Source organism: Schistosoma haematobium, chromosome 7 (assembly GCF_000699445.3).
Source record: "Schistosoma haematobium chromosome 7, whole genome shotgun sequence".
NCBI classification, from domain to species: Eukaryota; Metazoa; Platyhelminthes; class Trematoda; order Strigeidida; family Schistosomatidae; genus Schistosoma; species Schistosoma haematobium.
Window position 1 is genome coordinate 7,665,882 of NC_067202.1, and position 508,913 is coordinate 8,174,794.

Sequence of the window (508,913 nt, forward strand, 5' to 3'; positions counted from 1 at the left end):
TAAATATATAAATAAGCATCAGATAATAATGCAGCTACGTTTATGAGTCTCGTCTTCCAATATTCGTTTACTTTAAATATGTGTTGATTGTTACCCTATCTATGAAAAAAAGCATATAACTTAGTTCTTAAGTGATCACTAACTTACATTAGTACTCAGTCGTGTAATAAGCTTTTGCAAAGTACTCGTAAAGAATTTGTGCTTACACTACTGTATCAACTCAACGCAACTAGAATCGGTTGAGAAATTTGTGGCAAGTATTTAAAATTAAAGATCACATGTGTTGTCATAGTTGCATGCTGTTAGTGGTCTCTGTTTTTCAGTAGTCAATATCAGTTGATCATGGAGACTGTCTTTAGACTCGACTTAAATAATCCCCAGCTGCCTAATCCTTCAACAAAGTATTTGTTTGTTTTGCTGATGGCATTAATAATTCCTAGTTAATCTATGTTCCATGTTCGTTAATAGTCATCCATGAGGTACACTTGGTACTGTAAAAGGTGTTATATCTGCATCGCTTAGTAATTATACTTGAAAACGAGGAACCACTGCAATTCCCACTGAGCGAAGTAAGAACACCAAGACTAATACAACAAGTAAGGATTTACTAACCTATAAACACAACAACGACTCAAGTAGGAAATGCACTCATCTGTTATATTGGCTCGTACATACAACTGATCATTAATTAATAAAAAGTCACATATATGAAATTATAGCAACATCTCAGGCTACATTTTATGCTAAGTATAGTTCTGTGGTGTGTACTACTGATGTCGATAGATATAAGTATTTGCAATTGATTGATAACTAGGTGGTGATCAGTATCATGTGTATCAAGTCCTGTATGTAACATAAATTAAAAGTGAAATACCTGGCAACAGAAGTTTAAGAAGTTCAAAGAAAAGAGAACGAGAACAAAGAATGATTAATGTGGAAACGAAAGAACATTCGATTGTTCCCACTTACGTTCTCGTTCACTATAGTTCTTCTTATATTTATACAACATTATCATATCTTCAATCAATATCACATTTAAATTCACTTGGTATTGTTTGGCTTGTATCTTCCCATTGAGGTTTAAGACTGCAATTGATCAGTCTGTTATTGGCATATGTGCATACTGTGCGTATGCCTCGATATTACCTTAATTCACAAGCTATTTGTAAGCAATGATGGATATTGGCTAGCAGTGGAATTCAGGACGCGCGTTTCGTCCTATTTGGGACTCGTCAGCTGGATGTACCTGGATCACTACACATTATATCTTTTGATTAAACCTCAATGGGAAGATACAAGCCAAACAATACCAAGTGAATTCAAATTCAACCCATTGCACAAGCAAGTGGCTATCAGGACTCATTAGCTGAGTGGATAACGCGATGGCGTTTGGAGAGAATGGTACTGGGTTCGAGTCCCAGAGTGAACATCAACTCTCTGAGATGTAGGTACATCCATCTGACGAGTCCCAAATAGGACGAAAAGCGCGTCCTGGATTCCACTGCTAGCCACTATCCATCATTGCTTACAAATATCACATTTAACTAAAATTAATGTTATACCAAATAAAATATCACACTGAGAAACAAGAAACTGAATATTTCACTGAATAATCATTATACTGACTTTAATAAAAAAAAAAGAAAAGAAAAGAAAAACGGAAACAATATTGAATCAATAATCGTACTGAGTTAAAAAAAAATGTAACTTCATCTTTCCATTCCATTATATCATCATCCTTAACTACTACTTATAATGGCTAATGAATAACTATATAATACATGTAGGAAAATTCTATTGGGTTCTTTTGTTCTTCTTAATAAAACATTTTATTTTACCTGGATACTATTATGCCATATTCATCAATTTATTTATCTAAATAGACTATAGATAGAATACAATTATTTGTTTTTCTCTGTCATTCACACATTTACAAAAAACAAAACAAAATATTATTACAAAGGCTAAAATACAATTAACGATGTGAAACTAATTACGTAATGTTAATCGTCAAACTGAGTAAATTGTTCCCCCTAACTACTATATATACATCTATCTTTTTTTGATTGATTAATATTATCTAGGGCACTGAAAGTCAGCAACATTACAGTAATAATTCAGTATACTTCATACTTTAGAGTCTCTAATTAAGAAATATAACAAGGATATACTTATAATACTTAAAAAAAAAGAAATGCTTATTTAGAAGCATAGGTTCTATTGTGAATGTTTGTTTAATTAGTCGAATAAGAGCATAGTTTTAAAAACTTAACTTTTATTTACGTGAACTAAAAATTATGAATGACTAGACACATCAATTTGTGGAATAATGATGTATTGATAAAAGTTTATTGATGAATTCAGAGAAACAGTTCATGTTAACTCTTAATTTGTGAAAAATCGGTTTAATAAAAAAATATTTATCAGTTTTAGAGGTTGTGGAAATTGTTAGGATTTTGATTGAGATCATGAACCGATTGATGTTAGACCATCATTGAAAATCTGGAAGCACTGGACGGCCGTTTCATCCTGTTGTGGGACTCAGCAGTGTGCATCCACAATCCTGCTCGCGGGATTCGAATTCAGAGCCTTCAGTCTCGCGTGCGAACGCTTAACCTACTGGACCACTGAGGGGGCATCCAATGGTGTTAATGTCTAACCTCAACCAATCCACGAAGTTGCGCGACCATCTTTCATTGTACTGAGGTAGACATCTGTTTCTACCCGACACGGATTAGCTCCACTGGTCACGGCTTCTCACAAAGCTAATCACTAGTGAGAACATGGTAATTATCAGTTTTAGAGGTTGTGGAGATTGTTAAGTTTTTGACTGAGATCATAAATATGTTTTACAGTTAAGACTAAAGAGCCGATAATGACAAAACTAGAAACTTCATATACCACTGTCAAAGAACCTAAGTGTGTTCAATGTCTTACCATTCATGATTTGAAAAAAAGCCGGTTAAATATTACTCTGATTATCTGCATTTAAGCTTGCAAGTTATGAGAAAAATTTGTACAAGGATTTCCAATTTGGGAAATTTCCGATTAGGTCATTAGATTTGTTGTACTGGCGATATGATTCTATCCGTTGTATTACTGAGAACGTAGAATGTCCTTTAGCAAATATTCACTGTACTTTTTGACCAGGCTGTATTTATTTGGTGAGGCTGCTTACAAGAAGAGTTGAGTGGAAAGAGATACTTGTTAAAAAACGGAAACAAATCTTAAGCTTTCAATTGTGAGGAATTCAACCTAGAATCACACCAACTATCAAGACATTTCAATTCGATTACCGCAGTATTTTAGTCGGTGTAATGCAATTAATAAAAGCCTATGTGTCTTATAAACTACTCATGCTATTGATTGTAAATGTCACTTAACAGTACTAACCAATATTCTCCACGGCATTCTAATTTACCCTGATTTTGGTTTATGCGTACTCCCAATAAATTGCTCAATGACATGGTTGACTGTGTTATTAATTTTGACACTAAAGATATTGGGATTTTGAAGGTTCACAACTGAAATCTTGAAAAGTGTGTAAACGATTCTCCTACTTGATACATATATTCTTTCAGTTTGTGATGGAATGCAGTAACATGGTTCAAAAATTTAGGGTATTTCACATAGACATTCAGCCAGAAAACTTTTGCTTAATTTATTGTGGGTCAAGTGAAAGGCCCGATTCCTTTGAGATTTATTGTGCATCAGAACTTGCATGTTATGTAACTCTTCAGCCTATATGATGTTTTGTTATTGGTATAGACATATTAGCTATACCTTGGTTAAACCTTGGTAATAAGGTCAAAATGCAATCCAGTGTTTGATCTAAAAATTTAGTAAAGGACAAGAGTCAACTACATGCTCCAGATTATGTTCGCAAATAAATAAATAAAATGAAATTTGTTAGTCAATTACTGTAACATGTTGTTGATTAACAAGATGTGTCCCATCAATCTGCAGAGTTCGTGAAATGTCACTGAGATCTACCCTAACCATTCAGCCAGCAGGTTTCTAAGTGTCAAGCATTTGACTAAACTTCATCCGGTGCAATCAATGTGTGTCAAATAACTGAATGTCATGCGTTAGTGGTTCCATTTTGTACTTCTGTTAATACTAGGATGTGCTGTCGCCTATTGTGCATATATCTCCTAACCAGTCACTGGGTTGTCACGATAGAAAGATCCAGGATAAATACTAGGCACAAGGCATGACTTTGATATAAGCTAACTGTTCATTCCCGTCCAACTCAAGCAGCTCCTCAATCACCTACCCACCTATATTAATGATACTCAAGGTGGTTAAGCTGGCACTTTTTGGGACCCGGATGTCCTATATGATGGAAAACATGAGCTTCAATATTTATTCTAAAGATGACCATATACTTACTAACTTACGGCTGATACCACACATGGAAGAGCATAGGCCGCCCATCAGCATTCTCCATCTACCTCTGTTTTGAACAATCCTTTCAAGCTGTTTCCAGTTGATATTCATCCTTTTCATGTCTGCTTCCGATTCCCGACGCAGTATGTTCTTTGACCTTCCTCTTTTTCATTTCCCACCAAAATTTTAAATACGCGCTTGTCTTGTGATGTAGTCTGGTGATTCCCACAATGAATTTCCGATGCACTTTCAACGTCCTTTCCTAATTTCCTGTCCAGCTGGAAGTTGATTTGTTCTCTTCCACAGTAGGCTGTTTGTGGTGGTTCCCAACAAAAGGAGCTTATACAGGATATATCGATACACTAGGTTAATAATAATATACCAAGAGAGTTAACAGTAGAAACCCTAGGTGTCTGTCTACGAGTAAAACCAAGGGTAACAAAATACAGTTAGGAATACAAATGGTATATTAAACAAACAGATAATAACAGTTATTATGGAATGAATGTTACTTGTAAGCTGCCTCGTGAGACAACTACCACAAATTGAGTTCACTTGATTGACGAAGATTCCTCTGCAAGTGATTGCACCAACGGCGTAATGAGAAAGACAGAGTCCAATAGTATTATATAATAATAATCCGCGCCAAAAGTCCAACGTAGTGTCGGAAGGCCTAAAAGGATGTTATAGCACTATTGTAGTCTTCAATCAAAACCGTGGCCAACAAAGCAGAAGAACAAACGGCGGTAGTAAATTTGTATATTAATCCTCAAACAATTATCATCGTTTTTAAACAAGTGATACAGAAAAACAACAGATATTGAATAAAAATGTGGTTACATATAAAGTGTGACAAATTCGAGTAAAAATGCGGTTTTTATTTTGTTGTTACAAAAATCCCTGAATATACGTCACCATATAACTCCCCCCTAGGGCATGCATCGGTAGAAGTATGTCCGACGTAAAACTCTAAATGCTTTGGAGGGAAAAGAAAATTACACAACGAAAAGGATAAACAAATGTTATCGAAGAAAAAATTCATATGTGTATACATATTTACGAACAAAATGTTTCTCTTGTAGTAAAGAGAAAAAAATTGTGTTTCTTGTTTTTAATGTATATAAAAGGTATAACAACAATAACAGAATGTATACTAATAATAGTAATAACAATAATAGTGTTATAATTAATGACGGTAATTAAATTGATAGTTTACCGAAAGATGTAAATACATGTATAAATCGTGTAAACAATTAGTGATAAACTGAACGAGTCCAACGAAGTTGAATATCGTTACACAATTAATAATAAACGTCATATGAAACACATACACATGTAAAGAAAAAAATAACGAATTTATCAATATTAGAAGTACACACGAAATGCCTTTTATTGGAAAAAAATTGCTTGCAAAAAAAATGTTATTAGTAACTCTGCTAATATAGATATTTAATCACATTACAGAAAATGACAGAATAAAGATTCAGTAATGAATTCAACATAACGTTTGAGAAAATGTACGTGTCTTCCTGAACGAGTTGTTTTCGTACAAGGTAAAGTGGCGGAACTAGGAGCTAAATTTGTGGGAGCTGTAACTTTAGAATCATCTGTTTTACGAAGTGTTGATTTCGTAGAAGTAAGTGAAGAATTATTTGAAAACACTGGAAGCTGCGTTGTGCGACTGCTGCTGTCTTTAAGTGGCTTTCGGCTGTCATGTGTTTCGGACTCTACAAAAGCAGGTTTTATCCTGTCAATTGAAACTATTTCTTTTTTTCCGTTCTTAATGATTGTAAAATATTTTGTTTGCCTCTCAACTACTTCATACGGTCCTTCATAAGGGTGTTGTAGAGGACGTCTTACGGAGCCAACACGAACAAATACAAATATACACGTATCTAGATGCTTGCTAACTTGCTCTTTTAAAACAACTGGCCGGGGTGCAACAGGCTTAAAGTTATTCATATGGCTCATTAGTCTTTCGCAAAAAGAAGTGGGATCTGTACATACGGGTTTGCCATTATGCGTCACTAGCTGACCCGGTAAGGTTAAATTAGTTCCATAGACGAGCTGAGCAGGAGTACGTTGGAGGTCTTCTTTAGTTGAGAAACGTATGCTTAGTAAAATAAGAGGTAGGGATTCACTCCATCTAGAAACATCAGGTTGTACCATCAGTGAGCTTTTCAGTTGTCTGTGGAATCGTTCCACTAGTCCATTCGCTGCTGGATGGTATGCTGTTGTAGTGATGTGATGGATTCCTAAAATGCGGGTGAATTCATTGAAGAGGTTGAAAATGTTAACCTCTGTCAGAAGTAACTGTAGAAGGTCCACCAAAATTAGCGATCCATCTGTCGAGGAATACAGCAGCAACATTTTCCGCGGAGATATCTTTTATTGGGCATGCAATTGGCCATCTAGTGGAACGGTCCAGTGCAGTAAAAATGTAAGTGAATCCGTTAGATGGAGGCAGAGGACCAACTAAATCAACATGAACATGTTGAAAACGATGGTCGGGTAGACTAAATGTTTACGGTTTTGTAATCGCATGTCTATGTATTTTACTGCGCTGACATTGTACACAAATCCTGGTCCATTTTTTATATTTGCATTCATCTTTGGCCAAACAAATCTTTCGGCAATCGGTTTCACAGTAGCACGAATCCCTGGATGAGATAGTGAGTGCAGACAATCAAAAACTTTTTCTGTACACTATTGGCACAAAAGGTCTGTGCGTTCCAGTCGAAGTATCACAAATGATAGTAGAGTCAGAATGCGGTATAGGAACACTTTTTAAGGACAAGCTCGAACTTTGTTTACAAGCATCAAGGTCAGGATCATCTATCTGCAAACGTGCCATGTCTAATAAATCGATTCCTTTGATGAAGGAAATTGCATCGACATTGAAACGTGACAAAGTATCCCCAACAACATTTAACTCACCTTTTATAAACTGCATGTTGGTCGAAAATTGGGAAATATAATCCAATCGTCGCATTCCTCTAGGGGAATAATGGTCACTTTTCGCGTTAAAGGCATAGATTAAAGGTTTGTGATCAGTGAGTATCACAAAGTCTCTGCCTTGCAGTGAGTGGTTAAAATGTTTAACAGCTAGATAAATAGCCAATAGTTCTCTACCGAAAGTGCTATATCGAGTTTGGGTTGGTCCTAGCTTCTTTGAAAAGAAAGCAAGTGGTTTGACTTCGTAATTAACTCGCTGATGTAGTACTGCACCTACTGCTGCCTGTGATGCATCTGTACACAGGATTAGTGTTGCTTCCGGGTCAGGGCTTAAGTAGGTCAGCATGGTAGTAGAAGCGATTGCTGTTTTAGCTGCAGAAAAGGCATCTTTCGCTTGGGAGGGTAATGTGAACTTTTTGACTTTACCTTTTAACACCTCCGTCAAAGGTTGTAGGATGGCTGAGCAATGTGGAATAAAGCGACGATAAAAATTGATCATCCCCAAGAAACGTCGAAGTTTATTCCACGAGTCTGGTTCTGGAAAATTCTTTATGGCTTCTATTTTTGTATCCAAAGGTTTAATTCCACGTTTGTCGATCAAATGACCTAAAAACTCTAAACTCTCAACTCCAAAAATACATTTGGATGGGTTAATCACTATTCCATATTTTTGAAATCTTTCGAATAATTGATGTAGGTGATCAGTGTGTTCATGGAGCGAACTGCTAGCTAGTAATACGTCATCAATATACACGAAAACAAAATCTAGGCCTTTAGTGACCTCATCCATAAATCGTTGAAATGTTTGTGCGGCGTTCTTTAGTCCAAATGGCACTCTCAGGAATTCAAGCAAACCAAATGGAGTAATGACGGCTGCTTTTGCTATGTCCTCGGATGTTATTGGGATCTGGTGATACGCTCGCACAAGATCGATCCTAGAAAAATTTGCTTGCCATGTGAAGTGAGCGAAAAATCATGTAAATGAGGGATTGGGTAACGATCCGGTAACGTTAGGTTATTCGATAACCTATAATCACCACAAGGCCGCCAATCTTTATCCCGCTTAGACACCATGTGGAGTGGGGAAGCCCAGGGGCTACTTGACGGACGTGTTATACTTAGTTGCATCATGTGATCAAATTCAACCTTTGCAACATTCAGTTTGTCCAGTGGTAATCGGCGTGGACGTGCCGAAGTTCGTTGGCATTTTGTGATGATCCGGTGTACTACAGAATGTTGGACCATGTTTTCACTGTAGTCCGGTTTCGTTATTTTGGGAAATTTAGATAAAATGGTGGCGACTATGTCGTTTCCTGGAGTGTCAATTTTAATACTATGCATGTGGTAGTCCAACTGAATTCCCAGGACTTGAAGCTTCGTGCAGGAACCGATAAGTTTTCCTTTTTTTACATCAACTAATAAGTTGTAGAAGCTTAGAAAATCTGAACCTAATTTGGGGTGGCGGACATCAGCGATAATGAACACCCAGGTTAAATGACGTCTAATTCCCAAATCTAATGTCAGAGATTGTTCGCCAAATGTCTTTATTTCGGTTTTATTAGCTGCCCTTAGAGTATATTTTCCACTCTTAGCAATGGGTTTGTTGGCTAAAGTAAGTGGGATGACACTGACTTCAGCTCCAGTATCTACTAAGAATTTGTACCCTGAAGTTTTATCAAGAACATGGAAAAGACGAGTAGGCGCATGACCAGAAACATTTGTCGCTACCAAGGTTTGGTTGACACGTTTTGGTGAGGAAAATGACTTGAAAAACTTACAAGACGTAACACATTTCCTAGCTATGTCACCATATTTTCTATGGTACCAACATACTTGGTAGTCATTTTTATTTCCTTTTCAGGTGTCTCGATTCTTACTCCTCCGAGAACTGGAGCGAGGCCTTCGAGATGTGAAATTGGAAATTAATAATTGTGATGCATCTAGTTTATTTTCAAGACTGGCAACAGTTCGTTCGTGATGTGTTCGTAGTTCGCCTAACTCAGCAGTTACCGATGCTATGGTAGGAGTTTGCTTGTCGTTCGAAGTTTCTGATATTGTCTGTACATAAGGTGTAGTACAAGGTGTAACTTCTAAAATTTTGCCAGCCATGCCAGCAAGACTCTCTATCTTGTAACGCATTTGCTCTTGATTCACATGTTAGGAGAAATTACAAACTTCATAAACTGAAGATAATCAAAGTTAATGAGATGTGCTCTCGACGATGGAAGTATATGTCTCAAGCGTTCATATGTTATCAAATGCTAGCAGTTTTATCCATGTCAAAAACACGAAGTCAGCAAACGTTTAGGGAAGTAATAAGAGTTTTAAAAAGGTCTAGTGCTAACAAGTGGAAGATAACATGCGAAAGAACGGTTTTAAATTCCACACTCATACATGTCAAATTATATTCATTGACACTATTGGCAAGTGATCTACTTTATCTTCATTACTCACCTCTTCAATGCCTAGTGAAGTTTTATTCACAAGCTCTGACAGGGGAGGACTTGAAGCAAAAATATTGAGGAGGCAGTGGCAACGTATATCCTCATTCTTTGTCCTTAAATATTGCGTGATAAATTGACCCCTCACTTGATAGTGAGGAGTTATAAACTTACATTCACTAACGTTTCGAAACTTCAAATATGTTTGGACATTCTCACATCTGGTGTGATATAAGTCCACTTTTAACTAGGTAAAGACATTGGTGACAGTGACAAAATCAAGAAATTCGTCATGTGAGCATTAGTTTTATCAGCTAAAATGATTAACGTCAGGGATTAGAGGGGAAAGAGGAAACCTAATAACAGCATTCAATATGTAAAGTATTTGACTCATCTTAACAATAGAGTTTTGGCCAAAGACCATCACTTCAACACATGAGATAATCCTCAAATCACTTTTATTCAAAGAGCGAATAATCCTATTCTATCTCTTTTTCTCACATTATGAGTTGATTCCACGTGAAAAGTTTGAACGACCGTTTCGATCACAGATCCTTCTAGAGGAAGTTAGACAGTCACCTGTGCATTCATAGAATACATCGCATGTGTTCATCTAAACAGTTATGTTTTTTTAAAAGAAAAAAAATGTGACAGAGACTTTGGTTACTGGGCACTGGGAGGAAGGTTTTATATTAGAAAGACAAATATTTGTGCTTTGGTTACAAATAAGTCTAGAAGGAAGTTTGAGGGAGAGCTTGTTAAGGATGGCGTAGGGTATATATAGCGCGTCCATTGGCATATAACTTGGGGAACCAAGAAGAGACAGCGTCATCACGGTATTGTATAGAGACGATCGGACTACAACGTCAGTGGAAGACGACAATGATAAAGTTCATGTCTTTAAAAACTACTTTACAAATGTAAATAAATAACACATTTACAAATGCGTAGACAGTAAGGAAAATCTATGAAACATGACGAACTTTACTCAAAATTATCAACTCAACTGTCAAGTTCTACTGCATAACATCAGAGCATTTCTATTGATTTATCTGTAACCCAAGGTAAATTACCGACAGACTGTATGGATGTCATAGTAAGTCCCGTCTTTAAAACAGATGTGAGATAAAAACCTCAGAACTTTCGTTCGGGAAGCCCAATCAGAGTAGCGATTCTAATTTTAGGAAAGATAATTTGGGAGAAAATATCTAAGTATGTGGGAGAAAATCCTCTCCTCCCAAAAAGCGTGATAAATGAATACAAGGGAACTACAACACATTGGTCACTAAGGTATAGGTGCACACACAATGATAAGCTTTGGTTAATCGGTTATGAAGACGCATAGTGACCTATGAGTCATCGTTTGCCACGAATCGAAACTACTACACACTACCATGTGGCAACCACTGCACTCTCTGGTACCCTTGTGTAGCTATGTAGGGCCTCCAACCAAGTCGATGCCAGAACCTTTTTAACCTGGAGTGCAGTTACGGATGCCACAAGTATTCAGAGTTTGACAACACCTTAACCAGAAACAACCTTTGTAATCAAACCGTGTCGACCCAGTGAAACCAGAAGTCAGAAAAGGCTCGGAGATATAATTGACAGGATATCAACTACTCGAGAAGTGACTAATCTAAGCTGGTTGGCGACCATGGGAGATGTGAATCGCGGCTTGCCTCTCGTGATCTGATGTGAATGCGTGACCGGGTGTCTTCAGCTAGTTGAGTCGATTAAAACCAATGCATTCAGCATAAAATGACGAAGACTTGCAGAGCTATTGATTTTGAGAATTTTTTTACCCAATCTCCAGTTCGCCTACAAGTAGCCCACCCCAGCCTCCCCCAGAGGAGTAAACTATAGTAAAACGTTCGAAAAATCACAACTTAGGTAATTACAAGAATCATAACGCTGCCTTATTATGAGAGGTCGGCTAAACTAAGAATATTCCCTTTATCGTACAGAAGGACTAAATGTGACTATCACAGTTTTTAAATTTGTGTTTTCTCATTTGACATGCCAGTACTTTTCTTGCTATCCAAAACGGTGAAATCAGAAGGATACTCTGGAAAGCTTAGCTAGTCCAGAATAAGTTTCTTCATTGCTGTAAACGGACTTTCATGTCAAATTATCAACAAGTGGAACTTCTCACCTAGGAATTGCAATCTCAAGGATCGATCTGTTTCTAGCAGGAAATAAAATCTGACTTCCCAAGCCATCGATAACCCTCCGAAATTACACAATATGTTTGACGTGACTGTGTTTGCTACCCTAACGAAGGTTGATGAATGGGTACAGGTCGTAAGCGAGGAACGACATAACGGTATAAAAGAAAATCCTCCCTCTCCACAAAATAAAGTAGTCGGGAAATTGAAGACTAACCAGGTCAGCTATTTTCATAGGTACGACCAGGACTCTGAATTATCCTTACCAGATCCTATATTGACCCATTAAGAAAATGACGTTACGAACCTGGATTAAATGACACTCCTACGTAAAATTGATCATGCAATTCTAACCTTTGACTTCCATATAATTGTTTAACACGAGCGTGCGTCAGCTCAATCCAGGCCTAACGTCTGGAAAGCAATACACAAGGTATAATACACTCGGCATCGTTAGTAGATTAGACAATAGAGCCAGAGTCCTCAACTGAAACGGCTTGAGACGTATTTCGAAATTTATCATTAAAAGTTACTGCACTCAACATCTCTTGGACTACACCAAGGGGGTCGAGAAACTCCCCGTTCATGGATGAGGAAATATTCCGGTACAATGGGGAGACAGTACTGCTTCATCATTAATGGAGGATGACTTTGGTAAAGCTCAAATATTCTCGAACTACTTTAGCCATATATACACCATAGAAACACCCCGTCAGTCCATGCAAATCCCTTCACACAAACACTGAACGACGAGACCATTAAAAAACTCGGTGTCTTTGGTCTGCTAAATAAGCTAGACATAGGTAAGTACACGGGACCCGATGAGCTGCATCCTAGGTTACTGAAGGAATTGGCTAACTTTGTTGCGAACCCTTTAAGTATACGCTTTAATCTATCCGTAACCCAGAGTCCTTTAACAAAAGACCGGAAGATCACCACAGTAAGTCCAGTCTTCAAAACACGTACGAAATATAAACCTGAGAAATACCGACCAGTTAGCATAACTAGTGTGGTTGTTAAAATCTTAGAAAAGATTATTCGAAAGGAGCTTTTAAGTACCTCGATGAAAACCGGATCCTTTCGGAGAAGCAGCATGGTTTTAGAATAAGTTATTCCTGTCTCACTAAGTTATTAGTGGCTCGTGAAGGCTCTTAAGGACCAAAAGCTACATGTAGACGTAGCCTACATTGACTTCAGCAAAGTTTTTGACAAAGTTCTGCACAACCGGCTGTTATATAAGTTAGGAAATTTCGGGGTTGGAGGCAATCTATTGATGTGGATAAAAGACTTCTCAGTTGGGCGCCAACAAAGAGTAAGGGTGACCTCCAAGTTGTCTAGCTGGGAAACTATGCTTAGTGGAGTGCACCACGGCACAGTTTTGGGGCCAGTGTCACTCCCCTTGTATGTAAATGACCTTTCTTGTCTCCTATCATCATCGGTCTTGCTCAGTGCTGACGATGTAAAGATATGGAGGGCGATACGAAGTAAAGGTGATAGCTCAGAACTCCCAAATGACCTGGATAAATTATCTGAATGGTCTCAAACCGGGCAGTTGCCGATAAATACTTCCAAGTGTATTGTGATGCATATCGGTCGTCAAGGCATAGATATATACAAAATGAGTAACACTAAACTACCTGCTGTCCAGACACACAATGAATTAGGATTCATCGCTATCCAAGACTTATAGACTACTTCACACTGCCGTGCAGTAGCCGCCAAAGGTTTTAGAACTTTGTGGTCAATACGTAGGGCCTTTAGTCATGTCGATGCTGAAAACATTTTGACTTTGTATACAGTGTTCGTACGTCCTAAACTTAAGCAATGCATACAAGCAGCTAGCCCCTGCCTAAAAAAGACATTAAGCTTTTGGAAAAGGTCCAGAGAGCAGCAACCAAACTGATTTCCGGAATAGCGAAGCTCTCGTATGATGCTCGTCTGGCCAAGCTAATCCTATCCCCGTTGTCATATCGAAAAGCTGGAGGTGGCTTCATTACAGTTTTAAAACTGCTTATTGATAAATTTGCACCCGATATGCCATCATTTTATTGTATTCCAAAGCAGAGAACTTACGAGGATGCTTCAAAGAAGTTCACAAGCACAGGGCAAATTACTTGTCAGCCGACTATCGACTTTCCTATCGAATCATCAACGAATGGAATTCATTACCTCAGCACGTGGTTGAAGCTCCGTCCGCTGACTCTTTCAGAAGAAAGTTGGATCAACTGAGACACCATCATTGTCAGGACTAACACAGGTTATCAAACCTCGTGTCCTTTCCAAACTGAAACTGAATGCGTAGTTGAAGCTAGATATGACCAGTTGTATTAGCTTAACTTTATACTGCGACAAACTTTGAGCTGTTCTTTGGAATCATGATGTTAGTGAAAATAATTCAACTGACTGGTACCAGTCCGTCAGAAAGATTATATATTGAAACATTAATTCCAAACCTTGACATGACCTTTGGGGCGCAATGAAGGAAACTGAGGCGGGGTTCTGCTTCCGAGCTCCTCTCCCTGTTTGTGACTTGGATGATGACGTACCGCTTTATCCTGACGCGAAACGATTAAAGTTATGGTAAAGATAACGTTTTTGGCTCTAGAAGTGCTTTTTTCCCAGCTCATCTCGTGTCTCAAGTGTTTACGAACGAATCTTCAATCGGAATTGTCGGGATCTTAGTGGGAAAGACAAAAGCAACAACATCACAACTTACAACGGTTCTTCCTTTAAAAATCTAGTAAGAAGTTCAAACTGACTGTATTTTTGGTTTGTCATCTCTCATTTTGCGAGTATTCGCATCACATACAATCTCGGTAGAAATTTATGTCTTTCTATCAGCCTCAATTTCTAAAACATTACGTATCTTTAGATTTTATCTGTAATTTCGAAAGATTTAAGTCGCTTGCAGAAATCACCAGTGGTGTGATTTTGTTTTCCGATCCTGGCTTTGATGATATTCGTTGTCATTCAGGATGAATTCTTACTTAGTATCCTTTTCACAAACAAATATAAGGTTTTGGAGTAGTATAGTAATACCCGTCAGTATGTATCTGTGTCTTATCATCCAGTAAATTTTGAACACTGGTTTACAGTTTACCCCCTGTTTTGTTTGAGCATCATCCTAAACAGCCAATGCGTCAGATTTCTTTCTAGCAGAGGATCTACAGACTACTTTACAGTTATTGATTTGATTACTAACTTAACTCTTTAACCGAATTGTATTTAGTATTAATTAATTGCAAGTATAATGTGGCTGATTTTGGAGTAACATTTGTAACACCGTGATTATCCATTGGACGAAATATATAGGTAGTTTTTTTTGATAAATTTGTTATTTTGTAGATATGGCTTATCAAAACATAAAGATCATATGTGTCCCATAGAGTTAACCTTTCAGCCTAGCTAAACTCCTACGTAATAAGTCAACCCCCAGATCATAAGTAATGAATTTTTCTTTCGGTAATTTAACTATATCCATTCCAAATCGCTTTTCGGAACTTACAGTTTCCTATTGTTATTCTCTTATTTTCCGACTTATTTATCGAGCGAGACTATAATTTATGGACGACCTTTGAACGAATCTTAAGTGACCTTAAGAAATATTAGTCAATCAGCAAACAGTCACCATAGAGTAAAAATCTATTATACAAAACCAAAGAAATAAAGTAGATACACTTATTATACATGGTTCTAAAACTTGCCAACGTAAGAAAGGGGTTCGGAGGTTCTAAAATCGTAGTGCATGCAGTAGAAGAAATCATCCATATGGCTATAAAATGACCGGTCTCTGGAACCATGATAAGGTCGCAAAAACTTTCAGCCCCGACCACATAGCTCCAATATCGTTTGTGTGCACTCCAGTTGTTGAGTACACAAAATACTACATGTGGATAACGACACGATACACATAATCAAGCCTATGTAGGAGTCTGTACGCTCCAAACATCCGCATATATTGTAGTACCTAGCTGCAGCCAGTGTTACTTGTACTTTTACTATCCAGTTCGCAATAATTGTCATAATTTGCTTTAGTTAGGATTTATATATAGGGTTTTCATCACGAACTGACGTCAGCTATAATGCCAAAATTCTGTTTAGCCAAATGAATGAAAGACGTTCGCACCAAAATCCGTGATCTGTTATCTTATAACTGATTGATTCGTTCACAAGTTATAGTCTCGCTATTTTATTTGTTATAGCCGCTCAATTATCACGTTTTGCATAAAATCCTCTGTAAACCGATCATACGTTAGCACTAAGTACTGAAGTTGATTCTATGATCTTGGAACCCCTCGAACACTTCTGATTGGCTCGTCCATAGATTAGAGTCTCGCAGTTTATCGTATTAACTTTGATGTCCTCATCCTTCCTTTGTTTCTTGTGCATCCGAGAAGTGCGATAACTTGGACCACATCTTATTTCCGTTAGATGTGATTTGTGCGATGTACTTGTCGATGTATAAAAATTAGCCTTCAAGGTTGGTTTTTCCCGAACGTTATCACTTATGAAACTCAAAAAAGACACTAGGTTTCCCACCACTTCACATCAATATTTAGTTCATGTCTCCGTTTAATCTATATCAGGATGATATTTATGCAAGGCATCGTAATATTTTTTTAATATGGTGCAGCCCAGTAGTCAAGAAAATGGTATGGCAAACTTTTAGTCATCTAGGGAAAATAGAGATGACTTGCGTAGTGGAGCGGACAGATGGAATCCAAAAATATAACTTGACCAAGTTTCGCATATGTAAACCACAGGATGTATGTATGCTAAATATAATATTCATTTTTGTTTGCATCTGAAACATAAAATACGTTGATGGGTAATCCACTATGACTGTCAGTTCACGCGAATTGTGATTATTTTCATTTGTCTTCAGATGCTGTTTCAGAGTGAATCTAAACTATGCCAAGTAATTCTGAAATCCAGTTTTGAGTTTAAGAAAGGAAAATAACTAATATTTTAGAACTTTTTTGATTGTAAAGATTTACAAGCTGATAGTTTAGTTTCCATTTTGATTTTATGCGTTTGCTTTTTTTAAAGACACTTTCGATCAAGTGTTCACTTGTACATGATATCTAAAAGCATATGGTCTTATGTGTGGTGCCAAGTATCCAAAAGTTAGTCAACGTTCAGGTAACTCATCATCATCATCACTGCACTTACTAACTCTTCCAAATCTACTACATCGCTACACCTTAATCTGGTATCTACCATAACAGTAGTCTTATTTTCAGTTGCATTATTTTCCTGCTTTGATCGTTTGCTGTCATCATCTAGTGATTAGAAAGATGTTAAATAATGGAAAGTAATCCGCTCAAACTCAAAATATTTCTTCACGTATTTATCATGCCATATTCTCAGCATCCCCTAACGGTAAATTCTGTTTCAGCTACCATCCGTGAGTTTGAAGGCATTTAATCGGCCTGGTGATGTTTGTCATTATTTCCTACAAAGTTTTGTATCCGATAATCGTATTTACTCGCAAAAAATGAAGCAGTCATCCGTTTTCAGCTCTACTCCGTTTAGTGGTCACACAAAGTCATCTCTAGAGAAAAATCACATCTCATCTGAAAGGCAGATATATCAACGGTTGTTAGATAAGGCGTCATCATTTTCCCGAACTCCTACTGGCAAACCTACGAATAATGCATGTGGTCCCATCACTATAAATCTTGACGAAATTAAAGATAATCACTATTCTTTATTGCGGCAGTAAGTCATACTTTTATGTCACTACTGGTTTGTTTTGATGTTTACCATCTTAATGACTGGCAAATTCGTTCCATTTGTTATTGAAACTGTAATCTGTAGAATGTCACAATGTTATCCAAATTTTCTAAATACCTTTTTCATACCATTATGTCATCCACTAATCTTCATATTTCACATGGTGTTAAACTTCCGTAATTTCGCTGATATCCGTCTTGAACCTGGTGATGTTGAACAGTGAGGCGGATATAGTGAAAATTAACAAGTCTTCATAAACATGCTTCTGGATGACTATTACCTTTGTAAGTAAATAAAATTGTATGCAACTATATCCCTTGATAAATTTAAACAGAACAGGAACAGTCAGGTTTGAAGAATATAATGAAATTATTCTATTTGACGGCTTCTGACCAACTGTATATAGCTTTAAATTCCAGCTGTTAGAATAATTGTAATTAAATGTTTAACATACTTAAGTTTGCGAAGTTTAGACAAATGTGCAAGACGTAAACGAAATCATTATAAGGGAAGACACGAAATGTATGAACAAAAGTAGTTAAGTCTGACGCGTATTTGTATAATGTAGAGTAGGATTTTTTATATTTATTACTAATCAACCAAAATAAAATTCATAGCTGGTTTCATAATCATTTGAAATGTTAAGAAGCAAAGCCAAATAAATGTGAACATCAATAAGATTATGTAAAGGATAAATATTAAAAGACCAAATAAGGGGTGGGGGTGAAAGTTGACAAATTTTGTTTGGTTAGTACTCAGCGACTATGGCAGAGAAAGACTAAATAGATAATCAACGTGCCCAACGACCGACTGCCTCGACGTGCTATGTTCAGTGGTATAGGAGTAGGTTGGAAGAAAGCTAGGGGCGGCCAAACCAAAACATGGCACAAGTCCATGAAGTCACTGACAAGTGAACTGAGTCATGTTGGTAGGTGTAGACTACCTGGTTGAGGACCGCGAGATGACAGCAACCGATGGTTAGAGACCCTGAATGACATGGCTCAAAATCGTTTGCAATGGCGCAGGTGCATCCACTCTCTGTGTTCTCCCAAATTCTAATCTTCTGGATTCTTCATGTCCCTTTTTTCCTCTTTCCAAATTTATTTCACTGGATTATACTCTTTAAATAACATCTCCAAACCCTAATCTTCCTGATTACTGCTTATACTCTTATTACCTCTACCACTACGGGATTTGAATCGACAAGTGCATCTCTGTGCTAATGTGGTGTGGCAACTCGAACTGATGTACGTACGTACGAAGTTCTACGTTGTTACTGACTGACTGACTGAGATAATCAACGATAATTTACTATAAAGAGACTCATATCGATAGTTTGTATTAATCAAAAGCAATATGAAAATACCATAAACTTATTACATAATAATTTTACAGTAAAAATAAGAATAGTTCACCATATAATAGGTCCAGAGGTCCCAACTTCTTCAATATTACACGTTTTATCAGGAATCTTTTATCTTAGAAACTACTTTGGATACTGATAACTCAGTAGTTATCACAACCTTATGTTCTTTCTTATAACCAGGAATCAAGACTAGTCAAATACAGCGGGTGAAATTCGCCTATTTTCTTAATTAATCTTGGTAGACCCATGGAATTAATTCATCGGGTCCTATTGTTCCTTTTCTCTTCAAGTTAGCCATAGTTTTCTTGACTCAAAGTTTGAACTACAGTGCCAGTCATTCATTTTGGCTTCTAGTGGATAATGAACAACTGGATGCCAGTTGCAGTATGTTCTACGTGTCTGGAAAGTCTGATAGTTGAGTTTTTTGTTCTCTTTCATATCCTTCAAGTTAATTAACTAGTTTTCTCATTTGTTAACCTGTTTCCTAAATCCTGTTTATTTTGTTTTTAGATGTAATCTTTCTCCAATTCTTCCGAGGAACCGAATCCAGCGAATTGACGACGCTAGTAAGCTTACTGTTTTTAAAGTTCGATGGTGTTTTGACGAAAAAAGGTTGATTTCATCAGGCATTAGTAACAATAAAAGTTAAGGTGCGAATTTATGACTTCTTTCATGCTTCTTCTGAAAGGTATGCCCTAGTAAATAATTTCTGGTTATTGCTTAATTGTAACCGAATACGACATTCAAATAAGGGTATTCAAGAAGATCTGATTAATTTATTTTGATCTAGCTAAGTTTACACAGATTTGCATAAGTATGTAATGGATCAGGTTGTATTAATGATTCAGTCGGTCGAATATTCGTCACAACTTTAAATGCTGCTTAGTTTTATTTCTCATTAAAGTACAGTTGGTGTCTAAAGAGATCTCTGAGGAACTGTCAGATGTAATAAATGATTCGCTAAAAGGGACGAGATGAATAATACCTAAGTACTAAAACACTATGTCTAACTGAAACCAGATACACAGGTTGCGATATCAGTAAATGCTTATACATCGACTACTGCGATGCAGTTTTTTTCGCTCTAAAGTTGATTGTATTTCAATTTAGATGGTTTCTTATAATCTTATCCAATTCTCTTGCTAGGCACAAATAATCAAACTGTCTCTATCCCATCTTCAGATACCAGTGATTCGAAAACTCGTGCGTGGCTTGAAAGTATTGCAGAATCTCCCTACTTATCGGATAACTGGCTTAACAACTTGACCTCAAGCTATCAGGCTAAAAAGAATGGACGTGAACGTGACTATGAGTTGGCGAGAGCAAACATACGATTTTGGGAGAAGCAGGTAATTTAGGTGCTGTTGCATTTTTCCTTAACTGAACGAAACAACCTTGGTTAATCTTAATGGGGTTTTCTGATCACATTTTAGTTCTATATTCATGATTCTTCAAGAATATACACCTTCATCTCGAGGTTCAATTTTGAATTGAACATGAAGTACAACTTAAGGTTGATATAATTAATAATATAACTGATTTATTGTTTTATTGTAGCTCTTTATTTAAGATTTTCACTAAGTAAATTTACATAATTAAGATCGTGACTCATTAACCTTCGGCAATTTTTTTAAAGTACTATATTTCTATACTAATTATGCTTTATGAATACTTCAAGAATTTTGTTGGAAAACTAAATATATATGGAAGATATCGAGTTATTTATTAACAAACATTATATTTTATTCATATTATTAACACGGATTATTCTAGGTTCATTCACTCTTCGTCTTTCTTTAAAACCTTAGTGCCCAAATCCTTTTCACCTTTCTTTTTTTTCTTTATTGAATCTTTTCGACTACTGATGCTGTTACTACTCCTAACACTCTGCTGTTTGTCTTGAAATAATTTTATCTCATTGTAGTAGTTTAGTATAGGTACTTGTGTAGTGAACAAGAACACCAGTGGGGACAATCGAATCTATTCAACACAAAAATACAGGATTTGTTAATAAAATTTAACAATCATAAAGTAAATGCCTAATTTGCAAAATGTCCATCAATTGTCTCATAATGACTCAGACTTCATTGTTCTTGCATTTTCACACAAATTGCATCCTGTTTCCATTCTTTACTGTTCCATCCTCTTGTCTTTCTGCTGCCAGACCTGTTCACGACTAACATTATATACTACTTATGTCGATATAAGTAGCACACACCACACTTGAATCGATCCACATATTTGTCAGGTTCTACGTTGTGTATAACCGACTTATAGATTGATAGTAAAGCCTAAGGATTGTTGGACATAATGAATTCATCATCTGGGCTTTCTTTGAATAATTCCATAAGATATCAATTCTTATGCCTATTCTCCTCCTCCTCTTTTCTTTACTCAATAAATAGATCAAAACGAGCAGAGGCTCTTCTATTATCCAAATACGAAATTCAACTCTGTAGTAAGGTTATTTAGTTCTGTATGCCCATAAAATAAAGTATTTTTAGAAGGAATATAATAAGCGTTTATGACCTGGTTCAATCATTGTACTCCTAAGGATAATTATCTTCCATCGTTGTTTAACATGTGTTCTAGTTGTTCAGAATTAGCTATATGACCTTGAACGAATCTACTGATTAGCTTGACTTGAAAGTAATATTGCTGTCTAGCGTTCTATTTATCTCGATTTGATGATCAATGGATCGCGTTCGAATTCTTACGTCATCCAACAACATAGTGTGTTAAATGTTTTCTTAATTTTATGATGTATTACTGTTTTAAAATTAAGCGAATCAACCAAAAGTTAGACTATTCAAGATAATTTTTTTTACAAATAACTAATTTTTATAATTGTAACACTTCATTTCATTGCTTCATTATTTCAGCGTGCTTCAGCTGAAAAAGAGCGTATTGACAATCTTGAACAGAGACTTGCTTGTTTACTAAGAACACCTCCTATTCTGGAAGATCCATATTTAGTACCTCAACCTATTCCCATTGAACTGCCATATAAACCTGTCAAAGTTAAAGAACCCAAAGTACCAGCTCTTCCTGGTATGATTTTTTCTGTCTATTTTGTATTAGTTTATAGTGTTCATTTAATTATAATCTTAATGGTGTGCAAATTATGAAAATTCACTATAAGTTATCTAGTTAGTTCACGGTATGAATACTACTATAGCAATAAGGTTAGAATGAATTTGTCAATTATCGTCCATCCTTCACATGTATATCATTTATATATGTGTGTGTCTGGAGGGACTTTGTTTGTAGTGTTAATAAAATTACACTAACGACGATTCACCTGCAAAGCCTCATTCATTTAGGTAGGTTTAATCTTATTTAGTCAGTATTGCATTCTGTGTCCGTTCGGCCGGCATTACATTTGCCAGTGGCAACCAGAAAGTAAAACTGGCTCCTATAAACTGTCATTACTTAAGCAACCTACTTTAACAAGTATAATTTAATATATGTTTACAGGAGGTAAACATGTTTCAACATTTTCTAGACATAGCTGTATGTGGTAGAGATTGTTGATTTATTTTTCTACTTTTTATTATTAACATTAAGGTAGTGTTGTACTTTCGAAAGTGTAGTTCAAAGATGAAGTTTCACATTTTATTTCTATCGTTATTGTATTTTGTTTTTTGTTTCTTAGTTTTAACTGCACCTCAACTAGCTGAGATTGAAGCAGCTCTTCGTACTGGTTCTCCAGATGAAGTACTTGTAGATAAATTTAGATTAGTTATTACGCGTCGTGAATTAATGACATTAACTGGAACAAATTGGTTAAGCGATATGGTCAGTTTCATATTTATGAATTAATTGCGACCTCAGATTATATTTTGGGATAATTGTTGCTTTTTTGTAAATCTAGCCAGTAAAGCGATAATACACAAAGCTGTAGAGCAATATAAACAACTAACTTGCAATTATTCAGTGACCGATGCCTGAGTCTTTTGCCTATACTTGTCCAAAGCATTCGGCAAAATGTAAACTTCCCGATTCAAGCCTGTCGGATAAACGTAATCTATGGTAACAAATCTTAAGTATGATGTAACTCGATATCCATAGTGGTATGCCAAATCTTCATATTCATTCGTTAGTTGTCTTTAAAAATCTTGATTTCAATGTTTATGCAAGTGCAGAAAAGTTTTTCCATTAATTTATCTTTTAACGACTAATCAACCAATTCTAGTACATTCACGTTCCAATTTGAAGACTTCTATAAACGACATGATCTAGTGTGAATAATCAAACATACAATTCATTGATTGGAGTTCACTTCCTTTGTACTGAATCATTTTTAACTTATGATTACTTTCAATAAAGCACTAAAATCAGGTAGTCCAGTGGCTATTTATTTATTGTATATTTAAACACAAACATTGGTACAAGGGGCATCAAAAAGATATGCGTCACATAAATTATTCGATTCTTGTGAGGGTTGGAATCCTGTCCGGGTACCCGAACCGAAGCAGTCCAGTGTCTGGTAACTTACATCTTACTATTACCTAAGTATTTTCCATAAAGCATTGATTCACTATCTTCTCGTAAAACATACTCTAAAACATTCTGTACATTTTCAACTATTCCATTTTCTAAGTTTCATTAAGCTAGCAACGTTTCTTCTGTAATTTAAGTATTGTCAGTATACAAGATCATACATTTCATCTTCAAACTTTTAATTTATGAATTATTTTCTATACTTTGTTTCACAGGTAATCAATTTCTACCTACAATTGTTACAACATCGAAGTCAACATCAAACAAATCTTCCTCGTATCGCTGTTTTATCAACATTTTTTTATGCAAAGTTAACAGCACCAATAGGTGGAGGTTATTCAGGAGTACGACGTTGGACACGACAATCAAAATTATTTGATCAAGATATTGTACTTATCCCAATTCATGACAGAGGAATGCATTGGTGTTTAAGTGTAAGTAAATAATCGAATGGCAGGGTTTTGAGTGCTACCCCTACTTTTTACTACTAAGTATTAAATATAAACACTATTACCTCACGTATTTCATTCTAAGTAGCCAGTCGTTATCTCTAAATGTCACATAAAAACTCATCACTGAAAGTTCCGAATCTGTTTTGTTCAGAGAGTTACACCCTAATCCTTTAACCTTGAGGTCTCATCTACAAGGTAGTGGAGCAACGTCAGAAGACGCAGTCTTATATTAAATCGTGACCAAAATAGGTACATGCGCTAATTGTTTCCTCAGGGCCCTTCAACAGATCTACATCATTGGTTTGATCATAATGGTGACCCTCCACCTGGAGCTAGCACATTCGTTACCAAACTGGTCCCTACCCAGTTGTGTAAGCTTGTAGTTGAGTGTTAAGTTTTTAATAGTTGAATTCATGATTGGATCTAGGCTAGACGACGATTGAAGACCTAGAAGCACTGGACGGCCGTTTCGCTCTAGTATGGGACTCCTCAGAAGTGCCCATCCACGATCTTGCATGTCGGACTCGAACCGGGACCTTTGGTCTCGCAAACGAATGCTTAACCTCTAGACCACTGAGCCGGCATGCGGCGGTGTTAATGCCTAACTTCAATCGATCCACGATCTTGCTTCCTGGTCTTCAGTGGTGGTCCAGCTTAAATTGAATCATGTATTCAACTACTGAACCTACTACAATCTCCACAAATCCCCATTCTGAGAATGAAAAGTTGTCATTATTTGTTGATTAAAGGCCAAAGTTAAAGCGATTAGTCCTTTTGATAAATTCAGCCAGTTCACTGAAAGAAATTTATCAATTATGTGTAGTTTGTAGAATAGCTTTATGTAACAACAATCTCTCAATTTTACTATAATTACTATTATCAGAAATCATTCACTCAACTCTTCCATGGGGTGAATTCATAGTAGATGCCTAATCTTCAGATTAACACTGAATCTTTGCAGTACTAAAAGTGGTCAAAATCATTTTTTATTTCCCCACTTTCGTGTTACCATTACATAAAGCTGGTGGAAAATAGATTGTGTATAAAATTGAATAACTAATTTATTATAAACGTTGGTGTTTGAATGTCATTTGGTGAAGTAATCATATAATACTAGTATGGTGAATTGACTTATAGTTGGTTTTACATTGCTTACTTTTAATATGTAAATGATGTATAGTAGTATATCACAATATTAATCTGTTGTAATTCAGATGCCAGATATCTGTTATGACAGGCGGTCTCCGAAATAAACGCGATAACCTCCCCACCCCCAACTGACTAATTGAGTAAGAACACAAGAGTGAATGAGAAAGTATATTAGGCTGCCGAATAAAATACACAAATACTCATTTATTTACATATAACTCTACCCCTTAGGAAATTAATCTGTTACTTAGCCAATGGTATGCACTTGTTCTCCAGGTCACTTCTGATTGCCATCGATTGACCTTCTCATGTGGCTACGTTTGAGTGGTTTACCTGTTAGATATCTATTGGATACTTTTTGCTGATTTAATTCTAAACTCATCTGTCTTTTAATTTACTTATCTGTATTTTTTCTCTTTTAAAAAACATAATCCCTTTCAAGTGTATTGATTTACGTGTCAAAACGATAACATATTACGATTCCATGGGTTCTGGTAACATGAAGTGTTTGGAACAGTTAATGTAAGTTTTACTTTTCTGCTGTATATCACTGACTGAAGGCTTTATGTGTATAATCAGAATGGGTTTTGTGGAGAGTTTTATAAATTTCACAGGTTGAAATCATGAGTCGATTGAAGGAGTCCCATACTAGGACGAAACGGATGTCCAGTGCTTCCCGGTTTTCCATGGTGGTCTAGTTTCAATCGACTCATGATTTCAACCTGTGAAATTTTTGTGTATAAATTATTTTTCAAGAAAGCCTCACTAATTTCTATCGAATAGTTTCGATGTGCTTTGCCTATGAATCTATTCCAGGCTTTTAGCTTGTTAGTTCGGTAATCCAATGTTTAGAAATAGAAAAATTCAGCACAATAGTATTTTGTAGTTTACATTAAGGACTATCCTCAGTTAGATAATTATTGAATATCAGGGGGTACTGGAAGTTGTTTCATTCGGGTACAGGGACTACTCATCAGTGCACATTCACCACCACACCGGGCACCGAACCTAGATCTTTCTGTTGTCTGGATTCTAGGAGACAACTAATGACATTTAGAGTTCGACCATCTTAGGTGCCCAACAGTAGCATTAAAAAATAGCTGAGCAATATTGCGGATTGATTTAAGTTAAAGACTTGTAGATAGTTTTATGTTGACTTAGTGGTAAGGCCGTTGCTGTGAAACCTTATTTTATTTATTTATTTGAACATATAAATACTGGCACAAGGGGGCGCCAGTTACATCTGCGCCACACAAATCTCATTTGATATGTGTGAGTGCTGTGGTACTGCCCGGGTGCCCAAACCGAAGCACGTATGTGAAACCTGACAGTTCTGGGCTCGATCCTCGATGGTGTCGTGGATGCACAGTCCTGAGGATTCATATACTAGAACGGAACGTCTTTATAGTGCTTTCTGGTTTTTAGTGACTTTAACTTAAGTCATTTCATTATGTAAATTTTAAACTTCAATAATTTCCATAATCTTTATTTAATTATAGCAGTTTTCGTCTAGTCAAACTTATACTTTTCTCAGCCTCCCTAGTCGTAAAACTTAATGGTCAGACTCATTGGTTGTGTTGATATTATCTCATCTACCGTTAAGGTGACATGTAAAGCGACTTACTTCTGACGAATTCCGAGCAAAAATAGGTAAGGCGTTTATAGATGATGATGATGATCATATAGCTCATCTCTCTATCGTATTTTTTTGTGATCTAGGTACATTGTGCGTCACAAACAATAGCACTGAAACCCATAAAATTTCTTGTAAGCAATGTCTATATCGATCGTTATCCAGTGAATGTTTGTGACGATTGATCTTATAGACCTTTTGCGATTACGTAATAGCCGACTTTTAACCACAAACCTAAACGCCTCTCAGCTTTTACAACAATCAATTTTTGTTTTTACTAGATAAAACGAAGTTTACTATTCCGAAACCCATATATGGGAGGGTGCGTGTACTACTCGATCCAAGTGATGAGAAAAAAACTGGTTAATATAGATTTATTTGATCAGTGGGAATAACCAATTAATATGATCAATAAACATACAGGATTCGTACTTTTATTCTTTATTGACAACTAAACAGATCTGATTAAACATTGACTCAATAGAAGTTAACGTAGCTCAGTTAGTTTTAATAATCGTATGATTGGAATGTTACAATCGAATAGCACATTGACTACTGAGTCACATGCTTAGTTCCTTTTACCCAAAATCCTCGTGCCTATAACAAAAACCTTTAACTATTCTTAATCTTAAACAAATATATTACGAATGAATAGTTTTCTTTTAAGTTTATGTATAATCGAATTCTTGTTCGTAATCTACTCTTTTTTTTCAAAATTGTTTTCTGGAAAGGGATTATTTGAAAAATGAATCATTAGACAAAAGAAATGTTGAACTGCCAGATCCGGATTCTTGGAAACTCGTTAATACAGAGGTAATTTAACTCTTACTTAGTGTTGACTATCACTATGTTAGTTCGTTTCATGATAAATTTAAATAATCATTTGATCTATGTTCACAATAAGTTGAATGTTCCAGAGAGTTGATAGTTTGCTGGTCAACTCACTTAACCCCCAGCAGTTTTTGTCGCAGGTCCAAACCCCATCCTACCTACTTTGGTTTGAGCGACCGGGTAGTATCACTAGCTCTTACGCGTAAGCTGAAGCCCACAGCCAAGGACACACATCTGTACTTGGTAAATGAGTTGCATTATCAATTCGGTTTTATCGGTCGGATAATATCAGTTGTTTTGAATCGTTTGACAAGTACTTGCTATAATCAACATGTATCTCTGAGAAGTTGAACTTGCATAAATAAGTAAAGGTTAGTAGTCGACAAGTATAGAACGTTTTAATGTCTGATGTTTCGCGACTGAGTTATTTGATTACTTAGCTTTTATGTGTTCTTCAGATGTTCTTAGTAATGTCTTAAGAGTTCAGTTAGTTTGTCTTTTTGTTTCTGGATGGTGAAAAGTTGCTTAGTTTTTTCTGTATGTGACAAGAACATGATATTCTGTAAAAATGACTGCTCTCAATGTCAAACTCATGCTATAAACCAAATTGCATTAGTTTATACTATCATATAGTTCATTGTTCAAGGTATACCATTGTTATCTTTGAAGTATCCATCGTCCTGAGAAGCACATTGATCATCGTATGAAATGACTATTGTTTAATTATGATAATGAAAAATTGAATATACAGCCTCACTTTTAAATAGAGTAAAAATCATCTTCTAATTACGAAAATACTAATTGATCTAGTTCTATGAAAAGCTGTACAAAATTTTGAGTTGTCTGATAATCTAATTAATTCCTCAAAGTTATACGAATTAATTAATTAATCTAGAAATTACCTTGGTAACTTATCTTGTTAATCTCATCTCACTATGTTTATGTGGTATAAAAACATTGGCCAATACGCATATATGCCATATCCAACGTTGTTTATGCCTTGCCTACAAATGCCCTGGTACGGCCGAGAGTAGGGAGAATCCGCTCTCCCTCTCGAAATGCTCTAATATTGTCGTGGACACAGCCACTACCAGAGAGGTCTTACTCATTGCCTTCTCGTGGCAAGGGTGTTGTTCACGAAATTGAGAGGATGAAAGGCGAATGTCCAGCTCTTTAATCGGGTTGGTGGAATCGGAGGATCCATCTAAGGCAGTTGGAAAACCCTGATTCCAAACCAATCGTGCATATGGGCTCCAGGATCGTGAGGTAACAAATGGCGTATGAACCAATTCTTGGTCACCGACTACCATGGGACTGCATCTCCTAACGTTGCTCTGCTGCCTTTTAGATTAGACATTTAGGTCTAAGGCTCGGTGTGTTGGGCCACCTAAGAAAACCACCTGATTCGGTTTAGGCGCCCAATCAGTATTTTTGGCCATACTCAGATCAAATCATTCTTGTGCGGTGCACATATATCTGGTGCCCCCTTGTACCAATGTTTATGTGCTCAGATAATAATGATAATACAACCTATCATATAATTGAGTTACATTTAAAATATTTATTTCAAGGACACCGTGCCTCAGCAGTACAACGGTTCCGATTGTGGCGTTTTCCTCTGTACATTTGGTGAATTCATCTCTCGTGATGCTTCATTTACATTTAGTCAGGTAATCTATTCATTTTCAAATTGTTATCCAATTTTCACAAAACCATGTATGTGTATGTTTTGTTAATTTATCATGTTATTTATGACGTTGATTTTTAATACTTACCAAATATTATTTAATAATTGTATTATTGTATTTGTATATAACAGTCTCAAACAACACATTAGTTAGATTATGAGATTAAAAGTTATATTAGTTTGTTGTGTGAATATATGTCGGTTATACTAACAATAAAAGTATTTCTGTCATCGTTCATTTCGCTGTTAGGAATTTCAGTGGTTACCGTATACTTAACTGAGTTTTAGTTTATAAAGTTCAGTCAGACGTTTAAGATCGAGAAATCAGTTTTTTATGTTACTTTGTTTCAGTTTCAGTCAGTCATCTACAAAGTAGGACCAGGCAAATATATTCATAGGTTCACGTTGCCGTACCTCATTAGCAGAACAAGATGATCACCAAATTCATAGAAGCAGTTACTTCAATAATAGTAAGAAAAGACTTCATATAAGGATATGATACAGGGAGGAAAATTTAGTTCGTAGGAATAAAGGCATGAAATGATTTTAATCTCACGGTTTAAGGAAAGACAAAGAGTGTATACACCTACGCTATTGCTATCGATTCTGAACCATATCTCCCAGAGTCTCCAACCATTGGTTACGATACTCATGCGGACCCCAACCAAGTAATCTGTATCTACCAACATGGCTCAAACTAGAAGTTAACGACTTTATGGACTGATGCTACGTTTTGCTTTGGCCGCCCCTAAATTTCTTCCATCCATCTGCAATACTGGTCAGGATTGCACACCGTAGTAATCTGTGTTCAGGCATGTGTAACACGTGGCCCAACCATCTCAGTCGATGTAGATTCACAACCTCATCAACTGATTTACCATCATTCCCTAATACTCGCGTCTAATCTCACTGTTATTTATCCGGTGATCCCAACAGATGTGAGCAATATTTCTAGAACATTTATGACCAAACTTAATAATGTAGTTTTTAGCGATGTGTTTAACACCGAAGGATTTTAAAATTCATGGTCCAACCGTTCAAAAATCCCAATTTTATTATAACAAAAAAGTATATGAACGAATAATATTTGTTTCATTAATTCATAACTAGATTTATATATTTATCAGTTTGTAGGTGTCATTACCAGGGTTTGACTTGATAATTTCGAATCTAATGTATAGTAATCTACGGTGAAACATCAAGGAACTGATGAACATTTAGGGCTTTTTCAATATAAAGTAGATGTATGTGATCGTAAACCATTACAAATATTTGGTTACGTCGTGTGTATAATATCGAATGAAGAAGATATATACGGAATTCATGTCAGATTGTTAGAAATAGTCAAAAGGGAGACATTACTCAACTTAGGTTTCTCACTAATTGACAGTTTATTGCAAGATATAATCAGAATTTTCATGAAATTCTACTAAGACCAAGTTAACATGACCTTGACCACTTCTCAATATTCATTAAACTCTAATTACCTCAACCGTATGAGAAATTAATCCCTACACGAAGAGCTTAATGATAACGTCTTAGATTCATTTATCAGTTCATTGAATGTGATCTATACCACTTCTGACTTAAATGTTTGATTATATGTGTAATCATCTATAACAGATACTCACTAGCTATTCATGTATATATATATATATGTTCATACATAATTCATTTCATTTATATTATATTCTGTTTTCGGTCGCTTATCTAATTACAAAGGATGATATGCCAGGAATACGTAAACGTATGATATATGAAATATTGACACAACAATTAATAACTACAAATTTCAAATTAATTGATGATGATAAATAAATAAAGAAAGAAAGAAAAAACAAGATGTTTTTGTTTTAAATAGAGATCCTTTTTTCTGCAATCGTTGTTCTTTTCTTTTTTCTTTCTTTTTCTTCTCTCTGTTGTATTGTATTGTATGTATGTATGTATGTCTTCTGTGTCTTTGTTTTCCCCTTACCAATCTGTACACAATACCTTTTATTTATAAAAGAGTTTAAAAACTTTATTTTTGTTTAAAAAAATATATTCATAATATTCTATTTCTATTTAACTGAATAGAAAGAATTTCGATTGTTTCTATGGAGTTTTGCCTACTTGACTATTGCATATTGTTGTAACTCATCAAGTTACATGTCTATCTATACGAGTTTGAGCCAGGTTTATTTTTTTTAATGTATTTGTTTAGGTGATAGTGATAATACTCAGTTATCTAAACTAAATCACGTGAATCTGGATTGAAATTTACGAGTTTCTAGTTGACATTCGATTGTTTCAATCACTAAATCATCCCTTAATGAATTCAGGACTCTTTTGAGGTTAACGTGTCTTGTCTATTAATTACTTATGTTAGTATCTTGAATTTTTGTGTTTATGATTTGTTGAACATTTATTCTTAAGTGGTAGAGTATTATAACCGCAATAGTTACTTTGTTAAGATTCGCAACATTTGGAGGATTTTGGGGGATGAAATCAATGTAGGGTTTTTTTCGAATCCAGCGATTGCAATTTTCGTTAATTTTTTGGATAGGTCATGAAAACCCTATTGAAACTAACCAGTTAGTTTAAACAACTGAGATAAGTAACTTTCTTTGATCGTTAATGAATGAATTCTCGTTGAATTTCCTCAAATTTCTTTATCTAATCATGTCCAGTGAAGCTTGAAAGCATTCAAATAGTCGTCAGTAAATTAATTATAATTCTTAAGCCATCAAGGGCTAAAAATCTTAATCAAATAGTTTACCAATAACGTTTTATGATCAGAATCTACTGAGGCTCCATATTCATTGTAACGATTCAGGCAAGAAAAGATGCACATTTGGTAAATGTTATTGCTGAGACCATAATTTATGGACGACTTTAGTGACCTTGAGAATGTCCATCTACCTACTAGGACTAAATGAGGATTATAAAGCAATTTGAAGGACGAGGTTTATGATTTATAGTTGATGGTTATGGTTAAGAATTAGATATATGGTTTTTCATCACCGACTTCAGCTAAAATGCTAACGGGTGAATGAATTTCGAACAGAATATCTATTTCATTCGGTTCTCATTAGCTGCTTTTCACTTGTAATATTAAAAATCAAAATTACAAAGTGGATTGAAATATTTACGAATTAAATGTACATAATGGTTCTTAAATTGCAGATTTAGATGTCAGGGAGAGAATAAGTTAACTTACTTAAAACAAAGTTATTATTCTTAGGAAAACTGGCTAATTCACTATGTACATGCTTTTCGAAACGTTTCGTTTCGATTATTTCGTATTACATTTAGACGACTAGTTACTTCTCTCATCGTCAATTTCTTTTCTTGTCACAATCATTATCTTTTTTTCTGTTGATATTTACTTACTGTATTGTTAGCCAATAGTGACCAATCTAAGTCATATAATTAGTAGTTGATATAAGATGGTGGTTGGAGGTGATCAACAGGGTTTCGTGCTATTTGGTACTCGTCAGCAAGGTATACCTGTAATGTTGATGTGACTGATACTCCCTAAAGAACCTGGCACATGGCAGTGATCAATCGATGGTGAATTATTAATCGGTTGTCATAAATCCACTTTTAGAAGGAACTTTTTTTGTCTCTTATGCACAGATACTTATGGATTTAGAGTATACAGATAACATAGTTATGATTAGTGAAAGCTCTAACCTTAATACAGATTCTTCTGAATGGCGTGGCTCCTGGTGTAAAAATGTTTGGGACTCATTATCTAAAAAAAAAACTTTGCTTCAGTGCTCAGTAGGATGTTAGGAACTGGAGTAATTCAAAACTTATACTAACATTCTTATCAATTTTGATATGTTGGTTGGCAACATGCACATATGCCAACATGAGACTGATCAATTGCAGTCTTAAACATAAATAGGAAGATTCAGGCAAACAATACCAAGTGGATTTGTCATAACTGATGTTTGTTACGTATTCGAAAGAATCAGTAACATTGCGTAATGAACTCAATAATAAATTAGTAAGCCACCGATATGACTCCTGCTTCTTTGTCTTTGTTTATTCAAACAATAATGATAATAACATTGAAACCAGGAACCGATTTAAGTTAGGCAACCATTGAAAAGTGGATGTCAATTTCATGCTGATATGAGATTCCTCAGAAGTGCGTATTCACAACCGGTAGTCGGAACCAGAACCCTTGTTCGTGATCTCAATGTAATTCAAAAGTCTCCATACTGACGATAATATTAATGGGCTTCACATACATTTTATGATCGGTAGCCGGTAACACTAGTCCTTAATCCGCTATACGTTAAACCCTATGATTTTCATTATGATTCATAGAAAATATAGAATAATGGTTATAGCGAAACGCACATGTGAGTTATGAATCTAAAAATAAATATCCAACTTTACTTTGTGTATTCACCATCGAGTTTATTCACCCTGATTAATTGGTTTCGTATAATCGAATCTATGTATAGGCTGTAATTTACTTTGATTCAGTTCAGAAAATAAAATGACATTTAGTTTGGTGAGTTTACATAAAATGTATATTGCTAGAATAGAATTATTTTAGAAGAAGATTGTTAGTTAAAGACGTTCTAGGATTATTCAATTGAGTTATACATTAGTGTGTTAAGTTCTTAATCGAAGATTTTAGTTTTACCTCTGAATATTCACTGTTTTTCTCTTCGAACTATATCATGGTTACCATCATGTGATTTCCTCTGAACATATTGATCAATAAAATAACTACTCGGACTGACTATCATTTGTACTAAGTTCAAAATTGAGATGATGGAGAAGATTTGTAGCTCATGTGGATGATTTTGATTGATTTTTGTTCTCTGACTAAACCATACAGCTCAGAGAACAAAAATTCATCAAAATAAGTTCAATATTGTTTCTGATAGATATTGTCTGTTGCCACGGCAACTTTCTTTCATTGACCCATGTCATATTATTGAACGATAGTTCATTTATAAAGCTAGCCCATATTTACTTACAAGTTAAAATTAAAATAATAAAAAAACTTCATTTAGATATTACACTTATAATCATCATTCATTACTTTAGTATTACATTGACTTTCAGATAATTATTTAATACAATACCTATTCTAAAAGTAATAACAAATGAAGTGGTCGACGAACCTTTTATTTTTTCTTCTTTACAACATGTAATGTAAACATTCAATCATGAAGTTTACTTCTTCCCAGGTGTTTGGTGTGTAGTATTTCCATTCAACTTCACGGTAGTTGTAGGTGTAATCGTCGTCATTTCAACTGTTGTTGAATTTGTATTATGTGAAGTAACATTTACTGTTGAATTGGAGGTATTCTTAAGATGTTTCATAATATTATCTAAATGGCTACGACTATGTAAATGAATAATTATGACTCTTGATCTTGAATTATTTCTATTTATAGTATGATTATGATGTAAAGTGATTGTAGTATTAGGAGTAACAGGTAAATGTGGTCGACTTATTATCACTCGTCTATTTGGTATACTCAATAATTCACATACAAAATATTTTGTTTCAGTACAGTAATGTACACCCCATTTACCACTAGCATAATCTATTGATAGACAAGCAATATCATTTGCTTTTAAATTTTCCAATACAGGACTATGATGATGTAGAAAACGTAAAGTTACAGGTGTATGATCTGTCCACGTTTGTATTACATGTCTATGTTGACCATTGAATTCATGCACAATTAATTTGATCAATCCACCAATCCAAAATTGTCTTGCTTCTGTGGATAAAACCCAACCCATTATTACATGTATCATAGATGAGCTATGAATTGATACTAAATCACCGTACACAATATTTCTTGATTGATTGGGATGCTTAGTATTCAATGTTGTATTTATATAGTCATTTAAAGAAACATTATGTTTTGTAGCATTCTGAATTAATGTCTCATTAATAAGTTGGATATTTCCAGACAACTTTTGACAAAATCTCATTGCATCAAAATGACTAAGACGTGCATCATTACCGCCATGAACATACACAAGTGTTAAATATGAGCTAACATGTTTTACTGATATCTTCCAACTACTTGTGAGTAGTAAATTCCAAATTAATAAAAGAATAAGCGATATTATTCGTGATAACTTTTTCATTGCATAAAATATTCTATCCTTTTTTCAAAGTACACATGTATTTATACAATAGCTAACCAATTAATTATAGAGTACATTGTAATCTATAAATAAGGTTGATTATTCAATGTTTACTTATAGAATAATTCTCATTTAGACAGAATTAGTGCATTCAATTATTGATGTGTACACCGAATATTATATTTTCGTACTCAGTTTACTATTCCCATACATACCATCTTTTTCATATTCACTATGGTTTGTTTAAACACACTAAGTCATTGCACTTGAAAGCCTGCTGAGGAATGATTACTTTTCAAAGTAATATTCGTGTAAACTACAACAATTTTCATGTTGAAGTTTCACATCATCAACTGACTTGAGTTAGGTGACCATTGAAAAGCAGCAAGATTTGAACAGTTGTTCTGTCTCATTTCAAGAAACGTGATGAATTGGCGTCCACAACCGAAATTGGACCAATTAATACAAAGGTTAAGCGCTTAGGGCCTGATGGGTTTAGGTTTTATCCCCAGTGACTTGCAGAGAAGTGCTTCCAGGGACCGCATCACGAGGAAACACAACTGTCTAAGATTCACTGGTTTACATCGGCCATCTGGTAGTAACACGTGTAGCACTAATGACAAATTCCAGACTAGAAAAAACTATCTGCCCTGTTCATCATAATTTTGAATGGTTCACCTGTTGAGATCAGTCTATTATGAAAATATACACAACATTTCCTGAATTATTTGTATATTTATGTAGTGAAAAACTAATCAAATACACTCACATTATACAATAGTTGAATGTTCACAAATGTTAGAAGTTGAATCAACACTGATCAATAAGTGAATGGTATAACATAAATTTGATGAAAAACTTTATCAGTATAGATATGAGCAAAGATAAATAGTGGCTAGCAGTAAATCCAGGACGCACGTTTCATCCTATTCGGGACTCGTCAGCTAGAAGTACCTGCATCCCAGAGTTGCTGTTTACTCCGGGACTCGAACTTAGTACCGTTCGCTTCAAACACCATCGCGTTGTTCACTTGGTGTTGCTTTACTTGTATCTTCCCATTGTTATTTGGGAGTGCAATTGATCAGTCTCTTGTTCACATATGTGCATCCTTTGAGGATGGCCTCGACATGACCTTAAGTCACAAGCTTTTTAAGGAATGACTTAAGGCTGTATTGAAACAATACGCACAAGACGCACATATGCCAACATGAGACTGATCAATTGAAGTCCTAAATAACAATGGGAAGATATAAGTAAAGCAACACCAAGTGAATTTAATACAGATACAAGTTTATTTAATTTAAAGCCGGTTATACTCAGTTTTTCAAGTCCCAAGTAAACTGAACCCCATAAACTTGCGACATTTTATTATTGATTACAATTTAATTATTGTCTTCGTCATGGATTGTAATGAAGTTTCAGATCACCTCAATGATTGACCAACTGTCTAATCTTACTGAACATTACAGACTTTATCATTTTTCATAAAAATTGTATACTTAATTGCAGTCAAAAATGATGCTTGCATTGTATTCTTTCATTTAAATTGACTGAATATTCTAAAACTTAGGTTTAAAGTAGAAAATATTTCATACATACAAGTGAAGTTTTTGTGATTAAGAGAATATAATTATTTCACTTACATAATCAACAAGTACATATGTTTGCGATCCATTGTTATGTGTAAGGAATTCAGCGTTAATGTATCACACCTCACATTTTTTCTATTCAAAAAGGATTCATTCTGTATGCTTACATAACATGTTTCAGTATGCATGCACTGATCAAATCAAAGTGTTCAAAACAACCACAACAGTGTAACAATTCCACCTGATAAATATCTGGAATACGCACCAAATTAATGTATTAAAACGATTTAGTATAAACTGTTAGATCTAGAGCTTTGATTTCTTTCTAGACCTGGCACTACTTGAGCATTGGAATGCTAGAACCCCACAATTTGCAAGTGAGAACATAGGATACGAGTGATAAAAAATGCTATTCCAAACAGTGTCAAATGTATTACAAAACTCTTAGGTATTCGTAGTTTTTAGTGAAAGCGAAATCATCATTACAGCCACCCAATACGTGTGTAGTGAGTTTTAGCTTTTGTTCAATAGGGAAGCTACATGTCATGATTCTGAAATGTACCCCGAAAAGATTATTAGATGGAATGTCTCAGGCTCTTTCTCAGTTTCTTTGAGTTCACTCGGTGGCCGTCCTTACATAAACTATATGAAAATGTTGACCTATTCGACCAATGTTTACATAGGGTCTATTCCTTTACTTATTAATTTTACTAAATGTTTTAGAAGCATTGTTTGGTATAGTTGAAAAACCAAGTGAGCAATATTAAGTACCAGTTAGAGATAGTAAATCGATTGATGAGACTGTTAGTGTTCATCAATTTCGACTGATGTCAGTTGGAAGAAAGTTAGGTGAAGTTGAACAGGAATCGAAGATCAGTGTTGGTGAGTGATCAATACTACATCTGTTGGAGTCATGCCCATAATCACCTGCAGATGTTGAATAACGGTGTTGCTGATGAATTATTTATTAAATTTTCTAGAAAAACCCTGTTTTTATTCTACGAATACATTCCATACTTCGGAACCATGTCCATCAACTTCAGCCTATCTTATATTTAATAGTACTACTGTTATTTTAATTACATTCTCTATTTTATGACGTCAATTTTTTGTATATTCCCGTGGTAATATGGTTGTGACAACTTAAAATGGCGCTTGCTTATTCCGGATCCTAGGCATATTATGTCTAACTGACTGACTGGGTTCAATAACTGAGAATATTATGAAACCACATGTGTTATATGACTTATACCTCTATAAAACGTTATAAAATCGTCAATCAGGATATCGAATTTTATGACACTGCTTCTATGTTAAGCCGATGACACGCTAACCAGCACTAGCAGTCTTAAGTCGCTTAAAATCTTTATATAGTATATAGCAATTTCTCGCCTTCTCCTCGTTGAATCCTGAACACGGTATTAGCCTCCGCTGTATGAATAATATAGTTTATATACAAACAGACCAGACTGCATCATACCATGAAATGGAAAATAACAATCATGCATGATCAATCGCCGACTGCATATACAAATTTTCATGTGCCTGCGAAACAGTCACATTGGTAAAACACATCCTAAAGTGTCTCAGTTCATTGGGATTAGAACCATTTAGAAGTGTTATTGCAAAGCATCTGTATGGCACAGGACATTAGTATGAAAAGCGGAGATCTTCCAGGATCATCAATTGACAGTCGAATTCCCTTTTTCTTGAATTCACCAAATCCACTAACATCAGACGATTCAAGCTGAGCTTATACGTCAAAAAAGGAAACAATTACAACACTTTCCTTACCATGGTGACATAATCGTCAGTTTATTACGCCATTCTTGTAATTATTTCGCCCTTATTTGAATTGCATCACTTTGTGCAATATATATATAGTTAGACACTAATACCGTTAAATAGCGACTCAGTGATCTAGAGATTAAGTGTTCGCGCACGAGACTGAAATTTCTGAGTCCGATTGCCGTATGCGGAGTCATGGATGAGCAGTTCTAAGTGTCGCATAATAGGGAGAAAACAGATGCCTAGTGCTTTCAGGTATCAATGATAGTATAACTTTGATCGGTCCTATGATTCAATGCAAGTCAACAACCTCTATAACCTCTTACTGACGTATATATTTATACATTTAGTGAAGTATTATATACTCCTTTTGTACATCTAAATTTATTTATTTAGATTATTCATCATTTTAGAATTTGAATCTACACACTGATAAAATTTCATTCTGATATTTCTTTGACTCTTCGATTGGTGCGTTGTTCAAATTCAATAGTGGATTGTTTTGATTCCTGTCATCTAATGTAGATGTTCTAAAATGCAATAAATCAAAATGTGGTGAATAATGGTATTCAATAAGTGTTAATTCTATGACTAAACAGTGATAAAAACACTTATTTAAACATTCATACTTTCATTATTGTATTGGTTGTTTGAATCTTCTCATTGATTTTTACGACTGCAATTGATCAGTTTCTCTTGGCACATGTACATACTGTGCGGAGTGACACGATATTGCGCTGAATTACAAGCGTTACTAGGAGAGATGGATGGTGGCTAGCAGTAGGATCCAGGACGCGTATTTCGTTCTATTTGAGACTTGTTATCTGGATTTACTTGCATCTTGATTAATTGCGGTCCTAAACATCATTAGGAAGTGTCAAATAACCAATACAACAATGAATCGAACTTCACCCTAATCCACAAGCTAGTGGCTATTTGGACTCAGTAGCTAAGTGGATAACATGATGGCGTTTGAAGTTAACGGTATTGGATTCGAGTCCTGGAGTGTACATCTACTTTGGGATGCAGTTACATTCAATTGACGAGTTCCAAATAGGAAGAAACGTGCATCCTAGATTCCACTGTTAACCATCTTCCATCTATGCTTTATTTAGTTTGACATTAAAATGCATTTAATTGATCTATTATAGCATATACGGTGGTGATGATGCTGATGTCCAAATAAATAGTTTGGGCAAACTTCAGTAATATGGAAACATAGTTAATGTGTTATAAGGATTCAAAGACATTTTACCATTATGGATGACAATACAACAAATACTCAACAGGAATACGATTTATATTCTCTGGTATGAAGTATGTGCACCTTTTTGTTTTAAAAATAACTAATACTATTTTCTAGGTTGTAAGCAACTAGCAAAAATCCACGAAATAAATGCCTTTACATACTTCTATAATCGTTATTCTTATTCAACGCAAACTTTTATACTTGTCTGATCAAGTTTTTACAACTGGACCAGTCGTATTACACTAGCGATACTATAGAGGGAGACATAAAACTCGTAACAGAAACATTGATGAACAGAAGTTATTCATAGAAGTTTATAAACCGTTGGCAACAATATGACGAGACCTACCATATTTTTGGCAATCAAAAACAGATCTATATTATTCTAGCGTTCAGAGGTGACTTGAATTGTCTCATGTTGAGACAAAGACTTAAATCAGCTATCAGTAAGACATTTTATTCAGCTTAACTCATTACTATCGAAAAATCATCATCTATGTTTCACCAAAATTCCAAACAGTATGGAAACGATTGTGTCACATCTCGCCATGTCTACCAATTTACATGTATATTTTGAAACACAAGCATAGGGAGGAGCAATCGTGATCTTTAATTAGGGTTACTAAGCACGTACCTAAATGGTTACAAAAATAAATGAACTTCAACAATCATAGACAAGTATCTTCCTCCACTGTAGAACATTCATTTGAGACAGGTCATATGTTTTATATCAAAACAGCTTTCGTAGTGTTAAACAAGAGTGTCCAAGGGTATATATTATGGTTTATTGAAACCTTGACTATGCAGAAACTAAAACTTGCCTCATATGTTAGAAACCAACTTGTTCTTGCCTTTAATCTATCCTGGTAATATTATTTTATTATCCAGGGTGGTGAATTTCACATAGTTTTTTACATTGTTCTTAACAAGTATATGTATATTCAGATTGTTCGAAGTGTATTACGTAACTAGATCACATAACTCTTATAACCTTCGCCTTCTCATCGCATTATATAAATGTGTCCGATAGTCTGAATATTGTAACAAAATAATATCCACGTAACGGATCATACTACAATAAATCTAACAATAGTGCAATTCTTAAAACATTGTGAAACACAATAACCAGTTGTAATGAATGATTTGTAGTCCATAAGGATTTAATAAATCAATTAATTACATTGCAAACTAATATGTACCAAATTCTGCTTACAAAAATTTTAAAACCCCACCTCAATTACAACTGTATTTCTAATAAGTTTTAAAGTCATAGATCTAGGTACTTTGTAAAGACAATGAAGAAAATTGACAAGCACTGAACAGGTAAGACACATCAGCAGTATATATCCACAACCCTACCGGGGAAAAAACTCAATTCTTTTAAGTTTCGATGCGAGCTCTTAACCTTTTAGATCAATTCATAATGTTGTCTAACCCCCTATATATAGTTAAAATATTTTTGTTACAAAAGAGTACAACATACATTTCTTCATTTCTCTCATTTTCTATTGAAAACATCGAATTCAATTCTGGGAAACGTTTGATCCAATCTTGAATATCTTGTTCAATCAGTTTTTTGAGGAAATTTGATTCATCTTCATTTGGTAGTTCATTTACTTGTAAAATATTATCATCCTTTGAAGTTTGATGACATTTTGGATATGATACTAAATGAAATTTAATTGACAAGAATTCAGAGCTGTTAACTAATTCGCGATCCTTCGTTAATATAAAAATAACTTACAAATAAAGCTAAAAGTTTTAAATTCAATAACTAGAGGATTGCTCCTGGTTGTCCACTGATGAAAATTTAACATATCAGGCAAATTTCATACACATAGTTCCCTTTATTATCTTAAATAGAGCAAGAACAAAGATTGGTGCAGAATAATACGAACTCATTTTATTTCGTTAGGTTCTCATCAGCTGCTTACAACCTAAATTATTTGAAATTCAAATTATTACAGATATTGACATCTTTATACATAAGAGTGTGATTAAGGATCAATACATGTGTATGATGATGTAGCAAGCAAAGATTCAGATAGAGTTAATGAGCTCATAAAATGTTTGATTCGAATAAATAAATAAAGTTAGAGAGGGGAAGTTCTGGAACATTGAAATAGTGATTAGAACAATAAATAAGAACTTTCGTCTAAATTTGAATGAATAGTTTCACAATATTTGGGCGCCGAGTTAATTTGAGACATTAAAAAGAAGAATATATTTGTAAAATCTCAGCGAATGATTAGAACTCATGAAAATAGATTAATGGTAATAAAGAAAATATGAATTGAAATCAATCAGTTATATATGATGTAATTTATATTTCAGAAAGAGTTGGAATAATGACGTAATAAATAAATAAATAGGAGCAAATTAATAGAAAGAGTGGGGTTATTGTTACCAGGGTAAGGAAAGATTTATTACTGTCTCTTTTTGTATACATAGATCTGGTTTTAAACGTTTGATTGCTAACGCTTCAGCGAATTTCAAAAGGTTCGAGTTTGATTGTTTGTTAATCACCTTGAAGGACTTCAGTATATCAGCTTTATGTCCTGTATCAAGGAGATGTCTTGCGATAGCACTGTTGAATGAGTTCAATCCATTTAATCTTAAACTTTTAGGAATATGTTCTTTGAATCGGACGTAGGCTCTCCTTTCTGTTCTACCAATGTAACTGCTTTGGCAGGTACATGTAAATTTGTATACACAGTTGGTGGTAACATGAAAGGGATACCTGTCGACCTTTGATTGTGTCAAAGAACATGTTGTTTTGGACAGGACAATCAATTTCGCTGCAGGATAGGTTCTTGTCAGTGCAGCTTTTAGTCTCATATTGATTGATCCTGTGACATCGTCACCTTTGAATTGAAGTTTAATAAAAATAGGCTTTTTATTTGCTGTAATTTCTTTCGGTTTTTTATCTTCACATTTGCCGTATTTCTCAATAAATTTCAGTGGGTATCCGTTATTCTTTAAACATTTTTTAACATTCATAACTTCCTCTTCTAGAGTATCGGAAGTACATATTCTTTCTGTTCTGTAAAACAGTGTTTTGACCAGTGCCTTTTGTAACTGATTGGACAAAAGCTATTGAAATTAAGATAACTACCATTCCATGTGTCTTTCTTATAAACTGAACGTTGAACTGTACCATCTTTTCTTCTTTTCATCGCAATATCGAGAAAATGGAACTTGTTTTCTTTTTCATGTTCCATAGTGAAATGGATATTCGGATGTGCTTCGTTGAAAAACTCTAGCAGATTTATTGCTTGTTGTTTATTATTACATACGATGAAGGTATCATCAACATACCTCGAATAATACGTCATTTCATCAATCGCTCGTTTGAGTTTGGTTCTTTCGAGGTTAGCCATGAAAATATCTGCTAGGACAGGACCTAACGGACTTCCCATCGCTACACCATCGGTTTGTTTGTATATGATATCGTTGAACTGGAACTGAACATCTTTTGTACAAATGAGTAATAGTCGTTTGAATTCTGGTACTGGTAGAGGTAGGATGTCAGAATGTTGACAAATTATGTCTATGGTCTCAAGAAGTGGTATTTTTGTAAACAAAGATGTTACATCAAAAGAAACCATAAACTTACCAGCAATATTTATGTGATTCATGCTGTCAGCAAATACAAATGAATCCTTTAGTGTATAGGTGGCTAGTCGTTGACGCACTGGTTCTAACTTATCTGCCAACCATCGTGCAACTTTGTGGTATGGTGAATTGATCATTGACAAGATAGGTCTAAGAGGATAACCTTGTTTATGTATTTTCGGTAATCCATACATGTGGGGCAAACGAGACCCACGAGGTCGTAGATTATTGTAAGTAGAGTTATCGATCATCTTCTTTTTCAGAAGATCTCTGAGTACTTTGGTGATTCTTTTCTCAATGGAATCAGTTAAGTCTTTGTTACTTTTCTCTAACTTGAATCTCATATGGTCGTTCAAGATGGACTTCATCTTAAAAACATAATCTGTTTTGTTCATTAGAATAACACTTGAGCCTTTGTCTGACCGCCCAAATATTGTGAAACTATTCGTTCAAATTTAGACGAAAGTTCTTATTTATTGTTCTAATCACTATTTCAATGTTCCAGAACTTCCCTCTCTAACTTTATTTATTTATTCGAATCAAACATTTTATGAGCTCATTAACTCTATCTGAATCTTTGCTTGCTACATCATCATACACATGTATTGATCCTTAATCACACTCTTATGTATAAAGATGTCAATATCTGTAATAATTTGAATTTCAAATAATTTAGGTTGTAAGCAGCTGATGAGAACCTAACGAAATAAAATGAGTTCGTATTATTCTGCACCAATCTTTGTTCTTGCTCTATTTAAGATAATAAAGGGAACTATGTGTATGAAATTTCTCAAAATGCGTCTCCCTGCACAGTCATTCAAGTCACTGAATCGTCTGGTGACAATACGCTGCAGAATATCAAGAGAAATAACTCGACTAAAGTTTTTTGATGAATGTCTCAAGTCATGCCGTTTCCCACGTCAGTTCTTAAAGTCTTTACGCTCATTTAAACTTCCGCCTTCTCTTAAAAATCTTCGACGCATCACAAAATCTCACATTGAATCAACCAAGTTACTGATTGAACGTTTGAGGGCAGAAACTAATGCCTTTGATGAATTAATCAACAATCTAAGTATCGTATGTCGCATAAAATTTATCAACTTTATACAAGATCTGCAAAGCAAAATATGCAAGAATTTCCACGTAACTTTGTCAAAGACTCTGTCAAAGGAACAAATATGTTTTGGCTTTCCGGAAAACCCCGAAAAGTTTCTCTATAATCTATCAACAATGAAGTTAAATCAAATAGAAACAGAAGCCTTGTCACTTGGATTTAAATTTCATATCCCCAAAACACATGCCGACAGAATCGACACAGAAACTCAATTTGGGAATTTATTTGATCAAATTAAAGAGTTGCACCCAGTTAGTGAAGAAAAGAAAGGCTGGTTTAAATCTAAACTAGTCGATATTGCAAACCAATATCTTGTTTCACCCGCACCACAGTCTAAGCTTTTATCCAAAGACCACCAAACAGCATTACGAAATATTAAACGAAATGACGATATAATGATATTACGGTCAGACAAAGGCTCAAGTGTTGTTCTAATGAACAAAACAGATTATGTTTTTAAGATGAAGTCCATCTTGAACGACCATATGAGATTCAAGTTAGAGAAAAGTAACAAAGACTTAACTGATTCCATTGAGAAAAGAATCACCAAAGTACTCAGAGATCTTCTGAAAAAGAAGATGATCGATAACTCTACTTACAATAATCTACGACCTCGTGGGTCTCGTTTGCCCCACATGTATGGATTACCGAAAATACATAAACAAGGTTATCCTCTTAGACCTATCTTGTCAATGATCAATTCACCATACCACAAAGTTGCACGATGGTTGGCAGATAAGTTAGAACCAGTGCGTCAACGACTAGCCACCTATACACTAAAGGATTCATTTGTATTTGCTGACAGCATGAATCACATAAATATTGCTGGTAAGTTTATGGTTTCTTTTGATGTAACATCTTTGTTTACAAAAATACCACTTCTTGAGACCATAGACATAATTTGTCAACATTCTGACATCCTACCTCTACCAGTACCAGAATTCAAACGACTATTACTCATTTGTACAAAAGATGTTCAGTTCCAGTTCAACGATATCATATACAAACAAACCGATGGTGTAGCGATGGGAAGTCCGTTAGGTCCTGTCCTAGCAGATATTTTCATGGCTAACCTCGAAAGAACCAAACTCAAACGAGCGATTGATGAAATGACGTATTATTCGAGGTATGTTGATGATACCTTCATCGTATGTAATAATAAACAACAAGCAATAAATCTGCTAGAGTTTTTCAACGAAGCACATCCGAATATCCATTTCACTATGGAACATGAAAAAGAAAACAAGTTCCATTTTCTCGATATTGCGATGAAAAGAAGAAAAGATGGTACAGTTCAACGTTCAGTTTATAAGAAAGACACATGGAATGGTAGTTATCTTAATTTCAATAGCTTTTGTCCAATCAGTTACAAAAGGCACTGGTCAAAACACTGTTTTACAGAACAGAAAGAATATGTACTTCCGATACTCTAGAAGAGGAAGTTATGAATGTTAAAAAATGTTTAAAGAATAACGGATACCCACGGAAATTTATTGAGAAATACGGCAAATGTGAAGATAAAAACCGAAAGAAATTACAGCAAATAAAAAGCCTATTTTTATTAAACTTCAATTCAAAGGTGACGATGTCACAGGATCAATCAATATGAGACTAAAAGCTGCACTGACAAGAACCTATCCTGCAGCGAAATTGATTGTCCTGTCCAAAACAACATGTTCTTTGACACAATCAAAGGTCGACAGGTATCCCTTTCATGTTACCACCAACTGTGTATACAAATTTACATGTACCTGCCAAAGCAGTTACATTGGTAGAACAGAAAGGAGAGCCTACGTCCGATTCAAAGAACATATTCCTAAAAGTTTAAGATTAAATGGATTGAACTCATTCAACAGTGCTATCGCAAGACATCTCCTTGATACAGGACATAAAGCTGATATACTGAAGTCCTTCAAGGTGATTAACAAACAATCAAACTCGAACCTTTTGAAATTCGCTGAAGCGTTAGCAATCAAACGTTTAAAACCAGATCTATGTATACAAAAAGAGACAGTAATAAATCTTTCCTTACCCTGGTAACAATAACCCCACTCTTTCTATTAATTTGCTCCTATTTATTTATTTATTACGTCATTATTCCAACTCTTTCTGAAATATAAATTACATCATATATAACTGATTGATTTCAATTCATATTTTCTTTATTACCATTAATCTATTTTCATGAGTTCTAATCATTCGCTGAGATTTTACAAATATATTCTTCTTTTTAATGTCTCAAATTAACTCGGCGCCCAAATATTGTGAAACTATTCATTCAAATTTAGACGAAAGTTCTTATTTATTGTTCTAATCACTATTTCAATGTTCCAGAACTTCCCTCTCTAACTTTATTTATTTATTCGAATCAAACATTTTATGAGCTCATTAACTCTATCTGAATCTTTGCTTGCTACATCATCATACACATGTATTGATCCTTAATCACACTCTTATGTATAAAGATGTCAATATCTGTAATAATTTGAATTTCAAATAATTTAGGTTGTAAGCAGCTGATGAGAACCTAACGAAATAAAATATCAGGCAAAGTTTTGTAAGACCACATGTTAAATGCGATAAGATTGTATAGCGAATGACCCCATCAGTAAACGAGGTGTCATCCACAAAATAGTTTAAAAGTTTTGAAAATAAGCTTGTCAGTTTCATGCTGTAGTCTGTAATCTTACATATTATCCTACATATATCGTTGTTTTCAATGTTTTTCAAGTTAATAAATGGACTTTGTATATGAAAATGGTAGATATAGTAAAAACTCCACAATACCACCCTGTACTAAGCTAGATGTGGAAAAAGGTCGTATATTCGACATTGTGTAGAAGTTAAAAAACATTGAAACATCTATTAAGTTATCCAGCCGTTATGCAGTTCGTTGGATAAATCTGAAGCATTCCTCGAAAAAGTCCAGAAGGGCCATGAAAATGCCGGGAAAAATTTTGTCTAATAAGAGTTGAATGGACGCTTCCCAGAAGCATCCAGAAAGAGAAACATTATATGTCACGTTTTCGACTGGATGATTACCTATTCTGTTGCTATGATTATTATGGTCCCAGAAGCTTCCAGGAGCTCAAGGCCGTCTGAAATACTATAAATAATTTCAATATTCTTTGCATAAATTAACCATGGAGTAAAATGTTCTGTGAATGCTTTCTGTCTTTTCTCTTGTGCCCAAGTTATCGTGTAGAAGATATCAGAATTACAGTGAGCAGTAACAGTAAATATACTGGAATCATTCACTCCCTCAATACATTGATATTCTTTTAATAAACGCTTTTCAATCAAAGAAATTCGCAAACAATTAAAGTCTACTTCTGTTGTAGAAGTTCTGAGAGTTTCTATTCAAAGACTGAAATATATAGTATGCTAGCTACAAAGCACTAAGGATGGGAGTTCAATCCACTCATGTGGAACTATGATTGAACATTACTCACAAACTACAAAGTGGAGAAGATACACTGTTGTTCGCTGTTCTCTGAGTGTTTTATTAGCCCTCCAAATAATATCACTTCATAATGAGAAGTAACTACAAAACATCATATGTTGCTATGACTTACATTTTTTTAACGGTACTAACGGCTTGTGCATATTAGATGATGAACTCCATTGACTGAGAATACTATGATCATGTGTTTTATCCAAATTAATTAATAATGTATCAATGTAGTCTGAATTAGACAGACTAGAAGAAACAATATTATCATTAGGCTTATACAACTGATTGACTGGATTGATTAGTGTATGGGAATAATCATTCAATGTTGATTGATTCAATAATGTTAAGGGTAGATATTGATTCTGTAATATAAGCAAAAAATAAACAATCAAGATATAATAATAAATAATAATAACTTAATAATTGTAAGTTGTTTTATGAGTCCTAGAGTAATAGAAGCTGTAACAGCATCGGCAGATACAATTGATTGATCACTGAGTAGCGATCACTGTTATTATGTATGTTAGGTCTTCGTGATGACCAGCTCCTATCAGTCACATTGCAACGTGGCCGCTACTATAAGTGACTTAGCATACCTTGCACCATGTTGAAATTTTAGATGGCGTCTGTAGGTAATCGACAGAAAATTATGAATCTAGGTTTCATGCTATTGTTTGATACTCGCTAACAAGATGTACTTGTAATCTTGATCAAATTGATGCCGCACAGCCGATTCAATTTGAACCGTAACGCTGTAAATTGACCCATATGATTCGATCAGCATTAAGAAGGACGGGATAAACACGAAATCAGCCACTATTCAGTGATTAGTCAATTGTAAATTTATCTTTGTCCTGCAAGATGTCAATGCTAACGTCTCTGATGGTAGAACTGGATGACACTGAGTCAAATCCGTCAAGAACCATCAATTCCCTCAAGATTACAAACACACCTTTCAGAAAAGAGCCAAATAATATGAAACCTAGATATCAGAGTTTCTTGTCTAGTACCTTCAATTATCACCTTAGTATTAGAAAAGATCTATGATAGAAAAGAAGAAATGAATTCAAAAATTAGAAGATGAATTGTCAGATAAGATACAAAGTATAAATGCGCCTGTGAAATTGAAATTGATTCTGTTACACAACAATCCCAGCTGTTAGTTACAGTAATCATACAAATTCCATTCAAACAATCTTCAATTAAATATAGAGAAGGAGGAGGAACGCCTGTTACTCCCAATGGAGCATAGGCTACCGACCAGCATTCTCCAACCCACTCCGTCATGGACCTTCTTTTCTAGTTCCATCCAATTCTTGTTCATTTTTCTCACGTCTATCTTTATTTCCCGGAGTAATGTGTTCTTTGGTCTCTCTCTCCTCCTTTGGCGTTAAATATTTCATGTGAAGGCTTGTCTTGTGACACAGTCAAGTGCTTTTCTGAATGTGTGTCCTATCCACTTCCAGCGCTTCTTCCTAATTTCTTCCTCCGCTGGGATCTGCTTTGTTCTCTCCCACAGTAGTTTGTTGCTAATAGTGTCCGGCCAACGGATCCGAAGTATTTTACGTAGACAACTGTTAATAAACACCTGTATTTTCTGGTTGATAACTTTCGTAGTTCTCCAGGTTTCTGCCCCATATAGTAGAATCAATTAACTATATTGTTTATTCAGTTCACTTAGTTCGGTAATAATCTGCCTGTTTAACTCAATTGTAATGATAAATTCTAATTCTTAATAGAAAATTCATCAATACCAATAATTGTAATTTACTGTTCAAAAAAATTGAATCCTAACCAGAATGGATATTGAATATTTCAAGCACTTTTTGAAGGTTAATGATTAATTTCAAAAGTTTGGTTGTTTATTTCTATTTAGATTGTGAACAGAATGAATGTACTTATGATCAATGATGAATAAATAAATACATGATGATATATGATTGTTATTAAATTATTTCGATTAAATCATGAACTGATCAATGTGTGAGACTATTATCATTGAAATTTATGGCAGTACTGAACTGTTGTTTCATCTTAGTATGAGTTGGTTATTAATGATGGTCTAACAGTCGATCGATTCAAGATTTTATTGAAATTCAATAATCTCTACAACTCCATAGTAAAAATTACTATATGCATACTAGTGAATAAGCTTTGAGAGGAAATTTCAAGAGTTCAAATGTAAAACTATGACCGGTGAAGCTAAACTGTGTCAGATGTGAAGAAGTTATACATTGACAACAGTGAAAGATTTTTGCGTAATGTCATCGTTCAATTTAGACTTATTGGGTTAGAGTTTAAAATCGAAGGTCCTAGGTCCTATTCTTGCTTGCGACATCATGGATACGCACTGGGATGAAACGGCTGTCCAGTGCTTCCAGGTTTTAAAAGGTAGTCTAGTCTTGATTGGTTCATGATTTCAATAAAACTCAACAATCTCGACTACCCTATGCTTAGAATTACTATTTAAATATAAGGTTTCACCTTTAAACATTTCTCCTAACGAATCAGTCAAGGTTTTATACGTTCATTCTATGACATGTATAATTGATGCTTGTAGAATTGATGCATAAACAATTATTCATACAATAAAAAGTAATGTAAAATCCCCAAATGATTTGTGATGAAGTCAATGTAAATTCAGTATGTTGGTAAATGAGTGTGGTATAACTGTCTACCAAACTTCACAGTTTACAAAAGTATAAGAGGGAACAATTGAAACTATTTAAAGGAATAAACGACTATCAACATTAACTGTATAATCAAAAACGAAAACGTTCTATCTAACATCAATTTAACCATTCGACTTTTAGTGATGAATAAAATGTTTACAAATAAGTTTAACTTGTGTTTTCTACTAATTACTCACCAACATCATCAAAATAAAACGGTAGATAATGTAAATGAGTTTGTACAAACAGTCTGTAACACATTCAGTTACAGCTAAGTTAAACTTAAAGGATAAGTATCACGGGCGCTGTTGTAACTCCGCCTGTAGCTCTTCTAGAGTTACTGCCGGTCCCAAGCCCGGGTAAAGGAGGAGGGTTGGGCATGGGGTTAGCGACCCCATCCCGTTGAAAACTAACTCGCTAAAAAATGCTAACCAGAAAAACGCTAACGATAATATTGTGGTGTGAACTACTGACATTCACAGATGTAAGTAGTATATATCACCAATCAAAAGTCGAGTGTCTGTTGAAAAAGGTTCGGCAAATTTAATGGTAGAGAATGAGACGGAACGAACGAAGTCTATTATTCACTTTTGTTCTGTAAACATCCAAGTTAAGTACATGTTGTGATTTCTTATTTATGGTGTGTTGTAGTCATATAATTCTCGAATATAATCACAAGAGTTTTCTTAAATAATCTGATGATAGTACATTGTATTTGTCTTTCTAGTGTACAAATCGGTGGTTAGAGAGTAGAAGAACCCTATCTCACTGACACATCTGGTCACTAATTTAAGCGAGGAACAATGTTATTGATCCAAGCACATCATGGCAAGGTCATATCACTATGCAACTACCCTGAAATTGAAACATCTTAATTTTATGGAAATAAATTTATTGTTATTATGATATAAAAACACAGTTAATTTACGATAACTTACATTTGAGCACCTATCAGTGTTCATGTTCGATCTTGGTAACGAATGGATAGATTGTGGTAAACGTATCGCTGGCTGATTAGAAGTATCACTGGTTATTGTTGATTCAAGTTTTAAGCCACTTATTGATTCATTATTACAAGTTATTGGAGACCCAATGACCTATAAAACAATCCAAATTATTACTTGGACGTAATTAGAATGATAGACAGATTTAAAATGTGGTTACTTAGTATCCCATCCATACGTATCGATGACACTCACAAAAAATTAGGAACAAATGATTTTTCCATTTTTAATGAGATGACTAACTGACATAACTGTAAATTGGGTTAATATAGGGAATACGATTTTACCGATAGAAGGTGATACTTGATCACAAAGCGTTTCTCTACATTCTGAGTAAAATAACATTATCATTTCTCCATATATAATGAAAAACTATTTTAGTTAAAGGGATCTTTGGAGATGTGTTTAATTTGTAGGCCGTATTCTTTACAGACTGATCTCAATTGGGATGCTGTTGATAATTACGGATCACAGGATACCTTGGAACTGACCAAAAGTGAATGTTTTGGACACAAGAATTTGTGGTTTGATGTTTCACGGTGCAACTTTAACTTCAATCAATTAGTAATATAGCGTGACAATCATCGAATGACATTCGTGATACCTACTTCCTTGTACAATGCTGACAACTATGGAGATCAATTTGTAATGAAAAACTATTTTTTATATTTCTTACTGACGTCCATCTCTGTTAAGAAGCTACAAAAGTCTACCGAAGGCTAGCACAAAATATTCATGAACACTTTTCAACTCGCTAACGAACTGAATTCGAAAAAGGCTCATCCGTTGAATTTTAAACTACATAAATACACTCCTGGTTACGTTTAATACATTTCGACAGACTGATAGCTTTAAACGTTTAAATTATCCACTGGCGGACATTTATACTCGAAAATATAATAAGATTCTATTTCTCATCACGCTTTCAGTTCTTTTTACAAAACAGAACCTTAACTCCGTCTCTTTCTGTATCTTTTTTAACTTTCCCAAGGCTAATGGTATTGTTAGGATGAAAAATTTACAACATTTCCATTTAAAATCAAAGCCAGTACGTTAAGTTTAAACAATGAAATTGTCATTTAGTGATTAGGAGTTTCAGCTTTAGTCGGACTCAGGGGTTTATAAACCATTTTCTAGTAGTCTAATGTAAAAAAGAACTTGAGTAGACCCATAACATGCCGATATTATAATCATAAATAATAAGAAACATTTTTCAATTGTAGTACTTCTTCACTATTAAACATGTGGATCAAATGATTTTCGTGTTGACTAACTTCAGTCACTGAACACCAATGTATAGTGAAAATGTTGTTAAGTCACTTAGATGAGTAACTACATCGATCAACTCTTGAGTTAGGATTTGATCAGTACTGATGACTAGACAAATATAACACTTATTAATTGGTGGCTCTTCAGTATAATTAAGTTGATTATTTCATTAGAATGATTATCGATCCAAATATTCACTTTTATTCATTGAATGAAATTAACCACCACCACCAACAACAAAAGATCGACGAATATCATAACAGACTGATTATAATTAGTTTGTAATTTTAAGCTCTACAATAATTTCAGAAGGGGTTTTGTGGATATTATAGTGATTTTAATAGTTGGGATCATGAGTCAATTGAAGCTAGACCACCGTGGAAAACTCGGAAACAGAGGATGGCCGTCTCGTCCTAATGTGGAACTCTTCATCAGTGCGAATCCACGATCCCACCTCGTTAGATTCAAACCCAGGACGTATGCTCACTAGTGACTGACTTCAAGAGGTATTTCTTGGAGTTCTAGTGAGAAGTAGTAACCAGTGAAGTTCAACCAGGTCTTTTGTGAGATAGTAACTCAATGAAGACAATGGTGGATGTGTCCCTTAAATTCGTAGATTAGGTGAAGTTAGACATTAACACCGTCGGATGCCGGCCAGTTCAGTGTTCCAGTGATTAAGCGCTTGCGCGCGAGACTGATAAGTCCTGGGTTCAAATCTCGCGAGGCGGGTCGTGGATGCGCACTGCTGTGCTTCTAGGTTTTCTATGGTGGTCTGACTTAAATTGACTCATGATCTCAACAATTAAAATCTTTACATTAATTATTACCTGTGAGGTTGATGACAATCGATTATGTGGTTTTTGTTGTTGTATAGGTAATAATTCTGCATAATTTATATCCATCGGTATTAATTTAGCATAATCCGTAGCAAGATTTAAATCAAATTTATCTGTGTATTTCATTTCATATTGATCTAGTGTAACAGGCATATCAAATAAAGGCCAATAATGTTTCGGTGTTGTAAATGTTTTCAATAGCTGACTATAATTATATGTACATGTTATCGGTAGTAGATGTGTAGATTGAATTAGACTACTGTTTGATACTGGTGGTGTATGATTTGTTTTTGTCAATTGCTGATTACAGAGTAAATCACGTTCTGACCAAACTTGATGATGAAATAATTTAGTTCCACAATCCGATTTCCCAAGGGATTGAATTGAATTTCCAATATTGTATGGATATTTTTCGTTTGTTACATGTTTTGATACTGAAAATATTTAGTAGGATGAAGAAATAGTTAGACACAAGTGCATTCATCATGCCAATGCATTGAACAGTTATTCATTTGTTATTGAAATATGACTGATTAATATGTCAGATATCTCTTTAAATATTTATTCAGCTCTTAGTAGTCTGATCTATGATCTAATGCTAATAAACTTTCTCTAACGTAGATAAACAAATAAAGTTGACAAACTGATTATGAAGCTCTACATTCTGAATAGTTACGTTTACAGTTTGGATCCATTTCATACCTGTAATAACACTATGCCATTGGTTCCTTTTATGAATCCATTTTCGTTCCAGTAATAATGGTCGAAATGGTTAACGTATTCAACTATTATATATGTTTGTCCAACATGGTGGCTTAGCAGGTAAATTTTTATTATTGGTCTGTAGGTTCAAACCACTCTACTCATACTGATGATAGAAGCCTAGTAGTAATCACGACCTTTTAGCGTCAAATACACAAGTCAGTATTTGGTCTCTAAGTTACTAACTATATATAAACAGCACTTATGAGTTATGGTGCCACTATTCAGAAATTTAGGATTTGGATTTTTAAATAATCATAACTATTGTTCTTACAGAATTCAGAATATCATCTAGACAATACTCGAAAATGAGGACGAGTATTGTTGGATCCTGTAAGAAACAAATATGTGAATTTTCTTAACAGAATAATACATTGAGCGGATCATCAAAATTGCGTATTAAGTCAAAATAAAGTGTAGATGATCTATAGTAAATAAAAGTAGATCATTTAATCAGGTAGTGAAAACTATGCACCTGTAAACAGATTTCAACTATCCTTCAATATTCAAGATATCTGAGGATTATTGTTGTTATGTGATCTGTCTGTTTCATCTATTTACTATAAGACAATGGAGTTTTCGTGATGTGCTCTAAAGGCTAAGTCAGGACATAAATCTTGTCAAACATTTACACAACTAAAGTATGGTCACATTTATTGAAGAGAATTATCATGTTGAATATTTGGATACCCTTGGTTTGGTGTAACTGAAATTTTACCATGAATTCATCTGCTTGAAACAGAAGTTGATAGTTATTCAAATATATTTATATTTGATCTTACTGATTGAGTTAGTTTTTATTTCTTTAACAACGTTTTGAAATCTAGTCTACACTGTATAATCTAGCTTTTGGTTCCTTAGAAATAATTTCTAGTTTTAGTCTGTACAGAATATAAGTCGAGACATTATCTATTTATCAAAAACTAAGATTAGTGAAGAAGCATTTGAGCTTACTAACCAGTTGCTAAGTTTGTCGTGCACAGAACACTAAACCACTGATTTGTAATAGTGTAGAATCACATGCTAAGATGTACTCTTTATCTATTCACTAATCATTTTATGAGAACAAATCAGTGTATCTAAAACGTTCATATGATAATCACCTATGACAACCATGTTGATAATTTGATTGTAGTTATGATCGTAAAGTTATCATAGATAAAATAAAACTCCAAAACCGATCGTTTTAGAGGTTTTGCAAATAAACTATTGAACTAATGAACTGTATTCACTATTGAATAACACGTGAGTACTTTTATTCCCTCTAAATTATTACGTAACCCATAATTTATAGGATTACCAATTTTCGAAAGTTGTTTTGTGATTTTTAGAAAGTTCAATAGTTGAAATCATTAGTCAATTGAAGTCAGACCACCATAGAAAACCTGGAAGCACTGGATGGCCGTTTGGTCCTAATATGGGACTCCAGTTCAGTTCAACCAGGTCTGTTGTGAGATATCAACTCACTGAAGACAATGGTGTACGGTGGCGCAACTTCGTGGATTGGTTGAAGATAGACATTAACACCGTTGGCTGCCGACTCAGTGATTCAGTAGGTTAAGCGTCCGCGCGCGAGACTGATAGGTCCTGGGTTGGAATCTGGGGGGACAAAACGGCCGTCCAGTGCTTCCAGGTTTTCCGTGGTGGTCTAGCTTCAATTGACTCATGATTTCAACTATTGATATTATCAATTTATTTGATTATATTGTAATATCCATGGAAAGAAATTCTAATTATATAGAAGATAAATGTAAGATTACGTAATAGAAAGAAATGAGATACCTGTTTCCTTATCATCAATTATTGTTTGTTTTAATTTTTTTAATCGTTTAATCATTCTTCGATTAATAATAATACTTGATACCATTGAACGAAATTTTTCAATCATATCACATTTATGTAACCATTTTGCCTTAGTAAATTCAACTAATTGAAATTTTGGTTCAAGAGGAACTTCTGATCCTGTAATGAAAGATTTCTTGAATGGTTCCACTGGACGATATGGACGAAATTCAGATAATATATGATGATCTTTACTCAATTTGAAGTTAGCTGGTGAAGCTGGTATTGATAGCTGATATTTGCAAGTTTCCAAAACTTCTGGATGTGTACATTTTGTCTTGTTTGTTTTTTCAAAATAATATAAAATGGTACATACAATTGAGTTTTCATTGAATACATATTGGTTATACAAACTAAAATAGATCTTAATCTAGTATATATACACTTTACCTTTGAATTCTGTATAGTCATCCATCGTGGTAGATCTGTCAATTTAGTAGTTGAATGTTATACCTATTACAATGATTTCATTTATTGAGTAGCCCTGGTCAGAGTACTCATCGAAAGTGAACATTCGTCAATAATTGTCCATCTGTAAACTCTCTACTACACTAGCTAAAATTTCGTCGAGATAGACGGTGTTTGAATATGTGCAATACATATTCATCGACCACCTCCTTCAAAAAGTGTTTTAGTTATGGTGACTTTGATTTTAGTATATCACTAATATAACCAAGTGAGTTATAAATTTTAATGTTAAAACATATTGAACACCATCCATTTGGATAGTGAAAGCTTAAGCGGACTTTGTAGACAGTGGCGAATAAATTAAGGAGACTAGTGGAAATATTATCACGAAAAAACACAAAAAAGAACAGAGTCATAAACCCACTTTACATGTAACACTAATTGGGGTTCAATTAACCGATATTATATTGAATAAGAATTATCTTGACTATTACTACCTACATTCCAGCTCCCATTAACATTTAGAGTAAACTAAGTTATTGAGATATAAATTATGGGATTCTATAAACATCGTTACAATAGATTATAGTTATTGGAATCTAAACGTAAGATGTGCATTTCCCCATTTATCAACTTAATATAATGTAGACAGAGTATAAGTTGAGATAATGAGACTGGTTTTCAATATATTACCAGTGGTTATGTATTTAAAAGAGGATATGTTATAACTTGTGGCCTGTATGCCTTGTTAATGTATACGTAATGATACTGCCAATTACAGAGCAGTGAATTATCGACAGAACCAATGATGCATAAAACCCGTGTGACCAGTCTAGATTACGTATCGGTCCTGCTTAGCTCAGTCAGTTATATCCAGAACACCAATCATTTATTTCAAGCATACTGGGTTTATATACCAACCAGACAGACCATATCGTACCATAAAATGGAAAATAACATTTGTACAAGAATTTCAATGGTTAAGATCATGAGTTCTTTGAAGCTAGACCACTATGGGAAACCTGGAAGCACTGACCAACCGTTTCGTCCTATTGTGGGACTCCTTAGCAGTGCGCATCCACGACCTGGCCCCCTGCGAGATTCGAACGCAGGACCTACTGGTTTCGCGCGTGAGCACTTAACCACTAGACCAGTGAGACTTAACCAAATGTGACAGGGAATGTGGGAGGTAGTAATTAATTGACAGATCATAATCCAAGAATAATAAATCGTAGAATAATAGTTCATATGTCAAATAAATTTCGTAATAGGAGGGATATGAATATGAATAGTTCAGTTAGTTAACAATTATACGATAAATATCTACGTATAGTATTGGTCTATCAATGGATCCCTAAAGTTATCATTCATTATGCTTATCAGGACATAACAGGCTGAACCATTAGGCTCTCTCATACATAATGATTATGTAAAAAAGTATTTACTATTCAAACATTCATCAAAAATAGTACAGTGAAAAAAATTACATCAATTTACATAATATTGTTTCCATGCTAATTCACGTGAATCAAGTATTTTTACACGTTCTTCTGGTGATAATGGATTAGCACCTAATTTCGACTGCCATCTCACTTGATTACGTTGTTCATCAATAAGATTCTGATGTACCATTGATTCAAAAGTTAGTAACTAAGTAGTTACAAAACAAAAAAATGGAAACATTTTTATTTGTAAGATTAAATTAAATCAATAGAAATATGAATTTAATACTGAGAAGATTGTAATTTATAGTTGAAAATGCTAGGTTTGAAGCTATCACGAGTTCACTTAATCTGCGAACGAGGAACAAGACTCGATGGCCAAAGACCAGCAAGCTAGCTATTAATGCGTCCCAGCCCAACGAACTATTGGGAGAAAACCAAGCTTGGAATGAGAAGTATATTCTGCGAAACAGCCAGAACGAGCGAGCCCAACAGAAAATGCCTAACGAAACTTGCAAATTTTCAATATTGATAATGTATTGATAGAAAAAAGCATAAATTGAATTGAGTTACATTTGTACCGGTATTTGTGAACTGTTTTTCTTTTCAAGTTTGATAATATCTATTAAGAGCTAAATGAAGTATTCCCTATAAGCTATTGGTCCAGAATGGTTAATAGTGGATTCAGATTGTTGATTGTTTATTCGGTTGTTGAAACTTATAACAAAAGCGAATAGCTTCCACAGAGTAAAATAGTTTGTATAATATGCATATAATTTGGAAAATATCACGTATTTAATTTATATTTGAAAGCTTTATCTTCTTTAAGCCGAATACAGATCAGGGAACATTGGATATCTACTTTGTGCTTGTTGTTGAAATACCCCTCAGAAGAAGAAAGCATTCATTCAATTCAGTCTGATTTTTTAATAATATTCCCTAAAGTACTTTTATTATTTATTTATTTATTTTAACACATAGATATTGGTACAAGGAGGCACGAAATACATATGCGCCACACAAATCTCATTCGATATGTGTGAGGGCTGTGATACTGCGCGGGTGCCCAAACCGAAGCAGGTGGATTTCTAAGGGGGCCACACCTGAGGCCTTCGACCTGAAGGTCTGATCCACAAGGCGGTGGAGCATCGTAAGGAGATGCAGTCCCATGGAAGCCGGTGACCAACAATTGGTTCATACGCCATTTGTTCCCGCAGGATACTGGAGCCCATGTGCACCATTGGTTTGGGATCCGGTCAAAGCGCCAGACATTTGCTTTTCGTCCTAAAGTACTTTATACTGTGTTAAATATCATTTACAGAATAATAACAATAATTAGATATCTTTTTCCATTCACATACTTTCTGTTGTCTAGTTAATCCTTCTGTTGTTGTGTTATTTCGTTGACTAGAAATGAGTTTTCTTGACTGCCCAAAAGAAATTTCACTAAATGATGTGGACATGTAATTTCATATTTTGGGGTCTACAATACAACAGTATAAAGAAAACATTTACCCAATGATAAGTATGTACAATTATTTGTCATTTATTGAAGAAGAAAAAAAGAATTATTGAAGAAAAGGATAAGATATTTGAAAACGTTTACGACATATCATAATATGAGTAATACAAAAAATTTTGATCATGTTCGTTCTGTTCTACTTCACGGCTGCAAAACGTAATCACTAAGAGTAGAAGATATTCCTAAGCAACCAGTATTTGATCACAGATGTCTGAGAAATATTGCTTGCATCTGCTAGGATCATCGGGTAAGTAATAATGATGTTAAATGTAGGTAGGGTACTAGGGAATGTAGGTAAATCAGTTGACTGATGAGGTTGCAAATCTTCATCAAATGAGATGGTTAGGCCATGTGTTGCGTATGCCTGAACACCGATTACCACGACGTGCAATGCTGGAGACGGTTGGGAGAAAGTTAGGGGTGGCCAAACCAGCCAAAACGTGGCATCAGTCACTGAAGTCACTAACTTATAGTCTGAGCCATCTTCGTAGATGCAAACTATTTGGTTGGGGTTCACGTGACTATCGTAATCAATGGTTGGAGACTCTGGGTGATATGGTTCAGAACCGATCATAATGGCGTCGGTGTATACACTCTTCGTTCTCTCTTAAATAACTTTATATCTTTCTTTCTAATTCTTTCTCGCTGTACTATATCTTTATACACAAACATTCTTTTATATATTACTACCATTGAATTAACTACTTCTATGAATTCGATGTTCATGTTGTATTGCTAATGAGGTATGGCGACTTGGACCAATGCACATATGTGCCTGGTCCTACATTGTAGCTGACTGACTGACTGAACATAACGACATGTCTACGCGCTAATATAATAACATAGATAAGTTGATGGATTGGTGGTTACATGCTAACAGACAATCCTATTTACTGTTTCGCAGAAATAGGTTCAAGATGAAACACTATCTTTTAAAGTTATGAGCATCTAGCACAAGCTAACTTGACGTACATTTGGTAGAAAAGAAAAAATTATCTAAAAGAAAGATTTCAATGTGATATGTATATGTGGTGTATGCTTCTTACATCGTCAGACGTAAGTAGTATGTAACACTAATCAGAAATGAGATGCCTGGTAGCAAAATTTTGAGAAGATTGAACTGAAGAAAACAGATAGGGAAACATAAAAGATTTGAGAATTGGAAGAGTCATGAAGGAAGTAAAGGATAAGTGATAGAAGATTTGCAAATGAAGTATTCAATGTACAGTTTTCACATTTTACCAAAGAACTCTGTAATCTTGCGCTAAACAATAAATTAGTCTTCATTACTTGGATGGTGGTTCACTACACATATATAGACTTTTAAATTTAACATGGTGATACAGAAACCTTACACTTTTGTATACATCTGTCCTATGTATCATTTTTCCCATAAACGATTTCGAAGCCAACTTACTTACTTACTTACTTACTTACACCTGTTACTCCTCGTGAAGGAGCATAGGTCGCTCACCAGCATTCTCCATCCAACCCTGTCCTGGGCAATCCTTTCCAGCTCCTTCCAGTTGTAATTCATCCTTTTCATATCTGCTTCTATTATCCGACGTAATGTGTTCTTTGGCCTTCCTCTTTTCCGCTTCCCTTCAGGATTCCAAGTTAGAGCTTGCCTCGTGATGCAGTTTGACGATTTGCGTAATGTATGTCCTATCCATTTCCATCGTCTTTTCCTAATTTCCTCTTCAGCTGGAAGTTGGTTTGTTCTCTCCCACAGAAGGCTATTGCTGATGGTATCCGGCCAATGGATGTTGAGTATCTTGCGTAGACAGCTATTTATAAATACTTGTACTTTCTTGATTGTGGTTGTTGTAGTTCTCCAAGTTTCAGCTCCATACAGTAGAATTGCCTTGACGTTCGTATTGAAGATTCTCACTTTGATATTGGTTGAAAGTTGTTTTGAGTTCCATATGTTCTTCAATTGTAGGAATGCGGCCCTTGCTTTGCCAATCCTCGCCTTTACGTCTGCATCTGAACTTCCATGTCTATCGACGATGCTTCCCAGATATGTGAAGGATTCTACATCTTCCAGAGTTTCGCCATCAAGGGTGATTGGATTGCTGTTCTCCGCTTTGAATTTGAGGACCTTGGTTTTCCTTTGTGTATGCTGAGGCCTACTGATGCAGAGACTGCTGCTACATTGGCTGTCTTTATCTGAATCTGTTCACGTGTACGTGATAGGAGGGCTAGGTCATCTGCGAAGTCCAGATCGTCTAATTGGTTCTGAGCTGTCCATTGTATTCCGTGTTTTCCTTCAGATGTCGAGGTCTTCATAATCCAGTCGACCACCAGAAGAAAGAGGAAGGGAGAGAGTAAACAGCCTTGTCTGACTCCGGTCCTTACTTGGAATGCATCTGTCAGCTGTCCTCCATGCACTACTTTGCACTGTAGTCCGTCGTATGAGTTCCGGATAATATTGACAATCTTCTCAGGAACTCCGTAGTGTCGAAGAAGTTTCCATAATGTCCTCCTATCTACACTGTCGAATGCCTTTTCATAATCAATGAAGTTGATGTATAGTGACGAGTTCCACTCAACTGATTGTTCGACGATAATCCGTAGTGTTGCAATTTGGTCTGTGCACGACCGATCCTTTCGGAATCCAGCTTGTTGATCTCGAAGTTGGGCATCTACTGCATCCTTCATCCGGTTCAGCAACACCCTGTTGAAGACTTTCCCTGGTATTGACAGTAGTGTAATGCCTCTGTAGTTTTCACATTTGCTCAGATCTCCTTTCTTTGGAATCTTGATGAGGTGTCCTTCTTTCCAGTCCATTGGCACTTGTTCCTCCTCTCAAATCTTTTTGAATAGAGGGTAAAGCATGCTTGTGGTTACTTCGACGTCTGATTTCAGTGCTTCAGCTGGTATGTTGTCGGGTCCTGCTGCTTTCCCGTTCTTGATTTGTCTGACGGCCATTCTAATTTCTTCCGTCGTTGGTGGGTTGACATCTATAGGAAGATCTGTGTGTGCTGCTTCGATGTTCGGTGGATTCATTGGAGCCGGCCTATTCAGGAGTTCCTCGAAGTATTCTACCCATCTGTTTCGCTGTTGTTGAATTTCAGTGATTGGCTTGCCTTCTTTGTCTTTGACCGGCCTCTCTGGTTTACTGTATTTCCCTGATAGTTTCTTCGTTGTATCGTAGAGCTGTTTCATATTTCCTTCTCTAGCAGCTTTTTCTGCCGTCGTTGCTAATTCTTCCACGTATTTCTTCCTGTCGGCTCTAATGCTCCTCTTCACTTGCTTGTTTGCTTCTATGTATTCAGCTTGTGCTTGGACTTTCTCTGCTCGTGTTCGGCTGTTGTTAATTGCTGTCTTCTTGTTCTTCCTTTCTTTGATCTTGTCCAGTGTTTCTATAGAGATCCATTCCTTATGATGGTGTTTCTTTAGGCCCAGAACCTCTTGACACGTTGAAGTCAATGTTTCTTTGATGCCTTTCCAGTTTTCCTCCATGGTAGTTTCTTCTTCCTTCAGTAGATCTTGAAAGGCTTGGAATCTGTTGTTGAGAGCTATCTTGAATTCATTGAGTTTGTCAGTATCTCGAAGGAAGGCTGTATTGAACCTTTGTATTGCTGTTTGTCCACTTGTCCAGTTCTTTTTTAGCTTCAGTTTTAAATTGGCTACAACTAGGTGGTGATCTGAAGCTACGTCAGCTCCTCTCCTGGTTCTCACATCTTCCATTGTCCTTCGGAATTTTTTTGATGCAAATATGGTCTATCTGGTTCTCTGTAGTGTGGTCCGGTGAGATCCATGTAGCCTTGTGTATACGTTTGTGTGGAAATATTGTGCCTCGTATGACTAATTTGTTGAATGCACACAAATTTGCAAATCTTTCTCCATTTTCGTTCCTCTCTCCCAGTCCATGTCGTCCCATAATATCTTCATATCCAGTGTTGTCTATTCCGACTTTGGCATTTAGATCTCCCATCAGAATGGTGAGGTCCTTTCTTGAGCATTTCTCTATGATTGACTGCAGCCGCTCGTAGAATTGATCTTTAATGTCGTCGTTGCTATCATTGGTGGGTGCATAACACTGGATAATATTCATTAAGATCCCCTCCTTCTTTGTTTTGAATGATGCTTTGATGATTCTGGATCCGTGGGATTCCCATCCTACAAGTGCATTTCGTGCTACTTTGGACAGCATAGGAGCGACTCCTGAGTGTGTGGAGCATTTTCCTCTTCGTGACCGGAGTATAGCAGCATCTCTCCCGTAGCTAGCCTTTTCTGTCCAGCTTGGGTCCAGTGGGTTTCGCTGATTCCCAGTACTGCCAAGTTGTATCTCCTCATTTCCGTTGCTATTTGGCTGGTCTTCCCGGTTTCCCACATTGTTCTAACGTTCCATGTACCTATAAAAATTTTTGCTCTGGTTGTTAGAAGGGGCATCGGCCTCGTGGCTTCCGAAGGAATTCGGCTTTCACCATGAAGCGTCATAATTCTTCTAAATGAAGACCTTCTAACTCTCAGGGCAGAGTTAAAATGGTTTGAATTATTTTTCTGGTAAGCGTTTTTTTAGCGAGTTAGTTTTCTACGGGATGGGGACGCTAACCCCATGCCCAACCCTCCTCCTTTACCCGGGCTTGGGACCGGCAGTAACTCTAGAAGAGCTACAGGCGGAGTTTTCGAAGCCAACCTGATGACTAAAACACCTATTTCAACTTCACTATTCACTATACGGAAGTCAATTTTCAATGATTTGTTCCAATATTAGTGACGATAAATATATGAGGGTATGGGTCTTAGAGTTTCACTTTTCATTTGATAAATAAAACAAATTGATTTCTATCACTAAAGTAAACATAATCATTAATGAATGGATAGCTTATTCATTACTTCATCGGTATTCAGTTAATTTCACTGGCTGAATTTATGAGTTGATTTATGCTATACCACCATGGAAAACCTGAAAGCACTGGAGGGCTGTGACCAATGGAGTTTAACCATGTGTGTTGTATAGGTAGTTACTCACAGAAGACAATGGTGGCCTGCGGACCTATCAGTCCCCGCCAGGCGCTTAACCAACTAGTTCACTGAGCCGGTATCCAACAGTGTTAACGTTTAAGTTCAACTAGTCCACGAAATTGAGCGACACATCCACCATTGTCATCAGTGAGTTACTACCTCACAACTGACCCGGTTGAACCCCACTGGTGGATGTGTTGCTCAATTTCATGGATTAGTTGAAGTTAGACATTAACACCGTTGGATGCCAGCTCAATGGTCTACTGAGGAGTCCCATATTAGGACGAGACGGCTGTCCAGTGCTTCTAGGTTTTTCATGGTGGTCTAGCTTCAATTGACTCATGATCTCAACTGTTGAAATTACTACAATCTCCACAAAACCCCTTCTGATACTATTCAATTAGTATTTATTACTTAGATCTACTGTGATAATATTTCAAAGTATTCACTCACTTTTATACTTTTTATTATTTGTGAGGAATATTTTGACTTTTTCATTCGTCGATTAGGTAAGCTTTGACCAATTTCACATTGATTTGTATCCAGTAATTCTGAGAGATTTTCATCGTCATCATAACATGAATGAGATGAACTGTGAAGAGAAAAAGAAGTGACAGAAATAGTTCACTCGTAAAATGGATCCAGTTTTGATTCTCTATTAAATGATGTGAAAAAAATACTACAAGAGAACTATTTTTTTAAGAAAGTAAACCAGATAAGAAATTCAACATCTAGTAAAGTATGTTACTATGACGACTGTATAGATATAGCTCTTTTCATAATCTTTATAAAACATTGCGATCGTGGCAAGCAGTTTAAGTCAGATAGTGTACGTGTTTTATTCAGTTTGAGACTCATCAACCGAGTATAATTTCATCATGAAGTTGGCGTTTGCATCAATGCTTGAATAGAACACAACATAATTCATCTGTTCAAACTGAATAGGACAAAAATATAATCTAGACTCCACTTCTAACCACAGCCCAGCTAATTTAGAGGTGCACTGATTTTTGTATAAGTTGTTTGAATCAGACCATTGATTTTTACGACTGTAATTGATCAGTCTTCTTGACATATGTGCATTCTGTACCGATTGACACGATGTTGCCTTAAGTCACAAGCGTCTTTAAGCAGAGATGGATAGTGGCTGTTTGTGGAATCTAGGACGCATGCTTCACTCTATTTGGGACTTGTCAGTTGGATGTACCCACATCCTGATCAATTGCAGTCCTAAACATTAATGAGAAGATTCAAATAACTAATACAACAATGAATCGAACTTCACCTTCATCTACAAGCTAGTGGCTATCAGTACTCAGTAGTTAAGTAGATCACGTTATGGCGTTTGATGCTAACGGTACTGGGTTCAAGTTCCTACATGAACATCAAATCTGAAATGCAGTTACATCCGAGTGATGAGCCCAATATAGGACGAAGCACGGATCCTTGCTTGCACTGCTAGCCACCATCCATCTCTGCTTGTATTCTAATGATGTTTTATCAATAAAAAATGTTTTGAGAAATCAATGAAAAGTTGTAGGTAAACACAGTAATGCACAAGATGAATTTATGAAAAACTGTGGGTTATGGAAACATGCAGGGAGCATTAAGGATCATTCATTAAAACGTTTATCCTATACTCGTATAAAGTATTAAACTTTTTTTAAAAATATTGTTCAGTAAACTCGAGTAATATTTTCTATGCTAATGTTTTCATTATTACCACTAGTACTGTTACGATCTCTACTACTTTGGAATTGGCTTTGATACTTTCACCTCTCTGTAGTAATAAGGTATGTTAGTAGGAAATAATACACACTTAAGCCAGTTTCTTCGTTACATATAACTGACTAATTAACTAATATTTGTAGGTGTTTGCATTCTGCCTTTTTTGGTGTTAAGCATTAAAATTAGTGGTCAGAAAATATGAGCTCTCCCGAATAAGTGCATATTCCGCAAGCGGGATCGTGGATGCACACTATTGAGGAGTCACACAATGGGACGAAACTGCTGTCCAATGCTTCCATGTTTTTCATGGTGGTCTAGCTTCAATTAAGCCATGATCTCAACTATTGAAATTACTACAATCTCCACAAAACACATTCTAATACAAATGCATGTCTGTTGAACAAGTTAGAGGGTATCTAGAACCAGCAGCCTAGTGCAATGATATCTGAAATGGAACAATATTATTATAAACCGATTCAAGCCTATTGTACAAAGACATAAGATGTAATCCTATCAAAACTGGTTAAATCATTTATGTTAGTTAATTACAACAAATTAAATACCCCAATTCTTAGAACATACCTTTCTAATCCAGGTAATGCATTTCCAATAACTGTACAACATTTTGGTTGAAAATTAACTTGAGCAATATGTAATTCGAATTTTAATTCACATGTTGAATAGCTGTTTGGTTGAAAATCAATTAACAATTCAGTGATTTGACCAGCATGTAAAACTCCTATTTAACATAAAACGAATTTAGATTAACTAAGGGATAATTTTAAATGATAAGGGGATGTTAATTAAGTATAAATGTAGAACGACTTTTAGTTGCCATACCATATACTACTAAAACTGAAGAAACTTAATAATATGAGAAGAAAAGATTAAAAATAAGAATTTGCTAGGAAACTAAACATTAGAGACACATATTTCAAAATAATCAGAAAGTGATGATTATTTTCTAAGTAATAAATGCTTCAACCAATTGATCTTATAAATGTTCAGGATCAAATCATCTACTTGACCATCCTCACCTAGGTCCTTAACATATCGTCATCATACACTTAGTACTTACGCTCTTAGGTAACTCTCATTTGTTATTTGTAAAAACATCCAGCTCAGCAGGAAACATAAGTGAACTTATCTAGTAAGAAACAGTTTATGAAGTATATGCGTACAAACTATCTTTCATAGGTTAATCAACAAACATTTTACTTGTTAACACAGTTTACAGAACTTCATTTTCCCACCGCATTGAATCATCAGTATTTAGCATAATTTATAATTTCAACAAAAAAAATACTTCTCATAAAACATTATTCATGATCCATATAAAATAAAGAGACTGTGACTAGTAACGGTATCGAGGACTCGTGTTTTATCTTATTTGGGATTCATCGGATGAATGTATTCATAATTATAGAATGAATATGAGAAATCTTTGTACGCTTACACGTTTACATCCATTAATACTTGTTAAACTGCTATGTGAATCTGGAAGATAACTAGACAGGTTAAGGAAGTACTTTATGTAGAGAACTTTAGAAATGGACATAAGCTAGGAAATTACCATAAAAATTCCCAGTATAAAAACGAAGTATTGTCGGTTCATAAAGTAATTGGTTATTGATCAAAATGCATGGTGAAGAGTTCATTTTATGTTTGAACTACCGAAAATATGTAAAACTCTTGATAAGACTATTTTATCAGAATGGGGGTTCGCGGAGATCGTAGTAATTTTTAATAGTTGAATTCATGACTTGATATAAGCTAAACCACCATGAAAAACCTGGGTTCGAGTCACACGTGTAAGATCGTGGATGTGCACTGTTGAGGATTCCCATACTAGGACGAAACGATCGTCTAGTTCTTCAAGGTTTTCCATGGTGGTATAGTTTAAATCGACTGATGCATTCAACTACTATTATTATTTTAAATTAATTGCTAAAGGGTAGATACATTTACTTATTATTTTTATATCTTGCACACATTCATGTCTATAAATATTCTGGTTGATATAAATCGTGGCGTAATCATACCCATTTCCACTGAACTCGAATAATTTGTCTTTCTGGTGGCTTTCCTCTTTAAGTGAATCAGATGATCTCTATAATTTTTTATTGAATTTTCAGCAGGTACCAACAACATTAATTGATAAAGTTTAAGTCCATATTTTCTAAGTTATATTTTTACTGTGAATAAGCTGAGGTTATCATCAGAGTGGCCTTCCAGTAGTAGTAGTAGTAGTAGTAGTAGTAGTAGTAGTAGTAGTAGTAGTAGTAGTAGTAGTAGTAGTAGTAGTAGTAGTAGTAGTAGTAGTAGTAGTAGTAGTAGTAGTAGTAGTAGTAGTAGTAGTAGTAGTAGTAGTAGTAGTAGCAGTAGTAGTAGTAGTAGTAGTAGTAGTAGTAGCAGTAGCAGCAGCAGCAGTAGAGCAGCAGCAGCAGCAGCAGCAGTAGCAGTAGCAGCAGCAGCAGCAGCAGTAGCAGCAGCAGCAGCAGCAGCAGCAGCAGCAGCAGCAGCAGCAGCAGCAGCAGAGCAGCAGAGAGCAGCAGCAGCAGCAGAGCAGCAGCAGCAGCAGCAGCAGCAGCAGCAGCAGCAGCAGCAGCAGCAGCAGCAGCAGCAGCAGCAGCAGCAGCAGCAGCAGCAGCAGCAGCAGCAGCAGCAGCAGCAGCAGCAGCAGCAGCAGCAGCAGCAGCAGCAGCAGCAGCAGCAGCAGCAGCAGCAGCAGCAGCAGCAGCAGCAGCAGCAGCAGCAGCAGCAGCAGCAGCAGCAGCAGCAGCAGCAGCAGCAGCAGCAGCAGCAGCAGCAGCAGCAGCAGCAGCAGCAGCAGCAGCAGCAGCAGCAGCAGCAGCAGCAGCAGCAGCAGCAGCAGCAGCAGCAGCAGCAGCAGCAGCAGCAGCAGCAGCAGCAGCAGCAGCAGCAGCAGCAGCAGCAGCAGCAGCAGCAGCAGCAGCAGCAGCAGCAGCAGCAGCAGCAGTAGCAGCAGCAGCAGCAGCAGCAGCAGCAGCAGCAGCAGTAGCAGTAGCAGCAGCAGCAGCAGCAGCAGCAGCAGCAGCAGCAGCAGCAGCAGCAGCAGCAGCAGCAGCAGCAGCAGCAGCAGTAGCAGCAGCAGCAGCAGCAGCAGCAGCAGCAGCAGCAGCAGCAGCAGCAGCAGAGCAGCAGCAGCAGCAGCAGCAGCAGCAGCAGCAGCAGCAGCAGCAGTAGTAGCAGCAGCAGCAGTAGCAGCAGCAGCAGCAGTAGTAGTAGTAGTAGTAGTAGTAGTAGTAGTAGTAGTAGTAGTAGTAGTAGTAGTAGTAGTAGTAGTAGTAGTAGTAGTAGTAGTAGTAGTAGTAGTAGTAATAGTATGGTGTTTTCTACCTATTCAAACAGACATATGTGATATGTATAAGGCATTAGAAGTAGAATTCTTACTGAAAAAATGAAAATGAAAAGAAAGAAAAAAACTGAAAGCTATCGAATTAGCTACAGGAATAAAAGGACGATGTAGTTTGTAAGTGACAATTCATGAAAGATGTGCAAATAATATATTTGATTCATTGTTTTCATATTTTACAAACACAGTGCATAAGTTTGCATTATATAGTTGATATCTGATGCCCAAATCTTCTTTCGCTACAGTAGTATTAGCCATCTATGAACCTGTGATACAGTGATTAAGAATGATACGCATAAATAAATATAACATAGTATAAATACTAAGTATGAAATTCAATAGAAACCTGCGATTAGTGCACTGTTTAGATAACGATATGTTGAAAATATGAAACAAACTGTCAACTAATGTGAATGATAACAATGATTACCTTTCACTGGTTGTATTGAGAAACTTGGATGGATATGTATAATTTGAATTCGAAACTCAAAATCGACTGCCGAAGAAGACTTAATTGGGATATGATGGGTTTTTCTTGTTACATAATAGAGAACATATAGAATAATAAAATGAAGTGTTATTTTAGGAAGGAAAAAAATAATATATTAAATTATATAATACAATTGATGAGGTTGCAGATCTTCATCAAATGAGATGGTTAGGCCATGTGTCACGTACGCCTGAATATCGTTTACCACGACGCGCAATGCTGACTAGTGTTGGAGATCGTTGGAAGGAAGTTAGGGTCGGCCAAATCAGAACGTGGCATCAGTCACTTAAATCACTAACTTATATTCTGAGCCATCTTCGTAAATGCAAACTATTTGGTTGGGGTTCACGTGATTATCGTAATCAATGGTTAGAGTCTGGGTGACATGACTCAGAATCGATCATAATGGCGTCGGTCTATACACTCTTTGTCTTCTCTTAAATAGCTTAACACCTTTCTTTCTAATTCTTTCTTGCTGTACCATATCCGTATGCACAAAAATTCTTTTATATATTACTACCATTGAATTAACTACTTCTATGAATTCGATGTTCATGTTGTATTGCTAATGAGGTATGGCGACTTGGACTTGGACTGACTGACTAGGTGACCAGTCGTTTCGGAATATTTGTTGACTGAAATAGTCATTTTCAAATAACAGGAAGATATTTTAAAGTTAGAAGCCATAAGAATCGGGTTCTCCATCACAATTTATTTTGAAATTAGTTATGAGATAATGTATAATATCATGAATATTAAATCACCCTTGTACCCACTTTTTTGAAATTAGTATAACGCCTACTAAATTGCATGTGAGTAGTGTAGTCTGATATTCTCAAGGACCAATATATTGATGCAGTCTTTTATTTAAACTAACTTAGGAATCACAACATTTATAAATGTAATGCAAATATAACGTGAAATTAGCCCACCATTAATTATGCATACGTATATGGAGGTTTTAGGCTGGTATATTTTTAATAGTTGAGTTCATAAGTCAATTAAAGTTAGATCATCATGGAAAACCTGGAAGCACTGGACGGCCGTTTAGTCCTAGTAAGCAACTCTTGAAAAGTGGCCATCCACGAACCCGCACGCGGGATTCGAACCCGGGACCTTCGGTCTCTTGGGAGAATGCTTAATTTGCAGACCACTGAGCCGGCATCCAACGGTGTTAAAGTCTAACTTCAATCAATTCTTATTAAATATTTTCCAAGGAAATGCTTTGATTTTGGATAGTCCAAAGAAAAACTGACTATAGCAGAAAGTAAAACAGTTTTGCATATACGATTTTTATTATATGATTTTTGTTCCCATGATTTAACCTACAATGAAATTAACCAATGTTTTGAGGTTAGGCATATGGTAATAAAGTAATGATGATAAAGTGCTTGATGAGTTAGTGCATCTCCCTCGAGACATGTACAATATCTGCCTACCTCAACACGAAGTTTGGATTACTGTAGAAGATGCCGGATCCGAACGTGAGATTAATTCATGAAGTTTTAGACGAGTGGACTGAATCATGATTCAGATTAATTATTTGGGGTCCACGTGACTATCATGACCAATGGTAAGAGGCTTGGAGTAACGTGGCTTACAAACATATAGTGATCTATATACATTCACTCTTTATCTTCCCTTAGTTTTACAATTCCCAAGTCCATTTCTAAACCTACTATTTTCTGCTACCATTGAAATTATTTCTGCTTTTATTACTCTGGGATTTGTCATTGCTATATCCGAGCGAAGATTAAATCACGAGTAACTTCTGAGTCATATTAATTGACTAATATTATCTATACATTCTTATGGTATAACTATTCAACAATTAGATTATGTATATTTATATTCCTCTTATTATAAGCTTTATTTTGACCTATAATTTATTATTGTACGATTTACGGTTCAGTTTTTTTACTACTGCCTCCCACGTTCACAGCCAAATTTAGCCAAATATTGTACAAATGTTATTTTCTATTTTATGGTACGTTGTGGTCTGTCTGGTTGATAAATAAACCGAGTATGTTAGAAATAAATGATTCATATTGCAGAAGCTAGTGTTTGTGTTCTGGACTCAATTGGACGAGCTATGCAGACATATGACCAAATAAGACGCTAGGCTGTTCATATCAGTCGAACGTCATTGGTTTGACACAGTACGAAGATTGTATAAGTCGTATTTTGATTGATGGATAAATCACGTGATAAAAAGCCGGAAATAAAGTCATAACAGTCATGGTAATTTAATCTAAAAGTGATGTTGTGGTATAACAACTTGGACCGATACTCATGTTTCAGAGTTGGCATCGCATATAAATGATTAACATGAATTTCGCTAACAGTCATCCTTGTCATTTTCAATGATTTGAATTCTTTGAATGTTTAATTTACACACATTTTTTTTGCTGGTGGATCTAATTATAAAATCCTTTAACTAAAATAAAATGACATGCCATCACATTAAAAACTTTATCTTCATGTAACGTTACCATTTCAGTTTTCTTATTTCAAAAAATAATATTTTCCTCGTATCAGAAGGATAATTTGAGAAGTTTGCATAATTAACTAGAATTGAGACATTTGTACGATTTTCAGATAGATGGAAGCATCCACTTTTTAATTAGGAATCAATCTTATAACAAGGTTAATATATTCAGTTATTTTGTCCAAGAAACTAAATGTATTCTGGATGTGTGTTTTTTATTATTTGAATTGATTAGTTTCTTTGATTCAAATTTTAAGTTTGAAGTAAACTACGACTCACGGAAATTGTAAACTTGTTTCATAAGTGAAAGTCAATTTATATCGGTTTGATTGTGCACATAACATAGCCTTGATTCTGCATTTACTTTCACAAAATAATATTATCAGTAAAGATGGACAGTAGAATGCAGGACGTGCATTTCGTTCTATTTGGGACTGGTCAGCTGGATGTCCCTGGATCCCAGAGTTAATGTTCAATCCGGGACTCGAACCCAGTGTTGTTCACCTCAAACGCCATCGCGTTATCCACTTAGTTACTGAATACTAATAACCACCTGCTTGTGCAATGGGATGAAGTTTAAATTCACATGATGTTGTTTTACTTTTACCTACCCATTGTTATTTAGGACTGCAACTGATCAGGCTCTTGTTGGCGCACTCTGGATTCCACTGCTAGCCACTATCTATATTTGCATATAATGCTTGTTACTTAAGACAATTCTAAGCGGTCCGTACAGGATGCACATATGTTAGTAAAAGGCTTATCACTTGCAGACTTTAACAACAATCGGAAGATACAAGCAAATAATACCAAGTGAATTTAATACTTATTATTGGTATCTATTCTTTTTAATACTTTTATCTCCAGTCATTAAATGAGAAGTTGGATGAAAACTTTGAAGGCATAACTTTCACACTACTATTTCATCAAACTAGTGAAGATTTATTCAAGAGATTTTATCATCAAAATTCACGGTAACATGGTAGTTTAACCATTATCTTATAAAAATCTTTAGTGCGTTTGTATGAACTGACTATTTCTTAGGATAAACTATTATTGCTTTTGTTATTCTTCACATGTGTTGATCAAAGTTTCTTGACAATACGGTGTATGCTACTGATGTCGATAGATATATGTAGTACGTGTCATCAATCGAATGTGGAACGCCTAGGGGTAGACGGTTGAGAAAATCGTAGAGAAGAGGATGAGAACAGAGATTGATTGGTATGGAGGCAAAAGGACAGCAAAGCCTGAAACAATTAATGGGTATTTTGCAATCAAGTGTTTACTGTATGATTCCCAGATTTTACCAAGATATTCTGTAATGTTGTATTATAATACATTTGGTTGTCCCAACTTGTGTTCTCGTTCAATACAATATAACTTTATGAATAACCGTTTAGCCAAAAAAGCTAATGTTTGTTGTTTTCTATAAACATGCTTGGAAACTAAGCAGTGATAAAGGAATTTTTGGTTTCCATATTATTAATGAATTTGTATTCTGGAAACGTAAGCAAATTATTTAAATGCTCGAATTTAGTTTGGTTTTAGTCCGAAAAATTTGGAGAATTTAAATAATTTGCCATAAATAATGAGTTTCATTCATGTTAAGATATTGAATAATGTTGATTTGAATCAGAGTACAAAGGTTTGAATCCGTAAACAGACTACTTCATACACAAATAAACTTTTACATTATAAACTGTATAGTTACATTTAATAATTAGTTATTAAGAAAAACAGATGAAACGCATTAATAGCTAGAAAATATGCTCACTTTTTCCCAATATTTGTTGATGGAAATTCAATGAACTCTGGAAACTCAAAGTCGCCTATCACAGGATAAGCATAGATTGGAACGATTAACTGATTCTCATGATCCTTTCAGGTGAATACAAAACAAATTTGAAAAACAAGTTATATTGTGTATTATTAACAGTATAGGGTGTTTTTGAGTTCAAGGGTATCGGATGTGAGGCAGTCGTCCGCCATAAACTATGGAATAAGGTCTCTTAATATCATGATTTGATTAAAGTTAGACATACACATCATTAGTATCTGGCTCAGTTACTTAGCAGTTAGGTGTCTGCACATGAGACCAATGGTTGTGTGTTTGGTCTGCAGTGCTGATTAGTCTTATGATAAGACTAAACATTGTCTAGTGCTTCTCAATATCCAATCGGTGTCCAACTTAGTTGATTTTTATATCAATGCATTGTATTAACTTTGTCTGAGTTTTGTCCTACAGATAGGCGAATTAATTATAAGAAGTTTTATGTTAGTTCTAGTAAACACTGACGACGAACTGTTGTGGTTGGGAAGATTTGTAGCTTAGGCGGACGATGAACTATTAGATATTACAATAAAAACTGACTTAAACTCACAGAGTGTAACTAAGTTGACTACTAGCAATCGTTATAATCTGAGAATTTTAGTGCTGAGAATGCCATAGTGAACTAAAGACATAGCACCAAATCAACCGATTATTACTGTCATCAGGCAATACATCGTTATCTCAACAAAATATTACGTTATTTATTATATTTCAGATAAAATATTGATAATTAGTTTAACTCAAGCGGGTACGTTGTTTCAAGTAGTTAAACGGCTTTTTGTCCTGTTGAAGTGAATTAGTTTTAATACGTTCTACTGTATAAATAAAACATCATACAGTTTGTATAACCCAGGGTACTATAGTCCTAAAATCCATGAATCCATTGACTGATGGACTTGACCTTTTAGGTAGATGAAGACTATCTGATTAGAATCCAAATGATTAACAGAACTGATTGTTGAAAATATTGGATAATGTGCCTCAAAAATGATCTCAGTGGTGTAAGTGAGTCTATTCTTTGGGTTAAAGTACTTGTATTGTTAATTTCATAAGCTCATTCTTACTTACAGAACCATATTTTCTATATCTGATGTTTTTCATCATTATTTGTATTACTGTTATCGCTACGACTACTACTCACACTACTACTGCTGATGCATTTACTATCCTGATTGCTCTGCAATTCTTTCCAATAATCTTGCTTGACTATACTGATGGGCTGTGTCAGCTTAAAGTAATTTACTTATGCGGCAGTTTTTATGTTGATTATGATTAACTGGCCGACTGATTTCTGCTGCAATATTCTGCATTACAACTAATCAAATTATAATGTAGATGCATCAAGTTGTTTTTCATTGTAATCAGTCATAAACTTTGATTGGCACAGATAAACACAAGTGGATTTCATCAAAAGTGGAATAAAAAGCGTGATCATTTTATGAAACGTTTCTATAAATGAATAACGAGGTCCTTCATCGTAAAAAATATATTAGTTGATCAAATTTTGCAGCTGAAAGCATCATTAATAGGAAGTAACGTGTAGTTGAATGTAACAAAGTTAAAATGAAGGTGTTGAATCTATTTTTACATTCATTAAAGAACAATTATAAATATTTGCTTACTTCAGTATGCACACGTATACAGTCTTCATAGTAACTTGGCTTATCAGGGAAAAATATCAGATGGCACGTAATACTATAACCAGGTACCAAACACTTCTAAAAGCAACATGAAGACAAGAGAAACAAAACCGGTCTACTATTGAGGCATCTCTCAAGAAAATGTACCGGTCTTAAATAAAATATCTACATATTCACAAAGTGAACTCTAATAAAGCTAATAGGAATCTTTATTGCTTTTTATTCAACTTGTCAGAATAAGTTAAAGAATCAAACCTCAGTTAAATTCGTTTGAATCACATACAGCTTGTGCAATTCCACTCGAAGTGTCTGTAAGCGCTCAAGGTATACGCTACAAACGTAATTACCTCCACTTTGGACCGGAAAATGATTATGTCATAGGAAACGTACGAGTTCATATCAAGCATGCAATATTAGATATGCAACTTTAGCTATACAGCAGTATATATCAGATAACAATATTTTTTTTAATTAACCATAAGCATTCCATTTCACTATACGATAAATTACCATGTCTCTTTATTGTTGTCATAGCTTTTCCCCGCTTTTTACGTTTCATGTATTTTCATATCTAAACCTGTCATTTTGATTTTACAACTTTCGATCGGTAAACTTAATTGGCTTATTTTCGTTGAAATAAAGCCTTACATTGTACCAAATAATATCTTTTGAAAATATTTGCAATGATACCGTAAAACGCTATCTTAGAGCTAAAACTGTAGATACACTGCGGTGACATAATGGCGAAATTATACCGGACAGGAACAGTACATGCACTTGACATTGATAACTTGATGACATATTTTACACTCTTAATGAAGAAAACACACGTTAAAACAGGTTCTAGAATGTGCGTGGCTAGTGCGTAGTCATTTCGTATGTAACTGTAAAAAAATCATATTTGAAAGAGATTACTTTTTGTTTACATATTAAATTAAGGGCGAAAATTTAAAAAAATAATAGACACTGCAATGCAATACTTGCTAATGTGTTTTGTATGTTATGACCACTTTGCAGAGACTTCAAAATTTTGAAAGGCTGTTGTAGGTCAAGATTTGAGTCTTTATTTGCATTAATAAACGACTAACACGTCCTACCCTGATAAGCTTGTAGGGCCAGTGAAATGTCACTGAGCCCTAGCCAAATCATCCGGCAGTTGGATCACTGAATGTCGAACAGATCATCGCTCCCTGCCAAGGTCATGTACAAGCAACGCGCATTAGTTAATCGTATGCCATGGACTGGCCCATGCAGCAGTGGTCTTACTTTCGCCTGTATCTACCTTAACTAATATATTTCTGTAATAACGTCCTTTGTGTTGTACAGTCTTCAAAGCATCTATAGTACCTTGTTACGTCAATGGGGGTAGTCCACGTAAGGTGCTGACCACGAGGTGTGACTTCGACGTTAGTTGGTTCGTCACACTATTCACGTCTAGCTCGAGTCGGCCTCCAATCATTTCGACATAGATCATCTACGTTGGTGATCTACACTGGTGAGCAAGACTTCGAATAACGCAACCTATCACTATAATCTTTATTATTGTATTCTATACTTATTCTTTTTTATTTTTATCATCGCCTATGTTAATCTGTTACTGTGAACTTTCGTTGCTTCATGTCAATGTTGATTAGTATTTAAACTTAGATACTTAGTTCAATCGACAGAACTAACCAATCAACTACGATTACAATCGGCTATCGTGGTTCTTTAACAAGCATTAGCAGCATGTAAATGCTCCTGTGTAATATGTCTGTTAAAATATCAACCACTCGTGAGTATAGCCACAAGGCAACACGAACGCACATCTGTTTGTAACTTATCCGGTGGTATAAATAAGACAAGATTAACTATCGACTATAAATTCATCTTTCTGCTTAACCACTATCCACTAGAATGTTTTGCTTTTTTACCACTGTCTGCCTAATTTCCAATTGCTGAGTTCCATGGCCAAACAGAGGATACGAATGCTATAAATTTACGGTGAGTTTGAACTATAAATTTCCTGCGATCTTAGATCTCGTTTAGACTGTTCGTCAGGTAATGCTATGTATTCGGCTTAAATTAATTCTGGACTTATACAAATTCAGTCTACAATGCTGTGTTAATCGAAAAATTTAATCAACAGTACCTCGTACATAATCCAGATTCAAACTACTGCCTACTTCATATCTTCATTACTTAGAGGTAAGAGTAACCCAGGCGAGTTTCATAATTTCATTAGATTATTTCGTACTATATTTATGATGCGTGATAACATTTCGTAGTTGCTTTCACGTAAACTAGTCATATATTCTGTCACTGCCGTCAAGTTTTAGTCGAAATCATGTACATTTATGACTCGTTAGTCGACATACTGTGGTAAAACATATTGCATGTACACGAGCACGCTTAGTCCATGTCCCAAGTACACATGTCGTACTTAATATGTCACTTAATGCTAGGTAATAAGCTCTTTGTATCATCCTTTTACGAAATGGCCACGTTACCTGGACCCTCTAAACCTTAGTTACATTGGTGGTTACCATTTTAATCAATGTTTATTGTACCCCTTGTATTTGCTAATAATTCACACGGTAAATCATGGCTCCATTTCCTTATTACACAACAGTCATTTTAATTCTATTTTCGGTTTATTTACATGCGATACGGGTTTGGAAAATATCTAAACGTCCTCGAAAATTCTCCACGAACCCAACCATAGTTTTCGTATATGTTTTTATTCACACATCCAACTGTTACGCTAATAATGCTTAAACGAACGTTCAGTGCAACTGTCAGTATACGTAAGAACGATGTTATTTAGACTTGACATTGTAACACATCTGAACTATTGTAGTTGTTCTACTTCGATGTCGTACTTCATTTTATGAAGTATTGTTTCCTCGTGGCTGTTATTTAACAGATGATTCCGGTAAATCAATCGGCTGTTCAACTACTCGACGATTTACAACCTGTCCAGTTCAATTGGTGGTCTGACGACAATATCATTCGCGCGAATCATCAGTTTATGCAGTCGAGCGAATCTCCTGCAAACTGAAAACGATATTGTCGCCTCTATCCCTACACTGACAGCGTTTTTCACGGGTATCATTGACATGAGTCCAGAGTGACACTCTTGGTTTCTTATGTTCTTTTCGATATTTTTCTGTTCACTAACCGAACAAACACGCAGCATTCACCGTTTACCATCTTTTAGAGACTTCATCGTGCCACCTTTGCTGTGGATTTGTAGCCTTCAACCCTTACTGACTGTAACAGCAGTCATCGACTTTTCAAACTCTGACTACAAGTTGGTCAATAGCTTTGCACAACGAAATCACGACCACTCTTCACGGTTATACTTCTGTACTTACGGTTAGTCTGTTAGATATAGATATAACTAGAATTCGACACTAATTAATAGCTGTCAACGACACTGTCCGACTTACAACTTTAAACTAATGACAGTACAAACATCGACATCGATTGATAATACACTTATCCTACTATCGCTATAGCATCATTACTCTTGCGGCAGACTTAACGTTTGTCATCGGAGGAACTGAATTACTTGTCAAGGCTATATATTTCAGCGCGACTTGATAGAACAATAAAACGTTTTGTTCTTTTCATTATTTCTATGGTTAATCAATTTACGTTTAAGCAACGTTCTACTAACATATTATGACTCGCTGTTTCCCGACCAGTTTCTGCCGCCCCCTTTTCATTTGTTTTACAGATAAGCAATACCTGGAGGATTTATAATATTCGTCTGGCACTCTCCGGCGCGCGACTGCTCCCAACATGTTTGGTACCGATTCAAACGGCCGTTAAATCTGGTGGGGGAGTATTGTAGGGCCAGTGAAATGTCACTGAGCCCTAGCCAAATCATCCGGCAGTTGGATCACTGAATGTCGAACAGATCATCGCTCCCTGCCAAGGTCATGTACAAGCAACGCGCATTAGTTAATCGTATGCCATGGACTGGCCCATGCAGCAGTGGTCTTACTTTCGCCTGTATCTACCTTAACTAATATATTTCTGTAATAACGTCCTTTGTGTTGTACAGTCTTCAAAGCATCTATAGTACCTTGTTACGTCAATGGGGGTAGTCCACGTAAGGTGCTGACCACGAGGTGTGACTTCGACGTTAGTTGGTTCGTCACACTATTCACGTCTAGCTCGAGTCGGCCTCCAATCATTTCGACATAGATCATCTACGTTGGTGATCTACAAGCTATATTGATAACAGCGGTGAATAATTTCAGTGAGCCACGGACTCTCCAGGGAACTATGCACAGAATTCATTAAGATAATATTAACATAATATTCTTGGTAATGAAGACTGAGTGTCAAGACTATGTATAATTGACGAACCAATGAGACTTAGGATAGCAAGTCCTGGATTTCCAAGCGAAATTCACTCAATTTTGTGTCTAAACAGCAAAGGTCGTCCATTGTCCTACTGCAAAACTTCAATAGATAAGAAACAGGTAGGGTGGTCTCTTTCAACAGACTATGCCAGTTAGAAGCCAGAGTTATTTTCAAAAAAGGAGAACAAGCATTAGCCTTTTAAGCTGCAAACAGTCAGAATGGTTTGTAAAATATATTGAACAGATCGAGATAAAGTTCCAAACAGTTAAAAGGAATCCCTAGCATATTAAAGACTTACCGGCTGTTTATACGACAGTCGAAAGTACTTGGTATCTGGAGGCAAAATGTGTAAACGTGTCACGCGGTCAGATATATTTTTTAATTCAAACTGTTTCATTATTCCGGACTTTTGAGACCGAAAACTAATATTATCAAAATATATTTCTGCTGGTTCAACGGCAATGAATTTATTGCACCCCATCTTCCAAAAAATTTCTTCGGAAATGCAAGACAAATCATGTGAACTGAAATTACTAACCTGTGTTCAAAAGGTGATTTGGGGGCGGCTCACATTTGTAATCTTCAACTATTCTTTCACTAATTTCTACCATGTTGAAATTGACGAAAGTAGTAAGTACAAGGTTCACGTCAGAAATTATGACAAGCAAGTAAAATCTAATAGTGGTTCAAAGGTGATCATCTGATCACCAACTTTAGAAATGTTTAGTACTAAGATTCAGAAAATAAGAGAGCGTATGCTGATAATTTCGATAAATGTCCAACTGAAATCATGATTGTGAGTGATCTGCAATGAGATAAAATGTTTGACATCATAACAATAAACTGTTGATAGATTTGCATTTAGTTTGGAATCACATTGCGTGTTTTGTGTTGTGTAGAAAAACGTATTTGTCTTAATCTGAAGAAGAAAGGCATAAGGGAAACAGTAACAAGACAAATCAAAAATATCAGTGTGAACGGATGTCTTATGACGAGAGCTTGAAATAAGTATAACCTGACTATCTAAAGATAAATTAGTTAGAAAAGGATTTTGAATGTGTATATTTTAAAATTGCGATGTAACAGTTGTTATGACTGTAAGGTCAAATTCAATATGTCCAATGTCTAAATTGTGTAAACTGATTGTCTTCATACCGTTAAACAAGTAACTGTGTTATTACCGTGCATGCTACTCAATGAGTCCAAAAACAAAAATATGACACAATGTAGTGACCAAGTGCGCTGGACAATGTCATGGAGGAGAAGAATAATAGAAAAATAGAGAATCAGCATTCAATACATTTATATGAAATACTAGCATCCGATGTATCCAACATCTCAAATCTCTACATGAATTTGCATAACAAGGATTGATTTCTCAGAGATTGCTTCTTGTTTCTAATGTACCGATTTGAATGGTTGATAATATTCAATAATTGTTAGTTTATCGATTGTGTCAGTTTGTGAGGATCGTATTATTTTAACGGTTTAATTCACGAATCGATCTAAGCTAGAGCACCATTGAAAACCTGAAAGCACTGGACGACTGTTACGTCCAAGACTTCTCAGTAGTGCAAATCCTTGGTCTCAGATACAGGACTCGAACTCAGGAACTTCGATCTGGCACACGAACATATAATTCCGGACCAATGAGCCGGCACCCAACGATTTTATTCTGCAATTTCGGCAAATGATCTTGCGCAACCCTTCATCCCATGTCCGAGTGGGAAGCCATGACCAGTAGATTTCAATCAGTGACGTATGTATGACAGCTATTGAGCGCCCAACGAAAGCCTTCTCACTTACTGTATATTCGAGCTCAAGAATCGTGTGGTTGGAAACTGATGTCACTATATATATCGAAAGCAGTTTTAAAAGGATAGAAATAAAAGGCAGAGGTTTTTTACTTATTTGCATTGTTACAGACCACGTGACATATCTGAATTTTGATCTCAACTATTACTCTGGTCATAACATTAAGTCACTTATTAATCCGACGAATGGTTGCCGGACAGCAAATCTAGTAATTAATACAATCGTTCTTGTTCCCTAGCGGTAGAATAGTGTTACAAAGTTTGCTTACTGTGCTAACAGGTCAATCATTATCACTGTTAAGAGATGCAGATGGAAATGATCTGTTACACGGAGACCAGAATTTTATAGTTCAATGGAATCTAGTATTTTCATATATATATATATATATATATATATATCATTGTTAGGCTGTCGAGAAAACGTTTGACAAAACCACATATTCTGATGCCCGAAAATCGCGACAACGCTGGCTATGTGTTCTAAGTATTTTCTTTACTGATAAATAGTCTGTCCTAATATGCTTGTGCTGCATCTGTAAATCATATGCAAAGTCAATAGGTACATAATTACACAAGCAACAAACGATCGCTTGCTCAAATTTGGTATACGGCTTCATCTTCTTTCTTTACATTATTATTTCCATGTTACATCAATAAATATGATCCACTGTCAATTTTGAATGCTACATATATCATTGTCTCCCCATGTCCCTTTTTTTAATCTGCATTATCACGATAGATGTCTTCATAAACATTTATATTTACGCCTCAATAGTTTGAACAATATCTTCTCCAATCACATCGAACCAGACCGAAAAACGGTAGTTAAACGTTTCGTAAATGTCGTCAAAACTCTTGTCTCTGATTGTTCCTGCAATCCGAAATAAAATGACTGCTTATTTACGAATGCGGCGTCTTTGAATAACCGTGTTATCGCTTCCCAAAGGTTCAAAGGATTCAAGCATAAACAAAAGAAAGAAAGCTAAAGGGAATTTTAACAAGTTTAGTATTTTAATATTTTATCTAACCAATCTGCAACGCACCTTCGTCTAGATTTTTCTGATTTGATTCAGACTAGACTAATTTCTAAACTATGAGCTTTGCAGTAGCTTGATTACCTGAATTGCACCATCACTTCAACATACGAATTTGATTGTGGATTGAACGCTCTGAATTCAGTTATGATGAGATATATATGACAACCTTCAATACTGGAAGCAAATGTTGGAACGTATTTTGAGAGTGGTTGTAGTTTTCAGAAGAAATTTTGTCCCAAAACTACCCTACACAACACCAGCTTTCCATTTTGATGTAGCTAATAAGTAAATTGATTTATTTTTAAATAATGTTTTTAAAGGCGCTTACAAAATACTGACGACTTTTTGATAAGCCTCGTTTAAATTAGGTGAAATATCAAAACTAATCTATCTGTTTAGGAAGCAATGTCAAAACAATCTATCGTTTCATAATTATAGTTTATTTTATTCGGATTTACCAGCTGACTTTATTATTGTTAACTTAAAGATTTTACCGAAGCTCCCATAATACTCAGGATATTACTAGTCAATAAACATACTTCTTGAATTATGAAAGTGAGATTATCTTTAAATTAAGTATTTTTGTGGCATATTTATTTGATCAGTTTGCTTTGACTTTGAAATTTTGGGGTAATCTAAGACACTTTTCGAAATCATGTGAGTTCCGTTAAACGAATAACATAGGTAGACAGAAAAGCGAAATTCCGACCGGTTGTTCTACATGTGAATGTTTTCTCTACATAAATCTCATAGATGTGAGAATAAAAATCCCACGTTGTCAGTATAAATTCATTCGTTGTACGTCTTTTCATCACATTTATTTGCATTGATCACTTTGGACCAGATAGGACTTTAATCCGTGATGTTTCGCCCTAATATATTCATTTGTATCTCCTATTATTGATGAGCTTTTTCCGAAGTCCTTGACACTTTCTCCTACTCTATGTCAACCAATCTCTATAACACTGATGATGTCACAGGTATTCAGTGTTTGACAACGCTTCTACCAGTAACACCTAATATATTTCGTTCCCACCAAGAGAAATCAAAAGACAGAGTCGAGGAGATCGGAAGAGTATATTTGGCGATGACCAATATACCGTAATTCTCTGATCTAATCTGGCTAGCGATTGCGGTTGATGTTGAGCACGGCGTTACCACACGTGATCTGGTGTGGATGCCTGACCGAGCGCCTTCAGCTAGATGAGTCCACTAAAACATATAGTCAGCATCCAATGTCGAAAACTTACAGAGCTATTTATTTTAGGGATTTATTTACCGCTACAGATCACTCCCCCTAGTGGGGCAGTGACGACCCTAAGACGTGGCCAGCCAGAAGTTTAAACCCAACGAGTTTGTCGTTGGTAAACACTCTTCTGATAGCTTACTAAATTTAGCAGCGTCTGGCCGTCTTTCCTTACTATATGGGACGGAGGTTCAACATAGTAAAAAAAGAAAATGTACAATGAAAATTTCGGATCCTCATAAACGTCATCGTTCTTTTCCAGCCGTCCTGGAAAAGAAAAAATAAAATGTAAGTGCATGTCGAAATACACTCGTATGTGTGTAAAAGCATAATGTCAGAGAAAAAAATGGAAAATAAACTCATGAACACGTAATAGCGTAAAAAAAATTGTTTTTTTTGTTTTGTTTTTTTAAATAGAAATAAAAATATATAAGCATATTAAAATTGTTTTTTTTAAAAAAATAATATAAAATGTCGAGAAGTGCCTTACGTGCAATAGTCGTTTAAATGTTCTGGAAATCTCACCCTTCTTCCAGAACGCGTCGTTTTAAGTTTATTTTCGGATACTGTCGAAGTATCTTCATGTGTGTTGGTTGTCGGATGAGGTATTATAAGTGTCAGAGTCGTGTCGTTCGATTGTACCGAAGGAAAATCCACGTAGATAGGATTTCCTTCTAAATACGCTGCTTTTAAGCGATCGATGCTGATGCTATCGTTGGTCCCGTTCTTATCGACTATATAGTACTTAGATTCACGTTGAAGAACTTTGAAGGGTCCTTCGTATGCTGATTCGAATGGTCGTCGATGCGAGTCTCGACGAACGAAAACGTGTGTACTATATCGTAAGTCAGGTTGAACGAAAACATCAGTTGATTGAGGTCGAGTGAAAGCAGGTTTAACTGAACGCATTGCGTTTGTAAGCCTGTTCGTGTAGGAGGTTAGATCCATGTTCATTGAATAGGATGAAGGGTCCACGAATTCTCCTGGAAGTCGAAGTATCGTTCCATAAACGAGTTGAGACGCAGTGTATCCAATGTCAGCTTTCACTGCATTGTGAATACCTAGTAAGACGAGTGGAAGAGCGTCGGTCCACTGTGAAACGTTTGCAGATGATAGCGAAGCTTTCAGTTGTCGGTGAAAACGTTCTACCAACCCATTTGCTTGTGGATGGTAGGCGGTCGTTCGGAAGCGAGTGATTCCTAAAAGTGTGGTCAGACGACGGAAAAGATCGGATTCAAACTGACGTCCGCGGTCTGTAGTGATGGTTGAAGGGCAACCGAAGTTTGCGACCAATCGTTCGACGAAGGCGAGGGCCACTGTTTCAGCAGTAATGTCCTTGATAGGTACTGCTTCTGGCAATCGATTGAAACGGTCCACGCAGGTTAAGAGATAAGAGTATCCATTTGAATCTGGTAAAGGTCCTACCAAATCCAGATGGACATGGTCGAAACGAGCATCGGGAGTTTTAAACGAGCCTAAGGGACATTTATTGTGTCTGATAACCTTAGATTTTTGGCAGCTTACACAGGAGCGTGCCCACTCCCTCACGTCTTTATTCATTCCAGGCCAGCAAAACCTTTCTGCTATAAGCTTGATGGTTGCACGAACACCTGGATGCGAAAGTTTGTGCAATGTGTTGAAGACATTGCGTCGATAATGTTTCGGCACGATTGGGCGATCCCTACCTGTAGATGTGTCACAAAGTAGAATTTCCTTACCTGTTCCCATCTGTTTGATGCGTAGTTTAAGTGTTGTGGACGATAACTCGTGCTGAAGATCACTGTCTTCTTTTTGAAGCTCGGCGAGTTTAAGAAGGTCGATTCCTTGGAAACTGTTCAAATAAGTTATGCGAGATAAAGCTTCTGCAACTACATTGTTTGCTCCAGAGATGTGTTGAATGTCTGAAGTAAACTGCGAAATGTAGTCCAGTTGTCGAGACTCACGGGGAGAGTACTTGTCAGAAGGAGAGCTTAACGAGAAAGTGAGCGGTTTATGGTCCGTGAAAAGAGTGAATTCACGACCTTCGATGTAGTGTTGGAAATGCCGTACAACACAATACATAGCTAGGAGTTCCCTACCGAATGTGCTGTACCTCGATTCGGTGTCTAGCAACCTTCTAGAGAAAAATGCCAAGGGTTGCCAGGAGTTGTTAACCCATTGTTGTAAGACTCCTCCGATTGCTGAGTCGGATGCGTCTACTGCGATGCTAATGGGTGCTCGGGTGTCCTGATGTGCGAGCATTGTTGCTTTAGCGATCAGTTCCTTAACTGTGGAGAATGCTTTTCGTGCGGTGTCGTCCAAATTAATGGATTTCGCATTTTCACGAAGTTGGTCGGTCAGAGGTTTCATAAGTAATGCGCATTTGGGTATGAAACGTCTATAGAAACTTACGAGGCCGTTGAACGTGCGTAATTGCTTGACGGTGGTCGGTTCTGGGTAATCCAGAATGGCCGCCACTTTGGTCCTAAGGGGTCGGATACCTTGAGCATCGATAGTGTGTCCTAGGAAGTCTAACGAGTCGGTTCCGAATTGGCATTTCTGAACGTTTACAGTTATGCCATGTTTTTGTAGTCGTTCGAAAACAAGATCCAGATGCTTGAGATGTGTTTCTCTGTCCGGACTTGCGATTAGACAGTCATCAACATACGCATGTACGAAGTTGAGACCTCGAAAAACGTCGTCTATGAATCTTTGGAATGTTTGAGCAGCATTCCTTAGACCGAAAGGCATTCGCAAAAATTCATAGAGTCCGAAAGGAGTTATGATAGCTGTTTTCGGTATGTCGTCAGTAGCCATAGGTATTTGGTTATACGCTTTAACCAAGTCGATTTTCGAAAAGACAGTTGTACCTTTCAAGGTAGCTGTCGAATCGTGAATGTGAGGCAACGGGTAACGATCGGGAATGGTTTTCGCGTTCAATCGCCGATAGTCACCAGTTGGACGCCAATCGTTGCTGTCCTTTTTAGGGACCATGTGCAACGGAGATGCATATGGGCTACTTGACGGTCGTATGATTCCTAAGTCCATCATGTGATCGAATTCGTTTTTCGCTAACCTTAGCTTTTCAGGAGCTAGTCGTTGTGCTTTAGAGAATACAGGTGGTCCTGTGGTCGTGATGTGATGTGTAACATTGCTGGTTACACACGGTAATCTCGGTTGAGTTTGTTGTATCCCAGGGTACCTATCGAGTAGTGGTTGATAGAGTGGGTCTATCATATGTTTAACTGTGACTGGGGATACTCTACAACCAGTAAAAGAAGTTACGCAAACGGACAAATTAGTGTTCCCGTCTACTAGCTTACGTTTGCGCGTGTCGATGATCAGATTATGGTGTTGTAGAAGATCCATACCAATGATTGGCATAGAGACATCTGCAACAACGAAAATCCAGTGGATGGGTTTGCGTAAACCCACGTTAAGGTAAACGTACCTTTTGCCATACGTAGCGATCGGTTTTCCGTTTGCCGCCTGTAAGTTTAGGGTCGATTCGTGTAGTCGGTCGTTAGGATTTGCTGGGAGAACGCTAACTTCTGCGCCAGTGTCGACGAGGTAGCGAACTCTCGTTGTCACATCTGTGACGAATAACAGACGGCTTTGTTCGCCGGCTACGGTTGCCGTTAACGCGTGCCGGCTTGGAAGTTTCCCGAATTGTTTTTCGAATCAGTCGGTTTCGTGTTGGGAAAATTGCAGGGTTTTCTGCAATTTCTGGAAAACTTTCCATACTGGTTATGATATCAACACCAGTCGGGGTTATCTGTCTCTCGTGGTCTAGAGACAGATCGCTTACGAGAAATGCTTCTACGTGGTGTGCGCGATCTCTTACGGTCGGTACGAAGACTAAGATAACGCGTGAGTGTGTGACATAAGTCGGTTATATCATTCTGAGTCGTGTGAGGCTTTTCTTTGACTGAAAATACCTCGGTAGTAGGTTTCGTAATTTCTAAAATGCGGTCGGCAGATGCAGCTAGCTCGTCTAAGGCGTTGTTCTGGAACGAGACCAGAACTGCTTGCACCTGTTGGGGAAGTTTTGACAAGAAGAGTTGTTTGAATAGACCTTCGTCGAAAGTTCTTAGGCCTATAACCTCTCTCATCCGTTGCAACATGTCTGTCGCAGAACCGTGTTGCAGGTCGATGTTATTGAAGAGTTGATCTAACCTTTGTCGATCGGTTAGGTCTCCTCGTTTAAGAATCGAGCGTTTTAAGATTTCGTAAGGATCGGAAACATCACTAGTAAACATACTAGGTGTTACGTACCTATTGAATTCGCGCAGTAGTGCCTTGACTACTGCGAGGAATTGTGCACGTGTGTCGATCACGCCGTGCTCGGAGAAGTCGGCTTCTGCGTAGCAAAACCAGGCTTCGATGTTGTCGGGCCAGAAAGGCATCAGTTGAAACGAAGGCGGGGACAAAGTCTTAAGCTTGAGTACTTTAGGTGTCTGTTCAGTCATGATGAAGTATGAAGTACGATAATGAACGAGGGGAAAATATATATATATCCAAGAAAAAACACGAAAAAAAATCACAATGTTTAAAAAAAATAAAAAATAAGGCAATGATATATAAAAATCCCAAAAAGGAACAGACTCACAGTTGCAATTAGGTGTACCAGATCACGTCGGGTTCACCAATGATGATGTCACAGGTATTCAGTGTTTGACAACGCTTCTACCAGTAACACCTAATATATTTCGTTCCCACCAAGAGAAATCAAAAGACAGAGTCGAGGAGATCGGAAGAGTATATTTGGCGATGACCAATATACCGTAATTCTCTGATCTAATCTGGCTAGCGATTGCGGTTGATGTTGAGCACGGCGTTACCACACGTGATCTGGTGTGGATGCCTGACCGAGCGCCTTCAGCTAGATGAGTCCACTAAAACATATAGTCAGCATCCAATGTCGAAAACTTACAGAGCTATTTATTTTAGGGATTTATTTACCGCTACAACACTTATCATCTTTGTCAGTCTGTCCCTATAAATACGATAATTAATCCCATTGAATATTTACCATGATACCAGAATCAAATACTACCCTGGTTTCACTGCCTCTAACACAATTCGATTCACTTAAGGTGGGGTAAATTTCACACGCACTGCAAGTTGACTTGCAAGTGACAGTCGTATTACACACGATTGATTAGAATCATTGATGGGCCGATACAATACATTTAAACGCATAAAAATATTTCTGATTGTAGGTTAATCAACAGGATTCACTCAACAAACAATCTCGTTTTATGATGTTAGAATAATGACAGGGTAGTAGTGTGGTGTGTGCTACTGATGTTGACAGATATAAGGAGTATGTATCATCAATCGAATGTGAAATATCTGGCAGCAGAAGGTTAAGAAGAGCAAAGAAAAGAGAACGAGAACAGAGAATGATTGCTCTGGAAATTAAGGAGCAATGAAGCCTAAAACGATTGATTGACATTTTTCAAATGAATTATTTACTGTGTGATCCTCAGATTTCACTAAGAAGTTCTATAATTTTGTGTTCATGTACATTCAGTCGTCCCAACTTGTGTTCCCTTTCACTACAGTAGTAGCAACAGTAATTTCCTTTAAAGTTTATTAACAAGAAATCTTACCTCGAAGAGAAAATTATCGACAAATGGTGGTATCTTTCATTCGTTTTTCTGTATTTATTAAGTCATGTGTAGGGATGTTATATTTATTCATCTATTTTAAAAATCTATTGAATTCTCAATAAAGTTTAGTATAGCGACTTATTTTATTAAATTGAATATGAAAGTGCTTCATTTCACCGTAAGACACAAAGTACTAGTCCATATTCTTACTTAGTTTCGTATGAGTGAAGTAAGGTTGATTTTATAATTAAGCAAATAAGACTGATGTTGTGGACGGTTAATTGTTATCTTGAGTTGACTAAAGTTGAAAATATGAACCAATGGAATCCAGATCAATGGTTTCAAAGTCTGGAGTTTTCAAATTACATTTCTGAAACAATGATAGGTGTGTATTACTAGAAAATTCCATATACACCTAAAATCACTAATATAATGGTAGTGTGGTGTGAGTTACTTATATCTACATAAGTATTATATTACGGTGTTCAGGCATAGAATGCATTTCAGTAGAAGATCGATGTGGAAGGAACGGGAACGGAACGCAATTGGTATGAAAATGCATGAACAATGAAATCTGAAGCAATCGACTGATATTTGCAAAATGAACAGTCGCGTTTGAGACGATGGATTGATATTGTGCAAATTAATTATTTACTATATTGTTCTCAGATTTTAGTGAGATGCTCTATAATTTCGTGTCAAATACATTTGATTTTCCCCACTCATTTCCTTGTTCACTTCAATAGTACTTGAATTCATATCAATCAAAGATGAAATTAATTTCAAAGAACAGGATTTATCTGATCTTCTGGTTAGATTTTCTAATAATAAAGTAAACCGTCCAAGTGTTACACATGTTTGCAGTAATTCTAATCCATTGGAATGTTATTTCTCTTCAGTAGTTGTTTCTTGAGGTAATCTAAACTTGTACATTTGAGATGTGTTATGTTGTTTGATTTCCGTTTCATAATCTTTTAACATTAAATTACTAGAGTAAAAAGAAAATTTAAAAAAGATGTTACGTAACAGACAAAAAATTCCCTAATCATTGTGATATTACAATGAATTATGATTGTGAATTCATATTCGTGTGCTGTTTTATCAGTGAGATGTATATTTTGAACATGGAATCAAATACACATGAACTGGTATATTATTTCTAATCCTGTGTCCTTTTTAACAATAGCGTACAATTGCATAAAACTGGACGCGTATAGTTAATCACTGAGATTTGAAGTCAAGTGACTTTGGTTTAAAGGTAGTCAGATTGAATCCATCTTATTACGAGTACAATCAATAAATTTAGGCTTGAATCATATGAGCGAATACTATGTCGGTAACTGTGACTAATAACACTATAATTTTGGTGGAGTTTTGTACTTTGAGCTGGATGGTTTGGTCTTGGAGCTTTCAATGTTCTTCTGAACGAAATCATTAGTACAAACTTCAGGTAGAAGTGAAGTGTTCGATTTCAATGTGCTTGTTGAAATCGATCCAATCTATCAACCAGTCAGAAAGATTGTGGATAAATATTGGACGAAGAATCAAATCACTTTGAGATACGATCAAAATAAAGAAGTAGACAACGACAGATTAAAGGTCAGCAATAACCAATTTAGATCGAGGTCAACACGAAAAGTTGCAACTTGTATTTGGAAAAATTTGAACCATTCACTTCTACCTGAAGTTTGTGCTGATGATGTCGTTCGGAAGAACGATGAAAGCTCCACAACCGAAACACCCAGCTCAAAGAACTTCACCAAAATCATTCACCTGAGCTACAAAGCTTGTCCAACATCTCAACAATAAAATTTCTTCAGGCAACTGTAATTATTAAACCAGTTTTCAGTCTTCACGACAAACAGAATCACCTTATGTAACGATTTTTAGAGTTAAATTATAAGAAATATATGTTAATATTCTTACGTAATCATCCTACAAATTTGAGATTTTACACTGTGCACTAGTATCAATGCTTCTTTTATTCTTTATTGATGAACTGTTGGATAGTCAAAGTCTGTCTGGCCTTATGTATTAATGAAACTTGTTAATTCTGAAATTGTACTCCTCGATGTTTTTAAATACAAACATGAAAATTGGTATATATGTATATTGCAACACTGTATTGCTAAACATACATCAAAGGCTTTGGTTGATTGTTCGTTTGATTGTGATTAAAACAACTACGTATGTTTTCCACAGTTGTATAAATTTAGTGGGTAAACTCCAGATATGATAAAAGATAATTGCAGATAATTTCAAGTAAATCTATGCTAGACGTGGTCGATTTCATTTGTAGCTTTTATCTAGTTATGTACGTTAAAAGACATTGTACAATCAGTAAGATATTGAGGATGATAATGCTAGCAATTTTATCAATCAACTGTCTAAAGGTTGGGCACCCGCGCGAGAGACTGAAGGTCCTCGGTTCGAATCATACATGCGAGATCGTGGAGAAGTTTCATACATTGGCGAAACGGTCTCCCAATGCTTCCAGGTTTTCAATGGTCGTCTAGATAGTAATACACAACTAGGGGTATAATCAAGCAGTTGATCATTTAACAATAAATAATTGTTGTTTAAATGAATTTATAATGTGTTTCATTGTTCAATACTATTCACACATACACACACATACAATTAGAACAATAAAGTACTTACTCAAATACCCATAGCAATTTCCTGAAGGCATTCAATAAATGAATAAATCAAAGAAAGAATGGTTGTTATCAGTGATTTTGCCTAATTTTATCATATTGTTTCACCTTTACAAACTTATTGAGATATTTCAGGACCAATTATATCATGTTATTTAATACTTTTAAGTTGCATTTAGTTAACTCATTTCAACATGAAAGTGAATATACACATACGCATACACAACAATCGAAGTCAATCTTCAGATGTTATTTGTCCTGTTTAGATGCTTGATTAGCGTAGTTGTATAGTACTGAACCTATCATTGAAACTTTACCAATTGTACGTTTCAGTTTGTAAATGTGTATGACAAGATTGTTTGAATATGATTCCATACTCTGCTTTCAATCATTGATTCTCTTCGCGCATCTTTTGGATTTTGTTTCTTAATTTCAATTTTTCATTGGTCATAATTAATTGTATAAACTATCGTGACTGTTACACCGAAGTTTTATAAACCATACCATATCATGAATCTACAGTGAATTAAGCTTTTACTGGAAGTTGTTTGTTTTCTTAAACACAAATAGTTGTATTCCTTGATCTTTTAAAATGCAAACATAAAAATTGGTATATATATATTGCAACAGTGTAGTCCCAAATACGACGAAAGGCGCGTCCTGGATTCCACTGCTAGCCACTAACTATCTTTACTTAACAAACTTGTGACTTAAAGCTATATCGAGGTAATCCGCCCAGGATGCACATATGCCAACATGAGACTGATCAATTGCAGTCCTAAATAACAATGGGAAGATACAATTAAAACAACATCAAGTAAACAAATAGTTGTACTATTGTAGTTACCGAACACTCAAGTGGGAAGACCAATTTATTGTTTAATACAAAATTACGGAATGTCTTCGTAGCAATAAAAACCATACATTGAATACTTCATTCGCATATCTCTCATCAATTGTCTCTTACAAACTTCATCATTCCTTCATTCTTGCTGTTATAAAAAATACTCTCTGTTTGTGTTCCTTTTCTCTTCAGTTTGATCTTTTTAATCTTCTGCTGTCAGGTATTTCACTTCTGATTGGTGTTACATACTACTTATATTTGTCAACATAAGTAGCATACACCACACTATGATAAAACCACCATTCATTGTCATCGATAAACAATTAATTCAATAGATCAATCATATCATACTTACTAATGAGACCTATTATTAACTTCAAATAGAGTTTTTGATGCCAACTAGTTACCAGTGATTTTCAGTAATACTTGACTTGAGAGGTCGTTAAACTTACTCATAATATACAATTATCATTTATGTGTTTAACATAAATGTTTTTAGCTCATATGTGATTATTCTTCGAACAACAGGAACTTATAACTATTGATTTGGATAGATTATGTAATATGGAATATACTAATATTTCTTAGATTAAACTTACTTAACGATATAATGTATAAATCTTTAAATAAGTAAAAATGGTGAGACTATAATTTATGAACGAACCAATTAGGTATAAGATAACAGGTCTTGGATTTTGGTGCGAAATTCATTCATCTATTTTACTAAATAATGTTTTCTCCTTTTAGCCTTCGTCAATTCGTGATGAAAACCCTTAATCTAATTCATAACCTTAACTATCAAATGTAAATCATAATTCTAATTGCTGACACTGGTTTATAGCCCTTATTTAGTCTTAGTTATTAGGTGGACACACTCAAGATCACTTTAGCGTTGCTCAAAGGTCCTCCATAAATTTTAGTCTCATCGAAGAAACTGTATTGATTAAGGAATTTCTTATTAATGAAAGTAATAACTAAGATGCAACATATGCGGTAGTTCCAATCAAAAAGTCAGTAAATATATGTTACTTAATGACTTCATAACTCTTTGAACTTTGCTCATTAATTTGATCTAACAGACAAGACAATGTAAACTGTGAGCTATTTCTGCCATTTGAAGCATCAGTCAAACTAAAAATATTAAACTCATTTCATACTTTGCTTTACACTGTATTATATAGTGCATAATCTACATGTCATAAAAAAGGTCGAACTATTGACTTTCGTGTAGTAATCTAGATAATGAGATTCCTTATGAGTGACTTGATACTATCTTACTGACTAGAATGGATTCAGATCTCGTATTATATGCTTTGGGTTCTAATGACTTCCCACGTATTCAACTAAGATTTTCAACAACAAAAAACTAAGATGAAACAGCTGACTAATATCTTTTCAGTTTCAAATAGTTGTTTGTCTGAAGTCATTTGATGATTAAAACTTACTTAAGGTGGGTTTGCAATTTGGATAGACCTACATTCAATCACATGGTCAACCTAACAATCAATTCTATGTTGTTATGTAATACAGAATAAACTGTATTTATAAAAGTTAAACATTCATATTATCTTTAACTATGTATTTTATTTACTTTGTAAATGTAAGATCTTCGCTAAATGTTAAATATATTTGTACAAAAGAAAGGTGTAATCACATGTTAATTAAACAAAGAAAATGCAAATAGAAAGAAAAAAAGCATAGTTCGATATTGTGCTCAGATACAGTACTCTGTAAGTCTGAAATAAAGGGTTTGTCTTGTTATATTTATCCAGTAAGAATTATCGGTATTAATCTGTTCATCTATGTAGTTAAAAGAGCTAAACACATTCGAAATTCGATCATTTTTGTTTAGTTGAATTCACGAACCAATCTAAGCTAGACCAACATTGAAAATCTGGAAGCACTGAACAGCCGTTTCGTCTTAGTATGGAGCTCATCAGCAGTACGTGTCCACGATCCCGCACCAAAGGGATTTGAACCCAAGGCCTTCAATCTTGTGGGCAATCGCTTAGTCTCCAAACCGCTGATTCGGCATCCAACGGTGTTAATGTCTAACTTCAATCAATCCACGATCTTGCGCCACCGTCCACCATTGTCTTCTGTGAGTGACTGCTTCTACAGCAGACACGGTTGAACTCCACTGATCGCGGCTTTTCACTAGAACTCACTGAAGACAAGTTAGACGTTGACATTGTTGGATGCCGAATCAGTGGTCTAGAGGCTAAGCGTTCGCACACGAGACTGGAGGCCCTGGGTTCAAGTTCCTTTGGTGCGGGATCTTGGATGCGTATTGCTGAGGTGTCCCACACCAGGGAGAAACGGTCGTTCAGTGCTTTCAGGTTTTTAATCGTGGTCTAACATTCACCTATTCATGATATCAAATGATATTCTTATTTAGTAAAATACAATAATTAGTTTGGGAAAGTTCATTGTTGATCATCTTCAAAGTATTCAAAAACGTTCTTTCATTGTTTCAACTTACAATTTCACTTCAGGATTATCACTAAAATAATAGTCAAGACATTTTTCATTTGATATTCAAGAATAGATTTTGTAACCAATTAATATATCAGAAGAAATTTATGGATGTTACCCTTGAAATCAAATTTTACTTGCTGTGACAAACATATAAGTTCTTATGAGGCCGTTTGTATGAAGATAATATCGACGTTTATCATGGATTGATCATTCACTTATTAACATTTCTGAACTCATAATCAAACAACTAATAATCCGTAGAAATTATCACTGAAATCATTGATTAATATAGATATGTTCCGGCTGACTAACGAATTTTAAAAAATTGCATCACATCTATTGATAGAACAACCACTGAAAATTAGAAAGAAATAGATAGTTATTTCATCTTAGGGTGAGATTCTTTCACAGTATCCATTCTCATTCATACGAGTGACTCTCAAACAGCTTTTAACACTTAGATTATTTAGCCTACATTTATTGGTTAACATTTCAACCAGTTGGCGATACTGTACAATAATCTTTCAGTGGAAAACAAAACGTTTCACTTGAATCCTTAAATGTTAAATCTATTAATGTATTATAGCAATTCTCCTTTACATAATTTTGTTATTGGAATAGTAGCTATTCGTATATCTTAGTATTGTTGTCATGTCTGTATGAGCATTTGTGCTTGATCACATGTGATGCTTACTTACTTACTTACGCCTATTACTCCCAATGGAGCATAGACCGCCGACCATCATTCTCCAACCCACTCTGTCCTGGGCCTTCCTTTCTAATTCCATCCAATTCTTGTTCATTTTTCTCATGTCCATCTCCATTTCCCGGCGTAATGTGTTCTTTGGTCTTCCTCTTTTCCTTTGGCCTTGAGGATTCCATGTGAGGGCTTGTTTTGTGACACAGTTGGGTGCTTTCCTCAATGTGTGTCCTATCCACTTGTGATAGCCTACCTAATATTCCTTTTTCTAGCTTGATTGTTGGTTGCTTAAGTCTATTGATGAAACATTAGCTTCCCCATAAAGTTATACTTGAAACTTAATCATTCAGATGAGTCTTCATTCAGTCCTGTTTTCGGTCGCTCGAATTAGCGATTTCGCTCGATTTCGCTTGATGTGCTTGTTTATGGCTTAGTGGTCTTTGCTATTGTAGTCAACGGTTCATATTGCCTTCTGAAGTCCATATACTGTTGGGATTTATTTATTAATGGTTATCAGGATGATTGGTATACGAACGCTCAAGAATTATTTCGAAGATAATCCACAATAGTATGACCATAGCATTTAAGATTGTTTTATGTGGATATACATCATCATTGGTAACAAAATATGTATTTATTCAATCAGATCGAAACGACGTAGATATGATTGTGTTTTATTTATAAATATCATCCTGAAAGCTGAATGAAGGAAATTGAAATGTTGGAAGTTCAAACTCACAAATACACAGATGGACGAGGACTTGAAGTAAAATCAATAGAAAAACATGATAAGCATGAGGTATATGAAAGATGTAATAGATCACTGTAAACATCAGTATCGGGAAAAAAGATCATTTTGATACTATCGGTAAATTCACTTGAGCTTTGTTTAGGATATATAGTTTGTTAGTCAATGCCGATAGTGAATTACTTTTTCTTAGTGGACCACTAATGTGTTTCAACTGCTAATGGGAGATGCTGTAAGAACTAACAATTTTAACTTTGGGATCAAGGAATTAAATGGAAGTCGGTTGTATTATGGTTGAAAAGTAATTAAAAATTGCATGCTTATTACTTATCGTATTCAGTTCGTTATAGAGGTTTCTTTCTATTTTCTTTTCAGATCTGATCGTCACAAATGATTTCTAGAAAATGTGTGCTGTCATAGTTTTATTCTTCCTTTGTGAAAGAAACTGCTTGTTGAACCTCGTTAAACGTTTCGAAAATATTTTGCCGTTTACCCTTATTTTTATAACTATAAAGGTGTTGTAAGCAGAAATGGATGGTGGCTAGCACTGGAATCCAGGACTGATCAATTGCAGTCCTAAACATCAATGGGAATATTCAAACAACCAATACAAAATGTTTCTGCAGCAAGGTTAAATGATGAATTAATCTACTAAACATCTTGAAAATCCATTTTTTGATTTCACCAAAATGTAGTCCTCTTTTTGATACTGGCGGTTACTTCATAGTTATGTTACACTATCCGAAGGCCTTCCTGTAGAATAAAAAGTGTATATATTCATTGTATATCTTAAAATGGGTCTTATAAAGAAGAAATGGGAAAATCACTTCCATTCAACTTACTCCACACAATATCACTAGATTCCGTTAAGATTGTATTGTAGGAGGTCAGTTATAGGTGTAAATATTTCGGAAAAGTATTTTACTTATCGTCTACCTGCCTTTGATCAGTTAATGTAGTACAAACTTCATGATTTAAAAATCGACCCGTCAACAGAAGGGATTCGTTAAACTATTTATTACTACCCATATTTCACCTATTAATTAATAATAACTTATAAATCTTTGTTGACAAACTTTACGGTATGTTAATTCCTAACGTAAATTCCAAGTACCTTCAATGAACCCATTAACTTACACAGGTGTTGGATATCTGTATCTGTTTACAAACGATTTGTGAATAAAGAAAAGGAATAATATTGTTGTACTCATACATTTAATATTAAAATTAATGTTTCGTTTTGTATTGTTTGTTGGAATCTTCCCATTGATGTTTAGGGCTGCAATTGATCAATATCTTATTGGCATATGTACATCCTGTGTGGATTGCCTCAACTCTGGGATTTTGGGGCAACCAGTTGATGAGTCCCAAATAAAACGAAATACGCGTCCTGGATTCCACCAATAGCCACCATCCATCTTTGTTTATAAAGCTTGTGATTTAAGGCACTGTCGAGGCTATTCACTCAGGATGCACATATATCAATAAGAGATTGATCAATCACAGTCGTAAACACCAATCGGAAGATTCAAACAAATAATACAAAATGAGTTTAAACTTCACCCCTTTACACAAGCAAGTGGCTGTCACAACACAGTAGCTAAGTGGATAACGCGATGGTGCTTGAAGCGAATGGTACTGTGTTAGAGTCCCGGAGTGAACATCAACTCTGTGATGCAGGTGTATCCAGCTGACGAGTCCCAAATAGGACGAAACGCGAATCCTGGATTTGACTGCCAGCTACCATCCGTCTTTGAGATAGAATGTGTTCATAATTTCATCCTTTTACAGAACCTCAACAGACCGCTAATGCGTGATCGTATTGAAAATCACATAATTCTTGAGTAATGTTCACCGTACCCGAAACAATGTAACATATCGTTTGTGTAGATATTCTCGAGTAGAATCGATTTCCTTACATAGTTACATATTTTCGATTGTGAATAACTTACCATTATTTATTAAATTGTCACTCACATGATAATAAATTGACACTTTTAGATCATTTTAATCAGAAAGATTGTTTTTGCAGTATTCAGTAACTTAAAGGTCAAACATATGCTTCAAAATAAACTTTGATTGACTGTATTTCTCACCAGTATTTTCACATTTTAATAGATATTCAAAATAAATTAACTTGATAGTTAAACTTAGTAAGGTCGTAGACACGCGTTGTATCGATAGACAGTTCCTTAATAATTGGAAGATTACTAATTATCGATAAAGCGAGTTAGGTCTCGACTATGTTTACAAGTGGTCAGTGATGAAATTCTAGAATTTAAGTGTCGACTGTAAGCTCAAAATTCTTATAAACATTGTTTTCTTTATCATAGGAACTTATACATTACTGTTTTTTCTTCCAATTGGAAGGAACCGTCGAATAAGTTCATAGTCACTTCTACAAATATTTGTGTTGTTATTACACTTATGTTTCAGCTGATGATGGCGGCCTGCTTGAACATTTGGGTTACCTGTTCCTGTCATCTAGATATTTCAACAAGTTGTTTTTGTTTAACACACCATTATATTTGTTATTCAGGTAATCTGTTCAGGTGCCTTTATGAAAAGTTTACAACTTTTCACTGTACAAGTTACAAAAAAACACAATCAGAGACATCGCGGTTGCTGGCAATATGCAACAAAAAGAATTTACATTATTTAGATGTCGATTCGGTGAGGCGGCGAGACTCTAATTTATGGACGAGCCAATCAGAAGCGTCTGAAGGATTTCAAGGTTACGGCGCCAACTTCCGTGCCTAATGCTAACGTACGATGGGTTCACAAGGAATTTTGTACACAACGTGATAATTAAGTGGCTATAACAAATAAAACAGCAAGACTATAATTTGTGAACGAATCAATCAGTTATAAGATAACAGATCTCGGATTTTGGTGCGGACGTCTTTCATCCATTTGGCTAAATAGAGTTTCGGCATTATAGCTGATGTCAGTTCGTGAGAAAAACCTCATATATAATTCCTATCTAAGGCAAATTATGAAAATTATTACGAACTGGGTAATTAAAGCACCAGTGACAGTGGCTGCAGCCAGATACTACAATACATATGTATGTTTGGAAAGCGTACAAACTCCTATATAGACTTGGTTATGTGCGTCGTGTCGTTATCCACAAGTAGCATTTTGTGGACCCAACAACCTAAATGTTCACAAACAGTAATGAAGCTATGTTGTTAAGGCTGAATGAGTTCTTGCAACCCTATCATGCCTCCAGAGGCCGACTATTATGTAGCCATATGGATGATTTCCTCTACTCTATGCATTACGATTTTAGAACCTATGAACCTCTTTCTAAACTTGAAAGTTTTTGAATCATGTAAAAGAAGTGTATCCTTGGTTTTGTATGATATATTCTTACTCAATATAAACTGTATTCTCATTGGCTAATATTCTCAAGGTCACTTAAAACTCGTTCGAAGGTCATCCGAAAATTAGAGTCTCTCCGGCGAGACTATAACTTATGAACGACCTTCTGCCGCCAGACATTCCATTTTCGACTGATGATACATATTGCTTATGTCCGTCAACGTCGGTACCAAACCTTTACAATACTTTTGAGGCATGACAAATGTCATTTCATTAATATTAACTTATCATTTAACACTGTGATTAGTATTATTGTTCTAAGTAATACATTAAGACAACTGAAAGTGAACGGAACTATACAATTGACTAAATCTATAAGGTGTTTATATAACCATGAAAATTTGTATTATTAAAACTAATATAAATAATTATTTACTAATAAGAAAGTTATCAACTTACAGAACCTCTGAATTAGCTTTTGTTATAAAAGAAGGAAAGTATTTCTATTGAATAATTTATAATAATCAGTAAATATATCTTTCATGAAAAAGGAGGAAGGGATAGATTTCTGCTTGAAATGAGAATGAACGATGTTGTGTAATACAACAATGAGAGCTTTGCAATTAAAACATGTAGCTCAGAGTACGTAACACTACCCAAACCACTCATGTGAACCAAAAATCTTCATCATTCAATTATTATCAGTTTGCGGCTGTGTAGATTGTTGAATTTCATTAAAATCAAGAACTGCTTTAAATTAGATAACCATTGAAAATCTAAAGGAACTGGACGGTCATTTTGTAGTAAAATGGAACTACTCAACAGTGCTCATATACTATCCTATATTCAGGAATTGAACCCAGGATCTACTGTGTCTCTCATGAAAATCTAAATTCTAGACACCTAAACCAGTATTCACGGCTGTACAAGTCTAACTTCAATCAGTCCACGATATTGTTTAACCATCTTCTATTGTCTCCATTGAGTAACTTCTTAACACCTGATACAATTTATAAATTTATTTTATGATATTTGTTTATTTATGGAGAAATGTTAATGTATGAGAAAGATTTTGAGAACTATCATCCTTATTCTCTAGGTTATATTCCGAAATGATGAATTGTATAGATCAGATTTTAATATTGGCTTTCAGTTTATCAAATGAAGTAAATCAGATTATGAACTAGAGCGATTTCGGTAATTAGTTTTGACCTAGATATTGAATGAAGTTTGAAACACAACAATGTATTTCTATGACTTTGAAGACATTTTGTATATGGAAGATCATTACCAAAATGATCATCATGTACATATTTAGGCTCTAATTAAATCTTGGTAAGATACGTTTCAAGTGAAGTAACCATCCATTATGTAATAGATTAATTCCATATTGTTTCATTTTTAACATGGACTACATCATATCATTAGGACACACATTGAGGAAAGCACCCAACTGCGTCACAAGAAAAGCCCTCACATGGAATCCTCAAGGCCAAAGGAAAAGAGGAAGACCAAAGAACACATTACGCCGAGAAAGGGAAATAGACATGAAAAAAATGAACAAGAATTGGATGGAACTAGAAAAGAAGGCCCAGGACAGAGTGGGTTGGAGAATGATGGTCGTCGGCCTATGCTCCATTGGGAGTAACAGGCGTAAGAAAGTAAGTAAGTACATCATATCATTAAGATTTTAATTGTGTAATAATCTGAATAAATTTTATGTTTGATGATTACAATCGGAATCATTGAGGTAACTGTATACTTTGATTATGGAAGATATATAGCAACTCACGTGCAATTGAGTTTGTTCTCATTCAATTCGGTTAAGCCCTTTTGTTAACTTATTTAGTGAACAAATTCATCCGTACTATAGTAACTTATTGTATCTTTATTATTGTTGTGCTTGTATGAAATATGTATTATTGAACATAGCTTACCGCCTACTCATATGTTCATTCTTCTAGCTTTATTATTAGCTGCTCAATTGATTCGATGATCCATCCATTTCCTTATATATATACATGTACATTTAAGCCCACACACTCCTCTACACTCTCGGTTCGCTGACTCACTCATTCGCCTCACTGCTTTGTGGTCTGAGTTATCTGCTAATAAAACCGTAGTCGCTGGTTCTCTTTTCCTTTTGATTTCAAACACCGTTGAGGATTATATGACAACGGTTACGAGCGTGAGTGGTCAACGAAGCACAGCCACTACACAGATAACGTTTAACTGACTAGTGAAATCCTAATAAAAAAACTCATGATAGTAAGCAATCAAGAATGAGTTTATGAATTCGTTCAATGTGATCATCGTTGAGTGATTTGATTTTAACCATTTTATTTACTAGCTATTTCAATTTAGTATTCGAATGCAATCTGTCGCTTTATGTTACGTAATATTTTTGGTACTAAATTTCTTCCGTATGGCATTTGATTATTTGAAAGTCATTACTAATCACTAGGATGAATGTTTGCGCATAAAAAGAAGGTGGTATTTTTGACATTGACACATTTCATGGAGCAACGAGATGTTAAGTTTCAATGGATGAAAGCTAGAAATTATATATTTTTTTTCTAGACCTGCTTATTCTTAGTTCAAATGCATATCCGATCATCATTGCCAAATTCCTTGAAATCAAGACTTACTGTTATTTGACTATCATCATACAGACACTAGAAAAATCACACTGTAATAGTTCCATTCTTCACTTTAATAGATGATTAGCATCAAAAATTTAAGTTTTACGAAACTAGTCACTATGACAACAGGTTTTGATTAATATATTATCGGTGCATTTAATTAAAAAAAGGTAATCAAATACTTCCCTTAGAAACAAAAGATCATATTTATATATATGCTGAATACTATCTGATTAACTCACTTTCAGTAGTCTGTGTTACTGATAATACACTGAAGAGGGATATACTTAAGAATAAAGTTATCAGGCGATTCATTTTTTCAAATTTCTTTAAAATGAATGAAATCTGGTGTATATATGTATACCATAGGTGAGCGATATGCTTTTTGTGTTTACTTTAAAAATGCATTGAGTGAAACTGGATACCTCCTCCTTTATTGTTAATCAGTGTAATTTTAGAGTAAGATTACATAAGCTAAGTAAACGTGTTAATATGTAAAAAAAGAAATGGATCCATAAAAAAAATCATTCTTTTGACAATTAGAGACAACCCTATTACTGGTACTGAAGTTGGCTGATTATTAAACTATCCTTAGTGGCAATAACTTCAATGTCAAACTTGACCTTCTGTTCAACATTTTTTTAGATCGATAAAATTACGATTTAGCCTGTTTCATAATGTGGTATGAGCTACTTATCTTCACATAAGTAGTATACAACGATGGTCAGGCATAGAATGTATTTCAGTAGAAGATCGAGAAGCAAAGAACGGAAATGGAAAGCAATTGGTATGAAAATGCATAAACAATAAAATCTGAGACGATGGACTGATATATACAAATGAAACAGTCAAGTTTAAGACAATTCATTAATATTTTGCAAATTAATTATTTACTGTATGGTTCACAGATTTTAGTGAGATGTTCTGTAATTTCGTGGTTAAGTGCATTTGGTTGTTCACGCTTGCGTTTGTTCATTACAAAAGTGGTTAGTTTCATATTAATTTAAGAAATCTTTACTTCAGTTGTTAAAGTGCCATCCAAAAAGACAAAAGGAGTAGATGTTATATGTAATTTTGATAACTGACGAAGTTTAGATTGAAGCCATGGACGGAGCAATGCTAGACCATTATTGAAAACCTGGAAGCATTGGACGGCTATTTCGTTCTATTATGGAACTCTTTAACAGTTCGAATTTGCGATTCCGCACACGGGACTTAGACCCTGAACCCTCGGTCCCACGTGCGAACACCCAATCTTTACACCACTGAACCGGCATCCAACGATGTTAATATCTAATTTCGACTAATCCACAAAGTTGTGCGACTATCTTCCAATGTCTTCGGTGAGTAACTGCCTCACACCCGGCACGGATTGGCTCCACTGGTCACGGATTATCACTAGAAGTACAAGAATTACCTCCCGAGGCCATTCACCAGTGATCACATAGTAATTATCAGTATGAGATTGTGGAGATTATTGCATTTTGACTGAGATCATGAATGGATCAATGTTTTCAATGATCAGCTAGCATTGATCGATTCATGATCTCAATCAAATACTCAATAATCTCCACGATCACATAGTGATAAATACCTAATTTTATTGATCACAACTGAAATTTACAGTAGCATAATTACCAGCTCACGTATAAAATTCGAATACAAGAGGAGGGCCCATAAGGTTGATATTTAAAGAAACTGATCGGTTGTACCTTTTATCATGTCTAAATAACTGATGTATATCAATAAATCCTGATAAACGCCTTCCTAAAGCCTGTTAATAATGCTGTTGGTTAGACGTAATTCTTTGTGAATTAGTGCCACATGTACCTGAAGACAAGAATTAATGCTTAATCTTCATAAACATTCCATTAAATTACCAAAATGCTGAACAGATGTTCAGATAATTCTGTGCTTCCCTATTTTCAGTGACTTTCATTCAGATTAATCACGTTACGAAACTGTCAATTAGTATCAACTGAAGTGTTTAGGAATGTGATAACATTTAACTAGCTAAACAGTTGTCTACGTAAGATAATGAATGTCCGTTGGCCGGATACTAATCAGTAACAGCCCACTGTGAGAGAGAACAAACCGACTTCCATCTAAACAAGAAATTAGGAAAAGACGTTGGAAGTGGATAGGACATGCTTCGTAGAAATCATCATACTGCATCACGAGGCAAGCGCTAACTTGGAATCGTGGTGGGAAACAAAAATAATGAAGGCCAAAGAACACACTGCGTCGGGAATTGGAAGCAGACATCAAAAGGATGAATAGCAACTGGAAATGATTGCCCAGGACAGAGTTCGATAGAGAGTGCTGGTGGTAGACCTATTCACCTCCGCGAGAGGTAATAGGTGTAGGTAAATAAGTGTAAATAAATCATATAAAAATTAGTGTATTCAATTATGTATTAGAACAGCATATATAAGCGAACGATACTGTTTTGAATTAGATCGTTATCAGGCTTCACTTCAATATAAAGAAATATTAATACGCATATACAAAATTATTAAACCAATTAAGGCAGTTCATAAGTCAGTGATAACAGTGGAATAGATTACATAGATAAACAATAATAAGTAAAAAGCACAAATTGAGAGCGTTTTGATAGGTGTACTCTCTGAACATTTATCACTACGTAATCTTATAATCATTATGACTGCCATTTCAGGTCATTGACGTATTTCCTGTTATGAAACATTGATTCTTATCACAACTAGTACACCTATCATCACATTATCAATTTGTGCTTTTTACTTATTATGTTTATTTATGTAATCTATTCCACTGTTATCACTGACTTACAAACTGCCTTAATTGGATTAATATTTTCGTATATGTGTATTAATATCACAGTACATTAGAGTAAAGCCTGATCAGGATCTAATTGAAAACAATTTTGTTCGCTCTTGTATTCAGCTGTCGCATTTATTTATGTCTGGTATCAAATATATCCTTGTCTATATCACCTTTATGTTCATATTTACGTCCTATAATGCATAGTTTCCTGTTGAATTATCAAGCTATTCAACAGATACGTTATTAATCTTTGTTTAATAAGTGAAAAACTGTTTTTTTTTTGTTCATTTTCTTGTTTTTCATTTATCGAATAACTAAATTGTGTAATGTCTTCTAGAATCCTCTAAATAAACTTTCCTTTATGGACTATCAATTAACAATCTAATGTACAAGTTGTTTACGAAATTGATAGGACGAAAAGCGAATGTCCGGCGCTTTAACCGCGTTAGTGAACTTAGAGTTCAACTAGAGGAGTTGGAAAACCCTGATTCCAAACCAATGGTGCACATGAACTCCAGTATTCTGAAGGAACAAATAGCGTATGAACCAATCGTTGGTCACTGTCTACCATGAGACTGCATCTCCTGACGTTGCTCCACTGCCTTGTGGATTAGACCTTTAGGTCAAAGGCTCCGGGTGTGACCCCCCAATAAAACTGCCTGCTCCGGTTTGGGCACCCAGATAGTATCCCAGCCCTCACACAAATCGAATGATTTATGTAGAGCATATATATTTGATGCCTCCTTGTACCAATGTTTATATGTTTAAATAAACAAATGTAAATAAATATTACTGTGTTTACAATCGTGAATATACATAGTAAATTAAAACGAATCCGACACTGGAATACTTCGTCAGAACTAACTGATTTCAAATGGTTTTATTGACTTCTAGGAATATTCTAACTAATTTCAAATATGAATTCATATTCAGTATCATGAAACTTATAGCGACCGTCACAAAGTAGTATTGATGAGTCAACAAAAGAGGTAACTTGACTAACTTAGCTCATTTAATTATAATTTCACCAGTCATTAGTTAGCATTACCAGTATGTTTACAAGTAATCAGAAGTAATTGTGCGATAATAAGATAGTTTGAATACAGAAATCTATTGACCAATTACAAAACAATCACTGTCGTCTATTGTCATCAGTTTGTATTATCGTTGTAATACATGAAAGTCCTATTTCACATGTTCGTTTAGTCGGATACTTCTGAAAGATATCATAAAAAAACAAAATACTTCGTTACAATTGCAGTGAAAGTGAACATAGGTGAAGACAAACGATTATATTTAGCATAAAATAGAAAAAACCATACTCCAATACTTCATTTCGAAAATGTTCATTTATTGTCTCAGACTTCATTGTTTCTTCATTTTTATACCAATTACTTTTTGTTCCCGTCCTTCCCTTTTCGATCTTCTCAACCTTCTGCTACCAAGAGTTGTATTCCTAATTGGCGTTATAAGCTACTTATGTCGACATAAGTAACACATACGACACAATCAAATCTTTAATAGTAGTCTATCTAAACTCACTTTGTGATGGAGTTTTGTACTCTGTGCTGGATGGTTTAGTCGTGGAGTTTTTATTGTTCTACTGAACGACATCATTAGCACAAACTTCGGGTGGATAAACTGTATACTATAATAAATTCAATTAACGATTAATTTTTTTAGATAATTTAAACTTCTAATTTTGTATTTTATTTCAGCTGTCTGGTGAAATAATTCTTCCGAAGGAAATATTTCATCATTTGTACCAAAACAATCACTCTTTTCCCATTCAAATCATTTATTGGGATATTAAACAAAGCGTTTTACAAGATGCTCATTGTCCAAAATACTTATCGGTTGGTTCTCGTTTTTATATTTTTGTTCCCTATTTGATTTTGATCACTAACAAGAGGAAAAAGCCCTAACGTTGTGGGCCTGTCACATAACAGTTGGAACTGAAGTATTTACTTGAGTTCATTATGGTTACCTACAATAATCAAATATCAGAACAATAGTCATGTTTCGTGATCTTACTAAACTGTTTGCATGAGATGATGATGATGAATATAAAATGTCTAGAACTATATTTGTTTTTACGGGACCCACAAACTCGAAAATTTATATATACAAATGATTTATCGGTTGTAGAATAGACCTCTTATATTCTATAGTATAGAGGGCAGTAGTAATTTGGATTTGTTCATGATTCAAACATTTATTGTAACATGTATATTCAATGATTTTTTGTAGCTCCAAAGAGAGACCACACTTCTCTATTTGTCACACTTTATATGTAATCACACTTATATCCAATATCATTTGTTTCTCTGTAACAATCGTAAAGAAACAGATATAATGGTTTGGTTCTATATACATACACTGCCGCGATCGTTGAAAAACAAACGCTATCTACGCCATCTGTTCTTCTGCTTTATTGGCCATGGCTTGTTGATTGAGGATTGTAGTAGTGTTACAACATCCTTTTAAATCTTCCTACACTACATTGGTGTTTTGACCTGGATTATTATTAATAATACTGTCGGATTTAATCGTTATCGTTACGCCACCGGTGTGACACGTGCAGAGGAACATCTGTTTATCAAGTGAATTTATTTGTGGTTTTTATCTTGGAGAACAGCTTACAGGTAACATTCATTGTCCCTCCTAACAACATTATCAGTGAGAACTGATTGTTTGGATTTTACAACTACTGATGAACAGCTTTTCCTATCGGCCTGGATTTAATTCATTATTGTTCATAACTGTGTGGTGGTTATCTGCATTTTCGTTTGTTTTCTAACCTGACCTGATTTTTGACCTTATAATTGTTATTCATTAATGTTACTGGCTGATAGATTTGGTGACTGTGTGTGTTATTTGTACTAATCTATAATGCCTCAGTAGTTGATTTCCCGCTCATTACGAATTTCAAAATTCCAAAATTCTAGGCCTATATGTATTAAATATGAGATAATGCATGAAACTGTAGAGTGGTGTCGAATCGAAATTGACTGTGAACACCGCTACAGAGAAACACGCGCCAAATAAAACCAAAAAATCCCCCGGAAGCCAAATATTAGAAGGCAGCTAATGGACCAAATCGAGGTATATTCGCTGGCGATCTCGTGGTATCGAAAGGATACCGAGATCGTGCCAGGATACAAGCTTGGTTACAGAACGTAACCGAATTCGAGCGAAGCCACAATCAAAGTGTAAGAATAATGGATGTTTTTAGCACAGTTAAACAAAAACACATTAAAACAAACACTGGTACAGTTGGTTATAATAATAATTGTTTTCAATAAATCAATAGTGTTCTCGTGATGTAAGTGAGTCACTGTAAAACTGACTTCCAGGACAACAAGGATCCTACTACATTACTTAATTATCCTAATCCGACGTCTACCTAAGGTCATACAGGTAATCGTTTAATTGACGGTAATCCTTGTTCTTGAGAAAATATGGATAACAATTCATCGATGAATCACAAAGCAGGTTACAGGGATGAACATATGTTTAGCAAATATTTATCCTGTGGTCAATCTCACGTAATTCACGTGCCTTTCGTCATGATAAATGTTTTAAGTGTGATTAAATGGGACACATCCAGTCGGTCTGTATAACTACTGTTCATTTCGCCGCGAGTAAATCTGAATTTTGTAATTCAGATCCCATTGATTTGAGTGATTCTAGTAGTTATATACTTTGCTTAATAACAGCCTCCAGTAATTCGCTTCATATCCAATAAGATGACCTTTGTCCAGTGGTGCTTTTCACAATTTCACTGTTTGCATTTATAGTGTCAAATCCATTATTTCCGTCGGAAGTATAAAGTCAATAAGTCCCGATTCCATAAATAAGCCTACTAAAGTTTCTATTCTGAGTATTACTAGTCATAAATTTCCTATATTTTAGTATTTTAATTTGCTGATTAAAGACGACAAGTTTGTAATCCTAAATTTTGAATTCCTCATCACTGATTGCGGACAATCTATCCGAGGTCTAAAAAATTTGAGAATGTCTCTGGGACAGCTTTCCTTATTGACCACTACAGACGGTCCTAAAGAAATACTCGATAAGGTGTTGATAACGGAATCAAATTGCGAAGCATCACACACTAATCCAAGGCCCTCTTATTTAGATGCTTAAGCGAAAAATGTCAAAACCTTAAAAACAAACATCAATTCAATTACCGCTCCGAAATTCAAAAAAACTAGAGGATAGTAGGTAAAGTCTCTCTGTGTAGATTTGCCAGACAATGATGAAATCTCTTAAACAAACAATTCTTTGTCCAGGTAAGGAGCGTTTACAGTCTACCAATGTTAGATACTGTCAAGGGACTGATTTTCCACAATTTACGAATGGTTCGCTAGAAATGGTCGATATACCCATGGTTCATATGCAAGCCAGTCACAACAACCGAATACGTCACAAGGATCTGAGTGAGTCCATCTCAAATTATCATGCCAATTCTAATACTATTGTGTACATGCAAACACTATACTCAATACACAGTTGAACATGCATATAATGAACCTAGGGAGAAAAAGTATAACCGGTTACGGGAATCTGGATTCCCACTTAAGATGAGGTGGTTGTGGTATTTGTACCAATTGATGATTTCTCAATTTTTAATATAACACATACACTTGTACCCATCGACTGAGATGGTTGGGCCACGTGTTACGTATGTCTGAACACCGATTACCACGACGTGCAATGCTAACCGGTGTTCGGAATGGTTGGAAGAAAGTTAGGGGCGGCCAAACCAAAATGTGGCATCAGTCATTGAAGTCACTAACTTCTAATCTGAGCCATGTTGGTAGATGCAGACCACTTGGTTGGGGTCCGCGTGACTATCGTAACCAATGGTTGGAGACTCTTGGTGACATGGCTTAGAATCGATCACAATGGCGTCGGTGTATACACTCTTTATCTTCCCTTAAACTAAGAGATTAAAATCGCTTCATATCTTTCTTTCTACGAACTAATTCTTTCTTCCTGTACTATATCCTTATTGCAATCTTTCTTTTATACATTACCACCACTGAATTAACTACTTTTATGAATCCGGTGTTCATCTTGTTGTGTTAATGAGGTATGGCAACTTGGACCGATGCATATATGTGCCTTGTCCTACGTTGTAGCTGACTGACTGACTTGTACCCATATAATTCTACCTGCCTTAAGTTGCACTCTTTTGGGAATTTTTTAGTTAATTAATTAATTACATTTCTTCTAACATCGTAATTTGGTACGTCTACTGATTAATAGTTGAGCAGGGTCTCAGGTTTTATAAATTCTCTAGCTTTCCTTGTGCTTCATCTGTCCACAATTTCAATATCATCTCAGGTGAGCTTGTCTCTATAGTTTTTCACATTTATTGACATACGCAAGGCCATATCGTGGCTATCAGTAGCTAACTGTTCTTACGCATGTGTAGACGCAGAAGATGTTCACTTCTTCGTGTGTCCTATGTACTATTTAATGCTAATTATCTTGTATGTGTTTGTTCTGTCTTCCCTTGTTATTGATTTAAACGATTATAATAGTGTATGAGTTATACCTTTTCCTAGCTACCCTTATATCCTATTTTTGATTGCAAAGACGCTCTCTGTGTAGAGTAAAATTATCCACTTTCTGACTTTTAATTACGCATTTGGCGATCTGTCTGAAACATACTTCTTGATGACGTTTGTGGTTAGTTATTTTTCCTAAATTCATTCGACAACTTCAGACAAACAAACAGAACTTGTCAGTTCACTAAGGTTCTAAGCAAGTTCTCTCGGGTACATAAGATAAGTCTGATACAAGTCATAGAGTGTTATTGGTTTCTTAGTCATAAACCGTGACACCACCCTCATTGTACAGTATTTCGCTGACCCCAATAGATTATTTTACACGTACATGTACTTTAACGTCCGTCACATTGATTCACCATGCTTGACTGTTCTCACTTGATCTGCTCTACCTGATATAGCATACTCATTATGTCCACGGTCGTTGTCTAAATGGAGCGTTTATCTGTATATCTTATACATAACTTTGTTTTAACACATTGCCATTGTGTTGCATGTCGACAGACATAAGTAGTATGTAGCACCGGTCAGAAGTTGAATGCCTGGCAGCAGAAAAGGTTGAAGAGAATGGGAGTGCAAACAAAGAATAATTTTACCAGAAACAGGAGTGAAGGAATGATGAAGCCAGTAAGAGACAATTGTTAAGAGACGTTGGAATGAAATATTTGATATGTGCCCTTCATATTTTGCAAACACATTCGGTAGTTTTGTATTTAACAATACATTGTTCTTCCCCACCTGACTTCTTGTTCACTACACAACTACTGACGCCAAGCTTGATGTGATAATTAGAAGTATTTGAATTATTATACAGACTAGGAATCCTCGAAATAATTCAAGTCAGGTAGAACTACGTGAGCACAAACGAACGTATTGTATTTAGAATTCAAAGTCATACACACATCGAATACAAAGGAATCGTTAGTTCATGCAAATGCCGCGCTTGATTTTTGATTTGCTAGAGTGAGTGTGTGACTGAACGGTTCACTAGTTTAACGGTCGTTAGTCCAGTATTACAGGAAATTTGAATTCTACAGGTGATTCTGAACACGAACAAAAGGATAAAAAATGGGTTGAGATATTTGGCGTGCAAAAAACTTTGAAGTGTTCTGCAAACCTTGAAGTCCTGTTTTAGAACTTTGATTTTTTGACCGATATAAACTGCGGGAATCTCCTCATGACCAGTGGTTATTGCATTGCAAATTCTCCCATGTTAGTGTCGTGAAGATGGCACAGGTATTCAGTGTTTGTCAATATATCGGAATTGCCTGATCTAGTCTGGCTAGCGATTGCAGTAGATGTTGAGCACGGCGTTCCCACACGTGATCCGGTGTGAATGCATGACCGAGCGCCTTCAGCTAGGTGAGTCCATTAAAACATATGGTCAGCATCCAATGTCGAAAACTTACAGAGCTATTTATTTTGGGGATTTATTTACCGCTACAGATCACTCCTCCCTAGTGGGGTATTGATGACCCTAAGACGTGGCCAGCCAGAATTTTAAACCCAACGAGTTTTGTCGTTGGTAAACACTCTTCTGATAGCTTGCTAGGTTAAGCAGTGTCTGGTCGTCTTTCATTACTATAAGGGACCATGAAATACAATATAGTAAGAAAATAATGTACAATGAAATTTTTCGTTCCTCGTCAACCTCATCGTTCTTTGTAGCGAAAGAGTGTAAATAATGTTAAAGCGATTTTTACAAAATGTTTTTTAATTTTAATATACATATTAGTCATGTAACAAATATATACAAATATAATCATATTAAAAATTTTTTATATTGTATATAATTGCCATGGGAAATCGAGATGAAACAAAATGTTAACTAGCGTCTTACGTGCAATAGTCATTTAAATGTTCTGGAAACCTTACTCTTCTTCCAGAACGCGTGGTTTTAAGTTTATTTTCAGATACTGTCGAAGTATCATCGCAAGTGTTGATTGTCGGATGAGGTATTATAAGTGTCGGAGTTGTGTCGTTCGACTGTATCGATGGAAAATCGACGTATATAGGACTTCCTCCTAAATACGCTGCTTTGAGGCGATCGGTGCCGATGCTATCGTTGGTTCCGTTCTTATCGATTATATAGTACTTAGGTTCGCGTTGAAGAACTTCGAATGGTCCTTCGTATGCTGATTTGAAAGGCCGTCGATGCGAGTCTCGACGTACGAAGACGTGTGTACTATATCGTAAGTCAGGTTGAACGAAAACATCGGTTGATTGAGGTCGAGTGGAAGCAGGTTTAACTGAACGCATTGCGTTTGTAAGCCTGTTCGTGTAGGAGGTTAGATCCATGTTCATTGAATAGGATGAAGGGTCCACGAATTCTCCTGGAAGTCGAAGTGTCGTTCCATAAACGAGTTGAGACGCAGTGTATCCAATGTCAGCTTTCACTGCATTGTGAATACCTAGTAAGACGAGTGGAAGAGCGTTGGTCCACTGTGAAACGTTTGCAGATGATAGTGAAGCTTTCAGTTGTTGGTGAAAGCGTTCTACTAATCCGTTTGCTTGTGGGTGGTAGGCAGTCGTTCGGAAGCGAGTGATTTCTAGAAGTGTGGTCAGACGATGTAAAGGTTCGGATTCAAACTGACGTCCGCGGTCTGTAGTGATGGTTGAAGAGCAGCCGAAGTTTGCGACCAATCGTTCGACGAAGGCGAGGGCCACTGTTTCAGCAGTAATGTCCTTGATAGGTACTGCTTCTGGCAATCGATTGAAACGGTCTACGCAGGTTAAGAGATAAGAGTATCCATTTGAATCTGGTAAAGGTCCTACCAAATCCAGATGGACATGGTCGAAACGAGCATCGGGAGTTTTGAAAGAACCTAAAGGACATTTATTGTGTCTGATAACCTTAGATTTTTGGCAGCTTACACAGGAGCGTGCCCACTCCCTCACGTCTTTATTCATGCCAGTCCAGCAAAACCTTTCTGCTATAAGCTTGATGGTTGCACGAACACCTGGATGAAAACGTTTGTGCAACGTATTGAAGACGTTGCGTCGATAACGTTCCGACACGATTGGACGATCTCTACCTGTAGATGTGTCACAAGGTAAGGTTTCCTTACCTGTTCCCATCTGTTTGATGCATGGCTTGAGTGTTGTAGACGATAACTCGTGCTGAAGATCACTGTTTTCTTTTTGAAGCTGAGCGAGTTTAAGAAGGTCGATCCCTTGGAAACTGTTATGCGAGATAAGGCGTCTGCAACTATATTGTTTGCCTCAGAAATGTGTTGAATATCTGAAGTATGCTGTTAAATGTAGTCCAGTTTTTGAAACTCTCGAGGAGATCACTTATCTGAAGGTGAGCCTTAACAGAAGGAAAGGGGTTTGTGAACGGTGGAAAAACTGAATTCTCGGGCTTTAAGAGAATGTTAAAAGTGGCATACTACACAAAACATGGCTAGGATTTCCCTGCGGAAAGTGCTATTGTTCAGTTCGTTGTCTAGCAGCCGTTTCGAAAAGAATGCTAAAGGTTGTCAGTTGTTGTTTCCCCATTCTTGTAAGACTCTTTGCTTTGGCGATAAGTTCTTGAACGGTGGAGAATGCTTTTTTGCACTATCGTCCAAATTGATGGACCGCGCATTTCCACGATGTTGGTCGATTAAAGGTTTCATAAGAGACGCTCAGTTTGGTATGAACCGTCTATAGAAACTCACTAGGTGGTTGAACGTGCATATTTGCTTGATTGTGGTCGATTCTGGGTAACCCGGAATGGTCATCGCTTTCCGTTTTAGAGGTCAAATGCCTTGAACATCAACAGTGTGTCCATGAAAATCTAAAGTCAGTGCTGTTTTGACATTTTAAAACGTTTACGGTACTGCTGTGTTTTGTAGTCGTGAAATTCTAAACGCATGTACGAAGCAGAGACCTTCAAAAACGTCATCGGTGAATCTCAGGAACGTTTTGCAGCGTTTCTTAACCGAAAGGCATCTTCGAAAAGTCATAGATACCGAAAGAGGTGATGGAAGTGACTTTACGAATGTCTTCAGCGGCCATGGGAATTAGGTTATGTGCTTTAACTAAGTTGACTTTCGAAAAAACGGATGCTCCTATCAAGGTCACCGTCAAATCGTGAATGTGAGGCAACAGGTGATCAAAAATGGTCTTCGCATAGTCACCAGTTGAACACCAGTCGTTGCTGTTCTTTTTAGGGTCCATGTGCAAGGGAGATGACCATAGCCTGTTCGACAGCCGAATGATCCCTGAGTCAGTGATATGGTCGAATGCGTTTTTAGACAACCTTGGTTTTTCAGGAACTAGTCGGTGCGCTTCCTAGAATACAGGTGGTCTTGTGGTCTTGATGTGACGTGTAACATTGCTGGTTACACATGGCAATTTTGCCTAAGTTTGGTACTTATCAGGTATTTGTTAATAGTATGGATCGATCATGTGCCTTAATGTGACTGGGGATAATATACAACCGGAAAAGTCACAAAACCAGATGGATTAGTATTTCTGTGGATGAATCTCCGTTTGCCCGTCTCGTTGAGTAAATTGTAAGCTTGTATCAAGTCTATTCCAATGATTAGCATTGAAACATCTGCAACAACGATGATCCAGTGGATGGGTTTGCGTAAGTCCACGTTAAGGTACACATATCGCTTACCGTATGTGGCAGTCGATTTCCCATTCGCAGCTTGTAAGTCGGAAACCACTTTGTGCAGTCGGTATTCAGAATTCGCTGGAAGAATGCTAACTTCCCGACCAGTACCGACGAGGTAGCGAGCTTTCTTAATCACACCAGTGATGTGTAAACAGACGGTTATGTTTGCCGGCTACGACTGCCGTTAACACGTACCGGGTGGGTAATTCCCTGAAGCATTTTTCGCGTTAGTCGGTTTTCGGTTCGGGAAACTACAGGGTTTTCCACACTTCCGAGATTTTCTGGACTGATTATGATGCCAGCACCAATCAGGGTTGTCTGTGACCTAGAGACAGATCGTTTTCGTGAAGAACTCTGAAGAGTTTGGGAGTGCCTACGGTCATCACGAATATTAAGGTGACCTGTCAGATTAGTACAGAACTCTGTAACGTCATTTCGTTCCGTTTGAGGCTTGTCTTTTGCTGAATAGACCATGGTGCAGGGAGTTCCTCTGATCTCCAGAATTCGGCCGACAGATGCAGTCAGTTCGTCCACAGCATTGTTTTGAAATGAGACAAACACTGCATGCACCTGTTGGTGAAACTTAAACAAAAAATTTGTCTAAACATGCCCTTGCCAAAGGTCCATCGAACAATGTCCTCACGTAACAACATATCTGTTGTCGGGCGAAAATTGCATCAGCTGAATTGAGGGTGGCGAAAAAGTCTCAATCTTAAATAATTTGAGAGTTTGTTCGGTCATGATGAATATAAGGTAAATTACATTAACTCGGCTACCAAATACTGAGAAACTATTTTTTCAATTGTAGACGAAAGTTCTTATACATACTTCCAACAGAAACAATGTCCAACCTTTATTGATTCATTCAAGAAGAGAGACAAAACATCATAAGAATCTCACTATGGAAGGACCAACATGGAGTCGACCTCTCGTTCTCAATGTACAAACTTGAACCGATTGAAAATTGAACAGGTTTGTTATAAGATTTCTCCCTGATTACCAAACAGCGCTTTGGGTTTTTTTCAGCGGGTTTGTACTTTCGTTCGCTTGGTTTGTTGATGTGTTCCTATGCAATACATGACATTGAAATTTCTTTAAGTTACATTTTCAAGGGGTTGGCAATTTTTCGTGTGATACTGATACCTCGGCTACAAAGTGCTATCTCTAACAGTTAACATTTGGTATTACCTTCTTGATAACCGTTTTATCCAAACGGTTCCTGTCATAGTGAGGACAAATGCGAATCATTCAACAGATTCATTGTATATAACGTTTGCTAAGATAGCCTTATCAGTTTCGCCTGGATCGCCTCAACATAATTTCGGGACACAAGACGAATAATTCTAGCTACTCTGCTTACATCCACTTTGATATGTCATCATTTTAGTCTATATATAAATAAATGATTCATTTCGCTTGTACCTTTAAGATATATTTTTCTCCCAAAGTCTTGATTCAGTAATAACACCCGGTGAGTAAAATAGTTCAAGAATTTTCGATCATAGAAGACCTATTGGGGGAGTTGTGGTTTTACGTATTCTCAAGATTCCATAGAGCTCGTAACTCAGACTGCCAGTTGATGACTTCCGTGAATAGTTAGTGACTCGGATCATTTACTAAAATGATTGTATAATCAGGCCAAAACTACACTGACGGTTTATGTCACTTAGTATCTCCCCAGGCCGAAGTAGTTAGGGCGCCGTTCAAATATGTGAGTGAGTAGTTCCAGGCTGCGTTTTAACTGCTAGTCAGTCGTATTTCAGTCAGTGTCACGTGCTGCTCTAGTCCTCTTGAATGAAATATCACAAGCATGAGTAACTACTGACCGTTCATAAATGACATTCATTAACCATTTTAACCCATGAAGAAATCTAATACAATTCAATTTTGGACTACGGCCATATGGGACGTGTCAGGAATGAAAACTTTCCTCGTTTTAATCCATACTGAGGTATTTGGGGAAGTTTTGTCCCTTTAAACTATGGTCTTTCCTATTTAAAAATGTTATGTGCCTTTCCGTGTCCACCTCGCTATGTTAATTTGCTTAGATTCACTTGAACTGACCCATCGTTTTGACCATTCTGTAGATTGATTATGACTGACTTCAATCATCTTTCCTAAAGGATTGTTCACACCAGATGAGACCACTGTGAGCAATGCTCATGTTTGCACAACAATCTCAATCATTCCAACCACCCTGAAACACCTGCTTCAGTGTCTTAAACATGTTTTTTGGTTGGTGTCTCAGCTGCTGTGCGCCACATTATTAACCAGTACTGACACTGGGTCAGTTTATGACATGGAGCAAGGAAATGTGATATAACTGTACAGGGCTGACGTTGGTTAGTCACGGTCCTCTGAACGTAGTCTTAAAAAGTATATAGCTCATTTTGTCAGGTACAACTGAAAGTAAAGGCCAGTGGTAATCGTTCTAGCTTTCTATCATACCCATCTGTTTTCCTTACTGAACAAGATCTTCCTCAATTTTTGTTTCTTGATCAACTCGTCTCTTAATAATTACTTTTATTATTATTACTATTCAAACTTCGCTTCTCCCCAGTGTTGGCATTTCTACTTTGTATGGTATATTTCTCGTTTCTCCAGCGTACCGAAATTTTCGTGATTAACCGTGAGGATTCTGATCTCAGTCATTTTTACCAACCAACTCATTTGCTAGGTTTTTTTGGTAGCAGTGACAGTAATAATACTACTGGATTGCCCAAACCAAAGTGACATTCAAATCTAGGACTAAGTGGTTAAAAGTTGAACTCCTTGAACATTATATATATATATATATATATATATATATATATATATACCACAAAGTTTACTTGCTGACTAATTGAACAAGCCAGAACTAACGTGGCAGTCGCTTTGGTTACAGCACTCAGCTTCAGCTGGTGTCCCAGGTCCGGACGCTGCCATCTATTTTTTGTTTGGCCTGTTGAGTAGTACCATTAGTCCTCATACAAACGGCATGGTCCATGTCCGAATACGAAAGTACGTATACCATAAATGATTTATATTTGACTGGCAGTTTTATATATTAAGCGAAGCAGTTGTACTAAAGCTGCATACATTTCACGCTTCCTTAGCATTGGTGATAATTCGTGTTTCAAATTGATAGTCTGCTTTTCTCAATTCTTAGTTTTTAATAACCGAAAGGCTTTTTTTCGAATAACAGCAATTTATTATTACGTTTAGTCATAAATTTTCTTTTTCAGTCTATTATGAATCAGTTTGGTCATCAGTATACTGTCCAACCACCACCTACCTTTTATACGAGTGATATGAATTCATTTGGTAAGAATATTCTTTGGTTTTGTATGATGCATAAGTAATTGTGTTTTACTTTGACTGGTGTTAGGATCTCTAAGCACAGCTGTAGGTTGTCTGTAAAATGAAATAATAAACTAACCGCTCAACCAGAGAATATCCATTTAAGATTGATGCTTACGCAAGATATTTTAAATATAGAGCCACCGTAATTTTGTTTACGTTTAAATTATATTTCATATTTTTATTTTCTTGTAATCAGTAATATTTTGACTCGGGTTTTATTGGTTTCCTCTAGCTGTGCTCGTATGAAGTGTAGTAACTTGAGAGGTGTTCGTCAGGGCTGCCCACTCTCTCCATTATTGTTCAACTTTGTCGTCGACGTACCTTTAGAGATAACATTTTCCTCGTCTAAATTTCCAGGGGTTGAACTTCTACCGGGAGGTTCACTTGTTGACTTAGAATATGCTGATGACAGTTTTGTTTGGTGAAGACGCTGACAAAATGCAGTCTTATGACCACTCTAAGCAACGATGCAAGCATGTTCGGGATGCGATTCTCCCCCCTTAAAATGTAAAATGTTGCTTCAGGATTGGGTTGCATTGACACCCGAACTAAAGATAGGGATTGAAGTAGTTGAGCGTGTCGATCGCTTCACTTATCTTGGAAGTCTCATCAGCCCTTGTGGTCTGGTGTGTGACGAAAACTCAGCACGGATACAGAAAGCTCGACTTGCGTCATTTATGGCGTAGGCGAGATATCCGTCTATCAACCAAAGAACTAGTTTTCTGTGCAGCAGTTCGTTTCGTCCTACTTTATGACAGTGAAACATGGCCGGTAAGAGTAGAGGATATGCGTAGGTTACTAGTATTTGATCATAGGTGTCTTTGAAACATTGCTCGTATATCCTGGGACCATCGAGTAAGTAATGCAGTTGTTAGGAAACGGGTACTAGGTAAGGATGGCAAATCAATTGATGACGTAGTGAAACTTCATCAGTTGAGATGGCTGGGACATGTGTTACGTATGCCCAACGACTGATTGTCTCGACGTGCGATGTTCAGTGGTATAGGAGTAGGTTGGAAGAAAGCTAGGGGTGGCCAGACCAAAACATGGCACAAGTCCATGAAGTCACTGACAAGTGGACTGAGTCATGTTGGTAGGTGTAGACTACTATGTTGTATATTCTCAACACGCTCATGAGACTACCTTTAAGGTTTGACGATTTGAAGACTACAAGCTTTTGATTGTTCGTAGCTTAACAGCCTTATTGGTGTTTCAAAATCAGTGAAAACTGATGTAGAAATTGTTGTTACGATCTTGTTACTACCAACTTTGAGATAGAATTCTAACAGGAGAAGGACTATGATGGCATTGTGCTAATCATTGGTAACGCTTGCCCATAGAAATATAAATCTGGTGGCCGCAATGTTATAAGCAGCAAAATAAAACGTCCGGGCCTTAGTCGTTTAGCAACCAGTCCCAGTCATGTTAGTTCATTCGTATTATGTAGTCTTTATTTTCACATTCATCATATATCACTTTAAAGAAAATGTGCCTCAATTAGGAATGTTCTAAACGTAACTATCCCTGATGTCACAGGGTTCGATAACGGATTTTTGGATTATTCAAATTTGTAATACTAATGTGTGGTAGTGAGAGTAAGATGTGGTTAGTCATTGAGCGTAAACAAGTAGGCACAATTACTTACACCCCAAATGCCCTGGTATGGCTGAGAGTGGGGTGGGCCCGCCCTCCCTCTCGAAATGCTCTCACACGGCCAGGCGTATACAGCCTCTGCCAGGGAAGTCCTACTCACTGCCCTGGTTCGCATCAGGATTACAAGTTAGAGCTTGCCTCGTGATGCAGTCTGATGATTTCCACAATGTGTGTCCTATCCACCACTCCTATTGTTCTTCCATAATTCCCTCTTCAGATGGAAGTTGGTTTGTTTCCTCCCACAATAGGCTGTTACTGATTGGTATCCGGTCAACGGACATTCAGTATCTTGTGCAGACAGTTGTTTATAAATAATTGTACCTTTTTTATGATATTGTGGTAGTTCTCGAAGTTTTGGCTCCATACAGCAGAACTATCTTGACGTTCGTATCGAAGATTCGGACTTTGATATTGGTTGACGGTTGTTTTGAGTTCTGTATGTTGTTCAACTGTAGAAATGCCGCCCTTGCTCTGCTAAACCTCGCCCTTACATCTGCATCCGATCCTCATTGTTCATCGATGGTGCTGACTAGGTACGTGAACTCTTCCACCTGTTCCAGGGCTTTTCCATGAAGTATGATTGGGTTGGTGTTCTCCATGTTGTATTTAAGGATGTTGCTTTTTCCCTTGTGTATGTTGAGGTCTACTGCTGCAGAGGCTTCTGCTAAACTGGTTGTCTTGACCTGCATTCGCTCATGTGTATGGGATAGAAAAGTCAGGTCATCTGAGAAGTCCAACTCGTCTAGTTGTATGTAAGCTGTTCATTGTATTCCTCAGACATAGAGGTCTTCATAATCCAGTCAACCACCAGAAGAAAGGGAGACAGTAAGCCGCCTTGTCTGACTCCGGCCCCTACTCAGAATGCGTCTGTCAGCTGTCCTCCATGCACGACTTTGCAACATAGTCCATCGTATGAATGCCGTATGATATTGACGATCTTCTCAGGCACATCAGTGTCGACGAATGTTCCATAAGGTTCACCTATCCACTCTGTCAAACGCCTTTTTCATAGTCAAGGAAGTTGATATACAGTGACGAATTCCATTCAATTGATTATTAATAAGAATAATATATTCGTAATATCTGATTGGGGTATTACAAATATGATATTTTTATTGATAAAAATCTTCCCAATGCTCAATTTATTGGAACTTATAAAGTCAAACCTTGGTAATGATACACACAAATTCAATCGATTGTTCAACAATGATCCATAATGTCACTATTTGGTTTGTGCACGACCGATTCTTACGGAATCCGGCCTGTTGATATCTTCATACTCAGTGTTGTCCACTTTGACCTTGGGCGTTTGATGAGATATCCTTCTTTCCAGTTTGTCAATACTTATTCCTGCTCCCAAATCTTTCTGAATAGAACGTGAGGCATGTTTGCAGTCGCTTTTGTTTCTGATTTCGGTGCTTTAGATGGTATATTGTCAGGTCCTCTTAGTTTCCCACTCTTGATTTGTCTGATGGCCATCCTTGTTTGTTCGATCGCTGGTGGAGTGACATCTGTAGGAAGATCTGTAGGTGCTGCTTCGATGCCAAAAACGCTAACCAGAATAAATTAAACCAAGTAGGCACGGCTTACTAACTAAAAAATATGACTTCCTTTCCTGTTATTGATTTCTACCCCGGACTCACTGAGAGTGACTTGTGTTGAATAAAGTATTATCTAGCATTATTTTTCTCTATTTTTGGTCGTGAATCGTGTCTCTGACAACCTAGCCTGTGCATAGCCTATCGATCAGGTATCTAGTCCAGCGGTAGTATATATTCGAACACCAGCCTTATCGCATTACTGCATTATCGTAGTATGCCGTAGGGAGAAAAATATTTCAGATCAAACGTTTTACTACTTAGTATAGTAGTTTAGTAGGCATTGATACACATTTATCAACGTACTTACCACCACTCAGCTCACCTTTTCTGTCTTTTGGCTTAATTACGTCTCACTATTTAGCTTTCTAACGTAGTGTATTAATCAGCAAATTGGTACAAGTTCTTCATTCGGTTAAAATGATTACCCACACTGTCTGATTGTTTGTTATATATTCACGACCAACAGTATTTGCTTTATGATTACTGTATAGTACGAAAAACACTAATTGATTTGGCTTTGTGATATTGATTACATAGCTTTTGTTTCTTAGGTTAATACTGAGACTACGTGAAACTTTATTCTTTTCAACTTTGTAGGAAATGCTGTTCAAAGACCTGGACCCAGGCCTTATAGTTTTGAAGTTCCACCTCAAGATTTTCAGTCTACACCCCCTCTTCGGAGTGACAGTGGATATTCGCTTTGTCCATCCCAGTATTACAGCAGACCTGGGATAATGCCTTCCACAGACGAAACTTGTGTTAATTTTTCAGAACAACTACCAATAACCTCTGAAATCAATGAAAATAGCAACGTAGTCCTTGACTATCAGAATCAGTTTAGTTTTCGTGTTCCTCCCGAGATTCCTAGCTGGATGACCTTAAATTCCTCAGCTAGTAACTTCTACACTGATATTCAAAAATACACTTCACAACCTAATCCAACACCCCAGTCGGTATATACTGGGATTCCAGTTCATTACAATAGAACTCCTGAGAACTCTACGTTTCAAAATCGTGGGCGTGTTAGAACTTCTGGTCCTTTCAAGGGAAATAGAGGAAGTAAGATTTTATGCGTAAATAATAATCGGATTTGAATAGACTAAAATCTAGTGTTTTATCTTGAATTTGTTTAACGTTGAGGAGTGCAATGGCTTTGGATGTTTAGAGCATCCTTATTAACCTAATTACCACATAATTTTGTGATATTTTGTGGCTTAACATTCTATGGATGAAATAATTGTAGGCTGAGAAATAACATCAAATTTTAAGACAAGTAGTGGTGGAGAAGATTTGTAGCTCAGGTGGATGATTTTGATGGAGTTTTGTTCTCCGAGCTGGATGGTTTGGTCGTGTTTTTTTCGCAGCTGGCACATTTTATAGATGATGTTTGGTTTGTCTTATTTTTTCATATTTTATCCTTTCGTTTGCATAGGATTGATTGTAGTAGTTTTGTCGGTTTGTGTGCAACACCTGTTCCGAAGATTCTCAGCAGTCTCGTTGTGGTTTCTGATATGCCTTTTATGTATGATCCTGTGTTATAACATGACCAAACCATCCAGCTCAGTGGAAAAAACTCCATCAATAACAAGTAGTGTAGAATAACTAACCTTCACAGATCGTCAGTTGCATTCATTGTTTACACAAATCATGTTGAATTCTCTTTCGACAAGATAGAAATATGATTTTGATATTGTTTTTAATAGGTCTTCGAAATCGCCCCAACCAAGGTACTCACACCGCTAATACTGCCGGTACGACGACAACTACAAAAGAACCATCTATTTTTTACTGCGATATTTGCAAAGTTAGTTGTGCAGGTCCACTAGCCTTCAAAGACCATGAATCTGGTCAACGCCACAAAAAAAGATTGTCCCAGGTAAGTTTGTCCTACAATTACTGTCTGACTTATTCATTGTTTTTAATTGAATTGCTTTCTTAATGCAATTAAACATAGGTGATTGTAAGCTATCATTCATATCAAGTAGTTCTTTACAAGCTTCAAGATTTATTGTCATCATTTCAATTGAATATGTCTTTTGCATTTACCTTCACATGTTCCGTATTACAGGAGTAATCTTGAAAACCATAATTTGACCTATCTAGAATATAATAATTAACATTTCTAACAGTCTTATAAACTAAAGATCACCAACTAGCTTTGAAAAAACTTGTGAAAGATGAAACAATAATGCTACTTCGTCCAGATAAGGGTTCCGGTGTAGTCGTTATTAACAGAGATGAATACATTAGCAAAATAATGTCTACTTTAATTGATTCCACTAGATTTATCATCGATAATACCCAGAAAGATTTAACAGAGAGGACAGAGAAGCGATTTGTAAATAAGTTGAGAGTCAGTCAGTCAGTAACAACGTAGAAGTTCGTACGTACGTACATCAGTCCAAGTTGCCACACCACATTAGCACACAGATGTTGTGGCCGATTCGAATCCCGTAGTGGTAGAGGTAATAAGAGTATAAGCAGCAATCAGGAAAATTAGTGTTTGTAGATGTTATTTAAAGAGTATAGTACAGTGAAATAAATTTGGAAAGAGAAAAAAAAGAGACAAGGAGGAATAAGTAGATCAAAATTTGGGAGAACACAAAGAGTGTATGCACCTGCGCCATTGCAAACTATTTTGAGAGATCTCCTAAAGAAAAATCTAATAGATAATCATACATACAATGAACTTAAACCTAAAGGATCACAATTACCGTACTTATACGGCCTACCCAAAACTCACAAGCCCAATATCCCGATTAGACCAATATTATCCATGGCTAATTCGCCTTTCCATAAACTCGCCCGCTGGCTGACGAAGTGCCTTGAACCAATCCCAAAGAAACTAACACCTTACAGTCTAAAAAATAGTTTCGAATTTGTACAAAAACTCGACAACTTAAATGTTTTCGACAAATTTATGGTTTCATTTGACGTCTCATCGCTCTTCACAAACATCCCCTTGGAAGAAACGATAGAGATCATATGTGATTACCCTGAACTTCTACCCCTACCAATTCATGATTTTAAACAGTTCCTCTTTTTGTGTACAAAAAACATACAATTTCAATTCAATAATGTCCTTTACCGCCAAATCGATGGAGTTGCCATGGGTAGCCCATTGGGCCCAATTCTTGCCGATATATTTATGGGATACCTAGAACAAAAAAACCTTAAGCACGCAATCGATGCTACTACTCTGTATTGCAGATATATTAATGACACATTCCTCGTCTGCAACAATCACGAACACTCCATTAAGCTACTCTATCTATTTAATAAAGCACACGAGGATATAGAGTTTACTATGGAACAAGAAGCTGAAGACAAATTCCATTTCCTTGATGTTGGGATCCGACGAACATCTGATGGTAAATTACATAGACATATTCACCATAAAAATACCTGGAGTGGTCTATATCTTAATTACCACAGTTTCTGCCCAATGAGTTACAAAAAGGGTATTGTACGAATCCTTTTTGACCGCGCTCAAAAAATCTGTTCAAAAGAATACCTTGATGATGAAATTAATCTGATTACTAATGTTCTACGTGATAATGAATACCCATTGAAATTTATCCAGAAATATGCAAAAACCAATCCTCGTACAAAATACGATGGAGTAGAAAGGAAAACCTGCTTCTTACACTTACGTTTCAAAGGTGATGAAATCGCTAGAATAATTAATCACAGAATAAACTCTGCGTTGAAAGTAACCTACCCAGCAGCAAAACTTATGACAGTATGGCAAACGAACTGCTCACTTCAACAAACCAAAATCGACAAGCCCTCTTTTCTTAGTAGCTCCAACTGCATCTACCAATTCACATGTACGTGCCAAAGCACATACATTGGAAGAACTGAGAGAAGAGTGCATGTCCGCATTTCTGAGCATGTTCCAAAAAACTTGAGGCTGCGTGGAACTAAGGCTTTCAACAGCTCAATAGCTCAACATCTACTTGATACCGGGCACACCATCGACATTCCTCATGCTTTCAAAATTATCAATAGACAAAGAAGTACGACCACCCTCCGTTTTGCTGAAGCCATTATGATCAAAAAACTTAAACCTGACTTATGCATCCAAAAAGAGACTTTAACTTATCACTACCCTGGTAACCCTTTTTTAAAATTTTATTATTTATTTATTTAAAAATATTTATAATCCTCCCCTATTACATAATTCTTAAACCACATTATTATCCACACATTTCCACCACCTGATCCTCTTAAACTATCTTAACTTTTCAAATTCTATTTAATTTTTATTACGTAACCTATCTTATGATTATTTAATTGCATTATTACACCACCCAACCTGAATTAATTCCTTTTGACCTGTTCTAGCATATATATATATATTTATAGTTATTATTGTAACCCAGTTATCTACACTCATCTATGTCAATTGTTTTCACTCTATCTCAATGTAAAAATTCTATCACATTTTTGGTTTGTAAGCAGCTGACGAGATACCTCGAAATAATATGAATTCATACTATTCTGCACCAATATTTGTTCTTGCTTTATTTAAATTCATAAAGGGAACCAATTGCATGAAATTTATCAACTACTAGTGCCGATGTTAAATAATTTGGAAACCACGTTATTCTGTCAAGACTGATAAGCGAATAATTAACAAGGTCAAAATACGACTCAAGTAGAATGAATAGAATGGGATGTCCGAAAGCTAGAATAAGGTATGTGGGCTTTAACATAATAACTGACACTACATAGCCCCCTTGTAGAAAATAGCACATTAAAAAAATGTCTGTTTTCGAAAATAACACTAAAGTGATGTGTAGTTAACGTTAACAATAAGTAGAGAAAAAAATTGTACAACACTCGGTAAAATACAGTGTCACATGAGCGGCGATTGTATTCTATGAAAATGTCATACTTATGTAAAAGAATACATGAATATCGCAAAGGCGTGGACAAAAATGGAAACGTTAGCATGCGAATATGAGCAAATTAATGAGCGTACAGAAAATTTACATGTACTAATGCTATGACTGTCTGGACGATAAAATAACAAGTTTGTATGAGTGATTCAAAATATCGTGAAAATAGTAATAAATTGTTTGTGGGTATGTGTTGTAATCTCTTTCTACGGTATGACCCAGCTATTCCTATTGCTTAGTAATCTTGGACACCAAATCACTCGACAAGACCCCAAATCAGAACACGGTTGAACAGGAAAGAGATTATATTCCAAATAACAAGGTTAGATGGAAGTAAGATGCAAGTAGTAAGCACAATAGATAAAACGTTAGTATATTTATAGTTTTTACGTGAGAAGATTCTAGAGTATTCTCCAACTATCGGCTAGTGCTGATTGGATAAGGATTAGCCAATCAGCGTGCACCAAAGCAATCATGCATTGTGCATGCTTTAATCCAGTCTATGTCCCGCTAACAGTATGACAGCGAAACAAATCATGAAGATAAGTAAAGTAGAATACGACAGAAATCGGTCTGTGGTGCCGACAAAATAGTGAAATATGTTAAATATATGTTCTCCTGAGCCGAAGTAGAGTAAATAGCATCGACTAACGATGAGTGAATTCGAATTTAAATACGTAGTTCCCGTTCGTAGGATAATAATAGTCAAGTCGTGATATGATAACTGCATCGACTGGTGATATTCGTTGTTGTACTGCAATTGATAATGATCATAAATTGTGAATTCAGTGAACGTTGTCGTCTGCGTTATGACAGATGCATTGAGTTATCGTTAAATATGTATTAGTAGAATAACCAGAGGAACAGAATAGTGACTGAGTAGACGAGGTACGTAGAGTCGTATTCCTTTTTGGTCGTGAAGCCTAGAGTGGTTTGTGTGGTTTGAGGGAGATGCGGTCGACCTCGTTTGCTACAAAACCGTACCGAGGCATGACAAAAATACCAATACATATGATTAGCGATGGCGACGTATGAGACTGACTTGGATGTGGCGAACAAGAGTGTATCTTTGAGAGACCAGCTCTAAACTCTATGTTTTGATATACAGTGCGATGGGAATAGAATAGTAGTTGCATTACTTGAATGTATTTGGGTGATGAATGATGCAGCATGTGGTTATACATATGGACAAATAGATAAAATGAACGTAATTGTTACTAATCAGCTAGTTAGAGGCATCCACAGACATAATAGGAGGCGATTTTGAAATGAAAAATGTATGTTATGATAACATAAAATAATGACCTCGACTAAGTGAATGAATGTAATATTAGATCAAAATGACATGGAAAAAATTGGAACGAACTCACTTAAAGCAGGAAAATTTCACGTTTTTGAATAGTAAAAATATCCCGATGGGTTCTGAATGTCATAACATGGAATGTTCATAAAATGATAGTTTGTTCGGTGGGTGATATGATTGCGAAAATGTCATAATTTAATGACAGCACGAACAAGATTAATAAATCCACATTCGGTCATGATATTGACAATAATGTAATAATAAGCATATAATGATAATTTGAATCGTAATGGAACGATCCGACAAATGGATCAATGAGAATAGTTGACATGAGGACAAAGTATCGATAAGATAATATGACTTGAGCATGTCCATGTCATGTTGCACAGGCTTTGCTAATTGCGTCGGATTGGAGATTGCGCTGGCTTCGCTGAATTTGTTCGTCGTCGGCGGGCTTACCAACTTAGTGGGGGCCCGTAATTTAATCGTCATTTAGATCGAACGGTGTGGTCGGAAGGGCTCACCAGTTTAGTGGCCCGCGTATCTGACTCCATGTAGATCGTAATGATGATTGTTGTTGAAATATATGTCACTTATCCTCGTGTATAATCATCGACTTTAATCGCGTTAGTCAATAACGGAATTACAATATCCAGGTGCATGAATTAAAGCTAGTATTCCCAACTGCCAAATTTAAAACATTAACTAACTGTTAGGTCTCAATTCGTTGTCTTCCCATGAATAAAATACTATGAATAGTTGATTTAATATCATTTTAACATGAGTCGTTTTCTTATTTTTATCATTTTTCACTGTTAGGTTGAAGCGATTGAAAAATTAAAACAGGAAGTCTCTACCGATGGAAGTTCATCATTAATTATTAACTCAGCTTCACGAGAATTACGTTGTGAGCTTTGTGATGTTGGTTGCACCGGTGCCGACTCTTATACTGCCCATTTATCTGGTAGACAGCATCAACGTACTCTCAAGTTACACAAGGAATTGGGGAAACCAATTCCAGAAACTGATGATCCCCTTGTACCAGCTATTGTGGCAGATATGATTGCCACTGCCGCTGACGATGCTAAACCAGGTGAGGATTTTTAGATTTTCGCAGGTTGTTTACGGTTTTATTTTTTCCCCATTTCTTTGAATCCGCTACTTCACAGTGCTCACTAGTCATTGCTTAACTTAAATTGTTAAATTGTACCTTCGTTTAAGATATTTGTTAAAAATTTCACAAAGCATTTTTGAGGTGAGAGTTCTTATTCTGTCTGTGTGAAGGAAACGTGATTTTGCTTGACTCATTATTGTTGATTATTTACCTTAATTAAATGAGACGAAACAGTGTATCATTGTCGATTTCATTTTCATATTCTGGTACCGCTGAAATAAATTTCAGTTTTTACTACGATCAACTTTAAATGGGTTGCTTCCGCAAGTTTTGATATTCTTTATCATTCATTACTACAGAATACATTTTTTATCTTTACTGCAGTTGAAGCGGATGAAAGTAAAACAAATCCTACGGAAAACACGTTTATGAAACATATTGATTTAAAACAACTTGCTGGTCCTGAACTACCTGCTGTTGGACAAGAGTATTTAGAAACTGTAAGAGCTTATGTAATATACATTATTATGCTTTTAATTACGTGTTTTCTGAATGTCTGGTTTAAAGTTAAGTAAAATAAAACACTCGAAGGTAGTACCAAACCTCAGCAGTTGACATGATTCGTACAGAATGCGCGTACAGAACTGCTGCTTTCATCATGAAGTACATTCTTAATTTGACTTGTGTGTCCCCATCCACCGTCTGTGTCGACATGTGATGACGACCAATGTTGGAGTAGATTGAAAAGAAGTTATGGGGGGCCAAACCAATACATGATATCGATCCATGAAGACAGTGATTACTGGACTTGAGTCATGTAGGTAAGTTCAGACTATTTGGTTGGGGTCCGCATAATTATCGTTACTGGCGGTTAGAGTATAGCAACTAGCTTTGTTATACTCCTGAACGATTTATCCTTACTTTTGAACAGTTAAAATATTCTAATCTTCCTAGTCATTCATATATGCGACCTTGAGCGTGTGTGTATGATTGTACGTATCTATCTGTATAGTTGTTTATATCTTTCATGGCTATAAATATTGAGCCATGTTTTAACTAAGTAGTCTGAGAAGCCTTCCTTCATGTTTCACTTCTTACCATTTGTCTGCACAAATGAATGTTTAGTTTGTATTTGGTTTTTCTCATCGCTGTCACCCAAACGGGGTTAAGTGGAAGGTTTATATTATATCGCTCGTTCCATTCACCATTCCAGATAGAGTCAGACAATTGAACCTATTAGATAGTTTGAATGATATGGCTCAAAATCGTTCTCGATCTCTCTGATTCACTCACTCTTTATCTCTCTTTAGATCCCAAATTTTTAAATTACCATATAATTTTTTTACTATTGCACTAATCCATATTTCCTCGAGTTTTATCCTCGATGCGCAATCCTTTTTTATTACTACTAATACTGTTACTACCTCTGTAATGAACGAGAACATAAGTGAAGACAACCAAATGTATTAGAATACAAAATTACTGAGTTCTTTCGTAAAATATAAAAACCATGCATTCAATACATTTGCAAATCCTCCATCAATTGTCTCAAACTCCATCGTTCCTTCATTGCCGCAACAATCACTCTCTGTTCCCGTTCTCTTCGATTCAATCTTCCCAACCTTCTGATTGGCGTTGTCCTACTTATGTCGACATAAGCAGCACACACCACACCTCTACTACTCAGGAATTTGCTCATCTCGTTGTGCTAATGAGGTTGCGGTGTGGCAATTTAAGTGGATGCACATGTGTGCCAGGTATCTGGATTGTGTATAACTGACTAATTTGATAAAGGATATTGTAAAATGTTAACATACAAAACTGAGATTTCTACAAACTATAAAGTTGTCAAGGGTTTGTTGGAATCTTATTGGTCTTGAGATATAACCTTTAAGTCATAATTCACTTACCGCTTTTCTCTCCTTTTCGAAAAAATTTCTCTCCAATCAGATTATTAATAGCAACAACAAAACTGTTAAATATCGTTGCAAGTTATGTGATTGTGAATTTTCAAATCCAGATTCTCGTGAATGTCATTTACGTGGTCGTCGTCATCGTCAACAGTACAAAAAGAAAGTCGATCCATCGTTTATTGTCGATCCAAATCCAGGAAATCAACTTCGTCGAAAAGTGATAGCAGCTAAAGAAAAGAAAACGAGACGTAACGAACCAGTGGGTTCATAGTTTTCTCTTACTAACAATATTTACTCTGTCTAGACCATTAGTATTTACTGTCTTCTCATATTCCGAAAGTTTACTAGTATATTTTTCTGACTGATAAATCATAATTACTTCTATAACATTACTTTTCAATATATTATTTCATAGTTTGCATCACTAACTGATCTTAGCTTCACGACGATTGAGAACCGAAAACCATGGACAGCTATTTAATCTTAGAATGGGGTTCCTCACCAATAAACATTTGCGACCCCTCCAAAAATTGAATCCATGGACCTCGCGGTGAACACTTAACCTTTAAACCACTGGTCCGGCGCACAATGGCTTAGATGTTTAGTTTTAGTATGTACACGATATTGCGGACCCCATCTTCCAGTGCGGTCGATGGATAACTACTCCATTCCCGGCATTATTGGACTCGGCTTTCCACTAGAACTCCGAGGATTACCTCTTGAAAGTAGTCATTAGATGAGCACATGATTACTATTATTACAGAAGATTTGTGGAAAGCTTTGGGTTTCACAGACTACATCACGGATTGATCATAATGAAAGTTGTATATAAGACACTGTTGGTTCCCGATTATTGTTTAAAATCAATCCGTGATTTTAAGAAGGAAATTCATCAATCGCAATAAGTCTTTTATAACAGTATAATATTACGTATTCAAATGTTAGTACTGCACAGAAATAGATATTGGTCACTTGATATACTTTATAAAAAAGAATGTTTCACAACTATTCTTTACGTTTGCCAATTATATATCATACAAATACATATTGCTTTGTTTCGATGATTTTTAATCATAGTTAAAAAAAAAACACATTAATATTCGAGATTTCATAAAATCTAATTAAGCGTTATACAGAGAATAGCAAAACAACCATGCCTGTTCAAATGGCAACATCGAGTCAAAGCCGTTTATGCTGTATGGATTTTAACTAATCGGATTACAAAAACGCATTGTTGACAACCAAATAAATAATTCACAAAGCGGATGAATGGTATGGTTCTAGATTAATTGAGCACACGTTTGTAAAAGCTAGTCAATTAATCACTTATCTTTAAGTATTTATAATTATCCCCTTACAATTTATCAAAAGTGATCATATATTTAAACTACTTGGATAATAAAGCCAACTGTTCATACGTTAATGATACTAAGATTTTACGCCCTGAGTCTTGTTAAAAACATTTTGCGATCCAAAACATCTTTTTGGTAACTTGGTTTATACTACTTCATTCATCCTTAGTTAAAGACAATTTATTACATTAATTTTATACGTTTTCAGAAACAAAATACTAGCAGTTTCCCCAGTTTCAGTACCTTGCGTAATAGCAGTATGACAGGAAATTGTATGAGTGGGATCCCATATGACCGTTTTCATGCACAAGTCCCTCGAATATACACGACTCAAACTCCTAATAAATCTCTAGAAAGCAGGTACATCAGTTTTAAGCACACATCTTTGCTACCGACAGCTTGGGAAGTTCAGGTAATTATTTTTTTTACTAATAAACTACCATTGTATATGATACATTAATTTTATGAAACGTTTGTCCAAATTTATTTCTACTTTTGTGTATTAGTTCTTAGTTCTGCTGGTCTGTCCATTGAAATATTCTTATATTTTTTCTATCGGTGTACTGATTATATATATATATATATATATATATATATATATATATATATATATATATATATATATATATATTGCTTGACACTGATATGCAGACCATACTTAAACTTTAGAAACCAAGATCTCTCATCCAATTCCACTATCGAAGACGTTATCACTATGTAGAGTAATAGTAATATGTGGGCTTTCCTTTTTAACAGGAAATGGCGTTCTTGACGATTGCTGAAGCGTTGTTCAAACTTAGCTTCCTGTTATTTGTTCTTAACCACCAAATACAGTATTACACGGTTTTTAGTTGTTTACCTCAGTAATCACATTCAAAATCTGATAGCATTCGGTCATAAATACGACCTTAGTAGTGTATTACTGATCACTAATTGGTCAATGTCGTATTTAGAATTCGTTTATTTTCTTTACTAAATAAGAGTTTTTAATTTAATTGGAAACGGAAGAAATGTATCAAGCACTATTTCTTTTCCAAAGATTCCGTATTTTCCCTGAACTACACCACCAGTTGAGCTATGAAGCTCGACAGTTCGGTAATGAAAACTTCCTATAACTGAGTCACAGGTTTCTAGTCCACTTCATCCATATCAATCTAAGCAGCCCGTTAGTATGAGCAGCTCTCTTTTTAGTCCACGTTAATTTGTGACGTTTGTCTTCTCTTCATTAAGGCAATGATGTTGGCTGTAACGATTTGTGAGCGCTCCTTGAAAGGCGTTAGTAACGACCTTTTAAAACAGGCGCGTTCAGCATCAGATCTTCCTGATACCACCATATGTGCTAAATCTTGTGATGATGATAATAATCTGGATGAATTGGAAGAAAAAGTTGGTGAACGTCTGCTTTGTGGTGTTGTTCGTGTTGGTGCATTGGGAAAAAATGTACTCTTAAGGGGTGAACATTCAGCAGAACTAGTTTTAATATGTTCTAAATGGCCTACTAAAGAGTTAACAACTTATGTATCAACTAGTATTACAAAATTAATGGAGGTTAGTTTACTTTGCTCTATTTGTTTTTTTGTTAAAATATCACTTTTCTGATAACTTATCATTGAATAAATTTTATTCACTTTATCAGATATCTTACACTTGTCTACTCAAGAACAGTTGTAATTAAGACCTGTAGTAATTAACATTTTGTAAATAGTCACCGACAACAATTACCAAACAGTACGAATTGTTTAATTTCTCTCTGCACCTACACAATATTTGGTATTATTTATCTAATATTTTTCCTCGTCTAGATTTCCAGGGGTTGAACTTCTACCGGGAGGTTCACTTGTTGACTTAGAATATGCTGATGACATAGTTTTATTTGGTGAAGACGCTGACAAAATGCAGAGTCTTATGACCACTCTAAGCAACAATGCAAGCATGTTCGGGATGCGATTCTCCCCCTCGAAATGTAAAATGTTGCTTCAGGTAAGGATGGCAAATCAATTGATGACGTAGTGAAACTTCATCAGTTGAGATGGCTGGGACATGTGTTACGTATGCCCAACGACCGACTGTCTCGACGTGCGGTGTTCAGTGGTATAGGAGTAGGTTGGAAGAAAGCTAGGGGTGGCCAGACCAAAACATGGCACAAGTCCATGAAGTCACTGACAAGTGGACTGAGTCATGTTGGTAGGTGTAGACTACCTGGTTGGGGACCGCGAGATGATAGCAACCGATGGTTAGAGACCTCGAATGACATGGCTGAAAATCGTTTGCAATGGCGCAGGTGCATACACTCTTTGTGTTCTCCCAAATCCTAATCTTCTGAATTCTTCATGTCCCTTTCCTGTTTCTCTTTCCAAATTCATTTCACTGTATCATACTCCTTGAATAAGATCTTCAAACCCTAAGTTTTCTGATTACAGCTTATAGTTTTACTACATCTAGCACTACGGGATTTGAATCGACCACTGCATCTCTGTGCTAATGTGGTGTGGCAACTCGAACTGATGTACGTACGTACGAACTTCTACGTTGTTACTGACTGACTAACTGATATTTTTCAGAAGGAAATGTATTGTGCACTTGTAACCAAGTTAATTATACTTTTAAAATACATTAGTCTGGTTAACAGTTAAGTCTGTCTAAAGGATTCCACTTGGACGAGGATACCATCTTTTCCCTAATTTTATTAAGGTTTACAGAAAGTTTATAATTTAGTATAATCGCTTCATAAATATTTATTTTATTGCAGTTGGGGTACCAAAAAGTATTTATTTTTTATTATATTTTGAGATCTTGTGTACTGTTCGAGTAGACCGTCCTTTAAATTTTCAATTTAATAAATCTAGCGCACAAGGTAGTAAAGCAACGTTAAAGGAAATTGCTTAGTATCCGAGAACCACAGCGATTTCATGCACGATTGATTCCCTTGGGTGACAAATCATTGCTTTCAATTAGTTTAGGCTCAGGGTTTTCCAACCCCCATGTTCCTCTATCCTATCTCCCTGGAAAGCATTTAATAAGCTATCAATACAGGACGGAATTCATTTGAAAAATCATTACATTTGATCAGTTTATTCTTCGACCTTTTAATCAATTTAGCTGTCTTACTGGTTTCTAGTTACACCTGCCCGCCATCTTTAACGTAACTGACTATATCTTTTTAAAGCTCTTTTCATAAAGTTTTTCGCACACTAAATACCTTCATTAATAATATGTGTGACAGTTTTGTCGCTGACATTTATCTAAAACTAATTTTTGGTCTCAATGACTGACCTTCAACTTAGCTTACCGTCTTATTGGTTTCGCCTCCTGTATATCATTCGCTATCCGCTAAAGTCACATCCTATCGTCATTGTATACGGTCCTCTTCTGCCAAATCACATAACTTGTATTTTTCTAGGACATAAAAATATCATTCCATTATTGTCATTATGAAATAATTGGATCTGCGAGATTAGACTTGTGCAGCAAGTGTGATCATTGGTAAAAATTACTACTTTGTCGTGGAAAAACTCTGCGCTAATATTCTCAAATATAGTTACTAGACATTTGGTAAGTATAATTTAGCCCGTTCGTTAAAGGTGTATTAGATCTATGTTAGACTACCCAAATTATGATTAGTTTTTTGTAAGTTTTCAAGAATTTTCCGAAAACCCTAGTCGATATATCCTGCAGGTTCATTACATTAGGGTGAACTTCAGAAATCTCTTTATTGTGAGATATTTTCAATGAACCTGAAGGTGGTATCGATCTTGGGTTGTGATTGGAATATGTTGGCTTGATTTTTTTCATACAGTCACTGGAATCCCGTCTTCAATATACTGTCACAGCAGAGCCTACTATGGGAACAATTACGGTCGTTGTGTCCTGTCCAGATCCATCCTTACTGAATAAAAGTGACACCTGTGAAGTAAATTTAAAACCTGCTTGCAAAGAAAACGAATCTGCGATATGGCCTACTATAACACTGGTAATCAACTTAACTTCCCCGATAGTAGTTCAAAAAAATGAAGCCGCTCCTGAAGATAAAAATGGTAATTATATTCTGTCTTTAAAAATACGTTTTTCACAATCATTGTATGCAATTTTATTTTTCTACCTGGCGACCGACAGTTCCTACGTTTATCAGTCACCTAAGTGGGAAACATAAGTCATACATTTTGCATCCCTGAAACATGTTCACATACTGTTTTATAGATATTTATGTTGTAAACGAGTGAAATACAGCGACGAACAATAAGGCACTAGTTTTATGTACTCGTATATGATTCATATCAACCTCAATACATTTCTTAGTATTATTAGGAAATTATCTCAGAAAAAAGGTTATCATAACGACCTGTAAAGCCAAATTACTATAATGATTCATTCTGTGCCGGTTCAGCAGAAATATACAAGTATAAAAATGAGAATTATGTTTCACCGTCATTTCATTTAACGATAGTTTGAAAAATAAACAACAATAAAAGCATATTTCTAGTGTTCTTGTTAAGTCCTTTGAGCTACAAAGTTTGATTGTGGAACTTTTATTGTCGTTCTTGACAACGTCATCATCAAGCTCACTATAGAAACTTGTGTTTCGAATTATAGGTGATTGAGTTATTCTGGATCTGACTCAGAAAATATTACAAATATCTCAATTCCCTCAAAGGCCACTCCTGTAGCTCTTCTAGGGTTAGTGCCGGTTACAAGCCCGTGTAAAGGAAAAAGGTTAGGTATGGGATCAGCAAACCCGTCCCATATAAAACAATCTTTCTACAAAACGCTAACCAGAAAAAATCATTTAAATTCCGCCTTAAGAGTTGCAGGATCTTCTTTCAGAAGAATTATGACACCTCTTGTTGAAAGCCGAGATTCTTCGGAAGTCATTTAACCGATGCCCTTTCTAACAACCAGAGCAACAATTTTCATAGGTACATGCAATGTTCAGACAACGTAGGAGACCGGGGAGATCAACCTAATTGCTACGGAAATAAGAAGATACAACTTGGGGGTTCTCGTAATCAGTGGAACACCTTAGACCCAAGCTGGACAACAGATAACAAATTCGGAAGAGATGCTGCTGTACTTCGGTCACGAAGAAGAAAATTCTCTACACACTCAGGGAGTTATGATGCTGTCCAAAGGAGCACGAAAAGCACTTATAGGATGAAAATCTCATGAATCCAAGCTCATCAAAGTATCCCTTAAAACAAAGGAGGCGATCATAATGAATATTGTCCAGTCCAATACATTCACCAATGATAGCAATGAAGAAGATAAAAACCGGTTTTCTGAGGCTGCAGTCGATAGGAAAAAGTTGCTCAGGAACTAACCAGCCTGATACAAGATGCAAAACCCAAAATCAAAGTGGACAACACTGAGTATGAAGATATCAACAGGCCGGATTCCGTAAGAATCGGTCGTGCACAAACCAAATAGTGACATTATGGATCATTGTTGAACAATCGATTGAATTTGTGTGTATCATTACCAAGGTTTGACTTTATAAGTTCCAATAAATTGAGCATTGGGAAGATTTTTATCAATAAAAATATCATATTTGTAATACCCCAATCAGATATTACGAATATATTATTCTTATTAATAATCAATTGAATGGAATTCGTCACTGTATATCAACTTCCTTGACTATGAAAAAGGCGTTTGACAGAGTGGATAGGTGAACCTTATGGAACATTCGTCGACACTGATGTGCCTGAGAAGATCGTCAATATCATACGGCATTCATACGATGGACTATGTTGCAAAGTCGCGCATGGAGGACAGCTGACAGACGCATTCTGAGTAGGGGCCGGAGTCAGACAAGGCGGCTTACTGTCTCCCTTTCTTCTGGTGGTTGACTGGATTATGAAGACCTCTATGTCTGAGGAATACAATGAACAGCTTACATACAACTAGACGAGTTGGACTTCTCAGATGACCTGACTTTTCTATCCCATACACATGAGCGAATGCAGGTCAAGACAACCAGTTTAGCAGAAGCCTCTGCAGCAGTAGACCTCAACATACACAAGGGAAAAAGCAACATCCTTAAATACAACATGGAGAACACCAACCCAATCATACTTCATGGAAAAGCCCTGGAACAGGTGGAAGAGTTCACGTACCTAGTCAGCACCATCGATGAACAATGAGGATCGGATGCAGATGTAAGGGCGAGGTTTAGCAGAGCAAGGGCGGCATTTCTACAGTTGAACAACATACAGAACTCAAAACAACCGTCAACCAATATCAAAGTCCGAATCTTCGATACGAACGTCAAGATAGTTCTGCTGTATTTTTTTTATTAGAAGCTTTATTCAACATTATATTTTTGGTACAACATAGAATCCTCAGCATAAAGTATTTCAACAAGTTTCCTTTTCTTATACCTCTATCTATTGTGACGATAAATTTTGAATGATGACCGGTTAGATGTTAGGAGTTCGGCAATCCACATTTGATTAATGTTCATTCGTTTCAATGCATATTGCCAGCCACCATGATGTCGCTGATTGTACCTTTTTGTATCACGTATAGCGAAAGGTTGTAAACTTTTCATAAACGCGCCTGAATAAATTGTGCGCACAATAGACATAATGATATGCTAAAACAAACAACAAAACAGATAACTTGATGAGATATCTAGATCGGAGGAACAGGTAGCCCAGATATTCAAGCAGGCCGCCTGAGCCAAAACTTCGAGAACTACCACAACATCATAAAAAAGGTACAATTATTTATAAACAACTGTCTGCACAAGATACTGAATGTCCGTTGACCGGATACCAATCAGTAACAGCCTATTGTGGGAGGAAACAAACCAACTTCCATCTGAAGAGGGAATTATGGAAGAACAATAGGAGTGGTGGATAGGACACACATTGTGGAAATCATCAGACTGCATCACGAGGCAAGCTCTAACTTGTAATCCTGATGGGAACCAGGAAAGAGGAAGGTCAAAGAACACTCTGAGACGAGAATTGTAAGCAGACATCAAAGGATGAATAGCAACTGAAAATGATTGCTCGGGACAGAGTTCAATGGAGAATGCTGGTGGGTGGACTATACTCCTCCATGAAATGTAACGGACTTAATAAGTACCATTGTGAAGTCACGGTACACCATCATATTTTGCCTTCATCTGGTATTCACACAGGTGAATCATCGTTGCCTGATTGAAAAACACCACTGACGGAAATTTCTAAAATATATCAGCGTCTGTTAAACCTTTCCATCTAATATCCTAAATGTCATTAGGAATTGTCACTAAATGTCTTGTTACTCAGTTTGAACGCTAAACTCTCCTCCAATGCTTTAAGTGCATTTATGGTTTTGACTCTCCTTTTGATCATGGATACATTTTGTTAGTAGCAATTCTAGTGACCTTATGTAGGTTTTTAAATCTTTTTATTCAGGATACTTGTTAACGCCATACTTGAAACCCATGTAAATGAACCAACAGATATCAGTAAATAGTAAATACGGTTATAGGAGTTAGTGGTTTATTGTGCATAGGGCAATGTGAAGACATTCGCTCATACAGTTGGTCAATAAATATAGAATTAGTCTTTAATAAAATTTGACCTATTATAATTTAAAAATGAGACAAAACGTGTAAGTGTCCTTTGGATATTTACACTGTATATATGTACTCATCTGGAACTGATGATAAGTTTTTCTGTCCCTAAACCCCCAACACATACATTTAAATACAAAAAATTTTACTAAGTCTTTTCAGCCGATCACCTCTGTGATTTTCCTTGTCTTTATTTTTCACTGTACTGAATGTGTATATTGTTGATTTATTCTACTATTTTATTCTGTATGTTGTTCATGGAGATTTATGTTGACTACGTTTGTCGCTTTTAGTCGTTGTGATTATATACATAGTTCTTATTCCCTTGTGTAGAAGTCTCACCAGTTGTCCAACGTTTGATCGTTGATGGTCATCCAATTCCCAAAGAAAAGTGCATCAAATCCATAGATGCTCTTGATCATGCTTCATGGTTTCAAGTAAGTGCTTCAGTATTTCAGTTTGTCTGAAAAAGTAGTTACTTTTTCCAAGTTATTTAGTACTTTTCTTTTAGAAGTAAAATTTTAGATACTATCAGTTTAACCTTGCATATCTCAACCTCTCTATTAGTTCTAACAGCATCTGATATCACAGTATTCATGATCAAATTCCGCTCTAACTTCCTAATATTTCTGATGTGTCCATGATCAACCATTCTCTTTGTCTTCATACGCTACAAGTGCTGACCATTCGAGTTCACCAAACGCTATTCGTAGTCTCCTGAAACCACTCTCGAAACTATATGTTTGAACCTCATGTCAAATAATACAATAGGCTTTTTTAGCCAGGACCATGTGATCTCTCACTATCTCTTTATGTTGTTTCTCCAAAACACATACAGGATCACTCACTTTTCACTTAGTCTGTTTGAAGATCTGGAGTGGTTGGACAAAAAGAAATTTCAGATGGTTTCTCTTTAATGTTCTGATGATTATTTTCATATCATATTTTGATTTTAACCATGTATGTTTTCCATTCAGCATATTGCGAGCGGAGGTCCGATACTCTTAATTAGTCGTATTTTACGCGACTTTATCCAATCTAATGAATACTGGATCGAATTAAATGAATTTGTAAGTTTTCATTTAGTTCTGCGTTACGCGTAACAGTTCCATTTTTATGTAGTTTCCTTTTTAAGAATGGATTTACTCGTACATATAAAGTCTCTCAGTATCATTCTTAACTATTCCTAATTTTTCCCAGTATAACCAGTCATTTATACACATTCATTTGACCCCAGCTTTCTGTATTTGCAACTGGACTGATATATCGTATTAAATACTGTTTCATCGAGTGGATTGCTAAAAAGTAATAAAGTTCTGTTTAATGTCTAAATTCGTTTTAAAGTGTTTGTTCATTAGTGGACTCTGAATATTTTATTGTCTTTTATTTTATTAGGATGTTGAAGTACACTTAGATCATCTCTTATCTTTAGAGTACAATATGGTTATTCGTTCTGGTTTCACTTCCCTCCCATCTCAGTATGGGTCACCGAGAAATATGCTTTCTGTACCAAGTGACTTTTTCCATCCTTGCAAATTACTACGTAGATTTTTCGAATCAATGGCAAATGGATATTTGTTCTTTGCAATAAAACATTCATCTAATTCAAATAACACTGAGGATTCTCCTAGGGAGAACAATATACCTGTGGCGTGTACAAAACCATTTTATGTTACAATTTCTAATGGAATATCAGATGAAGTTTGTGAAAAAATAACTGTTTCAGCCCAACAAATAGTCAGACAAATTGCTTTTAATCAATTATACAAGGTAAGTGTTCTTATTCCTGCTCTAGGATTGTTTTTCTTATACGTGACTTCAATGATTAAAACGATCATCTCCTTTCGAAAGCAATCACCTTAGAACACACATTTGTTTATATCACTGTTAGGTTTTACTATAGTATTCCTATGTTATACTGTCGCTTTGTATATGTAGCTTTTTTGTATACTTGTCTTAATTCACCACTGGGAAAATCCAATTGTCTTCACCTTTTTTCTTATATGACTAGTTCTTATGCATTCTACACCAGCAAGTTGTCCTGCGTTTTAAATTACTTATCCAATTTGTTTAGACTTTTATCTCTAAAGATCGATTTCACTCCGCCCTGAAGATATATTAAGCTGTCCAGGCACGTTTTTCTTTGTAACTTTTGTGTTTAATTGTTAATATTAATAGTATACTATTGTCGTCCAACACCAGTCATCTACCTCCCGTTATGTTAAGGGATAAATATAGAAAGTGGTATGTTGTATTTTGTTAACAGTGAATTAAAAGGAGACAGTTAATTAGCTAAGACAAATTAACCAGGCTTTTATTTTCGCTAATCCAGATGGACCTTGCATTCCAATTTTTTACTGTTTATTTACAACCAATTCTCTAGGTTCTTGGTATGGAACCTCTGGATTTGCCTCACAACTCAGATTTTGTCCAGTCAGGTGGTAAACAAGAACAAAATCCTGATGTTTCACAAGGTCAGGATACTTCCGAAATCGAATGTTCAGCTGATGATAAGAAGCAACAAAATAATTCATCTCTTAATGTCAGTTCTGTAGCAAATGGCATGAAAACACAGGAATTCGCGGCAGAAGCACTAAACGTTGAGTCAGAATGTACTCCGGCCAAGCGAACTCGCCGCGCTACCGCCAACTCGAAATCTTCCATTTAATTATCTGCATTTCAATATTACACGTCCATTTATTTGGTTCCACTGTCTTGAAGTTCTTTTATATCATCCACATGTTGTTCATTCGTTCTTAATCAAATATACAATTTCCTAGTTATCGTGTCTACGTTGTTCTATCAGGTACCGTAAAATCAATTGTGATTTATTAGAGACTGGTGAAGAGAAGTGTTTAACGTAACTAAGTTCCCACTTTTTATTAAGACAGATTAGCCTTTTACGACGTAGTTCAGTTGGTTGGGTTGAGTAGTGTTCACTTCGAGAGTTATCTGATTTAAACTTGCTCCCAAGAATGTTCAGGTGTTTAAAAGACGTTTGTTAATGACAAGTAAATGCATTTTATCTGTAGTCCAGAATGTTATGTAGTCATTTCAGTCTTTGGACTTTAGTATTACCAAGGACTCGTAAGGTCTGTATTTTCACCATAATATCAAGGACTGTGCAAGATTTAGTTAACTGTCAGTAACAATTTGACTGGCAATACACCTGCAAAGTTATATCAACTGAGATAACATGATTGTAATTTTTAAATCGCTAGTCAGCGAGTTATACTTGTGTGCATGGTGCACAATGTTGCGACCTACCTGTCATTTGGGATTGTCTGTAGTTTATTGTTCATGTCTTATGTATTTCCTAGTGAAAGTGAAGTGAGTCAGTATATATCGTCATTGGGTTGTGTAGCCTTGGGGTAAGACCCTGCAACGTTTCAGCTTTTTCTGTAAATGGCTTACAATTCTGAGTCGGTTGACTGCATCGACTGTGGTTACGTTTTACAACTCCATCAGACGGGACTACAAGTGGTCTTAGCTAATTGGGCTGTCAACCGTCCTACGTAAGTAGATGGAAAAGAATTCCTTGAAATATGTACAAGTCCAGATTAGGGTCTTTTTAACTCTAGAACAAACTTGCCTGTCATCGGCAAGGATTGCCTTGCATTCGTGTTCATATTCATTTTGTCCCACAGTTGATTGACGAATGAGCCCTTCAATATGCGGGCCTCTGAAGTGATATTGAGTACTGGTCAAGCCGATTCACTATACTTTATTTCAGAAAACCAATCTAGGGACGTTCACTGACTGTGCAGTTTGTCAGGGTCGACAGTTAAAACTCAGAACTAATTAGGTGACTTTTGAAGACCAATGCACGTAACTGCTCAATCTTGTTTTGAAGCAATGTCCTACTTTTATCCTTTTAAGTAGTGCATACAACTCCTAAATTTTATTTCACTTAAACTACAATCATTATGTGCACTTCGTTAAATTTTCGTTACATGTAACGTATGCACAGGGACTTCCCACGGGTGACCACAGTGGTACAACGTAAAAAATTTATTCTTTTCCTGTAAGCTTCAATAATGTCTATATTTGTTGAACTACAATCTCTGGTTTCGGTCTGCTGATTAACATGTTCGAAACTCAACATTCCTCTGTCCGTACACATTCGGCGATCAGTGTCGCGTTGCATAGCCGAAAAGGTATATGACGTTACACAGCGCAGTGGTGCTTATGGTTCAGATTAGATTTAACGAAAAAGTTCATTCACTGTGTTTACTAAAGATTGTGTTAACATACAGGAACTGTTATCACGCAGTTTTTGGCCAGAGAATTGCTACCAGTTCATATCGAAGCCACAGCTATTTCGTATAAAAAATTAGGCAAAATACTATCTAACGAATCACGAAAGATTATCTGCCTAAAATCTTTGTCTGAATCGCATAACGAGTTCTCTTGAAAACAACATTTGACACCAGTCTGTTGATAACGTTGTATTGGTGGACAGTGCTAGCGGAGTGTAAATACCGTGTGTGTATAGGTCGAAATGTTATACGTGAGACTAAACTGAGCCCTTCAGAATGAGGAAAGCACAAGTGACTGTTCCTTTTTCGATAAGCCATTACCAGTCTTTCAGGGCTGGAAAATATAAATAAACATATTTTTCCGTATATTTTTGGTCTTCACCTAACAATCTCTTCTTCCGCTTTCTTATGTCTTCAGATTAGTGACTGTAGGGGGTTCTATACGTTAGAGTGCCATCAGTTGTGTGTTGTATTCTGCGTTAATCAAGTAGAGAACTTGACGGGAACTTATATAGGACGAGCTGAGATTTTTTTATCTCAACAAGAAACATAATGTATATATATATTTTTTTCTGATGAATCAAAAGTTTTATTCATTCTCAACTTCTATCGAAGAGAGTAATATTTCAGTGACCATCCAGGAAGACATAAACAGGTTATACGAATAGGCTTTCATAAAATCTGTCACTAGGCGGTAATAAAAGTAGTTTTATTTATCGGGGCCTAAGTCTTTTAACACAACCATATGCTGGAACTCTTCAACAGTGTTCATGTCCTCGGCTTAAGGTATATCACTAGTTTGAACTTTACTGGGCACACTGCATCTCAAGTTCAATTACACTAAATCTAGATCGTTATTATTATATGAAAAATGTATCATATTTATCTCTGAATATGGTACGCTAGTTCAAAGCAATTGTAGGCATAATGATTTGACGAATTAAAACCACTGAAAGGAAATGCACCAAAGCTGGTTTGAGATATTCTGATAGTATTAATTATAGCCAAAGTTGTTACAAACCTACATTAGAATCTCCCTAGGCCGGTCGATTCAAAGCGAATGCTGTCTTTATTTACCGGCATCCAAATGTCATTTTTACTTTTCAGGACCATCCATTTAGTTTCTCATCGTGTCATCCCAAAATCTCCACGACGTGAATAATATTCACTCAGTCCCGAAAACCTAAACTCCTAACGCTGACTTGGCATGGATCACAATGGGGAAGTTACTTCATGAGAACAAATATGCCATATTTTTTATATACCAGCCATCGTTTTCTTCTGCCAGCAAGCATCAGAGACTTTCAAGTATCTGTAGTGGTATTGGTTCCTAGCCACATGATCTTCTCAGCTGGACGTATAATTACTGAGAAGGCTTACAACTTGCATCTTTACTGGATCATGGTTTACAAATCATGGAAAACCTCCCTTATTCCAATCAGTTATATTATCTTTGTATTCAATTTCAGACACGTTTCCTACTGATCATCATGTTGTTCTTCTTAATTCGTCTTCAGATGATTTCCTTAGAAGACACTCTGTGTTGGTGTTGGTACATTTTCCGCTTTGGTTAATCTTTATGTTCTTTACAATATTTCTGTAGCAAAACTTTCCAAAATCGATGCTCGTCAAGTCGTTATAAATCAGATAGATTCCCCCCTTCTGAATAGTGTGTACGGATCATGAATATCATGAACAAACGTAGTGTACATGACACATGTATTTAAATAATTAAGTAGTGACCTTATGATCCAGAGAAATCGAATAAGTAAGTCTTCCACCTCGTACCCAACTTCCTTACGCCTGTGCATAGGCCGCACAGCAGCATTCTCTATCCAACTCCGTCTTTGTACCCAAGAAACTTGGAAAATCACGCACAGAGGGGACGGTGATCACATATATTGTTAATGTTATCAAAAAAGATTAGGAAACTGGTTTGGTTTCAATGATAGTAAGAAACCACTTTCAGCGTTCATCTTCAATCACCAATGTTATCGTTAACTACTTTTTTATTCTTTCGAGCTTGTGAAGTCCTTAATCAACTCTTTTTAGCTGCCTGTAATAACTGAGCATCTCCTACAGCCCAGACACCAATCTCAAGGACCCGGTAGTATGCTATTTACGCCTAAAATGTTCGGTTTTCGAGAGTTGTTTGCTGACTCCATAAACCCAACTGCCCTGAGACAAAAGCATTCCGATTACAAGATATACAAGCTAGCCGGAATATTCAACGTTTACCAAGACAAAAGAGGAAATGTTAGAACGTTGATATCAGCTCTGCAACAGAAAGTACCATGGAACACTATTGGTCAGTAGAAAATAAATGTATAATTAAAATCCGGGAAGCTGAGATAAAATATGGAACGCAGCTGGCAGCCTAAGAGACTGTTCTCGTACATAACTTACAGAAAAAGGATGCAGTATCAGATTCTCAACCAAATTAGGAAGGGAGTGGACCTAAAATAATAGAGGATGATCGGGAAAAAGTAGAGGCGATGACAAACCATTTCAGGACAGTTTTCACTTGGCAGCCTCCTCTTAACGAAGAACTAGACCTAAATAGAAAGTCAACTAACCGTCTGCACACGGTGAACTTTGATCAAGACGATGTACTCAAGGCTTTAACATCTTAGGCACGGAAAAGTCAACAAGACCAGACGAACTTTACCCCGAAATCCTGAGACAAGTTGCATAATATATTACAGCCTCACAAATTGCGCCATTCAATGTGTCACATGATCAAGGTGTGTTACCCACGGAATATAGGGGTTTAATCGTCACTCCATTACGTAAAACAGTACCAAGACAACTCGTATTGAACTACAAACCTGTCAGCCTCACCAGCGTCGTAGTTAAAATACTGGAAGGAATAATCGAAAAGATCATAATTATGTTTGTGGAAACCAACAACTTGTTACACGCCGAACAACATGGTTTCAGAAGATGTTTATCTCGCACAATAGACGTCCTTATAGCAAACCTCTAGACAATGGAAAATCAATAGTTGTTGTCTACATGGACTTCAGTAAGGCATTTGACAAGGTGCCGGCAAATAGATTGCTATTGAAGCTGAAAATCTAGACATTGCCGGATCTCTCCTAAGGTGGCTTAAGGATATCATAGTAGGTCGTAGACAGAAAGTAACAGAAAATTCAAAGTGCTCTACCTGGAGACCAGTACTCAGTGGAGTACCTGAAGGTTTTGTCTTAGGTCCTTAACTTTTTATATTGTGTATAAATGACCTCCCGAGTATAGTTGAGCCCCCGATTTAATTATACGCTGATGGCGTAAAAATCTGGCGAAAAATAATGGGAGACGCAGATGCATGCGCGCTTCAGGCAGACCTAAATATTGTGATTAATTAGTCTAAAGAATGGCTGATGCCTGTCAACGCAGCAAAGTGTCTATATGCACATTAGGGATACAGTGGTAAATAAGTACAGCATAGGGGAGGTGCGTATACCTGTGGCCCGGTCTCGCAAGGATCTTGGAGTGACAGTCAAACATTATCTTAAGACCACTGTCCGCTACCGGGAGTTTACGGCTAAGAGGTCTAGAACCCCACTGGCTGTAAGACGGACATTACCAAGTTAGATACTACCATTTCCAATACAATATACAAAATCCTACACAATACTAAGCTAGAAAACTCCATCCAGGCTGCAAGCTCCTGCCTAGAAGGTGACTCAGATATCCTGAAAAAAGTACAGAGGTCAGCTACTGATGCAGTTCCAGAACTATGGGGTTTACCATACAAAAGGTGGCTTGGAAAGCTAGACCTCTTTACTCCGTCCTACCGCGGATAACGAGGTGATATGATTTTGATGTATAGAATAATAAGAAAAGCTTTTGAACTTAATATATCCCCTCTTTTTCTTCCTACTAGATCGTGACATCCTAGGGGACGTAGCAGGCTAGCAGAAAGACCAACAACGAACAAAATACCCGGGGCATACAGGTTTTCACACCGAGTCGTCAATACTTGGAACTCGTTACCCGAAGCAGTGGTACTCGCATCTTCAGTTGACTCATTCAAGAGAACACTGGACACTCACAGAAGCATACTAGAAAAGGCAGAACATTGACCGTGGGCCTTCTGTCCTTGCTACACAAATCTGAATAAGTAACTGCCAAACCAACTGAAACTAGTGAAGTTGAATAGTTAAAAAAAAGCTTATTGAACCGTGCATAAAGGACCTAGGACTGCACTGAAACAAAAGCAAGTGAGTTCAAAGAATTCAAACTCAATACTCAAGGACATCGCAATGATATTGGATATCGTACATTACAGTTTACTGCCACCTTTAAAGATGAAGGTCGTTTGGCACCTGAAGTCATGTCGTACTTTTCACACCAGTGTACTTTGTCCTCAGTGTCGCTTGAAATTACTTGAAAAGACAGTCGTTCACTGTCATGTTTTCACAGTACCAGTAAACCACTTCTTTTCAACTCGTAAAAAAGATGTAATCTCTGATATGATAATTGCTACGATCTACAGAATCAACTTACGATTTTCACGATTCCTAATTTAATTACAGCTTCACGAATCACACTTATCCCTTTTATTGTTAAATCTATTTTTTGCTGTGATTTGAGTATGGCTTTAGGTCTTACTATCGTTGCCGGATTCACAGATACGGTAAGATTTTGTTTGGCTTTTTTATATGAAACATGTGAAGTTAGATGGGCTCATAGCCCGAAATGTGTCCAACCAGGCCTCAAATGTTGGAAGTTTTTTGGACCCTCTTGCTGACAAACTTCTTGTGACTTCTTTGGTTTTGTCATTGACAGTGATGGATTTTTTCCCAGGTAACAAGACGTTTATCAGCTGAGATTCCACTAGTCAGTCTTGCCTGTCTTTTTATTTTCCGTGATTTGGGAATAGTTATCACAGTTTTGTCTCTAATGTTCCGGAATTTCGGTTCAGTAGGTTCGCATATTCTATAAAATTTCTTCAGCTTACTACGAAGATATTCACCGAGAAAGTTGAAATGAAGGCATCAAATATCAGCAAGGTATGTTTACTTCTCACAGTTAGTTCAATGGTGTGAAATCTTCTTAAGTTAGCTTGGTTATATCTGCAGCTTAACTCAATATTCTGTTTGACCTTCTACTGTCCCGTAAAATTAATTACACACCTTTGAATGTTAGTTTGATGCAATTATCTTCATGAAGGTATGAATCAGTGCCTCTATGGCAATTTTGTTCTCAGTTGCTTTTTAGTCAGCGTGAATGATAACAAGATTAAGTTTCGTTCTCTTAGCCTTAAATTATGCAAAAACTTCAAATCTCTCTAGTCCTTTCGTAGTTCTAAAATCCCTTTCGCTCACTCTCCAGTTTCTTAGGTATGAATGGTCCTGACCAGTGTAATTTGTAAAATCCTAGCTTCAGTAAAGATCTGGAGTTTATCCTGAATTTAGGAACAATATACTGGATTAATCTGGTTACTTTCAAACCTGGTCGTTAATGTATTGACCAAATCCCTACCATTCTTTGAGTTTTTGAAAATAAACACCAATGTCCTTTAAACTTAATTAAGATTATGCATTTACACTTGTTCTTAAACAGAGCGGTACAACTCATCCGGTTTTGCTCTTCGATAGAACAACAATTTTAGTGTTGTAGAACTTGTCAGTTTATTAGCAAACGGTAGCCGTGCACAACTTAACTCATTGAATCTTAGTTGAATGAAGAAACTTACTTTTCTACTTAAATTTTGACTAAGACACCATGTTTTGACCTTTTGTTAAAAATCAGGCTTCTAATCACCTTTCTACACAAATGTTTGTTTTGTACAGCTATCCGTCTAGGTCTGTTTGCGTCTTACGGTTAGTCAGTCAGCTACGGCGTAGGACCAGGTACATATATGCATCGGTTCAACTTGCCACACCTCATTAACACAACAAGGTGAACACCAAAATCGTAGCAGTTACTTCATTGGTAGTAACATAAAAGAAATATAGCATATAAGGATATAATACAGGAAGAAAGAATTAGTTCGTAGAAAGAAAGGCATAAAGTAACTTTAGTCTCATAGTCAGTCAGTCAGTCAGCTACAACGTAGGACCAGGCACATATGTGCATCGGTCCAGGTTGCCATACCGCATCAGCACAACAAGATGAACACCGGATTCATAGCAGTGGTTAGGTCAAAGGTGGTAATATATACGAGAAAGATTGCATATAGAGATATAGTGCAAGAAGAAAGAATTGGTTCGTAGAAAGAAAGATATGAAGTGATTTTAATCTCTTAGTTTAAAGGAAGACAGGGAGTGTATACACCGACGTCATTGTGATCGATTCTGAGCCATGTCACCAAGAGTCTCCAACCATTGGTTACGATAGTCACGCGGACCCCAACCAAGTAGTCTGCATCTACCAACATGGCTCAGACTACAAGTTAGTGTCTTCAAGCACTGATGCCACGTTTTGGTTTGGCCGCCCCTAACTTTCTTCCAACCGACCCAAACACAGGTTAGCATTGCACGTCGTGGTAATCGGTGTTCAGGCATACGTAACACGTGGCCCAACCATCTCAGTCGATGAAGATTCATAACCTCATCAACTGATTTACCATCATTCCCTAATACCCTGCGTCTAACCTCACTATTACTTACCCGGTGATCCCAGCAGATGCCAGCAATATTTCTAAGGCATCTGTGGTCAAATACTAATAGCTTACGAGTGTCTTCTACTCTTAATGGCCATGTTTCGCTGCCGTAAAGTAAAACAGAAGGAACTGCCGCGCAGTATACCCGTCCGTTTATTGATAGACGGATATCTCGCCTTCGCCAAAGGTGACGCAAGTTGGCAAAAGCCAAGCGAGCTTTTCGAATCCGTTCTGAGATTCCGTCAGACACCAACCCATTAGGGCTGATCAGACTTCCAAGATAAGTGAAGTTGTCAATGCGTTCGATACTTCACTCCCTATCCTTAGTTCATGTGTTGACGCAGACCAGTCCTGAAGCAACAACTTGCATTTAGAGGAGAGAAGCGCATTCCAAACATTCTGGCATTGTTGCTTAGTGCTACCAAAAGACTCTGCATTTTGTCAGCGTCTTCACCAAACAGGACTATATCATCTGCGTATTCTAAGTCGATAAGTGGACCTCCTGGATGGAGATCAATACCCGAGAACTCAGTCGACGAGAAAGTTATTTCCATCAGTAGATCTATGATGAAGTTAAATAAAAATGGGGAAAGTGGACAGCCTTGACGGACACCACTTGAGGTTGCAAAAGTAGATGACAGTTCGCCATAAGCTCTGACTCGACTAGTAGTGTTCGAGTAAAGAGCCTTCACAAGGTTTATGTACTTCTGTGGTACGCCTTTCAATGACAGACACTGCCACAGAATCTCGTGGTCTACGGAGTCAAATGCTGCTTTTAAGTCGAGAAAGACCACCATTGTCGGACGCCGGTAAGTATGCCTGTGTTCTAGAATCTGACGAATGGTGAATATGTGGTCGATGCAGCCACGACCAGGTCTGAAGCCAGCTTGAGTCTCTCGTGTTTGCAGTTCACGAGTCTTAGTTAGGCGTCTGATAATTATCGAAGCTAGTATTTTAGATATTATATTAGTTAAACTAATCCCTCTGTGGTTGTCACAGGATGATTTTGACCCTTTCTTATATATTGGGACGATAAGTGATTGTGACCAGTTAGATGGGATAACGTCTAACTCCCAGATCTTAGTTAAAATATTAGTCAACCTAGTCGCTAAAATTGGACCACCATCCTTAAAGACCTCTGGAGTCAATCCATCTGGACCAGCTGCCCTTCCTCGTTTCAGATTAACTATAGCCTTTCGAACTTCAGCAAGAGTTGGGGGACCTACTTCAATGTTCCATTCACACTGTCTGGGAATGGAGGGTAGTTGTAGAGTAGCTGAAGGCCAGTTGGACTGTTCTCTGAAATGTTCCGCCCGTCGTTCTAAACGTCTGGACTGGGAGCAGATGAGAGTATCGTCTTTTTCCGATATAATCTCACTTACACTTGACTTATTAATTCCAGTTTCTTTTATTAGTCTGTAAAGCTGTCTTGTGTTCCCTATAGTCGCCGCCTTTTCCATCTCTTTTGCTTTCGTTGCCCATCACTGCTCACGGTCGTTTCCTAGACTTTTTCTTAACCTAGATCTGATTTGTTGTCGCTCTTCATCATGTTCGGAACCTGATGGGATAAGTTTGCGAGAATCCATCAGTGTGATAGACTTTGAAGAAATCCATTGGTTCTTTGTAACCCTGTGGTTTAAATCACCGATAGATGTCACTACTGTTTCCACAGATGTTTGTATGGCTTTCCAAGCAACAACTGGGTCAACCTCGTTTTCAAAACTACCTAGTCGTGACCTCAGTTGTTCCTGGAACCTACTTTTGGTTTCCTCGCTATTCAGTTCGGTTCTAATGGGTCTTTTTACTGTGGCTTTTTGCGTCCAGTGAGGCGCAAGCAGATGCGTGCCCGTATTAGGGCGTGGTCGGAGTCCAAGCAGGTACTCCAGAATGAGCGACAATCTTCTACCGACCCTCTCCAACGATGACTGATGGCAATATAGTCTATTTGAACCCATCGTTGGTTTGGTGTAGGGGGTCGCCATGTTAGACGATGTCTCTCCTTATGCTTAAAATTTGTGTTTGCTAAAAATAAGCGATTGTCTGAGCACAGTTGCAGCAGACGGTCACCATTATCTGTTCGCTGTGCCGGAATGCTAAAATATCCACCTAAATGCCTTTCTGTTTGGTTTAAGCTACCTATCTGAGCATTAAAGCCACCCCCTATGAGTACTATGTCTGAGCGTTTAGCTTTCTGAAGAAGTTCAGAAAGCTTTCTGTAAAATTCATCTTTCACATCATCTGAGCTGCAGTCAGTGGGAGCGTAGGCAGAAACGACGAAAAGGCAACGACGTGTATCCCTATCCTTCCGAGTTCTTACGGAGCCGTTTAACCGAACAGCACATAGACGACTGTTGACGGGGATCCACTCTAGCAGTGCTTGTTCCGCCCTCATGCTTAGTGCTATGCCTACACCTGCCAGGAAGGTTAATTATGAATACAGTGGTCTCGAGTGCTGTTAGAGGTATGAGGGCGGTTATCACTTCCCGGTTGCCCACACCGAGGAAGGGTTCTTCTGGAGGTACCTGAAAAGGAAATTGGATTAGAGGTGGTCTCAGTGACCTGAGAGCGTGACCGCAGTGCCCAAGGGACAACTGCTTGAGGCCGGTCGCGCACGGCCTTTTCGTGGGAGGTTTTTGACGTGTTAGCTCCGTTCTTCAAAGGGCCTTACCGCCGGAGACGGAAATCCGTGAGGTAAGGTGAGGTGTGCATTTTTAGGGTCGACCTTTTCTAACCCCACCCCTCCTTGTGGGAAGGCAGCATCGCTGTCATGCTGGTTGTCTGAAGGAAACACCTTACTGCTGTCACACCTCTGTACAGTCAGCAGTACGACTTCGCCTTCGGACCTTGGGTTTGTTGCTTTTAGTCTTACCGCTCTTCAACCGACCTGTCTGACATGGTAGGACTTTGAGGAACGGTTGTTCCAGCCAGTATAGCTCGGTTGCTTCATCACGATAGGCAAGCCCGACCACCATGTCAAGGTAGCAACAACGGTCGGGTTTAGTCTCATAGGATGACAAAGGGTGTATATACCTACTCCATTGTGATCAATTCTGAGTCATGTCACCTAGTGTCCAGCCACTGGTTCTCCACAAAATAATGAAACTCTTTCCTGGGTAAAAACCTCTGTCTTGCTTAAATTCTTGTCTGTTCTGGAGTTTTATTAAACGATTGGTCATTCGTTTTCTCAGTCTTTTAATTGTCTAATTATTATTATTTCCAATAATTCTTACATTGACTTTATAGCTGAATACTCTTTGTCAATTATCGAGTATCATACTTAGCATGACATATCCTTTGTATGGACTCCCTAACTACGAATACCTAAAGGTTGTATGGTGAGTTAAAATGTTTGCAAAATTTAAATATTTCCATTTTGTGATTTATGAAGGCCTATTTAATTTGATAATCAGTAAGCCATTCATAAGTAGTGTAAAACCTGACACATATGTGTATTAGTTCACCACAAACCGACGTCTGTAAAATTTAAAAGTGAGAGTACTAAACAGTCGCCTTTTCTGGTTCAATACTCCTTAGCGTTGTGTACTCACGGTCTCATAATACGACGTTCAAGGTCTCGTAAAAATAACACTTGACTACTATGTTCGAATTCGGTGATATACATTGCAATACGTTTTAACAGTCATCAAATGTCATAGATGGGCGTTACCTTATTCTGTACTCGATTAGATCCACAGATCACGACCTGCCATTAGAACTTCTGGGAAAGCAGATCACCATTTAGCACTGCGATTTAATGAAATTTCATAAATACAAGTTTGGAGATAAATTTTGACACAAGCTAACAAGTTATTTCTTTGCTGTTTTTTGAAATACATGGTCTAATCATTTTTATATATGTTTTGACTAGTTTATTGATTAATTTGACACTAATTGGCAACAGTTAAACGTGTGACAAACCAAAGATCTAGGAAAACATTTTCCAAACTTATTCTGTCAATATATTTTTAATGAAGCAGGTGCGATAAATAAAATAAGGTAGAGTCAAGGACAATACAAATGGAACGCATAGGATATTTGATATTTGAGAAAATATGTATATATCGTGGATTGTTTTACCAACTATAAATTAAAAGATTCGAAGTACCAGTAGATTAATTATGAAATTTCTTTAATAATAATTTTTTTCTGGAGCCGTATCTTTTTTTATCTCTCAAATTGAGCTCTACAATTCTATTTTGTCTACCAAAAATTGTTTTAATACATAGTTTTCTAATGAAGTGTAAATATGCCTCTCAAAAAATCTTTATTTGTGATTTTATCCTAATCTCTCACATGGTATTCTTGTGCAAAGTCACTTCAAACAGCCACTGTTACTAGCAGTGGGTATTTCACCAAAATCGGTAGTGTATAAACCATTATAAGATAAAAGGTGTTGCTAGTAGAAAGAAATACAGCTACCATGGTCGGTAGTTCTAAGAGCGTTAATAATCATGTGCCTCTTAATGTTACTGCATCAACTTATAAAAAAACCTATTTTTAACAACAAAAAAAAAACAATTAAAATCAAAATGCTTAACAAACGTAAGTTTAGATAAATTGACCTCTGAAGAGTTTCATATAAAAAGTAGATGCAACCAGTACACTACATATTTCTTATTTGATATCTCTGGTTTATAAATAACCGGCGAATCTTGGTTTGATAATCGTATTCCGGTAACAAATATAACTCTGTCCCACAAATTTACTATTTCTCTTGCAATCATATTTTCTGTCGAATCTTGCTACTGCCAATTTATTTGCCACTACGCCTGTTACACTGATATTCCTTTCGGTAATTCCATTTATTTTGCTTATGCGGCGTAGCAACTTGAAATGATTAACATTTGTGATATATGTAAGTCCCTGAGCGATATCACTGTCTTACTTCACAAATTAAAATTCCGATTACTATTTTTCTATCTCACATATATTATTCCATCGATAACCTAGAATCTTAGACTTGATTAGTTGTACGTTGTAACTGGCAAAAGTAACATTCACCTATCGTAACATACACTCTTATTCATCTGCCTATCTGCAAGACTTGCTGTATCCCCAGCCTTGGACCTGAATAGAAGCCAGCACTTAAGCTTCTATTATTACTATATTTCGATTGCTCAATCCAGCTAGCCAACATCTCAGACACTCATTAGGATATATATATGCAATATCAGTTTTCACAACACATCTAATAGTGACTGTGGATTAACTGTGTATTTAATCTATGTATTTTATCCACAAAAATATTTAAACCATCAACAGTACTTGCTCACAGTTGTCTAAACCATTTATTTTTGTAGTCCAACAGTGTCATTAAATATAAATGCCCACTTCACAATTATGAATTTAAATGTGATTACAAACGATTTCTTCATTTTTTTAAACTAGATTTACTGAATACTAACACTCAGTGTTTAGTTAGGTTAAATATACACCTTGTTCTATACTGTGTGCGTTCTCACTGGTATACTGGCGACGTATTGGCAATCAATGATTGGACGTACTTAGTGTCGTTCTCCTTTAGCTTAACCTTCTGTAACTGTTTTCCTAACCAATGCGGTTATGTAATGGTCATTATTTTTAACCATTGCTCGTTATATTGATTAATAGGGTCTTGGAGACAAGCAAGATGTCCCTTTATTAACGATTTAATATTTATTTATAATTGCCTAACTTTAGAAGTCTGCGCATTATATATTGAACTATCTTTTCATTGACCAAGTCAGTATTACATTCGGTCGAATTAAAATACTATTCAAATTTTATGATGGGCATATTTAATTTATGGTTAAATCAAACGAAATATACCGGAAGTAAAACAATCGTCATTAATGGCATTGGATTGTTGTTGTACTATATTGCGAATTGATTGAAGTGAAAATTATACCGTCGAACCTCATGGCTCTAACCGTCAAGTGTCTGCTGCGAGACCTATGGCTCCTAGGTTAGATCCCTGGTGAAGTTGTAGTTGTGTACTACTGAGGAGTTTTATACTAGGACTAGACACCTGTCTAGTATTCCCTGACTTTCAGTCATATCCCAACTGAGATTAACCTGTGACTAATACAATCTACAAGTCAAACCAATCTCCATAAAACTCATTCAATTAAATTAAACCGCTGAAAAGATATCACATTATTTAGTATAGACAATCTATTATATTACTCATTTTATGTATAATACCATCATTGTTTTTCTTTCAAAATTTATAAATCATTTTTCCTACTAGGCTTCTTTCAGCTGGAACTACAATTGGATCTGGTTTAGGATATTTAAAAAGTTTACCAGAATGGCGGAGACGGATGGCTGAAATCTCCACAAAAAACATAGATAGATAAACTATTTTATTTTGTACACGGTTTTTTAATCAACAATTTATATCAAATTGTATCTCCTTCAACGAAATGGTTGTCTTCATTGTCAACAGTTTACATATATATAACATGTTATGAAAACTAACCGTTTGATTGAATAAAATCCAGAGAAATAAACTATTATAAAGAAAATAAATGAAAATATCCCATATACAACTTGAAAACAATTATCATCTATTAACTAATCATAATTTACTCTATTAAAGTTTAATGCATAAATCTTAATATAAACCTAAAGAATGATTTCATGTTATTTAAAAGTCAGGTCGTCATCTCTGTTCACTTTCAACTGAATGATTCAAAGTGAATACACACTTACTATAAAGTCCTGAATTCTATTTCTGTCATAGGTAAGCACTGTTAAGCAATCCTCATATACTAGTGCGAATCAGCTGTCCAATGTTCTTTAGATTTTACTGCGAATCATTTAATTTAGTGGCCTCTTTGGATAAAACAAGTATATACATGAAGTTGAATTAACAGGTCAACAAAAAATGTAAATTATATCAAATTTACAGATAAGTACATTGTAGCAAGAGTCTGTAGCTGTCTCATTAGGTGACAAATAATAATCACTAGTTTATTTTTTAACAACAAATGAGTAGAAGTAACTATTCTATTTAGAAAAAAACAACATACCAACGTCACAGAAACTTTATTTTTAAAGTATGCAGGTCATCAAACTTATCCTCTTTCAAAATAATGGTCTCATTTTTGCTAAATGCGTTTTCATTATCCACATTAAGTCAAACTGACTAAAGGTGGTGAAGACTCAAGTACAGTTGGTTGGCTATTCTATTATCTATTGGTAACAACATCTATTGCACACTTTAACGGGTATTTATTGGAGAAAGCAAAACGGAAATTTTATGCAATGGGACCAAACTGTAGTTACTAGAATAATTCTAGAATGACAGTTGTCTTTGCTGCGTAGGTTCGGCAGTGTGGAAGTGAGAATTTTATTGAACTATTGCTATCATTTGATCTAGTGATACACTACTGTGAAAATCTAATCTAAGATTCTTTCAAGGATGCCTAATAAAAAACAGTCACAAGCTTGTATTTCTTTGCACTCATCTTTGTGAGGACCTATGCGTTCGTCAATGACGTTGAAATTAAGTCAACTGGATTATTATAGAGTAAATCGCAGTGCAATCAAATAAAAGTAGATTTTATAAAAGGAAGTCCTTTGGCCTCCGTTATTCCGTCTGAAATAATCTAATTCAGACTGTAATTGAACAATTACTTTTCGAAGAGGAAGAATAGCTTGTTGTTGATATTATCTTCAAAATATGAATCCCTACTTTTAACAACTAGTATCTTCCATTGTAATTTGTTGAATGGAAGCCGGTACGACTAATTATTCAATCTAAGTAACTAATCTTTTAGTCATTTATTCTAGTGAGAAAATCAGAGAGACTTAACTAACTTTGTTATACTTCTATCTTACTATTTCCCAATAGCTAATTGTTGAGTCATATCTCTACAGTTTATTCAGTTCACATTTGCTTATCCTATTCAGCATATAGCATTTTCAGCAGCTTATTTGGTTTTGATACATTTGGCTAATCAGAAATCGTCCAAATGATAGGTTCATATGGTTGGCCAAGAAATAGCTTTCATTTGTAATGAACAAATCATACACCATTGGTGGCCTTAGTCTGTCCTGTCGAATAGTTGTTTATTGGACTCGTGAATAATAAGACCACTTATCAGTATCAACTATCAAATACTACACATCATGACAGGTTGCCTTCATTTCTATGTCGAGCATAAAAATATTGGAAGAACTAAGTTCTCATGTTCAGAATATTAATAATGGGCTTATATGGTTCACTGTTAATTAGACATTGGACATTTCTCATCCTATAGATTAAAAACTCCTTAAAATATTATGATCAAGACTTTTTAGCTGACTATCTTTAAGCAAACAAAAAAGATGGACTTTGAAGAAATATCGACGACATTTTTCAGGAAAACTCCGTGCAACTACAGGCGAAAATACACCAAGTTTCCGTCTTTTTCACCAATCTGGGGAAATGTTTCAGAGTTGATATATCAACCTTCGCTTGAATTAACATCGAGTAATCTTATTTTCCCACAGATTAGGAGCGATCAGTATTCTTTCCCCTTAAATTTTGCCAGTGGGGAAAAACCTAAAATTAACATAGTTCTTTCGTTTATTTCCTTTTTTAAACTTGGGTCCTGGTGTTTTGCAGTACAAAAAGTTCACCATTGGTTCTAATCGAATATGTTAAGAATACCTGTGAACAAGAGGTTACCGTCAGTCTTTTTACGTATAACCTACTGAAGTGTAGTTATGGATTTGTCTAATGCGTAGAGTACAAGATTAATTTCTGACAGGAGGATGGTTGGTAATTTGTTATAACGAATTGTGTGATGATAAATGAGTTTGGTTTTAGTTTTAAGGCAGTTGCTACTCACTACCAAACTAAGTGAATTTTGCATGCTTTGTAGTGGCACGGAATATAAGTCCATAAATGGGTGATTGAAGATGGTATAGACCAATAGTTTACAACTGCAAACGGTTTTTATGAGTCTAAATATCTGTGACAGGAGACATTGTTCATTTCTTTCAAAATTTATACAGTAAATTCATTCTATATGAACTGTAATGAAAAACTTCAGATAAATGAGTCGAGAAAATCTGACCTGTTTCAATTTAGTTTTGATCTGACGTGTACATCAATTAAGGAGTCACTTTAAGTTGAGACATACCGAATGAACTTTAATTCAACTGTTTCATATACTAATATGTAACTGACGGTTATAGTATATTATGCTACGTTATCACTGAACTGAAGTTAACATGAGGGACGTATTCAACTTCAGTACTTACTACAAGTCCTTAAAGTAATCGGTTCATCTCCAACAGTTGGGACGAGTGTTGAAGAATAAAACTAAATAAGTATACACATTTTTATCACTTTACAATCATTGTCTGATGTACACTAACTTGTTATTGTGAAGAATTATGTGATTAGTTTGCTATATGTGTCTACATATTCGAAATATTTCATTCTTTGTAAATAGCTCATTTATTATTCTATTTCTCTGACAAACAACTTTATCAGTTTGTTTAACCAGAACAGAAAAAGCCAGCCAACTTAGTTTCTACAATTCCTCGTCCTTTTCTTTTTGTTACAACTTTAAGCAGTTCCCCAGTTTTAAGAGTGTATATTCCCGTTTAACCTCGACTAGTTCACTTTTCTTTTTTTTTTAAACGCTTATATTCAGTACAGTAACTTTAGTTTCCATTGTTATATCTATTTACTTATTAGTTTACTCTGTCCCTTCCAATATGAAGCATATTCATCCACAAATAACACTACTAACAACTATGATAACTAAACTAAATGGGAGTTATTTCACAATTATTGCTTATCGATCATTGCTGACAGTTGTAAAGGTGACATTCATTATATTCTGTTGAAAGTAACGAACCTTGAAATTACATAGGATTCTTTGAATAAATGTCAAAGAAATATTTGTGACAACTAATTTACTGCAGTATTTTTGGATATCATTTAACAAGTCTATACAGATTAACTATTGTTTTATTCGATGTCATCGTCGTTAAACAAGTTGACATCCGGAACTAATATCACACAATTGTCTGTTAAAATTATATCGTTAACGCCTAAATTAGCTCGTGAACATTTCCGTTCAAAAGTAACCAAGAATACAATCCTCTTGTTAGCCAAATGGCATCTAATGAGAAAATAGTTTGCTATACTTTTCAATAAATGGACTATGAAATTATAACAAACAACTCAGGGGAAGTACTACACTGAGATAGTTTATTAGCATAAAGTACATGTGGAATTATACAGTTTCAAGATAGTTTACATCGTTTTAGCTAAACAACTATTGTATAGGATTCCTTAAAAATGCCTACCCACTACCCTTCTTACCAGGAATCAAAATGAGGAATTTTGTAATGACTGCGTAGCTTTCAAGACATTAAGTTGCTACTAAAAATTCACATTTCCAACTTCAGTCAATTCACGGTATTGTGGATACATTATTTCCATTAGCTATCAGTACAGCAACATTTATTCAAAGCGGAGATGTATTGTATCCGAATGAGATTAAATTGTGGGTAACTTCTGGGGACTATTCGTGGACAGTAATAATATATTTTTTAGTGTATACCTACTAAGTAACTGGATTGTATATATTTATATTACTTTTATTATAAGCTTTCATTTGACCTGTTGGCTACTATTAAACGATTTGCTATTTTTAAGTTATTCCCAATCTACTAGTTACAGTCTCTCACACTCGCAGCGACTTTTGACTTGATCTTTTATAATTGTTATTTTTCTGTTTTATGGTATTATGCGGTCTTATTTGTTTGTATATAAACTGCGTACGTCTGAAATTTACGACTCACACAGCGAATGCTGATATTTGTCGTCTGGACTGAAGCGACTAGGTTAGGCGTGAAGCTACAACACAGAGGACCAATAAGGACCCAAAATTGACTCAAGAGTGGCTATGCTGATTAACGCGTCACTGGTTTATCGTAGGGACAGTGTCATAGAAGTTAGTATTGTAATTGGCAATTTTGTCATGTGATATTTGACGGGCCATAAGACATAACAAGATGAATAGTGGTTAGTGACGAAATTCATGACGCGTTTTTCCTTCTTATTTGAGAATCGTCAAGTGAATGTGTCTGGATCTCAGAAATGAAGTTCACTCTGGGACCAGATCCAGTATCTTTCGCTTCTGACGCCACCATATTATTCACTGAGTCAAGGTAGCCACCGGTTTGTGCAATGGGATAGCTTTTAGTCCACATGTATTGATTAGTTGAATCTCCCCATTCATATTTAGGGTTGAAAAAATGGCAATACAGAGGCAATCTGTACAGATTCCACACACAACAGAGAAGAGACTGGTCAATTGCAGTCCCAAACAACGTTGGTAATATTCATATAACCAATAAATATCACTTTTTTTCTAAAATTAAGAACTATATGATGATAATTTAGTCAGTAACTTCTAATAATAAAACAGAACAAAAGATGTGGAATATGCATCTGATTTACACAAGGTAATAATTGTTGGAATGTTCATCTTTTTTTTAATGATAATTACATGAATATGCAATAATGTGAATCTTATTATTTATATATATATATTCTTACTACTAGTAGTGATATAAGTAGTGTTATTCAAAAAGGACTAGACAAATCATTATTTGTGTACATGTGATTTATAGCAATTTATATAATGAATTGTTGTATACAGATATGATAATACTAGTATTTTGATTAAAGTCAATTATTGAAGAGGAAATGATTTAATGATGATGATGATGAAGAGAAGGAGTGAGATGTAGAAGTAGAGGAATACAAAAGTGAATTAATATGATGATGCATTATGTGATTCATTGTTATTATCATCATTAGTGCTTATCAATTTACTATTCACATGATTATACACATATGAATCATTTAAAACTCTAACTGAATTCGATTCATCATTATGAGTTAAATTAAGGAAACTTGAAACATTGCTCATTTGTTTTATGAATTGAGGATTTAAAGTTGAATTCATTATTAAATTCAATGTAGTATTAGTAGTGGTAAAAAAAGAAGAATATGTTTCAATATCAGTTACATTGGTAACTGTTGTAGCCACTGTTAATGTTGTTGTTGTTGTTGCTGCTGGAGATGATGGCGGTGATCCTGTTGTACTTGATGCATTAGGTACAGTTTGAGTTTCAGTTGCAGAACGTATTATATAAGCAAATATTAAACCTAATATAGTCAATATAGCACCCATTGTAACAATACGAGCTAAACGATGATTTTCAATAAGATTTGAATAAGCTTCATCTTCATCATCTGAATTTGTACAACATGTACAACATAAAAGATCAACTAGAATAGATCGATCCACTGTAGTGGTTGTTGGTGACATTGTATTATTATTATTATTATTACTAGTTAAAATAGTATTTGGATTATTAGATTTATTATAATGAACATTTGATAATGTACCGATTGAACCACTAGTTCTATGTTGATTTGGATTACCACCAATTATTGTATTAAAAATACTACGTTCCATTAAACGTTGACTTGAAACACTACTTCGTATACCGATTGTATTATTATTATTATTATTATCAAGATTTAAGTCATTATGTTGTTGTATAAAACTTGATCGAGATGACTTTTTATGAATGTCTGCATCAGAATTAAAAAGAGCATTATCATAATTAGTATTATTATTATCATTAGTATTAGTATTATGTTTAGAAATCATCTGTTTTAATCGTTTCCCAGATGATGATATTCTTCTTGTATTTAAATGAAAATTAGATGAATAATGTTCATTAGAATAATTAATTGATGTTTCTTGTGTAAATCCTAAATTATTACTAATTTGTGAAAAGATCATTGCAAGTGATTTACGTGGATTAGTTAGAATTGATGAATGACGACGTTTTTCAATAGAGATTTGTCTTGGAAATGGTTGCCAATATTGTTGTTGTTGATTTACTTGAAAAATAGTTTCTTCATCATTTATTATATTTGATGATTGTGATAAATTAGAATTAGAATATTGTTCATTTATTGATGGAAATTTCATTGTTATCTTATCATTGTTGATATTACAATTTGTATTCATTGTTTCTTCATATTTGTTTGAAGTGTTTTCATGAATGTCATAGTTCTTGTTTTCTATTCGATCATATTTAGCATCCTAATAATGTTGAAAAAAGTAAACAAATATACTCAAGTATAAAGAAAGTTGATTGTTTAAAGACTTTGATGGAGTTTTGTTCTTTGAACTGGATGGTTTTGTCATGGAGCTTTGATCGTTCTTCTGAACGACATCATCATGATCATAAAGTTTGTGCTCTATCCAAATCATCCACTTGAGCTATAAATCTTCACCACTTACAACAAATCTAAATGGTTTACGCATAACCGATTAACTTCTGAATTATTTTCATTATCAATGAATAATATCAGTTTAAGAAGTGCTGAATACTCGAAACTACAGAACTTCTACGCTTAGTCGTGATTTAGAATCTAAGGTGATATGTTTGATCTTATGAGGGTTTGTATTATCTTGTTCATACTAAGAATTAAATTTGATAACACTGTTATTCTAATCTATAATTGTTTGATTTGAATCTCAGTTCGAATAATCAATATAAATCAAATTATATTCAACTGGTAAATTAATGAGGCGTCCTTCCTAGAATTGCACTACTGCTCATTATTCAAAGTATATTTGATCTTATTTGAAAACATTTTGATTACAACATAACTTCTTATTAAGCAATGATGGATAGTGGTTAGCAGTGGAGTCCAGTTTGACGCGCGTCTCGTCCTATTTGGGATTCGTCAGCTGGGTGTACCCGCACCCCAAGGTTGGTGTTCATTCTGGCACTCGAACCCAGTACCATTCGCTTCACTTGCTTGTGCAATGGAGTGAACTTAAATTCACTTGGTATTGTTTGGCTTGTATCTTCCCATTGAGGTTTAAGGCTGCAATTGATCAGTCCTGTATTCCACTACTAGCCACTATCCATCATTGCTTACAAAGTTTGTGAATTAAGGCGATATCAAGGCATACGTACAGTAAGCACATATGCCAATAACAGACTGATCAATTGCAGTCTTAAACCTCAATGGGAAGATACATACCAAACAATACCAAGTGAATATCTTATTCTTTGTCAAATTTAAATCTATAAACCTTTGACTGTATAATGAAGAAAGCATTTCAACATTTATAAGGTCTATTTGTCAAATTAACCATTTTATCTTAAACAACTCGTAGCAATGTTGTTTCACTTATTACTTATAAGCCAGCGTTATTTTAATACAGAATACTTCATTTTCATCAACAATATGAGTTATTATTTCAGTGTAGAATGGTTTCGACTCTCTATGTATTAACAATATATAAAGTAGATTACATTGTTTTTAAGATTATCAACAGTCTAGTTTTCAAAATACTAAGCTTCATGGAGGGAAAACTTGATAAGTAAAGTATATTTTTGATTTAGATCATGAACTGATCGATATTAAACCACCTTTGGAAACCTGGAAGCACTGGAAGGCCGTTTCGCCCTATTGTGGGACTCCCCAGCAGTGCCCATCCACGATCCCACCCGCGGGATTCGAACCCAGGGCCTACGGCCTCGAGCGCGAACGCTTAACGTACTGGACCACTGAGCCGGCATCCAATGTTGATAGTGTATTGAATTTAGCTCATAAAATAGTCTATGTACTTGTTGGTTTTGTTCCCTTTACTTGTAATGCTGCAAATGTTTATCCAAAATAATGTCTATGGTATATATGAGTTACTTTTGTTGAATATTCCATAAATTATATTCTGAATATCTTGTCTTTCTATGAGCAAGGTTATAAATGATGTACAAATGCTGTATTTCACAAGCCCTATCATGTATCTCCTTTTTTTATTTCACTTACTCACTTGTAATTGATATGTCTCTCATTCTCCATGAAACACTGATATTGATTAAAATTGGTGTTCGTCAAGGTTACCCATTATATATATATCTTACTGGTTATAACCATTTTTGCATCTAACATTAAAGGAGTTGATCCCATGCCAAGAGGTTTACTTGTTAACTTCAAATACACAGATAATATAGTATTTGGTGAACTGACTGACATAATCCAAAGATTGCCTCGATTAACAATATATGCCTGTTTGAGATGTTTTTCTCACTCTAAATGAAAAATCTCCCTTTAGGATTGATCTGCATCAGTACCTAAACCATTTTTGGGGAGTGAATTAGTTGAGTACATCAAAAATTTTATTCACTAAACTCACTTGACTATATCTCAGTTTTCGTTGGGATGGCTTACGAGAGCTACGACAGAGGCCCTAGAGGGGCCGAAGTATCCCATCCACTCAGAACGCAATGGAGATATCTAGAATATCAACATGGTATGCTACTATTGGTTAGTAGCATAACATGCTTCTTTGCGGATTGGTTGAATTATAATGTTGATATAATAAACGCTAATGTCTATAGATACCCATAATTTTCTATACATTTTCATTCTTGTCCAACAAGCACTTTCTCCAGTTTTCTTCTGTCTTCTTATTTGTGACTTGGGTTATAGCATTCTAGTGCTCAAGTTATACGCGGTATATTAAGAATCTAAGCTCCTAGATACAACAGTTTTATTATTGGTATTGTATTATACTGTATTCTATTCCTCACTCTTAATATGTAACTTAAGTCAATGCAATTTTCATCATTTATGTCGTGTTCTTAATTTCTTTTCTATATTTTAACAAGTGTATTTGTAGTCGAATAGTCAAAAACTTTAGTTGTCATAACCATAGATCTAGGTATTAGGTTTAGTTCAATTACACAAAGTACCGTACTTCGATGTGAACAAAAGTTGAAATCACAAAATGGTGCAAAAATGTTTTTCGAAATATTTAGGATCTGATTGGTATGTAAGGGCATTTCATATTTGACATGTATGATTCAAAACACGTTTACTTATTTCCTATTCATTAAAATGCTTAAATTCAATGTTAATTATTGTTTGTTTCATTGAATTTGGAAATTCCAAATATCCTCATACTCCTCCTAGGTCTTACTCATAAGAACTTCATTAGAAGCTAATATCATCTTATTGAAATGCATGAGATGAATTCATAAACGAGCTTTGAAATCGAAACATCTGTTTAATCCTGTATCAAGTAAGGCATGTTTTTGATTGAGATCATGAACCAATTGATGTTAGACTACAATTGAAAACCTGGAAGCACGAGACGTCCATTTCGTCCTATTGTGGGACTCCTCAGCTTTGTGCATCCACGATCTCGCTCGCGTGTATGTTTTAATTACCATTTAGTTTAATTTAGAAACTATATTCAATTCTTTTATCAAATGAAATAAGTTAGGCGTCAGGAAGACATTAATAAACTGGTCAGTCCCACTAGAGGTTAGTTATTACTTGAATAATCAAGGGAAAGCCCCCAAATGCCCTGTTATGGCCGAGAGTGAGGTGGGCATGCCCTTCCTCTCGAAATGCTCTCACACGGCCACGCGTATACAGCCTCTGCCAGGGAAGTCCTACTCACTGCCTTCTCGTGGCGGGAGTGTTGTTTACGAAAATGAGAGGACGAAAAGCGAATGTCCGGTGCTTTAACCGGATTCCAAACCAATGGTGCACATGGGCTCCAGTATCCTGCGGGAACAAATGGCGTATGAACCTATTGTTGGTCACCGGCTTCCATGGGACTGTATCTCCTTACGTTGCTCCACTGCCTTGTGGATCAGACCTTTAGGTCAAAGGCTCAGGGTGTGGCCCCCTAAGAGAACCACCTGCTTCGGCCTGGGCACCCGGGCAGTATCACAGCCCTCACACAAATCGAATGATTTATGTAGAGCATATATAGTTGGTGCCTCATTGTACAAATGTTTATGTGTTTAAATAAATAAAATAAATAAGCAAGTGAATAATTCATTCAACTGAAATACTGACTAGTAACTATGACGTTTCAAAATGAGCATTAGTGGTCTTTAGCTACGAGATATATCTTACTGATAACTTTTCTGGAAAAGAACTTGAAGCACCAACATTCCACTGTTTATTAAACATCTTTCAAATTAGGAAATTATAACCACAAAAAAGAGCAGATGAAATAAGACTTACCCTTTTCAATGGTGATTGTTTAATATTTTCTAAATTTGTTATTATTTCCTCCCACTGAACATTGTTCTCATCTGCATTTACATTTGCATCCTCATCATCATCATCGTCGTCGTCATCGTCTGTTATGACACCCCAACCAGGAAATCTGTCAGATAAACTTAACTTCAGTTTATCTACAGGTTTCTTCTCATTATTTATTAATTTTATTTTATTGTTAGATTCGTTAGTGGATTGGTTATTTTGAGTGTTAGATATTTCGAATTTATTAATTACATTATTATCACCATTAGTAGTAGTATTAGTAGTACTGGTAGTACTAGTCTGTTTATTAACTGGTTCAATAAAAGCAACTCTTGGTTTCAAATTTTTACTTGCCATTTCATTTACTATAACACATTCTGTTGAAGGATTTCTTGAAGTTATTGTAGAATATGATGTTATCATTGTGCCAATCGATTTTTTCATTGATTCATTAGAAGGTACTGTGTTTAATTTTGATTCTATAGTTTGTCGTGATGGTAAAACTACTAATTTATTTGATGATGAACCTTTATCATATGTACTAGGGTAAATATTATCATTACTATTATTTCTCATCTGATTGGTAGTATTAGTAGTAGTATTAATAGTAGTATCTGTAGTAATATACAAGTTGTTGTTGTTGTTGTTGAAACTTCTAGATATATTTTGTAAATTAATGTACTGTGGATCATTTGATGATTTTGATAAATAAGAGTCATTTGATGACTTCTTACTATTAACTGTATTATTTGTGGATTTATAGTTAGAAGATTTATTTGCAATTATCACAGGTTCTTGGATGGATAATAAAGATGGTGAAGAACAACTACTATCTTCCTTAATATTGATTTCTTTTTGTTGAATTAGTGCTGATGGTAATGATTGTTGTTGGTGATGATGTTGAAGCGAGTGATGTTGATGATGACGATGATAATGATTTGTTGAAAGTGGTGGAGGAATACGTACAAACGGGGGTGGTTTGGCACGAATTTGTGAATCCAGTGCAGAAAATGGTAGTTTTACACCAAGCTGAATATTTTAAACATTGGGAAACATTTTTTTTGAGTATCTTTAAAATGATTGTAAGTTTCAAAGAATATACCATCATAATAATGTTAAGTGACCCAAGTAACCATCAGGTTCCTCACTGATTTATGATATCCTTGCTAGCATTAGCATGACAAGTTCATCTACATCTATATAGCAAGTCCATCTGACCAACTAACATTGAGCAAAATACACACAAAGAGATCAGTTAAGTCAGATGAGTAGCTATATTAACTAACCTGTTCAATAAAGTTCTGTCAACAGAAAGCACTTGACAAATATATCATTGGTTGATACTCAGTAAAAAATTTTAACGTCTTAATTTAGACAGGGGTTATTTTCCTTGATAAGTTTACAATATGCATTTTAATACTAGATTATGTACTATAAATGATAACAATGCAAATTTGCATGACATCTACAGAATGTGCTTAATTAAGCAAGGGGTTATAAAACTAATAAACTGACATTAGACGAGATGAATTTTATAAAATAATTGTTTAAATAAAAATATAATCTAAACTATGCTGAGTGAAAGGATATCGAAGATATAGAACTTAAAATAGTGCTAGGTTTGAAACTATCACGAGTTCACTTAATCGGCGAACGAGAACAAGACTCGGTGACCAAGACCAGTAAACCAGCTATTGATGCGTCCCAGCCGCGCTAACTAGAGGGAGAAATCCAGGCTCGGAATATGAAGTATATTCTGCAAACAGCCAGAAACAAGCGATAACAACAAACACAATTCAAAACGTATGTATACAGTGCAAAACTGTCCTTGGGGAGAGTTACTAAATAGCATACTAAAAGACGCAACGGACCAATAGCATTTAAGATATTTCCCAGTGGGGAATACGACATGGAGGTGACATGAGCGCCTTTGGCGCGAAAAAAACAATTTCAAAATTTCTAAATAAAATTACAAAATTAGGTCCTTTCCCAAGTGAATTCCGGGGATCTAACGTCCCCAACATATAGTGAGATTAGTAACTTTCTTCGTATAAAAGTACACCAAGCATATTTTCTCTTATTATATAGAAATCAAAGTTCATTTCGCTAATAACCAAAACTTGAATACGGGAAGACTTTAAAAAGTTGAAATATATCCTGTAAGCAACCCTTATTTCAAGATTCGCATATTTTTCTGTGTATACTGTCCACTAATTCGGAAAACTAGTACAGTAAATTTATTTTCTAAACTGATTATAGTGTCCATAGAATGGTCGCATAACATATCATTATCATTTATCCTATTTATAAATAGTATAATATGATTTGTAGAATATTTTAAGGTTCTTCAGGATGAGACTATAATTTATGGATGACCTTTAAGCGACGCTAAAGAGACCTTGAGAATGTCCGCCTACATTCCACAGCTAAATGAAGGTTATAAACCAGTGTAAGGAATTAGGATTAATATTTACATTTGATGGTTAGGTTTAGGAATCAGATATAGGGTTTTCATCACGAACCGACATCAGCTATAATGACAAAACTCTATTTAACTAAATGATAAATCAATTTCGTGCTAAAATTCAAAATTTGTCATCGTATCTCTGATTGGTTCACCCATAAATTGTAGTATCTACTTCAATAAATATTCGTGATGGAAGTCGACTTTGTATATTACTACTAGATACCAGTAGGTAGGTAGGAAGATACAAGTAAAACAACACCAAGTGAATTTAAACTTCACCCCATTGCACAATCAGGTGACTAACAGAACTCAGTAGCTAAGTGGATAACGCGATGGTGTTTTAAGCGAATGGTACTGGATTAGAGTCCCGGAGTGAACATCAACTCTGGGATGCAGGTACATCCAGTTGACGAGTCCCAAATAGGACGAGACGCGCGTCAAACTGGATTCCACTGCTAATCACTATCCATCTTTGCTTAAAAAGAATATTCTATAGTAGAGTATTTCCATTATGTTATACATATATTCCTTATTACCTATGTAAGAATAGAATGATACTGTTCTATCACATTTGAAATAGGTTTCTTATTGGCTTATTGATTAATTCAGTAGACTTTCAATTACTGAATCTCAAATATAACAAATCTACTTTAATCGCTGAAAAATTCCCATTATATTAAAACACGATTATATGAACGAAGAATATTCTTTTCAATGTATTTCTCATCAGGTACTTAACAATTATAAATTCAAATGAATAATTCATTAAATTAGCCAGATTTAATGTAGAGTACATCATTTGATATATGAATCAAGGATTGTTTGTTATGTAAAGTCAAATCAAATCGTTAATGTTGGGGTTGACTAATATGAAGTTTCACTGATTGAAATCATGAGTCAATTGAAGCTAGACCACCATGGAAAACCTGGAAGCACTGGACGGCCGTTTCATCCTAGTATGGGACTCCTCAGCAGTGCGCATCCACGATCCCGCACCCAACGAGATTCGAACCCAGGATCTATCAGTCTCCCTCCAGGCGCTTAACCAACTAGACCACTAAAGTTGTTGACTCGAATCAGTTTATAAGTGAGATAAATAATGATCACAATAACTGTGAGAGAATAATGGAATAAAAATCAGAAATTACGTAAAATGTGGAATAATATGAATTAGGTCAGATATAGTAGAGTTAGGGGGTTGATGCTGAATAAATTCCTAATAAAGCTTGTCAAGTGTAATAATAATAACGATAAAGATAATGATAATATTGTGGTGCGTGCTACTTATATTGATTTAAGTAGTATATAACGCTAATCAGGAATGTAATGTCTGGCAGCAGAAGATGGGGAAGATCAAGAAAGGAAGAGCGGGAATAGAAAGAAATTAGTATGGAGATGCAAGAACAACGAAGTTCGAGACAATTATTAAACATTTTGCAAATTAAATATTATAGTATGGTTTTTCTATTTTATCAAGTAACTCTGTAATTTTGTGCTAAACATAGAGTGATTGTCCTGACTGGTGTTCTGCTCACTACAATAGGTTGAGTTTGGGACAAAGATGTTCACAGAGCAATAGGGATATATATGTGAATATTTTTAAATTTCAACAAAGTAGCCGAAACTGTTGGTTTCCAGTGACTTTTATAAATAACTTAAATCTAAGAAGAGAACACCTATTCAAGTATCGTATTACTAAACGACTTACTTTTACTGTTTAAGTTAAAGTACGTGAAATACATTTGAGCCTAAAATCAATTCTACTTGTGTGTAATGAAAAAAACACAAAAACTAAAGTAGATACATTTATTCGTATAAATTTATTTCATTAGTATTTTAGAAATTTATTTTCAGAAGGAGGTTTTAGTAATTCATTAGTTGAATTCATGAGTCCATTCTAGTTAGACCACCATAGAAAACCTGGAAGCATTGGACGGTAGTTTCGATCCCACTCACGAGATCGTGCATGAGCATTGTTGAGGAGTCCTATACTTGGATGAGATGAATGTCCAGTACTTTCAGGTTTTTCATAATGGTCTAGCTTTAAATAGATTCATGAATTCAACTATCAGAAATTTATTTGTTTAAATCTATAAGACAATACATTTTTTTTCAAACAAAAAGAAGTATTTCTATCAACAAAACCAGGGACTTTCACTGAAAAAGAAAAACAAACTGTATGTTTAAATAGTCTACTCAAATTTCAATAACTTACTACCTACTACTCACTACACTACACTACTTACTACTAAAATAGATGTTATCAATAAATGAATAACTGAATAATTATTTAAAGAGATTAAAGATTATAAAACATTTTTATCAAACTAATTCCATCTTCTAATGTAATGTCAATATTAACAATAAAGTTGAAAATAAGTTTTCAGAGAAATATTATCATTCTTTAATTCTATATAGGAGATAATTTGATTTACTTAACGACATTAAAGATTATTATGATGTGTGCTATTAATGTCGACAGATATAAGTAGTATGTATCACCAATCGAAAGTGAAATGCCTAATGACAGAAAGAAGATTTAGGAAAAGAGAACGAGAACAAAGAATGTTTGGTATGGAAACGAATGAACAGTGAAGTCTGAGATGATTGATTGATATTTTGCAAATGAAGTGTTTACTGTATGGTTTTCAGATTTTACTAAGTTGTTCTGTAATTTTGTATTCAAATACATTCGATTGTCCACACTTTTGTTCTTGTTCACTACATTATTACTACAAAATACGAGATAACTATTGTGTAGAAGAATGTTTAAACATGATATACGTTTACAGAATAAATGTTCATTCATAATAAACTACAGAATTGTTTAAGCTGTACAATAGTTAATTTATTCTATTCTGAATAGTTTAACGAACTTATAGATTGCTGATATAAAACATTCTTTTTCTTATTAGGTTGAATGATCATTTCCACACTGACACTTAATACCCATCTTAGAATAATGGTATATATATATATATGAAATTAAAGTACTAGTTCCGTGAGGAAATGTGAACAACGAATAACCAAGATGATGTAACAGAAAGATTATAACACTAGATTACGTAACACAAATAATAACAATAGAATTAATAAGTTAGTAACGAATAATAATGCGAATGTAGTAAGGTGGTTAAAACGTTTTTGTTGCATTAATTACCCGATTGCCCAAACTGAAGCGGGTGGATTACTTAGAGGAGCCTTCGACCTAAAGGTCTGATCCACAAGGCAGTGGAGCAACATAAGGAGATGCAGTCTCATAGTAGCCGGTGACCAACGATTAGGTCATACACCACTTGTTCCTTCTGGATCTTGGAGCCCATGTGCACCATTGTTTTGGAATCACGGTTTCCTAACTCCCCTGAGTGGACTCTTTATGTTCACGAACCCGGATAAAGCGCTGGACATTCACTTTTCGTAATTTCGACTTCGTAAACAACACCCGTGGTGAGAGAAGGCAGTAAATAGTGATTTAGTGCTTAAATATTCACTCACAGGACCAAATTTTTTAGGTTAGATCGCCCAATGAATATTTATGGTTGGCTTATGCTGAAAAGTCCCAAACAAGGATAAAACGATCATTCGATACCTCCAGGTTTTCATTAGTGCTCTAATTAAGATTAATTCGTGATTCAAACAATGAAAATTCTACAATCTCAAATCCCCCTGTACTGATATTTCTTGTTATGTATTTATTAAATATTTAATTTACGGCATTTTTGTATTGCCCTGATTGTTTACTTTCACTTAAACCATTAACTGTTGAATAGATATTTTACGATTGATTAGTTTTTGTTAATTAATTGTGGATCCATTGGTTAGTTTTGTATATTAGATGACCTAGTTATGTACAAATTGTAATTATCTATATGTAGTTCATTGTTGTCCTCTAATTGATGTTTATCATTATGCTCGTTTTTTGGCTTATTATGATAAAGAATAGTACAGAATAAATCGACATATTATTTTTATGTTCTGACTGATCATTGGTGATAGGAGAACTAATAAGCATTAGGATGACCAGTTGTTTTTGACGATTATTCGTGTTGTTGGTCAAAGCAAAGTTTGTTGGTTTCAATGGAGTTAAGGTCACTCTATAATTTGATGATCTTATTAAGTGGACGTATGAGGTGAAGGTTGTAATAGTTTCCGACCAAGTAGTCTGCACTTACTGACAATTACCTTGTACCCACTGGTAACTAACTTCAAGGGCTAATTTTCGTAGTTGTAATGAGAAGCAGTGACCAGTGGAGCAGAACCGTGTCGGGTTTGAAGCAGTTACCCACCTAAGACAACGGGTAACGATCACCCATTTTTGTGAATTGACTGATGTTAGACAAAAACACCGTTGGATGACGGCTCAGTAGTCTAGTGGTTAAGCACTTTTGTGGGAGACCAAAGGTCCTGGACTCCATTAACACTTTAGTGGTCGTGGGTGAGCACTGATGAAGAGTTCCATGACAGGACGAAACGACCTTCCAGTGCCTCCAGGTTTTCAATCATAGATTAACTTAGATTGGTTTAAAATTGATATCCTTACTTTGTTCCTGTTTAATCTCTGTAGTACTTTATTTACTTGTAGGTATGTCATAAACCTACCTCATTTACATATACCTGTAAGTTCAAACAAACTCTAGAACATCAAAATGGGTCGTATGTTTTGAAGTACTTTAACTGATAAAAAGGTCATCTGGTTCCAGTTTGAGCCATAAAACTGTTCCCAAATAACTCTTGTACATAATTAAAATTATAAGCAAACTTCAATAAAGGTAATATAAACAGTTAAAAATTCAATCAAAATGAAAACCATTACGAAAAGTCACCTCTTTAAACTTGACTAACGATTTTTACTAATATCAACCAAAAATAATATGGATGTTCGGAGTCAGAGTTTCTGTGATGATACAGTTCATCCAGCTCCTACGAGTATTTCGAAATAAGTATGAAAAGACAGTGTATATTCCATTGTAATCATTAACTTAATACTTTTATGATATATGAGAAAGAAATAATTTGGCACTTATAAGCTAAAATACCGATGTAAAACAGTTATTTCAATCAGACATATTATACATAATAACAAGTCATGTTTTCGTATCCGAGTTGAAAGCGAACGCTGACTACAGCCAATGTACCTTGCTCCACAAGAGCAGGTGAACTGGTAGATACATATGGAGGCGACCAGACGCCGAAGCTTATCTTTTATAGATACAGAAAATAAGCTCCTACTAGTGAACGTTATTCGTAGTTTTGCCGCATTAAATGTTCTTTTAATCGCCATCGTTAGGCGATTTTTTCGATTACGTTAGATGTTCGATCCCCTTTAAGTTCCAGACTTAAAAGTGGTTTTTCTTTGGGACGGAACAACTAGATTTCCTGTCGCAACTACTTTTATTCATATTCTTCTCAATGTAATAGACAAAGCCAGTTACACAATTCTGTGTGTGATTTGATGCAATAGTGAAATGAATGAACATTTAATATCTGAAGAAATATGTTCTATGTTTTAGGTATTTACTTGTAAACGATTCCTTATGAAATATAGTTTGAATCTTTACCCGTAGTTTATTACTAATAATCTGTATATTATTATCCCAGTTGAGTCCGAAAACGACTAACAAAATGAAATAACTTGTTACAACTGATTAGTAACTGAGTAGTGGACAGTGTCTAGTTATTCAAATGTCAATAGAATTCTATTGATCGAGTCTTAATGTGTCCAATAGAGGACAGTAATATTAGTCACTACTCAGTAATAAGTACGTTTTTAATATCTCGGTCTTGATGAATGTTGACTGCACCTCAAACTAATCAATCCTTAAACATGAGGCTATGATATTAATTGACCTGCTTTTAAATTTATCAGTCCCATCAATATTACAGGTAAAGAAAGTTGGCGAGAACTAACTAACATGAAGTCTGGATTTCCTGTCGAGTACTTAACGTCACCCTGCATTGAATCAACTTATTGTCCATCTATTATTTGTAGTTATCTCTTCTATTAACCAGTGTAGTGTATTCCCAGAGAAATATAATAATTATGAATATTATTATTAATTTGAACGATGACTTTCGTAGGTAACTGGAAAGTACCTATCTATATGGATTGTTCAATCAACCAAATACCAGATATTGTATAACAACTCTAAGTCAATCTGTTAACTATTCAGCATAAGGAAACATGATAGTTACTAGTTACATAGATTATAATGTTTCATTGCTCGGAAGCAATTATTCTGATAACCGAGTAGATTCTTTGATTTAATTTTTACCTGTTTTTACTCGAACATTCATTTAGTTGGCCTTTATTAATTCACCTATAAATGCCAATCGTTAAAGACGAAAATGAATCATTAGTAGACCATTGTCAATAACTCAATACGTTTCTACTGAAAACTATAATTTTGATTATTATTACGGCTATCATTATTAAATTCACTAGGTGTTGTTTTACTTGCATCTTCCTATTGTTATTTAGGACTGCAAATGATTGCTTGTTGACATATGTGCATCCTGTGCGGATTGCTTCGATATACGCTTAAATCACAAGCTTTTTAAGCAAAGATGAATAGTAGCTGTCAGTGGAATCCAGTTTGACACGCATTTCGTTCTATTTGGGACTAGTCAACTGGATGTAACTGCATCCCAGAATTGATGTTCACTCCGCGACTCGAACCCAGTATCGTTCGTTTCAAACACCATCGCGTTATCCACTTAGCTACTGAGTCCTGATAGTCACCTGTTTGTGCAATGGGGTGTTATTTTACTTGTATCTTCCCATTGTAACTCACCGATGACAATGGTGGGCGGTGGTGCAACTTCGTCGATTGGTTGAAGTTAGACATTAACACTTTTGGATTCTGGCTCAGTGGTCTACAGGTCAAGTGTCCGCATGCGAGACCAACAGGCCCTGGGTTCGTATCTCGCGAGGCGAGATCGTGGATACGCACTGCTATGGAGTCCCACATTAGGACAAAACGTCTAGTGCTTCTAGGTTTTTTATGGTGGTCTAGCTTCAATTGACTCATGAATTCAACTATTCAATGTATGTTAACTTAAAAAGTTTAAGATAGAGTAAAATATTCGCCAATCGCTTTTTTTCATTTTGATGACCCATCGATTGATGTTAGTTTGTGAGGTAAACTAATTTTAGTAGCAGTACTCTGAATTTAAGATATTTACAAATGTTGTTCTCTCTTAATTTTTTGGGGGAGGGGGCGCTTATAGAGATTTTTTGAATTTCACAGTGAGCATCATAGACTGATCTCAGTTAATCAACCACTGTTAGATAGCTAGGTGGTAGCGTTTAATATATGTAGCATGAAAACTACTACTCGATTCCTTCAAGGGACACCAGTCCCCTGAAGATTTCATGCGTACCATACTGATGAGTGCCGACTAACATTAAATCTACGTTCAGGGTCTTATATTGACTAAATAGAACTATCCAAGACTGAACATCAGTTTATTATTAATGTAAGTGTTAAATGACAAAATCTGTTTAGTTGCGATAACCTTTCGTAGACTCCATGGATTACATTAATAATAATAATGAATAGCTTGTTTCGATAGACACTTTTATGTTTTAAACAAATTTGTATCCAGATGTTTTTTTTGAATTGGGCATAAAATTAAGCTTCGTATTCGTTGGTCTTCTTACATCTCTACTCACCAAGACGTGATCCTACCAATAGGTAACGAACTAACCACCTTAGTCTTGACCAATGATAAATTGATTTACAACACTTAGCCTTGAGTAATGATCAAAATAATTCTTTCTCTACCTCAATATCCAATCCAAAATAGGAAAGCAGCAAGTAGACAGCCACCTTATCCATATATTTCAAACAGGAATTAACAGATTGAAGCACACAACATAAAGGAAATCATCGCTTATACACAAACAAATCAAAAATCATAGGAAAATAATCAGAATATTCAAATAAAGAAGCAAGAAAATTAAAAATAATTGAGAAATACCCAAAGCCAACTATTTAATAATTCCGTATTCCGCATGATAACAGTAGTTTACCATTTTATCAATATCACAAAACACTAAACATCATTAGAATTCCCCCCCCATTATTACGTAAATTATTGTCTTTTAAAACAAGATAACACAGAATATTGTTTAATCTTCTAATCCGTGTCAGGTAGAAACAGGTGTCTACCTCAGTACAATGGAAGATGACCGCGCACAATTTCATGGATTGGTTGAAGTTAGACATTAACACCATTGGATGCCGGCTCAGTGGTCTAGTTGGTTAAGCGCCTGGCGCGAGACTGATAGGTTCTGGGTTAGAATCTCGCGGGGTGAGGGATCGTGGATGCGCACTGTTGAGGAGTCCCATACACTAGGATGAAACGGCTGTCCAGTGCTTCCAGGTTTTCAATGGTAGTCTAACATCAATCGGTTCATGATCTGAATAAAGAAATATGTATGCGCTTAAAGCTCATTTATATTTTCTAACATCTATCCATCCATCCAAAAGATTAGTTTAACAAATATGGATAGTGGCTAACAGTGGAATATAGGAGGCGCGTTTCATCCCATTTGGGACTCGTCAGCTGGATGTAACTGCATCCCAGAGTTGATGTTCACTCCGCGACTCGAACCCAGTATCGTTCACTTCAAACACCATCGCGTTATCCTCTTAGCTACTGAGTTCTGATAGTCACCTGTTTGTGCAATGGGGTGAAGTTTAAATTCGCTTGTATCTTCCTATTGTTATTTAGGACTGTAATTGATCAGTGTCATGTTAGCATATGTGCATCCTGTGCGGATCGTCTCGATATAGCCTTAAGTCACAAGTTTTTTTAAGACTGATTAAATGCAATCCCAAATAAAAACCAGAAGATACAAGTAGAACAACAAGTGAGCTATTTCAACAGTTCAATTAAAATAATAATTAAAAAACAACATTTCATTAAGTAAAACGTAACATGCTTCATTTCTACTTCTAAGAAGCATTGAATTGTGTATAATAACAATTCTATCATTGTTTACAAAAGGAAATTATACTAAGTTGATGAAATGATTGATTACCAGTAAAACTATCTGTTCAATGTTATTAATAGAACAACTTTTGTTTATTTACTTGTTCTACTATATGTGTATTTAAATGAAAGCGGTATATTTAAACAATTAATAAATAACTGATCAATTGAAAGACAATTAAATTACCGCCTTTATCGATTGTACTTCTATTTTATATGCATGTTTGTTTGTTTGTTATTTAAGGACATAAACATGGGAATAAGCAATTTTTTGTGGATTAGTTGAAGTTAGACATCAATACTAATGAATGCCGGCTCACTGGCCTAATGGTTAAGCGATCGCGCGCGAGACTGATAGGTCTTGGGTTTGAATCTCGCGCGGCGAGATCGTGGATGAGTACTGCCATGTAGGAGTCACACAATAGGACGAAACGGCCGTCCAACGCTTCCAGGTTTTCCATAGTGATCTAGTTTTAATTGACTAATGATCTCAATTAATAAAACTGCTATAATATCCACAAAACTCCTTCTGAATTTTTATATGTTTAACAGAAGAAAAAAAATGTTAAGTATATTAAATAAAAAGGTTTGTTAAGCTTTGAACTCAATGTAAAACTAATCATTTCTGATTTCGAACTACTATTGCTATGAGCAAAGAATTCGAATGTGGGAGATTACAGAGTGCTTTCAAAAATTTGTTAACCATACGTTAAACATACAATTTGCACAACCTCCATTAGCTGTTCTTCATATACTTCATGATCTTTCAGTTCTTTTGTTATTGTAATTACTTTCCATTTACATTCCTGTTCTGTTCCATTCGACTTTCTCAACATTCTACTGGTATGCATTCTTCTTTAAAATGATGTTACCTGTTACTTATATCTGCAAATATAAGTAGTATACATCATACTATTCATTATTTTACAACATTCAAACTCTAATTGTATAGAAAAAACGATAAATTTTGATAGTCGATGACTTAAGTAAACCGCTATTTCATTTTTTTTTAAATATTTATCTCAATCAAACATATTTAATTAATTTTGCTTTTGAATTATCTACTGTGATAAATGGTTGACAAAACTATCCGTCAGTAACAAATAATGAGATGGTGGAGATTTGTAGCTCAGGTGGATAATTTTGATGGAGTTTTGTTCTCTGAGCTGATAGAAGTTTGTGCTGATGATGTCGTTCAGTAGAACGATGAAAGCTCCACGATCAAACCATCCAGCTCAGAGAACAAAACTCCATCAAAAAAACGTAACAAATAATGTATGTTATCTTCCAGTTAATTGTTTCAGAGTAAAATACAACTGGATCTTGATTAATAAAAAGTCTGTATACTTATTTGTATATAAAAAAACTAACTATTAAGATCAGGTATGCATTTCATCATTTTTATGTTTATATTAACTTACTATTAGGACCAGATGGGTTTTCTGAATATTATAGTAATTTCAGTGGTTAAGATCATAAGTCATTTGAAGCTAGACCACCATGGAAAACTTGGAAGCACTGGACGGCTGTTTCGTCCTACTGTGGAACTCCTCAGTGGTCTAGTGGTTAAGTGCTCGCGCGCGAAACCAGCAGGTCCTGGGTTCGAAACTCGCAGGTGGCGAGGTCTTCGATGCGCACTGCTGAGGAGTCCCACAATTGGACAAAACGGCCGCCCAGTGCTTCCAAGATTTCCATGGTGGTCTAGCTTCAACTGACTCATGATCTTAACCATTGAAATTACTATTAAAAGTCTTAACTTTAAACTCTTATCCAAAAACAATTACACCCTTAAAGCAAGTTTATATTTATTGTTGAGTATTGAAACAAAACATTTGATTATTAATAGTATAAGATATTTGAAGAGATTATTCATTATGTAGGTTATTTAGGAGACTGACTCTGATTAGATAAACAATGAAACGTGAACAGTAATGAACTTCTGTTTTTGTCCTATATAACGATTTCTTATCAATGCATATTCTGGATCCCACTAGAGATTGGATACAGAACAATCAACTCTTGTGGTAAACGATAAACCATTGTCATAGCACTTAATGTTTTTTTTAAATTTCTAACATCAGTTAATTCATGATATTGGTCAAGAGTATAATTTATGGACGAACCAATCACGTATAAGATAACAGATCTCAAATTTTGGCACGAAATTCACTCATCCATTTGACTAAATAAAGTTTTGGCATTTTAGTTGATGTCAGTTTGTGATGTAAACCCTTAATCTATTTCCCAACCCTAAATATCAACTGTAGATCATCATTCTAATTCTTCACACTGGCTTATAACCCTCATTTAGCCTTAGAAAGCAGGTGAACATTTTCAAGGTGAGTTTTTTTTGTCGCTTAATGATCTTCCATAAATTATAGTCTCATCGCTTTACGACTACAGTTGTGGATTAATACAATTATCAAATTTGAGACAAATATAAATGATTGCAATAAATAATTGATTTACAATATCGGGTGAGACTATAATTCCTTGATATCTGTCTCATATACGATACTTGTCATAATCTATGACTGTTGTTTTAAGGCTAAATTTACTTATAAAGTTTATAAAAGATTTAAAAACTATCTACAGATTAGCTATATACTATCTAATTTGCCAATTCTAAATTAATTGACAGAATTCATTAAATAGTTATAACGTAAGACAATTGTGTAAAGTTATAGCCACATATTGATGGCTTAATTACATTTAATGAGTACAGTTTTGTCTTGCTCTATCAATTCATTGTTTCCGAAAAAAATCAACATTTTATGGGCAATAAATTTGAACAGAAAAGCAATCTCGTAGTTAATATTTTGACTAGAAACAAACATAATCACATTTTTTCTAAGAATTCCAAAACAGTTGACATTATGAGTCAATTGAAGCTAGACCACCATGGAAAACCTGGAAGCACTAGACGGCCGTTTCGTTCTATTGTGGGACTCTTTAGCAATGTGCATCCACGAGCTGGCATGCAGGACACGAACCCAAGAATCGTCGGTCTGTCGCGTGAACGCTTAACTTCCAGACCACTGAGCCGGAATCCATTAGTGTTAATGTATAAATTCAATCAACTAGACTTCCCTTCATTTCCTTAAATACTCAAGTTAACCCACGAGGAGAAGCATAGGCCACCCATCAGGTTTATCCAACGAACTCTGTCTTCAGCTCGCCTTCCCAATTATTTACAGTTGTTATTCATTCTTCCGATTCCGAGATCAATGTGTTCCTTGGTTTTTCACTTTTTCCTTTTCCTTCAAGATTCCAAATTAGCACTTGCCTCATGATGCAGTCTGATGATTTTCACAATGTATGTCCTATCCACCACTCCTATTGTTCTTCCATAATTTTCTTTTCAGATGGAAGTTGATTCGTTTTCTCTCACAGTAGGCTGTTACTATCCGGTCAACGGACACTTAGTATCTTGTGTAGACAGTTATTTATAAATAATTGTACCTTATTGATGATGTTGTGGTAGTTCCCGAAGTTTTGGCTCCATACAGCAGAACTATCTTGACGTTCGTATTGAAGATTCGGACTTTGATATTGGTTGGTGGTTGTTTTGAGTTCTGTATATTGTTCAACTGTAGAAATGCCGCCCTTGCTCTGCTAAACCTCGCCTTCACATTTGCATCCGATCCTCTTTGTTTATAGATTATGCTGCCCAGTTATCTCATTTGAACACTTATTCAAAAATAAAACTCAATGATTTATTCCAAATAAATAGAAGAGCACATTCGCTTACTTCAAACATTTGTCGTTTAAGAACATAATACTAATTATCATTAACAAATTTGTAGAAGAGAGAGTCAGTCTATTAAATTTTACTGATATAACGTTCTATACTTTTGAAACACACAATTTTCTTGACATAGCACATTATTTAACGCAGTTTCTATTTTATTAATAAAACAGAAAGTTAATAAGATACTAAGATGAACTGTCAGACGTCTTTGAATATATGAATTTGTAATCTAATGAGGAATCAATTGAAATCCACTAGTGGCTAACTACCTTATTCTCAACAGTGTTGAAGTCCTCACTGAAATTTACTTAATTAATAGCCAATTTATTACATAATATTATTATTGAAATATTGTATTCTAATAAAGTATTCTTAATCGTCCGGATCATGACGACGTCAACATCTGGGAAGAAACATGGAATATAGTGGACAGCTAGGATGCAGCTGGACGATGTAGACGTCGCAGATGATCTGGCTCTTCTATCGCACACGCAACAACAAATGCAGGATAAAACGACCAATATAGCAGCAGCAGCAGTAGGTCTCAACATTCACAAAGGGAAATTCAAGATTCTCCGATACAACACAACATGCACTAATCGGATCAAACTTGACGGAGCAGCTTTAGAAGTTGTACAAACCTTTACATATTTAGGCAGGATCATTGATGAGCATGGTGGATCTGATGCAGATGTGAAAGCGCAGATCGGTAAAGCAAGAGCAGTATATTTACAACTGAAGGCCATCTGAAACTCAAAACAACTGTCAACCAACACCAAGGTCAGGATTTTCAATACAAACGTCAAGATAGTTCTACTGTATGGAGCAGTAACTTGGAGAACTACGAAAGCCAACATCCAGAAGATACAATTATTTCTTAACAGTTGTCTACGCAAAATACTTCGGATGCGTTGGCCAAACACTATCAGAACAACCTACTGTGGGAGAGGACAAACCAGATTTTAGCAGAGGAAGAAATCAGAAAGAAGCGCTGGAAGTTGATAGGACACACATTGAGGCAAGCACCGAACTGCATCACAAGACAAGCTCTCACATGAAATCCTCAAGGCCAAAGGAGAAGAGGAAAACGAAAGAACACATTACTCCGGGAAATGGAAATAGACATGAGAAAAATGAATAAGAATTGGATGGAATTAGAAAAGAAGGCCCAAGACAGAGTGGGTTGGAGAATGCTGATCGGAGGCCTATACTCCATTAGGAGTAACAGGCGTAAGTATGTAAGTCAGTACATAGTTAAGAGTTCCTACATCATAAACACAATCTCATGAAATACATACTACTAAGGATATATAAACTAGAATTTATTACAGTTATCAAATTGAAATTCATTAATCATAAGTGAGAAATTTACTTAAAATTTTATACAAATAGAGTACACTATGAATAATTAATTATCTACTAGTTAAAAATATTGTTTTTTTCAAAAGAAAATGTGTAATTATATCAAAGAAAGAATGTTTACTACTTAATTCACTTATACTATTCATTGTTGTAAAGCAATAAAAAGCTAATTACTTATAAACTAATATAATTAATATATCAATGTATTACTTACTCTCTTTCTATCTCTCCTTTTCTCCCCCTCTCTCTCCTTCCCTCTTTCTCTTGCTCTCCCTTTCTCTTGCTCTCTCCTTTGCTCTCTCTTTCTCTACTCTGGAAACTTTAATTTAAGTCTATTTGAGAACTTAATACTAACAAGATTAATTTATTCACCTTTTTTTTCTAATTGAGGTGTATATCTAAACTGATAAATTTCCGCATAGACAATTATATAAACATGTACGTAGGGAAACATATACTATACACTATATATATATCAACATAATTGTGTGGTTAAATTACAATGTACATATTATACTAATGTTCTGAATTAAATATCCTTTACTTTGCCCTAGTTAAATGCACATCAAGATTAAATGAATAAAGAGAGATAAGCGGTCAACAATAATAAATTTCTTTAATATATATGTATATATATAAATTTAATTTTTCCGTAAAAATTTAATTAACAACCTTTTTACTTTCTTTGTTGATTGCCTTGTTGATGTGGGTTTTTCCAAAGTTTAATTATCTTTTTCTTTTCCTTTGTTATGGGATTTTTTTTCCTCAAAAAACAATCTGAAATTGAGGCCCATCTCCCTACAAAAAAAGTTTTTTATCAATATAGATGTAGCTTTGGAAACCTTGACAACTACTTATCAACAGTGTCATGACAACCAACTAATGGACTTAGTTGACCAATTAGATAATAGTAAAATAAGTTATTTTTTTAAAAGGTTGTTTCGTGTCAGGAAATTTTTTTTTTATGCAAGAGTTTATTTTCCTTACTTTTCATTTTTTTAAATTTATCTCTTCTACTCTCTCTCTCTCTCCGTCTATCTCTCGCTCTTCCTATTCCCCTCTTAAACAGACAAACTATTTCTCTCTCTCTCTCTCGCTCTCTTACTTTACATTTCTCACTATTTCTCAACTAATTTTCTTTCCTTTTTCTTTTGTTCATAAGTATTTATTCACTCGATTTACTTTCATTATTTTCATATTCCCCCAAAAGAAAATAAAGAAATAAATAAAAAGAACTGTGAATAAATAAACATGTAAACAAATAAATGGATGAATAAGTCGATCGAATGATGAAGAAGAAGAAGAAGGAGAAGGAGAAGAAGAAGAGAAAGAAGAATCAACAAAGTGTTCATTAAACACGGAATACTTGTTTTTCGTTTCTTATTATGCTAAAATGTCTCTTTTCATATTTTGTTGGTTTCGTTGTTGTTGTTATTCTTAGATTTTAAAAGAATGTTTCATATTCAATTCTATTTCATTTATTAAACACTAGATTTACCTCAGTTTTAACAAGAGATAATGATTCTGACTTCTATACTGTGCTATATATTTTTTGAAACTAGACATTTATGTAAATGAACAAACATATAACACATAGATACAGATAAAGGAACTCAATATGATTTGTATGTATGAAGATGCATAAATGTATACAAGTATATATACTTTTAGATAAAAGATTGTCCGGTGAGACTATAATTTATGGACGACCTTGAAGCAACTTTGAACTAACCTTGAGAATAGACACCCCAAATACCCTGGTACGGCCGAGAGTGGGGAGAGTCCGCTCTCCCTCTCGAAATGCTCTCACATGGCCACGCGTATATAGCCTCTGCCAGGGAAGTCCTACTCACTGCCTTCTCGTGGCGGGAGTGTTGTTTACGAAAATGAGAGGACGAAAAGCGAATGTCCGGTGCTTTAACCGGATTCCAAACCAATGGTGCACATGGGCTCCAGTATCCTGCGGGAACAAATGGCGTATGAACCTATTGTTGGTCACCGGCTTCCATGGGACTGTATCTCCTTACGTTGCTCCACTGCCTTGTGGATCAGACATTCAGGTCAAAGGCTCGGGGTGTGGCCCCCTAAGAGAACCACCTGCTTCGGTTTGGGCACCTGGGCAGTATCACAGCCCTCACACATATCGAATGAGATTTGTGTGGCGCATATGTATTTCGTGCCTCCTTGTACCAATATCTATGTGTTAAAATAATAATAATAAGGTTTATAAACCAGTTAAAATTATGATTTACAGTTTGATGGTTAATGTTAAAAGTTAGATCAAGGGTTTTTATCACGAACTGATATCAACTATAATGCCAAAACTCTATTTAAATAAATGAAAAAAAAATGAATTTCGCGCCAAAATTCATTTACTCGTTATCTTATATCTGGATGATTCATCCATGCTGGTATATACGTACTTTTTAAGTAGTTTTACCCATGCCTCCCTCCCAATTTAAACTTTACACTTCACACTAAATTGTAGTATTTATAAACTATCAAATGAAGGATAACATGATGAACTGAAGTAATTCTTCGAAAAACAATAATAATAGTTTTGGAAAACAAATACATAAGTCATTACAAATCAATGATAAGACCATACCTGTCCTATCACTTTATTTTAACACTCTTGCTTTTTTTTTCAGTAATAAAACTTTTTTTTCACTCAAACATTATAGTGGATTTTTTTCTATGAAAAATTTCATTCTCAGTAGACATTCTATTCTTATTAGAAAATCCAGTAATTCAAACGGTAAACAATAGTCTGTGAAGGGTGGCGTAAGATCATGGATCGATTAAAGTTAGACAATGACACCGTTGGATCCCGGTTCAGTGGTTTAGAGGTTAGGTGTTCACGCGCTACATCAAAGGTTCTATGTTTGAGTCGCACATGATGGATTATGTATGTGCACTGTTGTGGAGTTCCATACTAGGACGGATCGTCCGTCTATTGCTTCCATGTTTCCAATGGTGATCTAGCTTAGATTGATTGATGATCTCAATCAAAACTTAACAATCTTCACAAACCTATACTATGAATAAATGATTCCTTTATAGAAATGAAGAAAGAAAAGATCTTTTATAAAATTAAGAATTTGATGTTGATGACATTGGATTTCAGAGTATCAGACTAAGTGAACAACTTACTATCACCAACTTCTGCTCCCTACGTTTTTTAATGCGCACTTCTAGTAACTACCCAAATGTTAAGTTATTGCCAGTTCAATAGATCGGATCATATTAAAAAATGGAAGAATGAAAATAAGAAACGTTTTAATGGATCAATGAAGGTGGCGAACTGTAATTGAAATGTTTTGTACTTGCAAATATAGTTCAGTCGTTCCAGTAACTATTGTTTTTCTGCAAAATTAGACAATTAAAATTACAAGGGATGCCCATCAAAATCCCAGGTAACAAACATTGACAAATTCTTTAGTCACATAGTTTAAACCCCAAATTAATAATGACACACGAAACTGTTTTATACTATATTTATCTTTCTGTTTTCTCCCAAATAATTTTGCCTTGATATATGCAGTTGAACAAGTAAAGATCATACATTGTCATATATAACGAATATCTGACAAATTTTGATTATTGTGCTCCACGATGATAAAATGTTCTAATGGTGAGACTATAATTTATGGACGACCTTTGAGCGATGCCTTGGTGATCTTGAGAATGTCCACCTACTTTCTAAGGCTAAATGAAGGTTATAAACCAGTGTGAGGAATTAGAATGATGATCTACAGTTGATATTTAGGGTTGGGAAATAGATTAAGGGTTTACATCACAAACTGATATCAACTATGATGCCAAAACTCTATTTGGCCAAATGGATGAGTGAATTTCGTGCAAAAATTTGAGATCTGTTATCTTATACGTGATTGGTTCGTCCATAAATTTTAGTCTCGCCATTCTAATTAATGTTTGGGTAAAAGTGTATGCCAAGTGATCAGTAAATGCAATTACACTATAGTGATGTAAATACATGAGTTTTTTTGGAATTAAATTTCATGTTTAGGGAACTATATCGTTAAGATAAATTTACATCGTTAAATAAACCCTATCATTTTCCAATAATTTTCATTTACTATGCATAACATTACTTCCATAACTGTTCTTTTAATATTCACACAGATTTTTAGAAAACGTTTTCAGTTTTGTGCTCAATTGTTTACTTTCCCACATAAACTATTTGTACCTTATGGAATGTTCTACTCCTATGGATATGAGAGAAACGAACTGATATCATTGCTTTTAGTTATCATTTCTTATCATGAAACTCAATGAAATTAAGCAAAGATGTATAGTGGCTAGCAGTGGAATCCAGTTTGACACACATTTCGTCCTATTTGGGACTCGTCAACTGGATGTGCCCACATCTCAGAGTTGATGTTCACTTCGCGACTTGAACCCAGTATCGTTCGCTTCAAACGCCATCACTTTATCCACTTAGCTACTGAGTCCTGATAGCCACTTGCTTGTGCGATGGGTTGAAGTTTAAATTCTCAGGTACATCCAGCTGACGAGTCTCAAATGAGACGAGATGCGCGTCAAACTGGATTCCACTACTAGCCACTACCCATCTTTACTTAAAAAGCTTGTGACTTAAGGCTATATCGAGGCAATCCACACAGGATCCATATATGGCAACAAGAGATCAAGAGATCGATTGAAGTCCTAAAGAACAATGGGAAGATACAAGTAGAATTAAGTTCTTTATGATTGATTTTTCTAGAAAGTCGAATGAAAATAAAAGATAAAGAAACATTAGCCTGTTAAATACGGCGCAAAATATACCTGGAGTTATTGACAGCAAACTAACTAGTCTAAATGTTAAACCTTTGTATAGTTATTGAACCATTGAAACATTGTATTTTATTAATTGTTCAATGGTCCGTTACTTTTAGAATTTATTTTTATCTCTAGAAACGGTTGATTATTTCCATCCATAAAGCTAATTATGAAATGATTATACCATAATAAACAAGAGAATATGATCCGTCCGTAAATACTACAAATACGAATAAATAGTTGTTTAATGGTGTGGTATTATTAGAAGTGAACTCTCTTTTTCTTAAAGGAGTTATACGGTTTCTTAATCTTTAACGACTGCTTTTACTGTGTAAACGTACCATATATATATATATATATAGTGTAGATGCACTAGCCGGTTACTTAATGGTAACAGATATTACATTCTTTAGAGTTTATTACAGATTGATCACACTGTAAAGCCTCTATCAATGTAATTGACTTTTCATCTTTATCTTGTGTTTTGTCTTGTATTAGTTGATTTAATACAACCAGTAAGAAGCTATGAAAGTTGGTTGTTTGTCAGTTGAAATTCGTCAGAAATCTTGGAGGAACATCATTTAGTAATGAGAATAGAAATCATGTATGTTAGTTTTTTTAGTAACAGTTATCAGCAAAAGTCTACTCAAAACACAATGAATCTATTGTAGGATTCAGACGATTTTACACTTTAAGAGAACATTTTAGGTGACTAACGTTTTGTTGCTTAGTCTCTAGTCCTGAACGAGAATATATATATATATATATATATATATATATATATATATATATATAATGGTAATATTGGGAAAGCTAGATGTAAGTCTGGTAAATATAGCTCTAATGAAATGTACACTTCACTGTGACATCATTGTTGTTAAGATGTATGATCATACTTGGGTGATTAGCATCAATCTTATTCACCTTAAATCATGTTACTAATGTGCACATGACCAGTATTTAACATAATTTATGAAAATCCACTTTTCTGTTTGACTTAGTTCATTATACATATTAATAATATTAGACTTTCATGTAAAGCAAAGATCTCTAATGAAGTTTTTATTTAGATTTAGATTATATACGCGAAAGAAAGTAACCTGAACATTTAATACAAAATGAGTTAGAGCAACCTTATTGGTTATTTTATGGGTTTCATCTCTAATCGAGATGGATACTTTGTTTCCTTGTCAGACATATAAGTTATTCGAATACTTTATAAACAACTATAACTCTTTAGTTTCTATTCAATCAAATTGAGTGACTTCTAACAAATAAATGATTGAAATTTTACGAATGATTCCATTAATAACACTATTCCCTCGATTATCACATTAAAATTAGCATTTCAAAACCTCAGTTAATAATATCTGATGAAAATGCTTCCGGAGTACAAAGACTATCTATCTGAGGACTTCGATCAGGAGATAAAGAAGAATCGTAACACATAGCCGGGAAGAACATAGCATCATGTGAAGCTTTAGCGTCTCCAAGGCCTCCACGGTAACTTGGAGAATCCACAGAACCAACAAGAGAAATTAAAAATATTACAATACGATTATTGATTAGTTGATAAATATATTAGCATTTTTTGGCCAGTTAGTTTTCTACGGAATGAGGTCGCTAACTCCATGCCTAACCCTCCTCCTTTGCCCATGCTTGGGACCGGCAGTAACTCTAGAAGAGCTATAGGCGGAGGTTCGGATGCAGACGTAAAGGCGAGAATTAGCAAAGCAAGGGCCGCATTCCTACAATTGAAGAACATACAGAACTCAAAACAATTTTCAACCAATATCAAAGTCAGAATCTCCAATACGAACGTCAAGGCAGTTCTACTGTAAGGAGCTCAAACTTGGAGAACTATAACAACGATCATCAAGAAGGTACAAGTATTTATAAATAGCTATCTATGCAAGATACTCAACATCCATCGGCCGGATGCCATCAGTAACAGCCTAATGATTAAGAGAACAAACTAGCTTCCAACTGAAGAGAAAATTAGGAAAAGATTATGGAAATGGATAGGATATATATTACGCAAATCATCAAACTGCATCACGAAGCAAGCCCTAACATGGAATCCTGAAGGGAGACTGAAAAGTGGAGGGCCAAAGGACACAAAACGTCAGGAAGTAGAATCAGATATGAAAGGAATGAATAAAAACTGGGAAGAGCTGGAAAGGATTGCCCAGGACAGGGTTGGATGGAGAATGCTGTTGAGTGGCCTAAGCGATAAATGTGTTATTGTTTTTGCTTCAGAACACATTAGGAAAGAAACAAACAAAAAAACATTTCAGATTAACTTGTTTCGAATAGTTTTCATGTTACCAATATCGCATAAATTCGTAAGGCCTCCTTAGAAGTGCTCGCCCAAGACCCTCCCCCTCGCGACTGGATATCTTTGTGAACAGTTATATACAAGATTTATTGCATTGTTTATGATTGAAAACCTATGATAAGTTACTTAATTTAAATTGAGGAATTACTTTTAAATGCAAATATTTTACTAATCTGTATTTTTAATAGTTGAGATCATGAGTCAATTGAAGCTCTACCACCATGGAAACGGAACGACCGTCCAGTGCTTCCAGGTTTTCCATGTTGATCTAGCCTCAGTCGACTCATGATCTCAATTATTAAAATTACTATAATATCCACAAAAACCCCTTCTGATAATAATCTGTATTTCTTTACTAAAGATAGTCTACATCACTATTAACCCTATATTTTTGATTATATCATTATTCACGATGCAGAAATTGCTAAATTTTTCACTGTTATCTAAAAGAGGTTTTCACTATGTGGTTTATCATTTGTCTGTTTTGCCTTGTTAGGCTATATACTGTTTACTTGTTCAGTCTGATGAAAGGGCTTATATTACGTCACGAAACTTAAAAAAATACAATTTACTACTCATTAGGGTATCGTAAAAATACATCTATTATCAGTCAGTCAGTAACAACGTAGAACTTCCTATGTACGTACATCAGTTCGAGTTGCCATACCACATTAGCACAGAGATGCAGTGGTCGATTCAAATCACGTAGTAGTAGAGGTAGTAAGAGTATAAGCAGTAATCGGAAAGATTAGGGTTTGGAGATGTTATTTGAAGAGTATAATCCAGTGAAATAAATTTGAAAAAAGAAGAAAATAAAGGGACATGAAGAATTCAGAAGATTAGAATTTGGGAGAACACAAAGAGTGTATGCACCTGCGCCATTGCAAACGATTTTCAGCCATGTCATTTAAGGTCTCTAACCATCGGTTGCTATCATCTCGCTGTCCCCAACCAGGTAGTCTACACCTACCAACATGACTCCGTCCACTTCTCAGTGGCTTCGTGGATTTGTGCCATGTTTTGATCTGGTCTCCCCTAGCTTTCCTCCAATCTACTCCTATACCACTGAACATCACTCGTCGAGGCAGTCAGTGGTTGGGCATACGTAACACATGTCCCAGCCATCTCTATTGATGAAGTTTCACTACGTCATCAATTGGTTTGCCATCCTTACCTAGTACCCGTTTCCTAATAACTGCGTTACTTACTCGATGGTCCCAGGATATACGAGCAATATTTCGAAGACACCTATGATAGAATACTAGTAACCTACGAATATCTTCTACTCTTACCGGCCATGTTTCACTGCCAAAAAGTAGGATGGAATGAAGTGCTAGACAGTAAACACGTCCTTTGGTTGATAGACGGATATCTCGCCTACACTAATAATGTAAATATATATGTATACATATACATCATGTTTGATTTTTTGAATGAGTAAAACTACTTCAAAGATTATGAAGATGTTGTATAAATGAATGCTCAATGCATATTACTTCTATACCACCTCATCTAATGTCTACTATCTATTACTTGATTGATATCGTTAAGTTTACAACCAATACCTTTTCAATTCTCAATAACTTTTGTTATAAAAGTCTTAGATTTCAAATAAGGTAATCTCAAACCATACATGCTTTATATTAATGAATAGATTCCATTAGATATTTTGTTTCAATACAGAAAACATTCTAACTAAATGAAATATGTAAACCACATTTCCATTGCATGTTATCTATTCTTTTGTTTTTAATTGTATATTATATTGTAAAGAATAAGTTTACATTATCTTCATGTTCATGTTCATGTTATCTTCTTTCATTCTTCTAGTTTTACTACACATAATTCCTTATTGTTATTGTTTAATACGAATTTCGTAATAATGATTATGGAAATTTATATTATGTTGAGTAGTAAACCATAGAATTACGTTGTCATTCATATTAAATTAATTACTTATCTCGTTGATTGTATAAATGATGAATGTATAAAACTAATTATAAATGAAACTCTGAACAATATATCTAAATATACTAGGTGTTCTAGATCAATTTGATCAAATCTTATTCTAAGTTTAAGCAAAAATGGATAGTGGCTAGCAATGGAAACAAGGAAGGGAGTTTCGTCCTATTTAAGACTCGCCAGCTGGATGTACTTTCATCGCAGAGTTGATGTTTACTATGGGACTTGAACTAAGTACCGATCGCTTCAAACGACATTCCGAAATCCAATTATCTTCTGAGTCTTGTTAGTCAGTTGCTTGTGCAATGGAGTAAAGTTTTGATTCACTTGGTATTGTATACTTGAATCTTCTGATTGATGTTTAGGACTTCAATTGATCAGTCTTTCTCTTGCAGACATATGTGCATACTGTGCGTATTGCTTCAGTATTGCTTTAATTCACAAGCATTATAAGCAAAGATGGTTATTAGCTAGCAGTAGAATCTAGTTTGATGCGCGTTTCGTCCTATTTGGAACTCGTAAGCCGGATCAATTGCAGTCGTAAACAACAATGTAGAGATACAAGCAAACAACACTAAGTGAACTTATTTCAAGTTATGCATTATTTTCAGATATTTTACTCTTGTGTTTTTAAAAGAAAACTACACTGTAAAATAAAAGAATACCTAAATTAACTAAGAACAGACAAGAAAAAGTTGCTAGAATAGTGGATTAATTGAAGTTAGACATTAACACTAATGGATGCCGGCTGACTGGTCTAGATGATAAGCGTTCTCGCGCGAGACCGACAAGTCATGGGTTTGAATTTCGTGAGGCGGGATCGTAGCTGCGCATTGCTGAGGAGACTCACAATAAGACAAAACAACCGTCCAGTGCTTCCAGGTTTTTCATGGTGGTCTAGCTTCAATTAACTTATAATCTCAGCTATTGAAATTACCATAATATTCACAAAACACCCTTGAGTTTTTAAAAGAAAACTATACTATGAAATCAAAGAATACCTAAATTAACTAAGAACAGATAAGTAAGACTTGTTAGAATAATAGAAAAGAATAACTTGCATTATATTGTCATGTCGGTATTTTTCTACTATGGGACTTGTTTGGTGACTTCTGAAGATAGTGTTAACAATAATACATGAAATGAAAAGTTATCATAGTTATTATAAGACGTTGGTTTCTAATAAATAAAACATCAATGTTCAAGAGTAGGCAAATAAATAATTCATTGATAAACTATATTTCCCAGTCAAGTCAGTTATTGTATTGATTTTGCAAATTATACTTATATATTAGTCTACTGATGAATTGCTGGTTCAGTCCATTCACACATTAATGATCAACTAAATGTTTATAATGATGATTAATTTGTTATTATTACTATAAATATCATTATTGTGGATAATAATTAATTAGTGGTTAATGAATCTGTCTATCCCTTCCTACATTCCGGTTTTCTTCTTTTCATTGACAAAACAGTCTTATGCTCTCGCAATAAATAGAAGATTGAAGTTATCATTCTGACGAACCACTTCTATTTCAAGATAATACAGTCAGATACTGTTATTACCTTTCGTATATAAGAATTTATCTAAAAGCTTCATGGGTGATGGGAAAGTCTCAAGTTATCTTTATTTTTTCCGAATGTTCTTAGTAAATTACAATTTGGATGGACATAATTGTTCTTGATGATTCTTTAATCCATATTAACACAGTAAGTTTGGCTATTTTCTGGTCAATAATTTTCACTCTTAGTTCATTACTTTTTATATGCTCCGGTAACTACAGTTCTTAATACATGAATGGACCCATAATATAACAATTCCAACTTTCTCTGGGACGAGATAATTCTACTTCTTAAGGCTATTTTTCATCAGTAATTACAATAGTACCATTCTTTCATACTGATTGTAATTTTAAATCAAATAAAGTCCTTGATATGAAGAATATCATTTTTAAAATTAGACGAAAATAAACTTAACATCAGAAGAGGCTTTTATGGATATTATAATAATTTCAATAGTTGAAACCATGAGTCAATTAAAGCTAGACCACCATGGAAAACCTGGAAGTATTGGACGGCTGTTTCGTCCTATTGTGGGACCCCTCAACAGTGCGCATTCATGATCCCACCTCGCGAGATTCAAACCTAGGACCTGTAAGGCTCGCGCACGAACTCATAAAAAATTACCAGTCTACATAAGGTTTCAATTAGAATACACTGATAACATCTAACATCAACAAATTCTTTTCATCTTCGAAGGTTGGTCACATTACCATTAGAGTATTAGAACCACAACCGACCTACAGTAAGAATTAAATATCTCAACTAATCGATCACAGGTCATCAATTGCCATATTATAGAAAGTAGGTCTATCTGACGAGTAAGATAAGCATGAAACCTAGAGTTTTCTTCTGACTATTCCTATCCACTTAGAAAGTGAAAGTCTAGTAGTCTCGACTGATCAACATTTTATTTAAATCATTTGTCCTATCATATCTACATTTAATATATAGGCTTTTCACTTAGTGATTCTGTTAAAGCAGTTGCCTTATTCTAAGTAAAATTATTAAATATTTTAATCTTTAAAATGACTTTCAAAATGAAACAGAGTGAATTACAAAAACTCAGCTTAAAAAATGTGAATTATGAAATTTCATTTATTTCAAACGAATCAATATAGATTGGAGACTCAGTCTACGGAGCAGTTAGAAACTATGATTTCATTTAGAGCAACCAAGTCATTTTTCCCATGTAAAAAGTAAATACTTGAAAAAGCCGGGTACTCTTGTGTGTTTCGATATTAAATAACAGCACGATATAATGCCATTTGTTTTCATACTGTATTTTAATGGTAAAAACTCATTTTTATATTGAGATCATGAATCGATCAATGTTAGACCACGATCGAAAACATGAAGGCACTAGACGGCCGTTTAGTCCTAGCGTTAAACTCTCCAACAGTGCACACTCATGATCCCGTGCACAAGAATTGATCTCAGGATTTTCGATATCGCACATGGACGCCTAACTTCTAGACCACTGAGCCATCATCCAACGTGGTAATGTTTAACTTCAATCGATTCACGATATTATGTGATCATCTTCCATTGTCTTCTATGGTTGCGCACTCCTGAGGTGTCCAATAGTAGGATGAAATAGCCATCCAGTGCTACCAGGTTTTCAATAATGTTCTAAAATTAATCGGTTCATGATCTCAATCAAAACTCCACTATCTCTGCAACACTATACCAATCATTTACAAACATCATAAAAATTTTCTGTATGCTCAGTCTATTAAGATGGTTGTTTGTCAGTACAATGTGAGTTATTATGGAGGGAACATTACAAAATTTATGGCATAAACTCAGTTCAACCAGTTTTAGAATTTCTCATCAACTAGAAAGCTCCTTAGTATATTGTTGACTAATATACTGACATGCTTTTGGTTAATTTGACTAAACTGAGAGTTTAAAACAAAACAGTGAATTAAGAGAATACAAAAACAAACAATAAAATCATACATTTCAATGTAGATTGTTATATACTACTGTTGAACGTTTTAAACTATGAAGGAAATGAGATCGTAAGTAACAGTAATTTGTTAATAAAATGACTTAGTTCTTGCATATGGGCATCATTACCAAGGTTTAACTTGATAATTTCGAATAAATTGAGCATTGGGTAGATGATCATAAATAAATAAACAAATATGGTTGTAATATCCCAATGAGTAGAAAAACTAGATTTTTCTGACGTTTCGTGACATAATGTAAGCCACTTCATCAGAGAATCAATGAATAACCAGATCAAATTTCAACCAAGTTTAAATAGTAAAGAAGAACAGCGACACAGTGCACGCATACACACACAAACGTACATAAATGTCGCTTATAAATCACCTTGACTGAAATGACATAACATTGAATTGTTCAGACCTGTTTTTTGAGTGATTGCATATAATACGCTTACGTTGTTTCTTTGTACTATTTAAACTTGGATTAAGTTTGATTTGATTATTTATTCTCTGAAGAAAGAAGCCTACACTAAGTTAGGAAACATCAGAAAATTTATTTATTTCAACTCACTGGGATATCTCTAAATGCGCTAATTTTTTGCTTGTATAGTTTAACTATTCAGCTAGAGAAAAAAACAACGAAAGCGACCAAATAATTCATCAAAAATCACCACCAGTGACTAGTTTCGTGAGGGGATTCTCGGAGTTCTAGTAAGAAACCGTGACCAGTGGAGCTAATCCATGTCGGGTAGAGACAGGTATCTACCTCAGTACAATGGAAGGTGGTCGCGCAATCTCATGGATTGTTTGATGTTAGACACTAACACCATTGGATATTGACTCAGTGGTCCAGTAGGTTAAGCGTTCGCATGCGAGACTGAAGGCCTTTGGTTGTAATCCCGCTAGCGGGATCGTGGATGCGCATTGCAGAGGAGTTCTGAAGTAGGACGAAATGGCTGTCCAGTGCTTCCAGGTTTCCGACGGTGGCCTAACATCAATGATTTCAATCAAAAACTTAATAATCTCCACAACCTCTATACCGGTAAAAAACAAAAAGCAAGCAATGAAGACGTTCCAACGAAGAGAACTCGTCGAAACGAAAACAAAAAAAAAAACGATTTTTCTTCATTGAAACAACTTCACTTGTTCTTTCTTCTCTGGAAAAATTAATTTAAAATAAATAAGTTCATTGACTTGTTTTTTTTAGAAGAAAAAGAAAGAAAAAGAAAAAGGAATAAAACGCCTATTAAAATTATAGATTGAATATATAACTAACATAAATTCCCAATTATTATTATTGTCAAATTGTAAACCACACCTATTTGAACTAGGCTAAGTTTGTATGAATTCACTCATAGGAAATAATAAATAAAAGAAAAATAGACGAAAATACTTCTCTCTTTCTCTCTCTCTCTCCCTTTTTATTAATAGAATAAAATGACCTAAATAGTTAGTTGAAGTTAACTGGTTCATATACTACTCATTTATATAATAATAGTAGTAATAATAGTCATAAAAATAGACAATAGTCTATGAACCATTATTATAAAAGGTAAACTGAACGGATGAAAATAGAAAACTGTTCAAATTAATCAATATTTATAATTCGAATTAAGTAACTGAATAAATAAATAAATTCAACTAACCTACTGGTTCATCTAATCTAATCACAATAGATTGATCACTGGGTGGCGATCACTGTTATTCATGTCTAGTCCTTATTAGTGCAGATCGCATGCTATCGATCATGTTGCAATGTAGCCACAAGTCTAGGTGACTCGACATTGCGGGCACTATATATTGAGATTAGATGGCGGTGACACAAGATCGAATCCGCCAGAGAGAACCAGTTCCCTCAAGATTACAGGTACACCTTGCTGACGAGTGTCAAGTAGCACGAAACCCGGGTCCAAGGTTTCCTGTCGACTGCCTACAGCCACCATTTAATTTCAGAAAAAGACCTATTACTCTTGATTTATTCCACTAAAATCTTTTAGTATCATTGGTTGATCCATAATGTATCATTGAACAAATGAAATATTTATTCTTGTTAGGTTTCGATTAGCATAATGAATGATAACTTTTAAGGATCCATTCATGTAACTGAATGAATTTTCTTTGATTTATTGCAATAATTGTGAATCAAGCATTGTAAGTTATATAGTTTTTACTTACTTAACCAAATAGTTATTGTTATATCCCGATAAGAATAATGAATGGTAATTTTTGGGATCCATCTATGGACCAATAGTATGAGTATATTTTTATCGTGTAATTGTTGTACAAATAAACTGTTCATATTCATGTCCCTCTTATTATGAGTTTTATTTTGATCAATGAACTATTATTATACGATTTACTATTCTTGAATTATTCCCTGTCTGTTAATCACTACTTCCCTCATTCACAGCAAATTCTGGCCAAATATTGTACAAATGTTATTTTCTATTTTATGGTACGTTGTGGTTGGTTTGATTGGTATATAAACCCCGTATGTTTGAAATAAATGATTGATATTGCAGAGGCTGAGATTTGTGTTCTGGACTTAACTGGCTCGGCTAGACAGGAAGCGAGACCAATAAGGACTGTAGGCTGCTTGCACATGTTTTATGCGTCACTGGTTCGATCGATAATTCGCCACTCTCTGATTAGCAGTATCGTTGCGTTATACAATAAACGGGGCACACAGGTTCACAAGTTATAACAGTTACATTGATAACGTGACCAAAGGGTCGTTTTAACGCTTGATTTCATTACAATATTTCATTGATAACTATCTGATAATCAGCTAGTTTATTTAAATCAATATTTTTGTTTTTCATTGTGATCCCGCTCATGGGATCGTGGATGCGCACAATAAGACGAATTGACCATCCAGTGCTTCCAGGTTTTCTATGGTGTTCTAACATTAATCGATTCATGATCTCAATCAAAAACTTAATAATCTCTACAACCCTGTACTGACAATATTTTTTTTTGTTTTTGTTACTATGCTATCAATGAGAGTATTTCGTTACATCATGCTTGTTCACACTGTACTAATATTTATCAAAGTTTACATTTATGAAAATTATTTATTTTAACGTTAATTTACACTACTTTCTAATAATTTAAAATCTTTTGTTTGTCAGCGTAAAAGTTCATTCATAGAATAAAACGTATGACCTTTAAGTCAAAACCTGAGTACTGTATGTTTCGAATCACTGAATCATGAGCCAATGATCTACATTCTAAACTTTTATCCGTTTGAAGAATTAAGCGGACATCATTCAATACTATCAGTGATATATTAGTTAAGCAATGACTACAATATAAGAAATGGGGTTTTGTGTAGATTGTAGTTATTTAATAATTGAATTCATGGGTTGATTAAAGCTAGATCACCGCGGAAAACCTGAAAGCACTGAACGTCCGTTTCATCCTACTATGCGAATCTTCAGCAATGCACACCCATGATCCCGCACACGGGAATCGAACCCAGGACTCTCGTTCTCGCGAGTGGACACTAAGCCTCTAGACCACTAAGCCGTCATCCAACGGTGTTAATTTCAAACTTCAAACAATCCATGAAATCGCTCCACCGTCCACCATCACTACAATATCAAAAATCCCCCTTTCTGATCATAATCATTATGAGCTCACTTGTAACTGGCTTTAAGATGTATTTCTTGGAGTTCTAGTCAGAAACCTTGGCCAGTGTAGTTCAACCATGTCACAATCCGAAATTTGTTAGACAGTGAAAGTATTTAATTAGTGACAATTATTTCAAGCATTTATACCATTCATTGAACTCAACAATTGAGTTCATGAGTCGATCTGAGCTAGCTCACCATTGAAAACATGGAAGCATTGGACGGCCGTTTCGTCCTAGTAAGGGACTCTTCAGTAGTACGTATCCACGATTCCACACACATACAACCCGAACCAAGGACCTCAGTCTTGCGAATGCTTGACATTTAATCCAATCAGCTGGTATCCAATGGTGTTAATGTGTGACTTCAATCGGTTCATGATCTTGCGAAACCATTCATCCATTGCCTGAAGTGCATACCTGTTTCACATTCGACATCAACTATTAGAATCTAAATTAAGCAGTTTTTAAACACAGTAAATAAAAATTGAGATAGGTTTTGTAAACTTTCGATGGCTCTCAAACTTTTAAAAATATTTAAATGAACGTTTCTAAGCTAAAATATTCAGGTATCTATTGAGCTCGTTTAGCAGATGGAATATACATGGTTTTATTTCTATATTTTTATATGTCATTCAAAAAAATGTATCAAGACAAGGTGATTAAGTAGATTCAACAAAGATTTTCAAACATCTTGATTGGCATTTCATATCGGTAACTGTTTTATTCTTCTATTACGTTACATATAAAATTCATATCAGTTTGACTGTTTGAACAGGACACACATACATACCTATGCGCAAAAATTACTTTTTATAGGAAATGATCAGCTAGATTTCTATAGTTCAATGGTACAACAATAAATTCTATTATAACAATCACTGATTTCAGTTTGATTTGTTTTGATGAAATGAATAAATTTGATAAAATGATGATGTCAACAAGGGATGCCTATAGTCTTGATGGAAAAGACCATATTTTTGAAATTTTAACACCCCTCTCTCAGGAGCTCAATCATGAACATTTCTACTGAGTTATCCATTTTCTACATGAGTGCATATAGGGCTTACAGATGAAATCGGCCTAGCAAGAAACATAGTTCCTGGGTTTGTTTCAGATGATTTCCAACCAGCAAACGTCAAAACACAGTGCACATGATGTTGATGCACTCTGACTACTTGTCATACTTTAACTCAATTGAGAGAATTAGATAATCATTTGAAGGATTAGGTGGCATGATATTGGCCATTATTAAGTAATAGTTTCGTGTAACTACTCAATAATGTTCATATACAACATTATTGTGAATAGATATCAGAACTTTCCGACTTCTCAGTCAGCAAGTTAGCTTTAACTACAAAGTTGCCTTCCAGAAGTTGCGATTCCTATCGTTTTACATTGTTATTTAATTGAATTCAGTCTGTAATGTAAACTATTTTCAATCTTTATAGAAATTTGATCCTAACTGCTGAAAGATGGTGGAGAAATTCAAGATAGTGTCTGATTTATAAAACATTACAAGCAAAACAATAAATTTAATAAAATACACTGATGGTGAAGTTACTGGTGTAGTGTGTGCTACTGATGTCAACAGATGTATGTAGTATGTATGACCGATAGAAAGTAGAATATCTGGCGGTGGAAGGTTGAAAAGATCGAAGCGAAGAGAATGATAACAGAAAGTGATTGGTATAGAAACGAAAGAACAATAACGTCTGACACAATTGATGGACATTTTGCAAATGAATTATTTACTGTATGGTTTTCAGATTTTACCAAGATATTCTGTAATGTATAAAAATACATCTAGTTGTTCCCGTCTGTGGTCTCGTGTACTACACTTGTTCTACATTGTTTGTTAACGGTTTTTAAAAGTCACTAATAAAAAGTACACCTAAGCGTTATTATAGAAAATCAAATGTACTTGACTGATCAATGTTTTCATTAAGAATTAATTTGTTTTAAAAATATTCAAGTAGTTTAATACACATTGTCATACGTGTTTACCACTTACCGCTTTGAGAATAACTTTCGATGTCAATTAGTGATAAACATTTCTGACAACTGAATAAATCTACTTCTCATCAGATACTATATTATAATCACAGAAGTCGTCTTTATTATATAACAGATTGCTTTTAGTCAAATTCGTGAATACTTTACAGTTCTATAAAAACTCATGAAAAGTAGCTTTATCAAAGCATTCAGCATAAGATGAACATATATCAAAAAGGGCTGATCAAACTCCAGTCAAGATTGTCGACAAAGGGAACATTTAAATCCTTTCTAATAATGATATTGATGTTTCTTATCGTCCAGTTTAGTTTCCATTAGTTAATTGTTATACTTTTGCGAACAAACACAAATGTTGTACAGCTATTATAAACAGTCTACTCTGAGTACTTCAATTAGTGTATGTACAACTAAGCATTTGTTCACATCAATAATTATTCTCAACTAATTAATAATCGTAACAACCCTGCTTTATCATTTAAAAATTCGTTTGGATAACGAATATTCAGTAACTAGCATAACCATAAATGGTAAGGCGTTATCCAATTTTCATACAGTAATGGACTTAGGACCCAGGTATTCCTACAAATCGTCTTTCCTGAAACAAGTCACAAAACAAACCTCCAAGTACCAACGTCTTCTGAGTTACATAATTCGCAGCCTCTATAACAATGAGCCACGTATTTTAATGCACAAATTATGTGTTTGACCACTGACAGAATACTGAACGTTTATTCTTAGTAGTGTTCGCTTAATGGATAAATTAAGGTTGGAATCCGTTCAAAGACTATTTATACTTTGAATCGACTGTAGCTTAGACTATGAATCTTGATGTAGTAATCTTGGACTCTACCATTAATGGTAGAGGAGACTTAAATTTAGCCTGGTCTTTTTCTTCAAAATATCTAATAAAGCTATATGGCTATGTAGAGCTGAAGGTCTCATATGAGACTGGAAGTTCACCATTGGTATTATGGATGGTTCAGCATTGCTTTGGCAAGTTTTACTGACTGTTCATGCACAAAATTACTTTGCTGGTTAACCGATTTCATTCATACTGGTGGTTGCTTTTCAGTGTTCTCAAGAGCCATTATCATTGGGACATTGTAAAGCATGTCGCCATTGATAACATAAATGAGTTTGATTGTTGTGTAAGCGGAATAGGTTAGCTTTGGTCTGTTCGTGCTGTGCATAATTGATTCATGCGATCATGGATCGAAATAACTGTACATGTGACGTGAATGTGTATATGAATGGTGCGAATGGTCCACCAGGGTGCTTGGTACCTGTGTGGTTGCGCCACGGGATTGAGCTTTACTATTCAGATTGTAGCGTTAAAGCCTATACAGTGTCTGGTTCTCCTGTGAAGCGGGATTGAACTGTACTGCTCGGGTTACAAAATTGAAACCTGGGTGGTGTCTGACTCTCCTGTTAAACGGGATTGATCTGCACTGTTTGGGTTGTCACGTGAAGGTCTGGATGGTGTCTGGTTCTCCTGAAGACCAATGTAAAATTACCCTGGCCCACAAGAGTGTACTATATAACTATCATTTACATTCAATGAAGCAATTCAATATGCAGAAACTCTTAGTTATAACATCCGTAACTCTTTGCCATTAATTAAATAAATTCATTCTAGTGAATTTCTTGGACCGAAATAATATACCGAAATCTTTCCGTGAAACGAAATCGCTCCTATCCTTTATTCGCCACATCGATGCCTACTTCACTGAGAAGACAAATCTGCTTATACCTGCATGTATATCCCATTCCACAAGTGAGATTATAGGAACTTTAACTGTTTAATCGTTTTTAACACGGACTCCATTGATTAAACTTCCTTCCATACAAATGATTTACACGAATACCGTTCCTAGAAAGTTTAGCCAATTTGAATTATATCTAGCCTGAACTGTATATCAACAAATAACTTGGCACAAGTTTTATTGCAAACGTGACTGACTGACGGACCTATTATAGTAATTATTTCTTTAGTTGTTACGTCCTCTTCATTTCCGTTTTATTTTCTCTAGTTACAGATGATTATAATCAGTCCGTTATGGGACCGGAAATGACCTTAATAATACCGTTCATACATCAAAAGGATATCAGCTCAAAAATAAATTAAAAGTTTCCGGTTGATGCCTTTTATTTCTTTAGTACACATGAAAAATGTACTATCTAGATAATTTTTTGGAGCAGAACACTTTAAACAATCTAATATAGCATTTGTCCGCTATATTTTTATTAAGATCATGAAACGATTAATATTAGACCACCATCGAAAACTTGGAAGCACTGGGTGATTCCCGTGTGAGAGGTTGTGGATGCACACTGTTGAAGAGTCCCACACTTGGACGAAACAGCCGTCCAGTGCTCTCAGGTTTGCAATGGTGGTTTAAAATTGATCGGTTCATGATATCAATTAAATATAATTCAACAATCGCCACAACCCTATACTGACGCTTAAGAGAATATATTAGAAACTAAAATCAGTAATATCTTTTAATTAAATCAGTAGTGTCAATCATATTGTTTTGACTATGACAGTTGTAAAGTATAAATGAAAAATTTGGAACAAAATTGAAAATGACACGAAATCTAAGTACTATTAGTCTCTTATTATTAGTAGAATTAATGTACTTCAGTGATGTTTTATTTGGTGTTTAAGAAACAACTGTATTTATTGATTTGAACAAATGCGTTTGTGGAATAAAATAATCTCAATGGTTAAGATCATGAGTCAGTTGAAGCTAGACCACCACGGAAATCTTGGAATTACTGGACGGCAGTTTCGTCCCGTTGTGGGACTCCTCAGCAGTGCGCATCGACGACCTCGCCACCTGCGAGTTTCGAACCCAGGACCTGCTGGTTTCACGCGCGAGCACTTAACCACTAGACAACTGGGCCGGCATCCAACGGTGTTAATGTCTAACTTCAACTAATCCACGAAAATGAGCGACACATCCACCATTGTCTTCAGTGAGTTACTATCTCACAACAGACCTGGTTGAACTCCACTGGTCGTGGGTGCGCACTACTGAGGAGTCCCATACCAGGACGAAACGGCCGTCCAGTACTTCCAAGATTTTCATGGTGGTCTAGCTTCAACTGACTCATGATCTTAACAATTGAAATTATTATAATATCCACAAAACCCATCTGATATTAATAAAAATAATCGTTAACCGAATGCTAAAATGTTTGACCTGAATGTATCGTCGATTGATTAAAACTCATATTTAGTGGTTAAGCGTCTTAACAATAAAAAATCAGTTTCCAATCGATTTTGTAGGAAAAAAAGCATTTCAAAATAAGCGAACCGTAAGGTTCAAAATGCATGAGTTTTTCTTCGTTTAGAAGGTTTATTAGTTACCGCCGAAATGCTAAACACAAATTACACTGAACTTACTTTGCTTTAGTAGTCACATTGAGGGTTAAAAATAACAGAACCATTTTTATCTTTGAAAACTTATCAAAACCACTGCTTTTTGTAAGTTTATAACGTATTAGTGTAGCTCTATCTACATTAAGATTTCACTTCAAATGTGTCATGCATTACTTTATGATCACGTACATGTTGTATGATTGTCTGCATGATAACAAATATTAACTATAAACTAATATACTATACGTAATCATGTCATCATCTGTCGTCCGATTCACTAAAAATAACTCTTCTAAACCCATATTCAGCGCAAACAGGCAAGTAAAAGCTATATTACTGAACAAATTAATAATAATTTAATAGCTGAATTCATGAGTCAATTGAAGATAGACTACCATGAAAAACCTGGGAGTACTGGACGGCCGTTTCTTTCTATTTTGGGACTCCTCAGCAGTGCGCATCCATGATCCCGCCTCGCGAGATTCAAACCGAAGATTGATCAGTCTCACACACGAGCGTTTAACGTCTAGACCAGTAAGCCGGCATCCATTAGTGTTAATGTCTAACTTCAACTAATTTACGAAATTAAGCGACATATCCACCATTGTCTTCAGTGATTTATTATCTCACAACAGACCCGGTTGTACTCCACTGATCACGGCTTCTCACTAGAACTTCAGAAAATACCTCTTGGAGACCGTCACTAGTGAGCATATGATTATTATAATCAGATAGGGGTTTTGTGGATATTATAATAATTTAATAGTTGAATTCATGAGTCATCTAATGATAGTTCAGTTGTACTTATAAGGATTTGAACTGATACTGACAGGAGGATACGAGCAGTGGTCTGGGTTAATTGAATAATCTACTTGCTTATCAAATGGACAATTATCTTTTGTCATTCTAACCTGTAAGTCATTTTCATCTTTCTATTCTTCTCTTACCTCCTGATTATTACATAACCTCATTTGTTATTTGCAATCTCTCGAGTCTTTTCTATCCTTCTATAAACACAAATATTTACCATACAAATATAAATACGAATATACGACTTGAATAGATAATTTCATCGAAAAGAAAATTTTCCTCGCTAAACTCTATTTAATTTTATTCAATCATACAATGGATTATTTTAATTCAGTTTAAACTACGGTAAAGATAACTAGAATGGATAAATTTCAGAAGAATACATACGTAAACTATTAGATCGTCGGTGTATTAAGAATGACAGAATACTTGTAGATATATTCTATCTGAAGTTTGTGCTGATGATGTCGTTCAGAAGGGCGATGAAAGCTCCACGACTAAACCATCCAACTCAGAGAACAAAACTCCATCAAAAAAAGTATATTGATAGTATTTATCACAGATAATACACAAACAGGAAAAGCAAATATGTGCTAATAAGAATACTTGGTAAGTAAGTGAGAATACTTATATATATATATAACCAAATGAATGTCTGAATTACAGTAAGAGTTTTTCCTTCCCTGAACAAAACACACACAAACAAAACTATTGATATCTATTCTGTATGTATGTTTGTTTGTTTTTTGTTGCAAAATGCATCAATATCCTAAATATCGTTTTCGTTCATTTATTCTCATCAATTCCATAGTGACTGACATTTTAACCTACCAGAATTCCGAGAATTCTGGTGAGAAGCCGTGACCAGTGGAGCTAATCCGTGTCGGGTAAAAACGGGTGTCTACCTCAGTACAATAGAAGATGGTCGCGCAACTTCATGGATTGTTTGACGTTAGACACTAACACCATTGGACGCTGGTTCTGTGGTCCAGTAGGTTAAGTGTTCGTGCACGAGACTGAAGGCCCTGGGTTCAAATCCCACGAGTGGGATCTTGGATGCGTACTGCTGAGGAGTCTCACAATAGGACGAAATGGCCGTCCAGTACTTCCAGGTCTTCAGTGGTGATCCAACATCAATCGGTTCATGATCTCAATCAAAAACTTATCAATCTCCACAACCCCTAAACTGATAATTTTGTTTTCATTATTTGTCCTTAAAAATCGATTACATTATTTCTTTGTCATTTACAAAAGGTACTATTTGAATGTCAACAACAACAACAACAAAATATGAAGTCTGTGTATAAAAGGTATTTCTGGATGAAGGAAAGTTATTACTAAAATTATTTATATATAATATGTCAGAATATCAAACTTTCATTCATTTTTTTCCTTTCAGAATGATCCATTTGTTTTGACTTAATAATTCATTACTAATTGTCATTCATATATACATATATATGAATGAAGTGAATTCAAATCGGTAGAATGGCCTAATAAAATAATGATATACTTCATTTGTGATGTATATAATAAATGAATTCAATCAAATCATTGAGTAAGTAATCAATCATCCGTAGGATACAGTCTTTGTGAATAATAATAGTAATAAACATTGTATGATTAAAGGTGGTTGTTAAAAGAGCCTAGATTTAAGGTATGTGTATTTTGGAACCTATCAAAAAAAGAAAGATTATTAGAAACTTTCTACATAAGTCATATTCTTTTTTGGAATAGAAATATACGTCTAGATGGCAGTTGGAGGTAGTCAACAGGAAACCCTGGACCCGGGTTTCGTGCTACTTGGCACACGTCAGCAAGGTGTACCTATAATCTTGAGGGAACCGGTGCTCCCTGGCGCATTCGATCTCGTGTCACCCAGCTTCACAGTCAGAGACGTTACCACTGAGCTATCCGAGCCGTGACTAACCTCCTGTAGGACTGAGATGTAATCACAATTGATTGATCACTGGGTGGTGATCAATGTCATGCTTGTCTAGTCCTTATTAGCGCAGATCGAATGCCATCTAAATCTCAATACATAGTGCTCGCAGTGTCGAGTCACCTAGACTGGTGGCCACATTGCAACATGATCGATAACATTCGATCTGCACTAATAAGGACTAGACAAGCATGACATTGATCACCACCCAGTGATCAATCAATTGTGAGAAATATACGTCATTCATTACTGTTGTAAGATGTGTTACTAAGGTGAAGACTGAATTCTTATATGGTACTGACTATTAATAACTATAAATACAAAGGATCTAGCTTTCAATTCTATAGACTAAGCATAATGCACTATGATATTGACTTAGTCTACAGTAAGACTTAAATAATATCATATTGACCTATAGGTGTAACTTTGCGTTATGATTCAATATATCTTCATTTACAAGCTTCTAGACCTTTGCAATGTTCTATTTACTAGTTACCTCATTGTTGTAGACTAACAGTTACATAACTCGATTAATCTATTATAAATAATAGTTGAGGGGATTTAATTTTACGGTAACTGAAAACTGTGTTCACATATCAATTTATTAATTAACCGATGACAAATGGTGATCTGATGAATTGATGCAGTTTTATTCACTCATAACGCTAATCTATAGTTAATTAGGATGAAATAGTGTGATACATCAATGTTACACAGGTTTAACTGCCTATATTATCTGTGATAGAAGCAATTTGGATATATATTGAAAGAAATAATGTGCTACAGTGAGTACTTTCGTTCGTTTTTTCACCAAGTACATACAAATTAAATAAACTGTGATTAATTTAAAATGAATAAACATGTCTGAGAATCTCAGAGTTGGATGTGGGAATCGCGTCTCCCTATTCATGATATATTTATGAAGGGCAGTTAAGAATCTTTTCAAAACAATGAAATAACAGTAAGCTTGTTTTATTCATTTCCTATCTACCTGAGCCCCCAAATGCCATGGTACGGCCGAGGGTGAGGAGAGCCAGCGCTCTGTCTCTAAATGCTTTCACATGGCCACGCGTATGCAGACACTACCAGGGAAGTTCTACCCACTGCCTTCTCGTGGCATTACTGTGTTTACGAAATTCAGAGGACGAAAAGCGAATTTCCGGCGCTTTAACCGGGTTGGTGAACATAGAGAGTTCGACTAGAGGAGTTGGGAAATCCTGATTCCAAACCAGTGGTGCATAAGGGCTCCAGTATCCTGAAGGAACAAATAGCGTATGAACCAATCGTTGGTCACGGCTACCATGGGATTGTATCTCCTGACGTTGCCCCACTGCCTTGTGGATTAGACCTTTAGGTTAAACGCTCAGGATGTGGCTCCTCAAGAAAACCACGTTCTTCGTTCTGGGAACCAGGGCAGTATCACAGCCCGCACACAAATCAGTTGATTTGTGTGGTGCATATGTATTCGGAGCCCCTTTGTACCAATATTTATGTATTCAAATAAATAAATAAACATCTATCTACCTGATTGGTTGACGTTTTCACAGACGTGAGAGATATTTTAATTTTAAGTTTTTTTTCACCTACTTTGATTAAAGTAACTAGATAGTGCTATACCCTCTCACAAAAACTGGGGATTAAAGTTGAACTTAGAGATCCGTACCTTATGAGTGATATACAATAATCAGTGGTCGTACAATAATAGATTTTGCCAAGCCACACAAGTTACACTACTCTAGCAGAAAAAATTAGATTCAAGTGTGGGCAAATGGACTATTTATGTAGTCAATATCACTTTGAGTATTTGTTTCTCTGAGTCGCTCCTACTATTTACAAGTACATATGAGTTGCAAATACTTTATTTAAATATTTTGCAGTACAGCTTTCTAGGTCATAGTTGTCTTCACTATCTGCATATTTAGTATGGTCAAATATTATAAATGTGTACAATAGGCGAACTGAACTTGACAAATCATTACATTCTGCTGAAAATCATTTCAATGATCAGGAAAGTTAAATTAAATGTTCATGTTGTGATAACACATTCAAGATATAAACAGTGCTTACTTTAAAAACCAGTCAATCACTATTGCGTAATAGTGATGGGAAAATACTGTGAATAAATCATATTTGTCGATGAATGAAAAACAGGTCATTAATATTAGCCTAAAAACTTCATTAATCATGGATCTATGATCAGAAATAATAGTTTAGCTTTCACCAATTCATTCAAGTGTTCATTACTAATGAGTCCTGTAATTGGATCAAAACGCCTGTTCAAGAAAATTCAATGGCCAGTCGGTGAAGAAATCCAATATTATAGTATCTCGTGGATTTAACTGTTAAAATAATACAATTTCCACAAATCCTCATACTGATAATAATATGCTCGCTAGTGACTAGCATCAGGATGAACTTTCTGGAGTTCTAGTGAGAAGCCGTGACCAGTGGAGTCCGATCCGTGTCGGGTGTGAGATAGGTACTCACCTCAAACAGTGGATGAGGGGTTGTTCAAGATAACAGGTCGATTGAAGTTAGAAATTAAGACCGTTTGATGACAGTCCAGTGATTTGGAGGTTAAGCCTTCACGCGTGAGACTGGTGGTCCTGAGTCCGAAATGTGCGTGTGGAATTTGGGGTGCGCACTGGTGAAGAGTCCCATGCAGGAACGAAATCACCATCCCGTACTTCCAGGTTTTCCATGGTGGCCTAGCTTAGATCGAATTGTGAACTCAACCTATAGTATCTTTTTTCAATTTGTATCGAATTATATTAACTTATAAAATACCGTACTTCATGTACTGACGTTAAACCATCCTGCCATCAACCGAGTCTGTTACTGACAAGTACGCTTTTAGTCGATGCACCCAGACCAACTATTTGTATTAGAGAATTGAAGCTGGCAAAGAAGCTTTTATTGCATAACCGAAAAGAAGATATAAGCATAATTATCAGTATACGGTGAAGAAGAATGTTGAGTTTTTATCAGAATCATGAACCAATCGATGGCAGATCACTATTGAAAACCTGGAAGCACTGGATGGCTATGTTATTTGTTTGTAGTAATAGAGATAATCGAAAGTAGTTTCGTGGAAATGATAGTTTATTATTTAAATAGGTATTTCATTAGTAATTTTGTATTTTACATTCATTATGATGCAATTTGAACATTCCTATGAATGATACCTCATCCACAATCATATATATAAAATTTATTTAAATAGAAATACAAAAGAATTTACGTACAATGAAGCCTGAATAATTTTATCCGATAGAATATTATGTCTGTCACAAGTATGACTACTGGTTGCTCAACTTCCTTGTTCCCGCTACTGTGACTCCAAATCCAATCATGCGTAATAGAAACCAAGATCTGGTGATAATGATTTATTTAACTCCCAAAATAAATGAAAATGATAAATACATACAATACTGTTTATGTGATTTTGTACATTTAGATTAATAATCAGATTTTTATTACTTCATTTAGTAATATTTAACATCGAACAGTTGGTAATTTGGCTCCAGTATGGAACTTATCAGAAGTGAGCACTCACAATTCCACACGCACATTTCCAACTCAAGATCCTCAGTCTCAAGCGTGAAGATTTAATCTATAAACCACTGATCTGACATTCAACAGTGTTAATGTCTAACTTTAATCGACTTATGATCTTGAGTAATTCTTTATCCATTGCCTGAGGTGAATACTTGCCTCACATCCGATACAGATTACACTCCATAAGTGAGAACAAAGGTTCTGGGTTCGAGTGAATTAATAATTTACCAAGTGAAAGCATGATTGTAATAACAAACCCTGTTCGATTTTTAAACTGATTTGATTTTTGCATTTCGATCCTGTTATATAATAAATAGAGTAGTACTTAAAGAATTGTTCATTTGTGATAATGAAAACTAATCACTTTTGTATATAAAAAATATTGTCAACTAAACTGAAATTCTAGAAACATTTACAAATAATGCAAAGAAAATTCCTCTTCATTATACTTAAAACAACGTTCAAAATTGTATTTGATCTGATTGTAGGTCTTAATTTATCACTTTCAAAATTGATCGATGAACTAGCTACCGTCATGAATATATATCAAAGACATATTCCAAACTAATCAGATGAGCGAGAATTACAAAATTCAATATATTTCGATCTGTCCAACTATTTAGATGTCATTATTCAGGTCAGTTGTCATTCCATTTCAAGTTATTTATATATTGTATTTCAACTGTTTCAGTTTCTTCTATGTTTCTATTACTTTAAAAAAGAATTTAACACTATCAGATAGTATAAATTTATATTTTGAACAACCCTGTATAGTAACAATCATCGTGTACTTACTAGTAACTAATTTCAAAAGTCACTTCGTAGAGTTTTAGTAAGAAGCCATGACTAGTTGGGTTCAAAGATGTCGGATATAAAGTAACTAATAATAAGAAGAAGAATGAAAGACAATGACATCAATTACTGAATAGCATTTAAATGGTCTGAATGTTAAGTGCTCACTGAAAAACCTGAAGATTGTAGTTTAGCTTGCTGATCGGGACATAAACATGTACTATTGATCACTGTTTCACTATAACAAAGCGATCATCCAATATTTATTGATTTTCAATTTTTGTCTAACTAACAGTACACGGTAAAATTTTTATAACCCTCTCTATATTATGTTGTTATTTCAATGGTAAAGTACTTACACTTTACTTGTATAAGTTGATAAAACTTTGCCTTATTTTTCATAAGTTTGAACTTTTCAACATGTAATTTGGTAATATATTACTGATTTTCCAGATTTACCTTATAAAAATTTATAACCAAAGTTGGGCCACTCTTGATATCAAATGTTACAGTTCATTTGAAAGGATTAGAGCAAAACTAAAAAAATCCAGGTTGTACTGGAAGTCTGTCTAAATCCATAACCTTATTAAGGATCGAACCTAAGAAATTCATATTTCACATTAAGCACAATATCTTTAGATCAATAAATTGTAATGCAATGAAAACTATGAGTTATGCTTTTGAAGGCAGTTTGTATTACATAATAATATCAGCCTGTGTTGTGAAAAAGTGGCCAATTGAGAAATGTATTTATACACATTTTGATTAAAAGTCATTGCAGAAAAAGAACAACATGTTGAGAAAAACAGATGAACACAACTGATCAGATTGAAAAGCTGAAAGAATGAAACGTTTATTTCTAGCTCAGTGTTTTATGTCGTGCTAAGCCTTCAATAAATAATGAGAATAACATAGGTTGTACCATTATTATAAGATACGAATAAACCAATTAGGGTCGTGGATGTAACCTTTAGGCTTTTGCGCCGAGTTGAAATATAGAGTATAACAATAAGGAGAAATGCCCTTTTGTACTACTGAATGCGTTTTAAATAATTGTGGAGGATTTTTTCGTCTCCATAGAGTGAAAATGGAAGTTTTAAACTCATCCCATACACGATTCTGCCTCTGTAGACTGTATATTGTAACAAATCGACATTATATCAATCATAAACCCCAAATTCTGAAGAAACCTGTAACCTGAGCATACTTCATCCTATGGAAAAACTAATGAGATATTGCCTCCTGCGTTCCTGCACAACGTTCCCTCATCCAATTCGGGCACAATACGTTCCTTACTTACTCACGCCTGCTACTCCTAATGGAGCATAGGCCGCCGACCAGAATTCTCCAACCCACTCTGTCCTGGGCCTTCCTTTCCAGTTCTATCCAAATGCTGTTCATTCTTCTTATGTCTGTCCCTATTTCTCGGCGTAATGTGTTCTTTTGTCTTCTTCCATTTCCAGCGCTTCTTCCCGATTTCTTCCTCCGTTGGGATCTGGTTTGCTCTCTCCCATAGTAGGTTGTTGCTGATAGTGTCTGGCTAAAGGATCCGAAGTATTTTGCGTAACTGTTAATAAGCACTTGTATCTTCTGAACGATGACTTTCGTAGTTCTCCAAGTTTCCGCCGGCGCAATACACCTTTATATTATAGTTAGTGTAAGTTCATTAACAAAACTGTAATCGTAAATATCTAATCCTTTCCTCAAACACCTAATTCTAACCACGAGCAACTCTGGAACTCTTAAAATTCTATTGGGATCCTTATAAAGGCTCGAGGAGATGGATAATCCATATCCACAAGTACAAATCTATGAATCGTTATTTTTTCGACCCAATAACAGAATAGCTTGTAGAAGATTTGAATAGATTTCTTAAAATATGTGAAATCAATTTTATATTTGGTAACATTGGTTTCTGATTGACCGAGAAATAGTGGAAAATTCATACAGGTTCATATAGGTCGTTCCAATCCTGAGCTCTCACACTGACCAAACAAAATATAAATGATTGATAAGATACCATTCCATTTTATCATTATATTATCAACTTTAACTTAACATGAATCCTGAAGTCATTGATCTATACAACACAGACTAATTCATTGGTTGAATCAACGATCAATTTAAGTATCCATTCATTTATTCAAACTTTTCCACATTCAATAGTATATCATAGGAGAATAAATACACAAAGAAAGAAAAATATGGTGTGAAAAATATTGTTTAACCTTTCCATATTCTTTCTCCATTTAAATTATTACAATCTCTCCTTTGTGTTTACTACATTCCATGAATTCTACTAAAACAAATATACTATGATTGAATTTAACTTCACTAGACAACTAATTGGAGAACGGGGGTGATGATGATGATGGTGGTGGTGGTGGTGATGGAGTACTTTATCTTCTCACCAAAACTTTTAACTCAACTTCAAAATGACATGATCAATAATTGAAATACGTACAATTAATTTTTTTTTAAAGCAACAAATAGATATAATTAAGTGCTTGTGATATATATATGTGTCTGTTTCTAATACACTTAAGTGGGCGTTACTTAAACATACATTGGATTCAGAGAAATTTAACTATTCTGGCAACAACAACAACAACAACCATATAATAAAACATAAAAGTAAATAAAGAAATGTTACATTAAAAGATTAAACAATCACATAAAGTATTAAGAAAAACTTTTTTTTAAAATTCTATGGTCACTTTCTTAAATCAGTATGTAACTGATTAGTTACTGGTAAATTAACGGTTATGTACTTTGTTTTCTTTTCCTCTCTCTTTCTCTCTCTCTCTCTCTCTCTCTTACTTTGTTTGTTTGTCACTTGTACTTTTATATGATGCTAAGAAAGTGTTGACTAATTTTTTTCTTTGATAGGGGCTGATACAAACTTAGAGAGAAAGTGAGAGAGAGAGAGACTCGATGGAATTGAGCTCTTTGTCAAATATGCATATATTATACAATTATATAGATTTGAGTTAATTTGTGAAAGTGATGAGGAACACACGTATAGTCAAACATGGATCATTTCATTGTGTGTGTGACAGTAAGTGACAGGTTTGTAGTTTGGTAATACATATGTTATACGAGAAAAAATGAACAACCTATACAATCAGTTCCAGGAAGAGAAGTTATTCTCAGCGTGTTTCTTTCCAAAGTTTTAAAGTCAACTATAAATAATAAACTATCATGCACGTTATGTTTGTTAAATAGTGACCTCAGTTAAGCTACTGTTAAGAACCAAAGGTAATTGGAAATCTGTTTCGTCCTACTGTGGGCCTCCTTATTAACCCACACTCATAATCTCACTTTCAATCGAACTCATGAAATATAGGTCTTGCGACAGATATTCTAACCTAATAGAACTTCTACATCTACACCTAATGATGCAATTTTAATTTCAATCAATTTGCATATTTGTCGAAGTATTATCAGAGTGAACTGTGATTACGTAGCTGACAATGTGCCATTGACAATTGAGCATATGGTTTTAATGATATTTAGAAAACATAAAAGATAGTGAAGTGTGTGTGATAAACACAGCCATTTCTTCCTATTACGGGGCTCGGCAGTGCGCATCCATGACCCCGCCCTGAGAGATTTGAACCCTGGATCTATCACTCTCGCGTGCGAGCGCTTAACCACTAGACCATTCGGCCGGCATCCAACGGTGTTAAAGTCTTACTTCAACTAACCCACGAAATTGAGCGACACATCCACCATTGTCAGTAGTGAGTTGCTATCTCACAACTGACTAGGTTGAACTCCAAATTGACAGTTAATACCCATTTAAACATTAAAAATTAAAAACATGAAGTTCAGTGAAGGAACCTCTTTCCAACGAATTGATTATCAAGCTGTACAATCGTATATATATGTATGAAAACGTTTTGTGAATAAGTGTGAATATGAATAACCAAGATGACGTAACAGGAGATTACAATACTCGATTACGTAATACGAATAATAACAGTAGATGTAGTGAATATAACAAGATGATTAAAATGTTTTTCGTAAGTTGAAATCATGAGCCAATTGAAGCTAGACCACCATGGGAAACCTGGAAGCACTGGACGGCCGTTTCGTCCTAGTATGGGGCTCCTCAGCAGTGTGCATCCACGAACCCGCCCCCCGCGGGATTCGAACCCAGGACCTACTGGCTTCGCGCGCGAGCATTTAACCATTAGACCACTAAGCCGGCATCCAGCGGTGTTAATGTCTAACTTCAACCAATCCACGAAGTTGCACCACCGTACACCATTGTCTTCAGTGAGTTCCTATCTCACAACAGACCTGGTTGAACTCCACTGGTAACGACTTCTCACTAGAACTCCAGGAGTGTCTCCTAAAGTCAGTCACTAGTGAGCAGGTGATTATTATTATCAGAATGGGTTGGCTCATGATTTCAACTTGTGAAATTTCTAAAAATCTCCACAAAACCCATTCTGATAATAAAATGTTTTTGTTATAATAATTAAAGGTCATTAAATGTCATAGAGGTGTAAAAATAATGCGAATATAATACATAAGTAATGGGGAATGCAATAATAATATTAATTAAGGCCAAGGCAACGATAACGATAGGACGTACTTCTATTGTATGCATAGTTCTACTTTGACCTCATGGATGGTAAGAGCTTCGGTTAATTTTAGGCATTGAATACAAAGAAATCTAGGTAGATTTGAACGAATCATATCAACAAACTTAAAATCAAACTATAGATCCGTAGAATGATTACAGTCGATTAGGTGTTCAAGTATAGAACTCCTAACTGCTTTCCTTTCACCCTTGTAGAACCAAACTCTTACATTTTAATCATCTTATTATATTCACTAACTCTATTGTTATCATTCGTATTACGTAATCTAGTATTATAATCTTCCTATTATATCATCTTGGTTATTCGTGTTCACATTTCTTCACAGAACTAGTACTTTAACAAAACGTTTTCATATATATATATATATATATATATATATGATTGTACAGCTTGATAATCAATTCGTTGAAAAGAGATTCCTTCACTGAACTTCATGTTTTTAATTTTTAGTATTCGAATTACTATTTTTTTGTTATTTAGAAATAATTCTAATCTAAATAAGATGGTTGATGAATTCTTGAGTAAAGTTAATTTAAACCATTGTATATACAAATCAAATCTTTTTATTTTGGCTTCATCCTTAAAGTATTTAACATGGAAATTCAAAATGAATTTATTTTAACTGACCATGTAGTATAGTCAACTTTCACATCATTTAAATACGATACAAAGCTTAATAGACACAATTTGTATATAGTACATCAGGAAGTCAATAAATAAATGTTAATATAATTGAATTAATACATAAAAAGTTACATATATATGTGTTATTTTATTAAATACTAATCATCCCTTTCACTTATATCTTTCTTCTTGTATATTTTCTGGTAGAACGAGACATCAATACATTAAAATCCATTCACTCAAACAAAAGTATAAAACATCTATAATACCTTATCTAGCAAATATACTATGTGATGAACAGGTTGTTAGAGTTAACTTAGTCAATAACCTGTATTCTTAAACATGTCTCTAATTGAAAAAAAGTTGCACACTTTCTGATTTTTTTCATATTTTTTTCGATTTTTTCCTTTCTCTTTTTTGTTGTTGTCGTTTTGTTTTTTGTTTTGTTGTAAAAGACACATGTTGAAATACCTTGTGCTGAGAATTCTATATTGTGCCAAACTATAATATTGAATGAAGCCACTAGTAATAACAATAATAGTATATACCATAAGTGTAAACAGATTATAATATAAAACCACCTAAAATAAGATTTCGCAGATTGATATCATGAGTCAATTGAAGCTAGATCACCATGGAAAACCCGGAAGCACTGGACGGCGCACTGCTGAGGAGTCCCATACTAGGACGAAACGGTCGTCCAGTGCTTCCAGGTTTTCCATGGTGGTCTATCTTCAATTGACTCACGATTTCAATCTGTGAAATTTCTAAAATCTTCACAAACCCCTTTTGATAAAATAAGATTATAAATATATTTACAAGCAAAAATAGGCCTAAAACATAAAACCTAATCACTGAAAATTTTATACTTTTTTTGGTTGGATATTTTGACAGAATGTCCACCTTTGTTTTAAACACAAAATAAGCGTTTACGCGCGAGACCGGTAGATCCTGATTTTGAATCTCGCGAAGTGGGATCGTGGATGCGTACTATCGTTGAAGAGTCCTACAATAGGACAAAATGATCGTCCATTACTTCTAAGTTTTCTATGGTAATCTAATTTCAATTAACTCATGATTTCAACTACTGAAATTACAAAATAAATTTTAAAACGAACATTATTATTATTATTTACGTTGTAATTATAACATAACTTTCTAGTCAATCATTCAACTTTCTAAAATGTAGAATATTTCTTTGATATAAACTCCAGAACAATGTACGGTTGAATAGCTCTTTAATTCAAGTTGATACAAGTGAAAAAAAGAGAACATTTTATGATATGGTTTATGCTTTTTTTAATGTTAATAGATATTTCATCTATCGAAGTTACATTCAAAACCATTTCGAAAAACTTTAAATAGATTAGTATAGTTTTCAAATTTATAATGTCTGTGATAAAACTTTGCTTTTTAGTCAATATGTACTGTCTAGCTTGAAAAGAATTTATCTTAAGTCCGAGATGAACTCTGTACAGTTTTCAGAATTATTCATATCTAGAATGAACCAAATAACTCCGCCTGTAGCTCTTCTAGAGTTACTGCCGGTTCCAAGCCCAGGTAAAGGAGGAGGGTTGGGCATGGAGTTAGCGACCTTATCCCGTAGAAAACTAACTCGCTAAAAAAACGCTAACCAGTAAGTAAGTAAGGAAGGAAGGAAGGAAGGAATGAACCAAATGCTCATTGATGATATTTGATCATAATCATAAGATATGAATTGATTGTAATAATCAGTGAATTCTAATTCAATAGATCAATTTTATTATGTACTCTATGAAACCTAAAGGTCCTGAATTCTATTGTACTGTTTTAGAGTACAAAATGGGAACAGAATTAGCTATCTAGAAATATCTGTACATGTGGTAATCGTTTAAATATTAAAAAAAATAACATTTAAAGCCAAAAGTTACTCTATTGTCAACCATCAACTTTTTACTGTATAACAACTTAAGTCTTTGTGAGAACATAATTGGCAATTTAATAAGTTTATCATATTAAATTGAACTACATATGAAAATATTGATTTACATATAGAAAAAGGTAAAATAACACTTTTAACTATTCCAATAAATGTCCCGAGATTAACGTAATGTAAGGTTAAAATTTACACTAGACAGTTTCGAATGTACAGTGAGTACAGATCAATATCATATTTTTCTAGTCTTTTTAATGCTGATAGAATTTTATCAGAATGGGTTTTGTGGAGAGTTTTAGAAATTTCACAGGTTGAAATCATGAGTCGATTGAAGCTAGACCACCATGGAAAACCTGGTGCTTCCAGGTTTTCCATGGTGGTCTAGCTTCAATCGACTCATGATTTCAACCTGATAGAATTTTATTGATCAAGTTGGAATGTAACAATCAGTTTGAGTGAGTCGACATCAGGTGCACTATGTTTTGATGTTTCTTGCTGGGAAATGATAGTCAGAAAACCTTGAAAATAAATTTTATGCTAGTTGTCAGTCGTCAGTAATCCACACATAGAATCATACAGAAACTGAAGCTTTATGATCAGTCAACTTACTAGAGCTACAGCCCAAATAACTCAGTGGTAATCTCTCTGTCAGTACTGAAATCCTACAGAGATTATCGATTCCCTCAAGATTGCAGATATAGTTTGTTGATGAGTGCTAAATAGAACAAAAAACTAGGTACAGGTTTCTTTGTCGGCCAACACAATTTCAAAACATGTAAATACAATGTTTAATTTTAAACAGAAAAAGAGGGAGATAATTATCCACTGAAAAACTTACCACTAATTGATTGGAAGACAATGAATCTGCTTCACTAGAATGATTTCCAATAGTTGAACAACATTTAGACGAATTCATTGTTACATTTGGATATGTTCTAGTTATATAAGGAGTAATAATAGGTATCGGTACAAGAACTGGTAATGGAAGTGAATATGACATTGTATTCGATTGTCTTAAATCTAAGACATTCTTCCCTTCAGAATAACTTAAACTAGTACTGTCACCAGAGCTAACATCGAATTGATTATATTGTTGTTTAATTTCTTTCTCCTTCGTCTCCATTTCCAATTCTCCTTGTGTTCCTTCTGTATCCATATCGCTTGTCTCATCATTATGGTCATGTCTATATGGATAATGTTTAATATGCTTATTATTCGACATATATTCGAAATCTTCATTTTCTTCATTGATTTCATTTAGATTAGGATTGGCATATTGCCAGCAATTATTTATAGGTTTCTCTTTGGATACTGTATATTGTGAATGATGTATTCTACAACATTTATAATTACTGATATGATTTTTCACAGCGTTATTAGTGATATTAGTAGTGGTAGTAGTAGTTGTTGTAGTAGCAGTAGTAATAATAATAGGATATCTGTATAATGAATATTGATTTAGTGTTACACAATTATTTAGTTCGGCCAGGATTTATTCTTTGCTTACATAGAACATCCTAATTTCATTTAACACTATGTTGCAATTAGGTAAACAAATAAATTAACGAATAAGATTGCATAAATTATTGAGAACAAATTTGACAGTAAAAAAATAATCCATTAACCCCTCCACATATACAAGCAAACAAACAAACAAAAAGAAAAACAACTTATATCCAATTTTATTGATGTTTGTTGAATGAAAAGAAATTCTAAAAATCTTTCTTAGGATAGATAGGATGATTAACATAGGAATAAATACTTCAATTTTTGACAGTTAATTGACCAATAGAAAACGAGGAGGTGATTAACCAATCAAATCAAGAGATTTCAAGCAAACAAGATTGTTTCCAATTAAATTTTACTTAAACTTCTTTTTTTCTAAAATATACTTGTATATGTAGAACTTTAAACCAATTAAGATGATTTCCGAGTCAGTAATAAGATAAATGTAAATTATGTAACTAAACGTATTGGAAAATAATAATAATAGTATAACGGAAGTTGGTCGCTCAATTTCGTGGATTAGTTGAAGTTAGACACTATCACCACTGAATGCCGGCTCAGTGGTCCAGTTGGTTAAGTGTTCGCGCGCGAGACCGAAGGCCCTGGGTTCAAATCCCGAGAGCGGGATCGTGGATGCGCACTGCTGAGGAGTCCCACTGTGGGACGAAACGGCCACCCAGTGCTTCCAGGTTTCCATAGGTGGTGGTCTCACATCAATGGGTTCATGATCTCAATCAAAAGCTTAATAAGATAATGAGTGATAACTAATTGGTAGTAACTGAAATCATGAAAATATGTATGTTAGTTAACGTTAAGGATATTTTAACGATTGTTTATCAGTAATTCTATTATTCAGTTCATAGAATAGGTTCAGTGCCAATAGCCGACTGATCAATTGCTGTCTTAAACCTCAATAGGAAGATTCAAGCCAAATAATACCAAGTGAATTTAAGTTCACCCCATTGCACAAGCAGATGGCTATTAGGACTGAGTAGCTGAGTGGATAACGCAATGGCGTTTGAAGCGAATGATACTGGGTTCAAGTCCCAGAGTGAACATCAACTTTGAGATCCAGATACACCCAGCTGATGAGCCCCAAACAGGACGAAATGCGCCTCTTGGATTCCACTGCTAGCCACTAACCATATTTGCTTATAAAGCTTCTGAATTAAGGCTATATCGAGGCAATACGCATAGTATGCACATGTGCCAATAACAGACTGATCAATTGTAGTCTCAAACCTCAATAGGGAGATTCAAGCAAAACAATACCAAGTGAATTTTTTTTATATGTTTTTCCGTTATTACTACTTATTAGTAAGACTAAACAACATGTAAACTATTTGTTCATTCATCATTAAGAGACAACACAGGAAGACTCTATATATATGTGCTGATTTTGATAGCCTTAAAAATTTTTAGTAAACAAAAATCTGACTACAAGTATAGTAAACGAAAACTCGGATGGGGAAGACCAATTTATTATTTAGTGCACAATTTTAGGGTGATTTCATAAAATATGAAAATCATACATTAAATACTTCATTTGAACATTTTCAATCAATTGTCTCTTACAAACCTCATCATGACTTCATTCCTATTCTCTTCAACTTAACCTTCTGATGTCAGGCATTTCACTTCTGATTGGTGTTACATACTACTTTTGTCTGTCGATATAAGTACAATACATCGTACTAGTAGTACTGGTAAAACTCTTGATACTCAAATGTTTATAAAATGCAATTGAATAAAATAGCTGAGCAATATTACTAATCTATTGAACATGAAGTTTAACTTATTCACTGAATATTAATTTCAGTTTACCTTTTGATATAACAGATGTATACAATATTATCTTTTATTTTGAGCTACATTTCAAATTCTGTTTAAGATCAAACATTATTGAGAATTTGTTCTGCTTTTTCATTCTCCCTTAATCGGTACTTCATCAAGTTTTTATCGACTGTTTATAAGACATATGAACATAAAACGTAAAGTTGAACAAAGAGAAAATATTAAGTTTTTACAGGGAGTTATCACGATCAACGTTAAGTAATTGTGGAATCGTTGAGTCTTTTTTAATTTCTACTTCTCTATTCCGAATTTTCTCGTACGCGCTTCTATATATGCTTCAAACCCAGGTCATGATATAAATTCAGACTAGATGTAAACGAATTAAAGACTGAAATTTATTAAATAAATATTAATCCAAAATGATAAATTGCTTGAGAAGATTTAAAAACACCAGAGACTAAACCAGAAGATCATTTATAGTACAAAGAAAAAAGATTTAAAGGGGGGACACAAACAGAGATTTCAAAATATCGATTGTCTAGATAGACAGAGAAAAAAAACATCTCATTCTATAGAGCTTCCGATTGGCTTTTCAATAGACCACCTAATTAGTGAATTCCTTAAAGAACTATCTGAAATCATATTTTTCAGTTTATATACTTCTGTGAATAAAGATATATCATCCATTCAACTGTGTATCCTTTTTCTTTTCCATATTATATATTAATAACAATTATAAAATAGCTTTTAAGAGAAATCCACAACATTCAATTCTACCTCATTATTCATTGAAATACAAGAGTAGTAAAGAGATACAACATTCTTCTCTTATAAACCGGAAGTAGTTGACATCTAATTCAAAAATGAATAAAGTGTGTAGTTTATCCTCAACACACACACACACACCCCAAAAAAAATAATCAGAAGAAACACAACTATAACAATGATTTAAAAAAACTACTTATTTCAACTCCGGAAATATTATTCAATCAATTGAGATTAATTTAAGGGGGTTTAAATTATTATCTTTTTAATAAAAAAAAAACAAAAAAGAAAGAAAGAAAAACAAATGAGAATGTGACCAGAAGTAATAAATTCACTAGAATAGAAAGTTCAGTATATCCCTATTGAATGTTTAATAGTCAATAGTGGTTGATAAGCATAAATAAACATAGAATCTAAGAAACTTCTCTCAATTCCTTCTTTTAATTTAATAATCAATAAATATATTATACTACTCCTCATTTCATAACTTGTTATTATTACATTGTTGTTGTTGTTTAAAATGATTCAATGTCATTGATAAGGTATTTCCGGAATGAACTACTAATCTGAAAGTAACGTAATAAATGGACAAGATATTCTATTATAAATAAAGAATGTATTAATACTTAAACATAACTAAACTAGTTAATTGTTGCTTTCAATCAGATATGTATGTTTTTTTCTTCTTAAGAAGAATTTTAAAAAAAACTTGATTTAGTTAAAACATGTCAATATATTTGTGCGTGTGTGTGTCATGGATGAATGTTGCCATGGTGACGAAGAATGTGTTCATTTGTATAGATTCGATAGAAATTTTAACACATTACATTTAGTTTTGTAAAATATATGTAGATAGATCTATGAAGAAAGAAAGATAAAGTTGATGATTGTAGTACAAAGATTTTGAAATGAACTCGTTTACAATTAACTTATCTGTTGAACTGGTAACTTAATGGATATATTTAAAATAACAACTAAACCTTCTAGTGTATGTTACATTGTAATAATAGACATACTCTAACTGAATGATTATTTAATAATATTGACAGTTACATAATATACCCTTGTGGGTCAGGGTAATTATACATTGGTTTTCAGGAGAACCAGACACCATCTGGACTTTCACGTGACAACCCAAACAGTACAGCTCAACCCCGTCTAACAGGAGAACCAGACACTTTGTAGGCTTTAACGCTACAATCTGAATAGTACAGCTCAATCCTGTGGCACAACCACACAGGTACCAAGCACATTGGTGGACCAATTTAATAATACTGATCCAACGTTATTAAGGTTTGTTAATTGACTAAACGTAATACATAGTGATTTTTTTCGATATAGATTTAGTGTTATCTGGTAATCTCTTGTAAGGATCAGATGACATTGTATTGCCTTTTAGCTAGTGGAAAATTTATGTAATTATCTTAATCTTATAGAACGTCAGTTGAGGGGACTATATAGTTGAATGTTTCTGCCTATAACGATAAGTGGCATGAGCACAAATCTCTTGATAAGAACTAATTATTGCACACATTCAGACACATTAAGCTAATTAGTCTAGACAAACAATAAATTTATGTTTAAAGTTACTCGATAACTATCTACAATCATCTAATTTCTCATAAAATTTACCAATTTATCAAACCACTAAGAATAATGGCAACAATTTACATTGATTGATAAAATTTGACAAACATTAAGGATTACAACATAGCATGACTTACTATTCCAAGCTTTCTGTTCACTGAAAGTTTGATTGGACCGCATTATCGAGAAAAAAATGTTTTAATTTATTTTTGCATTGGTTGTTTGAATCTTCATATTGATGCTTACGACGGCAATTGATCACTCTCTTATAGACATATGTTCATCCTGTGCAGATTGCCTCGATATTGACATTAAGTCACAATCACTATAGGTAGGGATGATGGTGACTACCAATGGAATCCGGAAAGCGTGTTTCGTCCTGTTTGGGACTCTTTAGCTGGATATACCTGCATCCCGGAATTGATGTTCACGCCGGGACTCGAACTCAGACAAGTGTCAATTGAAAGCAGTGATAATATAAATCAATTATCCAAAGATCGATTACAAATATTGTCAATTAAATTATTTAAATTATCCTGGGACTTCTAACAAGTCACAGTCAATCATCTAAATTGGAACATTGAAGACTGATAACTTAGAACTAATATATCTCTGTAATGAACAATAAATTTCTTCACCATAAAAAGACATTAGTATTCTTAACTACAATCTTTAACTCAGTTTATTTACGTGGCTATGAATAAATTTTTTTAATGACTTTAAGCACTCTGCTAAATCACTAACATTATTACACAAAATAAGCAAATAGATATTTTAGTGATTTTCTCAGCTATTTAGTTGATCATCCTAGTCTCTCACATTGTTCGAACATTTCATGCATATGTACTAATTGTTGCTCCGATTGTTAAAAGGGGCATCCGCCTAATGTCTTCTGAAGAATATTGGCTTTCACCATAAAGTGTCATGATTCTTCCTTCAATTCGGAGGGCAGAGTTTAAATGGTTTAAATTGTTTATCCTGGTTAACATTTTTCTGACATGATTATTTTTTCAACGGGATGGGGTGGCCGACCCCATAACTAACTCTCCTCCTTTACCCGGGTTTGGGACCAGCAGTAACCCTAGAAGAGTTACAGACGGAGTTGAATAAAATACTACCGGTAGTACTTTCTGAAATTTTTTTCTCACGAGAATGTTTTTCATCAAATACTGAAGTCAACTGAAAAACAATCAAAAAGCAAAGAATTATCAGATAATGTTACATTCCAGTTTTGTGTAAGGTGATTAGCAATGACCAACAAGAAAATCTGAACTTAAGTTTTTGCTAATTATTACTCTTCAATAAGGCGTATTTAAAATCTTCAGGAAATAGATGCTCTCTGTGGCATTCATATCACAGTCACCTAACGTCACATCAATACTACTGGACTATTTAAGTCAAAACCGATATCTTGTAGAACTGAAATTTTGACGCTTATTGACCTTTCAATAATTTTTGGCTTCTTTATGTTGATGAGTTCTGAGATCTCACAGCGATCACTAGTCCCCTAAAATTAAATATACACTTTTTTAATGAGTCCCATCTCGTATGAAACCTAAGTTGAGGGTTTCTTACTAACTACTGGCAACCACCTTACATTAAAATTTAATGAAGTCAATACCAGGTTTGAATTAGATTACAGTATATAAATTCAAAGAGTCTCTTTCATAAAGCGATTATAATCTTATGTCTAATATGTTTATAAACCTCATCATACAAACAGATACATTCTCTAAATACCTTGAAAATCCATCTATTCTATTTTCAATAAAAATAATGTAGGCAAAATAATTCACTAGTATCTGAATGTGGTTTGTGGATGTTGTAGTAATTTCAAAGGTTGATACAGCCGTTTCGTCCTATTGTGGGACTCCTCAACGGTGCACATCCACGATCCCGCTCGCAGGATTCGAACGCAGGATCTGTCAGTCTCGCACGCGAGCGCCTAACCACTAGACCGTTGAGCCGACATCCAATGGAGATTCATAGAACCTTGGTCCAAATCCTGCGAGCGGGATCATGGATGTGCACTGTTGAGGAATCCCACAATAGGACGAAACGTTCGTCCAATGCTTCCAGGTTTCGCATGGTGATCTAGCTTCAATTGACTCATATTCTCAACTATTGAAAAAATTTATAATTTCTTCATTGTATATAATTAAATTTCGTTATATAAACAGTGTTAAACCTAATGTTTCTGAAATATAGTACATATTTTATCAGGTGACATTTCTAATTAAGTTTTATATGTCATTTAGAATAGTTTTCTTTTCTCAATTAAAGAAAGAATCTCACTTCATAATTGAATTATTTATAAATAAATAAATAAAAAAAACAAAAACAAACGCAACACTCTTTGATCTCAACTTGTTCTGGGAGAATTTTATCTTCATTCTCTAGTAGGGATAACTTTAAGCATACATACACACATATCTACATACCTACATACAACATGCATGCAAACATACACACATACTATATACATACATACATACATGGGAAAGAAATGGGTATAAATTTAATATACAAACACTTATAAAGAAGAGGTCAATTGGTTAATGGATGAATGTTCCAATCCTTTATTTATTGAATAAGTTAGATACCTTTAATCTAATTCAAATTATTTATAACATTTCTGTTGTGTTAATTAAAAAATAACAACAACAACAACAACAACAAAATCATGTCACTAGTCATGTACTGTCATAAACATACGTTGAAATTCTCAGGTAAGAAAAGAATAATTTAATATTTTATATATTAAAGAATAAATGAATTGTAATTAGTGATTTTATCTAGAATGCATGTTTTGTCCCACTTGAAACTCTTCAATTGGATGTAGTTACACCTCAATGTTAATGGAATTTGAAACCGATACCTTTTGTTTCTGATTGAGATCATGAACCGATTGATTTTAGGGAATCATTGAAAACCAAGAAGCATTGGATGGTCGTTTCGTCCTATTGTGGGGTTCCTCAACAGTGAGCATCCACGATCTCACTCGCGGAATTTGAATCCAGGGCCTTCAATCTTGCTCGCGAATGCTTAAACTCTATGCCACTGAAATGGCATCCGATGGTGTTAATGTCTAAATTCAACCAATACACGAAGTTGCGCGACCATCTTTCATTGTACTGAGGTAGATACCTGTCTCTATCCCACACAAATTAACTCGTTTCAAATGTCCAATGCATAATCCACTGAGATACTGAGTCTATATAGTCATTGAATTATTTAACAGTTATGATATTTGTACGATTATTAGTAAAGATGAAAATAATCATAAGAATTAAGATTTATTGTCAAGTAATAAACGAACTCACTGGTGAGTGTTATTAGAAGAGGATTTTGTGGAGATTTTAGAAATTTAATAGTTGAATTCATGTGTCAATTAAAGTTAGACCACCATGGAAAACCTGGAAGCACTGGACGACAGTTTTATTGTAGTATGGAACTCCTCAGCAATGTGCACCACGATCCCGCTCTCGGGATTTGGACCGATAGGTCCTGGGTTCGACCAACGACTTTAATCCAAGAGACACTCATTTATATATTGATTGTACACCCATGTTGATTATTAGTTAGAATAAAGTCATATATATGAAAAATATACAGAGTTATAACAAAACAGATGCTGCATTTTGTGCTGAGTATATTTCATGATAATTTTATACAAGAATATCGTATCTTGAATAAAAACATCCGACTCAAATAACATTAGTGTTATACCGAATAAAATATCACACTGGAAAAGAAAACAGGTGCTATACCGAGTGGTCATCGTATTGAATTAAAAAAACGGAAGTAATGTTGAACGAGAATCACAACCAGTCAAAGTTTGATTTTGTGTTTTTATCCAGTCATATCACCAAGTGTTCTGTATTTTAATACCCTCGTATTTAACGAGCATTGGGTTACAACAGTTGGATTTTATGGATAAGCATCATTTAACCACGCTTCGCATCAATTCGAGTGGTCAATCACATATTCATGCACAAGCATACCATATTATTCCTTTGAAAATAGGAACTTAAAGTGTACTATATTAGCGTTTCTTAAGTATTCAGAGATTGGACTAACCAGTCAAGTAGTAAAAGATGTCAGTTGTTAATTTCTTGATATCTTGCTAACGAAAAGAATGACTAGTATGATTCAGAGCATAGTTTTTCATAAAAGATTATGGACTAAAGAATACATTCATAGTTTAATAGTTCGAGTCATAAATACTTTTCCTCGTTATAATTATTTCGACTTTTATTGATATCCAACTTATTACTGTCATCTCATTGTACTAAAGTAGTAAGACAACATTGGCTAACGTACACTCCTTCTGACCTAAACATTGACTAAGACTAATAGACTGACAAAGTTACAAACTTCTTTAGCATCATTCAAACAAATCAGCAATTACCGTGAAGTACAGATCAAACCACCGAACTACTCATTTATTCATTTACTCATCTGCAAACTCACTATCAACCTAACCTTATTCGTTCATCACGTTTATAGTTGAATTCTCTAAACAACGATCTTATTTAAATTCATTTGATATAATTTGTTTGAATCTTCCCATTGATGTTTAGGACTACAATTGATAAGTCTGTGAACATCAACTCTAGAATGTGGGTACATTCAGCTGATGAGTCGTAAATAGGACGAAACGCGCGTCTTGAATTCCACTACCGGCCACCATCCATCTTTGTTTATTATTAGTATAACAAATAAATTACTTTGTATTTTTATTATTGTTAAATTAAAGTGAAAACATGCCACTGTCAATATATGTCAACTAATTTTTAAAAAAAAGTTTTAAATCTAGGATTACTTTTCAATTACTTCCGGTTATTCAATATGAGACAAGAAATCTACTTATTGCATTATCATATGGTTGTTATTAACTTTTCTACTTTCCTATTTCTCATATACCATACCATTATCAATGTAAGATAATCGTATCTCTTTCTCTCCCCTCTCTCTCTCTCTCTATATATATATATATATATATATATATATATATATATATAACTTAGTAACTAAGTCTCCATGTATCACAATTGATGCTTTCAAAATAAAAATATATAAATATAATTCAACATCTCATTTGTTTCTATACTTCCCAGTTTACAATAGTAATAATCTAAAAAAGAGATATACAATTTATCTATACTCATCAGTAATATATATCATTCACGCCTTAAAAGTTTTTTTTTTTTTTCTCTTTCATTCTCATTATTTAATCTTCCATGATGGTAGTTGTAGTTGTTTCAATGAAAAAGCTCATTTCAATCCAAACTGATTATTTGAATTGATTATATTCATTTCATGAATTGTAAAGAATATTCTAGGAAAGAATGAAGTTGAATATATATACATAATATTGACTTTAATGAAACAGTAACACATAGATATATGGGAGGGAACGAAGATAGTCAATTTATTCCAAAAATAAATTGTATTCTCAAATCAATATCGGTCGTAAATTTAACCAACCAAAAATGAGACATACAATAATAATTACCTAAACAAAGTACCTAGTTAAATAACAAACAGCTATTAATATTGATAGTTCTTTAATCTTCATTTAAGAATCTTTTTTTATTATTGTTTCTATTGTGAATATATTTTCAGAAGAAAAGAAGTTTGAAGTTGATTATGTCTATAGGAATCATATAATCTTGGCTACTGAAAAGTCATGTTCAGTGGGTATGATGCTACTAAAATATATCATTTTCAGGTATTCACAGTTCTTATGTCATAAACCATGGAAAAAGTATGAAATAAAATTATACCATTTTATTATTATGTTATTCAGTCTAAATTCACTTTGTAATTTCATGAACATTATTACTTAATGTGTGGCTATCTTCTAGTGTCATCATTTGAAATGCTCATCTTCTAACCAGTAAGTTATGGATTAGAATCTATCTTCTCCTACCTCAGTATACACATCCAAATCATGTCATCCATTTGTCATATGTAAACAAGTGACGCTCAGAGTAGAGCACATAAACATGTATTTGATAGGTGTTATGACGTGGAATGTCTGATTTTGATCCTGATACTCAACCGTCTCGTACGTGAGCCTAACTGGTTCCTTCAGTGTAAAGCTGATAGTGAGAAGGAATTTTTTTTAGCTAAATTGAATATATATTTCTTAGAACAATAAGTCATTAATGGTGTATATTTCATCCCTCAGAAAAGCAGGCTATTTCTTGGTCTTTCTTGGCTTTCCATGGTGGTCTAGATTCAATTGACTCATGATTTCAACCAGTGAAATTATTAAAATCTCCACAAAACCCCATCTGATAATAATCATCTGCTCACTATTGACTGACTACAAGAGACACTCCTGGAGTTCTAGTGAGAAACCGTTACCGGTGGAGTTCAACCAGGTCTGTTGTGAGATATCAACTCACCGAAGACAATGGTGTACGGTGGCACAATTTCGTAGATTGGTTGAAGTTAGACATTAACACAATTGGACACCGGCTTAGTGGTTTAGTTGGTTAGGAGCCTGGCGAGAGACTGGTAGGTCCTGGGTTCGAACCTCGCGGGGTGTGGGGTCGTGGGTGCGCACTGCTGAAGAGTCCCGCGCTGGGGCGAAACGGCCGTCCAGTGCTTCCAGGTTTTCTATGGTGGTCTAGCTTCAATTGACTCATGATTTCAACCAGTGAAATTTCTAAAATCTCCACAAAACCCCTTCTGATATTTCTTGGTCAATCATGTGCACTTATCGCTTAGCCAATTTTATCATCTTTTGGATCCAGCTAAAGTGTTAAGTTGGTAGTAAATCGGTAAATAAGTTATCTTATTATTATTATTATTCATTTAGTATACTATCATAAAATATTAACATATAAACAATGTTGATTGACATAAGTAACAAGAAATTTCTGGTGTTTCATGACTTAGTGTAAGCTTCTTTCTTCAGAGAATAAATAAATAACCAGAAAAACTTTAATCAAGTTTAAATAGTACAAAGAAACAACGTAAGCGTATTATATGCAATCACTCAAAAAACAGGTCTGAACAATTCAATGTTATGTCATTTCAGTCAAGGTGATTTATAAGCGACATTTATGTACGTTTGTGTGTGTATGCGTGCACTGTGTCGCTGTTCTTCTTTACTATTTAAACTTGGTTGAAATTTGATCTGGTTATTCATTGATTCTCTGATAAAGTGGCTTACATTATGTCACGAAACGTCAGAAAAATCTAATTTTTCTACTCATTGGGATATTACAACCATATTTGTTTATTTATTTATGATAATCTACCCAATGCTCAATTTATTCGAAATTATCAAGTTAAACCTTGGTAATGATGCCCATATGCAAGAACTAAGTCATTTTATTAACAAATTACTGTTACTTACGATCTCATTTCCTTCATAGTTTAAAACGTTCAACAGTAGTATATAACAATCTACATTGAAATGTATGATTTTATTGTTTGTTTTTGTATTCTCTTAATTCACTGTTTTGTTTTAAACTCTCAGTTTAGTCAAATTAACCAAAAGCATGTCAGTATATTAGTCAACAATATACTAAGGAGCTTTCTAGTTGATGAGAAATTCTAAAACTGGTTGAACTGAGTTTATGCCATAAATTTTGTAATGTTCCCTCCATAATAACTCACATTGTACTGACAAACAACCATCTTAATAGACTGAGCATACAGAAAATTTTTATGATGTTTGTAAATGATTGGTATAGTGTTGCAGAGATAGTGGAGTTTTGATTGAGATCATGAACCGATTAATTTTAGAACATTATTGAAAACCTGGTAGCACTGGATGGCTATTTCATCCTACTATTGGACACCTCAGGAGTGCGCAACCATAGAAGACAATGGAAGATGATCACATAATATCGTGAATCGATTGAAGTTAAACATTACCACGTTGGATGATGGCTCAGTGGTCTAGAAGTTAGGCGTTCATGTACAATATCGAAAATCCTGGGTTCAAGTCCCGTGTGCTTCCAGGTTTCCAACACTGGTCTAACATCAACCAGTTCATGATCTCAATCAAAAACTTAATAATCTCCAGAGCCCCTGTACAGGTAATAATCTAATTATAGGTGTACCATATTAACATTTCATATTGCGTTATCTCATAATTTTTTGAGTGTTATTTCATGGATCGACCGAAGTTATACATTAACACGGTTGGATTCCGACTCAACAGTCAAGAGGTTAAGCGTTCTCACGTCAGATCGGTGTTTCAGGGTTCGAGTCCGACGTGCGGGGTCGTGGATGCGCACTGCTTTAGAGTTACATGATAGGACGAAACAGCCACCTGGTCCTTCCACGTTTTTCACGGTGATCTAGCTTAAATTGACTCATGAATTCAACTATTAAAATTATTATTTCAGTGTGTTTTTCACGTTATTGACGTATTTCGTATTATGAAACATTGATTGCTATCACAACTAGTACACCTATCATCACACTATTAATGTGCTTTTTACTTATGTTTAGAATCTATCCCACTTTTATCACTGACATATAAAACGCGTTGATTGCTTTAACAATTTGGTGAGACTATAATTTACGTATAAGATAACAGGTCTCAGATTTTTGCACGAAATTCACCCATCGATTTGGCTAAATAGAGTTTTGGGATTATAGCTGTCAGCTTGTGATGAAAACCCTTAATCTAATTCCCAACCCTAAGTATCAAACGTAAATCATAATTCTGATTCCTCACGTTGGTTTATAACCGTTATTTAGCCCTAGTAAGTAGGTGGACATTCCCAAGGTCACTAAGGCGTCGCTCAAAGGTCGTCCACAATTTATAGTTTCGCCAATAATTTCGTATATGCGTACAAACATTACTGTATACTGGAGTAAAGTCGAATAAGGATCTGATCGAAAACAATATTGTTCTAATACACATGGGAATTTTTAAAACTTTATGGTCACGTGGGGATCCGATTTTATGCAGAAGTTATATAACTGTTCGCACAGTTTAGTGATTAACTAGAAGCAAATAGGTACCAACCAGAGTTTATGTGACGAATCTATTTTTGATATAACAGACTTCATATGCAAAAAACTAGTAAATAAGTAAATATGTAAACGCTTCCCTTCGTTGAATAGGATTTCGGAACACACATACATCAATCCATAATATCAGAGATCCTAACTTTCCTCCATGTAGAAAATCTGCATTTATTATTCAACTCCTTTTCAAAACATAATAAATGCATTTGAAGTCTTCTCAACAACCAACCATAACAAATAAAAACGATGAATTAAGTCCACAAAATAGATCCGATATTTATATTGTAGCTAGCAGTGGGATCCAGGAGGTCATTTCGAAACAATCCCCTTATGGTGTACGTGTTGCGACAGATATGAATTAATTGCATTCTTGAATCGCAACAATAGGAAACTGCAAATCATTTCTAGTGAATCCTATTTGATATTTAAAATAGTTCTGGCTAATAAAAGAATGAATGAAATCCTGATCAGTAGGTGATACGTAATGATACGATGTGGCCAATTGGTAAATAATCACTAGACTAAATTAATGATCCAATGAAACTGTTGTGAATATCGAATTGTCAAAACATTAATTTATAACTTCTTTTGTACAAAATTTTCGTTTTTATTAACTAAACGTTATCACCAGCAGTCTCTGCATCAGTAGACCTCAACATACACAAGGGGAAAACCAAGGTCCTCAAATTCAAAGCGGAGAACAGCAATCCAATCACTCTTGATCGTGAAACTCTGGAAGACGTAGAATCCTTCACATACATGGGAAGCATCATCGATGAACAAGGAGGTTCAGATGCAGACGTAAAGGCGAGGATTGGCAAAGCAAGGACAGCATTCCTACAATTGAAGGACATGTGGAACTCAAAACAACTTTCAACCAATATCAAAGTGAGAATCTTCAATACCAACGTCAAGGCAGTTCTACTGTACGGAGCTCAAACTTGGAGAACTACTGCAACCATCATCAAGAGGGTACAAGTATTTATAAATAGTTGTCTACGCAAGATACTCAACATCCATTGGCCGGATACCGTCAGCAACAGCCTTTTGTGGGAGAGAACAAATCAGCTTCCAGCTGAAGAGGAAATTCGGAAAAGACGATGTAAATGGATAGGACATACATTACGCAAATCGTCAAACTGCATCATGAGGCAAGCCCTAACTTGGAATCCTGAAGGGAAACGGGAAAGAGGAAGACCGAGGAACACATTACGTCGGGAAATAGAAGCAGATATGGAAAGGATTGCCCAGGACAGGTTTGGATGGAGAATTCTGGTGAGCGGCCTATGCTATGCTTCTTCACGAGGAGTAACAGGCGTAAGTAAGTAAGTAAACCTTATCACACAGTGTGTCCCCAACAATGACCAGTCTATGTTATTGTTAAAATGATAAATACACTGATCACATCTAACTGATGTTAGAATTGGTTGGGTAAAGAAAATATACTTTTTGAAAACGATAAAACAAATTAGAAACCAACTAATCAAACAAGAATATAATATGAGAAGAAAATTGGTAATGAACTCGGTAGGTACAAAATATGTGAATTTATTTATTATCATACTAAAAAGTATTACCACTACTATGAATACTACTATCAATTCGAAAAAATAACACATATACATATGTATATGAAAAATGTAGAGAACCCAGTACGACACGATATCGATAAGTAGATGCACACAAATTGAATAGATTGTGTAGGAATGAAGAGAATAAGACAATTGACTACTAAATTACACCTCTTTGTACAGCACAAAATACACCATGTATCTAAATAATATGTATATATGTACACAGAAGTTGATTAAATACTGAGAATTAATAAAGAAAAATGGACAAAAGATGTAGTAAAGATAATCACAGTAAATAGTATATATATATATATATATATATATATATATATATATATATATATATCTTGCGCTTAAAGCACAAGGATAGGATAGAGTGAAAAAAAATAATATAAAGAATATAGGAGGATAGTTATTATTTGTACGCACCAATGAACTTTATACTTCATAGTCAATATCAAACACACGAACGTACCAATTTATGGTACAGAAGAGGAAATCATGCAAACTATTACAAAAGAATACTGTAATTATTATAATCTTTTTTTTAAATTTCTGTGTAGAGGAAACATATATATTTGGTATGTGTGTATATGTGCGTGATGAGGTGACTATTATCTAACAAAAAAAACGAATGAGATGAATTTTTTAGAACAGAAGGATAAAAAGACAATGGTGGTGGTGGGTTTTGTTGATAAATGGAAGAAACACTAAAATATAATAAAAAAAACAACAACGACTAGCCGGACAAAATTTTTGAGTTGGGTTACATATTAGGTTGATTTGGGTGTGGTGTTTGTATTGATATCGATTAATAGTACCATCCAAATTTCGAGCTGCTTTTTTCTTTCTAAACATTATTCACTTATCTAGCATGATGATATTATCTTTCGTAAACGTCGGCAACTAATACTACTATTGCTATTATTTCATTTTGAGCATTTTCATTTTTGGCATTTTCTTTGATTTTTCTTTACGTTGTTCTTTCTCCTTGAAATAGATAAAACACGAACATAAACAATACGGAAAATTTTTGATGCGAAAAGATTTTTAGGACAGTAGTAGACACAATAATATGGAGTTTACTTACCGTAATGTTACAGAATAGGGGAAACTTAAATTACTTTTTATAAAATGAGATTAACTGAACACATTGAACATACACGTGCACAACTTTGTACTGATAACTAAATGATCTATACAATAAATACGCGAATTGTAATTGACCAACCATTATCTTTCTGTTCTCCAAAAAAGGGAAGCAGTAATATGAAGGTGAAGACGTGATGTGAAATGATGAGAGGGATGAAGAGTTTGACTTTTGCAAACTTCCAGGGATATTTTGTCCAGTGGACATAGAAATTAGATAAGCATGAGGAGTATTTTGAAAGGGATAAAAGACCAATATACCTTAGAACTGGTAAACCTTTTGTGACTTCAATCTGCCTATTAATTGAATTGATTGTATAACTGTGAATCATGCTAATTTTTTACAGATTGCAAGTAGATTGCTTTGGAATGAAATACCACGATTAAAATGTCTTTAAATATTATCAAACGGTACTTGAACAAAAATAAGTATGGTACATTTTTACAAAACAACATCAAGATATCCATAAGAAAGGGAGTATGATTATAATAGTTTATCGAATGTTGAACAACCTTAATCATCAAACAAACGGGAACTTGCAATAAATAATTAGGTACTTAGATTACAATTCAAATATCACTCAAATTTATTATGTTTACCGTTAAACATCAGAACGCTAAATACTACGAAATAGTTATGCAGAATACATGTTAAATATAAGTGATATTGAAATCTATTCATAATACAAACACAGACAAGCTATTATAAACTTACCTCAAGCTTTCGAGCTTTCTCAGGATCATCCTCAGCCATTATGCGCTCCTTAGCAGCTCGTAGGCGTTCACCACGACGATTTTGAGCTGCTTCCTGTCGTTGACTGTGCATTAACTTAAGATGTGAATCATGTGCACGTTGCCTATTTCGTTCAGATTTAGCCTTGCCCTAGATTAAACGTAAATTTATTATTTATATGATGTGCAATACGTCAAAGAGGCATTCTTGAAAATATTGACCAGTCGTTTGGACAACAAACTTCTCCACTTTAGGAATTTTGCAATGTTAGATTCAGAGCCATTCCTAGGAATTCTGACTCACAAAACTTAGATAACTCCAAATTAAATTAAGCCGATCAAGTGGAAAGAACCCCTTTTCAATCATTGTACTACGACCCGTCAAGTTTGACACATCAAGTTGTAAACATACATCTATGGTGAGCAAACACCTACATACAATCAACTACCTACGAAGAGATTGAAGTGGTGGCTTAGTGGTTAGGGTGATTGACTTGGCCACTGCACATCACAGGTTCAAGACCAGCCCCACTTAATTCAGTTTGAGCAACCAAGAAGTACACCATTAGAATTCTCACTGATAGTATGGCCTATACTCAAGTATTTAACGGATGAAGCAGGTCGATACTCTGAAATCTTTCAAAGTAACTAATATACAACAAAGGCTTCAGTTTTCTAACGTTTGCCGAAGCTATCGCTACCAGGTGTGTATTTGAAACGAAACCGTTGTTAATCTCTCTCTGTGTCCATAAACATAACATCGTTACATCATGAAGGTTTTTATTTTGACTCTCTTTCAGACCAGTAATTTTATTTTAACTAACTGAGCTGTACTTATTTTATCCTTACTTATTAATAGTGTTCGTCCATTACGTGATCACCATTTATTTCTAGCTCTCTAATATTTTTGTTGCTGTCGATGTTATAGAATGTTCTTCTACATGAAATATTTGCAATATTTTATTTGATCTCGTTGCTATACAACATTGATGTGTTCAAAATAACTTCCAACTAAACTCAGTTCTGTAATTCCAACCATTTTTTTATAATAATGATTTTGAAATATTACAGGGTGTAATCAGTTGACGAAGACCTAACGAAATATCACCAAATTAATGTTACTCTGCTCAAATCACTTCTTGATCGTTCAAAGATCGCTTTATTTCTGAGCACCATATCATAGACCGAAAAGAGCACGTGGAAGAAACGAAACTATCTAAGCGAATTAAATTACATATACAATCTGATTGAAGGACTTTCATATTCACTTCCAAATCACTGATCCTTTCGAAGTGCATTGTTGGATGGAGTAGATCAGAAGAATACTAGGAATGGTAAGATCGTGACATGAGATTCATTCATGAAGTCACGGAGTTGTGTTGTCAGATTTAAACTACCTGGCTGGAATGTATGAAACAACTGTGACTAGTGGTTGAAAACGTAAATTGATATTGTTTTAAATCAGCTGAAATAGAGCAGATGCATTTACTTATTATCTTCTTCTAGATATTGAACTTTAACACTCCTTTACATATACACATGCCTTTCATTCCTTCCCTTTGAACCATGTTCTCGACGTTTATTTTTATTTATTGCTATTGATATGATGATTGTTTCGAATGCATTGTGATTCATATTGTTACCTTTATCTCTTAATTGCATAATGACAACTTAAGCTAACGAATATTTGTGCCAAACTCTAAGTTGATAATGACTAACGGACTGTACAAGACTGTATATTTCAGAGTTGATGAAACGAATCAATGAACGTCAAATTTGACAATGTACGACTTCAATTAACTAGACCTACTAGTCTTTCCCAAAAATATTCATATTTATGCAATTTAATTTGAAGAATAACATTATCTATAACAGTTATACATAAAGTTACTGGAAACCGATGTAACCAAATTATTCGTAATAACAAAAAAGTAACAATTATACCTCTTTACTAAGACGAAATCGCCGAACTTTTTCAATCACATAAAAAATAAAATGGAATAAGGCAGTAGCCGATTCGATTGGTTGCTGGTGGTGTTGATTATGAATATTAAGATTACCATTACCATTATTATTTGATGATGTAAATGATGTTGAGAAAGATTTTGACTTCGTTGTTGTTGGAACATCTGCATTTATTTTAAAAAGGAAAATTATCAAAATAGACTGAATAATTTATCGCATACAACAAATGTATTCAGAGAGAATACATCTATAATGTTATTGTGAAAACGATCATTAAAACGGTGATAATAACTAATAGTGATTGGAATTAACTGATTACATAACACCCTTAGTCATATCTTAGTTCATATGTACACAATTAAGAAAAGTGATGTGATAGACTAGAATTACAACTTAATCTGCTGGAGAATGAGACCTATTAAACTGATATTGACCGATAGGTTACGACATTAAATCGTGTTTATTTCTCTGTTAATATTTAACACATAAGCATATTATTTTATTTAAAAAAAAAGCCTATTCTATTAAGCATCTGTTTTCTTTTCGGATAGTCGTTCGGTTGGGGGGATTTACGTCAACAATTTAATCTTGTGAGTAGCCATTACTCAGCAAATACTTCGTACTAATCCATATCTTCTACTGATCGGCATTCTGCCCATTTATTTTAACAGTGGAAATCTTGTTTACTCTTACATCAAATAATACATAGAATGACAGTTATGTTAACTATAAAACACCTTTTTTTTATAACATAGTGCATACAATTCTATCCAACCATAATAAAACTAACATTCAAATTTCATTAAAGGATAATTATATTTGGATTTATCTAATCTAAAATAACCCTGTGACCTAACATTACTAGTACTAGTATGGCTAGACTCCATAGTTTTTAGACAGTGATGTTTGCGATAACACTTCGAAACAGGGATATAACAACTTCCTTAACTCCTAGCTCCGGCTACTTCCAAAAGATAATTCTTGTGAGAAGAAACAAAAAAAATACTGATTCACGTTTAACTTCATTCAATTTTGTACTGATTATATTGCATGATCATTAGTTAAAAAATTCGTGAAAACTAAATAAACGTCGCATGAAACTACTGGGGATTTAACATTCCCAAAACAAAGTAGTTAAGCTAGCATAAACTGGGAACTTGAAATCAATAAACCTTACAATCAATATTGTCACGTTTCGTAAGAGTATTAAAGATTAATATTATCCCGTTGTTGATATTCAGGAGTGAATTCTTATCAGTTATTGTAGGTAATATGGCATCATGAGCGAGTTGCCTCAATAGAAAATTTTTATAGCAAGCTTCAAAATGATATATGGATTTTGATTAGAAGTGAGAACTTTACAGCTGGATGCACATAAATCCAGATTCGTATACATTTTAAAATGTTATTACATTCTTGAAATGATGGAGTTGTAACTCAGCAGTAAAACCTTAGTGTATATGCATTATAACAACTTGGTGGATGAAGTAATGTCCTAAATAATAAGTCATATAACAACAGTTTGTTTGAGGGACCTTAGTCAGACAACCACTAAAAATCATGGAATATTAGATGGTTGTTTCATCCTAGTATGGGACTCCTCAGCAAAGCAAATTCACAACCTCACCGGGGATTAAATTCAGATAATGCGTGAAGCTTTCAAACAAATTAGGAGGTTTAATAATTATCAGAACTTACTGACATAAAAACACAAGGTAAAGTTTGATGAAAGGTATATAGGAAACTTACATCTGAAAGCAAAAATAAGCGCTTTCTGTGTAACTGGAGGTTTTGTCGGAGTATTTGTATCTCTGTAAGGTAAGACAAACATTATAACTCACATTAATGTGTTTTGGATTCATTCAGACTATAAAAAACTTTAATAGTTATTTGTGGACATTCATTTAGGTTGAAAGCTGTTCATGTCATGATCAACCGAATGACAATAGGAAACAGGCGAAAGGTTTTGCTTTCTCTGAAATGAACACTCCAAGATGCCACACATGGATTGAACTCAGGAATTTTGGGTTACACAGTATGCACATTAAAACTAATAGGCTAATGGATCAGCGGTCGACGATTAACATTTTAAATTTCAATGACTTAGGGGTTTATTGCGATCATCATTACAAACCATCTGAGGTACCTATCTCTCTATTCGATCTTGGTGAACAGCAGAAAATGCTACCTAAGGACGAAAAACTTTAATGTCCCCTACTTTCTGATTATTCCACAACTAATACCTATTCGTGATGAGAGATATCTAAACAAATTATGCATATCATACTTTCTTTGTCTCTGAATGCCCTGATACGGACGAAGGTGGCGAGAATCCGTTCTCCCTCTCGAAATGCTTTTACATACCCGCGCGTACACAGCCACTGCCACGGAGGTACTGCTCATTGCCTTCTCGTAGCAGGGTGTTGATTACGGAATCGAGAGGACGAAAAGCGAATATCGGGCGCTTTAACCGGGTTGATGGACACAGAGGGTTCACCTAGGGGGGGTTAGAAAACCCTGATTCCAAATCAATGGTGCACATAGGCTTCAGGATCTAGAAGGAACAAATAGTGTATGAACCTATTGTTGTTTACCGACTACCATGGGACTGAACCTTCTAACGTTGTTCCACTGACTTATGGTTTAGACCTGTAAGTCAACGACTCTGGTAGTGGCCCCCTAAGAAAAACACATGTTTCAATTTGGGCACCCATGTTGTATCCCAGACCTCATACATCGAATGAAGTGTGGCGCATTTTTATTTGGTTCCCTCTTATACGAATGTTTATGTGCTTACATAAATAAGTAAATATTAAAAAAGAACCCACATGAATGGAGGTGCAAATATTTTCAAATACTATCCAGGGTTATCATCAAAACAACAACAAGAATCATTTCGAAAGATTCCCATATTGTAAATTTAGAACATATGTAAGCGAACAATATTGTTTTCGATTAGATCCTCATCAGATTTTACTCTAATATACAGCAATATTTATATGCATGTACGAAATTATTAAACTAATCAAGGTAGTTTATGAGTCAATGATAACAATGGAAAAGATTACATAATAAGTGAAAAGTACAAATTGGTAGTATGTAGAAAAACCTTCGTTTAAAATTTACCTGTATAAAGTGAACACACTAAATATACCATAATTCCGTGTTTATGCAAATAGGTTTTGAAATAGTAATAAATATTTTTAGAATTTTAATACAGAACTCAGAAAGCAAAGATGGATAGTGGCTGGCAGTGAAATCCAGGACGCGCGTTTCGTCCTGTTTGGGACTAGTCAGCCGGACATACCTGCATCTCAGTGTTGATGTTCACTCAGGGACTCGAACTCAGTACCGTTCGCTTCAAACGCCACCGCGTTATCCACTTAGCTACTGAGTCCTGATAGCCACTTGCTTGTGTGATGGGGTGAAGTTTAATTCACTTGGTATTGTTTTACTTGAATCTTCCCATTGATTGTAAATTAAGACAATATCGAGGCATACGCACAGTATGCACATATGCCAATAAGAGACTGATCAATTTCAGCCCTAAAACATCAATGGGAAGATTCAAGTAAAACAATACCAAGTGAATTAGAACTCAGAAAGTTTTATTAAGCACACAATATTCAGAGCCAATTACTACTACTATTTAATAATAATCCATGATGATAAAGTATTAAAATCAAACTTAGTTGTTTGAGTATCTTTTTAATTAAAACAACAAAAAAACAAAAACAAAATTGAAACTAGAATTGGCTCTATTGACCAGTATTTTCGTGATCTATGATGACAGTGTTGGTGAAAAATTACAAGTATATTAGCGAGAAAAGAGACGAAGGGGACGAGTATGCGTGAGGAGAAGAGATTCATGCATAACCAGAAGAACGGTGAACGTAACAATAATAATAATAATAATAAACATTTCTAAAGTTTATAAGTGTGGGTTACTTGAATAAAGAAATAAATTATTAGTCAGAAACATTCAAGAAAGTATATCATGATGGGAATCGATTAGTCCTCGATATTATAACATTTACGTCTTATTAAATGTACACTTTGATCAGCAGAAAATAGAAATTTGATGTTCTATCAACAAGAAAATAAGCATTGACACTTTCAAATGTCGAACACTGTGAACTTTTAATGAACTATAACGTCTGGATAAACGAAAATCGACTGATAAAAGATGAGCGCACAACTAATACGAATGTATGGGATGTTACAGCCACTGATTAAACTGATACATATCAACAGGGGGGGGGCGACTTTTCGAAAATTTCATGCAATTAGGTCCCTTTATGAATTTAAATAAAATCAGGACATATCACGTAAAACGATATATTTGATGAAGAAACCCCTTTCAAAGAGTTCAGTTCCAAGGTTATATAATCATACTTATGTGTATGTGATAAATTATAGGTCGGTAAATAATTAGATGTGTGTTAGAATTTCATTATCCAGTTTTAAATAAACAATCATGTGTTGAAGGAAAAGATCTATGAAACATGCGGAATTTACAATCCAATAAAGTGAAGAGTGTAACTATGAGCATCATTAAGTTGAAATAAAGATTTTAATGTTAATATAAAGCTGGTCAATTTGTTTTCCTCTTGGCCTCCCCCAAATGACAAATAAGTTTCTAAAACTAACCAACTCAGTACGCGTATTATTATTACAAAGATTATTTGTATCCAGACTTCTTGATTACCTATGACACATCTTAATTTTAACGTAAAAATGGTTCACACAGTTACACTTTTCACTCAGTTTGATTATAAATTTCTCATATTTCGTAAATTTCCTCCTTCAATGACTATTTGCTCATTTAGAATGATATTGTTGAGCTCCATGTAACAGCTAATTAGTTTCTAACAGACATGTAGTTACTCATCGACCTACAACCTCTCTCTCATATATATATATATATATATATATATATATATATATATATATATATATATATAGATATAGATATATAGATAGATAGATAGATAGATGGTGGCTAGCGGTGGAACCCAGGAAGCCCGTTTCGTACTATTGCGGACTCGTCAGTTAGGTGTACCTTGATTCCAGAGTTGATGTTTGTTCCGGAACTCGGACCTAGTACTGTTTGCTTTAAATACCATTACATGTTAACAAATATAAAATAACTGTCAAAACGTTGCTTCACAGTCAATCGCGAACTACGAGAAAAACATGTGAACATACTCAATTTGCATCAACGAAAACAATAACAATAAACATTCATTAACATGAGAATAAAAACAAAAATCTACTTGTTTCTTTCTTACATACAAAAATAAAAGAACGAAACAACAATTTTACGCGTGAGTAAGAATGAGTGTATGGTCTCTAACCAGACAATACAACAAAGAACATGTGTAAACAAGAAATAATACGCTATGAGATACTAGGCAACTTTATGAAATTATAAATAGGATGCTAAGGAATTCTAAAAACGTTTGGTACTAATTGGACGGTAACAAATAATAACATTATAAAAAATGTTAACAATATGGATTAATATGCCAGGAAATATATAGACGATTATGCGCGAATACGGACATAAATTCGACTGGGAAAACATTGGAATTCTGAATCGAAGGGATTCTAAGAAAGTCAGAGAATTCTTGGAAGTACGACATTCAGATTAATCAGTGATTGATAGGCACATTAAATTAGACCTGACTCCACTAGAAAAAAATCAATCTGGAGCATGTCCAATGGAATAGAAGGACCAACAAATGAAGAAAATGAAACCTACGAAAACAACTGATCACAAACAAAATGACCAGCAAAAACTTACTCAACATTTGTGAAATAACCAAGAAGCTCACTTCTATATGAAATAAACATTGATGTTATTCAAAACAACAATGAAAACTCCACAATCGAAATCATTTAGCCCAGAGAACTCATCAACATCAAAAGCATCCACTTGAGCTGAAACCTCTATCATACTTTAAATGGTCAACAGAGTAGAAGTCAAAAGGATAAATAAATAACAGAAATGCGAAATGGGATATCCAGAACTTACTCTTGGGGAGGTTTCGGTCCACTATACTGATCGGAGAAAAATAAATATTCGATTGATTCTTCAAAATCATTCAGAAATTTACAAACCTATAACGAACAATGAAAACAGTTTTTCATCACAATAAATAATTCATGAGTACTGAATCTACTGTGATCGACAAAAAAAGGTTTTATACAAAAGTATCATTATTACTCATGCACTTTGTATCATCAAACTTTATAGTATTTCTACTAGTTCCGAATAATAATATGACTGCATTCACCATTGATAGTGAACAAGTTCGGTTAGCTGAGTACTTAGTGTGTATGTGTGTTGGTTGAGTGTAAAAAGGATAGTAAAACAAAATAATCTACGCAAACTCTGTGACACCACAGCCAAATTAGTCTCCTTATAAACAGTCTGATGTACGATGCTGTGATATGAATAAGTGTCACTGAAAATACATCATTATCAGTAAAAGCGGAATTCTCATTACGACTCATTCTAATGATCAATATGAGGGCAAACACATTGATGTTGATAAAGAATGTACCCGAAATCGACAATAATTACAGTAGGCGTGAAAAAATCCCTCAGTAGCTATACATACAAGAGGGTTGATTTATAAATACAAAAAACAAGCTTCAAAGATGTTAATCAGATAGGAATATCTACATGATTACTATTTGTGAACTTAACACGAAGTGACAATTATTAACTGAGATAAAATAAGATCGACTTACAAGAGGATTGAAAATTGCCGGGATAACTTCTGGAATCTCATTTAAAAACATGAAAGATTCTGGCAGGTATGAATGCCGTTGTCCACGTTTGTCTGGACAATATACAGCTAAATCTTGATGATCTTTTGCTAATGCTTGAAGACGACGCTTACGACCAACCGCCATGACCCAACCATCCATTTCAGAATCGTCCATAATTACTTTCACTACCTGTGATAACAAAAATAATGAAAGTGTATCTCGGTAAACATATAACGAATGTATGTATTCGACTGAATCCTTTGTACACTGTATGAAGTTAAGCTCGTATCAATTTATGTCAAGTGATTTAGACGTTAAGCGTTCGCCCAAGACCGAATGTCTCGGGTTTAACTCTCGCGTACGGGGTCATGGATGTACACTGCCGAGTCTGATACTAGAGAGAAACGGACGTCCAGCGCTTCAAGGTTTTCAATGGAGGTCCAGCTTAGATGAGTACATAATTTTAATGAAATCCAACAATCTCCACAACCCCTTATTAAAATTTTAGCCTTTGATATAATTGCTGTGAACTGGATAACTACACTGCTGGGCAATATCTCTGTTACTAATCACAACTTGAGATACAGAATGACTCTTCTAATTACAAACAATTCAACGGTGTACAGTTAGATAACTGTACATGTCTACTTACAATAAGGAACTTAAGTCAAATAACATCCAAGAGTCAGTACATACCTACTTCAAAGACAACAATGAATCATAATTTTAGCAATAATAGATTGCACATTAATATCCATTAGAATACAAGTTTCAAGGTGTGGTCTCAATCACCAGTTGTGTTTATATTAAACATTTGTTGTAATACGATTTTTTGTTAACCTGATGTTATGGAGTTAAGCATCGGAAAAACAAAGAAACAATCGACTGTTCGTTTGATAATTTAGTAGTGTGGACAATAGGATTTGCTTGGTCAATAAATATAATATGTACGAAATCCCTGGATGTAATTATGATAATCTGTAAACTCAGTTTATAATTAAATAAAGTTAGTGTTAAATGCTTCGAATCCACTCCTTCCAACGGTCTTACATGAATTTCATTGCACGTAACTGTCATGATTATTCGCATTTGAATTTGATGGATTCGGCTGAAACATTTTATACAAAGTTTAAGATTTTTGTTCTGACTATGAACATCTGTTGAGAATGACAAACATAGACTAGTATCAAGGGTTATAACGGTGATAAACCACAAACAATGGTGTAAGAACATATACAGTCGTCAGCTTTAATAATTACCACAAAAGTGTACAGTTCTGAACTGCTTTTTAATACTTTTACGAAGGTATAGAAAGGTAGAAAGTCTACTTTCTTACCAACAAGTTGAAAATTAGTGACATTTTGACCTCTAGGATATGACCTCTAGATATGATAGATCAAGCAGAGGATTTATTGTCGAAATATCAATCTGATTTAATTCTAGGTAGCATGCACCAAATGTAGTGCAGATTTCAGTGTTTTAACATTATAAATGAAGTTTAGCAGACCATTTTTAACTTAGCATAACTCACCACTCAGTGGAGAGGACTTTAGATCTGAGACCTACTGCTTAAAAACCAATAAACCTAACAGTTAATCAACCGTTAGAAAAACAAAATAACAAAAACTTACAATGCTATCATGAACCGGTCTTATCCAGTTGGCAATTGCGAAGAATAAACATTGACGCTTGACTAAACGCAATTCAATTAGCATCGCATCACAATGTACACTTCCGGTGCACCAAAGAGAATATAGATGTTCTGACTCCTTCATTAACGTCCCAGTTCCAGGTTCAGCTAGACCATCGTCACCTAGATAGTGAAGTTCAAGCATATAAATATCTGATTGAGAAAATTTAAATTTAAAAAAATGAACGTATAATCCATAGGAGCAGCAATAAATTAATAAATTATGCTTTAATTATCCCAAGGTCCCAACTTTTGTTCCAAAAAAGGTCATGAGTGCAAAATGCTGAAGGAAGAATCTCATGTAAGAAGAAAGTAATTACCCATTGCTCTTTGGTTTTTTAATGGTATCCTACATTATGTTAATCCGTAATTAAAATCAACAACAAATAATACATAAAATAAGGATTCATACTGTACTACTATCAAATAACCTACAAATCACTAGCCTTAACAATATTAATTCATGCAAAAATGATGAATTACAAACTATGCAGTTAAATTCTTGAAAAAAGACCTACAAACAATAGTTTTATCTCAAGAATTTTATTTATTTATGTATTTCACTGATGTAAATTTAGCCACCGATAGCAAAATAAATTTAGCCTAGTGTGTATAATACAAAGAATTTAACACGTCACACCTGTTCGCCCATATTTCAGAGGTAAACTGCTTAATATAGATGATTTTTGTAAGGAAAATTAGTGCATAACCACCAACATTTAATGACTAACAAACTCTGGTTATTTCATTGAATTAAAAACTTACCAACTACGGCAAAATTAGTTTCTAATAATGGCTGATGGGCAGAAAACCAAGTGTTTGCCAACTGTGCATTTTTGGAACGTCCGATTACAAAATTCAACGTATATATCATTAAGGCTAGTACAAAAAGCATTTCCAAATGAAAATTGTCCCATGAACGAGTAAGATGATGTGGGACCTAGAAATATATGAAGTATGAAGATGTATGAAAAGTACTTTTAATACTGAATTAAAACAAATGTATGTATGTATGTATGTATGTATGTATGTATGTATGTATGTATGTATGTATGTATGTATGTATGTATGTATGTATGTATGTATGTATGTATGTATGTATGTATGTATGTATGTATGTATGTATGTATGTATGTATGTATGTATGTATGTATGTATGTATGTATGTATGTATGTATGTATGTATGTATGTATGTATGTATGTATGTATGTATGTATGTATGTATGTATGTATGTATGTATGTATGTATGTATGTATGTATGTATGTATGTATGTATGTATGTATGTATGTATGTATGTATGTATGTATGTATGTATGTATGTATGTATGTATGTATGTATGTATGTATGTATGTATGTATGTATGTATGTATGTATGTATGTATGTATGTATGTATGTATGTATGTATGTATGTATGTATGTATGTATGTATGTATGTATGTATGTATGTATGTATGTATGTATGTATGTATGTATGTATGTATGTATGTATGTATGTATGTATGTATGTATGTATGTATGTATGTATGATACATATGTTAACATAATAAATACGTGAAGTGGGGTTACAAAAATTCATTTGACAAAATCTAACGTACAACAGTTTAATATCTCTCAAAACCTTCTCCAGTTGTCTCAATACACTTATCACAACTCCTTTTTCACTACTCAAAATATCCTTGGAGGTAAATACAAGTTAAGCTTTTCAGATATTCTTTTGTTTCACGTTTTGCTTTCCAGTTAATCAAAGATCATCCCGACGGTAAAAGAAGGCATTAGGAAGTTAGTTAATAAATAATTTAAAGTGGATCAGTTAGCAAGGGTATCATAAATTTTTAAGCGACATAAACTCAAAGTATACTGTCTCACAGTATTTATAAGACAACCGAAGTTCATACGCATTTATAACAGGCAGTTTTGTAAGTGACAGTAAATATCTGTACACGTAACATTCAGAAGGATTTTAGACAATTGTTTTTATTTGACAAGCATGATCATGCCAATAATTTACAAACATTTGACCCGATTTAACAAGATAGTATAAAAATGAAATTGTGAGAAACAGAAAATCCGCTTTTAAATAAAACTTGGAGAGTGAAAAATATACCACGACTAAAAACCATGCTATACCATTGCGTACCAATCAACAAAATCCTACTCTTTAGACTGAGATGTAGAACAGTGAAAATAAAATGGATACTTAAGACTGAGGTGGATGAAACAAAACGTGCACTGACAAGGTGATCATGTAACATTTACGACAAACTACGTGAACATATTCGGTGTTTTATGAATATCCGAAACAGAGAACACAGGTGAACCTAACAGAAAAGTGTATTGGTTGAGGTTAGCAAAACTGACAATATAGAAAGCGAAAATCAGCAAATTAAAAGTAAAATTATTAAGACAAATGATTAAGAATATAAAATACCTTTGCAATTATCAGATTTCGTTTACCATTTTTTGTTTTATCGGTATTTAGAATTGGTTGATTGGGTGACAAACCCTCAAACTCTTCATCATCGTCAAGTCTCATGTCTTCTGACTTAAATACAAATAAAACCATTATTGATAGTTCTTATTGAGAACAAAATACAAGTAAGCAAATGATAAATTTAAAGAATATATATTACATAGAAATACTACGTTAAACTTGAATCTTCTTTTAGATAGTATTTAAGATTGGAGTCAGTATTTACAGTATCGAGAAATGCAAAATCATTCAGATATGCACGCTTTATTATTCTCGCGTTAGAGCCCAGGATTTAGTGAGAACCATAGACTAGACGATACGTGAATTCTAGGAGTCATATATGTTACTTCAGTTTTTAAGGCTGTTTGCAGAACAAGATAAAAAGTCACATGAATGGTAACTTAAGTTTTGGCATCACAAGTAAATAATAGAGCTAAACATATCAAACCAAGTACATAATTTATTTATTTGAACACAAACATTGGTAAAAGGAGGCATCAAATAAATATGCGCCACACATATCTCATTTGATATGTGTGAGGGCTGTGATACTACCCGGGTGCCCAGACCGAAGCAGGTGGTTTTCATAGGGGGCCACAACCAGAGCCTTCGACCTGAAGGTCTGATCCACAAGGCAGTGGAGCAACGTAAGGAGATGCAGTCCCATGGTAGCCGTGACAAGTAATTGGTTCATACACCATTTGTTCCTTCAAGATACTGGAGCCCATGTGCACTACTCGTTTGAAATCAGGGTTTTTCAACTCCCCTGGGTGGATATATCCACCAACCCAGTTAGAGCGCCTGACATTCGCTTTTCGTCCTCTCGATTCCGTAATCAACACCCCGTTACGAGAAGGCAGTGAGTAGGACTTCCCTAGCAGTGGTTGTATGCATGTGGCTATATGAGAGCGCTGCGAAAGGCAGAGATGACTCTCCCCACTCTCGGCCGTACCAGGGCATTTGGGGGCAAGTACAGAATATAACCTTGTCGCTTAAGTTAAATACTTGACTGTCAGTCATATTGGGATGAGTATTGTGGTTTGAAAATGGGAAATCTATCCTGAATAAACTTCAAGAAAAAACAATGCAACTCAATAATATCATAGGTTTGTTTACCAGGTTTAGGCTACATTTGCATAATAATAATTATTATTTATTTAAACACATAAACTTAAATACAAAAAGGCACCAAAGAGATATGCGCCACATAGATAATTCAACTTGTGTGAAGGCTAGGATACTGCCTGGGTGCCCAAACCGAAGCAGGTGGTTGTACGCACGTGGCCGTGTGAGAGTATTTAGAGAGGGAGAGTTGACTCTCCCCGCTTTCGACCGTACCAGGGCATTTAGGGACGCACTTGTATAAGGTCGCGTATAGTACCGTCATCTATGCTGACATAAAACTAGACTGGAACACATGATTTAATGCCTGTGAATTGAGTGCTTAAACTACTATCACAGAGTCAGTACCTACTTTAACCTCAGCCCCATTTTGTTGCACAAATGGGAACACAATGAGGTTGAATTTATAAATTTCCAAGAGGGCAAAAAGAATTGTGTAATATCTTACGTTGACATCTCTAATAAGGGAAAAATATGATAGATGTTTAAATTTGTTCCCAAAACACATGGAATCAACTCAAAACTTTATAATCAGTAGTCAGTAAAATGGTGTTTCAACCGCTAAGCCACAACTCCACATATCTATTACTCATTTCCAATGAGAAGTTATTACATTATTCCTAGTACCCTAAAATTTGTGATAACGGCTAGAACCAGTAAACTAAATAATGGAAATATTGAATGACACTCATTTCAGTGACTAGCTATGTCAAACGTGACAAAATGAATGCAAATTAAATGGTTGTGCAAGTTTAAGGTAAGGACCATAAAAAAATGTTATTTTACATTCGGTTTCAGTGAAATGTTGCCCATTTTACATTTACTAGGCATACCTCTTCCTCTAATTCGCTATCCTCTACGGTTGCTCCATCAGTTGGTGATTTAGTTGTGTGAAAGACTGCTTCGCCATCACGATCGATCTCAGTGTTTAGAGAGAAACCATTTTCTGAAATATTTTTATCGACACTCTCAGCTTTGTGATGACGGGCTGATTGGACAGGAACAGATTCTGTGATATCAGTAGTAAAAGCTACAATGTTAAGGAAATTAGGACATTAATAGAAAATAACGACAATAACCTCATTATTTTGCATGAATCTTAGAAAACCAATGTACGCTATCAATCCAGTTGAGTATTTTCATATTTTTCGTTTGTAGTTTATGAAGTCCAGTGATAATGTTCATAAACCCTCAATTTCCCGGTACAAAAACAACGAAGATTTACGTAGAGACAAGTTGAGCCACTATTAATAATTAGGTGACGCAGTAACCACTAAATCGAAATCCATTTCTTTTACTACAAACTTGAGAATTGTTTAGTTTATATAATATTTGCTTGTCTGTACTATTTAAGGTAACTACACAATAATACAAGCTACGAAAATAATTTACACTAACCTAGGTAAAGTCAAATAAATTTATCTTATGAATGATTACAATCAACTTAATCATGAAATAGTTCGAGTACAATACCCTTTATTAATTCCACAGCCCGACATTATTTTTAATTAATCGGCGATTTTTTCTCGTCAGATTAAGCATAGACATCTTCAAGAAAAACTGAAATGAACACTTCAGATCCGGATGAAACAGCTCTCTAAAAGTTTCCGATGCACCCGGTCTACTGAGAACGATTCTGAGTCATGTCTAAACACTGATTACGATAATTACTCAAACCCAAATCAGGTAATCAAAACCGGCGAACATGGCGCAGTGTAACTGCCAATAAATTTATAGATGGATGCCACGTTTAGGTTGTCATTCCTTTGGCAATATGACAAGTAGGCTAGCAGAGGTATTCTAAAACAATAAACAAAATACTTTACCAATTAAAGCCAACATTTTTCTTGCAATTTCGATTTACTGTCTAGTGCTTGTGACTCATCACTAACAGCTTGAAAACATGGCTAATAAGATAGTGTTGAATGAGGGAATTTCAATGTGTGGAGTCCGTTAAGTTGGTGGGGATCCTCTTGAGTCAGTTCTCTACAAGAAACCAGAGCTTTTTACTTGCCTGCAACAAATAAAACTTTTGGAACTGTTATTTTGAGGAATGTGATGGGTTGTATAATCCAGTTAATATATAATCATTACTCAGGCAGTTGCCAGTAAAGTTTACTTATAAATTATCTCTCTAGATTAAAACTGGAGTATCTGCTTTTCGTCCGAAAATGTGTGAGAGGAGTCACCCCACAAAGACATACAAAACGTTTGGCATAACAAAGAACTGGTGGATATTAAGTGGATGTAGAAATTTCCATATTGTACAAGGTATAACAATGAACGTTAGCTACCATAAAACTCGGTTATTTGTTAAAGCGTCGCCGTCTTACATCATTCCAGTGGCTTAAAATAAGAAAATTGAAGGCAGGTATGTATGATCGAAATCGATTACTTTTGACTTTAATGGCAATATGACCGTCAAACATTTTTCATGTAACAAAATACTTTTGTCATCTGTATGGTCAAGAATTGTCAACGGACTAAAAACAAACGGTAGCCAAAATTCCAGTCACAAAACGAATTATCATAGACTACTTGCAAACCAGTTCAATGACGATTGTTATTGAACTGGTTTGCTAGTCATCGAGCACTTACAATCGTCAGGATCCTCAAACTCTGCAAAATCATCATCTAAGTTAGCACCACAGACGGTGTTCAAATCACATAGAAAAGCCACAGCAATGAGCCATAAGCAATACAATGGGACATCCAACTGTGAACGAAGAAAGGCTAAAATCATACTAAACCAAAGGTGACGTCGCAAAATTAACTTGACCGCCCCCGATGTTTCCAATGCTTTGTTTATGAGGCGAGGTTACCTGATTGATTTCTCCCAGCTCACGACTTAAAATCGAGCTAGTAAAAGTAGTTTCATTATCTCAGTAACATCTGACGCAGTGAGTTTATTCATTCGGCTGCTACAATCAGTTTTCAGAAATAAGAATAGTAAACTGGATGACCTGTGTTAATCCGTTTCAGTTTCAGTTTATCCAAAGTATTTTTGGTAATGATTACTATGCGATTGACTGCAAGCTGAATACGAATTCCAAGTATACCATGTCCATTTGTAATCATCTAGTTTTACCTGCCTTAAATCTCACCATATTTAGAGATTCTTAGTAAATACGTTATTTCGAATACTTCTGATCATCATAACATCCCATATCAAAAACTAGAACAGCATGTTCTCACCTGTCCATAAACGTTTTACACTGGAGATTCACCTTCTCCCTAAACTTTTTCACTGATGGAATGAACATCACTTGTTCGTGTAGAGCGTGCTAGCCAGTGACCACTCAATCCGAAAGACGGAATCCCACCATGAGTTTATACGCTCATGCCTTTTAAAACTTCTCGCTGTGGGCTCCACGGTGAAAATGAAAGATTTTTTAACACTCATATCACCACTAAAGGTACGGAATTCCAGTGCAGAGTCACCTCGTGTCTTACAGTGTAACAGGAGAAAAGGTCTAGGTATTTTCACTTCATGACTCTCACATTTCAATCCAAATCACCTCGATCTACTAACTACAATCTCAACAGCTTGCATGGATGAGATACTTTTTCTAACCACTACGTTTAATGAGCGGAACGGATAAGGGGATCGGATATACCATAACACAGAATGGAGGGGATTAAGTGAACACCGCATTGACTTGTCACCTTTGTTCAGGCAGTATCTCAGCCATCCCAGCTAATAACCATTAGTTTCATGGAATGTTGTGGCTTTCAGTGAACATACATGTGTTATATTCATGTCCTTGAGTTTCGACGCTTATACGCCTAGTATGTACTTTTGATTATGTTTGTCACTCATTATTTTATTTATCATTATTGGTTTATTTTCCTGCCTCTTTATCGCAATATATGTAGTCTAGTTCAATTCATAGTCACGATTGCAACGAGTTGTGAGAGGGGTTGGACACGTTCACCTTCCCCCGCTTCGCTTTGATCTACTTACATTTCATCCGAATGTCTAAGTAAACTATTACATGAAACGAGCCAATCAAACTTCATTCGCATTTAGCCTTCTATTACCGTCGTCGGACCTACGGAGTTAGCCTGGGTGTATTAAACATAATTAAAGATTTGTATTCATGGTTTATCAGCTCGTCCGAGTAGAAGTCAAATCAACAAAATATTAAACGGGAAAGATTTAATTCTCGCACACTATCTTCTGTATGAGTAAATTTTATAGTTTACAGACATTTACAAAGAAAGTGCTAGAAAGTGTTTTTGTGCATGCCCCTTCCTGTTCTACCTTTGTGCGATACCTCCTCCTTTAAAGACTGGAAAAACTAGTTGATAATCCGCGAGGAAGAAGAGAACCAAATGCAGTATGATCCATCATGAAATCCGTTAAAACCGTTTCAAAATATATCACTATATGTGAAAAATGTATTTGAAATAATCTCAGCGAGTGAAATTTAAATAATTCCAACGTTTCGTCCAGCAAACTTTTCTGGACTTCTTCAGTATAAGGTATACTTTTAGGTTTAATTCTGAAAGAAGTATCCAGTAAGGCTGTCTCTCTAATAAAGGGAATCTAGCAAGGGATGTGGTCTAAAGAAAATACGAGAAGTGCCTTTTAGCACATTAGGAAAAACGATACTTGAGTTCTACGGATAAACCCTATGAAACAGCGCTTTTCATCTGACGTGAAGTCCTAAACGAAGAGCCGAATCGGGCACCATACATAGTAGTACCGAAATAACCTTTCCAATCATCTGAAAATGGTAAGATGGGTGCTTTATAGTGTCCAATAATAAAATCTTACCTTTACGTACATCAAGGTATAAATGGCTTTTGATAGTTATCATTATATTCGTGTTTCCTTAGTGAATAGTGATGTGTGTTACTTTATATTTTAGTGACTCCATACCTAACGCGATTTCGATAGAGTGACTATCGACTTATACCTATCGTCAATCCTCTTATATAATTATCGACTTAAGTTGCATAGGTGAATAACGAAATTCGACGATGAAGTTTGAATGCGTATATTTCACACAGTCGCTGATCAGACCAGACAGAGAGACGGAGCAAAGAGAAAGAGGAGAATAAATAGAAGAGAAACTAAATGACACACAGTGGAGAAAGCAAGTGAGCCAACCCACTTTAATCAAGCGGTACCCAATATTTATAGCCAAATCGAATAGAGGGGAATAGTTAACAAGGTCAAAAGTGACTCGGGAAGAATAAATAAATTGGTCTGTCCAAAAACTAGAATAACGTATGTGGGCTCGACATAGAGCCGGCCACTACAGTAACTACTCACACACATTATAGTCTGAGAAACGTGATTGTCAGAAAGATAACTAAGTGATAATACGAAGAATAGTTAAAAGTTTAAAATGTTTATTAACCTGCTTGAAGTTGCGAGCTGACGACATAGAGTGAATGTGTAACAGCATAAGTTGGTTGGTTAAGAGTTGACCTCAAACAACCAAACATATGCCAAAACAGTACAGGTCAAGTATTCATTCACTTCCTTATTTTGCATAGGCGTTATATTTCCTATTATCTTACATTGAATGTTGAGAGGCTTCGTTTGTCTGAACAAATAATACCACGCTCCACTGTGACTGCGCGAAGATCGAAATAAAGACCTATTCACTACTCGTCTGGTTTCTTCTATCAATAGCAAGAGGGTTACCTTAAGGCACGAAAAATGTGTGCAGCTTTTAGCATGACTGTGTAATAATCATGTGGGCATTTGTCCTGTCAACCACTCATGTTCATCGATTTCCTCCCTAATAATCAGTCCCATAGAGTACTTTGGAGTGATCTAGGCAACCTATGTGCATATGAGCAACACGCCATACTTGTAATCTCCAACTGTCACTAGCGGTCAGCAGGTTACCATCAACATGTCCACCCGAGAGAAATAAATCCGGTAATTAATACAAGGGACAGATTTAGATTCATTTGTAATTCACTCCATTCCTTTTAATATCATGAAAACAGAGAAATTGATGTCGTTTGACGCTTCAGCTTCATAATCCTTTTTATTTACGAGTGCGACAATACTATTTCTCAGCCTTAGAGTAGTTTCATCCCGACAACTGGACACATTGCGGAATCAGCAATAAGAAAGAAATATAAGTCTGTTCACTCCTTGATAACTTTGGGTTAACCTTTTGTTTGACTCCGCAAACTTGTGCCGTTTCATCCAAAGGAATATGTAATGACTTCCTCGATGACTTCTTTGGATTTGACAGAACAACTTTGGCAGTTCCTTCTGAATCATTTGACTTCTCCTGCATACAGTCTAATTAGTCTCGAGTTCCAAGTAAAAAGATGTACCATATTTTAATTTGTACAGCTCTACTTCGAATTTTCACATCAAACGTTGTCTAGCGTAAAATCAGGGTTGGTTCAAGCTGATGCCCAACATTTGGACGCATAGAACATGGCATATCGCATTCATAACCATTTGTTGAGACTAAAATGAACATAGAACCGTGCGATATTCTACTTTTGCCAGGCGTGAAACAAAAATTATAGTTACTTAAGAAAAACATTGATTTTCCATAACAATTTAAATATTACATCAAAGTTTAGGTACGAATGACAGGAGTGATCTGTAAGTTTACTGTTAACTCATTCTGACGCACGCTATTTTTTCTCCACCTACATTTCGACAGTCAACTGAACTATGAGATAATCAAGCAAGAACCAGCGATTTCAGTATCCTAACTCTGTTGGTTGTATTTTCGAGTATAGGTGTTTCACTTGTAGCTTGTTTTATCTTTCACCTTACAAAGAGTCATTGTCTTTCCATATTTCTTATGGCTACAACAACGCAGAGGTCGTGACAATAATAAGGTTTAAATTGTGTACTGCTGAATATATTTAGATACTTGGTAGCTTCTTAGACGTCAACAAAACCTAGGGGACAAGGACAGACAAGAAAACTAACTAGCTTGTAGGCCGCCGAAATTTCGTAGTTGTTGGATGCTGGGGTACAAACATGGCTGAGTAATAAGATCAGTAGTGGTTTGAATTCTTTTCATTTGTAACGTATCAGTTTATGTCATGAAAAGCTGCAGAAGTAGAGCAGCTAGTCAGAAATGTACTAATGTACCCAATATGATGTTTCATATTTTTTTATCATGATGTAAAATAGCTAAAATGTTGGTACCACCGGTCTTATTCGGTCGTTCTAACATTCCATTTTTGATGTCAACATTTCCATATTTGTGGCTCTAGCTGTTGACAGTGCGGTGCCTGGTGTTAGCAGTTGGTGGATGAGGGTCATGATCAGTGAAAATATCTGACTAGAATAAAGTTGATGTTTGTTCATATTTTTGCTACTTAGAGAGTAGTAAGAAACCCTGTAGTGGAATAGCATGTACCATACTAGTGCTGAACAAAAATAACTCATGTTCCATTATTCACTTATTTGTTCTGGTTTGGCGTTTGAGGATAGTTAATTACGCTGTACCTCACTCTCAATTTTGATATTGATATTCCATCTACGACACAATTTATTGATTGTACTGTTCCGTACCATTTGTCGATATACCATGTTTGTTATTTACATAGCCCATTTTTCTGATGTGAAAAGACGAGTGATTCAAATATACTATTGTGTTTAGTCAGACATTTCAAGAAATTATTAGTACCCTTATTTTGATATATTACTGGGTTTGTAATGTAATCCTACATAGGTGGGTCCTAGAAAACACCAGTATCCGAGGGCAAGTAAGTGTTTTTCAGTGACTCGATGTCGTACAGAAGTCTTTTTAAAAAGATCTACAGACTTTATTTTCCGTGTTCTAACTGGCAGTTTGTTCCGAAGATAAAAAACCTATGTAGGAAGCGGCTTCGGTATATGTCAGATGTGCAGTACTGTATTTGAACTCATCTAGAGTAAATTTACGGATTATTTTGGGGTGAGAGTCACTGTTAGGTTTAAAGAGCGTAGTAACTAGGTTAAACCATTTAAATAATCAAATGTTTCACCACTAAAGTATGTAACCAGGACATGTTATAACTATACAGAATAAGGAAGTCTATAGTCTTAACATTGGGAAACAATGTTTTCGTTCTAACAGAAGGTATTGCGGTGAACGAGAACTCAGATGAAAAAAAACCTGCTTCATCATCTGAGCTACCTGTTCCTAGATATTTCAACAAGTTATCTATTTTGGTTTGTTTTAATATATCACCTATTCTGCTGCGTTTCTGAAGATTGTACAACTTTTCTGTTGTAACGGGTGTGACTGCAGGATAGATGCGCAGCGTATTTACCGATCGCTTCTGTGACAGTGGACACGTAAACACGTAGTGAACGACCTAGTGCCCTGATTGACTCTGCTTCGCTGTCCGTCCTAGCCAGTTGAGTCAAGAACACAAGTCACAGCCTCTGAGTTATGAATCATTGTATTTCAGACATACTCTATTTATATACTAACCAAACAAACCACATCGTACCATAAAATAGGAAACAACATTTGTACAATATTTAACAAGTGAAGTAAACATCGACCAATAAGAAATGTACATTTAAGGTCCAAGGCCACCGTAGACTTAACACAATAATTATTGGTATATTTTTCCGACTATCCTAACACCTCCCTTTTTTTTGAAAGATCCGAAGTTCATATCTGCATTTTAAAATTTTCTGCGTCCGCCCTCCCCCGCGAAATAACGTTGGGTCCTTATATACCCAAGTAACAGCTAGTCTGATTCTACTTGAAGCATATTTCCCGCATTGAGTAGAGGGTTCACTAAAACTGACTAGATGATGAGGATTAGCGACACCAGACATGAGGTCATTAAGGTTTGATTCTTGTGAAACGTATTCATCAGACCTCCTCAAAATTCCATCAGTGGGTAATAGGTCCCTAAAATAAACAGCATCTTTGAAATTCGTATTGGATTTCTGACCATTATTTGATGCACGGGAAACATTTTCTGGCACGAGGGGTTCTTCTTGTAAGCTGCATACCTCACATGTTTCAGGTACAGTGGGATTTGAACCCACAACAGGGCATGCTTCTGAATTGGACAATTCAGGATCGCTGGACGGATCATGAGCGACTGCCTCGTTTGCATTACTGATCATAAGGGATTCATAGAGGCTTTTGTTTTCACATTCATACGTCCTGCAGTCATTTTCGAGTTCAGTATGCAAGTGAGAAATCAACTCATCAATTTCTTTCACATCTCCGAAACATTGGAGACTTAGCAGTCGCGTGCGTAAATTGTCCAAAACATTCAACTGGCTCTCTCTGAAACGCTGCTCTTGGCGATCAAGTAGTAGCTGCAATTGATCGGGAAGGATAGTCATTTTCTGAGTCAGCAGGGTAATGAGAAATACTGTAACCAATTAACAACCAATGACTCCCAAGGACGCCGATGACAATCTGGATACTGACTGGTCAAAATAATTATGCTGAATCTCGTCCAATTAGAGGATTCAAAATTTTCTCTACCCCGTCGCCAATTGTTGTAACGAGTGTGACTGCAGGATAGATGCGCAGCGTATTTACCGATCGCTTCTGTGACAGTGGACACGTAAACACGTAGTGAACGACCTAGTGCCCTGATTGACTCTGCTTCGCTGTCCGTCCTAGCCAGTTGAGTCAAGAACACAAGTCACAGCCTCTGAGTTATGAATCATTGTATTTCAGACATACTCTATTTATATACTAACCAAACAAACCACAACGTGCCATAAAGTAGAGAACAACATTTACACAATATTTAACAAGTGAAATAAACATCGACCAATAGGAAATGTACATTTAAGGTCCAAGGCCACCATAGACTTAACACGATAATTATTGGTATATTTTTCCGACTATCCTAACACTTTCGTTATCACAGTTACCAAAAGCTCAATAAGAGACAATATGGTTGTTGGCAATATACAACAAAAAGAATGCACATTATTCAGATGTTCATTTACTGAACTGTTAACATCTAACTGGCAATCACTCAATATTTATCGCTAGGACCGACCAAGAAGAAAGAAACGGAAACTTGTTGAAATACTTTACGCTGAGAATTCAATATTGTACCAAAAACATAATACTGAATAAAGCTGATAATAATAATAATTGTTCAGTGCAAAATATGAAAACTAATTTTATCTGGTAAATTTTATCTGGGAAATATTGACAATGCAATTGGCGTCTTTTAGCATGAGTGATGTCTGTGTATTGATTGTTGACTCACTGATCATGTGATTCAGTTCTGAATAGGAGGGTCATGAACATAAACGCTATCTTTGCTATGGCTACGTACCATGGAAGGGTCTCATACTAGGGCTAAATATGTGTGTATATTACTTTTCGGCTTTCAACTGTTGCCTAACGAAGGTCAGTCTGTGGAGTGAACTTTGAATTCAACATTCCCGATATCCCTGTCTGCTAAGTCGAAAATGTTTCTCCTCGATGCGGATGGCGATTGATTTAAATAATGAGGAATAACATAGGATAACGGCACAAACGTTTTTCGCATTAAGCATTTGATGCTAAACCATCAGAGTTGTATTCCACTCGCCTAAGTTTAGGACGTCCTTCAGCTATGATGACGATTTTTTCAAGTATACCATAGTGTCGGAAAAGTTTCCATTAGGTTCCATCCATAACATGAGACGCTTTCTCATGGTCATGAAAGTTGCTGTATAGTGACGAATAACATCCAATTGTTTGTCCAACATTTATCCGTAGTGTCACGAGTTGTTTCTTGAATCTAGGTAACCGTTTCGGACACTTCGTCTTTACCTGTTCTGGTCTACTACATTTCTCTCCTAGCCTCTTGATTATACCACATAGTTTTTTTATAAATCTTAATTTCTATTGATTTCGATGCGACTGATCTGATTCTAGGTAGTGTTGTTTGGTGATATGTTTACATGCATACTTACTAGAGAAGATGGTCGCATTCATAGCCATTTTGTTGAAATCACGTAGGTCGTCAGGTTTTTCAACTTTCTCGACTTCATCATCTTGTGCATGTCGCTTCGCCATGTTTTCCGTCCTAACCTTGACGCACAGGTCCATAATCGGGATGGCCATATATTTTATTGCGCAGTTTTCTGTGAAGAAGTGAAGCCGTTCGTTGTAGTGATTCCTAACATCCTTGCTTTTGGCATTGCGCATGGCGCTATTCACTATGATCCATTTCATCTACTTCGATGATCCTGGAGTCATGACCTCCACTAATTAAATGGAGTTTTCGTACTCAACTTCTTGTGTGTGAGAGGCACTACATTCTTCATCAATAAAACGCAGCATCACTTTCTTCCATGATAGTCCCTTTGAACTATCTTTTACTTAGAGGTTTTAACTAATTACTATCACATACATTTTGAATCTTTCCAATTTCGTCTGGTGTTTGAATAGTCTTTCAGGTCTCTTTTACTGTTCAGATATTGCACGTATCTAGGTTGATTTTTGTTCTTAATGTTATGAGGAGCATCGGTTTCCTAGCTTCCGAATAACTTTCACAATGAGGAGCATGTATGAAAATATTTCGACTGCCAGGGCAGAATTTAAATGACTTGAATGAACCTTTCCTCGTCTTGACTTGACGTAAAAATCGTTTAGAGAATATAAACGACCATTTTATTCATTAGAAACTACCAATTAATTTTTCAAAGTTTGTTGTTTTTTCAGTCTACGAAAAATTAACTTTTATATTGGCGGGTCACATGGTTTCTTTACTTTCATTGTGCAGTGACCTTGAGGTGCGAGCTTTGCGTTATATATTCTTCATCCTCGTAACAATGAGAAACTCACCGTGTCTATGTACCTAACACGTGTTTAAATCATAATAGGGTACATTTTAGTTAGTATAGTTTATGAAGAAGCCCACACTAGTATTACGATGACATTTTTTGTTCGTTTTCTGGAATGATTATGACGTCAAGATTGTTTTCAGACCTGCTCCTCTGTCTTTCTAATCAGCTAGTAGTTTTACGTCTTAATTCTTTCATAGCGTACCACCAAATATAACTATAAATATTATTTTAAAACGACTGGTATGTAAGAGTAACAAAATTAGTACGCGATATTTCAAATGCGGGAAGTGTATTCTTTGAGTTTCAGACGTGAATTGGGTACCAATATTTAAGTGTTACCACACCAAAAGATAAGATGTTTCTGTTGATTTTAGACATCATTCAATGGTTGAGGTGATTTTTAGGTTATATTGCAAAATTACAATTATTCCGTAATATTTTCGAAATACCATAATTTAAACGTGGTAATTGAAACGCCACAGGATACTACCTTGTTTGGTCTAAATGTTGGCAAATGTTCGTGAACAATATTTTGTTTATTTTATCGCAGAAGTCAGATTAACGTACCTTTACTTTACAAATATCACAAAAGGAGAAGAATTAACAGTCAAACGTTTAAGTCTCGACATAATCAAGTTAGCAACTCAGATTGTTAACTACGTTTCAAATCCACTTTCTGTCTGTATCTGACTCGCTATTCTAATGCTTTAAATACTTAAAAATCGTTTACGAATTTCAGTTGAAACCATTTTCTGTATTTCTTATCCATCCAATACTGAATGAATCGCTTTAAGTAAAGTTAACGCAATCTACTGAACATAATTTCATGTGATGTACTTATTCACTGCGGTTTTTGGTGTAGTCAAATGTATAGTACCACCAGCCCTCAAAATGTGTGGCCCATTGCGAAGTATCTGGTAAATGAGTTAACTAAGTACATTTGTACCCTGTACTTATCTCCCTTAGCGACAGATAATTACGGGATCCTACAACCACTTATGGTCTAGTTGAGAAATCTGGCTGTGTGAGGTGTAAGTTAGTATGACGGAGCATCTGTACATACATTGGTACACTGAGGTTTAAAAAGTTAGCACGCAACATCTCATTTGTCTTCTTTATCTTCGCAAAAGCTAAGATTTGATCTGATGTTTTGTCAGTTTTTTTCCAGGGTATCTCTTTTCGATCGATTTTAAAACAACAGTTATAAATGCTTGATTTGATCTTGTTCAGCAATTGTATTAGTCATGTATTTACATTTCAGATGACATTTAGTTGTAGAAAATTTAAACATACTTAGGAAATAAAGCTTCGTCATTTAGAAAACCTTCAAAAGTAAGGTCCCTTTTTCGCTCCAAAATATATATTTAGCTTATTATCGACTCGTGTTCTAATATATAAAATATCTATTCGAGAATTAGAAACTTTGTGCTATTTCGTTGAGAAACCAGAATCCTGACACAGCCTTTTGTTGAAAGAAAATTTTTTTTATCTGGTGTGATTAAAATTATTTTCTCACTGATTCATTGTATCTGTTTTCTCAAAAATGCTGCTATTAATTTATGTTTCAGAATGGTGTGACTTGTTTACTTCCGTGCTACATTTGAAGTTCACTTTACGGAATAGAATTCCACTAAAACCAACTGTTAGTCATGCCTGACGTAGAGGTTAAAACAAACGAACCACAATATGAAAACTGGCTTGGTGCTCACTCCAAAAAAGACAAATATCTCACTGAGTCACCATTACTGGACGTTGAACTTCCGCATGGTTTGCAACTTTCTGCTCGACGTGGGCCTGAAGTTGAGCTCTATGATGTAGCCGGTGTTCACTTACTTTGTCCACCAGACACAAGATCGAATAATCAAAACAGTAAACATGTATGGTCTGGACTTCATTGGTTTAAATCATTTTTCAACTCTAAACATAAGAAAATTTCAAGTGATTCGCCAGTAATTCTCTCAAATAAGAGTGCAGATATCAAGTCCAGTTTATATAATCTCAGTTCTAGTCATTTGACCACTAATGCATCGCAGTGTATTTCATCAAATTACAACCAAAAAACACAAACTCGTAATGATTTATCATTGTCTACTCAACATGCTATCTGCCAAAAACAATCATACTTTTCCACTGTAAAGGATAAGCTATCAAATGATTGGCTTTGTCTAAATACAACTAATAATTACTGTTCATCACCAAACGTTTATAAATACTATGAAAATTACTTCATTTTAAAATATCGTCAGGCGGAAATTAATCTATTTATTTCTTTAAATCTGATTGTTTGCATTTTCTTAGTCGTATCTATGATGATTTACTCAAACTATAATACACTCCCACCAACAGTTGACTCTTCATCATTTATCCAACATTCATATGCTGTTTCTAGTTTACATTTAACTCACATAAATTTAATACGTTTAGCTTTACTGATCAGTTCAACCGTCTTGCTTTTAATTAGTGTTCTTTTTGCTAACATGCCATGCATTTCAAAATCATCTCATTCAATTCAACATATTATGTCCAATAAATCTTCAGGTAAAGCCATTAAACCTCTGTATACTAAAAATAACAGTATTGATACTGATAATCGAACCTATTCATATAATAGTGACACCCAAGAATCAGTAAATTTAATTGTGGCCCGGAAACTTCGTAGAAATCTTCATTGGTCTCATGGACTAAGCTACATAGCTTGTATACTTTTCATTTTAGCTAATTTGCCATGGTCTAAACTTTATCACACCCTATCAAAGGTGCATACAACTCCTTCAGTAGTTCAACAGTTCAATTGCAGCTCTTCTCATTTAGCCTACTCAAGTAAGTTAACGTTTTCAGAAATTTTTCTTGCTTGTTCAAATGTGATCATAAAAAGCTGTTTGTCTTCTATAATATGAAATACAGAGATGTTTAAATTTTATCCTCAGGTGCTGTGTGTTACAATTAAAGAAAATCATTGTTTTTCATAAGACTTTAATAATCGGAAAAATATCTTTTCACTTTTCCTAGGCTATAAGTTCATCCTTTGAAAGCATTATAAACGTCCCGGTTGAAATTCAGTCTACAACACCTGTTTTGAGTTTAGTAATTAAATTACTTATCCATTGTTGAACTAGTCGGGAAAATTCTACATGTACTACGTATTATTATTACGATATCCGCCGACCGTAGCTTCTATCTTGATTTTGTAGTTGTGTTTGTATATCGTGGTGACCCAGTCGAGGTTTTTGGCTGGAAAACTTGTCCCTTTTATGTCTGCTATCCCAAGCAGTTTGGTTCAAGAAAGGTAAGATTTAAAACAGTAGACTCACAGTCCAACGTCAACTGTAGAAAGGTGTGATAGCAGCAAAGTATCTCCCTTTGACAAACAGCGTTTACTGCTATGCTACCTCCTCGCTACCAAGGGAAGGAGCCAACAAATGTCTGCTCCAGAAATAACCTACCTTACCTGACTTCGCGGGTTTCCATCTCCTGGATTAAGGTCTTAAGAGTCTGGAGCTGATACACTCAAAACTAACCACAAAACTGCTATATATGACCGCCCTCAAATAGTTGTCTCTTTGGTACTGGGATCATACTTTCAGGTTTCTAGGACCACATCTAATCCAGTTTCATGTTCAAGTACTTCAAAGAGAAATATCCTTCCACAGTACAAACAAATAGGAAGTAACAATCGCCGTCAAAGCTTCGACATCACTCAAGACTACTTTGTCCATAATCAAACTGTATCTTCATTGTGATATTCTGCAACAATGGAAATGTTATGGTATTGATTTGAATAAGTTTGTATTGATTTCGACTGAGCTAATTTCGTTTCAAGTTTAGAAGAATTATATTTTTTCTCAAAGTTATTATATTACTAGGATACTCAAAACTATATTCAATAAATAAACTTGTATCTTCTGGTTGATTGCATTTGGAATTAGTTCTACCCCTACAAGCAACATCTCAATAAGTCCTTGATATTTTGGTCTCTTTATGTGTTTTTTTGTTGCCAAAACGAAATATTCTTAAATTCTAATTTATGCCCTCCCATTTGTTTAACCGAACTTTTGACTAAAAATGGATGCAATTCAGTATGAAATCTTAAGTTTCAACTTGTAAGCTATAATGTATAATAATTTATTTTTTTTTTACCGATAAACTATGTTCTTGTTTTATAAAACAAGTTTCTTCTATTCGATGTTATTGTGTACCATTTTTTTCTGGATACGAATTACAGAAATAAATAAATCTTCATTGTTTGTTTGTTTGTTTGCTTGCTTATGCCTACTTAAATGTTGGAATATGATTCACAGGTCAGATTAGAAGGTATGATTATATGAAGTCATACTTGAATAATGACCGATGATTGATTATTCTTCCCTAATGACACTGACATCAGTAATCAAGTGAACTGAAATTCAGATATTTTATTGTAATTACCATCTAAAATAATTAAGTATGTCACAGTTGGAAACAATGTGAACTCTCATTTATTTAGATCAAGAAATGTTCATTTTGAATATAACTAGCAAAACCATTTGTTTTATTCCATGTGTTAAAAGTTGTTATTATTATTATTAACATGAATTTCGTATTTTTGTTAGATTTGTTTAAATTCACTAGCACGGACGCTCATGTACATAAATTTAAGCCAATATTTATAAGTCATTTACGGTCAAGGTTACAGACATGTGTAAGAATGACCTTCGCTCTACAGGTATACTTCCATAATACATCACTGTGACTCATCATCATTATTGTAATTATTTATAATGCAAATTTGGTTGTTGCATATCAAGTTGAAGTTGTTATATATTTTCACTTCTAAGCTAAACTTAGCATAATTTATAATGCAAATACATTCATCACATATTTCGAACATTTCTTCCCATCACTGTGTATTTGTGTGTGTTCGTGCGTTGGAAATGTCCTAGTGACCTAGATTTTAGTTTGGTATTTCGAAAATATAATAATTTCAGTAAGATAATCGGTTCGGGGGAGGGGTTAGTTTATTTCGTAAAATGTTTTTTACCATGAACTGTTGGTCAGCCTCAAGGTGCGTCAGAAGTTATAACTGGTAAAGTTCGACCATCCTTAATTTCAGGCAGTTTCCTGGTAGTGCAAAATGCCATCTTTATAACTTTCCAGCGAAACTGTTAATAAAGATCTTGTAGGCGATTATCGGTAAACTGATATTAAGGCTTGCTAAATTAATAAGCTTACTAAAACCACTTTAATATGTCACGTTTCATTACTTCTGTAGCCAATACTTGTTTCTTACTAATTACTCTCTAATTAGTTTAAAAGTGAACTTGAAATCACAAGACTATTTGTAACATCACTAAATCTCGGCCCTACAGCTTAGTTACACTAAATACCCACTAAAAGTTAATAATTAACCACCAATTCGTGTACTCAGCCTTTAAGCCCACCTTGTACAATTTCGCAATTTATTGAGTTGTTTAATAACTACGTCATTGTTCCACTACATATTGAACTGAAGTGTATTCGTATTGGTTGTTTGAATTTTCCAATAGGTGTTTAGGATTACAATTTTTCAGTCTCTTTTAGAATATAGGCATCCTATGCGGGTTGCCTCGATGTCGCCATAAAGTCACAGGCATAATAAACAGAAATGGATGGTGGTTAGCAGTGAAATCCAAGACACGCGTTTCGACCTATATGGGACTCTTCAGCTGAATGTGCGTACACCACACTGTTGATGTTCACGCCGAGACTCGAAACTTGTACAGTTCACTTTAAACGCTATCCTGTTATTTATTTAGCTACTGAGACTGACTAATTGCAATCCTAGACATCAATGGGAAGATCCAAGTAACCAATAAGTATGAAATAAAATAATAATACTTGTGTGTTTGATATATAGTTCTGATAACAATAATTTTTTTTAACCTCACATCTTTTATGTTGTTCCAGTTTAGAATTAATATGTACAAATCACATAGTACAGGTAGTATATTTACATCAATGCAAATGTAATTCTTATTTCTTTGTTCCCATATCATCTCTTTCTTTAACATTAACATAATGGAAGTCATTCACACACACATATGAATAAGCTAAACTATAGGGGATATATGCTTTTTATGCTTATCTAAATACACATCTGCGTACAAGGTAGCACGTACACAGGTACACATGCATAACATACGTGAACTATAAGAGGATGAAATTGTTTTTCGTTTAAGAAGAAAAATCTCCACACCATTATTATTATTATTATTATTATTATTATTATTATTATTATCCGTTTTCAACTGAGCTGAATGAATCATACTTTGTGTATTTTCGTATTCAGGTGAATACGAATGGTCAAAGAATGAAATAACAAAATGCAGTAATGATAAATAATGATAGTAATGTTCGTATTCATTACTGATCTAATCTCTGAACTAGATCCAAGCTACAGTAAAATCAATTTTGTGCATTCTACTCGATTGTTTACTTGCTTATGCTTGTTAGCCTACAAGAAAATTATCTAAACTAAAACGAGGAAAATGAAGAAATGTACACGTCCGTGTGTGTACATACATATGTGTGTGTGTGTTATACACGTGTGTGCATGAATTAAACTGTTAATCTGAGGCCTCCTATTGTATTTATTTTGCTTGGTTAATTTGCTCCTTTCCAGTAACTTTTTTGCTACTTGAAATCATATTGTTTGTGACTGATTCAATTTTTCTTGAAGAGTCGACAACAGGAACTGTGATCCCTAACCGATTATAAACAATGTAGAATACAGTACAAAATGTTTGTTGTTTCGGGTTATCACATTTCTGTTCAGTCAAACAGATGGCGATTAAGAAAATGAAAAGTAAGAGAGTGGAGATAGTATATTAATAATAGTTATAATGAAACGAATGAAATGTGGTTGGAAAGAAAGAAATACAACTGTATAATGAAAAGTACTGAATAAACTATTCTCGCGATTTGGAGAAAGATAAAGAATATATGCATCTGAGTCCCCCTAACAGACTTAAAGCCAAGTCTACAATCATAGATCACAAACGATAAACAGAATATCGACACCTTCATGTTTTGGTTTAACCTCACCTAACCTTGTCTTCAATCTGCTCGTATAATAGACTCTGTTATTTGTTAGACCAGTTTAATTCATTAACAAACTCAGTTTTTATGGTGGAAAGCTGGGACTCGAGGAGATACATTATTTTGCTAGATTCTACATTGTTGTGTTTATTTACTATTTAGAACTTTGTTCAACCTACTTCATTCACAATGACTGAATAGTATCACTAACTTCCACATAGTGTTGACACATACATAGAAAAATAGTTGCACTCGCTATCTAATTTACGGAAAATAGAGCAATATATTGCTACTTATGTCATCGTTTTATTGGTATAACTATTCTTTTACAAAAGTAATATTTTATTGAAATTTCACTAACAGCGTGAGATGTTTGTCAACGATTACTTAAACTGTTTTATTAGACTAGTTCACTGACATAACAAATATAGAACGGTAAAATATCGTGGACAATTCTCTTTATAATTTATTTTACTGAATACATTTCGGGATGATTTAAATATTTTATAGTGATCTTCATCTGTTGTAGTAATTCTATTTGTAAACATTAATCATCTTGTTAGAGTTCATGACTTACTGGGCTAAAAAGTAATACAAGCTCAGTACTACGCTGATTTGTATCGTCTGTCGCGTGGGTGGTATGGACTACGTGGTTTCTAATTCGTGATATGTTAGAATGTAATCGTTAGATTTTCCCTAACTCATTTACCAAGTACATATCATATGTTCGACTTGAAGTCATAATCTATGTGAAGACTTGTGTGATATTACCTAGTTATCTAAGCTGAACTATATTGATAGGGAGAAACATGAATTTTGAAACGGCTATATGAACGATTATTATTCATAGTTTTATTGTATATTCTTCTATTTCTATACTTTCATCCCACTTATAAATCGTTGTTATAGCTCCAGATTTGTCATTTATTAACTACTTCCTTGTAACTTTGGCTTTTGTATCATTTAGGACTAAGTTATAGACACAGCGTAATTCTTTAGTTATTTTGCCGTGTGATTAGATATTTCAGGTATATTATTGTATTATTAGTTTTAAATCATGATTGAATTGATTACAATAGAAAATTAAACTACTCTCTATATTCGTTGTTCACCTGGAGTCCGGCTTATATTTCATACTTGATTGTATACACACTTTCATCAATATTGATTTGTCAATTGAACATGATCCCCTAAATAATTAATTATTTGCCATTGCATGTAAATGATTATGATTGGTAACTTTATTAATGATTTGTCTTTTTATTTAAAAGGTCATTATAATATAATACAGAAAACAAACAAACAATTTTGTTCGCCATAAATGAATGCAACCTGCTATTCCCTCATGTATGCATATATATTCCAATGTTATTTTTTTGAGTTAGTGTATCAAATGAATAGCTTACATAAAAGTAAACTAAATTTTCAATTATAAGCAAAAATGAATAGTGGCTGGCAGTGGAATCCAGGATGCGCGTTTCGTCCTGTTTGGGACTCGTCAGCTGGACGTACCTGCATCTCAGAGTTGATGTTCACTTTGGGACTTGAACTCAGTACCGTTCGCTTCAAACGCCATCGCGTTATCCACTTAGCTACTGAGTCCTGATAGCCACTATCCATCTTTGCTTATAATGCTTGTAAATTAAGGCAATATCGAGGCATACATATGCACATATGCCAATAAGAGACTGATCAATCGCAGTCCTAAATAACAATAGGAAGATTCAAGTAAAACAATACCAAGTGAATTAAATTTTCAATGTCTGGTACATTTAAACCACTTAAGGTATGAGTTAATTTCTAGATTTTTTCTAAGTCTTCAAAGGTAAGAATTGGTTAACAGTACTTAAGAGCATTTTATTGGCTTCTAGGGAATTTATTGAGGAATTATGAGTGTTCCCTAATAATTAGTAATATATAGATTTCTAACAAATATTTCCACTATTTTGAGTAGTAAGAACAATATTCCTAATTTCCAAACTGAAGAAATTTTGATGCATTTAAACCCAGCACAACATTTTTAAGATTCAAGGATCTAAAGCTTTGAATCTCAACTTCATGTATATATTGTTTCAACGAATGACGATATTGATCGTACTTCCTGTCTAATACCCTTACTGATTACCTCATCTAACTTGATTGAGAACGAAAATCCACCGAACATAAATTTATTCCGAAGAAATCACAGGTCGAAATGCACAGAAATTAAAGATACAATGTTTTATATATGTGACATGAGAATAGTTTCTGACACCAAGATTCAGCGTATCGGCATTGGTTTCGCAGTAAGCATAATAATCGGTCGGTCAGTCAGTCACAAATAACGTAGAACCCGACATTTATGCATCTGTTTAATTTACCATACTGTATCAGCTTAACGTGTTGAAATTACCAAGACAAATGCCGTAGTAGTAATATTATATAGCAGGATCAATTAGCAAGCGGTGTTAAAAATAAACGTGTTTCTAAACAAATAGAAAGAGAAAATCAATCAGGTTGTCAACTTGCACCAATCGGAGTGGTTTAATTTCCAATCCAGTTCATGCTAGGGCACTGTCTCTCTTAATAACATGTACTGCTGCCGAAAATAAGAATAGTTTTGAAAAGTTTTACGATACTAGTTTGTGAAGTTATTGGTTATCAATTTAAGCCGTGGGGCGGTAGCTTAAAGGTTAGTCCGTTCTACCTTCAGCCACTAAGTGTTAGGTTTTAGCCCCGTTCTACTTAATTTAGTTTGAACAACTGGGTAGTATAATTAGCTTTTACACTTGCAGTGTGGCTTCTTCAAGTACTTGGGAAATAACTAAAAATGCAATTGTTTAAACTGTATAGAGAGGTTATGGATTTAGGAATTGACGAAGTTTCATAATAGGGATGCTGGAAATATATAACTTGTAAATTATAAGAGAACTTTAACTAGTTATCATTTATTCTCTTTTCCTAATTATTTTTAGTGTTTATTTTGTTTCTTTTTGAACTATTGTAGAGTTCAGTAAATTATGCTTATCTCCAAAAACATGTCTGAAAAGTGGCAATTAAATTCATGAGTACATATATACATTATTTTTGGGTTTATTCTTCTGAAAGTATTCATTATTTTCGTTATAAAGTTCTAATTCTGTTCTGTTCTTATCTTTTATTTTCAGATGATACTTCTATTTCATTCATCATGAATCAAATTACTATTGTTCATCAAAATAATCTGTTTGATTTTGAAAATACCAACCATTTAATTGATAACCTCTGGTTACTTATTTTCAGTATCATTCTTATTCTTGGATTTTTCGATGTAGATAGTATATGGTCAAAGTATTGGAGATATGGTCTTACTATTATAATGTCAATTCTATATTTTGTATTGGTCAATCTTAATTATGGGTTAACACATTCTGAAACACTGATAAAAAAATCGAATTTAATTAATAATACTGATACTGGGAATAATTATATAATCTTTGTAAATTCATCATTATGCCCCCAATGGATTCAAAAAGCAACTTTAATACAACCTGTTTTATGGTGGACTGATCATCGGGGAATATTATGGCGCAGTGTAAGTTGTCCTTTATTGATTTTTTCTATTATTATTGCGGCGAGGTTAGTGCTTCTTGCCCATATCTTTCCAGTGAATTGAAAGTTTTCTTTTGATAAATGATAAATTAACAATAATAATAATAACCAACTATTGATTTTCTCAGGCTCATAAACAGTGTTTATACTTCTATTCTAGTCCAAATTAAATCCCATACTTTGTCTAACTTCTTCTACTACCACTGACATTTTTGCTATTTCTACTTCTCTGATGTCTCACTATGCTGATGTCGTGTGGCAACTTGAACCGATACACTTATGTTCCAAGTTCTACATTACTTGTGGCTAACTCTGTATTCTGAGTCCCAGTATTCCTTCATACCTTTCCATGATGCTTTCCTGAACCATATTGTCGACGTTCACTCCTTCACATTGTCATTTCGAGTTCGTTGACATTCTAAATTCATCTCTTTGTGGCAATGTGTTATGGTAACCTGGGCCTATATATATGTTCCAGGCGTCAAGCTGATCATCTTTGCTAAACTAATCTCTACTTTGCTTTCGAATCTGTTGATCGCCTCTCCTATTGTGCCGATTTTAGTTCTGATGGGTTCTTGGGTCGATACACACTTGTGCCAGATATGACTTTGTATGATTCCTTGAATCATATCGGGTCAGATTTTCTTTTACCAGTTAGGATGGTGATACTTAGTTTTGTTGACTGCCATTTCGGCGACCTCAGGGAGAATACAAAATGACCATGTATACATATGAAGTCAAGGTAATTACTAGTCCTGTTAACTATGTAGGACTTTTTAACTTGCTGTTTTGATCTGTCTTTGAGTCAGATTAATCCATATTGCGTTCTTGATTATTCACACTGTGGAGTATTGTTCCCAACCATATCATAAAAAATTATAATTATTTACATTATAAACAACATCCCAGGCGAAATAAGTTAGTCTGGAATTATATTAAACATATTGACTATTTTTGTTAATAAATCCGAGTTATTAGTTAACATCACGAAATATGTGTTAAAACTTTCCTAAAGTTTACACCATGACTTTTCAACAAATAAACCATTTGTCATCTCACAGGTTGAAATCATGAGTCGATTGAAGCTAGACCACCATGGGAAACCTGGAAGCACTGGACGGCCGTTTCGTCCTAGTATGGGACTCCTCAGCAGTGCGCATCCACGGTCCCACGCCCCGCGAGATTCGAACCCAGGACCTACTGGCTTCGCGCGCGAGCACTTAACCACTAGACCACTGGGATCGTGGATGCGTACTGCTGAGGAGTCCCATACTGGGACGAAACGGCCGTCCAGCGCTCCCAGGTTTTCCATGGTGGTCTAGCTTCAATCGACTCATGATTTCAACCTATGAAATTTCTAAAACTCTCCACAAAACTCATTCTGACATTTGTTATCTATTTATGACATGCATTCTATTTTTCATGTTTTATTCTAATGTTATATGTTGTTCGGTCACTGGATACTGATAGTTAGAAAGAAATCCCAAGTAACATCACGCACCTACTGTCGGGAGTTTTAAATATTTATTTCCGACAATTGCCCAAATTGTTCAAACGGATGTAACAGACTAAATTTGCTACTTCAGTTTGAGATAGAACTCTTACATTGCCTTTATTAATAAAGTACCTAAGTGTTATGTACAAACATCATTGGGTACTAGTTATGCTCGAAATATTAAATGTACTCTATAAACTTTTCCAAAGCACACATGAATTCGACTCGTAAAGAGATTAGGCCAGAGAGTGAATTATAAGCAAACATAACTAATTTTTTTTTAGATTCATTTAAACATCCAATTCCATTTTTTATAATATTTGACATTAATTATCTACGTTAATCTTTCGTCAATTTTTTCTTCAGCAAAACCTATAAAACTTCACTATTCTTTACTGAAATTCAATAAATATCATAGTCTTAGTTCAAAGAAGTAGTTAAACATTGTATTCATGGATCTAATTGGTTAAACAGTTGGAGTAAGCGATGAGTACTACTTTACTCATGTTTTTGTTTTCAGTCAATGTTCGTGGTGATAGTGATGGTGTTGACATCAACATCTCACTGTAGTTTAGGTTTACACCTTGATGACGAGAACTGTATACAAGTGTTTCTTGTATTCATTTGTCTAATTGCTATTTTTAATACTTTTCTAATAGTAGTACACATTTTGTTGTACGTAAATAAGAGAACGTTTAATGATCCTTATATATATATGTCAAAATATTGAAAGGGGAAATTTTTCTTATTTTACAGAATTTAGCAACATTGTGTGCAATATTATGTGCACATTTAATTGGTCAATTAATTGCAGTATGGACTAGTCGAAATCGGTATCGTTTATTTCTTACAGCCAGTTATACTCAAGCTATAATTTTTCGATTACATATGACAGAATCAAAATTGGTGAGTATATATTAGAATTTTTTAACAATCTTATAAATAAGAAAGTAAATTTGTTTTGAGGTTGTTTAAAAATGTCGATGATTTACCTTAATCTTTAAACTTAATTGAAATCATGAACTGATCAAAGTTAGATAACCATTAGACAATCGGGTAGTGATATCCACTCCCATACCTTTAACACCACTCGAGAATGCACTTTAACCACTAATCCATAGCTACACACAAATAAAATCAAACGCGTTACTATATTTATCATAGAGAAAAACAAAAGTGGTTCATTGTGTTTATTGCTAATTATTCTCTCTTTCTTTTACATTGAAACCATGTACATTACTGTTTTATTGATTATTAATATGCAAGGTTTACCATAGTAATGTTCTATACTTCACATAATTTACAAATTTTTTCTTTCACTATGATCATTTCTTTTTTCTCTTACGAAAAATTCCATCATAAACACATTAATGTCCATACATTTGTTTATTTATAAATGGATGATAAGAAGACATGAAACCTAAAAAAGAAGGAGAATAGAAACAAGAATGAAAGTGTTTCTTACCCCATCTCTTTCTGTTTCTTTTTTTTAATGAAGTTGTTAAAGCAATTTTGAAACTCTCTTTCGTTTATTTCCATGTAGTGGATATTAGAAATAATTTGATAGATGGGAAGTTTTATTCTTTATCTCGTATTCCTATGAATGAAGTTTAAATATTAGCGATAATGGTTTTTAGGTGTAGAAGTTCCTTTTGGTTTTTTCATCATAATATCAGAACTCACTAGTTGACCAGTGGCTATATGATATTTGTTTAGTCTGTCGCTTTTCAACTCCCGAGTTCCGTGATATGATCGAGAGTGGAAAGGACCCACTCTTCCTCTTAAGATACTCTTTTACAGCCATGCATTTTTAATCTCTGCTAGCAAAGTCTTAACCTCTTCTTTCCCTCGTAGACAATATTTTTGATAAAGTGATCCGAAAAAAGTAGACGTTCGTACGTAAATTTGGTCAGTAAGTACAGCTTATACAGTACAGCTTATACCACTTAGTAGTTTCTGATGTCGTAAATCAACTGAATTTAGAGACTGTGGATCATTTTCTTTCTATCACGTGTTTCTAGTTTCAAGATCTTGAATGTTATGGTTGCTCATTATTTAACAATACCAAACTAGAACAAACCATCAGACACGTGTATTAGTAATCATATCAGTCATAGAGGTGTGAAGTAGTTGTCAGTTTGAAGCTTGTCCGAATTCCACCTGACCTACTTCATTTTAAGCAATCGATAAGTATCACTAACCCTAATGTAAACAGTGGTTCAAAGCCGAGTAGTACATTTCCGTATCATAGTAAATGACATGAACCGAGTTATGCAACATTTACGAAGGCAGTTTAAGAATTTTTAAATTCCGTAACTATACTCTGTGTATCTATGTAGTTAATAAACAATTAATTTCGGAGTGATAAAATATTATCGTAGGTAAAATTTTATTTAGGTGTCTTATATGACATCACGACTGAGGTTATCCACAACGTCTTCAAATTTCAATAAGTGTGTTCTATACAGTACTTTTAGCCATTTTTTCATTTAGTGGTTGATTGCCGCATGTTAAAGTGTAATTTTCACTAACATTTCATTTCAAGCCCTAACTCTTTTGTATTTCTGTTTTTCATTTGGAATGTTGAAATGCGTTCCTCTAAGATGTTCATAGTAAACGGCTGTGTATGGCTCCAAGCGCTTGAAATGAAATGTCCAATAAAGGTTTCACTCCAACACCCGGCAGTTACCCACTAAGTGGACGAAAAAATAACAGAAGGTTCTGGTACAATATGTTTATTGAAAACTGAAAAATTTTCAGTTGACCGCAGATTGACAACACAACTGACTTTTAAAATCACATAAATTTATTAGTAAAACTAATCCTGTAACGTCTAACGAATAAGTTATTTTAGGTGAGAACAGGAGTGACCAGCTGAACTAAGTGAATAAATAGTTTTGTAAGGAGGGCCTATGTTGTGATTCTTCAGTAATCTTGATGAGCTTCACGCATTACTTTCTAAGGTGGGTTATAAATGAATGTAAGGAATTTGGATTATGAGTTAGTGTTAATTTTTTCATCATGAATTGACATCAAGTAGAATCCGAGAATTCTGTTTAACCTTAAGGGTAAATGAATTTCGTGCAAAAATCCAAGAGATCATTATCGTGAATCAGATTTACTCGTCAGTGAATTATTAAGTTCCTCCCAAAATAAATAGTCACAGATAAAAAATGCAACTAATTGGTCTTTCATTCTTAGCCAACAATGCTTTGATCATTGTCACATAGATGTAAATAAATTCAACATCTCACGTTCTCTCTAAATTTTTACGTATTTCCATCATGTATTGTCCAGACTGGAAATATACCTATATATTCTGGATGAAGTTCTCCTAATATTTAATAGGTGTATTTTGTACACTTTAATAAGTCTTGACAAATGAATATATGACTCAGCTTTATTGATTTTGGTGTTTAATTTACAAGATAAGGGCATTATTCAAGGGGTTGATTATTATTATATAGCGTAACTCTAGGCGTAACCAAGACAGTAATCACAATATTAAGAGTTCATTGGTATATGATAACAGTAGTACTTCAGTACCAAATGTCACATAACATACTAAACAAAGCGATGGATACATACTAAAAAAAAGCATAAGACGTAAATAAACAGATAGATAGAGAATAGACTAACTGGCATAGTACATTAAACAAACACTTCCATTAATAAAATCTTTTCATTATTTTATTTGAAGTGATTTTCCATCATACACTAACCTGAGACAGTAAATTTGAGGACCATAAAATTGTAACTCATTTGGTTTAAGCCGTCGTAATTGTCAATAGACCTGTAGCTGTTAAATTCTTTCTATGAGAGAGGCGGAATTTACGGGTTCACACTGTTAAGTGAGCGAGAGAAGAACGCGTGTATAATTTGAAACTGTGATAAAAATAATTTGGATGTGTGGTTATCCATCTGTTTCTCAGTGTTCAATAATTATGCAGTATCCAGCATTTTCAGGCATTGTACTGTTCATCTAGTAATTGTTTGTTATATATGTGTAGGAGCATAATTTCCGCCGGTGGTTTTTATTTCAAGCCTTACACTTCATAGTATATAGGTTTTCCATCTGGTATGTTGGAGTGCGCCACACTGACTTTTTCATAGCAGATATATATATATATTGTTTACGATTTCTCAACCTTTTAACTTAATGAATTCTTGATTTCCGATCAGGAAACGGTTGTATCATCCACTTTCATTGTGTTCAAGGCCGGTAATCAACTTAAATTTATGGAATATAGAGGTGACTATCAAACTCCCATGTTAGGAATTATCATGTTGACAGTTTTCCTAACAGGAAATTACATCACCTTTTATACATTCATATGTGAATTATGGTTTATTGTTTCATCTATAAATTAGAACTTGATATATATTTCAAGGATAAATTAGTGAAAGTCGAAAGGTCAGTAATAAACTATTTATTGAAGCTGTTTTGCACAATGATCTAATCACTCAATCCTACATGTTTGAAACGTGTTTGATGCGTAGTCGTATTTTAACAGTTATATATAAGTACAGTATATTCTATAAGCTATATGACTATGTAGAGCTGAAGGTCTCATATGAGACTGGAGGTTTGCCATTGGTATTGTGGATGGTTCAGCATTGCTTTGGCAAGTTTTACTGACTGTTCATGCACAAAATTACTTTGCTGGTTAACCGATTTCATTCATACTGGTGGTTGCTTTTCAATGTTCTCAAGGGCCATTATCATTGGGACATTGTAAGGCATGTCGCCATTGCTAACATAAATGAGTTTGACTGTCGTGTAAGCGGAATAGGTTAGCTTTGGCCTGTTCGTGCTGTGCATAATTGATTCACGCGATCATTGATCGGAATAACTGTACATGTGATGTGAATGTGTATATGAATGGTGCGAATGGTCCACCAGGGTGCTTGGTACCTGTGTGGTTGCGCCACGGGATTGAGCTTTACTATTCAGATTGTAGCGTTAAAGCCTATACAGTGTCTGGTTCTCCTGTGAAGCGGGATTGAGCTGTACCGTTCGGGTTATAAAATTGAAGCCTGGGTGGTGTCTGGCTTTCCTGTTAAACGGGATTGATCTGTACTGTTTGGGTTGTCACGTGAAGGTCTGGATGGTGTCTGGTTCTCCTGAAGACCAATGTATAATTACCCTGGCCCACAAGGGTATATTATATAACTATATTCTACATTTATGCAGTTCAGTAGTTTACTTATTTAAAGCTAGAATTCATCATGACACGATGTAAGTTGTAGAGCTTCTGACTAAGAAGCAGCAATCTGTGTGGTATGGGGGTGTAAGAATTAACTGTTTCATCTTAGTTTGGTCGGGTTCTCACTGATTCTGTGCGTCCATAACTCGCTCGCATTGCATCTCAACTAAAGCCACCAGCAAAAATAAGAAGACTGCTAAAAAAAACTGATTACGCATTTCGTTCTGTCACTTATGTGGTGGTGTCCATACTAACAATATGTAAAATAACGATGTCATATCTTGATTTACTCAGTTGTTGTCTTATGGTAACAATAGCTTATCAGATAAACTAGTGTTAATTATTATCCTTACATTACAAGTAATGAAATGGTTTGTCTAGTCAATAATCTTTTTCACTAAATTAATTACGCCTGCCTAAAAGTAAGACAAATTGTAAATTAATGTAATTAGCAATCAAATGTTGGAAAACCATTACCTGTTCATTTTTCGCGAGTCAGGGTCATTCGATGAATACTGAAGCGTCACTATTGTATTAAGGACCATAGATTTCTAAATATTGTATCACTTACTGGTCACATAAGAAAAGGTGTATATTTTTTTAATCACTAACTCATAATAATAAAGTTACGCGTTAATTTATGAAATTTTTAAAATAGATTGCTTTAAAGATAATAAGCAGTAATTGTCAGTGTCATACAATACTTAAATTCATTTCTCCAAATAATTAAATAGCATTTTGGCATTATAACTGATGTCAGTTCGTGATGAAAACCCTTACTTTAATTCCTATCCACAAATTCTAACTTTAAATTGTTATTCTAATTTCTCGTACTAAATATTAACCTTCTTTTGAACCCTAGTAAGTCGGAGAGTCGTCTCAAGTTCACTTTAATTTCACTCAAAGGTCGTCCATGAATTATAGTCTAAGCAAGATTTTCATTTGCCTATCAATGCGAGGAGGATACTGTGTGTAAAAGTTAACAGTGTACTATGTTATGATTGTGAAAAACATGAACTTCTCTGATTGAAGGTATTAATTGTTAGTATTTAGCTCTAAATATCTTCGAAGTGTTAATTGTTGTGGATGGTACAATTATTAAATGAGTAATGTTAAACTCAGGTACTAAATACTAAGTAGATTTAGTAAATTGCGTGATAGTCCTATATACCTCAATCCTGCATTACTTATTATACTACATTTCCATTGTCAGTGGTTGAAAATTTGGATGGATTTTTCTAATTCTTGCATTTGTTTAATGTTCATAATCTTATCAACCAACGTACAATCTTTGTCTCAAGGTGTCATTTTTAGTTTTTAGTAATCAGTAGTTGGGCTATAATGGTTACATTTTTTTAAATGAACATTTACTTATGAACCAGGTGGTTATCTAATCTTTTCAATATACCCATCGAATTTATTTTTGTTTCAAATTTCAACATTTCTTTAACATTTTCTTACAGTAAATTATTAATCTTTTCAATGTATTTTTTAATAGCATCGACTGAGTAAGTGTTTGGTTCCAGCTCCGTTAGCTGATGACTTAGTAAATGATTTTATCAATGGACATTTAAGTTGGAGTTCACCACTTGTAATCTATTTACGTAATGTGACGTGAGTTCATTACTATTATTATCGTCATGATTTTCTTTCTTTTCACATCATGTTTTTCTTGGTTTTTAGTCTGGACTCGTCGTTAAGGCAAATATAAAATATTGAGGCAACTGATACCCCTTGTGGAATTCTAACCTAGTTTTATCTATTTCGGTTTACATATTTGGTTAGTGATTACGTCATTAGCCTTTACATAAACAATAGGGCTCTCAGATTAGTGTACATATACATGTATTAGGAGGTTAGTCACCTCCCGAAGCGCCTAATGATGATGTCTAAGACTATGAAGCTGGGTGAAACAAGTTTGAATCACATAAGGATTATCAATCCCTTCGAAACCTCAAGTAGATCTTGATAACTATTGTCAACTAGCATAAAACCTAAGTCTACTGACTACCTTCGACAGCCAAGCATCTCAGTGCAGTGCAGACAATGTTAAGTAGATTAGACTAATAGTCACATTACTATTTGATCTATAGGATGCGATTAGCATCAATGGTTTAATCGTCGATGACCACCAGTTAGATTAATAAATATTACTTATGGGATTCTTCATTTTTATCCAAGCTATATTGTATTCATAATTTGAATTGAATTTGAATCGATGTGTAAATGTAGATAGGATCTAACAAAAAGACTTTTTTTACAGGTTTTATATTAGTATAAAGATGATAAGAATGTTTACAGTCAATTAATCATATTTCTATCATACAATCATCATATGAAAAATTAATGAGACCGCAATGAATATTATGTGAGAGGTTAACCGGAGTCAAAAAGAAAATGAATATATATTTAACGCATTCAATGAAGCGAAAAAGCTTTATAGAAGTTGAAACACTTGACTTCCAACCATTTGATTTAAGTGGTTTCAGCTTTTTTATCATCTAATTCAGTTCTAACTAGTTGAATTACAACACATATAGTCATTCATTCTCAAGAAGTGTATTTCAAAATCATGTATATAAATTTGTACTTGACAAATGAGCTATATATTTTTGTGTGGTGTATTAATGTATAACTATCATTTTAATTATTCACATTTCTTATGAGTGACAAAAGTGTACTATACTGATGACCTTTAGTGATTTATCAGCCAACCAGGTACCAGTGTTTAGTTATAAAATAATTTACAATAATAAGTAACAAAACAACACTGGAATAATTGTTTTGAAATGAATAATTAACACTTACACTATCGATTTATTCTTTAGGGTAAAGGAAAATGGTTAAGTTTATATTATTCAGAGTTGGATTAGCGTTATGAGTTAGGGTTATCATCGTAGTAGAGCATTTTCATCATCAACTGATATCAACCATAACCGAATGAAGCTTTGTCACTATTTTGTTTATAAACTTAAGAAATTCATTGTTGGAATTGAGAGTTGAGAGTTAAAGTGGGAAGATACTATATAGATACACTGAACACCTTTGACTTTGCATTGAATCACATTTCATACTCTGACCCATAATATGTACCACGAGAAGGTATTTCTTTTCATTTAACTTAAGTATCATCGTATATTCACTGTTTGGTTCCATAATAAACATTTTTATCAATTCCAATCATTTCAACACTCAAATATTGTTACCAGTGGAGTTCAACAAGGTCTGTTGTGAGATAGGAACTCACTAAAGACAATGGTGTACGGTGGCGCAACTTCGTGGATTGGTTGAAGTTAGACATTAACACCGTTGGATGCCGGCTCAGTGGTCTGGTTGGTTAAGCGCCTGGCGCAAGACCTATAGGTCCTGGGTTCGAATCTCGCGGGGTGTGGGACCGTGGATGCGCACTGCTGCGGAGCCCCATACTAGGACGAAACGACCGTCCAGTGCTTCAAGGTTTTCCATGGTAGTCTAGCTGCAATTGACTCATGATTTCAACCAGCGAAATTTCTAAAATCTCCACAAAACCCATTCTGATAATCAAATATTGATAATGTTCACTTAGTTCATAATAAATGCACTTTCGATTTCTCACAAAATCCATTTTAAACTGTTCATCCATATTTGTACATATGTTACAAATGAGGTATATATGTATTCATATTGTGGAAAAATTAAATTTATTCTTATCTATGTAACGATAAGAATTGTGCTAAAAATTGGATAACACACTAATCGGAATAACTGTATTTCTTATTCAGTAAGTTAGTCATCGTCAACGTTATAACCTGACGCAACCATACATCGATCCAACTAGCTGAATCTCAAACCAATTCAGTATGGTACAGAAACAAAGAGGGCGAGAAAGGGAGAGGAAATTAGCAAGAAGAAGGAGACAAAGGAAAGGAAATAGCATTAGTTTACAATGATAAAATACAATTTAAATAGAACAAATGTGACTAAATAATTGAAATTTATAAAAAATGAATTAATGCAAATATTCTACTAGAATTAACTTCTCACAATTTAACAAACATCTCTAATCATTTATTATAACTAATGCTTGATCCCGAAACCAGGAGGTCTGCCTGTATCTATTAACATAGTTCAGACCGTAACATATTGGTCTCCTGAATTGATCATGTCTGTCATCGCTAATTAACTATTGTTCAAATTTGTTTCTTTTAATCTTCAAATAAGAAAAATTGTTATTGCCTTCTGTCTGTTTTTCTTTTCAAATTTTCCTGTTATAGTTTTCTCAGTGCTGAATTGGTTGGTCTATCCAATTTAAGTTCCAATTTAGCATCGACATTGAAACCGAACACAAATATCAATCATGAATTGATCTGTCAACAATTCATTTCGTTTATCAATGATATCTACACATGTTTTGATTATCTAGCTCAAAATGAATCATGTTATCGTGTACGTTTAAATGCTAATGAATATCTATGCATTGCTGGTTATCCAGAAACTCGTGTGGATCATGCTAGATCATGTATTGATTTAGGATTGAATATGTTGAAAATTATTGGGTAAGTATACACTATTTTATATATCTTTTTAGTATGGGCCGTGGAGATTCCACTGAAATCATGGACCGATCATTGAAAACCTGGAATCATTGGAGAGCTTTTTCGTCTTAGTGTGAAACTCCTCAGCAACGGGAAACCACGATCCTTCACCCTAGATATATATTAATGTATACATATTGATAGTCATTGAGTTAGGGTTTACTTGTGTAATGATGATTTTCATAGGTTATATAATGAACATTATGAAGTAAGATTGTTGTGATAAATCCTTTTTGATATTGGAACTGAATTATAAATAAATGCATACTTAAATGAGGTTTTCGAAATGAAGTTGATACATTGTACTGTTATCATAATTGTATGACTATATTCCTTTGGCGTTTAGGGAAAGATACTTTGTCTGCTAGATCAAATTTCTCTTATTTGCACATACATTCTGGTATTTGATTAGAGCAATGAGAAGTAGGCTTTTTTGAGTGAACTTATCCTTACTTTGGATGTTTTTTGCGAAGTTGATAGTCTTATATGAATTACCTACCTACAACTGATTTACAACTCAATCGTTCACTAGGAAAAGTTTTTTTTGAATTCTGAAAGCTTTTAAGTGGAATTCAATCATGGTTAGCGTTGGAATCCAAGAGACGTGTTTCATCCCTCTTTGGACTTGTCGCTTGAATGTACCTGGATCCCAGAGTTGATGTTCACTTCGGGACTCGAACTCAGTACTCTCTGCCTCAAAAGCTATCGTGTTATGCACTTAATGTGTTCAGTTAGGTACTGGCTTATGCAATGTGGTGATTTTTAATCCATTTATATCAGTCGTCTGCATCTTCCCACTGATGTTTAGGTTTGCAATCGATCAGTCACCACTCAACCCTGCCTAAAATGCTTGTGACTTAATGGCGATGTCGAGGGCATCCTCACAGGACGCATATATGCTAAAACAGACTGGTCAATTGTAGTCCTAAACATCAATGGAAAGATTCAAACGATTACTACAAACAAACTAGAAATTTGTTCTAGATAATCATTTCACCCTGTATGGAAAATTTGTTTACTGTTTATCTGATATTAAATTACAATAGATCCACAACAGTAACTCAGAATTAAATTCACTTTAAATAACCTCGATTAATAAATTTTAACTCAGCAAAGTTCATTTACCGCGTAGTTAACTCGAAATTCTAAAATATCTAATATGGTGCTGGATAATCTGTACTTAAGTTGTTTTAAAGTAAACCAAAATAAAACTATTCATTAGTTATGAATTGTTGACTACAAACCTAGCGGTGCATTTGGTTTATCATTCACTGTGAAACCCAAAGGTCCCTAGGTTCGACCTCTGACGAGCTCACGAGCACGGACTACTGAGAAACCATACACTAAAATGAAACAACTGTCTAATGCTCCTTGGTTTCTACCGGTATTCAAAAAGAGATTAATCTATAGTTAATACCCTCCACATTTTCGATATTTATCCAATTTCTTTTGTCTGTGTTAAGACTATATAAATTAACCTAATCTGTTATTGTTCGATTCCTTTGTAAAATAACAAGTAGAACAAGTTCCACTCAAAGTATTAAAATCCATTACCAGGATAAATTACTGTTATATTTTCTGTAAGAACTACAATCATTCTTACTAATAGTTTTCATTTATTATTTTTGTTTACAGATTTTCATATTCATACTTTCTTATATGCGTGTATGATGTAAAATAGTTTTATGATCGTATTTTATAACTAAAGTAGTTTAGTTGAATATATGAACAGTCATTCGTGGTTATATTTATTAATCATTATTACTATTATGCTGGGTTTTATTTTAATAGTGTGTTATTTACAGTATAACGTTTGTATGAGTGTAAGAAAAGAGAACAATATATTAAGGAATAATTTGAATGACCTTAGAAATAGGACAAATTTGTACATTGTAAACAGCGAAGTATCCGGAGTCATATATATATATATATATATATATATATCAGGGCACCTGATGAAACTGGTCGTAATCATCGAAAGTTTATTTTATTCTAGAATAATTGAACTGAATCATTATAAACATTTCGAATGCAAAAAAATGCAATCAAGGACAAAAACAATCAGTGTCGGTTGTGATTCTTAAAATAAATGGATTAGTTATGCAGTATGATTATAAACGAAGTGATTTCGAGTGTTATTACAGTTCATCGCTTCCTGTTGCCTACGCTCTGGAAGTATACTTTTCGAAGTACCTAATAAGTAAACTAAGCTGGAAGGGCTCTGAATAATCGGGACAGCTTCTTGAAGCTGGTTGGGTATGGTTTTTTTGTAATTTAGATGAGTTAGTCCTGTACTTTTAAGGTGTTATCTCTAGCGTCCGAAACCTGAGAAGTAAGATAATGTGCGTTATGTTTAGTGCCAACCTTTTCTAACCCCCCTCATCTATAGGAAGATAACATCTCTCCAGATGCTGGTCGTTTTCATACTGTTGTTTAATCGGTAGTGTGAGGTAGACATTTTTTAAATTTAGGATACTAAATTTACAAAATTCTGTTTTTGTCTGCCTATTTCTGAATATTTTTTTCGATCCATTACTCTTCTCTGTAGAGAGATTAGTGAACGTTCTCATGTTCAATTGGAATTACGTGTTAGTGTACATACTGGTACAGCTTATGCCATTGTACTTGGTCGTAGTCGATTAGGCTTTGATTTAATCGGTGATGATGTCACATATGTGAGTCGGTTGAAATATGCTGCTTATCGTCCATGGTAAGTTAATAATAGTTCACCTGTTTTTAACATTCAGGATTATATTTAACCAGTCTCTTCTAGTGTATGCACATCTTTCGTGGATTGTATCGACAGTGTTTGTATTTATTAGTTGTAAATAAAGTTAATGTGATTAATGCTATAATACAGGACGCATGACTCGTCATATACTGTTAATTGTATATGTTAACATTTTTTAGTATCATTAAGCCACTAGGCCATTGTATAATATCTCACTGTAAAACAGTGATTGAAAACGGGATGTGACACACTGTTTTTACCATTATTACTTTCCAATAATTGTCTACACATAACAGTTTCATCAATTAATCATTGTTTTGGAGTCAAAAATGAACATACGTTCTGAAATGACTAATTTGTATGCGATAAATTGTTCTGAATATATTTTATGCACAGCTAACTAGTGTTTGTCTCAGTGCTCCTTTCACCCATCTTTAAGCGGTTATCTGTTCGTTAATATCAAGTCAGTTTGATTAATGGTAATTTTCTGTTTTCACACATAACTTTGATTCTTTTTTTATTAGTCGAGTGCTTACATCACGATCGACTTTCAATCAATTACCGGAAGGTTTTCGTGGTGAAGCAGGTCCAATTTTCGGTTACCCAAATCCAGTAATTATACCAACAAATGAATGTATCAAGTCCAACCATCATAATCAAACAACTATGGAAACGTATTTTGTCCAACCTCGGACTGTAAGTTTTAAGAAACTATTTAGTTAAATGTTTTCTGGATAAATGTAAAACAAATTCTCTCCATTGGTCTCTCTCTGTTTATGCTTAGTGTATTCATCTTGAATTGTGGTATATTTCTTAAACAAAACAGATGTTAAGCAGTGGATCACCTAACTTCTATTTACTTTCAGGTTCCCACCTATTAAAGTCTTGTTAGTCAGTTACTATCACGAGGTATCACACACAAAAGTATTACTTAGCAATTACTGTATTAATTTGTACTTGTTCACTGAAGCAAATTGAATCAAATCAAATTGTACGCAAATCTATGTCATTATTAGTCAAGGTTTAATTGATCCAATTGTTAACATTCAGGAATGAGTTTTAATCATTAGTTGTTAACATATGTGCATCTTGTCCCAATTATCTCAATTTAGTTATTATGTTACAAGTCTTATAGAATAGTTGGATCTTGGCTAACAGTAGAATCTGAGACATCAACACTAGTGTTGGTACATCCAGCTGACTTGTTCTAAGTAGGATGAAACGCGTGTCCCGAATTTCACTGTTAGTCACATTCCATTTTTTGCATATTGTGCTAAACTGACGTTTAAGTAAAGTTAAAATTTCCATCAATAATATTTGTCATACTTCTTCGTACACAGTTAGGTTAAGCACATATCATTACTGTTGATTACAATCTCGACAATTCTCATCAATTTATCACTAGTTAGGACATAAAAGTCCTACTTGTATAGTACGGATTTTCCAGTGAGTTTTTCTATTATTGAAATAATGATTATTCAGAAGAATTGAGTTCATAATCAAGATTGCTTTCACATCAGTTAGATCATCAAAACAGTTGAATTTCGGATTTTTGTATTTATTTCCTTAGAAATGCTTTTGTTCGCGGTAAATATTCACCTAAGCCAACTTGATATCATTGACATTGATTCTATTTATATATGAGGAAACCAGTTATACTGTAGCTGGTCTTTCAAACCAAATTAAAGCTACACTTGGGTTCGAGCCCATAGTATATTGATTGCAATCCGAGTGCTTTAATCACTAATTCATTGTTCCACACATTAGTGACTTGCTTCATAATAGGTTTGTTAAGCTTCCAATAGGAAGTAATGACTAGTGGGGTCTTAAACAAAACCATAGCTTACTGTTATCAGTTATTCGAATTCCTATTATATATTGCAACTTGACTGAAATTCAAAATGTGAATCGCTGCATTCTGATATAGTGTTTTAGAAACGAAATTCTTGTAAACGTATAATATACAGATAACTTTGGGAAACTTATCACCCAATCGGAAAACTGCCTAGTTAGTTATGAAACAATTTGCAACTTGAATTAGTGAAATAACAGTGGAATGACATTTGATCGTTGTAATTAACCCTCATAAGTCAAATTATCCCTTGTAGTTGAGAAAAACGGGCAATTTTACATATGTACATATATATTTGGAGTCGTGCTGGTGTTGTGATTTAGGGTTATCACTCTATAGTTTTTTTCACCAGCTGACATCAGCTATATTACAAAAAGTTAGGGTTAGATAATAATAGTTTAACTGGAGTTTTGAGTTATTTTTTCAGATTAGGGTCAGGTGTTTCAACAGGAACTGGCATCAACTATAATGCAATGTCTTGCCACCTTTCTGTTTACATACTTGAAGAACTTGGAGTTGAGATTTAAAGTGAGAGAAAGAAAGCGAGGAAATTATCTAGCTTCAGCAAACACCTTTGATTATGCATTGAATCACATCAAGTAATTTAATACAAAATCCACCATAGGAGCAGGTGTGTTTTTGTTATGACTTTAAGTTGAGGTCGAGTTTTTACCCTGTGCTAATTGTTGTGTCCTTGACTGGAAAATTAGAAAGCAGCGTACTTATCGACCGATCCAATGACACGTAAACACGTACGGACGGCCTAGAGTCTCGATTGGTCCCACTTCCCTGTCTAGCCCAGTTAGTTGAGTCCGGAACACAAGTCACAGCCTCGGAGATATGAATCATTATATTTCAAACATACTTTGTTTATATACCAATCAAGCACACCACATCGTACCATAAAATAGAAAACAACATTTTGTACAATATTCGACAAGTGAACAGATATCGACCAATAGGAAATGTCCATTTAAAGTCCAAGGACACCATTGGACTTAACATGATAATTGTTGGTCTATTCCTCCGCATCCACAACAGTTTTGTAAATTAGCTTTAACACCTAAAATTCATATTTTGGTTACATAATAGATATTTTATTGATTTCATGCATTTTAAGGAACAAATATTTCCAATTTTCATTTGGTTATTAATAGGCATACACGTTACTTATCACTACACAAAATACATGAGGCGTCATTTTTTTTAACTAGTCAACCCACAGTTGTCAGTACGTTATATTTTTACCGAAATTTCTTGTCACGTGAGAAATATTAGTTCCATTATGTTAGTATGTACGCCTTAATAATTTTTGACGACCAACACTAAGACTTAGATTGAAGGTTTTCTACGCCATTATTTATTACCCATCCTCTGATAAACACACAACTCTTTGTTCTCTGTTACATTTAATATCGATTTTTGAGTTTTATTGAGAGAAAAAACCCATAACTCACTATTTTTGAATAAATGAACATAGTTCTACGTCATATCAAATTTGATTTACAAGTATAAACATGTTTCTTGTAATATGTATGACTACTGTATTATCGACGACAACAAGGAGAGGTCAGTGTTTTTAGTTTTTAGTGTTAGCATCCATTAAACCAACTACAAATTCCTGTGAGTTTGTATACAAAACAATTTTATGAAAGGCAATTTTCATTCTCGTGTACTTTTTTGTATCATGTTTAGAATTACTCGTCTGTTGAAAGTGATTTCCAGTATGATCATTTATATTTATCATAATTTTCTACTGTTTTGTTGATTTGTTTAATGTAACTGTTGATTGTATGGATATACATGTATTTATTAGAAACTGGAATGCGCTTGCTAATTTTGAGCTTCACTACTAGCCGTCTGTTAAACATACACAGATGATTTACATATTTAAACAAATGATGTGTTTGTTATTCCCTTATGTTCATTTTATGATGTTTCTATCTTTTAAATATTTGACATAAGATTATTAGCTAAGTTGTTGTTGGGGATATGTCCGACTTTCAACCATCAAGTTGTATGTTTGAACTTCATCCCCACGTGTTTTCTGTAGTTCTTACACTTAGAGTGTGACTTGAAATTAAATACACGAATCTATACTTGTTAACGTTGTGCAATACTGAGTTAAAATTATTACTCGAGATCCGTACCAATTGATTGAGAATATAATTTTCATAACAAATGTTCCATCATTGTCTATTACAAAATCTGTTCGAATTTACCTGGAATGACTCTTAATTAACAATTAGTGACCTTTTGTTATGTTAGTAAAATGAGTTATGCTCTTGTTGGAATGAAAATCTAATTCCTCTCTTAAGTTGCTACTTCCAGTTATTACCCCTCGTGGAGAATAGGTCGCTGACCAACAATCTACTACCTCCTCCGTCCTGGCTTCTCTTTTCCAGTTGTTCCCAAGTGCTACTCGTCCTTTTGATGTCGCGACCCAATGCTTTCTTTTGTCTTGCTTTTATACTTTTACCTTAAGGACTTCAACTTATGTGATTCGGTTTTTTCCACTAGTAATTGGAGCCTACATAGCTTCAAATTTCCGGATCTAACCTTAGTGACTGTACTTTTGCATTTTAATACAAAATATATTCTTTTTTTATCTTGAATTAGTTTTGTGTCAACTCGGTCTAATCAAGTACACACAAATTTACATACTCAAATTTGAAGCACATTTAGTTTATAAAGTCCTGAAGTTAATTCAAACATATCCTTTTGTCTACTCTGTTCTTCCAACCAAAACTCATCTAACCGGGACTTCTAATCTTAAACCTGTTTTGCGTTTTGATGCAATAAACTATTCATATATATCAAATGCATTTTGTTTGGCCGAACATTGGCCTTAAGAAAATCATTGAATGTTACCTGCAAAGTATACGCTCATTACACTTTTTAAAGTATAGCTTTACAGCCCCGTGACTGCTTCTCAAGACATGTACAGAGATTGCCAGAGATAAAGTGTCAATGAAATACTCTACATTGTTCCCGTAGAGCTACATAAATTTAGAACGCGACCCATCTTCTTTATAGAAAGTAACAACCTTTTGACAGTTTTAAATCATCAGGAATTAATATGTCCCTTGACTAGTATTTACATTTGGGTTGTATAAAAATTACAGCGAGTAATAGTAATATACATGTAGACTTGTAGAACACAACCATGTGCTTGGCTTGTAACGAATCTCGTAATAGGCACGTTTATCCATTATTCTTAATAAGAACTAACTGTATGACATTCTATGTATTCTTTTCTCTCATTTATGGAATAAACTGGTATAAGTCTGTATATTTTAAAATCAGTTTCAATTACTTAAATACATTTGTTCTTTATTAAACATCTAATCTTTGAACACGTTGTATTATTCTATAAATTTCATCGGCTTTTTTCTTTGTCTCCCACTACTGACAACATCATTATTGTTGTTTTCAATTCTTTTGTTTATTTTCTTGATAGTTTTATTTAGAATTGTACTGATTTAAAATGTGAGAATTTGAATAAATTCACTAATTATACCAGCTTTAACATTGTTTATGTCTATTTGTTTTTACAAAAATTTCAACGAAATATAGAACATTATACTCAGTTTTAAACCATGTATTGTGTTTGACAGGTATTCATACTAATCGGCTACTGAAACTGATCTAGAGAATTAAACCTGATCAACTTACTGCGTATATAGCCTATCTCCAGTTATAATACTCACACAGCTAACTATCTTAACGAAAGTAGATGGATTTAGAGTTAAAAAGTCCTTGAAAGTTGAGTGTTTTAACGATTAAGCTATCTGATTTAGGGTTACTGAGAGTTTTAACCTGGATCCCATCTTCCCAACACTACATATAGCAGTACTTAGTGGTCTAGAGGTTAAGCGTTCGCGCGCGAAACCGATTGGTCCTGTGTTTGAATCTCGCGAGGCGGGATCTTGGATGCGCACTACTGAGGAGTCCCGCAATAGGACGAAACGGCCGTCCAGTGCTTCCAGGTTTTCCATGGTGGTCTAGCTTCGATTTACTCATGATCTCAACTATTGAAATTACTATATCCATAAAAATTCCTTCTGATAATAATAAGATTCTTTACTTTTCAACTTTTTAAATGAATTCTTTTATCTTACCGATCGGTAATTTTCTTATTTTTCCTGTTGCTTGGTAAATTTTATTCTACTCATTATATTCCATACAGGTTAATGAATTATAACGGTCCAATTACTCTGTATTCATATTGATTGCTTTTCATGTTCAGGGATGTATTTTTCTGTACAACAACTATCGTTCACTTGGATCACGTTCCAATTATTTGTGTTTTATGATGAATTAAATTCTAACGATTGTGGTAAACGCATTTCAATCTTGAATTCTTTATATCTCATTTGCATACAGTCTAACCTCTATGTATTTACTACTGTGTGTATATATATGTACGTATATGGGTTTTTATGGTTAAGTGCTCACTGCAACACCTACACATACTGTGTTTAACCTTTGACAAGGTTTTTTATGCACATTGTTAAGGAGTGACACACTAAATTGAAACAACTGTTCAGTGTTCCATGGTCTTCAATCATATCCCAACTGAAACCGATCTATATTGAATATCGCTTACATTCAGTCCCGTTTATTTCTATTCTACTTTTTAGCTGTTTGCTTAACTTTTTTTCAGGTGATGACTAACAGGGATTTTTTAAAATTATTTGTCTCTAAGTAATAATATAGATAAACAATTTTAACGACTGATTTATTGCATCTCAAATGTATTCATCATGTGTATTGTCTTTGTCAACTTGAAATATTGATTGTTTTTTGTTCCTAATCGATTTTTATATCTATTCATTTTTACAAAAAACGGGAGAGGTAGACGTTTATGTTGTAAAAGTTTATTTCCATTCACGTGTTCCTGTTAGAAATAATCTAGGTGAGGATAAATTCTACTCTCGTTCGTAATTTCGACCTTGCATCTAGCAACCAACCAAAACTAAGAGAGAATTATTATTTACACTATCATAATTCATGATGGAGGGCATGTTTTGCTCTCTGTCGTTGATGGAAGTAAAATTACAATATAGCAAAATTCATACCTCCAATTAATACTATGATTGAAACTATTCCAAAATATCTGCAATTGTGTGACCAACTAAGCGAAAACATAACCGTAATCAGTGACTACGGTACACTTAGATGACTTGACAACGTAGAGTTTATCCTCAATCGTGATTAATTTAATTCATTCACTTGTTGTTAGAAAGTCAATTTATAATAGATACTATGAAGTAATATAATACTTTGATAGGTCATTAAATTCCATAGTAGATCATAATAGTCGCCTTTATTTTAATTTCGAAATAAGCATGTAATCTTGATCATTTTATTTGGATTAGGTGGATGTTAAAGGTGCTTAATCTGCTTACTTAGTGATGATCTAGTTATTTTTATTTTGTAAGTTTTGAATTTGTACTTCTTTGTGGCAACTCTTTCAACGGGTTCTATCCTTCATTTTTATTGATTAGTTCATAGTTTTCTTTAGTGTGCTGAAGATTCATTCTATTTTGAATGTCATTGGACGTACATTGTTTGCTCAAATTAATATTCTGTGATCTCTCCTAATTGGATCTTCTCTTTGGGAAATTTATCTGTTGGTGTGGCTGAAGCCGGTAGTAAAAGGAAAATTCTGGTACTGAGGTACTGTGTGGCCAAAGCTATGAACTATTGCAGCTACACATCGATTTCATAATTGTTGTTAATACTCACCAATAAAGAAATATGTATGAAATGAATGCTGTCTTTCAATGGAGCTCATTGGTTAATCGGTGACTATAATCAATTTGTGTGTAGATTTTTATGGGTTGTAAAGAGATGTTTCCACTGGCGATTGATATTTATTCTGTCGAAATTTAAAGTCAGGCAACACTTGTCAGTATACACAGGCTCGTATCCAGTATGGCTGGATCTTAAAAGAAGCACATAATTATTAGATCATAAATTTTAATCTAATAGTCATATGACAATTCATTAATAAGAAAAATTAATAATGTACTTGCAAAGTACAGCTTTATGTATTCGGTTTTTAGCTACATAGTGTGGTAAAAGCCGTTTGAGTATTCATGGATGTCTGAACTGAACTGTTGGAGATAAGGTGCGAATCTGCCATCAGTCGATTCAGAATTAAACGCTTTTACCACTAAACCATCATTCATTGTTACTATATATTTAATTCGAAACACCGGAAGTAAACTATTTTTACATTCTTATTCAGTTTGTTTTTAAAAAATAATTTTAGGAATCTACCACTATTGTTGATACCTTGAATCAAATTGATTTAAATGGTTTACAGTCGTCATTGTCGTCATCAACTGCTGATTGGTCTGCATTGACAAATCTTGACATGAATTCAGCAAGTGCGGTAATCACTCGATTGGCATCAGTAGCTTCTATTCTATGCCGGCATATAATGAATAAGAATAATTCATTATTAGACGGTAATGATAATAGCAATAGTAACACTAGAATTCATGATAGTCGAAATAATACATTACCTGAATTGCCGTTGGGTTTTTTATTTCATTCTACACTTGATCATCATCATCACCGGTACCAACAAGAACGACAGAGCTTACATCATAAACATCATCACGATGAAGATGAAGAATCGAAAGCGATCAAAGTGAATTTATTACGTATATTATCTAATAAAGAATTTGATTTATTGGATTATTCTGATTATAAGCATTATGAACCGATTGTTACCGCTACTACAACAACTAACATGACCACGATCAATGATCGATATAATTCTCATCCATTAGAATTCAGCTCCTATCACCGTCATCATCATCACCATCAACATCATGGCGATGGTCATCCACCGTTAAACGGTGAACCGTCTTCAACTTCAGAATTACTTGCAATGATTGCTGTTAATTTAGCTGAATCACTTGATCGTGATCATTCTAATTATGGTGTTGAAGATGATAATGACATTGCAGATTGTTCGAATAAATTTGTACCATGTCAAAAAAGAGCTGGGAAATTGAGAAAGAACTGGTAATTCATATTTTGAACGTGTTGATTCTCTTCTGTATCTTATTCCTTTTATGGTTGTATGTGTAATAGTCGACTTGTATATATAGTTAATCTTTGGAGCTCGGTAGCTTAGGGGTTAGGAGGTTCAAGTTTGTGTCCCACCTCACTTTCAGTGGTTTACTCAACTGGGTAATAATTTACTAATCCATATACGTAAAGTGCGGTTCAAAGCCATGCTCGCAAACCTATATATGGTAGATGTGATCATGATCATCACTTTAAAGAATTTCAAAATCTTGAGTGTATTTATGTCTAGTATATACCTATTAACGTGACTCGGTTCAGTTGTCAGTGACCTCATGGATTGATGCCATGTTTTGGTTTGACCCCCCTAGCTTTCTTACAGCCTAATCCTACACCAGACGACATCGTCCGTCAAGGTAGCCAATTTTGACATGTGTCACAACCTCCTTAGTTGATGAAGACACGTCGTCAAGAAAAAAAGTGAACAAGTTGTGGAGTAGGAAAGAGGAAATAGAATTGAATTTATTATTAGGGAAAAGTTTAGCATTTGAATTATTATTCAAATTGAGATAAATGAAATTAGAGTATACACATCAAACTGAAGATTTAGTTTGATACTATAAAAGTAATGTATGAATTGTGAATTCATATGAGATCTCTTTATTTTTGTTTACCTAATCACCCGATGATCGATATAATGAATCAACTATTAACAAATTAAATCACAGTTTCTTAGTTCGAACTCAGTCCTGTCTACTTTTGTGTACAACTAAACAAGTATACTAACCTCAATCCAATAGTCCAACCAACTCACTATATCAATTCGAATCCGTATTTTAGATGTAGTAAGATTTGTAATACTCAATGGTTTTCCGTTAAAGTCGACTCTGTTGACTGAACTTCACGTCTATGCATACTCGTTATCGAGGGATATTTCATGTTTCTATAAACGAATTTCTGATTGTTAAGATGAAATAAGGAACGTCGATCAGTCGATTATATACAGTCGTACGATGTAGTCGAGTGACAGTTTCTCGTGTGACTACATTATCGGCGTAAGCCCCCGAACGGTCTGAAATTGAAGATAAGACCACTAGGTAGAAGAATAAGTTTTTTTTAAATCTAACAAGATGGCATTTATTTATTATTTATTTGGACACATGAATATTGGCACAAGAGAGCGCCAATACATATGCGCCACACAGAACAATGAAAATTCGAAGAGGAATACAAAGAAAGAAAAAAAAGCTAAGGAGCACAAAAAAAAGAGAGAACAATAACGAAGAGATTGGTGTAAGGTAATGTGCTAGTAATCAGGGAACGCAAAGGTACAATCAGAAGAAATCTTTCAGTTAAGGAAGACACAACCACTTTTTTATGAAGAAAGTAAAAGAAGGTTACAGCAGGATCGCCACTGACTTCTATTCTGAGCCATATCTGATAACGTCTCTAGCCACTGTGTAGCACCATCTCTCAGACCCCAACCAGGGAGTCGTGAAGGACCGACACAAGCCAGTCCTTCGCAGCTTTCTTTCATGCCACGACACCATGTCATGCACTGACCACCTCTCCGCTCTCTCCAACCAGTCCCAGAGTCGGCAAATAATGCGCGACGTGGAATTCTCTGGGACGAGATTCGGAGAACATGTCCAAGCCACCGAAGTCGGTGTTTCAAGATGGTGACACCAATTGAATTATCATCTCTGTGCCCGAACACATGATGCCGAACCTCTGCATTACTGACATGGTGTTGCCACTGAATGTCAGCAATCCTTCGGAGACAGCGATGATCGAACACAGAGAGTCGTCTAACGTCCTCAACTCGGAGAGGCCAAGTTTCACAAGCATAGAGCGAAACTGCTCTCACCGACACGTTGTAGATCCGACCTTTTACAGCCAGACTAACATCACGAAGGCGCCAAAGATGGCCCAGATTGGCATAAGCCGCTCTGGCTTTCACTATACGTGCATTGATCTCATCACTCACACCCCCACCAGCACTTATGCAGCTACCTAGATACACGAACTTCTCGACTACGTCTATCTGTTCACCATCCAGGGTGAGTACAGGATTGGAATCCTACCAGTCTTGTAGAAGTACTTTGCACTTCGAAGGTGCAAAGCACATACCATACCTACGGACACTGATTGCCAACTGATTAAGTGCGGATTGCATGCCTTGGGCATTATCGCACAGTAAGACAATATCGTCCGCATACTCAAGGTCGAGAAGTCTTTCTCCAGGCAACAGATCCACACCACCATTACTTACATTCATCAGAGCTGTTTCCAGAATGTCATCGATGGCAAAGTTGAAGAGGAATGGTGAGATTGGGCAACCCTGCCTAACCCCACTACTCGAATGGAACAATGGAGAGAGGTGGTTGTATGCCCTCACTCTGCCTGAGGTGTTTGTATATAGGGCTTTTAGGATGTTAATAAACTTCTCAGACACACCCTTCTTCAATAGACAATCTTAGAGAACAGTCCTATCCAACGAATCGAAGGCAGCCCTGATGTCAAGAAACACTACGATTGTTGGCCTTTGATAAGTATGGCGATGTTCTAACATTTGGCGGAGGGTGAAGATATGATCAATACATCCTCGACCAGAACGAAACCCAGCCTGCTCCTCGCGAGTCAATCTTTCTCGGGTTTTGAACAACCTACGAAGTATGACGGAAGCCAATAGCTCGGACGCAATCGGAAGTAGACTTATCCCCCAATAGTTGTTACAGGAACGACGTGAACCGTTTTTAAAGATAGGGACAACTATCGATTCATTCCATGACGTTGGTACACTCTCTAGTTCCCAAACCTTGGTAAACAACGTCGTCAATTCCTTAGTCAAAAAGTCACCACCATCTTTAAAAAGAGCCGGAGGTAAGTCATCTGGGCCAGGTGATTTGTAACGCTTCAAGAGTTGGAGTTCCTTGCGGACTTCCTCCTCGTTTGGTGGATCAGTCGTCACCGGCCATGGAGGGCAGGACAGTCTGACCGATGTTGTCGGAGCAGCGGGCCAGTTGAACTGCCCTTCGAAAAATTCTGCCCATCGTCCAAGACGTCGATGGATGTTGGTGATTGGCATCCCATCATCCTCGCAGATTGTTTCACTCACACCAGACTTCTTGCTGCCAGTGGCTCGGATGAGCTGGAAGAGCTTCCGGTAGTTACCAGATGCAGCTGCTGCTTCCAGCTCATTAGCACGCATCGACCACCAGGCTTCTCGGTCCTTACGCAAGCTTTGCCCAATTTCATTACGTAACATCCTTCGTTTATGGTCAAACTCACGGTCACCCGGAGTAGACCGACGGGCTTCAATGAGTTGTAAGGAACCTGCAGAAACCCAGTGCTTAAAAGCGGGACGTTTCGCAAACTCACAACTGACTGTTCCCGCCATTTTCATGGCGTCATGCAATTGCAACCAATGCTCATCTATACTTTTCGGTGGAGTGGTAGCTAGCCTAGAGGCTAGCTCGGTTCGATACTTATTTGCAACAGAAGTTGCAACCAGCTTGCTAATATCAATCCGTTGGTGGCGGTCACTTTGTTGTCCACTGAAAAGTAAGGCAAGATTGGCGCAGACCAAGGCATGGTCAGAGTCCAGATAGGTACGCCAAAAGTAGCGACAGTCTTTTACACAACCACGCCAGCGGTAGCTGATCGCGATGTGATCAATCTGAGTCCAGGCTTGAGATGCAGAGGGAGGGCGCCAGGTGGCACATCGGCGATGACTGTGCCAAAAGTTAGTGCTAGCCAGAAACAGGTTGTGGTCTGTGCATAGTTGCAGTAGACGGTCCCCGTTATCTGTCCTGCGACCAACGAGTCCCCATCGGCCACCTAAACGACTCTCTTCTGTGCCTAGATGCCCGACCTGAGCATTCAAGTCTCCGGCTAGTACTACAATATCTGTCGAACGCACTTTCTGGAGAAGAACAGATAACTGGTGGTAAAACTCATCCTTGATTGCATCCGGGCTGCAATCTGTCAGGGCATAGGCGGAGATGACGAAAAGACATCGTTTCTCACGCCGATTTCTTCTCACTTTGATGGAACTTTCTAATCTAACAGCACATAACCGACTGTTAATGGGGATCCAATCGACTAGTGCTGCCTCAGCTCTAGCGCTTAGTGCGACACCAACGCCAGCAAGACCAGACGAAGATGCCACAGGGTCCCCGGATAAGCGCACGTAAAACAAGCTTTTTGAAGTGACAGATGTAGAGCGAATTTGTAGTACTTCACCAGAGTCTTGAATACGGGTCTCGGATAGACAGCAGACATCGATATTAAGACTTTCCAAAGACATAGCCAGCCCTATCTGTTGACCAACCTGCATAAGTGTGCGAACGTTGAAGGCAGCCAGTTTGAATGGTGCACATGGTTTCAGAAAAACTGCTTCAGTACTCATATTCGATGGTAACATACAATTTTCGACCGGACAGTGACTCGAGAACGTTTAGATACAGTCGGATTTCCACCAAAGACGAGCCGCTGTATAAGTATAAAAGAGGGTGAATAATGTGGATAATAATAATAATAATAATAACAATAATAATAATGACAATAATAGTAATAATAATAGTATTAATAATGACAATAATAGTAATGATAATTATTTGAATCGATTGATTGTTTTTCGGAGCGAGAAAAGTAGTTTCCATAGACATAGAGTTCAACGTTTGTGAAATTGAAGATAAGACCACTAGGTAGAAGAATAAGTTTTTTTAAAATCTAACAAGATGGCATACTGGCACAGCAAATTATTAACGCAAAATAATCAGGACAAATTGTCATACGTGACTGGAAGAAATGAGTTTGTTGGTCATTCATTTTCCGATATATGAAAGCCTGATTATTAGGCCTTATTCTTGGGCGTCGTATTAGTAATTTACTGCTCTTTTGTCCAATAATTGTCCACTTTTTCTCTTCACGAAATCTTTTGATAACCCTTTTTTATTTGTAGTCCTTCCATAGTCATGGACCCACCAACAAATACAGATGTGAATGGTGGTGATTTAAATTTAGCCGTCGGTATAACCAATTCAATGGGTACTAGTTTTGCAACGACTACAGCAACAACAGCACCATTACACCCATATTCCTCTGTTGAAGCAAATGATCCAGTTGTCGGTGATACATATAATAAGAATTCGGATTATCATGAGTTGAGTTTATTGCATAATTTAAAACCGATGATCAATAAATCGTCTTTATTAAACACTACACCATTAAATGAAAATCAACCATGTTGGTTAACGTTGAAACAATCAAAGCATCATCAGTCATCGTTGTCATCTAGTAACAGTAATCATAGCTTTTCTAGTACGCCACTAACCACTGTTAAAAAATATAATCTTATTATGGATTGCTTCAAGCGTAATCTTCATAAAGTATCATATACAAGTTTATTTTTACACAATACTAATATTAATACTACTATATCAAATCATGTAACAAATTCAATGATGAATGATACTAACAACATAGAAGGTAATAAACTGTACGACCCTAATAATATGGATAATAACGAAGAACGCAAATTTTGTCGGGACAATAATAATAATTTGACTGGTTTATTGAATTTATTCTGTTTTAATTGTACAAAGCAACGTTATCAACTAGAAAATGGAAAATCTGTAAATGATAAATTCAATGTGACTGATTTAATGAAGAATCAATCATCATTTGTTGATATATTATACTTTTCTACTATCATATATATCCCGTTTCTAATTTTGTTTGGCTTTATACACTTATTGGTTATGCCGAGGTAAGTGTGATTCTCTGTCTTTTAGTGATTGATTTGAAAATATTTTTGTGTATATTGGTTTCTTATCAGAAGGGGTTTGTGGAGATTCTAGAAATTTTCACAGATTGAAATCATGAGTCAGTTGAAGCTAGACCACCACTGAAAACCTGGAAGCACTGGACGGCCGTTTCGTTCTAGTATGGGACTCCTCAGCAGTGCTCATCCACGACCCCGCACCCCGCGAGATTCGAACCCAGGACCTACGGGCTTCGCGCGCGAGCATTTAACCATTAGACCACTGAGCCGGCATCCAACGGTGTTAATGTCTAACTTCAACCAATCCACGAAGTTGCGCCACCATATACCATTGTCTTCAGTGAGCTGATATCTCACAACAGACCTGGTTGAACTCCACTGGTAACGGCTTCCCACTAGAACTCCAGGATTATCTCTTGAAGTCAGTCACTATATTGGTTTCATCTTGAAGTGATGTCAGTTGAGAAACTATTGAAAATAATGAATGATACAGATTGTTAATCACTTGTGGAACATTACTTCCTTGAAGCTTTGTGATACATTATTGTGAAAAGTGCTAAATAACATACAATTTAGGTGCAGAGCTTCCTACAGGTAGGTTTTGACCACCTTAAATCATATAAATTGTACTGCGGTTTAGAGTTACTCTAACTAATTGCTACGTTACTAGTTCATTGTTAGAATATGGTCAGTACTGAGAACTTAACAAATACAATATATGGTTGCCATTTGGTAATTATTGTGTGTGAAACTACGGTTCACTTCATAGTTATTTTGCTCGAGTCTGATTTTTCTCATTAATACTCTATTTCGTATGCAGTTGTATGTGTTCACCGCTACAAAATTTGAAACTAGTATTGTTTACTGCTTTCTATTTTCATTGAACCGCCGATAATTGTCTTCAAAAGTTGTTATAAATATGAATAGTCTTCATCCATTCAGTAGTGGATATTGTTTTGTGTAAAATGTACTAATTATGATCCCACGAATTAGCAAATGTAAGTTTCGTTGAAATCATGAACCGATCTAATTTAGACCACCATTTAAATTCAGGAAACTCTATAAGACCGTTTCGTCCTAGTATGCGACTCCTCAACAGTGTGCACCCACGATCCCGTACTCCGGAATTGAACCCAAGATCCTCAGTCTTAGGAGCACCATTTCTGATATGAGGCAGTTATCAACTGAAGAAATGTGGAAGATAGTCGTGCAATATTTTTAACTGATTGAAATTACAATTGTACACCACTGGATGCCGGCTCAGTGGTCTAGAGGTTAAGCGTCCGCGCGCAAGACCGAAGATCCTAAGTTCGAGTTTCACGTGCCAAATCAGGGATGCGCACTTCTATGAAGCACCATACCAGGACGAGACGACCGTCCAGAGCTTCCAAGTTTCCAATGCTCATCTAGCATTGATCGATGCATGACTTAAATGAAATTCAACAATCCCCACAACCCCATATTAAAAATACTATATGTTTGTGTTGTATGTGTCAGGGTTTAACTAATGTTAGTCTAAAAAGCACCAAAAAACGCTTTAAACTGATATATTGTTTATAAAAAATAATCCTTTAATAATTAGGGTTTAAAAGCATTGATATTACTTCTGTGATACCAAATTTTATAGAATAAGTGTTACTATCCCTCGTTTGGTAAAGAGTAGTCTGCATATTTTCAGTTTACTAAATCAGCCTCATTTATTGATATATTCAGGGTATTCATTATAGCTGTAAGAATAGTTTCCACATATATACTAATTGATGGTCGAATATATAACATGTTAGTGACACTCAATTTTTAATTGGTGACTTATTATCCCCTTAAAGTTATGCAAAATAACATGTTACATATTAAAAACACATTCTTTACTAGACGTTAGATCGAAAATTAGCTCATTCACCAGGTACTTGATTACGAGCCACAGTCTCAATGCTAGAGTGAATGATACTATTCGGTTACTTAAACTGATTTAGGTTGAATGATTATTCAAATCTGGGACTTAGTGGCTGTACGTCGAACGCCTTAATGACTATTCTACCGCCCCAGATTAGTGCTTATACATATATGAAGTGCTCGTATTCATTGTTTAGGCTCTGCACTAAAGCTTTCTCCTTTTTTATTCTATGAAAACATCCCAATCACTTCCGTGTTGCAAACTCCGGTGCAACAGACAAATGACCGCGAGAATGTTTGAGTACTTTTCTAAAAATATACTTTAACTTTCACCATCTGATGTGTGTCACATTTTTCAGGAGTTATGGTGGTGCCAAAAATTGGCAACATTAAAATACTTCTAAATTTCCTTAAGAATTAATGAACACGGTAGAGTACTGAGACTGTCATTTCGTAAAGTAAATAGGGATAAAAGTGAAATAAACATATTCAGTGCGGGAATTAGTAAATTCTATTTTATATAAGCGTATCTGTACAAAATGAATATTAATTGTCAATTAAGATGAGAAACGGCCTATTGTTTCTTACGTCATCACTCTTAGTACCTTTTCTTTTTTTTGAATTTAAACATCAATCGGAAACACTTAAAAAACTGTATTCCTATTATTTCACAAGTATCACATCTTTTGGATCATAAATTTCTTTATTTTAATTCAACTTCCAGGTCCCTTTTACTATTTGTTGCTTCTTCGATTGCTACAGCTTATATAACCTTACAGTTAGCGATACTAGGAGCTTGTAAACGGTTTCCGGTAAGTTGAACTTTTGATATTTTATTTCAATGAATACACACTGGTTTTTTGATTGCGTATCCCTTTAATCTGATTCTTTATCCTACATTTGTCCATGATTTCTCTGATTAGTCTATAGATTGGATCGATTTTCTTCTGTTTATTGATTGCTAATTGACCAGTGTCAAGGTTCCGTAAATTCTCTAATGCATGTATGTAGTATTCCCCCTATCCAAGATTTCAATATTTTTCCAGTCGAAAGTGTGTCCACAGTTGTCCACACGCATTGATATAAGCGAAGTTCTATCATAGGCATTTGATGGCTATTTGATGTCCATGCAGGCTAAGATGAAGGGAGCATCCACTTTCAAATCTCGAGAAACACTACATATCATTAGTTATTTTTAGGCGATTTGAATAATTCACTGGTGCCTGGAGTTTGCGCTGATGATCCTGTTCAGAAGAACAATGAAAGCTCGGTAAATAAACGATCCAGTTCGATGAATAAACTACCAAATTCATCCACCTGAGCTTCATATCTCAACAATCTCAGGACGTCTCATTATCAGAACTACTATGTACGGCTCCATTCGTACAATGTGAACGTCATTCAGTATGGGTAACGATCATCCAATACTTTTAGTAACTGGTTTTTAGTGGAACTCCCCACTGCGATCAATATTTAACGAACATTTTTTTACACCTTGATTATATGAACTTTGTTGTATTGCAGCGCTACTTCATTCGCTCACATCTATTCCTGTTGGTCACTGTGACATGTAAACACTGTAAAAACTGTATATTTCCATATAACTGTCTTTACTTGAGGTATAAACGATCTCCATTGTTAGGATAGTCGGAAAAATATACCAATAATTATTGTGTTAAGTCTACGGTGGCCTTGGACCTTAAATGTACATTTCTTATTGGTCGATGTTTACTTCACTTGTTAAATATTGTACAAATGTTGTTTCCTATTTTATGGTACGATGTGGTTTGTTTGCTTGGTATGTAAATAGAATATGTTTGAAATACAATGATTCATAACTCAGAGGCTGTGATTTGTGTTCTTGACTCAACTGGCTAGGACAGACAGCGAAGCGGGGCCAGTCAGGGCACTAGGTCGTCCTTACGTGTTTACGTGTCACTGTCACAGAAGCGATCGATAGATACGCTGCTTAGCATAACCTGCAGTCACCCGTTACAACATCCATTTTATGGTTTTTTTACTAGTGCTTTTTCCGTCGTTGAATTGTTGTTTATTGTTGGTTGCCGATTTACTTGATCCTTTTATATCAGTTTTTCCATTAGCTCCATATAGCATTCGCCTTTATACTGAACTTCCAGTGGATTATAACGAAAATAGTTTATAATCAGATAATGAACTCTAATTTATAAAGTAATCTAGTTTAACTCGTATATATCCACGAGACGATAGCAACCAATGGTTAGAGACCTTGAATGACGTGACTCAAAGTCGTTTGCGATGGTGCAGGTGCATCCACTCTTTGTGTCCCCCCAAATTCTAGTCTTCTGAATTCTTCATGTCCCTTTGTTTCTCTTTCCAAATTTATTCCACTGGATTATACTCATTGAATAACATCTTCAAACCCTAGTCTTTCCGATTACTGCTTATACTTTTACTACCTTTACCGCTACGAAATTTGAATAGGCAATTGTATTTGTGTGCTAATGTGGTATGGCAACTCGAACTGATGTACGTATGTACGAAGTTCTACGTTGTTGATGACTGACTGACTGACAGAAATATGCAAAATTAAGCTAGGAAGTATACTCTGGGTTTTTTAAAATACATTTTTGGTAGATTGTGTAATAATGTTATATTAGTCATCCGGTTGGTTTCTTTTCATCTTGTTTGGTCAATGGAATATTCTTTAACATTTTCCTTCATTATAAGACATTAATTAATTGATCTTCGATCAGTTCAGTCTTGTCTTTCACAAAACTTTTAACTAACTGAATTGTAGAGTTGTGACTATTTAAATAGGATTTTTTTGATCAATAGTAGGAGAAAGTTAGAGGTGGTCAAACCAAGACGTGGCATCAGTCATTGAAGTCACTAACTTCTGGTCTGAGCTATGTTAGTAGATGCACACTTCTTGGTTGGAGTCCGTGAGACTATCGTGACCAATGGTTGGAAACTCTGGGTGACATGGCTCAAAATCGACCACAATGGCGTCAGTGTATACACTCTTTTTCTTCCCTTATACCATGAGATTAAAATTACTTCATACCTTTCTTTCTACGAACCAATTCTTTCTTTCCTTTATCTCTTCTTTTTATCTATTACTACCATTGAAGTAACGAGTTCTATTAATTTGGTCTTGATCTTGTTATACTAATGAAGTATGGCAACCTGGACCGATGCATATATGTTTCTGGTTCTACGTTGTAGATGGTTGACGGACTAACTTTAGATCAATAGGAGCCAGCCTCCAACTCTTCTAAAGTTAATCTTCGTTACATTTTCATTTGTGATTTCAGAATAAAGATTTTCAAGTTGTTTAGTTTTTTCGTATTTAATCTTCATCACTATTTCATATATAAAAAAACTATTAATAGTTGAGTTGCACTGGACAATCGTTTTGTCTAATCTTATGGTTCCTCAGTAATTTGCATACCGCACTGTCTTGCTGTAAATTGATCTTTAAATCCGACGACAAGATCTATTTACCTTTAAATCTTTGAAATAATGAAACATAACTGTTCATATTTCGAATTTCAGCACTTTTGTGGCATTATTTAGTAGTATTATCGATAAAATTTTTATCACGGGACGTTTTATAGTTTACACCACAAAGTGGAACTAGCTATAAAGCCATTAGGAACCAGAATTTCAATCATATTGGTCGTGCTACTGTCAACCACCAATACTATTAAGAGACAGTTACAAAGTACTGCGAAGTAATTGAAGTTAAATATACAAATCATTGGATCCTCCAGCTCATCAATTTAAAAAGTAAGTACACTTCATGAAACCTGAATGTTCTGGATTCGATTATCATTGGGTTTTTCAGTTCTCACACCCTCAAGAAGTGTCGTTCTAAAGTAAAGCAGCCATCCAACTCTTTCCCGATTTCTAATAATTGTCTTCGTAAACTTCGGACATTGTTGATCTCAACCTGTTACACCTTACTATGTTTTATTACTATTATTGTCATTGTTTGTAGATCGATTTCGCACTGTATGTTTAGGCAACGTTATCCATGAGTTAGTACTTTTATTTTTCTGTTTCTTTCCTCTTTTGTTGTTGTTTTTACAATTATAGAAACTTAATTTACTGTGTTGTACTTCACCAACTATATGGGCTCTATTACTATGGTTAACGGTGATCGTAGTAACTGTTACCACATCATTGAACATGGTATGTCTCAAGTGTTTTCAGGTGATATTGTTATTATTAATGTTTTCAAACAATGATTATCGTAACAGGTTTGATAACCTGTGGATTGTTATGTTTACTTGTGTGTGTACGAAAAATCAGAACAATACACTCATCGAAATATTTTTTTTCATGAAACATTTCTATTAAATTATCCGGTTTAAATAGATATTCAGTGCTATAAAGTTCTGAAAATAGAAGGAAACAAATGTTTTGTATTTTCCATCTTCTCCGATAACTTTCTAGCGCACGAAAATTTGGTTCGTTGTGAAGACCAATTTTCTTCACATGCTAAATAAAACTGAAAAACTAGAGTCAATCCAAAGCAACATAGAGCACAACACAAATATGCATAGATTCAAGTTACTACACAACATTATTACAGTGAGGTGAAATTATCAAAATAAATGCTGGGGTAGTAAAAGTACTGAGAGTATCATCTGTAGTAAACAAGATCAGACATAAAAAAAAATATGATTTGAGAAAAGTAAATGCTAGTCAACATTTTCAGTCATTGGTTATGATTATCTTTCGAGTTCCAAACAGGCAGTTATCACCTATGTCCAGGGTCAATCCAACAGTCTATGGCTTTATGAACTAATACCACATCATGATTTGGCACTCTGTAACTTTGTACTAACCTACTTTAAGTCAGCAAGCATAGCTTATTAAGGTAGGCGGTAGTTGAAGATACGTAAAATATGTCCTAACCATTTCAGTCGATGTAGATTCACTACCTCACAAACTGATTTTCTACCTTTAATTAGTACTCTGCGTCTAATCTCAGAAGAGAGACTTAAGATGTCCCTAAACTAAGATTGTTTACTCTTGTTGTTTTCTAAATGAACCTTTTATTGAATACAATGATAACATTAAAACTATCGTCATGTTTTCACAGATTTTCTTGTTAAATAATTAAACATATTTTAATTAGTCTTTTCATGCATTGAATGAAATGACTTTCATTTTCATCGATCGACCTTGCTCGATATATGTATCTTGCAGATTCATACTCATCAACGAGTTGTACCCGCAATCATAAGATTACTAATACTCGCTTGTGAATTCGAACCTGCACAACCCAACCTCACGGTCTGAGTCGTTACGATTAAACTATTCTGACCACAAGTGACATACTGTACAATCGTTTCTATATTTTCTTAACATATGTATTCGTTCATTTAATAATCAATTGATATACTAGGTCGTTAACTAAGTGCTGGTAAATTTTAAGTATCTAAACTATAGATTTATATAGGCCACACTAAAAAAGTAGGTTGAAAATAATTGGCAGATCAAACTATAAAAGTTAATGATTTACTTAATAAATCCAAGAAATTCGAAAAGCAGATGGTTTTGACTATGAAAGAATGAGGAATCAGAAATGCCACAGATCAAGGACTTGTTACTGTCACTGCTATGCACCTTTTTCTAATCTGTATCTTGATAAAACTCCATGCCTGGAAATTTCGAGATATCTTAGAATCAAATTGTCAATATACACAGCTTTTTAACAGAATGGAGCTTTCTTTTCCCCAAAAGATTACTGTATACTTCAATCGCCGAAAATATCAAGAAAAAGACATTCTTCGCGGAATTGATCTTGAGAATTATTAATATGCGATTGTTTTGCACATTGTCATTCTTGAATATCTGAATGCTTGATTCTTACTTCTAACTGCTTTCAAGATCCTCGGAAACATTTATTTGAATCTTAGACGGCAGACTAAAGACGGAAAGTATGAAAAGAAATTTTACCTCCAACGTCAGTCAAAGTATAGATTTATTTTTTTTATTTAAACGTGTAAACATTGGTACAAGGAAACACCAAATAAATATGCGCCACACAGATCTCATTCGATATGTGTGAGGGCTGTGATACTGTGCGAGTGCCCGAACCGAAGCAGGTGGTTTTCTTAGAGGGCCACACCCGGAGCCTTCGACCTGAAGGTCTGATCCACAAGACAGTGGAGCGACGTAAGGAGATGCGGTCCCATGGTTGCCGGTGACCAACGATTGGTTCATACGCTATTTGTTGCTTCAAGATACTGGAGCCCATGTGCACCATTCGTTTGGAATCAGGGTTTTCCAACTCTCCTAGATGGACTCCCCATGTCCATCAACCCGGTTAAAGCGCCTGATATTCGCTTTTCGTCCTCTCAATTTCGCAAACAACACCCATGGTGCGAAAAGTCAATGAGTAGTACTTCCTTGGCAGTGGTTATATGCACGCGGCCATGTGTGAGCGTTTGGAGAGGGAGAGCTGACTGTCCTCTCTCTCGGTCATACCAGGGCATATGGGGGCTATAGAATATAAAGATATTTGTAAGCTCATGAGCAATCTTGATATTCTGGAAAACATAATGTAATTATTAGCAACATCGATAATTGCCCGATTTCTAAAATGACATAATCCTTTGTTTTTGTAGAACTTCCTAAAAAGTTTTGTGTTAAACACTCGCTAAACAAAATATTTTTCATGCTATTTATTCAGTTTCTAAAAACTTATCTAAGAAATTTCCAAAGGCTTCCAATCATTTATTTTTGTTTATAATCCATTTTTTCTCTAATTTCACTCCTGTTTATTTTTCTTTTATAAAACAGTTTCTGTGCAGTTCAGTTAATGAAGTGAATTATATCAATGAACCTTACAGTTATAGAGATTTTGTTAATATACCATATGAACAGTATCAATTTCATTCATTCAATAATAATCTTTCCATTACGTCTCTATTAATAAATTATAATTTTAAAGGAAACATCTTTTCACAATCACCGTCATCATCGTCATCATCATCATCATTGTTATACAACATGTTTACTAATTCACCAGTGAATACTATAACTAACACTTCTTCGATTTCTTCTCGTAGTAATAGTAATAATTTTAACAGAGGTTATGGATATCACAGTTTCTTTGATGATCATTTCATTATAATTGGTTGTTTATCAATCCTTATCTCAACTATATTCACATCTGCTGCTTTGTATAGAATAAATACAAAAAAAGTAATATTAACTAATCTACATCATAGTGAACATATGATAATGAATGAAATGAATATGAAATACATGATTATTACACCACAATTAACACGTTTCTTAATTGGTTTAATGATATTCATTTTACATATTATCATCATTTTATGGACTGTTAATTATAATGGATTATTTTATATATTACAATGGAATTATGAAAAGTGAGTTGTTTTTAGTTTTCGATGGTTAAAAGAAGAATAATTTGTTATTATTTTGATTGAGATCATGAACCGATTGATGTTAGACCACCTTTGAAAACCCGGATGCACTGGACGACCGTTTCGTCCTATTGTGGGACTCCTCAGCAGTGCACGTCTACGGTCCCGCTCGCGGGATTCGAACCCAGGGCCTTCGGTCTCGCGCGCGAACGCTTAACCAACTGGACCACTGAGCCAGCATCCAATGGTGATAATGACTATGGGTTGTTGTTGTTTTCTTTCTTTTGCTTTACAAAGCAAACTTTCCAAATATATGTATATATATTGAATGAATTACTTGGTAATTTAACTAATGTTGAAATAAATGAGAGAATTTGTATCTCTGATGAATAAGTTCACTGTTGTCACGTTTCTTGACCTGAATAGTTTATTGTTGTCACAATTAATTGATCACTGGGTGGTGATGAATGTCATGCGTGTCTAGTCCTTATTAGTGCAGATCGAATGCTATCGGTCATGTTGCAATGTGGCCACCAGTCTAGGTGACTCGACACTGCGGGCACTATATATTGAGATTAGATGGTAGTTGGAGGTAGTCGACAGGAAACCCTGGACCCGGGTTTCGTGCTACTTGGCACTCGTTTATTGTTGTGTTGGGCAACACCATCTGAGCCTATTTCAAGTGAAGTGAGGATTTTAGAACGATTCCACATAGTGCTAAGGTTTTATTTTCGATAATCTTGTTTGTGACTGATTGTCTTCGTAAACTTTTTTTGGTTAACTTACTTTCTTCGTGTAGATCGATACAATTGATTTACTTCGATCTGACTATTCAATATAAATTGAACTGAATGCCATTCTTTAAAAACGTCTCGGATTTAGAATGGACCCTGATAATTTTGGTCCAGAACGATGATGATTCGTTAGCCGAAGGCAGTGTAATAAACTAGTAATACAAAAAATTAACATTCATTCTCCTCCATTTTTCGATCATTTAGACAACTCATTTTATTTTCCGGTTATTGTTCCCTATATGTAAAAATAACGAATTCTGTATACTAGTGATGATACTCTTTAAATATTGATTGCTATTTGGGTATCGTCATAGAAAACAAAGTGAATATTTCGACACGAGTTAGTACCACGAAAATGGTATGTAAACAAGAAATCAGTCTCGATTTGGAAAGTTTTTGACCATAAATTCCCTTCCGTTTTTCGGAATCAGACATTCTGTTCTGGAGAATAGATGATGTGTAGCTAGCCGTGAAATACAGGACTCTCGTTTTGTCCTGTTCAGGACTTGTCAACCGTCAACCATCTGCGTTCCCTTTTTGATGTTCGTTTCGGGACAGGGACCCTGTTCCCCTAGCAACAAACGACAACTCGTTGTCCTTTGATCTGCCTATTCCGGATAAATAAAAAAATATTCAACATGTATCTGGACACAGTGAATAACGTGTTAGTATCGGGGATGAGAAGTGTTTGATTCGAACCTTAATCCAATCGTCAACATTAGGATTTAAGAATATCCAACTAACTGTTTCCAAATAAGACGAAACACTTGTTATGGATTTTACTACTAATCTTTATACAACTTTACTAAAATCCTGTGACTATATAAAATTATTGAGGCAGTCCTCACAAGATGTATATAGACTAACAAAGATTGGCCACAATTTCATAATGAATATCAATAACGGGATAATTCAGACTCTTACTAATAATGATTTAAGATTTTACATTAAAATCAGGATATGTTGGAATTATAAAAAAATTAAGATCCGGTAAATTCAGTCCATCTATAACATCAATATCGTATTAATTTCTTTTAATTCCAATTTTAAATTGTTTAATGTATTAGAATTTGCCAATACCACCTTAGAGTATTTATCTCCATGACGAGTTTGTCATTTGTGTGTGAATAAAATGTTAATTGTGTTTATCTATACAATGAATACAGTTCATTCATCATGAATTCCCCCCATATTGTTTTTAAATAAATAACAAACTGTAGCAAAACAAATAACATATCGTTTTCTTTATTAAAGACATTAACCTTTTCTTGATCCAGTTAGTCGTAGCTTTATATCACTAAGGGAAATAGAATTGGTTATACATTGACTGAAATGCTGACTCACTTTTGAAGGTTATTCGCTCTTCTCCATGACCTGTATGTTCTTTGTCCGATCCCTGGTGCGATCATCGATTTGTTTATGATTTCTGTACTAGGACAAAACAATTATTCATTGCCTTCTAGTTTTCAAAGGTTGTCTGTTATACAAAACCATACGTTGACTATAAGACAATCAACCAATCAATCACATATAACATAATTCCCAACGGAGAAATATTTGATTTCTATATTTGGCCACTATACTGTACCAATGCCTTGTTAAAACTAATCTTGTTTAATATCAAATGATTGACTAAAGCCGATCAGTAGGAAATCCTGATAATCATCTGTAATATAAAACAAAATGCTTTATCAATGAATTCATTAATTTATTGAATATGTGCTTACAATATTGTTATTTGTTACTATTCCATGTTATATTGTATGCTATACTTAAGTAGTATTTCATATTGTATATATATATATAATGATTGTTATTCTTATCTATGCATTTATTTCTATATAGACATGCTAGTAATCATCTATTTCAAGGAACATCCATTCAACAGAATTTGTTTATTCCGAATTTTGTACAAAGTTTATTTGCTCAATTCAGCTTCTTATTATTAGCTATTCTATTACCGCGAAGTTTAGAATATCAATGTAGATTAATGCATCAATGGAAAATGAAAGTATGTTACAAATATTATAGGAGGGTTTTCTTTCTTTTTTTCAAATGTTTGATGACAATTTTGTCTTTTGCATATAAAATATTTTGAATTGTACATATAAAAATAGATAGTCAGATGTTGTTATAGAAGTATAAGTTCGGTTGTCATATTTTAGTCGATTTCGACATCATGAGAAGATATTTTAGAAGTCACCTGTGAAGGAAACTTAATTTGGGATGTTCTGGATGAATTTGAATGTGTGATCATTAAATCTATGGAACAGCTACTTGCAAGCTGTCCACACAGCCTTTTTGAGCGTAGTTTTTGATGTCACCATTTTGTAATTTTCAGACAATTTTTTATGTAAATCTGTGGGGTAAGGTGAGGTGTACTGTTTTTTCTCACTGATCTTTTCCAAAAACCTCATCGCGTTATAGTAAAGAAATATCTCCAGAGTTACTGAATGTTTTAGGGAGACATGTTACTGTCATCATATATAAATACATTTAACAATGTGAATCTGCCTTCGGAGCTAAAGTCTCTGCTTTTACAGTTGTTATACTTCACATGACGTTGGTGGGGTAGTAGGACCTAAGGGATAAAAGATCTAGTTATGATAACTCAATTTGGTTTTTGCGATATACATGTCTAAATACTGACTTAGAAATGGTCTTGAGAAAAATATCAGATTGATTAGTTTTTGTATGGGTTGTTTGAATCTACCCATTGATGTTTGGGACGGTAATTGATCAGTCTCTTATTGGCATATGTGCATTCTATGCGCATCGCCTCAAAACTGCCTTGAGTCACTAGCATTATTGGCAAAGATGGAGGGATGCAGATCCATCCAGATGACAAGTATCAGATAGGACGAAACCGTCGTCCTGTGTTCTACTGACAGTCATCATCATCTTTGTATATAACAATATCAGATTGTTTTTTCGGTTTCTTGCATACATATAGGTTTGGTTTGTTCATTATAAAAATTTCGTCGTCAAAATAAAAGTGGACAGAACTGTAGTTTGGTTGCCTAATTTTAAACTGTGAAGTTACTGATATGTAAGGAGATTATCAATGGTTTTGATGGTGAACACATTTTGGCTGCCAAAACACTAAATAGAATGACGATTGATGGGTTGTGCGCTTTCATACTATATGCTTAACTGACAATTAGTGAAAAAATCGAATTATCAACATAAGTTTCCAAGTGAACTAGCATCAAAGATAGGCAACTGTTCAACAAAAAATATGACATGCTTACATGCAAAATGTTGGTCACAAAATTTTACATGATTCGAAGTTATTTGGGATATAGGTGACAAGTAAAGAATTCTGATGTTTTTAAGTTTAGGAATTAACTTTCTGTCACTCTCTTCGCACCAATAATAATTTACTGAGTTGTTCTCTGAGTTTTAGTATTTGTTCATGGACATCTCATCATCGTTGTTTTACAAATAATGTGATCCTTTCTTGTGGTGTATGAGGATTCATTCGACGCCACTGTGTACTTTAAGAATGATTAGAATAAAATAATGGGTTAGTGTGACATAACAGCCAGATGTGTTTTTTTCTGGAAGAGACTAGTACTAACCTGATATAGCAGTGTTTCAGTATGCATATACTACTTGAACGAAATCAACCAATAGTAAACAACTGTTTTACAATTAGGTTCATAAATTATTGCGAATTGTTCAATTTGAATATAATTTACATCACAGATTGACTTTAACAAGACACCTATTGATTAAACATTACATATCTGGTGATTTTCTCCTAACGTCCTTAGTTTTTTGATGGATATTTAGTTTTATCTCTGGTGAAATTACAGATTTTCTGACCCTTCAAAAGACGAAATGATCGCGATATCTTCTGATCAGTATGAACAGTGGTCATTGTTCAATAATACATAATTTCACATATTCAATTTTTAATGAGTTAATATTTCTGTAAATGATTTTATTCTTTGGTTTTAACAAAAATGCTTGTATATCCTTTTTCGCTTTCGTTTTTCCGTGTTTTTTCTCATGAATGATAAATGGTAGTCATTTAACAAACTGAAAGGGGTATATCTAGGACATTTTACTTCATCCATACTCAATCACTTGTGTAAAGTTCTAGTTGATAATCTCTGTCAAATGGGAATAGTATGAGTAAATCTTCAATATATTTGCTATTGAATGTCGTGTCATTCAACCAATTTCGTTCTAGATAATAGGCGTACTTAACATACACTTGTATTGGATAGTATATATCATAATGTTAGAGTTTTTGTATAATCTACAGACATGTATACGTTTTTATTTTATAGTTGTTTATAGTTTCCGGTGAATTGGTGAGTGAGTTGTAGAAAGAAATTTAATGCTTAAATATAAAAATTTGTTGAGAAAATGTAAATAGTAGTTGTCACAGGAAACTTATTTTCTCTTCTCGTCCTGTTATATAATGGGTTATGTGATTTGTAGAGATTAATTACAAATTCTTGACTGTGTTCTATTCTCGTCAACATATGTCCGATGTCAAATTTCATTCTTCGAGATGGAAGGTATGCATAGGATACAAGTTTACGATGATAGGTGTATACATGAAGAGTGTTTAGCCGATAGTATAACTATCAATTTGATGAAATACACACATGATGTTTGATAACTGTGTGAAATGCATTTTTCAAAGAACATTGTAGTTAGGAAATGTGATACGCTTCAGTCATTCAGTCAGCCATAACGTAGGAACAGCCATATCTATGCATCGGTCCAAGTTGCCATACTTTATTAGAACAACAAGATGAACATCAAATTCATAGAAGTAGTTACTTCAATATATATATATATATATATATATATATATATATATATATATATATATATATATATATATATATAAGAAAGATTGCATATAAATATATAGTACAGGACGAAAGAATTGGTTCGTAGAAGGAAAGGTACAAAGTAATTTTAATCTCATGGGTTAAGGGAAGACAAAGAGTGTATACACCAATGCCTTTGTGATTGATTCTGAGCCATGTCATCCAGAGTCTTCAGCCATTGGTTACGATAGTCACGCTGACCCCAATCAAGTAGTCTGCATCTACCAAAATGGCTCAGACTAGATCCCCTAACTTTCTTTCAGTCGTCTCCAACACTAGGCAACATTATGCTTCGTGGTAATCGGTGTTCAGACAAGCCTAACACGTGGCCCAACCATCTTACTCGATAATGATTTATACCATCATTCTCTAATACCCTGCGTCTAACTTCACTGTTACTTTCCCGGTGATCCCAGAAGATGCGAGCTATATTTCTGTGAAACGCTTGCTCAACTCTTGCCTCCATTAGTGTGCTATCCTGACATTAGTCTATTCATGACCATGACATGATCATCAGTCTATAAAGTTATTACCATCTGGAATGAGTCGTTTGAGAAAAATGTAAACTTCTATATTGGGATTGGGGTATCAATGGTCAAGTTCCGCTACAATGTTACTAATCTATTCATTCTCTAACTTCATCCACTTGTTACGTTCTAAAGTAATTCCATATTTCCCACTCTTCAGTCTTTTTCATTCCATTTTAATCCATACTTCTTATGTTTAGTTTACCGGTATCATTAAAATTGTTATTAATTCCATTATATTTTCATCTTGTTTCTTTTTCACTAATCTACTGTGTATAAAGTGTAGTAACTTAAGTCGGTATATGCTTCTATCAGGTGTTACAATATTTATTACTGACTAACTAACTTTAATATCGTTTTCTACAGGTTAAACAGTTATCAGACACACACAGTTATTTACTTGTCAATAGACGTAGGCAGTCTAGTTCGATAAATTAATATATAAATATTCTCCATTCCATCAATTACCCTGTCTACAGTTAAAAATATAAATATGTATCTGTTTAAAGCTGTTAATTTTTCTCATCCCACATGTTATTTTATAAATGAATGACTTTCAGCATAATTTATAACGAAATGACGCAGAGTAATATCGGTTTAATGATTGTTGGCAATTATGAAAACCAGCATTATATAGTATTTCACGTTTCTTCTTGATATAAACAAAGTTACGTAACCTGGCATTGTATATGGTGAAGTTGACCTCCTTTTACACACATAAAAACGTTGTTAATAACTCCATTTTTAGTTGTAGTATTCATCTTCAGTTGATATAGGTTGATGTTCTGTGGTGTGTGCTACTGATTTCGACAGATATAATTAGTATGTATCATCAAGCGAAAGTGAAATGCCTGGCAGCATAAGGTTAAGAAGATCGACGAAAAGAGAACGAGAACAGAGAATGATTATTATGGAAGCGAAGAAACAATGAAGTCTGAGACTATTAACTGATATTTTGCAAATGAAGTATTTACTGTATGGTTCTCAGATTGTACTAAGTGATTCTGTAATTTTGTGTTCAAATATATTCGATTGTCCCCACTTGTGTTCTCTTTCACTACAGTACCATTCAAAATCAAGTAGAATATTTGGAAACTTATGTCATTTGAATATGAGAATTTCCTTCCACTTACAACCGTACTAAGGATTGAAAATAAATCGATATTATTTCGTCTTCTAAGCGTTACTTTTATGTCTCTGAATGGTATACATTTTCAACTTAAACTAGTTTACAAATATCCTGAGTTCGATCATCTATGCAGAGCTATTGATTTCCACTACTGAAGAGCATTCCATGCTAAAATGAAACAACTGTCCAGTTATACCTGATTCTCAATCACATTCCAATTGAGGGTAATGCTTAACGAATAATGTCTCTAAGTTAATCTCATAAACTCAATCAAATTGCGTTTTTTGTACTAACGTGATAACGATTATTATTATTAATAATTACTATTATCATTATTACTTATTATTATTATTGTTAATTATTAATTCATGTAGAGTCAATCTACTTTAGAGAAGTTATCATTGACAAGCTCAGCATTGGCTCGTCTACTAGTTTCTATTGTACCACGCTTTGTGATAGCCAAAATATCAAGTCCAGAGAGGGCAATAGAAATCTACAGTAAATCTCATCAGAATATCGGTTTAGTTTTAATTAATTTTATTGTAATTCCATCAAAACCATTAGTAACACAACAACAAAAACAATCAGCTGATTCATCTCATAACAGTACTGCATCGACAACAATGAATAATTCAGGATCCAAGTCAAAAACACAAATAAACAATGAAGAGCCAACAGAGATCGCTGATCGAGTACGTTTATTAAATCGTGTTATTCATTTGGTTGATTCACTTGCTCTTGGACAACAACAGCAAACCACGGCAGGAGAAAATACCATGAATGAACGAGAAAGTAACAATAGTAATACTTTAAATAAAAATGCAAAGGATGATGAAAAACTATTTTCGTCATTATTATCGTCGTCATCATCATCATCAACACCTTCACAGGCTGTATCATCTAAATTGAATCTAGTTAAAGTTTATGCAGGAGGAACAATGGTTGGATATGCAGCTGGACTTGGAACACTTGAAGATTCTGTAAGTAAACTGATTTTCAAATAGATTTTTATTTTAACAGAAAATTAATATTTAATTGATGATATGCATGTGTTTTGTAATGCTTGAAATATACTCTGATTTGATGATTTCTTTATTGTGTGAAGTTAAATTGTAATGTGTTGGTGGTGGAAATTAGTCAATACGAAACCCTACTCTATCTAGGTTTCGTACTTTTTAAAGTTAGTTCACAAGGCGCACCTATAGTCTTCAGGGAACTGGTTTCCTGTGGCATATTCGTTTCGGCATCACTCAGGTACACAATTTAGTTACAGAACTGTTATTGTGCCTAAAGTATGAAAAATCAGAACAGCACATATAAGTAAACTATTGTTTTCAATTAGATTGTCACCAGGCTTTGAGTTACATGGCTATATGAAAATATTCAACCAGTCGAGGCAATTTATGAGTAAAAGATCACAATGAAATGGATTTCATAACTACACATAGTACGTGAAAAGTACAAATTGATAAAAAGAAACAGGTGTACTATTAGTACTGATAACAATAATAAAATGTTAAGAAATTCTGGTCAATAGTTTAACATAGGAAGTGGATCAAACTTACACAGATGGACTTTAAAATAATAGTCATAAAACATTTCGAAACTACGCTATAAGATTGTGTAAGTAATTAGATAGTGAAAAACATAAAGGAAAGGGGATGAGGAACGATAGACAAATACAGGATGTGAAAAAATTTGTTTATTAAGTCATATCCAACCAAGGAAGGGGTCGCGATGTCATGAATTCTCTTCTGGACACATGAATTAAACTTTGAATCCCTAAAGCTTCTGTTATGTACTATGTTGTTTGTAGTTATGCCATCCATTTCTTTGTGATCATTCGTTCACAAAACAACGTGATTGATTTAATATTTTCAGACAAATATTCATATCTTTTCAACTTTAATCGATCTATGATCTTGCGCAACCCTTCATCCATTGTCTGAGGTGGATAACTGTCTCGTATACGATATGGATTTGGCTCCGCTGTTCACATTTTCTCACTAAAACTCCAAGAAATCTGTCTTAAATCTAGTCACCAGTGAGCACATGATTATTATCAGTATAGGAATGTGTGGAGATTGTAGTATTTTCACAGTTCAATTAAAGAGTGCTATCCACTGTTGAAGAGTTCCATAGTGGGACGGAATGGCTGTCCAATGCTTCCAGGTTTTCAATAGTCGTCTAGTTTAGGTCGACTCGTGTAAACACTACAATCTACACAAATCCCCATACAGAATATATTCATGTATATTTGGAGTAAACCCTGTTGACAGTTTGACTTGAAACAATATTGTCCGCTTATATGTGTTATTCTAACTTTCAAAATAGTAATCTTTAATAGATCAAAAAATCGTTCAATATTTGTAAATCTCAGCTATTGGAATCAAATAGTTTCAACGTTCTGTTTAGCAGTTTGACTTAAGGTTCGTTTTTGTGTATAAACCTACATTATATTCCATATTCCTACATAAATGTTTGATAACTATGATTTATGGAATTTGTATTGTAGTTTTCTTAATGACATTTTATGTATCATTGAACTATACCTGTTCATTGGTCAATGTTCTTGATCATTTCAATATGTATACCTTTGTTCACTGTGTCATAGTTGGTGTAGTTTACAACTTCACGTACAACATTTCTTTTTCCTTTTTTTTTTATTAAAAAATAAATAAATAAACAAATAAACCAAACTTGTTTAGTCATCAGAAAAACAATAATCATGTTGTCTTTCATTGGGTCAACTGAAGTGGATAATTAATTGACAAATGCTTTGTTTACAAGTGATTTACTTTTTCATTACATATAATGATGTATTGACTTCTGTTTAATGAACATGATATATATATTCTGAGATAGATCATTTTCGAAATAGGAATGCAATAAAAAGAAAAAGCAATTTACAGAATATTGACATTTTAGCATATAAGATATCAAAACGATTTGAACAACTTAACCACTTCCAACCGAATGATCTCATCAGAATTCGTTGAGGAACATGATTGTCATATTTCAATATTCTATAATAACTTCATGATGTTTTGTAAAGTTAATATTGTTCAGACTTTGGTTTAATTTCCTAATGTTATGTGAAGGACAGTATGTCCAATGCACATTGATCAGGTCATTGTGACAAGTAAGCTTGACCGTCACACTAAGATAGGGGTTGGAAACTTCGACCAACGTACAACTGTGTTAATTTGTACATTAATATTGACTAACAATCATTGTTGTTAAAACCTCCTGGAAAAAGAATTTGTTGTAATTGTGGTTTATACATTTTAATACCTGCGAGTTCTCTGTAATAAAGCATTCTACCCTAAAGTTCATTGGTATTTGCAGTGATGAAGAAAATTAAACTTTTAAGAAAAGAAAAAACACCGTGAAACATTGAAAAGAGAACTAACTTTGTCTTATATTTGTTTATTTCTCTTTTCCTTTCTAAATTAAACATCCGTACAGGATTGTCAGAATCATCATTCTTTGAAAGCATCACAGACAACAACTGTAAATCAATGGAGCTGTTTAATCAAATTTATTGAACGTGTTATTGTTATTTGTGATCAAATTAATCAAAAGACAAAATCCTCCTCATCGTCATCATCTTCTGGTAGACAAATTTATGTTCAAGCTGGTAAGTTTAAGCTAGTCATCAGTGAGTTAGAATCTACTGATTCACATTTTACAACTTCAGTTAGGCCATAATCTGATACAACTTACAGTCACCTCCAATCTATGGGATAACTGGCCTCAATCGGTTCATTTCATAGCTTCACAATTCTCACTGGAACATCAAGAAATTCATCTCGAAGCTAGGCCCTAGTTATTACTACCTGACTGATATTTGACTAGGTTATTTCATGTAATGATTTCGGTTAAATTTCACCATATCTATGTCTATATTAATTCATTCAGTGATCAATCCAAAGTCATTAATATTGTGATTAGCTGAAAACCAATGATGGTTCACTCGACTTTTTAGATACCTCAGTCCTTATTGACTCCTATCTGTGAAACTGTAAAGTGACAACTAGTATAATTAACTCGACAGACAATCGAATGTTACCTCTGGGCCTAGGTTTTGGGATTCATAAAACAACGAGTTTGTTTAAGATACAAAGTATTGTATAAAACGTTTCAAGCATGCAAATTCAAACGAGATAATTTAATTCTCAGTAACATTCATATGCATGTATGAAGAATAGTGAGCGGAATAACATGAATTCACTTCAGTTCAGTTATAAAATCGATATTGTACGTAGAAGTTGATGTAATTGTGTAGATGAAGTTGATTATAAGTTAATATGTGCGAAATCAGTTACTCTGGTAGAACAAAACTGAAGGTATACGCTCGTTTTCTTTTATGGTTACATTCTAAAACGTTACCGGTTGAATAGATTAACGACTTTAAGTACTACTATTTCAAGACATCTGTTGATATGCTGAAATCCTTCACTATGATTATTAAGCAATTAAACTGTAGTTACCAAATACATAACTAACATATACTTGAAACCAAATTTATGCGTTTGAGAAGAATGAGTGATAAATCTTTTCTTACTACAGTAACATTAACCTTTTCTGATAAGTCACTCCTTCAGCACTTTCTCTTATAATTTATTTGCATCATATTTCAGTTCCTTCAAATTTACAACTTTATTTTTAACTGATTATATCCAACTGATTTTATTCTTTTAATTATCATTACCTCGTGTTCAACTGTCTCATAGTATAATTAATCTACAATTGATCGGTCGTTTGTCACTATTTTTGATGTTCTAGAATCTTCTTTTGCTCATTATTATTCATTCCTAATACTTTTAATCTTATTTAATTTTGTTTGGAAAGCAATTGCAATTTCCATTCAGTAATAAGTTACAGGTTTAAACCGGTTTTCAGCAATCGAATAGTATCACTAGTCCCGCATATGTAAATTATGCCATACGTCTGTCAAAGGCAACGTAAACCTTGACTAATATCTCTATCAATATCTCAATCAATACAACGACATGAAATGATCAAGATGTAATCCAATATAATTGTCTTCAGATATCTTAGTTTCAGAACTCACAATCTATGGAAAGACAAATAGTGGATATATTTACACTATTTCAGCCAATTCTAAACATCACCAACCATTTGTCACGATGATTACGAACATTCTAACCAAGGTTGAAAGTATAGCTTGAAATCGATTCTATAAATCTATGTTATGATGAATCAGTTACATTAATTTAAAACATTAATCCCCTTGTCTTAATTTTAATAATGTACACAGATCAATCATAATCGGTTCTGTTATTGTTATTATTAAGATGCTGCTAGACAGTATTTATTACTGACCTTTTACTTAATATTTATCATCAAACGTTTTTTTCTTCTACTTCTATTTGTTATGCGTTTTATACTTTGAAAAAAAACAACAACAAAGTATTCAATCAGTTTTGCATCAGTTCTTAGTTTTATACTGCTGTTTGTATGATGCATTTGTATCAGTCTACTTCAGTTGTCGTCATATGATTGATACAGTTACTGTGTCACATGTATCCTGTGTTGTTGATATTGAAGATAATGATAATAATAATAATAATAACTTAATTATGTGTGTTAGAATAGGTGACGACATGGTTACATACAGGTGTACATTGTTTCCTCGGTCTTCATGATACACACACATACACGTGCTAACCATTTTTAGTGTATATACTAATGAAATTTTTCGGCTGATTGTTTAAGTTACTTCTGACTATTTTTCAATTAAAAATTAGTTTATTGAAATGATTACAAATGAATAGAGTGTGACAGTCAGTTTACGTCAACAAATAAGCTTTGGATATCTTTTCTTTTTTTAAATGAAGCACGGGATTTGTAGATAAAACATGCATTTTTATCTTTGCTACGACTTAACAACTGGATTCTCTCGTATGTTTTATTTTATCTATTACTCATATCATTTCACACTGCACTGGATTCTTTCAGTATACATAGTTAGAAAAACCCTTATCTATTTAGTTGTATATTTTTGTAAGGTATTGAAGTCTTTGATCATATTCTACATAGGTCAAAGGTTCGAATCCGCTTTTTATATTGGTTAACAAATAATTAATTGATTTTCGTCCATAAGTGACCGTTAAGCTATCTGTTTCTTTTCCTCTTTCCAAATCTTTCCCACCCTCTCACTAAATCTAGCTCTTCATTCTGGATCATGTATATTCGGCTTTGTATCCAATCAACATCCAGTTTTCACGTTATGGGGTGAACCATTAGAAACGTGTCGCCAGTTATTATCAAAACATCAGTTGAATCACTTAGGTTCCCAACATTTTATATTGGCTACGGATAAATTGATTAGTTTAATTCCCTCAAATTTATTGGATCCCTCATCGGTTGCTAATTTACATCTCAATACTAATCAGAAAACAACTATTGAAAATAGTAATTTATTGAACCAATACTTATTCACTTGGTGTACTATTGATCCTTCCAATGGAAAGATTATATCATCGGCGCAACTTCAACGTTCAGCACCATTAGTGAAAATGTTGGATGGACGACCACTATTTATTGATCGTTTACTTCATTTCTGTACTGTTCGTTCAAATGCTACCATTAATACAACTACTGCACCTGCCAATGAAACAACTACTAATACGAGTATAAGTAGTAATTTGCCTTATATAGAATCGACTTCGGAATCAAATAAACAAGTTTGTTCTTTATTCAATACATATGATCAGCCTGCGTCTGTGTTATCTAATAATCCAGTTACAAATGGTTTGATATTATCACAGACTAGCGGTGGTGATGTCAGCAGCCAAAAGCAAAATCATGTACGTTATTTCGTTTTGTGTGATACGATTGATGTGTGTTTTCCTGATCAAAATTATATATATGGTTTTACTGACTTCAGTTGGATAACCATTCGGAATACAAAAGGTATTAAAAGGCTGTTTTGGCCTGTTCTGTTTAGCTCCGCATTAACGCCTACCCATGATTCCATACAGAATTGAATTCAGGTCTTTGTGGAAATACCGCTAAGATTAAACAAAATCGAATGATATATTTACAGGAAATTTATTTTTTTTAACTGATAGAAATGGAATTTCCCTTATTTTTCTAAAATCCCTTTTTTTTATAAACTTCTTACCACACATCAATAATAAATGTTTTCAGTGTTATTTGTTTGTTTGTTTTGTAATCAGTTGCAAAGGCTGAAAATATAGACAAGATTGAAGTTCACTAACGAAATATCCCAGTATGCTGACGACTTTAATGTATTTTTTTCTAAATGACATTTTAAACTGTTACATATTTAGGGTTAACTAAAGTACGTTTTTCTGAGTTAATTCTTTTAACCAAATAAATTTTATAGTGACTCAACTGGTTTATAGTTGGAAACTATTCGAATAGACAAAAAGTTTATGAATAGTGATAAATCTAATGAGTCAGATAAAATTTTATACAAACGATAACAATAATTCCAGCAAACAATCAATTGAAATGTTACTGATGTTATGATAAGCTTATGTATTTATGAGCGAATCGCGTGAATAGCTGATATTAAATTGTGAAAATTGTCTGAAAATGTTATATAAGCTTAAATTTATTACGTAACGGTTATCTTTGTGTTTATTTTCTATCAAATTATTATTATTATTATTATTTTAACACATAGATATTGGTACAAGGAGGCGGCAAATAGATACGCTCCACATAAATCATTTGATTTGTGAGAGGGCTGTGATACTGCCCGGGTGCCCAGACCGAAGCAGGTGGTTTTCTTAGGGGGCCACACCCCGAACCTTTGACCTTAAGGTCTGACCCATAAGGCAGTGGAGCATCGTGAGGAGATGCAGTCCCATCGTAGCCGGTGACCAACGATTGGTTCATACGCCATTTGTTCCTTCAGGATACTGGAACCGATGTACACCATTGGTTTGGAACCCGGTTAAATCGCCGGACGTTCGCTTTTCGTCCTCTCAATTCCATAAACAACACTCATGGTGCGAGAAGGCAGTGAGTAGAACTTCCTTGGCAGAGGCTGTATCGCGTGGCCGTGTGAGAGCATTTCGAGAGGAAGGGTGGGCCCACCCCACTCTCGGCCATACCAGGGCATTTGGGGGCATTTTCTATAAGAGTTATGATGTCTAATGGTAGCATGTATAAAACTGGCCATTCCCTACGAAGCTCGTCAGATTATGCATGAGTCTGTGGTTTTATGGACTTATTAAAATGATTTGGTTTAACCACTTTGTGTGTGTGTTTTTTTTCAAATATATTCCTGGACATTTACGTAAATAGTTGTTGGATGTGATTTAAAAAAACGTTCCCAATCTTGCATTAATTTTCTAATTTTATTGTAGCACTCCTAATATAAAATCAGCATAAATGTTTACATGAAATTTATCACCTTATACAGTTAGTCCTTGTCTGATGTCTCTAATCAGTTTCTTCTAACCTGTACATGTTCTCTACATTCATAGGTCATAATTTACGCCTGTGTATCATTACCTAGAAACATTGTTCAGCATACTCACCTTATTAACAAACTGGTATCTGATATGCTCAAACATTTTTCTTAACTCAAAAAAATCCTGATAAACTTTTTCTTATTTATATCATTAGTTTGGCATTGACCAACCTACCAGAGATGACAAAACTCATATTTAAACTAAACCAATCATGAGGTGATATTTCCTATTTAGGTGTTGAATAAATCATCTCAAACATCCTCAAAATATCACCATAGATGGTCAACGTACTTCAAACTGAGTTAATTATAGTTATAAGGATAGTAGATCACTTCACAGTACAAAAGACGTTGTTTTTCTTTTGTGAAAGTTTGGCATTTCATGTGGATAATTGTAAAAAAAAACATAAGATTAACATTTAAACCATTCATAGCTATAATTATGAAGATAATCATAACACTGAAACATGCGCAAGTGATATATTTCTTCAACTAACTGATATGTCATATTTCTCCGTTGTATGTATCTTTGCACAAAATGTCAGAATGGGAATTTCCGCTATAGTGAAACAGGTAAAGCTTTGTATAAGAGATCTGTGGAAATTATTATTCATTTTATATCTTACACTACAAGCTGACTTAATCCAAACTTACATTTACTGAAAATGAGGAAATAGAGAATGAATGAGACAATTACAGCTGTTATTTTATCTGTTTTCTGATATGTTAATACGCTCCTACCACTTATTCACAAGTTTTAGCACTATTAATAATACATAATCATTATTATAAGCGAAGATTGTTGGTGACTAGCACTGAAATTCAGGATGTGCGATTCGTCTTATTCAGGTCGACGAGTCGCGAATAGGATGAAACACCCATTCTGGATTCCGCTGATAGCCATAACCCATTTCTGCTTATAATGATTGTGACTTAAGGCAATATCGAGGCAACCTGCATAGGATGCACATATACCGATAAGAGACTGATCAATTGAAGTCCGGAACATCAATAGGAAGATTCAAAGAATCAATATAAAATCGTAATACATAATTATTATGTTTAGAATTTTATCCTTAAGCACATTTCTATATTGGATTTCACATCACTATCAAGAAAGGAGTTCTCTCTTCTTGAACCTATTTTCTCTTACCTTTTGTTTTTTGGAAAAAGGCATGCGATCCAATAAAATTCAATCAACTTTCAATTGATCATCATTCTCGGCATAACACTTCACACTTACCAACTACTAATAACAGTGATGATAGCAATGCCTTGAGAACAACAACATCTATTCTACCCAATCAGATAGCATTGAATTCAGTAAATCCTGTTCCATTTAACTCTATCCATGACACTCTACCCAAAGTTTTGATTCCAACAACAACAACCGTAGGAGTTCAACAACGTTTGGCAAATGTTGTCGAACAGACTAACCATCGACGTAAAAGTCAGCTGAGTGCTGGTGCAAATGTACTGGTCAATACACCAACTAGTCAGTTTTGCAATCCAATTTCTTCACCACCACCACCACCACCCCATCAACGAAGTTATCCTACTAATATTACTAACAATAATCTAAGTGCAGAGTTGTCTGCTCACTTAAATACTCCAATCAGTTGTACCATTACTCAGTCACCAGTTCTACAGTCGACTATCGTGACAGGAACTGCTAACATGCAACATGTCAACAATAATGAAAGAAAACATAATCCCACACCTCATATCTTGAAGAATTCTCAACAGAAATGTGAAATTCCATCATCGAATATTACTCACAAACCATGTGAAATAAATCAAGGTATGTTTGGGATAACCTTTATCCCTCTTCTATTCAAGGTCGTTAGTCCGTTTTGTTAAATATTTACTTATGGGATTACTCTTCGAATCTCAATTCTTGAGTTTAAACTATCCCATATATATTTTGTTTAAAAATAGATAACGCACTGCACAACAGTTGCACTGAGTTTGATATATGTAAATATAGACCACAATATCAGCTGGAACTTAGCCACTGGATTCTATATGATTTGTAATTAATACACTTTTTTTTCTTAAGATTGAGAATCGCCGTAACCACTTTTAGGCTAAAATTTATTATTTTTAAGCGGGTTGTAGGATAGATTTAAAAGAAAACTCGCTGTAATCACTGGTTCTAATCACACTAATTACAACTATTCCTGATATTTTACTCATTCATTTAGACTAATAAGTTAGTTAACACAACTCTTGTGGGCATTGACATTCACCCCTGATGATATTCATGTTGTCACTTCTTTGGCTTTAACACAATATACTACCTTAATTAGTTGTGTTTAACTTCGAGCAAATCTTCCCTAAGCCGAAATGGTGCTTTGATACACAATAAAACTTATATTATATAAAACAGTGAAAGAGAAATAAATTGGTTTCCAGGAGAAATTATTCATTACTTTGTTGACAATGGGAATTTACATTACGGAACATTCGTTAAATAATACATTGTGAAATATCGAATTTGAATGTTGTGTTTCTCTACTGACCATTCATTTCACCACTGAACAACTTTTTGTTTTAAAAAAAATGTCGAGGAATGCAGTCTAAACAAGCTAATTATATTTTTCACATTGGACTTATCAATTTAAGGAATTGAAGAATTTCAACCCTAGAACATGGTGTTTTTTGTTTAATTTGTAAATACTCCTTTTCGATTAATCATTTAAATATAGAATCCTATAAGTCGTTGATTGGTGAGTAGGTAATTTTGGGGCTAATCGTAGGGTATTAGTTGAAAAAACAAAGCTGATCGATAAGTTTATAGAACTTTTACGACTGGATTGGCTAAGATATATGTTAGTGATGTCCAGCCATCGTCTACCTTTATACATCAGTAATCTATCGAATCTTTAACTAATGATCTACAGACTTTCTGGTTAAGGCAAATAAGAATTGTTGCGTATGACTTAAAACACTGGGTGAAGTAATGTGGAGTAGATTCCAGATGCTAATTTGCGTCCATTCTCTGATTTTCATCCAAATCTTTAGTTGAGTATCATTCCATTCTTATGATTATTCAACCTTTTCTGTTTCTTTCCAACTTGTGTTGAGTTCTTCATTAACAATCAATTACCGATCGTACTCTAATTTGCATATTGACTTCTCATTACTAGAACTTTACCTGTTAGGGTCAATGCACACATCCTCAAACTTCGTTTAAATAAACAGAGTCTAAAGTAATGACCTGTAGCTTGAAAGCAAAATACTCAAACGTTTACATGCATTAAGAACTATCTGGAAATTTCTCGTTCTATGTTAACATTTTATTGGTTTGTGTTATATTTTTATAATCCAATTTTATAAAATTATTATGAGTAGTATCTTGGCCGAATTTTTCCCCTTTTTAAAATCTTGTTTTGTTTTTGTTGGTTTATCTTTCTTTGTTCAAGGAAATCATAAACTTCAACCTTTTTCGCCTCAATTCGAACACCTTACTAAAAAGAATCAAATACATAGTACTATTATTACTACGACTAATAATAGTAATAATAATAATCTAAATGCACCGAATCCTTTATTGAAACCTGTTCGACCTAGTAGTTATTGGCCAGTACCTGATGAATCGTTATTATCATCCGATCAAATACAAACTGATCATCAAAATAATAATTCATGTAATAATAAAGAAGTAAGTTGCTTGAATTTAATTTTTTTCCAAGTTATTAAGTGTTCTGAAAAGTATTCACGTCAATTTCCCTTTCATGAACATGTATAAACTTATAGATGTAGCCCACTAATTAGTCGTATTCTAGACTACGTTGTTCTCAATCGCTGGTAATAAACATGTCACTTGAAAAGTTTGAAAATAATGCAGTTGGGATATCAGTCATCGTCAACATAGATCCTGGTACCGATCTGCGTTGCCATACCGTATCCTTTTTTATATTCATGTTGTCTACGTTTTCACTAACCCAACTGTGCGACCACTTCATCCTTTCAAACTGGTTATTTTTGACTATTGCGGATGCATGTAAATGCCCAAACATTGCAAAATCTTGATCTTGTCTATATTTCTCAAAATACTGTGAAAAAGAGTCTATTGTGTTTACTGTTGTCCTTAATTTTAATACATTTATGTCAGATATTGATTGTTCAGTGAATATTAACCAACAGTGTGTTTGATTAATCCTTAATTTCAATCGGATTCTTGTGATCAAGTTCCAATGTGGTGACTAATCTATGTGACTCGACATCTCATGTACGATGTGTTCATATTAGTGTTGGGGTGTCCAAGATAGTCGACTGGACCTAGGTCCCATTTGAGTTAGCACTCTCTACCAAGGTTTACCTGGAATCTTCAGGGAAGCGATGCTCCTCATGACTTTTGAAACTGCATAACCCCTCTTCGAAGTCTAAGACAGTGCCATTGAACTATTTGTTTTCATAAAGAAGCATTTCATTGTTTACTGCGTAATTTTGATAGCCTTATATTGACGATAAGTCATTTCGTCAACTGTATTAACAAGTGGACTCTTATTTGATGACATAAATCTTCACTTGTTTGGTAGAAACGGAAACATCACAAATGTTTCGATCATAAAATTTCATTCATCTCTGTTGTAAATATCCAATTATAACTTATCAATTGAACCTCTGTATTAAGTGAAATTATTTCATTTAAAGCATAGTTTTCCTTCAAATTTGTAATTTATATCATTAAATGATTTGAATGTAATAACCATTTAAGTTTAAGAAATACTATGATATCGCAGCATAGTATGAAATCACCTCATCAGTACATACTCAAGATTAAGCTGAAAATCTAACTCAAAATGTTAAAATATACAACTTCATACTTATAAATGATACAATACAAAAATATCCTATATATCATCACCTCTTTCATTTATTGGATCAAAGTAATTTGTTAACGAATCTAACTTGTTGGAAATTTTGAACTAATGTGGATGTTTGAGCGAATTAAACTACCCCTTCACATAAAAAGCACTGAATACAGTTTATTTTAATGTTTTAATGTTCAAATCGTGTTCATCACTAATCACTTTAAATCCCTCTTCGTTGATAATTAAAACATTATGATAATTATTATCATCATCTATAAGGGGATTTGTTTAGGTTGACATGTACAACCTTTAGAAACTAAGATCTCCAGGTCTCCCGTTTATCGTTTAATCTCTAGTTCACTGACTCAGCATCCAATCATTTAGATGTATACTCTTAATGATTCATATACTGGACGAACCAGATGCTGTTGTCCAATACGTCTTAGTCAGTGCTGTAAACTATGAAATTTGACAATCTCCTCGAAATTCGAAAGATAATTCCTGGAGCTCTACTGCGAAGCTGTGAATAGAGGTCATCCGTGTTGGATGTCAGACAAACATCGCTAATTTCAATGTATGGTTGTCCTATAATATCACGAATTGATTTAAGTTTGAACGGTTAACCATTGAATGGTGAATCAAGGATTTTGAAGTTAAGCACTCACTATAAAACCTAAAGGTCCTGGTTTCGATCCCTTACAGAGTCGTGAATGCTCACTATTGAATAGTCATATACTAAGACAAATCAACTACCCAGTATTTCCTGGTTTCCTGTAGTGATGTAACCTGTAATATTAATATTTGTTCAATCCGCACGTGAATAAGTAATAAATATTTATATATTTTTTTCTTTCCTTACTAGAAATCAACTAGACCTATATCAGCTGGTATAACAAAAAATTTTGATGGAATAATATTGAATATTTTAAATAAACCACTTCCTGAACATTCATTACTGTCATCGTCATCAAAAAATATCGGTGATGGTGGTCAACATCAACATCATCGACCGATATCATTGTCGTCAACTGATTCATTTCTAGCTGCTGAGCGTGCATGTGCTTATGCCACAGATGGTGATGAAGATGCTACCACTAACACTACTTATAATAATAATAATAATAATAATAATAATAATAAGTACAATACTACCATGAGTAATAATGATAAAAATAATCAAAATATAACTTGTCCCATGTCAAATATTTGTAATTCACAATCTATTTATGATTGGGATCATGTACAAAATGCTATTAATCAACTTTCATCTATTCAGAATAATGATCATAATAATCATGATAAAAATATTAACCCTAATAAGAATTTCTATACTTTCAACGGAATCGATGATGATGATGATGATGATGACGATGAAGATGATGTCCGTAGACATTCTAAAAGAAATGAAAATTCTACAAGTCATCATAATCCTTTGTATACTGATAATGAGTAAGTCTTGTAATGTAATATGTGTAGGTAATATTGTAACAGATATCAGTAGTTATAAAGGTTACTTCATCATCAAGATTTTATTTGAATTGATGACAAGTAACTTGGTTGTTGTGGTAATCATTGATTTGGGAGAGGGCTGTGATACTGTTCGGGTCCCCAAACTAAAGTAGCTGCTTTTCTTAGGGAGCCACACCCCGAGCCTTTGAGCTAGAGGTCTAATGCACAAGGCATTGCAGCACTGTGAATAGATGCAGTCTCATGGTATCCGGTGACCCTCAGGATCCTGAAGCACATGTGCACCATTGGTTTGGAATCATGGATTCCCAACTGCTCTAGGTGGATCCTTCATATCCACCAACCCAGTTAAAACGCTAAGCATTCTCCTTTCGTCTTCTCGATTTCGTAAACAACACCCTTTCCGCGATAAGGCATTGAATAGAAATTTCCCGGCAGTGGTTGTATACGCGTGGCCATGTGAGAGCATTTCGAGAGGGAAAGCGGACCCTCGCTACCCTCGGGAGTCATCATCACCAATAATACAGCCAATGTTCCAGTAGTCTCAGCAGCGGTATGCTTCAACGTACGCAAAGAGCAGTCCAAGATTCTCTAACACGACACGGAAAACATCAACCAAATCACACTTGATGGAGAAGCTGTAGAAGAGGTGGAAACTTTCACATAACTGGTCAGCACCATCGATCAACAAGGAGGGTCTGATGCAGGCATGAAGGCAAGGATTGGCAAAGCAAGGGCAGCATTCCTACAACTGAAGAACATGTAGAGCTCAGAATGACTGTCAGCCAACATCAAAGTCAGAATTTGCAATAGAGTCATCAAAGTAGTTCTACTGTATGGAGCTGCAACTTGGAGAAGTACTACAACTTGGTCGGTCGCGGTCTGGAAAGCCCAGTGGCAACGTCTCTGACTGTGAAGTTGGGTGAGACGGGATCGAATTCGTCAGAGAGCATCAGTCCACTCAAGATTACAGGTACACCTTGCTGATGAGTGCTAAATAGCACGAAACCTAGGTCCAGAGTTTCTTGTCGATTACTTCCAACCACCATCTTATCTCAATATAGTGCATGCAATGTCAAGTCACCTAGACTAGTGGCTACATTGCAACGTGGTCGACAGGATCCGATCTGCACTAAGAAGGACCTGACACATGAAATCGGTCACCACTCAGTGATCAATCAACTGTAAATACTACGACCATCATCAAAAAAGTACAGGCATTTATAGGCAATTGTCCACACAACATACCTAATGTTCGTTGATGGGATATCATTGGCAACAACTTACTTTGAGAGTGAACAAACCAGCTTCCAAATGAAGAGGAAATTTGGGAAAAGGTGCTTGAGGTGGATAGGATATACATTGAGAAAATCATCAAACTGCATCACGATGCAAGCACTAACTTGGAATCTTGAAGAGAAACAAAAAAGAGGATGACCAAGCAACAAATTTCGTCGTGAATTGGAAGCAGACGTAAAAGGAATCAATCGCAACTGGAAACAGTTGGAAAAAATGATCTAAGACAGAGTTTGCTGGAGTATTCTGTTGGGTCGGCTATGCTGCTTCACAAGGGGTAACAGGCGTTAGTAAGTATTGTTAGTCATATGTTTTGGCATCAATTTAGGGAATCAGTAAATATTCCATTTTTCGTTTTACTTTGCCCTAACAGATACGAATCAATGGCAGAGAGTCAAAGTAATTTATCAGATGTGGTTAACAACTCAGCCGTCATTAAAAAAGCTAATAGGAATTCTCGTCTAGGATTATTTGCTACATCATCACAAGTAGATCCTCGAGATAGATTTGTACATCAAACACCAATCACACAACAACAGTCATTAGGTACTAATCAAACAATGGGGAATCTTAATGGCGATATGGATATTTCGAAGAAATTAATCAAAGATTCAAGACTGTCCTCAGTAATCGATCCTTCATCAACTAATATTATACATAATTTCGTGGAAACAAATGGTCAACCAATAAATACTAATGGTATACACTTTCATAGTGCTAGTCACCCAATGCAAAAGTAAGTAGTATCCTCTTTGCCTACCATATCTCTTTTTTTTCATTTTCGTTCTTTTTCATATTTCAGTAGTATTGTATCTATGTACAAATACACAAAACTGAAACGCTTACAAATAAGAAAACTATTTTAATGCATTAGCATTTTGAAATTTATGGATGTAGCAACAATCACATTAGCTGAACAATGTACATTTGTAGTACATTTTTATGTAGATAGTAGTTGTGTATCAGATACTTGTTTCAAAATAACCTGTTCAGTGTTTATTGAATAATTGATTTCATCTAAGCGTCATACATTGTTCTAGCAAAAACATAATTGCATGGAATATATCTAACTGAAATATTAAGCACTAAACTTAGTGCATCGTCAATCAGACAGTAGCCAGAATCGATTAACATTTTAGTTTTACTTCTCTTATCTATATAAGCTAGAGATTCGTTGACTTCTTGGTTGTTCTTAATCATTTATGTTGTCCATGTGGTTTAATTTATCGGTAACATCTTGAAGAGTAGAATTATTTAAACATTGTTACAAGGGGAAACCAGTAAATATACCCGCTACACAAATCAGTGCATTTGTGTGAGGGCTGAGATACTGTCCGGGTGCCCAAACAGAAGTATGCGGTTCCCTTAGGTGGACGCTTCTCGACCCATTGACCTGCAGGTCTAATCCACAAAGTAGGGAAACAACGTTAGGTGATACGATCCTGTGGTAGCCAGTGACTAAAAATAGGTTCATACACCATTTCTTCCCCCAGTATCCAGTAGCCCATGTCCACTACTGGTTTAAAATCAGGGTTTTCCAACTCCCCCAGATCGGTCCTACATATCCACCACCCAAGTTTGAGCACCGGATATTCGCTTTCCGTTTTCTCAATTTCAGAAACAACATTCTCCCTGCGAGTAGACAGTGAATTGGGTTTCTCTGGCTGTTGCGATATACATGTGGCCATCTATATTGTCACTGATCAACATTTATAACTTTGAGGCAATTGTTCAATCGTTTAGCTTACTATTCATATTCCACTCTATGTTTAGTTCATATTATTATATTATCAATGCATTTGTGTTATGAAGGTCACTTGTGACCTGAAGTTCAGTGGTCCGAGCGTCCCATCCTTAAGCGTGTGGAAGTAAGGAGAACTAAATGTTCATTATCATAATATTTCCAATAGTCTGTGATATCAGTTTTTGTCATCTACTTTATTATTATTATTAATTTTTTATGATGGGGTAGAACCTTGATTTTAGACTCTGATGAATACACTTGAATTTATGTACACAGCTTTGAGTCACGGGATTTCTGTGACGGCAGTCTAAGTACTGGTTATTTTAACTAAAATGGGTAGAGTAGGGCTCGAACTTGTGGCCGTACAGGTTTATTTATGAATTCAATGGATAACACTTAATGAGAGTGTGGGGAATAGTGAACATTGGTAAATTTGCAAAGTGAAAAGTAATCAAGAATTGTCGAAATAGCTACTAAGTTTTTGATACAACCTCATAATGTCTTTCATCAGCTTTCCCTTATCTCATTGATGGTTGGATATAGTTTAGCGATTTGTTTGGATTTAATAGTATATTCTACTTTGTTTTTCAAGTAATTTCTCAGATATATCTTATTCGCCATTACTTGATTCACTCTTAATGAATACAATAGAAAGGAAAAATTTCTTCGCCGAATTGGCTTTAAATTTTTCCATTTCTATTTTTTAGAAACGTATTAGATTTTCCCGATTATCAACGTCCCACAAGTCCAGGTGGAGGATATTCACATGAAAAACAACAATCAATGTATCCAACTGAAATTGAAAAATCTGATCATTCAATAAAACAACAACAATTAATATCAATAAGAAATGTTAGTTATCATCATTCATCATCACCTGTATCGGGATCTTCATCAACTGGTCATAGTTTAGCCAGTGGTAGTCGTAAAAGCGATCAACATCATCATTCATATTGTAACAATGGAATGATGATAACCAAAACAAATGTTAATGATTCTAAACAATCCTCTAATTCATCACGATCTAATTCACAATGTCTTAAATCTCAATCAAATCGTTTAACTATGATCGAAACAACACCACGATGTATAGATCATATTATTATACCGAATATTTCGGATACACGAAGAACACAAGTCAATAATCAATGCTTAATAGATGAGGTATTTTCACTTTAAGTTTTTATAAACGTGTCTAAGTATTACACTAGAAACTGTATACATCGTTGTGTCTTAGAAGTATGTTGCCTGTTATTTGTGTACGTTGTTAATTTATATTAGCGGGATCAAACAGCTGAATTATGTAACCAATATACTCAATTAATCTAATATATGATAAATAATTTCTTTGTTGGTTAACAGTGCTTTATCTCAGAATCACCATTCCGATTATATTTACTATGTCATGAATTCTCACTGCTGAGTAGTTTCGTACTAGGACGAAATGGTAATCCACTACTTTTAGGTTTTTAGTATTTGTCTAACTTAGGTCACTTCATGATTACGATGAAGTTCAAGAATCTCCCCAGCCCCATAAATACTACTAATTTATAGTTCAAAATTTCAACTGTTAGACTCCTACTTTTAAAGGTCACGATGTGCTTTTGGTTCCTAATATCAGCGTTTGATAACATCGAAGGTTAATGTTATATTTTACACAGAAATTTTTAAAATACATACCAGTTAGTTGCATTTTGAGATAGATACTTGTTGTCTAAACTATTCAGTCATCTCAACTAACCCGGTTTATAGAAATTCATAGCTTGTTTCAACAAATACCCAATACGTCCCTCTGGTAATAATATGCCTATAGCACTTAATTGTTTTATATGTTCAATGAATGTTTTAGACAGTATTGTAAGGATGTGTTGTATAGTTATCCCTTTATGTGGTATGACTCGAAACTAATTACAGTGACTCAGTTACATTCATTCATCAATCCTCTTCTCTAGATTCAGAGTCTCAGTGTTATTCCATACTTTTCCTTCTTTTTGGACCTTCATCTCTTTTTTACGATTCCTAACAATCTGGCGGTCTGCTTAAATATCTAGACTACCTGTTCCTTCCATCTAGCTATTGCAAAAGTTATCTATTTTTGTTTGTTTTAACACATCATTATGTCTATTAATCGCATAACCTATTCAAGCGCGTTTAAGAAACGTTTCCAACCTTTCACTGTACAAGTTACAAAAGAGTACAATCAGAAACATTGTGGTGGCTGGCAATATGCATTGAAAAGAATGAACATTATTCAGATATCGATTCTTGAACTGTTGGTATCTAACTGCCGATCACTAATTGACAAAGTGAAATGTTTTCAATTCTTACTAAGTTTAAACATGTATCGTAATTATAAACAAAGATGAAAAGTGGCTAGAAGTGGAGTCCGGGACGCGCGTTTCGTCTCATTCGGGATTCGTCAGCTGGAGTCGTCTGCATCTCAGAGTTGATGTTCACTCCGGGACTCGAACCTATTACCATTTTCCACCTAGCTACTGGGTCCTTTATTGTAATTGTGGTGTAATGACAGCTCATAAATCCTGATTAAATGATTTACAAGACAATTGCTCAGTATCACTACAAGATTTCAATATTTATTGTCAGGATCGACCGAACAAGAAGAAAAGGGAACTCGTTGAAATACTTTGTTCTGTGAATTCTATATTGTATCAAAAATATAACAGTGAATGGAGCTATCAATAATAATTGGTAATAATAATAATAATGTTTCATTTAGTTGTAATTCTGTCTTGTGACAACTTTAATCTACACACATTGTCCCATTTTGTACATTGATTATAATGGACTGACATTACCATCTTTTTAAGTTATACAAAATTGTTAAATAGCTCTTTGTTTTTAATTTTGACGTTTCGTACTAACATATTCATATGTTTTCCATTAATTATTGCTTTGTTTACGTAGCCTATGGAACGTTATGATATCCCATATATACCGCATGAACATATAAAATTGAATTCTTCCTCTTGTCGAGAACCATCGGAGTGTCCAGATGCCGAATATGTTGGCACAGCATCACTTGAACCGTTAAGCATGGCTGTTCTAACTTCAATGACTGAAGATGGTAAACAATTTCCTTATCTTTGTAGTTTTGGATGATTTTTTTTATCTAGATAATACAATACTACCCATTATTAAGGCTTTAAGAATAATATACAAAAGTTTCTTGATAGTGTCTGTAATTGCCCGTAGCTTAATCTCATTCAAATCTTTACTCATAACCAGAATTCCATCAACATTAAGAACAGCTTGATGGCTAGCAGCTGTTCAGTGAACAGTCAGCGTAAATAACTCAGTTCTGCTGAAGATTGATTACCACTGGAATAGATCAATATTAAGACTTATAACCATTACAGTAGACAGGCGACAGGTGATTATGTAGTCTGTATCAAATCACAAAAAAGTACCATTATTCCAGCAACAGGTCCATAACTTGAACATAACTTGCTTAAAAATCCTACAACTGGTAGGTTTTTCAGTGGAATGGTCATTTGTTCCAAAATCAACCTGTTATTATGTTCTGTGGTCGTTTGAGTTGTGCTACTGTGCTTCCTATATGCGTGCCTAAATCAGTTATTGGCGTGAGAAAACCAAGAATGAGTAGGAATCATTCATTAACTAATCAAACCTACTATATATATACCCGACTCATTCACAAATTTAAGTACATTCTTCTCAGAAAATGAATTTATTATTTCCAACCGATAGTGTATATCCATCTCAATAGAAACTGAAGCCAAATCTTAACCAATAGCGTACGCTCATCACCACTTCTATATAGCTGGAAGTAGTTTCATTTAACTTGGATATATACAATTATTAGTTGGATCTGAGATCAACTTTAAGAATTATTATCAAAGCCCTCTCAAATAAACTTTATTCATGCCTTTTGTTTACAAGTATTACAATAAACTGTCAATATCAACATTTACACATTAAATCGTATATATTATATCAGTTAGCTATATGTGTAGAAAAAGTGTTTTTAAAAATGAAAACAATGGGTTGAATATTTATTCGTTCATTAATACCTCTATCAACAGGTCTTACAAGTTGTGACGGTGAAGAGCTTACAGAAGATGACGATGCTAATGATGGCCTTGATTCGATGACTGATAGTAATGTTCTTTTGCAACATCAAGATATCATCGAGAATCTACAACATTTGAATGACCATTCTTCAAATTGGCTCCTTTCATCTAGAGGTGGTCATCTAGTGAATGGAAACAACAATAATAATAGGGTTATACATAATGTTTCTACCGATGATGTTGATACCAATTATAATGTTGAAAGTCTTGGTCATCATGTTCATCATCAAATGACTGATAGCTTATTAGCTAATCCAGATTTGGATGCAAGAGACTCGGAATTGGGTGAAGATTTTGATTACGCAACACCGGAACAAATTGAATCTATGCATTGTCATCTAAATCAGAATAATTCATCATCAAAATCAAATCGACAAATGAGCATGAATTATTTAATTCCATCAAATAATAACTTATCAAATAACCAAAATTGTGTGAAACATAATAACAGCAATCTAAATAAAAACAATAATAATAATATTGGTAGTAATATGATTCGTAATAATGATAATCATATGCTACTAGAAGCGGCTTTATTGTCAACATCCACGACACCCTTATCACAATTTGGTGCTCCAGTGGATAGTAGTTCAAATGAAACTTATTCAGTTAATCATAATCATGATAAACAACCAATTAATAATTCGTCATCCAACATTGATTTCGATGATTTAACCAGTGAGGAAGTAAGTTTTGACAAAATTAACTTCTGGACAATGTTTCTCTAATGCTTAAATGATAATATTTTTACAAGTTAAATAAGCTACTAATAAGTAGTGTGAATATTTGTGAGGAAATGAAACAAGGTAGACAACTGTCACATAATTCGTAGCTAGGCTTATGATTACTCAAATGTGAAGGTTACATGTGTCAATAAAATTCATTGCAAACTATATTTCTTTGAAGTTATTCTTTTATTGTGAAAAGATGAATTCCAGGTCGAAATGGAAGTAATGTTTACTCTCTTTAAAAAAATATTTAAGAGAATGATACATCTGGTTCTTGATTGCTGATTCTCCAACAGCTTCTGTACTCGAGGCTTGAATAGTAGAAAGAAAGTGTGAAGTATAAAGGAAGCTTCATTTTAAAGCCTATTTTGTGATTTTCTTGCGTTTACTCTTGACCTTGATATTCTGGATACTTCTCGAAATACACTAACCTAAACAATGGAATAGGCAATTATCCTACGTACTATGCATAATCCATCATTTTTAAGGACGTTTCTGAGTTGTTTTCATTTAACGCTGGTAGTAAAAAGTGTTGATCAACTTCTTCAAAGCTCCTGAAAGGTTTTTCAAAGTTTTGTTGAAGGCTCTCATTGTATAGTTGAAGTTTATATTATCCGATCAGTTAAAAAGAAGTACCAATCTACTTTCATTTGAGCGAGGTAACCTATTCTCGAGTACACAAGTCTATATTTTTAGACTATTCAGTTTTGATTCAGATTTTACTCAATATCCTGAAGAAGTCCAGACAAGTTAGCTGGACGAAACGTTGGAATTAGTTAAATTTCAATCGCTGAGAATATATATAGTTTTCCCATATAATGACTTCTCTATACTCGGCGCTCAATTTCTGTCAAACTATTCGTTCTAATCTTGACGAATATTCGTATAAAATATATTTTTTCATTGAAAACAATTACTTACTACTGGGTCTCTTATAAACCCGCTCATTTCATTTAACCAAATTTTATTCATTGATATAGAAGACCAATCATCAATACTGTAGCCGACTTACGTAATCATTTATAATACATTTTGTATAATTTCATTTTTCATTTGTTAACAGATTCTGCATATCATTTTTTTTCTATACATTATCCTCTTATCCAGCTATTTGTTTATCATGGACGCATTGGACAAGGAATTAATAATACTTCAGTCAATACTAATAATAAAGAACCATCTTATCTATCCAACATTCATCAATCCAAAACACAATTTACTCAGAATGATGAATTGAACAATAATTCTCATCATTCTCAATGGAATAATTCTAGTGAACCAAGCAATTCAACAAAAACTATTTCACGACCATCTTTACCAGAGATAGCACCAGTTAGCTTACCGGATTTTTCATCACATCCTCACCCTATACAAATGGCATTAAATAGAATGCCATGGTATTCATCATCACCATCTGGTAGTAGAGATCATCAAGTCGTCAGTACTCGTCCATTTGTTTTACCGTCAACGGTTATATCATCAATAATTACAAATAAAAAACAGCATCAATTAATAGATCGAATGGATTTAAGCTCAGATTATGATAATCTTTATCCAAATTCGTTTCAATCACCGAACAACAAATATTATCCAGAATGTAATCTTCAAGTTTCGAATAGGTTTAATAATAATAAGCATAGTAGTACTTTACAAAGATCTACAACAACTGAAATAACTGCCACTGGCAGCAATAATAATGGTACTGCAGCTGTGGTAGGTCGTCCAGCTTTAAGAAAATTGGCTAAAGTTAATCGATCTCGTACAAATTGGCCACTGATTACACCTGGAGAGGAAAGTGATACGATGAGCGGGTTAGTGGATTGTTATTTTACAGAATTTATTTATTTCTTCAAGCATATCAGTAAATGTTTCAATTAGAATTAAATCTGTCATTTATAAATTGGAAAAATGTCTCGGTTTATTGCGTAGACTCACTCCCCCTCCAAATATATCGTCTATGACGACCTTTTTTGACACTTATTTCAGTACTTGATATTTATTCGGTAATGGGAGCCGCTGGACTACGACCTTAGATGATCGCATCTATACCTATATGTATCCTATCGATTGTATGGGTCTCCGTTTATGCGTTCTATGTGTGCATGTAACTTGTACTAGCAATCTCATTCATATATGCCTATATGTGTATCACTGGAATGTATGTTTCTCTGATATGTGCATTTAAATGTACGTATATACAGCATACTTGAGAGAAAGTTCCACGTTCTGCACTGGTGAACTCATTAATGACTCACCAGCGCTTTTGGTTTGCATAAAAGTTTCTGAAAGTGATGGGAATGTGTAGACAGTAACGTGACCGTCTGCGCTACAAGTGTGAACGAGAACGAGTTCACCCATATAACCGGTTTTCAGATCTCTAATTACACATAAAATCCGCGAAGTGAACCATAACGCGTCCGTTTAGTTTGCTTTTTTTGGTGTCCAGTCTCATTCTCTTTACAAGGATCTTCCCTTATCCCAAAGCGCAAATAGGCTTCTCCTACTTTGTTGGGCGGGAATAACTATAACTAGCAATCTGCCTTCAAAATTTATGAATATAATCGTCAATAGTAAGCTATATGTTTGACCGTAGAAGCCTTATTAGTCTCATTGTCTTGTTGAATATCAATCAGCAATTAAAATATAAGAACTGTTTTGATTGACTAAGATGTTCTTGTAATCGTATGTGACGTAGAGTCATTGACAACCTAATGTCAATTTTCCTGACTCTCTCTATTGTACCTAATTCTTAACTTATTAGAAATGTACATTATTCTTCGATTTATAATGTAAATTACATAACAGCAGTTATGTACACCCTAGAATTCAGCACACATTTGCATTAAATCAACTCATCCTACTCCACATCCACATTGTGATTAAAAAGAATTAACATGATGCACACAGTTGTGGAGTTCCAATAATAGTAGTAGCATCTTTAGTTGTAAAAATACGACTAAATATAATGAATATAGTCCGATTACTAGAAAAAAAAATTAGTAAACGACAAAGCTCAAAATTGGAGAATTATGATAAAGAATGAGCACTTATGAACTTTGTACAGTTGATTTCGTCTCATGTCAATTTAAGTGTTCTAATTTTCATCAAATAATTCTACATGTATTTCAATTGTCCCCCTTTATGCGATAATTGAATTTAAAGACATCGATATTTCTATATACTTCGTTATACTTTAGATTATAATTTTCCTCAACTGTCAGTGATAAACATAAGTCTTCGATCTCCTTAATTCAACTGGTTAACAATATGTTATTCGGAAATTGTTTGAAATTCTTTCTACTAAAGTAAACTACCTATTCACAGTGGAACAGGTTAAAAGTCAGTCCAATTCGTTTCATTCATAGATAGGTTTTTCTCACTAGAACCATGGATACACTGCATATTTATGACTCGTTTCCCTCTTTCTTTTACTTGTGTTATGACAATTTTCTTTCATTAGAAAGTTCGTTATTTTAAAATACAAATTTTATTGTTATTTTATAAAATAATATTCCCTATCCACCTCCCCCATCCAGTATTATTTTCTTAGGACATTACGTTTTAATTCATGATAAAATGCTTTTTAGATATATTGGGGATGCTGCCTCATCAGTTTACGATACAGATGATGATGATGATGATGACGAGGGTGACAACGATGATGATGATGACGGTGGTAGAAAAAAGAAAAATACAAAGAAAATAACTAGTCTAAAGGTTGGTATTCCGCTTGAAGTTGAAACCAATCGTAATAATAAAGATTCTTCAATAATAAATACACCAGTTTCAATGGATCAAAATTCTCGTTTAACCTCAACTACCAATATTACTCGACAATGTCAACAACCTGTGAATAATAATTATGCTAATTTATTTCAAATTGATGATCGTAATTGTCTACCTTCGGTGAATAATAATGAACATGTTTCAAGTTCAACTCATTATAGTACAACTGATGTTGGTTCACCTTCATATTCGTCGAATGTAATCAACAGTCACGCTAGCGTTGCTACAGAGAATTTTCATAATAATAACAATAATATGTTGTCTGTAGTTCATAGGAAGAATAATAAAAGTAATAATAATGAATCAATTACTGATAAGAACCAAGTAAATTTATCTGAGAATCAATCTAATACTACTACTGACAGCAACAATCATGACCATTTGAATTGTACTATTATCATGGAACAAGATTTTAATCAACATCAACAATCTGCTGTCGCAAACCTACATCGAACTATTAGTATTGCTGACAGTCATACAAGCGGTGGCCGGTAAGTGTATATATTTGAGTGTATGATGTTCTCTTTTCCAGTGTATTCACGTTTGCTAACACACTTTGTTCTGTGTGATTCGCATTTGATCAGTGGTGTTTAACCTTTCGATCAATTTTTACATTTGCAGACGATGTAGATATTTTTGTTGCCATAGAATAGTCATGTCGACTTATTATAGGATTGTTAGCTCTGAAGATTCGTCGTTTTCACATTCATAAGTATCAGATATCACCTAGCATTTTTACTATACGTAATATATATTCCGTTAGGTGTGGAACAAAACGTGGTTACTTTTCATGAGCACTGAGCGTTCGATTCACATAAGAATTCAGACGAAACTCTTGAGTTATACATAAAATCATAAATCATGGCCAACGGTCGAGGTGGCTCGGCTTTGCATGCCATGTATAGGTTAGATTGTGACTTATAACCACTAAACGATTATATAAACATAACCTTGGTTACAACATACCGATCAGTCGATAGTAAATATCTCAGTCCTACAGGAAGTCAGTCGAGAGCTAAATAGTTGCTCAATAATATGAGCAATACAGCTTACAAACCTTAATTCATTGGATCTTCTAAGGCATTTATGTTTGACGAAGAAATACTTCCTGAGATTGTTGTTTTGGAATAATTTAAAAAAGATCAACAAACTAAGCAACATCATGTCTCTGTGTCAAAATTAACAATTATAGACAACTGATTGGAATGAGAAATATACAAAGCTAAATATTGAAGTTAGTGCATACTAAATAATGTTCACAGAAGACTAGGGAAATGACGATAAACTATAAGGAATGCTAAGAAAATAAATTAATCAAATGTCACACATCAAAAGCTATACGTTTAAAAATAATTGAAAGGGCCATAAGTTACTAATTATTAGTAAGTAATATAGTACAGTACATGAAAGCAGTCGAATAAGAAGAAGACAATGGAAATAATAATCAGGTTGTACGCGTTTTACATACGAAAACTTGGAAAAATTTTCAAACCGAAATGAATCAATTCATGATCTTTTATTGACATTAGAAATTCCTGTCCTCTAGTTATACTATTATTAGAATCCAATTCTACTCTCTTTGTTACCAACACATTTATTTATTTATTGTTACAATGGGGCACCAGATACATATGCGCCACACAAATCTCATTTGATTTGTGTGAGGGATGTGATAATGCCCGGGTGCCCGTACCGAAGCAGGTGGTTATCTTAGGTGGCCACACCCGGAGCCTTTGACATAAAGGTCTGACCCATAAGGCAATGGAGCATCGTGAGAAGATGCACTCCCATGGTAGCGGGTGACCAACGATTGGTTCGTACACCATTTGTTCCTTCAAGATACTGGAGCTCATGTGCGCCATTGGTTTGGAATCAGGGTTTTCCAACCCCCCTAGGTAGATCCTCCATACCCACTAAACCGGTTAAAGCACCGGACATTCGCTTTTCGTCCTCTCAATTTCATAAACAACACCCATGATGCGAGAAGGCAGTGAGTAGGACTTCCCTGGTAGAGGCTACATACGCGTGGCCATGTGTGAGCATTTGGTGAGGGAGAGCTGACTCTCCCCACTCTCGACCGTACCAGGGCATTTGGGGGCTACCAATACATTAAGGAACACAGTTAGAAAATTGTGACCAATAAAACACGTTTTCATAAAGGTTTTAAAATTGATATCTCATTCATTTCAAGATTTTTTCGTTGCAAACTAAAATTAGCTGAAAAAACCCATTAAACTGGCCTTTCCATTCTAGTTTGAATCTTCTAGGTAAACTCTCAACTAACAGAATAGATTCACACTAATGAATTATTATCTTACTGGAATTAACTAAAATTCCCATTGATTCACATATTTCTCATTTCATTCACATCATGATCTATACACATTAATCATTTATTGTTTTCAAAGATTTTATCAACGGTTAAAGCATCTTTTCATTCCTCTCTTTTCTTTTTTTCCTCCTAACCAGTTCCGAATATGATAATGTGGACAAGTCAGGCTTTCAAACTGAAAACAATTCTTTATTACGTACATCTAATGATTATCATGATCAATTGGGATTAACAAATTATACATTAAACTATAGTGTTACGACTAATGAACACTTAATATCATCGTCATCACCACCAATATCTAACTTATCAACAACAGTAATTGAGAAAATGAATTCATCTTTGTTATACACACAATCAATGAAATCATTGTCCCATAAAATTAATGACACCAACAATGATAATAGTAGACAAAATAATAATAATAATAATAATAATAATAATAATAATAATAATAATACAAAATCATCACGAATTCCACTGTCATTTACTCAACAAAAACCACTACTAAATCACAGTTTGTTTGATGCACAAATTGCAGCTGAAGCTAGACAAATTAGTAGACAATTACGTGTTATGGGTTGGATTCCTGTCGATGGTGAACAATTCACAACAAATGCTAATACAAGTGAAAATTCTGATGGAGATCATATTAATTGTAAACAACATTTTATAAGTTATCATTACTTAGATAATACAAGTAGACTTTCTTTTTTTATTAAAAAAAAGTAAAAAGGACATTAGGACAGAAAAATAGTTGCAGTTTTCCGATTTTCCGCTATTATTAGTATAGGGTTGTGGAGATTGTTGAATTCCACTGAAATCATGAACCGATCTTAGTTTGATCACCATTAAAAGCCTGTAATCACTGGATGACCGTTTCATCCTAGCATGGGACTCCTCTTTTGGTCTTGCGTATGAACGTTTAACCTCTAAATCAGTGAGTCGATACATAACAGTGTTAGTATCCACGTTCCATGTTTTCAATGATGGTCTAACTTAGTATAGGTTCATGATTTTAATGAAAGACTTAGCTATTAGTTAGACGATTTAACTTTAGGTTATTTAATCAATAAAGTATTGAGTCTCTTGATCGACCTACTTTGATTTGGTGGAATCAAAGTATTATCGGTACGCCTCACGTGGAAATTAAGTCTCAAATCTAAACAAACGAATCTGTACTTTTACACGATTTTTACATTTTGACGTTTATTCCTTGAATATCATTAACTCTCAATAAATAAAACGCTTTCTAAATTTTAATTCAATTACAAATGGATTAGAATGTCCCGTTGTTGATATTTTGATTGAATTCTGATCAGTCGACACATCTATCCTGAAGAGTTCCAAATAGGACGAAACGCGAGTCCTGCATTTCACTGCTAGCCACGTTCTATTTATTCCATACTAACTTTGTGGATTTGTCTTTTTCCGATTATTTTGATATTCAAGACTGAATCTAATCAGTATGTTTGTGTGAATGTGTTTGTTTATGAGCTAATTGAATAAAGATATGTTTTTAAAATACGTCGATGTACAAGCTGATCCATATTCTGCACAGTTAATTAACCATGGAATACAAAATATCCACTTCATCCTGTTTCATCTGTTTTTCGGATAAATGTATCTAAACTATAATATTTAGGTTAGAACTTAATTTATTAATCACATCCTCTTCAAAATGTGGCTTGTTCATAATAACACACTCGTTAAATTATACCTTCTCGTTGTTCAACTCATTCAAAGAATTCCTCACGTTAGTATCTTCAGTTGAATTTTTATCCCTCTACAGTACCACTATTATCCTTGAATGATAAATTCATGCTCCCTAAACTATATAAAATCAAAAGAGGTTCACCATGATGAGTAGAGAGGAAAATCTACACCGATGATCAAACTAAATGTAGTCAGTTGAAGCATTGAATTAATTACTGTTTAATCAAAAATCCACATGTAATTCCGTTTTACATAAGCTATACAAATCAGAAACGATATCATCTAGCTTTGATGTTGATTTGAGTGAGTATTTCAGTTTCGGGTAACCAGTTGATTTGTCGAACGTACAAATTTGCGTCAGTCTCAAGTTGTGACAGTTGTAATGAAACATTTCCGGTGTGAATATTATTTGATGTTTGCTATGTTACTGTCACGCACTGAACAACAGTGAAAATATATGATCCTCCATCTCTAACCTAGTAGTGCATTCAGAGTTTCTTGGATAAATCTCACACCGAGTTGCGTGTAACATCACTTATAAATTCACTAAACAGGATCTTTATTCAGTGATCTCTTCAGCATTTCCATAACTTGTATCAATCTATGATGCTTAGTTATTCTAAAAGTATGCAGTCATCCGAGTCTGATACTGATATATAAGCTTTTTCTACACAAGTTTAAACCAACTAATTGGATGTGAAGACGGAGTGAGAAAGAAGATTTATTCGCTGAAACCGAATCCAGGATATTATGTACATCCTTTCATAAATAGACACTGTTCGTACTTAAAAACAAAGCCAAATTTTCAATCAGTGGCGTGTGCTTTCCTTGGAAAATGCAGCTCACTCTTACCAAATAGTGAGTGTTTATCATTTGGCTTATGTTTCATTGGCTTAACGTATCATAAATCTTCAATGTTTTGCTTAAATTCACATTTATCCCATTCAACCTATGAAATACATGATTTTTACTAAAAAAATATTGTAGGTGAAGCAGATTTATTGCCAACTTCTGGTTTACATCGAACTCATTTATTTTTATTACCGGGGAGCTCTCAAATTAATCGAGCATGTTCACGCCAACCATCTTTACGAACTTGTAGACTACGATATACTGGTACTGGTGCCTTTGGAAGTGGTATTGGCAGTGAAACGGTGACTACAGTCACTTCACAATTGGATGAAGATGATGATGATGAACGAGCATTTGATATGAACAATGGGGAGTATGATATTGACTTGTTTCATGAGAATGATATAAATAATAACATCAATAATGAAAGTCAATTTTCCACTAAATCAGGATTTCATGGAGATGAGTACATTGTAAATGGTGAAGTCCCTTGGCAATATGGTGAGTTCCATACATTTTATTCTATCTTGTCAGTTTTTGTCAGTTATATTCAACGTAGAGCTTGACACAAATAGGTATTTGCCCAAGTTACCCACACTGTGTTAGCACGATCGTGTGAAATTAACACAATGAATAGCAAAGGAGCGGAAATGATTGTAGCAGCTATGATAATGAGAAAGGCTAAGTTTTAAGAATATAATTTGAGAAAATAGAGTGTAAATGTATGTATAGAAGAATACTGAAACTGAAAATTCAAAGCGAAAGAAGTAGTGAATGGACCTACCCTATCTTGATTTATTTTGAGTCCTGGTTGTGGTTATCCGCTGCGAACCTCAACCAGGTAGTATGGATTTATCAACATGGCTCGGAATCACAGTCAATGTCTTCATGGACTGATTTTGTCAGTATTTTTCCGTTACGGCTTTGACAATCATATGTGAAGTGAGTGCATGCAATAACTTATCATCTAAGCTCAGGAAAATGAGTTGGATTTAATTTGTTGTTACTGGTTTCTATCAATTTGATCGCTACAATTTATACGTAAGAATAAAAGTCTTTTTGTGATTACCACAGAGTAATTAGCTGTAGCTACATGCTTTGAAAAAAATGAAGCGTATGATTTATAATCATTCCATTGTTAATGTTAGATGAACAACAAAGTTAAGAAAATTGGACAGGTTTCCTACTCAAGGGAGATTGCACCCATCGCAAATATTCACCCTTTGTCGAATTACGAAACATGAGAATACTCATTAATGACCCATTTATCTTAAAAATTATTATTCAGTACCTATTGGATACTGCGTTTTTTATGTTCTGCGATCGTTGAATTTAACCACAGATACACACGCTTCCTATTCACTCCCACAAACCGTCACACAAGCAAAAATAACATGAAAATCGTGATTGGTAAACCAAATTAACGTCTACATACATGATTAGTATAAATACATTTGTGCTCTTAATCTAGCCAAGAACATATAGGTTATAACCTTTACCTTGTATTCAATAGTGTCCCTGTTTATCATTTCTCCCCTATTGTTTGGCCTAGAGATGCCATTTAATTGTTTGAATTCACCTAATACATCAATATTTCGGAATTGTTGACTTTCATTGCCAAGGATTAAACAGCCGGATGCCGTCAACTTCATCACCACCTAAACTCATAATAATTTTACTATTAGATGTAACGTTTTCCATCTTCGTTTTTTATTTATCATCTGGTTCATTGTGTAGAGGAAGCCTTATTTATGGTGATTGTTAATCCACAATTATTTATCATTTAATTAAAAGGTTTAGAAGTAATTGTAGACTACTTAAATAATGTAAGAAATATGTAGGCCTCTAATCATTAATACTATCGCACTATTGTTAGTACATGCAAAAATCGTTTGACATATACACTTTGTCTTTGGTGTAAAATTCTAGGTGAATTCGAAGTAGGTTAGAGTAAAACTAATCTAAGAACCTACAATTTGCAAATTTTATTTGTCACAGGCTGATCGCATCTGGAGTACCATTGAAGACCAGATAACATTGGAAAGCTTTTTTATCCTAGTATACGTTTCCTCAGTAATGAGCACCCATGACCCCGCCAAAAATCGAAGCTTAGACATTTAACGCTCCAGAAATACATACTACATATGAAACCGATCTTAACAACTCTCTCGACCGAACTACTATATCCAGCTCATTTATTTCAAGATATTCCTTAAGTTCGAGTGGGAAACCGTAACTGGTGGAGTTCAGATATGTTTGAAGTAAAATAGTTGTCACCAGTGTGGTTGGATGATCTTCGCGGTATATCACAAATTAATTACATTTGAAATTATACCATCGGTTATTGACTGAGTGTTCCTAATAGTTAAGCATCTGCTGCGAAACTTGAAGGTAATTAGCCTGATCCCCTGCATGATTGTGGATACTCACTGCTAAGGAATTTCGTACTAGAACTCTAAAGCTGTCCAGTTTCCACTGCTTTTTAATAGTATCCCGACTATGATCATTCAGTAACAAATACAACTTACAAATCAAATCAACGTCTATAAAACCCCTTCAGCTAAACTTATTATTATTGTTACTACTGTTATTATCATTTCATCACCACTATTGTTACACCATTTAAAACAATTTTGTGTAGATGTTGAAAAATGGACCTATCAAAACTTTAACCATTCACAACTTGGTTGTTTACTTGTTCGACCACGATCTCTTAGTGCAACATGTTTGAATGTAATATCATCATCAATCAATAGTTCAAGTTTTTATGCTCCCTATAACGACAATGGGGATGATGAAGAAGTGAAGGTACAAAATAAACGTTGGAAGCTTGATAATGCTAATGATGATGAACATGAATTAGGATGTAATTCAATGAAAATCTCCAAGTATGTTTTATTTCTTTCTACTTACTATTTGGCCCGACCATTTAGTGTTTATTGAGATGCACACCTCATTGTCTTAGAGAGTAATAAGTAGTTTGTTGCTTTAGACCGATACCTATTTTTTTATAACCGATATTACTAAGCATATTTACCTTACTGATGTGATTAATTTAGTGAATGCGTATTTTGATGGTTTCATTTTAAAATATGAAATTGCCGATAGTGTTTGGCTTTACGCTGACTAGTAACTAAGCAGTGATTAATGCCGTTTTGAGTTACGCTTATGATCGGTAGTTTACGTGAATTAAAATGGCGTGCACTGTGTTTAGATGGAAGGCGGTTGGAGTAGGCGAAGAACTCAACTTTTGCGTCAGTGTTGATACTCGCCAGTACTGATGTTGACTACTTTTCAGTAAATATGTAAATCCTATAAGAGATCAGTAACAACTTGAATATCTCAGCAGTATATTATACCACTGTAACATTGGGTGGCGCCGTTTAAAACTGTGTAAGGATCATCAACCTTCTCAAGATTATAATTATTATGCCTTGCTTGACAAATTTGAACTTATGTAAAACTTAGTTTCAGGACTTCATGCTGATTGCTTCCAGGCATGTGACAACAAAACTTTAATTTTTCTGCAAATAACTCACTAAGTATGTTATTTGGTGTTGATGTTAGTGGTAATATGACCAACAAGATTCCAAATAATTTTTTCAAAGCTTATCGGTAGGTAAGTAAATAGCACTAAATAACAGGTGTATTTTATTATGATTCTTAGTTGTAACTTGTAAAAAGCTATATGTATCATTTGCAGTTGTATTGTTAGACGGTTATATGTTTAAACTGCGTGATAGTTATGTCCAAACACTAACTTTGCAATGCAGACCAAAGGACACTACAACAAACGGAGTTAAACCAAACATCATTTATACAATTAATTGCACCAACTACAAAAAGCACTACATAAGATAAAGCTACCTCCGCTTTTGCGTCTGCGTGAATATCAGCATCTATTTAAACGCTACGACATAGCATCTTTCATATAAGTGGATGAGAACAACCATGGACACGATTTCTATTTGGGAAACTTTGAAATACTGGACGAAAGAAACACAAAGAAAGCTAGAAGACTCTTAGAAACATGGCACTCTATTAATGTATCAACTAATAAAGAAGAGGATAAACAACTCCGAGTATTTTCTCGTTCATTTTGGATGTGGTTATTGCATAGAAGAGTGTAGTTTTCACTAGGGACATTATTTTGATCATCTAACAATTTCACTACATATGTCTTCTGTGAACATACTACTGTAGTACATTATTGATTTGCTGGATGAAATAAATGAATAACGTGGAAATTAGGACTTGAACTGGAATCTTCAATGGAAATTATACTGTATTATGTAGCATCTACTTTCTAAATGAACTGACTGACTGAAATGAACAGAAAAACTCTAGTTCTTGCATACATGTTGAACATTGAAAGACATTCGCTACAAACTCACATTCTTATTAGTTATTATTAATAAGGGGACGAAACTTACATTCTTTACAATATTCATTAATTATGTACTATTTGAATAAAATGGCTGGGACACGTATTACGTATGCCCAACGACCGACTGCCTCGATGTGCGATGTTCAGTGGTATAGGAGTAGGTTGGAAGAAAGCTAGGGGAGACCAGACCAAAACATGGCACAAGTCCATGAAGTCACTGACTAGTGGACTGAGTCATGTTGGTAGGTGTAGACTACCTGGTTGGGGACCGAGAGATGATAGCAACCGATGGTTAGAGACCCTGAATGACATGGCTCAAAATCGTTTGCAATGGCGCAGGTGCATCCACTCTTTGTGTTCTCCCAAATTCTAATCTTCTGATTCCTCCTTGTCTCTTTTTTTCTCTTCCCAAATTTATTTCACTGTATTATACTCCTTGAATAACATCTTCAACCCCTAATCTTTCCGATTACTGCTTATACTCTTACTACCTTTACCACTGGGATTTGAATCGACAACTGCATCTCTGTGCTAATGTGGTATGCAATTTGATTTGATGTACGTACGTACAAAGTTCTACGTTGTTACTGACTGACTGATTTGAATGTGGTTAACTTCATACTTTTTTTTCCTTCTTATTAATGTACAGGATTGAAAATTCTATACAGGAAATAAATGAACATTCTAGTCCACGTTTAAAACGTTTAAAGAAACGTACTGAACATGTACGTAATTTATTACCAGCTAATTTACATCGATTTATTCTACCTGGTTGTATTAGTTCATTAAGTCGTTCATCATCTATTGGTACATCTAGTCATTATACAACTATATCTGATATGTTATTTTTATCATTATCACGTAGAACATCATATCGTCGACATCGTTATCATCGTCATCATCACCAACAACATCATTCTGATCAACAACAATATGATCACCATGAACATGATTTTCATGTCAGTGATAATGATAATCATTCTATATATCAAAATGATCAAATTAAACAATTTTATAATGATGTTCATAAACAAAAAATGCCTAATTCAATTCAAAATTATCAATATTTAATGAAATTTTCAATAGATAATCGTAAATGGGCTAGTGATCCAGAATTACAATTAACAACTACCTGTCAAATAATTGATCATATACACTACTAACAAATAATTTAAGTAGTTAAACTTATTATTATTATTTTTCTCTTTAATATATACGCCTTAGTCGTTTTTCCTTATGATGAGTATATTTGTTTACCGTTGGTTAAACCGGTTCTCTTATCATTTAACTTTATATTATGCAATGTTTATTACTACAACACTATCTTTATATTTCTTCTATTTCTTACTCTTCTTGATTATCAGCATCAACTTACCTCTTGAATACTGCCTTATCTATCTAACTATGTATTTGTATTGCATAAATTATATTGTTTCTTTTTTTTTAATTTTGTTTCTGGTACAAAATCCCGGTACAATTTGCCTTATTTTTCAGTCAACTTAGCTTCTACAAAAAAGAAATACTCTACCATTTGTTCAAGTATATCCATGTTTAATTTGTGCATTTCGAAAACAAGAAAAAGGAAAACTTGCAGTTATTTCAAGGACGTGAAAACGATTTTAACCCTGATTTTATGCGGGTTGTAAAACCGTTATACATTTCAAATGACGCAATAACGATCATTCATTTCAGTTCTTAAGTGGAGTTTTCTTTATGTTCTCTATGCTCATTATGATCTTTTTCGTCAACTTTAGGCATTTGATCAATGTATGCATGAATTTCTCTTATAGTTTTGCATTATTTGTGTATGGTGTTATTGTTTTGTTTTTTTTCAACCCATTTTGATATATTTATTTATAAACCCCTAACTTGAAATCAATCTTTTTTTTGTAAGTTTTATTATTATTATTTATAAATAATTTTATAATTATCGTTATTTGAACTTTCATTTGTACACTTTTATCTGTTCCAAGTAGTATAGATATGGATAATAAGTGAAAAGGATCATACCTATTTATATGGCTCGATCATATACTCTTTTTTATTCTCTATACTACTTCAACTACTCACAATTTTTATTAGTAGTATAAATTTTAAAGCCTCAAATAAAAAATTTTTTTTCTCATTTTAATTTAACTGCTTTGAATAATGAATTATCATAGCAGTGTGTCAATGCACATTTAAGTATAATCTTTGCTAATTTTGAATCGTTATACAAAGAAAATAAGTATCATGAAATTATTCAGTTCAATATCAACATGTGTTTTTTTTTTGCCTGCCTTTCTTTTCACAATGTATTGGTTATCTTTCTATCTTAATTAAATACTGGCCTATAAAAAATACTTAGTGTTCTTTTTAAGTATATTTGTAATTTAATAAAGTTTATATAGTTTTATCATGAGTTATCTTGGTGTTAACAGTGTAGATTCAGTGATTATACTTCCAACTATCTGTTGACTGTACATTCGTCTATGAGTATTTAGGGATAATTCTTGTCAGGTCAAGGGGCGTAAACTTCCAAGTAACACAAATGTGTTATCTTTTGTTTCAGACTTTTCGGGGGCTATTATCTACGAACTATGATAAGATATACAGTATAGTGTTTACATTTCATAGGGGCTATAGTACCAATTAATTGTTGAATTTTATGGTATGACAGGTAGTCATCACTGTGACAAACTCAAAGTAGTTTGATGCCTGCTACAATAGGCAACAGAGAAACGATGTTGAACGTAAACACAAAACACACGTATCGATAAAGAACCGGTAGACTTCAATTTTATGGTTTAACTGAAGATAAAAAATATTTAACGATTGATTTCTAACATCTTAAAAACCCAATGTAAAAAGACTACAATTCAGACCAGCACTCAAGCACTATACAGAAAATAACTTTTTTATAAACCTAGGTCATCACATCTGTAAGTTGATATCCTTATCACACTACGCAGTCAATCTCGTCGGTTACTTTACTACTTTAACTCCAATACTCTGTTTCTAACAGTAATATTATCTATTCATTCATTCACTAATTGCTGACAAATATTACGATGATATATATGTATATAATTAGTAAACGCTAGTGAATATGATGTTCCAACATAATAAAAAAAGGGGAAAATATGGTTTCTTCATTCATAGAACAGCTTAGTAAAGTATTTTACCGTTGATAACAGTTGAACCTAGATATAGATTTATTAAGCGTAAGGTTGGTATTTTACTGACCACATTATAGTTCATAAAATACTACGGTCAATGTAGCGAAGCAGTAACGTTTTTGAGTATTTTGTTGAAAATTTGAAATATTCCCATATTGTAAATTTAGAACAACATAGACATAAGCGAACAATATTGTTTTCGATTAGATCCTCATCAGGATTTACTCTAGTATACAGTAATATTTATATTCAACATATACGAAATTATTAAACCAATCAAGGTAGTTTATAAGTCAATGATAACAATGGAAAAGATTACATAATAAGTAAAATGTGAAAAGTACAAATTGATGGTGTGACGACAGGTGCATTAGTTTTGATAAGCAATAATAATAAAGGTTCAAATCAATGTTACATAATCTGAAATAGGTCAATGATTAGAAAAATATAGAAACTGAGATAACAATTATAAAATTATAAGATGACGTAATAAGAAATGTTCAGATAATTGGACCATGAAACGTATAGTTTAGAGAAAATAAAGTGGTAGGAGGGTGTGAAGAAAAATAATAAACGAAGAGAATAAATAAATACATTCATTTATTACTTAAGGCCAAGGGAGAGACAAGGGAGTTACAAATTTCTTCTGGACACAAAGACTTGGCTTGTTGGCTCGGATTCCTATAGCTTCTGCTATGTGTAAGAGACGAGATCGAACACCATAAAGGAAACTAGTGGGAATCCGATAAATAACTTTGAACGACTTGTTTCTGTCCACTATATGACCGCTATCGATCAAGTGTGATAGAACCGAGCTGCGTATTGTTTTGACATAGCCTTTTCCTAACCACGAAGGGAGGTGTTCACTAACTCGTTGGTTCAGTTGCCTGGTAGTGCGCCCGATATAGCTTTCTCCACAGGAGCAGCTGAATTCGTAGATACACATAGAAGTGGCATAACCAGGTAACTTATCTTTCAATTGCGGAATCATCATCGATCGGGTCGAATACGATAGGCAGAGGTTGGCAGCATTAAACGTTCTCTTTACTGATTTAGTCAATCTATCTCGTAATACATCGCTAGCCACATCACCATTGAATTGCAGTTTCAAGAAAAGTGGTTTCTTGTTAGCCGTCAGGGTCACTATTTTCCTGTTTTTTACGCGCAAGTGTTTCTTCAGGAAACCCAGTGGATATCCTAATTCAATCAAAATATTATGAATGTTATTTAATAATTTCAGATCCATCATTATTCTCTGAATATTGAATGCCTTATATATATATTACAGTTAGGGTTAGGAACTGACATCAGCTACATATATTACCGTTGGCAACAATCAAATCAATTTTATTATCGATAAATCTATCTTCAAAAAGAATTGAAACTCAAATGAAAATGATGAATTTTATGTTAATTGATTTAAAAACAATGAAAATCTCTTTACTTCAACATCCCATTACAATTAAATCATGTTCCATGAACAATTAGTCGTTTTAGATAAAACATCCGACATAACGTTTAGATGTCGAACCCCAGAAATAAGTTAAATAATGGTCATCTATACATAGTAATTTATTCTTATTCATCAGTTATAAAATCGTAAACCCAGATTAAAACATGCTTTGAGTACTAAAAAAACATGTTTGATGAAATGATATTTGTAAAAATTATGGTGATCAAAATATTATCCTAACATTTTATAAATCAGTCCTACTAGGGATTCTTCAGGGGAGTAATCAAGGCTAACATTTTGTAGTTTCACTGACTGGCATTCTTTCTTCATGGTTTCTTCAGTTTCTATCAGCAAGAAACCATGACATTATAACATTATTAAATAACGACAGTAGAAATCCAGTTTATTGATAACCTCCTTGAGAGTTCCGTTTTCTAGTTTCGCCAGAAAAAAAACCGCAAGGATGGGACCCAGTGGCGAACCCATCGGCATACCATCAATTTGTCTATAATATGTGTTATTAAAGACAAAATGGACATTCATTGTGCATTTTAAAAGTAATTCTTTAAGACTAATCTCAGGACTTCCAATATTGATTTGTTTTTCCTGAAGTTGTTGGCGCACAAAATCAATAATCTCTGTTAACGGTACATTGGTGAACAGGGAAGCAACATCTAAAGGCATCATTCGTTTCCCATTTAAATTTATATGTTCCACTTTAGAAATGAAATCGAAGACGTCCTTCACGCTTCTATTGACGACTAATTTGTGTAAGGGTTTTAGGATACGAACTAGCCACTTTGCAGTTTTATGATAAGGCGAAGAGGAAGACCTGTCTTGTGAACTTCACAAGACAGGTCTTCGATTTTTTTTTCTTCACACCCTCCTACCACTTTATTTTCTCTAAACTATACGTTTCATGGTCCAATTATCTGAACATTTCTTATTACGTCATCCTATAATTTTATAATTGTTATCTCAGTTTCTATATTTTTCTAATCATTGACCTATTTCAGATTATGTAACATTGATTTGAACCTTTATTATTATTGCTTATCAAAACTAATGCACCTGTCGTCACACCATCAATTTGTACTTTTCACATTTTACTTATTATGTAATCTTTTCCATTGTTATCATTGACTTATAAACTACCTTGATTGGTTTAATAATTTCGTATATGTTGAATATAAATATTACTGTATATTAGAGTAAATCCTGATGAGGATCTAATCGAAAACAATATTGTTCGCTTATATCTATGTTATTTTGTTGAAATCAATTTAATTGAATATAAAATTGAACATAAATTTCGAATGATACGAGGGGGGGGGGGCAAATCAACCGTTTTCAAATACTTGAAGTGACTATTTATCCGTAGTAATTAAATATACCAAAACCACAATGATGAACTTTAAAACACGCGCAATATAAAAAAAAATCATTAACTTTAATATAAAGTATGAAATAAACAGGAGATGTATGATGTATGTGTATTCAACATGGATAATTTAAGCAATTACAGGTTTTGATGCAAGTGAAGATTTTAAATGTTCATTATAATTTTTCACTATTTCCATTGCACTTTTAACCCATTGAGTTGGATCAGTTTCTTTACGTTTATTAGTAATAAATTCATTTAAACTATAATTAATTTCTTCATGTTGTGCCCAACGATGTTCTAAATTAGTTAATTGTATATATATATCTTGTCCAGTTAAATATGTTTGTAAATTTGAATATTCCACAGATAATTGTTGATTTAATTTGTTTAAATTATCACGATACCTGTCTAAACGTGATTTTTCTTCATTTAACTGAAAATATGCGAGGGAAATGTCAAGGAAGTTTATTAATTGTTTATACTTCGAGGAATTCGGAAAAATTAGTCTCAATAATCACTCGTTGATAGTTTCACATAAGTCAACATATTTGTACTTGAATATAAATAGAAGACTAACTTGCTTAAAGCATATCTATATAATCATAATAACTGATCAAGTTCTGTCGTTAAAGCCCCAAAATAACCTGAGGTCTAAGTAATTCAACATCATAGTGTATTTTATTTGATATTAGATGGTTGAACGTTATCGATAAGATGTCCTGGACCGTGTTATATCCGAGCGAAGATTAAATCACGAGTAACTTCTGTGACACATTAATTGACTAATATTATCTATACATTCTTATGGTATAACTATTCAATAATTAGACTATATATATTTATATTCCTCTTATTATAAGCTTCATTTTGACCTATAATTTATTGTTGTACGATTTACTGTTCTTAAGCTATGTTCAGTTTATTGACTACTGCCTCCCACGTTCACAGCCACTTTTTGGCTTTATTGTGTACAAATGTTATTTCCTATTTTATGGTGCGTTGCGGTCTGTTTGTTTGATATATAAACCCAGTATGTCTGAAATAAATGATTCGATTAGACTCGCATAGTGGAAGCTGGTATTGGTGTTCTGGACTCAAGTGGACGGGCTAGGCAAACATAGGACTAATAAGGACACTAGGCTGCTCATACCGGTCGAACGTCATTGGTTTGGTGGCACAGTGCTAAGATTGTACATGTCGTATTTTGATTGGTGGATAAATCACGTGATAAAAATCCGGATATAAAGTCATAACAGGCCTAGATTTTGTTTATATCAGTAAATGTCAATTGGGTCTATTGATAACGTTATTGTCTGAAACAGTTGACTGAAATTAGTTCAAAACTCATTGATTAAGTCTTTAATTTGAACTGCATTCTAATCATTAAAAAGCTTAGCAGTTTGTAAATATTCTTTAAAACAATGAGTATAGTTTATTGTTGAAAAAAAAGATTTATGTAACAATATTGACTGTTAGATTTAAGTTAGTTTTCCTAATCCACAAATGTTATCAACTCCGCCTGTAGCTCTTCCAGAGTTGATGCCGGTCCCAAGCCCGACTAAACTACGAGAGCTGGGCATGGGGTTAGCGTCCCCATCCCATAGAAGACTAACTCGCTAAAAAAACGCTTACCAGAGAATACAATTATCATCCCCTAATAATTATTCGTACATCCAAAGATATAAATATAAAATACTTAGATATATTTGTTTCGGTAAAATAATTTAGACTTTTCTATTCATTTACATAATAATAACATTGAATGAAGAACTTATGATTGATTGAAATGTGAATACCTTCGATTTAGAAACCATTTACATATAATTTAATCGATTTTTAACATGATATTCAAATTATCAAGTGAAATGAAATTCGCCAATGTCATTTTTTTAAGGTTCCTAAAGATTTCACTGTCGAACCCCAATTCAAAATATTAAATTTATGTACAAAATAACGAAGTCAATGTCTAGCACTTTTTTTAGTTTCTTATGGTATATTGATTGATTTCTTCTCATGCTAAAACTTGTCTTCAAACTTATTAGAGAAGATTTGAGTTAAGAATGAAATGGAATGTGAAAAATATGTACTATAAAACTAAATGGACTCAATAAAAACAATTAGAATCATTTGTACTTTAAATGATTTCCATTGTAGATTGATGTTACCTATATGATGATGTATCCACTCTTTGTGTTCTCCTAAATTCTAATCTTATGAATTCCTCATGTCACTTTTCTTTCTCTTTCCACATCTTCAGACCCTAAACTCTCCAATTACTGCTTATACTCTTACTACTTATACCACTATGGGATTTGAATCGACAATTGTATCTCTGTGCCAATGTGCTAATGGCAAATTGAATTGATACACGCACGTATGAAGTTCCACGTTGTTACTGACCGACTAATATAATGATTAGAAAGAAAGCTTTTCTTCCATAGTCTGTGTTATGCCTCAACAACGTCCATATACAATCGCATTAAAAAACCAACCTTCAAAATTCGATGGCGCAATTAATACGGTAAAATACAATGACTTAAATGGATAAATTCAGTTAGTTTATAAAATTTCACAAGCACCATTTAATACCGTCAATAATATTTCTAACTAAATGACAACAGTACCTAGCCTGTCGTATGCCCTGATGGTGTTCTCGTAACTTTCGGGTTGCCTGATCTGCCAAGGGCGATGGAACAGTGCATGATGCTATTGTTGTGTGCTAGGTTCAAAGAGAATTGTATGCTATATGCATGCAAATCCGCCCCGTTATTGTTTCTAATTAAAAAAAAGAATGTCCCCAAATGCCCTAGTACTGTTGAGAGTGTGGAGAGTCAGATTTCCCCCTACATATGGTCACGCGTATATAGCCTCTGTCAGGGAAGTCCTACTCACTGACTTCTCGCACCATCGCTGTTGTTTATGAAATTGAGAGGACGAGAATCGAATGTCCGGCGATTTAACCAGGTTGGTGGACATCGAGAGTCCACCTAGGGGAGTTGGAAAACCCTGATTCCAAACCAATGGTGCACATGGACTCCAGTATCCTGAGGGAACAAATGGCGTATGGACCAATCGTTGGTCACCGGCTACCATGGGACTGCATCTCCCTAAGATGCTCCACTGCCTTGTGCATCAGACCTTCAAGTCGAAGGCTCGGGGAGTAGCTTTCTAAGAAAACCACCTGCTTCGGTTTGGGCACCCTGGCAGTATCACAACCCTCACACATATCAAATGAGATTTGTGTGGCGCATATGTATCCGGTGCCTCCCTTGTACCAATATCTATGTGTTAAAATAAATAAATAGTACATATTGATGAAATTAAAATTTTACTATTGAAAAGTCAAAATATCAACTTACACTTTGTCTTTTAAGAACTGCATTTTCACGAACTTTATCCAAATCACTGAAGATTACAATTTCTTCTTCCATTTTAGAAATACGCTTTTTTAACGTTTCCATTTCCTTTATTTAAAAAAAAACATAAAACCACAAAAATTCTAGTCAACATATTACTAATAAGTAGAATAATTTTACATTGTAAAATAATAAATAAACCTCTTTATTGAATCGGTTAAAACGTTTTTACCAACTATAACTACACCAACTATGTACTGTATGTCACAATAAGGGAATCACAAAGTAGGAAATTATTCGTTGAGAAATAATACGAAGTAATTTGTATATCTAGAATCACTTTTGTGACAAAATTAATCAATGTAAGAAAACTTTGAATCTTCAACGAAAGGTTCTCACAGTTCATGTGTATATAACAAGCAAAAGTAAGGGAAAGTGAAATAATTAACCCATAGTTAAATTTCGTTCAATTTTCACTGCTATTAATAATTTTACAAATTGTAGAAATCTATATACCATTCAGTGTATTAAAGGATTTATCGGATCATTTATTAAAACTAAACAATCTCTTAACTTGATTATTCTTTGAAAGTAATCTTGATCACAAATGTCAGTCAGTCAGTCAGCTACAACGTAGGACAAGGCACATATATGCATCGGTCCAAGTTGCCATACCTCATTAACACAACAAGATGGACACCGGATTCATAAAAGTAGTTAATTCAGATGTGGTAATATATAAAAGAAAGATTGCAATAAGGATATAGTACAGGAAGAAAGAATTAGTTCGTAGAAAGAAAGATATGAAGCGATTTTAATCTCTTAGTTTAGGGTAAGACAGAGAGTGTATACACCGACGCCATTGTGATCGATTTTGAGCCATGTCACCAAGAGTCTCCAACCATTGGTTACGATAGTCACGCGGACCCCAACCAAGTAGTCTGCATCTACCAATATGGCTCAGACTACAAGTTAATGACTTCAAGCACTGATGCCACGTTTTGGTTTGGCCGCCCCTAACTTTCTTCCAACCATCCCGAACACCGGTTAGCATTGCACATCGTGGTAATAGGTGTTCGGGCATACGTAACACGTGGCCCAACCATCTCAGTCGATGAAGATTCACAACCTCATTAACTGATTTAACATCATTTCCTAATACCCTGCGTCTAACCGCATTTTTACTTACCCGGTGATCCCAGCAGATGCCAGCAATATTTCTGAGGCATCTGTGGTCAAATACTAGTAGCTTACGAGTATCTTCTACTCTTAATGGCCATGTTTCGCTGCCGTAAATTAAAACAGAACGGACTGCCGCGCAGTATACTCGTCCTTTTATTGATAGACGGATATCTCGCCTTCGCCATAGCTGACGTAAGTTGACAAAAGCCAAGCGAGCTTTTCGAATCCGTGCTGAGATTTCGTCAAACACCAACCCATTAGGGCTGATCAGACTTCCAAGATAAGTGAAGTTGTCAACGCATTCGACTACTTCACTCCCTATCCTTAGTTCAGGTGTTGACGCAGGCCAGTTCTGAAGCAACAACTTGCATTTAGAGGGAGAGAAGCGCATTCCAAACATTCTGGCATTGTTGCTTAGTGCTACCAAAAGACTCTGCATTTTGTCAGCGTCTTCACCAAACAGGACTATATCATCTGCGTATTCTAAGTCGATAAGTGGACCTCCTGGATGGAGATCAATACCCGAGAACTCAGTCGACGAGAAAGTTATTTCCATCAGTAGATCTATGATGAAGTTAAATAAAAATGGGGAAAGTGGACAGCCTTGACGGACACCACTTGAGGTTGCAAAAGTAGATGACAGTTCGCCATAAGCTCTAACTCGACTAGTAGTGTTCGAGTAAAGAGCCTTCACAAGGTTTATGTACTTCTGAGGTACGCTTTTCAATGACAGACACTGCCACAGAATCTCGCGGTCTACCGAGTCAAATGCTGCTTTTAAGTCAAGAAAGACCACCATTGTCGGACGCCGATAAGTATGCCTGTGTTCTAGAACCTGACGAATGGTGAATATGTGGTCGATGCAGCCACGACCAGGTCTGAAGCCAGTTTGGTTCTCTCGTGTGTGCAGTTCACGAGTCTTAGGCGGTTGATAATTATCGAGGCTAGTATTTTAGATACTATATTTGTTAAACTAATCCCTCTGTGATTGTCACAGGACGATTTTGACCCTTTCTTATATATTGGGACGATAAGTGATTGTGACCAGTCAGATGGAATAACGTCTAACTCCCAGATCTTAGTTAAAATATTAGTCAACCTAATCGCTAAAATTGGACCACCATCTTTAAAATTATCTGGAGCCAATCCATCTGGACCAGCTGCCCTTCCTCGCTTCAGATTAACTATAGCCTTTTGAACTTCAGCAAGAGTTGGGGGACCTACTTCAATGTTCCATTCACACTGTCTGGGAATGGAGGGTAGTTGTAGAGTAGCTGAAGGCCAGCTGAACTGTTCCCTAAAATGTTCCGCCCATCGTTCTAAACGTCTGGACTGAGAGCAGATGAGGGTGTCGTCTTTTTCCGAAATAGTCTGACCTACACTTGATTTATTAATTCCAGTTTCTTTTATTAGTCTGTAGAGCTGTCTTTTGTTCCCTATAACCGCCGCCTTCTCCATCTCTTTTGCTTTCGTTGCCCACCACTGCTCACGGTCGTTTCTTAGACTTTTTCTTAACCTAAATCTGATTTGTTGTCGCTCTTCATCGTGTTCAGAGCCTGATGGGATGAGTTTACGAGAATCCATCAGTGCAATAGACCTTGAGGAAATCCATTGGTTCTTTGTAACTCTGTGGTTTAAATCACTGATAGATGTCACGGCTGTTTCCACAGCTGTTTGTATGGCTTTCTAAGCAACATCTGGGTTAACCTCGTTTTAAGAACTACCTAGTTGTGACCTCAGTTGTTCCTGGATCCTGCTTTTGGTTTTCTCGCTACTCAGTTCAGTTCTAATGGGTCTTTTTACTGAGGCTTTTTTGCGTCCAGTTAGGCACAAGCAGATGCGTGCCCGTATTAAGGTGTGGTCGAACTCCAAGCAGGTACTCCAGAATGAGCGACAATCTTCTACCGACCCTCTCCAACGATGACTGATGGCAATGTGGTCTATTTGAATCCAACGTTGGTTTGGTGTGGGGGGTCACCATGTTAGACGATGTCTCTCCTTATGCTTAAAATTTGTGTTCGCTAAAAATAAACGATTGTCTGAGCACAGTTGCAGCAGACGATCACCGTTATCTGTTCGTTGTGCCGGAATACTAAAATGCCCACCTTAATGCCTTTCTGTTTGGTTTAAACTACCTATCTGGGAATTAAAGTCACCTGCTACGAGTACTATGTCTGAACGTTTAGCTTTCTGAAGAAGTTCAGATAGCTTTCTGTAAAATTCATCTTTTACTTCATCTGAGCTGCAGTCAGTGGGAGCGTAGGCAGAAACGACGAAAAGGCAACGACGTGTGTCCCTATCCTTCCGAGTTCTTACGGAGTCGTTTAGCCGAACAGCACATAAACGACTGTTAACGGGGATCCACTCTAACAGTGCTTGTTCCGCCCTCATGCTTAGTGCTATCCCTACTCCTGCCAGTCCACGAGAGCTGGCTGTCGGGTCACCAGATACACGGAGGGTGTATCTTGTTGGCTCTCCGTTTTGCCAAGGCGAGGTCAAGTGAACGACCACACTGGAATCCTGTATGCATGTTTCAGAGACACAGCATATATCAATGGTACGAGATTCTAGGGTTCTAGCCAAGGAAGCCTGTTGACCGATTTGATATAGGGTGCTTACGTTGAAGGCTCCAATGTGTAGTTTGGAGCGCGGTTTCAGTAGACCTGGGACAGTGTTTTGAGCACTAGAATCGTTGGCTATGGTGACACTTGAGGGAGAAGCCGAAAAAGGAAGTTTTGAGGTGAAAGTCGATGTAGGAGCAATAATAGGAAGTGAAGAGGGAGGTTGATTATGAATACAGTGGTCTTGAGTGCTGTTAGAGGTATGAGGGCGGTTATCACTTCCCGTTGCCCACACCATGGAAGGGTTCTTCTGGAGGTACCTGAAAAGGAAATTGGATTAGAGGTGGGCTTAGTGACCTGGGAGCCTGACCGCAGTGCCCAACGGACAACCGCTTGAGGTCGGTCACACACGACTTTTTTATGGGTAATTTTTGTGTTAGCTCCGTACTTGTTGAGACCTTACCACCGGAGACGGATATCCGTGGGATAAGGCAAGGTGTGCATTTTTAGGGTCGACCTTTTCTAACCCCACCCCTCCTTGTGGGAAGGCAGCATCGCTGTCATGCTGGTTGTCTGAAGGAAACACCTTACTGCTGTCACAGCTCTGTACAGTCAGCAGTACGACTTCACCTTCGGATCTTGGGTTTGTTGCTTCTAGTCTTACCGCTCTTCAACCGACCTGTCTGACATGGTGGGAACTTGAGGAACGGTTGTTCCAGCCAGTATAGCTCGGTTGCTTTATCACGATAGGCAAGCTTGACCACCACGTCAAGGTAGCAACAACGGTCGGGAGATCACAAATGAATATTCGTTAAACAAAAAAGTAGGAATTATCTGAATAAGTAAATGGTTATCAGCGTTCATCTGTGTACATACTTAGAATGATATCCACTATGATCTGTAAATGATCGTTTTGCAGTCCAGTGTTGTAAATTTTCAACTCCAGTTAATTTAACATAATATACAATCCTTAAACAATACCTTTGACGAATTACTGTCTCACTATCGATTCACTTATAATACACCATAGCGTTCCAATAAAACTTTACGAAATCCATTTAAAGCTCATTTCTGATACCATTTTGTTGTACATAGTTTTTTTTAGAGATTTTAGTAAAGTTTATCATTATCACCATATTTATCATTATGATTTGAAGTCAACTGATCAACCAAGAAACAACTATTTCATCCTAATTTCTAAATTTTTTAATGTTGAGCCTCCATGAATTCAAACATGATCTATAAGTTTTGTCCCGAATCTAAATATGAGACAAAGTGATATTACTTAACTATAAAATGTTAATACTGTTGGAAGAAAGCTAGGGGCAGCCAGACCAAAACATGGCACAAAACCATGAAGTCACTGACTAGTGGACTGAGTCATGTTGGTAGGTGTAGACTACCTGGTTGGGGACCGCGAGATGATAGCAACCGATGGTTAGAGACCCTGAATAACATGGCTCAAAATCGTTTGCAATGGCGCAGGTGCATTCACTCTTTGTGTTCTCCCAAATTCTAATCTTCTGAATTCTTTGTATCCCTTTTTTCTCTTTCCAAATTTATTCACTTGATTATACTCCTTAAATAACATCTTCAAACCCTAATCTTTCCAATTACTGCTTATACTCTTACCGCCTCTACCACTACGGGATCTGAGTCGATAACTGCATCTCTGTGCTAATGTGATGTGGCAAGTCGAATTGATGTACGTACGTACAAAGTTCCACGTTGTTACTGACTGACTGACTGACGGACTGAGTATAGAATATAATGATTCGTAGAGCTTAGAAACAAATGTTTAACTAATAGTATTTCAGAACTATTCCAAATGAGTAACAGTTTTATACAGTCTAATAAAAAATATCTCTTTGACTATATTTGAATCTTACAATGATAGATTTTCTTCCCTAAATAATGTTAAACTTTTTTTCATTAACAATTAAATAAGTCAGTTGTTTAATAGCTCCTTGATTTTTGTAATGAACCGCCAAATAAAATTAGCCAATAATGAGCAATATATATTCACATTAAACAAATCTACACAAAGTTATCATTCATTAATTTCTTTATTCTCTGATGCACAATAACAAACATAACTGTAGAAATAATTTGATTGTTTAAAGATCCCCATTATTATTAAAACATAGATAGTTGAATGAAGAATATTCTTTTTGATAAATTCTCTGATATGGTGGAGAAGATTTGTAGCTCAGGTGGATGATTTTGATGGAGTTTTGTTCTCTGAGCTGGATGGTTTGATCGTGGAGCTTTCATCGTTCTTCTGAACGGCATCATCAGCACAAACTTCAGATAGGAACAAAAATCAAATCAATGGGAGACACAACCAAAACAAAGAAGTAAACAATGACAAATATGAGGTCAATAAAAACCAATCAACATCGAGGTGTACAGAACAAGCTGTGAGACGCATATGGAGAAATTCAAACACTTCACTTCTATCTGAAGTTTGTGCTCATGTTGTTTAGAAGAACGATGAAAGCTCCACGAGCAAACCATCCAGCTCAGAGAAAAAAACTCCATCAAGATAAATTCTCTTCACGTTCTACAATTATATATCCGAATTAATAAATCGAAAAATGGTCAGGTTAAGGGTAAAGTATATCGTTTAGAGTCAAAGCATGTGAATTTAGGATTGCCAAGCAAAATGGAATGGAATAGTTAATGATGATATAGACTCATATGGAACGTTAACTTAGACCAGCTTATATGTGAAGTGACGATTTTAAGATCTATGATCCGAATAAATATGGGTCAGATAGGATGAGAGAAATAATAGTGCAATTACAATTCGATCAGATGTTTAGTAGAAAGCTATATTGGATAAAAAAAATATTAGTAAGACATAATGAAGTGGAGTAAATGTATTGGGGGAGATTAATAGTGATGTTTAACCAATAATAATAATAATACAAAAATTTGTGAATAAAGATAACAGAGACAATTACATTTGACTACAAAACATCGTAAGTACAATAGTCAAATTAGGTCATACACTAGCTAAGATGAACTGGCTTTAAGTTTGACTAGGAGAAGAGAAGCGGTGTCTCTCTATTGGGGTAGACCCCATTTCGTCACAGCGACGTATAATACAATTTTGGATAGCGACCTGATTCGATGCACCTGTTCATTTTTTTTACCCAATATAGTCTTCCACTTAACATTTGATCGAATTGTAATCGCATTATTGTTTCTCTCAACCTATCTGACCCATATTTATTCGGATCATAGATCTTAAAATTGTCACTTCACATATAAACTGATCTAACTTAACATTCCATATGAATCATATCAACATTAACTATTCCATTCCATTTTGTTTAACTTTGAACGATGTGCTTTGCCCGAAACCTGACTATTTTCGGATTATTAATTTGGATATATTGAATTATAGAACCTGAATAGAAATTATTAAAAAGAATATTCTTCATTCATAAATTAGTCTTTTAATCATTTAATTGTAAAACAATCAAAAAACAGCGAAACTATAATTTATGGACGAACTAATCAAACATAAGAATAACAGGTCTTGGATTTTAGCACAAAATTCACTCATCCATTTAGCTAAATAAAGTTTTGCCATTATAACTGATGCCAGTTCATGATGAAAACCACACAAATCTAATTCCTAACCTTAATCATCAACTATAAATTCTAATTCTAATTCCTTACACAGGTTTATAATTCTCATTTGCTCCTAGTTATTAGGTGGTCACTTTCAAGGTCAATCTAGAGTCGCTCTAAGGTCGTCCATAAATTATAGTCTCACCCCCCCCAAAAAAAACATTTTGTTTTAATTAATTAAAATTTAAAAATAATAATAATAATGATAATTCGGAAATTTAATTTATCTCACTTGTGTAATTTTACTTTGTAAATGATCAACTTTCAATAAATCTTGATTTAAACGTATCCGTTCCTTTGTCAAATGATTAAACACTTCTTCTGTTTCATTATTATTATTATTTAGATATTGTATTGTATTATTCATCATTTGATTATTATGTTTATCTTGTTGAATAATTAATTCAACTGATGATAGATCTACATCAAGATTTGATGTAATTTGATTGAAATTATTAATAGAATTGGATGTTTTATTTAAAATTTCAATAATTGTTGATTCCATTTCATTGATTCCAGAAATTTCTAAAGACTAAAAAAATGTTAAAAGTGAAGAATTAACAATAGGAAGTAATTTTGTTGTATGGCCCTCCCCTCCTAAAATGCCGTGGTAAGGCTGAGAGTGGGGAGAGTCGTCAGCTCTTCCTCTCCAAATGCTCTCACATGGCCACGTGCATACAATTACTGCCACGGAACTACTACTCACTGACTTCTCGTGGCATTATTGTTTACGAAATTGAGAGAACGAAAAGCGAATGTCCGGCGATTTAACCGGTTTAGTGGGTATGGAGGATCTACCTAGGGGAGTTGGAAAGCCCTGATTCCAAACCAACGGTGCACATGGGCTCCAGTATCCTGAAGGAACAAATGGCATATGAATCAATCGTTGGTCACCGGCTACTATGGGACTGCATCTCCTAACGTTGTTCTACTGCCTTGTGGATCAGACCTTTATGTCAAAGTCTCAGTATGTGACCTTCTAAGGAGACGAACTGTTTCGGTTTGGGCACCCGGACAGTATGGTAGCTCTCCCACAAATCAAATAAGATTTATGTGGCGCATATCTATTTAGTGTTTCCTTGTACCGATGTTTATGTGTTTAAATAAATAAATAAATAAATAATTTTATTGTATAATCATTATTTTCAGGTTATATGGTTAGTTTTATCGACTGTATGCACTTCATTTATAATGTAATTTGCACATCCATCATCAACAAGGTATATTCGTAATCTTGAAGTAACTAATACTCACTATATGGTTTAATTTGTAATGTTGGGCTTATCAAGTAAAACAACTTATCTTACATTCTACTAGAGGATACAAGGAAGAAGTTAGTCGTAAAAATATTCTCGTTTAGTTCAACAAGCAACTATGGTAGTTTTACCAGATAGTTTATTTTAAGAAACTGTGTTTAAGGGTTAAGTGAATAGATGTTTAAAAAAGAAGTTACATTTTAATTCATACATTTTGGTTATTTAGATCTTTCCATTGATGTTTAGGAGTACAATTGATCAGTCTTTTATTGACTGTGCAGATTGCCTCAATAATGCCAATAATTCACAAGCATTTTAAGCAGAGATTGATGGTGGCTAGCACTTGAATCTATCGCACACGTTTTGTCCAATTTCGGACTCGTGATCTGGTGGATATACCTGTATCTCAGAGTTAACGTTCAATCCAGGAAACATACCCAGTATCTATCGCTAGAAACGTCATCAGAAAATAAGGACAAAATATGTTGTATTATAAGTAATTTTCTCAAGCTTGTAAATACACTTTGATGATTATTTTCAAGGGAGATTAAGTCAACATCTCTTTCAATAACCTTCACTTGATTCTGATTCATTTACAATCCAAAGTTAAATTACCTTTGCATGATCAAAGGTTTGTAAGAATTCATCAATTTGTTGTTCACGTTTTTTAAGTTCACGATATTTTTGATTTCTTTCGTTATAATTTTCATCTAATTGTTGTTCCAGTAAATGTAATTCCTCTTCTTTATTAGTAATTTTCTCTTGAATTTCATGTGTTCTACAGTGTGAAATTAAAAAAAATGAGGATTCCTTAAAAATTATACTGATTTCATTTAGTAAAAAGGTTTTATATTACAATGATTGATTATTGTGTCGTAAGGAATGTCATGTTAGTTTCATCCTCAATGGTAATTAAATCATGTCGATTAAGTTGGAAAATGATTACTAGATTAAGTTACTCAACATTGTGTTAAGTATCAGATAGTTAAAGGAAACTGGTAACATGCCTTGGACGTAAGTATTTTTTTCGGTTAGACACTTCACAGTAAGGTATATCCTCAATATTTAATCAATTGTGGCTTCTTAATGAGATCGAACCAGTACTTATCATGTTAGTAGGTTAAACTTTCTAAAAAAATAATTAATATTGAAGTTAACTCATAGTTTCAATATAAAATCTTTTATAAAAGGATAATTACTTACATAATCTACAAAAAATTGTTGAAATAAAGTGTGTAGACTGAGAAATTCACAATTTAGTTTATTGTTAATTGAAGTAGAAAATCACATTTCATTAAATTAAATTATCAGTAAAATTAAGATAAATATTTTGTTGTATAAGCAAAGATGGATAGTGGTTAGCAGTGGAATCCAGTTTGACGCGAGTTTCGTCTTATTTGGTACTCTTCAGCTGGATGTGCCTGCATCTCATATTTGATATTCACTCTGGGACTCGAACCAAGTACCATTTGCTTCGAACACCATCGCGTTATCCACTCAGCTACTGAGTCGTGATAACCACATGCTTGTGCAATTGGGTGAATTTAAATTAACTTGGTATTTTCTTGCTTGAATCTTTCCATTAAGGCTCCACTGCTAGCCTCTATCCATCATTGCTTACAATGCTTGTGAATTAAGGTAATATCGAGGCAATACGCACAGTATGCACATATTCCAATAACAGACTGATCAATTGCAGTCTTAAACCTCAATAGGAAGATTCAAACAAAACAATACCAAGTGAATTTTGTTATAGTCTCCACTACTGATAGGATTTTATCGGTCAGTAAGTGTAATATAATCATTAAACTAAGTTAACTTGTCCAATGAATAGTGTTATGGAAGACAAATGCTAGTCTGATATCAGTTTCATTTAACAATAAAAGCACTTATTTGTACAAATGTTTAAGATCAAGTTTATGCCTATTTTAAATATAATTGTGTATAATCGCCTTGTTTTGCAGCAAAAAAGTAATATTATTGCACATTACTTGTTCTATCTTTAAATATTCACTTTATTTACGAACTTTGAATTACTCTAAGATCAAAGTATCCACTTCAGTGCAGACTGATTAATGCATAATCACGTAATAAAGATCTCTGCTGTGAAGTTCATTGACAGAATTACAGCAGTAGTTTACTCTTCAGTCAGTCAGCCAGTCGGCAACAACTTTGAACGTCGTATATACGTTCTTCAGTTCAAGTCATCATACCACATTAGCACAGAGATGCAGTTATCGATTCAGATCCCGCAGTGGTAGAGGTAGTAAGAGTATAAGCAGTAATCGGTTATAATTTCAGTTATAATTCTAACTCAGCATTTAGTTTATTTAACATTATATTATTTATAACAAACCTTACTGTTTATCAATAGCTGCAATTTCTTGATTATCACTTTTAACTTGTTGCAATAGACGTTGACGTTCTATTTGAGGATCTGTTTTTGCTGCCTCTTCAGATAATAACTGATCTCGTCTACTTTGAATCTCATGTAGTTGAGTAAATAAACGTACAGCTTCTTGTTTGATCTTGTTCATTGATGTTATAAAGTATTAATTTAAAAATTAATAAATATAGTAAATGCAGAATTATTCATCAATTCTTAAGTGACATGCAAAGTGTATATCATTTAAAATACTATAGCCAATGGAAGCTATCCAGATCCACTTGTTTTCAAACCGACTTATGGTTGAATTTGAATATTTTCAGTAAAATTTATCTAAATGGCCTGTAATGAATGGGTCTTCTCACAATTAATTCACATTATGGATGAAATGATTCGGAATGGATTACGATGGAGTGAATACACTCAATATTTATCCCCCTTCAGTATTCTTCCATACACATGTTTACATTGCGTCTTCTTAAATTATATTTTCAGTGTATATTCTTTCCAATTTTCCTTTTTATTACAATTGTCTTAACTCTTTTACCATTCATTACGTTAATTTCATCTCGTGCCGATGGGATATAATAACTTGGGTTAACGAACATATGTGTCAAGCTGTACAATGATTATAACTGACTGAATGATCAATTGTAAATCGATATTCATGGTGACGAAAGCGTTTTCAAGACTTCGTAAACACTGAAGTGTTCTGTATCTTTTGGATAGAATGTGACACAAGCACATAAGAATATACCCACTTAATACAACATACAAGTATTCTATAATATGTTATCTACTATATATAGTATGTGGTAAATACGTTACAAAAGCAGAGCTTATACCATTGAAAGTAAATAAAAGTTAAAAAAATATCTTCGATGCATATTTTTCACAAGTAACTGATTACCGAATAATGACCAATGTAATACTATTTAGTCCGCACGATTGCACTGTTTGCTGACAAGTGTCAAATGACATGAAACTTATTTTCAAATTTTCCTGTTGACTAATTTCAACCGCCCGACACAATTTTTTTAATTTTCCAAAAAAAATGCAACATAACAGAACTTTGTTGGAGTATTTTACATATAGAACTGAAAGGTTCATAGTGTATCGAAGCATCAAGTATTGAATTATGTGATTATTAATAGTATTGTTAATATTAGTAGTTTTTGTGGTACTTGTTATGTCCTGATAAGAATAATGAATGGTAATTTTTGGGATCCATTTATGGACCAATACTATACTCATATTTTTATCGCATAATTGTTAAATAACTAGACTGTTCATATTCATGAGCCTTGTTTTGACCTATGAACTATTATTATACAATTTACCATTCTTGAATTATGCCCTGTCTGTTAATTACTACCTCCCACATTCAGAGCCACCTTTGGCTAAATCTTGTACAAATGTCATTTTCCATTTTATGGTACGATGTAGTCTGTCTGGTTGGTATATAAACCCAGTATGCTTAAAATAAATGATTCATATCGCAAAGGCTGAGATTGATGTTCTGGACATGACTCGCTGGGCTAGGCGGAAAGCAGGACCGATAAGTACTTTAGACTGCTCGTACGGGTTTTCGCGTCACTGGTCCGATCGGCAAGTCACTGCTCTCTAATTGGCGGTGTTGTTACGTTATATATTAGCAGGGCGCACAGGCCACAAGTTATAACAGTACTACAAGCATTAATTGTTTTTAAAATTTACCGGTGATGTAAGTAGTTCTTCTTCAAGTTCAGCTTTTCTTGTATTCAATCTTTCTAACTCCATTTGACCTTCACTTAACTGATTCAGAAGATGAATATTTAAATCCTTTAATTTAAAATAACGTTCACGTTCTGTATCAACCATTTCTTGAATTACTATTTCAGACATTTCTTGTTCCTTAATTTAATGAATTTGAAAAAGACAATACACAAACAAATTTAAACGAATATAGAATAGTGTAGAACACTAGCTACAAAGTGTTGATAGTAATAATAATAATATGGCTTATATAACTTACACTGTCTTAAATACTGCTTTAAATTTGAAAACAATTACATTTCAACATCGAGTTTTATGATTACAAACATTATCATGCATAATTTGTAATTAAACAGTTGAATTCTTCATCAAAATAGAAGTTATATATCATTACTACTGAAAATGGTATCTTATTATAACTAGTACATTTGTTGAATTGTTAGTGGGAGCATTCCTTACATCATCGATGTGTAATAAAAAAAAACAATGGTCTGAATTTTGTTGTAACATACTTTATGAAATTTATTGTTAATGATGATTACCTTAAGACACTAGTCTATCAAGTCATAGACTAATAATGTAAATTCTTTAGTCAGTGGTAAAATTCTCAGTTGGGAGTTAATTGCATTCCGTCGTTGGAGAGATTAAGTAAAATCTGTTTGAATTGATGGAATCGATGGAAATGTATCATGTTTTCAACTTTCCTAAATCTTGAGCTTAGTTTTATTTCATATTAATAATTATTACGGGACATTTTCGAAGTATACTCAACTTACAACTTGTAGTAGCTGGTACTACACCAATCCCACATGGGTTATTCTAGCTTCCGGGCAGACCAATTTATTCATTCTTCTTCAGTCACATTTAACATTGCCACTTATTCGCATATTAACATTGGCTACCTTTATTGGAGCGTATATGCGTTATTTACTTACCCTATTCATTACATGTCTGTAATTTATTCTTGCTTGACTATAGTTATCGAGTCACGCTTGATTAAATCAAACCGGCTCACTGGCCTTCTCTGTATTGTTTTGCTTTTCAGTTTTCCAACGAGATTATCGGCTTTGCTTCGCCCTCTCCTCCGCGCCATCTCCACTTCGTTTCTCTGATTGTCTGTTCTGATCAATGAGTGTACAAAATATACGAATTCAAAATTCAATCTCATTTCTGATGTATTTTATTCCATTATTCTTTAATGCGAACCAAGTCAGTAATTATGTACGAGGGTAGCCGAGATGTATACTTCGATAACAATCATCATACGATCTAACTGGATTCAGATATAGGGCAACAAAAAACTATTATCATGTACAGACTTCAACTAAACCAAGAAGTAACTGATAGCTTTTTGTCCCAGTATGAAAGTCCTCTGAACTGCATATCCTTAAATCTGATAGAAATCTAACTTGGAGTTTTTAGACTACATAGTGACCGTTTGACTCAGATCAAAAATTGAAAACTAGAGTGCGCTAAATAGTCGTGCTCACTACGCGGCCTAAAGTTCCTGGGTTAAACTCCTTCCCAAATTTCGTGTTCGTGATAAAGAGGACCCCTACAGTGGGACAAAAAACTATCCAACCATTCTTGGTTTTAATTAGTTGTTTATTTGAAGTTATAAATTCGAAATTATGACTAAACTGTTCAAAGAACTCATCCAATGTCTCACTACTAGTGATCATGAAATAATAAGATTGTTTAACTTTTTTCACTACCAAAATTTTGTACACTAATTGAAAATTACAGCAATACAACTCAGTAAACAGGTTGACAGATATTTAAAAAAAAACTAAATGTTCTAAATTTATTAAGGAGAATAGTAAAGTCAGCTTACTTGTTTTAATTCTAGCTCACATGATTTTAGTGATGATTCCTTTCTTTGACGATCTTCAAATAACATTTCTAAATTCCGTTCAGCTCGTTCATTTGCAGCACGTACATCTTCCAAATCCATTTCAATACTTGTTATATTATTGCCTAATGTTGCTTTATCGACGAGAGTATTGTAATCGCCTAATTCACCCTTGTTGAAAAATTATTTTAAAGAAATGAATATATATCTTCTTAGTAAAATAAAATGCAAAATATTTTCGAATTAATACATCTGTATAATCCACAAAAGAAATCGTAGTCTTGCTTATTGGTGATGAACTTTGGGCATTAATACTCACAATTTCCGATAGTAATTTGAAACCTATATGGTCAATAAAATCAGAGATGATACAGTAACTTATTCATAACAATAGGTTAGTGTTATGCCTCATCTCAAAACGTAAAAAAAATATGAAATACTGAATTTTGACTCAATAGTCTAAACGTATAGTGCTTACTGTAAAGGGTTTCAAGATAGATCCTGCACACGATTATAGTTGTACAAGTTAAAAACGAAGTAAGACGCAAGCATCCTCTAGTTTTCCCTGTCATCAAACAGTTCTCTAGATAACGTAATTTTCACGATGTAACCTATTACAAATGCCAGAAATCTCCACTCATCGCTCGAGTAAATGATAAGTGATAATTTTAAAAAAGGAAATTTTTAATAGAAACCTAAGTGTTATAGTAGTATGGACACAATCGTTCAATATTTTCCAAAAAAATTTTGACACTGTTTTTTGCCGCATTTCAGCTTGATATAAACGATATGACGCTTAACAATGATTAAAAATGTAACTCATCCCATTATATAGGCCAGAATGGCTAGGATCCCTATTAGAATTATTAGTTCATACAAAAATACATAAATAGTTGAGCGAAACATGGGTGATTCAAGTACAGAAAATGTCTTTGAAATGTAAACGATATGAAATATATTGACACTCATCACCATGTTTTTTATTCACAACGAATCGTAAGAAATCAGATTATTACAGCATGTCAATAGCATTTCATGATCCACATTGATCATCTCAATTTGGTGGTTTTCCTAATGATAGATTTAATTTCCTGCCAATAGGCTTACGCATAGTTTTGTTATTCCTGCATTCTTCCTCCGTTTGCTAACTTTTGTGTTTCCTGCTATAAATTCTCATAAGCACAGATTAACAATACCATTATGTTAGGTAATGAATTACCTGTAGTTCTTTAATTTCATACGCCAATTTCTCAGCCATTTGCTCATATTGTACAAAACTAGCATTATCTTCCTCTTTTTCTACTAACTGACGTGTTATATTCCCAACTTCTGAGTTTATTTCATTGATTTTCCCCCTTAACAATCCCAGAAAGTATGACTTATCTTCAATCTGACGTTTAGGTCCACGAATTGGGTTTTTAATCCCGCCTAAACCTATTTGTTTGTTATTAAATCAGCATAATCAAAATAATATACAAATTACCTTGTTGTGTAATCGGTCTATCTTCAACACATACCATAGTGTTTAAAGTTGTCCCACCAAGCGTTCTACCACGGGCACCCGTTTTTGCGCCATCTGTTACACGACATGCAGTACCACTTTTACCTTGTATTTGGGCTGATTTTAGACGGGATGCAGTGCCTGGTCGGATAGCACTCATGCTACTTAGTAGTTAAACAAAAATCTGAAAATAAAAGATAAGTAGCTTAATCGACCTCCTAAATAATGCACAGTATAAAGTCAGAATAATACGAAAATAAAATTCTGACAGCTGTCCAACTTAGTGAGTAGTCTTAAAATTCAGTCGATAAACATGGTTGCTCCTTGATTTTTCTCATGTATAACAGCTTGGGATGTGAACTAATGGAGATAATAACTTATTTATACTTTATAATATAAAACTTGGAACTTCTGGTACAGACTATTTTGTGCACCTCACGTGCTATCACTCAAAAACATTGTTTAATGTTTTTCAGGTCAATATTTTATGTTCGCTAAAATTACTTTTGTACTACTAATCAACCCAAAAGTGTCCACTATTTTGAATCTCTGTTTTTCTGTATTTTGCGTTGTAATCGTCTCTCGTATTAAATTCTTTATGGATCTTAAATATTACCAACATCTTTTAAAATTTTTAAAAACCAAGATTGCAACAAAGAACGGTACTATTTGAGCAACTATAAAGGGAAACTCTCTGATATTTGTTGTTCTGCAACTTACAATTCCAACAGGATGATTTAACAGTCAGTCAGCCAACTACAACGTAGAAACAGGCACACATATGCATCGGTCCAAGTTGCCACACCTCATTAGCACAACAAGGTGAACACCGAATTCATAGAAGTAGTTACTTCAATAGTAGTAATATGTAAAAGAAAGATTGTATATAAGGATATAATACAGGAAGAAAGAATTAATTGGTAGAAGGAAAGGTATGAAGCGATTTTAACCTCACAGTTTAAGGGCAGATAAAGGGTGTATACACCCACACAATTGTAATCTATTCTGAACCACGTCTTCAGGAGTCTTCAGCCACTGGTTATGATGGTCACGTCGACCTCAACCAAGCAGTCTGCACCTACTAACATGGATCACATCAGAAGTTAGTGAATCCAAGGACTGAAGCCACGTTTTGGTTTGACCGCCCTTAACTTTCTTTCAACACTTGTCAGTATTGCGCGTCGTGGTAAACGATGGGATGATTTAACACTGTGATATAGGCAAGTCTGTTAAAGTCTTTGTGTTTAATCACGAAATATGACAAAACTAACTAATTCAACACTTAAAATAAGGTGTAAAAGTTGTCTTAAGAGGTAGAATATTTCAGGCGATACACTACCATAACACTTGAAGATACTAAATTGTGTCTTGATTCTGATCTCATTATTATGTAAATGAGGCTAAACCTAAAACTGAATGATAGAGACTGATAATAACTATTTAGAAATAATAATTGAAACAAATGAATAAACGTCAATCTAGTAAAATAAGCTAATGACCCCGACTAGTGGAAGACCTTTCATGATGGAGTCTTTTCTGTTTACTTTTATACAGAAACATAAGACAACTTTCAAACAATGAGTATAGAATTATTCACAGTTTCACATAGTGGAACGTAACTGTAGTGTAGTGATCAGTCAGTGAAATGTAAATAGTGTCTGATAGAAACGTACATTATACCAATTTTCCATGCTACAAAAAAACTAGTAGGGCATTATGAAAAAGTGATCGAGATAGAGATTATGAGAACGACCTAACATCAAGAATATGGTCCAACAGGACGAAGTAGAACGGATAATTGAATCTAGGATCAAAAGACATATAAATTCAATGCATATGTGCCAATTCAAACGATTTTGGGCTATGTCACCAAAAATCTCCAAATAATTAAGATGATTGTTACTCGAACCCCAACCAAGTTTTCTGTCTCTGCTAACACGGCTGATTAAAAGTTAGTGAACTTATGAATCGATGCTACATTTCCGTTTGGACTCTCACAGACATCTTTAAACCTGACTCTACACATACAAGCATCTTGAAACAAGGTCATGGAGGCTTATATATGCTAGTAAAATGTCCTATCAACCACGGTACATAAAGACTTACAATCTTACCGAATGATTTTCTATTTAAGCCTAAATGTCTATGGCTGACTTGAAAAACATTCACTCGATCGTTTCTCGAAACCTGAAAAGTTTTTCAAAGATACGATGAAAAATCTATGGCCTACTCATACTTTATACTTTTAAAGTCCATGTTTCAAAGCCATATAGTAATACAACTTTAATTAAAGAGCAAATCGAGACTATAATTTATGGACGAACCAATCAGATTTGGTATACCTCCTATTAAAAGAACAACTGAAAATTCAGAGAAAAGCTTGTTTCAAGAAGGATATCCATAGCGAAGTTAATTTTAACGAGTGGCCAGATTAGACTAATCCGTCTCAGTGACACCACGTCTTTCAAACCAATTGTAAACTACTAAAAGCTAAATTGAAGTTGGACTGATGAATAATTGCGTTGCTGAGCAATGACCAGATTAAACAACAAATAATATGCCGCAATATTCAATACTCTATTAGTAACCTTTTAAAATAAAAGAATTTAGTATAATAACAATTATCATTACCAGACATCTAGTTGTGTCTTCTTTCGCTTATTATTTTCAATAAATCAGGGGCTCACAAGACCAATAGTCTGGAAATCTATCCCAGTTACATGAAGGCAGTATGCAGCTGTGTAAATAGCGAATCAGATGCCGACGTTAAACGGGCCCCAGTTCTTCACTATCTTCGGTAGCTGGCATACATGATGTAAAGTCCAGTAAATTTATATTCGAATCCAGGGAAAATTCTCTGTGCTCTCAGTTTCAGTTTGGAAAGGACAATAAGGCCAGTAGTAACTTGTACTGGGCTCGTAAAAATTTTCAAAGTGTCTTCGTGAAGTTCCTCTTTTTGAATACATAATAAACGCAGGTATATCTGATGCCAATCAAGCGTTAATTAATTTAAAATCTGTGATCAAATCACCTCTGATCCTCCTATATAGCATCGTAAATAGGTCTAGCTTAATCAGTCCATTGTCATACGGTAACTATGCTATTTCAGAAATCATCTTAGTTCATGACCTTTGAATCTCTTCCAACAACTAAGCATTCTTCTAGCCAGTGACTAGCTGCTTGTATGCAAAACTCAAGTTCAGGATGAAGGCTCTACTTATCGACCTGCATGTCGATCAAAAAACTTGGGTTGCTATCACATGGCAGTGCAGATTAGACTCGAAGTCTTGGCTAACGACGACTCCTAAGTTACTAGACGTCTGGAAATTAGAAAGCTCAATATTGCTCACCTTATATGTATCTGTGCCTTCATCACCAGTATGAGTTAAAATGCACTTGGAAGCATTGGTCGGCAAATGCCGCATCCCCGACCATTTAAATAACTTCCCCGTATCATTTCGGAGCTATAAACTGTCACTTTGCATCTTGAAATGACCAACATATGATAAAACTGATAACTTTAGGAGACTAGAAAGATCATTTACATACGGTAGGACAAAAACAGGATCCAAAACTGTCCCCAGAGGCGCTCTGCTAAACACAGATTTCCAGTTCACCCGTACTCTTTATTGACGCACAACTAGGAAGTCCTTTATCAAAATAAATACGTTGTCTCCAATTCTTATATCACTAAATTCAAAAAACAGCCAGTTATGTGAAACTTTGTCAAAGATTTACTGAAGTCAGTGAAGGCCACATCAATAGGTTGTAGTGACCTACTTTTATGAAGAGAACGCGATCGGTATAATGGAAACAATTATTATTATAACCAAATGTACCAGTGATGGTTTTACCGTACTTGTTTAAGTGTACCAAAAAACACTCTCTTCCGTTGTTCGTGGCCTCTTTTTTTGGAAGGAATCTGGTGTTCGTCTAAATACTTATACAACTCCTTTCTTACGATCTCCACTAACATTTGAACAGCCATCCTGGTTGGGTTTGCGGTTCGATTGCTCTCAGGTTTGTGTCTCGTACCTGTTTGTAAAACGTTCCTCCTTTCTCGATTACACGAAATATTTTTTTAAGAGCCGTACTGAGCGCAATACATATAACTCTATGCGGGGTACTCGACACAACCAGATCCAACTAAATCAGACCTGTGTATTTTGAATGATCAGAATCCAACTTGAACGACCATAAACAATAAGTCATATATTGAATCTTCTTTGATAAATGATGTCCGTCTCAAAAAGCGAGTGCATTTTTATTCTAATGGAAAGATTAGTTTAACTCATTCATGATGGACGAAATTTTCAATAATAATAAGTTTTTCCATAGAACAGAAAACGTTATACTTCACAAGTGGAGCAAATTAAATTGGGCAATTACGACAAGAATGATCAGAAAGCGACAAGCTAATGCAAGAGCCAGAAGGACATAATAGTACGTAGAGAAAAACTAAGGATCAGTAAAAAATATATAAATATGATGAAATACTGAGAAACAAAGACGAATGTCAACAATTTCCCCTGGTAACAAAAAATTAAGCATGATACATTAGAACGAAACGAGTCAGAGTGGAACTTAAGAAGAAACACATTTAAGAATAAACAGATAATTACTGTCATAAACGATGTATACGCGGGATAGTGTTTTACCAACACTCACGTATATAAAACGTCTTGATCATCAGATATTTTCGTACGGTTTCTTTTGTGGTATAGAACATGACTTTGTAGATCATGATTCGTTATTTCGACCCTTCTCTGTGAGCTTTGATGGACGCAACAGGTTCCAAAATTATGAACCAAGGTGCTATGCTATAAACGAAAGCGAAAAGTCGAAAAATGTCGAACGTGACCAGCTGAAAGTTGTGTTTGAAAAACGATCTTTTCTCTATTAATGACACAGTCCTCTGAATCACAGCGAAATCACAATTAATCACAGACCGTGGGAAGAGTAGCTAATAACTGCTGACGGTTCTGTTTTGTTATGTTCTGACAGAATTATATGAGCGCTAGAATAGTCAGGGGACTACTGTAAGTTATCAATTTTTGCTCATTTCTCCCATTTCGGTTGTTTTCTGCGTTCTGTAGCACCTTGGGTGCATCGTTTATTTTTGTTCTGTTCAAAGTAATTCAATTTTATTATATACTCCTATATTTCAATTTCTCGGAGAGAACGAAAAACGCAAACGCCTGCGTGTAAAGTGTTTTCTGTCTCATAGTTTATATCCCCACCTTTATGTGCAATTTTCCTTACTTTGTCAAACATGTTTCATGAGCATAACTGCATATAACAATCAGTAACGTTTTTTCTTCATTTTCCATGTAGTAGCTTTGCTTAGTTAATCAATCACCTCGATAACCGTTATAATATAAATACCGTGGGATTTCGAAATCAGAAGACAATGAAAAGCGCAATCTACAGTTTATTAGTGGACAGCGCAGATAACAAAGCTTTAAGCACATCAAGCGAATTTAGAGAAAAGTAGTGAATATGTGTGTGCTAACAAATACAGAAACAAATTTGTAGTTAAATCGCATAAGGGCACAGCAAAGCAAAGGAAAAACTAATGATAGGATTTGAGTAAAAATATATATGTGGAGGAGGATGAATCACTGAGTGATATTTAAACAATCACCATTTAAGCTAGTTTGTCCTGTAATCTAGTGATCATAACAGTTCGAAGAAACAGACGATTTGTTGCCATACAAGTGACATTGTTTGTCAAGTAAGGTAACAAAAGGGTTTAAACAAAATTAACCATAATAGAAATTGGTTGTAGATGGTTGACATTTCCATACTAATCGGTAAAGAATAACAAAATGAAAATCCCGGTCATCCTCTTGTGGTTTGTAGTTTTTAATCTTTACACAATCTATTACTTTGGGCACATACAACTAAAAGTCGCTAGACGTAGCAAATTATCGAAAAAGTGTTTACCGACAACAAGCACGAGTTTAAAATTCTAGCTGATCGCGTTTTCGGGTCTGCATAGTTACAGTAACATGAAAGTGAGCTGTAGCTGAAAACAGTCCTTCCAATTAAATCGTTCTATAAATATTCCAGAATAACCATTGCAAATTCACTCAGTAATTCACTAGCTGATGGCTTTCGGACAAATTACGTCCAGGTAAACTGTATAACACACCACCAAAGATTATCAGCTCAGTTATTACGCAGCAATTTATCAACCGATAATTCAAGTGAATTTTCTTATTCCACCATTCTCGACCTCTGGTTTTGTTAGTTTAAAGGTTATTTCATCCGAATAGGATAGGGAAGAAGTATTATCAAATGCTGTACATCCTATAACTCTTTAACGATTCAATACTTTGATGTGTGACGATAATTTATATACCTTCCACTTGTATATATCACTGGGGTTACCGCCATCTGAGGTATTATGAGGACATAAGAGGAGTGATAGGTTACTTGATAATGACACAACATATTCAATACTCCAAATGACTTCAACAGGAACATCACACCAAAGTATCACCACCGTGATTCGTCCGGTAACTTCTCAAAAAGTTCACACAAAGGTTAAACCTTGATCGGCATCCTTGTTCTTCTTGGTGATATTTCTGCACATTTCGGGTGACTCCCCAGTTTAATAATACCCAGCCCACTGAGTGGATAGTTTCAAGAAGAGACCTGATAAAGATGTAATCACGCATGGATTGCCATCTCCCGTTTTGACAAGGTGTCAGATGCATGTCGGTATCACCACTACACATTATCACATTCTCCCTATCTCATTCACTATCATATACGTTTACTTGTTGCATTGATAATTCCATCTGAACACTTGCTTGAATGATTTATTTATTTATTGATTCGCTTCTGCTAACAAAAATATATTAGTCCACTCGAATTGAAATTGTTTCTCAAATTGTAGCTAACCTATCTCCTACCTGGTAATGCCATGAATTTTGGTTCTACGAACCCCACTACCCTGAGACAAACGCACTCCGAATACGAAATCGAAAAACCCACAAACAACTTTCGAAAAGACTGAAAATATTGAAGCCCATGGTCAGAATACCCCGTATTAAAGATCACAATATACCCAGAACCATACTGAGACAACAAGAAGTGGCCGATAAGCAATCATTCTCTTTAAACTATTTAAAATCATTCCTTTACGTTTATAATAACTTAAACTCTCATTTCTTCCTATCTGAAGACATTTGTGGTCTCCTATACGTATAAGAGTTATAAAAATTAATTATATTGGTAAAATGCCCCGGGTTCTCTTGTAATTTATACTAATTTTTAATATTGTTTTAATCTGTCACTTTGTTGAAATTTATTATGATCCAGTAAACGTGGGTAAATGATTCACAGTTTTTAAGATATGGGTTGATGAGTTGAAGTACTCTTAACATGATGGAAGGTCATCACAAAGTTCCTTTGTTTTGGACATGTTTCACATTTACTACATTCGGTTTCACATGTAGTTTTGTCTCAATGGTTATGCCTTACTGGTATGCCAGATATCCTCAGTCTCAAAATCGTTTTGTAAGACTGGGGCTCTGGGAGGTGTGTTTTGAAGGCTATATGGCGAAGAAAACTGGAAATTATATGTATTTTGGATGTTTCTATTTATTTGATACGAAAATTTTGACTCTGTGGCCGATCATATTCAGAGGTATGAGGCTGATTTATAATTAAATTTGCCACTTTAAAGATTGGTTTATTGCCTGTCAAGCTTTTTTTACATGCAGTTTTGCAACCCATATATTGGCAGAATGTGTTATTTTGACTCAAGTTCTCGGCTTGGTCTCCATTTTTGGGTCACGTGCAGTCTTGTGTATAATGGTGACTCTATCAGTTAACTGTAAGTTTGAATTACTTTTTCATTTGTTTGAAAGTCAATTCTGAGTATTCCTGATACGTGTTTAGTTCCCTATTGGATTATGGATTCAGTTTTATGTGCCAAAACTATGACTGTTGATTTTTCAATAATCGCTATGACTTGATTGCTATTTCATTTGACCGCTATATTGTACTAGCGTCAGCATTTTACTGTATATTAATGAAAAGTAATACAGTAACACATCTCCAGAAATAGTACTAGATAATCTCCAGTGAGTGTTTTAATATCGTGCTGTACAAGTACTTCAAAAATAACGCGTAGCAAAAACAAAACACGTATGGTACAGATTTATTTGACTCTCGAAGTCAGCATAATGTAGAAATATACAACTTTTAACACGGCTTAATTACGACCAGATTTGTGTTAATTAAACTGAGTATTGCTTATTTACCTCTGTCACCCCATGTGGAAAAGCATAGGCCACGGACCAGGCTCTCTTTTCTAACTGTTTCCAGTTGCTATTCATTCTTTTGATATCCGCTTGCAATTCCCGGCGTATTGTGTTCTTGTTTCCTTCCTTTCCTTTCGCTTTCAATACTCCGAATTGTGGCTTGTCTTTTGATGCAGTCTGATGATTTTCGCAATGTATGTCCTAAAGAATCCCATAGGCATTCGGAGTTTGAGAACGTCTTTACATGTAACACCTTTATGATAGAGGTAAATCAACCCAGTCAAATCAGAAGTCAGAAATGGAAGGGTTAGAAGATATATTTAGAAAGCTATCAGTATGCCGAAAAGCGTTTGGTCTAAGCTGGCCAGTAGTTCAAGAGGATGTGTAGCGTGGCATACTCGTGATCTAGTGCAGATACGCAACCGAGAGCATTCAACTAGGGTGTTTCTAGTACAACTAGTGAGGTCAGCATCAATGTCAATACTTACAGAGTTATTTATTTTGAGGATTTATTTACCACTACAGCCCTATCTACCTCCTGCACCTTTTCCTAATTTTTTTTTTCAGCTCGAAGTTTATTTGTTCTATCCCACAGTAGGTTGTTGCTAATAGTATCCGGTCAATGAACATTGAGTATCATGAGTTGACAATGGTTTATAATTACCTGTACATTCTTGATGATGATTGTAGTAGTTCTTCAAGTTTCAACCCCATACAATAGAACTGAGTATCATTTAACATACATTTTTCAATAACTTACGATATGAATACACAACATATGATACAATTAAGCATGTAAAACTAAAAGATATAACTAATTAACTGGGTCATACAATAACTCCTGCTCATAATATGACTTCATGTAACAGCCGATCAATTTCATAATGGTTGTACTTCAATTCACTAAGTTACTGCTTGATATATTATATCCTACAATGTTTGTCCATTTCTTTTCAGGTTTTTCAACTTTAGTTAGTTTGATCACAATGGGTGTAGGAGTAGACACTGAACAGAAAATTGAAAAGGCTGCAAAACATCCTTGGTTAGAAGATCTTGATCAGAACTCATTGTCTTGGTCATATGGTATTGCTGCAATATCCCTATTACCAAGCTGCCTTACAGTTATAATTTTAGGATGGTTTGTTTACCCTAAAAAGTAAGATTTGAAACGTTGAAACAATTTATTTTTTATCATGTCAATTATTTATTGTCTGTAAACTTTGAGAAGTACTATGTTGGTATAAGCCACTTCAATTTCAATCACTGAATTTCAATTTTGGATTTCACTACACGTGCTTCGGATTTTGTTAACTGACTAGCATTACTACTCTTTACACAAAGTGTACAACTTAAAGCCATGTGTACGAATTTGTACTTGTTCAGTGACTGATACAACGTTCAAAACTTTAGCTTGTTGAACGGTGTTGGAGCTTCAAAACTAATATTGTCCAATCATTTAAAACACCTGATCACGTTTGATTTTACATTAAGACGGAATGAAAACAAATTATTCTGTGATATAAAGAGCCCATTCTATTGGCCAGTTGTCTTGTGTTGTAATAACAATGCAACTGATTAGTTACGTCAGTAAACTGGTCTTATTATCAGCTGTCACTCACTTACATCATATTATTGAGTATTATTGGTAAGTTAGTATTATATTCACTTACTTAACAATCCAAAACCTTGTTTACCAAATCTTCAATCTCTCAGTCAGTCCGCCATAAATAGCGTATAATCTGACGCAAGTAAACGTTAAACCCAGTTGCCTTAATATATCAGAACGAGGAAGGGAAGTTGGCAAGATTAATAACAAGAGAATTGAAATAATATAATGGCGATGTTAATGAGAGAGATTAAACATTGATTAAATAGTACTTAGTTGGATTCACTTATTTTTATCAAATTTTGACAAGAAACTCTCGATTACATAGTAGGGACTTTAGGTACAATATTTAGTAAAGGGATACTAAATTATTGTGTGATATCAGTTTTTCATATCTTTATCAATAATTCCTACCTTGTGATCTTTACGTGATATATTCTGTGTATCATGCTATCCGTATAGTCAATGTGTATCCATATTAAACTCATATATATTTCTACTGTCACTGGAAAGGCTTTGAAGTAAACTGTTAGTGATATTCAAGACTAAATTTCGATCACTACGTCTTGGCATATATGCATCTTATGAGAGTTATCTGGAATTTATCATTTCATCGCAATGAACCTGTTTGCATTCGGTTGACGAATGCTAAATGGGAAGAGGTGTATGTTATAAATTCCACTGCTAGTCACGGCTTAACTACCCTAAGAAAAAGTCACATGTAATCAGCTTTTCTATTAGTTATGGTATACCTCCTAACTGACAAAAATGAAGAAGATACTCAGCAGTCATTTAATATAGTTATATTTTCTCTCTTTAGAAATCTTAAAACTATGTATTGTTAATACGCTTGACTTTAAAGAACAAAATGGTTGTGTTATTTATAAAACAGTCGAATAACAGTGAATGAATAAGATCAAATCTTGTTTATACTGAACGTTTACTAAAAAAGACTACAAAATATAATACTGAACGTATAAAAGTATTTTATTGAATTTTTCCATTTAGATGCTCAGAACAATATCGTTTCTCAGGTTATTAGTAAAAAAAGAGTCTATTTAGTGGCTGAAATACATTATCATCTTATTTTATTGTTGACTTACAAAATTAACTAAATAATCATTATGTTGGGATGATTGAATGTTTTAAGTACATATTTTTTAGTTTGTAACATTATAAACTGAACTATCTATTTATAACATAATAGATCTCCATGTGGGCTATTAATTAATTCAGCATGGAATTGGCCAACATTGAATGATTTGCAATGTCGTTATCATATGCATGATATGCATGTTCCAAAAATCTCTTCATCTTCAAATCCTCAATCATCATGTCATAATATCACTACTATGTCTACCGATTATCCGCATTCATTGCGCTCTCGTACATTAATCCAATCCAGTCAGATTACTGGTGACCAGTTGTCCAATGAATTGAATAATAAAATACTTTGTAAACCAACATTATTTCACAAGTCGGGTGCTCAGATAGAAACATTACCAATGATAACGGCACAAGACCAAAATTCTATATTGTCTGATAATTGTGGCAAATTGAGTAGTTATGATCCACGTTCAGCGGATACAGTATCAGTAAGATCAGTATTAAAATTTCATATTTATAAATATGTAAAAAATTTGTTCCTACGATATGTCAACATGAATTAAAGTTATAGATAAGAAACCATCTTAAACGCGTAGCAACGGAATTACACCATCGAGTGCTTACTGTTAATCAAATCCTGTTGATCAAACTGTCGCATGATAACTGGCCTAGGTGACTTGACTTTGCGGTTCCCTTTTTGCATAGGATGGTCGAAAGGAGATCATTGAGAATATCTGAATTTGGGTTTTGTGACAGTTTAATCTCATCAGCAATCACGGAGTAACTGTTGCTCCTTGTACTGTTCGAGGCTATATCATCCACCGCTCAAATGACTAAATGTTAATGTATCTCACTGTGACTTCAGATGATGCGATTTAAAGACGAAACGGCCTTTTAGTGCTTCCAGGTTTTCTATGGTGGTCTAGCTTTAATTGACTCATGATCTCAACCATTAAAAAAACAACTTAAAATTATTTGATCTTTCTGGTGAGAATTATTCGGACTTGAAAACCTTATATGAATGTATGTACAACACGGTAAAGCATATTCTTGATCTAGGGTAAAGACACATAGTCCTTGATTCAGTCTAACTATTTGAAAAAAAGACATATCTGAATAGTAAGTATTCTCATTAAACATTTTATCACTACTGTTTCCAACACAATTTCCGTTCATCTTCTCAATTTATATATTTTACTCGGTTAAGCATCAGGAATGCACATATTTTCTTAATCGGAATACATGCCTTGACAGATATCCATTTATCTCCCTCGATAAAAAATATTGAATTTCATAAACTTTTGGATTAGGGTGATTATTGATGGTAATAACTTCTATGAATAATGAAGTTAGGCAAATTCCTCTAAATTAAACTAACCTGTAGTCAAATATTGAGTAGGAGTTTTGTTAGACTCATTAAATACGTCTGACTGGATACACAACTATTGTGCCGATATAAGCTTAAAATGTTCTTCTAAATAGAGCAACAAAATAGAGTATTAATATATTAACATAAATAGCATTATAAGAATCAATACATGTTTTATAACTTAATTTTCATTATTTCAAGTTTGTATTTCTCTGTGTTCTGGATGGATATTTAGGGTGGAGTATACCTTTATCACTATCACTTTCTATAATCCATAGGTTGTACTTAGTACAGAATGATCCAAGTTAGGATAGTATTAAAACTCTGCGGGTACTCGGCAGATCTTTCGTTCTAGCACGGGACTCCTTAGTAATGTACCCGTACAACCCTGACGAAGATCTAACTCAGGAGCTTCAGGTCTCATGGTGGATACTTGATCAGTTGAAACACTGGGTCAGCCGGCATTATAAACTTCCAACTCTTAGTAATCATTGGTTATTATAGTTTCGTACAATAGACACTCATCTGCTAATGATCTTGACGATTGATTTATATATATTCTGGTTAGCGGTTTTTTAGCGAGTTAGTTTTCTACGGGATGGGGTCGCTAACCCCATGCCCAACTCTCCTCCTTTATCCCGGCTTGGGACCGGCAGTAGCCATAGAGGGGCCTGAACACCGATTACCACGACGTGCAATGCTAACCGGTGTTGGAGATGGCTGGAAAAAAGTTAAGGGCAGCCAAACCAAAACATGGCATCAGTACTTGAAATCACTAACTTCTAGTCTTAGCCATGTTGGGAGATGCAGACTACTTGGTTGGGGTCCGCGCGACTATCGTAACCAATGGTTAGAGACTCTTGGTGACATGGCTCAGAATCAATCACAATGGAGTCGGTGTATACACTCTCTGTCTTTCCTTAAACTAAGAGATTAAAATCACTTCATATCTTTCTTTCTACGAACTAATTCTTTCTTCCTGTACTATGTTCATATATACAATCTTTCTTTTATACATTACCACCTCTGAATTAACTACTTTTATGAATCCGGTGTCCATCTTGTTGTGTTAATGAGGTACGGCAACTTGGACCGATGCATATATGTGCCTTGTCCTACGTTGTAACTGACTGACTGACAGAGGGGCTCCAGGCGGAGTTTATATATATATATATATATATATATATATATATAATCTGTTTTTTTATTTGCTTAGCTTTCATCCTACGAACAACCTCCATTGAATCTGTTATATAATCCACAAACTATAAACATGAACCACCAGTTCAATTCAATAATGTATTCAAAAGAGAATAATTTTGTAGAAAATGACTATTGTTCTTCTATTGATTGCAAAACAAAATTAATTCAATCTAATTTATTGTCTACATTTCATAAATTCTCTGCGCCTTTTTTGAAAGAATCTACAAGTGAACGAAAACAACCACAATGTATTACAAATTCTGATTCTCATTCACATTTAAAATCGATTCATTCAAATAAATCATCGAACCTCCAACAACCTTCATCTAGTAATCCAGATACTTCAATATGGACAGAAAATTCCGTAAGTTTAATATGTCATTTTATATAGTGATAATATTTAGCTTAGTATCATGTTGTTATTCTGTTATGGAACTGATTATCAATCGAGCACACTCAAATTCAATTTGGATTAACATATAAGCAGACAGAGTTAAGATCCAAATACTGTACAGTGATACAATTAAAATAGTCCATTGTGTCATCAAATAAAAATAAAGAGAATTCAGTGAAGAAAATTTTCTTTTCAACGAAATCATTTACTGGAGTTGTACATTCGTATCTATAGTTGTGTGGTAAATATATGTCTATAGAAGGATAGAAACAATGGCATCATAGATTGATTCTAGACTCCAAATGTCAAAAGAGGTTACGTGATAATCAGGTGTTAGAGAAGAATAGAAGGATGAAAATAATTTACGGGTCAGAATTATGAAAGATAATTGTCTGCTTGACATATATGAAGAAAAAGGTTATAATAATAACTGATTACGGTTTGAAATTACAAAACATACTAAAGGAGAGAATTAGGGCAAAAGAACGATTATAGATTGGACGTATCATTTTTGTACTCAGAGTTCGGACTTAAATTGTTGGGTCACAAACGTCTCAGTAGTGCATAAGTTTTCTTATTCGACCTCCCTTCGTTCTAGCTCTTTTGATTATGTAGATCACTTTAAAGTAAGACTCCTTCAGAGTAAAATGCCCAAAGTAGACAAGATGCTCCTGTATTGAACTGGTGGCTATCTTGCATTCGCCTTTTAAAGCCAAGTTGGGTAATGTTATGAGATGCATTTAGGAAGTGATAATCTTGTGAGGCCAATGTATCCTGCCCCGTAGATACAAGTAAACTGACAGATATACATCTATGTAACCCAAAGCGGAAGTTTATCCTTAACACATCCGTGAATGGTGCGCCGGCTTGAGAAGACAATACTGAGTTTAGCTGAGTAGAAAGTTTCAGTCAGGGATTTTGCAACCCGTTTATCCAGGAGTTCGGCAGCCATATCTTCCTTAAATTCCATATTCATAAAAAGAGTTTTCTTTTGCACCGTTGGTGCTTTTTCGGGATGTAGTCTAGTTGTTGAGTTCTTATCGACGAATCTAAGTGGATAACCATTTCTATCGAAGATGAAATAATTTGTCATCTGTTGTGTCATTAGAACATTCGCCTGATCCTTGAGGATAAAGAGTGAATTTAAAAAATTGTCTTTATGAATCGTCATAACTATATTACCAAACTCTCGCATTCGAAAATCTCTCCTTGTTATATATATCTGTTAACTATTTAGGCGTTATTTACGCATTCATCATTATTTGTATCAATAACAGTTTGTTAATTTTTACAAACAAAATGTCTTCGTTATTCCTTTTTGTATGTTCTGTTAAAAGATTATTCAAACTGCTCGTCCAATGAAAAGAACTAAGCAAAAAATGAAAACAGATCAGTTTATGAAGAAGCTTATCCCATCTGAAAATTTATTTAAATTTTCATCATCATTTCCCAACACTGTAAGTTTGATTTTCATAGATACTGATGATCTGTTCTGTTAAAAACTAGTGACATACTTTTGTCAAGATACTCATTATTTTACAATGTTCAAATCAATAGTGTAGGAGGCAAATTTGAATTCAATTTTTATGGTGATTCTTCTCTACCTTGTATTTGTTGCCTAACTCATACCTTTGGAAGTTATTAATTCGTGCATTTCGACAACCAGTTTCTAAGTAAAATCATGCTATTTACCTTGAAGCTAGTTGAACTCTTTAGGTCGTGAAGCATATTCAAAAAATACATGTTAAAGTCACTGGAGAACACTATTTATTGTGTAACGTTTGAAGGAGGTGCTTAAAAGCTTTAGTCACATAGATCATAGCAGCTAGATATTATTATTTTGGTTTACGTGCCATTAAAAACTTTCTTATTGCTTAAAGTTTGAATCTTCAGATATCAAGGTCATGATGACAGATTTTCTCAATATAACTCAACTGAAAACGATTATCATTTTAGCATGCTGTTCCTCAGGGTTGACAACGTTATCAAAGGCTTACAGTTTTGTCTGAAAGAAAAATAGAAATTAACAAAAGTTTATTTTCAACTTTGTTTGACGTTTACCTTGCGAATGTAATAATAAGTACTAATTTAACAACCTGAAACTTTCTATCCCTTATAGAGAAAGTACAAGAACTAACTATACTAAACGTCGAACACTTAGTTAACTGATAAATGTCGGTGAATATATGATAACAGCTAATAAAGAAAGTGATGTGAGAACAACATTCGAACAGTTTGTTTCTGAGCTATTTAACAACTAAATTCTTTAACCGAATTACTTACCAACCAAGTGTCAATTTGGCTATGCTGGTTAGTTACACTCAAAACACTAACTTAAGATAGTAACAATTCGAAGTTAGTAATTGTCACGGGGTTATGACTACCTTAAAACGATTGAAAACAAAAGGTAACTTAATAGCTGATTCACTATAAATTTTGAAACTCCCTGCTTTTATGCACCCACGAATCTACACGCGACCTTGTGTTCTCGCCATGAGCACGATAGAATTAAATCAGTAGATCAAAAACCAGTATTCCATATAATCATCCATATTACGTCAGTAGATTTGTATTAACGAGAGTAATGATATGTGTTTAACTTCTAATGTGATTGAACCCGATTTATCACAACTCCTCGTGCTTTAATTGTTCTCCAGAATGTACCACTTTGTGAGGAAAATTAACTAAAAATTGAACGCATTTTATATCCTCTACCCACCAATTATTCTAATATTTAAGAACTTGTAATCACATTCATCTTAATTCATTTTTATATTGGTTGTTTGAATCTTCTTATTGAGTCCCAAATAGGATGAAACACATGTCCTGAATTCCACTGTTAGCCACCATCCATCACATTTACCTTAGCTGGGATCTGATGAGTTCACATAGTTATATATCCGGTAACATTATAAATAGGAATAAGTTTTAATACTACTATTGTAACTCGATAAATATTCAAAATTTCATGTACTCATGTTTGAAGTACAGTTTATTTTATAAAGAGGTTAGTGATACCAACTGATTATCAAAGCCAAAGTTACTCAGAATGGATTGTGTACTTGTAACTTACTTCCTTGAACACAATGAATAAACGTTTGATTCAAATGATAGAATTGATTTGCATGAAAACTAAATGAAGATTAATTTTTGTTACTAGACTTAATACTATTTTAGTGACCCCTTATCTGACCCCAATTGTATTGTAGGGATGATTGTTATTGGAAATATACGTATCACCAAGCCTTGTATATAATCATCGACTTAAATCGCGTTGGTGAAGAACGAAATAAAATAACTCAAATATGAGAATGGATGTTTGAATACGTATATTTTGTACACTCATTGATCTGGACAGACAATCAGAGGAATGAAGAGAAGTAAAGAGAGCGAAGCGAGATGGTGCGCAGTGGAGAAAGCATATGAGCTAACTCCATTTAATCAAGTGTAACTCAATATTTATAGTCACACAAAAATAAGCTACAGACATATGATGAATGGGGTAAGAAGTGTACACACACAAACTCCCCTATAAGAACAGTCAAGATTGATAAATGAATAATTAACAAGGTCAAAACGTGACTCAAGAAGAATGGGTAAATTGGCCTATTCAGAAGCTAGAATAAGTTATATAGGCTTAACATAGTAACCAACACTACACTATTATTATTTCCTATGTCGGAACTGATAGATCCTGGGTTGTAATCTCACGGGGCAGGATCGTGAATACTCACTGCTGAGAAGTCCCACAATGGGACGAAACAGTCGTTCAATGCTTCCAGGTTTTCCATGGTGATCATCTAGCTTCAAGTGACTCATGATCTCAAATATTAAAATGATTTATTTTGACAAAAGTAACTTTTCGTTCGTTTGTTTGTTTTTCTAAACATAATAATCAATATTACCATGTATGTTCTTTGAAACCAGTCAGCTAAACGAATCATTTATCTTTAGGTTCATAAATTTTTCAGTAAAACAAAACAAACAAACGAAAAAAGGAATGAAAATTGAAAATTACTAAAAAAAAAACAGAAAATTATTTATTCTCCATTGAGGGGGGTGGATATTAATTTATTTGAAGATATGACTAGTTTAATTGTTTCTATTCGCTAATGATGATCAATTTGTTTGTTTAAAATAGTAAACTAGTTTTGTAATCTTTTCAGTTTTTCCCCTTTGTATAACAGTTTGTTATCTTTATTGTGTTTAATTTCAATTTGGGTTAGGTTAAATTGAAGTTAGTAAACAAAAAAAATGGTTTTAGAGTTTATTTTACAACTTGTGTGTTAATATTAGTTTTATAGTGTGTGTAGGTACAATATTCATTGTTAGAAAGTATTTATATGATTCACTTGGTATTGTTGTTTACTTAAATCTTCCCATTGATGTTTAAGACTGTACTTGATCAGTCTGTTATTGGCCTTAATTCACAAGCATTATAAACAAAGATGGATAGTAGCTACTGGTGACGAAATGCTGTTAGCCACTATCCATCTTTGTATCGATGTGATGTTTGATAGTCAGAAGTAATCGATAGATAACCTTAGGAGTAGTTTCATAGCTAGTTGGTACTTATCAAAGCCTTTACCACTCAACTATTCATCATGGTTTAACAAAAGCCAGTGAAGTTTCAACAGATTATATATTAGAATAAATCGATACCAGAAGAACTTATCAATTAGTAATGATTACAACTAAAAGTTTGATAATCTTCGGAATTCATTCTGAGAATATTGATTAATTTGAATGGTTTTATAAGATGATGTAAAAAAGTCATAAATACTTGAGAATTATGTAGACTATAGTTTAGTTTCTATCTTCAGGGTTAAAATTTCTCCATTTACGAACTCTAGCAAATTTCCCTGTTGATATGAGTCACTTGATATTAAAATTTTATTTGTCTTACTATGATTTACAGTATAAGGTTTTATCTGTTAAATCAAATAGCCTAATTACTTATAGTCCAGTTGTTTAATAAGTAGTGTAGTCTAAAATTTGTGAATTATATGTAATTCAATAAAAACAAGGAATTTGATTGAGATCGTGAACCTATTGATGTTAGACCATCATTGAAAACCTGGAAGCACTGGACGGCCGTTTCGTCCTACTGTGCGACTTCTCAGCAGTGCGCATCCACGACTCCGCTCGTGTGACTCGAACCCAAGCCTTCAGTCTCGAGCGCGAACGCTTAACCTCGACACCACTGAGCCGGCATCCAACGGTGTTAATATCTAACCTCAACTAATCCACGAAATTGCGCGACCATCTTCAATTGTACTGAGGTAGGCACTTGTCTCTATCCGACACGGATTAGCTGTAATATAAATTGGTTCTTGATCTCAATCAAAAACTTAGTAATCTCCACAACCCTATACTGATAAAAACGAGTAATACTGGACATGACTTTAGATATTCTATAAAATTATTCCTTTTGTTCCGAACGTTTCGCATAAATTTACTAATAAAGTGTAGATTCAGAAACTGGCTATAAGATCAACTTTTTGTATAACACTTAGTGATACTGACCACTTAAATAATCCAAGGTAGGTGCAGTGTCCAAATGGTACAATTTAATCGTCGAACACTAAATCTTTCTAACCACTTAACAACCGCTCTACGTCTAACATATTACTTACTGCCTCACTGAACTAAGCTTTACTATGTGTTATTGAATAGACCTTACCAGTGGCTTGTGCATCTAATTTCAATCAATTGACGATATCGTACGATCATCTGACTTTGACTGCCGGTGAGTTCACGAATATGCATTAGACTAAATCGAAATAACCATTCATTACTTCCTGGCTTACAGAGTTCATATTATTTAGTTCAATTCTTGATGAGGATCATAAGTTTTGACAATCTCTATACTATTAGTAAGCCTTAGTTAATGTTGGAATGAATACTTCGCAACTAAAAATTGTTTAACTCATAGAATACAATACTGCCTGAGCTATAAATTCCTCAGTCAGCCTAACTCAGCAACTACGAAAAAGACCGATGCACTAGAGAACATCATAAAGTTATTGACAACAATCCAACTGTTCATACCGACTTAGGGGAGCATCCGTTTCAAATTTAAGATCAAATAGGGTTACAAATCCAGTACACTTTCGTTTCAACTGTAGTTTGGCGAATATTTAGATTCATTGAGTACTACATAGAACATGATAATTCATTACGTTATTCATCATAATTTATACTTTAATAATCTTCGTTTATGGTACAGTGAAAATTTCATTACATAAATAAAATACGATTTCTCATTTCTGTTTTTACACATAGTTTCTATGAATTAAAAATGAAGTGAAACAAATCATAATACATATATAATTCATTGGCCTTGATCAATAGAAATGTATTTGGTTAATGCCTATGTAAATGAATAGAACCGGTCATGTGTATGATCATATATGTTGACTATAGTGTATTTTTTTTCTCTCTTATAATTCATTTGAAACTAAGTAGTATGCATAGAGTTAAGCTAGCTTGCCTTCATTTTCATGTGGTGCATTTTTAATTTTTTTTTCTAACATAGTAACTATTAATATGTTTACTAAACATTGGTAAGACTAACTCATTTAAAATTAGTATAAAGATTTGTGGAAATGTATATTTTACTACACGGATTGATGCTCATCATTGAGCGATCAGGATTGGATCCAAGAGATTCAGGACTTACTGTGGCTGCTTGTTTTCATATATTAAATTTATTTGAGATATACTTTATTTTCTTCCAGAAAATTGAAAGTCAACCAAATAGATTTGTTCAAGTGAGTTCAACAATATTACTGTTTTATAAAATTTTATATATTCCACATTTCTTTTATAACTTCTTATTCGAAGTTCTTTATACCAATGAATGAAATAGTTACTGCAGGCTTCGCTATTCTTATTAATCAACTGATTTAAGACAATAATACTAATGATAATGGGTGATAATTACACCAAGAGTGCAACTGCCAATATTTTCTAACTTAAACGAACACTTGTGTCATACAAATGTCAAGATAGATTTTTAAGCGGTGTCAATATTCAATGACTCTGTATGTTCATCCACTGTTTTTTCTCAAAGATCTAGTTGGAACATGTATATAATGCTTAGATTCAATGAGGCGTGTTTTTCCATAGTGGACAAGGTCATTTCATGATTTTTATCGTATGAAAACATAGACTTCAATGAGTCAAATACATCATTCAATGAAATGACAGTATATTGTCTCACATTTAAAATAATGATCGTTAAAATTGTATCCGACTGACAAACGAGCAATGAACTCAGCAATTCTTGACGGCATAAATAATCTCAAACACTTTCACCATTCAGATGATTCACATACATTAGCATCATTGAAGTCAAGTTATCCAGCGCATGACTGATAAACACAACCACTTTCGTTATAATTGATAACCTTGACGTTAGCTCTAGGTCAATACTGTTTTATGGTCTTACTAGTTCATAAATATTTCCTATATTTCAAAAAACATTAGCAAAACAACTATCGGTTGCGATTTATCCAAATAAATTGATCCACCATTCAATTTCACATATGCTGACTCACCTAAGTTGGGCGTTGGCCATTCCCCTCGTACCTAAAATATACTCACAATTATTACCATTTTTAGAAAAAAATAATCTATTATGTACTTAGGCAGATGAGTAAGTTTGTGTACTATTTTGTCTAAAGGTGAAATAAGCTGTTAATTGAGTATTTAATAGTAAGCATTTGTTACGTTACGTTGATATCCATATCACAGAAAATCTGGCTACTAAATATTATTGCACAATTTGTATTTAGAAAATCTACCACTGGTGTCTTTAACTTAAGAAACTGACAAATGAAGTCACTATTATATACCGACATATTCTACTTATATATCTTACTAACTGCTCAATCATGTAAAAAATTCGGAAGTACTATGTAGTACACTGAGATAATAATAAATTGTTTGAGATCATCCATCCATTTCTCAATCTTCCATAACAGTGGTACCCAGCATTTTCGCTTCACCTAGTGGATGAATGTTGTATTTCACAGTAGTTTCCACTGAACATTTCATTTCAAGAATCTGAAGTTACTTACACTTATCTACAATGAATTGTATCGAGTTAACATTCCCAAAGTTAGACGCAGAATACTATATAGGGATGAAGTAGTGAGATTTTATCGACTGAATAACTCATCGGGCGATGATGATCGATGTAAGAGCAGGTTGAGAAAAGGCTAGGAACGACCAAGCCAATATATATTGGCTCATGAATACATAGACTGTTGAACTGAGCAATATCGGTAAGTTCAGACTGACTGATTGGAATGCAAGTGATTACGGCAAACAATGATTTGAGTGACATAACTCAAAACAGTTCGCAGTGGTGAAGATGCATTTGATGTTTGTTTTCTCTTAGATACGAAGCTTCCTAATTCCTCATAAACTTTTCCAACTCCGCTAGTCTATACTTTCTCGAATCGTGCATTTGATGTCCGATCTCTTCTATTACTGCGAACACTCACTACTTCTACTACTCTCAGACTTCTGACAATTCTATCTCACTGTGCTAATAGAGTGTAGCAACTTAGACTGATGTAGAAATGTACCAGTTTCTACGTTGTGTTTGACTGACTATGAGCATGCTGATATGGCGCATCCCAACATGCCAAATAAAAAGCACAGTAAAAATCATGGCTCCAAAAGTAATATGGACTCAAGTAGACACACTACCTATATACTTGTCCAATCAGCTATGCGAGTCAGAAATGACTTGTAAGTGGTATTTGGCAAACTAATCCAATAATGTACGCGGATTTAAGGTATATATGCGGTTATCTTTCTAAGAAAAATATATGTAAACTGAGATCTGCTTTATTTACAGCTTATTATGTCTGTATTATGTAACAAAGCGACTCCCAAGTGTTATTACATTTCGTAAAGACAAATAATTTATATTCTAGCGTTTTTGAGCTAAATGGCTTAATTGTGGATCTTCGTGAAGTACGCACTGATAATGTTGTCTAGAAGGATGATAAAAGTCCTCTAATTAAACCATCAAGCTCACAGAACACAACAACACCATAAGAATCGACTAGAGCTACAAAAATCACCCGTTTTAAGTATCTTTCTCTTTATTAAATGACATCTTAAAATTAATTTATCGGTCGAGATCGGTCACTCACTAGTAAGCGATAATTATTTGAACGGTTATCTGAAAAATAAGCAAAACTGGTGCTAGTTGGAAATAGAAAATTCCAGCTGAATTAAACATAGATTTATGACTCATTTTGTGTTATAGTAAACTGATAGTCTCTTCACTAACGACTGACTAATTTGCCACTGACTCAACTGGTAGGAACAATTATACCATTAAGCGTTTACAATAATCTTATGGTAACGTTCGAATGAAACTGCTACTGCATATCTTAATCTAAAATGTATGTACCTAATTGTTTCTTCCCCAATTCAACATTATTACACTTTTTGTTTGTGTACAAGAAACTGTTAACCAACCAATAGCTCAGATGATTAATAAGTCCATCGATCGTAATGGTTATTAACATGATTAATTATAAATACAGATGAATGTGTCTAGCTGAAATTGTCAAATAAGGCTCCATATCTCAATTTCTAATATTGAATAATGTATCGTTCAGCACACATCATCAGATTTTTACCTTCTATTTGAATGTTACATATATTCTTTCTTCCTTATATTACATATCAATCTTTCACAATTGTTTCCAGAAAGCTAAACCAATGAATCGAAAGTAATAATGAAAAAGGTAAACAAAGAAAGAAAACAACAACAACAACCTATCATCACAGTATTGCATTTATTTTGAGTATTTTTTCTTCTCTAAAACTGTGCTCGAACCACAAGAAATTCCATTGTTGAATATGTCTCTCGATATACCTAGTCAAGGTCTTATTTGCTTTCTCATTTAACCACACCAAACAGTATAGTAGTAACAAAAGAAAAAAAACAAGCCTTTTTTGTAGAATATATTCTATTCAAAATCACTTTTTTCTAATACAATCTTCCCCTGCAAATTATATCCCCCCCCCTTCCCTTTTTTCTCTCTCTAACAAATGTTTGAAGCATCTTATTGTAAATTGTGCTTTGTTACTTATGTGATTTTTTTCTGTCTCAAGAAAATTAATTCCAAAGTGTTCATTTAACTTCTTTTTTAGTTTTTTTTGTGTAAACTATTTTTGATTACCCCCCCCCGTGCTATTTTTTATTTGTTTTGGGATTCTTTACATTACCGCTGATATTAAATAGGTTTAGCATTATCTATAAATAAAATGAAATAATACATACCGATAACTCAGGACTTAAATATACAACAAATCAAAAATTTATCCGTTTTGATTTAAGATAGATATTATTAATCAGGACTCAGTAGCTGAATGGATAATGCGATGGTGTTTGAAATGAATAGTACTGGGTTCGAGTCCCAGGGTGAACATCAGCTCTGAGATGCAGGTACATCCGGCTGACGAGTCCCAAATAGGACGAGACGCGCGTCCTGGATCCCACTGCTAGCCACTATCCACCTTTGCTTTATGAAAGCTTGTGAATTAAGACAATATCGAGGCATACACACAGTATGCACATATGCCAATAACAGACTGATCAATTGCAGTCTTAAACATCAATGGGAAGATACAAGTAAAACAATACCATGTGAATTTATCAATCTAGAGTTTGAGAAAAATGTTAGTTGACCTAAGTTGTATATCAGAATAACGCGATGTGATGAAAACAACAAAACAAATCGAAATAATGTAGTAGGAACGATAAGCAAATTAAACCTTGAGAATTTGGTTTGTAAAGATAAAAGGTATTCATCAAAGATAACTAGAATTGAAAATGAAGAGGAATATGTATTGAATGAATTGGGTAGTTTATTTAAGTGATAAGTTTATATGAACCTATATTTATTAGAACCAACAGCTGTGCAAAGACAATAAAAAGTGGGTATCATTGACAATTCTACACAACATTTGATAATGGATAATCAAATCAGTATGGCTAAAAACTAGATTGCCCACTAGAACATAATATCTGGTCAAATGATACACTCGAATCAATTAACCAATCAATGATCAAGAACCAGATATAGGCTTGAACAACAGTTTATTGAAAAATAGCTCAATGCAATCAACAAAACAAGTTATTGAAATAAACGTTTTATAAACAAATGTGTTCACTGTAGCCAGATATATCTGTCCTTGCTCAATCACAGCTTACTTTCATATAATACATAAGCTTTTGGTTAGAAGCAGTTCAGGCGAAAGTGATCTGTAAGTATTCAAGGTGGAGGTTGAACAAAATCTATTCATTCATGCACTTTATTTGAACGGTTTAGGATACTAGGGGTGCAACAATGTGCACATTACACTATTCATTTGTTTTAGTTTCAATATTAGCCTCTTGAAATATTGAATTGGTAAATGTAGTTAACACATACATATTAAATAGCTGCTTACCCTAGAACTGATTAATCACAGTAATTTGATTAACAATTCAACACACTGTTGACGATTCTCATACTTGGACAAAACGGCCATCCAGTACTTCCAGGTTTCCAATGGTTGTATAACTCAGATTGGTTCATAATTTCAATGAAATACTCCAGCAATTTGCATTAATTAGTTCACAAAGGCTCCAGTATCCTTCGAAATGACTAATACTCTTAGTAGTGGCCTCAATGTTTTCAGATGGGTACGACGACTATACATTATTGTCTAAATTCAAGTATGATTTGATATACTTCATGCGTAATGACTTGCACATCATTTACATCGAAGCTCAGTAGTCTAAAGGTTAAGCGTTCGCGTGCGAGACCGAAGGTTTTGATTCGACTCCAGATTACAATTCGTACATCCCTACTGCTAAGCAATCCCATATTAGAGCGAAATGTTCATCCAGTGCTTTCAGGTTTCTAATGGTTTTCATAGGTCGGCTGGTAATCTCGGTAAAAATCAATAATCTCTACAACGTATGTATCTGAACAACATCATAACACATATACGAAAGTACTGGATGATCTAGGCACCTTAATGAGTGAACATTTGGAAACCTGACGGTATAGCAACAATAAGTAAAAAGACGTATTCGAAGGGAGTAAAATACAGTATCTTATTGCATAGAAAACCAGTAAATTTGAAATATATGTACATCACCGCTATTGGGAAATACGATTTCGCTGAAAATATATTTAAGGCACATTGTACCTTAAAACCTAAGCTGGTTCTCAAACTTTATTATTTGGCTTTTGGTTTCCAATAATCAATGAGAGTTTCCTAAAATAAATAAAAATTTAATCAATAGTACGTAAAGTTACATATATTGAGAGAAATATAAAATTATACACTACTTTTGAATATTAAGTAGCATAATGATCAAGCATAAAATATGCTTTTACATTACCGACTGATTATAACTAGAAAAGCACTATGGACCAGGAGGCACTGAATAGTTATTTCATCCAAGCAGAAGATTCCTGATTCTGTAGTTTGAAATTATGAAGACTATGCAACTTTCACAAACCTCCCTATACCCTAATAAAAATACAAATCATGAGAAGAGACCAGGTCTCATTATATGGTATTCACACTTTAGATATTTGTTTTAACAGATATCATATGAATAACTTCCCTTTTTAACAATAATATCAATTTATAGTTCTGAAAAGACTTTTAGTCCTCAGAAAACTTAAAATCTATACTGATCATTGGTATAATCAAACATGTATTATAGTTCCCGCTTTAGATGATCTTAAAAGTCACGGTCTGTTCAAGTTTGAAAATGTGCATTGTCACATAGACTCACTAAATGTTGTTCAGTTTTAAAAACCTGATTAATTCTAGCTTTTTACTGGTTATCCGAATGATCTTTTTTCTTCGTAAAAACAGTCTTTTAAGTATGGAAATACTTAGAAAACTTAATGGATTAAAGATAAGGTTCTCACAGTAGGCTATAAAACGTCTTGAGTTCGAGCTATGGAAGAGTTATTCTTATATACTGTTGGGAATTCACAAACTAGAACGAAACACCTGTCCAGTGCTTTCTCACTTTGAAAAATAATTTCATAGTTAATTTCAATCCGTCCCCAAAAAATCAATAACTAGTTAGTTTGTCACGAAAAAAATTGCTATTTACCTTAATTGTTGTTTTCCGAACAGCTTCCCATGGATTGTTAGAAAACTCCTCGATTGATGGGAGACTTACGCGACAAAGTATCACACGCTAACATAATCGTAGATTTAAGAAAGGAAATGATTAAATTTTTTAGAAATTTACCGTCATCAGAAGTATGAAAACATTGGAATCTATAAATTTTTTGCGATGAATAGCAGTCATCAAGTAATAAAAAAGGAATGACTTGAAACGAGTGATAGAGGCACAAATTGGAAACGATCCAGTGCAGAAGCGCATTTTCGACGATTTCATGAATAAATAGTGATTCCAATGAAACAGTGAAATAATCACTAACTTTATGTACTAGAACCTTTCCTGCCAAACTTTATTTATACCCGAAACAAAACTTTTTATGACCTTATTGACTCTATCGGAATCTTCGCTACATCATGATATACATATTTATCCATAATCACCCTCGTACGTATAAGTATGCCAATATCTGTAATAACTTTGATTTTAAAATATTATAGATTGTAAACAGCTGGTGAGAACCTAACGAAATAAAATGAATTCATATTATTTTGCACTAATCTTTGTCCTTGCTCCCTCTAACGTTGGTTATCAGCTAGGCAGTCGAAAATTTAGGCATTGATCTAAAGCCTCTGGGTTCGACCCTCGATGAAGTCATGGATGTGTACTTATGAGAAGTCTCATACTGGAACGAGCGGGATATCTACTGCTTCCTGGTTTTCCCTAGTCGTTTAGATAAATTTATTTTATGATATAAACCATGAAAAGATTTGGATTAAAAGACCGCATAAAATTATAAGTGTCCTTTTTCCATTTTCATAAAAAATTTGTCATCGAAAATGAGGATTCTAGATCAGTCTACTAAAGGTATCTTTTAAAGTAAATAGTAATTTGTACCACTTATAAAATTTAGTAAAGGAATTGGATTTTATAAAATTAGCAACCAATAATATCACAGAACACAAATTCTAAAAGAGAATCTTGTGAATGCTTCGATTACCCATATTTCATATTCTAATAAGTGATGTTTGTAGTTGCGAACATATGAATCAGTTGCAGTCTTGCATATAAATTCTCTTATTTAACATCACGAAGACTTAATCAACTTTATTTGTATTTTGTTTAATAATAACCAATCAGTTTCCATATAATCCCTTTTCACTAGTGACTAAATTCGGGAGAAAATTCAAGTAATCATAGTGAGAAGTTGTGATCAGTGGAAGGAAACTGTATCACGTGTGAGAAATATAGCCACCGAAGAAAATGGAAGATGCTCAAGCGATTGATTGAAGTTAGACTAGTACGTCACTGGATCCCAAACCCAGTATTCCAGAAGTTGGACATATACGCGCAAGACTGAATGCCGTAAAATCGACTCTTGGTTGAAGAGTTGCACGTGAGCACTTTTGAGGAAACCCATACTAGGATGCAACAGTTATTTAGTGTTCCCAGGTTCACAATGGTTGTCTACGTTAGATCAATTCTTGATCTCAATGAAATTCAGCAATCTCCACAACCTCACACTGACAATATCCAACTGGTTGAAAAATAAGATGAAAGTTTCAGTCAATATACAAGAAATCTTATTCAATGTACATTTTGTGACAGTTGGCACTCGCTAACAAATTATGTTTGTAATCACGACGACAATTATGCCCGACGTTGCATTCAAACTTGTGTCTCCCATAATCACAGTCTCAGACCTTGCCAATGATTAAATCCTCCTTTATGATTAGACATTTTTTCAACCATTCAAGTAAGATTTATACATACTTGTTCACACAATTTATAAGAGAATTACAAATCGCATATTATTAAATTACATGGGCCTCCTCAAATTTAAAAGCAAATTAATGTTCAAAATCTTATGGACTATATTTGATCCAAGCTATACTAAGAAGAAGGTTATGCACAAAAGATCATTAAATGAACTTACTTTACCAACCGAATGTGCAACACGAACATGTGCAGCTATTGAACTGCAATTCATTTGTTCTCCATCCTTAGTTGTAGAATCCCTATCAACTAGAACACAAAATGAAGCATGTCTCCAATTGGGATCTTCAGCATAAAGTAGGTAATCAGCACCACCTACACATAATCCGGGGCGTACAATCCAACCCTTAGATCTATAATATATATATACAGCATAACGGCGTAATAGATGGAGCTCTTTTTCTGAATACTTTTCAACCTGTTCTCGTGCTGATTGGATTTGTAAACAAGGTGAATCAACAGATCCTGTACACAGACAAAACCAGACCTCAGTCTATTTATTAAATAAATGAGGAAATAAAAAGATATTACAAAAAACGGTTTTACAAATTATTTAATACACGTAATACAAAAAGCCAACCTGAAGGTTCTCAAAGGTACTAACAAAGGAGAAATAAAAAGTATATAGTGCTCAATTGGCAAAACATACTATGCATAAGTAAACAAAATTTCTTCTTACAAATAAAAATTATATATTTCTAATATCCCAATGAGTAGAAAAATCAAATTTTCCGACGTTTCGTGACTCAGTGTAAGCCACTTCTTCGGGGTATAAATAACCAGATCAAATTTAATCCAAGTTTAAATAGTACAAAGGAACAACGTAAGAATATTATGTGCGATCAATCAAAAAACCGATCTGAACAAATCAATGTCGTGTCAGTTCGATCAAGGTGATTCATAGGCGATATTTGTATGTGTAGTGTGCACGGTAAGGATGAGAAAATATGTGACCTTTATGATGAGAAAGGACAGAGTTTAATTTGTATGTACGATACTAGTGTGAAATGTGAATAATATCAGACTAGGTGGCTAGGATAGATAGTCCAAGTAGGATGCATAGTCAGGCCTTCTTTTCTATTGAGAGCAGTAGGATTAAGCAATATATGCAACGATTCAGCTACTCTCTTTTCTTTGTAATTGGAAAAACCTTCTTGTAATATTTTAAAATCGTTTTGGTGGTTATTGTAGTGTGAACTGCTATTGTCAATTTAATATAAAGTCCACCCAGTTCTACGGGGTTATTAGGTGGTTTCATTGTGTACCTAATATGTTATTTGGCTCGAGTCAAGATTTCGCGAGATAACGCTCCAATATGGAAGGCATCACAATCGATACAACCTAATTTGTAGACGCAGTTCTGTGTTGACATAAAGGGGATTTTTTCTTTTAAGCGAACTGAAGTATTTCGAAATGCATTCGTTGTTTTGTAACATACTTTAATTCTGTGTTATTTTAAAATTCTTTGAAGTTCTTCTGTTGTACCATGACGGTATGGTAAAACTGCAATACCAACCCATGGTATTTCATTCGGATAATTATTATTAAGCCATGAAACGTGTTGTTTTAATACACATCTAATAATCTTCATAGGAAATTTATTAAATTGTAAGATGCTATTTACATTCTTTTGTTCTTTTTGTTTATCCTCTTCTGATGTGATAATCTTGTTAGCTCTTCTAAAAAGATTTGGGACTAGCGAGATCTTTGCACTGAATGGATGTGCTGAATTGAAGTCAATATAACAATTTGAGTATGCAGATTTTCGGCAGATGGATAGATTTAGAATTCCATTTAGATTTCTCTTCGCTAAGCAACCTAAAAATGGTAGCTCATCATGTTCATTTTCGATTTCGTTCGTAAATTTGATGTGTGATGAAAATGTATTGATCTGTTTCGGAAAAGGAGGCAAAACCCGACTTACACGTCCTCATCGTGCCTTCTGGATAGTGGGACTCAGTTTCATGAACTAATATGAGCGGTAACCCGGGTGATAGAGATCGGGCTAATCACTCACTCGAACGATACCCAGAAACTGATTACAAAATCCACAAAGAATCACAGCGTAATTACTGCTTGATCGAAAAACGACAAAAAATTCAGTGGTGCATGTAATGTACAGGGTTGCTCCATACGGGACAAACTCCAACCGATTGCAAAACAACTATTCTAATCCCGGTAGTTGTGCCGTGCATCGATGTTGCCTGTTTCTCTCCAGAAGGGCCTACTAGGCTTCACCAACTTGTTTCGGTTTTTTGGCTGTTTCGAAAAAGATTTTAGATGAGTCTTTTTTTATCGCAACAAAGGTATCATCTACATATCTAAGCTAAATTCGTGGTTTAATATCATTGGCGAAAATATTCAATTCTATATGTGCCATAAACAAGTTGCCTACAATCGGGGACACTGAGGATCTCATTGTTACACCGCTAGTTTGTTTGTATAAAGTCCCGTTAAAAGTAAATATGTCGAATTTAAGCAGTTTTAAGGATTTCATGAATAGACTAATGCTTAAAGGACATCTGACAGAAAGACTGTTGTTGTTCTCTAGTAAACCAGTAATGAATTCTAAGCATTTATCAATAGGAATACTACTGTATAATGAAACATCATAGCTTACCATGATTTCATTCTTTTGGATAATTAGTTTAGATATTTTTGATTTAAATTCATATGAATCTTTAATCATATTATGTAAGTTGAGTTGTAGTGGACAACTAATCGCACAACTACCGGAAAAAAAGTCATATTTTCTACGACAGAAGACATCCCATATTTTGACTAAACAAAAACACCTTACGCCTAACATTTCAAAAGAAGAATTGAAGGCTCTACATTCTCTTCAAAAAGACAAAACGATTATAATCACAAAAGCTGACAAAGGTAACAAAACAGTGGGCATGAATATAAAGGATTATATTAATAAAGTTCTTGAACATCTCTCTACGGGACCATATGAAAAGATCGATGCAAAAAATTCTCTAACGATTAAAAATAAAGTCAAATCAGAGACAAGTCAACTTTTGAAGGAACTAAAACCAATCATTTGTGTCTCGCTATGGTTTGCTCTATATTCCAAATCATGCAATACTTCACGTTTTTATGGTTTACCTAAAATTCATAAACCAGACACCCCTCTAAGACCTATAATAGACTTCACAAACACACCGACATATGCATTATTGAAATATCTGAGCAGCATATTAAAGCCACTATTATTATTATTAGGAAAGATTTCAGTGATCTTATTGTTTATATTATTGGCTGCAATTTGATCAGTCCTTAATGATATATGTTTGAACTGCTTGAAGATAACCATTATGATATAAGTTGTATAGAATAGATAAATTAAGGTTAACAGTGGAAACCAGAACCCGATATTCTGTTCTACTTTGGACTATTTAGCTCGATGTACCTACATCCTAATATTGATCAGTCTTTGTCGGAAATTCGTTTCTTGAATATCACTCCTATCTACAATCTATTTATTGTATATACTTACGCCTGTTACCCTTCATGGAGGAGCATAGGCCACCCACCAGCATAATCGCTATATCGAGTCAATAAAAGCAGAATACACATATACAAACAAAGAATGGACAAATTTCGGTTAATAATAACGACATTAGGATTACTCAATCGTTTTTGAATAATCATACAAACGTCGTATTCATTGAATGAGTTAGTGCCTATCTGGTCTCCATAGATCGATGGATAATGCTTAGAGTATTTGAAGAGAAATTTACTGGGTTTAAGTTTCGGCGTGAACACCAATATTGAGATGTAGCCACACTCAGGTGACGAGTCTCAAATAGGACGGAAGGTGAGTCTTAAATTCTACAGCTAGCAAGAACGCTTCTATTCTATATAAATATTATCCGTTAAAACTAGAGTCATCTTGAGCACAACAGAGTGTTGTTACACCGGAAAAAACATGTGTAAATACCAATTTCCAGTTTATTGACCGCATTTAATTTAGAAGTATATAACAAGGTCCTAGAGATCATTGGCTGTCGATCTTACATTTGCATATTGCACAAGCTTAATTCATCTGATAACTGGGAAAAAATTGTTTGTAGATCTGAGAAGTAAGAAAAACACTTTGTTCTACATTTCCTCTCATTTCAGCAGTTTTTCTGAATATTTATCAAAATGCAGATATTTATTATAATGATACTGGTTATTCTGTCATTGTTGAGTCGGATTTCCGAAACCTGCAACGGAGCCTCCAGAGGCCCTAAAAGAGCCGAAGAGTCCTAGCCAATCAATCAGAGCACGATGGAGCTTTCTAGAATATCAACGTGGCGTGCTACTATTGGTCAGTAGCATAATATGTCTTTTAGCGGATTGGCCAAAATATGATGTTGATTTAACAAATGTTAACATCTATAAACACCCGTGTTTTTCTGTACAAGAATGAACCTTTGGAGTAAAGTGCTTTTCGCTTATTTTGCACCTTTTCCTTCGAGTTCAGGTCGCTGCGTAGTTCTAGCTTGCGGGTTACCAGAATAACTTAGGAACAGAATAAAGCGTTCAAATTTACAAGACTTATCAATTATTAAGTTATTCAAAATAGAATATCTACGATAAACGAAATGAAAAGAATACAGATATCGGGTCATCTGATATTTCCAAATCCATACACATCAATTTTTCAATCAAAGCGTAATCAATTTTACAGTGTCACATAATAGTGGTTGTAAATTATTATCAATTAAAAGATAGCTGATGAAAGATGTTCTATTCCATATTGAGTAAGATAGAAAAAAAAAGTCAACAACACAAGCTTATTGATTACATCATATGATGAAGAATGTAAATAACTTAGATATGAGTGATTCAGTAATTGATATAAATCAGTACTTGAACTCTTTGTTTGTTCACACATAGTCAATCTTAGACACTACATAACAAGATATCTATATTCATTTATGTCTAATATTGTATCTATTCTAAATGTAATGTTTTCAAATTAATAATAACAAGCAAACTGATAAATAATATCAGAATTATAATTTGTTGATTGTTTAGTTGAGATTAAACAAAAGTTAATTATAATAGTTGAGATTATGAGTCAATTGAAGCTAGACCACCATGGAAAACCTGAAAGTACTGGATGACCGCCTCGTCCTATTGTAGGACTCTTCCTGGGTCCAAATCTCGCGAGGTGGGATCGTGGATATGCATTCCTGATGAATCCCGCAATAGGACGAAACGGCCGTTCAATGCTTCCAAATTCTCCATGATGGTCTATCGTCAATTGACTTATGATCTCAACTATTAAAATTACTATAATATCCACAAAAAACCCTTCTGACACTAAAGTTTAATTAAACAGATAAATAATATTCATTAAAATTAACCTTTAAATAACAAAGAATGTGCTGTTTAAATAAAGTCAAGAAAGAATGAACCATTTCATACTCCAAACATTTTCATGTGTTTTAATCACTTAGAATATTGGAGTTTTTAGTCTTCTTCTAATAAGAACTTTGTTTATTATTTAGAATAAATCAATTAATATGAAGAGAAAGAAGTGTTCAATTCTAAAATGCTGAGATTTATGAGTGACTAAGTTATACGGGATGATTATCGCTACTATGCTGAAACTACACATTACTACACCATGATATAAATTTGGAGGATGTTACAATTGTCAGTAACTAATCTTTGAGATACAATAATAACTAAACATTGAACACCAAACATAGATCAGAAACGAATATACAGAAACATTCTTCATGCAACTTGTTGTGACTTTATGTCCGGCTTTTTATCACGTGATATATCCACCAATCAAAATACGACTTATCCAATCTTAGCACTGTGCCAAACCAATGACGTCCGACCGGTATGAACAGCCTAACGTCCTTATTGGTCCTATGTCCGCCCACTTGAGCTCGGAATACAATACCAGCTTCTGCAATATGAATCATTTATTTCTAACATACTCGGTTTATATATCAACCAGACAGACCACAACGTACCATAAAATAGAAAATAACATTTGTACAATATTTGGCCAAATGTGGCTGTGAACGTGGGAGGCAGTAGTCAATAAACTGAACATAGCGAAAGAAGATATGGAATGTGAATATTGCTTATTAAATGGATTAGTATGGGTATTTTGAGTGAGTGTTTATAAAATGCTTTTTAATGGAGTTTTTATAAATTACTTACTAATTTAATAATTGTTCCTATATATTATATCATTCGTAACAGTCAAATAACTGTATAGATGATACTAATCCGTTTAGTATCGAAAGTGTCCTACTTGAGCGCCAACTAAGGGTTATAAGTTATAATGCAACATGGTTTGGTGTTGTAATTATACAACCACATCAACTATGAATTTGAGTAACAGATAGTACTTATAGCAAAAAAGCTTTTGATATTCCGATAATACATGTAGGAACATGGGAGTTCTCATGAGCCATCAATCGTACGAAACAAGTACACTGACAGAATCAGTGATTTTATTGTAAATAGCTTAAGCGAAACTCAACATATAACTTTGACTAGTAAATAATTTCAAAGTATGATCCTGTCCAACAATTCAAAGATGTATGGTGTTCGTTGACCTACAATACAAGTGGACGTGTTGAAATATTCAATAACAATTTGGATTTCGCTGCTAACAACCCTCTATGTTTGCTTAAAAATGCTTGTGACTTAGTGGCAATATCAAGGCAATTCGTACAGGATGTACATGCGCCTATAAGAGATTGATCAACTTTAGTCCTAAAGTATCAGTTGGAAGATCTACATGACCAATATATATGGATTAAAATTCACTCCAATGCAAAAGCCAGTAGCCATCTGGATTCAGTAGCTAAGTGGATAACGTGATGATGGGGTTTGAAGGGAACGATACGGGGTTCAAGTATCGTAGTAAATATCAGTTCTGAGATGCAGTTGACGTATTCCAGATAGGACGAGAAGTGCGTCTTGGATTCTACTGTCAGTCACCATCCAACTCTGTTTAAATTTGATAACAAACATTTGAAACACAATTCACTAAATACGGCTAAACATGATCAAGTTCAAATGACAAACTACCAGACAACTACTCTAACTAGACAATACTAATCGTCAGTACATTATGCATTGTATATTTATGTATAAGCAAACAAAAAACAATATAAAAAAAATGAAATTACTGTTACATGATACAGAAATAAACTAAAATAACTTCTTTCTATCTTACCAAAGACAATGGATCCAGCTGTTGACATTCAATGGTTGAATGAAACTGTGAATTTCCATTAGGTGGCAAGTAAACGTCTAAACAACCAAGTCCATGGAGTAAAAACAACGTCTAAATTATATAATATACAAACATACAAACAAATGTATGCCTACATAAATACACAGTATACTAGGCATGAATAAAGAACATTAGTTCAGTTTTTCAGCTCTACATTTCTCATATAAGCAATGATTTTTTGTAAATAAATAGTAAGCTTTAGAAGTTTCTATTCAAAAGGAGGTTGGTCTTGGCGCGTTGACTAAGAGACTAACATTGTATTAACCTTTTCTCAATGTAAATTTAATTATAACGTATAAAATTAAGAAACAAACCCAGAAAATCTGCCTCCGACAACAGATTTTTGTTATTTACCTTCTAATTGAATACACTTGGAGTAGTGCAAGAGCTTGAAGAAGTCACCAGGTACCATATGGTTGTATCTACATATGTTCCTTCATTCACTTATGAATAAGTCAGTCAGTAACAACGTAGAACATCGTACGTACGTACATCAGTTCGAGTTGCCACACCACATTAGCACAGAGATGCAGTGGTCGATTCAAATCCCGTAGTGGTAGAGGTAAGAGTAGGAGTATAAGCAGTAATCGGGAAGATTAGTGTTTGGAGATGTTACTTAAAGAGTATAATACAGTGAAATAGATTTGGGAAGAGAGAAAAAAGACAAGGAGGAATAAGGAGATCAAAATTTGGGAGAACACAAAGACTGTATGCACCTGAGCCATTGCAAACGATTTTGAGCCATGTCATTCAGGGTCTCTAACCATCGGTTGCTATCATCTCGCGGTCCCCAACCAGGTAGTCTACACCTACCAACATGACTCAGTCTACTTGTCAGTGACTTCATGAACTTGTGCCATGTTTTGGTCTGGCCGCCCCTAGCTTTCTTCCAACCTATTCCTATACCACTGAACATCGCACGTCGAGGAAGTCGGTCGCTGGGCATACGTAACACGTGTCCCAGCCATCTCAACTGATGAAGTTTCACTACGAATAAAACCTTCTTTAGCTAAGTAAACTATTTACATCGGCTGCCAAGTAGCATCACAATCCGCCAAATAAAATAGCTACAATTCTCAATAAAAGAAATCATCCATTTAGTGTTTAGATAACTATGATCTAATCAACAAAGCAACCACAACGACATGAGTAAAGCTTAACTACTAACCTCATGTAAAAAAAAGTATTCAAGAATAACCGATTATACATGAAGTAACTAAAACATACTTCTACATCATTCAATATTAAATGTGTAACGTCCGTTTCGTTGGAAATATTTTCATCTGTTTTTTCAATACCTTCTGAAATACAAAAATCATAAATTGAATTCTCTGCATCTGACGTATCCCCGCCGTCATCGTCATTATCATCATTGTCGTCATCATCTGTACTGTATTCTCTATATAAAAGAAAGAAAGAAATATTAATATATATTCAAAATCTACTTTAATTATATACATCTAATAGATATTCCAGTTTCTATTAAACACAACAATTATTTAACAATATAATTATTGAAGATGCCACAGGTATTTGGAGTTTGACAACGTTTGAACCAGTAACACCTTCTACTATGAGTTGTACCCACCAAGTGAAGTCAAAAGACAGAGGCGAGGAGGTTCAAAGATATATTTGATAGGCTACCAATATATCAAGGATCGACTGATCTAGTCTGGCTAGCGATTGCAGGGGTTGTTGAACTCGGTGTTCCACTTCGTGATCTGGTGCAGATGCATGACCGAGCGCCTTCACCTAGGTGAGTCCATTAAGATTAATGTGGTCAGAACCCAATGTCTAAAACTTACAGAGGTATTTATTTTGGAGATTTATTTACTGCTACATTATGATCAGGCAGTAAATTTGTCAACCAGATCATTAATAATTGGAATATTTAATTATTTTCAATGAATAAAGTAAATCTAGTTCCCCTAATCTATTTTTATTATTCATCAAGAAAAATTCGTTGTAACATTAGGAATGAGAATAATTGGCTGGATAATTTTTATGTTGCTTAATGGTCGATGTATTTATATAACCCCTAGAACAGCACGGAATCAGTGGGCTCAGTTGGCTTTTACTAACTGCGTTACATGTGGTGCAAGTAGGATATATGTCTATCAACGAAGGGAGAAAAGTGCTAAGAATTGGTCTTTGAACTAATCTGTGGATGTAAAACAAGGGTTAGGAAAGTAGAAGATATAGGTAGGTTATAAGTTTTTGATTGCAGATAATTTCGAAGCATTGATCGAGTATATTAGAACGGTGGAGTAAGCAATGTGGATATTAGGCGAATCGGTAAGTAAAGTTATGAATGTACATCAACAAAAGTGGTTAGGACGTGTTGAATATCCTAAATCATTACCTACCTAAATGTTTAGTACTGGCTGCAGTAGAAGTTGGTAAAAAAAATAAATAGACCCAAATCAAGATGTAGAATCGGTCTGTTGAACAACTAACAGCTTGTCTGTCTCAATTTGCTATGCGGAGATTACTTGATTAGGGCCAAAGCCTAAACCATGATCAAAGGTTGGAGATGTTGGATGATATGCTTACTTACTTATGCTTGTAACCCCTCGTGGAGGAGCTTAAGCCGCCCACCAGCACTCTTTATCCAACCCTGTCCTGGGCATTGGATGATATTAGTTTAGAATTAATTATATTGGTAGTGGTAGTATCAGTGACAGTGAAAAAGACTAGATATAGAGAATAACAATTGAGAAGAAAATATTTCATTTATAGAATGAAAAGTTCAATATAATGTTGTGGTTTGTGACTGATTACCAAACGAAGATAAACAGGCCCATTCTATAATTTGTAATATAAACGCCTACCGTTATATCGCTACTGCGATTTCTGCTCTGTTTCATTGTGTGGGATCTCTATAAATGTGTCAGTAAAACTAGTGTCTGATTCAGATATTGGTATATTTGTGCCTAACATGATCAAGTCTAGTGTTAGTATTATCTAGTATGCCGATCGAGTACCAAATCTAGTGTTGTAGTATTATTGTACATCGTATAGAAGACAAATCCCTATATCAATTTTGCCATAGAAATAAGTAATATCAGTAATATTATTCTTCACTTACTTAGGTATACTGTTGGTTTTATTGCGAAGATTAAAATCATTATTCTGACTGAAACCGTAACAACCCTAGAAACGAAGAGATAAGAATTTAAACACTTACAATGTTTACGCGTATGAAACAACCAGAATCACGTTGAAATGTCATGAAAGTTGAGGTACATTCAATCTTATTCTATGAAACACAACTCTACCAGCCTTACTGAATTATTCCGTTTTTTATAGACTGGAAAAATGCTTCATTGATCGAGATTGAGATAGGTTATGATTCGGCATAGGTAATGTCCTAGCCGCTTCAATCAACGAAAATCAAGTACACAATCAACCAATTGGCCATTTTTAACCTAGTATCCTGCAATTAATCTCATTTTTCTATACAGAAAGATATTGTGCTCTGGATTATCTTGTATCGGAACGGTGTAAGATTAATTGTAAGCTCACTAAATAGCTAACAGTTCACTAATTTTGAGTCAGCTAGTTCAAAACCGTACGCGCAAAGACCTTGACCATACAATGGAAATGTTCAAAGAGTTTCGGTTTTGAGCAGTTATCTAGAGTAAAACGTCATTATGGTACTAAGACTCCCAACTAACAGTCATTCATAATCAACACAGGTCCTCGCAAAAATATGGATCGGCCCAAGTTTTTATACAGCATCATGAAAATAAGGTTAAATTTATATGACGATTAGCAAAGTGGTCAAAATAAATGATAGTAGAAATTGTAGTGCACATTAAAAGTAATGATCCAAAGAGAAAGAATGGAATGAGTATGCAATAGAATGGCAAAATTTAAACCACCGAGAACATACACAATAATGTGATCGATCATTTGAACCACCTAGCAGGTGTAACTAATTTACACCTTCCTAACAAGCAACATATTAGGTGTCATAAACATCATGAACTGATGTTATCAAACCATAGCAACTATGATTGGTAGAATACTAGTACAATTCATTTGATTCAAACAGTTAATGACATAAATTATAACAAATATGTTGTGTAGTATATCATTTCAAGAAAACAAAGAAAAAAAAACACAAGACGTTGTCCTCTATTACTATGATACACATTTAAAGATAAATTAATAACTTACACATTTGATACCTTAAATATACACCATATATGAATAAAGCTACATAAAGTTAATACACACAACTATCATCCCAATATAGCATACAATCTACAAAACGATCAATAGAATAACTTTTTCTCCACAAAGAAAAACCACAGTTTTGTTTTAATGTATCACGTGCGTATAAATAATTCAGCATACATAGAAACATACAGTTATTCTATGATAGTAGGACACTAGTAACTAATAGTCGTAATGATAATAATAATAATAATAGAATCGCAAGATTTGGAATTTAGAAAATGTTAGTTTGTTTTAAAATAAAGAAATACATAACAAAATGGATCTATCAAAGATCAAAGAGTTATAATCTAACTGATTTTGATATTTAGTTTAGTTTAAAAAGATAGAAATAATTTCTATCAATTATTAATTTGAAATTCTTAAAGTAATTATGATTATAAATACTTGTTAACTTAAATAGTATTAATATCAGATGGGTTTTGTGGATATTATAGTAATTTCAATGGTTAAGATCATGAGTCAGTTAAAGCTAGATCACCATGGAAAACCTGGAAACAATGGACGGCCGTTTCGTCCTATTATGGGACTCCTCACCAGTGCACATCCACGACCTCTCCCCCCTTGCGAGATTCGAACCCAGGACCTACTGGTTTCGCGCGCGAGCACTTAACCACTAGACCACTGAGCTGGCATCCAACGATGTTAATGTCTAACTTCAACTAATCCACGAAATTGAGCGACATATCCACCATTGTCTAGTAGTAGTAATGATAATAATAATAGTAATAATAATAATGATAGTAATAATAGCAGTAGTAGTAAGTTGAGTTAAAAAGAAACAAATGGGGAACATACTAGTTATCCATTTATGTTAAATATTATTATTGAGTAACCAATAATCAGCTAAGAAAAAACTTTCACGATGCAGAATATCACATTATATTCATGATTATCCTGTAATTAATTAACACCTATACAACTGAATACCTGATGATCGATAATAACTTGGAATCTTGATAACAAAGAGAGGTCATTAACTAGTTATTTTCTAAGAATAATACTGGTAATGATCATGTATGTATTGGTGACTAATTTCAAGAGGAAGTTTTTTGAGTTCTAATGAGACGAAGCGATGATGTCAAGAATGAAGCAGTTACTCACAAACAGTATTAAAACATGTTTGTGCAATATTACATGAATGATTGCAGTTATAAATGTAAACTATTGGATACCAATTCAATGGTCAAGACTTGAAGGCGGTAAGCTCTGGCCTCAGTAATGTCGTGGATGAACAATGTTGAGAATTTTCACACCAGGACGAAGCACTAATCTAGCGCTCCCTTGATATAAGTAATTATTTAACTCTAAAATAAATCCATGATGTGAACTGACATATTCAACAGCCTCCACCAACCTCATAACTTATAGTTCAGAATGATTATTTCTAAAAAGAATCTTATTCATCAGTATGGTGAGATGTGACAAGAATTTCTTTGTAAATACATCCTTGTCTAACTAACATGTCCATTTCCAAACCGTAATTATGATTCTAATAAAAATGTATTGGAGTAAATACAAGAATCCTATTTATTGGTTTAGTATCAATAAGTAGAACGATGATGATATCACAAACTGATATACAGAAGGAGTTACCGAAAGATCATGAAATACTGGCAACCTCATTTGCTTCATTTTAGGACCTAACAAACAGCGCACAAACCAACGACTTTACGTGAATATCTTAAGATTTTATTTTACTTAGTTGGACACAAACATTGGTATAAGGAAGCACCAAATATATATGTGACACACGAATCATTCAATTTGTGTGAGGGTTAAAATACTGTCCGGGTGCCCAAACCAAAACAAGTGGTTTTCTTAGGTGGCCACTACCCGAGCCTTTGACCTAGAGGTCTAATCCATAAGACATTGGAGCAACATTAGGAAATTCAGGCCCGTGGTAACCGGTGATCAACAATACGTACACATACCTTTTCTTCCCTCGTTACCCTGTAGCACATGTGCACCATTTGTTTGGAATGAGAGTTTTTCAATTCCTCGTGGCTGACTCTTCATATCCATCAACCCGGCTAAAGCTCCGGACATTCGCTTTTCGTCCTCTTAATTTCATGAACAACACCCCCACCACGCGAAGGCAGTCGGTAGGACTTCTGTGGTGCTGGCTATATACGCGTGGCCTTGTGAGAGCATTTCCAGAAGGAGAGCTGACTCTCCCCACTCTCGACCGTACCAGGACATTTGGGGGCCCCATAATAACTATAAGAAATGAGGATTGTGAACCGCCTAGAGGGGCCATATCTAAAGATAGTATATGTAGTGCCACGAGCCTTGAATTCCATTTGTAGGAAAAGTCTGCAGTCCTTACTTCTAAGAACTGTCAAACTTTTACAGTGTGCGTCATTATACTCAATGATCATTCAGTTAGTAACAGTTTATCAGTCATAAAAAACCCGAGGACCGAACATACATATTTATCGGTTCAGGTTGCCATGCTACATTAGTACAGTGGATGAAATTGTCAGAAATGCCAAAATAGTAGTAGTCAAAGATCAGATTACTTAATGTGGTGAAATGTACCCTACTAAACAAAATCAAAAATATCTATACCTCACTCAGATTATATTTCATTAACTGCTCTTGAGGTATGACAATAATATGGAGATCAGAAAACATTCACGAACCCCATTTATCCATGATGCACCAGCGTGTATAAGTAAAAGATAGTCATAGTTAAACTGCATACAAGACAGTATGATTTTGTATAAAATGTACTTACTCTTTTTCGAAGTATCTTGATTTGTTCCAAATCAGTGATTAATGTCTTAGCACCATTTAATAAAACCGCTTGAAATGTAAACTGTTCACAACTGTTTATACCATCATTATTGTTATCATCATGATCAGAATTGAATTCCGTGAAATCTTCTTTAAACAATATTGGAAATGGTAAAGTACTACTGCTATTACTATTACTACCCGACAGGAAACATGACGATGTTGTCGATAATGATGACTTTGGTAATTGCACGGGCTTTTTCACTTTCGAACGACCTAGAAATACCTCCATTTAGCTGATTTATCTTAAGAGAATAATATTAATAAAAGACAGGTATGAATAAGTATTTAAAGTAAGTATCAGAGAAAGATTCAAGAGGAAATATTAGGAGAAAAAAATACTTATAATAAAAGACTTACACTTAAGATGCTTTAAAAGCTACCACATCTGATAATAGTGGATTAATTTATGATCAAGTAAATACAATTATATTTTAAAAACAAATCATTGAGTACCAACCTCTATCAGATAACCTGTTACTTAATGTTACTCCCATCCCCCCAGTAACTATTTAAGATCAAGCATACGACAATGTGATATCAAGTTATTCTGAGTGGTGACGTTGAAACTTAAATGATAGAATTTGATCAATCTAAAGGGATAAACAACATGAATGATGGCACGCAGAGAAATATAAAATATTAACCGAAGGCCTTGTATAAAATCGAACATGAAACTCTCATGTTGATAAAGATGGCATTAAGCAACTGAATTTGAATTCAATGGCCCAGATGTTCAACTTCATCAACGATCACTATCCATTGTAGTCATTGCGTTAATACCATCTAATTTTCGCGAATATTTTGATTGTGCCGGGTAAAAAGGGCTATTTATTGCAATTTCGTGAAATTCATCTTGAATCTCGCTAACAATAGGTACGCGATAATAATGAAGCAACTTGATTCCATGAAAATTTTGTATATACATTGAAGATAATTATGATCTGAGATCATAGAAAGTTGAACTGGTCAAAATAAAAACAGCGATGTGATGCCTCACACAAAAACATATAATCTTCGGTTGCTTAGCTTCTAATAAATAACACATTAAGAATTAACTGGAGTTGGAAATGCAAATAATTGTACCCCTTCTCAGTGATTTATAGGTTAGGGTGTTCGGTTATAAGACCTGAAAGACATAAGATCGATACCTGATAGGGTTGTGAATGCACATTTCGCAGGAGTTCTATACTAAGACGAAGTAGATGACCAGTCTTCCTTCGGTTTTAATGGCTAACTAAAATCAGTACGTTATTTGAAATGTCCAAAAAAACAGACTTAGCAATAAAGAATGTCGACAAAAATAGTATTCCTCAAAGCCAACAGAATTGAGTTCGATACAAGTTATTAGTACGTCTTCAGTTCTGCTCAAAATATCATATCCAAATAATTTATGAACTACGATTAAATGGTTCTGTTTATTGGCACAATCATGAGATTTACATAGCTGACTAGCATTTCCTTAATTTTCTGATTTTAACTTCACAGAGACAAACATTTCGATTGACTTTATGATGCTAAGTAATAACAGATCGATGCAAGTTGTTAAGTAGAATTGGAAGTGATCGGCAAGAAGCCCTGGTACTCGTAAGGCGTTTCTGCAATCTTGAGGGGACTGGTGCTATCTGTCTGATTCAGGCTTTAATCAACCAACTTCAGAGTCGAAGACGTTGCCCTTATGATGTTAGGATCGCAAATGACCACTTGTAAGATTGAGATATTTACATTGACTAACCTGTTAGTAATGATCAATGTCATATATGCCTAATGCGATGAAGAATCCTATCGATTAAGTTGCGGTGATATGAATTAACAAATAAGGTACGATCAAAACCCATAAAAAATGACAATAATTATTTTAACTCGAGTATTAGGACACTCACAATAAATCATAGTTGTCAACCAATTCAGATTATTACTCAAAATAAAAATAACGATGTGTAATAATATAAATATATGCTAAATTGTTTAGGCAATCATTCAAATACGTGGTAACACATACACAACAAACTTAAGGTCAGAATAGTGTTTACTAAATCATAATATAAATGCTATAATTGCAATTAACAATTCAATTTGATAACAAATATTGAAGAGAAGTTTGTTATTTATGACAACAGATGTTACTGAAGTGATAAGATCTCTATGTGTAGAAAACTGAGTAGCAAATACGTGGGATTGTTATTGAAGTAAAATTGATTTCTATGTCACTGAAGGTATATGTGTACATACCAACATAGTACAGTTATAAGGAAGTAATCCCAGCTTGATCGAAAAGGATTAAAAGTTCCACTGAGGTGGTAAACTGAGTACTAAATTCCAAAAAGAAGTTTTCATTGGTGAAATAACACAAACTATGATTTTAACCTTAATGTTTCGTAATACGCAGAATGATTGAAAAGGGATTAACCAAAAAACCTTATTATGTTAATTTAATAAATAAAATTAATGGTAGAATTTATTCACAGTGAACAAGTTTATGCACTCCGCTTTGAACTACACTGTTTGTTTGAATGTTACCCAAATCGAAGAACAACAAGAGAGGATCAACCTTTTTTTTAGTTTTACACACCTTGAATTCTTTCTCAATCAAGCTATATATAATACACTTCTGAAAAAATAAATGAATTAATGCACTGTGGAATTTGTCTAATCACTTCTGTAATTAATTAGGTATTTATTATTGACTCAGCAAATTTGTACTGTAATTTTTTATTCAAATTACTGTAAGCCTGAAAACAGAGTTGAGTTCAATAACAGATCGATGATATTTGAGAAAAAATAAGAGGTCGAATAAATAATACCCGAAAACCTATTTGTTGAAGGATAAAAGAAGATAGAAGTATATTACATATTTCTTAAATACACGCATCAATGCTGCAGTATTCATTTGACTATATATTTATCTTTGACTGTTAATCCAAACATTTTCCCATGCCACCAATTGCCTTGGTACTGCCCAGGGTGAAGAGTGTCAGTTCACCCTCTCTACATGCTCTCTCAGGGCCACGCGTATACAGTCACGGTCAGGGAAGTTCTACTCACTGTCTTTCCGTGATGGGGTCGTTCCCTAAATTAGGAGGACGAAAAACGAATGTCCGGAGCTTTAATCAGGTTGGTAGGTACAGAGGATCCACCCAAGCGAGTTAGGAAACCCTGATCCAAAACAAATGGTGCAAATGCACTTCAGAATCCTAAGGGAACAAAAAGTGTATAAATCTATTGTTGTTCACTGGTTACTATGGTAATGGATCTCCTAATGTTGCTCCACTGTCCTGTGGATTAGACATCTGGGTCAAAGGCTCTGGAAGTGGTGCTTTGGTTTGGGAACCAGGACAGTATCCTAACCCTCACACAAATCAAGTGATTTTTGCGTAGTATGACTCCCCAGAAGTGCGTATATATATCCAGATAGAAGATTAGACTAAAAACACCAGCTCTCGCTGCTAAACCATGTATAGGATGTAACTCATTGATTGTTAAGTAAAGATCTATGTGCATGACTACTTGTTATGTATGAGATCTATTAGCCGGAACTGAAGTAATGGAAACAAAGTTAAGACCCATGATCAAGAGATATTAATTAGAATTATTTGACCATTACGTCATCACTCTATACATTCGCGTTTATGAAATTTCGTTAAGTATATCAACGTAAAGGATTTATATAACTTGTTGATTATAATTTAATTTTAGATCACAAACTGAGCCGGCTATAGCTGTAGAACTACTGAAAATCTGAGAGCATTGGATAATTACTTTAACTTGATTTTCAGCTCGAAAGTATTAAACCCAATAAGAACTAAACTGAAAATCTCCAGCTATTGAGGTGAGACACAATAAGTTCACATCAATAATTCTGAATCTAACTGATCTTACAATTCCTATACTATGATTTCTTGTTCAGATGGAATAAAACTATAGAAAGAAAAAACAACAATGATTGGAATAAGGCATAAAAATCAAATAATACTTTATAATCATATGAATATACAAAAGACATAATTGAATTAGTCTAACCTTCGAATAATCTCTAGTCACATGAAAAGATAAATAAGTAATTTATGCACAAGATTCATTACATAAATTGCCTAGCATTATGAACACATGAAAAAATGATACACAAAAAATGAAAATGATTTCTATGGTTATTTAACAGTTAGAAACAATAATTAAATATTCGTCATATGGTTTATATCATGAATTCAAAAAAAAACAACGTTAACATATCACTGAATAAAATAGATTTTAAGTATTCCAGAACTAGAAACATTTTATTTTCACATATCAGAAGCGTTTTGTAGATATTATAGTAATTTCAATGGTTGAGATCATGAGTCGATTGAAACTGACCGGCCATCCAGTGCTTTCAAATTTTCCATGGTTGTCTAGTTTCAATCGATTCATGATCTTAACCATTGAAATTTTATTTTCAATCAAATGTTAAGATAGAAACGGTAACCATAATAGGGTAACGAAAAAAAAGTAAACCTATCATTTTCAAAGTAAACGCATATATGTGATTAGGATAATTGAGTTGAAAGTTAAACAAAATGGCTACAGAAACGAAAAGTCGCATTAGTAATTTAAGATATAATCACTTAACAAGTATGTATTCGTTTATTTTTGTGTATCGTGTGTTGCATACTACCTAATTGAGTGTCAAAATAGAAAGAGATAGAAGTACCTTAGAATATGTTATGCGACCATCTGTAATTTGGTAGACCTTATTGATTAAGGCATTCAACTTTCAGGTCTGAGTCTTGATTTGTCTACATTGCTTCGTGTAACCAAAAAGAATCATTAGACATTACGCAAAGTGTAATTCATAACTGAATACACGAACCTATTAATAAATCTGAATGCTTTTCATAGAATGTTTACAATTATATTGGACAGTTTAACTGTGGTTGAAACATTGATGTTGTTCAAAATCATCTAGTAAGAATGATTGAAGATGGAAAAAATAACTCTATAATTGGATAAGAACCTTGTTAATCTTGTGCATTAGACAGATAACTGAGCTTATTTTTAATGAACAAACTCAAGTATAAACATCGAAACATTCACCGCATAAAATCCATCTATCACCACAAATATTTATCAATGGAAATAATCCATTATCATCAAACACCAACAAATAAAGATCCAGTATTTCATAAACACAGAGACACACAATCAAAACAAAAGACAAGAATCATATGAAAAGTATTCATTCTGTCATTATTAATCATGGTTATCATTATGAACACTTTTATTAATTAATATCCAACTGAACAATATCTTGTTATTAGTTTCATATTGAATTCTTTTCAACGTCTTTTTTGTTAGGCTGGATAAAAAAAGAATTGCTAATTATAAACAAATAATAATAATTAGTTAACATTCTCAATATTATATTAAATATATCTTATCACAATACACAATTACAGTTAATCATTTCTCTTTTTGGCTTTACAAAATTCCTTTCAAAGTGAATTAAAATCCAAATAACTACTAGTGTATGCCCGACGTACGCACAGTAATACAGTACATTCATGAAAAGTAATCTTTTTTCAAAAACAAAACAGAGAACCCCTTAAAATCACAAAGGATCGAACTATTTTCTTTCCTGATGTCACTTAAAACTAGTAGATTAAAACAAAAAATGACAACTTTCTCGCTAGCTGACTTGCTCTTTCAGTCCCTCGTCATCTTTTTCAGAACAAAAAAGAATAAACAATTGTTGAAATTGGCACAGAAAAACAACAAATTGTGCATATTAATAAGTAGAAAATTATTGACTATTCCATATTAAAAAGTAAATATATATTGGTCGTATTAATATTAATATTAATAATGATAATATGAAGAAACTCCATATACATTGATATTCAATTAGGCACTCTCAAATGATAAATAATCATTAAACAATTGTTTACATGCAATGAACACGACAAGACAAAAAAAAACTGATTGATGTAAGATTCAATTAAAGTGAGGGAAAAGCAATTTCATTTATTATTCAAAAATAAAAGAGGAGTTGGCATGTGATGAAAAATTCCTAGATGAAGCAACAAAAAAGATTTTAATGCATGGAATTTACCATGAATGAAATCATTAAAGAAATTTCAGATCAAAGAAAACAAAAATGATAAATATGATTGGAACACACCTTGAAATCACTCTGTTATGTGTATATGGTTGAGAAAGTACACACAACCATTTTATTTTCCACCTTGTCAATATACATATATATGAAATAATAAGAACAAACACACGTATACGCCTGTATACATTTAGCATGGGGATGTATGTTGTTGTGTTTTTTTTTAGCGCCAATCGATTTGCGTACACACACACACACACATAGGAAAGCACATGGAATGAATGATTTTTGGATAAAACCAAACGAAAAATTTATTTTACTAAAACATAGAAACAAAATTTTTCTTCAATTTAAAAAAAAAAGAAAGAAAGAAAAACTCTCTCAATGAGTAAACCCTGGATAAAAGGGAATCTTTTTTCTTTAGAAAATTATCAATGAAATGTGACAACATTATCAAATTTGCATGTGAAAATTATCTGATAGGAAGTAAAGTAATAAGTAGTCCTTTTTAGAGAAACAAATACATAAGAGAAGATAGAAGATAACACAGAAATGAAACATTGTCAGTAAAGATAATAAAAGAAGTATTATTATTATTATTATTATTATTATTATTATTATTATTATTATTATTGATATGAGAATACAGGATAATGTGAATAAGTGTAAATGAAAAATGTTTATCTAGAAGGAATGATGGCAACATTCTATTGATCATTGAGCAATTAAATATTGTTCTAGTTAGGAATAGAAACAAAAACAATTGAATAGATAAGATTTTTTTTAGAAAAAAAAACACAAAAATTTATTTCATTATTATGGTACAATGGATTATAACCTCTGAACTTGTATTTAGTAGATGCACAAAAGTGTAGATTTACCATTTAAAATAATTACTGTATTTCACCAAAGCTGTTGAACAATAGTGAATGGATATGTGTTAATCAATGCGCTTGTCTGTGTTCATATGTTTTTTTTTCATATCTATAGCCTCGATATTGTTTAAATAAAATAAACATAGTAATATTTGGAAGCAGAATAATAGGAATAATAATAATAATAATAGTCAGTAACAATAATAGTAATAATGTTGAAAGACATTTCAACCTGAAATGTTTTTTTTTTACTTTGCGAACAGCATATACATATAGACCTAAGTACAAAATCACCTCTGCTTACGTCAAGGAAACAATAATAAATAGAAAAAATAATCATACACACAAATGAGCAAATAGGATCATTCAAGCACATGTAAAAGTATTTTTCATTACATGGTCAAGATGATTCAATTATCTAAAACAAAATCAAAGTAGAGGTCGGGGAGTGTAATAATCTAATTAATTCAAATTATTATTTATTTTTCTATGGATTATTTGTTTACCACCATCCTCCCCCACCAATATTAGCACTGTTTCCATTTATTTGTAATTGATTATTTGTCGGTGGAATGATATTTCCTAAACGAGCATTCATTCCTAGAGAGGAGATTTTCGACAAAAATGATTGGGGTTCAATAGTACTTTCATGTCGTACATTGTCAAATGGATTGGCATTGTTCATCATACCAGTATTATTACGCACACTAAGACCAATAACACTATCGACTCTGCTACTTCCAATACCCATGTAACCATTGGTTTCACGAGGCAATTCAAGATATTGTGTAAGATTGTCTTCTAATAGACGATTGCGTAATGTTGCCAAAGTCATACGAACTTCATTTAATTCTCGTTCAGATTCATGTGAATGACCAGTCAATCGATCATTTTCTATTTGTAAACGGGTAATTTCCGTTCGAGCAGCTATATAAGCAGAGTAGAAAAAGTATAATAATTGATTTTTTTTAAAAAGACGAGAAACAATGAAATCAATTAACATTAAGTTAGAAAGTTTATTACAAAATGTAAACTACCGGAAATCACATGTGTGTAAAGTTTTTGCATTTGATCAAACTCTCTGTGTTAATTGAATCATTTAAGGTATTGACATAAAATACAACTACAACCCGGTTAATAAGAATGTACAACTTAATACTTACTATTCAGTTCAGTGAATAAGTAATTACATGATCATAGAAATAAAAAGCTCTCTCTAGGAAATTTAATGTACATTAAGTACGATTCCCATTTGCTATGGCAGTATACACATGTATATTTTAACACTGTTTAAAATATCCATGTAAGTTATCTGAATTCAAACCGCTTAACAATCTTATCACTTTATGTTTTACGGAAAAAATTTTAAACATGTTTTGTTAAGATTGTGTCAACAGACATTTACACAGTGAATTGGGAAGCAGAATGTACAAGGGAGTGTAAACGTTCAATTTTATCATGAAAACAGATCAACAGCCATTCTTATATTGCATCATGCTTGTAATCTTCATGCTCCATCCACTGTTCATAGCCAAGGTTGTCAAATTATCTAAAGACTATTTTTCTTCGTTACAGCTACAAAAATTATTACGCGATAGAACAAATAGTAATGTACAGTTGAAAGGTACCATTACAAACTATGCGCGAAACCATGTGCTCCATATTCATTGAACAATAAAAAACCATTAAAAACTCGACCCGTTTTGATTGGTACAATGTTCCAGTCATTTGATATTGGGGCAGCACCACTCGATAAAGCCCATATACTAATTCGGATTAGAAATCCACTTTCCGAGGCCCACGGACCCACTACATGGAAATCGTTGGACCATCCGGGACTTGGCGCACCGGAGACGCAACAGGGGCAAGTATAGCCTACATGGATACTGGTCGCACACGTTTTCATTCATGCATCCCATAGGATACATACAGGCATATTCACTCACCTAGAAGAATAGATGGTCACCCCTCCCTTCGAACGTATTTGTTACAAATGACTGTTTTTTGACTATTATATGCGTACCGCTGGTACAACGAACTTCGTCCATGCATGTCACGATATAATCGTAAGCATAAGAATTCCTCTCAGAGAGGGTTAATGATCACCTCTCCCTAGATTCTGCTACCATATCGTTTTACTTTGTCTTCGACCTAATGAATACATTAACACCTAATACTTTGTAACGTATGAGTGTATCAACTTGAATTAACGCATATCAGAGAGTAGACGAATTCAGTTACAAAATTATTGCCTCAATTATCTCCAAAGTGATAGCAAGAAAAATTTAATTAAAAGCTAAAAAGAAAAATATGATAAAGTATGAACGTACTTTGTAACGATTTTAGTAAATGTGTCACATATTCAGCTGTTTCACGCTTTGTCATATCTGAAATGCGAATAATAATAAAAACAATGATAATAAACAGGAATGTTAATAATTTATTGACTAGAACCTTGTAAAGATTAGTAAGATCTTGATACAAATAGTTTTACTGCGCCTCGATGGAAAATGTTAGCTAGTACAGGGGAATGCTGAAAGTAAGCTAGGGGTGACCAAAACAAACATGGTATCAGTCATTTGACTTGGTCTGTGCCATGTTGATAGATCTATATTGCGTAGTTGGAGTTCGCATGATAACTCCGACAAATGGTTGGTGAAGTTGGGTAATATGGCTTAGAATCTATCATAATGGCCCAGACACATTCATTCACTCATCATCTTTCTCTAGATCTTTAGTTTCATTATTTCTCCATTTTACCTATTGAAACCATAATATCAATATTTAGTCTTTTTCATTATAAGGTAATATGCTGATTATGATTGGCTGACCTCATGTTCAAATGCACCCGTTCCAATTAAATTACCACTAAGAGAGAAAGGACTTAAAACGAATAAAAGTTGACTGCATTTTCCACATCTTATATCACCACAATGAAAGAAAGAAATAACGATAGGTAGAGAAGAGTGAAATTACCAATTTTAGAAGAAATTAAACATACGAAACAATACTGAACTAAAAATTTAGAGGAAAATGGAAACGGAGCTATGAATGCGTGATTTATATCATCACTCACTTATTCACCATGTACAGATTCATATAATGGGCTATGGGCTACAATCTACATGTGAAGGATGCTAATGCTGTCCGGTTGCTCAAACTGAAGTCAGTATTTTAAGATTCGAATGTCAAACTACCTGACCAATATATCACCATATCACCGATTACATAGACTTGCCTTACAACATACTTCAATCTACGAAATGAATTCAATTTTTTCTTTGAAAAAAAGTGCTTAAAAAGGAAACCAATAATGAACTAAAGTCGATCGTTTAATCAACATTAAGGTAGGCAGTGTTAAACCAAAAAAAGTTACCTTCAATAGGTTTACTAGGTCGATCATCAGGTTGAGCACCGAATGCTGAAGTATGAAAACTACCAGGTGACTCAAAAGGTGCAGCTGAAACTTCACCAACTCCATCAGTTCGCTGTTGAATAGGTGTTGCAACACCTATTAAAAATACATAACAAAAATTGGGGAGTGTGGTAAATGGACGTAATAATCAATAAACCAGTGATAATAAAAATTGTTATTATTACTATTAAGTGATATTTATACAAGAATAAATTGTCATGTATGAATTCATTGACAAATTAATACAAATCTCAGTAAACATTCGATTTATAAAACATTCAGGTAAAATATGTATGAGTATGAGTTTATCCATTCTCGATATTATAGGCTGTATTTGATCAGTCTCTAATGACATATATGCACACAGTCAGTCAGTTATGGCACAATGTAGAACCTGCCGTATGTTCAGAACAAGTCCATGTGGTTTATATTGTACTTGGTAACAAGTTGTTTTATTGAATTCCAGTGTGAACACCAACGACACCACATAAGCATATCTAGCTGACGATTCATAAATTGGATAAATCATAGATTTCACTGTCAGTTACTAACCAGATTAAAGCAATGACACAATTTAAGTACAATATCATAAGAACATAGTGATTAATAAATGGTGATCGTACAGAAATCCATAATGTAAGCCTGCAATCACCTTACAATAGATAGTGAATGAGAAAACAATGCAGCTGATAAATAGGTTGAATCCAAACAACAACTTATTCAGTTACAAGCCAAAAAACTAAATTAATCATAAAAGTATCACTTAAGTCATGACAACTTAACTTGTACATACGTAAAATGCATAAATACTCGGTACACGACTATTTGACGGCTACTGACATGATCAGAATATCGGAAAGTTTGTCGATGAATATTGCATGCCTAGATAACTAACTTGTAAAGATGATTAATTATAAGTGGAAACATAAACTAGATATTTATAAGTTGAAATGTAAAACAAATTGAGCGTTGAGTCGAGTTAATGATACATATATTCTTTATATTCCAATGATTACAGAATTGCATTTTTTGAAGTTTCGTGACTTAATGTAAGCCACTTCTTCAGAGTAGGTTTCTACTCATTGGAATATAAAAAATATATAGTTATTATTAGAATATAAAAACATTGTTTGGTGATGCTTAGTATTTTTTTAACTACAAATATTTAAGCGATTATATAACATGAAAATCTGATATCAGTTCATGGAGTTATTGCTTGTTAAACTGAACCATGGAGAGAAGTTCAGACTACTTGGTTCGGGTCGTGTGAATATCATCACTAATCGTTAGTGACTTTGGATGATACGGTTTAGAATCCATTGAAATGGTGAGAAGCATTGACTTTTTCTCACCCCCTTGATCTCAAGTTTCTTAACTACATCCTAAAAGCAAACCTTCTTCACCCCACAAATCCATATTTCCTTCTTTAATCATATCTTCTTCGCCTAATATTTTCTACTAGTACTAATACTGTTATTATTTATAATGTTGTGGTATCTCATCGAGTTGATATGATGTGGAAACCCTAACTGACACACATATATGCCAATTTCTACAATTATGTATCCAAATTAATAATCCAAAAAGTGGTTAAGTTTAAGACAAAATAGATCGTTGAATGTGAATTCGGGATTGCTCTTAAAATAAAATTGTTAACTTTCAAGTAAGCAGTTGTGCAAATTGTTGAGTTTTATTCAAACTGCGAATCAATTTACATGAGCCGACCATCAAAGACAATGGATGATGGTCACGCAGCATCATGGATTGGTTGAAGTTAAACATGTACACTGTGAACTCCGGTTCGATCGTCTAAAGGTTAAGTGTTCGTACACAAGACTGAAGGTTTTGGGTTCGATGCCCGGCTGCAGGGTCATGGATATGCACTATTAAGAAGTTCCACACAATAATGAACCGCTACCGAATGTTTCTAAGCTTTTAATTGTTGTCTAACTTAGATCAGTTCGCGATTTCAATAAAAGTGTTAATGTTGAAGAATAACTACTGAATAATAAACAATGTTAACTGGTTGATATGTTAAATGAAATTGTGATGGTAATGATTAGATTAGGTATGGATCAGATAGGGTGAGAGAAATAATAATCCAATTACAAATTCGATCAAATGTTTAGTGGAAGAATATATTAGGTATAACGTTATATGAACAAGGTAACAAAAAATAATAAAGTGGGTTAAGTGCTAATTAATTTACCCATTTTTACGGAAGACAAATAGTGGTGTTGAAGTTTAATAATAATAATAATAATAATAATAATAATAATAATAATAATATAAAGACGTGTGAATAGAAATAACTAAGACAATAAAATTTGAATAAGAAAGGTTGTATATACTTCAGTCAGTTTTAGTCATTTTATAGTTAATATTACTCTTCATCTATTACCTTGGGGTTAGCCAAAACTAAGGAAAGGTGTTCAACTTACTACTTCCACAAGCATAACTCCAGTTTTTAATCCGAATGGCAACCGATTCTATCATTTAGAATAATTTGAGCTGAAACCGCCTTCAAGATAAAATTACTAACCCGATAAATTATTGAAAATGATTTACTTAATCTGGTAATATGACCGATTTGCACTACATAACTAGTGCTGAGGCGTTTACTATCTTGACTAAACCAGTGCTTGGCCACGTCGGCAGGCATTCAGGAGCAAGAAAATGTAAGTTCCTAGAACTCCAATGCTTCCAGGTTATTAGTACTGGTCTAACATTGATCGGTTCATGATCACAATTAAAACTTAACAATCTCTACAGCTCAGTTAGTTCGGTAAAAGTCTTTTGTAAATCCACCAAATGCTAAAGAAATTCATGTGTACGGATAGTAAATAAACAAAATTAGTGACTGATGTTATTATGAGGAAAATATTTGGTGTAAAAACGTTTTGTGAGCTGATGTCAAAAGGTTGACATATGTTTCATGCTAGTTCCAACTAGTCATCAAAGGTCTTCTTCAATATTGAAGGAACTGATGTTACCCATTATGGAATTTAAACCAGTATTGTATACATAAACAATAATTAGCAAAAATAATATGTGCACTAGAAAACCCAATGCTCACCTTGCTCATCTAAATATGAACTGGCTGATATCCTTGATTTACCTGAATCTTGACGAGGATACAAACTTTGTGATGGGTAACCACCACCATTATCACTGACTAGACGAGTAGAAATATCTAATTGAGAAGTTGAGGCTGAAATAGAAACCAACAATGAAAGTTAATTGAATAACTTATTTATTACTGTTCAATCTGTGTTGCTAGTTATTGATTCTACTGACAAGTAACCTTGCATACGTATCTCTCTCGTCGTACACGATCATACATTTAAAAAATCGCCGCAAAAAAGAGAAAACGACTTCGATATTCAACACTCATGCGGAACAGACTTCATTAAACGGTAAACAACCTAGACATGATGAAAACATCTAACTAATAAAAAGTCAGCCAGTTGCAAACAACACAGAATCAAAAGGCAAGATGAAAAACAGTCAAAATAAACTAAAGATCAAAAACATAGCCGATAAAATGAATGGATGAGATTGAAAACGAAGAATAGGTAATGATACCAAGTTTAGTTTCCAGAGAAAGATGAGAAATAAATGTAACTGTGCCCCCACCTCAGTTAATTTTAAGCTATGTCACCCAACGTACAAGCTACGATTATCTCAAGTGTTTCAATTAGGAAGTTTTCATCAATCAATACTTCTCAAGACAAAAATCGATAGTTTCACTGAGTGATGTCTTGTCATAATATTTCTGTATTCAGCTTCCTTAAACACTGTTTTTATGCCTGAAAGCATTGTGAGATGAGATAGATGATAGCTAACCATACATAATACATATCCCAATCACAAGAGGGTAAACGTTTTAACCCTTATCTATCGGTATACCATTTCCACAGGAATCTGTAAATCAAAGCTCAAAATTAGCAATTTGGACATTTTATTGCATTCAAGCAACGCATGTAAAACACGTGACCAGATGCAATTAACAGATAATCCAGTACTAATATATTTGTTCACGATACTGCGTGATAAACGTTTGAATAACATAAAAAATAGCCGTTCACCCAAGAATGAAGGTGAATATCAAATATAATGAAACTTAGATAGATCGCAAGATTCCAGTCAGTTACAACTACGTTAAACAGAGTTTACAGAGATGCTGAAACGACTAGTTTAGTAGTTACATTGCAAGAACTAGAATTAAGTCCATGACAATACAATACTAGTTACTAAAAAGTGACTAGTTGGCATCCCCTAAAAATCCATCACCTGATAACTATGCATTAGTACATGAAGCTATTCACAAATTGTTTACTATCCCTTATTTATTTAAGCATACAAAGCTTGATATAATAAATCAACACAAAATGTGCCGCAGAAAAGAAGTGATAACACTGCAAAGAAAACAGAGTAGGGAATGAGAGTACATACAATAAATAAATGAATAGAAATGGTACACAATGAGAAATAAAGTTAGAACGAAAGTACAACAAAAAAGGACTTCTCTCAATCAAAAACGTTATTCTCAGTTTTGTGATGAATACAGAGAAAAAGTACATTTGGATCATTAGTTACTTGCACTCTAAGACACTTATGATAGCTTCTGAAAACATTGAGTTACACAATCTGTACGACCCTAACCAAGGAGTCAGGGTTTACGGACGGATCCTAGTCCCATTTTAATTTCTTTCATATCACAAACTCATATCATTAACCGAACACCTCAACACTTTTCCCACTCAGTCCCAGTGTCGCCGAATAATCCACAATATGGAAGACGCTGAAAGAGCATTCGCAACATATGATTAAGGCATCAAAGTCGGTACTTCGGGAAAGTGACATTACTTGAATAAATTTCTCTGCATCGGAATACCTCTTGTCGAACGTCGGGAGTACTAACATGGTGTAGTTAGCAGATGTCAAAAATCCTTCGAAAGGAACAATGAATAAACATGGAGTTGTTATATATCCTAACCTCGGATGAGCCAGGTTTCTCAACCATAGAATAAAACTCCTCTTCCGACGCATTGTAAACTCTAAATTTTACAACTAGATTAAAATCGCAACAGAGATAAAGACGGCTCAAATTGATACAATTTGCTATGCGTTCACTATCTTCATAATGATCTCACCAGTAATGGTCATTCCCAATAGACAGTAAGTGGAGCTGACATTCTACGATGAAATGATCTATATGAAACCAATGAAGGATTTCATAATGACCAGTTTAATATAATACTTCATACACAGATATAGACACGTAAAACATTGAAAAATCCCTATGAAGCACATCTACATTTACGTAGGTGCCAACAATCAAAAATAGAACAAAGAATTGAAAAACTTATCAATTTTATGAAAAATATCATGACACGATGATAAAATGAAGATTAGAATGTCAGTAATCCTGATGTATCATTTGTTCGCTAACTTTTTCTGCTTCTCTTACGAACCGATTGTTGAATATGTAAGAAAGAAAAGCTAAACACAGAGCACAAAAACGGAATGATTAACAATGAGACAAGCAGGTGAATAAACTAATGATTAGGAAAATACTGTGCAGCTGACTATATATGCATACATCCAAGCAATAACGGCGGCATATTTGAGCAAAGACTATAGAAGAAGTGCCGACGAGCTCTGAAGACTGAGACATAATTTTACAAAATGTAAGCTAAAACGCAGCAGAGATTAAGAAAACAAATCAATTATTCGAATTAAATAATTGTGCAGTTTACTGGGGAAAAATAATAACAACACCAGGACTTGAAACATTCCCTCATATATAGATGCCCTGGTACAGCTGAGGGTGGGAGAGTCAGCTCTCCCTCCCGAAATGTCCTCACAAGGCCATGGGTATATAGCCACAACCACGGAAGTTCCACTCACTGTCTTCTCATGGTGGGGCTGTAGTTTATGGAATTGAGAGGACGAAAAGCGAATGTCCAGAGCTTTAATCGGGTTGGTGGATATTGAGAATCCATCTAGGGCATTTGGGAATCCCTGATTCCAAACGAATGGTGCACATGTGCTTCAGGATCCTGAGGAAACAAATCGCGTATGAACCAATCGTTGGTTACAGGTTACCATGGAACTGAATCTCTTAATGTTGCTTCACTGTCTTGTGGATTAGACCTCTAGGTTAAAGGCTCGGGGAGTGGCCACCTAAGAAAACCACCTGCTTTGGTTTGGGCACCCGGGCAGTATCACAGCCCTCACACAAATCAATGATGACTACCACTAGTCTCATTGTTATTGTGTGGAGTATATGTATTTGGTGCCTCTTTGTACCAATTTTGTGTTTAAATAAAAATAAATAAATAAGTAAATACAGTATTTAAAATTGCCTGTCTGGGAAGTTTCAAAACAAAAATGCCGAATCTACAGTAGCTAACAATATTTACCATTTACACTAAGATTGATATGTTACATTCCAATAGTCCCAATAACTTGAAAAAACAATAAAGACAAGGAATTATATTCACCACTAATCCGTTAATTTTATTAGAAGGATAAGAAAATTGATCAGATGATAAGATGATTTTGTGTATAGAAGTGACTACATCACTATGAACAGTAATATTTTGGATAGAGTAATAATTAAATAATCAAGTTCTTTGAAAAGTATGGCATAACTCTAAATGCTTATTCTACTAAAGACACAAACTAATTCAAAGAAGAAATTGACTGTATTGAACAGAATTGTTGAACTACTGTTCTATATTTCGTATTATTCTAGTTAGTTGTACATGTTAACAAAAAAAAGACAATTGTTTTATAATTAACTAGCATAATTAAGTGAGTATCAATGAAAGACAAGACAATAACCGATATCTGAAACTTACCTGACTGATAACCGATATCTAATAAATAGCACTAATGAATACGAATAATCTCTAATTTCATTTTGTTGGTTATAAGTAGTATCCGCTTGGGTGCCTTCAGATCAAAGGCTCCGGGTGCGGCCCCCTAAGAAAACCATCTGCTTGAACATCTGGGCTACCTGTTCCTGCCATCTAGATATTTCAACAAGTTATCTATTTTTGTTTGTTTTAATATATCATTATGTTTATTAATCGCATAACCTATTCTGCTGCGTTTCTGAAGATTGTACAACCTTTCGTTGTCAAAGTTACAAAAAACTCAATAAGAGACAATGTGGTTGCTGGCAATAAACAACGAAAAGAATGCACATTATTCAGATGTTCATTTAGTGAACTGCTAACATCTAAGTGGCGATCACTCAATATTTATCGCCAGGACCGACCAAGAAGAAAGAAATGGAAACTTGTTGAGATACTTTGCACTGAGAATTTTATATTGTACCAAAAATATAATATTGAATAAAGCTGATGATAATAATAACAATCTACAATTTAACATCAGGATAGTTAGAACATTCTTCAAGAACAATCGCATATAATTAAACAAATGAAGTTACTTGGCAATCATTTACTGTCGGATTTATTAGTATTAAGCATAAAAACGTACTATTTTAAAATTTTATATTCAGTGCCAGTATATGCTGTTATATTTTAAATTATGAGTAAATCGAGTTGAACATTGAGAACTATTACTTACAGCACATCAATGAGCAATCATGTTAATCAATCACTGAGTAGCGACTAATGTCATCTTATTTAATGTAGCCCACGAATGCCCTAGTAGGGATGAGAGTGAGGAGAGTCCGCTCTTCCTCTCAAAGTGCTCTCACATGGCCACGCGTATACAGCAACTACCACGAAAGTCTTACTCACTGGCTTCTCGCGGCAGGGGTGCTGATTACGAAATTGAGAGGACGAAAAGCGAATGTCCGGCGCTTTAACCGGTTTGGTGGACACGGATGGTCCCCTTAGGGGATTCGGAAAACTCTGATTCCAAGCCAATAGTGTACGTGGTCTCAAGAATCCTGAAGGAATAAATGGCAAATGAACCAACTATTGATCACCGGCTGCCATGAGACTGCGTCTCCTGACGTTGCTCCACTGCCTTGTGGATCAGACCTTCAGACCAAAGGCTCCGGGTGCGGCTCCCTAAGGAAACCACCTGCTTCGATCTGGGCACCCAAGCAGGATCACAGACCAAACCCAAACCAAGTGACTTGTGTGGCGCATATGTATTCGGTGCCTCTTTGTACCAATATTTATGTGTTCAAATAAAATATAAATACATCTTAATCTAGAATGTTGAATGAATCTCATCAGTCTACTTGTAATGTAGCCGCTAAATTAGAAGAATCAAAACCTTATTGCAACTTAATTGATATTATTTAGCCGATTGATACGATCTGATCAATAGCTAGGGGCTGTACTACATGGCGTTAGTTGCTATTTAGTGACTTATCATTCTAAGCACCTCACACTCACAAGTTAGTTCCAATCTAAGTAGCTCAGTAACAGCATTCCTGAATTCATTACTGAGTAACGTGCAAAAAAAATATGTGAAGGATCACCAGATACTTCAAGATTGCATACGTTACCTGCTGATGAATAACAATCAAAACAAATTCTGAGTCTATGGCCCCAGCCAAGTGTAACAATCAGTTTTTATGGAAGAGATATATTACTATTATTGACTTTATTCAAATATTATATTTTGGTACAATATATAGAATTCTCAGAACAGGGTATTTTGGTTAGTAGTGGAAACCAGGACGCACGTTTCATCCTGTCTGGAACCCGTCAGCTAAAAGTACCTACATTCCAGTATTGATGTTAACACTGGTACTCGAACCCAGTAAACTTGTGACAAAATTGTTATATCGAGGCAATTCACACAGGATGTACATATTACAACTACGACTAACCAAAATTTAGTCAAGAATATCAACAACGGGATAATTGAAACCTTCGGAAATTAATCAATCTAAAAAAGTGAAAATGGTTACTGAAGTTAAACAATGGAGGGAATTATTTAAATGTCGACCTACATTGGTGGGTATGAAACAGAATACTATAAAGTATAAGATTTCCACTTCACGTATTAAGAATATACAGTATTTGTTCAACACTATCGATTAACAAGACAACATTGTTACATGAAAGGACCAAAATTAGAAAGGATGAGAGTAAAGATGTGGTCATGGATCAGGTGAATATGAAAGAAAGCAAAGAAGATTTATGATGAATATCACTTGGCTTCGTGAGCTAGCGACCTAATGAACATAGAAGGTGGAGTAAACAGTATTAAGAAAGACTAAACATTTATTAGGCATTTTTCTCAGATATACAAAGTTTTTAAAAAGTCAACCAATAACATAGTTGAATTCTTACTTCAGAAAAAAAACCATGGGTAGTAGATGCTATAGGAGTAAATACGTTTTATGTGATCACAACCCTAAGGCAGATCCAGATCAATGACAATGTTTTAGTACCATTTGCAAAACTTTTGCTAACGAAATAACTTATTCATCAGTGATATCTCTCCTAAATTTCTGTTTTATTTAAGCACTATTTTCAGTGTTGCTATAGCAGACCAAAAAAAGAGTGAACAAAAGTAACGACAAACTCATCAGCCTACTCGATATATATAAATATGATTCTATCGAAAAAGTTTATGTAGCCTCTGGAAAAACAACATATATACTGAAGAGATACTAAAAGAAGTGTCAACAAATGTTTCCAAAAACCAGCCCAAATACACCCGTTGTAATAATAATGGTTAAAAAAACATTACTAATCGTATTTCGGTATAAACTATAGACTAAAGCATAAAATGATTTTGCAGCAATTATCAGAAACTAACTAGAGCTATACAATTTGTATTATTTTGAAAGTGCATAAATCAACAGATTATTCAGAGCAATCAATGTGAGTAGAGCAACTGATAGAAATAGCATAGAATGGCAGGATACTGAAGTTATATCAATATAATAAATTATTGCTTTACACAATTTATGAGCCGGGGATTCTATGGATTTAGATGGGATGATAGCCGATGGAACCAAACGGCTGTTAGTGTTGTATCGGTAATTGGTGTTGGTATTATTACTGCTCACAACGCTAGAACGCGTATATAATGAATCTGTGGGGATAAGTTTAAATTTATGAAAATTTTGATCATCAGTTGGAATAATAATAAAATGACCTATAAATTGTTACATAATAATGACATAGGATTAAAGATTTGTTGGACATTGCACTTTGAATTGCCTTTCTTTTTTAGAAGGAAGATGAATAGAACGAAGAAATACTTTTTCCTAATTGGTTCTTCATTAAGTTCTGTTAGTATTGACATTATCCAAGCAGCTTACCGAATTGTCATGAATAAAGCCCCTCAATTTAACTGTGGTCTTCAATCGAATTTATCGAATAGTGTATATATGCATATCTATTACTAACGGATGAAGCTATCAGCATCCCTATCTGACCAATACAAATTTCTGTGTGTACAAGGAGTTTATGAAGCTGCTTTCTCTCACTCCCCCCTTCTTGATCATCAACACCTTAATGCTACAGCCCGATTATGAACGCTCGACATTGTTGTCTCATTTGTATTACTTACAAAATCATCTAATTTTGTTCTTACATAATTATTACTAATATTTATCTCCTTAGTAATACATGTAATCATTGTTAACATTAGACTCTTCTGAGCGTGATTACCGGTATCACCATTAAATCATCTATTCATAGTGATGTATAATTTTCGAAAAATTTAAATGTATTATTTCATTATCGACTGAGATTATGAACCGATTGATGTTAGACCACCATTGAGAACCTGGAAGCACTAGACGGCCGCTTCGTCCTAATGTTAGACTCCTCAGCAGTTCGCATCCACGATCCCACTCGCAAGTTCGAACCCAGGGCCTTCAGTCTCACGCACGAACGCTTAACCCACTGGAACACTGAGCTGTTATCCAACTGTGTTAATGTCTAGCCTCGATCAATCCGCGAAATTGCGTGACCATCTTCCATTGTACTAAGGTAGATACCTGTCTCTACCCGATACGGACTAGCTTCACTGGTCACGGCTTCTTACTAGAACTCCGAGAATCCCTTCACGAAGCCAATCACTAGTGAGCACATGGTAACATTAATCGGTTCATGATCCCAATCAATAACTTCATAATCTCCACAACCCTATATTGATAATTCATTATCACTAACCATTATAAAAACAACACTAAAACTGACCTCGATAAGATGTCCCGCCAATAGATGATTGACTTCTAGAATAATAATAATAATAATAATAATAATAATAATAATAATAATAATAATAATAATAATAATAATAATATCATTTGAAAAATGTACAAAACATTTATTGAATATCAACGAATAATTATAGCGTTTATTAATGATTTTAAAAAAGGCATTCAAATAGGATAAATAAATAAATAAGGTTATGTAAATTAGAATTAAAACAATTTTATAATTGTAACACTTTATGGGTCATCAAAGTCAATGTCTACCAAAATAAGATAAACAAAACGAAATCTTAAATATTGAAAAATATTCACATAAACATTCAGTTATTTTGCAATTTAGATGAAAAATAATTCCTAACATATTTTTGTGTATAATCACGTATACAGAGTATTAATACTACAGTTCATATAAATAATCAAGTAATTTATACAGATCATTATTCAGTTTAATCCTTACTAATCGACAGTTCAAATTGGATGAGATAGGGTGTTATATTTGAGCTTCCTATCTTGTGATGCAGTAATCAAATGCCTCCCCTATGGGACCACGTAACTGATGATTTGTGACATGACGCTGTAGTATGGAAGTAACATGGGACTGGGATCCATCAGTAAACCATGACTCCTTGGTTAGGGTTGTACAGATTGTGTAACTCAGTGCTTCTAGAAGTTATTATAAATGTCTTAGAATGTAAGCGATTGGTGATTCGACTGTACTTTTTCTTCGTATTCATCATAGAAGTGAGAATAACGTTTTTGATTGAAAAAGTCACTTTTGGTTATATTTTTATCTAGACTTTTCCCCGACTGAATTTCGTATCCTTCCTTCCATCTTCAACAATGTCATATCTTTCTTAATATGGTGCCCATATTTTGGTACCCAATTATACTCATATCTTATGTGTATTTGTATCACGTTTAGCGTTTAAATTGTTTATTCTAGTTAGCATTCTTTTGCAACGTTGTTTTCCATAGGACAACTGTCTATGCAAGATACTCAATGTCCGTTGGGCGGATACCATCAGCAACAGTCTAGTATATACAGCCTGCTGTATATATATATACGCTTGAGTTGTGTGTTTGTTGTTAGTGCTTCCAGTTGCTTGTGTAATATACTTTCCCTCATCTGAATATGGACTTCTCCCTCTAGTTAGCGGGGCTGAAACACATTCTTCATTCGGTTTGCCGATTTTTAATGACCTTATAATCTCTTCAAACACAACAATTCCACAACGGAAAACTATGTTCACAGAATTAAATTTCAAATTTATACTTATAGTAATAACAAAATACTTTTATAAGACTGTAAAAACTACCTCGATTGATAACATTTCATTTTTAATTAAAGTACCATACTGATTTGTATATCACTTGGCTGATAAGCTTTCAAGTAATACTTCGAATGTTTAAACACTTCTCTCTTGAACTTTTGAAGCAATTTTAATCTTGTATTGCACATAAAGTACCAACAGGGTTAGAGAAGAATCGTTCAACTTTACTATGAATTGACTTATGAAATGATATTTGAAATCTGTCAAAGAACTAGCCAAATTTATTTTAACAGGCATAGAAACCATCAACTTTTCCCATAACTAACCATTTATCAATCTTCAGGAAGTGTACCAGAAGAGAGAACATTGAAGTTGAAGCGATTAAATTGCAGTATAGATACTTTAGAAACAATATCTTATGTAAATTCATTTTGTATAGCTTGTTTGAATCTTCTCATTGATGTTTAAAAATGCAATTGATCAGTCACTTATTAGAATATGTGCATCCTGTGCGAATTCCCTCGATATTGCAGGTATATTCAGCTGACAATTCCTAAACAGAATGAAACGCGTGTCCTGGATTTCACTGTTAGCCATCATCCACCTTTGCTTATGAATATCTTATGTAGTATGAATAATTTAAGCAACAAAAACGTTTTTAAAGGTTGCTATTTTCAGTAACTTTTTGTAACTGTTAACATAAATATTTAATTTAAAAAAAATAATTGATTATTAAAACAAACAACTACACACATACAGAAAGAGAGAAAAATACACACCAATTAGAGCTATGTACAACTTACCCTCTTAAATTTGATTTTGATCTATAAGAGTAAATAAAACACAAAAGATGTAGATTAATTGATGATAAAAAAAGGACAAACAAACAAAACAATTTAATACGCTTATTTTGTTTTCATAGTACAGGTTAAATTAGAGGCTAATACAAGAATAAATACAATATAAATGAGATTAAAAATAAATGAAGTATACAAATAGTGGGAATATACAATGATAAATGATTTATTTTACAATCGAAATGTATTGTGCACGATTGCACAAAACTGAAATCAGGATCGGTTATTTGGATAAAAAGCATTTATTTCCAAATAGATTTTATCACTAGGTTTTATATGAAAGTATTTTGATAGTAAGTTGGGTAAATAACATTTGATGTTAGTTATAGGGCTAATAGTAACGGAAATATCTGAATTCTAGCAAGCATTAATATTTGTATACAGAACTTATTACTATGAGTCATTTGAAAAGCCACAAAAATCTAATACAGTTGGTATGTAGTTAACAGTGCAATTTGTGACTCGTCAGCTGAATCCATCTGCATCTCAGTATAGATGGTCAAAATGGGACCTAAATCCAGTAAGCTTTGCTACAAATTCTCAACACGTTATCCGATGAGCTACTGAGTCTAGATAGTTAGAAACGTATTCAACTGGTATGAAAATAATTATATGATTTTATGATTTACAGTAAATGATATTCAACGGATATTATGTTGGAAGTTGGAAATGAAAGGTAATGAATTTGAGTCTCAGTGTGAACATCAACACTAGGATGATACAGGCATATCTACCTGAAGAATCACAAATAAGACGAAATGTGCGTCTTCGATTTCACTGATAGATACATAAAAAGGTATACCAAAACTTGTGATATAGTATTCTTTAGAAGCAATCCACTCAGGATCGTTAAATGGCACATATACAGAGACAGGTCAATTGTAATCCTGAATATCAACAATGGAAAAATACAAACCATTCCTAACGCCATGAAATTATTATTCATTATCATAACCGTCTAAATAATGGTGGTTTTTACTAAATCTGTAGCCTAATGCATAATAACCCTTAAGAGCTAGAAGCAATAAGGTTTGAGGTTCAAATCTCACTTGGAAGCAAGAGTATTCAGATGACATATTCAAAAAGTGTTGAATAGGCGTCCTGAAATCTACTCCTAAGTACCATCCATAGTAAAATACCATACAATAAAGCTAGTGACTAGCTGATTCAAAATCAAAACTCCACAAAATGGTAGAGCCTTTGGTGTCCTCTATCCTAACATCTTTGTTCTTCAATATCAGTAAGAATGATTCCCAGTGCCAATCAGTAAGATTTGTAGCAGTAAAATCTAACATATATATATATATATATATATATATATATATATCACAATCGATTGATCACTGGGTGGTGATCAATGTCATGTGTGTCAAGTCCTTTTTGGTGTAGATCGAATGCTATCGACCAAGATGCAATGTGTCCACTAGTCTAGGTGACTCGACATTGAGTGAATTATGCTGATATTAGATGGTGGTTGGAGGTAGTGAACAGGGAACCTTGGACCCGGGTTTCGTGCAACTTGGCACTCGTCAGCAAGGTGTACCTTTAATCTTGAGGGAAATGATGCTTCCTGAAGAATTCGATCCCGTACCACCCAGCTTCACAGTCAGAGACGTTACCGCTAAGCTAGCCGGGCTGCGACCGACCTCCTGTAGAACTGAGATGTAATCACGATTGATTGATCACTGGGTGGTGATCAATGTCATGTATGTCAAGTCCTTCTTAGTGCAAATCGAATGCTGTATATATACATATATATATATATAAGGATTGGTTGAAGTTAGACATTAACACCGTTGGATACCGGCTCAGTGATCTAGAGGCTAGGCGTTCGCGCGTGAACTGCAAAGGAGTCCCATACTAGAACGAATCGGTCGTCCAGAACTTCTAGGTTTTCCATGGTGGTCTAGCTTTAATTGACTTATGAATTCAACTATTTAATTAATGGTTACTGTAAAGTGAATCTGTGTATAAAACAGTGGTATTTCGGTTTGATATAAAGATATTCTTCACAGCTGTATCCCACGTCTATCTTCCTCTGATCTTCGCAATATAGTTGAGGATAGTGTTAACAGTATTAGAGGAAAAGGGGCATAGTGCTAAAGAGTAACTGAATGAATTGACTTACTGGTGTCATCTTTGCATTACCCTTAAATTCCTCTGTGTTGACATTTCCGAATTGGATAGTCAAAATCAAGTTAGAACAGAAATTCAAGAGTAATTTAAATACTAAATTATCGCATGATAAGAAATGATTAACACGAATTAAAGCTATTTACTATAATTCTCTTATAATGACTATTCACATTTGTGTGAAAAACTTTAATAAACAACATTAAAACAGTTTACCAATAATAAAAAAGGAAGTATGCGAATGGAACCATCAATCTACTTACCCTTTTTCGAGACTTTGAAAGTAAGGATCTTTCCCAGCAGCTTTTTTAGCTGCTGCCTCAGCCAAATTAAGTGTACTATGCGAAAGTTTCGATTTAAATTTCTTCAACATATTTTTTTGTTTAGCTATTACAGAAGAAAAAACATTTATAGACATTCTTACAGTAGAAAATGAAGGAAATAGTAAATGAATATCTCTCAGTGAACTCACTACAAATGAGAAAATGTATAAAAGTATGATTCATTTAGACGAACCATTGATTAGATTGTGTAACTCGATAAACGCTATATTCCTCATGATTGATACATGAACCGAATATCTGAACAATAAGCTCAAAAAAGAGCCTTAAGGCATCATGGTTATGAAAGAATAAATCAATCGAGCCCAGTCTCAATAAACTAACAAAAAATAGTAAAAATGAGAATTGATTAATTTTAAACAAACTGATATTTACTAAAATACCGATCATATTACACATGATCTGCGAAATAATTGTTTGAGAAAAGGGAAAGCCTATATATGGATGTAAACACACAAACATTGGTACAAGGAGGCATCAAATATATATGTACCACACAAATCATTCGATATGTGTGGGGGTTGGAATACAGTCCGGGAGCCCAAACCAAAGTACGTAGTTTCCTTAAGGGGACACTCATAGAGCCTTTAAACTAGAGGCTTAATCAATAAGGCAATAGAGCAATTTCGTGAACAACAGCTCCATTATGAGAAGGCAGTGAGTAGGACTTCCGTGACAGCGGCTGTATACGCGTAGCCTTGTGAGAGCGTTTCAAAAGGGACAGCTGACACTCACCTTGGGCCGTATCAGGACATTTTGGGGCCTTATAATAGTAATAATAATAAATGAGGATTGTAAACCGGCTGAAAACAAATGCGCAGAATTTAATTTCCATTTATTAATTTTATGGTACTATGTATTGCCACGATGTTTGAAAATCCTAGTGTCGAATCACCACGAGGTGTAATCGTTAAGTAATAGAGGAGAGCTCTGAATGAAAAAGAAAACAGCTACTCAGCACTAGGTTGTTTTTCAATTTCAGTTCGTAAAGAAAACTGATTTTTTCTAAAATAGTACCAAGAAATGAAAGGTAATGTTGAATGCAGTTTAACAAATTAACTGTGAAATAAGGTATACATAAGCGCATACATGTCTATGTCGATTTAATGTTGTTACATTTTTTAAGAAAATTATTCACTCAAGTGATCGACTATAATATCTGAAAAAGACAAATAGTAAGTGTTATATCTTGTGACCGCCGACTAGAGAGCAGTGACTTATCGATCGGATCAATGACGCGTAAAACACATGCGAGCAGCCTAGAGTCTTCATTGGTCCTGCTCTTCACCTAGCCCAGCCAGTTAAGTCCAGAACACCAATCCGAGCCACTGCGATATGAATCATTATATTTCAAACATACTGAGTTTATATACCAATCAAACAGACCACAACGTACCAATAAAATATGAAACAACATTTGTACAAGAATTAACCAGATGTGGCTGTGAATGAGGGAAGTAGTAATTAATATACTGGGTATAACTCAAGAATGGTAAAACGTATAGTAATAGTTTATGGGTCAAAATAAAGCTTATAATAAGAGGAATATGCATATGCATAGTTTAGTTACTTAATAATTATACAATAGAAATATACATTTAGTATTGGTCCATAAATGGATCCCAAAAGTTACCATTCATTCTTCTTGTCGGGACATAACAGTAAGTTAAGTTGAAAGTAATCATCTATATTTGACTACAGTTAACTCTAAATATCTCTACTTTTAATATATTCAAACAGAAAGGATCCATTTTTAAAGAAATGTATATTCCTATTGCTGACATCAAGGACTCCAAATGACATATAAGCATCCTGATTGAATTACCTTCACATAGCTACTTAGCCATTAATTTTTATTAAAGATGGATTGTAACTAACAGTAGAAATTCAAAAGTGCACTTCGTCCCAGTCGGGACACATCAGATACAGAATGAAACCGAAAAATCGTTAAGAAAATAGGACAAAAAGGACATTCTTAACTTATCCGCTAGCCACCATCTGTCTTCATCAGGAAGAAGAAAATTCATTAACTTTACATTTTAACATGTTAAATAAAATGAAAGACAGAATCTGTGAATAACTCAGGTAGAAAATTTTTTATTACATTAAGTCTAAGTACTGAAAACTGTCATTCAAGTCAAAAAGTAATAACTATCACATTTATCTGATTATGAAAACATAAAATATTATTCAGACAGTTAATATGAATACTATGGGTTAAGATTTCAATCGAATTCTGATTGATATATGGACATGATAATATGATGTCACCGAGTGGTAACGATTCATCAGAGCGGAATAATGACTCAACATTCCCTGTTCCAAAAGAACAGATATCAAAAACTAAACTACCAAATATAAAAATAGGTCCATGTACTGAGTTCTAAATTTCCAACTTTATCACCGAACTAATATTTGGAGGGAGGGATTTATCATATAGTCGGTAATACAAGTAGTGTGAGGTAAATCAGAGGTGTGGTATGATAATGTTCTACAAACCCTTTTCTAAAGTGACTAGTTAAAAATGTATGGAATACAAAACTTTTAACGAATTTTAACATACTTCATAATTATAACCTCTAATTATAATAATGATTATCTGATTCACAAATCAGAAAGTACCAATGTAACTTTTTTAGTGAATTCATTAAACAAAAAACCTTTATACATAGTAGGTTTGAAAGAATAAATTGTTGTTAGTCTATGGAAGTTCATGATTTAGAATGAAACTAATTTTTACTATCTTACATACTAATTTGAAATCACCACGTGCAAACAAATAAACCTCCTGAAGAATAACAAACTAATGTTACGCATTGATTTTTTGCTCACAGTAACAATAGCACACTAAACATCCCTTCAAATAAACACAGTTTCAGTACTATCGACGGTCAAATAGATAGATAATAAGCGACTAACGCGCATCCATTTCTTTAGTTTAATTCACGAACTGATATTAGCTAGACCACCACTTAAAACCAGGAACTCCTCTGAACAGCTATCGCACCTTATTATGGGACGGAACTATGAACTTCTGATATTGAGTCCAATCCTCTAATCCACTGGACCAGCATCCAATAATTCGATTCCCGGTACGAAATCAACACTGGGATATAGGTACATTCAGCTGATCAGTCCCAAATAGGAAGAATCGCGGGTTCTGGATTCCACTGCTAGTAACAATTCATCAATAATTATTGGCATTTGTCAAGAAGAAAACAAATTCATAATTCAGTGTTAAATTATGTTTCTCAATTAAGTCAGTTGATCTATTTGGTACGCAAATGATATCCACACATCAGATTGTTGATTAACAGCTAGCTCGACTTATTCTAACTCATTGATTGGTAAAAACATTAAAAATGATATGTAATTTATTATTATTATCATTATTATTATTATCACTATTATCATTATTATTCTGGATATCGTCTAATTAACGACCGGTGAATAAATCAATCTGCTTCTAGAGTTATGTTTTCTTTATTGCACCGACATAGAAGTCTTGTTTCAGCATTCAAAAACTTACACCGTCAACTTCTGGTTTCGACTACCACATTTCCGTAATCTCACGCATGTGTTATTTCTAACTGTTGACGATTGTTCTCATTATTGAACTGAAGTGTACTGTGCATGCTTACTGAGTTATTAGTTCACTTTTTTCTTGTTCTCTTCCCTTTCAGTTCCTCTCACACACGGTGCTCCTCATCACACTACCCCTACTATCAGACAAGGTAGCTTCAGACTAAATGTTAAACTATTAAAGGCAGAACGTCGTAGCATTATTATGTACAGACTGATTACAGTTAGTTTCATGAGAGAAATTTATGGGAAATATATAAACCAAATGTGTGAACAAATACATCAATTTTCAGGTACGGTGATAATGAGCAAGATACCATCAAAATGAATGCACTTGGTAGAGCTCACAGACAACAAAATACATGAGACCGAGAAGTAACCAATATTTTTATGAAAATTTAGGACCAAAATTTAAACGTGCCGCTCCGTTTTATTAGAAGTTAAGAGTTGAAACCATTTCTGAAAGTGTAAATATGATATGGTAACATACATAAAATAAAAAGCATTACAGTGCATATATGTATGTGCACTAGAAACAACCAGTAACTAACATCAGTACAGAACGTGAGTAAGCTGAGACAAGGAATGATGAATCAGTTTATTGGAAAGTCATTCAGTTCACCACGACATCCAGATTGAGGTCATACAAATTGTCCAACTATCCACTGACGATCCTGCTGTAATTTCTAATTACATTCTTCATAAACAACAAGTTATCATCTTTAAATAAAAGCAAACTTTCTTGGTGTTGGGATGGCTCCTAGAAAGAGTGATTAAAGCTTCAAAGGTTATAAAGAATCCGAAGAAATTCCTCTCAGTCACAGCCCGACAGGATTTTTAAAATATCGACTTGGCGTGATTTCATTATATTTGCGACTTGAGGGTTCTATACGTTCAAGGGCCAAAGTCGTATGCCATATTAGCCGTAATCAAGCACCGAACGTCTACATTTGGCTACATTATTAACTATCTTATTTATTTATTTATTTATTTATTTATTTATTTATTTATTTATAGATAATGAAGAGAAAAGATGACACAGAAGTTGTAAAATGAATGTAATCACTAAATATATGTGTGGTGCATTGTTTTGGTGACCTACTCTTACTATAATTTATGTGCTATAATAAAAGAAAAAGAATTGACTGTTACATAATCAATCAAATAACCAGGACCAAATATAGAAAGTTATACACACACAAAATAACAGTAAATCACAGTAGATCCTAGACATAAATAGAAAAGGACAAGACATGAATTGAAATACACAATTTTTATAATTAAGAAAACATTATGCTTAAAAATGGATACATACTATATGTAAACAATTTGTAAGTAAACATTGCCGTAAACAAGCTTTAAAAAAACAACTATCGTGATCAATTTAAATAAGGAAAAAACGTTTTTTATGCATAAAACAAGTGTATATTCGATTAATAAGACAAATGTATGCTAATTTATAGAATTTATGGTAATGAAGTTGAAAGTCGATATTTATTACAATAACAATAACAACACATTACAAAGTTGAATACTACTGAATGGGTCTCTAGTTACGTACAAAATTTAAATCATAACTCATCTATGTGTTCATTTAAGTAAAACGAAAGTCACTTCTATCACTTAATTAGTGAACTGATTAGAATAATATGAGACATGATACAGACAGAAATAAACAGCATAAAATCTGCAACAGACGGTCGTCATTATCTGTTCTTTGAGCCGCGAGATCCACCCAGGTGTCTTTCCCTTCCTCTTAGAGTTTATCTACTTGAGCATTAAAGTCACCAACCACTATTACTACATCAGAGTGCCTAGCTTTTCGGAGGTCGGAAAGCTGTCTGTAAAACTCATCTTTTACATTGTCTGAGCTGCAGTCAGTAGAAGAGTAGGCAGAGACTACGAAGAGGCAACGACGAGTGTCCCCATCTTTCCGAGTCCTTACTGTTCCGTTTAGTGATGTACGTACGTACGAATTTCCACGTTGTTACTGACTGACTGTATCCGTTTAATTCTCGATACTAGACTAACACAATGACAGGAAACTAAGTAGAAAATAGAATGAAAATAATAATCCCACTGGTAGTGGTTAGCTAAATACAAACTACGGTTTAACAGAAACGAATAAAATCAGGAAATGTGAAGAATACGAAACGATATTCAGTTCAACTTTAACAGAAAGATGGAGGTGCTACTGTCAACAATTTTTGTGTAATGCTTCCCAATGTTTCCTAACACAGCTCAGAATGAAAGTCAATGACATTGAAAACATAATTTAGTTTCCATATGACACAATAGTATATTCGTTTAAACATTGCTTTACATTTAATTACCATGAGTTTACACTTACAATTTCATTCGTTAAACTGGATGACATGGGATCCAATTCTCTATGGAATACCAGTTCCCATAAGAATATAGGTAAACCCTACTGAAGAGTGTCAAATATTAAGAGACTTACGTCCGCGGTTTCTATCAACTACCTCCAACTACCCTACATCTCAACGTGGTGCGCGCGATATCGAGTCACTTTGACTCGTGGCCATAGCCCAACCTCGTCGATGGAACTCGATCAACACTAGGCAAACAACACATCGGTCAACACTCAGTGATCAAACAACCGCCTTTATTTAAACTCTATCCACAGCAATAAAAATAACTGGCTACGGACTACGTCAAATATTCAAAATGATCGATCCTATTCATTTAATGATGACACCATTTTTGAAAGGTAGAATAATCTATCCTCAGGTCTTGAAAACTAAACTCATTTACTGAGCACAGGTTTACTTTCTCGGCTTTCAGTCACACATTTTGGCTAAGGTTGGAACCACATTTCGACCTATTTGGGACCCGTCAACTGAATGTACATGTATCAGCTACAATGCTCGTACACGAGCTAGTGATACTAACCAGCTTCCCAAACCAAAGTGGAGCGAAATTAGAATCTATGACCAAATCGTTCATGTGCTTTAACCACTAAATAATGTATCGCTCTTAACTTTTTAGGTGGGCGGATGCATTTAGTTGATGAAACTCTGGCTTATACAACTTCCCAGGTGAATCACTTGACTAGTTATAGTAAATATTCACCTCAATGTTTGTAATCAATGGATTACAAATACTGACAACTAATGAAGTGGCAGTTTCCAGTAATTTAAACTATCTAATCATCATATAGGGAGATCACTATAAAACCAACAGAATACTGATGAAATGTACATTTACACAATAAAATAGAAACAATCAATTTGTCAACGAACACATGCATAAATACGGTTGAGTAATATTCCTCAAATGACTGGATGCGAAGTTAGTGTTCTAAACGTCACGCGTTCGCCACGTGAGATGGCAGTCCCGGTTACGAACACCGATGGGGTTAAAGATGCGAACTCTTGAGAAGTCCCATACTATGACGAAATAGTTTTCCAGTGCTTTCTGGTTCTCAATGGTTCTTTGACTTCGGTAGGTTTATAATCTCAATTATATATATATGCCATATTAATTGAGATTAAAGTACAAAGACTGAATTTATGTTAAAACAGGGTGTGGCAAAAAACGCAGATAAAGGAAATGTCTAAAATTCATTTCATTTGCCTGCGAGAAAAAACATTTTTGAAAACGTACTGATGAACATACTTTTTATTTTAAATACACGAAACAAATTAAATAGAATATTGCTTGGGCTACTACACAGAAACAAAATAACGATATGTATATCCAAATTTCAGTTTACACACACACACACACAAAACAATAATTAGTTTAACGAACTTGAGATTGGTGTATAAATCAAGAGTATATGAAATAATTATTCACGAAATGAAAAATTTGCCAAAAAAAACTTGTTAGCTGTTCTCTCTACACAAAGACAAGAGAGTATTTTGGAAACTTGACACTCAGGTCATTGAGTAATTATCAAAAAGCTGATCGATTGTATTCGATTAATACTGAAAATTACATAAAACAACGCTGGTTAGTGTGTTCAGTGAATGCTTAATGGAAAAACGTATCTTAGTTCTACAGAAGCTCAATTGTAGCCTGAATAAATCGTAAGGAAAAGGTATTTATATAACGCTGGGTGAAACATGCTCAGAAATCTCATGAAGAACATGTTGTGCTGAGTACTATTTACGACAAAATCTAGATCTAGGGACTTTTTGTTAATTACCTTCAGACAGTGACAAAACAATTATTGACGATAATCTAGAAGAATTTTTTATCCACAAAATGAGCTGTGGAAAAAATCTAATTTATCCAATCCTAAAGTATATCCTGATAATGTTGTCTACAAACTTTATAATTAAACTATTGAACCCTAAGAACACAACAAAGAACAAGTAAAATCCTCCTCATAAACTGAAGAAAAATATTTACCATATAACACGAAGTACTTGTTAACTAATTAAGATATATTTCAAATAAACTACCATACATTTATACATTGATTTATAAACAAAAAATATTTTCTAACAATAAGCAATTTCTTACATGATTTTATACTGCCTGCAAGTGATCCACCAAATTCTGATTGAGCATATGGACTATTTGAATGTGATTGATACATTGGTGGTAAACCCATCGGTCCACTGAATTCACTTACAGTACCATCATTTTCAAATGGATTATATGACATACCGGGTACTTGTAAAGTAGCAGATGAACCATTAATTTCCCTTTTTTGATAACCATTAGTGTAATCATTATCATTTTTGGATCTATGCTTAGATCTAATTAATAAAGAAAATTATAGTAAACTAGAGTTAAACAATATCATTCTATATTGTTATCCGAAAAAATGAAAATACGATAATAGTAAATAAAAATACTGGATTTTTACTCAGCAGTCGTCTAAAGGCAGCGCACAAGACGTTAAAGTCCTGAGCTCAATTATTAACAGTGTAAGGACTGAGAACTGTCAATAAATTTCATAATACAACAAAACACAAATTCAGTACTCTCTAGTTTACAACAGTATCAAAACTGTTATCAATTTGCGCCAAATACCACCTAAAAATTAAATTAATCTTGATGAACTCATCATAATAATACATCCAATGGTGCACATGGGCTCCAGTATCCTGCGGGAACAAGTAGCGTATGAACCAATTTTTGGTCACCGGCTACCATGGGACTGCATTTCCTCACGATGCTCCACTGCTTTGTGGGTTAGACCTTTAGGTTAAAGGCTCGGGGTGTGGCCCTTCCCCCTAAGACAACCACCTGTTTTGGTCTAGGCATCCGAGTAGTATCACAGCCCACACACAGTTATGATGAACTGTCTATATTTATGGAAAGTACTCTTCTTGCTACGATTAACAATCAAATGATTCACATTATTATTATTATTTACTATGTCATTTATTCACTCTCTTTTATTCCCACTCTATCTATCCTTATTTTTCGACTTATACAGCAGCTCGCCTATGGAAATTCGGCTCTATCTAACGTTCTCGAGTCACTGCCTGACTGAAAATTGTATGTTACCACCTAATAAGAATACTGAAGCAGTTTTTCTGAAACCACGTGCACCATTCAAACTGGCTGCCTTCAACGTTCGCACACTTATGCAGGTCAGACAACAGATAGGGCTGGCTATGTCTTTGGAAAGTCTTAATATTGATGTTTGTTGTCTATCCGAGACCCGTATTCAAGACTCTGGTGAAGTACTACAAATTCGCTCTACATCTGTCGCTTCGAAAAGCTTGTTTTACGTGCGCTTATCCGGGGACCCTGTGGCATCTTCGTCTGGTCTTGCTGGCGTTGGTGTCGCACTAAGCGCTAGAGCTGAGGCAGCGCTAGTCGATTGGATCCCCATTAACAGTCGGTTATGTGCTGTTAGATTAGAAAGTTCCATCAAAGTGAGAAGAAATCGGCGTGAGAAACGATGTCTTTTCGTCATCTCCGCCTATGCCCCGACAGATTGCAGCCCGGATGCAATCAAGGATGAGTTTTACCACCAGTTATCTGTTCTTCTCCAGAAAGTGCGTTCGACAGATATTGTAGTACTAGCCGGAGACTTGAATGCTCAGGTCGGGTGTCTAGGCACAAAAGAGAGTCGTTTAGGTGGCCGATGGGGACTCGTTGGTCGCAGGTCAGATAACGGGGACCGTCTACTGCAACTGTGCACAAGCCACAACCTATTTCTGGCTAGCACTAACTTCCGGCACAGTCATCGCCGATGTGCCACCTGGTGCCCTCCCTCTGCATCTCAAGCCTGGACTCAGATTGATCACATCGCGATCAGCTACCGCTGGCGTGGTTGTGTACAATACTGCCGCTCCTTTCCGAGTACCTATCTGGACTCTGACTATGCCTTGGTCTGCGCCAATCTTACCTTACTTTTCAGTGGACAACAAAGTGACCGCCACCAACGGATTGATGTTAGCAAGCTGGTTGCAACTTCAGTTGCTAGTAAGTATCGAATCGAGCTAGTTTCTAGGCTAGCTACCATTCCACCGAAACGTATAGATGAGCATTGGTTGCAATTGCATGACGCCATGAAAATAGCGAGTAAAGTCACTTGTGGGTTCGCGAAACGTCCCGCTTATAAGCACTGGGTTACTTCAGGCTCCTTAAAACTCATTGAAGCCCGTCGGTCTACTCAGGGTGACCGTGAGTTTGACCACATATGAAGGATGTTACGTAATGAAATTGAGAAAAGCTTGCGTAAAGAACCGAGAAGCCTGGTGGTCGGAGCGTGCTAATGAGTTGGAAGCAGCAGCTGCATCTACTAACTACCGGAAGCTCTTCCAACTCGCCCGAGCCACTGGCAGCAAGAAGTCTGGTGTGAGCGAAACAATCTGCGAGGATGATGGGATGCCAATCATCAACATCCATCGACGTCTTGGACGATGGGCAGAATTCTTCGAAGGGCAGTTCAACTGGCCTGCTGCTCCGGCAACATCGGTCAGATTGTCCTGCCCTCCATGGCCGGCGACGACTGATCCACCAAATGAGGCAGAAGTCCGCAAGGAACTCCAACTCTTGAAGCGTTACAAATCACCGGGCCCAGATGACTTACCTCCGGCTCTTTTTAAAGATGATGGTGACTTTCTGACTAAGGGACTGACTGTGTTGTTTACAAAGGCCTGGGAACTAGAGAGTGTACCAACGTCATGGAATGAGTCGATAGTTGTCCCTATCTTTAAAAAGGGTTCACGTCGTTCCTGTAACAACTATCGGGGGATAAGTCTACTTCCGATTGCGTCCAAGCTATTGGCTTCCGTCATACTTCGTAGATTGTTCAAAACCCGAGAAAGATTGACTCGCGAGGAGCAGGCTGGTTTTCGTTATGGTCGAGGATGTATTGATCATATATTCACCCTCCGCCAAATGTTAGAACACCGCCATACTTATCAAAGGCCAACAATCGTAGTGTTTCTTGACATCAGGGCTGCCTTCGATTCGTTGGATAGGACTGTTCTCTGGGATTGTCTATTGAAGAAGGGTGTGCCTGAGAAGTTTATTAACGTCCTAAAGGCCCCCCTCAGACAGTGTGAGGGAATACAACCACCCCTCTCCATTGTTCTATTCGAGCAGTTGGGTTAGACAGGGTTGCCCAATCTCACCATTACTCTTCAACTTTGCCATTGATGACATTCTGGAAACAGCTCTGATGGATGTAAGTAATGGTGGTGTGGATCTGTTGCCTGGAGAAAGACTTCTCGACCTTGAGTATGCGGACGATATTGTCTTACTGTGCGATAATGCCCAAGGCATGCAATCCGCACTTAATCAGTTGGCAATCAGTGTCCGTAGGTATGGTATGTGCTTTGCACCTTCGAAATGCAAAGTACTTCTACAAGACTGGCAGGATCGTAATCCTGTACTCACCCTGGATGGTGAGCAGATAGAAATAGTCGAGAAGTTCGTGTATCTGGGTAGCAGCATAAGTGCTGATGGTGGTGTGAGTGATGAGATCAATGCACGTATAGTGAAAGCCAGAGCGGCTTATGCCAATCTGGGCCATCTTTGGCGCCTTCGTGATGTTAGTCTGGCTGTAAAAGGTCGGATCTACAACGTGTCGGTGAGAGCAGTTTTGCTCTATGCTTGTGAAACCTGGCATCTCCAAGTTGAGGATGTTAGACGACTCTCTGTGGTTCGATCATCGCTGTCTCCGAAGGATTGCTGACATTCAGTGGCAACACCATGTTAGTAAGGCAGAGGTTCGGCATCATGTGTTCGGGCACAGAGACGATAATGAAATTGGTGTCACCATCTTGAAACACCGACTTCGGTGGCTTGGACATGTTCTCCGAATGTCGTCCCAGAGAATTCCACGTCGTGCATTATTTGCCGACTCTGGGACTGGCTGGAAGAAGCGGAGAGGTGGTCGGTGTATGACATGGTGTCGTGGCATGAAAGAAAGCTGAGAAGGGCTGGCTTCTGTTGGTCCTTCACGACTCCCTGGTTGGGGTCATAGAGATGGTGTGACACAGTGGCTAGAGACGTTATCAGATATGGCTCAGAATAAAAGCCAGTGGCGATCCTGCTGTAACCTTCTTTTACTTTCTTCATAAAAAAAGTGGTTGTGTCTTCCTTAACTGAAAGGTTTCTTCTGATTGTACCTTTTCGTTTCCCCCATTATTGTTATTACACTATCATACACTAATCTGTACGTTGTTTTCTTCTACGCTCCTTACTTTTTTTCCTTCTTCTCTTCAAATTCTCATTGTTTTGTGTGGCGCATATGTATTTGGTGCCCTTTTGTATCAATATTTATGTGCTCAAATAAATAAATAAATAAATAATAATACATCACCTAGTAGCAAGCTAACAAACACAGATGTCCAAAGTGAATACTAGTTGAATAAAAATAATGTATACTTAATATTTTCTTCGTTTTATCGGTAGAAATTCCTAGGCCTAATAAACTCAAAACGATATATATATATATAGTATAAACAAATATGGTAACTGTCGTTAAACGTTCATATCACTTGGGGTGCCAATAAAGAAAGAGAGAGCGTTTGGATAGACATTTCGTCCTAATATATGGCTCATCAGAAGTGTGCACATACGATCCCCATCGGGACTGAACCTAGAACCTTCTGGTTTTGAAGAGGATGTTTAACCAGCAGATTGGGGCCCATACGACAAATTACAACTTCGATCAATTCGTGATATGTGGTACCCCTTCGACTAAAATACAGCTTGTTCACACTATCCAATGAGCATAGAAACTAATAAGTCGTTCGATGTTTTTTTAATAATAAGCAATTAATATCACACACGTATACATTTTACAATAATTGTACATAATAATGAGTAAATCATACTTGACAGTTAAATAGATGAAGCTCAACTATTATTACTCTTCATATTTTCATTCAGTCTAACGCAGACAAATATCTATAATGATAGTTGGAGTAAATAATTAATAAACAGAACACATATCTTACTTTGAACGTATTTTCGAACTAAGATTTGTAAGTGAACCACGTAATGATTTAGAATGGTGTACAGTATTAGCTTGAGTTCCTGGAGGCCAATAGTCAATAGCCCAAATCCAATAAACTAAACGTCCATGTGCATTAGAATTTTTTCGCTTCGCTTTTAAATCAGAATAACATAACCGTGATAAGTCGAAATTTGGATTGCCAGTTTGGGGAACTTGATTTAAGGGGATATCAACTTGACCGATATGATGATTATCTCCATCGACAACAAGTAAAGTAACTGGATCTGATGGACTAATCAAATCTCTATTTAAGAAAAGACAACACAAAAGCATGAAAAGAGATATTAACGTACAATAATACACCATTTACTACTTGTCTACAAAAACAGAACGACAATCTCATCATTAAAAATTGTACCTTGTTACATCCTTTGTAAATATATACCATACTTACAGCTTACGTATATGCGAAATAACTGATTTCTGTGTAGCTTAAACTTGCTGAAATTTCATTCATTACGTTTATACACACTAGAATAACTATTTCATAAGACAATTTCGAAAAAAGGGTAAACTGCTAAACAATCGTCACGTGACCTATGATCTCCGAGAATATAGTACTTAGTATCTTAAATTACCGGAATCTAACATTTTCAGGAGCCTACTGACGTAGCACTTACTTCACGTAACCTGCATAGGATTATGTTTTCAATATCTTGTCCAACAAAACATTCTCAGATTCTATAGCTTAATCACAATAAACCTAGTATGGCACATTTAGCTACGGTATGATACAGAGTATGTAACACGTAACTAAGTGTTAAAAATCCCCTTGAAATCCCTCTTTTCGGGTTTTATTCACGAAAAGCACGTTACTTTCACATATAATGACGAAGAAAACTATGATGATCAGGACCGATGATATGTTTGGTCGCACATAAGTTTGATGGACATGAGCCTACTTTTAGAATTGAAAGAAACGTCTTAAGTGAACGGCGCCGAAAAATGACTAGGATAGTGAACTGAGAACCCTTAGCTTAGTTAGATCAGTTAAAACCAAAGAAGTAATAACAATGTTGAGTGCCTACTAAGTCGTTTATTTCAAAAAAAATATATTTACCCTTACAACAGTATGGACTCTGAATCAAACTACATTAAAATTCCAATGTTAAAGGATGAAAAATGAAAGTACTGTCCTAATAACAAAGAACAAGAAGTAGAGGATATCAATTTTTACACAAGCCAACTGACTAAACCGTCATTCATAAGTAAAATAAAGCCAGAAACAAACGTGTGTTAACCCAAGTTACCATATCACACTAGCACGAGATGAAATTAACAAGGTGAATAGTAAAAGAGTCGCAATCATATACGTTTTCTCCTTTTAAATCAAGACCAGTGATACGAATTCTGTTGGACAATTATTTCACAGTTCTATGCCAAATGCAAAACTTATCGACTATCATTTCATAGTTTATATAACTTTGATTATTAAAGCAGTTGGGAAGTGAATTCTTTTTGAACATATACACACACAATTCAACATTTAACAGTCTAACAAATTTGTTGGGGATATCTTTGAAAAACCACTAAATTAATTAGATAAAGATTTTAAAAAGGTGATTACATAAGAATTGTAATATTTATTACTTTAGAATTTCACTTACAATGTTACTTCACAATCCCATATTGGACGACCATCTTCTGCATCAACATACTCTGAGGCTAATTTAACCGCTCCACCCAAAAATATAACGCGCCATCGACGACTTTTAGAGGCTATTTTGAAGCAATATTACATTGGATAATAATAAGTGTATATTGTAAAACTGCAAAATTATTATCATACAATGCAAAGGTAAAATTTGATAATCAAAAATTGGCTCAAGAAATATTAATGATAATAACAATAAGCCTTTATTGTGATGATGATGACGACGATAATGACAGATGAAAAGTCAGATGATGTTGTTAAAGGATCACATGTAGGTTTAAATGCATAACATATGTATTACGATAAATGTTTTACGTCAACTTATTAGAAATGCAACAATCTTTTCAAACTAACAATCTCCTTGTTACCAACTGGTGATCATATAACCAGTAACTAGATATTTTTTCAAACTGTTACATTACTAGTAGGCTAATTATTTTTATAATGCGTTAACAACGTGAGTCATTAACAATTCAGTGATAAAGCCCCCACTATTTGGGTTCTGGAGTATATCACAATAATATTTATTTTGTATTAGCTGCAAAACAGAGATCGGTACTTAGGGAGAAATTAGTCTGATTTATAACAATCTCAAACAGAAATTAAAAGGAAGTACCTAAGGCTACCGTTTATTTATTTAAGCTGCCAAACTCCACATTAGCACAGTGATAGGAAACTAGCCATATAGAAAGCAGAACGGGGAATAATATAAAATATGAACAGGGGCAGAAAACTAGAAAAACAAGAAGCCTAGTTTCAAAAGGGCAAATAAGGTTCGAAGAATGAGAAGTATGTGATGATAATAATAATAGGCTTACGATTTAGGGGAAGTTAAATATTGAGTCCATCTGCGTCAATGTCACTGACTTTCGGTCATGGTGTAGTGAACGAGAACACAAGTGAGGACAACCGAATGTATTTAAATGCAAAATTACAGAATATCTTGGTAAAATCTGAGAATCATACAGTAAATATTTCATTTACAAAATGTCAATCAGTCGTCTCAGACTTCATTGTGCATTCGTTTCCACACCAATCATTCTCTGTTCTCGTTCTCTTTTATTCGATCTTTTTAACCTAGTGTCGTCAGGCATTTCACTTTCGATTGGTGATACATACTACTTATATCCGTCGACACCAGTAACACACCACAATGGTACCTAAGGTATCGAGGAATCCTTTATCTAGGATATTTTCTGCGCCTCTAGAATAAACATACAAAATCCAAATCGGACTACCGACTTGACTTTATACCTAATTGATGTGAAGATCCAAATCGATTCACATTTCAGAAATACTTGAGTGTAAGCTCTAGTGATTTTAATGGTGTAAGCACAGTATTAAGGTTCAAAGTTAAGATGGTCACTTGTAAAAAGTATTCTGATAGACAGTCTGTCTGGATGATATATACATATCCAAAATTCATGATCATATTCGACTTATTTTATTCCGTTATTCTCTAACGCGAATTAGGTCAATAATTATATACGAGGGTTGATGATATGTCAGTCAGTCAGTCAGTAACAACGTAGAACTTCGTACGTACGTACATCAGTTCGAGTTGCCACACCACATTAGCACAGAGATGCAGTTGTCGATTCAAATCCCATAGTGGTAGAGGTAATAAGAGTATAAGCAGTAATCGGTAAGATTAGGGTTTGGAGATGTTATTTAAAGAATATAATACAGTGAAATAAATTTGGAAAGAGGAAAAAAACGGACATGAAGGATTCAGAAGATTAGAATTTGGGAGAACACAGAGAGTGGGTGCACCTGCGCCATTGCAAACGATTTTGAGCCATGTCATTCAGGGTCTCTAACCATCGGTTGCTATCATCTCGCGGTCCCCAACCAGGTAGTCTACACCTACCAACATGGCTCAGTCTACTTGTCAGTGACTTCATGGACTTGTGCCATGTTTTGGTCTGGCCGCCCCTAGCTTTCTTCCAACCTATTCCTATACCACTGAACATCGCACGTCGAGGCAGTCGGTCGTTGGGCATACGTAACACGTGTCCCAGCCATCTCAACTGATGAAGTTTCACTACGTCATCAATTGATTTGCCATCCTTACCTAGTACCCGTTTCCTAACAACTGTGTTACTTACTCGATGGTCCCATGATATACGAGCAATGTTTCGAAGACACCTATGATCAAATACCAGTAGCCTACGGATATCCTCTACTCTTACCGGCCATGTTTCACTGCCATAAAGTAGGACGGAACGAACTGCTGCGCAGTAAACCCGTCCTTTGGTTGATAGACGGATATCTCGCCTACGCCATAAATGACGCAAGTTGGCAAAAGCTAGTCGAGCCTTCTGTATCCGTGCTGAGATTTCGTCACACACCAGACCACAAGGGCTGATGAGACTTCCAAGATAAGTGAAGCGGTCGACACGCTCAATTACTTCACTCCCTATCACTAGTTCGGGTGTCGATGTAACCCGATCCTGAAGCAACATTTTGCATTTCGAGGGAGAGAATCGCATCCCGAACATGCTTGCATTGTTGCTTAGAGTGGTCAGAAGACTCTGCATTTTGTCAGCGTCTTCACCAAATAAAACTGTCATCTGCATATTCTAAGTCAACAAGTGAACCTCCCGGTAGAAGTTCAACCCCTGGAAATTTAGATGAGGAGAGTGTTATTTCTAAAAGTACGTCGACCACAAAGTTGAACAAGAATGGGGAGAGTGGACAGCCCTGACGAACACCACTTGAGGTAATCAATTCTGATGACAGTTCGCCATAAGCTCTCACTCTAACAGTTGTGTTCGAGTAGAGAGCCTTTATAAGGTTAATGTACTTCTTTGGTACTCCTTTCAGTGACAAACACTGCCATAGAACCTCACGATCAACAGAGCCGAATGCTGCCTTAAGGTCGAGAAATACTACCATTGTGGGGCGTCTGAATGTGTGTCTGTGTTCTAGAACCTGACGTAGTGTGAATATCTGGTCTATACAACCACGTCCAGGTCGAAAACCAGCCTGATTTTCTCTAGTCTGCTCTTCACGAGCCTTAGTTAGGCGTCGAAGTATTATTGAAGCTAATATTTTAGACACTATATTAGTCAAACTGATTCCTCTGTGATTGTCACAAGAGGACTTTTGTCCTTTCTTATAGACTGGCACAATCAGTGATTGAGACCAGTCAGATGGGATTACGTCCAGTTCCCAAATTCTACCTAAGACCTCGGTTAATCTCATTGCTAATACTGGACCACCATCCTTAAAAATCTCAGGAGTAAACCTGTCAGGGCCTGCTGCTCTCCCTGGCTTCAGATTTCCTATGGCTTTTTCAACTTCGTAAAGGGACGGAGGACCTACATTAACTTGCCATTCAGGTTGACTAGAGATCGTGGGAAACCGAAGTGTGGCTGAAGGCCAGTTGAACTGATCCCTAAAGTGTTCTGCCCATCGATCCAATCTCCTGGATTGAGAATGAATAATATGTCCATCTTTCTCTGAGATTGTTTCGCTAACGGTCGGGTTCCTAATTCCGGTTTCCTTAACGAGTCTGAACAATTGTCTGCTATTACCTATTGCCGCTGCCTTTTCCATCTCTCTTGCTTTCGCCACCCACCACTGTTCGCGATCATTGCGTAGACTTCTTGTCAGCTTGCGCTTAAGCTGACTCCGCTCTTCATTATGTTCAGAGCCAGGTGGAATGAGTTTCCGAGCATCTATCAGTGAGATAGATGCTGCTGAGATCCAGTGTTGCTCCCTAACCTTCTGGTTTACCTTACTAGCAGATACCACTGCTGTTTCCACAGCTTTTCGGATATCATTCCATGCTGCATCGGGGTGGGCATCACATACATGGCTGCCTAACTGTTTTCCTAGTTGTTCCTGAAATATACTCTCAGCTTGACTATCATTAAGTAGGCCCCTAAGAGGTTTCCTTGCAGCGTCTTTCCTACGTCCAGTAAGACGCAAGCAAATACGCGCTCGCACTAGAGCATGATCTGAATCTAGGCATGTGCTCCAGAATGAGCGACAGTCTTCTATCGAGCCCCTCCATCGGTGGCTGATAGCGATGTGATCTATTTGGGTCCAACGTTGGGACGAATTAGGGGTCTCCATGTTAAAAGATGTTTTTCCTTATGTTTAAAGTTAGTATTTGCAAGGAACAGGCGGTTATCTGAGCATAGCTGCAACAGACGGTCGCCATTATCTGTTATTTGAGCCACGACACCATAAGATCCACCTAGGTGTCTTTCCCTATCGCTTAGTTTACTTACTTGAGCATTAAAGTCACCGGCCACTATTACTACATCCGAGCGCTTAGCTTTTCGGAGAAGGTCCGAAAGCTTTCTGTAAAACTCATCTTTTACATCATCTGAGCTGCAGTCAGTGGGAGAATAGGCAGAGACGACGAAGAGGCAACGACGAGTGTCCCTATCTTTCCGGATTCTTACTGTTCCGTTCAGTCGGACAGCTCACAAACGACTGTCTACTGGGATCCACTCTAAGAGAGCTAGTTCTGCCCTAGGACTCAATGCTATACCTACGCCGGCGAGGCCACGGGAAGCAGAATCAGGGCTTCCAGATACACTAAGCGTAAATCGAGTCGGTTCTTTATTTTGGCATGGTGAGGTCAAATGAATGACGCTACTTGGATCCTGTATGCGCGTTTCGGAGACGCAGCACACATCGATGGCGCGAGATTCTAAAGTTTTAGCTAAGGAAGCCTGCTGTCCTATTTGGCAAAGTGTTCGTACGTTAAAAGCTCCTACGTGTAGTTTAGAGCGTGGTTTCAGGAGACCAGGAATGGCGTTCCACGTACTCGAATCGTTTGTCCTAGCGGTGCGAGGTGATAAAGAGACGTGAGGAGGGTTAGTCGGGGAGATAAGAGAGGTATTAGAAGGTGTAGGAAAGATTTGAATGTGACCACCTTGGTCTCTTGTGCTGCCACGGGTATGAGGGCTGATATCACTTCCCGGCTGCCCACACCGTGGAAGGGTATTTCTTGAGGAACCTGAAAAGGAAATTGGATTAGTGTTGGTCTTGACGACCTGGGAGCGTGACCGCAGAGCCCAAGGGACAACTGCTTGAGGCCGGTCGCGCACGGCCTTTTTGTGGAAGGTTTTTGACGTGTTAGCTCCGTTCTTCAAAGGGCCTTACCGCCGGAGACGGAAATCCGTGAGGTAAGGTGAGGTGTGACATTTTTAGGGTCGACCTTTTCTAACCCAACCCCTCCTTGTGGGAAGCCAGTATCGCTGTCATGCTGGATGTCCGAGGGAAACACCTTACTGCTGTCACACCCCTCTACAGTCAGCAGTACGACTTCGCCCTCAGACCTTGAGTTGCTGCTTTTAGTCTTACCGTTCACCAATCGACCTGCCTGGCATGGTAGAACCTGCAGGAACATATGTTCCAGCCAATATAGCTCGGTTGGGTCATCACGATAGGCAAGCCCGACCACCGCGTCAAGGTAGCAGCTTCGATCGGGTGATGATATGTATAGTTGGTTAACATCGGTCAATCAAATTGGAGTCATATCAGTGGGCCATAAAAGTGAGTACAAAATCACTAGGACTTAACACGAGCACTTGACTGTCTATAACACATTAACTGACAAGTGCGATACTACTTATCATTCTATACCAGACATACTACATATAGGAAGACAATATAGGCAACAGCTGCTTATCAGAAGTAATTATTCTAGAAACAATCGAGTATACAATTTAGGTTATTGGACTAAGGGATTTTAGTCATTGTGAATATAATGCTATTGTTCATGTGATATGTTTTTCAAAAATAATGAAAAAACTTTAAATAGCATTAAACGTCTTGAACTTTAAAACATAACACTGAAGTCGAGTCATATAAAAGAATATGCTAATTGATGAAATCTCAGTTTCAAATTATTTAATTATTACCAGCTCATTTGCCAAGTATAAGTCTATTACTCAAGTTTTCGATCACAACTAAACGATGCTACTCAGTTGTTTAAATAGAAGACTAAATGAGGTTTGAACCTGTAGTCTATTAATTCAAAGCTGAGTGTTTAAGCTAACAGGTTATCATTCATGCAAAACATTTGTCGTCACAATCGATTCTTTAATTACGTAGTAATAATTGTATCTTTTTATCCGGTCAGACAAATGTATTCACTAACAACATATCCAAACATACCTTTTTTAAGTGACGAAGTGTATTCCAAATTCTCCCCACGCTGTACTACAAAACAAATGTAAACAAGTTCACTGATTAACAAGAAGTGTGGAGTAATACATAAACACTAGTGAATTTACATCCAAGCTTTGAGTAGAAAAAGCCTAGAACCTAATTTATGAAAATAACCTGAAGTATACAGATAAAAACTGAATCTGCTCCATGATTTTAATGGTTAGACCGTTATTCTGATCTCCATTCACTATGTAAATATAAGAAATAGGGGTATATGTGAGGGAGTCTTAGTATTCAGTGCCAAACGTCACTTACATTTCTCTTGTCCCTCGAGATGTTATAGGAAGATGTAAGTCGTAGACTAGTAAACCAACCTAAATGAGTTTTATTCACCACTGAACAGAGATTGCAATTGTCCCAGTATAGAAAATTATGGTTACAGTTTAATGCTTGAGTGGATAGTATCGCATTCTTATTGTTAGCGAAGGTGTTTGTGTCAATGGCTTAATCTCTTTTACATTGCCTTGTCTTGGATAGTATCACTAGTAGTCACATAAAGAAGCGACTTAAATTTGAGTATGAAAATTTGCATTTGGATACCGAGTCAAGAACCCCGTTGTTACGCCAGCATTCAACCTTCATACCTTCATACTAGATACTTTGCCACAATATTTCTTCAACTCATCATGTGTAAATTGATGTGCCCATTTCTTAATGAAAATGTTTGGGTGAGGGCAGGCGTTGTAACCATCTATTACGAACCACTTTCGTAGGTTTACCACCCAAACTATGGGCACAACAATAAAAATAAGTAAACACAACTTCAGAAACTGTCTAAAAATCATTCATGTTCATTCATCGGTGACATTTATCGGTAAGTGATGTAGAAAAAGTGAAATAATCCATCTTTATATTGGTTACAAGGCGAGTGCTTACACACAGCTAAAGTGTGACCAATGATTTTGTAGATAACTATTGTCTTAATTGTCATGTTGACGTACAGTTAGAGACTAGCTCAAATAAGAATTACAGAATTTTTTTTTGGAAAACATGAGTTATTGTGGTTCCAATGTTTGATCATTTGACTGATAAAACCTTACACGAACTCCTGAATGAGGTGACTGATCAAACAAATCGTTAGTTACAGAATTTACTTCATTCAGTCAACCGAACAGCTGATGGTATTTACACTGAGCAAATACTAGGAGGGAAAGACTGGCCACTACCAACTGATTATTGAATGGAAACGTGAACGTACAAAACGAGCTACACGAGACTCGTAGAATTTGTTATCACGCACAAAATTAATGTTAAATAAAACGTAACTATGAATAAATGAATAAACCACTGATAATTCCTACAAGTAATAAGCCGAACTTCCAACTATGATGTCAATAAATTTTTCGAAATACTAGTTCAGAAATTTCTGAATGGTGACAAACTATATAAAATATAGTATTTTATCAGATAAATTTAATTATTTCCAATACCAATGCAGACTATAGAACAACAATGAAATTGTTCACTTTGGCAGCGAGGAAAATGAAATCATAAAGTTTACAGGCTATGAACAGGCAACCAACAGTATAAAACTTCACACAAACTCAAAAAATGTGATAATAGCTCCGTGTATCCAGACATCTTTCTATGATGGTTCGAAACATATCACTGAATACAAAATGGTTTATGAAGAAACACTTCCAAGACAATCAGTTTAAAATACAATAACACGGTGGGTAACATAGTTTTATATTAAATTTGCAAAATTGCAAAAATCACCACATATTTAACACAGAGAATTGAATTACCGTGTGAAAATACCAGTTAAAAAGATTTGACAACAACAAGTAGAATGAACAATATTTAAGTTAGTAATTACCAATTATATTGACTTTTTTAGGAATATTCATCATCTTTGACAGCTAAACTAGTCCAGTAAAAAGTTGTGAGAGTCATCCTACGAAGTAGAAAAAAGGTGCTTATGAGATACAGCACAGCTTCAAAAAAGAACAGAAAACTGTCAAAAAAATTCAGTTTCCATTTAGGCACTCTCGCAAAAAGGAACTCTATAATTTATATATGATCAAAAAAGACATCTTGTAAGACCTAAAATTCGCTTGTCTTATTTATTTATTTAAAAGCCAACAGTGATGAAATATCAAACATGTGAATTTAAACAGAGGAAATAAATCACTGAACATGTTGAGAAACACATTGAGATAACTGAGACACATATCATATACAATAAACTGCTGCCTAGAAGGATGCCCTATGTTAACTGAAAAGAAATGAACTTTTCGTTCTCTCATCATTTGTTCACTGCAATTAATATTGATTCTACTCCATATTTTATCATGTTGATTTTCTCTATTGATGTGTTATGTAGTGTATCAAACTGGATCGAAGCATACTAGTGTCAGTTCCAACGATGTCCATGACTGGTTTTTCGACCCTTACAAAATGTTAGATGAATGTACTAAGTTATTCCTTCAATTTATTAAATGTTTGCCAGACCTATATGAAATGCTATCAACTCACTGGCTAGAGTTTGGTGATGTTAAAAAAAACTAGGGTGTGTCTACATCAACCCTTATTTTGAATAAAAAACAACTAATTGACCGATCAACTAGCCACACTTCCCCTAATGGTTTTTTCTAGCTTTGGTAACACTGTTTACTTTTTTGATAACGTCACTTTAGAATGTATCAACTTGAACGAATACAATCTAGCATGAGCTACCGTATTCTTTCGAAATTAATTTAGGGGCGAAAGAACCAAAAACTGACAAGCGTAACGCAGAAAGATGAACTTTACGTGTGACAGATGTTATTTTAAGACAAATCTTGATGCAGTACAGTTACCCGATGCAAATTCGTGGGTTTAACTTTGAGCATCATCAAGACACCTAATAAGTGATTGTACCAAGATTATCAGTTATTAAATTTGGCAACGACTGGTGTGCAATTAATACCATTACTACGAGATCAACACAAAATAGGACGAAGATCTGAGAAATAAAAATTTGGAAGACATCTGGAAGTTTTCCAAAACTGGAGTATTTCAGTAGGGAAAACGTTAAAACATTTTCCAGTTTTATGCAGACAGCGATCACGAGGATATAAAATGAAATTGACTTTTATTATTGTAGTACCATCAGGATACAGAAAAAAGTCACTTCTAGTCTATAAAAAAACGCCAAGTAGATGGGATCAATAGAAAGAAATAGATTGAGCAAATAAGTCGGAATCCGTGATAATTATAAGTAGGATAACGATTAAATAAAAAGTTATAAGTGAACAATTAACGATACAAAAAGTAAGTTTAGCCACAATTCAATTAACTATCCATGATACAAACTGAGAACAAACCATCGCAACGCCAAAGCTTAAAATGACCGCTACCACAATCCGGTATCCAATTCCTCGGCCACGGACTTACATAAACCAATTGTTTTACTCTCTTAGGATGCTCCATATTGGAGAGTCGCGGTGTGCTTGGAATGTTCTGTACCATTATCAGGTCACTTCTTCTCACACAGCACAAAGAGGATAATCTGAAGTGTTGGAGTCTTTAACTCTGCCTGTAGATCTTCACGAGTTGCTACCGGTCCTAAGCCAGGGTTCGGGGGGGTGAAAAAGAATTCCGCAACCCCATCCCGCAGAAAAAATCTTTCTAAAAAACGCCAACCAGATCAAACAAATCAGATCATTTAAACTCTGCTTTTAGAGTTTAAGAAAGAATTATGACGCCTCAGGCTTAAAGACGAGATTCTCCGCAAATCATCAGGCCGATGCCCTTTCTAAAAACTGGGGCGAAAATTTTTATGGGTACATGAAACTCCGCACAATGTGAAAGACCGGTAGGACCAACACAGGTGCTACAGAAATTAGGAGATACAACTAATTCCCGAAATCAGTGGAACACGTTGGACCGAAGCTCGATAGAAAAAGATAGATCCAGAAGGGATGCTTCTGTATTCCTATCACGAAGAGAAAAATGATCCACACACTCAGGGAGTTGCTCTGATGCTGACCAAAGAGGCATGGAATGCACTTGTAGGATGACAATCTCACGGATCCAGAATCATCAAAGCATCATTCAAAACAAAGAAGAAGGAGATCACAATGAATGTTATCCAGTGTTATGCATTCACTGATGATAGCATTGACGATGGCAAAGATCGGTTCTATGAGAGGCGAAAATTTATCATAGCCAAGGGCCCAAGAAAGAACCTCACCATTCTGATAGGAGATCTTAACGCCAAAGTCGGGATAGACAACACCGGATATGAAGATATTGTGGGACGATACGGACCTGGAGCGATAAACGAAAATGGAGAGAGATTTTCAAACCTATACGCATTCAACAAATGGGTGAAGGCGGCACAATATTTCCGTACAGACGTATACGTTTTACTTCCGAGACATATCACCCACCCGACTGCCCGTCCATGTGCGTGATCTAAGAGATTTATGTCTCTTTTGAAGAGCGGAAGTGCGAAAATATTGCAGACTTCAAGGTGGAGCTGTATGTTACAAGATGTTAGGAACAACTCTGTGGTGATTGTGCTTAGTCATTTTCTCATAAAGAGGGGGGTTCCGTTTCTTTATCTGCATTCCCTGTGTTTTCTGAGCTGGTGTTTAAGCTTTCTGTGACTACAAGCTAGAGGCCGCTTACTGAGGAGACAATCGGGAGCGAATTTCCATGGAGGCCATAAATGCTTTGTGTCCGATGAGTTAGAATGTTCATGATATAACATCCAGACAGGTTAAGTTCTAATCTATTGTTCATTGCTCATTCCTCAATTGTTGTAAGGCCCTTTTGAAGCTCAAGTGAATCCAATTCGCCTTTTATGAACATCCAGATATTTGCATAGTTTGCATAGAGCATTTTCGTCAATCTAACCTTATCTAACAGACCATCTTAAAAGATCAGAGAAATAAGTGGATCTAAGACTGTCACTGTCAAAATCCTGATGCCAATGTACAAAAAAACCTATCCAGTAGGTTGTTCTGGAACCAACGTAAAACTGGAACAGTAAAATTCATCTTCGCAACCTTCACCAGGTGGAGAAAGTGAGGAAGGCTTTCGGAAAGTCAAGTAGTATTATGTAGACCTGTATATTTTAGTGCCAGTAGGCCGTCCAGCCGTCCCATGCTATAATGAGGTTGAACGCACAGAATCTGTCTTTCTTAAACCTATGCTGGTCTCCGTTGGGAATGTTGTTTTTGTCCACATATTCCGTCATTTGTTCGTTGATCATTTCTTCCATTACCTTCGACAGCTTTGGGATTAATATCATCGGTCTGCAACAGGCTGGATCTTTTATACCTCAAGCTTCAATATTAGTGAGAGTAGTCTGTTTCCAATCACCTGACAGTTGGTGTGACAGAGGCGAGTGGCTGAGCAGGTCACATAGCAGTGTGCCAATGGGTCCCACAGACTGTTCCACGATCATACGGAGGACGTTGTCACAGTCTGGTAAACTTCCCGGTCTCTTTAGTGCTAAAATGGGATACTTTGGCCAGGCAATCAAATGACACTAGAGTTGAGGAGTGTTCTGCCCTTGTAATCCACCAGTTTAGTTAGTTGGGGAAGTTGGTTAAGTCACTGTTTAGTTCTTTAACAGGAAAGGTCTCCCTGTTTGTAGGTCTTAGAAGTCTGTGAAGACATTAAGGGTTAGATTGTATTTTGGCTGCTAGCTTGGCCTGAAAAAAATTGATACTGTTTCAAATCTTGATGTAGTGCTTGTTCCTCAGTGTCATGTGATAGCTACGTTCAGAATCCATTAGGGGGACTTTCCATTTGTACCAGGCCGTTTTTTAGATTACAGCCGGCGTTTTGTGTTCCGCTTAACACATTATCTTCTCCTTCCAAGAGTGTATTTGCTCAAGGTACGTTGCTCGTGATAGCTTCATGAATGATATACTTCATTGCCTTCCGGTAGTCATTCACTTTTAAATAACCAATCTTGTGGCCATACGGACAGTGTAGGCTGCCCCGGAATAGCTGTACAGTCTGTCCCGGTGGATGAAAAGTAGAGACCGTTCCCGTTAATTTGAATTTCTTCGTTTCAGATCACGTCAATTATGACTATGCGGTGCTACTATTCCTTATTCGATCACGACACGGACGTCTCCTATAAGAAGCTGATCTTTTGTTAATAAGTAGTCTAATTTAGAGTTGTTTTTCCTCATCCCTATCTCATAGCGTCACCTTGTTCACTTAGTCTGATACTTTTAGGGCGTATGACAAGCTGAGAACAAAATCGCAGTGTATTATACTCTGCTTTCTGAGACTTAGGAACGGAGTGTTGAGTTCTCCAATTAGCATCATTTGGTTAAACCCTGTGTTCGTTAGGCCTAGTACCACCTGCATTCTCACATCCCTTTAAGCCTTAGTGCCTGATGGAGGACCGATATGTTCCTTCAATGAAATATAGTGTGCCATCTTTATTGAAGCAACACCATCATGATTCTGTTGTAGTGGTATTGATTCCCAACCACATGATCTTTGAAACCGAGCGTTTATTACTGTGGAGAGTTACATTCTGCATGTAACACTAAGAAAAGGCCAACAATGGTGGACGCGGCAAAAATCAGCCGAAATGGTGTGTCTCGGCCTTGACACATCAATAATTTCGGGATCAGGTCTATTATTATAGCAGCAAGGATAAATGTACTAATATAGACTTGGCCATAATCCTACACTGTCACCTAGGTTGATTTTGCACTTCGAGTTGTTACAGGCTTCAAGTTGCTGTTAATTCATACTGTCACTCCACCTCTTGTTTCGTGCAACCTGCCGAGTTGAAAAAGTGTCATGCATTGCAAGTTCTTCCCGTCATCTGTGAAGTTGGGTGACAGCCATATCTCGGCTAGGACATTGATCTTCAGGTCCAAGTGAAAAGGCAGGATTCTTATTTATCCTAGTTTACTCACTGATCCTCTAAAGTTGCTATGGAGGTACTCGTTGATTCGTCTCATCACCTCTTAACCTTCTCTAGTAGCATCTGTCCCATGGTTTCTAAGAAGACTGCTATACAAAGTGAGATGCCTAGTTCTATGGGAACAGGAAGCTGTAGACATTTTGCCAGTATAATGTGTCTCCTCAGTTGTATAGATGTACCTGTGTCCTTTACTGTGGGTTGTTGATCATGGCCATCCGACACCAAGGTGCATTTTCTTCGTTCCTCCTAATGTTTCCATACCGGCGCAGGTTGGCCCCTACAATATTTGGTGCGATCAGAGTGGTTGTACTTCGAGTTGTACCTCGCTTGAGGGGCCTCATTTAGGCCAATATCGTTGATGCGTATCTTATCCGTGAGTTTCGTTCTGACTACCACCTACTAGCTCAGGAAATCCGTTAACTACCGTGCCGTTTCGCTCTTGGGTGTTTGCTGACCATTTAGTGCTATCTCTTACGGCCCATGGTTTGTCCTGTTTAACTCGGATTTGAGAGGATCGCCTAACCCATTATCTCCTGAATGTTAGTAAAATTCCTCGAGTAATGTGTACTGAATCCAAAGTTACCTGTAATGGAGGGCGTTTATCTTTCGTTGTTTTTCGGTCCTCATACAGGCGGTATAGCTTGGTTGAAGTGGCACTTTTACACATCATTGTACAGTATTTGCACTACTTTTCTTATCAGAGGATGGCCTTGTTTCTAATAATATACTTTTCAACAATAGAACATCAAACTGAATCATAGAGCTTTGCCCAAAACCCTTGTCCCCGATTTATAGCGTTTTGAGAGCTATGATATTACTGTTTCTCTTAATAACGCCCACCAACTGTTCCTTGCTGCGTATAGATACTGAGGTATTTGAAACAGTCGGTAACTTCATTGGTGAATGAGCATTGGTTGTGGCTCCCAGTCTCATGATTGGCTGAGTCTGTGTTGGACGAGTTGGATAAACACGCGAGGATTAATACTGTTGTTTTCACTAGGATTTTGGGCTTAACTTCTGTGAGCCTGTAGAATTATGGTCTACTATGATATTAGTACTGCTCCAATAATAGACCTAATCCCAAAATTGTAGATTTGTCATAATATAACTGCCTAATCTATAAGATCTTACGTGGAAGTCACATCATCGTCTACACCAACTCACTGTATCGTAACAACTACCAATACATGATGTAGAACAAGGTTAGGCTAGAGAAAGAACAATATATTTAATATGAATAAAAGATATAAGGTAATATTCAGTAGGGACCACGCCTGCATGGCCGAGTCATGCCATTTGATTAACTCCAATTCATTCCATTCCTTGTTCCCGCCTTTTTAATCGTTAGGTATTTCTCCGCATTTAATATTGAATATCTATTTTCCGAGCAGTCTCGTGTTCAGCTTTGTGGATTGTGTGGTTATTGTCCAATGCCACTACAAGCCCTGTTGCTATATTTATAGTGGTATAGGTCCTAACCACACAATCCTTAAAGCTGAACATGAACATCAGTAGCTTTAATAATTTATATCACGGTTAAACAATAACATCTTAAAATAGTTCAAGTGGTTGTGGACCAAATAGAAGAAGCTTTCGCTTAACGGGCTTCCATGTCTAGTAGCAGTGGATCACCAATACCTCCAGGCAGGATCAAAACGTATAGCTCAGAGCAGATTCTTTGGATCAGAAATGGTACGTTTGTTGAGTAAGAACACAGCAAAAGTTTGAGAAATGCCAATCACCTTAGGACTAAACTTCCCGTTCGAAAAGCGCGCGATAGTTTGATCCAAAATGCTGTCTAATTGGAGGTTTAGCAACACAATCATGAATGTAAATCATCGGTACAAGCAGCTGGGCAGATCTCCTGTAAGCTGAATACACTGTCGAATTTACCCCAACGGAGATCCATACCCTTATCATAGACATAGGTTGGGAGCTGTACTTCTCTTGGTTACAACTTATGTTCTCCTTGATAATGACATGAGCGTCACTCAATGTTTATCATCTTGTAAAGATTTATTTGGCCGGAAGAATTGTGCAGCTTCACCAATATTCGTGTCACATTGACTTTGTCGATTTCAACAATTTTGAAAAATATCGTTTTCTAACTTATGCTAAACTTCATACATTTAGCCAAAGTGGATACACCATCAGCCGTTAAATATGCATATAAATAACTGGTTTACTGCACATCAAAACATTTGTTCAAGAGCATGTCTCTCACAAATACACTCATTTTCGATGAATCTCTGTTAGCTATCTGTCTAAAATACACATAATTATCAGTTTTCACGTAAAAGAATTTTTGATAATCATTCATATGTATTGGTAGTATTACTACGTTCTATCACGGTTAACCAATAACGAGGTCGAGAAATTTTCCACGCAATTTAATAAACCGTATACAAGTTAATAAACTAACTTGGATACTAGTTGGAATTCTTCCTCCGCGATTATACTTTTGGTCGTTCAGTTAGCCTAATATTGCTAATGCAACCGGAAATCAGCTCATGCGGACAGCACACCGACATGAACGTTAATTGACTTTATAATTTAAACCAAAATTAATACCAATATCAACATTTCTACAGTACTGATTGTTTTTTTATTTCTTAGTATAAATTACTTATACTACCTTCAACTTGAGCTGTTAACCATGGGTTATCACTATGCATTCTAATGTGGCTTGTTATAATCCCACTTTGCTTGACGTATAAATAGCGTTCACGTGGATTATCACTTAAGCGTGTTAAACATGCAATCAAACATGTCTAAATTGCTATATGTGTTTCCCGATCAGTTTCTGCCGCCTTATTTTCCTGATTTGTCTTTCAGCTTATCGATCCTGGAGGATTCTTATTATTCATTTAGTAACTTCTGGCGCTCAAAAACCCCACTCAATTTGGTATCGAACCATAGTCGCATTGATTCTGGTGGTATTTGTTCTAACCACACAATCCTTAAAGCTAAACATGAGATAACTGGGAAAACTAATATACAACATTTATTAACGATGGAGAACGCGTGGACAGATCATTCAGTCGGATGGCATAGCTCAGCCTCAGTCATTCTGTATAACTTTTCTTTACTCACATCAAATATATTATTCTTCCTTGATCTTAAATTTGTTCTTCAAAAGCTCTAGACGTTATACTGTTGACGACGAGTGAGGGTAGACAATGATGGGGCTATCACACAAGATTTCATAGATTTAGTAGTCACATCATGATAAATCTACAATTTAAGGTTTAGGTCTGTCATCATAGCAGTAATAATGATGAATCTAGGCCATAATCTCACATAATTTCTCTACAATATGAGCAAACGTACCAAAACGACTGACATGGTGACTTAACATGAACACGTAGTACTGCCTAGGTAATACAGTATCGCAGTGACATTCGACCCAGTCAATGTGGAAATCGCATTCAAATTCTGAGTAGTCGAATCAATATACTCTTCTCGCCAAGTTCGTGAATCCTGTAACAAGGATAGTATTGATCGTGGTTTACAAGATCCTGATATTTTCTGCGTGGACTTAAGAACAGAAAACTTGGGCCATTGTGAGCATATTTTCGTAATCCTATTTTGTGGTCATCGGATTACTGAGCATTTTATCATAACTATCTTTAGTGGTAAATGAAGATAGTTGTACTTAAAGCATTCTAAGTTCTGAAAAGAGCAAGAACAAAAATTCTAGCAGAATAACATGAATTCATTTTATTTCGCAGGTTCTCGTCAGCTGCTTACAACCATTTCAAGTTCACTGGACACGCGATAAACACCAAATTATTAGTCCTTAGATTATAAGTGGAGATCTGTTATCTCTGACCAACAAATTACAAAATCCTAGAACCGGAAATTCGCGGCAACTCATAATCAAAGTGGAGACTTAAGTAAGTTCAAACATAGCATTGAAGTCTGCTAGCATCAACTTTTCTACTGAGATAACAAATCTTATGCTACCAGTGTCAATAATGAAATCATGAAGAGACGCTAGATATATATATCATCGTTTTCGAATGTGATGTGAGTTACCTGAAGTTGCTGATAAGAACATTATGCATTCACTAGAGTCAAGTGTCTCTCTCAATCTAAAATACCAACATATATTACCACTGGTGGTGAAATGATTAGAAGTCTGACAAAACGACCTGCGCTTTCCAATTTCACCACACTTGAAGCATTTGACATGGCGATACACACATAAATTTCGAGAACAGAATTTACCACATGATAAAAAATTACCACAACTGTGCTTACCTTTAAATGCTGCCTTTAACATCTTTTTAGAATTGTTCCTTACATTTATGAGAGATTGAGAATCATTTTCAAATAAACATACTTTCGATTGATTATGAGAACAGAATTCCTAATGACAGCTGAGTTAATTATAACAAATTTTAACTGGCGGAAAATCAACCTAATTCACTGGACTAAGATACTGACATGACTTCCTAGGCTTTTGGATCAACTCTTTTTTTAAATTCTCAACGTTTACACCCGAAATCAAACATTTAAGAAGTTGAATTTGCAACTAACCTTTAATATCGCAAAACAAATGTATTATATCGAAGTGAAAATAAAGGGAAATCAAACTTTTGGAACGGTCCTGTCTGAAGTCACCTTTTATGCTTTTTGTATAACTAATGAATGCCTAAACTATCATATTCTTTTATTCCCTTACTCATATGCTTTAGTTCGGAACAAAAATAATTGTTGTATGTTCCATCTTTCCCAGGTTATTTTTCATTTACTACGGACCTATTGTAGTGTTGCGTCGAGACGCGGTTGACTGTGATCACCATTACAGGAAGGTTGCGTACCAGTTAACCGATAAGATCCTCAGTAAGCCAAATATCAGAAGGCAGTTGATGGCTGTAGTCAAGATGTATTCGTTGGCGATCTCGTGGTATCGAAACAATACCGAGATCGTGCCAGGTTTCAAGTGTGGTTACTGAGCGTAACCGAATTCGCGCAAGGTCACAAGCAACGGAAGAATGTATTTGTTATGATACAGTTAAACAAACAAGTACAGTAAAGCAATCCCTGGTACAATTGGTTATAATAATAGGTGTTTTCATTACACCAATTGCGTTCTCTTGATAAAAGTAGGTCACTATACCATCACTAACCTCTAACTTAAAGCGCAGTTATACCCGTCTTGTAATTTCTTAATTATGTTCATGTGTGGTCAGAATTTTGCTCCGCATTATTGCATGGGTGATTTATAAATTTAAGCTATGTAATTAGAAGTTATTTACTCGCCTATTAGTTTTCTATTCTGGCTGTCAAACCAAGAGGTGTGGAAAACTGAATTTTTGACCAATAGTTACTCTCGGTTGTAACCACACATTTACCGTATCATTAGTTAACCGAAGGTCAATGGTGCTAGATATGTGATGTATGCTAATCATGTCTACAGACATAAATAATATGCAACACCAATCGGAAGTGCAAAACCTGGCAGCAGAATGTTAAGAAGATCGAGTTGAAGAAAACAGAAAGGGAAATAGAAAGTATTTGTGAATTGGGAGAAACATACATAATGTGAAAGACAGTTGATAGATTTGCTAGTCAAGTATTTAATGTATGGATCTCATAATTTGTGAAGATATCCTGTAATTTTGTATTGAACAGTAAATTGGATGTTCCTATATGAGTTTCGATTCATTACAGTTTACGCCAGCGAATCAATACTCGACGAGATCAATACAATCACTCTCCTGTCTTTTGGTCCGATCTCATGAGCCCTAAGTAACTAAATAAAGTCCTCATACTCCCTCTCAGACAACTAAATCACAATAATAACAGCAATACCGAATAACAGTATATAAATCGAAAAACGCATAATGATAAAACTCGAAACTAAGTTGTATATATAGAAATGTAAAATAACAGTGATCGTCATATAATGAATGTCACTTGAGAGTTCCTTTTGGATAGGAGCTTTGAATAGGGTCCATGCTATTATTAAATATTCTCCCTTATGTTTAGCATCGATGGCGTGAAAAGAAATATAAGTGCAGTAGCATTATTGGGAGTTAATCCAGGCCAATAGTCTCACATGCTGAAGAGTGAGCTAAAATAATTATAAAGTTATTACACTCAAAAGTTAATAAATTAATATAATAAATATAATATATACACACAAGAAAAATAAACAGGACGTTACTAAAATTGTCAGGAATCGGCATGTTCAAGTTTCTTTTGGTCTAGTAATCCACAATTATAAGTAGTTAATAATTCCAGTCATAATTGTTATAGTTTGAGATGTATGTCCAGATAAAGCATATAATGAGAATATCACTGTGATCCATAAACAAAGATAGCAACATTAGAGTTCTGTCATCATAACAGAAGGTAATTAAGAACAAGAGGTATATGTGTGTAACAGTGTATTTATGAGAAATAATCGGTGTGTCATGCTATGGGGGATTCAAAAAGAAAACGGTAAATCCAAGGTCATGCGTTTTTAAATAACTATTTTACAGTCACCCATAATAAATGTACCAATTATTAGAATTAATAATAGAAATTCAAATAGTTAAAAACTAAGTCTGTCCTAACTGTCTTCACAAATGTGAATTAATCATCTCATTCTCTAATAATAAACCGAAACAAGCATAAGATTCTATTTTATAATTAGCGAAGAGAGGAAAAGAGGATTGGTGATAGGCTCGTTATCTAACAAAGAAGTTAGAAATTATATGCTTAGCAAATAGACATATCAAAGTTTCATCTGAATATAATTCATCAACATTTTGTTTTAAAGAGAGCAAAAATAAAAAGTGGGCAGGATAACATGAATTCATTTTATTTCGTTAGGTTTTCGTAACAGCAACTTATGACATTGAAATTGGTCAGATATAGATATGCACATATCACTATGATGGTGAGACAGTTCAAATAGATGTATTGATCAGAAGGGGGTTTTGTGGAGATCTTAGTAATTTCAACTGTTGAGATCATGAGTCACTTCAAGCTAGACCACCATGGAAAACCTGGAAGTACTGGACGGCCGTTTCCTCCTATTGTGGGACTCCTCAGCAGTTGTGAGATAGTAATTCACTGATGACAATAGTGGATGTGTCGCTCAATTTCGTGGATTAGTTTAAGTTAGACATTGGCACCGTTGGATGCAGGCCGGCTCAATGGTCTAGTGGTTAAGTGCTCGCGCGCGAGACCAGTAGGTCCTGGGTTTGAAGCCCGCGAGGCGGGATCGTGGATGTACACTGCTGAGAAGTCCCACAATAGGAGGAAACGGCTGTCCAGCGCTTCCAGGTTTTCCATTGTTGTCTAGCTTCAAGTGACTCATGATCTCAACAATTGAAATTAAATGTAATGAAATTGAAGAAATGTAAACAAAAGTGTTGTAAGTAGAAATGATATGCGTGAAAAGATCTTGAATTATCTAACATAACAAGAGATCATAGAACAAAAGAAAATAATAATTGATTATGCAATGAAGTAGCTAATCATAAGTCGACGGTGATTAAGAATAAAATGAGTTGATATTAGTCAGTTTAGACATAAAATTATAAATTCGAAAGCAATACAACTGATTCAATCAAAATAGGTGAAAGAGTTGGACAAATGACGTAGTAAATTGAGGGTAATTTCACATGACAAGAAGGAATTACCACTATTTCTTTGTGTATACATAATTCCCATTTGAGAAATGCGGTATCTGTAGCTTTGGAAAATTTAGGAAGAATTAAGTTTGATTGTCGATTGATAGTCTTAAAAGATTCCAGTGAATCAACCTAGTGTTCTTTATCAGAGATGTTTAGAAATAACACTACTGAAAGCACTTATTCCCTTTGACCTAGGACTATTGACATGCTCTTGGAACCAAACATATGACCTTTCTGTTCTACCTACCTAGATACGTGGGGAGATACGTTCAGAATTAGATATGCATAGATACCAATTAATCTTAGATTGTTGTAGAGAGAATGTTGCTTCGTGTAAACTAATCAACTTGACTGCACGATATGTTCTGGTCAGCATGATCATTAATCTTCTGTTTATTGTTGCTGCAACATCATCAACTTTGGATTTAAGCTAAATAAAAATAAGTATTTGTCTACTATGGTTTTTTCAGGCGTTCTATTTTTACTTCTCCCAATAAATTTCTATAGATACCCGTTGTTTCTAAGATAATTTTTAACGTTTGTAGTGACTCACATTTATCACGAGAACACGACTGGTTTAATAAAAACAATTATTATTATAACCAACTGTACCAGTGTTTGTTTTAATGTGCTTTTGTTTGACTGTGCTAATGACAGCTATTTTGTGCTTCCATTCTTATACTGACACTTCGATTGTAACTTCGCGCGAATTCGGTTACCTTCTGTAACCAAGGTTGTATCCTGGCACGATCTCGGTATCCTTTCGATGCCACGAGATCGCCAGCAAATATAACTCGACTTGGTCCATTAATTGCCTTCTGATATTTGGCTTCTCGGGGATTTTATGGAGTCATTTGGAACGAGCTTCTTACGCCTTCTGATCTATTTGGCACGTGTTTCTTGGTAGCGGTGTTCATAGTTAATCTCAACTCGACGCCATGCTACACGTTCATTAATTCTACTTCCAGTGGTTCGTTAGTAGATATCCTTCCTATTATGTACATTAGCGTCTTGATCAGTAACATTGCATAAGTAATTGATCAAAATCTTTGAAAATCAGATAAATTCCATTTCATGTATTTCTTTTTGATAAGGTAAATGTTAGTTTTTACCATCCTCCTTCCGTTTTATAGTGATGTCTAGGTGTAACTTGTTATTCTTTTAATGTTTCATAGTAAACTGGATACTTTGATGGGCGTATTTGAAAAGGTTCAGAAGATATTTTGCTTATTGTTAACCATTACATGCAACAAAAGCACAGTCAACATACCCCGCATAATACAGCATTTTACCAATAGCTTCTTTAAATTTAATCTTTTCAAGATAAACCTTGAATATATATATCATTACTTACAACTTTTTTATTCCTTCAATCTCATTACATTCTGTTTGAATCGCCAACCCATCATAATTGATATGGTGACCCAATCAGAGGTAACTAAATGAGGTCACTTGTAGGCAATCTGAAATGACCTGAAGGACAAATGAATATAATTGGCAAAAAAATGGATTCGTTTTCTAAAGGGTAGATATGAATGTATATAAATGAGTATTTGTGCAAATTATTCGATAAACAAATATATCTTCTCGTTCGATATTATGTTCTCGCTCAAGTAGTCAAGTGGGAGGTTAGCGTGTAGCATCCCAATGCCCAATTTTGGGGAAAATGACACCAAAACCCCAAAATTTCCCTTGATTTTTGGTGAAGGTCATTTGGCTTTGGGGATTTCACCAAATTTCCCAAAACTTGGGAGATTGGGACATTGTGTATCAATATTAGATCTCGGATACCGCCCATTATAACAATAATGATATGTACATATATACATCTAAGCAATTCCGATGTAATCAATATATTTTTTTATTATTTTAAAATACTATCGGTTACAAGCTGCTGATACGAAACCCTAACGAAATGAATCTATGTTATTCTGCTGAATTCTTTGTTCGTGCTTTCTTAAAGATAATAAAGTTTATGTAGTAAAATTTTCATAGTTAAATTATATGAAATATTAGTCACTCTACGTTCATATTATTTTTGAAAAGGAATTATATATTGTGTAAAAATGACTCGTATATGGTAACAATTCTGTGAATTCACTGAATATACGTCTCTGCCTCTAATGTGTTAAAAAGTACAGATCTACTGATTGATATACGCAAAATCATATCCAGATTAGCGGCTGTTTTTTTTGCGATAACAAAGTTAAAAATCTAGCAAAATGACGTATATAAAATCAGTTGTCATTTATCTAAATTTTAAGCTTCTTGCTCTTTCACACACTTTTTTTCGTATCCCCTTGTATTCTGTCCGATGTTCATCTTGTAACTTTCCTCTTTTGATTGAATTTCGCTTTATATTGGTTTATAGAAATCTCAGTAATTTGAATCAATAAACATTGTACATATTCTGTTATTATATGATTGTAACTAGTGAAGTGATTAGCTAATTAAGATGAGTGAAGGGTTCTTAACACTGTTACCTACCGTTAAGTGAAATACTTAATATTAGAAATGTTATTTGTATTAATTTTTCCCTATCAGTCAGTCAGTCAGCTACAACGTAGGACCAGGCACATATGTGCATCGGTCCAGGTTGCCATACCGCATCAGCACAAGATGAACACCGGATTCATAGCAGTGGTTAGGTCAAAGGTGGTAATATATAAGAGAAAGATTGCATATAGTACAAGAAGAAAGAATTGGTTCGTAGAAAGAAAGATATGAAGTGATTTTAATCTCTTAGTTTAAGGGAAGACAGGGAGTGTATACACCGACGCCATTGTGATCGATTCTGAGCCATGTCACCAAGAGTCTCCGACCATTGGTTACGAAAGTCACGCGGACCCCAACCAAGTAGTCTGCATCTACCAACATGGCTCAGACTAGAGGTTAGTGTCTTCAAGCACTGATGCCACGTTTTGGTTTGACCGCCCCTAACTTTCTTCCAACCATCCCGAACACCGGTTAGCATTGCACGTCGTGGTAATCGGTGTTCAGGCACACTCAACACGTGGCCCAACCATCTCAGTCGATGAAGATTCATAACCTCATCAACTGATTTACCATCATTCCCTAATACCCTGCGTCTAACCTCACTATTACTTACCCGGTGATCCCAGCAATATTTCTAAGGCATCCATGGTCAAATACAAGTAGCTTACGAGTGTCTTCTACTCTTAGTGGCCATGTTTCGCTGCCGTAAAGTAAAACAGAACGGACTGCCGCGCAGTATACCCGTCCTTTTATTGATAGACGGATATCTCGCCTTCGCCATAGCTGACGTAAGTTGACAAAAGCCAAGCGAGCTTTTCGAATCCGTGCTGAGATTTCGTCAGATACCAACCCATTAGGGCTGATCAGACTTCCAAGATAAGTGAAGTTGTCAACGCGTTCGACTACTTCACTCCCTATCCTTAGTTCAGGTGTTGACGCAGGCCAGTCCTGAAGCAACAACTTGCATTTAGAGGGAGAGAAGCGCATTCCAAACATTCTGGTACTGTTGCTTAGTGCTACCAAAAGACTGCATTTTGTCAGCGTCTTCCCTATCAAGTTGTAAAGTAGTCGATACTGCAGTTTAATGAAAGAAATTTAGTATTCTTTAAAATAAATTTTCTTCGATTAAGAATAGATCACGGTGACTTTTAGCTGCGATACCTGGATTAAATAATTCTTCAGTGATCTAGTCAAAATTTATTGAAACAGAAGAATGAACTTAGGTTATTAAGGTATCTTAACTAAATCTGACTCACAGAATTGCTTAATCTCAAATTACTTGGTGACTAAGACTCAGAATATGAAAAGTTCACGAACAATGTGTTTCAAATGCATCAGAGGATAAAATCAGTGATGTAGAGTGCAAACTGGGCAGGAAGTAACTCATTGTTTAACAGACAGACAAGAGTTCGAAGAAATACTCCTCAACAGTGCTCATCCATGGCCCTGCACGCGGGACTCGAATCCTGGACCTTTGAATCTCGCGTACATACGCTTAACCTCTAGACTATTGATCCGACATCCAACGGTGTTAATATCTAACTTCAAATAATTCACGAAATTGAGCGACACATCCACCATTGTCTTCCGTGAGTTACTACCTCACAACAGTGATTCACTTGTCAATGAATTAATGGACCGATACCTAGTTTTGATTTGGCCGCACCCAAGTTTCTTCTACTTAATTCCCACACTAGTTATCACCCGTCGAGGTAAGTCGTGATTGCGCATACGTATGACACTTTCCAACCACCTCAGTTGATGAAGATTTACTACTTCATCAATCGGTTTGCCATTCTTACCTAATACTTTGTTCTTATCCCAGTAATTGCTTACCTAGTGATCCAGAAATACACGGGCAATGCTTCGAAGATACTTATGATCAAATACCGGTAGCCTACCAATGTCCTCTACTCTTAATAGACACGTTTCACATCCATAAAGTAGGACTACTGAGTAGTAAACTCGTCCTTTAGTTTACAGACAGATATTTCTCCTACGCCACAAGTGACTTAATTTGACAAAAGCCAGTCAAGCATCCTGAATCTGTACCAAGATATCGTCAGACACTAAACCATCATGAATGGTGAGACTTCCAAGATATGTGCAGCAGTCAGTGAGTCCAGACAATTCACTCATCATCGATTCAGGAGCCAACGCAATCCAATCCTGAAGCGACATTTCACACTTCGAAGAATCACATTGAAAACATACATGAATTGTGGTGGTCAGAAGACTGTATTTTGTCAGCGTATTTACCAAGCAAATCCATATCTCCTGCGTATTTTCGGTTAACAAATGAATCTTCTGATAAGTCAACCCCTGAAAAATCAGTCCATATACCCATTTTTATGTGCCCAGTTATACGTACATAAGTGTGAAACGAACGAGTTCTAGAACCGTAAATATTTACCACTGGTTTCCAGAATATTCAGCTGTTCCATAAAGGCAAATGTTTTAAGACAGTAGAGTTAGTCGACCAATATAATCTGAACAAATTTTATCAAATAAAGCTTGTAAATGGATCTGAAATAAGCAGGTTATCTAGAGTGCACGACATCACTTCTGAAAAATGATATTTTCATTCATGTTTATTTTGAAACACTGGCAAGTATTTATTTATCTATGGCGCAGTTTTACTCTAAAAATCACCTTAGCGAAACAATATAAGAATCAGATTATGTTCGATGGTCAGAGTAGATAAGCAGTGTAGAAATCAATTAGAGATCTTACCAATGAGCTCATTATGCCATTCCCGTCCACCATTTTTAGGATTGAGATGCAAACACCCTAATATGTAAATAAGTTGTTAGAAATCTTATGTTGTCTATGCTTGAGCAGTGGTCGAATTCTATTAACTACTATTTATTGTATTCGATAGAGCGAATAGTCAAACATATAGGTAGCGTAATTTTTCAGCAAAGTACATTAAATATAAGACCAAACAACTGGTACATTTTTCGCTTACTTAAACTCGACACAAATTTGAAGCTTCAGCTCGTCTGTCTCTATATCGGAAACTCCGGTCTAAGACAAATATAAACCCGTGCCTTCTTGCATTACTTTCAAGCGTCAAGTCATGACTAAATTTTTACTATGTATGATATTAGTCAGTAGTTTATGGTCATAATTAGCACTAAACGGTAGAAGCAAATAAAAGTCGTATTGTATATACTTGAGACTTCTAACTGGATAATCACACTCAATATATTTTATACCTGTGATTATCCCACTGTAATTTTGTAGAACTATCGTAGCGAATGAAAAGAGAACTGTATTATTTTTTCGACATATCAGACACAAAGATATGATGAATACTGAAACAGGTAATTGCAGTCATTATAATGACTAAGAAGAATCTGACAGTTCAACTAAATACTGTTGCTACTGAAAATTCCACAGGAATATTAGTCTATCAAAGTATATCCCACCACGAAGAGATGCGAATTAGATAACAAGTTAATTCGAACAAAACCAACGATTAACTGATAAAACAATAAGTGATATTTGAAATAATACTTATGCAACATATAAATATTTATGCATAAGAACTTGTAGAAATCAAAAATCAGAAACACAATAGGATGTATACACACCAGAATAATGTTTGGTGATGTACAATCGTAACAAAGAAAAACTGTAATAATATTCTAATAAATAATGAAAGTGACATGAAAACCAACTTGCAAATACACATGCTTATTTGTTCAAACAACATATTCATCACTCACACAATAATGTTTTTATAATTTCCCACAAAGAGCAAAAACATGTGGACACAGTTTGAAAGGATGAGTAAATTACGAAAAATGAAATGAGTGTATCGCGAAAAAATGAGCAAATGTATTAGTTCTGGTAATACTTATACGTTGATATTACTGGAAATTTAAAACACAAATGATTGTCGTAGTGAATTAAAACAGTGTCCATTTCTAATAGGTTCAGTAAGGTAAAAGTAAACATTAAATATGTACTACTAAAATCATATTTATACATTATTATGTCAAATGCAACAATTTTCAATGTAATTCATGTTAATGCTGTAGCTGGCATAGTATTTGTATTTGGTGGATTAGGAAATGTTAAATTTAAAGAAGTTGGACAAAATTCACCACCATTTATTTTAGACATACCAATATTTGAATTCGTTAAAAAGTGTTCAACAGATACAGCGGCAGCTGCTGCCGCCGCTGCAGGATGTATAACTGCTTGTGTATGTGGATCGAGAAAAGCACAACCCTCACACTTTGTTTTTTCACAATCTCCTACATTACCAACAAGACTAAATGTATTGTTGTTATTACTACTGGTAATAGGTGTACACCGCTGACTACGTTTTTTATGTGCGCTATAACTACTGTTATCGGAAAATGATCTGCCGCAAAATTCACAACGATACGGTCTTTCACCGGTATGTATTCGTCTATGTTTTACCAGACTACTTGATACGGAAAAACTTTTGCCACAATCACAACAATGATATGGACGTTCTCCAGTGTGTATTCGTTTATGCGCAGATAAACTACTTGAATCGGCAAACGCTCGACCACATTGCATACAAGCAAATGGTTTTTCACCTGTATGAGTACGACGATGTTTAACTAGATCACTGGCACGATGAAACGATTTTGAACAATCTGTACAATGATGTCGTTTTACACGTTCATTAGAATTAGTTGAATGACGTACAGTTACACATCGATTTGATTGGACATTATTGTTGGAAGTAGTAGTAGTAGCAGTAATGGTATTATTTCCACTATTAGTAGGTATTATACTAGGATTAATATTTCCATTATTACTGGTAACAATTTGCTGTATATGCATAATTTCATCCTTAGAGTTACCCAAATTACTCCTGAATGAAAGTTGTCCACAATTCAGAATTGAGTGAATCTTTTTTTCAGCCTGGTGAGATAAAGTTGCACGAGCACAAAGTGCGAGATGGTTAAAATCATCAGCTAAAGGTACGCGACTAAACATTTATGTGTTTTAGAGTGGGAGACTTCTAAATGGTGAAAATATTGACAATAAAACTGATGTGGAACGAGGTAGTCAATCAAATAAAGGTAGTATACACGAGCATTTGTTTAAAAAAAATCTACAAAAAAAAACAAGAAAAGTAGTCAGTAACATACACATGGGTTTAAAACGTTATTCATTAAACAACTAAGTAGTAGCTTGAACTTAGAATTTAAATCCAGTCTCACTGAAAAAAATAAAACTCCTAAACGGCTTAGGAAACCGTTGGATTAATGTGAAATATGAGTTTGAATACTTATTAGCATCATCCGTTTGCAAACAACAGTTACAAATAAAGACGAATGGCAGGTAATAGAAGAAATCACTGCACTAAAACTACAGTGACACAAATGTATGTTGACTTGTATGGTGTTTTGATTATCTTAATTTTGAAATGTTTACAATGACTCAATGAGCCCCATGTTATCATCCACAAAGCATCAATATGAAAGTAACAATATCGAAACACTCTTCTCACTCACTAAAATCAAGTACTCCTCAAACCTTATCGATTGTAATGATTCACAACTACTAGATTCCATGTAATTGAATCCCTAAAAACTTCGCGAAAAATTCCCTAGCCATGTTGTTTGTAAAGTAAAAATATTTTAGGTGCATTAGTGGAAGGAATTAGGCGTGTACGAAATAAGATTTACTCAGAGAACAAATGAAGCAAAAAATACCGGAGGATGTTTCTAAAGATAATTAACCATTTATTCATAAACTATCTGTAATGACAACCATGAAAAAAATAACGAATAGGTTTCACAGATGTTCCACAGAATCCCACGCTACACATTATTTTTTGTACTAGCAATGGGCGGAAAAAGTGGGGGCGGTCAAGTTACGGCAAGGGGCAGTGGAATAAAAGATAACTGTATTGGTTCACCAAGACCCCATAGATGGGGTTCTAATGCTCATTCAACTTAGTGGGTTTAACCGTTATAAGGAATGTTCCAGAGTATGAGCTAGTGGTGATCCTGGTTTGCTAGTCAGTCATAATCAACAGAGTCGTAGATAAATGTGCGTCAACACAGGTTTTCGTATCACATTAGCACAAGATAAAATTGGTAAGACGATTATGAAGTAGGATTTTCTACCATTCTTTTTAAAGGCAAGAGTTGCATTTGAAAATAAAAGGTCCACCTTGAAATTAAAAATGAGATTTAAATTTATGAAAATCACCGACTGAAACAATAACCTTACCGCCCCTCCCCAATAGTCCAGTACAATCAACTTCAAAGTCTACTTCGACAGTCTTTAACTAAACTGTATCTTTAGACAACACTACTTTTGTTCATTTATGTAGCTATCATACGGTTTTTCCTGATATAGACTTCTCAGTGTTGTCATTTTATTCACCCTGGTGCATATTTTGTACTCTATTAAACCGAATTCCTTTTGTTAGAAACTTAAAGTTATAAATTCTATCCAACCTGGTTTTTAGAAAAACTTTAGCTGGAACACTGGTCCTGAATACGAACCTAGGATGAACGCTGGATTGGATCTTCTGAGCCTACAATTCAATATTTGTAGCGCTGCGGCGAACCGCATTAATTGGAAAAATTTTGATTTATTTTCCCGTGACAACCAACAAGTTATTATGTACTTATTAAAACACAAACGTCGGTACAAGGAGGCACCAAATAGATACGCGCCACATAAACCATTAGATTTATATGAGCTCTAGGATAATGCCTGGGTGCACAGACCGAAGCAGGTGGTTTTCTTGGGGGGCTACACCACGAGCCTTTGAACTAAAGGCCTATTCCACAAGGCACTTTAGCAACGTAAGGAGATGCAGTCTCATGATATCAGGTGACCAACAATGGGTTCATACGCCTCTTTTTCTCTCAGGATCTTGTAGTCCATGTGCACCATTGGCTTGGAATCAGGGTTTTTCAACTCTCCTAGGTGGATCCTCCGTATCCACGACAAACGCTTGTTGAACTTTAAGAACTTAGGATTGTATGGCAAACTCTACCCCCAAATAAACAGTTAAAAAAGATTTTTACGGTGTATTTGACTTATCTGCCAGTAGTTATAAGAAGTATGCTGATTCAAAATAATTGACTGTCATATCCTAAAATTGATGACAGTGGGATAGCAATGAGACCAAAGTACCTAGGTGTGGACAGTAATTGCCTGACAACCCAAGAATCTGCAGGTAGAGACTAATCGAAAAGAGGGGAAAAACAAAATCCGGTGGACATATTCTTACTCGAGTTGAACGATACTCGATTTGGCAAATGCAACTTGCGACCTCTTGAGACAATTTAACTAAAAAAACGGCCGGGCGTCACAGTCAGGCTCACCTCGAATTTATTGGGTTGTTCTGACCAATACAAAAGTTACTTCATTATTGACAAACGTTTTAAAATCCCATTTTCTAACGAATAATCACTATTGAGAAATAATTGAGGGAGTTGTCAGAAAGTAATTATGGCTAGAGACCGCAAACAGTGCATAAAAAGGCACATGAAGTTGTCTTATAGAAAAGAAATTTCCTACTGATTCATCAACCCAAGTTCATTTCGTTATGCAAATTTCAGTGCTCAATATTACCGAGATTTCCAGCGAATAATGAAAACAAGAAACCGTTAATATTTGTCAACCAATAAAAAACGCAAGCCCTTGAAAATAGAGTTAACAGTTTAGTATTAGTGAAACACAGAAATAACTACGATATCAAACAGACAGTTACCTACAAGGTTACGCCAAATGCAAATCCCGAGCCTATAGACTTTAAGTATTGATGGCGAACTTCAATTTTCAATCTATCTACAGCAAGTAACTGTAAAACAAATCAAGGAAATATAAAAATTGCACCAGGAAATAGGGTAATTCGTAACATAGAGTATCAGATTTACGACCAGAGCATCAAGTTGCTATAAATTTTAAGCAAAATGATTAAAAACACCGCATAAAATGGAGTGAAAAGAAGTTTATGGATGATAAATAGTCGTGTATACAATCGCATATCAGGGACTCCATGATTTTTGAAGGCATAGAGAGAAGTGCTACTGGTCGGTGGCTCGAAGGTTCGTTGCGTCGACCTCCATTGAAAATTGGTGTGATGTTGTACAGCTTCCAAATTGCCGGTAATGTGTCTCAGTTCTGCGAATGTGAGAACAGCACGATAAGCGGTGTTGCCAAGATTAGGGCTGCTCCTACCAGTATATCAGAATGGACCGTATTCAGGCCAGGAGCAGCGTCATTTTTTAGGCCCTGCGGTAACCGGTACACCAAATCAGTGATCAGGTTCACCTTTGAAAGTCCTCCTGAGTTGCAGATGAACCTTTCATCAATATAGTCAGTGTGGGTCAGTTGAAATGCCCGGGAGCACTGTTCAGCCAGAATGTTAGCGGCTTCACCGTCGCTGTCGGTTGAACCATTAGGATCTAGCACATGGGAAACTCCAATTTTGGCTTGTCGAAGAGAGGCTGCACAACAAAATAAGGTTTTCGGATTGGAAACAAATTTATCGATAAGCTTTATCTGGTACTAAAACCTGTCTTCTATTATCGCCTTCGTACATATTTTTCTCATTTGTTCGTATTGCATGTATGCGCCGTTGTTACCAGTTCGTTTGTATAAGGCCCAGCTGTACCTTTTGCGGCCTAGCAAACGACGAGTGCTATTCTTGATGACTATAGGTTGTTTGTAGGTTTTGGGGACCGTTGGTGAAACAGACTGATTTGAAGCGCATAAGACCGTGTGTGGTAATAAATCCCAATGGGCATCCAGTTGGCAACCGGCGCCTGTTAGCACAAACTACTAAGTTGAAGCCGCCATATTGGACGATGGGAAGGTTATTTTTATCAGCCAAGGTCTAGAATCCCCATCCTTCTTGGCTAGTCTCACCACTTGTCGATTCAAAGTGTTTTTGAGCTCCAAAGACTGCTTGATGAATTTCCATTCCCGAATATCAGATTTTGTGTGTTTAGGGTTCGTCTTTTCTGGTACATCTTCTACAGAAAAACTTTCTGTGAGATACCTTAGTAATGTTCCAGATGAGGTTGCACTCAGTAGACGGTATAGCAAGCAGGATTCTTACATTGCCATCTGGTTTCATCCTCTAAGTCGGTGGCGTTAATGAGCGTTGCACGAAGTAGTCTTAGGTGATGTTAATGCATAAAGTCCTCTCCCCGACCAAGCCGTCAAAGGCTCCATTTTGAGAAGTTCTGGCATCTTGTTCAACTCTTCCCAGAGCATCCTATCATTCTGTATTGCAGGCTGAGGGGAAGGTCAGGGCTGTCTTTAAGGTTCATGATTATGAGAGAATAATCTCAAACCATGATTATTTTACCGGGTTTTCGGGTACGTTCAGATTGAGGAACCTATTTTTTCGTGTTTGAAGTGCGTCTCAGATTCCTGTGCTCTTTGCTGACCGGTTGGACAGTCTTGGAGGTAGGCTGTACGGCTGCTCTCGTAAAATCGATCCCGATTACGGTTAATTTTTTAAGTCGTCTTAATAACTTAACAGATAATGCTATTCTAGCAGTTACAATTCGTTTATTTATTTGTGCTATTATGATCACTATCTTGTCTGTACAAATGTGTACTCTTGATCACATGACAGCCTATGGACATATCTCTCTCTAACTTAAATGTTGACAGCCTAAATATCGCTCGTTGAATCATTCTCTTTCCTGTGCATATATTTACTCGAATCCCATTATAGCTTTTACCATACCTAGATGCGCCCTTATTCGATGTAACTATAAATTCACCTCTGTATTCGCACATACACACACACACACATTCGCCTCTCTGCTTCAAATTTGCTCGACGTGATTGTAGCTTTTTTATCCAAGCTATCCAACAGCAAACTGCAGTCGCCGCTTCTTATTGCCTTCTGATTGTAAATACCATTGAGATTTATATAATAACGTTTAAAAAGGTGATTTATTAACGAAACTAAGTTAATACAAGTTTTCTAATAACTTGAGACCAATTCACGGAAAGTTAAATCATATATGTCAATAAATAAGCAATCAGGATTAAGTTCCATTTATGGATTTTTTAAACAATATATCGTTCACAACGCGTAGATTGATTTTTAGAGAAAAAATTGACTAAAATTGTATGATCATATATACACTGGATATTTTACTGAAAAATAAAGGTGAACATTCTAGTAACTCGACTATAAAAGACAGAATACATAAAAAAATATGGCGTACATTTCATTTTGAATGATTTTATCGCGTTTTTGATATGGTGTATAGTATTGATTCAGTTGATTTTCATGGGTCTCTAAGTCAAATATAATATTTTCACCTAATCCCATTCAATATAATATTAGAATAAACAAAGACTATACAGTTGTTCATTTGATGATTACAGAGTTCAAATATGTAAGGAGTGAATCAGTGATTACTAATGATAATGGATGTTTATGACTATATTGCACATTTGAAATTGTAAAATAGTGGTAGGAAGATTAATGGATGCTACGAGACCTGAAGGTTCTTGGTTTGAACCCTAGTATGGCCATGACTACATTGTGCTGAAGCATTTCGTATTACGATGAAGTCGTTATCCACAGCACGGCTTCATTAGAACAAGGTCGTACAGTACATGTATGATAGTCTTCTTTAACGAGATTACTCGTATACGTGACCAGAAGAAACTAGTTGTTATACTATACGTCTATATTAAGAAAGCCTTTGATAAAGTACCTAATAACCTCCTAATCAACAGGCTTAAGTCAGTTGGAATTATAAATCCTCTTTTGCAATGGATCAAGTATATTCTTACGAACAGGTACCAAATAACCAAGATTAACTGTACACATCTACACCTCGACCAATATCCAGTGGTGTTGTGCAGGGTAGTTTCTTAATTTCAATGCTCTTTATAATCTACATCAACAATATATGCAAGTGCTTTAGCACAGGTAAGACCTACCTCTGTGCCGATTACTTAAAAGTCGTCTATAAAACTGACATTTGCGATGTACGTAGTACTATGCAAACAATCCAATATGAAATCAACATGGTAGACGACTAGTGCAAACGCTGGAGGTTAGAGCTCAACACAGAGGAATGCGGCTGGTTATGTATAGGAGACACGTCTCTTAAAATAAAACTAACACTTAACAACCACACACTGTCCAAACTGGCATCAGTAACTGACCTAGGGGTAAATTAATCAGACAGTCTTAATTTCTCTGAACATATCTCAGCCACAGCATCTAAAATGCGGAAATTGCTTGGCTTCATTCTCCGTAAATTTTATTAAGACGAATCTAAAATCCTTCTTTATAAAGTCTGTGTAAGACCAATCGTTGAATACTGCTCGTTCTTACTTTTCAACCTACGCCTATTTGATATATTAAGGTGGAAGGAATACGACGAGACTTCACCCGCAAAGTACTTAAGACTGACTCACTCATTAACTACAGGTCCCGATGCCAAATCTTAGGAATAGCACCCCTTTGGGAGAGAAGGCTTAGGTCTAATTTGATTCTCTACTTCAAACTACTCAAAAACCTTACTTATTCAACATGTGAGACAATTCTTTCACGAGATTCACATGAATACGAACTTCGAAACAAAGTATCTACCACCAAAGTTGAGAAATACAAATCAAAAACTCGAGAAAACTTCTTCCTCACCAAATATGCAATAATATGGAACAGTCTTCCCTCAGAAATTCACATGGCATATGAATTACATACGTTTGTAAAACTGCTTCATCAAGCCCTCACTTGCACTGATCTTGCACGTACGAACACAGCTGCGCCCCACTCAGACATCATAGGCTCTCTCCATGTCTAGACCAAAATGGACTTCGAGTTCAGTTTGCCTTATTTTTCCTACTTTGCAGTTGTATCAGCTACTTTTTCCACCCTATTTCTTCACTTGAATTAGACAGGTAACTCACTGGACCTATCGATACTGTTAAACTAAACTCGGTCGCTAAGGGACATTCATTACCACCCTAAAAAATCAAGAGAACCGCACAATCGACTGCCTACTACCAGTGGTCTTGCATCTATGGAGCCTGTTACCCATCGACTGGTTAGGACAACACAAAATAATATCAGAACCAAGTTAGTGTGAGTACATTCCTGTCTATTTTTTATTAGCTTCTTACTCTTCTGTACACTATGTTGACCAGCGATAATTATTATTTCTCCACTCGTTTCCTTATCTACAATTCATATACTTCTATACTTTTCCTCCTGCTTTAACAAACAACTATCCTACAATATCCCTTCTTAATGCTTATGCTCTAATTGGCAAACTATACTTTATACTATGGCTAATTAAAGCACTGTATGGATGCCTTACCTATAGTCCATGACTTGTAACTGCCTGATAAGCTTGTAAAGTGGTACTTATAGAAATAGTGTTTTTCAACAGGATTTGAAACACAGAGGATTGTGTGAGGTATGACATATATCCAAAAGTAAGCTTAAATGAGTCTAAAATCACAACAGGAGGGAGGGTGGAGTTACTGACCAGCAAGCTTTGATGGTGAGAGCGATGACTTTAATCCACCCGTGTTTGTGGGGCAGAACATTTTGTATCTATCAGGCTCCTCATGATTGAGAATAAGTCAGTCAATCTGTGATATAAATTGTCTTCCTACGCTCACCACTAAGACTCATTACCAAATTTGTGCTGGATTATCTATTCTACTAAGACAACCTATAACATGCTAACTCGGACTTTTACACTAGGATTGTGTGGCTGGTATCGGATGGACAAAGAAAGAAAAGGAAGAAAAAATTAGATAATAAAAGACATGGTCGTTAGTATCCCTAACACTTCACCCTCTATATGCACACTCTCTTCTAATAAACCGCTTTCCTTGTACCAACCTTGACCTTCCTTCCTTCATGTGAGCATACTCCAACTTGTTAAACATCACAACTCATTGTTCTTTATTACTACATTCTCTTATATGGAGCCTCTGACTTCATTTCACTCTAACAAGAGATAATATGAATTTAATCTAATTTATTATACCTCTGTCTGTTCTACTACACAATGTTAAGCAACGTTTGGCGTTCATATCCAAGTGCCTTGTTGCTTTTCTGTCTCTGTTTTCTTTCTTGAGAATCTTGCTCTGAGGACACAGCAATGGAACTTCTGACGTCTGGAACAAACTTGACCTACATGTCTCCTCAAGGCCATGGTTTGCAGCAAGTGCTCTACGAGTCTACTTCGTAAAAACTATAAACTTAATAAGTTGGGAAGCATGCTGTGCGCCAACAAATGTTGTAATTTATAGGTCATGCCTGTGAAAATGGCTTGTACCTGCTCATGCAGAAATATATTATTATTATCATTATTATTAACTCTTCCTAGTTTCTAAAACTGTCCTAAATAAGGTCAGTTTTTGACGAATAATACATGCAGATGATTATAGTTTAAAGTGATATTGGAAATCGGGTTTGAGATATGATCCCTGTTCGTTCAACCTTGAACGAGGCAGAAGTTATCTATTATTGAGCTTGTAAACTCGTAATTAGCAACATTACGTGAGTACAGTTACCATCCTTGTATCTCACAAAAAATGAATCAGTGAACTAGCGGTGACAATAGTCTTACCAACTGTATTGTTATACTTTTGTAACCAATTAACTAAATAGTTCAGGAGTACAATAGGTCTTACAACCCGAGTAGCTAACATCACTTCCACAACGAAATGAAATATTGTGCTCCGAAATGTCTGCGTGCATGTTTTTAAAAATTGTACATGCTTTGCTGCATTTCTTTGCTCGTTGAATTTAATCAACTGACATACTGTTCATGGAGGATCCGCATATCAGAAAAATGAAATTAATTACACCTAAATTGATCACAAAACCGCCAAGCGTATAGATGATTTATTCAAGCAGTACAAATATGTACGGCAACTGAATTGAACAGCAGAACATATAATAATAGTATTAGCCTTTGCCTTGCCTAGGCACGCCCTTATTCGATTTGACCATAAATTCACCTCTGTATTCGCTCACACACTTATCCGCCTCTCTGCTCAAAATTAACTCGATGCGCATATAACTTTGTTGTTCGTGCTATCCTCTAATACACTGAAGTCGCCGCCTCTTATTATCTTCTGATTTCAAACACCGTTGAAATTTATATAACAATGGTTATCGAGGTGATTGATTGACTAAGTCACTACACATATCAAACTACAGTGCACTAAAGTTAACCATGCCTTAGCCTTATTTGCCGCCAGATAATAGAAGTTCCCGTTTTGGTTTTTTCTAATCACTTAACTTTCATTATTTGTGACTGAACAATAATTCAGTCAAGTAGGATGTAAAAAACGTTTCTGTCAGCATCTGGGGGGCTCGTATTAAGCTTGAAGTCATCATTTGGCCAGAGTTATTGCCAGATGTAGTACATCTTCACAGTCCTCTTGATAATTCTTCTACATACGTTGGGCAGCAAAGATGCGGAAAAAATTCACCGTTCTCATAAAAATTAAATGCGACCTGTAACCCTCCGAAAATTAAATATACTCTGAAGAAGGAAACCAGTTCTGTTGATGAAAATGGAGATGTTTTAATATTCCTATACCTAGGCACGACGTGCCTCAGTATATAAGAAATGCAAATGGAGCATGGAATCGGTAAAGCCTAGATTTGTTAAAGTACGTAGTGTAGGGATACAATAGATACAAGCAACTCTGAAGTCAAGCATCTAGTGGGTACCCGCCTTTAATTTCAGGCACCGTCGATAACACAAATTTACACATCTTTTCCTGCATTTAAATTTGCCCTGTAACACCTAGATATATCCATTTTAGATCACGCAGAATTTTCCAGATGATTCGTCGTACATTGCGAGCCAAAGCTTGCGAAACGTGTGTGGATGATTACTTGTGAAATAATCCAAATGACTGTTCACAACTTAGTTGGAGATAGATAGAATATTAGAACAACTGAATAGAAGAAGCCATGACGTAGATGGTTGGAAAATCCCGATCAGTGGTCTATACTCCAAGAGGGTAACGAAAGTAAATACGTTAGTAAGTGAGAGGTCTTTGCTCGATCCTAAACGGTCGACGCTTGGAAGTTTTATTCTGCTATTCCAGTCTTTCCGCCGTCAGAAACATCCCACTGAGATTACAGTTCACATTTTCCTTCCTCACTGTTAAATTCGAGTGTAAAGTTGACTCGAATTATATTTTCTAGGTACTAAGCCCTAGTATAAACAGTCAATGTTTGAATCACAGCAGTCTAGTTGATAGTTAACTTTTAATCAGTCTCAAAGCATTTAGAGTGGTCAGGTCATAATTAAGAGAAAAAAATGGTATGAACCGTCGATAAAAACCTAACAGGCAGTTGAACATATGTAATTGTTTGACTGTGGTCAGTTGTGGGCAATCCAGAATGGCAACCGCTTTGATTTTCAGAGAGTTGATGCCTCGAGCGTCAATACTGTGTCCAACAAAATCCAGGGAGTCGGTTCCGATCTGACATTTCTGAATGTTTACAGTGATGCTTTTGCAGTCGTTCGAAAACAATGTTCAGATTCTGTAAATGAGATTCTCGGTCCAGGCTTGCGATCAAGACGTAATTTTCATATGTGTGCACGAAAATGAGACCTCTAAATACGTCATCGATGAATCTCTGAAATATTTGTACAGAATTTCCCACACCTAATGGTGTGAGGAAAAACTCTTAGAGTCCGGAGGGAGTGATGATAACAATTTCTGGAACATCATCTACAGTTGTGGATATTTGGATGCATGCTTTAACGAGATTGAACTTCTAAGGAACAGTTTCACCTTCCAAGTTAGTTGTTAGGTCGTGGGTGTGCGTCAAGGGGTAATGATCGGGAGCGGTTTTAGTATTCATTAACCGATAGTCGTCAGTTGAACGCCAATAGTTGCTTTCCGTTTTAGAGAGCATCGCAAGGGCTGTCCGGTGGTGCGGTGATCCCTAAGTCTATGGTGTGCTTGAATTCTTTGATGGTCAACCTAGGCTTTTTTGAAGCTAGTCGGTGCTCTTTCAAAAATATAGATGATACTTGTTATATACTGAGGAAGAATAAATGAATGGTAACTACTAGGAATTATTTATGGACTGTTAATACGTATATTATTGTTGGATAACTATTAAGTAACTATATTATATGTTTATTCATGTTCCCTTTGTTATATGGTTCCATTTGAATCCCTGACTATTATTATAAGATTTACTATTCTTAAGTTATTCTCAATTTGTTGGTTATCGTCTCTAACGATCACAGCTACTTTTTGGTTTGATCTTATATAGTTGTTATTTTCTATTTTGTGGTGTCATGTGGTCTGATTTGCTCGTATATAAACCAAGTACGTGTGAAATATATGATTCATGCAGTAGAAGTTGTGTTCTAGTCTCAAATAGGCAGGGCTAGGCTGAAGGACCAATCATGACTCAGTTGACTACAAACTGCCTGTATAGTTGAACGCGTCATTGGTTTAGTTCATTGTCAAGGTAAGATAACTCAGTGTTTCTAATTGGCAATCTTATCACGTTATATAATAGCAAGCCTTCGAGCCTATAGGTAACCCTCGTTCTATTGATAGAAGAAACCAGACTAGTAGTAAATAAATATTTAGATCGCGTGGCAGTCACAGTGGAGCCGGGGATTACTTGTTCAGACACACAAAGCTTTTCAACATTCAGTATAAGGTAATAGGGAATATAATGCCTATACAAAATAAGGAAGTGAATACATACTTGAGCTCTATTGCTCTGACATATAATTAGTTGCTTGAGGTAAACTCTTAACCAAACAACCTAAGCTGTTACAACGCCACAATAGTACTGTAGTCGTAATGTAGTATGTAAGATTGCTGGTTACGCACTCTAATTTTGGCAGCGTTTCGTACAGTTCACAGCACTTTTCAAGTATCTGTTTGATTATGTGTTTAACGGTGGCTGAGCCTAACTGATAGCCAGGAAATAAGGTTCTACAAACAGATTATTTAGTACTTCTATAGACTAACCTCTGCCTGTTCGAGTCGATGAGTAGATTATCGCGTTGTAGCAGGTGTATACCAATGATTGGCATAGAAATATCTACAACAATGAAAATCCCATAAAACGGTTTGCGTAAAACCACATTGAGGTGAATATATTCATAACCACATATGGAAATCAGTTTTCTATTTACCCCCTTGTAATTTGAAGACCGGTTCAAGCAGACCAAATTTATAATTCACGTGAAGAACGCTTACCTTAGTGCCAATGCTGACTATCATAGTCACATCCATGTTGTATGACAGATGGCTATGCCCGACAGCCACGGTTGCCGCTAAGGTGTGGCGATGGGAAAGTTTCTCGAAATGTTTTTCGTGTTGAGCAGTTTGAAGTTTGGGGAACCACAGGATTTTATACAATTTCCAGAAGACTCACCATACTTATTGTGGGACAAAAATCAATCACGCTTATATGCCCCTCGTGGTCTAGAGACAGATCTTTGTTGTGATGTAATTCTTTGAGGAGTTTTGGAGCGTAGCGATCGTGATAAGTATTATAATAAGGAGAGTGTGACAGAGGTCTGTAGCGTCATTCTTTGTTGCTTGCTGACTTTTTCCCCAGAACAAACTTCTGTGCTAGGGGTTCTGGTGATCTCGAGTATCCGGTCAGTAGATGAAGCAAGTTCGCCTACGGCATTATTTTGAAATGAGACAAGAACCTCCTGCACCTGTTGGGAAGCTTAGACAAGAAGAGGTATCTAAATAAGTCTTCGTCAAAGACCCCTTGACCAATGACTCCTCGCATGCATAGCGACATTTCTGTTGCTGGACTCTGTTGCAACCCAATATTGTGGAAGAGCTGGTTTGAACTTTGTCGGCCGGTTAGGTCTTTACTTTTGAGGATAGTCTTTTTTGTGTGTCGTCAAGTTCAGAAACGTCACTAGTGAATATACTAGGTGTCATGTATATTAAAATCGCTCAGTAGTATCTTCGCTACAGCGAGGAATTGTGCGTGTGAGTCTGTCACGTCGTGCTCATGGAAGCCAGCTTCTACTTAGCAGAACCAAGCCTCCATATTATCGGGCCAGAATGGCGTGAGTTGAAAAGTGGTGGGCGAAAGTCTTAATTTCAAACAGCTTAGGTATCTGTCTCGTCATGAAGAAAATATACAAATGGATGAGAAAAAATCTGAATATAAAAATCATTATATTTAAAAATTAAGAATAAAATACTTCGTAATATTACAACAAGGAACAGATTTACACTTTATTGTTTGGTGTACCAGGTCACGTAAGGCTCACCACTAAAAATGCCACAGGTATTTGGAGTTTGATAATGCTTTTACACGTAACAGTTTTTATAAATGGAGTACACCAACCCAGTCAAATCAAAGGTCGGAAATGAAGAGGTCTGGAGATGTATTTGTAAAGCTATAGATGTGTCGAAAAACATTTGGTTTAAGCTGGCCTGAAGTTGTAAGGAATGCGTAGAAAGATGTCCTCATTTA

At 34.9% G+C, this 508,913-nt stretch overlaps 13 protein-coding genes across 17 annotated transcripts; 5 read left to right on the forward strand and 8 right to left on the reverse strand.

The window, feature by feature from the left end:
• Positions 1 to 14,395: 14,395 nt before the first annotated feature.
• Positions 14,396 to 35,739, forward strand: SENP1 (SUMO1 sentrin specific peptidase 1). Its single transcript, XM_051217906.1, has 8 exons — positions 14,396 to 17,162; positions 17,194 to 17,671; positions 19,563 to 19,618; positions 20,199 to 20,401; positions 21,935 to 22,103; positions 22,708 to 22,850; positions 23,771 to 23,989; positions 25,599 to 35,739. Exons 2-8 carry the CDS (start codon positions 17,448 to 17,450, stop codon positions 25,680 to 25,682), a joined length of 1,098 nt encoding a protein of 365 aa, XP_051064339.1. The 5' UTR covers positions 14,396 to 17,162; positions 17,194 to 17,447; the 3' UTR covers positions 25,683 to 35,739.
• Positions 35,740 to 39,120: 3,381 nt separating this feature from the next.
• On the reverse strand, positions 39,121 to 41,987 carry MS3_00009527 (uncharacterized protein). The gene is made up of 3 exons (XM_051217907.1): positions 41,795 to 41,987; positions 41,534 to 41,756; positions 39,121 to 39,331 (listed from the first exon to the last, which is right to left on the reverse strand). The coding sequence occupies exons 1-3, from the start codon at positions 41,865 to 41,867 to the stop codon at positions 39,211 to 39,213; spliced, it is 417 nt and encodes a 138-aa protein (XP_051064340.1). The 5' UTR covers positions 41,868 to 41,987; the 3' UTR covers positions 39,121 to 39,210.
• A 17,845-nt stretch (positions 41,988 to 59,832) lies between these two features.
• On the reverse strand, positions 59,833 to 82,147 carry MS3_00000767 (uncharacterized protein). Its single transcript, XM_051208412.1, has 8 exons — positions 81,415 to 82,147; positions 81,175 to 81,371; positions 76,503 to 76,598; positions 74,824 to 74,927; positions 70,499 to 70,602; positions 67,275 to 67,431; positions 65,418 to 65,556; positions 59,833 to 59,951 (listed from the first exon to the last, which is right to left on the reverse strand). Exons 1-8 carry the CDS (start codon positions 81,485 to 81,487, stop codon positions 59,844 to 59,846), a joined length of 978 nt encoding a protein of 325 aa, XP_051064341.1. The 5' UTR covers positions 81,488 to 82,147; the 3' UTR covers positions 59,833 to 59,843.
• Positions 82,148 to 91,347: 9,200 nt separating this feature from the next.
• Positions 91,348 to 104,275, reverse strand: MS3_00011175 (uncharacterized protein; the record flags this gene model as incomplete). The annotated part of the gene is made up of 9 exons (XM_051219581.1): positions 91,348 to 91,555; positions 93,229 to 93,249; positions 94,668 to 94,688; positions 95,660 to 95,680; positions 96,551 to 96,571; positions 97,986 to 98,006; positions 99,132 to 99,152; positions 101,778 to 101,793; positions 104,203 to 104,275. The coding sequence occupies 9 exons, from the start codon at positions 104,273 to 104,275 to the stop codon at positions 91,453 to 91,455; spliced, it is 318 nt and encodes a 105-aa protein (XP_051064342.1). The 3' UTR covers positions 91,348 to 91,452.
• An 8,636-nt stretch (positions 104,276 to 112,911) lies between these two features.
• Positions 112,912 to 144,481, forward strand: MS3_00009528 (uncharacterized protein; the record flags this gene model as incomplete). Of its 2 annotated transcripts, XM_012937305.3 has the most annotated exons (14): positions 112,912 to 112,971; positions 120,175 to 120,253; positions 124,144 to 124,605; positions 125,250 to 125,422; positions 130,573 to 130,846; positions 131,252 to 131,367; positions 132,818 to 133,039; positions 134,341 to 134,544; positions 135,363 to 135,680; positions 137,929 to 138,166; positions 142,027 to 142,130; positions 142,671 to 142,763; positions 143,089 to 143,463; positions 144,077 to 144,481. In XM_012937305.3, 14 exons carry the CDS (start codon positions 112,912 to 112,914, stop codon positions 144,359 to 144,361), a joined length of 3,003 nt encoding a protein of 1,000 aa, XP_012792759.2. In that variant the 3' UTR covers positions 144,362 to 144,481. The 2 variants fall into 2 exon arrangements, with proteins under 2 accessions (XP_012792759.2, XP_051064343.1); XM_051217908.1 differs by lacking the exon at positions 112,912 to 112,971 and having other exon boundaries at positions 117,923 to 120,253; positions 135,363 to 142,130; positions 142,671 to 144,481.
• Positions 144,482 to 150,218: 5,737 nt separating this feature from the next.
• On the forward strand, positions 150,219 to 197,126 carry CRLS1 (cardiolipin synthase). The gene is made up of 8 exons (XM_051217909.1): positions 150,219 to 150,591; positions 150,632 to 150,761; positions 150,796 to 150,878; positions 150,911 to 150,967; positions 155,806 to 155,897; positions 158,792 to 159,286; positions 196,819 to 197,053; positions 197,095 to 197,126. Exons 1-6 carry the CDS (start codon positions 150,550 to 150,552, stop codon positions 158,898 to 158,900), a joined length of 513 nt encoding a protein of 170 aa, XP_051064344.1. The 5' UTR covers positions 150,219 to 150,549; the 3' UTR covers positions 158,901 to 159,286; positions 196,819 to 197,053; positions 197,095 to 197,126.
• On the reverse strand, positions 164,331 to 223,876 carry MS3_00009531 (uncharacterized protein; the record flags this gene model as incomplete). The annotated part of the gene is made up of 3 exons (XM_035730440.2): positions 222,983 to 223,876; positions 169,640 to 170,689; positions 164,331 to 165,680 (listed from the first exon to the last, which is right to left on the reverse strand). The coding sequence occupies exons 1-3, from the start codon at positions 223,364 to 223,366 to the stop codon at positions 164,331 to 164,333; spliced, it is 2,784 nt and encodes a 927-aa protein (XP_035589387.2). The 5' UTR covers positions 223,367 to 223,876.
• Positions 223,877 to 238,336: 14,460 nt separating this feature from the next.
• CCDC47 (Coiled-coil domain-containing protein 47) lies at positions 238,337 to 257,045 on the reverse strand. Its single transcript, XM_012937318.3, has 11 exons — positions 256,888 to 257,045; positions 255,123 to 255,319; positions 253,126 to 253,239; positions 251,458 to 251,632; positions 250,634 to 250,815; positions 248,982 to 249,191; positions 248,260 to 248,345; positions 243,972 to 244,033; positions 242,202 to 242,386; positions 240,241 to 240,408; positions 238,337 to 239,366 (listed from the first exon to the last, which is right to left on the reverse strand). Exons 1-11 carry the CDS (start codon positions 257,030 to 257,032, stop codon positions 239,301 to 239,303), a joined length of 1,590 nt encoding a protein of 529 aa, XP_012792772.2. The 5' UTR covers positions 257,033 to 257,045; the 3' UTR covers positions 238,337 to 239,300.
• Positions 257,046 to 265,967: 8,922 nt separating this feature from the next.
• ADCY5 (Adenylate cyclase type 5) lies at positions 265,968 to 360,874 on the forward strand. The gene is made up of 30 exons (XM_051217910.1): positions 265,968 to 265,996; positions 267,619 to 268,870; positions 276,250 to 276,656; positions 278,925 to 279,074; positions 284,874 to 284,989; positions 287,629 to 287,910; positions 290,498 to 290,659; positions 291,205 to 291,376; positions 298,813 to 299,576; positions 304,546 to 305,352; positions 307,985 to 308,072; positions 311,341 to 311,436; positions 314,059 to 314,654; positions 317,291 to 317,456; positions 322,329 to 322,934; positions 325,423 to 325,594; positions 328,150 to 328,790; positions 331,604 to 332,231; positions 333,856 to 334,094; positions 336,113 to 336,699; positions 338,387 to 338,749; positions 340,465 to 340,921; positions 342,683 to 342,842; positions 343,822 to 344,555; positions 345,705 to 346,408; positions 348,185 to 348,874; positions 350,853 to 351,373; positions 353,419 to 353,784; positions 355,925 to 356,171; positions 358,320 to 360,874. The coding sequence occupies exons 2-30, from the start codon at positions 267,700 to 267,702 to the stop codon at positions 358,831 to 358,833; spliced, it is 12,606 nt and encodes a 4,201-aa protein (XP_051064345.1). The 5' UTR covers positions 265,968 to 265,996; positions 267,619 to 267,699; the 3' UTR covers positions 358,834 to 360,874.
• A 309-nt stretch (positions 360,875 to 361,183) lies between these two features.
• Positions 361,184 to 385,727, reverse strand: IFT74_1 (Intraflagellar transport protein 74). Of its 2 annotated transcripts, XM_035730442.2 has the most exons (10): positions 385,499 to 385,727; positions 383,139 to 383,340; positions 382,875 to 383,089; positions 381,638 to 381,826; positions 379,765 to 379,941; positions 378,024 to 378,190; positions 376,278 to 376,440; positions 374,639 to 374,938; positions 367,025 to 367,129; positions 363,399 to 364,098 (listed from the first exon to the last, which is right to left on the reverse strand). In XM_035730442.2, the coding sequence occupies exons 2-10, from the start codon at positions 383,314 to 383,316 to the stop codon at positions 363,793 to 363,795; spliced, it is 1,800 nt and encodes a 599-aa protein (XP_035589389.1). In that variant the 5' UTR covers positions 383,317 to 383,340; positions 385,499 to 385,727; the 3' UTR covers positions 363,399 to 363,792. The 2 variants fall into 2 exon arrangements, with proteins under 2 accessions (XP_051064346.1, XP_035589389.1); XM_051217911.1 differs by lacking the exons at positions 363,399 to 364,098; positions 385,499 to 385,727 and adding an exon at positions 361,184 to 362,025 and having other exon boundaries at positions 383,139 to 384,035.
• A 4,742-nt stretch (positions 385,728 to 390,469) lies between these two features.
• On the forward strand, positions 390,470 to 407,463 carry MS3_00009535 (uncharacterized protein; the record flags this gene model as incomplete). Of its 2 annotated transcripts, XM_012937301.3 has the most annotated exons (9): positions 390,470 to 390,813; positions 390,853 to 391,002; positions 392,390 to 392,588; positions 394,246 to 394,633; positions 396,731 to 397,081; positions 398,449 to 398,568; positions 401,066 to 401,251; positions 403,852 to 403,884; positions 406,850 to 407,463. In XM_012937301.3, 7 exons carry the CDS (start codon positions 390,549 to 390,551, stop codon positions 401,120 to 401,122), a joined length of 1,530 nt encoding a protein of 509 aa, XP_012792755.2. In that variant the 3' UTR covers positions 401,123 to 401,251; positions 403,852 to 403,884; positions 406,850 to 407,463. The 2 variants fall into 2 exon arrangements, with proteins under 2 accessions (XP_012792755.2, XP_051064347.1); XM_051217912.1 differs by lacking the exon at positions 401,066 to 401,251 and having other exon boundaries at positions 390,549 to 390,813.
• Positions 407,464 to 408,822: 1,359 nt separating this feature from the next.
• On the reverse strand, positions 408,823 to 477,013 carry TSEN2 (tRNA-splicing endonuclease subunit Sen2). Of its 2 annotated transcripts, none has more exons than XM_051217913.1 (14): positions 467,181 to 469,175; positions 465,515 to 465,817; positions 460,602 to 460,840; positions 452,451 to 452,574; positions 450,001 to 450,021; positions 439,824 to 447,944; positions 436,709 to 436,843; positions 435,663 to 435,719; positions 426,311 to 434,259; positions 422,417 to 422,481; positions 420,556 to 420,727; positions 412,222 to 419,379; positions 410,274 to 410,360; positions 408,823 to 409,414 (listed from the first exon to the last, which is right to left on the reverse strand). In XM_051217913.1, exons 9-12 carry the CDS (start codon positions 426,599 to 426,601, stop codon positions 419,260 to 419,262), a joined length of 648 nt encoding a protein of 215 aa, XP_051064348.1. In that variant the 5' UTR covers positions 426,602 to 434,259; positions 435,663 to 435,719; positions 436,709 to 436,843; positions 439,824 to 447,944; positions 450,001 to 450,021; positions 452,451 to 452,574; positions 460,602 to 460,840; positions 465,515 to 465,817; positions 467,181 to 469,175; the 3' UTR covers positions 408,823 to 409,414; positions 410,274 to 410,360; positions 412,222 to 419,259. The 2 variants fall into 2 exon arrangements, with proteins under 2 accessions (XP_051064348.1, XP_051064349.1); XM_051217914.1 differs by lacking the exons at positions 408,823 to 409,414; positions 410,274 to 410,360; positions 412,222 to 419,379; positions 420,556 to 420,727; positions 422,417 to 422,481 and adding exons at positions 473,369 to 473,413; positions 475,242 to 475,319; positions 476,731 to 477,013 and having other exon boundaries at positions 431,567 to 434,259; positions 439,824 to 439,958; positions 446,660 to 446,794; positions 447,910 to 447,944; positions 467,181 to 467,292.
• Positions 477,014 to 491,457: 14,444 nt separating this feature from the next.
• MS3_00009537 (uncharacterized protein) lies at positions 491,458 to 498,402 on the reverse strand. The gene is made up of 2 exons (XM_012937319.3): positions 498,175 to 498,402; positions 491,458 to 495,545 (listed from the first exon to the last, which is right to left on the reverse strand). The coding sequence occupies exon 2, from the start codon at positions 495,425 to 495,427 to the stop codon at positions 494,474 to 494,476; it is 954 nt and encodes a 317-aa protein (XP_012792773.1). The 5' UTR covers positions 495,428 to 495,545; positions 498,175 to 498,402; the 3' UTR covers positions 491,458 to 494,473.
• Positions 498,403 to 508,913: the final 10,511 nt, after the last annotated feature.

Bases quoted from the DNA above. Each gene is read 5' to 3' on its own strand.
- SENP1 (XM_051217906.1), top strand. From the start codon at position 17,448: ATGAAGCAGTCATCCGTTTTCAGCTCTACTCCGTTTAGTGGTCACACA. The intron at 20,402-21,934 runs GTAATTTAGGTG...TCATTATTTCAG, and splicing joins TACGATTTTGGGAGAAGCAG to CGTGCTTCAGCTGAAAAAGA. The intron at 22,104-22,707 runs GTATGATTTTTT...TTTGTTTCTTAG, and splicing joins CAAAGTACCAGCTCTTCCTG to TTTTAACTGCACCTCAACTA.
- MS3_00009527 (XM_051217907.1), bottom strand. From the start codon at position 41,867: ATGTTAAATTTTCATCAGTGGACAACCAGGAGCAATCCTCTAGTTATT. The intron at 41,757-41,794 runs GTAAGTTATTTT...ATCGCGAATTAG, and splicing joins TAAAACTTTTAGCTTTATTT to TTAACAGCTCTGAATTCTTG. The intron at 39,332-41,533 runs GTATGTTGTACT...ATTGCATTTTAG, and splicing joins AATGAGAGAAATGAAGAAAT to AACATCTACATTAGATGACA.
- MS3_00000767 (XM_051208412.1), bottom strand. From the start codon at position 81,487: ATGGTAGAAATTAGTGAAAGAATAGTTGAAGATTACAAATGTGAGCCG. The intron at 67,432-70,498 runs GTAATCATTGTT...TATGTTAAATAG, and splicing joins CTCAATACAACCAGTGAAAG to GAGTTTTACATGCTGGTCAA. The intron at 65,557-67,274 runs GTATGTTCTAAG...TTCTCTTCACAG, and splicing joins GCATTACCTGGATTAGAAAG to TTCATCTCATTCATGTTATG.
- CRLS1 (XM_051217909.1), top strand. From the start codon at position 150,550: ATGGCTTTAGGTCTTACTATCGTTGCCGGATTCACAGATACG. The intron at 150,592-150,631 runs GTAAGATTTTGT...AAACATGTGAAG, and splicing joins TTGCCGGATTCACAGATACG to TTAGATGGGCTCATAGCCCG. The intron at 155,898-158,791 runs GTGAGTTAAAAT...TTTTCCTACTAG, and splicing joins GAATACCTAAAGGTTGTATG to GCTTCTTTCAGCTGGAACTA.
- CCDC47 (XM_012937318.3), bottom strand. From the start codon at position 257,032: ATGATTTTAGCCTTTCTTCGTTCACAGTTGGATGTCCCATTGTATTGC. The intron at 250,816-251,457 runs GTAAGTTTTTAA...TTCACTATCTAG, and splicing joins AACTAATTTTGCCGTAGTTG to GTGACGATGGTCTAGCTGAA. The intron at 240,409-242,201 runs GTATAATTGTTA...CGTTTAATCTAG, and splicing joins GATTTCGTCTTAGTAAAGAG to GGCAAGGCTAAATCTGAACG.
- ADCY5 (XM_051217910.1), top strand. From the start codon at position 267,700: ATGCCTGACGTAGAGGTTAAAACAAACGAACCACAATATGAAAACTGG. The intron at 268,871-276,249 runs GTAAGTTAACGT...TTTTATTTTCAG, and splicing joins TTCTCATTTAGCCTACTCAA to ATGATACTTCTATTTCATTC. The intron at 356,172-358,319 runs GTATGTTTTATT...ATTAATGTACAG, and splicing joins AATTCAATGAAAATCTCCAA to GATTGAAAATTCTATACAGG.
- IFT74_1 (XM_035730442.2), bottom strand. From the start codon at position 383,316: ATGAGTGCTATCCGACCAGGCACTGCATCCCGTCTAAAATCAGCCCAA. The intron at 381,827-382,874 runs GTAATTCATTAC...TTTTTCAACAAG, and splicing joins ATGAAATTAAAGAACTACAG to GGTGAATTAGGCGATTACAA. The intron at 378,191-379,764 runs GTAAATTTTAAA...TCAATGAACAAG, and splicing joins AAGAACTACTTACATCACCG to ATCAAACAAGAAGCTGTACG.
- TSEN2 (XM_051217914.1), bottom strand. From the start codon at position 475,275: ATGATGAATATTCCTAAAAAAGTCAATATAATTG. The intron at 460,841-465,514 runs GTAAGATATGTG...TTTATTAATTAG, and splicing joins AGTTCGAAAATACGTTCAAA to ATCTAAGCATAGATCCAAAA. The intron at 452,575-460,601 runs GTAAGAAATTGC...CTTCTGTAATAG, and splicing joins TGCAGGCAGTATAAAATCAT to CTAAACAAAAAAATATGTTG.
- MS3_00009537 (XM_012937319.3), bottom strand. From the start codon at position 495,427: ATGTTTAGTCGCGTACCTTTAGCTGATGATTTTAACCATCTCGCACTT.